At 38.3% G+C, this 538,526-nt stretch overlaps 9 protein-coding genes and 1 non-coding gene across 29 annotated transcripts; 3 read left to right on the top strand and 7 right to left on the bottom strand.

Annotated features, from left to right (window-relative positions):
* The first annotated feature begins 11,192 nt into the window (after window positions 1-11,192).
* On the top strand, window positions 11,193-16,204 carry LOC103101077 (uncharacterized). Of its 2 annotated transcripts, none has more exons than XM_007494748.3 (7): window positions 11,193-11,398; window positions 12,174-12,392; window positions 13,037-13,169; window positions 14,630-14,774; window positions 14,942-15,130; window positions 15,540-15,685; window positions 15,823-16,204. In XM_007494748.3, the coding sequence occupies exons 2-7, from the start codon at window positions 12,353-12,355 to the stop codon at window positions 15,917-15,919; spliced, it is 750 nt and encodes a 249-aa protein (XP_007494810.1). In that variant the 5' UTR covers window positions 11,193-11,398; window positions 12,174-12,352; the 3' UTR covers window positions 15,920-16,204. The 2 variants fall into 2 exon arrangements, with proteins under 2 accessions (XP_007494810.1, XP_007494809.1); XM_007494747.3 differs by having other exon boundaries at window positions 11,193-11,557.
* Window positions 16,205-17,530: 1,326 nt separating this feature from the next.
* On the bottom strand, window positions 17,531-48,774 carry BUD13 (BUD13 homolog). Of its 4 annotated transcripts, none has more exons than XM_007494745.2 (10): window positions 48,587-48,774; window positions 46,804-46,900; window positions 30,172-30,256; window positions 28,163-29,155; window positions 26,027-26,274; window positions 20,771-20,873; window positions 20,257-20,395; window positions 19,814-19,998; window positions 19,224-19,305; window positions 17,531-17,940 (listed from the first exon to the last, which is right to left on the bottom strand). In XM_007494745.2, the coding sequence occupies exons 1-10, from the start codon at window positions 48,727-48,729 to the stop codon at window positions 17,847-17,849; spliced, it is 2,169 nt and encodes a 722-aa protein (XP_007494807.2). In that variant the 5' UTR covers window positions 48,730-48,774; the 3' UTR covers window positions 17,531-17,846. The 4 variants fall into 4 exon arrangements, with proteins under 4 accessions (XP_007494807.2, XP_056650337.1, XP_056650338.1 ...); XM_056794359.1 differs by lacking the exon at window positions 48,587-48,774 and adding an exon at window positions 47,210-47,699; XM_056794360.1 differs by lacking the exons at window positions 46,804-46,900; window positions 48,587-48,774 and adding an exon at window positions 40,877-46,787.
* A 1,169-nt stretch (window positions 48,775-49,943) lies between these two features.
* Window positions 49,944-50,047, bottom strand: LOC130454142 (U6 spliceosomal RNA). The gene has a single exon (XR_008911823.1). It is a non-coding gene; the product is annotated as a U6 spliceosomal RNA (small nuclear RNA).
* Window positions 50,048-64,982: 14,935 nt separating this feature from the next.
* Window positions 64,983-83,929, bottom strand: ZPR1 (ZPR1 zinc finger). 2 transcript variants are annotated; one of them, XM_001380848.4, is made up of 14 exons: window positions 83,685-83,929; window positions 81,874-82,035; window positions 81,517-81,607; window positions 81,245-81,315; window positions 80,535-80,621; window positions 80,231-80,353; window positions 79,642-79,695; window positions 79,390-79,456; window positions 78,679-78,749; window positions 77,868-77,957; window positions 77,289-77,399; window positions 66,900-66,986; window positions 66,564-66,629; window positions 64,983-65,839 (listed from the first exon to the last, which is right to left on the bottom strand). In XM_001380848.4, the coding sequence occupies exons 1-14, from the start codon at window positions 83,871-83,873 to the stop codon at window positions 65,705-65,707; spliced, it is 1,404 nt and encodes a 467-aa protein (XP_001380885.1). In that variant the 5' UTR covers window positions 83,874-83,929; the 3' UTR covers window positions 64,983-65,704. The 2 variants fall into 2 exon arrangements, with proteins under 2 accessions (XP_001380885.1, XP_007494806.1); XM_007494744.3 differs by lacking the exon at window positions 83,685-83,929 and adding an exon at window positions 83,518-83,658.
* Window positions 83,930-90,364: 6,435 nt separating this feature from the next.
* Window positions 90,365-94,856, bottom strand: APOA5 (apolipoprotein A5). Of its 3 annotated transcripts, none has more exons than XM_016433841.2 (5): window positions 94,417-94,856; window positions 94,265-94,321; window positions 93,026-93,137; window positions 92,495-92,551; window positions 90,365-92,254 (listed from the first exon to the last, which is right to left on the bottom strand). In XM_016433841.2, exons 1-5 carry the CDS (start codon window positions 94,427-94,429, stop codon window positions 91,303-91,305), a joined length of 1,191 nt encoding a protein of 396 aa, XP_016289327.1. In that variant the 5' UTR covers window positions 94,430-94,856; the 3' UTR covers window positions 90,365-91,302. The 3 variants fall into 3 exon arrangements, with proteins under 3 accessions (XP_016289327.1, XP_007494805.1, XP_001380879.3); XM_007494743.2 differs by having other exon boundaries at window positions 94,587-94,855; XM_001380842.4 differs by lacking the exon at window positions 92,495-92,551 and having other exon boundaries at window positions 94,417-94,850.
* An 18,534-nt stretch (window positions 94,857-113,390) lies between these two features.
* APOA4 (apolipoprotein A4) lies at window positions 113,391-116,733 on the bottom strand. Its single transcript, XM_001380837.5, has 4 exons — window positions 116,492-116,733; window positions 116,188-116,283; window positions 115,020-115,146; window positions 113,391-114,518 (listed from the first exon to the last, which is right to left on the bottom strand). The coding sequence occupies exons 2-4, from the start codon at window positions 116,234-116,236 to the stop codon at window positions 113,579-113,581; spliced, it is 1,116 nt and encodes a 371-aa protein (XP_001380874.1). The 5' UTR covers window positions 116,237-116,283; window positions 116,492-116,733; the 3' UTR covers window positions 113,391-113,578.
* A 13,764-nt stretch (window positions 116,734-130,497) lies between these two features.
* On the top strand, window positions 130,498-135,147 carry APOC3 (apolipoprotein C3). The gene is made up of 5 exons (XM_007494741.2): window positions 130,498-130,532; window positions 131,122-131,247; window positions 131,924-131,991; window positions 132,790-132,910; window positions 134,887-135,147. Exons 1-5 carry the CDS (start codon window positions 130,513-130,515, stop codon window positions 135,011-135,013), a joined length of 462 nt encoding a protein of 153 aa, XP_007494803.1. The 5' UTR covers window positions 130,498-130,512; the 3' UTR covers window positions 135,014-135,147.
* A 1,916-nt stretch (window positions 135,148-137,063) lies between these two features.
* On the bottom strand, window positions 137,064-139,890 carry APOA1 (apolipoprotein A1). The gene is made up of 4 exons (XM_001380830.4): window positions 139,800-139,890; window positions 139,567-139,631; window positions 139,232-139,379; window positions 137,064-138,114 (listed from the first exon to the last, which is right to left on the bottom strand). Exons 2-4 carry the CDS (start codon window positions 139,607-139,609, stop codon window positions 137,511-137,513), a joined length of 795 nt encoding a protein of 264 aa, XP_001380867.1. The 5' UTR covers window positions 139,610-139,631; window positions 139,800-139,890; the 3' UTR covers window positions 137,064-137,510.
* Window positions 139,891-147,580: 7,690 nt separating this feature from the next.
* On the bottom strand, window positions 147,581-448,826 carry SIK3 (SIK family kinase 3). Of its 9 annotated transcripts, none has more exons than XM_056794357.1 (27): window positions 448,504-448,604; window positions 410,489-410,533; window positions 409,589-409,796; window positions 290,625-290,741; window positions 285,127-285,190; window positions 265,783-265,944; window positions 217,060-217,184; window positions 216,430-216,553; window positions 193,202-193,320; window positions 192,568-192,678; window positions 192,265-192,408; window positions 191,783-191,860; window positions 186,957-187,066; window positions 185,664-185,817; window positions 185,193-185,348; window positions 182,595-182,665; window positions 180,265-180,408; window positions 175,686-175,836; window positions 174,803-174,928; window positions 174,377-174,462; window positions 173,762-173,871; window positions 173,084-173,414; window positions 171,533-172,437; window positions 155,722-155,885; window positions 154,687-154,819; window positions 150,973-151,143; window positions 147,581-150,003 (listed from the first exon to the last, which is right to left on the bottom strand). In XM_056794357.1, the coding sequence occupies exons 4-26, from the start codon at window positions 290,664-290,666 to the stop codon at window positions 150,986-150,988; spliced, it is 3,768 nt and encodes a 1,255-aa protein (XP_056650335.1). In that variant the 5' UTR covers window positions 290,667-290,741; window positions 409,589-409,796; window positions 410,489-410,533; window positions 448,504-448,604; the 3' UTR covers window positions 147,581-150,003; window positions 150,973-150,985. The 9 variants fall into 9 exon arrangements, with proteins under 9 accessions (XP_056650335.1, XP_056650333.1, XP_056650334.1 ...); XM_056794355.1 differs by lacking the exon at window positions 448,504-448,604 and adding an exon at window positions 421,384-421,710; XM_056794356.1 differs by lacking the exons at window positions 409,589-409,796; window positions 410,489-410,533; window positions 448,504-448,604 and adding exons at window positions 292,147-292,297; window positions 294,205-294,420.
* Window positions 448,827-512,447: 63,621 nt separating this feature from the next.
* Window positions 512,448-530,171, top strand: PAFAH1B2 (platelet activating factor acetylhydrolase 1b catalytic subunit 2). Of its 5 annotated transcripts, none has more exons than XM_016433839.2 (6): window positions 512,448-512,674; window positions 520,696-520,783; window positions 523,623-523,712; window positions 524,220-524,336; window positions 525,597-525,734; window positions 526,617-530,171. In XM_016433839.2, exons 2-6 carry the CDS (start codon window positions 520,703-520,705, stop codon window positions 526,893-526,895), a joined length of 705 nt encoding a protein of 234 aa, XP_016289325.1. In that variant the 5' UTR covers window positions 512,448-512,674; window positions 520,696-520,702; the 3' UTR covers window positions 526,896-530,171. The 5 variants fall into 5 exon arrangements, with proteins under 5 accessions (XP_016289325.1, XP_007494799.1, XP_056650331.1 ...); XM_007494737.3 differs by having other exon boundaries at window positions 512,449-512,598; window positions 525,597-525,719; XM_056794353.1 differs by having other exon boundaries at window positions 512,451-512,674; window positions 525,597-525,719.
* Window positions 530,172-538,526: the final 8,355 nt, after the last annotated feature.

The raw sequence follows: 538,526 nt of genomic DNA, 5'->3' as shown, positions 1-538,526 counted from the left end.
CAACAGTAAGGTCTATGATTCCTAGGTGTCAGTCAGAGAGAAAGCCCCAACTAGTGAAGATTTTTTTAAAAGGTAGATTTGGGGTCCAAATGAGAAAATATCTTTATTCAGGGACCAGAGGCATGAGGGTTGTTTTTTAAATAGCATTATGATCTGAGAAAATATGAGGTTTTGTTTTGTTTTTTTAATGGTAGTTCAGCCTGCAACTGGAAGATCAAGGCTCTCCCAAGAGGTTGTTCATTACTGTTTAAAAATCTGATGTAGCCACAATGACCATGGAAATGGTATTGTTAAAAACTTTCAATGTTGGTTAAAAATGTTTAAAATCTAATACCCTCAACTGACTGCAGTAGTCCTTTAAGTAGCTAATACATTATAGGGGAAGTATTAGCTCACACTTATAGTAATGTTTAATTGGACATCAGACCAACTGGTGCTGGTCCATCAAGGAGAGGGTGGAGAAAGGACCACTGGACATGAAGCAGTCCAACAGTTGGCCTAACCATAACCAGTTGTTCTAACAGTTGAAATGAGAATCCACCATATCATTGCCAAGAACACAGGATGGGATGAGAGCCCCTCTGGCTGAGCTTCAAACATTAGTCTTGCCTATAATGGATGCTTTTTTTTTCCCCAGTGTGAATTTGAGAAAGTAACTCATGTCTGGGCCTATTTCCTTATTTGTTAAATAAGACTTTGACTAGATGATCTCTAAAGTCTTTTCTATCTCCAAGTCCTATGACTGTCTTGTCTAGATTAAGTCCCCAACTTGTGAGAGGCCCTCCTGGACTGTCCTAGCTCCTGGCAACTGTTCTCACGGTTTCTCAATCTCTGTAGCACTTACTTACCTTCATTTATCATTAGGAACAGGATGCCCCACATTGTTATTTCTCTCCTATTGGGCTATATTTTAATCCACTAGGGGGTACTGTGGCTGCTAGTCTGATCCTGCTCAATAAAAAGAACCAGTCACTTGGTTCTGCATGACACCAAAAGGTTCTCAGCTCAAGCTCTTTATGAATCTCAAATTGCTGTTACCTCTTTCCTCTAGGTTCTGCACCCAATTGTGAGTACCGTGACTCCACTCCGTAGTCTAAGTGTATAGATACATCTAATTTAACTCTTGGCTTGAGCTTTGGCCCCCTGGGAAAACTCTACTCTTTCCTCTGATCAGGATTGTATTTAAAAGAACCCTAATCACATGAGCATGGCAAAATAGAGTTGGTCAGACAAATCTGTTTAACCATTTGTAGTCTTTATCCATTACTAAAGAATCAAAAATAATTTTGTGGCTCTTCCTAGATTTAGACTAGCAATTCTATAGGCATGCTCCAAACCTAACAGGTCCCAGACATATTTCAAGTTGCTTAGCAATTCTCTGTTAGCTGCTCCCACTAGAAACAAACATTAGCTGATGCTGTTGTACTCAGTCTCTAGGAGGGTCAATAGCTAATTAGTTACGAGAAGTTATGATCCAGGATGACTTGGCTAGTCTCTAGCTCCTCCTCAAAGGCAGTCGCTGGCAATCTGGATTTAAATTCTAATTCTTCCCCAGGTCTCTTTTCTCTAGTGCTGACTACTCCATTCAGCTGTACTTCAAACCTCTGCTGACTCATCAACAGCCTCATGAGGTTATTCTAGCCCAGAGAGGAAGTTTCCTCACAGAAATAGCTGCCTGATCAGCTCTCCATGAGGATACCATCATCTTGTCTTCCCTTCATTTCCCAGTCTGTTCACTGGCTGCATCTCCATCATTTCCATCCCAGCTAGGTTGCTGGCACCAACCTCTATTCTTGCCCTCTTACTCCTCAGTGTGGTTGGTTCATTGACTAGCCCATACGGCACTCAAATCAGCAGCTGATGCTGATCCATAGCTACCAGAGGTTGGAAGAATGGAGTCAAGGGTAGGTCAAGCCTAGGGAATGACTTTTCTGATCTCAGATGTTCATGTCACTGACCAAAAGCTCATGTCATTACTTGCAAGAGTTGATCTTCAGCTCTTTTCACATGGCTTCTGCTTAATGGGAAGTCAAAAAATCCAAAGCTTATTGTTTATCAGACAGGGCACAAATATAATTCCCTATGTCTCTTTCCTAGAGGCAGGGAAAGGTCATAGAGGGACAAAACCTTTGACTTATACTCCTCTTTTCTTGGGCTTGGCACAGGGTCAGGCATTAAAAAAAAAAAAAAAGCCTGTTGATTAGGATGACAGGGCTGAGTACCAGGGTGGTTCCACCGTAGTCCCTGCTCCCCAGCTGCCTTATTGCTCAGTTTTCATTCAAACTGGTCACAGCTCCATCTGTGCTTACTCCTGGCTTCATGTCCACAATCATCCATACCCACTGCCCAAGAACATCTAATTCCTTGGCACAGACCTGGGAATAGAAGCAACAATAGAGACAGGTGGGAAACAAGTCTAAGATGAATCCATGGGGCCTCACTCTTTCTAGCCCTAAACCCAGCTGACACAGCCAGGCTCAAGCCCTGAAACTGGAAGAGAGAAAGCAGAGAATGCTCAAGGATCCAAATAGACAGCGCCACCCCTGGACACTCACTCCTCCATCTCAGCAGCAGAGCTCTTGCTCATCAGTCACTAATTAAATCCCCCTAATGAGGAAATAAGGATGCAAGAGCCAGCTCTGCTTCGGCCTCCCCGGCCTGCCGCCTGTGCCTCTCCATCGGACTTATCGCTCGTCACAGGATGTTTACAATAATTTTTAATTTGTGCAATTATTAATCACTTTTCTATCTGCCTCATTTGCATAATAATTAGTCATCTCACTGTTTGGCATGTCTGTGAATGACAGTGTTTTAAATTGAATTAAGATTTTAATATTCTATTTTCCTGCTTTCTTCCCCCTCTGCAGGCTAATCAAAGTCACATTTGGCAGCTGGAAGGAGGGTGGGAAGGTGGTTGGCAGTCACTGGACCCAGCCTGTCCTGGCCTCCCGCCAGCTGTATTAGGAGCCTGAAATGCCAGGAGCAACCACCTCCAGCTCCTAGAGATTGGGTAGAGGGAGCAGCCTCTGCCACTGTGAGGCAGGGGGAAGGATGATGTTAGAAAGATAAAGAATGAATGAAAACCCACCACCCCAACTCAGTCGGACTAATTTAATAAGTTAGCTTGGCTTTGGGCAAGGAAGGGCTGACAAGGGTGGTCACAAATCCATGGGCAGCAACAGTAGTCAAATAAGTTATTTTCATTTTTCTTTGCACAGACTGGTTGGTGGGAAGATTATATAGGTTATGGGTTGGAAAACTGAATCCTATTCACGAAGTTCTATTAACGTGGGTGACTCACATATCTTCTAGAAACAAATGACTACTTGAGCTTGGGTTCTCTTTTTCCCTCTTGAATGGGCCATCCTACCAGATCTCAACCTCCCCCTTCATTAAGATATTCAAGCCAGCTTGGATGCATACATGATGGAAATATTAGGGTGAGTGATGGGACTAACTGTGGCCAACAACTAAGCAAGGGTCTTGGTAACACTAGTGGAGCTAAATCTCACAGACTGATTCAAAATGGGTCTATTCTACCTAGACTTATTCCCTACTCAGTGGTTAGCATGCTCCCACACCCTTCCACTACCCCCATCCTCGTGATTCACAACTTATAACTGCTGATATGCAAACACATTCCCAGCTGGTCTGCTCTGGATCCCACATCCCGCCCAACCTTATCCCACCCCCCACAATGTGCTATGATCTATTGTCTTTTCACTGTGCTCTTTAAAAGGCTTGCTTCATAATTAATAAATGTTTTTAATAAGAAATCTTTTACTACTAGCTAAAAGATATAGTGGCTAGAATACTGAATTTATGAGTCAGAAAGTCCTGAGTCCAAATTTAATAGCTATGTGGCCCTGGGAAAGTCACTTGGTTTTTTAGCTTGTTTCCTCATCTATAAATTGAAGATGATAATAAATAATAATAATGCCTACCTTAACAAGGTGGTTGTAAAGATCAAATGACGTAAGATATGTAAAATACTCTGCAAACCTTGAAGGTCATTTGTAAAGAGTTCCCTATTCTCTCCATCTTCAGCTCATATATCTTTCCACACTACATCTTCCTTCACCCATCTCATGTGAAGACACAGCCCTTCTCCTTGCCAAGGCAAATGCTTCATTGTATATCCTCCTTCTTTCTCTCCTTCTTTCATCCCCACTACCTTTCTAATCAATCTTCAGGCACCTCCTATCAATGGGCTTTTTTCCCATTGCCTACAAACATCCTTAACCCCTCCATCCATAGGAAACCTCTATTTGATCTGACCATCCCCACTAGCTCCATTCTCTCTTCCCCTTCTCAGCTAATCTCCCTGAGACAGTCAGCTACACTAGGTGCTTCCAACTCCTCTCCCTCAATTCTAAGCCGTCGGCAGTCTGGCTTCAAATGCTGTCATTCACCGGAAACTGCTCTCTCCAGAGTTAGCACTGATCTCTAAATGATGGCATCTAATGGCTTTTTCTCGACCCTGATCCTTCCTAACCTGTGTGCAGCCTCTGACACCATCAAACACCCTTCTGCTCTCTAGTCTTTCACAATACTGTCTGTTCTCTCTTGGCTTTCCTCTTCCTTGTATGATCACTCCTCAGTGCCCTTTGTTGAATCTTCATTTAACTTGTGCCCATCAGCTCTGTTTTGGGCCATCTTCCGTTCTCCTGACGCACTGGTAACTTCATCAGTTCCAATGACTTCAATTATTAACTCAATGCAGATGATGCATCTGCATATCCAGCTTTGCTTTCCTGATCTTCGAGTCTTGCTCAAAGTAAATGTCCTGTAAGCATCTCAAACTCCAACACATCAAAAACAGAACTCATTATCTTTCTTGCCAAACAACAACCACCTGCCAACCTTCCTCCCATCACCCAGAAGATGTGCCAAAGTGATTTTACCCTTGATGATGAGTCAAGGAGTGAGGAGCTCACATTTAGCCCACATGTCCGATCTATTGTTAAGTCTTGTCATTCCTGCCTTCACAACAGCCCTTTCTTTCTACTCAGGTAATCACGAAACCTGGTGCAGGCTTTGATCATTCCTCATGACTACATCTTCTGATTGGTCTTCCTTTCCCTCCCCACTCCAATCCCTCTTCCTTCCACTCTACAGCCAAAGTGAATTTCCTAAAGCAAAGAAATAACTATGCTACTCCTACCATCTCCATCCCCGGACTACTCAACAAACACAAAAATGGCTATTACCTCAAGGACCAAATAAAAGCTGTTGAGCATTTAAAGATCTTCATCACCTAACCCCTTCCTTCCTTTCCACATTATGCTTTACTTTCCTCCATACAGCCCACCATCCAGTAACCATTTGTTGTTCTTCAGACACAACACTTCATCTCTCATCTCTAGGCCTTTCCATTGGCTGTTCCCCATGCCTAGAATGCTCTTCCTCTTTACCTCCACTTCCTGGCTTCCTTCAAGATTCAGCTCAAATTCTGCTCTCTGCAGGAGGCCTCTCCCTGTCTCTGCTCCCCAATTAACCCCATTGTTAATATTGTTCCACTGAGATTATCTTGCAATTATGCTGAATATGTCTTTTGTGCAGTTACTCACAGGTTGTTTCCATTAGAAGGTGGGTCCTTGAATGCAGTGTCCCTGTACTGTCAGTGCCTGACATGGTGTTTGTTTTTTTAATTTTTACCCTCTATTCTTAGTATTGGTTCTAAGGCAAAGAGTAAAGCATAATGTGGAAAGGAAGGAAGGGGTTAGGTGGTGAAGATCTTTAAATGCTCAACAGCTTTTATTTGGTCCTTGAGATAATAGCCATTTGGTGTTTGTTGAGTAGTCAGGGGATGGAGATGGTAGTAACAGCATAGTCATTTCTTTGCTTTAGGAAATTCACTTTGGCTGTAGAGTGGAAGGAAGAGGGATTGGAATGGGGAGAGCGTAAAGGAAGACCAATCAGAGGGGCAAGGGCTCAGCAATTTGGGTTAAGTGGCTTACCCAGGGTCACACAGATAATGTCTGAGGCCACATTTGAATCCAGGGCCTCCTATCTCCAGGCCTGGTTCTCTATCCACTGAGCCATCTAGCTGCCCCATAAGTATTTAATAAGTGCTTTTGGGCTAACATCCAGCTCCTGAACCCCCTACATAAAAATTCAATTCTAGTTCAAAACTCCTTGGAATGATACAGAACAGTGTTGGCGAAGTATTGGCACACATGCCAAGCCCCTCTATCCAGTTGCACAAAGCAAGCTCTTCCTCCCTCTGCTCTCTAGGGAGTAATGGAGGGTACTCAGAGGCAGCCTGAAGTTGCAGTTTGGGTATGCAAACTCAAAAACATTCACCAATGCTGATATAGAAGGTATTTGTGCTTCAAGTAAAGACTGAACTAAATGATCCAAGTTTTCTTCTAGTTCTGAAGGGTAAATGCTTTCAAGCCCACCTTTTCTTGCCAATTCAACATACTGACAATGACATCACCAAAGTGATTCCATCAGTTGCTCATCTAGAGCACTTGCTGCCCCAGAACTCTATGCTTAGGGCTAGGTCTTTACCACCATGATTTGCCTGGTCTGTCTTCCATGATTCCCAAGTACAGAAATCAAAGACTAGGAGATGACACTATCACCAAATACTCTTCAGGTTGAGATGTCCAAGGTTCTCTCTAGCCTGAGGCAAAGGAAAGGGAATTAAATGAAAAAGAGCAACCCAAGACAACTGCTGCACAGCCATCCATAGCTCAGGGAAGGGACAATGGTCTTCCTCAGACACAGCAATGCCTACAGCCCATGGCCATCCTTATGCCACAAAGCAAAAAGGTAACACCCTCAAATAGTGGTTGACACCGAGAGTTGGACCGGAATTTTGGATTGGGGCCCTTTTTCCTTCCTGAGAAGAATTTTCTTCTTTTCCACAGAGGCATCATCTGCCAACCCTGAAGTTTCAGTCACATGCTACCATGTGGGGGATGTGGGGATGATTGGAAATGTAAAAGTCCTTTCTCCTGCCCTCCTACCTACCCAATTCCTCATGGAAGGTTTGCATTTAGGAAGGGAAGGCCTGAAAAGATGTAGGGTTAGGGTTAGCCAGAAGCTCAGAGTTTCTTGCGTCAAAAGAGCCATGCTGACTGAGGGAATGGCTTACTTTGAGGGTAGCTACAAGGAGTGCCTCACTTAGAGATAGGCAGACTGTAATCTACGGGGACCCCCACCGCAATTCTGACAAAAGTTACAGTCGTCTTTGGATAGCAGTGCCTGGGAGGACCAAGGTACACAGCTGTTGGGGATGCAGGGCTAAGTTTATGTGTATATGATACTGCACCCCTTTTCAGTACCAAATCCTACAGGGGGTGGGAGTAATCCTGCCATTCACCCCTTTGGAATCTTGGCTACCAAGGGAACTAAGTTACTTTGAAAGGCAGAGAAGACTTGGGTTCAAATATTGGCTCTACCACTCAACCATATGATCTTAGACAAGTCACTTAACCTTTATGGGCCTCAGCTTCTCATCTATAAAATGATTAGCTAAAGCTAAAAAGCTATCCTTTAGCATAGGATCCTATGAATCTATCTATAAAATAGACATAATCCTTACCCTCCCTGCCTCACAGGAGGAGAGCACTTATAAACAAGAAAGCATTATATAAATGTGAGTTATTATTACTAGAGCCCTCAGGGAACTTTCTCCTCATGGCTATTTGTTACTCCTGCCCCACCTCCTCCAACTAGAGGCCATTCAGATGGTCTACAAGACTGCACTCAGGGTCCACTTTGTCATTATTCTAATGAGGTCTACAGGATATTCCCAAGGGCACTTTTCATTAGGTACTATGTTGCTGACTGCCAACAAACCCTATGGCCACAAGAAGACCCAGATGGTGCTCAAGACTGTTTAGCCACTTAAAGCCTCTAGAGAACAGAGTAGGAATTTTGGGGCAGTTCGAGAAAGCAACTCCGTTCCTATTCATCTACCCTTTTAGATAGCTATCTATGTGTAAAGCCCAATGGGCTATCCAGGAAATAACCCTTCAGAGTTTTAAGCAGTGTGTCTAGGTAACCTAGTAATGGAATGAAATGAACAGAGACCAGAGTAGAAATAATTTTCTGCCCTCACTTAGGGGACAGAGGAACTGTCTAGCCCCAGAACAAACAAGAACTGACACAAAGGACAAGGAAAAGGCAGAAAAAAAGGTGACCCAGTCACCTCTGGGAACAGATCTCCTGGTCACACCCAAGTTTCTTTACTCTCTCCATACTAGTTCACCAGCCCCCATCTGAACACAAAAGATTCCTGGACTACTTCCTTAGCCATCCCTGTCCCTCAGAAGAAATGGCTGGTGTCAGAGTGGCCTCTGCTGGCTGCCCACTGCACCTCACCCAGAAGTAGAAAGCAGAGAAGCCCTCTAGGCCACAGAAATCTCAGTCCCCTAGGCTAAATCCTAGGCATGGAGGAACCATCTGAAAGCACTGGAACAGACTTCCTCTCCTATTTCTCAGGTGGGGGATAGAGTTATTTTATTCATATTTATTCATTAGTTGCATTTTTAGATACAATCCACCTCCAGTCTTGGAGAAGGAAAGAACGTGAAGGGTATGGGGACACAGAGAAAGGTTTTAAGAGATCAAATCTACTTTGGCCAAAAGGACAGAGATGTGATGCAAGCAAATATACCTCCTTATATGGCAGCTGCCTTACAATTACTCTGTGAGGCAAACAGTTTAGGTACTATTATCCTCACTTTTCAGATGAGCAAACTATATACTGTGACTTGCCCAAAGTCATATCTTGCTTCCCAAGGTATTTAGGGTATCTCTGTAGTGACTGCCAACCCTTGCTGGATGACTTGAAGCCAGATTTCCTGAGTCTAAGGCTAGTGCTCTTTCCACTAAATTATGAGATAACAACATGATACAATTCAATAAATATTTAATAGGAAGAATGTTGGCCTAGGAATTAGATTTGAGTTCTACTACTATTTGGCTATGTGATCTCAGGCAAGTTTCAACATCTAAGTTTCATTTTCCTCAACAGAATAAAAAGGTTGCACTGAAGTTCTATCTGGTTCTAAAATTCTATAAGGAAGAACAAAGATCTGTGATCTAAGTTTTTGTCCAGCAGTGACTTTACTATTTCTTCTTCCCCCTCCATTCCTGAGACCCCCAGAGTCCATAGACAGATGATGTAACAGAATAGATGTAATAGAAAGAACACTGGCTTTAAAGTCAGAAAATCTAGTTGTAAACCTAACTGCTATTGTGTGAACTTGGACAAATCACTTCCCCTCTCTTGGCTGGTTTCTTCTTTTATAAAATAAAGAGGTTGAACAAGCTCTCAGAGGTCCTTTTCAATTCAAAATTCTATCACCAGGACAAGGGCTGGCTGGAATTGTCACTTTACCAATACCTAACAGGACAGTTCTGTATGGAAATTGGGCACTTCAGCTAAGAAACTATAAGGTGAGGACCCTTTAGGACCCTGAGAGAGGGAACTAGACAGAGTCTGCATGTGCCCACTACCATGAGGTTTTCCAGACCAGCTGGCACCATGGAATGCCAACCAATCCACCTTATGTGGAGATGATGATATTTAAAATCTGGGTCCCAGGCAAAATTCTACATCTCGTTCTAGTCCCTGACATTCTTTCTGGGGGCAAGGGACTATGGACAAAAAGAGGAAATGGTGATCTTTTAACATCAACATAGGGTTGCTTTTTCCATTCTGTGAAATACATCCTTCACTCCCACCTCCTCCAAGGACTTTCCAGTTGGAATGTCAGAATCTTGTTCTGCTGGCTGAGCAGCTGGGTTTATACCAGAGTAAAATAAAGGAAGAAATTCTAAAATCTTTGCCTCCTCAAGTTTAACACTAGCCTTAGCTACCCCCCCAAAAAAAAAAGAAACCCACACACCCCGCTCATAAGTCTTTCTGTTATGAGAGGGAGCAGAAGGGAAGGGGACAAAGGACATGTGATAAGGGTCTATTTTTTGAGAGAACAAAATAATTCTATGAATTCTGGTAGATAGTCAATTCCAGCAGCCTCTCTTCAGAAAAAGGTTGACTAAAGGGAAAGACAGTCCCTAAAGAGGGACACACGAAGATGCAGGCAGATACACACACACACACACACACACACACACACACACACACACACACACACACACTCACTCACTCACTCACTCACTCACTCACACCTCACTCACACTCTAGCCCAGGAGCATATGGGGATCAAGGACTGAACCCAAGACTGACAAACCAAGGCACCTGTTCTAAAGCTAATTCCAGGGATCTTAAAGAGAACCAAGAACTTCCCTCCAAAACCATGCTTCACCAGGTTCCTCTTATTAAAATCCCAGCTGACATGTCTCCTTGTCCATCACCCTTTGGCTCAAAGGACAGCATCCACATTCAAATGTGGAGGGCCATGGCAACCCTAACACACCAAACTCCAGTCCCAGAATACCAGTACCTACTCCAAAGCAAGGAAACAAGTCTAGACAGAAAAAATTTTTAGGGATCTAGAAGGGTAGACTGACCCTCTTCTAGGATAATAGATGCTCCTGACTCACTCTCTCTGCCCTAAATTCTTCTCTTCCCTCTTGCCCTAGTGCCACATACTTGTTTCTTCCCTCTTCCTCTCTCTGGAGTATCCTGGAGGTGAAAGTAACTTGTCTGTAACTTGTCTCAGATGCTATTCCATTTCAAAACAGACAAATCTATTGCATGCTGGGTGACTCCTTTTGCTAGGTTCTTGTAAAAGGGACTCCTGTCCAGATTCAAGCTAAACTACATGACCTCTAAGATCCTGAGACTCTGGTAATACCCCAAACCTATAGGACAGGTTACAATGGGCCTACGTGTAGAAATGGTACCAGAGAAAAAGCAATGGATCTAAATTCAAAGGACACAAGACTCATCAAAATTGGGGGGAGGGACTAGAAGATGCCTAAGATCTCTTCCTATTATAAAAAAAAACAATCCTAAAGATACCAGCCCACAGAGCTACTGTTACAATAAGAAGCGGTTAAGTGTGTATATGTCACCCCACCCCACCCAGGTCTAATAAACACTCCTCTCTCCATGAGGGATATAAACAGCTTGCCTAACAAACCATATACCTTACATTCAACCCCTCCCCATAAGTTCCAGTACCTAATTCATCAAATACTTAGTTCCCTTGGTAGCTAAGCTTGCCAGATTCCAAAAGAGTGAGTGTTAGATTCCCAACCCCCACCATAGGACTGTTTGGTACTGAAAAGTTCCACAGCATTGTATCCACATAGGCTTAGCCCTGCATCGCTACATCATACTTTGATCCCCTCAGGCATTTGCTATCTTCCTTTGCCCCTATAGGAAATCCAAGGACGACTATAACCTTCCCCAGAACCGACATGGAGTCCCCCGTCTCGAAATGAGGCACTCCTTGTAGCTACCCTCAAAGTAAGCCACTTCCCCAATCACCACGGCTCTTCTGATACAAGAAATTGCCTGAGCTTCTAGCTGATAGTGTATACCTGCCTCTTCCCTATCCCTAAATGCAAGGAAGAACCTAATTTCCTGAGGAATGGGGAAGAGGACGGGTAGCCTGACCCAGTCTTGGTAAGTTTCAATACTCCTGGGTTATAAATATGGGTGAGATGGGAAACCTCCACGGAGGTGGTGAATCACTCCTCTTTACCTTCGCTCCCTATCGGAGAGGTGGGAGAGCATCCCTTCTACTTCACTATCCCACTTCCAAAACTCGGGCCTAGACACAACCAAAGAGGAGGCTCATCCCACTGTCCTACTAAGGCCAGGACAGCAGGAAAAGCAACCCTCAAGACTGGGAGACGAGTGATTGGTAGGGTAGGCACTGTGCTCCTACCTCCCCTTCTGCTTTGGGGGAACACGACTTCACTCTGGGGAACTACCAGCACAACTTCCCTTGTTGTCACACTAACCAGTGAGGTGTGGAATGTTGCCTGCACTTTCAGAAGCAGTCACTGTGTCAGTTGGTTTTACTTAACTGTTTTTGCTTCAAGGGAGAAGGTTGAGGGAAGAGATAGATTCGGGGATTATTGTGATTCAAAAATAAAAGGCATCAATAGAACATTTTTTCTAAACCAAAGGAAAAAATAACAGGGGAAGGGGAAAAGTGAGGCCTCCACTATGCTCCTCAAAGTGGACTGCTTCTTAAAGTGGGCTACCCCACAGACAGCAAGAATTTATTTTGCAGAAGGCCGCCTCACTCTCAGAGATCTCACCAGAAGATACTCAGCACCACCTGTAATCCTCCTCAGGGCCGAGTCCCTGATCCTTGCCTCCTCAGGCTTCTGCTTTGACCAGCACTTTGGGCCTGAATATTACTACCACCTCAACACAAGCCACCAGGACTATTTCAAGCCTTGAAAAATTATGCCTGGGACCAACTCTAGGAAGACATTCAACCAGAAAGGTGAGGCTGTCCTTAGAGGAGATAATAGAGTGATGGGTAAAGAAGAAGACTCCTCCCTGTATCAAACAGGGTCTGGCCCTGTGGATCCTATTCCCTGGCCGAAATAAAGAGAGGTCACTGCAACTAGAGAAAGAATATTAATCAAACACTGGCTTCCAAGGTCAGCAAGGTTACCACCTGAAAGTCCCTCCATTACAACTGAAAACACATCCTTTTTTTCTTTCCTGTCATATAGTAAGTACCATTTAAGCACCAATCACTTGGAAAACTTGAAAAAACACTGAGGAAGAAAAGAGTTCAAATTCTAAACTAGGCCTTTTCAGTTTTAGTTTGGGAAAGAGCTCTAACAGGCCAAGACAGACATGTTTACATGTAAGCTCCTTAAGAGCAATCATTGTTTTTCTTCCTGTCTTTACATCTCCAGCAATTAATATAATGCTCCACTTAATGCCTGCTGGAATGAATTGGATACATGAAGAGGAGGCAGTACTGGCCTGCTTAGACTTATATAGCCATTATATGCAAGCGACCTGAGGCATGGGGACAAGGAAAGGAAGACCCCAAAAGGCCTGTCTTCCAGGGTCTTTATCTTATGATGTCATCTTTCATGAAGCCCCTCTGTGCTTGCTTTTTTTTCCCTTCAGGTGACTACAACATGCTCACCACCAACCAGGTATTCTTCCCTCCACAACCCCCTGAACAAGTCTTTCCAGTTCAGATTCGAAGAAGAAAAGCTGCACCACTGGAATACCAGAATTATGCAGGCTATCTCACTAGGTACCAAAGCAACTTCTAAACTCTGTCCTATAGTCACATCCATACTCAAACTGCCCTGACTACCTCATGAGGTACCAGTCCCAATATTAGCATCTCAGATTTCTAACCTGTGACCTCAAGGACAGCCTTAGAACTGGGAAAAGAGAGCACTGCTTACAGGAAAGTCAGCAAAAAAAAAAAATACATTCCTTAGTTTCAAAAATAGGAAGGTGGAGGCAGAACAGGTTAATGACTTTTTTAGCATCTTTAGTTTCTATATAATTCCACTTTTTTTGAGGCTTCTCACTTCAAACATGTTAAAAGAAGAAACATTTAATTCAAACTAACTTCTCTTTAAATTAAGGGCAAAGTGCCCACATACTTACCATGAAAGAAATCATTTCAAAACTCCATGCCAGGAGGTAAGAAGTGGTGGTTTTTGTGATGTCATTAGGCCTCACAAAAAGCTGAATCACATCTCCCCAGTTTCCTATTTCTTCCTATCATTTTTTTTAACCCTTACTTTCTGTCCTAGAATCAATACTGTGTATTGGTTCCAAGGCAGAATAGTAGTAAAGGGTTAGGCAATGAGGGTTAAGTGACTTGCCCAGGGTCATACAGTAAGGAAGTGTCTGAAGCCTAATTTGAATACAAGACCTCCTCTCTCCAGACCTAGCTGCTATCTACTGAGCCACCTAGCTACCCCCCAATTTCTTCCTATTTATCCCACCTCTTCCCCCATTGGTGAATGACTCCCACTGGGGTTCAGAATAGCTTCCCATGTGTCTCTTACTCATGGATAAAACCCATTTGGATCTAAAGTCAGTTGTTTTATTCCTCCCATAGTACCCAGTGATTGCAGCACCTCTTCAAACACACAGAGGCAGTTAGGTGGCTCAGTAGATTGAAAACCACGCCTGGAAACAGGAGGTCCTGGGTTCAAATCTGGCCTCCAACATTTCCTAGCTACACGAGCCATGGCAAGTCACTTAACCCCCAATGCCTAGCCCTCGTGCTCTTCAGCCTTTGAACTGACACTTAGAATCAATTCTAAGACAGAAGGTAAGGATTTTTTTAAAGCATATAGATAAGGGAAATGGCTTCCTCCCTGAAGTGACCCCTTACAACCGACTAGAAGAAAAATCTACCACACCCACCACCAAGTCCAACTATTTCCTCAGGTTCCCTTTTTCAAGCTATAGCTAGGAACCCCTACCTACCTAGCTGGAGTTTCTAAGGATCATCCCTTTCACCCCTTTTCTCTAGCTATGTACATATTCCCCTTAGCTAAATTTGTGATGAGTAAATATGGTAAAAGAATTACAAAGCTGAGATATCATTTAAGGGCTGTAAAAATCTAGGCAAAGTTTCAAAAATCAGAGGCAAAGGAAATAACAATGCCCTTAGATTTGATACACCTAAGATGGTTCCCAGGTGCTGCTTGCTCTACCTATATTTGCAATTTTTTCCATGCATGGCAGAGACTTTCATACTGTGCATAAGGAAGCCTACGGTGGCTGGGATCCAAGCAACTATCAGCAGCCAAAACCTATACACCTGAAGGATGAGCTTACCAATATGATGGGCAACAGCAATGCCAAGTTTGACGACTCCACAGTAACCAAGGTAATCAGTTTACATTCTATGCAAAGTATCCACCAGCACAGGATCTTATAACACTAGTAGAGTAGAAAAATCTGTTACTCAAGTTTATCTCAACCTGTTTAATTCCTGGGAATCTTAGACACTGATTTCCTACAACTCAAGTGCTGCCTTTTCTGCTCTCTTTCTAGATCTCCTTCCTACCACCCTCCAAAACAATAAGAGTGGTCACAGGCAAGCAGCCCACCAGCATATTCAAAGTTCCTGAAAGGAAGTTTCAGGATATCTCCACCAATAAGGAATTTTTTCAAAACTGGGGAGTCCAACCCCGGACCCATCACAGAGATATCCATGATGGGGGAACCTACCTTAAGCCTGTGGTAAGAGGGAAGGCAGGAGAGAAAGGATTGGCTCCCTGGATCCCTTCCTCAGCTCCTATTCTGATAACTGATCTGGGATACAGAAGACTAGGCCCTACCCCCGATTTGTTATATGACTTGAGGGACGTTACTTAACCTTTCCACGCCTAATTTTTCCTTTTCTGTTGGGAAAAAAAATCCCAAATCCATAGATAACAGGCCCTGCTGATGAGGTGAAGATGGCAAAAGAGGCAAAAGGGGCTAACATTTTCACCAATGTTCTCCTTTCCTTGCAATAGAATAATTTCACATAACCTCTAAGCAGTTGATGGCCCTTGCTGACAGTTAGAGAAGATTTCATCTTCTCCCACTCCAACCAAACCAGAGGAATATCCTCTTCTTTTTCTCTTCCCAATAACTGGATTCCTAGCAACCATTTGAGAGCCAAACCACCACCAAGAGCAATTTCTTACCTATAATTGTCAAAAAGGTGAAGTCATTCAAACCCAAAAGCAGCAGCATCATCGACAGTGAGGGAAAACATGAGTTTTCCACTGCATACAAGGAGGCATACAGGTAAAATGCAAGAGCTTAATGGCCAATCTTATATACACTGAGGGGGCTGGTACATCACCAAAAAAGTCAACATTCTTGGGGGAGACGTAGGTACACTCCAAAACCCAGACTTCTGGCTTCTCTGATGCTTCTTGCAGGCCACTTCAGTTGCCCAGCAGTCCACTGAACAACTGTTTGATCCAAAACCAGGACAAAGATAGAACAAACACAGAGACTACAACTGAACTCACCTGAGCAAACTAGAAGTGGCTCAGGATGCATTCCTCTGCCTTAGGTCCATATCCAGAAAATAAGGATTTTAGTCACCCCAGAGTTCTGCACAACTTCCTCCAGGGAAGAAGGTATGAACCCCAACCCAGGTCTCCTGAAGTGGCAATGACCAAGGATACAATGCATCATCAACTACATTCTGTCCAGGGCACCTTTATTTCTACTCTTTAACTGGTCTTGAGTAGCTTTATCAAAGAGTTATTGAGACAGAATAGGGAAAGAGTAAAAGGTTCTGAAACTAATTAAAAATCATTTTTTTCCCTTAAATAGAAATGGGTTTTGTAACTATTTTGACTCTTGACCTCACTGATAAAATGGTCTGCCCTTCCCAAGGAGATCTTTTACAACAGGAGAATGGAATGTTCATTTCTCCTTGGATCTAAGCCGGCTCAGGTGACCTATCACCTGAGTAGGGAGCACTATGTAAACTTGATGAGTACCTATTAGGAACTAATTAAATTAGAGATGGAGGTGAAAGAACATCTTTTGGAAGATACTTCTGCCATTTCAAGAGACCTCAGACCATGTGCTTCCCCAAATCCTGCAAGATAAATGCCAGTGCATTCTAGTTCCAAGCTATGAAATCACACAGCTAGTGACTAGGTCAAATCTAGAAGCATCATTCTCCCAAGTCTGTGGTGTCCCCAAATATTTATGGGCAGAGAAACTGGTAAAAGCTTATGAATTTTTTTAAATGTGGATTAAGCACATGAATCAATAGGAATACAGCAATGTATCTGTAAACCCTCCAGGCCAGTCCCAGCAAAATCAACCAATAATTCTCCTCATCCCAGTCAATGGAAGGGTTTGACATATTCCAGTGAAGCAGCCTTTGAGCATTTCCTGACAAGGTAAATAATGGAAAGTCCTTAAAAATTTTTTAATTAAAATTTTAAAAAAAAAGGAAATCTGAAACCTAATCAAAATCCAGTTGTGAGGAAAAGTGGTAATATGGTAGTGACTGGATCTATTGCTACCTACTACTCAAGTAGTAGTACTTGTATTACTAGTACACAGACTAGTACACAGAACAGCTTAAAAAATGATCAAACTGGTATTATCTGTATATTTTCAAGAACACCCTAAAGACGAAAATTCTAAGATTGAGAAATAAGCTCTGAATAGTTCAGACCCTTTCCCAGAATGTGCCCCAAGTAAGAATCAACCAGTCTCCTCCTATGACCTATCAACTCTGAGCCTAGATTCTTTTTTGGCAATTCTTGACCAGAGTTAGGAAGACGGGAAGCTTGATCCCTAACCTGGCAGTAATTCCATTTGTTTCAAGTGAAGAATAAAAGTCTCTTATTCTCACAAATGGAGGAATTGCTTCACACCTGAGTTTTGCTCCAAAAAACTAAGCAATGGCCAGAGGGTCATTCTCCAAGAGCATGAGAAGTGAGCAGTGCACCAAAACCATCCAAGTTGATTCCTGCTTCTTCATCCACTTTTACCCCTCACATAATTCTGGGAAAGCCCCAGTCACCTATTTTCTAGGTACATAAAACATGTCTCCCACAAGATCCATTAGAAGAAAGATCTTATTTAGAATCCTCAAGAAAACAACACAGAAAGAAAATGGTTACAAAAATAGATGTGTATTTGTTAGAAAAAAAGAAAAAGCCCAGACAAGATTGGCCTCTGGGGTACCTGTATAACCCTTGGTGGTACACGTGTCACTTAAAAGACAGGAGAAAGAGTTGTATGAATAACTGAAGAATAAGGACATTTCCCTGGGTCATGGTACCCCCAGCCCAGATATCAAAGCCTAAGCTCTCAACCAGGGTCATTGGTGGCAACCATGAATGGCTGGCCTGTGTAAACTGTTAGCCTTGGGCCTGCCTGTCCTTTGCCCACCACCAGAATTTATACAGCCACTGCTTAGTTATAGGAGCTACATATCCTCAACACTCCATTTATAGGCAAGTTCTTCAACGGCTTTCTTGCTGGCAATTCTGGAAAAACGCTTCTCCTCAAAGCCATTGGACCTGAAAGTAGAAGAGATACAACAGTAATCAATAGTAGGCATCAGATGCAGAGGCCTATACAGGTAATTCTAGGGGAAATACCACCAAAAGAAAAAGACAGACTCTGAGCCCCTAAAGGATGTTATAATTTCAGGGAGAAATAGATAGCAGACACATGCAACACATAAGCACACATTAAAAAAAAATACATGATTCAATGGTTACAAAGAAACCTATGAAGATATATCACATGGAAAAGCTGACATGATCAAGATGAAGGCTAGTCAAAGAAAATTACAAGCAGGTGAGCTTTTGATGACTGTGCCAATCCATTCCAATCACAGGTATAATACATTAGTATACCCCCTTTTTTTGTGTGTCACATGTATATCCTATGGTGATGAAGGGAATTTGTATATGTATGTCTATCTATGATAGGTCTGAAGTTGCCCAGAAACAGAGTGACAGATAGGAAGAAGTATATATGAGAGATAAAGGATAAAATGAAAACAACTAGGAATAGAAGGGATTCAAATGGGAAACAAGATAAACTGGTCACTAATGAAAAATTAATTTAGGGACATTTCTGAGCTTGAGAGCTAAAGGAAAAAGTACATCTAGCTCAGGTTATGAGGATGCCTAAACTGAAGGGATGTGCCTATAGAACCATCCAAAAAGTCTTTTTTTCCTTAGTGTCTAGTGGAACAAAGAGAAATAATCTCACTGTCCAGGGAAGAAAGGAGGGAGGGGAGGAAGAAAAAAGGGAGGAAAGGAGGAAGACAAGAGAAAGAGGGGAAAGAGAACAAAGGAAGGGGAGGGAAGGAGAGAGGAGGATAAAAAGGAGGGGAGAGAAACAGATTTCTTAAGCACTATGTGCTAAATACTTGGGATATAAATGTGTAGCTAGAACAAAATATGAGACTGGGGATACTAAAACATGAAGGATAAGGACAGGACCTGTTATTTCACCAATTTAGAAAGCTCCCAAATAAGAAAATACTACCAATGCAGGCTGGCATTTTCTCTATAAAAATTAAGAGTTACCTAGAGCCCAGAAAGGTCCATGTATGTGACAGTCTCAGGGTCACATAGTAAATATCTGAAGTGAACCAGTCTTGAATCGAAGTTTTTCAGTTTTCTAGGATAGTTCTAGCCACTATGCTGCACAGTCTCTCAAAAAATTAAAAATGAAGCCAGTTAAGCTAAGACCAACTTGTGCAAAGCAGCAGAGAAAACACAGATAACCTATTTGAATACTGAATAATTGAATTCAATCATATTGAATAATCAACACACAGGTTTACCTGTCCACACCATCCCAGCGATATCCAGGCCAGATATTAAATCTGTTTAGAGGTGGTGTAGGGCCATTGTAGCGAGGCTTTTCTAAAAAGAAAAAAGAGGATTCAGTTCCAATTTGATTCCAACCCCCAGAGCTATTACAACAGTGAAGAAAACCAGCATCTCTCATTTATAAACTACTCTAAGTTTAACAAGTCGCTTTCCTCAGCTGTGTGAGATAGGCAGGTTGTGCAAGTTTCATAAAACTGAAGCTCAGCAAGAACATGCCCTGTATTACACAGCTACTGAGTTTTAGGACTAGAATTCAAACCCTGGTCTGACTACAAACCCCAGGGGCTCCTTCCATGATACCACACAACCTTTCCTACAAAGAAAATATTTCTGTGCGGAATTTGTATTTAATGGAATCCATATGATGATCAGACCTCCTGGGCTAGAAACCAAACTCATCATAGACAATAACTTTAAGTCATGTCACTTCGATGTGTACAAAACAATCATCAATAACCAACAGATAGCTATGTCTATAGCTAATCTTTAAGAATGAGGGCATACCACCACTATCACATAAGCTTTCTGTTCTCTCCCTCACCTTTCTTATCTTTATTCTCCTTGGCTTTACTCTTCTTAATGAAGCTGGCCATGGGGTCACCCTCTCTCTCCTGTTCTCGAAGCATCTGATCCAGGTCCTCATCATTGATGTAGCGCGCCAATGGCTTCTGCATCTCCTTCATTGCATCCTCCACATTCTGTTGCTGCTGCCGGCTCTGGGCAAGACTGAATAAAGAGAAGCAAAAACCTATGGTAGACTTTCTACCATCCCTGATTTTAAATAAAGATGGACCTACCCTAACTCCACTTAAAGTATTTCCTCTAACAACCAATGAAATTCATAATGCTCTTTAGTACCCAACAACCCTGAAGAGAGGAGATGTAACAGTCTCCAAACCACCTTATCAGCAGAGTAGTAAAACTGGCTCTACTCAATATTCACAGGGTAACCCAAGACTTGAATACCTTCTGTTGTTCTCTTACCCCTTTCCCCACTGAGCATACTGCTCATTTTTCTCTGATTCTTCCTCTTCTTTTCGACGTTGCTCCAAACGTTCCAACTTTAGGTCCCTCTTGCGGCCAGACTTATCTCGAAAAATGGTTTCAGCATTTTGAAATTCAGCTACAAAAAATGCAAAGAAAAATTTCATTTGTTTCTCCTCTTTAATCAAAAGAAGTATCAAAATCAAAACTTGCAGAAATGTGAAGAGAGAGAGGAAAAGTGTCCTAAGTTCAAAAGGGGAAAGTAACAACAGCTCAGGACTCTGAAGCTCAAGAGTTAGCTAGACCACAGAGTTCCACCCAAGCTACCACTCTGTTAGCTAGAGACCTAAGAAATGATATCATGTGAAAGAAGGAAAAGAATCACTTGTACTCATTGAACAGTTCAAAAAATGTATTAAAAACTAGATCTTAAATCCTATATCAGTTAACAGGCCTAAAAGTGACTAAGAAGCTTCATGAGCTTGGATTAGCTTACTGGTCTCCAAGTTTTTACCTTCCAAATGTTTGGTTTCTCGGTCCTGCCTCCTGAGCTCCTGCTGCTCTCTCCTTACATCAGACACCAACCCAGTTTTGGCCCCAGAAAACATCTGCGTGGCCTGTGCAATTGAAAGGGGGTACCACAAATGAATGAGACGGCATACTTCCCCAACAGGTACATAGCAGAGGGACTCAAAAATAGTTGTATTTTGACTGAATTATCCACAATTACTAGGGCACAAATGCTCTGGGAAATAAATGTGTAAACTTCAATTTTATACCCTCAATATAGATTACAGGATCAACAAAATAAGAAAAGAGAATGAAAACAAAATCCAAAAGGGGAGATTTTATGGAGAAGTAATGATTTTGTCAGTTTTATGAAACAGAATCTTAACCAAGTTACTCATTTACTAAAGGAAATACTAAGTAGCAGTAGTTCTCATTTACTAATTAATAAACCTATTATCTAGAGAAGGAACTTAAGTTCATTTTTATGAAGCCTGGTCAGAAACTTGTACCATGAACTAAAATAGTTTGTCTATATAAATTTATACTTCTAGAATATTTGACTTATAATAATAAACCGCAATACTCAAGGTTCTGTGACTTGTAATACAACCATAGATAATATGATCACTTTAAAGTTTTATCAGTCATTTATCAGCAAGGTAATTGCTGATACACTTCAGTAGCATCATAAATTTGCCCTATATTGACTGCTTCAAGAAGTAGAATAAAGATAAAATTGCAGTGATTCAATTAAAAAAAAATGTTTTACTTTATTCAAGTGGTTTGAGTTTCTTGTTCTATGTAGCATCTAAGGTACAAGATCAAAAGAGAGCTCCAAAAGCTCCAGGCTTATCTTATTATATAATTTAAAAAAAAAGGCAATTAGGTGGCTCAGTGGATTTAGAGTCAGGCCTATAGATGGGAGGTCCAGGGTTCAAATCTGGCCTCAGATACTTCCTAGATGTGTGATGCTGGGCAAGTCACTTAACCACCACTGCCTAACCCTAACCAATTTGCTGTCTTCAAACCAATATGTAGTATTAATTCCAAGACAGAAGGTATGGGTTTAAAATTTTTAAAAAAGGGAAAAGAAAGCTGCACGCAATAGAGATCGATAGTCTTACAATCTTCTTATTCATTCTACTATGTATTTGTTAAATTCAGAGGAAAAAAACCCTAAAAATTATCAAAATCCTGGGCTAGATCTGCTCCTAGAAGATAATAAAGTTATCCTTAAAAAAAAACAGCATAGACCACTGACATATGCTATGTAAAATCTACCATATTTTACTTTTTAAGTGAAATTTAATAAATTCTTATTCATATTTACTCAACTTTCCCCATCCCAATTATTTTGTATATACTTTGCATTTGTTGATTCATCAAGCAATAAACATTTATTAAGTCCCTATATCATGTTAGGTCTGAGATTCTAAATGCAAAGAATAATCCATCTCTACCTGCAATGAACTTACATTTTATTGGGAGAGAGGGGATGACAAGTACATATAAAAATATATGCAGCTTAAATTTAAAGTTAGTAAACAAAACAGTCAACATAGTTGAAAGCAAGGAAGTCTGGGAAGAAGGGCAATAAGTAGTTGGGAAAATAATGAAAGATTTTACCCTAAAGATGGTGCTTCAACTGCATCTTCAAGGAAAAGAGGGATGCTCTGAGGCAAAGGCAAGGAGAGCACATTCCAAGCAGAGGGGGACTGACAGTATAAAGGGATGAAGTAGGAAGTTGAAGTCTCATCAGTGGGTAACCAAAAGAAGAGCAGTTTGACTGAACACATAGGGTGGAAGGTAGAGCACTGTCCAGTGAGATTAGAAAGATAGGTTGGGGTCAAGCTGTGAAGAGGATTTTATAGTTTATCTTAAGAGGCAAGAGGAATCCATTGGAGTTGATTAAGGAATCAAACATTTATTAACCACCTATTGTGTGCCAGGAACTGTGCTAATCATTTTTAAAATATTATCTCATTTGATCCTGACAACCTTTAGAGGAAGGTACTATTATTATCTTCATTTTACAGTTGAGAAACCTGAGACAAAAATGACTTACCCAGAATCACATAATTAATACTCCAGGACCCAGCACTCCATCCACTACCCCATCTAATTGCCTCACATCTACAGGAGTTGAATTTTCAAATTTTTGCTCAAGAAAAATTACTTTGGCATCACAGGATGAACCAGAGTGAGAAGAAACTTGAAGCAGGGAGGTCATTTAGAAGGCTATTGTAGTACTCTAGGTGGGAAGTAAGGAGGACCTAAAATAAGATGGTAGTTGCCCAAGTAAAGAGAATAGAATAGATGCAATATATGTGGATGTAGAAACAACAAAATTTAACCACTGAATGGGTATGTAAAGTGAGGGAAAGTAAGGAACTGAGTTAATGATGAACCTTGGAGACTAAAACAGTGGTATCATTGGCAGAATGGGAAAATTTGGAAGAAGTAAAGATGTAGGGGGAAAGTTCATGAATTTCATTTTAGACAAGTTGGGTTTAAGATGTCTCCAGGATATATAATTTGAAATATCTAGTAGGTACTTGGTTATATGGAACAAAAGCTTGGGGAAGAAACTGGGGCTGGATACATCAACCTAAGAGTCATCTTCATAGAGATGATAGTTAAACTTATAGGAGCTAAAGAGGTTACCAAGAGAATGTAGAGAGAGAAGAGAAGAAGGTCTTACTTAGAACATTGAAGGATGCTCAAAGATAGGGAGAGTAATTATAGATGATAAGATAGCAAAGGACATGGAGAAGTAATGGTCTGACAGAAGACAAAAGTAGGAGAGAGTAATGTAAAGAAAAACCAGGAAGAGAATATCCAGGAGGAAAAGGTGGTTAACAGTATTAAAAACAGGAGATAAATCATGAAGGATGAGAACTGAAAAAATATGGTTATTAAAAAATCATTGGAAACAAGAAAAAGCAGTTTCAGTTGAGTGACTGAGTCAGAAGTCAGACTTGCAAAAGTCTAAGTGAGAGGAATGCAGACAATTGGGGATATATAGCCTTTTCAAAAGGTATGGTTGAGAAAGGGAGAAGAGATATAAGATAATAGCTTAACAGAACCAGGAGAACATCGTACACAGAGACTGATACCCTATGGTTCAAATGAATGTAATAGACTTCTCTACTAGGAGCAATGGACAATCCTGAGGGACTTATGAGAAAGAACACTATCCACATCCAGAGGAAGAACTGTGGGAGTAGAAACACAGAAGAAAAACAACTTCTTGATCACTTGGGTTGATGGGGATATGATTGAGGATGCAGACTCTAAACAATCACCCTAGTGCAATTATCAATAATATGGAAATAGGTCTTGATCAATGACACATGTAAAACCCAGTGGAATTGCACATCGACTATGGGAGGGGGGTGGGAAAGAACATGAATCTTGTAACCATGGAAAAATATTCTAAATTAATTAATTAAATAAAAATTTTCAAGAGTATAAAAATTAAAATACAAAAAAGATAATAGCTTAAGGGGATAGTAGGGATTAGTAAAGATTTAAGGATGGAGGAGAATTGGGTACATTTGAAGGTAGAAAGAAAGCACAAAGTTGACAATTCAAGACAGAGGAGAGATGATTGGGTATGAGATCTAAAGATAAGGGGAGGGAATAAATGCTATATATGCACTTGCCTTGGCAAGAAGAAGGGCTATTTATTTGTCAGAGAATGGAGGAAAAGAGGAAAGTGGCAGGTGATGTCAGGGAGTTTTGAAATGAAAAAACAGAAGGAGGAACTCACATTAAATGGTCTTGATTTTTTCAGTAAAGTAAGAGGCAAGGTCCTCAACTAAAAGAAGAATGAACTCTAACAAGGTAAGGAAAGGGAAGATTTGGAATAGTTTTATGGGGAATGAGGTAGGGAATCTATTAGGAAGAAATACTAGGACTTCTATGCAGCAATGCGGTCCCAGCTGAGATTGGATAACATGAATCTGAAATGTACCTAGTCATGGTGTGAGACTTCCTCCAGCTTCAGGAAGCAGCTCATATGGAACAGCAGAGAAAGTGAATGGTGGTAGTATTACCAGGCTGAAGTCTGGTATCCAGAGGAAAAGGGGACAAAAGGTTCATAATCAGAAGTCAGGGTAGAGTTGAAATGACCAACTGTTGGCATGATACCAAGGGAGGTAAATGAAGTCAGAACAAAGGTAATATATCTTAAGAAAGTATTGAGGTGTTGAAGGAAAGATAGTCTCAATAAAACCAAAGAACAGGGATAAGAGGGAGATGCATGTGGAAAGGTGAAATGATATGAGATTATGGTCAGATAGGTAATTGCCACTGTTTCTAATGAGGGAAGTGGAACTTGGATATTCGTTCAAGTGGAGTGAAGTCATGGAACCTAAGGCAATTAAGGAAATGGGAATGTGCAGGAAGCTTGAGGAAGCATCTACATGGATTTTAATATCCCTTAGTATAAGGACACTGAACCCATTATTCCCTCCAGTACTTTGAAGCAAAGATAGTGTGCATTTTTGTTTTTCTATCCCCAGCACATGGCAAAGAAGTAGGCACATATGTGCTTGGCACATCATAGGCATTTAATAAACACTTGTTGAATATCACTAAATTCCTTGGAACAAAATTCCTTTACTACAATATTGCTTTATCGTAACTGTCCAGGTCCCATCTGACTCTTTAGCACACCAAAGTCCTGTCAGAACTAGAGAGCCTCAAAGTTCTTGGAATTAACTAGGTTTCCTAAGCCCCTTCCTGTGTTAGGCACCAGTTTGCAGGCTCTAAAATCTAAATTCAATAAGTTAGCAACTAATTATAGCACTTTATCTGGTCATAAGAGAGGAAAAAAAAGGTAGCTTTTGGGGCCCCCTGAAATCAGGATGATCAATCTAAGAGGACAAAAATGCAGAAGATACTTGGGATAACTGTACATATGCAAGCTCATTTTTCTGGCCGGGTTATGATGAGCCTTGCCATGAGGCAAGACTTTTTAGAATGACCTCTAAAGATCCTTCAAATCTAAGAATTCTTCATTCATTCAGACAGTAAATAAACACTAATTAAGCACATCAACAATGTGAAATATATAGTGCCAAGAGCTGAGGGATTCATGAAGATAACTAAAAGATCCTTATATTCAAGGAATAAACAATCTAGACTTCAAGGGTTTTCTCTACTGGCTACATTTTTTTAGTTGGCACCTACATGGCCTACATGAAGCATTCTACAAGAAGAGAGGGAATACTGGACTCCTGAACCACTTACTTACCTTTGTTCCAGAAGGCTGACTCCTTCGGGGTGGAGAGAGGTCTGAATCAGAAGATCTGGTTCTTTGCTTCCTTCTTGGTGGGGAGAGGTCTGAATCAGAGTCTCGTTTCTGTTTATTCCGTGGAGGAGATAGGTCTGAGTCAGAGGCATGCTTACTGCTCTTCCCAAGAAGAGAAGAATCTACATTATGTCTCTGGTGTTTCTTGGATGAAGGGTTTGTCTGGAATTTCCTATGGCTAGGAGAAGAGCCTAGAAAGCAAAGGAGAATAATTTGAAAATAAAATTTTCTTCATCTAGATTATGCTTTCAGATCAGTTAAAATTCCAGGAATAAGCTTGACTTAATTACACTTCATTTTCTGTGGAGGTATTTGATATGAATGCCCAATTCAGACAAAACAGGAGGAAAAAAGTCCTTCCAAGACAGTTGTAAGGTTGACAGTCATGATTCTGATGTTCATTTCTAAATCTATGACAGCCCTATTAGACACCAAGATCCCTTAGTAAGGTAAGAGTTTTTCTCATCAGTAGAATGGAAAGAACAACTCTCATTTATGTCCCTAGGGCGCTGTGAATGTTATGGATCCCTAGAAAATGACTTTGAGGTTCTCAGAACCAAAGAACCAAAAGAGTTCAAAGCACTTTTAATTTAGAGGTTGAAACCAATGTCTAAGGATAGGGAAAAGAGTCAGCAGTTTCACTGCATGAAATTAAATCTCACTCCTTTGCCACAAATGTGACTGAAAAACATGAGTGGACAATATATTTCCAAAGGTTTTTATCTTGGGAACTAATATTCTTTAGTTCCCAGGTATTCAAAGATTAAGGACTTTAAAGGTAATGAATAAGGTCCTTGTCCTCAAAGAGGTTACAATTTAGTATTAAATAAGTTACATACCTCCCAAGAGCTTTCTCCAGGGGCTCTACTTTTTTAGTAGGTGGGTAAGTGGTCTAGAGGAGTCATTCTTTAGGAAGAGAGGAGACAATCTGAATCCTTAAGTACTCATCTTTCTAGGAGATTGACTCTTTTCCTGAAGTTCTCCTGATCTTCAGTGTCACATCACTATCTATTGGACATCTCAAAACTCTATCTCTGTCTCCCTCCCTCTCTTTCTCTTTCTCTCTCTCTTTTTCTCTCTCTCTCTCTCTCTTTCTTTCTCTCTCTCTCTCTCTCTCTCTCTCTCTCTTTATCTCACACACACACACACACACACACACACACACACACACACACACATGTACTCATGCACACAGGCCACCACCATCTTCCCAGTAACCCACGCTATAATACTCTATTATTCACTAATCCCTATATATCCCATCTGATGTGAAGTCTTGTCATTTCTCTTTTCATGGCATCTCAGGTATATGTCCCATTCTTTCCTCTGACTCTGGCACCACCCCAGTAGAGCCCCACTTCAATTCCCACTTGAACTACTAGTACAGCAGCCTTCTGATAAGCCTCACCACCTCAAGTCTCTCTCCGTTCCAGGCAATCTTCCACTCAACTGCCACAGTCATCTTCATAAAACACAGATCTAACCTTGTTGCACATCCCCTTACCTACTCAATAAATTATAGTGGTTCCTTATTATCTTCAGAATCAAATATAAAATATGTGGCTTTTAATATCTTTTACAAGCTAACTCCCTTCTTATCTTTTCAGTCTTTTTACATTTTATTCTCTTTAGTGTATTCTACTATCTAACAATCCAGGCCTTCTTGATGTTTCCCAAAATCTCTCTCCATCTCTCCTAACATGATGCCTTCTCGAAGCTACATACACACTCACACACTCCCTTCCCCACATCACATCTAGAATGCTCACTCTCCTCATTTCTACCTTCTGGCTTCCTTCCAGACTCTAACCAAAAACTACCTACTACAAAAAGTCCTTCTCAGTAGCCCCTCCCCAGCCCCATAGCACCTCCCCTTTGAGATTGCTTTTCAATTCCTATATCTTATAAGCAATGAGATTGTTTGCATGTTGTCTCCTCCCGTTAACATTTTAGCTCCTTAAAGGCAAGGCCTGTTTTTACCTTTTTGGTATCCCTAGTGCTCAGTATAAGGACTAGCTTAATAACTGCTATTAAGCAAATAAAAAGCTTAGGAGAAAATCTGAGACAGGAGGCACTCACCTCTGGAGTCATGCAGCTGTCTCCCTGGATGATGAGAGGAAGATGACCGATTTTTATGTCGAGAAGAGTCATCCCCATGTCTACTGCTCTTCTCCTTCAGATGATGAGAGGACTTAGCAGGGGCTTTACTAGATAGTGAATGACAGGCCTCAGGGACTCTCCTGGGTGGAGACAAGTCTGGAGAGTCATGACGGGACCTCCTGGGAAGTGAGGAATCCAGGGAGTCATGACGTGCCTTCCTGAATGATATGGAATCTGAGGAATTGTGACGAGTCTTCTTGAGAGGAGGGGAGTCTGGGGAGTCATGACGTACCCTCCTGGATGGTATGGAATCTGAGGAATTGTGATGAGTCTTCTTGAGAGGAGGGGAGTTTGGGGAGTCATGGCGTACCCTCCTGGATGATATGGAATCTGAGGAATTGTGATGAGTCTTCTTGAGAGGAGGGGAGTCTGGGGAGTCATGACGTACCCTCCTGGATGGTATGGAATCTGAGGAATTGCGATGAGTCTTCTTCAGAGGAGGGGAGTCTGGGGAGTCATGACGTACCCTCCTGGATGGTATGGAATCTGAGGAATTGCGATGAGTCTTCTTGAGAGGAGGGGAGTCTGGGGAGTCATGACGTACCTTCCTGGATGGTATGGAATCTGAGGAATTGCGATGAGTCTTCTTGAGAGGAGGGGAGTCTGGGGAGTCATGATGGGACTTCTTTGCAGGCAAGGAGTCTGGGGAGTCATGACATACCTTCCTAGGTGGTGTGGAGTCTGAGGAATCTGAAGAGTTATGACGGGCCCTACTAGATGTAGAGTCTGAGGAATCTGAAGAATCATGACGGACCCTTCTGGGAGGTGTTGAGTCTGAGGAATCCAAAGAGTCATGACGGGCCCTTCTGGGAGGTGTTGAGTCTGAGGAATCATGACGAGCCCTCCTGGGAGGTGATGAGTCTGAGGAGTTGTGACGAGCCCTCCTCGGTGGGGATAGGTCTTGCTTTTGTTCTAAAACAAAACACAAAGTCAGCACTACATAGGTTCCTAGTCTCCAAAACACTAACTAGATCTCCCCAGATGTAGTTATTTCAAAATTGTCCAGAAAATCAGACAGCTCAATATACTTGTGTTGTTCAGGGAGAGTGAACCAGCAAATGGCAAAAGTAAGTTGAAAATGTTCTCAAAGACAACAGGAAAATCCCTGTTCATACAGAAAGTACTAGATCAGGAGCTCATTTTGAGATTTGATCAAATAACTCTTAGATCTTCTTTGGGGGGAAAAATGGACTACTAAGCCTGTATCAACTCTATAGTTTCACACCATTCATCATATCTTCAGTAAAGAAAAAACCCCAGCAGAGTAAGGAGTTTGAAATTTTTTCAGCTTGCAAAGGCGTAACATAAGCAAGGTTGGATTCACTTGGGTACAGGACAGCTATGGCATTTCAATGGTGACACTCAGCAACTGATCTTCCTTTTGTCATTCAGTGAGTTGTGCTATAGTTAATAAACCAAAAAATTATACAGCCATTTACTACAGTGAATAAATCCATTTGACAGATTCCACTCACACAGAGACCTTAGAACACCTATAATAGCAAATGGAACCTAGAAGCAGCTATGCTTTCTGAAGTTTTGTTCACTATCTCCTCAAGGAAGCCTGAGAAGCAATTACACATGGGTTTCCCAGAATGACATACAGAAATAAACTTTTTGATATTACACCTTTATCCCATCCATTCCCTCCCAGAAGAATGAAGCTCTCTCTCACGTAGTCTATACCTGTGTTGGTGAACCTATGACATGCATGCCAGAGGGGGCTACCCTCCTCCCCCTCTCTATGTGCCTAAAAACATTTCTCCCATCACCTGCCCCTATGCCCAGCAGCCCAATGGAAGTGCTTCTTCCTTCCCCTGCATGGGGTAAGGGAAGGGGTATGAGCATTGCAGTTTGGGCATTGGTCTCTAAAAGGTTCACCATCACAGGTCTAGACCTTTAGAGCTTTCCTGTGACTTGGTACTCACCACCTAAGAGCTTCCACTTGTTACTGGTCCGGAATGCTTCCATTTGTTTCACTTCTTCTGGGCGTTCATCAATGAATTCAGCCACCTGGAAAAATATCACAGGCTTAATTGGCCTAGGAGAGCCAAAAATGATTTGGAAAAATTAAAGCAAGAAACATCTCCACCCCTAATACACATAGTATTGAGAAAGAAACCTATAATCTTCCTCAGGATTTACATTTTCTCCTATTTTCATACTCAACTTGTCACTGCCCTGGTTTAATAACAGACCCTCTACTGCCTAATGAAGTACAAAAAAGAATTGTTCCATCACAAGTCTTTTTTAACAATAATCTGTCAAGTTCTCTATCATCTATTTATGGTTTAAAAGATGAATATATTTTGGTCTTTCCTTTTCTACCCAGCATGATGGCCCAGTATGCTCTCCTGACTATCACTAATGAATAAAATATAGGAAAGCAGTTCACACCCTGCCCAGCATATATCCTTCATGGTAATAAGGAGTCATCATGATGACCAATCTTCTTAAGTGCAAAGAGTAAGAAAGTAACTCATTACAAACACAGCACATAAAATCACCAGGGAAGGAAAAGACATGAAAAAATTTAGACCAGATGGGAATAATTAAGTGAATTTGGAGCTAGTTGAATAATCATATCCAAAGCGTGGTCATTATTGTTTTGATACAAACTTTGGTAGAAAGGGTCCTCTAATGAAGCATCCTAGTCAACATTTCTATCATGATGGCAAACTTATCAAACTTGCAGATGGCATAAAGCTGGAATAGAGTTGATGTGTTGAATGACAGAATCAGAATCCAAAAGAATCCTGGCAAGCTAAAAAATGAGCCAAATAAAATAAAATTTACTAGAGATAAGCGAAAAATATACTTGAGTTTAAAAAAGAGATCACATAAATGTAATTGAGAGGGGAAGGTATAATTAGACAAAAGTTCATATGAAAAAGATTTTTTGAGGGCAAAAATTAATGTCATAGGGTCTATAGAAGATATTAATATACTGTAGATAAGAGTGGTAAAAAAACACACACACATTCTGGAAAAATATTTGAAACTATACTAGTAAAGCCTTACTTTCCCTATCCTTTGACCCAATAATCTTACTATTGGATGTCCCACAAAAGAAGTCAAAGAGAGAAAGAAAGGTCTAATATAGCTATATATGTTTATAGATGAAAATAACCATAGTTATATATATATTTTTTAATTGAAACCCTTACCTTCCGTCTTAGAATCAATACTGTGTATTGGTTCCAAGGCAGAAGAATGGTACAGGCTAGGTAGTGGGGGTTAAGTGATTTGCCCAGGGTCACAAAGCTAGGAAGTGTCTGAGGCCAGATTTGAACCTAGGACCTCCCATCTTAAGCCCAGCTCTCAATTCTATGAGCCACCTTGTTGCCCCACATAGTTGCATTTTCTGTGGTAACCAAAACTAGAATCAATGTGAGTCCACATTGGTTGAGAAATGTCTGAACAAACTGTGACATGTTAACATAATAGAATATTACTGTCAAAAAGAAATGATGAGTATGAGGAATTCAGAGAAAAGTACAAAATTTATGTGAATTTCTATGAAATAAATGAAAATCAATCTATGCAATGATCAATAGTAATGAAATGTAAATTACAATAAAAGAAAGCCAAAATCTGAGTAACTATAATTTTGGTTGAAAGAACAAATAATAAAACATATCTCTACCCTCTCATCAGAGATGGGAAAAGAGGAAGGAAGATTTAAAACTTATGGCAGAATGTTTCAGTCAGATGCTGTCACTGCATTAGTTTTTCAGCTTAAATATTTTACTTCATTACAAGGGAGAATCCAAAAAGAGGGATAAGGCTATATTCAGAAATGACCATGATATCTGCAATGGGGATAAATTAGAAGTATTTCCAATAAGATCAGGAGTGAAACAAGGAAGTCCATTATCACCTCTATTATTTAACATTATACTAGAAACATTAGCAGTAGCAATCAGAGAAGAAAAAAAAATTGAAGGTATTAAAATAGGCAATGAGGAGACCAAGCTATCACTCTTTGCAGATGATATGATGGTCTACTTAAAGAATCCTAGAGAATCAATTAAAAAGCTAGTGGAAATAATCAACAACTTTAACAAAGTTGCAGGATACAAAATAAACCCACATAAGTCATCAGCATTTCTATATATTTCCAACACATCTCAGCAGCAAGAATTAGAAAGAGAAATTCCATTTAAAATCACCTTAGACAATATAAAATACTTAGGAATCTATCTGCAAAGACAAACACAGGAACTATATGAACACAACTACAAAACACTTTCTACACAATTAAAACTAGATCTAAACAATTGGAAAAACATTAATTGCTCATGGGTAGGACGAGCTAACATAATAAAAATGATCATCCTACCCAAACTAAGTTATTTATTTAGTGCCACACCCATCAAATTACCAAGAAACTTTTTTACTGAATTAGAAAAAAACTGTAACAAAGTTCATTTGAAAGAACAAAAGATCAAGAATATCAATGGAAATAATGAAAAAAAATGTGAAGGAAGGTGGCTTAGGAGAACCAGATCTTAAACTGTGGTCATCAAAACAATATGGTACTGGCTAAGAGACAGAAGGGAGGATCAGTGAAATAGACTTGGGGTAAGTGACCTCAGCAAGACAGTCTATGATAAACCCAAAGATCCCAGCTTTTGGGGAAAAAAAAAAACCCACTATTTGACAAAAACTTCTAGGAAATTTTGAAAACAGCATGGGAGAGATTGGGTTTATATCAACATCTCACACCCTACACCAAGATAAATTCAGAATGGGTGAATGACTTGAATATAAAGAAGGAAACTGTAAGTAAATTAGGTGAATACAGAATAGTATACTTGTCAGATCTTTGGGAAAGATTTTAAAACCAAGAAAGAGTTAGAAAAAATTACAAAATGTAAAATAAATAATTTTGATTACATTAAATTAAAAAGTTTCTATGCAAACAAAACCAATGCATCGAAAATTAGAAGGTAAGCAACAAATTGGGAAAAAAATCTTTATAACAAAAAACTCTAACAAAGGTCTAATTACTCAAATATATAAGGAGCTAAGTAAATTGTAAAAACAAAAAAAAAATCAAGCCATTCCCCAATTGATAAATGGCAAGGGACATGAATAGGCAATTTTCAGATAAAGAAATCAAAACTATCAATAAGCACATGAAAAAGTGTTCTAAATTCCTCTTGATTAGAGAGATTCAAGTCAAAACAATTCTGAGGTATCACCTCACACCTAGCAGATTAGCTAACATGACAGCAAAGTAAAGTAATGAATGTTGGAGGGGATATGACAAAATTGGGACATTAATGCATTGCTGGTAGAGTTGTGAATTGATCCAACCATTCTGGAGGGCAATTTGGAACTATGCCCAAAGGACTTTAAAAGAGTGCCTGCCCTTTGATCCAGCCATACCACTGCTGGGTTTATACCCCAAAGAGATCACAGGGAAAAAGACTTGTACAAAAATATTCATAGTTACACTCTTTGTGGTGGCAAAAAACAATGGAAAATGAAGGGATGCCCTTCGGTTGGGGAATGGCTGAACAAACTGTGGTATCTGTTGGTAGGAATACTATTGTGCCCAAAGGAATAATGAACTGGAGGAATTCCATGTGAACTGAACAACCTCCAGGAATTGATGCAGACTGAAAAGAGCAGAACGAGGAGAATATAATACAGAGAGACTGATACACTGTGGTACAATCGAATATAATGGACTTCTCTACTAGCAGCAATGAAATGATCCAGGACAATTCTGAGGGACTTATGAGAAAGAACGCTATCCACATTCAGAGGAAGAACTGTGGGAGTAGAAACACAAAAGAAAAACAACTGCTTGATCACATGGTTTGATGGGGATATGATTGGGGATGTAGACTCTAAGTGATCACCCTAGTGCAAATATCAATAATATGGAAATTGGTCTTAATCATAACACACATAAAACCCAGTGAAATTGTGTTGGCTACCGGGGGGAGAACATGAATCATGTAACCATGTAACCATGTAAAAATATAATTAAATAAAAATTTTCAATTAAAAAAAAAAGAAATGACCATGATACAAAAACAAAAGGCATCAATAAAACTTACTTTAAGATGAAAATCTTAAAGGAAAAAGTTTAAGGTTTTAGTGGACAATCAATGAACATAAAATGGTAAACTCTGAACTTTGCATAGCCTATAGAACTCCCACAAGATTGACAAAATGAAATTGACAATTAAGACTGTAAGAAGAAAAACCTACAACAAACAATGCAGCTGTGAAATAGTCTAATTATTCTGAAAAGTAATTTGGAATTACATACAAATGTCATTAAGCTGAACATACTTTTAAAAAAAAATTCCTTACCTTCTGTCTTAGAATTGATACTAAATATTTAAGTTCCAAGGCAAAAGAGTGGTAAGGGCTAGGCAACTGGGGTTAAGTGACTTACCCAGAGTCACACAGCTAGGATGTGCCTGAGGCCAGATTTGAACCCAGGATCTCCCATCTCCAAACCTGGCTTTCTCTCCACTGAGCTACCTAGCTGTCTCTGAGTATACCTTTTAATCCAACAAAGCCATTATTAGGTGTTTCTCCCAAACATGGCAGAAAGAAAGGACAAAAATATTTACAGCAACACTTTGTTTATTATAGCAAAGTATTGGAAACAACTTGGGAGCAAACCAACTGAATATAATGGAATACTATTGATGAACATGATGAATAAACAGTATGAACTCATGAGATTTGATTAGTATGAACATAATATAAAGTGAAATGAACAGAAATCAGAGTTTATAAGGCCACAACATGAAGGAAAAAAAATTTTAAAAACTACAGAACTCAAATCAATATAGTGACCAATTATCACTTCAGAAGAATAATGATGAGGCATTGTCACCCACCTCTTGGCAAAAAGGTAATATGTGAGAATTACAGAATAAAACACACATTATAAGATTTGGCCAATGTGTCGAATTACTTTGTTTGGCTATACTTATTTATAACAAAGGAAGGCTTCTCTCTGTGGGGCTCTAGTGAGTTATTGGATAGCAACAGAGATGAAAAAACTCTGAGAAAAGGGCATTAATAAGACATTTTAAAAGTACACAAAAGAAAAAAAATATTCATATGGGAATCTGAATACTGGGAATAATGCAGAAAGAATTATGGACCAGGAAGGATTTGACCTAAAAGTCCCTTAGGACTTTCCAACTCTTAAGATTCTGTGATTCCTTGCATCCCCTTTGATCCCACAATACCACTACTAGGTTTGTACCCCAAAGAGATAATAAAAAAGGGTTGTACAGAGAAAATATTGGAAAATTAGAGTATTTCCCTGAATTGGGGAATGGCTGAACAAGTTGTGGTATATGATGTGCTATAAGAAATGATAAAATGCTTGATTTCTATATGAACTAGAAAGACCTCCATGAACTGATGCAGAGCAAAATGAGCAGAACCAGGAGAACATTGTACACAAAGACTGAAACATTGTGAAACGATCAAATGTAATTGATTTTGCTACTAAAAGCAATGCCATGATCCAGGATAACCCTGGGGAATTTATGAGAAAGAATGTCTTCCATATCAAGAGAAAGAACAGTAGGAGTAGAAATGCACAAGAGGTAGCAGCTGGGTGGCTCAGTGGATTGAGAGTCAGGAGATCATAGGTTCAAATCTGGCCTCAGACACTTCCTAGCTGAGTGACCCTGTGCAAGTCATTTGACCCCCATTGCCTAGGCCAGTGATGGGCAATCTTTTGAGCTTAGTGGGTCAAAATTTGCCAAAAAAAACAAGCATAACTCGGGTGGTGTGCCACTTTGAGAAAAAAATCGTAATTTCACAATTTTTATAGTTTAAATAACAAAAATGTATAACTGTAATATATAACTATTTAATAAACCAAAAACTAATTATTTAACTTACCTGCTTAGTGACTTCTTCGTTCATCTGTCAGTCGGTTTCTTTTGTTGGTCTTGATATTATTTAACTTGTGTGGGGTGCTGTGAACTAAGATAAGTGAAGGGAGGGGGAATTCTTTAACCTGCCTATTAGTGACTTTTTTGTTGCTGAATTTCATTGGCTAAATCTTCAATTGAAGGTTGGTATTTTGTACACTTCAAGCCCAAGTAAGCACTACTAACTTCATCTGTCAATCTGTTTCTTTTGTTGGTTTTGATATTATTTAACTGCCTATGAGCTCCTTCCACCCACATGCATCTCTGTGCTGCCTGCCACTTGCCACTTGCCTCTCACCACCTCCCCCGCCACCAGCACATAGAACAACCCTCCCCCCAGGCTGGGGCATGGCCATGGCGGGAGCGGTGGCTCCCGAACTCCAAGGTGCACTGAGCCCACATGAGGCCATGTGTCATTGAAAATGGCTACACATGTCAGTGCTGACATATGTGTCATAGGTTCACTATCACAGGCCTAGCCCTTACCACTCTTCTGCCTTGGAACCAACACAGTATTGATTCCAAGACAGAAGGTAAGGCTTTAAAATTTTTTTAAAAAGAAATGCAGAAGAAAAGCATATGATTTATCACTTGTTTGTATGTGTTTAGGATTTGGGGTTTTGCTTTTAAAATATTATTCTATTACAAAAATGAATAATATGGAAATAGGTATCAAATGATAACACATGTATAACCCAGTGCAATTGCTTGTCACCTCTGGGAAGAGGAAGAGTGGAGGGAGAGAAAATGAATCATGTAACCATGGGAAAAAAATTTTTTTTTTAATTCTGTGATTCTTGAGGGATATAGAGAAGGCAAGGAGAACATGCTACAGTAGACATGTCTATTACTTTAATGTTAGCCACATCTGATGGCTTACAACCACATTGGAAAGGCAGTGCAGTAAAGCTGAAGAAGCACTAGATTGGGAAATCAGAGCAAGGGAGTTCAATCCTGACTCTGACATAATTCCACACTAATGATTTATGGGAAATATGAGACCCTGATGGGCTAAGCAGCTCTTCTAAGATCACACATCAAACTTAATAACAGGTACAGAATCTTGCCCTAATTCCCATTCCAAGGCTCTCTTGACTAAATCATACTGAGGCCAATTCCATATTTATGACCACTTGACATTTAAATAATGCTCTAAGGTTTGAATAATATTTTACATGTTATCGTATTTGATCCTCGAAACAGCTCTATGAAGTAGGTACTACAATTTAGTTGTAAGGATTAATTAGCTGAACAGTTCAATAAACATCTATTAAGTACCTACTATATGTCAAGTACTGTGCTAAGGCACTGGAGATACAAAAAGAGGCAAAAGATGGTCCTTGCCCTCAAGGAGCTCACAATCTAATGAGGCAAACAACATGCAAAGTATATGCAGAATAAAAAGAATAATTAACAGAGGAAAGACACTTGAATTAAGGATTGGGGAAGGCCTCCTGTAGAAGATGGGGTTTTACTTGGGACTGAAATAAAGCCGGGGAGATCAACAGTCAAGAGCTAAGGAAGAAAATGTGTTCCAGGCATGGGAGACAGCCAGAAAAAAATACCTAAAGTTGGGAGATAGAATCTTGTTCATGGAATAGTCAAGAGTCTAGTTAGCATCAAGAGATCAAAGAATATGTACCAGGGAGTACAGTATAAAAAGAAAGACAGGAGGGAACAAGGTAACAAAAGGCTTTGAGTGCTAAGAGTATTTGGTATTTGATACTTAGAGTTTACTGGGGCAGGGGTGACTTGTCAGACCAGCACTTAATACTATAAGTATTATTAACCCCATTTTTTCAGATGAGCAAACTAAAGCTAAGAAAGGTTAATTGACATGCTCCTGGGTCACAAAACTGGCAAGTACCAAAGGAAGGATATTAAACCCAAACCTCCTTATCTCAAAGTCCAGCACTCAATCCACTGATCCCTTATCATTTTACTTTATAAGGGGCTAATTCAAGACAAAAGAAAAGCTAAGAATACAATTTATACATAAAAAGCAGTCAAACAGCACTTAAAGAAAGCAGAACAGATGTTTCACATCCCTCTAGTTCAAGTAAAAAATTGTTGCTTCCTTTAAAGGATGATTGCTGTTTTCAAATACTCAAAGGGTTACCATGGGGAAGAGGGACTAGATTTATCCTGCTAGGCTCCAATAGACATTACTAAGAACAGTGAATGGAAATTATTAAAAAAATAGATTTCATCTCAATGTAAAGAAAAAATTGTTAATGATTTCAGTTACCCCAAAATGGAATGGGCTGCTTCAGGAAGTAATGGATTCTCATTCAGTAGAAGTCTTCAAGCAAAAGAATTAGATGACTCCTTGCTGAGGAGTCTTTCCCAAATCTGCACAATTTTTTTTTAATCAACATCTTGGATAAAGACATAGATTACTGCATGCTTATCTAATCTTCAGGTGGTATACTGGCCAGAGCAATGAACTTAGAGACAGTAAAACTTGAATTCAAAACCTGCCTCACACACTTAATGACTGTGTGACCCTGGGCAAGTCAGTTAACCATTCTCAGTTTGAGTTTCCTCATCTTTAAAATGGGAATAATAGCTCCTACCGCACAAGATTGTTGTGAGAAACAAAAGAGATGTAAAGCACTTTGCAAAGTTTAAAGCACTTTATGTTTATTATTATTTGTAATGATTAAAGTTGGAAGAGATAGGTAATATATTCAATGACAAAGTAGAAGTTAAAAAGGATCTCCACAGGCTAGAACAATTGAATATAAGATTAAATGCAACAGAGATAAATGTTAATACCTAACATTTGGGTTCAAAAAAGTCAACTGCACCAAATACAGAAAGGAGATACATATAAAGAGATAAAATTTCCTATGAAAAAAAATTAAAGGTTTTAGAGGATAAGAAGCTCAAGTATGTAAAAAATGTTCCATGGCAACCAAAAATATCAAAACAATACCAAGCTACATTAAGTGAAACATAGGAGCAGCTAAGTAGAGTTCAGTAGATAGTCAGGCCTAGAAATGGGAGATCCTGGATTCAAATATGACCTCTGATACTTTCTAGCTGTGTGACCATATGCATGTTACTTACTTAACCCCAATTGCCTAACCTTTACCATTCTTTTTACCTTAGAATTAAGACTTCATATCAGTTCTAAGATAGAAGGTAAAGGTTAAAAAAAAAATTAAAAGAGAGGCATAGTATACAAAACATAATAGCCTCACCATACTCTATCCCAATCAGACCAAATCAATCAAACATTACTAAACAATGTGAACTTTAGATTACCCCACCCTACTTAGTCTAACAAAAACAGGAATGTCTACACCCATACTTAAGGATTAAGTATTTAGGAGGATGGCCTATGATAGACATGTGCTAGCAAATGACAAATCAGAAACAACTGACAGACCTCTGGGCTGTCCTAAGTCAAGCTTAAGCTACCATTGATACATGTTAGATGCAGGAAAATGATGTAAAAACGGTCTATATATTTCGCATCACTTCCTCTCTCGCTTTTTTTTTCCGCAGAGAGGTGGCTCTGGCTGGCAGTGTGTGGGGGTTTCGGCATCTTGGCGTGGTGGAAGCTATTGACTGGTTTGGCGGTGAGTTTTCTTTGATACTATCCTGGGAGAAGCTGAGTAGCCTAGTTCAGGTGAGGCATCTTAACTGAGCTCTCTTGGCTGATTCCTTTCTCCTTTACCTTCCAAACATTATCTTCTTAGAAAGCCTCTCTTTTAACTTCCCCTGGCACAGTCCAGGCGGGAGAAATCCTATACCCTCCTCCCTGTTCTCCTTAATTCCTTCCCTCTATATTAATTAAAATCACGATAAATATCCAACTGACTTGGGTATTTTATTTGGGATTTTCTCTGGGGACCAAAACTAATTTAGATTTAAGTCACAACCCTAAAATTATCCTTACAACAATTAATATGTGTCAACCAGTCCTGTGCTAGCTTATGAAGATAGTCAACAGCAAAACATTCCCTACCCTCAAGGATCTCATAAGAGCAACAGCATGCACGTTACCTAGACATGTATATATAAAATAGAAATGGTAACCTCAGGGAGAAAGATTTAGTACAGTTGAGACAGAGTTTAGGGGAAGGGATAGCAAGGAAGAACTATGCAGAAGAAGATCTTGAGCTAAATCATGAAGAAAACCAGGGATTCCAAGAGATAGAGGTGGGAAGGGAGTATGTTCCAGGTGGAGAGTATAACCCACACAAAGGCAAAGTGATCTGGGAGATAGAGCAAGAAGGCCACTTTGTCTGTTCTACAGAGTGCATAAAGGAAAATAATGTATAAGAAAAATGGAAAGATAGGATGGGGCTAAGTTGTGAAGAACACTAAATGTCAGAAAAGTTTCTATTTTATTCTAGAAACAGGGAGCCACTGGATCTTACTGGAAATGGCATGGTGTAAGAATTAAATTTTAATGGTTCGACTAAAATATATGAAGATTATAAACAATAATTGTGGTTGCCAATTCAAAGTAATATTACTCAGAGTCAAAATGACTTTAATAGCTTTTATTTACAAAAGAGGTGGAAAGAGTGAAAGCAGAGAAACACAAAAGGTAGAGAAAATATTAGTCTATCTAACTATATAATGCTGTAATTGCTCTGGTGCTCAACTCTGCCAGGACTTGTTGACCTTCAACCAGAATTAAATTCTCTCCAAAAGACAGGAAGGAATGGAAAGCCAGCTATCCACTCACCAAGTTCCCTCCAAGAGTTAGGTCAAGATGATGACTCAAGCTGAAGGTGACTCTTGAGGTTGACTTTCTTCCTTGAGCCGCCATTCTTCTTGAAGTCCAACTCTTTCATCAAGCTGACTACCTTCTTGGAATCAACATTTTTAGCCCCAGAAATTTTGAGTCTTTTATAGTGGTTTCTCGTCCCTTCCCCTTTTTACAAGGGACAATCACAGCTTCCAAACTGCCCAGGACTGCCCAGGGGCAATGTTTCTGAGAACCACTTCTCACCTTCTGGAGAGGTAACTACTCATCAAAAGAGTTCACAGATTCCTGGCTGACTGAGGTGTGAATTCTCATTTCCTGGTTGACTGAGTTGAAAGGGTGAAAAGCTCCTCTACCTAGTGATAAGTCTGATGTTCAAGCTTTTGTTGATTCAATTCAAAAGTAGATAAATGTAAAAATGGAGATTTGAACCCCAGACTTCAGTCCCCAGAAGTCGTTGGTACTTCCCAGAATTCCCTATGATCTCACATGAGTCTCCACCTGGATGAGATCACAATTTATTATTTAAAGGACTCTCTGCCTCTCAAGAGCTCTCTTCCTCTACTCAGAAATTGCAACACGTTGTAAGTAGGCTGTGAATGGGCTAATCGTGCCCCACGTGGCTTATTATTTTGTATCCTTGCTTTCTAACAATCGTTAATAAACCTCATAAAAATATACTTTTAGTAAAGAAACTAATTTAATTTTTACAGTTTGGCTGACCCACGTGGGTTGTGGAAATACCCTCAATCTTCTTAACTTTCCTAAATCTTTTCTCTACTGTGACTAAGTTCAGCTTTTAATAGCTACTGCCTAGATTTTTTTTTTTAAGCCACATTTCTCCAAGGATTTTCAGAAAAGCCTCTTGATCAGCTCGTACCTGCTGCCTGCTCTTGCTTCCTGCTATCCCTGATTGCGCACCTTCTTGACCAAGATAGCTCACCTGGCCCAGCCCTGGCCCGGCCCCAGCAACTCTGGCCTCCAACACAGATCACTGCTGGTAGCTGCCCCAATTTCTTCAGTACCACAAACCAACTGGTAAAAACGGGGGTATTCTTTCTTTAGGCTACAATTAGCCTCCATGTCGACTGGGGGCAGGGGATGGGGAAGGGGAGAACGAAGAGAAAGAAAAGACTTTTCCAAACAGGAAGTTACAAGCTTGGCTTATTTAAGAGGATATCTTTTGAGTGCACTGATGCTTTTATTTATCTCACCTGAGATTCAGGGGGGGAAATTCAGCTCCCTGCAACTCTTTAGTCAAATTTGGGATTCCTAAAATCCACCCTTACTATGGGGGGAAGCTCAGTGGTTCAATGGATTGAGAGCCAGGCCTGGAGGCAGGAGGTCCTGGATTCTAATCTGGCCTCAGACACTTCCTAGCTGTATGGCCCTGGGCGGGTCACTTGACCCTCATTTCCTACCCCTTACCAATCTTCTGCCTTCTGACAATAGGCATCTAAATGGATAATTAAAAAAAAAAAACAACCCAATGAACTTTAAAGAGACTGGAGGTTACATTTTTAAGGCATTTCAGACTCCAATGTTTTATTAAAAATCTCTGTATTTTATTGCATTTTACTTATTGTTTTAAGATTTAATTTTGTTGGTTTTAAGTTCATATATTAATGCATTCAATACTATTCTATTACACTGAATCATTTTAATGTACTGGGTTTTAACTACTGTTAAATTCTGTTGTTTTTCCCCTATAACTATACTGAACAAATATTAATGAATGAGCCTATATAAAAACAGGCCTTTTTCTGTTTTGAATTTATAAATTGTCACATAGAGGATAGATACACTTCATAAAAACTGGTTACAATTGTATAACAACCGTTGGAAAATTTAATGAGCTAAATATCTCAAATTGATTTTAAGGGGTCTTTTAGACATGATTTTTATTTTTTTTCCCCAAGAACTCTGGTCATTTTGCCTGCCCCTAAGAGGAGGTAAGGTCCATTTTGTAGCTAAAGTGAAATTCAATTTTAATCCCCACCTCCCACATTTATAATAATGTGAATGGATGGGACATCACAGTCTCATACCAAAGTAGCTGGGAAGTTAATCCCAGGGCATTGTACCCCTCTGGATGACTCTCAAAAGAGGAGCATCTCTCATTTATAACTCTTCAGCTCACTTTACCCAACATCAACAGTACAGGGGTTTGGGTTTTTCCTAGACTCCTCTGCCACTTTTTTTGGTAATGATATCTAGATTTCTTGATGATGTTCTAGACCCAAATAATTTTTACTTTGTTTAGATATGTTTACCAAGGTTGAAAGATTTACTATGTCTGTAAAAACTTGTGACAAGTATTCATTTTCTTTTAAAATGCCATACAGCAACTCATGTGAAATATGATAGTAGATTTGTTTGCTATTGTAATTAATTGGGCTATTGAGAATTTTGGGGATATTGATATTTCCATATTTGTACTACTGTTCTTTATTAAAAAGGGGGGAGGGGGCAGCTGGATAGCTCAGTGGATTGAGAGCTAGGCCTAGAGACAGGAGGTCCTAGGTTCAAATCTGGCCTCAGACACTTCCCAGCTGTGTGACCCTGGGCAAGTCACTTAATCACCACTGCCTAACCCTTACCACTTTTCTGCCTTGGAGCCAATACACAGTATTGACTCCAACATGGAAGGTAAGGGTTTAAAAAACAAAAACAAAAACACTGTTACCTTGTGAAATTCATTTGCTTGTGCTCACAGTGGATCATGGCGAGATATGAAGAGGAAATGGATCTCATTTTTGGTGAGAAAGCCTTGTATTCTATATTTTCTTACCTGACATAGTGTGTCAATGATTATAAGCTATATTTTTTAATTTAAAACTCTTTTATTATTATATTTTTCTTGCATGTGCAATATATTATTTGTTTTTTCTATTTTAGCTCGAGACTATAAAAATGATGCCCCTAATTGTTTAAAAAAAAATTACAGGACTTTGCTTAATGATTCTGTCTGATTCCAGGACAAGATAATACAAAAAGAGTCATTGCATGGGGCCAAAGAAGCACAAAGCTAAACCTGAATTGTGCCAAGAGAGCACACAGGTCAAAAAAAAAAAAGAAGAAACCAATTCAGGAAGGATTGATGAAAATTCTAAGCCATACAAAGGACCTGAACCTAGTGTGAAGACTCAAGGTAGTGACACTTAACATATGTTAAGACATAGACCTTCCTTGTATCCACACTCTGAAAACACTTACAGACGAGTATCTCAAACTTGGCTCCTACCTGGCTCCTATGATCTAGTCCTTTTTCTATCTTTTCTAGTGTGGCAACTTTCTGTAGTCCTGGCTACTTGACTGGGTAAATGCTTACTTGCTTATATCATTTTAATTGGGCCCTGATTCAAGGACATGTTATAGATTTATTTTTCCTTTACTTAGAATTTTTACACATAAGACTTTGATAATCTATATTTTCATCCAGAAATTATCTTTTTTTATTTGGATTTTTCTGATGTCTTTTTAATTTCTCTTGCCAATTGATTCATATACCTCATAACTCAGCCATGCATCCCTAAATGACCCCTGTGTTTTTCAATCACCCTCTCCAAGGGGGGAATGTAAAAATATTATTATTTTAAAATGCAAAGTTTAAATTCCTTTTGAGAAGAATTTTAGGTTAAGAAACATGCTACCTCTCCGAATCCAGAAACTGAACTGTTTGGAGAAGACACCATAAAGATGCCTCCAGACACAAGCTGCACGAGAAGATCAAGAATGAACTTTGAGTGTGGTTGATTGAACATTTATTTGTATCTATACTGTCATGCCAAAGGGGACTGCCCCCTAACTGGTTTTTTGTCAATGCGTCTAGCAATTATTGGTTTTGTTTTTTTTCCTCTTATCCTCAAATTATTGTAATCTTTAAGTTGATTATGTTTTCATGATCCTTTTGGGGAAACTGGTTTCCCAATAATGATCAAAGGGGGGGGATGTAAAAATGGAGATTTGAACCCCAGACTTCAATCCCCAGAAGTCCTTGGTACTTCCCAGAATTCCCTAAAATCTCACATGAGTCTCCACCTGGATGAGATCACAATTTATTATTTAAAGGGCTCTCTCAAGAGCTCTCTTCCTCTACTCAGAGATTGCAACATGTTGTAAGTAGGCTATGAATGGGCTAATCATGCCCTAGGCATGTGGCTTATTATTTTGTATCATTTATTTCTAATAATCGTTAATAAATGTCATAAAAATATAATAATACTTTTAGTAGAGAAACTAATTTAATTTTTACACAAAAGGATAGTTAATCCTGTCTTCACAATCTAGTAAGGTACTAAGTAGGGGTACTTAAGTTATTGTTAACCAAAGTGTTAACTCAAAATAGACAAAAGGAATAAATGATTCCCTTTCACAAGAGAGAACAGAGAGTTCAGAGAGAACAAAGAATTCCCTTTTACAATGGTCACCTCTATGCTTTAGGAAAATTACTGGGACAGCTGTGAGGAGAGTGGATTAGCATGGAGAGATCAATCAGTAGTCTAGCCGAGATGGCTCCTGAAATATGGAAATGGCTGTGTGAATGGAGAAAAGAAGGCTATATACAAGAGATGCTATGGAGGCAGAAATGATGAGATATGGCAACTGATATGTGGTTTGAATGAGCATAGTGATAGACGATACCAAAATTGTGAACCTGGGTGCCTGGTAGAAAGATAAAACAATCAACAGGAACAAAGAAGTTTGGAAGAAGGATGGGCTCAAATTCCACCTCCATCACATACTACCTGCTTCATCTTGGAGGAAAAAAAAATCACTTAATTTCCCTTTCCTTATCAGTAAAATGAATGGGTTAGTTTATGAGGACCCTTCAAACTCTAGATAGATGATCCTATAATCCCAACATAATCATTTCAAAATATAAAGTAAGCAGTTGGTTTTTTCCCCATCAATAAGAATTAGACCTCAGGAGCAAGATATGGGCTAGATATAAAGATCTTGGGCATCATCTACATAGAAGTGATCATGAAACCTATAGGAACTGATGAGGTCATCAAATAAAAAGGCTGGTTATGGGGATTATTCTGTCTGGTTTTAGGAGCCACAATTTAGGAAGTACATTGACAAAATGAAATTTATCCAGAGAAAGGTTTAGTTCAAGTATCACCTTTCAGAAGAGGCTTACTCTAATCCTCAAAAATACTAATGTTATTGCCATTAGAAATTATTTTATTTGCTATTTTGTATTTACTTAGATAAGTGTTCATACTGCTTGTTATCCACAAACATGCTCTGAACCCAATTCATTGTCCCTTCCCCCATAATAATTTTTAAGTTCCTGAAGGAAAGGGCCTGTTTCTTTATCTTTGTATCCCCAGCACTTACCTTGGCAGCTGGCACACAACAGGCATTTAATAAATGCTTGCTGAATGAATGTATGAATAGAGGCACCAAACTATGAAGTAGTAGAGAACAAAAGTTTCTTTAGAGTTCAATCGTGCATGTTTTCTTATATTTTTCAGTCAAGAATTACAAGCATGGCTCAGACTAATACTAAATACAGTTTTGGTTGGGCAAAATACATACTGGGCAATCCTGATTAAGTCACTACTTTGTGATTGCTCCCTCATTATTAGATGATGCTTTATAAACAATGAAATTAGTGTATCACAATTATTAATTACTATATTGAAATAGTTCTAAGCAAAGCACAATTTCTTCTCTGCTTCCACCTTCCTCCATTCACACACAGAGTACTCTGGGCTCCTTAATCCCTGATCTTGATCGATTTTTCTGAATCTAAATTGTCTCAACTATTAAATGAGGATAGACTAGATAATTTCCAAAGTCCCATCTAGCTCTAGATTCTAAACTCTTACAACCAAATAAAAAGAACCTGCTTGGGGCAACACAAGGTCCTAAGCCTTAATTATTCCTCAACTTACCACAGGTAAATCTCCTTCTTCTTCTTCTTCTTCTTCTTCTTTTTCTGACTTAGTAGAAATATTTGCCCAACTCACATCATCATCCACAATTCGCATCCTAGAGAAAAGAGAAGTAGTCAGAGGGTTTTTTCCAAAATAAGTGCCAATAACACTATGGGCAACCCAGAGTAGTTTAGATAAAAATCAGAGGCAAGAGGAGACAAAATAGAACCATTTCATATGCTCTTTCCCTACAAAGTAATCATCTCTTAGACTGAAGAATTTAGGAAAAGATGAAAGTTACTTTGAAAGAGCCTGGCAACAGGATGGAACAGAAATCTCAACACAACCAGCTGGCTATCTCTTACCTTAAAGCCTACATGGGCCCCCAACCTAAAATCCTACTTCTGAGACAAATGCTACTCACCTATCTTTCATTGACTTCCTTGACACCCTTCTCCCTGTTTGCCCCTTCACTTCTGCTCTGAAGAATCTCACTCCAAACTTCAGGTAGGAGACTCCCAGCTCAATCTCCAGGCACAGAGAAGAAATGAGAGAGAAGAGATGTACCCAGAGCTCAGGTCAGTGAGGAAGTACCAAGGAGGAGACAGGGAGGCAAATTTAGTGGCTGAGATAAATCATAATCAACAGAGAGGGAATAGATATGGCACCACCATTCTCTCATTCACCCAGGCTCAAAGTGTAGTTTTCAACTCTTCATTCTTTCTCACTGCCTCCATCCAATCTATTACGAAGTCCTGCTGTTGTTTCTACTTTCATAAACCTCTCTAAAAATATGCCTCTTTTTCTCTCTGACACTGCCACCATCTTGTGCCTAAACTATTGAAATAAGTCTGCCTGCCACAACTCTTCCAGGTCATCCTCCATTCAGTTGTCAAAGTGACCTTCCTAAAGCTACTTGGTTTCAATTTCCTTGCTGGTACTCTCTAGAGACAACCCTACCCCCCACCCCCACCCTTTCACATTCCTTTTGTTTTCCTACATTAGAAGGTAAACTCCTTGAGGGTAGGGACTGACTTTCCTATTATTTGTATCCCCAGCACTTAGCACAGTATTTGACAGTTTTCATCCCTACACACACTCACTCTCTCCCTCCCTCTCTTCTCTCTCCTCCCTCCCCCTCCCTCTCCCTCTCTCTCCACCTCCAAAAAAATTTCAGTGGTTCCTATCAACTCCAAGATAAAATATAAAATCCAGTGGCTTTCAAAGTCCTTCATGAGCTGGACTTCTTTCCCCTTTCCAGTCTTCGTACACCTTACAACGGCCCGAACACTCTGCCAGTCAGTGATGCTGCCCTCCTCGAAGTTGCTTTAAGATAGAATATTCCATTTCTCCAGGGGGTCCTGGCATTTTCTCCAACCATCCCGTGTCTGGAAAGCCCTCCCTCTATGCCTCCTGGCTCCCCTGGTTTCCTTCAGATTTCAGCTAAAGTTCCACATATTGCAAGGAGATTTTTCTCAATTCTGGTGCCTTCGCTTTAAGATTGCCCTCAATGTACCCTTAGTTTATCTTGTTTGTGCATAGCTGCACAACATCTTCCCTTATTAGACTGTAAGCTCGTTAAGAGTAGAAACTGCCTTTCATCTCGTTATTTGTATCCCCGGTGCCCCATTAGCACAGTGGCTGGCACTGTAGGTGTGATGGGGAGGAAATACAGCAGAAAACGCAGGAATAAGGCTAGAGCCTAGGGTAATACACCACCCCACATACTACACACACCTCATACATACACCACCCGTACACAACATCACATACCACATTTATACACACATCCTTAGCTCACCCTTTGCCTCCAGCACCAGTCGGCTTCGGCCGCTTTTTACGGCGCTTACGATTTGCCTCGGAGCCCGCATCAACTGATGCCTCGGGCCCCGACAAATAACGTTTCAAATATTCTGCCTTGGAGAGCGGTGGGGCGGCCGCCATGGCAGCGGAGGAAGCAGAAGAGAACCGGAAGTAAGGAATGGCAAGGGGTGAGGAACAAACTTCCTGAAACGCGAAATACGTCTAGATAGCTTTCCTAAGGTGGAGTTAGAATTCTAGGGCCGCTGAGCAAGATGCCATGGGAAACATATGATTGGTTCCTGGTTGTGGGCGGGGCCCAGACACTTCCCCATCCCCGGAAAACCTGCGAATCGGCAAAGAACCAGTGTAGTTGCGGACGAATAGAGGATTGAGGTGGTACAGATATGGTGGCTAAGAAGAGAACTGAGGAAGCTGACGGGAGATTTGTAGAGAAAATTAAATCGGAGAGACGAGACCAAGGAGTGACTATGAGATTAAAGAAGGAATTTCTCCCATGAAAACCTGGGTGAGGTTTAAGTAAATAGTAAAGTCATAAACAACCACGACGGGGGCAGCTGGGTTGCTCAGTGGATTGAGAGCCAAGCCTAGAAATGGGAGGTCCTAGGTTCAAATTCAATCTCAGACACTTCCCAGCTGTGTGACCCTGGGCAAGACACTTAACCCCCATTGCCTAGCCCTTACTACTCTTCTGCCTTGGAACCAATACACAGTATTGATTTCAAGACGGAAGGTAAGGGTTTAAAAGATATGTAATAATAAAATAAATAAATAGCCACGGCACCTATAAAAGGAGCAAATTTCTTTCTTTTCCTCTTTAATCTTTTTTTTTAAACATTTTCTAAAGTTCCAAATTATGTCTGCCCCTCCAGCCCCTCCCCCACGCATTAAGAAGGCAAACAATATGCTTCGCTTAGCTCTTTCTAGGGGTGATTATCATTTTTTTATCTTGAATGAAGGAGCAATTTTCAAAATTAAAGTTGTTCTGCCGGGGGAAGTTTGAGGGGTGGGGCATCTGAGTGTTTATGTTGAATATACATATATATATATATATGTATATATATATATATATAAAGAAATGATTAAGATTTATATGAATGAGCTATTCCACAATAGACAAATGGTCAAAGCATGTGACCCGAAAACTAAAATAGACAAATGGTCAAAGCATGTGACCCGAAAACTAAGCTATTAACAACCATAACTAAAACTCCTCCAAATCAATATAATTGGAGATATGGTCACAACCCATGACAATTGTTGAAAGTGTTGTGGGAAAGCCAACACACTAAATATGCTATTGGTGAAGCTGAGAATTAATCTAGATCCTCTTTTTCTTCAGTAAGGAATGATTCACCAATTTGTATCATCCTGGAGCAGGGGCCCTGCCAATCTTCACTGTATCCTTCCAGTTTTAGTGCATATGCTGCTGAAGTGGCATATAGACCTCTTCTGGAAAGCATCTTGATACTATGCCCGCCAAACTCATTAAAATACATACACCCTTTGACCCAGCAATACCACTAGTAGGCCTATACACCAAAGAGCTCAAAGGAAAGGGGAAAGGACCCATAAATACAAAAATACTTATAGTAGCTCTTTTGGTAATGGCAAAGAAGTGGAAACTAGGGGGTGTCCATCAATTGAACAATGGCTAAACAAATTATGGTATAGAACTAGAATAAAATATTGTTGTGTCATAAGAAATGATAAAAGAAATAGTTTAAGAAAAACCTGAGAAGTCTTGTGAACGAATGCAGAGTAAAATGAGCAAAACCTGGAGAACAATGTACATAATATTATGAAGAAAAGAAATTTTGAAAGACTTAAAAAGACTATTCAATGGTATGATCAACCAAAATTCTGGGGGACAAATGATAAAGCAAGCTATCCATTTCCAGACAGAGGTGATAAACTCAAGTTGCAGAAAAAGACATACTTTTTTGGACATGGTATTTGTTTTGATTGACTATGCAAATTTGCTTTGTACATAGGCTTTGTTTTTCTTTTCTTTTTTCCAACTTGGGAAATGGCAGAAGAGAAGCCGGGGATAGGGTAGACCACCAAGAAAGAAAAAGAGAGTCACTGCAGCATTTTAAATTCACAGGAAAAAACAATAGGCAAACCAGAAGAAAAAAAAATCACAAGACAGCTTTAAAAGGAACATACTCAATTTATTTTATCGTAAAAGTAAGTTATGCATAACAGAGATCTCATTTCATTCAGTCCTCTTTTCTATTCTACTATACTCATTTCTATTCTATATACCCATTTTATTTGGTGTCTAAATTCACAATTTTCTAAATGAATTTTTTAAAAATCAGCAGCATGGATGACTATAACATAGTTGGAGTCCTGGAAGGAATGAGATTGCCAGTGGAAAAAATGTAGACATCTATTGCAAATAGTAATAATATAGAAATAGGTTTTGAACAATGATACATGTAAAACCCAGTGGAATTGCTTATTGGCTGGGGGAAGGGGGAGGGAAAAAGCATGAATCTTGTAATCATGGGGATATATTCTTAATTAATTAAAGAAGTTTTTTTAGTGTAGACAGATGAGAAGAGAGCCAAGACTGGACCCTTGAAGAACACATGTTAAGGGGTAATAAGTAGCATTTATATAGCCCTTTAAGTTTTACAAAATTCTTTACAAATATTATTTTATCCTTAAAACAACTCTGGGAGGTAGGTGTTATTAGTATCATTTTACAGATGAGTAAACTGAGGCTGAGAGTGATTAAATGTGTTACCAGGATTGTACAGCTCTTAAGTTTTTGAGTAGGATTTGAATTCATCTCCAACACTAGCCACTATATCCCATAGCTTCCAAGAACAGTAGCCAGTGAAAAGGACACAGTAGAAGCAAGTAGTCAACAGCATGGTTAATTAAGGAGACTAGGAAATCAATCATTCAGCAAGTATTTAAGCCCTTACTGCATTAGGCACAGGGGATCCAAGTTTGAAGAATAAAGCAATCCCTACTCACTTATTCTAACAAATATATACTATAAGGGTTAAAATAGGGGTTTTGACAAAATAAGAGAGCAGCTTTTAATAATTTAAGTTTTAATGAAAATATAGTAAAGTTGTAAATTAATATTATCCTCTTAAGCCAGAGAAAGAAAACTTCTAGCAGCTTTAACATTTAGCAATTTAGTTTACTACCTAAAAATGCCTATATATACCTATAACTACCATTAGAAAAAGTCCAGCCCATCACCCTTCAGCTCAGCTCACCAGGCAGAATATATCCCAACCACCAAGTAATCACCAACCCATACCACCAGACCAACCCCCAACAACCAACTCACACCCAGCAGCCAACTTTCCCAAAAGTGCCAGCCCTGTCAGCAACTGACTTCCACTCTTCCAACTGTCAGCAACTAACAGCCCCACCAACCCATGTGGGCCCCTTTTATAACCTTCTCCTACCTCACTTCCTGTCACTATGGTTCCTCCTTCCTGTCTCTATGGTTTCTCCCTCCTGTCTCTAGGAATTCTACTTCCTGTCACTGTGGGCTGGTTAATCCCTACACAGATCTGTGATAAGAGGACCTCCAGGACCCCTGTTAAATTAGAGAAAAGGAATAAAGAATTCCTTTTTACAATACAAAATAGTTGAATGTAAGGTATATTAGGAAGGAGGGTTGTAACAGAGGAACCAGGAAAGATCATGTAGAAGATGGTACTTGAACTGCATCTTTTTTTCATTTGTTTGTTGGTTACATTAAAATTCCCAAGATCATCTCTCCCTTCCCACCCATCCCATACCATCGAAGGCAACACCAGATGAAAAAATGTAAATATAAATTATGTCTTGTATTTCCACTTATCAATTCTTTCTCTGGAAGTAGACACTCAGAAGTTGTTCTTCAAATATTAATTCTATAGCTGTATATAACATCTCTCGGTTCTATTCATTTTGTGCCTCATAGTTTCATGTAGATCTTTCCAAGTTTTTAAAAAATTAAACTCTTTGAGATTTCCAGTTGCCAAGATGGAAGAGTAAGAAACAATGAGAGCCTGCCAACCACTCCCTAAATGACCACAGAACAACAACAAAAAAAAACCTCAAAGAATCTTGGAGTGACAAAAACAATATTGGAAGGAGTGAATCAGTGCTTCCAGGCCAGAACAACATAGAGAGACAGTAAGGAGGACTCACCTCAGTGGGGTTCGGAGAGCACTGAATATGCCTCAGCAGAAATCAAGATGTGATACAGTACAAATGACCAAGAAAATAGAAGTTAGCTCCATTCAGCCTCAGTAGAAAACAATAAAATACAAAATAGGCAGCAGTAGGAGGAAAGTAGCCCCATGTAGTCCAGCCAAATCAGAGGCTGGACACAACCCAGGGTGGACAGCAGTGAAAAGAACTCAACCCAACAAAGTCCAGCCTTGGCAGGATTGGGCAGAACCCAACTAGACTCAGCTGAATTGAACAGCTAAAAACCTCTACAGAGCAAACCAACCAGGCCTCTGCAGAGTGCTCATTCTGGGACTGAGACAATTAAGCTGACCTCAGGCACAATACAAGCATAGAATAGTACTCCTACCACAGGAATGGTAAGCTTCAGCTTGGACAAAATCAAGGGAGAAAATAACCCCCAAATGATCAAAAGACAGAGAAAAAGTCTATCTCTTCTTTCAAGGTTTAATTAGTTATTAGTTATATAGCATAATTAGAATACAGAGAGATAAATATCAGAGAAAGGATTCTTCTCTTGTCCTTGTAATGCACAGCCAGGGAAAAATCACAGTGGTAACTTTAAGGAAGTAGCATATTGGGAAGACAGTTAAAGGATTCTAGGCCACTCTCTGAAAACAGACGGTCTGGTGGTGACTTTTCTTTTGATACTATCGGCTAGTAGTTTTGACTAAACTTAACTCAAGAAACCTTACAAGAACATCTGTGAAGGTGGGAAGAGTTTTGTTTGCTGTCAGAGCTGTTCTGAAAGGGAAAAGTAGTTGTCAAGTAGGGAGCATTGTTTGCTCTCACTGAACCCTGTGAGTTCTGACTCCAACCTGGGAAGAGTCAGAGAAAGTAATTTGATTTCTAATTGACACATTGGTCAGGTAGAGAAGACAACTTGTTACTTCTGATTTATATTTTAAGGAGGTTAAGAATAGCTGAAGTTTCTATATTCGAATAAGGTTAGAAAGATAGATTTGGGTTTTAGGTAGACAGTTGTAGAATAATTTAAGGAGGTTCACCTTTGGTGAACAAGAAGAAAATCCTTGCGGATTAGTTTGGTCGGATATATTTAGAAATTTTAGATTTAGGTTAAGAGTTTCCCTATCTTACTTCATACCTCCTTTAATCTCATCCCTTCCTTTTCTGCTAGTGAATTATAAATTTGTTGGATTAAGCTATATCAAGCAAGTTATCAACCATCATCCACTAGAGTTCCCTGACAGTGTTAACTGATCAATATCCACTAGCCATAAAGATCAATAAACAATAAGATCAATATCATCAGTAACACTCTAGAAAAATATTTTGACAAGAGGGATGACCAAAATGAGTTTAGAAAAGGATAGCAATACAAAAATAAAAATGTGTGAATCCTCAAAGAAAATGTGTAAGGATGTCAAGCCCAAATGAACTCCTGGGAAAACTTTAAAAAGGAGAGAAAAACAAATAAGAATCTTAAAAATAAGAAAAAGAAAACAATAGAAAAAATCAACAGCTTTAAACAAAAACTAACTGAAGACAGTATCTAAAATATTGAATATATTTAAGGAATGGAATATGATATGCTGAAAGGCAAAAGGTCTAGGCTGTAGTAAGTTATATTGACCCTTATTATTTATTGGTATTTGTATTTGCCAATAGTTGCTAATGATATGCACAGGCTCTTAAGTTGATGTGATCCTGGGTTGACAGTTGAGAAAAAAGTTGTTCTAAGCAGTTGAAGAAAAATCCTGTTCAGATTAGTTATATAAAGCCCTATTTGTTATAACTTTTAAAATGGTAAGAAAGGGAAAGGAAAAGGAAGCAGAAAGATAATTATGTTAAAAATATTCTCTAACACTAATAAAATCTAATCTATATTTTCCCCAAAATCTGCCTCGCAAAAGGCTTCTTCTCAATTACCAAAAGTAATCCTCCTTATTCTCCATTGTCTAACTAAATTCCCCAATTAGCTAAATTTCTATACTAACACTAAATATATATATATATATATATATATATAAATGGTAATAGATAAAACTGGATTTCTTCTGCTCAGATGTAACTCAGCCTGTCAGAATTCTTCACTGACACCTTCACTCAGCAGTTGCTCTATATTGTCACCTACTGGCAAAACAGAAGAATGGCACCACTACTTTCTCTTCTTGATACTAGGATTTTTCCAAATGAGAATCAACAGATCTCCAGTTTTCAGAGAAAGCTCCTTGCACCACCTTCCTTATTCAGTACTGTCCAAAGAGTGATCATTGGTTCAAATATTTTCCCCAATGCTCCCTGGGACAGTTATTTTCCTATCATCCTTTTAAAATTCCACTTTGATTTAAAGAAATCCAGCTCACTCAAACTCAACTATCCACCCATCCATCTATACCTAACCTCTTTTATTGTTTACTTAACAAATACTCATTACAAGGCTTACAACCAAAAATGTACCTGGTGAAACCGGCCTATACTCCAGGGAAAGAGATAGACATTTAAAGAAACAGAGGGATTCCAGACAATCCTGACAAAAGGACTAAATCTAAAGAAAATTTTGATGATTAAATCTGACAATCAAGAGAAGTATAAAAAGGTAAACATAATTTACAAGGAATTCAAGAGAATCACTGCGGTTTGTAGCAAGTAAAGGGAATTCTAGCAAGAGCAATATTGACAGGCCTGAATTCCAAGCTACTGGGTCAGGGTTCCAAACTATTGAAGAGACAGTTTTTCCAACAGCACTCTGGAGCTGCAAGTTGAAGGTGAAAGGTCTGTGGCTGAGACATCCTGGAAATCCATCCATCAAACAACTGGCCTTGAGGATTTACTAGCTGTGGTGAGAGAATATCTCCAGTCTTCCTGGTGGGCAGCTGGACTGGGGAAAAGATCTCTACCTTGCTGGGACATCTGAGGACATCAGCTAGACTCCTGTACCTGATTCACCAAGGACTCTTTGTGAGAAATCTGGTTACCTGTTGGACTTGCCTTTAGGAACTTATGTAATTAGTTAAGGTAGTTAAATAGTGGGTTTAATTAGAGGGTAAAGCAGTCAGATTTCCCTTTTCCCATTTTCCTTCCTCCCTTCATCCCTTCTCTGTTAATAAATTCAATATTATTTATATGTGCTGTTTTCCCTTTGTATTACCTTCTTTCCCCCTTTCCAAAATATAGATTTAATAGATTAAACTGATTACATTCCTTGCATGAGAAAGTAATAACTAGAATACTTGAGATACTAATGGATAAGAGGTATTTAAGATACTTAAACTATTTTAAAATAATCAAGGGAAACAATGAGGTTAAACATTATTAATAAGGTAATAACTCAAATGTTTAAGATATCTATAATACTTGAAGTACCTAAGATACTTAAAAGTACATAGGATACTTAAGGTATTGAATATATTTAAGAATATTATCACTACTAGGGCAATGAATAGAAAGATATATTGACAGAGAACATGGAGTAAGTATGATGGGATGATTTTTTTTAATCAAGGGAAAATAAAGAGGAATACACAGGAAAAAGAGAAAAGGCGGTAAAGTTGGAGGTAAATTACCTCACATGAGAAGGCATATAAAAATCAATATAGTGCAAGATTAGGAGTGGGGGGCAGTCAATGTTTGAATGTTACTCTCATCTGAATTGGCCAAAGTGAGAATAATATCCACACTCAGGTATAGAAATCTATCTTACCCAATAGAGAATTAAGAAGGGGAAGGGAAACAGAAAAGGGGGGAAAGAGAACTAGAAAAAAGGGAAAGGGAACTTAGGGAGGTGGATAAACAGAAGTAAAAACCTTTGTGGACTGGGAAAAGCTGAAAACTGATAAAGAGAATAGTGAGGAAATAAGATGGAGAGAAACGCAAAAAAATTATAACTGTGAAAGGACTTTTTTTATTCCTTTTGTTTATTTTGAGTTAATCAATGAAGAACTAAAAGTACCCCTATTTAACACTTAGGGTAAGTCACTAAGAAAGTTCACAAGTCCCATACTTGAAAAAAAATATTCACACCGTCAAAGGCCACAAGCACTGCCCCACCCTGGGCTGGAGGCACAAGGATTAGGACTTAGGGTATTTGTAGCTAGGCAATTTTTTCTACCTCTTTCCTATATTTTCCATCTTAATATTTCTACCTTGATGTAAATAAAAGCTGCTAACAGTCATTTTGACTTGAAAAGTTAATTATTTTTTATAAATGGCAACTACAATCTTTTTTTAATTCTTATATATGTCAAATCCATTTTTAATTATTACAACTGTGAATGTGAATGGAATGAACTGACCCATAAAATGGAAGAGGACAACAGAGTACATTAAAGCCAGAATGCCACAATATTCTCTCTACAAGAAACTCATTTAAAATAAGGACATGTACCCAGAGTAGAGATAAAGGGCTAGAACAAAATCTACTATGCTTCAGCTAAAAAAGCATGGGTAGTGATAATGATCTCAGACAAAACAAAAATGAAAACTGCCCTAATTAAAAGTGATAAGGAAGGAAATTATATATTGATAAAAGGAACCACAGAATATGAATATCAATATTCAATATGTTCACCAAATGGCATAGCATCCAAATTCCTAAAGGAAAAATACATGAATTACAAGAGAAAATAGACAATAAAACTATATTATATTAGTAGGGGGCATTAACCCTCTCATCTCAGAATTACATGAATTGAACCAAAAATAAACAAGAAATTAATGAGGTGAATAAAATTTTAGAAAATTAGAACTTGAAAGACCACTGGAGAAAACTGAATGGGAATAGAAAGCAATATACCTTTTTTTTTTAAAAAACAATGTATGACAATTTCATGAAAATTGATCACAAAATAGGACATAAAGATTGATAACCAAATAGAGAAGCAGAAATATTAAATGCATCTTTTCTAGTTCATAATATTGTAAAAATTACACTGAACCAAGAGCTGAAAAAAAAAGCAACAACTAAAAATTAATTGGAAACTAAAAAACCTTACCTTAAAGAATAAGTGGGTTAAAAAAATTATAGAACCATCAACAATTTCAACAAAGAGAATGACAACATACCAAAATTTGGGGGATGTAGTTGAAGCAGTACTTCAGGGAAAATTAATCTCTCTAATTGTTTACATCAATAAAACAGATTAAGAACAAACCAATTAAATGATGATGTAAAAAAAAAACAGAAAAAAAATTTTTAATCCCAATCAAACAAATAAATAAATGACTCAGGATTAGAAATCCTGAAAATCAAAAGAGAGATCAATAAAACTAAAAGTAAGAAAATCATTAAACTAAGGAGCTGGTTTTATGGAGGGTGAGGGGAACAATAAAATAGATGAACCATTGGCTAATTTGATCAAAAAAAGGAAATAAGAAAACCAAATTACCAGTATTAAAAATGAAAAGGGCAAAAATAATCAATGAAGAGGAAAATTAACAAAATTATTAAGAAGTTATTTTGCCCAATTATATGCCAATAAATCTAATAACCTAAGTGAAATAGATGAGTATTTAAAGAAATACAAATTGCCCAGATTAACAGAAGAGGAAATAGAATATTTAAACAAGCTCATCTCAGAAAAAACTGAACAAGACATCAATGAATTCCCTAAGAAAAAGTCCCAAGGGTAGATAGATTCACAAGTGAATTCAACCAAACATTTAAAGAATAATTAATTCTAATACTAAATAAACTATTTGGAAAGACAGCTGAGGAAGTAACTACAAGATTCCTTTAATAATACAAATATGGTATTGATGCCTAAACCAGGAAAAACAAAGACAAAGAAAGAAAACCCCAGACCAATTTCCCTAATGAATATTGATGCAAAAATCTTAAATAAAATACTAGCAAGAAGACTATAGTAATATATCAAGGGAATAATACACTATGACCAGTGTATGACCATATACTATACCAGGAATGTGAGGATGGTTCGATATTGGGAAAATTATCAGCAAAATTGACTGTTTCAATAACAAAACCAATAGAAATCATGATTATTACAATAAATGCAGAAAAAAAAGCTTTTCATAAAATATAACATTTCTATTTGTGGATTTTAAAATTAATAATCAATAACTAAATATTATATTTTATAAAGTTTTATTAATAACTAGGGCAAAAGAACTGCCTGACTTCAGCGTGGTCGCAGGTCCAAGAAAGAGGAAGAGGGAAGAGTTACAGCCACTTAAATACAATCACGCAAAATTTGGGGATACAGGAAAATGGAATTTTGGGAAATACTAAGGGACTTCTGGGGGATGAAGTCCAAAGGCTCAAAATCTCCATTTAAACATATCTCCCCTATGATCCTATTGGGAAACCAGTTTTCCCCAAAGGATGATGGAAACATAATTTACTTTAAAATTGCAATAATTTGTTGATAAAAGGAAAAGAGAACAAACCCAAGGATTACTAGGTTGACAAAAAGCCAATTTGGGGGCAGTCCCCTTTGGCATAAGAATATACATTCAAAACAAAGGCATTTCAACCCCCCAGTAGTTCAATTCACATCCCAAAGTTCACTCTGGATCTTCTGATGCAGCATGTGGTCTCTGTGGGCATCTATCTTCATGGGGCATTTTGGATTCTGGGAGGTAGCAAGTTTCTTATCCTAAAATTGCTCAAATTTAAATCAAAGTTCACAACAATAACTTGCCCCCCCCCCCCTGAGGTGAATAATAACAAGCACAGGAATAATCACTCAGGGATGCATGGCTGAGTTATGAAGTATATGAATCAATTTGCAAAAGAAAATCAAAAACATGAGAAAATCCAAATAACAGAGAAAAATAACTTATGGATGTAATACAAAATGTAAAATCTTATGTCCAAAAAAAATATAAGGAAAAACAAATCTATATCATGTCCTTGAATCAGGACCCAATTAAAATGATTTAAGAAATTATGCACTACCCAATCAGTAGTCAGGACTATAGAAAGTTTGCCACACTCTGAAAGACAGAAAAGGGACTAGATTTCAGCAGCATGGGAGCCAAATTTGAAATACTTGGTAGAATGTGGGACAAGGAAGACTTGCCTTTAACACATGTTAAATAGCCACAACCTCGAATCTCAAACAAGTTCAAGTCCTCTTGTCTTGGCTCAAAATTGCATCAATCCCACTGGGATCTGGTCTCCTTGGCCTTGAGCTCCATAGGCACTATGCAGGTACTCTGTGCTTCTTTAGCAGTGTACAGTGGCTCTTTTGTATATTCCCTTCTTCTGGAATCAGACAGAATCATGAAGCAAAGTCCCACAATTCTTTTAAACAATCAATGGCATCATTTTTATAGTCTAAAGCTTTTTGGACATGCATTAATATTAGAACAAATGTATTTAAAACTTATGTACTGCAAAAGAAAAAAAATTAAAAGAAAAATCTCAATACTGTTGACATGTGCTTCAAATACAAAAAGGAGAGAAAAAATAAAACTCAGATTACTATATTGCACATACAAGGAAAAACAATAAGTTTTAAAAATCAAAAATATATAGCTTAAAATCAGTGACACACTGTGTCAGCCATGTGTGGATACAAATGATTTTCAGAATAAAACAGTAGCACTGCATATAATGAACAAAGTACCAAAGTCCCCAAAATTCACAATAACCCAGTTAATTACAATAGCAAACAAACCCACTATATTTCACATAATTTGCTGTATGACATAAAAAAAACCTATGAACTGATGGATATTTGTCACAATTTTTACCTATTTGGCAAATCTTTCAACCTTGGCAAACATATTTTTAAACAAAGTAAAACATATTTGGTTCTAGAACATCATCAAGAAATCTAGATTGTTCTGCTGGAAGTAAATTAAGAGTTTTGCAGGAGCTCTTTTTTTTGGCTTCCTGATTCATAGAAGCACCTTGGTAGGAACATGTCTTTGTTTCTCAACCTTTAATACAACCTTCTTTATAATATATATAAAATATCCATTCAGAAACCACTAGTTATAAAAATTATTTCTGAAGATCCCTTAAAATTACAATTAAATTCTTAGCTTATTAAATTCTCTAAATATAGCTTTTGATGAAGTCCATCCATCATCATCTGAGTGACAATACACAAAAGCAACATATGATCTTCAACGGATCTAGTGACAAGGGTTTTTAGGCAAGATGTTCAGGAGATTATAGTGATATTTTGTTCTTCAGCAGAGGTAAAGGTACAAATTAAATATCAATATAGGCAAAACAGTAGCTTAAAATGATTCAGTATAACAGAAAGATATTGATTAAATTAAAACAGATAAACTTTAAAAAATTTTAAACCTTAATCAGTAAATACAATAATAAAAACCAACAAGAAGGTGCACAGGCAGTGCAGTCAAAAAAATCCTTTTCACCAATCCCAATAGACTCGTTCACTATTATAAGAGAAGAATAAACTCAAAATAGTTGGCAAGAAACTTCCAGATCTCTTTTAAAGTTTCCTTCCCCTCCCCCAATATTTATTATCCATTTAGATTTCATTTGTCAGAAGTCTGAATTCCTCATAGAAGCACAGGGCAGAATCTCCACTCTGCCTGTTGAGAGCAGTTAGGGCGTTAAGAACTTGGTCAAAATATTTCAGGCTGGTTTGTAGCATAAGCAGCCTAGCTTGAGACATATTCTTGAGGAGAGGGAAATAAAGTGGGAAATCTCCAATGAAGATAAAAAGTCCCAGGATAAGAATCAAGCAGATCCAAACTGCACTTTTTAGCTCTATCAACTCAAACAGTTGTTTCAGAGTTTCAAGCAAGCTTTGCAATAGCATTTTTCCTGAAAGTCTCTGAATGGAGTTTGTTTAAAGTGTAAACAGAAAGAAGTAAAACTTTGAGGGAAAACAATAGCATATTTGCATATGAGAGAAAAAATGCTTCTCTTTGGTGCTTTGGGTCAAAAAGAAGGGGAAAAAAAACAAGCTTATTCCCCCAAACTGACTTTAAATCTACTGATTAGGAAATAACGGCCCTGTGAAAAACCTTTAGTAACAGCCTTCTAAACTAGAATAGGATCAGCTTTTTAAAAATCTGCTTGAAAATTAGAAGGTATGGGGGTTCTTTTCTCCATGCAGGCTAGAAACACACATCAAGTGTGGAAAGGGATTGGGGCAGATTTTTATATGTCACCCTCTGGGGAAAAAAATGGCTGGGATTGGCAGGCTCTTGTGGTGGGTCTGGTCTCAGCAAAAAGAGGCTCCAAGCTTGGGTGGAGATCAGTGAGGAATGCTAGCCAAGCAGATGGATAGGAGAAACAGCAGGAAGCAGCAGGAAGCAGGGCGGAGCAGGAGCGCAGGCACACCCTGCCACAGGGACCCTCATGGTGGGGCAGAGACCAGGCAAACTTTCTATCTTTACTATAAGACTATCTGCTCAAAATTTTTTTGAGAATTTGTAATCCCTTTGTGGTAAGCCAAAATGTTTTTTTTTAATTAATATTCAATAAATAAATATATTTTATAAAGTTTTACTAATAACAAAAACAAAAGAACTGCTTGACTTCAGCTTGGTCGAAGGTCCAAGAGAGAAAGAGGGAGGAGTTACAGCCACTTAAATACAATCACACAAAATTTAGGGATCCAGGAAAATGGAATTTTGAGAAATACTAAAGGACTTCTGGGGGATGAAGTCCAAAGGCTCAAAATCTCCATTTATACAATAGTGTCTATTTGTAGTGTAATAATTCTTAGGACACTCTTAAAGGTATATGTTAATAAATGCAACTAACTAAAAATGTATAAATTAGTTCAACAAAAATGTCTTGGATGAGTTTAAATCCTGTTAGATATAGAAGGGATGAGTGAAGATCCTTATTCTGAATTGCAGAGGAATAATGAAGAGTTCAAGAGTCCAATTAGAAGCTATACAATATAAACAGTAATTATCCAGGTCTCAAGAGCTAAAAAATTATTCATCTTATGGGGTGAGAAGTTAATATCCACATCTCTTTAGTGTCTAAATTTGCAAAAGGCTGATTTGCATAATACATTGGTATGTACAATGGATTAATGAAGACTCCTTACTGGTGCTAAAATCTTCCTGTTTTTTTCCCTGTTCCACATTTTTAAAGTTAAAAGGAAAACTCTATAGATTTGTTCTAGCAATTTTATCTTTGTTTTGGAAAGCTTTCCTTTCTGGGTCATGGTATTCTTAGGCCCATACTGCAGATTATTATGACTTCCTTGGCCTGGAAAATGTACAGTTTGGCTCGCCGCCCTATTATCCGTTCCTGTATCATAGTTTTCTTATGTGGAGAATTTTTCTCTATTTTCCAAAAGACTATATATTCTAGGGTATAGGCTGAGTTATTCTGTAAAGAGATTACCATCATGTCAATAAGATTTAACAAGAATGAGAAAAAAGACTGAGTTTCCCTTTACTGAAATCTTGAAGCAAAGGCCTATCATTACATTATAAATAGATCTTGTTATCTACAATCTGGTGACACTGGTCCCTCTAAAGTCTCTTCTCACAACATATAAATGGGAGATTCTGTGACATGTTGGCAGGGACAAAGGAAGATGTCAACAGAGATCTAAAACATATTAGGGAACAGTTGAGGGAGTCAACAGGTTGCCTTGAATGTAAATATTATTTCATAAATGCTTATTGAATTGAGTTGGATAGTTCTACAGGAGGCATAAGAGAATGGAAGCAAAGGCCAAAACAGGGATAATAAAGAATGGATACTGGACTAGAGGGGAGGTAAGTGGGCTAAGATATCACATTTTGAGAAATGCAGGACAAGGCAGTGACCTCTTTTTGATTAACCACTATTTTTTCAGGGACGTAGTGTGACAAGGAAATCACTTTAAAAGACTGATACATATTAATTTAAGGTCGCCAAGGAATTCAGCTATGTAATTCCTAAATGAAAACTCAAGTCAGCAGTCAACCTTTTATAGAGTTTAATTACAAACAGGAGGAAGAAAGGTATTAGAGAGAGAGAGAGGGAGAGAGAAAGGGGAGAGAAGGGAATAGGGCTTAAATACCCCTTCTGTTTAAGCTGGGCCAAAAGGCCCAAGCCCTTAGATAGCAGAGGCAAAGAAAGGAGATCAGTCCCTATTACTCACATGACCAAAATGGAGAAACAGTCTCAGGGGCCTCCACCTCCAGCTTCCTTCAGAGCCCACTCTCAAAGCACCACCTCTCAGACCAAAACCTCTCCCACCAACCCCCCTCAGTCCTCAGGCCCCTCTATCTTTAAGGAAACCATCCAAGTTCCCTCCCCTCAGTTCTCACATCTACCAATCACTGTCCATGTCTTCCCTGTGCCAATGGTGGCTCTAGCTTAACCCAGGACCGCCCAGAGGTCTGTGGCTTTGCACATGTCTGTTGAAGGTCATATTCTCAATAATTAAATCTTGATCCTTTGCTGCAGCCCTTCCTAAATCCTGTTAGGACTGAGTGGGGTGGAAATTGTATTTTCCAAGACCTGGTTCTGTCATTCCAAGTATCTCTATTGTATCAATTCTAAAATCAATCATGACTCAAAGAAATTCCTGTTCTATGCTTAAGCATAGGTCAAAACCCTTTCCATTGTTCAGCAAAAGGTTTCTGTCCTAAAGTAATCTTAAGAAGGGAGGAGGAGGAACCTCCCATGCCAATGGGGTTCACATTCCAATAGAGTTCCCACTATCAATAGGAAATTTTTCAAGTATGAAATTTCCCAATGGTGAAATTTCCAACATTTATAAGTCTAAGAAATTTTAAGGTTTACAGTAGGAAAGCTAGGTCATCTAAAAATATGGGAAATAAAGGTGTAATTATGAGAGAAAACATTTATTAGATTGGGCACTTTGTTCAAAGTCACTAAGGAGAGAATTGAATAGCATCAAGGACACAAATTTGTAATGGGTGAAATCAGTTTAATATTACAACATATTTTTGCAAGTTAAGATGACTATGTGTTTTTGAATTTGTGTACTTGAGATGGGACAGAAAAAAGGGTTAAAAATGCCCTTCATCTTCTATCTCTAAGGATTTAAACTTTCCCACTCCTCTTGCTAGATCTATTATATTTATAATTACATATAAACCACTGTATTATCTTAGTTTTTCCAATAAAAGAATCTTCATTTAGTTTCATGACTAGCATAGTCACTTGTTTTGCCTTCATCTGCCTACTGCATAGAAATACACTTTCTCCTAATTTTAACATCCATTCCCCCACACTATTGGGATTAGACATAAAACAAAGATTCCATAAATGTGTTTAAAAGACTTTATAAAAACAGAAAGGCACTTTATAAACTTGGGTTATTACAACTGCATCATTCCTCACCAAAGGCAAGTGATAATTTACTATCCACAACAGAACTATCAAATTTGAGATGAAAATTACTTCACTAGCTCTGAGTCACAAAGCCACACTAAACCAATATAATGAAAGTGAAACAGGGTGAAAATCAAGACCACAGTTGTTTGAAAGCAACAATTTTATTGGCAATCTTTTTTTTCTGCTCCATTCTAGGACTCCTGTCCCCCTAAACATGGCTTTTCTCGTTTTTGAAAGCTAGAATTAATATCATAGAATGCCAACTCCTGGCTGGATGTATACCACCTCCCCATTTCTCCAAGCCTACTTGGAGGCAGCTCCTTGGAGGTCCCTTCCTTATAGAGAGGAGAAATAGGGAAGGGAGATAAGACTAAGAGGGGAAAAAATGGTATTAATTTGCCCCAGAGTTCAATTCCAAGTTTCTTTACAAACCAATACAAAACCTCCAAAAAAAGGTCAGTAACACAACAGACATGCATTCACCTCATGAATTGTTTTGAAATTGTACACAGATTCATGGACTCAGAGCAGGTCTCCCCATCCAAGAGAAAGTCCCTATTCTCAAGTCCTTGTTCCTCTGACCTATTACAATAGTAATAAATAACCACGGGGCCCCAGGCAGCTCTGTTGTCTGACCTGCCCCTTTGCCCACTGCTACCGCTGAGGAGTCAATCCAGCCTCATAGCCTTCTGTCTTCATGTCATTGAGCCCCAGATCCTCGTTCTGATCAAATGTGCGTTTATAGCGTTCTATCTTCATCTCTGGGTCATCTTCAGGGGCATATACATTCTGGTAGACAGAGAGGAAAAGTAAGTGACTACACACTTCCTCTACCCTCAGAATCTTTTTCCTCTACCTCTAAGGTCAATTCCCAAGAATTCCTACACAAGGAATTCATTTTCCTAGGTTGAGGTTAAGCAGATATCAGCAACCACAGGGAAAAGATGAATGAATAGCACCATTCAGTCCCAAGTAAAATCAGGAAATAGGTGAGGTTTGACTATGATAATCTCCCAACTTCTCTCTTTCCTCAATACAGGCAAAATGTCCTTTTTTATTCACCTAGTAAGGTGTGAGATGATAAAGTTTAGACTGTGCTGCCTCAGGGCACAGGGTATCTGTAATTTTAAATTATTCCTCTGCCTCAGACCTCTGAAAAGCAGAAATCAATCAATCTCTGTCTCTCTGTCACACACACACACACACACACACACACACACACACACACTCACTCACTCACTAACTCACTCACTCTCTCTCACACACTCACTTTCAGAAAGGCTGCCAATCACCGAGCTAGACCTTCCTCCATAGCCAAAGGAAGATGGGGAAAGAAAGCCACACAAATAATTCTTTGTACCTACTATGCCCAACTGACTTTGGCTCCTTCTGAGTGCTAATCCTAAAAGGATGTTGCACTATAGGATAGAAAAACATCCTTTGATTTCTGGGAAAAGACTTGATGTATACTAAACATAAAGAACCTACCCCCACAATCAGGCCCAATATATACCTGTAAGTAGCTGTTTCCTGCTGGATCATCCAGAATGAAGTGAGCATTCAACTTGCCCTCTATGATCTAACAGCAGTAGGTGAAGAGTTAAGAGAGGCAATAGCAACAACAAAAAAATACAAGAATTACTTTTTTTTAAATTGTAGCTCCTGCAAGGGGGATAACTATATTCCATAACTGCTATGATGAATAAGAATGATGGTACTAAAGTTGTCAAGCTAATTCAGTATGTAGCCCTTTACATTCCCCATCCAGAAATATATTAAAAGTAAATGGAGCATGAGTAGGACTTCCTGTGTTCATAAGAACCCTGGTGGTCATAATACAGCTCCTTACCCAGTCCAGCTTCTGGCTAAACTCCTCCAACTTTTCTGTGCGGTCAGGGTTGGAGCTGTCACCCAGTGTAAAGGGGTTCCTGGTCACCTGCAATAAACATAATTTGTTAGGGAAATAGCTTGGTTATGATTAAGAAGGTTGGCCAGGAAGTTGAACTCATTCTCTAACTACCTTATCTTAAAATTCAGAAAAACTTGATTACAAAAGATCCTTTCACTAAAAATCAGGAGAGGAGACAGCATGGAGTAATGACTAGAACGTGTCTTATATCAGGGAGGATTTGGTTCAAATGCCACCTCAAACACATGATAGATATGTGACCTTGGGCAAGTCACTTTACCTGTTTGCCTCAGTTTAGTTATTTATAAAATGAGGGAGTAGACTAAACAGCCTCTGTATTCTTGTCAACTTTAGATCAATGATCCTAAAAACTTTCACTACTATGGCTAAAGGGACAATTCTTTCTAAACCTGATGTAAAGGAGAACAAAAAGATATAAATAATAATTTAAATAAAATTTCAAATCTTTTGTACAAATAAAATCAGCAAAGACATATATAAAAGGATGAGAATGAGAATGAGAAATTTATATTCATTAAATATCACAGAGGACTTCCGGGAAGCATGATGGCAGTCTAATCGCGGGTCACTACCTCTCCCCAGCACACACCGACAAGGACTACCCCAAAAGACCTTAAGAATCATTTTCAGAGGAGCAGAGGAGCTGTACAGTAGGGCGTAGCATTGAAGAGAACCTGCCCAGCTGACTCAGATTTCTGACTAAAGAGGGAAGGGAAAACAGCCAGAAAAATGGCTCATTGTGCACAGGAGCCTCAAAACCCTTCCAAAAAAAACCAAAAAGAAGGCTGTGACCCTCGAGACCTTTTACAGAGAAAAAACCCAGGCTACATAGGAAATACTGGACGAAACTCAAACAAAGGCAAAACCTAAAAAAAAAAAACGGAAATTGTCCACAAGCCCTGGAAGAATCTCAATTGGAGCTTATCAAAAAGATGGAAGTCTTCTGGAAAGAGAAGTGGGAAATGGTTCAAGAAAAAAAAAGAAGAAATTATACCTGAATAACAAAAGGTTAAAGCAGAAAACCAAAAGATTATAACTGAAAACCTGGCCTTAAGGACCAGAATTGAGCAACTGGAAACCAATGATCTTGCAAAATAGCAAGAATTAATAAAGCAAAGTCAAAAGACTGACAAAATAGAAGAAAACATAAAATATCTCACTGACCAGGTGACAGATCAGGAAAACAGAGGAAAGAGAGACAATTTGAGAATCATTGATCTACCTGAAAAGCCAGAAATAAACAGAAACCTTGACACTATATAAGAGATCATTCAAGAAAACTGCCCTGAAGTTCTTGAACAATGGGGCAAAATAGAATCGAAAGAGTTCATAGAACAACCTCTACACTAAACCCCCAAAAAACAACTCCCAGAAATGCAATTGCCAAATTCCAGAGCTTTCAAGCTAAAAAAGAAAATCCTATAAGAAGCCAAAAAGAAACAATTCAGATACAAAGGAGCACCAAATCAGGATCACACAAGACCTGGCAGTTTCCACACTAAAGGACCACAGGCCTGGAACACAATATGCAGAAAGGCAAGAGAACTGAGTCTTCAACCAAGAATCACCTATCCATCAAAGCTGACTATACTTCCAGGGGAAATATAGAAGATTTCCAAGTATTTGTAAGGAAAAGACCAGAACTAAGTGGAAAGTTTGATATCCAAACACAAAGACCAAGAGAAACATGAAAAGGTAAATATGAAAGAGGGAAAAGGAGAAAAATGTTTTGTTTTTTTAATTTAAACTCTCTTCTTTAAGGGCTACAATTAGATCAAATTATATATATTAATATATGGGGGATTATGTTATTTGTAACTCTCAAAAAATGTTTTCATTATTATAGTAAACAGAAGAATCATTCACAGGAAAAGATTGGGGCATTAAAGGCTAAAAAATATGCAAAAAAAAGGGGGTGGGGGAATCGATGATGGTACTAAGAGATACTTGAAGAAATAAAATAAATAGAATAATCTTTGTCACAAAAAGATACACATAGGAAGGGGGGGAAGAATACTCTTATAAGAGGAAGAGAAAGAGAATGCTAATAGGTAACACTTGAATATTACTCTCAGTGATATCAATTCTGAGAGAGAAAAGCATCTAGATCCATTGGGATCTTGAAGTCTATTTTATCCTATAGGGTAAGGAAGAAGGGGGGTAGGGGAGAGGGAGTTCAAAAAAAAAGGGAGAGAAGGAGAGGGGAGAGGGAACTTAACAGACCCTAAAAAAAAAACAAGAAGGGAACAAAAAGGGAGGGGCCAGAAAGGGAAGCATATCAAGAGAGAGGAATAGGGGGACTGACTAAAAGTAAACCACTGGATTAAAAGGATATAGCAAAAGAAGAAAGGTCAGAACTAGGAGAGGCTATCAAAATGCTAGGGAATTCAAAAGTGACAATCATAACTTTGAACGTGAATGGGATGAACTCACCCATAAAACGTAGATGAATAGGAGAGTGGATTAGAATCCAGAATCCTACCATATGTTGTCTATAAGAAACACACATGAGGTGAGTAGATACTCACAAGGTCAGAATTAAAGGGTGGAGCAAGACCTATTGGGCCTCAACTGACAGAAAGAAGGCAGGAGTCGCAATCATGGTATCTGACAAAGCCAAAGTAAAAATAGACCTGATTAAAAGGGATAGGGAAGGTAAATACATCCTGATAAAAGGGAGTATAGATAATAAGAAAATATCACTAATCAACATGTATGCACCAAATGGTATAGCATCCAAATTTCTAATGGAGAAACTAGTAGAATTGAAGGAGGAAATAGATAGTAAAACTATACTAGTGGAAGACCTGAACCTATCACTATCAAATTTAGATAAATCAAATAAAAAAATAAATAAGTGGTAAAAGAGGTGAATGAAATCTTATAAAAATTAGAGTTAGTAGATATATCGAGAAAAATAAATAGGGACAAAAAGGAATACACCTTCTTTTCAGCAGCACATGGCATATTCACAAAGATTGACCATATACTAGGTCATAAAAACATAGCATACAACTACAGAAAAGCAGAAATAATAAATACAACCTTTTCAGATCATAAGGCAATAAAAATAATGATCAGTAAGGATACTTGGAGAGCCAAATACAAAATTAATTGGAAATTAAATAATATGATTCTCCAAACAATAATTTCATTGAAGAAAATGACAATGATGAGACATTCTTTCAAACTCTATGGGATGCAGCCAAAGCAGTACTCGGGGGAAAATTTATATCCTTGAGTTCATATGTTAATTAGGGAGGGCAGAGGTCAATGACTTGGACATGCAAATCAAAAAAAATTGAAAGTGAACAAATTAAAAACCCCCAGAAGAAAACCAAATTAGAGATCCTAAAAATTAAGGGAGAAATTAATAAAATTGAAAGTGATAGAACTATTGAACTAATATATAAGACTAGAAGCTGGTATTTTGAAAAAAAAAATAGACAAAATATTGGTCAATCTAGTAAAAAAGAGGAAAGAAGAAAATCAAATTAACAGTATCAGGGATGAAAAGGGGGAACTCGCCTCCAATGAGGAGGAAACTAAGGCAATCATTAAAAACTATTTTGCCCAATTATATGGCAATAAACATGCCAACCTATGTGATATAGATGAATATTTACAAAAATATAAATTGCCTAGATTATCAGAAGAAGAAATAGAATAATCCCATATCAGAAAAAGAAATTGAACAGGCAATCAAAGAACTCCCCAAGGAAAAAATCCCCAGGGCCTGATGGATTCACAAGTGAATTCTATTAAACATTCAAAGAACAGCTAATTCCAATACTATACAAACTATTCAACATAATAAACAAAGAGGGAGTTCTACTAAATTCATTTTACGACACAAATATGGTACTGATCCCAAAGCCAAGCAGGCCAAAAACAGAGAAAGAAAATTACAGATCAATCTCTTTAATAAACATAGATGCAAAAATCTTAAACAGGATAATAGCAAAAAGACTCCAGCAAGTCATCACGAGGGTTATTCACTATGATTACGTGGAATTTATACCAGGAAAGCAAGGATGGTTCAATATCAGGAAAACCATCCACATAATTGGCAATATCAACAAGCAAACCAACAAAAATCACATGATTATTTCAATAGACATAGAAAAAGCCTTTGACAAAATACAACACCCATTCCTATTGAAAACACTAGAAAGTATAGAAGGGTCTTTCCTAAAAATAATAAACAGTATCTATCTAAAACCATCAGCAAACATCATCTGCAATAGGGGATAAACTAGATGCATTCCCAATAAGATCAGGAGTGAAACAAGGATGCCCATTATCACCTTTATTATTCAACATTGTACTAGAAACACTAGCAGTAGCAATTAGAGAGGAAAAAGAAATTGAGGGTATTAAAATTGGCAATGAGGAGACCAAGCTATCACTCTTTGAGGATGACATGATGGTCTACTTAAAGAATCCTAGAGAATCAACTAAAAAGCTAGTGGAAATAATCAACAACTTTAGCAAAGTTGCAGGATACAAAATAAACCCACATACTCAAGTCATCAGCTTTTCTATATATCTCCAACATATCTCAGCAGCAGGAATTAGAAAAAGAAATCCCATTCAAAATCACCTTAGACAAAATAAAATACCTAGGAATCTATCTCCCGAGACAAACACAGGAACTATATGAACACAACTACAAAACACTTCCCACACAACTAAAACTAGATTTGAGCAATTGGAAAAACATTAACTGCTCACGGGTAGGACAAGCTAATATAATAAAAATGACCATCCTACCCAAACTTATATATCTAATTAGTGCCATACCCATTGAACTTCCAAAAAACTTTTTTACTGAATTAGAAAAAACCATAACTAAGTTCATTTGGAAGAACAAAAGATCAAGGATATCCAGGGAAATAATAAAAAAACAAAATACAAAGGAAGATGGTCATGCAGTCCCACATCTCAAACTATATTATAAAGCAGTGGTCATCAAAATAATTTGGTACTGGCTAAGAGACAGAAAGGAGGATAAGTGGAATAGATTTGGGGTAAGTGACCTCAGCAAGACAGTCTATGACAAACCCAAAGATCCCAGCTTTTGGGACAAAAATCCACTATTTGATAAAAACTGCTGGGAAAATTGGAAGACAGTATGGGAGAGATTAGGTTTGGATCAACACCTCACACCTACACCAAGATAAACTCAGAATGGGTGAATGACTTGAACGTAAAGAAGGAAACAATAAGTAAATTATGTGAACACATAATAGTATACATGTCAGACCTTTGGGAAGGGAAAGATTTTTAAAACCAAGCAAGACTTAGAAAGAGTCACAAAATGTAAAATAATTTTGACTACATCAAATTAAAAAGTTTTTGTACAAAAAAAACCAATGTAACTAAAATCAGAAGGGAAGCAACAAATTGGGAAACAATCTTTATAAGAAAAACCTCTGAGAAGTGGGGGGGTGGGGGGAGAGGAAAAGAAAATGATCTTTGTTTCCAATGAATGTTTGGAAATGACCAAATAAAATAGTGCTTAAAAAAAAGAAAAATGACACAAAAGCAAGAGGCTGTTGAATAAAAATGATTGATAAATTTAATAAAATTTTTAAAGGAAAAAAAGAAAAAAGAAAAACCTCTGACAAAGATTTAATTACTCAAATTTACAAGGACCTAAATCAATTTTACAAAAAATCAAGCCATTCTCCAATTGATAAATAGGCAAGGGACATGAATAGGCAGTTTTGAGTTAAAGAAATCAAAACTATTAATAAGCACATGAAAAAGTGTTCTAAATCTCTGATAATCAGAGATGCAAATCAAAACAACTCTGAGGTATCACCTAACATGACAGCAATGGAAAGTAACGAATGTTGGAGGGGATGTGGCAAAGTTGGGACATTAATTCATTGCTAGTGGAGTTGTGAATTGATCCAACCATTCTGGAGGGCAATTGGAACTATGCCCAAAGGGCACTAAAAGACTGCCTACCTTTTGACCCAGCAGTAGCATTGCTGGGTTTGTACCTCAAAGAGATCATAAGGAAAAAGACTTCTACAAGAATATTCATAGGTGCACTCTTTGTGGTGGCAAAACAAAATGGAAAATGAGGGGATGCCCTTCAATTGGGGAATGGCTGAACAAATTATGGTATATGCTGGTGATGGAATACTATTGTCCTCAAAGGAATAATAAAATGGAGGAATTCCAAGGGGACTGGAACAACCTCCAGGAAGTGATGCAGAGTGAAAGGAGCAGAACCAGGAGAACATTGTACACAGAGACTGATGCACTGTGGTACAATTGAACGCAATGAAGTTCTCCATTAGTGTCAATTCAATGTCCCTGAACAATCTGCAAGGATCTGAGAAAAAACACTATTCACAAGCAGAGAACAAACTGTGGGAGTAAAAACACCGAGGAAAGGCAATTATTTGACAACAGGGGCCGAGGGGATATGATAGACTCTAAATGAACATCCTAGTGCAAATACCAACAACGTTGAAATGGGTTCGGATCAAGGACACATGTGATACCCAGTGGAATTGTGCCATCGGCTATGGGACGGGTAGTAGGAGGGGAGGTAGGAAAAGAAAATGATTTTTGTATCCAATGAATAATGTTTGAAACTGTCCAAATAAAAATAATGTTTAAAAAAAATATCACTGATAAAATCTGAAATCTGTGAACCTTAAAATTTCAGACTTATGAATGTTAAAAATTTTACTCCACATTGAGGAATCCTCAAATTCCCTACTGAGAAACATTCCCCATTTTGATGTGAGAACTCGCCAGGATCAGAAATGGGAGAACCTCTATTCCACCCGTACTTAAGAATGCTTTAGGGCAGAAAACTCCTACCTAAACAAAGAAAGTACTTGGATCCATGCTTATGGTGGGGCAAGGAGTTCTTTGAGCCAGGCCTGTTTTTAGAATTGATACAATGGGATGCTAGGTACCTAAAAGGGTCGGGCAAGTTTTCTCTTGATGAGATTAGCTGACTCAGCTGTGTTTTCTCTGGTTCAGACTTACTTAGGAGATTGGTCGACACAGCAGCATTTTTTCTGATTCAGACTTACTGAGGAGATTGGTCGACTTAGCAGGAATTTAGATGGGCAGTCCTTTGGAAAACGTCTACAGTGATTGGTAGATGTAGGGACTTAGGGGAGGTGACATGGGAGAAAAACCCCTATATAAGAAAAAGCAGAATCTCTTGAGGAGAGATCCTTTTGGAGGATCTCTGATGAGGATCGCTTGGGAAGAATCTCGAGAGGCTCTGGAGAAGGGAAGCTCTTGGAGGACAATCTCTAAGGAGATCTTGCTGGAGCTCCTCTAAGGGGACTCTGTCCCTCTGGAGAGAGGCCCTTTGGAACAGTCTCTGGCTGGAAGGCTCTCTGGTGAAGTCAGCTGAGATGGAGCTGGCCTGGTGTCACTAGAATCCTTGTTTAGGCAGACCTTGTGGTGAGTGTTAAAAGACTGGCTGACTGATTCTCTCTCTTAAGACTCAGGTCTAGGCCATATTGGCTTGAGGCCCTCCATAATTATTCCTTTCCTACTCTTTCTCTAATTCCTCATTATATTATTAATTAAAAATCTCTATAAAACCCAGTTGACTTGGGTATTTGAATAATTGGGAATATTTCCCTGGCGACCACCTTATATTTGATTTAAAAACCAAGACACTGTAGTGAAACATTTTCTGCGGTCAAATTTACTCACCCTCTCTTATATCTATCACAATTTATATCTTCCACCATTTTAACTCACTACAGTTTAAGACCTCAACCATTTTAAATTTCACAAATCCTAGATGTATATTATAGCAGATTATATCATATATTCCTCAGCAGATGAGTGGTCAAAGGATATAAATGGTTTTCAAAAGAAAACATGGAAACAATAAATCACTAATAGTAAAAGAAATATAAATTTGAACAATTCTGAACAAAGCTTCACTTTACTACATTCAAAGAGACAAAAATGAAGAAAAGATGGCAAAACAGCCTATGCTGGAAGGACTATGGGAAGATAGGTACTCTGATGCACAGTTAATAGATAGCACTGAAATAGCCCAAATCTTTTGGATTTTGATGTGGCATTTTGAAGGGAAAGTAACTAAAGTCTCCATACCATTTGATTCAAATGATCTCAATCACTGTCAAGGAAGTCAAATATAGAAGCAAAAGTCTAATATATACCAAAATAAGTCAACTCAGGACTCTTGGTTGTAGCAAAGAACTGGAAAAAAATGGGTGCCTCTCAATTGTGGAATGGCTAAAAGAAAAACAATCAAAAATTGACAAATGGGTGGAGCCAAGATGATAGAGAAGATGCAAGAATTCACTTAACTTCCCAAATTCTTCTCCAAACAACTTAAATTGAAACATGGAGCAACAAAATCAACAAAAGGTTGGCTGGAGAGAGAAAGAAGGTGGAGAATGGAGAAGGTGGGACAGATGGACAATTTTCTTGATTAAGATCATCTAGAAAGTTGGCGGGAAAGATCTCTTATCAATACGGTGGTTGAGCCTGGAACACAGCATACACACTGCTGAGGAACACCAGGATCAGGCTTTGGAGGTGCTTACACCAGTGGCAGCAGTAGCTTTAGGAGCTCTCAGATTACAAGTGATAAAGGGGTAGGACAAATGGTCAAAAAGATATTACATGGGTCCCTTTGGTGTCAGGACCCAGTTGCACTGCCCATATACAGTTCTGGGGGAAGAGCAGTATTGACACATTAGCACACAAGAGAGCAGGGGCCTTGGTCAGAGTTCCCAAATGGAGAAGAGTGCCTATGGTCATTCACAAGGGAGCAGGGATGGTGGTCTCAACTCCAAGGCCAAGAGGAGAGGTAGCACTATGGCTATAGAGAAGCAAGTTCCTTCCGGAGTAAAGACCAGAGCTCAGGCTATATCCCAACCTATCAGATTGTCTAATATGACAGAAGAGGAAAATGACAAATATTGGAGGTCATGTGAAAAAATTGGGACACTCAAGCACTATCGAAAGAGGTGTGAACTGATCTAACCATTCTGGAGAATAATTTGGAACTAAGCTCAAAAGACTATAAAATTGGGCATACCTTTGACCAAAAATACCAACACTAGATCTATATAACTCAAAGACATCAAAGAAAAAGGAAAAGGAATCATTTGTACAAAAATATCTATAGAATCTCTTTTGGTTATGGCAAAGAACTGGAAATTGAGGGGATGTCCATCAACTGGGGAATGTCTAAACAAGTAATGGCACATGATTGTGATGGAAAACTATTGTGTCATAAGAAATAATAAGCAGGATAGTCTCAGAAAGACTTAAATGAACTGATACAAAGTGAAATGAGCAGAACCAAGAGAACATTGTACACAATAACAGCATTGTACTTGACCAACTGTGAAAGACTTAACTATTCTCAGCAATACGATACAAAACAATTCTAAAAGACTTATGATAACAAATGTTATCCACCTACAGAGAAAGAACCACTGAAGTCTGAATGTAGATTGAAGCAAACTTTTCACAATTATTTTTCTTGCTTTTTTGGGTTCTGTGTTTTCTTTTGCAAACATGGCTAATATGGAAATATGTTTTGCATGACTTCACATGTATAATCTATATCAAATTGCTTATTTTCTCAAGGAGGGGAAAGTAGTAAGGGAAAGAGAATTTAGAAATCAAAAATTTTTTAAACAAATGTATGAAAAACATGTATATGTAGTTGAGAAAAATAAATGAGAAAGGAAATGTTAAGTAAAAAATTCTGACATAATGGAATGTTAGCTTGCAATAAAGGAGGAAGTCAGAGAAAAAAAAGAAGCAAAAACAATATCAACAATAGCTATAAAACAACAATGAAAATGAATGCAAACCCCAGTCTTAAGAGGTGAGAAAATGCAAGGAGATACATACAACAAAGATGTGAGGGGAGCTAGGAACAGAATTTTACTTACATTTTCTTACAAGGTTTCTGCATTAGATTTTAATTGTATCATTTTTCTTTGTCACAAGGGAAGGTTCAATTTGGGTGAGGGGAGAAAAATAATTGTGATATTAAGACAAAAGCCATCAAGAAAGGGAGTATGTGTGGCTGTCTGTGTATAAAAATGACTATGATACTAAGATAAAAGCCATCAAGAAGGAGTGTGCATATGTGTGACATTAATAGTGTTTTTAAAAGCTTAGTCTCAAAGTCTTGTCTAGAAACCTAGTCTCAAATTATGCTTAGACAAAGAAATTTCTGAAATGGGGAAAAGTGGTCTTGAGACCTCCAGTCCTTCTGTCAGCACAAGTGCTGGGCTCTATATAGTCCACAGGTCTTACCAGATTACAGATGTCTTTCAGAAGTCCCTCCAAGGTGGTAAACTTGCCTCCCAGGGCACCCATGCCTAGCTCAAATTCCAGTTCAGGGATTTCCACACTGCATGTTTCAGACTATAGGATGAGAGAAGAAATGAAAACTTACACCAAAATTAGAAATAAAAATGCTTAGTATCTCTGCACTAATCATGAAAACATACTATGGCTGCTAGCAAATAGCCTAGCAATAAAAATTTGAAGTCAATCTCAAATTTTCCAATTTCTTCCAATCCACAGAGGTTACAGACCTAAATAAATTGAGTTTATTTAACTAGGTACAGATAGAAAGCACAAATAGTCTCATAATAATAGTATCTATGCCACCAGGCACATTGTCAAAGAGTGGGTAGAAAGGCAATGCCCTACGAATTATATGTTTATGGTCAAATGAATGAGTTTGTGGATAGCTTCTGACCTCAGTCATCTCTAAGGAAAGGAAAAATATTCCTTCTTTCTTCAACCTATTCCTAAGGAAAAAGAGACTGAGGCAGATTCACCAAGGACTAAATACAAAGGAGAAGTCAATGTTATGATCAGGCTTACCTTCAGGATATCCCTGGTCATGTCTGAGGGATCTGTGATATGAAGGGTGATCCTGGTGCCCATGGGCTCCACTGCACCTCCTGACTTTACCTACACACCAAATTCAGTCATCAGAGAGAAGGAACTCACAAGCCAGAAAGAAAAGGGGTCCTTGTTAATAAAGGATCCACCACAAGAAGCCCATGTTAGAGATATGGTATGAATTAAATCCAATCTGAGCCATTCAAAGTTTTCAAGGAAAAGAGAAAAATCAAGCACATACCAGGAGAGGGAATAAGGAAATTTAAACTAGAAGTGGAGGTAGTTATACTATACCAATTAGAATCAGTGATAGTTAAAAGAATAGACCACAGGACCCAGCTAGGTGGATCAGTGGATAGAGAACCTGGACTGGAGATGGGAGGTTCTGGTTCAATCCTGGCTTCAGACACTTGTGAACTATGTGACCCTGGGGAAGACACTTAACCCCCATTGCCTAGTCCTTAACACTCTTCTGCATTGGAACTGATACACAGTATTGACTCTAAGAAGGAAGGTGAGTTTAAAAAAAAAGAAAGAGTAAAACATTCCCAGCATAAATGCCTGAAAAAAAGATGCCACATTCTTCCCCCTCCCCCCAAGGCATGATCAAGCAAAGAATAGGTTAGGTTTTCAGATCTAGCTAAGCAACCTTGAATTTACCTTGTATGCAATTGTCCCCTTAAAGAACCACCCCTTCCCCACCCCACCCCCCACTATTTCTCTAGAAAAGAGAAATAATAGAAGTTGTCCCTTCAGAAAATGGATTCATAGGGTCCAATTCAAAGCCTACCTCATTAGTTCGATGCCCACAATTCTCACAATTGGTGGCCATGATGATAACCTCTTTGAAGTGGGGGATTTCTGGAAAAGAGGGTTAAGGAAATCTGCCTTCTATATATTAAGGCTATTCTGAAAAGGGATAATAAAGACAAGGTTAACAGTTAAGTGCTTAGGTTTAGATTATCTAAGAAGCTACCATTCATGGGGCAAGCCTGTAAGCACAGTTGTATTTGTTCAAAGAATATTTCAAGACAGGTCAGATTTCTAAACCACACTGACCCAAAACATGTCAAGGGGGGGCAGCTGGGTGGCTCAGTGGATTAAGAGTCAGGCCTAGAGATGGGAGATCCTAGGTTAAAATCTGGCCTCAGCCACTTCCCAGCTGTGTGACCCTGGGCAAGTCACTTGACCCCACTGCCTAGCCCTTACCACTCTTCTGCCTTGGAGCCAATACAAGATATTGACTCCAAGATGGAAGGTAAGGGTTTAAAAAAAAAAAAAACATGTCAAGGAAGAGAAAAGCCACAGGAAAATTCTGGAGCTGAGATGAAGAGTCAGTGACTCTATTCCCTTGCTGAATGCAAAGAAAGAGATCAGCATAACTCATGAAGATATGCCCCTTGTACAGAACACATGCTTTTCTGGAGATACATCTTCTTTGGCCTCTAGGTGATTTCTTCCATGTGCTAGACAGAGGAATTTATTACCCCACAAAAGATACGCACTAATTTCATATTGGTGGTGGCAGGAGCATTGCATTCCGGACAATTTGTGTTGAACTGTAACACCTAGAATGTGACATAAAGACAAAAAGTGAGCTCTGCAGGTAAGAGGATACTCACAACAAAGACATTCCTGAATAAGACAGTCACCTATATTCCAAGGGAACCAGAGAAAACCTAAGGAGGATCAATCCAGCCCCACCATGATCCCAATCTTCTGCACCTGCCCAATGGAACTTGATTTGACTCACTTCATTCCTGAGATCTTCTATAGGGTCAGCAGACTTCTCTTCAGGTTCTTCAGTCTGGAACAAAAGAAATGCAATTACCAAAGAACTGCAGTTAACATTTCATCCACTCAGAAAGAGAAAAGGAGTAAAGATTCTAGATTTAACAAAGGTGCTAAGGGACAGACACAGCCTGGAGAAGATAAGCATGCTGTACAGTCTTATATAACCTTCATCCTTTACCCTCATCCCAATAAGAAATCTTAGAAAATGAAAACAAGGGGACAGCTAGACAACATAGTAGATAAAGTGCCCGGCCTAGAGTAGGGAGGGTCTGAGTTCAAAGATATTTCCTATGTGATCCTGGACAAACCACTTAACCTCAACTGTCTAGTCCTTGCTGCTCTTCTGTCTGAGAATTGATATTAAGACAAAAGGTATTGGTTTAAAAACAAAATGAAATTTATAACCCTATTAAAATAGGACATGCAGGGCATAATTAGACAATACTGAAAGGGGCACAGGTATTTCAAACAATCCTGAGTTTGCAAGGATAATGTGCTGTATAAAACTCAATATGTTCTTATTCTTATTCTTCCTCTTTACTATTCACCTTGAGCCCCAACATGTCCCCTTGCTGGGGCGTCCTGTTGTAATGTGTGACCACCAGAGCATCATCTTTCCGAGGGGCATATGGATTCTCCACAAAACTGTTCCCTGAGGGATCATCAATGATCTATCAGGTAGATTTAAAAAAAAAACACATAAAAAACAGTAAGGTCAAGAAAATGTTTTAGAATTCACCACCCAACATCACAAAAAAAGATGTCTTCCTTCAACCCCACAAGGATAAGATGATGGATAAGATCCTGGTAGCTTCTTCTGCTCCCCCTATTAAGGATAACAGTACTACTCACAAAAGTGAATGGGGAGTCCACTCTCTTCAGTTGCTTCAGCTTGGCAACAAACTCATCAATTTTCCCAGCCAGGGCTTCTCCTTTTGCCTGTCATGGACAAAGAGATAAGAGACACCATTGCCTTGATGCCAAGCTCCATCAGGTACACATTCTAATAAGTAAGAAGCTTTCAAAGGGAGTAGTCCAATAAAACACCAACATCTAGCAAAACTGCTAAAGGGTAATAAGAGATTCAAGATTAAATTTTAAATGTAACAATCAAGCTGAGTATTGACTTTGAAGGATCTTGCTCTAAGAGCTGAATTCAATTCAGTAAATATTAGGCACTAGTTTTACAAAGACAAAAATAAAACAGTTTTCCATTTCAAAGAGCTTATGTTCTACTCTATATATAATTTGTTCACAGATAAGTAAAATTCAAGTAGAAGATGAGAACTGGGGGAAGGGAAGGATGGGGATTAGGTAAATCAAGAGCTTCTCAGAGAAAGTGGTGCTTAAGATGTCAAGGAATGCTTCCACAAGTTTCTCTGCTCAGTTCCTTTTTTTTTCTCCAATCTCCCTTCCCCACCTTATTACATGTAACTCAGCTCAATTCCAACACTGAGTCAAAGGACTGCTTTTATGAACAGGATACTAAATACTACACACTGACACATAAGAGAACAACCAGTTCTCAGGTTTACTGAAATCTGATATTCACCATAACTTACCCTTCGGGCTGGTTGGTCCTGCTCCAAACCAGAGATGGCACGACTAATTAATCCTTCAACAGTGGTCAGAGCTTATGAAGAATATCAAAAGGAATATCAGTTATATTGGATTTCTTCACCTCTCACCTTAACACAATTCATTCACCAAATACAGTTCAATGCTGACCACAGAGGCCAACTCCCATGTTTACTGGAGGACCTACTATCAAACAATAAACTAAAAAAAATTAGATGTGTTTCCTTTGAGAATGGTTCACACACTCAAAACTCACCTCCCTTTTGGCTGAAAGCGGGAATCTCAAAGTCTAACTCTGGGATCCTTGCTGTGGCACAATCTGTTTTCACCACCTCTCGGTTCATGTCCTGAACAGAGAGATAAGGTCACATATCACAACTGTCAACAACACTACCTTTTCCCCTGGACCCACACAGATGGGGCAGCTAGGCCTTGAAATACTTAATCTTCATTTCAGGTAACACAACTCATGGCTTCAAAGATTTTAACAGGGAATGATATAGCCAGAGACAAGGGGCAATTGAGAAGCTGGACTAATAAGTATATGATATCAAAGACTTCTCTAAAACAAATAACGTTCACCATGAGAGCCTGCCCTCCAATCCCACTTTACCTCAGGGACCTTAACAGACAAGGTATAGCGCACACCCTGTTCCTGGATCCTGCCTGCAGACTGAATCTCTGTGTTGGACCAGCCACAATGCTCACAGGAGAAAGAGCTTACGATGATCTCTTTGAAGAAGGGAATCTTGGTTAGCAGAAGTCGAGTCATCCCCTGGATGGATTAGACCCCCAAACAAAGAAAAGTCAAGTCTTTTCCCCCAAATTTCCTATCCTCCTTACATCTCCAGATTGGTACCAGGTGGGAGATGATCAAGAGGATCCCACTGTCTTCTAAAATCTCTAGCTTCTTCCATATCTTAATAAACAGGAATCAAAACCCTACCACCTTCAAGCTTTCCATGGATACTTCTCTTTCTTTCTTTTTTTTTTAAACCCTTACCTTCCGTCTTGGAGTCAATACTGTGTATTGGCTCCAAGGCAGAAGAGTGGTAAGGGCTAGGCAATGGGGGTCAAGTGACTTGCCCAGAGTCACACAGCTAGGAAGTGGCTGAGGTCAGATTTGAACCTAGGACCTCCCGTCTCTAGGCCTGGCTCTTAATCCACTGAGCTACCCAGCTGCCCCCAATACTTCTCTTTCAAAGTAAAAGTCATAGGGGAAAAAATGATTTAAACTCCTCACTTCCACATACCTCTCTTTTACTCTTGATAACCTTGTTAACTACCATGGTATTCACTACAACAACTCAAATCATTTCTCTTCTCCACTCACATTAAAACTGCCCTCGTTTTTTAGGTCCCCATAGCCTCTTGCCTGGACTGTTGCAATATCCTCTTAATTGTTCTCCATGCTTTAAGTCTCTCACTGTAATCTATCCTCCACACAACTGAAAAATTAATATTCCTGAGGCACATGTCAAACCATGTCACTCCCCAACTTAAGAAGTATCAGTGGCTCTGTATAACTTTTAGGACAGGAATTCTTAATCTAGGATTCACACATATATGGTTTGATTCTCGGGATTCATGAAGTTTGAATGGGAAGAAAACTTCTAAATGAAACTGGGCATTTCCTTCAATTATTAAAGGAACAAACCACAGAAATTTACCAGTACTTATGACTGTCAGTAGCAGAAATCGTAAATATCTTCATAACCCATTATTACATTGTTTCAGATCGCTAAAATACTATTTATGCCTACTAATTACTTGAAAATTACTGTCATTATTGCATACTATTAGACTGAGGTCTTAATGTCTACAAATTCTGCTTCCTTTCTAAGCCTATGTATTATAAGTAACTTAAAAATATTTTTAATCCACTGGCTTCATGAAAAGCCAAAGGAGATCCTAACACGAGAATGGTTAAGAAACTTTACTATAGGATAAAATGCAAACTCCTCTATTTAGAATTTTGAACTCTTCAACAGCTGGATCCACAATACCTTTCTAGGCTGACGATCCATTACTCTGCCTCATACTCACACTATATCCTCCAGCCAAACTCACCTACTTCCTTGTTTAATATCCCATTTCTTCTCCCCAAAATCTCTCCCACCCCACCAAGTCTAAGATTCCCTGGTTCCCTTCTCTCAAGAGCCACTTCCTGGAGTAAGAGGCTTTTCGAGACACCTCTGGTTGTTAACTCCGCCCCCCCCCCCCATCTCTTTGAACTTGTTTTGAGACCTGTATTTACCTGGGTGGGCTATACATCTGTGACTACTCCCTTCTAACACCTCCCAGACCCACGGCTACTACAGGCTCAGTCCCGGCGCTGACAGAGGGGACGGCGAAGACGACGCTTCCCTTTCGAGGTCTGACCCCGGCTCTGGGTCCCCTACCGCCCCCAGTCTCCGGCCTCACATTGCCATAACAGTTCATGCACAGGGACTCGATCTCCGTAGGCTGCTGATCCTCATCCTCGGCACTGATGGGATGGAACAGGTTCCCGGAGGCGAGAGAGGTGCCCCCGGGGGGTCCAGAGGCGGCAGCGGTGGACCCCGGTCCTACCCCGGCCCCGACACCAGGATCTAGTGCCCGGAGAGCCGACATCTCCACCACGCTAGACCCAGCCACCTCCACTTCCGGTTTCCGTTCTGGGAGTGTAGCCACACCCCCCTTTCACCGGACCTTCCGGCGCATAGAGGGACCTCTCTCTTAAAGGGCCAGCGAGAATCCAAAAGCCTTCGACGAAGCGGAATAAAAGACGTATGTCCGCCGGAAGTGCTGATAGAGAGGGGATTAAGGAAGTAAGGAAAGGTTTAAGTCCGGACTTTCCTATCACCAGTTGACTTTTTACTGTTCTTTTGGACCTTCCCCCTCCCTTCCCCCCTGTACCTCCCTATCCCTCTGCCATTTCCGCTCATCCTGGGGCCATCAGTGCCCCCAGTTCCCTCCATCTCTCTAGAATCTATCCCTTCTCTATTCATATCGATACCATTCCAGTTCATTCCTTTATCACCTCTTGCTTATACTCTTTTTTTTTAACTCTTCTTCTTTTGTCTTAAAGACTATGTTTTGGTTCCAAAGCAGAAGAGTGGTAAGGGCTAGGCAATTAAGGTTAAGTGGTTTGCCCAAGGGCACACAGCTCCCATTTTCAGGCCTAGTTCTCTATCCACTGAGCCACCTAGCAACTCCCACTCCCTCTACACTCTTGAAGCAGCATTCATCTGCCTTAAGTTTCCTTCCTTTTGTGATCCATCTTTCACAGAACTGCCAAAATAACTTGATATGGTGCAGGTATGACCATACCACTCTGACTTTAAAGCCTTTAGCTTCTCCCTAATATGTAGCATTGTACAGTAGAAAAAGGAGTGGGTTTGGAGTCCTAAGACCTGAATTCAAATATTGTCTTTCATCTCTTAGTTTCGTCCAGTCTCTTCACCTCTTTTGCTCAGTTATCCCATCTATAAAATGAGGAGGTAAGACCAGATGACCTCAAAGGCACCTAGATACCTGGAATCAGAAAGATTTGCATTCAAATCTGACCTCAGACATTTAGGAACTGACTCTAGGTAAATCATTTAACTTCTGTCTTCCTCAGTTTCCTTATCTATAAGATGGGGATGACAATAGGACCTACCTCAAAGGTTGTTGTGAGATAATATTTGTAACAAGGTTATATTTGTAAAGCACTTAGCTCGATGTTGGACACATAGTAAGTGCTATATTAATACTTATGTCTTCCCTTCTCCCCTATCCTCTTTTTCCAGCTCAAAAGTCCATAAACCTAATAATTGACATAGTCCTTAAAGACTTTTAACATGCTTTGTCTCGTTGGCTTGGTGTTTACGGCCCTCCACAATCTGGTTCCAGACTCTCTCTCTCCTGCCTTGTTCTCTACTTCTCTTTCTCATATATTCTTTGTTTCAGCTAAACTGGATTACTAGCTGTTTCCCAAACTCAACATGCCATCTACCACCTCTTGTAGTTAATAGGTATCTTTGTAGTCTCTAGTGGAGTCCTCCAGGAATTTATCCTTGACCCTGTGCTCATCATTCATGTTAGTTCCCCTGACTGAGGGTATTCTCCAAGGTTCTCCCCTAGGGCCTTCTTCTCTTCCCCTCTATACACTTTCACTCTTGGTAACCTTCTTAACTACCATGGTTAATCTGGATTAATATGGTATTAATTTTCTTAGGTACCTTCCCCATTGTCAGAATGCACAACTTCCTTATCTCTTCATTTCAGAATCCTTGTTTTTCTTCACAGTTCAATCTGGATGGCATCTCCATGAAGCCTTTCCAAATTCCTCAAGCTAAAAAAAAAGTGTTCTTTACCTTCTTAAATTTTCTTCTTTCTTTTTTTTTAAACCCCCTACATTCTGCTTTAGAATCAATCAATACTAAGGATTATTGGTTCCAAAGCAGAAGAGCAGTAAAGCCTAGGCAATCAGAATAAGTGACTTGCCCAGGGTCACACAGGTAGGAATTATCTGAGATCCGATTTGAACTCATGATCTTCCATCTCCAGGTCTGGCTCTCTAACCACCTAGCTGCCCCTTAAATTTTTTTACATACTTTATATTTTTCCTTTATTCCCATCACAATAAGTTTTATGCTTATTTGTGTACAATCATTTATTTAATATTTATTAAGCACATGCTATGTGCCAAACACTTTGCACAGAAGATTGTTAACTCTGTAAAGGCAGGGACTGTCAAATGTTATTTTGTATTCCTAACACCTAGTACATCTTACACACATATAGTTAAAAGATGTCCTTCATTCTCCTTGCTCTCTCACCTCAATTTCTCTCAATAAACAGATTTATTATAGGATTATTTATTAGGGTAGATGGAATGCTAACAGACAATATGAAGAAAAGACAAAAGTTCTACATTTTTCTTGTGTCTAGTAACCCTATCTGGTTATGAACAATCCTTGACCTGGGAATGATAGATCATAAATGATTAACAGGGATTTGATACCTAAGATAACTGAGGAGATAACAAGAGACAAATTAGCTGTCCTCTGTGACTTGGAGCCAACAAGTCAGAAAGAACTTTGGTCCCAGGGCAGAAATTAGTAAAGAATCCCTGTAAATGATCTTTTGAATAATCCTAGGAAACAATGGAACTTCAAGGAATGGAGATGGGCAAATATTTTTCTGATTTTCAAAAAAGGGAAGAAGTCATACTATTGACAAATGGCTTAACTTCTATTCCTCGAAAAATTCTAGAACAAATTATTAAAAAGATAGTTTGTGAGCATATAGAAAGGTAAATGTTGATTGCTCACAAGGACTGCAAAGTTTTCTTATGAAAAGATCCTTCTAAACTAATTTCCTTTTCCGACAGGTCACTAGGCAGATTAGGGGAGTTCTCTAGACCTAGTATAATTTAATTTTAGCAAAGTATTTGGCAAAATCATATTTTACCCTTGTAGTCAAGATTATAAATATACTATAATAAGATGGAAAAAGATACTGGGCTTAGTCAAAGGCCTTAGGTTCAAATAATACCTTGGCCACTTAATATTTGTGCAACTATGGGCAAGTCAGTTTTCTGGGTTATTAGTTTCCTCATCTATAAACAGGGACTTGTGCTAGATGTAACATCTCTTCCAGCACCAAATCTATATTCTTACGGAGAGATGCTAACAAATGACAGTATAGTTAGATGGATTCAGAATTGGCTGAATGACCCAAACTCATCATTAATGGGCACCCTTAGAACTAGTTTCTCCTGGAGTCCTTCAGGAACTTGCCCTTGACCCTATGCCGCTCATCATTCATATCAAATCCCCTAACTGTGGCTGTTCCCCAAAATTCAATCCAGATCTCTTCTCCCTCTACACTCTCACTCTTGGTAAACTCATTAGCTGCCATGAGTTTAATGTTCATCTCTATGCAGATGACTTCCAAATCTTTATATCAAGTTTCAGTCTCTACCCTGGGCTTCATTCTCACATCACCAATTGCTTATTGGATATTTCAAATGAGATATCTCAGAAAAATCTCAAACTCAAGATGTCCCAATCCGAATTCATTATCTTCCCCTTAATAATCTCCCCTCTTCCAAACTTTACTGTTTCTGCCAATATCACCATCATCCTTCCATTGGCTCTGTTTTTAATCTTGACTTTAACTTCAACCCATCACTCTCTCTCATTCCCATATCAAATAAGTCACCAAATCTTGTCATTACTATTTCTACAGTATCTCTTTCATCTAATCCCATTTCTCCTCTAACCCTTCTACTCTCTTAGTTCAGGCCTTCATTTCCTCTCTTCTAGATGACTGAAACAACTGTCTCCCTGTCTTAACTTTCTCCCTACATCAGTCCATCCTAAACAGTGCTGCTGAAGTGATTTTTCTTAAAGACAGATATGATCATGTAATCAACTACAATGGCTTCCCAACTGCAATGCCCCTAGGTATGGAAGTGTCAAATTCAAATAGAAAAAGGCACCCTTCAGGTTGCATATTGACTTAAAAAATTACAAATTATCATTATGTTGTATTGTATTTTTATTTTATTAGCCACTTTCCAATTACATTTTAGTGTTTCCAAGGAACTCAGTAATTTTTGATACATGTAGTCCACTGGGTCACAAGTTTGACTCTTCTGCTGTAAGATAAAATATAAACTTCTCTGTTAAGCTATTCTCTACCCAACCTAGCCTCAACCTACCCAACCTCTCTGGACATTACTCCTCAGCTCTGTGATCCAAGTAAACTGATTTTCTAACACCCACCAATAACACTCTAGCCCCCATCTCCATACATTTGCTTTGGACCAGATATGCATACCCTTCTTACCTCTGCCTCAGAGTCTCTCTCTTCTTTTAAGATGCAACTCAAGCAGTATAATCTGTATGAAGTCTTTCCTGATCCCCAAACTACCTTGTATTCAACTATTTTGTATTACATAACTTTTGGGCTATTAACTATTTACATGTGTGTTTTATACACACACATGTTTATATATGTATATATATTAATATGCATATATAAAAATGTGTGTATATATAAATGTGTATATATATATGTATATACATATATAAATAAATTTGTGATCCTAGGAGTAAGAAAGGATGAGCAGAAAAGACGGGAGACAGTGATGATTTCAGTACATTCATATATTAACAAAACATAAAAAATAAGCTTATATGACGAGGATAAATATATTCATAAATATGCTTGTGTTTATTTATGTATCATTTTCCCTAATAGAACTGAAGGTCATTTTAAGGAGAGTTTTTTTTTCATTCTTTGGACTTATATTCTTAGTTCCTAGTACAGTGCCTGGCATACATGCACATATAATAAATGCATGTGGAATGATACAGAAACTGAAAATAAGTTAAGACTTGCCTATGGTTCACAGATAGTGAACAGGCAGTGAAGTAAGATTCAAACCCCAGGTCTTCTTGACATAAAATCCATTAACTGACCTACCCCTTATATCTTACTGTCTCTCATTAACAAATAATATCTCCTTTTTGTACTCTCTTGGAACAATATTTTTTATCTCTACTCCCTACCTACTAGGACCCTAAGTGGGTACTACCAAAAGTGGCTAAATCCATATTCTTTGGAGTGAGGTTTAATGTGGAAGGATGGTCAACAAGTTTCTTGTGGGAGCCAAAATCCCTAGATATTGATACATGAAGGAATTTAGTCTGAAATGAAGAGACCAGACATGAAATCTAAGACCCAGAATGTACAAAAATGAGTCTTAGGAACAAATATCAACCACTTTATCTTCTAAGGCAGTCCATCAAAAATGATCAGTAAAATGTTTTTAAATATTGTTTAAATTTTTTTTTTGTTTAGTCCTTTCAGTTCTGCCTGACTCTTTGTGACTCCATGTTTTTTAGTAGGCTAATTAGCTTATTATACCCAACTACACCTACTATAGTAGCCAAGTGCCACCAGGTGGCATACTAGCAGTCTTGGATCAATTAATAATTATGTAAATTTTTATAAAACAGTTTCCACTTTGCATCAGTAGAGGGAATCTCTTGCCTAGCAGCTCCTTAGACCAATGAAATCCCAGGTCTGGTTCAAGAATAAAAATAAGTTATTCATGTGTCCCAAACACATTGATTTTTATATTGTGGAATATTAAAAAAACTGGGATGCTATTTTTCTGGGGGAAAGGGAGATTGGGCTGGTTACTTGTGTCTTTGCTTCATTCCACGATTGTAATTGCTTTCAATTTGGACCATAAGGACCACAATAATGGTCCTGAGTGGAAGCCGGGAGCAAGGAAGGGGAAGATTTGAAGAGTGAGATTTGGTAGGACACTAGGTTCTAGTCAGAGTTATTCCATATTAACTAACTAGCTGGCTGACATTAAGCACTTTCCTTCTTTGGGCTTCTATTTTCTCATCTATATAATGAGGATATGGGAACAGGTGAAGGATGGTCTCCAAGTATCTTTCTCTTCTAATCTCTAGTTCTGTGACACATAAGAAGCTAAGGATGTTGAGAGGGGAACACAACAACTAGGGAGATGGAAGAGGATGCAGTCGGGATATAGGGAGATTGATGTTGATGTGGGAAGCATAGATGCTTTCATTCAACAATTGTCCTCGAATCAATAATCCAGAAAAGGGTACAGATCCCCTTGGTGTGCTGTTGATTAGATTAATATAAAGATATCAATTCTTAGCACAATGCCTGGGGTATAGTAAGCACCTAATAAAGACTTTTTTACAATCCCTGATAGGATTTTATTGCAAATAACCACAATGAACAGCAGGAAGAGAACAGATAAACAGTCAAGACCAAAGGCCCTAGATCATCCAGCTGGAATTTTTTTTTTCCAGGCTATGACAGACCACCCTGACACAAAAGGGATTCTGGGGAGGTGGTAAAGATATTTTGATATTTTAGGAAGAACTCTCCCTTTGGGTTCAGAATCGTTGTTCTACCACTTATTAGCTATATATTGCCAAAGCTAGCCACAATTCTTTAGGCCTTGATTGCTTTATCTGTAAAACGAGGGAGTTAGACTGTTATTTCTAAATTTTTCCACACTAAATTTGTGATCCTAGGAGTAAGAGGGAATGAATAAAGAAGAGGAGAGACAGTGATAATTTCAATGTATTTATATATTAACAAAACTCACAGCATAAAAAAAAACAAGCTTACATCATAAGAATATATTTCCTTGCTTTGGAACCTGAATAGGGTATACAGGCTCAGTGACAGAACAGAAGTCCAGCTTCAGATGTCTTTGAAATATCCAGGGCACTTTTTATGTACAGAACAAGAACCCTGCTGATCAGCTTCTAGCCCAGCAAGGGACACACACACACACACACACACACACCCCACTTTTATGTTCAGAAACAAGAACCCTGCTGATCAGCTTCTAGCCCAGCAGGACACAGACACACACATACCCATACTCTTCTCCCTATAACATCAATTTTCATTAAAGACATCAAGTTAGGGGGCAGTTACATGACTCAGTGGATTGGGAACCAGACCTAGAGATGGAAGGTCCTGGGTTCGAACCTGATCTCAGACATTTCCTGGGAAAATCATTTAACCCCCACTATTTAGCCCTTACTGTTCTTCTGCCTTGGAACCAATACACAATATTGATTCTAAGATGGAAAGTAAGGATTAAAAAAAAAGAGACATTAAATCAGCCCCATGGACTGGTAGTGGCTAGAAGCTGGCTGGCTAGAAGCAAGCACCCTGATCCAAGATGATCCCACTTAAGCAGTTCATCAACCAGAGGCTTAGCAAGTTGGCTTGCAGCTAGGCAGAAAATTTCAAAGTGGCCTTTGTGACTCTGCTTCCTTGACTGAAACATCATTCTTGATTCATAAGTGGGAAGATGGGAAACATGGATTTGCAAAGCCTGGCAATTAAAATATATCTGGACAAGAAAACCAATGAAAGGATGTTGGTCTCATGACTGAGGGCAACCTGCTAGGCTGAGGCCACAGTCTCACACTTTGGGATATATATGAGTCTTGTTTAGTCAGCCACCTTTGGTCTTGGGACCTGAGAAAGGTTTTCAGGGAGCAACAGACAGTCCAGGCCCCTGATCTTGGAGATTATAATGAATGTCTTCCCAAAGAGCATCAAGTCGAGATCTTAGGTCTCTCAGGACCTTCCTGTCCCCATTACCCCCAAGCAGCTCTGGAGAGAAGGCATTGGGAGGTGGAGCCAGCTGCTGCTGCAACTCCTCTGTTTCAAGGTCAATGGCTCTAGTGAAATCAGCAATCTCCTGGAAGGTATCCAGACGAAAGGCCTCCAGCCTCAGTTGTATCTCCTTTGTCAGCACCTCTGAGTCAAGCCCAGAATTTTCCCCTGTTCCTACCATATCCTTGTCCTCCCTGGCCCCAGCATAAGCACTGAGTTCATCTTGTAGCTGGTCCAGATTATGCTGGATATGGGTGTGCAGGGCCTGGGCTTTAAGGGTCAGTTTATTTGACAGATCTTGGATATAACGGCTGAGGCGAACTGGGCTAGTGGCAGCATGTGGGGCTACATTGCGGTGCAGTTCCTGAACGTGCTGTCCAATTCCTGTTACCAGCTTCTCAGCATAGGGGTGGAACAGTTCTTTTACCCTCCCTGTATGATGAGCCACTTGGTCCTGAAATTCCTGAAGCAGACCCCGGGCCTCATTCATACCCCCTAGCAATTGGTTCTTGGTATCCTCTCCAACCATCCTCAACTGTTCTTGCAGCTGCTGGACACCTACAGCTAATCGTTCCATCAGCTCCACTGTATAGGGTTTGAGCTGTCTTCTCAACTCCTCTAGATTCCAACCCACATGCTGATGGACCTCCTGGGTGTAAGGGGCCAGCCTGGTCCTCACCTCTTCCAGCTCCTTGTGTAGTTGGTCCTGCAGCTCTTTTGAATCCAAAAAAGGCAGAGGGTCTCTCTGACCTGCCAAGGGCCCTAGCTTCTCCAAGAAACTGTCCATATTACTGAGGTCTTGTTCAATGTTGGCTTTCAGGTTCCTAGGGAGAAGGAATGCAAACATATATTGGCCCAGACTGCTTGTTTTCTGTACTTTCCTAACATATATTCATATACCTGACCTACACCTCCCAGGATTTAGTTCCACTATTCTCCCAGAGAAATGAAGATCCTGAGCAGGAAAGAAAGTTGGCTCCACTATCAGTCTGACCCTAGTCAGACTCTCTAGTCTGATATATTTTGGAGAGCACATACAGACATGGATACATATAAATACATGCCAAAACCCTTTGAGATTGCCCTTTTTCTTTCTTCTCACTGTCATCGATGCTGATGATCTGGGACAGAGAGAGAGGCTGGTTATTCAACTCATTGAACCATGGAGAACAACCCTATGAAACTAGACCTAATGGAGAAGGGAAGGCTGTATGGTAAGGATTGAATAAGACTTTAGCCACAAAGAACTGAATCTTTACTTACTACCTTTAATGTGACTGACCAAAGTCTAGGCATTTGGGCAGAGTAGGGTTAGAAGGTCCAGAATGAGAGAGGAATGACATTGAAAAAACTAGGTCATTAGCCAGGTTTGGGTTTGGAAGGGGAGGAGATTTGCTTTGACATAAGGGATTGGCTCAAAAGTGGAGAACATAATAGACTAAGAATCAACCATTGGTGAAAGGATATACAGGATGGGAAATAATAGTCATACCATTGGGGGAAATCTTCAGTGGCTACCAGGGGTTTCCTTTCCTCCTCCCCATCCTCTGCCATCTGACCCTAACTTCTTAGAGCAACTAGCTTTGGTCACTTACGGAAACTCCTTGCTGAGCTTCTGCTGTTCCATCTGTTGTATCTGGCCCTTCTCCTGACCACTCTGGATGAAGTATTTCCAGAAATCTTTGTGCCCCTGAGACGCTGTTAACCCTGTGGAGAAATTGGAATTGAGGCTAGGCTGGGGAGGAGGGGACACTTCAAGAATACCTTAACCTCATCCCTTCTTCCATATAGGTCTATCCTCCTTGAAGTCCCAGAAGTGAGAGAGTTTCCAAGGCAGGAAGAATACCCCAAAAGAAAGAGACTAGAAGAGAACTCAAAAGTCTGGTCCAACTCTCTAATTTTACAGAGGAGGAAACTAAGATTTAGAGTAGATGTGACTTGCTCAAGGTCATAGAACTAATAAATGGCAGAGTCAGGATTTAAAGCCAGATCTTCTACTTCTTGATCAGTGTTCATTCTAGGCCTAGGAGCCAAAAATTCACACCTCGGCCCTCTTCTTACATCCTGACATCTACATGGTGAAAGATTTTATTAAAATCGATTCTGTTCAGGTGTCTACTACGTTCCCCCTGCCCTGAAGGAGCATACAGTCTAGTAGAGGAGCTAAGATACGCACAGACATACACAGGTAATGAAGACAAGATTATTACAAAACACTGAGAGACATTCATTATCAAATGTCTAAATTCAAACTAATAGGGATTAAAAACCAAGTTGGATAGTTAGCAGACCTGAGCTCATTTCCAAATGATTTGGATCCACGGAAGCTCCAAAGTGAAGCTCTGACATGAACATTCTTAAACCTTGCCCTTTAACTCAGGCTCTAGGGCACTTAGAATTTGACCCAGCCATACAGGATCAATCAATTAGTCAATAAACATTTTTTAAGCTATTATGTATCAGCATTGTGCTAAGCATTAGGGATACAAAAAGAGGAAAAAGATAGCCTCTGCCTTCAAAGAGCTCACAATCTTACATATCAACTGACCAATAAGCATTTATTAAATACTCCCTATGGAGGAGGCACTATGCTTAACCTAAAAGATAATAAGACAGAAGTGAGTCTTTACCCTCAAGGAATGTACATTCTAACAGGAGAGACATGTACACATATGAGAATATACAGAATCTATACAAAGTGAATAGAAGATAATTTTGGGAGGAGAAACCCTAGCAACTAATGGGCAGGGGACAGAGAAAGAAAGAAGGCATTTGAGTCTACTACCCCAAATGTATCTTATTCTACCAATATAGCCAGGGAAGAGAGCACCCACCTGAGAGGAGGGCCAGAACCAAGGCCAAGACTGTTGTTATCACTGCCATGATCCACCCTGAGAAAGAGGAAAAGTAAATGGAGTCAGAAGGTTTAGGGGAAGGGAACTAAAAGTCATTGAATGTCAGAGGTGAGAGGGACCCTCAAGATCACCTAGCCCTAGCATTCTTCTGCAGAGCTCTCTGTAACCATTCCCAGGAGGACAGGATGTAAAATTTCCTTCGAATTTTGATTCCAGAGCTAAGTTTCTGGGAGGAGAATATGGGCAGATGATGAAAAGGAAGAGGGCTTTTCCCAAAGATGAAGATGTCCCTATGTCTTACCCACACAGAAAAGATTCACTTTATAAATTAGTCTACCACAGGCAAGAGTCCCAAGAAAAGAAATAGATCTAGATGGAAAGTTGGGCTTCTATTTGTGCCATTTAGTCATCTATCCTTTCACTTCAGCCTCCCATTTCACAGATGGAAAAGTTGAGGCATGAGGAAAGGGAAAAAAGTACTTGTGGCCTAGTTTCCTAGTTCCTGCCCACCCCCATTTCTTTACTATAACCTCCTCCCTTGATCTCTCTCCTAAGAGGCTAGGACACTATCCTTCCCTCTCACCTGCCCAGAATACCAGTTCTAGTCATAAGGAGCAAGCATTCAGCTTTATATCCCAGTGACCTGTGCCTTTGGCAAAGGCTACTTCAGGCAAACACCACGTGGAGGTCTAAAGAAGAATGACCTCAACTACTGTACAGCACTCACCTACCACCAATAGAAAGTGCCAGTTAACTCTTCACTGACCAAGAATGAGCTAATGCTTGTTGAATGACCCATTTCCATAATACCAGCTCTTTTGAGGTTAATTAACACCAACCTTTATTCTTTCCAGGATGTTGGTGCTAAGGAAGAGACACATCATGGAAATTTTCAGTAAGGAAAAAGACAGTTTCCTATCTGGTTCCTCTAAATCCTAGGACCTTTAACCTTTCCTAATGACATCCTACTCAACCATACATGCTGTACCCAAGCCCCAGTCTTACTCAACAGACTAGAAGGTTACATGTCCCTAGATCAAACAAGTGACAAATTATCCCCACCCACCCCCTCCCAAAATCCAACAAGCAGAGCAAGCAAGGCCAAGAACTTAGAGTTAAAAGTCCTCCTTTCTTTATAAAATGATCCCAGAACTAGCATGGGAAGGTGAGGGCCAAGTGACAGTCTCTAATGAGAAGATAGTTCAGTATTTGAGAAGAGAATTTTGACCCTAAGGAGCTAGAGCAGAAACAAAATCCAAGGCTCCTAGAAATGAAAGCCAAATTTTACCCACATAGCATCTAAAGGGAAGACACCATGACCAGGGGCCCTTCAATCCCATCCTCTTAAATGCCACGATAACCTTGTATTTCTCTAAATTCCTGAAGACCTTCTCCTAGACTTTCTCATTCTCACATTTCACAGCTGGGAAAACTCAAATAGGAATGGGCATCTCCAGAGTAATCTGACAATCAGAGAAATTTAGCCACCTACTTAAAGTGCCAGCCAAATAAGGGACAAATGCGCTCCCAAAACCTCCCCCAGAATATTGGCTACTGGATTGCAGAGGAAAGCTTTACTCATCCTGGGACCAGTTATGTAAATTGTTGTTAGATTTTACCATCTAAATGCCCACAGCACCCTGCAGTCATGTAGGTTTCCTTTGTCTGCATATGAGCCATGTTGATAGCCTGAGTCCAATACCTAGTTTTCCACTTTCAGCAAATGTAACACTGAGCAAGTCATCTCACTTCTCAGACTGTTTCCTCCTCTGTAAAATGAGGCCATTACTTTAGGATGACCCAAGACGTCCATTCAAAGGCAAATTAATAGTCAGTCTAAATCATAGCTTGGGCTCTCAGCAGCTGTATGATCTTGGAAAACCATTCACCTGTCAGCTCTTCAGACCTTCCAGTTTGGTTGAATTCAATGTTCACCTGAATTGGGCATCACCTGATGAGCTTCTCCCATCACTTAGTATTGAACTCATCGTTCTGGGGTTTGTATTATAATTCTTTCTGTCCCATGTCTAGATTATAAGTTCAGCAACTAGCACAAAGCCTTGAATAGAGCAGATACCTGAATTGAACTGAATTATCCACTGGATAGGTGGAAGGATTCAAGAAGGGATCCAAGTCTGAGTTGTTGGTCCCTTGATCTGGAAAGAATGCTAATTATGGGGTCAAGAGATCTGGCTTCAAATCTTGAATCTGCCCAATGACACTGAGTCAGATACCTCAGTTCTCTAGGGCTTAATTTATTCATCTATAAAATAAAGTAATTGAACTAAATGACCTATAATGTCACTTCTAACTCTAAAATCTTATAGACCTGCTGCTTTGAGAGCTAGGGAAACCTAGGTCATTAGAAGGATGTGGAAACCAGGAACCACCTTTGTTTGGCAAAGCTCAACTCATGAATTTTTGTGTCTATAGCAAATACTAAAAACCACACACTGATCACTATCATTTGAAACTACTGTTGAGCCTAGGGATAGGAAGACATAGATGTTGGGAGTGTGATGTGAAGTAGCTCCTAGAGAAGCCTCTACTCAGGAGTTGAGGGAGAATGGGGAAGGAGCACATCTCAACCTGCCACCTGGTAGTTTCCTATTTTAACTAATTATCCTTGATAACCAGGGCCTCTGTTTTTAAAATTACAGCTGAAGAGATGCTAATGCTGTCAGCACCCATTAAACTTGGGACTCTATAAATTTGACAATGAGGTAAAAATTCTCTGTGGTTCTGCTCTTTGAGCAGCTAAGAGGACATTTAGTCTTCATGATGAGTAAGGAAGAATATAAAGTTTTCAGTAAGTCATTGAAAAGGAGCTATGACAGAAGAAGTATTGGTTGGTTCCCCTGACACAATCCCTCTACAACCATCTAGAAAATACATCAGACTAAATTCTGATGGGGAAATCCCGGGGGGGAGGGGGGGAATCGCAGTTATTTTTCTAGCCCAGGTTGGCATAAAGGCATAGACAGAGAGGTCTTTGGAGACTGATTGCAGGCCAGAAGCACAGGGCCAAGCAAACTGCTCCAGCATGCAGGGGACTGAAAGAGGATCAAAACTGTGTACCAAGACAGGAAGCACCAGAGCAAGAAGTGGCCCAAGGAGCCACCCAAACTAATGTAGGGTTTGGAAATGGATGCCAACTAGCATCTCTGTTGCTCACTAACCAGTTCTGAATCATAGATCCAGAGTGCACTAATGAGGGGATCTATGCCTGGGTGTGGCAGAGCTGGGTATAGCTATGCATGGAACAAGGAACAGGTTCTGAAGAAACCAGAAGCTACTATATGTCTCTGACCCTGGAAGGAGAGCAAGGGCTCTTTTAACCTCTAGCACAGTTTGAAATCTATAGTAGAATAGCCAGAGCAGGAATCCCAGGCCATTCTCAGGAATCTATAGAATCTATAGATAAGTTACTCTAAAGTTACTACATAGTTCCCCATCTGGCTGATAGTGGCTGAGTCCAGCAGTAGTCTTCTGGAACTTCCATCCAGGGATAAGCCCAAAGGCATGTTGCTCAAACCTAGATTCAAGTCAGGAACTTGCAGAGTTCAGACCAAGATGGCAGTGAACAGACTTTGCCTTGAATCAGATCAGGTCCTTAGTCTGAGTTATCCCCTAGATCCCCTTGAATAGCACAATGCTCGATATTCCAGGAAAGCAGCAGAAGAACCCAAAAGAACAGAAACTCAGCTCAGACATTCTCTGTAGCAGTGTACAAGGCCTGGTCCTCACATGAACTCCAAAGTCAAGAAGAGGGTTTGTAACGTACCAGGCGTATTAGCATTTGGGAAGTATGATTGTTGTATTAATATTGTACTACCAGACACATGGTCAGAGCTCTTGATGTTAAAGGGACAGTCCTAGGCACTAGCAAAGGACGGGCAAATTCTTGGGTTGGGCATGGAGACAGCCAGGCTGCCTCTGCTCGGAGCAAGGTCATTAACATAGCTCGGTTTGAATCGGGGCGCTGCTGGCTTGGGCTTCATTCACAAAAGCGAGGGATGGATTAAGCTCCACCTCTATGATCTTGTCATTGTCAATTGGACCAATGTAAAAACCCATGTCATGATAGGTTCCTAAGACCCTCAATAAATACCAGGAGACTCCTCCCTTCATCCCCTCTGCCTCTCTCAAACTCTTCTTACTGACCCCTCTCTTACCCTTACTGACTCCTCTTGCTCTCTTACCAGCTCTCATCAGGCCCTCGGGCCTTCGCTGCCTCTGTCCTCTCCTCTTGCCGCTCTTGCTTCTCTGTATCTCTTTCCTAGCGACCCCAGTGCCTCCATTGAGGTAGTAGGCACCAAGGCGTTGACTCCCACCTTTCTTAGCGACCCTGTGGCCCCAGGGCCAGGGAGTGGTGACTCCCCTCACTTCTCTAGCACTGCAGTGGCCCCGAAGCTTCCCATTGCTGTTCAGACTCTGTCTATAGGCGTATCAAGGGGTTGACGCTCCCCACCTGTCCTCTGGTTCCTACTACTTCCTCGGAGTTCGCGTCACTCCCCATGTGAGTCATTATTATTCTCCCATTTCCTTAGCCCCCTCTTTCCACCTCAGGTTATTCCCACAGATAGATGTTATAGGACCCACGTGGGGGGTCTCTATACCTCCCATTCTGGGTCTCTATAGGGTTGAAATAAAGAATAAACAAAAAAGGAATCTCACCATAGAGAGATATTATGGTGACAGAGAAACTAAAAATGCAAACCCTAAAGAAGAAAATGACTCGGAAACATCTACAAAGTCTCAAATCAAAATGTAGCTAGCATTGGCGTAAGTCCAACAAGAATTCCTGAAAGAAATAAAGGGAGGGTTTTTTATTTTATTTGAATTAATTTATTTAGTCAATTTAGAACATTATTCCTTGGTTACAAGAATCACTTTATTTCCCTCCCTCCCCTTTTCCCTACCCTTCCCACAGCCGTTGCGCAATTTCATTGGGTATCACATGTGTCCTTTCCATGTTGTTGGTGTTTGCATTAGAATGTTCATTTAGAGTTTACATCCCCAACCATAAGAGAATGGTTTTTTAAAAGGGCTAAAAAGTTATTTTAAAAAACAAATGAGAGTACTAGAGTAAAAAATGGGGGAGGGGAGGAGTGAGAGTTATAGGAAAAAAATTGAAAAGGAGCAAGAGGTACAAAATCATAACCAGGGGAAAAACTCTCTGAAAATCAGAAGTAACCAAATGGACAATAATAACTTCATAAAATATTAATAAATATTAAAACAAGGTAAAAAATCTAAAATAACAGAAGAAAATATAAAATATTCCATAACAAAAATAGCAGAACTTGAAAATAAATCCAGAGAATAGAAATTACTTGCCCAATGCCATACTGGGTGGCAAAGCTGGGACACAAACCCAGGACTTCTGACTTTGAGTTCAGTGTTATTTCTATACCACAGCAACAGATAGTGTCCAAGCCATACTGTGTGCTGGACCAGATGTATCCAAAGTTAATAAGGACTCAGAGTTCTAAATTTGACTGAATCCTGAGCTCTAGCTAGCCCAAGATTGCCAGGCAAAGAAGGAGGGCTTTTCTACTTGAATCCTCAGCACTCAGGTCAGTGCTTTGTACATGAAAAGCACTTATTATATGATTTTTCATCCGTTCATTCGAGTCACTAATCAGTCCTGGCTTGGGAGTTAGAAAACCTGAATTTGAAACCAGACTCTGTTGATTACAAATTTTGTACTACCAGGAGCACCTGGCTAGAGTACCAGGCCTGGAGATGGGAGGACCTGGGTTCAAATGTGGCCTTAGACACTTCCTGGCTGCAAGTCACTTAACCCAGTTTGCGTAGCCCTTGACCTTTTGTCTTAAAGTTATTATTAAGATGGTCTTTTTAAAAATTGTGTGCTTCCTTCCAGTGCCTTACCTCTTCCTCAGATCTAGCTCCCTGGCCCCTGGGTTAATACCCTCCTCCGATACCATCAGTTCAGTGCCTCTCTGGATACTTCTTCCCTCCATCCAGGAGTAAGGGTCAGTAAGGGCTCTCTGAAGTTCAAGCTCCCCCAGGTCAGGGTTCTTACCTGGGTCCACAGAATCTCAAAAAGTCCATGACAGATTTCAGGAAACCCATGAATTTAAATATGAAAAAATTCCATCTTCATTTATAGTTGGTATGATCCTTTGAATTCTCATATGCTTTATTGTATTCATTTAAAAATATTCAGAGAAAGGGTCCATAGACTTCACCAAAATGCCTAGGGGATCCATGACCCCAAAATAGGTTAAGAACCCCTGCCCTGAAGGGATGAAGAAACTACTCTCCTTCATGCTACTGTGGGGCCTCCCTGCTTTCTGCCCCCCTCCCACCTGAATTCATCCCAAGCAGAGTTACAGAGTCTGTAGTTTCATAGATTCTCTCACAAATAGTAAAGGACTCTCTCATGCTCTTTAAAAAAAAACAAACTCCAGGGGTGTGTTTCAAGTGGATTTATTACCAGGAGAGGCCTTGGAATAAGGGAGGACGTGTTTTCCAAGCAATAACTGTTTAGAAAGAGGTCCCTGAAGGGTTAGAAGGAGAAACACCCAGGAGGGAGCCCTTTCTGCAACCACACCTGAGCCATCTCAGATGGTCAGCACAGGACTGGCTTCCTCTTCTTTCCACTCTGTATTTGAGAAGCTGTCTGTCTAGTGGATTCTAGGAAAGCCTCGTGACTGCAGCCATGACCCCAAGAACAATATCCTGAAGGGAAAAGGGCAGCCAAGCCTAGAGAGAGCTGTCAATATACCCCCTCCACACACACCCTGGAGTAGAGTCCAACCCCCCCCCCCATCACCCCAATAAACTCCACCTATTCAGTCTGGCTTCCATAAGCTTCCCCAAGCTATCCTCTGCATCCTCTGGGTCAGGTCCAATCCATCTGGCCTTGAGCTCTTGGTGCCCCAAGATACACCCTTTGGGGCTCTGGCCTCTCTACTGGTGTTATGGCCACATTTCCACATGGTGCCACTCTTTTCTCCTCTGATAAGTGAAAGCAAATAAGCCCAACCACCCACTGCACCAATGCCTAGGATGGGAAGTAGTTGCTGGTGGCCTAGAAAGTAAGAAGAGGAGTAAGAACACAGAGTTTATTGTGTTTGCAAGACCTACATTTGAATTTAGCTCCTTCATTTACTTGGGGCAAGTCATTCAGAAAGATACATTACTATCTGTTTCGTGGATACCCTCCATGGACCACATGGCCTTTCCATCGGATTTGCAGCTGAAGCCATTATTTTCTCCCTTTTTTAGAATAAGAGCCCCTCAAGAACAAGAACTACCTTGTTTTTCTGTCGTGTATTTTCAGTGTTTAGCAAAGTGATTTGTACAAAAAAGAACATAAAATATGTTTTCTCATTTATTCACTCACTCATTTGTTCATTCAAGTCACTAATCAGTCCTAGACTGGAATCAGTAGACCTAGATTTGACTCTACCATCTACAAATTCATATGGTGATGGATGAATCACTTAACATCTCTGGAATTCTGTTTCTACATTATATTGATATTTGAGAAGTAATATTTCATAATGGTGGAGGAAGAACTGGTCTTCGAGTAAGGAAGATCTGGGTTTGAGTCCCAAGGGACTCATACTATACTGGGTGAATGATGACACTCAGAAGGGTTGATGGTCTCTAACTGAGGGAGTTTCCTCACTCAGAGCAGCTTATACCAATGAAAACACAAGTCCAAACCAAAAGAAAATATTGACTCGGTTACCTCACCAAATGATTATGAGGCAAATGCTCTGTAAACCTGAATAGGTCAATGCATCAAGGACTTGGGATTTCATCAACCAGGCAGCTTCCTTTATCCACTTGCAAAGCTTATTATTTTAGTTGCCTGAGGCTCAAAGACTTTATGATCTGAATAAGGTATTTTTGTTTAGTCAAGTACTAGTGACTCTTTATGATCCCATTTGGGATTTTCTTGGCAAAGATACCCGTCATTTGCTATTTCCTTCTTCAGCTCATTTTGCAGATGAGGAAACTGAGGCAAACAGGGTTAAGTCACTTGCCCAGGTTCACAAAGCTAATAAGTGTCCAGGACAAGAGTTGAACTCAGGATCTCCCAACTCTGGGACTGGTGCTTTATCTACTGTGCCATCTAGCTAGTCCAGACTGAGGCACAACCAGTGAGATTTGAACCCAGGTAAAAAACAACAGCAAAAACTTCCTGACTCCAGGTCTGACCCTTTATCAAATAAACCATACTTCATCTCTCTGAACTTCAGAGCATAAAAAAAGTAACTTATTGTTATTAGGCCTCAGTTTGCTCACTTGTAAAATGGGAATGATATAATACTGGTGAAAATTACATGAAATAAAAATATAATTTCCATATGTAAAAAGTGCTGTGTAGATCACAAAATGTTATTTAAAGGTAAACAATTCTTATAATTGCTTCTACTACCATGGTCTTATAGCACTCATGTGCTATGGAATATATAGAATATAAATTCTAATGGAGTGGCAGAATTGTATAGTAGACTTGGATTCAGGAGAGACCTGGGTTTCTACCCTATCCCTATCCCCTGATACTTACTGTGTGGCCATAGACAAGTCACTTAATGTCTCTGATGCTCACTTTCTTTATTGGGGGACAGGAATACCCAGAGTATCTGCCTCCCAGGGCTGTGGTGAGGATCAGGTGAGGTGATATTTGTAAAGCTTTTTGCAAATCAGGAAAACAGATGAATAAATGTGGCTTGGGGAAGCCATGGCTCTAGTGGTGGCCTCTGTCCTCATTCCCCCATGACAGTGACTCAGATAATGAGTGGATGCATCACAGTCACCCTCTAGACTCAGACTCCTCAGAGCAGTCAGCTTCTCCATGCCTCATTATGTCATGTCATCATAGGTCACAAATTCCTTTGATAAGCTTCTTGCTTGTTTCTCTTCCTGGGGCTGGTCATTGTGGGGATCCTCCCCTCCCTTGAAAGCACAGTACACCCAGAGCTAGACAAGAGGACACCCAGTTCCAAGCCCTGGGCAAAGGTATCAGGTCTCAAAGTCAGATGACTTGGGCTTAAAACTTTTTTAAAAAAACAATTTAATTGTATTTATTTTTAAAAGCAAGTGGATATTACTTAATATTGTACTTGAAATACTAGCTGCAGCAATTAGGGAAGAAAAAGAAATGGAAGGAATTAAAGTAGGAAATGAGGAAACTAAACTATCACTTTATAGATGATATGATGGTCTATGTAAAGAATCCTAGAAAATCAACTAGAAAGCTAGTAGAAATAATCAATAACTTTAGCAAAGCTGTAGGATACAAAACAAACCCACATAAATCATCAGCATTTTATATAAATATATATATGTATATATATATATATATATATTTTTTTTTAACCCTGGCCTTCCATCCTGGAATCAATACTGTGTGTTGGTTCTAAGGCAGAAGAGTTGTAAGGGCTAGGCAATGGGGGTTAAGTGACTTGCTCAAGGTCATACATACATGCAGATTTGAACCCAGGACCTCCCATCCCTGGTCCTAGCTCTCAATCTGCTGAGCCATTCAACTGACCCCTATATATTTCTATCTGATTGCTTCTCAACTTTAAATTTTGATGGAGTTCAGATGACAGTGGTTCCAAGACAAATAATTTGTTATTGTTCTTTTATGATTAATGTTCATCAGATTATTGCTCAGCAGGATAAAAAAATCAACTTTTGTATTTGAATGAAAGTGTGGGGATATAACCTCTTCTTCTATAGATTCAATGAAAGTATCTTTGGGACATTCCCTGAAGCAGACAAGATAATGACCTTATATGTTTCTTTCTATTCCCGTCTAGCTTTTGGTTTTTATTTTCTACTGGGTCATTATATTTGGGGAGATTTTTATTTCATATATCTGGAAAGTTATATGTCAGTGTTCTGTGTGGTGACATCTATTGAAAATATTGATAATACAATTAAATAAATAAATAAAAGCAAGTGAAATAATGAAACTCTGCTTATTCAAAACAGAGCATACACTTAGGGATTCTGATCTGAAGTAGGGTTGTCCCTACTTCATTTCACCCTCAATTGGACTGAAAACTAAAACAGAGGTACTATAGCACCAATCATATTTTAAAATTATTTATTTATTTATTTAGAATATTTTTCCATGGTTATATGATTCAAGATTCTTCCTACCCTTTTTTCCTCCCTGCTCCTGAAGCTGACAAGCAATTCCACTGGGTTATACGTGTATCATTGTTCAAAACCTATTTCTGGGGGCAGTGTATTGAGAGCCAGGCCTAGAGATGGGAGGTCCTAGGTTCAAATCTGTCCTCAGACACAGAAGATAAGGGTTTAAAAAAAACCAAAAACCTATTTCCATGTTATTCAAGTAATTCTTTAACATCAAAACTCTAATCACATCCCCATTGAACCATGTGACTGATTATGGTTTTCATCTATGTTTCTGTTCCCACAGTTCTTGCTCTGGATGTGGATAGCATTCTTTCTCAGAAGTTCCTCTGGATTGTCCTGGGTCATTGCATTGCTGCTATAGAGAAGTCCATTACATTTGATTGTGCCACAGCATATCCATCTCTGTGTATAATGTTCTCCTGGTCCTGCTCCTTTTTCTCTTCATCAATTCCTGGAAGTCTTTCCAGTTCACATGGAATTCCTCCAGTTCATTGTTCCTTTTAGCACAATAGTATTCCATCACCATCAGATACCACAGTCTGTTCAGTCATTCCCCAATCAATGGACACCTTCTCATTTTCCAGTTTTTTGCCACCACAAAGAGCACGTTATAGCACCAATCATAAACTAAACCATACCATAAGAAATAAAGACTTCTAGTTTGGAATTTTCAATAAGAGAGGATTATTCTGGCAGGAATTTTTAACCTGGGGTCCATGAATTTGTTTTAAAATTTTTTAATAATTGTAATCTTAAAAACAATAATTAATAAAATAATAATAATAAAGTAAAATAATTTTTAAAAACTTTAGTCTGCCCCTATGAATTACATTTAAAGATTTAACAAATTTTTTACCTTAATGTTGAGTTTCAAATCCTCTACCTCAATGATGGCAAACCTTTTAGAGGTGCTGCGGCAATGGTAGGCATGCCCACAGACAGGGCTCTCAGTGTATGTGCCATAGGTTCGCCACCATGGCTCTACCTCTCTGTCTCCCTTCTCTCCTCAAGGCAAGCAATTTTATATAAATCATGCAGGAGGCAGTAGTTAGGTAGTAGATAGAGGGATGAGCCTATAATCTGGAGGACCTAGGTTCAAGTCTGACCTCAGACACTTCCTAGCTGTGTGACTTATTGCTTAGATCTTCTGTTGCTCTTCTGCTTAGAACTGTTACTTGGGCAGAAGGGAAGGGTTAAAAAAATCATACATGTGAACTCATGCAAAACATTTCCATATTATCCATGTTGCAAAAGAAAATACAGACCAAGAAACCCCCCAAGAATAATAAAGTTTTAAAACTGTGCTTCAATCTGCATTCAGACGCTTTCTTTGGAAGTGGAGAGCATTTTTCATCATTAAGTCCTTCAGAATTGTCATAGATCATTATTTTCTCTGAGAATAGCTAGAGTGCACAGTTGATCTTTGTGCTATACTGCTGTTAACTGTGCACAATGTTCTCCTGATTCTGCTTACTCCACTTTGCATTAGTTCATGAAGTCCAGGTTTTTCTGAAACTATCCTGATTATCATTTCTTATAGCACAATAGTATTCCATCATAATCATATACTACATGTCCTTCATCCATTTACCAATTGAGGCATCCCCCTCAGTTTCCAATTCTTCACTACCACAAAAAAAGCTGCTATAAATATTTTTGTACATTTAGTTCCTTTTCCTTTTCCTTTGATTTCTTTGGTATACAGACCTAGCAGTGATATTACTGGGCCAAAAGGATATATACAGTTTTATAGCTTTTGGGGTATAGTTCCAAATTGTTCTTCCGAATGATTGAATCAGTTCATAACTCACCAACAGTATATTAGTGCCCAGTTTTTCCATATCACCTCCAATATTTGTCATTTTCCTTTTCTGTCATATTAGCCAATCTGATAGGTGTGATGTGGTGCCTCAGAATTGTTTTAATTTGCATTTACCTAATTAATAATAATTTAGAGCATTTTTTCATCTGACTATAGATAGCTTTGGTTTCTTCTGAAAACTACTTGTTCGTATCCTTTGACCACTTATCAATTGGGAAATGATTCATATTCTTATAAATTTGACTCAAATTTCTCTATATTTGAGAAATGAGACTTTTATCAGAGAAATTTACTAATCTTGGCTGCACAAAACTTTCTTAAATTTGATGTAATCAAAAATTTCCATTTTGTATCCCATAATATTCTCTCTCTCTCTTGTTTGGTTATTAATTCTTCATTTATCCATAAATCTTACAGGTAAGATATTCTACACTCTCCTAATTTGTTCATGGTAGCATCCTTTGTGTCAAAATCACATATACGTTTTGACTTTATCTTGGAATTTGGGGTATGATGTTGTTCTATGCTAGGTTCTGACACACTGTTTTCCAGTTGTCTCAGCAATTTTTGTCAAATATTGACTTCTTTCCTAAAATCTTGGATCCTTGGTTTTGCTAAACCCTAGATTACTATGGTCATGTACTATGTGTACTTCATATTTGTGTATTTCATATCTAATCTACTCCACTGATCCACTATTCTATTTCTTAGCCAATACTACATTGTTTTGGTGATTACTGCTTTGAAATAGATTTTGAAATCTGATCCTGCTAGGTCATCTTGTTCACAATTTTCTTTCATTGATTCCCTTGACATTCTTTGGGTTTGAATCTTGACTGCTGTTACCTGTGTGATTTTTTGTCTTTTTTTTCCCTCTTATGGGTTTCATTTTCCTCTTATGTATAATGAAAGAGTCAAGCTAAATTGTATCTAGGATCTAGTCCTATCACCGTTGGCCCTTGACTATTGCTTGTACCTCTCCAGCAACAAAAAACTGTAGCCAAAGAGGAAGGTCAGCCCCACCTCCCATTCTTTTTGAAGGCTCTTTCTCACAGCAAACAGCTTCTGGGTGAGTAGCACCCTACATTTGGCCAGTTCCCAGAATTGTAGAATTTCAAATTCAACCCATCAAAAAACAAACAAACAAACCTTGATGACCACCTTCTCAGGCCATTCATTACACTTTGGAACAACTAATATAGTTATTTTGCTTATACTGACCCTGAATCTGCCTCTGCCATGCCCTCTGGGGTCACCCAGAAAGAACAAGACAAATGTCTCTTCCAAATGATAGCCTTCAGACACTTGAAGACAGCTATCATGTCTCCTCTAACTCTTCTTCTCCAGGTATCCCCAATATCTATAACTGAGAGACAAAGAGACAGAGGGACAGACAAATTAGATAGATAGATAGATAGATAGATAGATAGATAGATAGATAGATAGATAGATAGATAAAACATTTATTAAACACTTCCTATGGTCTGAGCACTACATGAAAGGCTGGGAATAAAGATGCAAACAAGCAAGGCAGTCCCTTCCTTCAAAGATTTTATATTTTAATGGGAGAAGCCCTCATTGAAAGGGGAGTTAAAGCACTGATATTTATTATAGGAACAGTTATCTAGGTTTAATTCAGTAAGTTAGTCAATAAGCATTTATAAGGGTCTCTGATGTGCTAGGCACTGTGCTAAGTACTGAGGACATAAAGACAAAAGACAGTTCCTGCCTTCAAGGAGCTCACAATTTAATGCAAAAAAAAAATAGGTACAAACAAGCTATATATAGAATAAATAGGAATTAATTAACAGAGAAAAGGTACTAGAATTAAGAAGAATGGGGAAAGTCTTCCTGATTGCAGAAGGTGGGATTTTAGTTGAGACTTGAAAGGAAGGAGCCAGGAGGCAGAGGAGAGAGAACATTCTAGGCATGGGGTGCAACTCGAGAAGATTCCAGGAACTGAGAGACAGGAAGGGTCTTTTTTGTGGAACAATAAGGGTTCCAATGTCATTGGATTAGAGAACAAGTAGGGTACAGGGAGGAGGGTGTAAGGAATTAAGACTGGCAAGGTAAAGTATAAAACTTTATTTTTATTGCTAGGTGTAGAAGGGCTTTGAATATTAAACAAAGGAATTTTACATTTGATTCTGGAAACTAGAGTTTATTGAGTATGGTGGGGATATGGTTAAGACCTCTACTTTAGGAAAATCACTTTGGCAGGTGAATGGACCCCCCATCGTGGATCTGTGAAGTTGATTCTTTTAACACCTTGTAGGCCAGGCCTGACTCGGGTTGTTCTGGTAGTTGAAGGCTGAGATTGGAACAAAGTGATGTATTTGTCATCCACCTAACAGTTAACAGAAAGAACTTTCCTTAGATATTGTCTGGAGAGGACTCAGTAAGCATAGAGCACTGATTCAGGTAGAAGCATCAGCCTTCATCACCCTAGTAAACATTAGCAGGGTGTGATGATGAAATGGTGGGACATTTCCAAGTCTAAGGGGTACTGTTCCTTATAGGCTGGATCTGTTGCCTCCTTTGGTAACCAAGAAAGTTCCATCAATAGCTCAAGCCTTAGCCCCCTGGATTAATCAAGTTTGGGGCAAAGCTTCCCTACCTTATTTAGAGGGGAAAGCTAGCGCAATTGAGAAGTTAGGGGCTGGTATTTATTATTCTACCACATAACCCCAATATAATATTTTACTTTTATTGCTACATTCTGCCTAGTGTTCTAGCCCCTTGAGGTCTTTTTGGATATTAACTTTGTCAGCTTTTCCATTAAGATCAAACGTGAAACATAGATGATCATTATCACCATTTCTATTCAATTTGTATTAGAAATGTTAGCTATAGAAATAAGACCTCCAAAAATTGAGGAATAAACAGAAGCAATAAGGAAACAAAACTATTCTTTTTTGTAGAGGATATGATGTTTACTTAGAGTATCCTAGAGAACCAACTAAAAAATTAATCAAAACAATTAACAAATTCATCAAAGTTGCAGAATATAAAATAAACCCATACAAATCATCAGCATTTCTATATTCGATATTCCCACAAAGCCCAGCAGGAGGAGATAGAAAGAGAAATTCCATTTAAAATAACTACAGACAATATAAGATACTTGAGAGTCTTACCTGCCAAGGCATACATAGAAACTATATGAACATGATTATAAAATGTTCTTCAAGCAAATAAAGGCAAATCAGAGTGGGTGGAGATAAAGTATTTGCTCAAGGGTAGATTGAGCCAATATAAGGAAAATTACAAATATTATTTAAATTATTTATTCATTTTTACACCAATAATTTACTTATTCAGTGCCAGTGCCAATAAAGCTAGAAAAAAGTCATAACAAAGTATTAGCTATCTTTTAGAGATTTGCATCCTCTGCAAATTTAATAAGTGTGCTATCTATACCTTTATTGTTTGGGGGGGGAAAAGACATGAAGTACAAGAACAAACAAAAAAATGCTGGTGGCATTCCATTTTCCATAGGATGTATACAGGACAGGACCTAACACAAATCCCTGTGGCATTCCATTTTCCAATAGGAAGAATCTTAGCGGTCATTAGTCCAAACTCATTTTATAGTTGAGGAAATGAGGTGCAGAGTAAAAAGATACACTTGACTAAGGTTACACAAATAGAAAGTATCAGTGACAAGATTTAAACCCGGATGATTCCTCACCCTTTCCATTTTCATTAATGACGCCTCTTAGGGCCCAGTATTCATCTTGTTCTAAATTTAACTAATTTTTCTATCTGACCCATCATCTCATGTATTTTCTGAGGAGTAGCATGAAAGACTTTGTCATGGTTGGCTAAAATCTGAGTACATGATAATCACAGTATTCCCATGATCCATCAATATAGCAAGTTCACTCTCAAGAAAGGAAGTGATATGTCTGGTATGACCAATTCTTGATGAAGTCATTCTGACTGTGGCAATTGCTTCCTCTTCTAGATATTCATGATCTTATCCTTTCAATAATATATTTTTGAATTTAGACAATAATCAAAGTCACTGGCCTACAGTATTCAGAAAATCAAAACATTTGCCCTAATCTAGTGTTTGGACCCTTCTCCTGCTCTCTACATTCATTTAAGACCATCAGATGTGGTTCACAGAATCTCAGAGTTGAAAGGGAACTCAGAAGTGAAGTGGATTCCTAGCCACCGCGATGGCCACTGGCTTTGTCATTCTAAGAATGTGGTACAGTGAAAAGAACTTCTAATTCTTAATTCAGAAGTCCTAGGATCAAACTTCACCTTATGGTATTTACTATTGATGTGCCCTCTGGCAAGTTCGTTAGCTTTCCTGCCTGTAAAATGAGGCAGGAGGGGGACTAACTGGCATCTGAGGCCCCTTCCAGCTTGAGATCTAGAGTCCTATGACTCATCTATCATCCTTTCTCAGCCTTCTTGCTGCCCTTAATTCTTCAAGCTCTTCAGTGAGTCTCTTGGTGAATCAGTGATGACCTAGAAACTGGCAATGACATCACCCACAGCAACTCAATTTGATTCAGCAAGCATTTAAGTGATGTTTAAGAGAATGATTAGCTTTAGATTCTAAAGAGAGTTGGAAACTGGTGGAAGATAGTTGGAAGTCTCAAGAGGACAAAACCCACTAGATTTTAAATTGGAAGACTTGTTGGATTCCAATCCTACCTCTACTTCATGAGTGAATTTGGGCAGGTCCTTCATCTCTGAGGGATTGTCTTGTTCTGATTGGCCTAGGGTATAGAACTGAGGGCAAAGGATAGAAGTTGTCCAGAGGCAGATTTTAGCTAAATTTCCTAATACTTAAAAACCTATCCAAAAATAGAACAAGATGCCTTGGGAAATAGTAAACTTCTCATCATTGTAGATGTTCAAGCAAAAGCTAGACGACCATTTGTCAGGTACCTTGTAGTAGTAATTATTGACTAATGATAATAGCTAGCATTTATATAATGCTTTATAAATATTATCACATTTGATCCTCACAACAATCCTGGGAGGTAGGTGGTATTATTACCCCCATTTTACAGAGGAGAAAACTTAGAGGTTAAAGGACTTCCTCTGAGTCACACAGCTAAGTGTTTGAGGCAGAATTTGAGCTCAAGTCATCCTGATTCCAAGCTTTGGGCTTCATCTTCTAGGACACCTAGCTGCCTCTATGGCACCTTCCAACTCTGAGATTATGTGATCGTGTTATACATGTTTAAATTTCCTTAGTGTTATAAAACTATTAGAGAGGGTTTTGAGAGGAAGTCCCCACTGGGGCCATTTGGGGTCAAAAGTCATCAGAAAATATCAAATAAGCATTGTGGTATAGTGGAAATAATTCTAGATTTGGAATAACAGGATCTGGGTTCATAATCTCAGTCCAACCACTTACTAGCTCACTAGCTATAATATTACCTTATGCTTTAAATTCTCTCAACCTCAGTTTCCAAGGAGCTAGAAGAGATGATCTCTAAAATACTTTCCAATGCTAACATTCTATGATTCTATGAACTAGTAGTTCATATTTTCTTTAAACCCTTACCTTTCTTCTTAGAATCAATATTGTGTATTGGTTCCAAGGCAGAAGAGTGGTAAGGGCTAGGCAATGGGGTTTAAGTGACTTGCTCAGGGTCACACATCTAGGAAATGTCTGAAGTCAGCTTTGAACCTAGGACCTCCTGTCTCTAAGCCTAGCTCTCACGTCACTGAGCCATCCAACTACTAAGGATGTCCAGGGGTGACAAGATTATCACCATAGTGATAGAAGGGGAGCCAACCTTGGCCTCTGCCACTTTTGGCCATCATGTGTTTTCTTCCTTCACCCCTTTCTTTTCACTTCCATTAAAGTCATCAGAGCTTTCTGAAGCAAACCAGGCTCACCTCCTTGGTGCTGGTCCTCTAGCCAAGTAGCCAAGGGTTCAAGCCACAGCCTCTTATGCCCCTTCTTGAAAATAATTTAATTCCACAAACATGAATGAAGTGGAATTGTGAAGTGTTTGTGACTTGCATTGGAAAGGGGACAAAATAAACTGTTTCTTTCATGAATCTCAGGGCAAAAAATCCAAGCTCTCCAGAGGATTCCTTCCACAATTTTCAGATCCTCCTTTCTCAGAGAGAGATTTTGTTCAACAGTGAGCCTAGCAGTCAGGAGAAAAATGATAAACACACCCACAAGAGAGAACAATAGAATTTCTGGGTCCTTTCTCCACCACCTCAATTAAGGTAAACATATATCTCTTTGATCTCTTCTCTCTCTCTCTCTCTCTCTCTCTCTCTCTCTCTCTCTCTCTCTCACACACACACACACACACACACACACACACACACACACACACACAGAGTTATTTTGCCTAAATGTGCCTCACACTAAGGGACCACTTAGTCTTCTCTTTCCTTCTCTCCCGTGACTTAGAGACATTGATAGGATAATTCTTTGGTTGGTTGATTTTGTTTTTTGTATTTAAAATAAAAATTTTATTGAAAGCTTTTGTTTTTATAATATTAAACTTCTCACGTATCCCTCCCTCTCTGCTCCCTTAGAGAACCATCCCATATATGTAGGCAATGAGTTAGTTTTATGGACCTGGAGACAAAAAGATGAGTTCTGAAAGAAAGAAAGAAAGAAAGAAAGAAAGAAAGAAAGAAAGAAAGAAAGAGAGAAAGAGAGAGAGAGAGAAAAGAGAGAGAGAAAGAAAGAAAGAAAGAGAGAGAGAGAGAGAGAAAGAAAGAGAGAGAGAGAAAAAAGAGAGAGAAAGAAAGAAAGAGAGAAAGAGAGAAAGAAAGAGAGAGAAAAAAGAGAAAGATAGAAAGAAAGAGAGAGAGAAAGAAAGAGAGAGAGAAAACAAGAGAGAGAGAAAGAAAGAAAGAAAGAAAGAGAGAGAGAGAAAGAAAGAGAGAAAGAGAGAAAGAAAGAAAACCTTTCAGGATTGTTATAAAGCTTAAAAGAAATGCTATGATACTATGTTGTAAAGGACTTCATAGATAGATATAGATATAGATATACTGTAACATGCTCTAATATGTCATAAATCACTGCAAATCTTAAAGTACTACTTAAGTGCTAGGTGTTGTTTTTCTACAAAGAATTTTAAGAGAATGAAAAGAACTCAATAAAACTGATCAATGCACATACTTGGGTTTTTCTTTTTCTTTTTGTTTTTTTTTAACAGTTTTATTTATCAAGGACTATGAATACCTCTTTTCCATACCACCTGGAGATGTTTGGGCAAATTGGTGGGTGGACAAAGAATTCTGATTTGGGGTCCAAACCAGGAGACAATAGTACTGTACAGAGAGCTGAGAAAGACTGCTCAGACTTTGAAGACCTAGGGCTTGGGATCAGCAGGCATCTCCTCCTGGCTCTCCTGGAGGCTACTGAAGAAGGAATTAACTTTGTCCCTCAGGCCCTTCTCCAAGAGGCCCAGGTGGTCCTCTATTTCACCAGAGTGGGATCCTAGTTTCTTCTTGAGCTCTTCTAGATGTTGCACCAAGGCTGTGTTGAAGGCCTCTCCTTGGGGCCCAATATTCCTGCGGAACTCTTCAATGTGCTGGTTCATCTGTCCTCTCACCTTGGTCAGGGACTGGTACAGCTCCTCTGAATTTCCTGGAATCTTTCCCTGAATGTCCTCAGCAAAGGGTGTCAGTTTTTGCTTCAGGTCTTCTGTGTTCTCAGAGATCTTGGTCCTCAACTGTTCTACATTCTTCTTCATCTGGAAAGCCAGACTTTCAAGTTGACGGTTGAGCTGGTCCTGGGCACCAGTAGCAAAAGGCGTGAGGGTCTTGCGAAGCTCTTCTATGTGCTCGTCAATCTTGCCTTGGATCCGGTCAGCATAAGGGATGAGCTGGCCCTTTATATTGTCCACTTGCTGGTTGACCTTGTCCTTGAACTGGTTGGCAAGGGGGATTATGTCAGTCTGCAAGCTCTTCAAGTTCTCCTTCATGGCTTCATCCAGCTGCTGAACAAAGGGGGCCAGCTGCTGTTGGAGTTGCTCCACATTCTCACTGAGATGGGTTTGGAGCTCACTGGTGTAGGGCACCACGTGCTTCTTCAGGGTCTGAACATTGTCAGTCATCTTCTGGTTGACCTGTTCTGCAAAGGGCTGTATCTGGACTCGAAGCTCCTCCATCTCCCTCTGGATCTGAGTCTTCAGTCTTTCTGAGTCCTGGACCAAACGGGTGGGTAATTCCATGGCAAAGGGCAGTATCTTCTTCGTCAGGTCATTGGTGCGTGTGCTAACCTCCCCCAACTTGTCCTGCAAAAGGGTACTACCCAGGGGAAAGAGAAAAAGAAGGTGGTTGCTATTACAGTCTAGATTCTATTACCCAAACATCCTTCACTAAAGTGTACTGGCCCCTTATTAGGGTCTGGGGTGACCCCTTGGTTCTCCCAAGCAGAGTACAAACTCTAGCAAGTCCTACAAGACTAGAAATGTTTCAAGTGTGGGGCTGGTGATATGTATGTGTATGAGGGCTAGAGGGGCTGATGAAGGAGGACAAAGAAGCCTACAGTGTATTAGTGGCTCGGGCAACATGGTGTTGCTTTCTTGGAGCTTTATTCCAAGAGGTTCAGCTCTAAATTTATGCTCAGGAGACCTTTAACATCCCTTAACCTTAAAACTCAGATAGGAATCTGCTCAAAACGAAAAGATCCAGACTCTCATCAAGTAACAACACCCATTGTGATGTGCCTTCTGGGATGGCTTCCTGTAAGAAGGCCCCCAGCCTCTTCCCATCACACCCCCTCCCCATAAGGCTATCCTCTCATACTTGAACTGCTGGTTCAACTCAGAATTCTGTAGCTGTTCCATGGCATCCTTGGCATTGGCACTCAGTTTGTTGAAATAATCCCATACTATCTGGGATATCTGGTCAGGTTGTGTCTCAGCCTGGACACCTGAGGGAGGAAGAAGAAGGGCAGAAGTTAGGCATCAAGGTTCAGAAAGAGGCTGCCCACCCTTGCACCAATTCCTAGCTAAATTCAATGGAGTCCAACCTAACCACTTGTTTTTCTGGGCAGAGCTTTGTCCATTCTGATGTAGGGAGGGGGTGGAGGGGCTTAAGGGGGAAGAGATTAGCCTGGACAGGGAAGAAATTAGAGCCTTATTTCCCTAATTTTAACATCAATTGAATAATTAATAGCATGTAAATTGCATATATACCAAATATAAATGATCCTACTATTGAGACTATAGCCCAAATTAGCATGGCACTGGAACAGAAATACAGTTATCCCTTCCACATGGTGACTTTCCCCATCACAGTTTCAATATGTGGTGGGTCACCATAAGAAATTAGATGGGAATTTGGGAGGAGTTTTGCAGAAGCCACAGACAACACATGAAGATTAGCAGAGGATCCAGGAAAAAATTTGAAAACTCAGAAAGGCTTAAAAAAGTATAGTATTATAGCATGTCAACATATTTTATCTTTTAATACGACCAATATACACAATTTCTTTTTAAAGTTAAAATAAGAAATAAGTTAAAGCTTGCAAAAAGAACGTGAAAAGCAGCAGACAACATACAAAAGCTTCAAATGTTAACTTTGTCCTACATACAGCCTATGAGCAAATACTTAGCCCCAAATTTGCAATAAGGTAATAAATACTCCATTAAAGAAAAAGTAAAACTTTAGACTTTTCTGCCATGAGGGGAAGGCCAAAAATGTTTACTCAGATTTTTCAGATTTGGGGGCATTGTGGTACCCCTTAAACCCCTCATGTGGAAGGGATAATCGCGCCTGTACCTGGTTCTCAACTTTTCCCCTCTCACAACCCTTCCAACATTCCTGGCAACCATAGTAGCCCCATTCCAATCAAATGGAGGTAAAGGATTCCCAATCCTCCCTTGTCGTCTTAGCAGCCTTCCCTTTCCATTCTTTCCATTCCACACTCAACCCAGAACTCATGGTTCCATCTGAGGCTGCATTCACTTACTGGCGATAGCCACAAAGGCCAGAGAGAGTAGCACAGCTTTGAGAAACATCTTGGCTCCTGCGATGAGGCTGGCCTGAGTCCCAGAGCACTGGGATCCTGTGAGGAGAGAGACAAGGGGTGAGCATGTTCCACCTTGGTTCCTTCCTAGCTTCTAAGGACTCCAGCTCCCACATCCTCCAGTCATGCCAGGCTCCATGGTTCCTGAGTCCCTTCCTCAACTCCCGTGGAATATTCCAGCAGCCAAAGTTCAAGGGGGTAGGAGATAGTGAGGACATCCCAGCAGAGGCACAGACCGAGGACTTACCTGTCCTGCCTTCCAGTCTGTCCCAAGTCTGATCTAGCTAGCTCTTTATACCTAACTCCAGGATCCCCTCCCCTGCCCTGCCTGGGAGCTCCACGCTGGAAGGTGACACATTCCTGGGAAACTGCTTGGACTTTGGTGACCCCACTACGTGGAAGCTACCAATCCCGTGGTTTGGAGGGACGTCTGGATAAGCTCTTATCCTCCCAAAGGTCCAAGAAGGAAGAATAGAAGGAACAAGGTGGGCGGAGGAGAGTTACACTCAGAGCCTCAGGAAGCCCCTAAATTCTATGGAGAGGGATCATTAGAGCCCCACCCTAGGTAGCCGTGGGGCCTGGCCAAGAGTATCAAGGACAAAGTCCATTCCCTCAGCCTTGAGTGTACAAAAAGAAGACCCCCAAAGCACCCCACCTCCGCCCTCTGATCTCTGACCCTCAGCCTATCTCTCAGCTTTTAGAATTGGGTAGGGACCGTAAACAACCTCATATCAGCCCTCAGGATTAGCAGGCAGAAAGACTGGCTCCTGGCCCAGGTAGAGTTTGACTTGAAGGACTGGGGAAAAGGATAGAGTCGCAAACACCTTTTCATTAAAGTGGGCCCAGAAGGAGGCACCAGGAAGTAAGGCAGGATGAGATGAGGATCATTAAGAGTTAATTGTAAATGCACCAGCCATCCCTCAGCACAGACAGTCTAGGACAGAGCTGGTGATATACCCTGCTAGACTGCTTCTCTTTGGAAAGGGAAATATCAGCTTTGTCTTCTCCCACCCCGCCACGTTGCCTCTCCTCCCCCCTTTCTCTTTTCTTTCTTTTTTCAATCCTTACTTTCTGTTCTACTAACAATTCTAAGGTAGAAGGGCAAGAGCTTGGCAATAGGACTTAAGTGACTTGCCCAGGATTGCAAAGAGGAAGTACCTGAATTCAGATTTGAACCCAGGACCTTCTATCTCCAGGCTTGGCTCTCTATCTACTGTGCTATCTAGCAACCCCCCTTCCACCTTCTTCAAGGGGTCAAGAGAGCCATGCTGCCAGCGTGTGTCAGAGTTTGAACTTGAATCCAGTTCTTTCTGGCTTTGAGCCCAGTTCTCTATACATTACTTCCTCCTGCCTCTATAGACACCATATAATCATCATCATCGCTGACAGTTTCATAGTGTTTAAAGTCTATAAAGCACTTTATTTACTTTATCTAACTGGATGGTCACAACTGTCTGATGGAGATGCTATTATTAAACCCATTTTACAAATGGGGAAACTGAGGCCCAGAGAGGTTAAGAGTGACCTGTATGACAAGTCACACAACTAGTAGATGTTCTTCCTGCCTTTTTTTCCTAAGCTCAGTTCTCCATCCACTTCTCCACACTGTTTCTCATCTCCCCTCCTTCCCTCCCTTCCCAGTTAAGGAGGAAGCCCTGCCTGAACCTGCTATTAGTACAAAGAAGAGGAGCTCCTCCGAATCCTTGTGTGGCCCACATAGGGTGCTCAGGGAGGACTAGCACCTCCAGTGTGAGATTTGCTGAGCCCTTTTCAGGGCTGCTCGTCTACCTTTGGTGTCTACCTGTCACCCAGCTCTCACCTGTGGCTCCAAGAAGCTGGAGCACGCCCAGCAGCCACACTCCGGTAAAATCATTTTCACAGATGGGCTAAACCAGGTTGAGGATAAGTCCTCAAACCCATTGATGGGTTAGGGGGGTGTCTCCCCCAAGCCAGTGAAGACTTCTCCTGGCAGAATGGGAGGATAAAAATGAGTTCTCCCGATGGCCTTGAGGGCAGCAGAAGCAGGCACTAGGGAGGGCTTAGACCTTGGCCAGACATGGAAGATGCCTCGGTCATCCACTGCATCGGAAGCCACCACCAGTTGTTCTGCCTTTTGTCTTGCCACTGGACTTGGATGACTCTGGGAGAGCACGACTGATGACTCTGTGCAACTTGGCCTCACTTAAATCCCATTCATGAGTGAGTCAAGACATTGATTGCCTGTGATGTCACTGGTCTTCTTCAAAATGAAGGATGAACAATATCCACGGGTGAATCAGGAAAAGAAAGGCTGCTCAGCGTCAGCACTCTGAAGTAGGGCAGCAGTGGGGCAGGATGGTCTTTTCTTTGGGAAAAGAAAAAGATTTTACTTCCCATGCTCCTCCAGCCTCCCAAACAGGCTACCCAAGGCCACCAAGGAGAATTTCCTCATTCTCTGTGCCTCCCCTGGAGAAGACTAACAGCACACAGCCCGCTAGGAAGTCTCAGCAGGCTCCCATCTTGCTCCTCCCTTTCCAGCCCCATCTCCTGCCTTCCTTCACTCTAGGAAAGTTGCTTCTAGAGAAAGGGGCTTTCTCCTCCCTGGAGATGTACATGGGAAAATAAAATGAAATCTTGTCCAGTATGTAGTTAAGGAACAGGTTAGACTAGATGGCCTTGAGGTCTCTTCTACCTTTAAGGTTCTGTGATTTGGACCTCTTAGACTCCACTGAAAGAATAGCATGGAATGGTGGAAGGACACAAAATTTGGAGTCCAAGGACCTAGGTTCAAATCCTACCTCTGATAGTATCTGTGTGACCTCGGTCAAATTATTTCTCTAGGCCTCAGTTTCCTTATATGTTAAATGAGGGAATTTATTCAGACACCAGATTGATATAATGGATAGAGCACTGGACTTGGCATCAGGAAGACCTGAATTCTAAGCTGGCTTCTGTAACTTACTAACTGAATAGTTATTCTAGTAAGTTACTTAACATCTGTCTACTTCATTTTCCTTAATTTTAAAGTGAGGATGATAATGATATCACCTACCCTACATGCTTTTATCTTTTTTTAAATATAAAGATGGACACATACATCTTTTTTTTTATTTAATTTCTCCCTAATGACATGTAGAAATGATTTCTAACATTTTTTTTTAATCCTTTCCTTTCATCTTGGAATCAATATTGTGTATTGAGTCCAAGGCAGAAGAAGAGTGGTAAGTGGTAAGTGGCTAGACAATGGGGGTCAAATGACTTGCCCAGGGTCACACAGCTGGGAAGTATCTGAGACCAGATTTGAACCCAGGACCTCCCATCTCTAGGCCTGGTTCTCAATCCACTGAGCTACCCAGCTGCCCCCTGGCATTTTTTATCAGGAGTCCCTTGGGATTGTTTTACATGCTTTTTTTCAAAGATTGGATGAAATAATATGTCAGGTATATATTATATATATTATATGTATAATATATGTTGTATAGTATATTTATAACATGTATATGTCATATATATTATAGTTATAATAGAGAGAGAGATTACATATCTTCCTGGGTCCAAATCTGGCCTCAGATACTTAGTAGCTGTGTGATCCTGGCAAGTCACTTAACACCTTTATTGCCTCAGTTTCCCTTTCTGTAAAATGAGCTGGAGAAGGAAATGGCAAACCACTCTAGTATCTCTGTCAAGAAAATCCCAATGAAGGGGCAGCTGGGTAGCTCAGTGGATTGAGAGGTCCTAGGTTCAAATTTGACCTCAGACACTTCCCAGCTGTGTGACCCTGGGCAAGTCACTTGACCCCCATGGCCTAGCCCTTACCACTCTTCTGCCTTGGAGCCAATACACAGTATTGATTCCAAGACAGAAGGTAAGGGTTAAAAAAAAAAAAGAAAACCCCAATGAGGTCACAAAGAGTCAAACATGACTAAAAAATGACAACACATGAACAAGAAGTATAAATGCTAGTGATTATTATAATTTTCAGAGGAAGTGGGTGGGCTTTCTGCTCATGAGACATTGGCAGGAGGGACAAAAACCCCTTCTGGGCTCCCCTTGTTCCTCTGGTACCTGGCTTTTCGGAGCCCAAGGGGGTCCCGGATTCCCTACTGACCTCCCTCCAAATGATGTGTGTGTGGCGGGTGACGGTAGTGGTTGTCCTTCCTATTCAGATAGGACTAAAAGGGCATCACCATGTTAGGGTCAAAGTACTGAGTATCCAGCTGTGGCTGATTAGAGCCACGTGCGCTCAGAAGGCTCTCTTCCAAGTCGGGCCCTTATGAACCCGTAAAGAGGAGGTCCCTAATGTGCTCCTCTGGTGTTTCCGATTTTCTCCCAGGGCACAGCACCTTCTTTGACGCGGGCACGCCGTGCAGGAGGATCCTGCTCCAGCGTCTCCATGTAGTGAAACAGTAAAATATAAGGTGATGTGGCGATGGCTTTTGACTCACATAGACGGAATTTAAATGAGACAGAGATGTTCAAAGTCACTGGCCTCACTCTCTTCCAGAGTCACCCAAGCGCAATGGCAAGACACAATTCAAGACGACTGCAACGGCTCAGGATGCAGCGCATGACAGAGTGCCTGATTCAGTCGCCTTCGGGGCCATTAGAACAAATTCTTCTTATCCACTCACTATCCTGGGAGAAATCTTGAAATGCTCAGGGAAGACCCCACCCCCACCCCCACGCATTGACCGGTCTGAGTCCTGTTGGTTCCCTTTAAGTTGGCTTAGCCTGCCTGTGGAGACTGTTCTATCGGGATGTGGCCGCCCTCAAGCTTCTGGGAGCCACCAGTGAGAGCTGGCTGGAGGAAGACACCAGATACGGACGAGCAGCCCTGAAAAGGAGCTCAGCAGTCCTCACCAGAGGTGCTGGCCTTCCCCAATACCCTGTACCCTCCCTGTAACTGCCAATGAACAAAGGAAGCACGTCGCGGGAGCTCAGTCTCCACAAGGGTCTCCCTGCTTTACGTTGTCTCCATCCGATCCCATGTCACCAGGAACATGGCCAACCTCCTCTGAACCCAGAAGCTGAGTAGGGTCAGGCCTGGTTAACACTCAGATGGGAGACCACCTGGGAATACTGGGGGCTGCAGGCTATGTGTAGAGGACAGGGAAGTACCAGAACAAGAGCTAAATTCAAAGCCCTGCGCTTGAGAGGCAGGTGGGTGGTGCGCCATAATGGAGACACGCAAACACACTCCAGCCCCTTGGACTTACCCACAGGAGATGTTTGTGTATCTAGATCTATGGACAGCGTAATGTCCTCATCGCATACGTGCCTATAGATCCACCTTCTTGTCTGTGGGAGCTGCCTAAATACTTGTATGTTAACAAAGGACTCTGGGTATGTAGCTATGTTTATGTATAGGTCTAGATGCTTGCATACTGCGCACTTATCTGCAAATATGGGTCTGCATGCCTCAGAGCACACATGTACACCTCAGAACTACACTAGAGTGAGAAGGGGGTGGGTGGGTGCAAAGACAGGAGGTCTTTCTCAGAAGCACCCTATAGCTCTGGTAGATACCCTCCCCCTCCGGTGAAAGGTCATCATAATGATAGCCAATGCCTCTACAATGCATCTAAGTTTACAAAGTGCTTAACATATCATGCATTATCTCATTTGATTCTTACCACAACCCTGAGAGACCATTCTATTATTATCCCCATTTTACAGATAAGAAACTGAGACTGAGAAGGTTTAAGTGATATGCCCAAGGTGGCACAGCCGATAAATCGCTGAGTTGAGACTTGAATTCTTCCTGCATCCAAATCTGGAGTTCTACTGTGGAAGTTGAAACACAGAAGAAAAGCACAATTTATCATTTGTTTATATGGGTATAAGATTTGGGCTTTTGGTTTTAAAAGATGGCTCTGTTACAAGTATGAATAATATGGAAATAGGTATTGAGTGATAACATATGTATAACCCAGTGGAGTTGCTTGTGAACATAGGGAGGGGGGAGGGAAGAGGGGAAGGAGACAAGAGACAACATGAATCATGTAACCATGGGAAAATCTTTTAAAACTTATTTATTTATTTATCCATTCATTCATTCATTCATTTGTTTATTTATTTATTTATTGTAAAGAAACCCTTACCTTCCATCTTGGAGTCAATACTCTATATTGGCTCCAAGGCAGACGAGTGGTAAGGGATAGGCAATGGGGTTCAAGTGACTTGCCCAGGGTCACACAGCTGGGAAGTGTCTGAGTCCACATTTGAACCCAGGACCTCCTGTTTATAGGACTGACTCTCAATCTACTGAGCCACCCAGCTGCCCCCTAAAATTTATTTCTAATGAAATTTAATTAAACATTTCAAAATATTTTAAAATTAAATTTTAAAAAATGAGATGACAAATCTGGAGTTCTAGAACCAATGCAATGCTGCCTCTAAAGATGACAGTCTTAGCTATCAGGAACCCCAGATATGACCACTGCATCCTGGGCCAACGCCAGGCATCCTGACTTTGGTCTTAACACTGGACTTTGGTGACCCTGGAAGAGAGTGAGGCTGAGGACTTTGTGTAACTCTGACTCATTTAAACCCAAGTCATACACAAGTCAAGACATCACTACCCACCCCACAACATGATGTTATTGGTTCTCTTTGAAAACTAAGGATAAACAAAACAACAACAACTTATAGTCAAGAAGTAAAAGTATTCTTTTTTGTCTTCAAGCTCCATGCTCTTCTTCCTCCAAAGCTATATAAGGACTCAGAGTGCAGAAGACATTTATATATATATATATGGCATTTAATATTTAATTTACATTTATATATAAATCATATATACTTTATTTACTTAATATTTAATATATTTAAATATGTACATATATTTAAATACCTCCTGTCTTAGAATCAGTACTGTGTATTGGCTGCAAGGCAGAAGAGCGATAAGGGCTAGGCAATGGGGGTTAAGTGACTTGCCCAGGGTCACACAGCTAGGAAATTTCTGAGTTTGTATTTGAACCCAGGACTTCTGATCTCTAGACTTGGTTCTCTATCCACTGATCCATTCAGCTGCCCCTGGGGATGAGCCCTTTTAATACCAGCTGGTGAAAGTAACTTCTCACCTACCAGTTGTATCTCTGGCTTCTATGAAATAAAAGCATTCTGCTGCCTTTGTTTTAGCCAAATCTGTCAGAAACACAATGTATTAATATACCAATATTCTGCTTAGAAAGAAGTTCTGGCTTATAGAATCATTAATTCAAGAAACATTCTGGTTCAAACAATTACCAATTATTTTCTAGTGATTACAAAACAAAAGATAAAGAAATTCAGGCAGTGACTTAAGCAAAGGTACAAAGTTTAGGTTCAGGGTTTTTGGTTTACCAAGTAGAACAATAGTAATTTTATTGTTGACCCAGTCCCCAGGGAGAGATATGTTTTCCATTGGGAGGCTGATGGCAAACAAAAGGAAGACAAAAGAGTTGCCTCTTTGGATCATGGTAAATTAAGAAAATCTTGACTCTCTGGACTGTGATCCCATGAGTCAACTGCCTTCTCACGTGGGAACTACCCTCAGTACCTCACCTAGAATGTCCCTCTGCCATGCCAGCCTCCTTCTCCACTGAGAAATTTCTTCCAGAACCTCCATGATGGGAATGGGCCCAGGCCATGCTTCACTCTCCTCCCAGCTGGGCTTCTTGACTTTTTGGACTCAGACACTGTTCCCCACCCCATAAGTATCCCCCCTCTTTTCTCCCTTGAATACTCCATCCACTTGATCAGTTCCCCTTTATGGATGTCTTCTCTTATTAGAATGTAAAATCCTCAGACCATCATGCAATAAAAATCACATTTAACAAAGGGCAGCAGAAAGACTAAGAATTAATTGGAAAGTAAATAATCTTCTCTGAAAGAATGAATGGGTCAAGTACAAATCATAGGAACAATCAATAATTTCATTAAGATGAATAACAAGGAGGCCATATACCAAAATTGATGGGATGCAGCCAAGCTGTTCTTAGGGGGAAATTTATATCTCTGAATGTTTATATCAGTAAAACAGAGAAAAAGCAGACCAATGAATTGGATGGACATGAAACTAAAAAAATCTAGAAAAAGAATAATTAAAGATCTTCCATTAAAAACAGACTGTTAGCCCTAAAAGGGCAAGAACTCTTTTTTTGGTTTTGTATTTGCACCCCCAGAACTTAATGCAGTACCTGGCACACAGTAAATGTATAATAAATGTTTGCCTGCTTGCCTCTCTTGTTTTGGTTAATAAAAAGATTTTCCTCTATCTAAGTGCCAGTTCTGACTTCTTTGGGAAATTAAATCATACTCTATCTTGATAGAATCTCAGATTCTGGAGGGGGTTAGGATGACCAAGCTGAGTACCCAGTTTTATTGTTGTTGTTTTTAAACTTTATCTTCTATCTTAAAATCAATGTTCTGTATTGGTTTCAAGACAGAAGGGCAGGAAGGGTGAGGCAAATTGGGTTAAGTGACTTGCCCAGAGTCACACAGCTAGGAAGTATTTGAGGTAACATTTGAACCCAGGACCTCTTGGCCTGGCTTTCAATCCACTGATCCAACTGACTGCCCCCTGAGAATACAGTTATAACCTTAATTCTTTATCTTTATAATACAAAGGAATTCTTATCTCTATTGGTGTCCTGCACACACCTGCAAAGAGAACAGGGTAGTGGAGAGGATAGGAGGAATAAAGTACATTGTCCAGAATCTGAGAGTTAGAATTGGTTTTAGAGGTCTCCTAACCCGACCAGTATCTGAGCAGGGATCCTCTACCTTGGTGTATTTTCCCATCCCAAGTGATCTTCCCACCTACCAAACATTAGGAACACTTCTGGTAAGTAGGGAACAAGAGTTAGGGAATAGGAAAGATGGGCTACAAGTGAATACCAGGGAATGTCTTCCACTGAATTCTTGGAGAGTGTAGGGACTTTCCAGAATGAAGGTTACAGGAGAGGAACAAATGTGGGCAGGACAAGATAAAAGTATTTGAAGAGAGTTTTGGTTTACTTGAAAGAGGGATTAGACACATCGGGCCAGACACTTTCTAGCTGTGTGACCCTGGGCAAGTCACTTAACTACAGTTGTCAAGTTTTTAGACTATTCTGCCTTGAACCAATAAATGGTATTGATTGTAAGATGGGAGGTCAAGAAAGAGAGAAAGAGAGAGAGAGAGGAAGAAGGAAAGAGAAAGAAAGAAGGAGAAAGAAAGAAAGAAAGAAAGAAAGAAGGAGAAAGAAAGAAAGGAAGGAAGGAAGGAAGGAAGGAAGGAAGGAAGGAAGGAAGGAAGGAAGGAAGGAAGGAAGGAAGGAAGGAAGGAAGGAAGGAAGGAAGGAAGGAAGGAAGGAAGGAAAAGAAAGAAGAATTAGACTTGTAAGAGGAAAGAATTAGGAGCAGTAGTAGAAATGGCAAAGAGGTGACTTTAGTTAGCCTTGGAAGAACTTTTTAAGTATGAGATTTCTCTATAAGCAGAATGGGCTGCTATAGGGGATGGTGGGATCTCTATTCCTGGAGGTCTTCAAGCAGAAGGTTTGACAGGCACTTTAAAATTAAAGTTAATTAAAGCAACTAGGTGGCTCAATGGATAGAGAGCCAGACCTGGATTCAAATGTGACCTCAGACATTTCCTAGCTATGTGACCCTGAGCAAGTCACTTAATCCAGTTTTCCTAGCCCTTGTCCTTCTGCTGTTAAAAGTTGTTACTAGCACTGAAGGTAAGGGTTTGAAAAAAAAATTAAGTTGGTGCTTTTTGTTTGTACATCACAATAATCTCTGAATATAGACCTCCTCCCTCCCCCTGAGTTCAGTTGTCCTATGGCCCCATTGCCCAGTCCATTTGAATTCAATCTGGTTGGTCATCTGACAGAATGTTGTCAAGAGGGGTCCTGTTCAGGTGTGCACTGCAGTAGCTGACTTCTGAGCTCCTTCCCAACTCGGAGCCTTTGGGAATCTAATAAATGCGAAGGTCCTTTGAAAAACAGAACCACAATCATGAGGGTTGTGGTGATGTTCTTGATAATAGTAGCTAACATTTATAGAGCCCTTTACAATTTGCATAGTTCTTTTCAGAGAGTCTCATCTGATTTACTGACCTTATGAAGAGGCCTCTCTTAATTATCCCCAATGGAGGTTGAGATTGATTTGCCCAGGATCTCACACTAATAATAATAATAATAGCTAACATTTATATAACACTTCAAACTTTGCAGCACACTTTACAAATGTCTTATCTAATACCTCGACTCTGGAGGTAGGTACTTTTGTTTATTCTTTTACAAATGGGGAAAATGGAGACTAAGAAACTTACTCTGGAAATCTGGCCTCAGACGTTTCCTTGTGATGTGATCCTGGAAAAGTCACTTAACCCCAATTGCCCAGTCCTTACTGCTCTTCTGCCTTTGAACAAATATTTAATAAGGCAGAAAGTAAGGGTTAAAAAAAAACTTGCCCAGGGTCACACAGCTAGCAATATTTTGGGCAAGATTTGTACTCAGATATACATGATCTCAAAGCTAGAGCACTCTATCCATGTGAACACCTAACTTTCCCCAAGACATTTCAAAGAGAGAGACAAGGATATCGAAAGACAGAGACAAAGAAAGAGAGAAAGCCAGGAGAGGAGACAGAGACACAGAGAGAAAAACAGAGACAGAGAAAGAGAGAAAAACAGAGAGAAAGAGGTAGAAAAAGAGAGAAAAATGGGGGGTAGGTGGGAAGAGAAACATAGAAAGACAGAGACAGAAAGAGAAAGAGGGAGAGACAGAAAAACAGAGACAGAGAGAGACAAAGGGAGACAGAAAGCTGTTGACACAGTGGAGAGAGTGATGGGCCTAAAATCAAGAATATCTGGGGTCAAATCCAATTCAGAAACTTCCTGTAAAAATCACTCTATCTCTGTTTGGCTCAGTTCCCTCAACTGATGAAACTGTAAAAGGAGGATCATAATAGCAACTACCTCCCAGGATTGTCATAAGGATCAAATGAGATGATATTTGTCAAATCACCTATCACAGTGCCAGGTACTTAGTGGCTGCTATATAAATGCTTTTTCCTTTTCCCTTATAAGGATAGATTTTGGTGTGATATATTAGCAAATAGCCTGGAATCCCAGAGACTTAGGTTTCAAGATCCCATTCACCTTGCCGGTGGGTAAGGTAAATGAACTAACCTCTGTTTCCCCTTCCCTGCAACACTGGGAGAAGGATCCAGTTTATTCCCTGATTTCCCAGTCTTTTGGAAGGAGAAATGAAACCAGACATCAGAAAGTGCTTTGAGTTGCTAAATTCATGGGGCTGTGGTTTGGGGTAGCTCCCTTTTGTGTGTGTGTGTGTGTGTGTGTGTGTGTGTGTGTGTGTGTGTGTGTGTGTGTTTGTTGTTTTGTTTTATTTTCAAACTCTTGCCTTCCATCTTAGAATCATCAGATCCAAGACGGAAGAGTGGCAAGGGCTAGGCAATTAGGGTAAGTGGTTGACCCATGGTCACACAGCTAGGAATTGTTGGGAGCCAGATTTGAACCTAGATCCTCCCAACTCCAAGCCTGGCTTTTATCCACTGAGCCACTTTGATGGCCCTACTCCCTTTTCTTGTCCCTGTCCTTGTTTCTGATTATGACTACATTCACATTTCCCAGAAGGTCAAGTCAGTGAGGTGAGGTTCTGGTGTCTCAGCAATCAAGTCATTCCTCACCCTCCTTTCAGTCAATCAATTAATCAACAAGCCTTTATTATACACTTCCTGAGTGCCAGGTGCTGTGCCAAAGAGAGAGCCAAAACAGCCATCCTCCAGGAGCTCCCATTCTAAAGTTGGAGAAGAAATGCATATATGTACACAATAAATGAGAAGTAGGCTCAAAGGGAAGGCACTGACATTTGAAGGAATAGGAAAGGCCTCTCACAGAACATGGGATGGTAACTAAGATTTGAAGAAAGCCTGGAAGCTTTAAAATTGTGAAGTAGAGGAGTAGCTGGGTGGCTAAGTGGATAGAGAGCCAGATCTGGAGAAGGGAAGTCCTGGATTAAAATTTGATTAGAGACAGTTCTCTGTGGGACCCTGGGCAAGTCACTTATCTCCAGTTGTCTAGTCCTTATTGCTCTTCTGCCTTGGAGTAGTTATTTAGTATTGATTCTAAAATGGAAAGTAAGGGTTAAAAAAATGAAATAGGAGGCAGCTGGGTGGCTCAGTGGATTGAGAGTCAGACCTAGAGATGGGAGGTCCTGGGTTCAAATCTGGCCTTAGACACTTCCTAACTGTGTGACTCTGAGCACATCACTTAATCCCCGTTGCCTACCCTTACCACTCTTCTGCCTTGGAACCAATACACAGTATTGATTCTAAGATGAAAGATAAGAGTTTAAAAAAAAAAGAAGTAGGCATCTGACTTTGGTATCCCCAACTGACCTCCTTGCTACCCAAGAGCAACTCCCCCAAACTCCCAAAGCTCCCTGGTGTGACAGAGGCTGGCACTAAAGAAAAAGTGCTAGGCTGAAGAGTGTGTGAAACTGATTACCTCAATGGGGGAGGGGCCCCAGGAGAGTGGTATCTTGAGGAGGAGTTGGGCTCTCTGTCTTGAGAAGCTGAAGGGAGAGGGTTAAAAAAAAGACTTTCTCCTGAGGGCTACCCACTTTTCCTGATTGGTGACTAGAAATCTTTCCCCCAACACTTCCCAATTGAAGGGACCTGCTGAAGAGAAACCTGAGCAGACTTTACCTCAGCTCCTGTTGCCCAGGAGTGAGTCAATCTGACTTTCTCTCAGGGGGGCTCAAGCTGCCAAGGCCTGAGTTCCCCCCAAACTTGAGGAGGCAGGAGAAAGGGTTTAGATAGAGGCAGGGACCCCTTTCCCCACTTCCCTTTCCCATTCTTTACTGCCAGTTATTCCTTTGTATTATCCTGATTGAGTGGACATTAAAATAGTTATTTGTTCCCCAACCTATGAACAAGTGTGAGTGAACAGATCAAGGGGAGACCCTTTGGCCTCGAGTAGTGGAGGGGGTACAAGAGGGACAAGAGTCAATTGGGGAGAGCAGCTTTAGCTAAGGAGGGAAGGCAGAAGGGGAAAAATCTTCAAACCCCTTCTCCTCTCTCTGAGCCAACCCAAAACATCAGCTGTCTCCCCTGAACCCTGCTTTTAAGAAGGGGGGGTTCTCTATTTCCCTCTCTCTATACTGAAAGGCCAAACCCCTCTGTTACAAATCAACCCCCCCCCCCCCCATAATACACTGGTGACTTCTTGCCCTTTCTTCTCCCCTCTTCCAAACATTCTCATGAAAGGATTAGATGGACCCATTTGCCCCAAGGGATGAGTAAGTAATGATACTTTGGACCCATAGATTTAGAGCTGATCAGGATCGGAAAGACTATTATATAGTTTAGTCTCTTCAGATGAGAAAACTGAGTCCAAGGGAGATTACATGACTTGCCTATATCACAAAGCTCATCAGATGCCTGATGGAATGCTCCTTCCTCTAGGCCACACAGCCTACCACCTAAACAGTTATTCCTCCTTAGAGGATTAGTATTTTCAGCCTGGGGAAAATCTCCCTCTAAAGGAGGGGGAGTCTAAATGTTGAACTGAGGCAGCTGCTTGTGTGGGGAAGGACATTTTTAAGGGGGAGGGAAGCTTAAAAGCCCTCCTGAAATGACTCCATGGGGGTAGTTGTTTTCTCTGTCCTTTTTTTTTTAGTGTTGAGCAAATCAATCGTGGCTTATTGGTCTTGGTTGGGGAAGGGACTGTGTATCCTGTGGCCCTTGTAGTGGTCAGCCTAGGACACTCAAGACATTGGGGAAGAGGAGGATGATGCCCAGGCCTTCTTCAGAACCACTCTTGGCCTCCAGGGAAGCCCTGACTTCTCTCTACCCTGATTAGGGAATATAAAAATGATTGGCTCAGTCAAGATTGTTCTGGAACTCTAGATATTTTCTGAGGTTGTTTCCAAGACTCCTAATCTAAGAATGAGGGGCCCGAGGCACAGAGGGGAGGTGCAGGGGCCCCAGCTTCTTCTGTCCCCTGAGGAGTAATGGGCAGGAATCTGGAATCGTGCATTCCAGCTTGTCTGGGATTTTCCTTTGCCAAGAGTTAGACTCCTGCCAGGAAGTACCTTATCGCTCAGTCCAGAGGGCAAGGTGAGAATGATCAATTGTTTGTAATGGCAAAGAGGAAGGGGGAACATAGGGGTGGTGACAAAGGACTCGGTCATCGATCAGGCTGGCCTCCATCTCCCTTGGATTCAGCTAGTAAAGGCTTCTGGGCAAGAGGTACCACTCCAAGAAAGCAGAGAGGAGGAGGGCTGATGAGAGTGTGTGTGTATGGGGGGGAAGGTGGAGAGGTGAGTGTGTGCCTAGATCTCTCTCCTCCTCAGCCACAGGAATATGAGGTGACTGGCCTGGCGCTGGAGCTCTGTTTGCCCTGAAGTTTCCTCTCTGGACTCACTGGTCTCCTGTCCCAGCCTTGTGAGATGGAAGGAAAAGGAAGGGAAGGAGCAGCTCCTAATCTTCTGGCCTGATAGGCCCTCCCCTTGAGAGCTGCTGGCACCCACACCAGTCACTGAAGGCAGTCCCTCCCACCATCTTTGCTCCCTCTGAGGCTGAGAATTCTAGGGACCATATTCGGGAGATACCCCAAACAACCTCTCCCTCCATCCCCAGCAAGTTTGGCCAGCAACTTGACCATACCTTGTGCTCAGGGAGGATGCTCTTTTCCCTTGTCCTTAGGAGATGTTGTTCTAGGACACGGGAGGGGGTCTTAAAAGGCTCCACCATGCTACTGGCTCTGAGCCCAGACAATAAGGAGCCACAGGGATGGGAGGGTCTGTCTTTGTTTCACTTGGGATTTCCTAATTTAGCTGGCTTACTTTGGAAACTTCCACCCATAGCTGCGTGGGTGCGTGGCCTGCTATTCTAACCCTATCTGGACAGGTCAGCAGGTGACCTTTGCCCAGCTGCCTGGGCCTCCAGTGCCCGATGCCCAGGGGACAATATAAAACAGGCCACAGTGGGTCTTCCTGATCCCCAATCCGCTCGACCCAGGAAGCAGCTTTCCAGGTGAAGCTCCCAGGGATGGAGGGGGGTGGGCAGAGGAGATGAGGAAAAACTTACCCACTTTGGGAGGGCAGGGCCTAGATACATAAACTCTGAGCTCTAAGTCCCTTTTGGGGTTATGGGGTAAGAAGGGAGGGGAATGCTTATAGGGAGAGCACAGCATGGAACCCCAAGTTTCCCTGTTCCCTCTGCTGCACAGTATCCCTAATCCTTAATATATCGGAGCAAATATATATTCTTTTTAAAGTAAACCCTTACTTTCTGCCATAGAATCACCACCATATACTAGTTCCAAGACAGAAGAGTGGTAAGGGCTATGTAATGGGGCTTAAATGACTTGCCCAGGATCACACAGCTGGGTAGTAGCATCTGAGGTCAAATTTGAACCCAGGACCTTCTGGATCTAGCTCTTCATCCACTGAGTCGCCTAGCTGCCTCACAAGTATATATTCTTTGTAGCAAACGATCATTATCCCATCCACTTTGGGAATTGGCATACCAGGAGTCAGGGTGCCTAGGTCCTGGCCTCTTCTGTACTTTTTGACTTTTGATCCTGCATTAGTCTTTCCAGACAGAGACCAGGGTTTGCCTGGGTTGGAAAGGGGAACTTTTAATGTAGGGAGGTGAAAGGAACACACAGAATTTGGGGTCTCCACTCATCTCGGCCATTTTTTCTCAGACACAGAGAGACCATGCAGCCCCGAGTTTTCCTTGTTGCTGTGTTCCTGACCCTACTGGTCTATGCTAGTAAGACCCTGTGGCTCAAGGGTGGGGGTGGGACATGGGGGTGGGACTCTGGAAAAGAGGGAGGGAGGAAGGAAGGATGAGAGAGACAGAGACAGAGACAGAGACAGAGACAGAGACAGAGACAGAGACAGAGACAGAGTCAGAAGCCAGAGCATCATTCCTTTTTTCTTGGACCTATCTCAACTCATTTCAAGATAAATGATGCTCACTCAACAAGCTGTAACTAGAGACTTTTGCAGCCAAGGCAGGTACCACAGCAGAGGACAAAGGAGACACAGTCCCATTGTGGCAGTGGGACACTATTGTCCTAGGACAACAGTGAGAGGCCACTTCTGGGGGACAGCAGGAAATGGGGGGGCCAGGATAAAGATAGCCTCAGCATTTTAATGAACTATCCTTACTGAGTACTTGCTAAACTCTGTTGTTCCTAGGGGAGTGTCAATGTCCTTCAAATTCCATACCCTAGCACACAGCGGCTTCACTCTAGGTATGGCTCTGAGGATCAGGTTTATCTGGGGAAAACAGGCCCTCTCCCCAAGGAGAGCCTCCTGCCTGTGTCTTACTCCTGTCTTAGTCCCTGGTTCCAGCCAGAACTATCCTGAGGGTCCTCTCTACCCTGGTTTCCATGAGATGCCCTGAAAGAGCTAGAGAACAGCAGAGAAAATGTCCAGGAGGACTGATTCTCAGCACCCTGTTTCTATCTATCTTGGGGATGCCAGCCCAAGGGGAGGTCTCTTTCTCTCTCATAGCCTGATTTCCAGACTGATGGCACCTCCTCTCCTGTTTCCTTCCATGCAGATACCCAGGTGACAGAGGAAACACTCTTGAACCGGGTCCAAGACTACATGCAGCAGGCAGCCCGACAAGCCCAGGAGGCTTTGAACAATGTGCAGGAATATGATGTGACCAAGCAGGCCAAGTATGCCCAGGCTTCCTCAGCTCTCACACACTTCCAACTCCTGCTCTTCTTATCTCAGTTGCCTTTCTTTCCCCCCTTTTCTTCCATCCCTTCTTTCTCTTCCCTTCTTCCCTTCTCATTTTTTCCTTCTCCCCCACATCTGCCTCTTCTCCTTTCTGCATCATTTAACATCAGTCTATTTCATCTCTATAACTCTCCTCTATCCCCTGCCTCTTTCCCTCTTTTTTCTCCCATCCCTTTCTCTTTCTCTTTTCTTTCCATTGTTCCTCCCTCACATCTTTTTTTTTAATTTTAAATTCTTACCTTGTCTTAGAGTCAATACTGTGTATTGGTTCCAAGGCAGAAGGGCAATAAGGGCTAGGCAATGAGGGTTAATTGACTTGCCCAGAGTCACACAGCTGGGAAGTGTCTGAGGTCAAATTTGAACCCAGGACCTCCCATCTCTAGGCCTGGCTCTCAATCCACTGAGCTATCCAGCTGGCTCCATCCCTCGTATCTTAACCTCCTTTTTCCCCCTCTGTTTCTTCTCCCTCATTCCATTTCTCCCTAATCTTTCTTTCCCTCTCTATCTTCCCCCATTCCTGGCTTCTCTCCTCCAGCTCTCTTCCTCCTTTTCTGCCTTTCCTCCTTTCTCACTTTAGTTCTCTCTTCTCAGAAGCATGGAACAGAATCTAGGTCATTATTAAGCAAGATCCCAGATCATGGAAATAATTGGGGGGGGGCAGTGCATATCTTTAAATGTTGTTGCTAATTTGGGCAGGAAAACCCATTCTCCCTCTCTCTTTGTCCTCATCTTTCTATTTAAAAAAAAAAACCAAAACTTGATTGATTGATTGATTTTTTTCAGTTACATGTAGAAATCATTTTTTCTTTTTTCTTTTTACCAATTATAGAAGCAACTTTTGACAACTGTTTTCTGACATTTTAGGATTCAGATTTTCTCCCTCCTCCATCCCTCCCTGAGGTGGTAAATAGGCTGACATAGGTTAGATGAGGGCTTTCATGCCATTTGTATTTCCATACTGCTCCTGCTGTGACAAAAGACACATAAAGCACACACACTGGAAAAAAAACACAAATTCATGAAGGACCTCATCTCTTTTTCCTGGTCCTCTACCCCTTATCCTGGTTTTTTGTTCTTTTGTCTTCATCTGCCATCTCGATGCCCCTCTTCTACTTGCCTTTTCTTTCTTTCTTTCTAGGACCCTTGGGAAACCTTCCCAGTTCTTACTACTTAGGAGCCACTTAAGAATAAAAATCCTTCAACTATTGACTTTAAACTCCCTACATACCCTCACTGCACATATAGACACTCAGGTACATGCACACACACATGCCACATAGAATGGCATCTGTCAAAGAACATGAGAACTAGAAGGCACCTTAGAGGCCCATCCACCCATTTTACAGATGCCCAGCAAACGACTGTTCAAAGTCACATAGCTAGTTAGTTCGTTATTTCTCTAAGGAATTGCCATTTAAGCAAAAACTCATCCCTTCCTTTCCCCTTTGTTTTCCTCAGCCCTTGCCACCGTAGGGGAACCTGAGTCAACAAGGAAAAATGGCAGCCCTCCTTGAGTTTTAATCCACGTTTCTCTGAGCTCCTCCCCTTCCCACCCCCTGGAGACCTTCCAGCCCCTTTCCCTTAGCTCGGTCTGCTCCACCATAATCTCCTTTTAACTCCTAGAGTCTAGAAGTCCAAGTCTTTGGGTTGGGGATGATCGAGAGGCAATCACAGGAAGACTAGAGAATTGGATGAGACACAACCGCAGATCCCGCCTCCCATTTCACCACTACTTACCCTTCTAGATATTTCTAACCACGACACAGCCATAGTCTATGGGGAAACTGTTGAGGAATGATAGATAGGTCTGAAAGAAGGATAGGGGGAGAGCCAAGGTGCACAGTCCCAAGGTGGATCCCCCCCCAGTTGGCCCCATCCCCAAAGGTTTTCCCTTTTCTGTTTAACCCCTTAGGGACTGGGTGACTGACGGCATCTCTTCCCTGCATGATTACTGGAGTACGTGGACAGGCAAATTCTCTGGCCTATGGGAGAAGGCTGAAGAGCCAGTGGCAGATGTTCCTCCAGTAGACGTAGCTTGAAGACTCATTTCTATCATTTTGATAGGCCTTCTCCCTGCCTCCCCGGATTCTCCTGTCGTCTCTTTTATGATGTGTTAGGAAAGCATGTGCCCCCAGTCAAGCACTGCCCTTGAAATAAAGCTGGATAAGAAACATTTACGGTGTCATGTATACCACCAGGGGACTTTCATTTGGGGCATGGGGAGGGCTGGGGTGGAGAACTTCTAATCCCAAGGAAAGAGGAATTGGCACTCCCTTGAAGGGGATGGGGCTGGCTAGACAAATTGTCCTTCGGGCTCAGTGATGGGGGACTGGAAGGTGACAAAATAAATAGGGCCCCACTTTCTTAGCTTGGGGTACTAAGGAGTCCAAAATCTAGGGTTCTAGTCCCAGTTCTGTGGACCTTTTGGTAAATTATTTCCCCTTCCTGGCCTTCAATTCCCTCATCTTTTTTTTTAAACCCTTACCTTCCGTCTTGGAATCAATACTGTGTATTGGCTCCAAGGCAGAAGAGTGGTAAGGGCTAGACTATGGGGGTCAAGTGACTTGCCCAGGGTCACACAGCTGGGAAGTGTCTGAGGCCAGATTTGAACCTAGGACCTCCCATCTCTAGGGCTAGCTCTCAATCCACTGAGCTACCCAGCTGCCCCCCAATTCCCTCATCTTTAAAAGACACGATTTAGACTAAATTATCTTTATAGTTCTTTCCAGCTGTAACATTCTGAGCCCTGACCTTTCTACTTCTGTCTAAGTTAGCCAGCTTTTTGTTGTTGTTTTTTAAAAACCCTTTTTAAAAATCCTTCTTTTCCATCTTCAACTCAACACTGTGTATTGGTCCTAAGGCAGAAGAGTGGTAAGGGCTAGGCAATGGGGGTTAAGTGACTTGCCCAGGGTCACACAGCTAGGAAATGTCTGAGGCTGGATTTGAACCCAGGACCTCCCATCTCTAGGCCTGGCTCTCAATCCGTTGTGCTACCCTGCTGCCCCTTGGCCAGTTCTTATAGGGGCTTTCTTCTTTACATTACTCCCTTAAAAAAAAACAAAACCATTCCTTCTGTGTTAGTATCATTTCCAAGGCAGAAAACTGTCAAGGGCTAAGCAATTGGGGTTAAGTGGCTTGCCCAGGGTTACATAGCTAGAAAGTGTCAGAGGCCAGATTTAAACCCAGGACATCCTTACCACAGGCCTGATGCTTTAACCACTATGATTCCTACATTACAATGTTTGGATACATCAATAAACCTCAAAGAACCTTAGACATGGAAGAATTATTAGCCATCATCACCAAGTATATCATACCAGAGTAGAAAGAATTCCAGGCTTGGAGTTGAAAGACTTAGATTCAAACGCTAGCTTTTCTACAAACTACCTGTGTGATCTTAGGTCAGTCACTTGAACCTCTGTGAGGCTCAATTTTCTCATGTGTCAAACAAGACAGTTGAATTCAGATCACCTCTTAGGACCAAGATGATCATAGGTAGGTAGGTAGATAGATGGATGGATGGATGGACAGACAGACAGATAGACAGACAGACAGATAGATGAATAGATGGATAAATGGACAGATGGACAGATGGATGAGTGAATAGGTAGCTATAGATATTATATAAAGTTTAGGGCTCTTCCTGCTATACTATAATCTGTGTTGACTTAGCCTCTGATTATAAATTTTGTCTTGTAGCCTTCTCTAATCATTTTATATACCCATGTCTTGGCTTTTTGCATCCACTGTAAAGTCTTATCTATCAAAGACTATTTCCCCTGCTTCTTGTGTGGCCCCCATTGCCTATCCCAGGGGGCCTCCCACTGGTCCGTCCATCAGTGGCTGTTCACTGCCAAGAGCCAGAGTGCTTGAGTGCTGGCAGACCCACAGAGTAAGTCTTCAGCAGGCTCTGAATCCTGAAGGCCACAGGCACAAAGAATATCTGCATCCTACCTTGACCCCCACTCCTCAGGTGAGACAAGAAGAGAACCCACTTGTACTGAGGGCCCATCCCACAGCTCCTCCCCAGCACTGCTCCCTCCAGGAAGAAACTGAACAGTTGTAACCTCGTCAGTAAAGGCACAGGCATTGCTTGATAACTTAGACACTTTTATTCCGAAAAATCAAGAAAACCCCCCCAAACGAACCAAGCCTGGGAAGGGGAGGAAAGGGAACTGAAGAGCCAGGAGTGATGGTCACTCCCTTCTCCCTCTCGCCCCTACATCTACATGCCCCCACCTAGGGACACCTTGTCTCCATGGGCTCCTCTCCAAATCCATCACTCCCCTGAATTCCCAGAAATACGGGAAACAAAGGAGAGAGAGGAATATAGCTGGGGGGAGTGGGGGGAGCGCATGTGCAGCACTGATGGCAAGAGTAGAAAGTGGGGGTTAGTAACAGCCTGCACGGGAACCCTTATTTGATTTTTGGCTCTGGCTCCCTATCCAGCTGTGAGCCACAGCTTCAAAAGGGGGAGTAATTTGGATTGGAGCTGGTCACTGAGGCCATGTTGAGGGAAGGCAGAGAGTGGCATCCTTATGAGCTGCTCAAGGACTTCCGGGCTTCCTCCAGGAAGTTCAGAATATCGGCTTTGGCTTTCTGGGAAATAGGGTCAGCACTTGTTTTGAGGTCCTCCAGGATGGGGGAGAATTTTTCCTTCAAGGCTTTGAGCTGCTCGGTTATCTTGGTTTGATAGTCAGCGGGAGAGGGCAAGCCTTTCTCCCGGAGCTCCTGAATCTTCTGGCTCACGCTGGTCTTGATCTGCTCGTGGTAGGGCTTCACAAATTCCTGAACGGTTTCTATGTGGCCCTGGGCCCGATCCCGAATCTCCTTGCCAATGGGGCTCAGCTTCTGGTGCAGCTCATCGAACTTCTGCTTGGTGCTGTCCTTCAGATCCTGGGTCAGTGGGCCTACCCTCTGGCGGAAATTTTCTACATCTGCGGCCCACTTCTTCTGAAACTCCTCCAGGTGGGGATCGATACTCTTCTTGACTGCTTCCAAGCCCTTGGTCATCTCTTGGCGGAGGTCCGAGGTTTCCTTGATGATGGTTTCCTTGATTTCCTCGAAGGTAGGGTTAATCTCCTCATAGAAAGCGTCCAAGGCTGCTTTCAGGGAAGTCATTGTTTCTGTTATCTTCAGGCTGCAGAGAGGAGAGGAGGGAAGGGGGGCTATCATACCAGTTGTAGGACCCCAGGGAAGTCCCTTTGCCTCAGTTTCTCTACTTGTAGAATAGGGATCATAGCAACCCCTACCTCCCAGGGCTGTTGTAAGGATCAAAGGAAGTAATTGTTGTATCTCCGCACAGTGTCTTGCACATAGTAAGCGCTATATAAATGTTAGCTATCATTATTATTATCATCAGCTATCAGTCATAATGCCCAAGTCTGTCCCTGTCACTCCCTTGCTTGAAAAGTATCTGGGACTCCTAATTACTTCTGAGATGAAATGTAAATCTCTAGTCACTTGACAAGCTAACACTAACTTTTTGAACTGAAATTTTTTTCACACAATTTTCCTTTCCCAAATTCCACAATCCAGACAAACAGGCCCCGGATGTGTCCCCCCCCCAGGCTGTCCCCCCTCACAGACAATGCCTTCCTCCTTTGTCTGGCTTCCTTCAAGGCTCTGCTGGGGTGCCTCCTCCAAGAGACCAGTCCCGATTTCTGCAGGTGCCAATTCCTCAGACCCCCAGACTACTCTCTCTACTCTATAGGTTGCAGATACCATATATTTACTTGTCTGAGTACGGTCCTTGAGGGGAGGGACTATTTTGGGTTTTGTCTTTGTGTTCCCAGAGGTAGTTCCTTGCCTGGAACTTTCTAGGTGCTTAATAAATAGAAGTTTGCCAATCAAATGGAATGAAATTGCTTCCTCCAAAAGGAACAGGGATTGGGAAGAAAGGGAAGGGTTAGGTGACCCCCTGGGCAGTCTGTACGGTGTGCTTCTGGGCAGAGAAGATGGCGTAGATGGGCAGAGTGGCCTAGCTCAGCCGACGTACCCCTGCCAGTCTTTGGATAAGCCTTGAAGGCAATCTGCCCACATTGGCCAGGCCAGGCCAGGCCAAATCAAGAGGCAGAGCGCCCCCGGCTGATGCTGGGCCCACCAGCTTCCCTGGCTGGCACCCCCAGACACCCCAACTTGGAGAGGCAAGGCCCCTCTGGTGTCCAGGCTCCACGGGGCCTGCGCTTCACCCCGGAGGACCCTTAGCCCCAAGGGCCGCCCAGGCCTGTGTCAGGTCAGCTCTTGCTCCCACTTACTCTTGGCCCATGGTGGAGGTTTCAAACTGAGTCATGTAGTCCTTGCCGGTGTCCTTGACGGTATTCATGTAGACAGTTAGGACATCCTTCACTTGCTCCAGAGGGGACTTGGGCTCATCGCTCTGCCAGAAATGTCTGGCCTGGCTCCCTGGAGGAGAGGAAGACGGGGCCACCTCAGTCCGGCCCCTGGTCCCGGGACCCTTGTCCGGGGGGGGGGGGGGCGGTGAGGCCTCATTTGGTCCTGGATATCCCGATCCCATCTAGAGGGTTCCCGATAAAGGGTGAGGGGGCAGGAGGGGGCCGGGGCGGGAGCAGGGCTCTGGGTCGGCAGCTACCTGTGGCGAGGAGCAGGGAGAAGAGGAGGACGGCGGCTCTCATCCTGAGGACTTCTGCCGGGGACCTGTGGAGAGAGGAGCAGGACGGTGGGCCAGGCAAGGAAGCCTTCCCTACATTCCCTGCACTGGGTCCCCTGGTCCCGCCGCACCCCGGACCTCCGAGGTGAGCCAGCCTCAGAGCTTGGGCAAGCTTCGCCCAGCCAAATGGCCGTGGTGGGGGTGGAAGAGCTTACCTGAATGCTGGGTCCAGGCGATCTGTCAGGGCTTGTGGCTCTCCTCAGAAGTGCTTATTTATGCTCCCAGAAGGGGCTGGGCTAAGGCAGGGAGATAAGGCGAACCCAGAAGGACATGTGGAGCTCAGGGTTCAAGGGTCAAGCTTGCCTCTCCTCCCCCAAATCCCTGAAATCCGGGGCCAGAGCAGGTAGACAAACAGGAAGTGGGGGCAGTGATTGCCCAAGGGGGACCCAGGCTCTGCCTCTGTAATCCAGGGCGGTCAAATGGGCAAGGCAAGCCTGGGGTCATACAAGAGGAGCCCCTGAAGCGAGTAAATCTATCTTGCAGGGCTGGCCTGGGATGGGGGTGGGGTGGGAAGCTTTGCCACCCCAAGCTGTTCCTTTAAGGCTCGATTTCTCTTTTTAAAGAAACAAACAAAAATATCCCTTGCCTTCCATCTTAAAATTGATACGGTGAGGGGACAGCTGGGTGGCTCTGTGGATTGAGAGCCAGGTCTAGAGATGGGAGGTCCTGGGTTCAGATCTGGCCTCAGACACTTCCCAGCTGTGTGACCCTGGGCAAGTCACTTAACCCTATTGCCTAACCCTTATTGCTCTTCTGCCTTGGAGCCAGTATACAGTATTGATTCTAAGATGGAAGGTAAGAGTTTAAAAAAAAAAGACAAAAAACCACCCAATACTGTGTACTGGTTCCAAGGCAGAAGAGGAATACGGGCTAGGCAATGGAGCTTAAGGGACTTGCCCAAGGTCACTGAACTAGAAAGTATCTGAAAGCAAATTTGCACCCAGGACCTCCTGTCTCTAGGTCTAGTTCTCATTCCACTGAGTCACCTAGCTGCCCCCCAACCTCTTCCTCAAAATCCCAGGTGAGAAGGCAGAAAGACCTTGCCATTCTTCCTTTGGTGAGTCCCCATTGTTCATTTATTCTCAGGCCAGAAAGGAGGGACTCACACACACAAGGGGGAGGGAGGAAATTGCCTTGGCACAGAGGGATGTCCCATACCCAGGTTTCTCCAATTAGGAGGTAAGAGGGACTCCCTGTTTCCTTCCCACAAAGGTTCTGGAGGAACCATTTATGCTGACTGCCCCTTCCTTCTTTAAGAAGCCAGAAATCTCTCCAAGGAACACTTTTTTGTTCCTAAATCTCTCATCCATCCCACTCCCCAAAATCAAGAAATACCAAAAGGCGGGCTCCAAAGCCAGAAGAAATTGTAGCAGTGGTTTTTGAGTGGTTTCTCTTAATTAATTCAGGTTGTTTCCAAACCTAACTTAGATTTGTATCTTCCAGGAAATCTCCACCAGCTGCTTCATTGAATTGAACTCTTGACTCAGTGTTTAGCTAATAACTAGTATTAGCTTATCAGTTTAGCTGTGTAACCATGGGCAAATTACTTCATCTAAGCCTCAGTTTCTTCATCTATAATATAGGAAAAGTCATACGTGTTGTACCTAATGAAGATTTGAAAGGACATTGTGTATTTTGCAGAGTTTGAAGCGCTCAGTGCCAGCTGTCTTTCATCATCATCATCATCATCATCATCATCATCAATCATCATCATCATCATCATCATCATCATCATCATCATCATCATCATCATCATCATCATCATCATCATCATTATCATCAAGTTTGCAAAATGACCAAAGGATTTGAGGACCTACTCAGGACCTTCATATCTTAGCATCCAAACTTTCATCTTGTTCCGTCTTCTGCACCAGGGGAGCCAGCTTCTGGGGATGAGGGTATAGGAGAAAGATCTGGGATGCTTCGAGAAGTTAGAGGAATACTGGAGGGAAAGCCCCAGGACTGGGCTGCTCTAGAAGAATGTGTGGTGAAGACAGAGGTGCAAGACCTGCTTCTGAATCCGGATTTAGTTCCTTAATAGCAGGCCACCTTGGGCTAGTGATGCTACTTGTCTGGACCTCCTTTTCCCCATCAATAAAATGAGAGGATGGTAGTAGTTCAAAGCTGGTCGCTCCACGAGTTGAAGCAGAGGGTGGCACACTGCCATGGACCCTATTTCTGCACACTTCTCTGCTGATTTGTAAGTGTTGTTTCCATTGGGCTGGCTCCAACTAGATGGTCTTTTTCTTGAAGGTAGTGACTGTGTCTCTGCTCCTCTGTGTTCTCCCGAGTACCTGGAGCTGAACTTTGCACACAACAAGGTACTTAATGAATGGTATTGACAGCTCTCTCGGCTGAAGAAAGCAACTTCCTTCAGGGACTGTCAGGGCCAGCCTGACTGGGGAGGAAAAGCCCTTATTTTGGAATCTAGAAGTAGAGTCTAGTAACTGCTTCTAATGGCCTGGTCATGTGATCTTGGCCTCAGTTTCCTTACCTGGAAAATGTCGATTAGACATGCCAAGGTTCTTTCTAATTCTGAGCTTTTGCTACTTGTGTGTAACCTAGAAATAATGCCTGTGAGATATTGTCTATAAGAATTCTTTACATCCAGCTCACAGGGCTTCTGGGATGAGATAATATACGTAGCTAGGTATCTTTTTCCTTTTTCCTTTTTTTTAACCTTTACCTCCTGTCTTAGAATCGATATTAAGTAAGGGCTAGCCAATGAGGGTTAAAATGACTTGCCCAGGGTCACCCAGGTAGGAGGTATTTGAGGCCAGATTTGAACTCAGTCTCTAAACCTGGCTCTCAATTCACCAGGCCACCTCGCTGCCTCTTTGTAGCTACATTTCTAGCCCAGGATTCTAGTCTGAGAATTTGCCCAAGACTTTACTCGTTGGTGGAGAAACTGAACGCCGAATGCTCTGTATGTAGAAGAAAGTTCCCTGCAGGGAAGCTAACATAGAGAAGAAGCAGTCACTATCTTAAGCGTGTCCACTTCTTCCCAAATTCTTTCTCTTCCTCTTCATAAGCCTTTCCCTGAGGAGAATCTGGGGCCATGAAAGCGAAATCCAGAAGAAGCAATCTCTCCTCTCCCAAATTCTAGCCAACTCCATCCCTCGCACAGGAAAAGAGCATCAACTCATCATACTCTTCACCAATGAAGAAGGTCTTGATGCAAATGCATTGGTTCTGGATTACACACAAATACTAAAAACTCAGAATTGGAAGGAACCTTGGAAGTCTTCAGATTCGATCTCAGACAAACAGTTATATAGCCTTTTCTTGAATTCCAGTGCCAAAAAGCTCACTACCTACCAGAGTAACCCATTCCACACTGGACAACTCTACCCATTAGGAAGTTCCTCCTTATACGAGGTATTCAGGTGTTCAGAAAAAATCTTAAATGTTTAAAACTACCCCAAGACTTTTGAAAAGTCCTGCATTAAGTTAAAATCTGCTTCCCTGTGCCTTCCATCCTCTGGGGCCAGGCAAAACAAGTCTAAATCCTTTCCTATGTGGCAGTAGCCCTTCCTACCATGGTTTGAAGACAGCTGTCATGCCCTTTCTGAAGAAATCTCCTCTCCTCCAGGTTCAACATTCTCAGTTCTTTCCTGCCTCCAGTCTATGAGCTTGTGCCCAGTTTTCATGGTCCCTCCTAAAATGTTACCCAGAATTCTGTCCAAGGCAAGAACAGAGGATCCACTAGAGACCACAGCTGCCCCAGGATACTCTGGATACTCCCTATAGATCTCAAGATCTCAGTCAGAACAATCCCCTCCAATTACTCTTTGTCAGCATCCTTATCTGTGCTAAGTAACTAGGGGGTAAGGGTTAGGGAAGGATGGATGAGTAGAAGTCTTGGCTCAGCTAAACAACTGAAGAAAAAAACAACAGCATGTGACAGTGTAGGGTGAGAACGATGGGGAAGAAAGGAAGATAAGGGCAAGCTGGGAGAAATTAGATGGAAGGAAATTTGAATGATAGAAACTGGTTAGAATCATAAATATGGAGCTAGGAGGGAAGCTAGGTAATGCAGAGGATAAAGCACTAGGACTGGAGTCAAGAAGACCCAAGTTCAAATTTGTTCTCAGATGCTTCCTAGCTATATGACCCTGGGCTAGTCACTTAGCCTTGTTTTCCTGTTTCCTAATCTGTCAAATGATCTAGAGAAGGAAATGGCAAACCACTCCAGTGTCTTTGACATGAAAACTCAAGTTGGGGCCAAGACAGTTAGACAAGACTGAAACGACTGAATAATGACAAAAAGAGGAGAACTTAGTCCAGTTCTCTAATTTCTTTTTTCCTCCAATTCACTAATTTTACAAATGAAGAAAACAAAACCCAGGGAAGAGTTGCTCAATGTCACAGAGGTAGTGAACATCAGAGGCAGGATAGGAAATAAGGCTCCAGAATCTGTTCTTTCCCATGGACCATGATGACCAGAGTTTGTAACCTGAACATTACACAGCCTTTTTACAAAAAAACATGCTGTTCTCACAAAAGTGGGGGATGCCTTTTCTTTAACATAGACTCATAGCATTTGGAAGGGATCATTTGTGACTAGATTCTGGGGCAACTGGTTCACTTTAAAGATGACAAAACTGAGACTTAGGAATAGGGGAAAGAACTGAGAATACTTAAATTGGAGGAGAGGAGGGTTCTTTAGAAAGGGCATGATAGCTATCTTCAAGCTGGTAGGAAGGGCAGCTGCCACATGGAAAAGGATTAGGCTCATTTTGCTTGGCCCTGGAGGATAGAAGGCACAGGGAAGCAGATTTTAACTTAAACTTCTAAGATTTTTCAGAACACCTCAACACTGTATTAGGAGGAACTTCCTAATGGGTAGAGCTGTCCAGTGGAATGGGTTACCTTGATAGGCAGTGAGCTCCTGGACATTTACATTCAAACAAACTGACTTGTCTTAGGTCATATGTTATTGTTGTTTGGTCATTTCAGTTGTGTCTGACTTCCATTTGGGATTTCCTTGGCAAAGATATTGGAGTGGTTTGCCATTTCTTTCTCCAATTCAATTCAATGAGGAAACCGAGGCAAATGGAGTTCAATGACTCATCCAGGGTCACACAACTAGTGTCTGAGGCCAGATCTGAACTCGGGAAGAAGAGTCTTCCTGACTTCAGATCCAGCATCCTATCCACTTAGCTTCTTTCTTTCTCTCTCTCTCTCTTTCTTTCTCTCTCTCTCTTTCTTTTCTTTCTTTCTTCCTTCCTTCCTTTCATCATCTGTCTTTCTCTCTATCCATCCACTTGTCTGCCTATCTATCTGTATCTATCCATCCATCCATCCATCCCCGTCTATCCAGCTATCTGTCTATCCATCCATCTACCTATCTACATGTATCTATCCATCCCCTTGTCTGCGTATCTGTCTCTCTCTGATGTATACATATACCTTATGCCTACTCCCAGATTTGCAGTATATGCCAGCTAGATAGATGGCAGACAGATCCTAGATAGATAGGCGCTAGAGATCTAGGTAGATATAGTCTATTGTAGATCTGGGAGTTGGCTTCTAAACTCAGTATGGCATTGGTTTCCATCTTACTATGTTGCCTCTCAGTTCAGTAACTTGTTGTTACATAGGGCCTCCCCTTCTTCCTGAGCTCTTGGGCAGGTTCCAGAAGAGGCATCAGCCTCAACCTTTGGGGAACAGGGTGAAAAAGCTGACTTTGGGCACTGATAAACCAGCTTTAGTCGATGGAGTAATCTAGGGCTCAAAAATGCCTTCCCTTCCCTAATGTATGTTCCATAGATTAGATTCATTTGGATTAAAAATCCATTAAAACTCCAAATCCCCCCCCCCCAATTCTATTCTGGTCAAATGCGCTAGGTTCCAGGCACCAGGTTTTGAGATGGAAATTGTCAAAGTACAGTGTAGTTAAGAGAAAGGCTCGGAAAACCCAGAATAGTGAGAATTCCAGATTTTTAGCTTAAAAATTCTGGAGAGGACACCAATAGCTACTTTCAAATATTTGAAAGTTTGTGTTGTGGAAGTTACTGAACACACTTTTACATAAAATAAGTTGCCTTACAAAATGCTGAGTTGCTATTGGCCCTCCCTGAAAATATGAGTATTTCATGCTTCTGATAGGGGTCACATAAGATAACTTCTGAGATCTTTTCAATGACCACATTGTCTCAGATAATCTCGCTGAATGAATGGTTGTGTGGAGGGAGGTAGATTGTTTTTAAAGGCCAGGGACTTTTAAACCATAGCAGATAAGGGGTCAAAGAAGTGGAATCTAGGTGGAGAATGGGAGGTAGATGGTCCCAGTGAACAAGATTTATTTTCCTGGCTTGGATTCCATGCCAGTTGGTCAAGGCATTATCTTTACCACAAAATGAGGGCACTCCAAGGTAAGAACGGTTTGGAATTCAACCCAGCAGACTAGAGGGATAAGTAATAATATTTGGTTTGTCTGAATTCTCATTCCTGAATGGATACAGAACAAGCTAGAGTCAAGGAATGGACGGTCTATAAAGGACAAAAGAGATGGGGAATGGATCTGTGATTTCATTGGTAAAGAATATTTGGAAAGAAACCCCTTTGAGGCCAATGCAGATCAAGGTCTTCTGAGAGCTGCCTAGAGCCCTGAAGGGTTAAGGAATTTGCTCAAGATCCCACAATCAGCACATGCCAGAGATGAAACTTGAATTCAGGTCTTTCTACCCACTGTGCCACGTTTTATATAAAGGACTTCCCATAATTCTCTCATTTTTATAGCCCTGATGCATGTTGCTTACCCTCCAAGCCTATTCTCCTCACTCTTTAAAGCAATTTGGGATCCCTGGAGAAGTTTCTAGGCTTTTTCTTAGAAATGATGGAAAGTCTAAGGCTTTCTTCCATGGTATTTATTTTTTTAAAATCCTTCTTTTCTATCTTCAAATCAATACTGTGTATCAGTTACATGGCAGAAGAGTGGAAAGGGCTAGGCAATGGGGTTTAAGTGACTTACCCAGGGTCACACAGCTGGGAAATGTCTCAGGTCAAATTTGAATCCAGGACCTCCTATCTCTGGGCCTGACTCTACCCACCAATATCCCCTAGGGCATTTCTTATAAAGGAACAGGGTTCAACTAGATGCATAACTACACCACCACCTAGCATTTATTCTAATGCTTAGCAGAATGCCTGGCACATAGCATATTCTTGATAAATGCTTACTGAATTTATAAAGTGCTTTAAGATTTCTTTTGTGTTCCTTAACATTCCTAAAGCCATCCCAACAGCTGTGCACGAGCTGTAATACAACTCAACCTTTATCCTAGGCTTCATTCCCATTTCCAGCAATTTGTTTCCTTATTGATCCTATTATTTCACTTTTTAAAACCTCTCCTAAGCAGCCTCTTGAAGTTCTTCCCAGCTCTCTGAAGTCTGGGGGCTGAAAAATCCCCTGGCAATCAAATACAATTAGCTTTATGGTTTCAAGGTATTATTTAAGGTTTATTATACTCAAAACCATTCAGTGAGGTAGTGTATTATCACACACACTCCTCCCCCCATTTTACAGATGAGGAAACTATCAGCAATGGAAGGAGCCTCAGTCCACCTGTCCATCAACTGAGCCCTTTGATTGTTCCTCCCCACCAGGGTTATGGTGAGAACTCACTGCCCACTCACACTCCAAGTGGGCATCATCTCAAGGTACCCATTTTTCTATTAAGCTTTGCAGTTGGAAATACTGTTCAGAGACAAAAGCCCATCTGATTGTTGAAGACTCAAGGCAAAGCTGAATTTTGACTTCTCCAAAGTGTATGTTTCAGAAAGCAGTGTGAGAGAATAGGCTGAATGTTCCCTGTCTTGTGGCACTGAAGGCATATTCAGTCTTGTGGTCTAGATTTAAATATTCACGGAGCTCCTCCCCAACATCTAGAAAGGCTTCTCTCTGAATCACGAGACAAACAAGACACTGACATAAGATCATAATCAGGTTTTTATTTATCATGATCCCCCACTGTTCAACTAGGTTAACTGTAAGTGCCCCACAAAAAAACCCCCCAAACCCCCCAAAAAACCAGTGAACTAAAGGTCTTCTGATTGCAACTTGGGTCTGGTGGTGGGTTTTGTTAAATTATTTTTTTTTCCCTTTTTCAGTCCAACATAAATGAGAAAGAAAAAAAAATACTTGTGACATTTCCAAAGAACAGAAGTAATAGCAAAGTATATTAATGTACATTCAACATATACTGGGTGTATTGGTTACTACAATACAAAGCAATAATAATAAAAAAAAGTGTGGTATACAAGATGGCACAATTAATTGACTCACTGGCTTTCATCTGGATTTGCTAGAGGGTGGCAGTTTGCTTTCCCAGAAATACAATATCATGTAAACAAAACAGAGTTGGGGGGGGGAGGGGAGGAGGCAGTAAGGAATCGAGTAACAATGACAGATAGAACAGATATGGAAAAGTCAAACAAATGCTTTCAGCGTTTTCTTGGTACCTTCCTGCTAGGCAGGTAAAGTTGTCACAATTAGAGTAGAAACTGGGATCTCACCCCTGGACAGGTAAAAGAAATGGACCTGGGAGAAACCCAAACAAGCTCTCCATCCTGTAGAAATCCATTTGTCGGGAGCTACTGCCAGAGCTCTGGGTTTTCCAATGTTCTTTTTCCAACTGAAGACTGATTCCATGTTAGTTAAAGGTGGGGGCAAGGAGGGGTTGAGATCTGAGGTGGGAGTGAGGAGAGGTAACCTTGCACTGGCTATGCTGGTCTCACATTTCCTTCTGTGCAAATTTGGGAGAAGGTCTTAGGAGATATTGGGATATTTTCCTCTCCTTTCTCCAAAGGAAAAAAAGAAAGGGTCAAGTCAAGTCTCATTTACAAACACACACACACACACACACACACACACACACACACACACACACACACACACCCAAAACAAAACAAAACAAAAACCAAATGTTCAAAAGGCGATAAGCCCATGTACTCTCCCAGCCCCCGCCAGTGGAGAAGGCTTTGGTTTCTAATAGTAAAGCAAAGCAAAGAGAATGACAAATGAGAGCCACGGAGTATGTACTGCATCTTCTGGGGAAAGGAGACCATGACATGTGTCACTGGCACCAGTAAGAAGTGCTCACAATTACAGTGTCATTAAAGGAAATAAAATACTTTTGAACAAAGGTGCAAGTCACAATTCAAATAGAACAGAATCTAGTTAAACATTTCTCTTTTAAACAGAAATTCCTTTTGTCTTTATTAATAATAATAACAATAATAATAATAACAATAACAACATTTACCAAAAACAATTCCTACATGATCAAGAAGAAAAAGGGGGCTGAGGATGGTGGGAGGTAGGGAGTGAGGAGGGATCCAACAGAACCTCCTGTTCTTGCTGTGGCAAGGAGGCTGGAAGGGAGGGCAGAATTTGAAAGGAAAAGGTAAATATATCTCTATATATGTATATATATGAAAATATATGTGTGTATATTCATATACACACACACATATATGTGCATATACATACACACACATATATAAAAGGAGAAACCATCCTTTTAGCGCAATAAAAAATGAGAATGAAAGATGCCACAAAAAGCAGATTGCACCACTCTTGGGCGTTCTAGTTGTCTGTGGGTAGAAGGAATGGTTTACCAAAGGGATGGTAAAGGCAACCAGTTCTGGTGGTGATGAGGGGTTCTGTGCCACAAACAAGCTCCCCAAAGAAGGTGAAGTGAGACTTATCTTGCTCCAGGCTACTCTCAGCCTCAATACTAAGATTCTGATAGGACTTTGGCTCTCTGTTAATAGCCTGCCAGGCTGGGCAAATCTTTTTGGTGGGTATCAGCAGTGAAGACTCACAGCTAAGGGTCTCCTAAACTTTGCTTATTGCTTACCAATGCTAGATCCCACCCTATCCCCACTTCCCATCCATTCTCCTGACATGTAGATTCTAGAGGTGGCTGTCCTGTCCTCTCCTATCTGTTCCTGGCATTGGACAATGCTGGCAGGGATGAGGGGCCTTCTGGGAGGACTGCTTTGGGTGGTGGCTCAGAGACCCTAGGCATCCATCCACACCCTGATCATCCCTCCTGTCTGAAAAAGCAGAAAAGAAAAACAGCCTCCAAAAGAAAACACAAAACTCAAATACACTTTTGCCAAAAGTGGAGAACTCTCATTTCCCGTTTATTTCCTCGGTGGCTTGGTCATACAGGCAAACATGGTAGAACACCCTCTGAACCCCAAGGAACAGCACACTGATGGACTGGATAGGAGGAAAGGAGCTGTGATGTTCCAGCTGGGGAGAAATACAATGGCAATTTGGCGCGATGCTGCTAGATACTGTGGGTTTAAAATGAACTTTTAAAATTCCCAAGCTGTACACAAAACCTGTAACAGAGGAGAAATAAAGAAGAGTCACATTGGCGTAAGAACCTGATGTTAGTGGGCTCATTTTAACCATGTGTCCCTCAGCCATTGGAGAAGCTTGCTGTGCATGCCCACGGCATGGACCTTGGGGTGTAGACCCCCTTGTTCTGGCTAAAGTTCTAATATGAACCTCACAGGTTATTCTCTAAATCTCCAAAACCTGGGCTTGCTTTCTCCACACATAGGCTTAAACTAGAAAACTTGCCTACTTTGGGGATCTTATCTGCCCTTGCTCAAGACAAACTGGTTCACATTCAACATACCTTACTCTTTTCTTTTAATACCTTACTTTCTGTCTTACTAACAACTCTAAGACAGAAGGGCAAGGGCTAGGCAAGTGGGATTAAATGACTTGCCCAGGGTCACACAGCCAGGAAGATTTGTCTGAGGCCAAATTTGAACCCAGGTCCTCCTGACCTTGGATCTGGCTCTCTATCCACTTGTCACCTAGCTGCCCCCAGCAGGGACGAGAAGCCTTCCCTACTGTCTCATTGCCATATACATACTACCTATCTTTCAAGGCAGAAATCAAATCTACCTTCTCCCTAACCATCTCGAGTTAAAATAGTGGTTAACCTCCTCTGAATGGGTGTAGCTTTCACTACCATCCATAGACCACTCATCTGGTACTTAGCATATACTGATTAGAATCCTACATCTGTATTTTATCTCCCCCAATTAGAGCAATTAGAGGGTATGGGACAGTGCCCTCATCTCTTCTGCCTCTCCCACAGCACCTAACAGAGGGACTCAATAAGTAATTGTTGATTGATTTGAGAATGCTAAGAGGATGTGAGAGCCATGAGGAAAATTAGGGCAGGTCATCCATGGAGAAGAAGAGCTATTTAACTAAGCAATTCTGACTCCACAGAAGACATCCTTCCAGAGAGCTGCCAATGGCAGAGCTGTCCTAGTCAGGCCCATACTCACTCCTAGCTTCTTGTTACACCCCAGCCTGCTCCATGCTGAAGGAGACCTCTGGATGCTTGTAGCTCAGTAGAATGTCTGTAATACATGTAGATGGATAACAAGAGTTGTGTAAGTGCTGGCTGCCGTCGGTCAGGTCTGAGGGCTCTTGACCTTCCAAAGTCTCCCTACAGCCTGAAAGACCAAAAGGAACATTTGAGATTGGCAAGGAGGAAGAAGGATGAGGACTTTATTTGGGATGAAGGAGTTTACTTCCCAGTAATGAGAGTTCTGAGGACCTCTAAAGATGGAGCTAGACCTGAAGATTTAGGCTGGGGTTTGATGATTATAAGCACTTAAAAACTTTAAATTCAAAAGACTCCTCTATATCACAAGGCCTGGTCACTGAGTGTCTACATGCCCAGTTAAGTAGGCAAAGGGCTGTTCCTTGAGAAAAAAAAAAAGAGTCCTCTCAAGCTAGAAAAAAAAAGGCCCACAAGGGTCACAGTGATCAAATTTTTTTTTTTTTATAGCTTTTGATACCTTCTTATTTGTGTACATCTTATTTCCTTACTAGACTCTTTGAGGGGAAGAACTGTGTCCAGCACCAACAGCTTGAAACTGTCTACTACAAAGTTACTCAGATAATCTCAAATGGGCTCTTAGAGGAGCAAGGTAATCTTTTCCCACTTCTATAATTGATTCATCCCCCTATTCACCATAGCAATTATTTTAAACCATTCCAAAACCTGCTCAACCTGCCATGGCACTTTCTCCCTGTACCCTCTCAGCTGAGTATCTCATCTCAGATATTACAAACAAACAAACAAAAAAAATTGAAGCCAATTGCTGAGAGCTCCTGCTTCTCCTCTCCTCTCATGTCCCTCAGATGTCTTCCAACTATCTTCACCTATCTAACATGAAAAGATGGCCAGCCTCAACATACCCCCTTGATCTGGCACCCTCCTGTCTTCTCTAGATTGCCCCTCTATCATCTCCATTTTCTTTCTAATCTTCAATCTCACCCTATCTACTAACTGGTTCCCTACTGCAGTGACGGCAAACCTACAGCATGGGTGCCAAAGATAGTATGCAGAATGCCCCCCTCCCCCAATCTGATGACATTGTTTCACATCCCCTGCCCCTTTGCCCAGCAGCCAATGGGAGTACAAAGGAGTTAAGGTGGGCAGCTCACAGAGGGCAGAGCTAGAGGGGAGCAGAGCACTTAGGCCACTCCCCTCCCCTTCTATACTCACTGAGGACATTCCCCATTTCTCCTGCCCCTTTGCCCAGCAGTCCAATGGGAGTGCTTTCTCCCTCCCATATGGGGTAAGGGAGGGGGCATGGCATGCCTGGCACTCAGTGTGGGGAGGGACAGGAATGGCACTAGATCTGGAGGGGGGGGCGGTGGAGGTGGGGACCAGTACTCCAGTTCTAAAAGGTTCACCATCACTGCCCTACTGTCTACAAACAATCATTCTTAAAATACAAAAACCCCTCTTGGTTCAGGCATCCCTGCTGGTGATTGTTGGGTGGCTAAACTCCTTGGGAAAGCTGTCTGTGGCTGGGCCCCCATGTTCTCTCCTCTCTCTGGAATCTGACTTCATTGTTGAATGGAAGCTTCCTCCAAGGTCACAAGTATCTCAATCCCCAGCCTTCCTGCCCTGCCTGTGGCCTTGGATCTCTTCTCTCTCCCTGGTCAGGACAACCTTCTCTCCAGCTGGACTGCTTCCTGTATATCTCTGCTGGAACTCCACCCAGAGCAGCTCACTCCCCAGAGGTGTCCTCTAAGGCACTGTTCAGGGTTCTCTTCTATTCTCATTCTATACTTTGTTTGGTGCTATCACAAGCTCCCATCGAGTCAATTATCATTTCTATGTGGATGATTCTCTTTACTTATTCATTTACTCAGTTTGAATGGGCAGCTCTAGCAGCATCTAAGTGATATACTGGGCCTGGAGTCAGGAATACCCTAGTTCAAATTTAACCATATACCCTTACTATCTGTGTGATCCTGGGCAAGTTTGCTTAACCTCTATCTGCCTCAGTTTTCTCAAATGTAAAATAGGGATAATGGCTCCTATTTTGTAGGGTTGTTGTGAGGATCATGAGAAATGATTTTTGTCAAGTGCTAATACAGGGTCAGGCACAGAATAGGTTCTTAACAGAAGCCTGTTTCCTTCCTCCCTGAACCTCTCTATGATCTCACATCACAGTGGTCTACTAGAGATCTCTAAATGGATAATCTTAAACTTGATATGTCCAAAACAACCTGTTAGCTCTCACTCCAAATTTCCCCACTCCCTGACTCCCTCACTCCCTTGTATCTTAGTACTTAGCACAGTGCTTTGCACAAAGGGATAAAAATAGCCAACATATGAATAATGCTTTAAAGCTTGCAATAGTGTTTTACAAATGGGACCATTTTATCCTCAAAACAACCATGTGAAGTGCTATTATCATCACCCCCAATTTACAGATGAGGAAATTGAAGTAGACAGAAAATAAGTGATTTGTCCAGGGTCACAAAACTGGTAATTGTCTGGGGCAGGAATCAAGCTCAGGTCTTCCTGACTCGATTTAGTGAGTAATCCTTTCTGTCACATACCTGCTCCATGGCCCTTAATCAGTGTTTGTCTGAACTGAACTGAATCAACTTCTTTTGTGAAAAAATCCAGAGCATAAAAAAATAAGATATGTTGCCATGCACAGAAAGCATGTTCCCAGGCTAAAATTTAGGGCATACATTTTCTTGAGGACAGGAAAGCCTTAAAGAAAATCATGTGAGAGGTAAATAAGACTTGAATCTATGTGCTGGTAGTTGTAGGGACTGAGACCATATCTGAAGTAGCGCATCCTTCAGCAATTCCCATGTCCTGGACACCCATCTCTAAAATGGTCCTTGTTGAACCCAGACAGAGATCTTACCTAGGTCTACATTACTATCACTAACAACCACTACCAACACTCATATTTATACATTCTCTTGCAAAAGATTTTCCTTCCTTACAAAAGATCCTCCTTCCTATCTATGAAGAAGATAATGTGGGTATGATCATCCCCACTTTACAGATGAGTAAACTGAAGTTTGAAGGTTGAGTGGTTTGTCAACTTCAGAGAGCCAGCAAGTGGCAGAGCAGGAACATCAATTCCAGGTTCTTTACTGACTGTCTCCAAGACAGTGCTTTCCCCATGATGTCTGAGCAGTCACTCTGTACTGGCTGGCAAATTTCTGACCAGATGCCCTGCACTACGGCTCTGGTGTCTGGACATTTCACAACCTGAGAGAAGGGGGAGGGGGAGATAAGGAAGGAGGGAGGTAAGGGGAGACAGAGAAAGAGAGAGACAGAGAGAGAGAGAGAGAGAGAGAGAGAGAGAGAGAGAGAGAGAGAGAGAGAGAGAGAGAGAAGAGAGAGAGAGAGAGAGAGAGAGAGAGAGAGAGAGAGAGAGAGAGAGAGAGAGAGAGAGAGAGAGAGAGAGAGAGAGAGAGAGAGAGAGAGAGAGAGAGAGAGAGAGAGAGAAGAGAGAGAGAGAGAGAGAGAGAGAGAGAGAGAGAGAGAGAGAGAGAGAGAGAGAGAGAGAGAGAGAGAGAGAGAGAGAGAGAGAGAAAAGGGGGGGAGAGAAACAGAGACAGAAAGACACAGAGAGAGAGAGATGGGGAGGAGCCTGATCTTACCCCCACTCCCCAATCAGATCAGTGGGCCCACAGACTCTGACTATTGCCCATAAGTCCCTTACCCTCACTCTCCCTGTCCTGAAGCTGCTGGCTCCCCATGAGCGAAGACTGACTGAGGACAGCATCTGACATTCGAGCAGAGCTCAGTGCTTTTCCAGCCATGAGACTCATTCCAGGCAGGTTATCCAGCTGCACCTGTAGAATGCAATGATCCAGGGAAGTGAGAGCTGGACTTGAGCCTATGGCTACTGAAACAGTTTGGGCTCTAATCCCAAGCAACTCTTTCCCTCCCAGACCATGGACAGGCAGCAGAGGGGACAGGTATCATCTTATTGTTTCAGACTTCCCTGTTTCCCCATTCACCATCAAAGTTCAAATGGCAATAACAACTCACATATATGTGGCAAAGGGTTTCAAAGGGATTTTAAAAAAATCACCATTTGAGGAAGGGAGTACAAGTACTATTAGTCCCATTTTATAGATGAGGAAGATGAAGCTCAGAGATTAAATAGCACAACCATAGCCACAATAGTGGTACTTGCATCCGAGTTTCTTAACCTCTAATCCATGTTCTTTCCATGCTGTCTGAGGTTCACTGAGGGAGCTGGTCACAGGATGAGAACTGGATAAGCCCTCTTAAAACATGGCCTCTCTAAAACCAGAGCTCTCCCCCACAATCATGTTCAGTTAGCTCTTGTGAAGGAAACTGGACAGCTATAACTGCTTAGTCTAGAACTGTGAGTTCAGATCTAGCCAAATAGGCAAACTGAGTGTGGCTCTCTGAAAGCTCCTTGCTCAATGAACCCAAGAGCCCCTGGTGGAGTTGGGTTAAAAAGCTAAAGCCTGGGGCAAACATATAATACTTATGTCCTTAGCTTAGAATTTGGAATATGGAGCTCAGTGACTGGGATTAAGAGAGAATTTGTTGAAATGACTATATGTTAACTTCCTATGAGTGCCAGAGGAGGTTGGGCAATAGCTGAGGGAAACAGACACTGCCTAGCTAGCACTGTTGTTAAACTGTCTCTTTTCAGAGTTTTCCAAGTTTCCAAGTGACTTTTAGGAACTCTCCCCAAATAGGAAGGGCACAAACATACATAGGCATCATCGCTGTTCTGGATAGTGTGATGTCTCTGTAGGGTCCGGGGCCTGTGATGCTCATTGACAGTGGAGCGTGTTGAGTAACCCAACCCATTATGATCAGGTAGCTCCATAGCTTGTCCAGCAGAACTTCTGTCCATACAGTTCCCTATGACAGATTCTGGGGAGACAAAGCAAAATAGGAGGTCAACAGAAAGAGAGTTTAAAAAGTAACACAAGCCTCTCACAGCACAAGCACCTAACAGAAGACAATATAGTACCAAGAAACAATATATACACATCTGAATAAAATGACACCCAAATGACCCACAGCATTGCTGGGAGAGAAACTAAGCTGTAGCTAGCCCTAAATTCCATGGCTTTTGAGCTTCTGCTTCCAGTCTATCAGCCCACTAAATAAGGAGCTCAGGTACTGGTTTATTTATTCCCTAGAAGTAGGCCTATTGGAGGGAATCACAGAATGTTAGAACTAAGGATGCTCACAACCAAAAAATCCAACTCCCTCCTTTTGTAGATGAGGAAACTGGGCACCAGATGAAATTAAATGCCTAGTCTGGAGTCCCAAAATTACAGCTGAAGTCTCTATTGAGTTCTATTTCTATTATACTATGCTAGTGCCTATCCATTAATTTGGACTGGATTATTCTAAAAGTCCATGATTCAGTGACCTCATGAGTGATAGTTTGTAGAAATAGATTTCTCTGTTCTCAGGGACAATCATGAAGTATCTTGGTCAATGTAAGAAAGCCTGAATGTATCTTTAGTTTTCACCATCATAAGACATGAATATTTTATTTGTCTAGGTTAGATTTCTATGACATGAGTCATTTCTCTGAAGAATTAACTACATTGACCAGGCTCATGCTATATATAAAAATATGCAAATATGCAAACTATCTATAATTTCATCAGTCTAGGGAACCACCAGTGTGGGAACTCTTTCCACCAATAAAGCCAATAACCCATCTATGATTTAGGATATAATGAGTTGCTATAGGGGCAAAGAGGTTAAATCATTTTGCCCAGAGTCACACAGAGAAGAATCGATAGTAGGATTTAAACCAAACTCTTCCTAATTCTCTATTTAAAATAAAACAGGAGAAAAAATTTAATCCTGATTCTATACCAACAGGGTCAAACAGCTATTTAATCTGTACAAGTGCATTGCATAAATGGTAAAGAAAGTTGAGACCCATTAAAACCTAAGCTCCTTGAAGGCAGGGAGAGTTTTCAGCTTTTTCTTTGTACTCTCAGTGCTCAACATAGTACCTGGCACATAGGAAGCATTTAATAAACACCTGTTGATAACTCACATTGCCCAGCCCTTACTATTCTAACACTTTGGAGCCAATATACAGTATTGATTCTAAGATGAAAGATAAAGGTTTTTCAAAAAAAGTAATTGTTTGTTACATTAAAATTACTAGGTATTTCCTACCCTCACAAAATTAAGAGAAGCTATCATTTAACAAAATGATATATGAACAAATATATAAAAAAACATGTCTTGCTTGTTTCTTTTGATCAGTTCTTACTCTAGAGGTAGACATACACAAGTCATTCTTCAAACAGTTTTTTTTGTTGTTGTTGCTGTATATGTTTTCTTGGTTTTGCTTGTTTCATTCCTCATAATTTTATGGAGGTCTTTCCATGTTTTTCTAAAAGTAATCTGCTGTAAAAGTAATCATTTGTTATGGGAAAGTAGTGCTATTCCATCATAATCATATGCCACAACTTATTTAGCCATTCCCTAATTGCTGGAAGTCCCCTGAATTTCTAGTTCTTTGGTACCACAAAGGGAGCTAATAGAAATATTTTAGAATATATAGGTTCTTTTCCTTTTTCTCTGATCCCCTTTGGAAATAAACCTAATAGTGGTAATGCTAGGTCAAAAGGTATGAACGTTTTTCTAATTCTTTGGGCATAATTCCAGATTGCTCTCCAAAATGGTTGAATTAGTTCACAGTTCTACCAGCAATGTATTAGTGTCTCTATTTTTCCACATCTCCCCATACATTTGTAATTTTACTCTTTTGTCATTTTAGCCAATCTGATAGTAAGATATTTGAGTTGTTTTGATTTGCAGTTTTCTAATCAATAATGATTCTGAGCATTTTTTCATATAGTTACATATAATTTTTATTTCTTTAGCTAAAAACTGTTCATATTTTTTGACCACATCAATAAAATGCCTAGGAGTACACCTACCAAAAAAAACTTCAGGAAGTATAATTATAAAATACTTTTTATACAAATAAAGTCATATTTAAATAATTGGAGAAATATTAATTGTTCATGGGTAGGCAGAGCCAGGACAATTCTACCCGAACTAATTTATTTAATTCAATACTATCCCAATGAATTACCCCAAAAATATTTTACTGAACTAGAAAAAAATAGCAAAATGTATTTAAAGAAGAAAAAATCAAGAATATCAAAGGAATTAGTGAAAAAATGTAGATCAGTGGAAAAGAACAGATATATGACAAATAATAGTAAAAAATTATGGTGGCTTTGTGTTTGACAAAAGTAAAAGGTCCAAGCTTTTGGGATAAGAGTTCACTATTTGGTAATTGTTGATAAAACTGGAAAGTAGTCTGGCAAAAACCAGACAAAGTCCAATATCTTATACCATTTACTAAGATCAGATGAAAATGATATATTAACCAAGGCATAAAGGGAGATATTATAAGGAAATTATAAGTATAGGGAACATATTACCTAATAGATTCATTGATAGGCGAAGAATGTATAAATAAACACATGATAGAAAGTACTATGAGGTATAAAATGGACAATTTTGAATACATTAAATTAAAAAGGTTTTGTACAAATAAAAGTAATGGAGCCAGGACTAGAAGGAAAGCAGAAAAAATAAAGTAAAAAGTTTAAAAAGCAAAAAATTGGGAAAAAAAGTTTATAGACAGTTTTTTGGGAAAAGGTCTCATATCTAAAACATATAGAAAATTCGGTCTAATTTATTAAGAATGTGAGCCAGTCCTTATAGTTTGAATCATATAATGTCTTCCATGGGATCATGGATTCTCTGATTCTAATAATGCCTGGGTCCCTCCTATGGGTATTAGGAAGGAAGCACTGGAAAATAACAGCTACTAATGTAGTTAATGATACAACAATTATCTTGAAAAAGAGCACACAGGAGAAAAATGGAAAGAAATAATTCTCAGCTAACTTTTACTCAAATTCCATTAGAAAAGTATTAACAAGTGTCTACTATGTGCAATCACCATACAAAAATAAGGCTGGTTATGCAATGCAGTTTGTGTTAATAAGGGCTTTGTAAACCTTTATGTACTATTTAAGTGCCTTTATGACTGTTTTTCTGTAAAGAAATCAAAAGTATTGAGAATACGTGTGGCAGAGAGATGGGGGAAGAAAGAAAGGAATAGAGAAATAGCTGGGAAGAGAATTGAGAGCATGAAGAATTGCCCTGTAGAAGCAATTTATCATATTACCCATCAAGCCCAGTCCCTCAAAGTAGGCCTAGTCAAGAGATTCCAAGTCACATAAGAAGCCCCTAGAAGTGGCCCAATATTGGAAACTGGAAGTGGGGAAACTAAGCCTCCTGGTTTTGCTCTGCCAGAAAATAATTCTATACTATGATACTCTACATTTGAATGGCAGTTCTTATTTTCCAAAGACACTCTGCTTATTTTTGGCTTCAGGAAACCTCAGGTAGAGATGTTCACTATTTGACCAGTGAGGAAACAAAGAGACTAACTGATTTGCTTCAAGTCACAAGCTGAGGCTAAAATTCATACTCCCAACTCTTAGGCCCAAGTGTTCCAGGCCTTTCCCCCTTTCTATTAGCTCTCATTGCCTTATGCAGGTGTCTTCTCTCTGTTGCAATCACATGGTCTAATGCCAAAGGGCTATATTTGTGTTAATGTCAGCCTATAAAAAAATACAAGAGAATCGACTGAATCACAGCAGCCACTGATTCATCTGCAAATAAGCAAATGCACTTTTGATATTTTAGTTTTTGGGAGAATAGCCTAGGAGACACATACAGATATATATACAAAGGAGACCTAAAAAAGTCCTTAAATAGAGGGTAAGCAAACAAATAACCATTTGTCTCTGTTCAAGCCTCACAACATTCAGAAGGGCTGGATGTAATTTTTGTGCTTGGCACTGGGGAGTATAAATAAGTCTTATTTGTTTTTTTTGTAGAGAGGAAGAACATCAAACCTAGGGAAAACAGTCCTCATGCCACCTAAGCTGATAAGATTAACTGGAAAATGCATGAGAGGTCATCAGATAAAAATATTAACTAATGAAAGGGAATGAAACTTGAACCTCAAGCCAATCAACAAACATTCATCAAGAGCGTACTATGAAACTCTACCCTAGAAGAATTTACATCCTCTCAGGAGAGATATCATGTACATATAGAAGCATATATAAAATATAAGGAATAACTACAAGGTAATTCATAGGGGAGGAAGGCACTACCAGTTGGATCAGGAAAGGATTAGAAAATCTCTTACAGTAGAAGAGGTTGCTTGAACTGAGCTTTAAAGGGATTTGCACAGTTGATAGAGCCCAGGGCCAGGAAGGAGAAAGATCTGAATTCAAATCCTGCCTCAGGCAGGACCCTGAGCAAGTCACTTAACCTCAGTTTGCCTCAGTTTTATTATCTGTAAAATGAGGATAATAGGACTGACTTCCTAAGGTTGATGTAAGGATCAAATGAAATAACAATTGTAAAGCACTTGGTACAGTACCTGGCACATGGTAAGTGCTATATAAATGTTGGTAGTTGTTATGATATCTGAAAAGAGGGAACTAAGGAAAGAGTGTGTTCTAGGAATGAATCAGAGAATGCAATGGGGTGGAGATGGATAATAAGTAATTCAGCAAAGAGGGCATCAGTTTGCAGTTGGGTTGGAAAGGACTTTCAAAAGGAGTTTCTATTTCATCCAGGAAATAAAAGAACTACCAGAATTTACTGAGCGGTGGAGTGAGGCATCAGGCCTGCTTTAGGAAACTCATGTGGAGGAGGGTAGAATGCAAAGGAGAGACTTGAAGAGGAGAGCTCAGGGAAGGCTGCTGGGCAGTGCAGCCTGGGCAGAGTGGCTGTGTGAAGATGCCTCCAACCGAAATAAGGCTTGGAGGACAGAAGGGCTGTTTGGCAGTTGGAAGATAATGCATTCCATTTTAGACTAAAATCAATTAAAATCCTTCAGTAAGCAGCTGGTGACACACAACTGGAGCTCCTTTCAGGCAGCAACAAAAGCTGGGAGGGAGAGCACTGGGAACTACCTGCACAGAGCTCAGAGAAGCTGATGATCACTTTAGAAAGGATAGCCTTCTAAAGACCTTCTTACAGAGAGAAGGTCCAAGGCAAAGTATGAGAGTATATTCATAGTTAGAGGGTAGAGGGAAGTAGATGATGATTCAGCTAAGGAGACTGGGAAGAAAAGCCAGGCAAGTAGGAAAATGAGAGAGCAAAATCATGAAGACTCACAAAGGAGAGAACATCCAGGAAAGGGTGGGCAACAATATCAAATGTTGCAAAGAAGCCAAGAAGGATGAGAATTGAGAAAAGGCCTACACTATAAAACAGTGCATACCCTTTGATCCAGTAATACCAGTACAAGGTCTATATCCTAAAGAGATTTAAAAAATGGGAAAAGACCTACTTGTACAAAAATATTTATAGTAGTTCTCTTTGTGGTGGCACAGAATTAGAAACTGAAGGAATGTGCAACAAGGTATACGTTGATGATGGATGATCAATTGTGATAGACTTGGCTACTCTCAGCAATAAAATGATCCAGGACAATTCTGAGGGACTTGGGACAAAGAGTGCTATCTACTTCCAGAGAAAGAACTGTCAGAGTCAGAATGCTGATCAAAGCATACAATTTTTCATTTTAGTTTACTGGGGTTTTTATTTTGGGGGTTGGGTTTTATATTATTATTTTCTTACAAAAATAAACTACATGGAGCTATGTCTTGCATGATAATACATGTATAACCCAAATCAAATTCCTTACCATTTCTGAGAAGGGGGAAGAAGACCATTTGGATCTTATAACTTCAGAAAACTTATGTGGAAAATTGTTATCATATGTAATTGGTAAAATCAAGTATTTTTACAAAGATAAAAGGCCTACAGATTTGACAATTAAAGACACCAATAATTTTGGCTTTGTTTTTTAAACCTGTATCTTTGGTCTTAGTATCAATTCTAAGAAGAAGAACAGCAAGGGCTAGGCAATGGGGGTTAAGTGACTTGCTCAGGCACACAGTTAGGGAGTGTCTGAGGCCAGATTTGAGTCCAGGACTTCCCATCTCCAGATCTGGTGCTCTATGTATTGTGCTACCTAGCTGCCCCATAGTGATAACTTTGAAGGGAGTAGTTTTAGTTTAGTGATGAGGTCAGAAGCTAGATTAAAAAGAGTTTAGGAGGGGATCAGTTAGGTGACTCAGCAGATTGAGAGCCAGGCCCCAAAATGGGTACCCTGAGTTCAAATCTGGCCTCAGATACTTCCTAGCTGTATGATACTGGGCAAGTCACTCGACTCCCATTACCTAGTCCTTATCACTCTTATTCCTTGGAACCAATACACAGTTTTGATCCTATGGCAGAAGGTAAGAGTATTAGAAAACAAACAAAACAAAAAAACCAGTCAGAGTTGAGGAGTGAAGACAGAAATTAGGGGACTGAGTATGGAGAATTGTTTTTAGGCAATTGATTGTGAAAGGGGAAGAGACATTTTAGGACTTGAGGTAATGTTAGAATTAACAGAGGATTTTTTAAGGATGGGAAAGAAGACCTGCATGTGTTTGTAAGCAGCACAGAAGTACCCAGTAGATAGCTAGAGAATAAAAATTAGAAAGGGATGACTGAAAATGATAAAGAGAAAAGATAAATTTAGCCATAAGAAGGGTGCCTTTTTTCTACTGGTCTTTCCACGACTGCAAAGATCACTGAAGGAAATTTTCAAATGAAAGAGAAATAGCTTATAAAGTTCAGTGGCAGGTGTCTGTCTGAGTAGAACTGAGAACATGCAAAGGGTGAAGTGATCAGGGGGTGACCATACAAGGGGAAAAAATGACTGGTTGGCCTAATTCCACCTGAGATATCAGTATATATACCACCCACTCTGTGTATCAACTGGGGCAGCTTGCACAACTCCCTGTTGCATCTGTCAATGTTGACTTATCTTTATTCATTTGTAGAATCTGCAAAGCTGCTCTGGCCAAGAGTATGACACAGGTACTTAACCCTTTTAGTGGCTGCGAGGCAAAAATCTAATTTGTTGCTATTTTTCTTACACCAAGTCCACTGGTCTGTCCAAGATGAAAGGACCAGTGACAATGTAGTACAATTTAGATATAAAAAGAATGTGACTTATTTTAGAAAGGACAAGCTGGTAAGAAAAAAAATGGACTAATACTTAATCCAAAATAGAGAAACATGTAATGCAGGCAAAAATATGTAGTGCCTTGACTGTATCATCTCCAGAGAGATGTAACGAAAAGGTAGGACTAACTATACTGAGTACTTGTTTGCCTCTCCTTTTAAAAAGGATATCTTCTAAAGACCTTCTTATTCTGTTTAGGAAGCTCACAACATCACAGAGCTGGAAAAGACCCCAGAAATTATCTAGTTTAATTCATACCTGAATAGGAATCTTCTTTACAATACCCTAATAGGGGCCATCTAGCCAGTACTAAGCTACTTATACCTTCCTGAAGCCACTCAATTTCACTTTTGACCAGGGCTCACTATTAAAAAGTATTTCCATATTTCCTTACTAAGCAAAATAAGAACATTGTACACAGTAACAACAATATTGTGGGATGATCAACTGTGAAAGACTTAGCTACTCTTAGCAAAATAATGATCCAGGACAATTCTGAGGGACTTGGGACAACTGTTGGAGTTAGAATGCAGATCAAAGCCTATGATTTTTTACTTTTGCTTATTGGGGTTTTTATTTTGGGGTTTTGGTTTTATATGAGTATTCTCATATAATGACAACCAAAATGGAGATAGGTTTTGCGTGATAATACACATATAACTCAGATCAAATTGGTTACCATCTCTCGGACAGTAGGGAAAGGAGGGAGACAAACAATTTGGATCTTAAAACTTTAGAAAACTTGTGTGGAAAATTGTTATTACATGTAACTGGTAAAATAAAACATCTTAAAAAATATTTCCTTAATGTCTACCCTTTGATCCAGCCATAGCACTGCTGGGTCTGTACCCCAAAGAGATAATGGACACAAAGACGTGTACAAAAATATTCATAGCTGCGCTCTTTGTGGTGGCCAAAAACTGGAAAGCAAGGGGATGCCCATCAATTGGGGAATGGCTGAGCAAATTGTGGTATATGTTGGTGATGGAATACTATTGTGCTAAAAGGAATAATAAAGTGGAGGAGTTCCATGGAGACTGGAACGACCTCCAGGAAGTGATGCAGAGCGAGAGGAGCAGAACCTGGAGAACATTGTACACAGAGACTGATACACTGTGGTATAATCGAAGTAATGGACTTCTCCATTACTGGTGGTGTAATGTCCCTGAACAATCTGCAGGGATCTAGGAGAAAAAACACTATCCATAAGCAGAGGATAAACTGTGGGAGTGGAAACACTGAGGAAAAGCAACTGCCTGACTACAGCGGTTGAGGGGACATGACAGAGGAGAGACTCTAAAGGAAACCCTAATGCAAATATTAACAACATGGCAATGGGTTCAAATCAAGAACACATGTGATACCCAGTGGAATCACGCGGCGGCTACGGGGGGGGGGGGGGGAGAGGAAAAGAAAATGATCTTTGTCTTTAATGAATAATACTTGGAAATGATCAAATAAAATATTATAAAATTAAAAAAAATATTTCCTTATACTGTAACAACATTTCTCTCTGTGCTTCTACCTAATGTTCCTGATGCATCTGGCGTTGAAGACAGCCAGAACAAATTTGACCCTTCTTCCACTTGATAGCACTCTTACTGTTTTGTTTTGTTTTGATTATAATTGGGGATGTAACCTGTATAAATGGAGATTTTATACCTTTGGACTTCCCCTAGAAGTCCCTAGTATTTCCCAAAATTCCCTTTTCCTGTGTTTTTCATGAATGTATTTAAGTGGCTGTAACTCCTCTTTCTCTTTGACCTGTGACTGGCTGAGTTCAGGCAGTCCTTTTGTTTTAGTTATTATTAATAAAACTTTATAAAATATAATACTTAGTCATTGATTATTAATTTTAAAAACCCACAAACCAAAACAAAAAGTCTTTGAGCAAAGAAATAAACAAGTCCTATTTTGATGGATCATTTTTTTTTTCCTTGACACAGGTAGTAGGTGCCTGGACCAAAGTAATTTCTCCTCTAAAGTGATGGCTCAGAGATAGAGATGAATTCATGTCATTTCCTTAGCCAGACAGCAGTACCCAAGGTTTCTACAATGTTATAATGTAAATGTGGGTTTTCTAAAAAAGCTAAAATTTTAAATATTTAAGGGATCACCATTGTGAGATTTTCCAGGGTAAAAACAGGAGGGGAGGGGTTGGGGGCAGGGAGCTAGAGCTGAGGTCAGTGGATTGAGAGTCAGGCCTAGAGAGAGGAGAACTTTCATTCAAATCTGGCCTCAGACACTTCCTAGTTCTGTGACCCTGGGCAAGTCACTTGACCCCCATTGCCTAGCCCTTACCACTCTTCTGCCTTGGAACCAATACCCAGTATTGATTCTAAGATAGCAGGTAAGGGTTTTAAAAAAAAAAGGGAGTTGGCCTAAATCTATAAATATATTGTGGGATATGGGGATAATTATAAATGGGGAATGAGATATGGATAAATACATACTTTGAATGGGATTATCAGAAAGTAAAGATATCTATTGCTTTGCAAGTCCTTGAATGCCTATTAGATTATTACACTAGTCTGATCCACAAAACAGTATTGTTCTTGTAAAAGGAATAAGGTGAACTGCATTTAGGTAGGGGAATACTGTCTAGGAGAGTAAAATAGAAAGGGAAGGAAAAAGAAGAAAAGGTAGAAGCTGAGGGCTAAAAGGTCTGCTTGTGTTTACATCTAGAAGGATAAGGGAAAACAAAGATTCAGTCAGTGCCTGTGTGATAACATGTTACTGAGGGAGTTGCCAACAAGATACCAGTCACATCTAGAAGCCAATGGGGGTAAAAACTAAGGTTAAAATAGAAAAGAAGCAAAATCCTTCATAGACGGAGAGAGAGAAAACTAAACAATAGTTCAACTTGAAGCAGGAGGGAAATAGGAAGGTGGGTTGGTCTAAAGGACTCCAACTCTGTGGGTTAGAATTTAAAAAAGTCTAAGAACTTCGAGAAAACTACTAGCCGGGAAGATTCGAAAGGGATTGTTAGTGCTTTAAGCCTGTGCCAACAGAGTTGAGTAATATGAACTGTATTTAAGATCTCTCAACTGGACACAGTGTGTACTCTGAAATTCACAGAATCTTAGATTCACAGAATCTTGACTGGGACCACCTGAAAGGTCATTTACAACATCCCTGCAGGTGGTTGATTAGCTGCTGATTGAACACTTATACCAACAACTATCTTACTATTTTACAAAGCAGCCTATTCTTTATTGGTAGATACTTCTAATTGTTAGAAAGTACTTCCCGGTACTCAGTTAAAATCTTTCACATATATATATATATATATATAGTGGCATATTCATTGGCCCTAATTAGGTCTGCCTACCCTCTGGAGCAATACTCAAATGGGACTATTCTCTTTTTCTAGGCCAGCTCTTCAAATATTCTATCCTATCTCCTCCTCACTACCAGCTATGGTCCTATTTCTCTTCCCAATCAAAACTAAACTGGAAAAAGTTGTCTACAATTGGCACCTTCACTTCTCTTTTTTTTTTTAAACCCTTGCCTTCCATCTTGGAGTCAATACTGTGTATTGGTTCTAAGGCAGAAGAGTGGTAAGGGCTAGGCAATGGGGGTCAAGTGACTTGCCCAGGGTCACACAGCTGGGAAGTGTCTGAGGCCAGATTTGAACCTAGGACATCCCTAGGACATCTCTAGGGTTGGTTCTCAATCCACTGAGCTACCTAGCTGCCCCTATGCACCTTCACTTCTAACACTCATCTAAATCTTTTTTCAACATAGCTTCTGAACCTCATCATTCAACTGGAACTGCTCTTTCCAAAGTCCTCCATGATCTAATCTAAGGGCTTCTTGATCCTTATTCTTCTTGACCTCTCAAAACTACCTGCTACTATTAAGTACACATCTCACCTCCTATATACTCTCTATTCTCCAAGTTTTCATGACTGATCTTTCTTGGCCCTCCCATTTGTCTCACCACTCTTGCCATCAGTCCCTTTTGCTATATCTTCATGTGATACCCTATACTTAGGAGCGTGCTCCAAGGCTTTTGTCTTGGATCTTCTCTTTTCTCTCTATACACTCACTTGGTGAGCTTATCAGCTCCCACTGGTTCACTTATCAATGCTATTCAGGTGATTCCAGATCTAGTTATCCAACACTTTATCCAGTCTTTGTACTGAGCTCCAGTCCTGCATTATGAATGCTCTACTGGACTTTTTAAACTATATGCCCCACAGTATTTCAAACTCAGTATGTACAAAAGTCCCTTCTGAACTTTTCATGATCATCATCAACTATCTAGTCATTGATATCCATAACTGGCCTGTCATACTCAACTCTATTGCCCCACGTTTCCAATATCAACCAGTTGTAGAATCTTGTTATTTCTTTCACTATAACATCTCTCTTATAGGTGCTTCCTCTATTGAGAACTAACCCTACTTCAAGTCCTCATCACCTGTTCCATGGACTAGTGCAATAGCTTTCAAATAATTCATTCTGCTCTCTTCCTACTCCAATTTATTTTCCATACAACTGCCAAAGTAATTTCCCAAAAGTGTACATCTGACCATATCATACATGTCACCCTCTTGTTCTCCACTCAAAATTAACTGTAGGATCAAATATAAATTTGATTTAAAATCCCAGTTAAATTAAATAAAAAACTCCCAGTTTTCTCAACTGTTCTTAAGGCAGTATGGTTTCCAGCTCCATCACTATTTTGGTCACCCTTCTTTGGATGAAATCAGTTTATCAGTGTTCCTCTTAAAAGTATAGTGCTGGGAACTGACAACAGAACTTCATGTGTCTCTGACTCTTGTAGATTGCTCTACTCCCAGATATGGATAATTACCTGCTGCTGCTGCAGCCTACTTTTGCAGTCACATCATGTTACTAGCTGATACTAGCCTTGTGACCAATTGGCCCCAATAAACCTTTTCACATGAACTAGGTCACTTTGGCTAGCCTCATCCTTCTCTTGTACAACTGATTTTTTTAAACCCAATTCCCTCACGAGCTTTAGCTGTATATTTGAACTCATGGTGTATGGGTTTGAAGCAGACAGGAAGAAAAAAATGGAAGCTACCAAAGAAGAGGAAATAGAAAAAGGCTGGCACCCAGAGGCATGATTTTTGAGAGCACTGTTCTCCTCTAGGTTTACATTTGACTGATGATAGCAAAAAGTTATTCATGTGCATGGGTTAGGGAGCCATAAGTCTTCTGTTACCGGATGAATGTTATAAACAAGAGAGAACCTCATGTTCCAGCAACAGCCAACAAAAATAATACTTTGTTTCTTTCCTTTTATTTTTTGAAGGGGGGGGAGGGTTAGCAATTGTCCTTTTTAATATCAGAAAAAAATAATATTTCTGACAAGTGTGTCAGATCCAATGCTATTCAGTGTCTAATTCCAAAATCTCTCAGGGTCATAGCATTAATTTATATAGCACTTTATAGAGTTTACTCAACGTTTTCAAGAGACATTATCCCATCCTTACAACAACTCTGTCAAGTAGAAAAGATACTGTATTCTTTTTATTGAACTCTTCATATTTGTTTTTTAAAGCCCTTTACAACATAGCCTGAACATATTATTCCAACTTTGTTTTATGCTATCCTCCTTCCTGAAATCTGTGCTCTGGCAAAATGGCCTTCATCCATGACATTCTATCTTCAGTTTCTGGGCCTTTGCATTGGAATGTTTGGAATATACTTTTCACTTTGGCCTCAAGCATACCCTCTATTCCATTAAGATGCAGCTTAAGCACCACCATCTATTGATTCTCTCCAACTACTAATTGCTTTTCCTCCCAAATTACTTCATATTTACTCTCTTTGCATTTATTTTATTTTTTTAAAAACCCTCACCTTCTGTCTTGGAGTAAGTACTGGTTCCAATGCAGAGCTGGGTAACTGAGATTAAGTGACTTACTTAGGGTCATACAGCGAGGAAGCATCTGAGGCCATATTTGAATCCAGGATCTCCCATTTCTAAGATTGGCTCTCTATCCACTAAGCCACCTAGTTGATCCTACATTTATATTTAATTATGTAAACACTACCTCCCTGATAGGATGTAAATTCCTTGGAAGTACGGATTTTTTCAATTCTTTTGTATACTGAGCATCCAGCACAGTGTTTGGCACATAGCGGTTTCTTAATATGTACTTATATGCATTGTTCTTTTTTTTTTTTAATACATGGAAAACTAAGGCTCAGCAAAGTTATAGTTACAGAATCTCAGAATTAGAAGGCCTTGAGAGGTCATCAACTAAATTCTATGAAAAGCATATAATCTCCTCTTAAAATAGCTCTGACATGTAGTCAGTGACCTTTGATCATGGGGACTTTACGACCAGTGCAATCTACAGCCCATTCTATTTTCTCATGGCTTTAGTTGTTTGAAAGTTTTGCCTTATACTGGGTCGAAATCTCCCTATAATGTCTTTCTAGTTTTGCCCCTGAAGAATATGGAGAACAAATCTAATTCCTTTTTCTACATGACAATCCTTTAAATGTCTGAAAAAAAAATTATGTCCCTCTAAGTCTCCCTTTTCTTCTTCAGACTAACAAATTCTCTTGCCATAGTGTTTGCCTTATTAATGTCTCTTTTAAATTGTAATGTCCAAAACTGAATATGATATCTCAGTTACTGTCTGACCAGGGCAGAGTAAATTTATAACCAGTGAATCTATAACCTCTCTTGCTCTGGCAACCATATTTAAGTAAACTGGTCATGGTCACATATAGTCATAGAGACAGAATTAGAACTGAAAGAAATCTTAGTTCAACACTTTCCACATGTCCACTATGAACTTTAGAAAGTTTATTCACTTTTTCCTTCCATTAATGAACCTAATGTATCGTTTAACCTTGTAAGAGCCATTTGTTTAAAAATACAGAATACATGGCTACATGATCTTTTTCCAGATATCTGAAGGGCTGTCACGTAGAAAAAGGAATTAGATTTGTTCTCCATGTTCCCCAAGGGCAAAACTAGAAAGCTGTTACAGGAGAATAGATTTTGGCCCAACATAAGGCAAGACTTTCTAACAAAAAAAGAGCTGTGAGAAAATCAAATGGAATGTAGATTGTACAGGTGGGAGGTAATTAGGTCCACATGACTGGAGGTATCTGAATACATGTCAGGCTAATATACAAATTCCTCAGTCTTGCATTTAGGGATCTCTATAATCTGACTTACCTTTTCTGCCATGCGCACATGCGTGCAAGTTCCAGAAATAGGTTCTTTCTTACCTTTTCTGCCTCATTTCATACTATTCCCTTCATAAAATCTTCATTTTGGCCAACTTTTGATTACCAGCTTACTCTCAACCTCAACTCTTGCCTCTTGCATTCATAAAGATGTCCTTTATGCCCCTTCTCATTGCCACTTCTGAGAATCCTTTAAGGTTCAGTTTCCTATACCTTGTACATGAACCCTTTCCTGATTTCTCCCACAGTTGTCACTTACATGTCAAATTGCCTAGGATTTATTTACTTTTGTATGTTATTTATCTCTCCCAGTAGAATCTAAGTTCTGTTTTGTTTTTTTTTTAAACCCTTACCTTCCATCTTGGAGTCAATACAGTGTATTGGTTCTAAGGCAGAAGAGTGTAAAGGCTAGGCAATGGGGGTCAAGTGACCTGCCTGGGTCACACAGCTGGGAAGGATCTGAGGCCAGATTTGAACCCAGGACCTCCTGTCTCTAGATCTGGCTCTCAATCCACTGAGCTACCCAGCTGCCCCCTAGAATCTAAGTTCTTTGAAGGTAAAGATTATTTTGTTTTTGTAATTCCAGAGTTCAGCACAGTGCCTAACATATGGCAGGTACATTATAAATATATACACACACACATACACACTAAATTAACCAGAATGGAAGGAAATGTATATTTACATTCTTTGGGTATTCTATAGGGGAAGAAGGTTCTATTAGAACTAGAAAGTACACTCATTGGGATCTGGGAGGGCTCTGATAATCTCTTAAATTGAAATGTTATTTTAACTTAAAGCCAAACTGTGTTCTTTGGGCAATTCCAGCAACAACTGAAATTTAGAGGCTCATCTTTATAGTTCCACTCCTAGTTTATTAAAGAGAACTGAAATGAGAACTGTATGAGATCACTCACACACACACACACACACACACACACACTCTCTCTCTCTCTCTCTCTCTCTCTCTCTCTCTCTCTCTCTGAGAATTAAATGAGAACTTGAATCATTTAAAAATGAGTCTTTTACTGATAGGCTATTTTCCACCAATGTTCAAATTAAAGTCAAAAGATCTACCAAAGTGTCCCCCCAAACCTTTCTTTGGATCAGTAACACCAGAGACCAGTTAACCCTACTAACAATCAAAGACATGCCCAAGACTAGGTATGTGCATGAATGAGTATTGGTGGACATCCCTAGTTTCCCAAAAGGCAGGAGGGCTTACCTCTGCTGGGCACTTTATTTCTACTGAATCCAGTCACTGGCTGATGTCGATATGGATGCACTCCCATTTCCTGTGCATGGCTTACAGTTCCTAGCAAAGATTCAGGGTCTCCAGGCCCACCTGTGTTCAATAGCAGGGGGCTCTCATGGCAACCTTTGGTCAAAGTGTTTGAACTCTTACTGTCTGGAAAGCAATCCCTGGCCCCTTCACACGAGCAGTCCTCTTCCATGCTCTCTGAGTGGATCAGCGCTGGCTGGTGTGCGTACCCATGAGCCGGGGCGGGCGAGGGAACCTGTGAGATACATTCTTGTGCCCTGATTTGTAAAAGATGCTGGGGGCTGGTATGGTGGTGATGGTGGTGGTGGTGGTGGTGATGGTGGTGATATGAGTCAGTGTTTTGATAAGGCAAAGACAAAGCCTGGCACTCCGATATACTCTGTCCCCCTAAGCTGGAAGCCAGGCTCCCAGCATCCCCCTGGTTCATATGCCTGAACAATTCTTGTAATTCCTGCTGCTGCTGTCGCTGTTGCTGCCTTTTAATGAGCTGTGCAAACTCTGCCGGAGGCAGCCGAACGTCCGAGTGGCCCGTGAGTGAGTGCCGGGGGGATAGCAGTCCTTGGAGGATGTGGGGTACCTGCTGGTGTCTTGGATAGTCAGGCGGCGTGGGGGACAGCAGAGCCTGCTGTAGTGCCGATGTGGTGTAGTGCTGTTGCTGCTGATGTGCGCTGGAAGGGAAAGTAGGGAACTGGTCGAGCGGAGGGACTTTTAGGGCTTGGGTTGGAGGAAAGCCCACTCCTGCTGATGGGCTGTAGCTGGTAGGGGAAGCCCGGGACTGGTCCGAGAACAGTTGGGGGTGTAAATGTGCCTGGTCATAATTAGCAGGGGAAAACCGATTCATGTTCAAGCTGCAAACACAAAAGACAGTAAACACACAAGATCCACGAGAGGAGTATGATATCTCAAAGGATAGCTATTTCTCTCCTTCAAAGAGGGTATACTTAGGAAGAAGGGCTAAAATGTAAGATGGAATCCTGGGCTTGAAGTATTATCCTGTATCCATTTCTAACCTCCCATATCTTATGCATTGATCCAAAAGAGACTATGGGTACTAGAGACATATCACCAGTTCTAGTGGGAGGAAGTTAATGGTCTGCTTTGAAATATCTTCTGGCTAATTAAGATGCACTGGTTTCCTGAGAGAATGATAGAAAAGAAGGAAAGCTAGAAGAAGAGACAAAGCTCAGTGTTTTTTTAATAAGTATATTAGTATAATGAGCCACTGTTTTTCTCTTCTCAGGCAAACAGGAATATAATTGTGCCATTTTCTACCTTTATCTCTTTAGTACCTTAATCTTGGATCAATCAGCAGTTTACAAGGAGCCTCTCAAACCTCCAGTCAGATTTTAGAACATAATGGGATAATCTGGTCCAAGGTCACAGCTCAGCCAGACACCCCTATCTCCCTCCTCATGCTGCAGGGGAAGGCGAAAAGAAGAAGATTCTTCTCAATTCATCCTAGGTCACCAGAAGGGTGGCCCTGGAGGGCCTTACCTGTGGGCCTCTGCACTGTCGGCACTCAGTTGCTTGGATAATGGGCGGTGCCCATAGGTGAGGGAGGCCATCAGGTTGGCACGGTGCTGCATCTGAATCTGACTGGCACAGGAGTTGAGGGACATGCCCCGCCCAGCTGCTGATGCCCCTGGCATGTTGCTCAGCATGTCAGGTGGCTCTTGTACCTGGATGGTCACCTGCTGAGACTGGGCAGGTTGCTGTAGGCCCATGCAGGTCAGTGTCACATTGGGGGGAGGAGAACAGTTCCCAGGCTGCTGGAAGATTGCACTTCGGGATGGCAAGCCTTGAAACTGGGAAGGAGAGGCCGCACCTAGGGAGAAGGCACCTTCTAAGTATCTAAGCAACTAGGCTAGCAGTCAGATAGGAGAAATTGAGAGCTAATAAAGAATCTTAGTCTGATGTCATCTAAAAGCCAATTTAAGATTTTCCTAAAGACTTCTGAGGGAAACTAGGTTATGCTCTTAGCAAAGAACTATAGGATCAAACTGAGCCATGGAGAGGTGTCCTATAGTAGCAATACCTTATATAACAAAGAGAAAAAGTGTTGGGATTTTTTTTTTTAACAGACACTAGCGTTCTGGGGCCTGGAATTCATGAGAAATTTTATGCCTCCTTTCCACATGACATAGAATAGTTCTCTTCAACCCTCCCACTCACCATGAGACTGAAGAATGGCACTGCTGACAGGGGGAGGGCTATTACTGGGCTGTCTGAAGAGATGGTTGTTGGGGTGGGTAGGGGGAGGGCTCGAGGGCTGAATCCGTAACCTTGAAAAAGAGAAACAGAAACAAACCTTTCAAGATCACATCACAATCCTGAAGCTGCCTTCAATCATTCAGTCATTATATCAAATAGGAGGTACTTTGCTTTGTTAAGGCTTATGATCTACACACATTATCCATAGTGGTCTTTAATCATCACCTCTCTCTAGTTTACCAGATCCCTCATAAGAGACAAGTAGCAGAGTCAAAGGGGGGCCTAGGTCCCATCTCTTGCACTAAGTCAACAAATTACTTTTTTAATGGAAATAAGTAGAAATAAAGCTGCACAAATGGGTATGACTTCAAGGGCCCCATTTTGAAGAATGTTTTAAACACAGGAAGCATTGAATAAATAATTGAGGGAGTCTGCTCTTTGAAATTTAAACCAAGTACTGTGTTAGCAGTTTAGTTTTTTAAATGGAAACTCTCAGGAGGAATGCCTTGGAAAGCTATTAGCTTCTCCATGATAAATCAGTTAGTCCTAGAGGTCTTTACTGGTGAGATCTGTTACCTCTGGAGCTGGTGGGTAAGAAGGGCTGGCTGGTTTTCACATGTAGCCTGAAGAGGTGGAGAAGGTTGAGGAGGACGGATACAATCCTAAAATCAATGAAGAAAAAAAAATAACTTTGAATTACATGATTATCTTGAGTTATTCTCTTGAAAGGAAAAGGAAGACATCTCAGTGAATGAGGTTTCTGCTTATCTTCTTCATGTCTGTTTACTTACTGGAGATTTTTCATTTTATCATAAATGCCAACTCTCTTAAAATATAACTAAAATGAGGTAATACATGTAAAGCACTTGAAAACTTTAAAAAAGTACATATAAATATTAGCCATTGTTATTACTCTTTGGAAATAATTCATTTGCATTTTACAGGCAAATCAATCTGAAATCAAAGCCCTCTCAAACTTGGAGGAAGCCTGGAGAGGTCTACCTGAATTTGCTGCTGGAGAATCTGATGATGTTGCTCCTGCTGGTATAACATATGTTGCTGCTGAGTCTTCTCGAGTGTTCTCTCATCAATCTGCCCCCCATACATCTTTTGCAGCTGCTCACACTCCTGTAATGAATGCAGTTAATATGGATTCATTGGAGCCAATCCCATACCATGCAATGATCACAACAGATGCTCCACAGTCTCATGGGCAGAAAAAGTCGCAGGAGATGAAGTGTCCTTCTACAGAGAAGACTAATATGTTTATATTTGTGAGCTAAATATAGTCAATCAGGTTCTGTCATATGGAAACATATGGAAAAGGATGCAGAAGGTCCCCCTCCCCCCATCTAGTTCTGGTATCCCATGATGTCTTGTGTAATAATGGAGACTGTCTGTTGTAAAACACATGCACATATCATGTGCCATTCAAAGCTCAGTCATTCAGAAGGCTGAGATAAAATTAGCATCTTATGCTGGATTTAAAGGTGCATTTCCTAACTCAATGGCAAGGCTATCGAGTATGCCAAGTAATAATAACACAGTAGGCTCACCTACAACATCAACCTGTAGGGGAATGCAAGAGTTGTTTAGAAGAACAAGGGTCAATCCAAACTCAAGATATTCTCTAGGGTATCCAAAGAATAGTAATTCCTTTTCTCTTGATAGTGTCAGATGGCAAAGGGGCTCTTGGCAGAGAAATTTTAGTGAGAAAGCAAAGATCTTTTATAAGAAAGCTATTATCTTCTTAAGCCACAAGCTGCAATGCTGCTGCTGTATATGGCAAAAAGGAGCCCCATAGGGATTTAACATCCATGGGGATCATGTTGGGTTCTCCAGACTAATCACACTCCTCCAGGGGCATTCACAGCCTTTCCTTTACCTGCTGCAGCTGTTTGATGCTGCTGTGGTTGCCCATCTTCTCCAGGTGAGCTTTGAAAGCCTGGATGCTTGCAGCCCCATCAGAAAATCGGCGCACAGGGGAAAAACGCTCTGTGGGAAGGTGCAGGGTGTTGGAGTCCTTGTAGACAGAGCTGAGCACAGGGGAAAAGAAGGTTAGGGGCTGGGTGTCTCCAAATGCACACTAAGTGCTTATCCAGGCAGCAGGATAGTGGGTGGCCCATAAACGTCCCAGAGGTGTAAACATTTTACCCAAGGAGCTGGATGTGCATTCTATGGGATGGCTCTTCCTTTCATTATATTTACTTATTTAAACCCTTACCTTCATCTAGGAATCAATACTGTGTATTGGTTCCAAGGCAGAAGAGTGGTAAGGGCTAGGCAATGGGGGTTAAGTGACTTGCCCAGGGTCACACAGCTGGGAAGTGTCTGAGGCCAGATTTGAACCTAGGACCTCCTGTCTCTAGGCCTGATTCAAGTCGCTGAGCTATCCAGTTGTCCCCTGACTCTTCCTTTCAGAGGCCACCTATGAAGCTCCATTTCAACTTACCTCTGATACTGGTCAGGCAATAAGCTTTGATTAAGTGTCTCTCCTGCCAGATCCAGAGCTCAGTGCAGGGGACACAGAGAGAGACAAGAGAGTGCCTGCTCAGGGAGCTCATCTCTCTACCTTTTGAACCGAATGATGCTGAGAATAGTACCTTCCTATTTACAGAATAAAGCTCATGCCTCACAAGAGCCCTGTGGGACAGATAGTGTAACTATGATTATTCCACTTTAGAGATGAAGGATCCAGTGGTTGGAGAGCTTAGTGACTTCTTTAGGATGACACGGCTGGGACTATAACTTCGATCTCTTGATTTAAAATCTGTTCTTTACACCTGGTCCCCAAATGTTAACCAAGATTATAAAAATACAGAGACAGAACATTGTCTTTGCAAACTCCTGTACCTGGTTGGGGTTAAACAAAATGATGGCTTCTGAATGCCCTCAGGTTATAATGAGCAGGAGCTCTTGCACCTATGGTTATACCACTCAAGCAGTGGCTTCACAGTAATTTGGCTACAATCCTCTCAGAAATAAACTCTGCAATAAGAGATCAGAATTTCCACAGAAAAATTGTAATCAGTCCTATGTTTGGAATGAAATTTATAAGTTCAATGATTAGGGCTGGGATAGCACTTGTAAGGTCACCACCTGCCTTCCCTTCTAAATGCCTACTATGTGCTAGTCACTTGCAAAGTGGTTTACAGATATTATTTGACTCTAACAACATCTCTGGGAGATAGATGCCATTATGAATCTCATTTTACACAGGGAGAAACAGAGGCAAACAAAGGTTAACTGACTTGTCCAAGGTCCTAAAGCTGGTAAATCTCTGAGTCTGGATTTGAACTCAAGTCTTCCTGACTCTAGGCATTGTGTTCCCAGTTGCCTTAAGTGCATTTTAAGCACCTCTCACTTAGTGATTCTCCCACCCAGTCTGGATGATTAAACTTCATCCTACTATTGTCAAACCTGAACGAAAAGACAATAAGTTTCTATGGGATTTGAGGCTCTGCACCTGGCTTGATAGCTGAGAGAAAGATAGCCATGAGCTAAAACATTTGGCTACTCTGAAAAGAAACCTCTCAGAGAGGAGTAGAGCCTCTCATTCTCCAGGCTCCTCAGACTCTGCCCCCAGGTGGATGTAACTCTTCTGCATAGAGCTTGCTGCTCCTTACAGCTGCTGGCAGAGACAGCAGAGCCTTCACACTGAAGACAGACAAGAGCTTGGCTGTTGATAAGGCATGCCCAAGACAGCATTGGGGCCAAAGTTAATACCAACTTCTATTACCTAATCAGAAAGAGATGTTTATGAGTTTAAGGCATGCAGATAAAAGACTGCCAGGGCAGCATTCTCGCAGCCAGTGGATGGGATCAGGTTTCATATTCAGGGCAGGGATGACACCATTTTGAACTAAGTGATATGATCACCACCTCATTATGGACTGAAACAAAGCCACAGACAAGGAGGCAGGTTAGCAAAAGTTCAAACTCCAGACAGGGGAGGGGCTAGGAGGAATATGATGACTATGAGAAGATATAAAGGGGCTAGGTTTGGCAGGTGAGGAAATCCCCTTTCCCTCTCAGGACTGACTTTTATTTTAGAGAATTCCTATCTGAAGCTTGACACTGTTGTAGAAACCAATGAGTCTGTTTCAGTGTCATTATGAACACAAGGTTTACCAGTTCCAAAATCCAATTCTTTCCAAAAGGATATCCTTAATCATCTTTTATTTTCATTTTAACTCCAGGAAGAGGCTTTGTATGTAAGATTTACTACCAAAGACATCTTCATGGATTTAACTGTATTTTTACTTCCTTTCAAAACTTTATTAAGTTGACTCCCCAAAGTTATTAAAAGATCAAGCAAATCTTATTCACTCAGAAGGTCCTACCCTTACTGAGTCAAGAGACCAAATCAGTCTGGCTGTGTTCTCTGACAACCATGAAATATGCTTTGAAGACTGATTCTCTCAGGGAACAGTTCAATAGTTTAGCCAATGAATAGACTGATACTCAAACTCAACAGTCAACTTTAGACAAATCATTACTTCACCAATTTCAGAAGACTCAGGAAGCTGTTAATTTAACTTATTTTTAAATTATGTTCAGATGGGTAGGAAAGAATGAGGGTGAGTTAAAGGCACTATTCTCCACCAGACAGTAGGGACACAAGTTTTGGGGTGGGAGGAGAACCACAGACTTTTCAGACAGATCTCAGTTAGACCACCCCCCCTTGTTCTACCTCCAAGTTGAATTATGTCTAGATTACTCCAAAGGGATAGATATGTGAGGTGTTCTTTTCTTCTTTTTACTGACTACTCATTTTATTATTCGGGCGCTCAAGACTTTTGTCCTGGGCCTTAATTTTTCTCTGCTGTAAAATTTCTCTGGTGACTTAATCCAAATTTGCCCCAGACTCCCTCCCCCTATGTTGCCCTCTCCCCCAATTCAAACTGATTTAGCCCCCAAAACCTCTTGGACTATTCTAAAAAAGAACAATGCCATTTGAACAGAGAGATCTCTAGCAGGCAAGACTTCAGAACTGTATGTATAGTATAAACCAAATAAAAAAGACTTCGTTGTGTATCCTGGAGCCCATGAGATTTTCCTCAAATAATGTAAAAGATCTATGGGGATTTGGACAGGCACTGCCTATGGATATAGGTTAATTTTCATGTCTTCCTAATAAGGATACTTTCTCAGGAATTCAGAGAATCCAACTTGGATCTTGAAGTTCTCAGGCTAAAATGCAGTGTTTTGATGATAAAAGAAAACAGAAGTAACACATCTCATTTTTGGTAATGATAGAAGTCAGAGCTGATGAGCAAGGGGAAAAAGTGGTTACTTTTAATAAATTACTTCAAAGATTCCTTGATGAATGCAACTTTGCCCTAAGGGATTTCTATGAGAAGTTACTGCTGGGAAGAGGAGAGCTTATCATTCTTCCAGAGTTCCAGCGTGGCAATCAGACTGTCTTGGTCTGCTCAGAGTTCACTTGTTTCTGCTGATAACATCAATGCTCAGCTCAGCATAGCAGCTATCTATCTACAATAAAAAACACTCTTCTAAGCTTGCTAGTGTGAACTGGCTGCAAGATCTCATAGCAACGGTATGTCAACCTCGTTTCCTTAGAAACTGTCTTGACCTCACCAAGGAAGAATGCCAGATAAAAAGACTTAAGCAAAATAAAATGCTAGAGACCTGAAGTGGGTTTTAAAGCTTTGTCCATTGACTTGAGGCTGTCTCTTTGGGAAGCAATACTACCAAGTAGAAAGATGATCTTTCTGGAAGATCTTTCATTAGTCAAAATCATTCCTCTACAAAGCATATCCCATCTTCTTCCTGTCCCCCAATTTGACTTGAATTTAAGCTGTGTGTAGTTTCCTTAGAAAGTTTGATCTTGGGCATGCCTCCTCCTTCTTTTTTTTTTTTTTTAACTCCCAAAGAAACTGATTATAATTGAAAAGAGAGAGAGAAGATTTTCCTTTCAGAATACTGATATGATGATCTTGCAAATATGCAACAAAGGTGTTGTTCTGTTTTCCAAAGAGAAGTAAGTCTTCTTCCACATGTAGGCCTTGAATCACAGTATAACACTGTGAGATGATGCTTAAATGCTTACTTTTTTGCAGGAGATTGGTCAAAAGTCAGTTTTGCTGACACTGCCATCAAACTTCCATTATCAGACAGACTTTCTGGATAATTCTTCGGCTGGCAGGTCTTAAGTTTAATCTCGTCTCTGAGTCAATAGCTAGAATGCTAGGAATCAGCTGAAGACCACGAGGAGCTGTGCAATGTGCTTGGGAAAAGTGATGCTTGCATAGTTCAAAGACCAGCTGAAAAACTTTGCCCTTTTCACTATTCAAAGAAGGGAATTGATCCCATTTAAGTTCAAGATGGCAGGTGGCTTCTATTTGGAGCCCTGCTGTTTAACACCATCTGCTCCAAACTCAGTTGGATGGTGCCTGTCAGCTGAGCCTCAAGGATCTCACACAGCTCATGTGGCTACTCACCGATGCTGATCGGGTACCAGGTGAGGCGGCCAGACCCGGGCACGGAAAGGCTGCTGTCCTAGCTGCCGCTGCAGGTCCGGAGGAATCTCAGCTGTTGGGTTGGTCATGGCCAGTGTATGTCTTTTGGACCTATTTGCCAAGTATCTGCAACAAGCAGGAGCACATTTCATAATGAAAAAGAGAGATAGGAATATCCTCCAGCAAGAAGCATTAGAAGTTAATCCAAAGCACCACAAGGAAAAAATCGTGCTCTTTACTGCTCAAAAAGGTCTCCATGGCATAGATCTCTGAATTAGATGAAAGCAGAATGCATAGTTGGCCAAACTAAAATTGGCTCAATAGTTAAGTGGCTATTCAGCAGTAGCCACAGAAAGAAACAGTGAGCAAGCCTAGTAGCAAGACAAGAGAATCCAATTCTCTTCTTTATTCTGCCCAAGAAAAGAAACTTCTTTGATTTTAAACTTCATTTCTCTTTTCCGTATGATCTTTCAAAAGACTTAGTGAATAGATGCATCTCATAAAGAATAGGTAGGATATGAACAGAGGAGAGAGACTGAAAGCCCTAATATAATTCTATTTGATTAGTAAGGCTTTGGGCCTTTACTCATAGAAAGTGCATGGTTATATTTCAGTAAGCTACAGAAAATTAGGTGGATGGTAAAGAGTTCTTCATGTGAAGTTAAAGAGAGATGCTATTCCACATTTAAATTTTTTATCTGTTACTGAATCTATAGAGAAGAAAGTGATATTATGTTGAAGAAATAATCACTTTCTGGATGAGGAGATAAAAAGAAAGTTGAAAAATGAAAGTCTCAAAAGTTGGACAAGTCCCCAACTTCATAAAGTTTTTCCTCAAGGTCTTTAAGGGCTGTCATAAAAGGTGAAAATGTAATGATCCCTTAAAGTAATTTAAAGGTTTTCTCCAACTGTATTACAGATGAAGGGTTGGAGAAAGGGAGTGATATTCCTTCTTGTTTCAGAAAAGCTGACAGTCATGTTTTCTTGCAAAAGTGTATCTAAAGAGGAAAGAAAGTGGGAGAGCAGGAAATGAAGTCCAAAGAGTGGATAAAAGAATAAAAGAAGGTGCTTTAAGGAAGGAAGACCTTATTAAGGAAGGTCACCTCTAATTTCTCTTCTATCATAGACGTAGCATGACCTTTCTAAGAAAGTCTATCTGATCAGCAGCAATTGTTTGCAACACCTCAGGAAAAAAATAGAGAAAATCCAGTTGCAAAGACTCCCCTTGGAAATCAGTGATCCCTACTCATATCTACACAACAGTAAAGGACTACCTCACTCTGTGTTCTTCCCAGGTTCCCTTCCCAACTTCAGACCCAGAATAATCCTGCCTTTGCACACAAACATGAAGGATAGAAGTGTGCAATAGCTAACAGCGCTAACGGTTTCCATGAAAAATGGTCTTCTTTCATTTTTAGCTACTTTGTATTTTTAAGCTAGAGAGCAAGTCAGTTAACAGACAGCCGGGTAATTAGTGGTATGGTAACTTGCAAAAGGAGCAAGCCATTAGTAGTTTAATATCTATTTGAGAAAGACACCCACACTTGCCCAAAGAGCCTAAGAAAATAACTTTATTCCAGTTTCCCTTAGGGAAAATATACTATCTTGAACACTGTCCATATTTCCATAAAAAACTGAGAGCTCTAACCCTGCTCCATTCCCTGGGCTTGTGAGGTGGCATATATAGAGCTAGAGGCACCGAGATAAAACAAAATAAAGTACACATGAAAGGCACTGTATGTAGCTTTCTGTGATCAAGCATCTAATCCAGGCTTGCAAACAATAAAAGTCTGTATCTCTGTCTGAGATTTCTGAGGGGTGCATCTTTCACGGCATAAGGGGTCAGAAAGAGCAAACAGCAAATAACATGAGGGACATATTTTCTCTGGACAGAAGCAACCAATGCCAGTGGTACCATGAGCACACTGACCAGGATTGATTTAAACCAACATCTCCAATTTCTGTCAGTAAAAAGTACAGGTTATTGGTATATGGCAGGAGTCTTGTTGAGCCTTATGAACACCATTGATGGTTCATTGGAAGGTGGATGAAAAGAGGAAGAGGGACTGTATAGGCAGGAAGAGTAAAGTGCTTATGAGTTACTGCTGTCCAATGACTCTTGTGGAAATTACATTTCCTGGGCCATCTTCTTATTTCAGTGTCGGGAGGAATAGGCCCCATCTTGCATACACAGAGACCACAGTCGTGTCAAAGACTACACTGGTCCATAACCTTGGTCAAAGGTGGCCTTTTGTTGCCTGCAGAAGAACTTGCCAAGGATGTTCTGCAAGCATTGCCAGATGTCACATTACCTCTGTACAGCTTCCTGATCTGGCTCCCCATCGGAGCTTTCCTCATCCACAGGGGTAACAGCTGGGACTGCCTGAAGAAAAACAAGAATGCTAAGTACATGAAAGTTATTTGGCAACTTTTCTCCTTCACCAAACCGGACTCCTAGGGTAGTCCTTCTATAAAATTTCTAGGCTAAAACTTTCTCCATGAACTTCTGAGTCTCTGTTCACCTGCACACTTTTTATGCACTTACTTAAGCCCTTCTTAAAGGAAACACCTAAATCTTTATTTTGGATCTAAACTCAGTAAGAGAGATTCATGGGATATAAGGATAATCAGCAAAGCCAGAATAATATAATAATTTACAGCTGTCAATACTTCACAGTTCACAAAATGGGGTAAGTAGTCCAAGAATTTTTAATTCCATTTTACAAATAAAGAAACTGAAGTCTTGAGATTTTATTTTATTTATTCATTTTTAAAACCCCTACCTTCCATCTTGGAGTCAATACTGTGTATTGGTTCCACAGCAGAAGAGTGGTAAGGGCCAGGCCATGGGGGTTAAGTGACTTGCCCAGGGTCACACAGTTGGGAAGTGTCTGAGGCCAGATTTGAACCTAGGATCTCCTGTCTCTAGGCCTAGCTCTCAATCCACTGAGCCAACCAGCTGCCCCTTGTTCTGAGATTTTAAATCGCTTGTTTGTTATAGAGCTAGTGGGCAGTAGGACCTGGATCCAAATCTAAGACTCCTCTTCATTTCACTACATTCTAAGTAAGGGAAAACAAAAAAAAGAAATGACTGGTCTGACCAAGAAATAATTGGATTATTGATCCAAATTTTACTTATTCAGATCAGTTTAAGATATATCTCCTCCATGACATTTTTATTGACTATTCTCATCACTGTTCATCTCTCCCTTCTTTGAAACCTTAAGAATATATATGCTACCCTTTGATCCAACAATACCGCTGCTGGATTTGTAACCTAAAGAGGTAATAAGGAAAAACACTCACAAAAATATTCATAGGTGCGCTCTTTGTAGTAGCAAAAAATTGGAAAATGAGGGGGTGTCCCTTAATTGGGGAATGGCTAAACAAATTGTATATGATGGTGATGGAATATTATTGTGTCAGATGATCTGGAGGCTTTCCATATGAACTGGGAGAACCAATAATGAACTGATGCAGAGTGAGATGAGCAGAACCAGAAGAACTATGTACACAGGAAGTAAAACATTGTGGAAAAATTAAATTGTAATAGACCTTGCTACTAGTAGCTATACAACAAGCCAGGACATTCCTGAAGGACTTATGTAAAAGAATGCTATCCACATTGAGAGAAAGAACTATGGGACTAGAAATGCAAAGGCAAAACATATGGCATCACTTATCACATGCATATATGGTTATGGGATTTGGGGTTTAGGCTTCATTTCATTTCATTTATTTATTTGTTTGTTTATAGGACCCTTACCTTCTATCTTGGAATTAATACTGTGTATTGGTTCCAAGGCATAAGAGTGGTAAGGTTAGGCAGTGGGGGTTAAGTGACTTGCCCCGGGTCTCATAGCTGGGAAGTGTCTTGAGGCTAGATTTGAACCTAGGACCTCCTCTCTCTAGGCCTGGCTCTCACTCCACTGAACTACCCAGCTGCCCCTGGGGTTTAGGCTTTAAAAAGATTGCTCTATAGCAAAAATGAACAATATGGAAATAGGTATCAAATGGTAACATTTGTAAAACTCAGTGGAATTGCTTGTCGGGTCTGGGAGGGAGGAGAGAAGAGGGGAGAGAAAGAAAATGAATTATGTATATGTGGAAAAATATTTAAAAAGAAAAAATCTGTATGCTTTATTTCAATAAATAACCATCTATATCTTTACACAGTATTTTAAAGGCTTTATGTGCTCTTATCTCTCCCACCTGGATTTTAAGTCCCTGAAGCATAGCAGTCAGTCCCCATTGCACTTAGCATATTATTTCACGAACAGTTAACACTCAGATATTTCTTGAATGAGTGAATGAGATTATATGCCAGGAAAATAATTTAATAAAACTCAAGTTCAAAGGAGAAAAATAATTTGAAGTTGAAAATACTAAGAACAAAGGCACTAAGGAGGCAAGAGAATTAGGGAAGAGACTGTAATGATCACCAAGGATGATTATCATGTGATTCTAAATTGCATCACAGAGGTGAATACTTTGGTGGGCAGGAATTTTCAGAAATCAGTTTTTAAAAACTGAAGGGAACTATCACATTCAACTAACTACTAAAATGCTGATTTCCAGTAAAGGGCTGTGAGCTGAGCTGTTTAGAATAGAAAAAGAGGTAGGGGTATAGCTTAAACAGACTTGGCACATTAGGAACCAGTTCACTGGCTCACAGAAAGAAGATGGAACTCTCCCAGGCAGAGCTCAGTTTAGGAAGAAGTTAGGCAATAATCAGAGAGAAATTATTGGGATAAACAGGATAAAAAATTTAGAATTATCAAGAATCATAAATCTTATTTAAAAATGGAAAAGAATCCAGAAATGCGGATTGAGAGAGTTTTAGAACACTATTTTTATATGAAAGACCCCTGAAAAGGCAGTGATCCACCTGGGTCTGAGTTGCTACTCACTGGTGTCATGGTGACAAGAGGGGAGGGTCCCCTTGGGCGCTTCAGCAATTGTTGGGCATGCAGCTGGATGTTGGCTCCTCCATCTGATGCCCGCCGGCCAAGGGGGCCCATTCCATTCAGCAACTGTAGAGTGGGAGGCTGTAGCAGGGACTGCTCCTACCAAGGACACAGTGGAAGTGGTTTGATGGGATGGGGAAAAAGTGGAGGAGGGAAAAACTTTAATTTATCCTTATGAAATTCAAGGCTCTTTTGATCATGGTTTAGAGGGAATTCTAGCTCTTCCCTATATTCCTTACAAATCTCTCTAAACCCAACTACTTAGAAAGGAAAATACTCCTTATTCAATGGGAAATCATTTTAAGTCCCAGAAACCATAGGAGTCTCAAAGGAGCTCTAGTTAAAAACTAGTTAGCTTTTCTAGGTAGCTTCTCAGAGATGTCTTAATTATTTTTTTTTCTCTTGTCCATATACCTTGTACTCTAACTGCCCAGTTGGTTGCAAATTTTGCATAGGGAGTAGGTTGTGCACGAAATTCATGTTAGGGGCCACCTGGAGGAATGGAGCCTGGGGGCTGACCCGAGGAAAGCCAGGAAGGAGCTTCTGAAGATCTTCTGTGACTTCCGTGCTGGCAACAAACAGAATAAAAGAGAAATTCAGTTAGACTCTTATTCAGAGCATCTTCTATGTGGAAAAAGGCAACCCTGGTATTAGGGAGACAAAATTTGAATCCACCTCTGACCCTATCTCTTTCATACTATGAGAAAGTTTAGTAGCCTGAGAGCCTCATAGTGTTGTTATGAGGAATAAATGCAATAAGGTGTGTAAAGGGCTTTGAGAAACAAAGTTCTCTCCAAATGTCAGCTATCACCATTATCTCTAAACAATGACAAAGCTAAATTCATTTCTATTTCCCATAGCTTTTATCTTTCTTTCTGGGAAATGTAGAAATCAAAAAGAGCAAAAGCTCATTGTGTCTGGGGATAGATATTAACTGCTAACTCTTCAGGCAAAACTACCCTTCCTTTCTCAAGAAAGCACTCTGGCTGTAGCCAGCATCAGGTTGGTTTCTAAAGTTTCAGAGGTGAATAGAAACTTTCTAGAGGATGCAGGCCGTTCACTGTAAACAATGGCTACCCTATATAAGGGCTGACCCACCAGGGGAAGAATGTAATTATGCTTGTCAAGGATGCTGAGGAAGAGAAGCACTACATATTTGGGGTTGTCATGCTACAATAGAAGCTTTTACAACAAACTTTAAAATAAATTTGTAGAAGGTGAGCTGACATTTTTAAAAATAAGCATGTCTTATCTATATGACTTCTATAGGCTTTGTAAATACAAAGGGAACTACTCATAAGCAACTATAACTATCATCTATGTTTACACCATTATTCTTTGAGTTGCAAATTTTAAATGTGAGAAAACTTAGTATCACAACGGGAATTAAACCCATCTTAACTCTCAGGGAGTAAAGGGGATGGGAAGAGAATATTGATGAATCTTATTTTTATGCAGGCAGTGAAAGAAAGGAACTTGTAGTATTTACAATAGTAGGACATATAAGGTTGTCATAAAGTGGTAGGATATAGGGAATGAGTATGCCACTCTCTAGGTGGATTCCTTGATATACAGTGGGGCAAGATGACATGTAATCTTTCCTGGAGGACACTAATGAGGAAGAAGAATGTTCACTGAAAAAATGCATCATTGTAGGGAGAAATCCATTTCCTTGGTGTATATAGAGCAGCTGAGTCACATACTCACCGGGGATCAGCGACGCCCACTGTGTGCCTCCTCATTGAAAGGTACCTGACCAGAGCTTCAGGGGATGGTTCTTCACCTTCATCACTGTCCAAGTTCATTGTTCCATCCGTCTGAAATAGGAAGTATAATCAAATTGAAAGAACAAAAGACTTGGCTCATACCCCTTCTTCTGACAAAGACATACATAATAATTCTAAATGGTCAGTTATTAAGCACTTATTATGTACCAAGTACTAGAAATCTCAAGAAAGCTAAAATGGTGGCCCCTACCCTCAAAGGAGTTCATTTTCTAGTTGGAGAGATAAGATACAAACAAATATTTATATATAAGTTATAGAAGCAGTAGAGGAAAGATCAGGAGGTAGAGAAGAGACTGAGAAAAGCTCTTGTAGAAGGTGGGATTTGAACTGAAGTTGTGAAGGAAGCAAGGGAAGTTGTGTCCGGAGGCAGGGCTGAAGAAAGAGGGAGAGCATTCTAGGCATGGGAAATAGCCAGTAAAAAGTCAGAGACAGGAAATGAATCGTCCTGGGAGAAAAATATTAAGTAGGCTCTCATAGATGGATTGTGGATTACATATCAGGGAGAGCAGTGTAAGAAGACTAGAAGAGTAGAAAGGGAACAATTGATTATGGTCTTTATAAATGAGGTAGAATATTTTATAATTTGATCGTTGAGGTAATAGGTAGTCAGTGTATTTTAAGGAATAGGATAATGGCAACTAAATGGAGAATACAATAGAGTGGGAGAGTAGAGGTAAGAAGTCCAACCAACAGGCTGATTCAATCATCCAGATGTGCGGTTATGAAAGCCTATAGCAGAGTAGTATCTGTGTGAGGGGGGAGAAAGGGACAAATGCACTGACATGACAAGATCTGAAGGAAGATTGGATATGTGGTATGAGTGAGGAGTTAAGGATGACATTGAGTGTTATAAGCCTATGTGACTGGGAGGATGGTGGCACCCTATTCAATAATAATAAGAACATTTGGAAGAGCATTGGGTTTAGAGTAAAAGATAATGGGTTCTGTTTGGGACATTCTGAGTTTGAGATTCTATGGAATATCCTGTTCAAGGTATCCAAATGGAAGTTGGTGATGTGGGATTGGCTCAGGAGAGACAAGGGCCAGACATCTATCTTTATAAAGATCTCTTTTTGTCTAGTCTCTCATAATCGTCTGTCAAGAGATGATAATTGAACTCATGGGAGCTGATGAGATTACTAAGTGACATAGCACAGAGTAGAGTATGTTAAGTATTATTGTATCATGGGCATCTTTGGAAGTCTGGTGAAGCCTAGGAACCTTTTCTCAGAATCAAGCTTTTAAAGGACTGAAAGAAAAACTACCAAAAGTTAGAAGAAAGTGAAAATAAAGATGTAATTTTTTTTCCTATTCAAGTTCAAGGATATAGAGAAAGCTCAAGAGGAGCCAGGCCTAAGCACTGGAGTACACAAATAGTTAATGGTCCTGAGCTAAATGAAGATCCAGGGAAGGAAACTGGGAAAGAATAGTCATGTAAGAAGAGAATCAGAAGAAAGGCAGTGTCATGAAAACTGGGAGAAGTATGTTGGAGGGAAGGGCAATAGTGTGAGAGACAGTAGATAAATCAGGGAGGAAGAGAACCCTTGGTACTTTTGCCAATTGAAGCAAAGGTGTCAAACTCAAATAGAAATGGTCCCCTGAAGGCTCCATAAAGATTTAGAAAACCTCAAATTAACATTATCTAAGTTGAATTATATTCTGATTTGTTTTGTTAAAAATTTCCTAATTATATTTTAATCTGATTCAGTTCACAAAGAGGAATTTTCCAGGCAAAGAAAGCCATCTTGGAATGGAAAGATCACTTGACAACTTTGGAGAGATTGATTCCAAGAGGGTGAGCAGAGATGAAGTGGAGGTACCTAGCCTAGATAGCTTTCTCAAGAGGGGAAGACAAGAATTCTTTTTAAAATATAGCTCTGGTACCACTTTCTACAAGAAGCCTTTCCTGATCCTGTCAACTGCTTGAGTCCCCCTTTCACACTACCTAAAATTTAGCTATTTGTGCTTAATAAAGATTTGTTGCCTGGAAAATATATGCTATCTACTGATGTGCTATAGATGCAGCATCAGGAAAGGCCTCCCATAGAAGGTGCAACTTGTGTGAAGGAAGCCAGGGAAACTGAGAAGCAAAGAGGGATGGGCATGGCATTCAGACATGGAGAAGAGCCTGTACAAAAGCCAAGAGATAGAGAAAAGGTTGTGCATGAGGACCAAGTAGTCCAGTGCAATGGTGTCACAGAGTGAAGGCAGGGCAGGGAAAGGAGAAGTGGTTAAGGAGATTAGAAAAAGAGGAAAGGGATAAGGTTAGGAATTACTTTATGTTAAACAGAGGTGAAAGGGGAGTGACAGGAACTCATTTTGTAGGGAGTATAACATGGTCAGACCTACAACCCAAAGGCTAGAGGTCTGGAATGGTGAGACCAAGAGGCAGATGACAATTAAAAGACCACTACAGGGGGCAGCTGGGCAGCCCAATGGATTGAGAATCAGGCCTAGAAATGGGGGTCGTGGGGGGATGGTGTCCTAGGTTCAAATCTGGCCTCAGGCATTTCCCAGCTGTGTGACCCTGGGCAATTCATTTACCCCCCATTGTCTAGCCCTTACTACTCTTCTGCCTTGGAACCAATACATAGTACTGAAGGTAAGGGTTTTAAAATAAATTAGTATAAAGGACCACTACAATATTTTTGAAGAAAGGCAATGAGGGCCTAAGCTGGTACAGTAGTGTCTGTGTGTGAGTGGAGAGACGGGAATGCATATGTGAGATGTTGTAAAGGTAAAAATGACAACATTTACCAATGGTTTAGTTATATATGGTGACTGCAAGTGCAGTTGTCAAGGACGATACTGAGGTTGTAGTCCTGGGGCTCTCAGAGATTGAGGACATATTAGTCAGGAATGGGGAAGTAGGCAAGACAGGAGGGTTTTGGGAGAAGGATCATAATTTCTGTTTTGAATGCACTGACCCAGAGACTGATGTCTCTAGGGCATCTAGTTTAAAATGTCTAATCAGCAGCTGATAATTTGAGACCAGAAATCAAGAGAAAGGTAAGGATAGGATAAATAAATCTGAGAACTATGTGCATAGAAATAATGACAGACTCTCTGGAAGCTAATGAGATCACTAAGAAAGATGATATAGGGCAAAAAGGGAAGAGTGCTCAGGACAGAGTTTTGGGGGATACCCACAGTGAACAGGTATAAATCATGAAGAAGCAGTCAGAATGACTGGAAGACAGGAAATAGTGTCACAAAAACCAGAAGAGAAGAGACTATCCAGGAGAAGGTGGTCAATAGCATCAAATAATGCAGAGAAGTAAAGAAGGATCAGGGTTGAGGGTTTAGGGTTAATCTGCCAATTAAAAGATCATTGCAATTCTGAAGAGTAATTTGAGAAGTTTCAATTGATTAATCAGATTAGAAGCCAGTATACAGAGGGTTTAAAAGTGAAAGAAAGAAATGGAAGCGCCTTCTTTTTAGATTACTTTCTCAAGGAATTTCAAATGAAGAAGAGATATATATGATAGATTAACCCATTATTGAAGAAGCTGTGAATTGATCCACCTGTTAGGCAAATTAGGACCACTACTTAGAAGTCACTAAATTGTGCATACCCTTTGACTTAGCATATACCCCAAAGAGATCAATTATAAAGTAAAAGGAACCACATGTAGAAAAATATAACAACACTTTTTATGAGAAAAACTAACTGGAGAAATAATGCATACTCATCAACTGGGGAATGGCTGAAACAAATCTTTCTGTAAGAAATGATGAAAGGGACAGATTCAGAGGACCCTGGAATGACCTGGCATGGATATAGTATGAAACTGACTGAACCAGGAAAATAATCTATCCACTGACAATGACTACAATATCAGGAGGCAAAACAACTTTGAAAGGCTTAACTCAATAGGAAGAGTATATTGTCTTGGACCTAGATTCAAATTCTGCCTCAGATATTTAAAAAAAGAAAACAAACCCTTACCTTCCCGCCTTAGAATCAATACTGTGTATTGGGTCCAAGGCAGAAGAGTGCTAAGGGCTAGGCAATGGGGATTAAGTGACTTGCCACACAGCTAGGAAGTGTCTGAGGACAAATTTGAACCCAGGACCTCTCCCATCTCTATACCTGGCTCTTCATCCACTGAGTCACTTAGCTGCCCACTGCCTCAGATATTTTAATAGCAGTGTGATCCTAGGCAAGTCACATAACTTATTTGCATTTTCCCTATCCTTAAAACCAGTGGGCTATATTTCATTCTGGCCAGCTCTAAATCTTAATCTTATGACTGACAAATGTAATGATCAAACATGATTCCAAAAGACAGATATCCCCTTCTTTGTAAGAATGTAAATGGATTAAATGGACAAAATGAGACAAATATTTTTAGATACAACCAATATGAATTTGTTTTGCTTAATAATATTTATCTGGTATAAGGGAGGGTTCTTGTTTTTGGAGGGAGAGTTAAAGGAGAAGGGGATTGTGAAGAAAGAAAACAGGAAAAGAGCACAAATGAAATACTTTAAAAATATGCCAAAGAGAACGGAAGTCTAAAAGGGGATAGTAGTATTGGCATTATCATGATAAATTTAAGATGTAGTTTAAAAATGAAAGATTATGAGCCATAGAGATTCATGATTTCAATATATCATTTCTTTTTTGATATATGGAAATGTCCATGTTTATTGATATTTGTCAAATTATCATTTTTCTAAAAAGAAAATTTGGGAGAAGAAAAAACAAAACAAAACTGGAGCCCACCAGAGATAGCTACTTGCCTCCACAATTTGGTTTTCTGGGTTGATAAGCTGCACCTGGGGAACGTTGATGCTTACAGTGGTACCTGCTTGCTCCGCCTAGAAAACAGGGCACACATTTGAGTGTATGCACACCGATGCATCTTAATTAGTGGAGTAAAAGAATATCTTTTTTCCTAAAGCTTTCATTACAATGTCTAACCCTCTTGCTACTTAAATCTTGGATGCTAGAAACTACTAAAAGGAAATTATCTTCAAGAGGAAACTTCCTCCCAATTATATTGAAAATGATATCCTGTAACCAAATATAATGTTAGGTGCCAAGCCTTTGACCCCCCTCTTCCAAAAGAAGAGCACTAGATCTTCCTTTCCACTCTGTAAAGGAAAAGATGGTCTATGGCATGGGGGAAAGGGAGGGGAGGTTAATATGAGTGGGGGAAAGGAGAGAAGTAGGCTAAAAGTGTTGCCTATTCTAGACTAGTAACACTAAGGTTACTGCTCACCTGGATAGCAGCTGGTGCTGGGAAGGTCATGGTCCGTGGTACACTGGGAGGTGCTCCAATACGCAGGTTCTTATGTCTCTTAAGTCGATCACACAGTAGGCTATAGATTGCACTGTAGTGATCATAGGCATCTGTCCTTAGTGACTGCCAAGAGAACAGGAAAAGGCCTGATAAAATAATATGCCACCATTTAAACTGTTTCAATAGTTTCAATAAGAACACTGAAGTATAAAAGCCTCTAGGCAAAAAAAGGGAATGCAAATATAACTACCTTACCCTATTTTTCATTTCCTATAGAGTTACCTGCAGTGTTCTCTCCTTGTCCAGCCCCATTTCCACCATGGCCAACAATACATCTTCATTCAGAGGCTCCATTTGTCTTTCTACCTTCAGATGCTGGCATTCACTTATTAACTGAAAGGTATATAGAAAAGCAAATTACAAAACTTAAATTGTTCAGAGAAGCACACTAAACAAGTGCCTTATATCATGCCTCTTGCTTAATAGCAAAAGCTGCTAGTTTGGCAAATTTAGCCTAGGATTATGTTGAAATGAGACATTTCTGCAAATAAAAGTTTCCAGTTGTGGGAAGTTTATGCTCTGCCCTGTTTTTTTGAGGGGAGTCAAAAGAAGATGTTTATATATAAATTCCTTTGACTGAAATGATGGAAAGAACAAGAGGGTATATATCCCATCCCCTATAAGGGAATGAGAATTAGGACATTAATGTAAGAAGCAAGAAATCCTATAGTGAATTTCAGCAGCCTTGCTGTTTGAGAGTCCTTTAATATCACATCTTGCCAGATCTATTTTGCTCCCCCAATATTACACAACAGCTTACTTCCACTTCCTACCTTTTCAGGTCATGGCCCGATTTACATAAACATAGCCAGGAAACTGCAGCCACCCCCAGGCAGATGGTATGGAGCTTACTTACCCTTTCGAAGTTGGGATCAGCCTCTCCCAGCTTCATCCACTTGTGTTTGCAGATCTGCTCCATTGAGAGGCGCTTACTTGGGTCTAACACCAGCATGTGGCGGATCAAGTGCTCACATTCTGCAAGACAGAAAGAGCAGCTATTTAGTTTTTGGCCAGGAAAAAAAATTCCCAAAGAATTAAGGAACTATAGTCAATTTCAATTTATGGGATTATCAACTGGTCCCTTGCATTTCAACTTACTCCAGGGCTTTTGCCATTTCACTGCTTACTTAATCAAAGGGATAAAATTCAAATTAGTTAATGTGTTTACTTGTTAGGATTTTCATTAAAAGTCCTAGGAAGGGCAGGAGAGGTTTACTGCTGCTAGTTACAATGCAGCTGGGTAATAATCTCTGGATATTTCATTTTTCCATGCTTTCCCTAGTCCCATTCAATCCAGGTCGAGTGTCCTCTAGATATCTCTGATCTCTTAATATTTCTCAAAATAGTCAATTCTTTCCTCCAACACATATTGTTTTGAACAGTCTCGAACTTCTGGCTCAGAAGTTTAATTAGTTTTTTCAGAGTATGTTAATTAAAAAAAAAACCCAGGGAATTAATGATTTATGATGACACTGTGAAGCAATTATGCAAGGACAGAGAGAAGGAGTGAATTAATTCCCAAGTTAGAGGATACTTCCCCAGAACTCAAGAAAACAGTGAATAACCACTTGAAAGTATTTAAGTACCCATCTGTGCATTATTTTGTGCTGTGTAACATACAGAAAGAGGTAAACTGACACCCTTATCCTTTGGGACATATAGCAGTAAAAGAACATTGGCTTAAATTTTCATTCTAGATATACTAATCACTTTCAGTGTGAACTTGAACAAGTCACAACCTCTATGGGCCTCAGATGTTTTAACATCTCTAACACAGAGATACTATATAACCTCTCTCATAGGGATTATGAGACTCTGACAATACAATTCATTTATTCAATGTTTATTATTATAAAATGAGAAAGTATGGGAAAGTGTTCTAAGAAGTAGTAATAATAATAACAAAAGCTAACATTTATATAGTGCTTACCATGTTCCGGGCACTGTGCTAAGCACTTTAGAATTATTATCTCATTTAATCCTCATAACTACCCTGGGAGGTAGGTGCTATTATTATTCCTATTTGTTTATACAAACAAGGAAACTGAGGCAAACAGAGTTTAAGTGATTAGCCCAGAGTCACACTTTTATTAAGGGCTTGAATTCTGATCTGAATGCAGATCTTCCTGATTCCAAGCCCAGTTTTCTAGACACTGTACCCCGCCCCCCAATTCATTTAATAGGTCAACACTCTAAAATTTTTTTAAACAAACCCCATTAGCTTATAGGGACACACACTGACTTGTCCACACTACTTTCAGATCTTTTACATCCATCCTCTTCCCTCTGCTCAACATGGCCACTGTCCTAATTCAGGCCCTCATCATCTTTCAACTGAATTACTGCAACAGCTCCAGTCTCTCTCTACCCCACTTAGTCTACCCAATACCATGATGCCAAAATAATTTTCCTTAAGCGTAGATTTGACCATTTGAACCCCTATTTAATGAGCTTCAGTAGCTTCTTAATGTCTCTGGTTAGCTTTTAAAACCCTACATAACCAGGTTCCAACTTATCTTTCTAGCCTTGTTGAACATTACTGCCCTCAGTACTCAGCAATCCAGGTAAACTGGCCTCTCTCCTCTGTCTCTCACTCGTGGCACTCTATCTCCTATGAAATGAGATAATGCTTAGAAGCACTTAGTGCAGTGTCTGGCACATAGTAGACACTATGTACCATAGCAAAGCTTATTCCCCTCCTTCCTTTTTTCTTGTGCAGGGCTGTCCCCTACCTCCTTCCTTACCTTTATCTCAGAGTCCCTTTCTTCCTTTATCTGAAGTCTTTCCTTATCCCCTCAATTGTTAGCAGCCTCTGACCCAAACTCCCCTGCCGTTATCTATTTTGTATATATTTGTGTTTGTTACTTTTATATTTTTGCTGTATATATTTTAATAGGTATCTGTTGTCTCTCCCATTAGAATATAAACTCACTGCAAGGAGAAAATAGTTTCTTTCATTTGGGTTTATATCCCCAGAGTCCAGGCACATACAAAATACATGTTTAAGAAAGTCTTACTGACTGACTGACTGACTGACCTAGGATAAAAAATAAACTTCACTGGTATTTAAAGTCCCCCACGATGTGGCTAGCAGGCTACTTTTCCAGAATTCTTATACTATTTCTCTTCTTTCTACAACTCTAATGTCCAGTCAAACCAGCTTATCTGCTCATCCTCATTCATGACATTCCATTCCCTTCTTATGTCTTTGCACAGCCTGTCCCCCATGCTTGGAATGCTTGACCTTATGAACTCAACATCTCAGAATCTTTAAGTCTTCCTTCAAAACAAAGTTCAAATGCCACCTTCTTCATGAGGTCTTCTCCAATCTCCCCAGAGGTCTAGATGTATTTTATAGTGATGTCATGTGTATATACATTGTATATGTGCTGCTGACCCAGATAGAATATAAGCTCAAAGAGGGAAGGGTCTAGTTAACTTTTTCCTTTGTACTACATAGGTTTGTGTTGCAATAGGAATTTGATGACTAATGATTGTTTTTTATTTTCAGAATGAAATCATCTATGCAATATAATCACTTTTCATACTGCTCTATAAACCCTGTATGCAATTATCTTCAAAAGAATGGAAGACATTACATCTAATTTTTAATTTACTCTAAAACCTTAAATAACAAGAAATGTTTTTAAAAGCTCCACAAAGCTTTATCACAGTGAATACATAGCAAGCATTTGAAACTTGTCCTTGCTCTGTGATTTAAAATGCAATTTTGGTCACTAGGGCTGTCGTTCCTACATTCCTACAGAATAGAATAATTGCCTTTTCCTGGAACATTAAGCTTTTATTCCACTATATTATGTTTCTAGGCCAGCCAATCTAGACCCTGCAATTATAGCTTCTCTATATATGGATGAGAAATGCCACTGACAAGGCATATTCTGGGGTCTGCAATTATTTGGGGGAAATACTGTGTTTCATTCAGAAAGCCATGGTAGCTAATATGGCATATGTATTTTAAACCTCTAGATGGCACTCCTCTATTTTCTTTCAACTTCTGTCCAGAATTTCGCACTTTAGGAATAAACCTCCCTAGCTCTAGAATAGACTGCCCGAGAAGAATGACCAAATACACTTATGGCTGGAAGAGAGATCTCCTAAACAACCTTCTCTTACCAAAAATAAAAATCAATTCTCTATTAATTTATATTTTGTGAAATGTTCAATTTCAGAGACTCCATATTTAAAAAGCAAGACCCTTTGTTTAATTCAATGTTCAGCATAAAGTAATCAATATGAATTTAATACTTTAATAATAAGCAATATGAAAATGAAATATAGCAGAATATAGAAAAGATATCATCAAAAAGTACACGATCATTATCAATTCATATTTTCTGGGGTTTTATAGTATATGAACTTGATCTATATTTGAATGTACTTTTCTATATGAACTATGGTTTTAAAAGGTTAAAATGGAGAATAAACTATTGCTAAAAATGGAAATTCTCCTAAGAACAATATTAACTCATCAGATTTTTAATCCAACTAGGTCAAAATAAACTGGGGTCTTGGATCAAAGAGAACAAAACACCAGCTTTTTCAGATGTTAAGACATAGACCCCACACTTGCTTCATCCCAGAAGGCAGGGCCTTGACAATGAATAGAAAGAAAAACTCTGGGCTTCTCCTTAGGAACTTGCTCTGAGTGAGGGCCAGAGCAGCAGTTGCTCTTCAGAGCACTGCTTTCATCTGTTCTATGGGAGACGCCAAGGCGTCTCTGTAGAGAAAATCACCATGGCTCCAATGAAACCCAATCTATGTATCAGCAGACTGTTAACAAGAGCATGTTCAGTCTAGACCCTGCCTCAATGTTCTGACAGGCATTTGGATGACTTAAGATACTGCCTTTGGGGCAGTGTCTTAAAGCCAGAGATTTCCTAGGATAAGAATCAAAGTAGAAGGAAGGCTAGGTAGATATGGTCTCTTGGGGGAATCTATGTCCCTGATAGTTATTTCCTTATGTGTTTCAGAGTACGTAGCCTGGAAAAGAAGAAATCGAAGAAGGTTGGGAGTGGGAAAGAAGTTCCCCCAAACCCAGATTTGATGATTTTAATGGTGTGGGGAGCACCCTGGATTGTTGCAGATCAGCAGGATTGACTGTTAACTCCTAGTTTGAGATAGTTCCCTCTTGTACTGAAAGGTTCAGTGCCTTCTTTGGGGTGATACAGTTAGTATGTGTGAGAGGCAGCAGATGGGCCCGTGTTTCCCTTAATTCTTTATCCATATAATGTAAAATATGCTCATAATTCCTGATTTCCATAAGCAAGGGGGATAATTTTTCTAATAGCTTCCTGAAAGTAAACCTAAAACCCAACCATAGGACAAAAGGCCTAGTGATGTCTAGCCTCTAAAAGGGAGAAAGTAAAGTTATGATCATTATCTTCAAATATTTGAAGGCCTGTCTCATGGAAGTAGATAATGTATTATGAGTTTTTGCCAAAGGCAGAACTAAGACAAATGAATAGAATATATAGGGAGAAAAGTTTTCATTCAATATGAAGGAACTTTCTGATAAGTGAATCTAATAAGAGAACCTCATAAATTATTAAATGGAAATGCTCAAGCAGAGGCTAAATGATTACCATGGATAATATTGAGGATAGTCCTATATTAGATGGGCAGTAAGATTAAATATCCTCTAAGGTTCTGTCCAAATCTCTGTCTCTCTCTCTCTCTCTCTCTCTCTCTCTCTCTCTCTCTCTCTCTCTCTGGAAGCATATCCCCTATAGGAGTTAGAATTCTTTGACTTGACTTGCTATTCTGGGGCCTCATGGAAGGAATCTGTGAGCAATATTACCATCTGATAAAACATCTGCATGTGGTCACAGTATGAGTTATTATAGGGTGAACTGAAACAACCTTTGGCAATGAAAAAGATCTCTTCCAAAAAGATCTCTCCTCCAACACCATTCCCTGGACATACTAAAGGAAATGGAGGTGGGGAAAGACACAAAAGGGAAGGGAAACAAGATCAGGTGAGAAAGATTCTGAAGAAAAGAACTTAAAATCTGTCTAGATGCTTGCAGAGGACTGATTTTTGGTGGCTACTGAGTAGACACCAATTCACTTCGATTCAATTCAGCAAGCCTTTATTAAGCACCTATTAGACACCAGTAATCCTGGATATTAATTAAAAAAAATGAATTCTCTCCAGGAACTTACATTATACTGAGATAGGATGTGCCTACAGTAAGAATATATATAGTTTCCTTTTGACACAGTATCTCTGCTTCTTTGTATCTTGGTCTTCCTTCAAGATTCTGCTCATCAGCTCCTACCTCAGGGAAGTCTTTCCCTATTTGCTTTAGTTGTCAGTGCTTTCTTCTTTCTCAAATCATCTTTTATTATATTTTGTGTACAGGTTGTAATTTCTTCCTCAGATGAATATAAAAATCCTTTGTATATATAACAACTAGTCTCTCTCTTTTTCTTTAACCCTTACCTTCTGGGATAGAATCTATACTAAGTCTTGATTCCAAGGCAGACCAACAGTAGGGCTAGGCAACTGGGGTTAAGTGACTTGCCCAAGATCATAGAGCTAGGAAGTGTCTGAAGCCAGAGTTGAACCCAGAACTTCCTGTTCCTAGGTCTGGTGTTCTATCCACTGAACAATCTAGCTGCCCTCAACTACTGCTTTAATAAATTCTTGTCTACCTGTGGAATGGATACAGTCCCTATAAAATGGTCACACAAGGCAGCTTTGCAATTGGGAGATGTCGGTCTCCCAATGGGAGATCTAAAGATGTTCCAACATCAGGCAAATAAATTCAACTTTTTTAGTGTTCAGCTTCTGCATTTGTAAAATGAGGGCATTAGGCTCTATACTGCTGTGATCTCTTTTAGTCTCAAGATTCTAGAGAATAAAATATGGAATGTGTAAGTAGATGGTCAGGTAGTTATGGGACTACTTGAAAAGCATAACTTCGAGGTAGGTGAATGATAGAGTTGTAAATCACGTTGAGAAGACAAACAGGATTCTTTGTGTTGGCAAGTTTGTTGGGGGAGATTCACATGCTATAAAGAAAACAGATTGGCTTATATGGTTTGATTATTTCAAGAGTGATGCTGGTTTTCCTCCCAAAAAATAATCAAAAGGAAAAAAGGGTGGTGGAATTAGGGGAATCCAACCACAAGGTTCCCAAAGCCGATTCCTATGATGGAGTGAGAGGCCAACTGTCCCTCAAGCCTTTTAAGTGCTGCCAACTAATGGGACCTGGCACAGAAGATATTTCTAGCTCTGTGGGCAGAGGGAGTGGCCTTGGAAGAAATAGAGTCATAGATTCTTTTAGGCCACATGAAACTACTCAGGGTTGAGGGAAGCACCAGGCATCTGTTTGTCAGGAGGAATGAAAGGGGAGGCAAGTAAGAGGTAATTACCGAGCAAATTCAACTTCTTACTTGGAAAGAACAGCAGTGAAGTCAAGCTTCTCAAAAGTCCTTGCCCTTCCCAGTAACTACCAGATTTATTAAAAAATAATTCCAGAGAGCTAAGCTCAAGACTTTTATATTTTATATTTTTAATAAACCTCCTAGCAATGTTTTCTTCAAAGTGATTCAGACTTCAAAGAGGGCTCTAGTCTGAAAAAAAATCCAGAAGGAAACAGAAACAAAGTGGCTAATAAAGCTCTAAAACATCTGTTCGTATGAAAATGGATTATTGTTTATAAAACAAAAAAAGAAGAAAGTCTAAATAGCATTAAATTCTAAATGATGAGAACAAGAATATTTAGTCATTGACTACTCTCATTCTCAAGTCACTCTAAAGGCGAGGTACTAAGCAAGGAAAAAATAAGACAACACAATATATTTGACAAATAAAAGAGAATAGTTAAACCTCTCAGATGATGAACTTAAGACAAGGAAGGTGGTCTTGGTATGGAGCTTACCTGTTATATAAAGTGTACTTATCTAATGATTGGTTTTTGTTAAGTACCCAGGTAAAATAAAAAAAGTAATATTTATAGATCAAATTTCATTACTATAAGGCCTGAGTTATTACTTAGATTTTTCAGTTGTAATGAAATTTTGTACTGGTTATCACTTGAAACAATGGTAGCTATTGTCTAGAGACTTGAAATCACTTTTATCATTCACAATTTTAATTAATAAAAGTACTTTGAATGTGACCACCATATTGAAGTTTTTCCAAGATGAAGCTAGTTCAGTATTTCAAAAAATATACAATAGAACAAAGTTACACTGTAACAGAAAATTTCAGCTAGTACCTTATAATTTGGGTAATGGAAGTTGACCTTTATTTAGTCTTAAAATGTACTCGTATGTTGGCAAGTGAAATGTGAGTATATTATTTATATGCATTCGTGTGTCTGTATTAAGAACACATGTTTGCTTTGTGTTTAGATGTCAGAACAGTGACCACATGGAAGAGGTTTGACTTTAACAGATGGTTGACGTCAACTGCTAACTTTTATTGGATATGCACTAAGGGTTCCACTGAAGGACCCTCCTAGTTCTCTCTCATCCCACAGGCATAGAATAAGGATAGAATGATACCTCTCTAGGTACTGATGAAGATGATACTTTCTGGCTCTGACCAAATCACTTTCCATAAAAGACTGACTATAGTGGTAAAAAATTGCCTTTATTATCTTGTGATTTACCTTTTAATTCTTTCAGCAAGGACTACTCTACCAAAAGATAATCATGAGAATATTCTGATTGTGGCAGGATCAGGTCATTTTGTTTTGTTAAAAAAAAAAAACCCAGCCTTTTTTTGTGAATGGTTTTTATATTTGGAAAAGATAGGCAACATTTAAGAGGAACTTGGATATAAGTGAGTGTTGCCAGTGAGTATAGTCTAAAAACAAACACAAAACCCCACAATGCAAAAACTTACCACCATTATATTTTTTTTCAGCTTCTTACAGAAGAAGAAAGAAATACAAATCAAGTGTATACTAAGGCAAAAAAAAAATTATAACAGGGCAGTTCTCAACATTTATCAGACAAGATGGTCCTTGATTTAATTTTAAAGACCTAATTCTTGTGTTTCCACCACTGAATACATTGCCAAACCTTTCTGGAATAGAATTTAAAAACACCTTTCTCATTAATTTGATAGATAGACATAGCAGAATAGTGAAACCTTGGGGAGCTAGATCAGGAGCATTTGGCAAATAAGGATGGGGCTGAGGACAAAAACTCCTGTTAAAATTCAAAGAATTCAAGCTGCTATTACATTCCAAACCTGAACCTCTCCCCTTTGCACCCCACTCCACCCCAAATATTTTAATAGTGTGGAAGCTACTGAGGGGCAAAATCACTTGGCCCAACAACTTCTACTTATTTGAAAAATGAAACTTGTTCCTTTTAAATTTATCAGTTATTTTAATCCCTTATCGTCTGTCTTATAATCAGTACTAAGTACTGGTTTCAAAGCAGAAGAGTGGTAAGGGCTATGCAACTGAGGTTAAGTGACTTGCCCAGGGCAGGACCTCTAATCTCCTAGTTCTCTAGGCCTGGTTCTCAACCCACTGGGCCAATCAATTCCATAGTGTGATCCCAGCACAGTGAGAATTCTCAAGCTGAGAAGGTGAGAATTCCTGCGGCCCTGTCCTAAGAAAGATCCTAGTCATATTAGAACATAGTCAATTAGAAGACCAATCACTATATTCCTCCCTGATAATCAAAGCAAACATCTTTAAGTCTTCATTTGAAGCCTCCCCTGCCCCCACCTCCCCTTAGGTGATTCAATGGGTCTGGATAGGGAATGATAACTGCTTTCACTGTGCAGGATTTGCAGTCACTCTAACTTTTCTCTGAGGTATAGGATATTTATTAATAGTCAAAAAAGACCATTATGCTATGGAGTCTCTAAGCGGTGGTCAATTAATGTCTATTCTAAGTTTCTATGACGGCCTCCATTTACAATCCAAGATTAAAGGGGTGACAACTTGATTTTTCTCCAGTCCTTTTAAAGAAAGTGATTTTAGTCCCAAAGAATGCTGTGGTTCCTAGTGAGTAGACAAATCAAAGCTTAGTTGTTTTTCTCTGAGTGGAGGCTTTCTGGCAGCAGTACATTCTGCATTGTGCATTCTCCAGAAGCATTATATAAGACTAAGTCTTGCATTCCCAGTAATAAAATGCTTATGTAGCATTAGAATTAATTAAGTCACAATGAAGTCTAATCAATAAGGACTCAACAATATTGTCCACAAGAGATCACTATGCACTCTCAGGCATTACAGCTTTTTCACTGTAAATTAATTTTCCTTTAGCTAAATGGCCGCCTTCACTATATTTGCTTACAGGTGGTTCTCTGGGCAAAGGAACAAGCTAGGCTTTCAGAAGCAGCTTTCTGATGGTTGCTTTCATGTATCATTAGTGAGTTTAATGCTCAAGAAAAAAATATGCTTGCATGAGGAACTGAGAAAGCTTCTTTGCTATTCTGTGCAGCTGTGTAACTGGCTATTCTAATATGTTGATCTAATGCAGAAACTTCAGCTAATATCAAATCTTGATTTGTAATTTCCTGACAAATAATGGTCCAGGTTGCTGTCTGACTACCCAATGAGGGACTTTAAGGACTGTAATACCTCCCCCTCCAAAAGAAATGGAATGAGATTACCACACCATTTTATTTGGGGGTTCAAAGTCAAGTTTATATAAAAAAAATACTTTCTAAATTCATTTAATTGACCTTCTAACATATATAATATAGAGGAATTTATCTTTAATGTGAAATTATATACATCACACTTAAGTTTGTTAAACCAGTCCTGAGACAGGTAGTATTACTCAGTGAAAAGGACCTTAGATTAAAAATCCAAATTGAGGTTCAAGTACTGCCTTTGTCATAAATTTTGGGGATTCAGTTTCTTTGCTAATAAAATGAGGGACTAGGCTAAACTAGATGACTTTTAAGGTACTTTCTAGCTCTAGATACATAGATTAGTCAGTAAATCAATAAGCAACCCTTACTATGTGTCAGGCATGGTACAAAGAGATTTTAGAATTAAATTGTCAGTGAAACCTTACTACTAAGCAACCTATATTAATTTTGTCACTTAAAAGTATAATTTCTGCTAGACTCTGCATTTGATGTAAGCTTTCAAGAAGTAAAGACTGGTGTAAAAATTCTTTTTTTCAACAAATATCTATTTAGTACCTAGTATTATTACTTATATTTACATAATGAGTTGCAGTTTATTCAGGATCTCACAGATGTAGGTACTCTTTTATTTAGGTATTAAATTTTATTTTATTTTTTCCCTAATTATATATAATAAGTTTCCAACTTTTTCAAAGAATATTGAGTCTCAAATTCTCTCCCTCCCTCCAAATCCCACAACTCTCCTTGAGATGGTGAGCAATCTCATAGATTTTACATGTGTACAATCATGTAAAACATTTTTCTTTATTAATCCTTTTGTGGAAAAAAACTCAAATAGGAAAAAAATTAAGAAAGTGAAAAGTTTTTGTTTTTGTTTTTTTGGTCAGATAGTTATTCTCTAGACATAGATAGCTTTTTTTTCCCCTATCATGAGTCCTTTGGGATAGTTTTAGATTACTATATTGTTGAGAATAGTTGATATTCACAGTTGTGAACTATAAAATATTCCTCACTGTATAATGTTCTCCTAGTTGCGCTTATTTCATTCTGCTCCAGTTTGTGTAAGCCTTTCCAAAATTTTCTGAGCTCCACCCACTTGTTATTTCTTACAGCACAATAGTATTCATTACAATCATATACTATAACTTACTCAGCCATTTCCCAATTGATGGATATCCCCATCACTTTCCAAATCTTTGTCCCACCCCACTCCTTAAATGAGATGCTTTAAATATTTTTGTACAAAATGAATATGGAAATATGTTTGTGAGATAATACATGTATAACCCAGACTGAATTGCTTGGGAGTTCTGGGAGGGGGAGGGAAAAAAGGAGGAAGACAATATGGATCATATAATTTTGGAAAACTTAAGTGGAATTTTATTAAAATAAATATTTTGGTGCATATGCCCCCCTAACCCCCTTTACTTCTTTGGGATGCAAACCTAGTAATGGTATTGCTAGGTCAAAGGATATGTACTGTTTTAAGGGCTTAGGTACAAATTGCTCTCCTGAATTATTGAATCAGTTCACAATAACCCCCAAATATACTCATGTCCCAGCTTCCCCACATCCTCTCCAAGTTCTATTATTTTCCTTTTCTGTCATAAAAGCCAATGTTATAGGTATGGAGAGGTACCTCAAAGTTGCTTTAATTTGCATTTCTTTAATTAATAATGGTTTAGAGCATTTTTGCAGGACTATAGAGAGCTTTCTTTATTTGAGAACTATTTGATCATATCCTTTGACCATTTATCAGACTTGTATTCTTAAATGTTCAACTCATTTATCTTATGTTTTTGAGAAATTAGATCTTTATTAGAGACTTGTAAAAATTTTTTGAACCATCATGATTACTATGTATTGTTTTCCATCCTATTTACCCATTTAACTATTGACCTCTACCTCCACCAATTTGCTCTCTTTTCTATCATCCCCACTCCCTTTCTCATCCCCTTCTCTTTTTATTTTCCTGTAAAGTAAGATAGCTTTCTATACCCAATTGATTGTGTATGTTCTTCCCTCATTGAGTCAATTCTGATGAGAATAAAGATCACATACTCTCCTCCCCACCTCTGCCATCTTCCCCTCCACTGGGAATGCTCTTTCATATCTCCTTTATATACAATAATTTGCCCCATTCTATTTTCTCCTTCCCCCTCCTCCCAATGTGTTCCTCTTTCTCATTTTTTTTTAAACCCTTACCTTCCATTTTGGAATCAATACTGTGTATTGGCTCCAAGGCAGAAGAGTGGCAATGGGGGTCAAGTGACTTGCCCAGGGTCACACAGCTGGGAAGTGTCTGAGGCCAGATTTGAACCTAGGACCTCCCGTCTCTAGACTTGACTCTCAATCCACTGAGCTACCCAGCTGCCCCCCTCTTTCTCATATTTTAATTTCTCTTTTTTATATCATCCCATCATTCACACCCTTACCTTCTATGTATACTCCTTCTAAGTACCCTAATAATGATAAAGTTCTTTGGTATTACAAAAACCAATCTCCCTATGAAGAGATGTATTAACATTACTGAGTGATTTCTCTTTCCTGTTTACTTTTTTTATGATTCTCTTGAGTCTTATATTGAAAGTCAAATTTTCCATTTAGCTCTGTTCTTTTCATCAGGAATGTTTGAAAGTCCTTCATTTCACTGAATACCCATTTTTTCATCTGGAGGATTATGCTCAACTTTTTTTTTTTAACAACATTTTATTTGATCATTTCCAAGCATTATTCATTAGAGACAAAGATCATTTTCTTTTCTTCCCCCCCGCCCCCCACCTCTCCCTTAGGCGACTTGTGATTTCACTGGGTATCACATGATCACATGTGTTCTTGATTCGAACCCATTTCCATGTTGTTGGTATTTGCATTAGAGTGTTCATTTAGAGTCTCTTCTCAGACATGTCCCCTCAACCCGTAGTCAAACAGTTGCTTTTCCTCAGTGTTTTTACTCCCACAGTTTGTCCTCTGCTTGTGGATAGTATGTTTTTTCTCCTAGATCCCTGCAGATTGTTCAGGGACATTACATTGCCACTAATGGAGAAATCCATGATGTTCGATTGTACCACAGTGTATCAGTCTCTGTATACAATGTTTTCCTGGTTCTACTCCTTTCGCTCTGCATCACTTCCTGGAGGTTGTTCCAGTCTCCATGGAATTCCTCCACTTTATTATTCCTTTGAGCACAATAGTATTCCATCACAAACATATACCACACTTTGTTCAGCCATTCCCCAATTGATGGGCATCCCCTCATTTTCCAATTTTTGGCCACCACAAAGAGTGCTGCTATGAATATTCTTGTACAAGTCTTTTTCCTTATTATCTCTTTGGGGTATAAACCCAGCAGTGCTATGGCTGGGTCAAAAGGTAGGCAGTCTTTTAGTGCCCTTTGGGCATAGTTCCAAATTGCCCTCCAGAATGGTTGGATCAATTCACAACTCCACCAGCAATGAATTAATGTCTCTACTTTGTCACATTCCCTCCAGCATTCATTACTTTCCTCTGCTGTCATGTTAGCCAATCTGCTAGGTGTGAGGTGATACCTCAGAGTTGTTTTGATTTGCATCTCTCTGATTATAAGAGATTTAGAGCACTTTTTCATGTGCGTATTAATAGTTTTGATTTCTTTATCTGAAAACTGCCTATTCATGACCCTTGCCCATTTAACAATTGAAGATTGGCTTGATTTTTTTGTACAATTGATTTAGCTCTTTGTAAATTTGAGTAATTAAACCTTTGTCAGAGGTTTTTATGAAGATTGTTTCCCAATTTGTTGCTTCCCTTCTGATTTTAGTTACATTGGTTTTGTTTGTACAAAAGCTTTTTAATTTGATGTAGTCAAATTTATTTATTTTACATTTTGTGACTCTTTCTATGTCTTGCTTGGTTTTAAAGTCTTTCCCTTCCCACAGGTCTGACATATATACTATTCTGTGTTTGCCTAATTTACTTATAGTTTCCTTCTTTATGTTCAAGTCATTCACCCATTTTGAATTTATCTTGGTGTAGGGTGTGAGGTGTTGATCCAAATCTAATCTCTCCCACACTGTCTTCCAATTTTCCCAGCAATTTTTATTGAATAGTGGATTTTTGTCCCAAAAGCTGGGGATTATGCTCAATTTTGCAGGATAAGTGATTCTTGGATAGAATCCTAGCTCCTTTGCCCTATCGAAAATCATATACTATGCCCTCTGATCCTTTAATATAGAAGCTGCTTAAGTCTTATGTTATCCTGACTATAGTTCCACATTATCTGAATTCTTTCTTTTTTGGCTGCTTACAATATTCTCTCTTGAGCCTGGGAAAGATCCTTTTGGGATCTTTTTCAGGAGGTAGTCAGTAGATTTTTTTGATTTCTATTTTGTCTTCTAGTTCTAGAATATCAGGGCAGTTTTCCTTGATGATTTCTTGAAAGTTTTTTTCTTTTTTTTTTAAACCATAGCTTTCAGGCAATCTAAGAATCTTAAATGATCTCCCCTGGGTTTATTCTCTAGGTCAGTTGTGTTTCCCAAGAGATTTCACATTTTCTTCTACTTTTTAATTCTTTTGACTTTGCTTGATTGTTTCTTGATGGCTCATGGAGTTATTAGTTTCCACTTACCCAAATATAATTTTTAAGACATGTTTTTCTTGAGTGAGCTTTTGTTTCTCCTTTTCCATTTGGCCAATTCTACTTTGTAAAGAGTATCCTCATATCTCTTTTTCTAAAGGGCCAATTCTGTCTTTCCAGAAATTTTTCTCTTCAGAGCATTTTTGTATATATTTTCCCATTTGGTCAATTCTACTTTTTAAAAAGTTCTCTCTTCTTTGGATTTTTGTATCTCTTTTCCTAATTGACCTATTCTGTTTTTTAAGATATTAATTTCTTCAGGACTTTTTGTGTCTCCTCTACCAAACTGTTGACTTTTTTCAGGATTTTCCTGTGCCACTCTCATTTCTTTTCCCAATTTTTCTTCTACCTCTCTTATCTGATTTTAAAAGTCCTTTTAGAGCTCCTCCATTAATTCTTTTTTAGGGGGCTTGAAAGCAATTAATATTTTTCTTTGGAGGCCTCGAATACAGAAATATTAACTTTGTTGTCTCTGAATCGGAGTCTACCCTGTCACCAAAATAACTTTCTATGTTAAGTTTCTTTTTTTTGCTGTTGTTTGCTCCCTTTCCTGCCTTTTTTTCTTTTAGGTTAAAAAATTGCTGAAGTTGGGCTCTGTAACTATGGTGAAGGGAACACTGTTCAAAGCTTCAGGTTCTTTGTGCAGCGGCCTTCAGAACTGGCAATGGAGTTCTATCTGCTTTCAGTTTCCCAAGGTGTAAGGAGAAATGTGTTTAATGCTTTCTAGGCCTGCACCCTAGTCTGTGAGTAATCTCAAGCACTCTTTTACTCTTGAAATTTGATCAGGATCCCCTGTTCCCCTGTGACTGCAAGTGCTAGTGTGTGATGGTGCTCCTCTTCACCCTGGTCTCAGGCCAAGGACTCCAGTGACCTGGTTCTGCATATAGACAATGTGACAAGATTCTTGTACCCAGAGCCCTAATCTCCTTCTGAGCAGTTGTCTAACTCTCTTCATTATCTATGGCTGAAAGCTCCAGAAGCCTTGGCTGCTGCTTCAGTTGTGCACAAGACCTATTGTCTCAGTGGGACCTGCCCTGGCCTGCTGCACTCCTCCCACCTCCACTCCAGTGCATTAGATCCCTCATGTTGGCCTTCTACGTTGCTTTGTGCTGAAAAATTACTTTACCTTGTCTTTTTTTGTGGGTTATGCTGCTTCAGAATGTGTTTTGAAGTATTATATCATTATTTACTGATGGGTGTTTTGGTAGAAATCAGACGGGCCCCTGTACCTTCTTTGCTATTTAGACTCTAACCCAGTATTCTATTCAATTGTGCAGTTCAAAACCTATCCTTCCCCACTTATATGTGATTCCTGTCCATGTTATCCATAAATCTTCCAAAGAATAAACAAAATGTATTAGAGACCTTCATGACATTAAGTGAATATCAGTGAAGGATGCATACTCTCCATGTGATAAACTTTGCTCTCACTCCAGGGCCAATCCAATTCCTTTTTCTTATGATACACTTCTTTGATGCTAACATTTACAACACCTCCCTTATGTAGTTCATCATTGGCATAGTCAAGCAAAACAAATTCCTGTTTGACTATGTCTAAAAAATAACTTATTTGGGGAGGCAGCTGAGTGGCTCAGTGGATTGAGTCAGGCCAAAAGATGGGGGTCCTAGGTTCAAATCTGGCCTGAGACACTTCTTAGTTTTGTGACCTGGAGCAAGTTACTTAACCCCCATTGCCTAGCCCTTACTGCTCTTCTGTCTACACAGTATTGATTCTAAGATGGACAGTAAGGGCCTCAAATAAATAAACAAATAAATAAATAAATAAATAAATAAATAAATAAATAAATGAAGCCTTATTTTGCACCCAGAGTTCATCATCTGTCCTATTAGAAAATTAGGATTATGCTTCATCACTGGTTTTCTGAAATCCTGGTTGGTCATTGTGTTGATCAGAATTCTTAAATCTTACAAATTGTTTTTCTTTATAATGTTATTGAATAAATCAACCTACTACTTTTCTTCATTTCACTTTGTATCAGTTCATATAAGTATTCCTAGGATCCTCTGAAAATGTTTTTCAGTAATTTCTTACAGTATAATAATATTCTATTGTAATCATATGCTAAAATTTGTTCAGCTATTACCTAATAGTTTGGACTCTCCTTAATTTCTGATCCCTGTAAAGATGAAAGTTTTGTTTTGCTTTTGATTATTCTCTTTCTGGTATCACCTTTCCCTCTTAACACCCCAGCCCCACCTCACTTTTTTTTTTTTCTGTTGAGTATATCTGCACCAAATTCCATGTGTATGTGTTCAATTTTTTTTTTTTTGTCTAATTCAAATAAAAATGAAGCTAATTTGATGCCTACTCCCTCGGCTCCTTTCTTTTTCTTTTGTATATTCATCTTCTCACACACATGAATTATAACTGAAAAAAGTCCCTTTACCGACTAGTATCTTTCTCACTTTGTTTTTCTTTCTCTTCTTAAAAATATCAGACCAGAACTAACCCACTCAACCAAGTTCCTTGATTTGTCCTATTTAATTTCATCAATGCCCTTATAACAAGAAATATTTTTTGTTCTCTAATTAGAATGCTAGATCTTTATCCTCATATAGCCCCTTTATATGGCTCAAATAAATTTACCTTCCTTGGTTTCTCTTGATTCATGTTTGCATTCTAAAGTTTCTACTCAGCTTTATTCTTTTTATTAGGGATGTCAAAAATTTTTTGTTTCATAAAAGTTCTATTTTTTTTTCCTCTATAGGATTATACTCAGATTTGCTAGGTAAATTACACTTGGTTGTAAGCAAACATAATATAATTTGGATATAATTTACTAATCAATAAACATTTAACACCTACTACATGCCAATTACTGTGCTAAGCAATAGGGATACAGCTATGAAAAAAGGGCAGTCCCTGCCCTCAACCCAAGTCCAAAAGTAGGGCAGCCAGTTGAGAAATGAGATGTCTGAGATCTGCTCCCTCCTTAAATGGATGATTTTGAGTTTGTAGCCTCACCTCTAATCAGACGGACAAGCCTTTTAGAATGTTGCATTCTAAGGTCTCTCTGTCTCAATCTTTGCCTCTGTCTCTCTTTTCTAAACCCTTACTTTCTGTTTTAAGGTCAATATTATGTATGGGTTTTAAAACAGAAGAGTGGTAAGGACCAGGCCATGAGAGTTAAGCAACTTGCCTGGAATCACACAGTTAGGAAGTATCTGATTTAAATCCAGGACCTTCTGTCTCTCGAATTGGTTCTCAATCCCCTGAGCCACCTTAACTGTCCTTTTATTGTAAATATCTGTCAAGTCTGTTTGTGGACTCTTAGTACTTGAACTCTTTATTTCTGGCTAATCAAGATACTTTTTTCTTTGACAAAAATGCTGTAAAGTACGGCTATGATATTCCTGGAACGTTTTACTTTAGAGTTTCTTTAAGGAGATGCTTGGTAGATTTTCTGGGTTTTCATGATGCTTTTTGGTTCTAATAGATTTGGGCAGTTTTCACTTATGATTTCTTAAGAAATAGTGTCCAGCATTTTTTTTTTAAATTGGTTCTCTGGTTCAAGGATTCTTAAATCATCTGGATTTTTTTGGTCAGTTGTTTTTGATAGCAGATTTTCATCCATATTTTTGAAGTTAATTTTACTCTAACAAAAGTTAAAAGATAACAGTTGCTCATATAACTATTTTCTCCCTTTGCCCTGAAGCAGAAAACTATGCCAAATCTTTGGGAAGTCTTCAAATTCCTATGTCACAGGTCTAGAGTTAGAACCTCAGCACTCATCAAAACTCAGCCTCCTCATTTTAGAGATAAGGAAACTAAGGCACAGAGAGTGACTAAGTGACTTAGGAAGGATCATACAGTTAATAAGTATCTACCTTGATCATGAATTCTCTTCCTTGACTAACAAATCATAATGACATTTTCTTCTTCTGAATTCCCATTACTACTTATAACTCTCACTATAGAACTACAATAGGACACAGTGACTGAACCTGAGTCATTGTTATAGGGATCTACACTGAATAATTTTCTCCCCACCATTGCAGGTCTACACCTTCTGTGCTTGGAGCATCAAGAGGTTAAGTGATCTCCCCAGAGTTATATAGCTACAAAATGTCAGAGGCAATAACGTGAACCTGGGACTTCTAAGCTCCAAGAATGGCTTTCTATCCACTACTCCAAAATACCTGTTCTAACTCTTAGAGTTTACTATTGCTCCTATTTTCTAGTCCATTCATTTCAGTATATGCAATTTCTTCCTTTGACTGTAGGGTAGGATCCTTGAGAGTAAAAAGATTATGTTCCCCTAATACTTTGCAGTGAATACAGTACGGCCTAATTGATAAATATTCATTCATCAGTTTAGAGTGGGAAAGGACCTAGGAGATCATCTAGTCCAAACTCTTCTTTTTATAGATAAACCAAACCATACAGGTATTAAGGGGTAGCAACTAGGTTTGGAATCCAGGTCTTCTGACTTCAAAATCAGAATTCTTTCCATGTATATCCCAAAGTTTGTTTTCTAGACTCAGTGATGTTAAATTACAGATGCCATAATAATAATTCTCCTCTTCCTAAAACACTCCTTTCACAGCTATTCTTCCATCACAGTAACTTCATGAATGTGATGTAATTAATATTAATACTCATTTTACAAAGAGGGAAACCAAGGCTCAACCAAATACTTAGTCAATGAAGATCAAAAGCAGATGTCTTAACAAGAAGATTACAGTGGTAGAGAAAAAAGAGAAACCTAGGTCAGATTTGTAATACTGACTCCAAAAGAGGAACTCGAGTAGGATAACATAGTAGAAAAAGCTCTGGCCTTGAAATCAAATCCCACATTTGATTTATGACCATGGACAAGTCACTTAACCTCTAATAGCCTCACTTTTCTCACCTGTAAAATGAAAAAATAATACATGTAATATCTGCTTCCTGACATTGTTGGATCTCTGATGAAATAATGCAAATAAAACATTTTGCAAATTTTAAAGCCCTAGATACACATCAGTTATTATAATTATACTATGTTTAGCAGTGCCACAGAATAAAAAAGGTATCAAGATTTTATTTTATTTTATTTATTTAGAATATTTTTTCATGGTTACACGATTCATTATTTTTCCCACCCGTCTTCCCTCCTCCTCCCAGAGCTGAAATCCACTGGGTTTAACAGGTATCATTGTTCAAAACCTATTTCCATATTATTCATATTTGCAATAGAGTGATCTTTTGTTGCCAAAACCCCAATCATATCCCCATTGAACCACATGGCTGATCATATGTTTTTGACGTTTCTAATCTCACAGTTCTTTCTCTGGATATGGTGATTTTAAAATAACTCGCTCAGTATCCTCTATATTAAGTGAACTGCCTAGACAATGCTGGATACAATCTTGCTCATAAACAGGAGAATGTGGTAAATTACCTCTGGGCAATTAGGACTACTTCACACTTATTTTACTTGGTAAGTTAAGAATAAATAACCTCCTGAACCTTTTCATCCTTCATTATTAAACTGCCCTTCAGATATACTTTGAATATATGCCTTGGAATTCAATTAATTGATGCTGTGTCACCAACAGCAGGTAAAATCATTCTTCAAGACTTCAAAAGTTTGCGTCTCAAATTTTCATCCTTTTCTATACTCACTCTGAATATACTGTTCCAACAACTATCTGTGAAATAGCTAATGTATCATAAAAGAGTAACTACATCAGTGACTATACAAACTATCACAAAATAGTAAATTGTGTAGAAAACATTCACAGTACGACAGAACTCAGAAAGGACCCATGATTATCAGTCCATATTGTACACATTAAAAAACTGGTTACGGGAGAACATTGTGCACAGTAACAGCGATACTGTGGAATGATCAACTGTGATAGACTTGGCCACTCTCTGCAATACAATGATCTGGGACAACTATGAGGGACTTAGGACAAAGAATGCTATTCACCTCCAGAAAAAGAACTGTCAGAGTCAGAATGCAGATCAAAGAATGTGATTTTTCACTCATTTATTTGGGCTTTTTATTTCATAAAATTTTTTTCATATTTTATTTCTCTTACAAAAATGAACACTATGGAAATATTTATTGCATGTTTATACATGTATAACCCAAACCAAATTGCTTGCCAGCTCTGAGAAGGGAGAGGGAAAGGAGGGAGGGAGACAATTTGGAGCACAGAACTTCAGAAAACTTAGGTGAAAATTTGTTATTACATGCAATTGGTAAAAATAAAATATATTTATTAAAAATAAAAATAAAAACTGGCTATGAAGAATGTGATCAGGAGTTGTCAAAAACCTAATACCAAGCATACAGACTGTAGATAGATAAGAGTTGGAATTTAGAGGACTAAAATGAGACAATCTCTTCTACAATACATTCTAGAAGGCTTTGGCGTGTCCAATGTCTTTAACCTGAGCAAGATGCCTTTTTTTGACATTATTTTTTTATTTGGTCAATTTCAAACATTATTCCTTGGTTACAAAAATCATTTTCTATTCCTCCATCCCCTCCTCTCACCCTTCCCGTAGGCGCAATTCCACTGGGTATTGCACGTGTCCTTGATCAGAACCTATTTCCATGTTGTTGATGTTTGCACTAGGATGTTCATTTAGAGACTACATCCCCAACCATATCCCCTCGACTCATGTCATTAGGCAGTTGTTTTTCTTTGGTGTTTTTACTCCCACAGTATTTCCTCTGAATGTGGATAGTGGTTTTTCTCCTATATCCCTCGGGGTTGTTAAGATGCTTTTTTTTTTTGACAAAAGCAATGCAAACATTTAGTTCCTTCTAAGTCAAAGTAATAAAGACTATCAAAGTGTTAATCTTGATTCATACCTAGAGGGGCCAAATGCACAATTACTTAGTCATTTTGCCAGGATAAAACATTATGAGTGAATTCTAGTGATTGGTCTTACTGGGTGAGCATGTTTTGAAGTGAGGAACTGAGGGCACTACAGCAAGAATTCTTAGTCTGGAGTCTACAGATAAATTTCAGAGGATCCACGAACTTTGAAGGGAAAATGATTACATCTTTATTTTAGCATAATTGATTTTCCTTGTAATCCCATGTATTTTGTTCATTTAAAAACATTTTCCTGAGAAGGGTCAACAGCTTTCCCCAGAAAATCAAAAGCATCAATGACCCAGAAACAGTTAAGAAGCTTTAGTCCAAATCATTGAAGTATCACTGTGCTAATGTGTCATCATATGCTTCTCTTGCCTCAGGAGCCTCTGTCCAGAATGTAGTATAATATATAAATTCCAGGCATACTGGACTACAACAGGCTGTGAACAAAGCAGCCACTACTCCAAGAAAACTGGGGGGGTCATGTAACTTTTTCCTTTGTAATGCCAATGCAACATAAATATTTATCAATACTATCTTGTACTATGAATATTTGTGCACATGACAATGACCAGGGGGATATATCAGAGAGAGCACAGGGCTTAAAAGTCAGAAACACCTGACTGAATCTACTCTCATGCATTTCTGGGTTTTGAGACTCTAGACGAGTCACTTAACCACTTCCAGTCTCAGTTTCCTCATGTGTAAATTGGGTATAATAATAACACCACCATCAACCTCATGGGCTTTTTTCAAGGAACAAACAAGTTAACATATTTAAACTGTTTTGCAAACTTTAAAAATGAATGCTGGCTATAAGACAATTCTCTATCTTCCACAAAACACTGCACATAAAATAGGGGCTTAGAGAGTATTTATTGAATGAAAGAAAAATGGAAGAGAGAAATTCCAATTAAACTTTGAACATAAACCAAGAAGAAAAAAAACCCCAAACAACTCTCCTTGTAAGGTGCCTACACAGGGATTGACTCAGACTCAAGCAATTCATCACTTTGCCCCATCCTTAAATCCTTTCTTTTCAGGTGTAAAGTAGCTCAAGGAAGAGATGTTAGCATAGTTTACTCAATATTATAGAGATTAGAGAAGTGGAGAAAATGGTTTCCTTTTATGCTCTGTTTCTATAAATATCCTTGAGAAATGCTGACCCCACAAAGATCTCCTTTAAGAAGCTAGGACAATCCTCCCTCACCTTTCATATAGAAGAAACAAAACAGGGAAGTCACTCTTTCCTTGCTCAGCAAAGACCCACATTCTTCAGTCATTAACTTCAGGGAAATAGCATTTCATTAAAAGCAAAACATAACTAATTTTTTTCTACTTATTCCCATAGGAGTTACACAGCTGTATGGACTTTTGTGTCTGAGCCAATAGGGATGGACAATATACTTTCTGTGTTCTCCCTTAAAATGAATATAGATTATTCAGCAGAACTAAAAACAGCACTCCCTGTAATTTCTCTGGAACCTTCCCATTTTAATAGAAAGATAAATAATAATATGCTTTGGATTCTGGGCAGCTTATATCTCTTTTCAGTCTTAAAACCTTTTAGGAGCTCCTCACTTTACTGCCCCTTACATTTTTTTTACTTATTTGTTCATTTGAGTACAGGGTAAGAGGATGAGAAATCCCAGCTTTTGACAAGAGTTGTTTGTTTGTTTGTTTAACTCTTACCTTCTGTCTTAGAATCAATACTATGAATTGGTTCTAAGACAGAAGAGAGGTAAGGGCTAGGAAATGAGGGTTAAGTGACTTGTCCAGGGTCACACATATAGGATGTGTCTTAGATCTTAGATCACATTTGAACTCAGGATCTCCTTTCTCCTGGCCTGGCTCTATATTCACTGGGTCACCTAGCTGCCTTCCCCCTCCCCCCTCCATAGGAGTTTTAAGTGGAAAACCAAGATATAAAGTTAGCTGTCACCTAGGGTCTGAGCAGAGTATCTTGTCAACTGTTCTCCACTGCTAGGTTCTTAGTGCTAATAAATAGCATTTGTAGTGTGTGCTGCCTTACCTGTGGACATGAAAAATGGAATTCGGAACTTTCCACTCAGTACCCGGGCCCGAAGATTCTGAAGGGTGCTTCCATCAAATGGCAGGGCACCACATACGAGCACATAGAGGACTACTCCAAGGCTCTGCATCCCAAACAGAGATATTTGGTTAGCCCGCATCAAAAGAAACAAAATAGACCAAAGTAATGTGAGCATGAAGATGACAGTTATAGACATGATAACGGAACAAACATTTGTTTCTGGAGAAATAAAACTGTTAATGTGGGACTGTGTAAATGTAACTCTCCTTCATTAAAGTATTTTCATTTCAAAGTAGTATCCCAAATATTTCTCTAGCTATTTCTCTCTTTAAGTATGGAATGTGGCAATGAAAGGAGGAATTTAGCTCTAGGCAGAGTGACTACTCAAACCAACTAAAACTTGTGGTATTTATGTAATTGCAAGGGAGTTTCCATATAGTGGCTCATCATATGTGATGTTTATTAAGAGGCAGGGCCTATGTGGTGAAGAATTGACCAAGATTCCACTACTTCTCTAAGTACAGAATTCTCTAAGCACAGATAGGGTACTCAAAAGGAAATACTTATTATCATTAAAGACTATGTGCCATGTGTAAAATAACAACTTACCCAAATGTCCACTTTAGGCCCATCATATTCCTTTCCTTCAAAGAGCTCAGGGGCAGCATATGGGGGACTCCCACACCAGGTCTTCAGTAATTGCCCTGGGGTAAAGATGTTACTGAACCCAAAATCTGGAAAGTAATTGAGAACAGTAATTACTGTTACTTTTGCTCAACAAATACACTCTTGTTTCAATAAGAGAAGACTTTAGTGTGGTAAAATTTAAAGTTATCTGATAAAGACAAGACTTAGAAAAGCCATAATATTCCCATCATGACAGTCAATCAGTTAAAAGAAGATTGAAATATAAATGGAAAAATGTAGGCATGGGATTATAGAATCAAAACTGGGACAATAGAGGACACATCTGTTCTAACCCCCTCATTTAAAAGTGGAGGAAACTGAAGCATAGAGAGGTTGTAACTTGGCCAATCAGTGAAAACATTTATTAAATGCCTACTATGTGCCAGGTACTGTGCTGGGTGAGGGGGTTAGAGACAACAATGAAAAGTCCCTGCCATCAAGGAACTTGCATTCAGTCAAGGAAAAGAGCACATAAAACATAAAACATAAACTCCTGGGTAATTCCAGGAGGGGAAGTAGTAACAGTAGGGGTGAGGAAATGAAGAAAGGTCTCAATTAGAAAGTTACATTTGAAGGAAACTGGAGATCATAGGAAGAGGAGGTGAGGAGGGAGAACTTCCAAGGCATGGGAGACAGTCTGCATGAGGGCTCAGTGATAGGAAAAGGAATGCTGTATGAAGAAGAGAATGACATATAGTAAGGAGGAGGCAGCATAAAAATCTATGCCTGGTATCTACAGCTTAACAAGTGAATTCTATCAAGCATTTGAAGAGCAAATCAATCCTAATATTATACAAGCACAAAAGAAGGTATTCTTCCCAATTATTTCTACAGTATGGATATGATCTTGATATCGAAACCAGGGAGAAATAAAGCCAAGAAAGAAAACTGGGAACCAATATCCCTAATGAACAATGATGCAAAGATTTAAATAAAACATTAGCCACTAGTTTATGAGATATTAAAAACTGTGAATGAATAAAGTATTTATTAAATGTAGCATTTATTACTACATATAAATCACTGTGCCAAGCACTGAGGACACAGATAGAAAAATTAGATCATCCCTGCTCTCAAGAAGCTCATATTCTAGGGGGAAGCTGGGTAGTTTAGTGGATTGAGAATCAGGTCTAGAGACGGGAGGTCCTACATTCAAATCTGGCCTCAAACACTTCCCAGCTATGTGACCCTGGATAAGTCACTTGACCCCCATTGCCTAGCTCTTACCACTCTTCTGCCTTGGAACCAAAACACAGTATTGATTCCAAAATGGAAGGTAAGGGTTTAAAAAAAAAAGACGCTCATATTCTAGTGGAGAAGACAACATTTAATTAAAATTTCAACTGCAAGGTCCCATGGTCCCTAGGGTTGCACAAAGTAGATGATAATAATCCCTTTTTAATGTCATTTCCAACAATAAACTATCAGTTCTGATGTCAAGCTATTTGACAGAGGCAAGGACTTTGGTGATAGGCTACGTTTCCAAAGGGAATGCTTCTCAGACTGGTGGCTGGGAAGCAATGGGCTTTGCCATTCCCCAGGTTCTGTCTCCTATCAGGTTTGAGGAGACATGATGATCAAGGCAATAGTGGTGGTGGTTTGGCTTATCTGACACATACTGTTTCCTATCTCTCACTTGGGCTGCCCCATGGCTTTAACTGGATGACTTGTTTGTTTTTTGATTAGCTGTGGACAGCTGACCCTTTCGAGATAGGATATGCCAGAAGATGGCCAAGAACTGTGCTAGAGCAGGAATACTGTTTTGGGGGGATGCCAATCTCTGGGTTCTTTGGCTTACCCACATACTGTAGCTAGTTAGCAGTTGTTACTGGTGATTATGAGGAAGGCAAACTCCTTCTCCACAATGATTTCTCACCTCAGTGATGACTGGATATAAGTGGAAAACTAGGCTCAAAGCAAGCCTTGTGGTTTGTAAGATGCCATTCACAAAGTTTGGGGAGGGGGGGTTAGAGTCTTGGGCTATCTCTAGCAGGGTCTAAGGGGAAATAGTTGTCAAGCTGGTGGTGGTGATTTAAGCCACCTAGAAATGCTGCTTCCTATCTCTCTCACAGGGGGCCCCACCACTTTAGCATTATGATCATATTGAGTTTACATCAGTAATGAAAGGTTGGTTCAACATAAGGAAAATTACAAATATTATAAACTGGGTTAATAATATAAATGATAAGATTTCAATAGTTTGAAAAGGTTTTTGGAGAAAGTCCTATACTTGTGTTTATTAAAAATTCTAAAAATTATAGGAAAAATAGGTTTTTCCTTAATATGGAAAGTAATATCTATCTAATTCCAAGAGTAAACATTATAAAGAAGTCAGAGGCCTGTACAACAAGACCAGTTGTAAAGCAAAGATACCCATTATCATCACTAGCATTTAACATACGGCTAGAAATAATAGTTATAGCAATAAGATAAGGAAAAAAATCATTTGAATGGAATAAGCATAAAATCATTAGCACAAAGGTAGAAAGAGAAATTTCATTCAAAATAACTATCAAATATTTAGGAGTGCATCCTCCAGCATTTATTCAGGGGCTCTTAATTCTAATCATAAAACATTTTTTGAAGGAATAAGACAGATGTAAATAACTGGGGAAAAGTGTTAGTTGCTTTTGGGTAGCTTGAGTCAATATAAGAAAAATAACTATTATTTAAATTAATTACTTAGTCCTGTACCAAAGACTTCCAAATGATTATTTCATATAGCTAGAAAAAGAATGAAATTCATATGGAAGAACAAGGCCAATAATAATAGGGGGGATGAGATGAATGGAAATGGGGAGAGAGGTGGTATTTATCAGTACCATTTCCTAATTAAAATGATTTCTTACTGATTAAATAAGAGAAAGGTCAATCAGCAGAACAGACTAGATTCCCATCATATTAAAGCAAAAAACCCAATAGTAGAGTGTTAGATAAACTTACAGAACTCAGTTACTGGCTGTGAAGGACTCATTAGTTGATAAAAACTGTAGGGGAAAACTGGATAGTAATTTGCAGAAATTAGGTTTAGACCAACACATCAGATCAAATACCAAGATAAAGTCCAAACAGATAATATAACTTAGATATATAAAAGGTCCTGTAATGAGGAATTAAAGGAATAAGAAAGAAATCAGCATCTGGCTTTATGAATGGAGAAGAGTCCATGGCTATACAAGCAATAAAGAAGATAAAATAAAATGAGCAATTCTATTTAAATAAAATTTAAAAGTTTGTGTACAAACTGAGCGATATAAAAATTAGGAGGGGAACAAGTTGCTGGAGGAAAATCTTTGTAGCCAGTTTCTATAATAAAAGTCACATATCCAAAATATATAAGGAAATGATCAAATTTATAAAAGTAGGAGCCATTCTCAAATGGATAATTGTTCACAGGGTTTGAACAAGGAGTTTTCAAAATAAGAAAACCAAAGTTCTACCTCATAGCACAGACCTCTACATTTGACAAAAGAGGAAAATGACAAATTTTAGAGGAGATTTATGGGGAAACAGTTCCATTAATGCCTTACAGATGAAGTTGTGAATTGGTTTAGCAATTATGGAAAGGAACTTGGAACTATCTTCCCAAAATTACTAAAAAGTACACATACTTTGACCCAGATATGTTGCTACTAAGTCAAAACTCCAAAGAAATTAAAGAGGAAAAGGATCTCTATTTAAAAATACTTGTAGTTTATTTTTTCAGATTAGCATCAAACTAGAAACTAAGGTTATATCCTACTGGGGAATGTGCTAAACAAATTGTGGTATGTGAATGGAATGGAATATTATTGTGTCATAAGAAATGATAGGATGGGGCATTTTCAGTGTAAATTGGGAAGACCTCTATGAACTGATAAGAGTGAAGTGAGCAGAACCAGAAAAATTTATACAATAACAACATTATAGAGAAAAACATTTTAAAAGACAAGAAATGTAATCAAAATATAGACCCTGAGTCTTAATTCCTAATAGAGATATTATTAAATTAAAATGCAGAAAGAGATATTTATATTTTCTAACACAGTTAATGTGGGAATCTGGTTTATTGGACTATTCAGCTATGTATTGAGGCTTTTTTTTTTTGCTTGTTTTAAAATTTTTATTTTATTTGATTAGAAGAGGGGAAAAGTGCAAGATTCAGATTAAATTTTTATTTAATTAATTTAGAATATTTTCCATAGTTACATGATTCATGTTCTTTCCCTCTCCTCCTAGCTCCCCCCTCCCAGAGCTGATGAGCAATTCCACTGGGTTTTATATGTATCATTGTTCAAAACCAATTTACATATTATTAATATTTGTAATAGAGTGATTATTTAAAGTCAGAATCCCCAATCATATCCCCAGCAAACCATGTGATCAGATTTTTTTTTTTAAACCTTTACCTTCCATTTTGGAATCAATACTGTGTATTGGTTCCAAGGCAGAGGAGTGGTAAGGGCTAGGCAATGGGGGTTAAGTGACTTGCCCAGGGTCACATAGCTGGGAAGTGTCTAAGGCCAGGTTTGAACCTAGGACCTTCCGTCTCTAGGCTTGGCTCTTAATCCACTGAGCTACCCAGCTGCCCCCAGATTAATTTTTTAAAGAAGAAAAAATCTCATACTATCATATATGTATTTCATTATTATTTATATTGTCATATAGTGATATTGCTCTGAATTAAAGCTCAGGCAATGAACTCACTGCCAAAGAGGAATGATGAAAACATACTGTATCACCTTGTTGTTTTAAAAATATATATTTCAAAGCATTGCCTTAATAGAATAGAAATGCTATTGATATTATTTTTTCAGAAATAAATGTAAAGTATTTATTTAAAAAATGTATTTAAGTGATTGAGATTTAAAATGAACACATTTGCATTTAAATCATTGTACTGATAATATAAAGTAAAATAAAATTTAACAATAAGAAAAAAGACATATAGATTGTTTTAATTATATGAAATTGAAGTTTTATATAAAAATAGATGCAGTTAAAACTAACAAGGAAAATTATTAAATGAGTAATAAATCTTTGCAGCAAGTTTTATTGGTAAATGTCTGATTACCAAGACATGAAGGGAATGAATTAAAATATAAGAATAAAATCCACCTCCAATGGACAATAAAAGAGTATGTACAGGCAGTTATCAAGGAAACAAAAATTCAAGCTATCAAAAGCTATTTATAGGCTCTAAAATTACCAGTAATTAGAGAAACATATTAAAACAATTCTGAAGTTCCACTTCATACCATTCAAATTGTTAAAATTGGTGATAAAGGGATAAAGTTGGTGACAAAATTGTTGGAGGGGTTGGGGGAAGACTCCAGGACATATTAAAACATTATTTATGGAGCTATAAATTGGCCCAGCCATTCTGGAAAGAGATTTGAAACTATGTACAAAAAGTCACTTAACCTTTGACTCAATCACTACCAGACCTATTACTCAAAGACATTTTTTATAAAAGGGTGGGGGTGAGGGAATAAAGACTAATATGTTAAAAAGACGTCTACTAGTTCTTTTTGTTGTAGAAAAGAAGCAGAAATAAAGGGGGTAACCATCATGTGGTAGACAGCTGAATAAATCATGACACATAAATATGATGCAAAACAGTTTAAACTTTAATAGCTTAAAACTATACTAAGACTTTTGGAAAACCCAATATTACTGAACCACAAGAAATTATCAAAAAGGGGATACTTTCTTTCTTTTTTTTTTTAAACCCTTACCTTCCATTTTGGAATCAATACTGTGTATTGGCTCCAAGGCAGAAGAGTGGTAAGGGCTAGGCAATGGGGGTCAAGTGACTTGCCCAGGGTCACACAGCTGGGAAGTGTCTGAGGCCAGATTTGAACCTAGGACCTCCCGTCTCTAGATTTGACTCTCAATCCACTGAGCTACCCAGCTGCCCCCTAAAAAGGGGATACTTTCAAAGAAACCTGGGAACACTTTATAAAGTGATGCAAGATTAAGTGAAGAGGGGCAGTGAAACAATTTATAAAATAACATGTATAAAGAAAAACAACTTTGAACCATCGAAGAACTATGTTCAAATCAGTGACCAAACCTGACTCCAAAGGGCTTGTAGGAAACATGCCTAACTTCCTTTTGGGAAGAAGATAATAGACTACAAATATGTTGTCAAAAGTGAAAGTACGAGATGGGCAAAGGGAAGGAGAAAATCACTCTCTCTCTCTCTCTCTCTCTCTCTCTCTCTCTCTCTCTCACACACACACACACACACACACACACACACACACACACACACACACACTTCAGTACAATATTGTTTGTAAAAAATTCATCACAACAGATTATTTTCAGTTCCTGTTTTCAGGGAGTTATTAAATTTGTGAGTCGGAGAACTCTTGTTGAAGGAAAGCACTTGATAAAAGTTTAAAAACTTGGAGAAATTTGAGTTAGATGATATTACAATCAATTGACTGAGAGGTTAAATCCAAAAAGTGGCTATTAATGGTTCAATGCCAAATGGAAACGACTTCTCCAATGGAATACTTCAGGGATCTGGGTCTGATTCTGTGCTGATTAGCAATGTTCATGATCCACCAGGTTCAGCCTTCCCAAATATCAAGGAATTCAGGTGTGTCACACTATCCCTGGCAGTCAGGCTCTTTTTAATCCATAGAGAACATTGTTTTGTAAAGTCCACAGCATGGCACTATGGCTTTGTTGGGGTGTTTCCCCCCTTCTGTTTTGTTTTTGGCTTATTTTTTGAGAAGCTGTGATAGACTACACTAAGAATTTAGCACAAGCATTTAAAGATTTTCATAACAAGCAAGTAAAAAAGTAAATTAGATTCTTCTTGTTGAATGAAACTAACAGATCTTTCCATTACTACTACTTTTTCTATAATCAAGAAAGAAGGGGTTTACAGTTTCCTATGCTCCAAGAGGAAAATCTTTATAAATGAAACAGAACTACAAAGAGAAGATGTTTCAGAGGTAACACTGAGTTTTGATTATTATGTATTTATATAAGAAATCCATGCTGTCAAAAAATGACAAAATTATGATAAGAGAACTGGGCAGTGGGGGTGGGGGGAGAGGAAGCACAACTGGAAGACCATATGATTTCTGTATTACTTTCCACACTTAGTAGCTAGCTGCTCAGGTTGGGAAAGCTGAAAAAGGCCAAGAAAGGCTACATTTTTGAGTACAAGAACCTTGGGAAGCTTTGCAATGTCAGGACTTTAAAAGGTCCTTCAAAATTCTGAGTTTGAACTATCCTATCTCTCTACTCTTTTTTCCTATATAACAAATCAATAGGAATTTATTCAAGTTAAGCTAGTTGTGGTTATCTCCAGTCTTATTCTTAATCCCATCTTCAAAACATTGCCCAAGCATCTTCCCTCCAATTGTCAAGTCACATACTTTTCCAACAACCTATGACCTATTTCCATGAAAAATCTCTTGGAATAATGTAATTTATTGGGTTTGTTTTGTTCTACTTCAAAAATTACCCAAAAACTTTTGGTTGTCTTTTTTTAGTCAAAATAAACTTCCCTTTGTAAAAAAGTAACATTTGAGTAAAATCAAATGGAGAAAGCAACTGTATCCGACAGCATATGCATTAATTTCCATATTCTCAGTCTCTACCAGAGTTATAATTCACCTTTTATTTTCTGAGATCATGATTAGCCTCTATAATTAATCTAAATTTGGCAGTACATCAATGTTGTTTCTGTATCTGTTTACGTCAATATTCTCATATATCTCTGAATTCTTCAATTTAGTATTTTTATGGTGTAATGATATTCTATTATACTTATATACCATGTTTTCAGACCTTTCCCAACAGATGGGTATCTAATTTATCTGTAGCTTTTTTATTATTTTGTTAAAATATGGGGCCTTCTGTTTTGTCATTTAGAAGTGGCCCTGAGTAAACAACAAGCTGGTTTCAGAGAAATATCAGGAACAGAAACATCCATTTATCAATCAACAAACATTTATTAAGTGATATTGCAGACATGGGGGAAACAAAGACAAAAACAAAAAAAATCCTTAACACGAACCTTTATTTATATTTGTACATATGTGATGTCTACATTTCCAACTTATAACCTTATTGCTTTATAGTCAGGATAGACTTAAGATCTAAGGAGATGGGGCAACCTATCTAGAAAATGAAAGGAAAGAGGAGACAAGGAATTCATTAAAATGTGTACTTTTCTTCAGACAACAGAACCCATGTCTTTTTTTCATTGTTTGGAGCCTAGGTTTCTTTCTTACTTAACATAATTTGTTAGATCTCTTTTCTAACTGCCAACACTTTCCTTGGTTGGGATTAGATTACAGTTTGAAATGGCAGACTGTATTCTTTTGCTCTTAATTCAGAGAGGTCAGCTCTAATTTGAATCACATTTCTATCTTCTAGGGGTGAATGAAATACCAGAAAATTGCTATCAATTTCAAAAGTCAAAACTGTTAAATGAGACAAAATCAAGAGCGGGGCACTACCCAATGCATTAAGATTATAACAATAAGTAAAAATAAATAAAAATTGAGAGGAATCCAGGGAGGGAAGACAGTGGTATGGACAACAGAAAATGTATTATTTGGTCCTCTATTTCAGAAGGATTCCTCTGACTCCACTCTGGACTGAACAAGTAGCAATTCTAATAAGACTCAGATGGATTGGGATCAGCAAAGATGGCCAAGTAAGAGGAAGATCATCATATCAAATAGTGATTAGAAAACGGAAGAAGAAATCAGTTTGACATTATTCTGGCTCAGGTCAGCATAGAAAATAGCCAGAGCTGGCACTGGGTAGAGGACTGAGCCAAGAAAGCCTATGTAGAGCCTAAAACACCATGACTAGGGTAGGGCCTGTGCACATGGCAGGGAGTGAGTCTACACATACTTAGCTCTTGGAACATGAGGTCAGGGAAAGAAGTGCAGCAGACCATTGGCAAACTTATGGCTCTGTTCCTCTAACCCCAGGGCAGGATCCAAGATTCTACTTGCAGCCAAGGGTTAGGGGTAACTGAATCATCAGGACAGGAAGAGGAGAAAGCCTGCAGTTCTGCAACTCAACTAATAGAATCTTCACACTAGCCAGCAGCTGTCTGCAAGTCTGTACTTGTGTTGCCCAGATCCATGATGACAACAACAACAAAACTAAGATACCATATCTCAAGAAATCATGAATGAAAGTTATACAGACAAATCAAAACCAGAAGGTAAAGTGTAAAAATAAAAAAATCCACTGATTATCTCCAGAAAGAAACAACAAAATGAAAACTCCAAAGAATGTCATTAGCCAAAATGCAGAGCTTTCAGCTAAAAGTAAAAATACTGCAAGTAATAAGAAAGGGTCAAAGTACCAAGGAGCTAAAGTTAGGATCATATAAAGATATGGCAGCTACAACTATTTAAGAAGTGGAGAACTTATAATATGATATTCCAAAAGTCAAAAAGTATAAGCTTACAGCTTTGATTTACAACCAAGAATAATTTATCCATCAAAATGGATTAGTTCTACAGAAGAAAAAAAAAAGAGAAAGCTAATGAAATATAAAATTTCCAGGCATTACTAATGAAGAGACTAGAAACAAATGGAATCTGTGAAATTTTTTTTAAATCAAAGAGAAACAAGAAAAGGTAAAAATATTTTTCTATCTTTTTAAAAATTTATTTAGAATAATTTTTCATGGTTATATGATTCATGATTTTTTCCATCCGTCTTCCCTCTCCCTTCCAGGAGCTGACAAGCAGTTCCACTGGGTTATACATGTATCATTGTTCAAAACCTATTTCCATGTTATTCATATTTGCAGTAGAGTGATCCTTTGACATCAAAACCCTAATCATATCCCCATCGAAACACATGATCAATCATATGTTTTTCTTCTGTGTTTCTACTCCCACAGTTCTTTTTCTGGATGTGGATAGCATGCTTTCTCATAAGTTCCTCAGAATTGTCCTGGATCATTGCATTGCTGCTAGTAGAGAAGTCCATTACGTTAGATTGTGCCACAGTGTACCAGTCTCTGTGTATTATGTTCTCCTGGTTCTACTCCTTTCGCTCTGCATCAATTCCGGGCAGTTTTTCCATTTCACATGGAATTCCTACACTTCTTCATTCCTTTCAGCAAACAGTATTCCATCACTAACACATACCACAATTTGTTCAGCCATTCCCCAATCGATGGACACCCCCCCCATTCTCCAGTTTTTTTGCCACCACAAAGAGCATGGCTATAAATATTTTTGTACAAGTCTTTTCCCCTTATTATCTCTTTGGGGTCCAAACCCAGCAGTGCTATGGCTGGATCAACAGGAAGGCACTCTTTTAAAGCCAAAAAAGTAAAAATATTAAAACAATTGGAAGGTACAAACAAGGATATGAAGTGTTTACATTCTAATGGGGGAGAAGAAACAAGTGCTCCCTCAGAACCCTCAAGGATCATAGAAGTTAAATAAGACAGAAAATCTGGAGTTAATTATTGTTTTGATGATAAAATAAGAAAAGAAAGAGGAAAGAATTAAGAAAAGAAGGGGAAGAAAAGAAGGAAACTATTTCAAATAACTGAGGTGTATAAGTAGAAGACTAGAAACAAGTAGGTAGAAGTCTGGGCAGCAGACATTACTTTCAGCTACTGGAATTATACCCTTTAATTCCTTAAACCTCCGACAGCAATAACATTATCAAAAAAAGAAAAAAGGCTGTTATGTAAAAAAAATCATATAGCAGTACTTTTAAAACAAAAACTTTAACTTCAAGTCTTAGAATTAATACTAAATATTGGTTCTAAGACAGAAAAGTGGCCAGGCATTTGGGGTTAAGTGACTTGCCTCAAGTCACACAGCTAGAAAGGGTTTAAGGTCACATATGAACCTAGGACCTCTCATCTCTTGGCCTGGCTATCTTGCTGCCCTTATAGAAATACTAGTAAAGAATTGGAAACAAAGTAGGTACCAACAACAAATTACAAAATTTGTTGTAAATAAATATAATGAAATATTGTCATAAGGAATGACAACAGACCATTTTAGAGAAGAATGGAAAGATCTATATGAATTGATATAAAGGACTTCCTTTATATCAAGAACCAAGAAAACTACATATATAATATTAACAATATCATAAAGAAAAACTTTGAAAAACTTGAGTATTAATTAATACAAGGGCAAACCAAGATTTCAAAGGATAGAAGATGATGCAAGCTCCTCCACTTCCTGACCAAGGGAAGATACAATCAAGATGTAAAATGAGATAAAAATTTCAGATATTGTCAGTGCAAGAATTTGTTTTGTTTGAAGATATATCTATATCTATATATCTATATATATGTATAAAATTTGATGTTGTTTTTTCAATTGTGGGAAAAGGGAAAGTGGTAGAGAGAAAAATGTTCATTATTATTTTTTTAAAATCTCAACAAACTGAATTGGTCCAAGGAGAGGGGAAAACCTATAAAAACAAAACTGTACTAGTCTTAAGGAGAATAGTATGTGTGTATGGATACAGAAATACATTTAAATCAATAGTAACAGCTTAAATTATTGTAGATTCTTCTCTGCATGGAGATGTTTCACTTTTACTTTTATCACTCTTGAGTGCATCTCCTGTTTGTGTTCAGTAAAATTATTACTGCCATCCGGTTCCAGGATACTGTCGATCTGGCAACTGGTCAGTCTCCAGTACATAGCTCTTTCTCTATTTCTCTCATCATTTTGCTCACTGGTTAAACAAAGAAATTGAAACATATCAGCAATTATCAAATATTGAAAATAAATGGTTTCCCTACTTTGTAACCAGTTTGCCCTTATCTTTCTTCATAGCAATGAAGTCTTCTAACATCATCATTAAGAGGCACCTCGGAACTCAGTGGATATAGAGTGCTAGAACTGGAATCTGGAATACTTAAGTTCAAATCTGGCCTCAGATTCTAATCTGTGTGACTGTAAATCACTTAACCTCTATTTGTCTTAATCCACTTATGAAGCAAATAGCAAACCACTCTAGTATCTTTGCCAAGAAAACCCCATGGACAGTTATCCATGAAGTTACAAAGAGTTGGATGTTATAATCACTGTTCATCAAAGCAAATGAAGTGAAAACTTCTCCAGTTATGACTTTTCTTTCACAAGATAGGTTACATGTAATCTCCCCTGAGCAGTTCAATCACTGTAGAAAAACTCCCTTCACCACATATCTCCTGACAAATTGAGGCTCGCTGAAGCCCAGTGTTCCTCCAAAGGGGATGGATTTGGGGAAAAGGCATTGGTGGCTTCTTCCACTGTTTCCTCTTACCTAGGGAAAGGAGGACTGACTCTGCCAAAGGTCATCTTTACACATGCCCACCTTTCTTTGTGAGGATTTGGAATTTTATTCTCCTGGGAGTGTAGGCCAGAATATTTTTGATACCAATGTGTTTATTTTTAGTACCAACGCAAGTCTAAAAATACCACAAGTCATTCTCCAATTGATAAACGGGCAAGGGACATGAATAGGCAATTTTCAGATAAAGAAATCAAAACTATTAATAAGCACATGAAAAAAATCTCTTATAATCAGAGAGATGCAAATCAAAACAACTTTGAGGTATCACGTCACACCTAGCAGATTGGCTAACATGACAGCTATGGAAAGTAATGAATGCTGGAGGGGATGTGGCAAAGTTGGGATATTAATTCATTGCTGGTGGAGTTGTGAATTGATCCAACCATTCTGGAGGGCAATTTGGAACTATGCCCAAAGGGCAATAAAAGACTGCCTGCCTTTTGATTCAGTCATAGCACTGCTGGGCTTGTACCCCAAAGAGATCATAAGGAAAAAGACTTGTACAAAAAGATTTATAGTCACACTTTGTGGTGGCAAAAAATTGGAAAATGAGGGGGTGCCCTTCAATTGGGGAATGGCTGAACAAATTGTGGTATATGTTGGTGATTGAATATTATTGTGCTCAAAGGAATAATGAACTGGAGGAATTCTATGTGAACTGGAACGACCTCCAGGAACTGATGCAGAGTGAGAGGAGCAGAACCAGGAGAACATTGTACACAGAGACTGATACACTGTGGTACAATCAAATGTAATGGACTTCTCCATTAGTGGCAATGCAGTGATCCTGAAAAACCCGGAGGGATTTACGAGAAAGAACACTTTCCACAGTCAGAGGAAAAACTGTGAGAGTAGAAACACCGAAGAAAGCAACTGCTTGAATACATGGGTCGAGGGGGATATGATTGGGGTTGTATACTCTAAATCAATGGTTCTCACCCTTTCTAATGCCGTGACCCCACAATACAGTTCCTCATGTTGCAGTGACCCCAAACCAAAAAATTATTTTGGTGGCTACTTCAAAACTGTAATTTTGCTACAGTTATGATTTGGAATGTAAATACCTGATATGCATTATGTATTCTCATTGCTACAAATTGAGAGGTTGAGAACTGCTGCTCTAAATGAACATCCTAATGCAAACACCAACAACATGGAAATAGCCTCTGATCAAGGACACATGTAAAACCCTGTGGAATTGCACGTCAGCTATGGGAAGGGGTGGGGGGGGGAGGGGAGGGAAGGAAAGAGAATGAATCTTGTGACAAAGGAATAATGTTCTAAATTGACTAAATAAAATTTTCAAAAAATAAAATAAAATGACCACAGATTTATGTGCAACTTTTTTAGTATGGGACTATTTATTTGAATACATTATCTTCCTATGTCATTCCTCTCATCTCCCTCTTTCCTATTAGCCTTAAGTGAATGGATTTTGTAAATCTTTCTGTTTTTGTGAGACTACATATTTGATATGAATGAAGTAGTATCCTAGCTATCCCAATTACTCCCCTCTGCAGCCGTTTCTTGTAACTGAGGTTAGGTTTTCATCCTTCCTATTTCATTGCAAGAAGAAAGAAAAGAACCTGAAGTTGTGGGATTAAACAGGGTGTATATCTCATAGCCAGAAATGTAAGTATAGGGAGCTGATATTTCTCCATTCCTTTCTTTTCAGGAAAGGAACCAAGGGAGAGAGGTGGACCTCAAGATAGAAGAGTCCTTATCACTTGTATATTTCAGGTTTCTAATCTTCAGGGGAAATAGTCACTCTAGATAAGTGCCACTATTAATACAAGATACCCTGAAAAGTCAAACTTTTCTTAAGCAGCAAGCATACCTCTGTCTCTAAAGAGTCAGAGGTCTGAAATTAACTTTGTCAGGACTATACTTGTTATATCCATCATTTCAGGGAGATGCTGGGTGCTATACATGATCAAGAAGTGCTGTAGAAAACTTGGGGAAAATGGCCAAACTGGATGGAGTTTTTCTGTCTTTTGGGGTCTCAGGCATGTAAAAAAATGTACAATTTTAAAGGATAAGGAAATTAAACATATTGAAGCTTCTGTTTTCTTATAGAACAAATGTATAGAGATTGGGGGAAATCATAAAGTTTATAATGATTTCTAAGAAAATAAAGTCTTGTAAGGGATTAGAAAAAAAGGGGGGGGGGATTCAAAGCAGTTTACTCCACTAAGCATAACTGGATGAGAGATGGTTCTGCAAAGTATTGCTCTTAAACTCAGGTCTCATTTCTTTAACATAATTTATAGAGGATGATTGGCTTAGCTACTCATTCAATGGGTGGTCCTCAAAAAATGCTTCATGAGTTTGAAATTGTGAATTCACTTTTGTGAATATAAAGTATCTTTATTTATGTATTTTACATCTCAGCTCCAGGTGTTTCATTAAGTGAGAAAGATCAATGTATATTTCAGATGGGGTGTTCCTCATATAAAAAATATACAAGGCAAGAGAAGGAAATAAGAACGTACTAAAAGCATTAAGAAAAGCCTTTGCAGATAGCGATCTGTAACCACTGTTGGCTAGCAGTGAAGAATTAACTTATTCTCTGTTATTTTCACAAGAAAATATTCAAGAAAATCCTAGAATCATCTATAAGTGTGGGTAGGTAATTACAAATTTGTCTCACAGGGGAAGTTATCAAATAGGATGGAAACTATAAACAATGAGAATCTGTTAGGGGCAGAAAAATTACTTATATTCTCTATAAATGTGTATAAACATAATATGAATACACATATATTCAAACATATTTTATGTGTATATATGAAATTACTTATAAAGTATATAATTAAAAAGATACATTGAACTATTTGAATAACTCTGATATACTCCAATATGATCCTTTGTAGTTCTGATAAAACATTTTGTATCAAATAGCATTACAAAGTATCACTTTCAGAACTTTCCTTTCTGCTATGTGGTACTTTGGGGAAAACAATTTAAATTAATTTTCATTTTATTTATATAAAAATTTTTAACATAAATAAAATGAACCTCGTTGGGAGAAAAACAACTGGAGGACAAATAATGAAATCACTGAAATTTGTAGATCAAAGAACACAGCACAGAAGCAATAGATATTTTTCCCAAAGAAAATGATAACATAATGAAAACATACCAAATTTTGAGGATACAGTAAAAGCAATAATGTGTGGAAATTTTCTCTAAAATATTGTCATCAGCAATAGAAAGATTAGCTCAGTGAATTAGGCGCGCAACTAAAAAAAAAAGAAAACCAAAATATTAAAACTCCTCAACTAAACCCTAAAATATAAATCGTGAAAATCAAAGAAGAAACTTGACAGTATCCCCTTGACCCAAGCAGGACACATATGTACCCTAAGTATTATCCTCATGGAAAATGAAAAGTTAGTAAAAGACGTTTTACCCATAAAGAGGTAATTTCTTTCCATGAATGATTTCTATATTCCTCAACTCAAAAAAAATTTTTTTGATGAGTATTCAAATTGACAACCATCTTCCTTCAACTATTTAACAAAAAATTATATTTTTAAAGTAACTTAAATCCTACCTGAACTAATCTACTCATTCATTCTCATCCCAATTAAATGATCAAAAACTATTTTGAGACAGAAAAATAATAAAATACATTTGAAAGAACAAAAAGTCAAGAATATCAAAGGAATTTTAAAAAATGTAAGAGAAGGTCTAGCAGTACCAGATTTTAAACAACATTATAAAGCAGCAACTATTTAAATTCTCTGGTACAGACTAAGAAACAAAAAGGCAGATCAGTGGAACAGAACAGATATACAATAAACAGTAGTGAAGGATTCTAGTAACATTGTATTAGACAAAAGTATAGATCCAAGATTTGTGGAAAAGAATTTACCATTTGGTAAAAATTGCTGGGAAAACTAGAAAACAATTTGCAAGAAACTAGATATAGACCAATTATCTTCCATCATTTAACCAAGATCAAATCAAAATGGTTACATGACCTAGACATAAAGGAGATATCATAAGCAAATTAGAAGAACAGGGAATATATGGCCTATCAGATTTATGCAGAGGTGAGACATTTATAAACAAACAAGAGATAAACGGTATTGTAAGATATAAAATGGATAATTTTGATTACAAGAAATTAGAAGGATTTTGAACAAACAGAACTAATGTAGCCAAGATTAGAAGGGAAGCAGCAAATGGAGGAAAAAAATTTATACAGACTTTCTCAGATAGCAGTCTCCTATATAAAATATATAGAGAACTTAGTCAAATTTATGAGAATATGAATCATTCCCCAACTGACAAATGGACAAAAGATATAAACAAATTTTGGGTGAAGAAATCAAAGCCACATATAGGCATATGAAAAGATGCTCTAAATCATTACTGATTAGAAAAATGCAAATCAAAATAATTCTGATACCTTCTCACACCTATCAGAATGGCTAAAATGAAAAAAAAAAAGGAGAAAATGACAAATGTTGGAGGGAATGTGGAAAAATGGGGACACTAATACACTGTTGGTAGAATCATGAACTGATCTAACTATTTTGGAGAGCAATATGGAATTATGCCAAGTTATCAAATTGTATAGACTCTTAAACTTAGCAATAGCATTATTGAGTCTGTTTACCGAGGAGATCAGGGAAAAATAGAAAGAATTCATATATTCCAAAATATTTATAGTAGTTTTCTTCATGATGGAAAAGAACTAGAAATTGAGGGGATGCCCATCAACTGGAGAATGGCTGAACAAATCATGACATATGATTGTGATGGAATACCACAGCATTGGAAGAAATGATGAGCAAATTAATTTTTTCAAAACTTAGGAAGACCTACATGAAATTATGAGAAATGAAGAAAACAGAACCCAGAAAACTTTATATATAGCTACAGAATTAATGTTTGGAGAATAACTTGTAAATGAATGTCTACCTCCAAAGAAAGAACTGATAAATAGATACATGAAAGGTAAAATTCATATATACCTTCTTTTTTTTTGGTTGTGATGCCTACTCTATTGTGGGGAGGGGAGGGAGAGAGCGAGAGATACCCCAAAATTTTAATGTATCCAACAAATTAATTAATAAAAAATTAAAATAAAATAATAAAAATATAGTAAGTTAACTATCTACCATCTTCATACAACATACTAAAAGAAAAACTGAAATGCAAGATAATTTTGCCTTTTAAAACTTTAGTTTAAGTTATTCAATTTACGAAAATTCTAATCACTTAATACAAGATAACTTCTCTTGAAAAATAGCATTATATAAATGACATCTTAAGGAAAGGACTTTTAACAGTAAAGAAACCTAGCAATTCCTGGGTAGACACCTGATTTTCTAGAATTAACCAAGGCAATTATGTATGAAGTGAGGAAGCCTGAAGTTGTGGCTTGAATTTCAGAACATAAGGTAAAAGAACAATATAAGAACAAATGTTGCTGATACAAATAAGAGCACTCTATGAATGTGTGTGCCTTCAACATACCAAATGCGGTCAAAGCCCCTTCAAACATCAACAAAGAGACTAGGGATTCAAAAGAAGTGTTAGTCTTCATCAGACTACACATAACAAAGTAAAAGGCTTCCTTAGACCTAGTATAAAGCAATTCCCTATGTCAATTGTGTTTCTTTTGACAATATACATCCTGTATAGATGAGCTGAGACTATTTGACCCGGATTCTTTAAACACTTTTAAAAATGGCTCTGGATCTATCCAGAAGAATAATATTCTCTATTAAGAAGAAAGATGTTCAGAATGGAAAAGAAGGAAAAAACTAGGTTAAAGGGATTTAGGGCTCAAAAAAGTAGAAATATAAAAAGATAGCCTGATAGATGCTGATTGGTTTTTTGAGTCTGAGTCTCATTATTTTGCCTAGGGTGGAAGTGCAGTAGTCACTCATGGCCAAATCTCAAAAACAATGGGTACCAAAGCTTTAACAAGATTTGTTTTCCAATCTGGGTCAGTTTACCCCTCCCTCAAGCAACTTGGTGGCCATCTGCTACCCCAGAACTCACCATATGGATGCCAAACTTATTGTAGACACCTGAAGGTTTTAGTCCTACTTTAACTCAGACCCTGAACTCAAGAGATCTAATCACCTCAGTCTCCCCAGAAGCAGAAACTATAGACATATGCTATCATGCCTGGCTCTACAGACACAAATTACATTTCAGGGTATTGAAAGTACTTGCCCTTGACTTGTATATCATTTAAATCAGTTATCTAGATGATGACTCTGATATCATACTAATAAAATTAAATATCATACAAGACTAGAAGAACTAATGCACAAAAAATGCACAATATTGATAAAATCCGAATCCAAAATGAGCTGGAATTATAGGCTAATCTAGCAAATGATATTTAAAAAGGATCAAAGTAAAAACATACAATGAGATTTAAAATAATTAACAATAAGTATAGGGGAAATCTAGTTTAACAATAGTTCATATACTATAGCCATACCCATCAAACTACCAAAAAACATTTTTACTGAATTAGAAAAAACAATAACAAAGTTTATTTGGAAGAACAAAACATCAAGAATATCAAGGGAGATAATGAAAAAAAAATTCAAAGGAAGTGGCCTTGCAGTACCAGATCTTAAACTGTACTATAAAGCAGTGATCATCAAAACCATATGGTACTGGCTAAGAGACAGAATGGAGGATCAGTGGAATAGACTTGGGGTAAGTGACCTCAACAAGACAGTCTATGATAAACACAAAGATCCCAGCTTTGGGGACAAAAATCCACTATTTGATTAAAAACTGCTGGGAAAATTGGAAAACTGGGAGAGATTAGGTTTAGATCAACATCTCACACCCTACACCAAGATAAACTCAGAATGGGTGAATATTGGGTGACTTGAATATAAAGAAGGAAACCATAAGTAACTTAGGTGAACACAGAATAGTATACCTGTCATATCTTTGAGAAAGGAAAGATTTTAAGATCAAGCAAGAGTTAGAAAAAAAAATCACAAAATGTAAAATAAATAATTTTGATCACATTAAATTAAAAAGGTTTGGTACAACCAAAACCAATGCAAGCAAAATTAGAAGGAAAGCAACAAATTGGGGGAAAAATCTTCATAACAAAAAGCTCTGACAAAGGTCTAATTACTCGAATTTATGAGGAGCTAAATCAATTGTACAAAAAAATCAAGCCATTCCCCAATTAATAAATGGGCAAGGGGCATGAATAGGCAATTTTCAGATAAAGAAATCAAAACTATTATGAAAAAGTGTTCTAAATCTCTTATAATCAAAGAAATGCAAATCAAAACAATTCTGAGGTACCACCTCACAGCTAGCAGATTGGCCAACATGACAGCAATGGAAATTAATGAGTGCTGGAGGGGATGTGGCAAAGTTGGGACATTAATGCATTGCTGGTGGAGTTGTGAATTGATCCAACCATTCTGGAGGGCAATTTGGAATTATGCCCAAAGGGTGCTAAAAGACTGTCTGCCCTTTGACCCAGCTATAGCACTGCTGGGTTTATACCTCAAAGAGATAATAAGGAAAAAGACTTGTACCAAAATATTCATAGCTGCGCTCTTTGTGGTGGCAAAAAATTGGAAAATGAGGGGATGCCCTTCAATTGGGGAATGGCTGAACAAATTGTGGTATATGTTGGTGATGGAATACTATTGTGCTCAAAGGAATAATGAACTGGAGGAATTCCATGTGAATTGGAATGACCTCCAGGAATTGATGCAGAGTGAGAGGAGCAGAACGAGGAGAACATTATACACAGAGACTGATACACTGTGGTACAATCAAATGTAATGGACTTCTCTAGTTGTAGCAATGCAATGATACAGAACTATTCAGGGACTTCTGAGAAAGAACATTATTCACATCCAGAGGAAGAACTGTGGGAAAAGAATCACAGAAGAAAAACAATTGGTTGATCACATGGGTCGATGGGGTATGACTGGAGATGTAGACTCTAAAAGATGATCCTAGTGCAAATATTAATAATATGCAAATAGGCCTTGATCAATGACACATGTAAAATCCAGTGCAATTGTGCATCAGATATGGGAGGGGGATGGAAAGAGGGGAGAAGAAAAAAATGAGTCTTGTAAAAAATATTCTGAATTATCTAATTAAATAAAATTAAATTAAAAAAATAAAAAAGAATAGTTCACATAAAAAAGAGCAGGTTTCAATAAGTCAATTATGAGATAAAACCAGTAAAGTGACAGACAGAATTTGATACTCCTATTTTCTAAGTTGAAATCCAATGTTTTTTTACATTATGGTACTATACCTGTATAGAACAGGTACTTAACAAATGTGGTTTTGGGGGGAAGCTGGGTGGCTCAGTGGATTGAGAGCCAGGTCTAAATACAGGAGGTCCTAGGTTCAAATCTGGCCTCAGCCACTTCCTAGGTGTGTGACCCTGGGCAAGTCACTCTACCTCCGTTGCCTAGATCTTACCATTCTTCTGCCTTGGAACCAATACACAGTATTGATTCCAAGATGGAAGGTATGGGCTTAAAAAAAAATGTGGCTTTTGAAAAATACGAAACATGGTCACAAATTCAAAAGTATAGGAAACAAACCAGATGAACGAGAGACCCTAACACAAAACGGCAAATTTAACTTTGTAGGTTTTGCTGAGACAGGGTAGGAAGATTTCTGACTGAAATATAAATGTTAAGAATTTTGTTACTCAGTCATATCCAACTTTTCCCAATCCCATTTGGGGTTTTCTTAATAAAGATACTAGAGTGGCTTGCCATTTCCTTCTCTGGCTCATTTGATTGATGAAGAAACTGAGTCAGAATTAAATTATTTGTCCAGGGTCACACAGCAACTATGTGAGGCCAGATTTAAACTCAGGAAGTACCTATAATTAGAGGGTACAACCTAGATGAAGATCTAGCAAAAGAGACTGAGAAAGAGTGATTGGATAGTTCGGGGGGAAACCAGGAGAAAACTATCACAAAAACCAAGAGACTATCAAGGAGAATATAATTAACTGGGTCAATTAAGAGATCATTGGTACTGGGTTCAAATCTAGTTAGACATTTCCTGGTTGTGTGGCCCTGGGCAAGTCACTTAACCTCAATTGCCTCGCCTTTACTGCTCTTCTTCCTTGGAACCAATACTCTGTATTGATTCTAAGATGGAAGGTAAGGTTTTGTTTTGTTTTGTTTTGTTTTTTAAGATAACTGGCAACTTTGGAGAGAACAGTTTCAGTGGAATAATGAGAACAGAAGACTTAAAATGGTTAAGGAGAGAATGTGGAAGCACTTATTACAGAAAATCTTTTCAAGGAGTTTAGTCACAAAAGGCAGAAAAGATGGGATGATAGATAGTAGTAATGGACAGATCAAGTAAGGATTTTCGAGGATGAGGAATCATGGGCATCTTTGTAGCTTATAGGGAAGCAGAAGGTAGAAAGAAAAAGAATGAAAATAAGTGAGGGAGCAGAGAAGGTATGGAGGCAATCTCTTGAAAAAGATAGGACAGACTGAAATCACTTATATTTTTAAGTTTAAAAATTAATATACAATAACTCCAAGTATCATATTTAATAAGATTCATTAATAATAAACAAAATAAAAAGCTAGAGTAAAAAGGGAGCTAACAGCCTCAGCTGTGAGAGAAGAGAGCTAGACCAGGAACCCCACCCAATTTATCTCCTGTCTATGTCAGCATGTAATGACAGGAAGTCAGTGGGCTCCTGGGAATTGTAGTTTTTAGGGTAACAGATTTCTAGTTACACATATATTTAAAGAGGTAAATCTTGGTCAAGAGAAGGACTACCTCTTCAAGAGTTCAGGAAATAGATCAAAAGCAGAATAGTAGAATAGTGATGGAAAACTCTTCAGGGTTTCCTTCTGCCAAAAGCAGAAAAGCTAACAACTTTATTTAATTTCAGGATAATTTCATCCTTCAAAAGGTGGAGGAATCAAAAAGGATGAAATTCAATTCTGGATCAGATTCTCACCAATTACTGGAATGGAAACTATAATTCTTTCATTGAGGAAAATGATTACTCCACCAATAGAATTTGCCATATAACAGAAGAGAAAAGCTGAGCAGAATGTGACATACAGATTAATTTTGGAGGATAAATTTTAAAGGGTTGGAAAGATAGGTAGATAATCATGGATTAAAATCCTAATAAAGGAGAAAGTCATCACAGATTGGATAGGAAGCTCTGGAGAATTAAATTCAGAAAACAACTTGATGAGAAAAAGGAGATAACAAAAGGCACTAATGCGAATACACAGGAATTTAACCAACCAATGGAAATGTTAAAAAGACAATATACAGAAGATGGAAGTAAGAACAGGTAACAGAGAATGAAAACAAAGATCCAATAGTCCTGAAAAGGATCAGAATAGGCTGAGGTTGGCAAGGAAAGCTAAAAGTATCAAAAACATCTTTTAAGAAAAATATACTAGTGAAAAAGAAAGGAAAGGACTGCTGCTCAGGGTAGATTTAATACCTATAACCAATAAAAGAAAGAATTGTTCAATTCTAATTTTGCTTCTGATTTCTCTATAGAGGGAAATGATCTTTAGACCAGAAAAGGCAGAAGTGGTTAATTGGTAGCTGATAGCAAAGATAAGTAGGGGACCAGTAAGAGATATTTAGATGATTGTGGAAAGCTCAAGTTGATTGGTCCAGTCAAACTACAGACTAGGGTACTGATAAAACTGGATGGTATGATTAGGCTCACTGTCATTGATATTTAAAATAGAGTGAGAAATAAGAACTCTAAGACTAAGGAAAGGCTAATATAATATTTAAAAAGGGGAGCGAATAGAACCAGCAAATTAGAGACCAATGACCTTGACTTGAATTCCTCGAAATTTCTAAAGCATACTATTAAAAGGATTTCTAACAAACACCTAAAATAAGTTGTGAGAGCAAAGAAAAAGTCATAGCATGAACAGATCTAGTCTGAGAACTAGTCTAAGATATAGTGAAAATTAGCAAAGAATATGAAAAAACAGGTTTCAGAGAAGAAATGCAAATGAACCACCAATCTCTCCCCTATCTAAGCCATCTTTTTACATTGCACTCAAGTTGATAGTCCTAATACACAGAGGCCTGACCATGTGGCTCCCAATTGTCCAGAATAAAATACAACTTCTCCAAACAGGTATTTAAAGCCTTTCATAACTGGGCTCTCACCTCCTATCCTTTCTCTCTTTTTCATGTTATTCCCCTCTGGTTAGATGATGTTTTAGTCAAATTGGCCTATTAGCTGCTCCTCACATATGAGATTCCACTATGCATTTTCACAAGTTGTTCCATTCCTATTCGACCTCATCAATAAGATCTTTCCCAGTCTCTCCCCCTATTGTTAGCATTCTCTTACCTTTGAAATTGCTTTTTATATGTTGTATTTTCTTTTTGTATGATTTATATCAACCTAGAAGAATGTAAATTTGTTGAGGGCAGCGATTGTTTCTTTTTTGTCTTATACTCACATAACATTTATTTGAATCAGTATATCAACAATATATACAAAACAATGCTCTAAATCCCCAACAATAAAAATGCAAATTAAAACAATTCTGAGGTCTTCCTTTGTCCCCAAATAAGCAAAGATGACAAGAGATAGAAAGAAGTTTGAAGGGATTATGAGCCAGCAGATAAACTAATAAAATGTTGGAGGTGTAGATAAGGGATAGAGGCTGTAAATTGATCCAACCATTATGGAAAAAATTGATGAATTATGTAAGAAAAGTCACTAAACCAGTTGTTTTCAAACTTTTAAATCTAAGGACCACTTTATATGCTTAAAATTATTGAGGAATCTCTCCTTAAAAGCTTTTATTTATGAGTTATATTTGCCAACATTTATTATATTGGGAATTTGAATGTAATATATTATCATATATCATATTGAACATTATTATTAAAATGTATTGTTATAAGAGGTGGTAGAGTAAATAGAATGCCAGGCTTGGAGTTAGGAAGACTCATCTTTTTAAAAGTTCTAATCTGGTCTCAGACATTTACTAGCTATGTGAAGCTGGGCAAGTCATTTAACCTTGTTTGTTTCAGTTTCCTCATCTGAAAAATGAGTTGGGAGAAGAAAATGGCAAAAACCGCTCTAGTATCTTTGCTAAGAAAACCCCAAGAGGGCTCATGAAGAATAGGGGATAACTGAAATGATTGAAAAATAAGTATTATTATAATAGTTTTGATCTTGAAGATTCCCTGGGAGGGTCTCAGGCCCACCGACCACATGAGAACCAATATCCTAGGGCCTAAACCATTCATATCTTTTGTAATCCCACTACTGAATGGGATATAATGAAAGTATATATTTCAAGGATGTCAATGACAAAGACAGGTCCTGTATGTAAGAAATTATTCAATCTCACACTGCACACTAAGATATGGTCAAAATGAGTACTTGATTTAGACAAAAAGGGTGCTATCATTAGCAAATTACAGGATCATGGAAAATTTTACCTGTCAGATCTATGCATAAGGGAAGTAAAATAGGTAATTTTGATTATATGAAATTTTAAAGTTTTTATACAAACAAAACCAATACAGTCAAAATTAGAAGGAAAGGAAAAAAGCTGGGAAAAAAATTTTATAGCAAATTTCTCTGATAAAGGCTTAATTTCTTAACCATGTAGGGAACTGTGTCAAATGATTTGAATAGGCAGTTTTCAGAAGAATTCATCAAAGCTATCCAGTCACAGGAAAAAAATGTTCTAAATCACTATTAGAGACATTCAAATTAGAGAATAGAGATATGAAAATGAAAGAACTCCGAGGAGCCACTGCACCTATCAGATTGGCTAACATGACAAAAATGAAAATGATAAATGTTAGAAGGGATGTGGTAGTTATAAACATGAAAATGTTTTCTGATTGACAGGAGAATGGCTTAACAAACTGCTACATGAAGTAAAGGATTTATTATGCCAAACAATGGGAAAATATGAATTCAGAAAAACAGCATAAAATTAATAGAAATTAAGAGACGGAAAGGACATTAGAGGATATCTAAGTCAAACTGTACCTGAAAAAGAAACCCTTTACAACACAATTACCAAGTTGTCATCCAACCTTTACATGAAGTCTTCTAATGAGAGAGAATCCATTTTATGCCAAGGCAACACATTCTACTTTGAGAGTATTGAGTTTTCCTTTAAATCCAGCCAAAAATGAATCTCTGAAACTGACATCCATTGCTCTTAGCCTTACCCTTTATGACCAAAAAGATTAAGTCTAATCTTTCTTCTATGTGTCTTTCCAAGTATCTGATGAACTGTTACTTTGTTCCCTCTTGGGGCATCTCTTCTCCCCACTAAAGATATTCATTCCTATAAGTGATCTTCCTTTGGAACAAACTCAATATGTTCATTAGCTTGGCTGTCATTCTCTAGACACTATTCAGTTTATCAATATATTGTGGAAGCCAGATCCAAAGACAATACTCCAGATACGATCTGGTTATTCTGGAATACAACAGGCTTATTATTTCTTTAGCCTTTATTTTAATGTAAATCAAGATAAAATCCACCCTTATTGACTGCCATATCACACTGTTGATTGATAGGAAGAACAGGGAGAACTTGGTAAATGGTTTCAAATTTTTTTTTTTTTAAAGCAAAGTACAAGGGAGGTCTTCAGCTGAGAAAGTAGGAGGCAGGAGTGCTATGGGAAGCCCAAGGAGAGATGAAAAGTTTTGAAAGATCTTTGTGGTGAATGGAACAGTAAAGAGATCAGAGAGGTACAAGGATTGTCTTATTGCAATAGAGGCCCAACAGAAATTTGAACATAAATATGTACCCAACCTAGTTAGCACAATTTCATGCTTAGTAGATATGCATCAGCACCTTCCTTTACAGTTTTAAATTATCTTGATTAGATTTGCAAGATATTGGGCAAATATATTGTCAGCCCTTGTTAGAAAGGCCCCATTCCTTTCCAGAAGGCTATAAATTCTGTATTTTAAGTCATGATCCAGAAATCCAAATTCCATATCCACACACTAACTTCTTAGCTGGCTGTTTACTTTTTAAAACACTGTTGACTTGTATGGATTGGTGCAGAATAAAGACATCTGAATCAAAGGAATAATATGTTCAACAGCAATAAGATGTAATCCAAATCAGAAGAGCTGAAATGATCGATGAAATGCACTTCTCTCTTCTTTTTTTCAGCCAAAGAAAATAATTGAGTAACTTGAAATACTCAATTTATAAATGGCAAAAATGCAGGAAGATTCTGAATTTGCTCTTGGCATTGCTGTTGATGGATTTAAAAAAAATTATAACAAATTTCCACATAAGTTTTCTAAAGTTATCATCCATATTGTCGCCCTCCCTTCTTCCCTTCCCCCTCCCAGAGATGACAAGCAATTCATTCTGGGTTCTATGTGTATCATACAAAACATATTTCCATATTATTCATTTTTGTAAGTGAATAATCTAACCTCACAATATATGCCCAAATAAACAAGTGATAAATCATGTTTTCATCTATATTCCCAATCCAACAATTCCTTCTTTGGAGGTGGATAGCATTCTTTTTCATAAGTTCCTCAGAATTGTTCTTGGATCATTGTAAGGCTATAAGTAGTAAAGCCTACCACAGTTGACCATTCCACAATATTTCAGTTACTGTGTATAATGTTCTCCGAGTTCTGTTTATTTCACTCTGTATCAGTTCACATAGGCCTTTCAGCTCTTTCTGAAATCATCCTGTTCATCATTCCTTCTAGCATAACTGTATTCCATCACCATCATATACCACAATTTGTTCAGCCACTCCCCAATTGAGGGACCTCCTTTTAGTTTCCAATTCTTTTGCCACCACAAAAAGAACAGCTATAAATAGTTTTATACAAACAAATCCTTTCCCATTTTTTGAAAATCTCTTTGGGATACAGATCTAATGCACTTTCTTCTTCTTGACAGAATTGGGGTGCTATAGGCATGGTTTGTATGTACTGTGACATGTGATCACTCTGTTGGCAGGTTATTTTCTTTAGCAAAGAAAAACTCAAGAGAGAAGATATAGCGCATTTCCTAATATGGGACTTGGCAGCCATGTAAAAAGCAAAAGTTATCAACTAAACTTTACAAAACAAATTGAAAAGAACAGGCTGTGCCAATTCAATATCATTATTTCCTTTTTTCAAAAGGTAATTAAACTGATATCAAGGATATGTTATAAATAAATTTTGCTTAATAGTACTAAACATATTTGGCAAAATATCTCTTGCTAGTCTTATGGAAAAGATGTGGAAAGATGCAAGCTGGATGATAGCAGGTAAGTCAGAAATTGGATAAACAGTTGGATATAAAGAGTAGTTAATAATGCTAAAACGTTAACTTGTAAAGTCTCTAATAAGTCAACACTACCACCAATCCTAAATTTAAACATAGCCTTGAATTGCTAAATATTTTAATGACTGATAAAAGCATAGATGATATCTTTATCAAATTTGCAAGTGAAACAAAGATGGGGTAACACATTCAGTACCAGTAAAGTTAAAAAAAAATCATGAAGAGCTAAAATACTAAGTAAGCTGAATCTAAATAGGATGTACTAATTATAAGGGCTACAATTGGAGCCCAAAAATCAATCTTATAAATATATGATGGGGGAAGTATAAGGCCTTATAGAAAAAAATCCTGGAGTTCACCAAACACAACGGACCTAACTTGTGAAAGATATGGCATCGATTTGCTTCAGGGTGTACAAATATATAACTAGTTTCACTTAAAAAAAAAAACAGAATAAATAAGAGGTAAAAGATAAATTGAATATTTCATCTGTTTTATTGCTTGATTATTTTATTCATAAATAAACCTCATTTGCTACCAAAGGAAACACTCTAAGGGTTTTTAAAATACTGTACACACTCAAATTCAGAATATGGTGAGAGGGTTGAAAAAGCTAATACAATTTGGGGTTGAATTAAAGAAAACGAACATAATTTCCCTGTTTGGTATGTGCCAGGGAGAATTCTTTTTCAAGTACAGTTTAGTCTATAGCTAGCCACTGAGACTCCTTCCAATTCAGAAATGTTGTGTTCCACCTTTACATACTCTGGGTTTCCATTAAATTAGAATAGTCTCCATTTTATTTTTATGTTGTCCTTCCTCTCCCCTCCTGAGGCCTTTACTGATTCAGATCACCATGCTTAGGTAAGACCCTCTGCCTTTACCCTCTCTCATTCCTATTAAAATTCCCTCCCTTCTCTGGCCAATTTAGATGTCACATGTTCCACAATGTTTCCTCTTCTCCTCCTTACCAGGTACCAATCAAAACAGACAAAATTGATTGCTTTTCTCCATGAAATTTTCATAGTATTTTCTCTGGCTTTCCTTTGACATATTCTACCTTTTATCATTTTTTCCACCCCTCTTCCAGGTCACCTTAATCTAATAAATTTCTTGAGGGCAGGGAATTATTACTGTCCAATGGTTTTCTTTCTCTCATTCTTGTTGGATGATTAATTAATTTTTTTCCTGGTCATAAATATCTTGGACAAAAATCTTTTACTCCACTCCTTACATGAAAATAATCACTGTTATTTCATATAAACCCACTTATTCCCACAATATGTCCTTTCCATTGCCTGTTGAGTTGTTTGTAATATTCCACATCATGGTATCACTACTTTCAAGTTATTATACAGTTTTCTGTATCTTAAAAGTAAGTACTTTGAATATTCTTCACAAAAGACTAGCTTTTCTGTGGTTGTGCTTTAAATTTCAGCTGTACACTTATTGCCAACTAAAACAATAATACCAGAGTGGGAACTATCTCATGGACATCATTCTGGGAGTCGACATTTAGAGAGAATAGTTTCCAACTTCCTTGGGTTTAAAAAAAAAAGTTTCCATAATTTTCAAAACATTCACATAACTTCTCTGTGTTTGCAAGAACATTTTAGGGAACAACCTACATTTAGCATTTTTCCTAAATAAGCTATTTTTTAAAATGTGGGAATCTCTCCATTTCATCTTTGAGGAGACAATTATGTCAAAATAGGAAAGAACAAGTAATTTAAAATATAAGTAAAAGGAGTACATTAATAATTTTCTTTGTTAATTCCATTAACATTATTAAATATGAGAATGTATGTACAATACATTGGCAAACCATAAAACATTATATAAAGTTATGGTTTGTTGTGTAACCGTTACTGACAAGAACATGACTTCTCTTCTCCTGGAGTGATTTTAGTCATTATTCTTCCTCATTATTCTTATTCTCCTATTGTCAATTTTACCTTTATTATAACCTTCCAATCTGTCCCTTCAATTTTCTTCTTACTTGCACCATCTGGGTTCCATTATCATTTAATGTCTGTAGCTTTATGTCTCTCATTAACCTCTAATTCATATTGCATTTCAATGACAGATAGACCTGGACAAATCAGATTCCATTGTTTATTGCTCCTGCTCAAAAATCTTTAATGGATTCCCAAAGTCTAGAGCAGTGGTTCTCAACCTTTCTAATGCCGTGACCCCACAATACAGTTCCTCATGTTGCAGTGACCCCAAACCAAAAAATTATTTTGGTGGCTACTTCAAAACTGTAATTTTGCTACAGTTATGATTCGGAATGTAAATACTGATATGCATTATGTATTCTCATTGCTACAAATTGAGAGGTTGAGAACTGCTGGTCTAGGGGATAAAGTCTAAACTACTTATGTGAAATTTAAAGTTCTTCATAATCTACTCTAACTCTCATCTTTCACTATCCCTCTTCTACATTTAAGTCCAACATTCTAACCAATTTCATTTTATTCACTATCTTTAGAACATTTGTTTTCCTGGCCGTATATCTTTGTTCAAATATTCCACCCACATGGAATGTCCTTTTCCAACTTCTCAAACTACTATCTACCTACCTTTCAACAAACAGCTCAAAACCCACTTATTACATAATGTCTTCCCTGACTATCCTAGCCTCAATGTGATCTTTTTCTAAATTACTACAACAATTATTTTCTATACAAATCATTTGGGAATTAATCATGGACTACTTTGTGACATCTCTTGTTATCATTTTAAAAGTATATTTTTGCTACTTAACTTTTTCTGTTAATATCTTTTGGCACAAACTGGACCATAAGATTTTTGGAGATCAGGAATCATGTCTTACTTACATTTTTAGCATCATAATAACTGCTGAATCTTAAACAATAAATAAAATTCCAGGCATCTACTATAATTCTCCATCCCTTAATAACTTCATTTTTTAAAAGATTAATCTGTGATCTCATTATTGTATGTTCTCTCAAAATTGATATATTGCAACTTCTTCATAATTTCCTATTTTGCAAGATTTTTATTCATGTCAGTTTGTAAGTCTTCCAAAAAACAACTATGCTGGAGGTCTTTCTCTGGATCTTTTAATATCAAAGTAAAAATTATTTTAAAAATAATTGGTATTTCTTTTACTGCTGTGAGCTCTAGGTTTTTACATTTTCCTTTCTTATTTTAAAACAATTTCTTTCTCAAATCTAAAAAAGACAAATTCCATTAAGATAACTAACTCATCCATGTTGCTTTAAAATTTGAATTGTCCAACCCAACATTAGATCATCCTCTTTTTTCTTATAACATCTGAAATGTTCAAGAACCCTACAATTTGTAGTTAGCTATAGGGAAGTTTCACCTTTAGAAGTACTTGATGAAGCTTTCATAATGAACTGAAACAATGATTTTCAGAAATAAGGAACTCTCATATCAGATATGAACTACCATACTAATTCATATTTGCAAGAAACAAATAGCAAAAATGAAGGACTACAAATATGGATGTTCTGAAAGCAAAATCAACATATTCAAATTTTACAAATCCTACAAAGAAAGCAAAATTGCTTGGGTAAATGTTGGCAACAGCAAAATGATTCCAACACCCTTTGAATTGTATTAGTTATAAGTTTATTTGCAACTGTTTGGACTAAAGATATTTTAAATAAAAAAATTTTTTTCCTTTCCTCCTTTATGAAATTTTCATACACACTCTCTCTAGAATTCTTTTGTTAGAAGATACATATCATACATTAGTTAGACAAGTTCATTAAAAAGTCCAAGAGGGAAGTTACTTTCAACTTCTAAAGTTTACAATTGCCATTTTCTTGCCTCCTGAATTCATCAGTCCAACCCCATAATCTCATAGCCCCCACTTTCTTTCTCTAGATAAAATAGCTTACCCACTTGTCTTCCAGGTCTGGTCCTTCCATATGTGTGCTTTTCTATATCTTCAAACTGTTCCTTAAGAATTCAAATAATAATAGTCTCTAAGAGCTGGAAGTGATGTTAAGAATCATCAAGTCCAACCCCTTCCCCTATTCTACAAATGAAAAAACTAATGAGTCAGAGGGACCCTCATGAAACTAAGGGCCAAAGACAGTTTCAGAACCAGTCTTACTACCAGTCTGTTGCTTTTTTCACTATACACATTTGCAAACCTCAAGGCAAATGAATTTTTGATCTTCTTTAGATAGGAGCACATTCCCAGTCAAGAGGCCATGAGAAACCTTGGTTCAAAAATCCAGGGGGCAGCTGGGTAGTTCAGTGGATTGAGAGCTAAGCTTAGAGATGGGAGGTCCTAGGTTCAAATCTGGCCTCAGACACTTCCCAGCTGTGTGACCCTGGGCAAGTCACTTAACCCCCATTGCCTAGCCCTTACACAGTAATGATCCCAAGACATAAGAAGGTAAGGGTTTTCAAACAAACAAACAAACAAACAAACAAACAAACAAACAAACAAACAAACAAAAAAAGAAATCCAAATGTTATTCTCTACCGCCAAATATTTATTTCCAAATCTGCCTCTTCTTTCTGAAGCCCCTAACTTAAATTGGCAAGATGATGACAATATTTCAGCTTCTGGAATAGGCACTCATTCTTTAACCAAAACTGCTGGAAAAATTGGATAACAATACAGCTAAAGTTAGGTATAGACCAAAATCTCCCACCCTATACCAAGATAAGGTCAAAATTGATATATGATTTAGATATAAAGAGTGATACCATAACTAAATTAGGGAACACAGAATAGTTTACCTGGCAGATCTTTGGAGAAGAGAAGAATTTATGACCAAACAAGAGATTCATTTTACATCTTATAAAATGAATAATTCTAATCATAAAGAATTTAAAAGCTTTTGTACAAACAAAACTAATCTAATCCAGATTAGAAAGGAAAAAACTGGGGAAATTTTTTTATAACAAATATCTCTGATAAAGGTCTAATTTTTAAAATTTATAAAGAACTAAGTCAAATTTTTAAGGATACAAGTCATTCCCCAGTTGATAAAAGGTCAAAAGATATGAAGTAGTTTTCAAATGAAGAAATCAAAGCTTTCAACAAACCCATGAAAAAATGCTCTAAATCACTCTAGCTTAGAAACATACAAATTAAAATAACTCTGAGGTACCACCTCACGCCTATCAGATTTGTCAATATGACAGTAAAGGAAAATGATAAGTATTGGAGGGGATGTGGCAAAATTGGGACAATAATGCATTGTTGGAGGAGTTGTGAAATGATCCAACCATTCTGGAAGGCAATTTGGAACTACAACCAAAGGGCTATAAAAATGTGCATATATACCCTTTGATACAGTAATGTCACTCCTGGGTTTGTAGCCCAAAGAGATAATTAAAAAAAGGGGAAAGGGCCAACTTTTACAGAAATATTTATAGCTGTTCTTTTGTGGAAATTGAGGGGACGTCCATCAATTGGGGAATGGCTGAACAAATTATGGTACACGTTGGTAATGGAATACTATTGTGGTCTAAGAAAAAATAAGCAGGATTGTTTCAAAAAAAGCTGGAAAGATCTGCAGGAACTGATGAAGAGCAAAATAAACAGAATTTGGGGAAGTTGTATACAATAACAGCAATACCGGACAATGATTATCTGTGAAAATTTAGCTATTCTTAATAGTGCAATGACCTTGGACAATCCTGAAAGACTTGTGATGAGAAATGCTATCCCCCTGCAGAGAAAGAACTGTGAGAATAGTCTTTCACATCAGGGTATCTTTAGTTTTATTTTGCAGTTTTGGTTATGTATGAGTGTTCTTACAACAATGACCAATATGGAAGTGTATTTTGCAGGGCCAATAAAAAAATGAAAAGAAAAGAATGATGAAAATAAATACCACCTGTGCCTCTGAGGTCTTTGGGTCTGTGCACAGAAATTTATAATCTATATAATACTATCAAGATTACCAACATTAGGATCATTTGAATGCTAAATTAGATACTTTTCTAACTCCTTTTCATAACTTGAATCTCTTACTTTTCCAAAGTTTTTGTCACTGATAACCATCCGCCATCATTCTAGAATTTATCTTTCCTTGGCTTCCATAATATTGCTATTTCCCAATTCTCTTCTACCTTTCTAATTACTGCTTCTCATTCTCCTTGCCTAGATCATTATCTATCTCCTGCCATGGAAACAGGGCATTCCTCAGTGCTGTCTTGAACTTTCTTCTCTAAATATACTTTTTCTATGTTAGCTTAGAAACTTCCCACTGGTTCAATTATCATCGCTACACAAATTGCCAAATATTCTCCCTCCCTTCAAGTTTCAGTTAAAATCCTACCTTCTTTAAGAAGTCTCTTCTAGTCTCTTCCTGCTAGTACATTCCCTCTAGGATTACCTCCTATGTATACTGTACACATTATAAACAAACAAGTTTGAAAGCTGTAAAAACTATGATCAGTACAATGACCATTTGTTTTGATTTTCATTTTTTTGGTGGGATTGGGAGAAGTGAGAAGAGAAAATACATTTGTTAACTCAAAAATAAGGAGGTAGGCACTCACTTTGAGATGAGGTCACTGTATTTTAAGTTTTGTTTATTTTGTTACTAGATATCTTTCATAGAAAGAATCACCTGTAAATGTTTATAATACAAAACAAAGCACATCAAGAAAAGCTTTAAAATTTTATTCTGTATATATCTTTTTTGTAAATTTTTTTGCAATCTATCTCTCCTATTAGATTGTGAATTTTTTGAGGGCAGAGACTGTTTTTACCTTTCCTAGTATCTCCAGACCTTAGGGCAATGCCTTGTATTTAGTAGATACTTAATACATTTTTGTTAACCTGATTCACCCTCACTCTCTGTCTCTCTCTCTCATATATAAACACCCACACCCACAGAGTTACTTTCTAGCTTAATCTCACTGGCCTTTCTATCAAAAGTAACACCTGACATCAAGTGATAACATTTGTACAACACAGTGGAATTGCTTGTCGGCCCTGAGTGGGAGGGGGGGGGGAGGAGTGGGGGGAAAATGAATCATGTAAACATGGAAAACCATTTACTAAATAAATAAATAATTTTTTAAGGCATGGCACCTGTGCAAATACTTGAAGAAAATCAGGGATTCTGAGAGAGATGGCCTGGCATCATGGAGGAGAGCTGGATTTAATCTCTGGAAAGAGGGTGTGAAATCCTTTTGACATTTACTACTTGTTTGATGAAAGTCATTTCAATCTTCTGAACCTGTTTCCTCATCTGTAACCAGAATAATAAGTCTTCTCCAGGGTTGTTGTGAGAATTAAATAAACAACTGTGTGTAACATATTTTGCAAACCTTAAATATTATATAAATGTCATCTGTTTTATTATTAAGAGAAGATGAGGAGGGAGGGGGTGTATTCAATTGAGGAAACCCCAAGGAATGGAAAGAACATCAAGCTTAGGAACTATGAAGGAGGCCACTTTAGTTATAATGTCAAAAGGGGTTAATAAAAATAAATCTGGAAAGGTGGGTAAGAATGAGATTCTACAGAGTTTTAAATGCCAATGTGAGTTTCATTCCATCCCCACATAGATGTGTCACCTGCATCTTAAATTCAACATGTCAAAAAAACAAATTCATTATCATCTCTTTAAGTTGACATCTTCAAATGTCTGTTTCTGTTGAGGATAGCATCATCATTCTAGACCTCAAAGTTTGCCATTTCAGATTCATTCTTTATTCTTTCCTCTCTCTCATCCTCTGAATCAGTAAAGATGTCAAATATTACTGATTCTACTTCTCCATTTCTCTATATCTCCTCTTATCTGCTCCCTTTTCTCCAGATATATGACTTCTACCCTAGTTCAATTCCTCACCCCATCTTGCCTGAACTATTTCAATAGCTTCTTAATTGGCCTTTTTGATTTCAGTCTCTTACCACCCCAATTCATGCTCTACAAGGCTGCAAATCAATATTCCCATGATATGTCTAAGATGTCCTTTGGCTCAGTTTCAAAGGTTAGCCATTACCTCTAGGACAAAATACAAATTAATCAGTGTGAAGACTCTTAACAATTCTGGTTTCCACTTATCTTTCTAAACTAATTTCATATTATTCACCTCCAGACAAATAGACTACTGTTTTCTGGACTTGACATTCTTATCTTTTGTACAGACAATGTATTAAACCTGGAATGCACTCCTATTAGATTTCCTGGGATCCTTTACTGTGTTGCATTCTTTTACATTAAAAAATTATTCTTAAAGTTCTTATTATTTATTTTTAACATTTTTTCTTTTTAAATTTTGAATTCCAAATCTTCTCACTCCTTCCCAACCTCACCCCATCCACCTAGAAGGTAAACAATATGTCAACTATACATATGAAATCATGCAAAGCATATCTTCTATATTCTCAAAGCATTTCTTCCATTCTCTCAAGAAATATTTAATTCTTTATGATGAGCTGGTGGAGGTATAGGAAAACCTCTAGCCTTTTTATTCTTCCCTCATACCCTACCTTTTAAATATACCCAGTTGTTACTTAGTCCTGATGGAAACACAATAGCACAATCTATGCAGATCTACTTTTCTATACTCAGCTATAACCAAGATCCTCAATTCTTTTTTTTTTTGGTCTTAGCTATTAAATAGCAGCTCTATTTGGTGCACAAGTAGATAGGTTATCTAAAGTAGGTTTCTTTAGAGTAGATTTTCCCACCATTTTCTGAAGCTTTTCCAGACTTCTAAAACTTGGCAAAATTTGTTTGAGTCCTTTTGGACTACAATTAGCATATTTTCACAACAGCTTGACACAAACAGAAACTACATTAAACTGTTATCTGTGGAAAAAGTCTTCTGGAAATCCAACTTTGGCTACTGTTTGTTTCTTCTTGTTTCTTCTTAAACTGTTGATTAAATATCAGAAAGTGTTTTTCCCCCTGTTACGTAGTTTATATAGGTTCTCACTCCTTTATTTCAGCAACTGCCTTTGACAGTTGGATGATCAATATATTTGGCTGCTCTATCAATACCTAAATTCTAATCAGATACTCCAAATGGACACTGGGCTGGTCCCAGAACTGAATAGGAAAAAGAAAACCAAGCTGCTTTGGGGAATATACACAGATCTTTTAATGACTTCCAAAGTAGCAATATTCCATCAATGATGATAAACAGTTGAAAATCATAGAACACCAATGTCTCCAAATATAAGGATCACCAAAAGGGTAATGAAGAGGTACATGTTGGGCATGCAAAATATTATGACAAGACACGATCCAGAAAAGGAAGAACATGAATATATGTCTAGAAAAAAAAATATAGATCAATCCTGTAGGAGAAAACGATGACCCAAATGCTCCACTGGTATCAACACAATGCCAACAGAATGTGGCATGGATTTTATAGGAGGACAAGACTTGTTCAGGATAGTCAGGGATTAATAGGATGCAATCTTCACCTTTGCAATGAGTAATTCCAATGCTGAGATCTCCAATCAATTAGAATATCAAAGAAGGGATTTCCTTTTTACCCATGTGCTATCACTGCCTCTGATGTCTTACTAAAATAAAAGGTATTCATGAATTGCTCTAACATTCTGGTGTTGAGCCATGGGGAGCTCCCTTCTTCATATTATGTGGCATCTGACTTTCCCCCCAGTGACATCACATTGATCAAAGTTATCTGAAAGTTACTCCTTCAGATGTAGGAGACTGGATGAGATCTGCATATCAGAGTCTCTTTCTTGATATTCATGCCATCTAATTATAGCATGATTTCCCTTCCTTCCTTATCAATTCTATCATGCCCATTCTTCATTGATATTTTCACCTTTTCTTTAGTAACAAAAGCACTTGTCTGGCACATTCCCCTCCATTCTCATTCTCTCTCTCTCTCTCTCTCTCTCTCTCTCTCTCTCTCTCTCTCTCTCTCTCTCTCTCTCTCTCTCTCTCTCACACACACACACACACACACACACACACTTTGATTTTAAAACTCTCATTAATATGCTTCTGTCAAACCTAAAACCATCTAGAACTATAATGACTACAAGGTACTGTATAATTAAAATTTCCTTCTCCAACCTTCTACTACTCCTGCTCCCTCACCCTATTTGAACCTGATTTTCATTTCCATCTAGTTCTTTGACTTTTAGCTTCTTGACTCCTCTTTATTTTCCCAAGGAATCTTGGTTTCTTCACTTGCTTTCTGAAACCCATGGTCATCCACTACAATGTTTAATTATTACTGCTTTAAAATGCCTTGAACATTTGAAATTCTCACTCTGCTCACCAAGAGTGCTAGAAACCACCACCATCTGTTTTCTGTGTGTGTGTGTGTGTGTGTGTGTGTGTGTGTGTGTGTGTGTGTTTTTAATTCCCCTCCTGGCTCAGTTCCTGGCTTCTAGGCTTCCAAACTATTCTGGCTCATCCTGGAATTTCCTTCAGCACCTGGGGCCTCCTCCCCCCTAGAACATCCAAGGACTCAACAGCATTCTCCACATGAAAAATTCCTGTCCCCCCTAGCCTCCCATTTTGTAGAGGGCCCGGGATGGTTTTTTGTGTCTGACTGCTGACATTATATTATTTGATCTTCACAACAATCCTTTAAGCTAGGTGCCATTGCTATTCCCATTTTACTCAGTCAGGGAATAAAATGAATTGCCAATGGCTACACAATTAGCTAGTGTCTAAGGCAGGATTTGAACTCAGATCTTTCTAACTCCAACTCTAATGCTCTGTCCATTATGTCAGCTAGCAAAGCCTGCAATAGTAGAACTTCAGACAAACCTAAAAATGAACCCAGAACAAAATTAATTTATTTGTTAATCCATGCAGCTTTACAATGTTGAATGCTCAAGATTTTTAACTAAAAATTTGCTACTTATTTTGAGTTTAATTATTTGTTTTCATTTATCGACATTAAATTATTTAAAGTATTTCTCAAAAAGAATGACTGTTACTTGACCTGTTCTCACTTTTTCCTGACCTTATTTCTTACAAAAATTTTTACAAATCTTTTCTATAACACTCAAACCATGTTCTCTACAAATCAGTCTGTTAGAAAATAAACATCTATTAAGCATCTATTATGTGCCAGGCACTGTGCTAAGCACTGAGGATAAAAAGAAAGACAAGTGACAAGTCCTTACCCTCAACAAACTCTCAAATGGATCAAGAAGACAACACACAAACAAATATGTACAAAAAAAGCTGCATATAGAAAAAATGGTAATTAAAAAAACAAAGGTACTTGAAGTAAGAAAAATTGGGAATTTTGGTTTAGTTTTTAAAGAGAAAGACTGGAAAAAACTTTCTACAGAAAATTATCTCAACCAAGATTAAGATAACTTTTATGACTAAGATCATAAAACCTGAACTCTCCTTCCCATAAAAATGCAAAATTGCTTTTTTCCCCTATGATCTACCTACTGCCTCTTTCTGTTGAGCTATATTTCCCCTCCCTCTCTTTCCCTTTTTCTCTCTTGTCTTTTCCCCTTACCCCGTCAACACCTCCAGTCATTCCCAAATTTCTGGAAGAATGGCTCAGCAATTATAGACTATATTTTTTCAGATTCCTAGCAATCTTTCTTCCAATCCCATAAGTTTACTGACTGTGTTCTCTATAAAGATTCTCAATGGTCTAATTACCAGATTCAGTGGCCTTTTCTGAGGGGGTCATTATGTTCACAGCATCTTATAACATTAATTAAATTCTTCTTCAAACTGTCCCCTTCTTCAGCTTCTGTGATAATATTATAGTTCTTTCATCTCTCTTGGGCAAATTCTGTGTTTCCTTTCTGGTGGTTCTTATTACTCTTATTCTCCAAATCGGGCAATTTTCCAAGGTTTTATCCTTGGCTCTTTTCTCAGCCCTCTTTTCCTTGGTTATTCCACCAGCATTAATTATCAAGACCCTACAAAGGACTCTAACATCTTTCTCTAGCCCTAACACCATGTCTAATCTCCAGAATGAAATCCTCTTTCTCTTTTTTTTTAAACCCTTACCATCTATCTTAGAATTATTATGGTGTATTAGTTCTAAGGCAGAAGAGTGGTACGGGTTAGGCAATGGGGGTTAAGTGACTTGCCCAGGGTCACACAGCTAGGAAGTGTCTGAAACCAGATTTGAACCCAAGACCTTCTGTCTTTAGGCCTGCCTCTTAATCCACTAAGTCACCCAGCTGTCCCCAGAGAATCAAGACTTTTTAAAGGAGATTCCACTGAAATCTCCAAGTTTAACATGCAGAGACTAACTGAAAAGAACTTCAGAGACCATCTAGCCTAACACAACTCATTGGAGAACCTACTACTTCCTAAAGAAGCCCATTCCTCTTTGGGATACCTCTAATTGTTAGGATGTTGTTCTTCACATCAAAATTAAAGTTGTCTCTTTGAAACTTCAACCCAGGCAAATATAATTTGTTAATTTTTTACTATCTGCCAGGCATTGTTCTAAGTTTGAAGGATACAAATAAAGGAGGAAAACACATTTCTGCTCTTGAGGACTATAATGGGGAAGACAGCACATAAGTAAGTATGTATATATGGGGAGGGAAGGGGATCATTCATTGGAAAGATCTAAATACATCTTCCTCCCCAACATGTACTCTTCCATCTAGTAAGGATGGCTTACTTGCTGTCCTTCCCATATGCTACTCTATCTCTCCTTAGAAGCATTTTTACTAGTTGTCTCCCATGCCCATCATCCTCTTCATTTCTGTCTTCTGCTTTCCTTGGCATCCTTCAAGACTCAACTAAAGACCCTCCTTTTGCAAGAATCTTTTCCCAGTCCTCCCTAGTTTTAATGCCTTCACTAGGAAATTTTCTCTCTTTTATCCTGTCTATATCTCATTTGTTTGTAAATAGTTGTTTATAACCCTTTGACCCAGCCATAGCACTGCTGGGTCTGTACCCCAAAGAGATAATGGACAAAAAGACTTGTACAAAAATATTCATAGCTGCACTCTTTGTCGTGGCCCAAAACTGGAAAACGAGGGGATGCCCATCAATTGGGGAATGGCTGAACAAACTGTGGTATATGTTGGTGATGGAGTACTATTGTGCTAAAAGGAATAATAAAGTGGAGAAGTTCCATGGAGACTGGAACAACCTCCAGGAAGTGATGCAGAGCGAGAGGAGCAGAACCAGGAGAACATTGTACACAGAGACTAATACACTGTGGTATAATCGAACGTAATGGACTTCTCCATTAGTGGCGGTGTAATGTCCCTGAACAACTTGCAGGGATCCAGGAGAAAAAAACACCATTCATAAGCAAAGGATAAACTATGGGAGTGGAAACACCGAGAAAAAGCAACTGCCTGAATACAGAGGTTGAGGGGACATGACAGAGGACAGACTCTAAATGAACACTCTAGTGCAAATACTATCAACAAAGCAATGGGTTCAAATCAAGAAAACATCTAATGCCCAGTGGACTTACGCGTCGGCTATGGGGGGTGGGGGGGAGGAAAAGAAAATGATCTTTAACGAATAATGCTTGGAAATGATCAAATAAAATATATTAAAAAAAATAGTTGTTTATATACTGCCACTCCCATTAGACTTCAGCTCTTTGAAAGCAAGGACTATTTTTTGCTTTTCTTTGTATCCCTAGAGAACTTATCATACTTAAAAAATGCTTATTGATTGACTGACTATATGAATATAATGGCACCATAAGAAATGACAAGTTTAAAAAAAAAATAAAAATCCTGGGAAGACCTGAATGAATTGATACCAAGTAAAGTGAGCAGAATCAGGAAAACAATTTAGAGAGAAACAACAATATTATAAATAAAAACAATCTTGAAAGACTTGAGTATTGTGATCAATTCAATAACCATGCTTACAAAGAATCAAAGATGTTCCTATAATAAAGAAGTGAGCTACACAGGCATAAAATATTGAACTTGGCCAATATAGAAAGTTTCTTTGCTTGACTAAACATATTTGTTTATTAAAGGTCCCCTCCACTCCATAAGTGGGGAGGTGATAAATGGTTGTTAATTTATAAGAAATAAACTGGGGAAGGAGCAATCTCAGAGGGAAAGTATTTTTAGTAATGAGTTAGAAGGTGTGGGTCAGGAAAATTCTTCAGAAGACAAGATCTAAGTTATATCTTAAAGGAAGGCAGGGAAAGTAATAGAGGCTAGGTTGAGGAGACAGAATATAACAAACAAGAGGGACAGGCCACATAAAGGCACAGTCAAGAGATAGATTGTTATGAGTGTGGAACATCAGGTAGGCCAGTCCAGTGACACTGAACAGAAGGGAGTACAATAGTATAAGAATACTGGAAAGACAAAAAGTAGTCAGGTTTTGAAAGACTGGCACTTATTAAACAGAGGATTTTATATTTGATCCTGGAGACAGAGAGACAATGGGATTTAATAATTAGAGAAGTGGGATGGTCAGAGTTACACTTTAGGAAGATCACATTGAATAGAAGATGAAGATCTTTGAAGAAGAGATTGGGAGAGACTGGAAAACAAGAAACCATTCAACAAGTCATTGCTATAGTCCCGATATTTCTATAAGATCTGGCAGTAGACTGGACATGTGGGTTGAGTTTGAAGAGTTGAGGATGACACTGAGATTATAAGCCTAAGAGACTGGGAGGATTGACAATAATGGTAAAATTAAGAAGATTTGGCAGTGTGGACATACAGATAATTAGTTTTCCTTTGGATATGATTAAGTTTGAGATGTCAATAGGCCATCTGGTTTGAAATGACCAACAAGTAGTTGGTAATATAAATCTACAGTTTAGAGAGCTTATGAATGGATATACAGATGTGGGAATCAACTGCATAGACGTAATAATTGAACCTATGGAAGTTGGTGAAATTAGTAAGATAGGGAAAGAAGAGAAACTAGAAGAAGTTGAGGAATGGACACATCTAGCGAACATGACATGTATGAAGATCCAACAAAGAAGACTGACAGTAAGAGAACCAGGAGAGAATAATATCATGAAGACCTAGAGAGGAAAGAGTAACAAGGAGATGAATGGTTTCAAAGGCTGTAGAAAGGACAAGAAAGGCTATATAGATTAAGAAATCAATGGTAATTATAAAGAGGAAAATATTAGTGGAATTATGGGTTTGGAAGTCAGAGTTCAGAGGATCTGGAATCAATTGAGTGGAAGAAAATGGAATGCTTTAAATATTGGCATCTTTCTTGAGGAGTTTGCTCAGGGAACAATATAGATATCAGACAAAAATTATATCTACAGTGGAAGGATATGGGAGACATGGATATGCTCATAAATAGCAGGGAAGGAACTAGTAGATAAGGGGGGGCGGGAGGGAGGGAGGAAGGGAGAAAGAGAGAAGAGAAGAGAAGAGAAGAGAAGAGAAGAGAAGAGAAGAGAAGAGAAGAGAAGAGAAGAGAAGAGAAGAGAAGAGAAGAGAAGAGAAGAGAAGAGAAGAGAAGAGAAGAGAAGAGAAGAGAAGAGAAGAGAAGAGAAGAGAAGAGAAGAGAAGAGAAGAGAAGAGAAGAGAAGAGAAGAGAAGAGAAGAGAAGAGAAGAGAAAGGGGCAATTTGCTAGAAAAAATGAGAGGGAATGGGATACAAGTACATGTTATTGAGCTTATCCTAACAAGGATGAAGTCCACCTTTTCATTAGAGACAGGAGTGAAAGAGGTAGTGAAGAAAAATGCCTGGGTTATATGAGATAAAGAGTACAAAAGAGTCCTTAGTAAATGGCCTCACTTTTTTCAGGTAAGTATGAGGCAGGTCCTCAGCAGAGGAGGGGACTGAGGGTGGAGCAGGAGGCTTAAATTGGGATGAAAATGTCTGTAACAATCCCTGAGTTAAGTAAAGAGAAAGGCAGGTAAGAGTTTGTCTTGTTGCATTGAGCATTGAAATTTAACATGAATTTATCATAGATCCACTCAGCACTGTTTTGTGGGGTTTTTTTTCCAGCTTCACATGTCAGCATATGAGTAGGAGTAAAGGAGGCAAATGGCAGGAGCAATCCAGGTTTGGGGTTGGAGATTTGACTGCAACCAGAACAAGGAGGCAGGAGGAGGTTCCAGGGTAGAGGATAGTATAGAGTTGGACTGGATAAAAAAGGGTCAATACAGGGAAGGTAGGGCTGACAGTCTGAGAAAGTACAGTACTTTGGTGAATGGAAATCACCATAAAGATGAAGAACAGGGTTACAAGTCATAAAGCATAAAGAAAGACAGAATCAAAAAATATTTGATGAGACAAGGGAATTTTGTAGCTCATGAATATGGAAGAGGCTCACTTGTGGATAATATACCAAGATCAAAGGTATGATCTCTCTGTGTGCAACCCAGGTGGAATTAAGGTCATGAGAAGTGAATAGACTGAGATAATGGAAAATTAGGATTTTTGAAGGAAAATGAATAGTATGTTCAAGACCCCTAGTATGAGGAATAAAGAAAAAATTTATGAGTCAGGCATTAAACATATCAAGAAAGAAAAGAGATGGTCTTAAGGGACTATAAATCACAGCTACCAGAATCCTGATTTAAGTTAACTAATTTGGATTGAATGGACCTTAAAGGAGAAGAAATTGCTGAATGATGGTGGTATAAGAAGAGTCTGTAAATAGCAAAAGAAGGCAAATAGAGATCTCCCATTATGACCTCAAGGGAGATGGGGTTGGAGATAGGGCATAAGTAAAAGTGAGATCACTGCTAGAAAGGGTGGCCAAGATCTGATTCCCTGGCACAGCCAACAGAACACTAGAGAAGATGCTGGGGAAGACGATCAGGAGGCAGGTGGCAGCATCTGGTCCTAAGGATGACCAAAGTGGTGTTAGACAAAGTCCTTAAATGAAGAGTGAAGTCAGAAAGCCAGGGGCCACTGAACAAGGTCCTGGGACAAAGAGCTAGCTATTGTTTCTAGTTCTGCTCTTGCCCTCTGAGGCCAAAGAGAATAAGTCTAATCATTCTTTCTTCTACCTGACATACCCTCAAATACTTAAAGGCAACTATCATGTCCCTTCCTGAATATTCTTTAATGGTTAAATAATCCTTTTACAACATGGGCTCATTATTCTGTTAGCTGTCAGCCTTTAAACATTCTCTAGTTTATTAATTTATTAATTCTCCTCCTAAAACACGAAAACTCAACATGCCAGATATGGTCTGACAAAAGCAAGGTACCATAGGCCTGACACCTCCTTATTCCTGTATGCCAGGCCTCTCTTAATACAGCCTAAGATCAAATTAGTTTTTTGCTTATCTTCACATTAATGATCCATCCATTCATTATCAAGCTTACAATTCACTAAAACCTCCATAGTTCTTTAATACAATGTCTCCTCAATCCTGTACTTGAAAAATTGATTTTTTAAAAATCAAAGCATAAGACATTACATTTACCCTATCAAGTTTCATGTTAGTAGATTTGGCTCAACATTCATCCTATTACACCCTTTTTGGATTTTGGCTCTACCATCCAGCTATCCTCCCAGCTTTTCTTTATCTGCAGATTTGAAGAGCATACTATCTATATCTTTATCCAAGTCACTGAGGAGGATGTTAAAATGTACAAAATCAAAGTATCATCTTTTCCTCAAACTAGCTCTTCATATTGACTTCCTTATTTTTTGGTAATGGTACCACCATTTTCCTAGTCCCCTAAACTCAAAACCTTAATATTATCTGATTGCTGCCTCTCCCTCAACCTTCTAATCTAACTGCCAAGTCCTTTCAATTTTATCTACTTCTTGTCTCTTGAAAAGTCTCTTCTTTTCCAGACACACTAGTGCCACTTTAACTCAAACATTTATTAAACACATACTACACACAAGGCATTGTCCCAGGTAACAACCTTAATACAGGGCTTCCACCACTCCAATTCAAGTTCTTAATCCCATCCAATCCTGAGATGCTGTGAATAATTTTCACCTACTAAAGATTTTAACTGCCTCCTAACCAGTCTGCTCCCTCTTTAATCATCCAATATATAACTGCCAGACTAATCAATTTATTACTTAGATCTGATCATATTCTATTATTCATTCAAGTCTAAACTCCTTGGCCTGACATTCAAGACCTGCCAGAGCCTGACATCACACTACATTTCTATCCTTAACACTTAATTTTCTATTCTGAATTAAGCCAAGCTGGAAGAGTTTTCCATCTTTATATCTAGAATGTCACTAATCTCATCTATCTCTCTTGTCTCATCTAAACCCTAACTGTACTTTAAAAAAAAAAAACAGTTTAATGCCATTTCCTTTGGGAAGCAGTTCGTGGCAAGAAGTGATCATCTTCAGATCTCATACAGCAATTTGTTCCTTTCTCATTCACTTATATTCTAATTTGCATCATAGTTATTTGTGTCTGCCTTAAGCCCACAGTGGACTACAAGTTTCTAGAAGTTAAGGAATGTACTTTATTTACTTGTTATCCCCTAATGCCTTTCACAGTACTCTGCACAAAGCAGGTATTTAATAAATATTTTTACAGATGAATTTATTGAATAATTCAATTTACTTCTCTTATACTGAATTTACTTTTGACATGCTTTAACGGAAAACACTTCTCATACTACTTCTAGATGACTGAAAGAATAAAGAAGTAGGAATTCAAACTAATTTATGTGCAAGTAGATTGGTCTGGATAGAAATAATGAGACTTCTTAATGAAGACAAACAAGGAGCAGAATGCATGAGCAAAGGCCATGTCAGACATCATGGCATGCTACAAAACCAGGATTGCTCAAGTGTCATTTGCTTTGTTTTGATAATATATGCAATAAGATGACAAAAGTACATGTTACTGTCTTTATAATGCTTGCTAAGGTGTGTGTTGGCAGGTGCAAAGCTCAGGGCAGCTTGCCAACAACCACTGGCAGTGTGTAATTACACACCAGCATGTATCCTGGAGCAACCTGTTGTGACTACTTTGCTTTGTTTTAAATATTAACAAAGAAAAAACATTTAGAAACCTCTTACCCAAATCCCTGCGTCTGTAGAGATGCCAACCTTTAATTACCAATGATTGCTGCCTCCATGTTTGGTTTCTCAATGCAATAACTAAGGCCATAGAAATGTGCCTAATTAATTCAAAATGTTCCTAAGTTAAAAATAAGAATGGGGAGGCAAAAATAAAAATATAAGTTCTGGTCAATGGGGGTAATAATAAAACTATTATCTTACTTGAACCTCACAACAATCCTGTGAAGTAACTGGTCAGGGGTTCCTATTTTACAGACCAGAAATCTGGTACTTAGAGCAGTTAAGTGAAAAGCCCTTGGTCGAACAATTAGTAGGTATTGGACTCAGAACTAAAATTTAATTGTGGGCTTCTGAGTCTGGGGCATTTATCACTCTAGTGCACTATCTTTCTGACTAGAAGGGAATGATACAATAAAAAAAGGGCTTTCCTAGAATGAACAATCTCTTCTCTCTAAACTAAAAAAAACCAGGGAAATTCCTCTCATGTTGCCTTTTTAGAAATTCTTATCAGATTCAAAGGGTCAAGTTATGAGGTAAACTACACCAACAGTGGTTATAAAAAGACACACAAAAATGGGTTGGAATAAAACTGCTAAAGAGATATTTCACCCATTTCTGCCATCAGTGGGCTAGTCATGAAAAACCATAGTGAACAGAAATGAACAGTTTTAGGGAGGTTAGGCAAAAGGGACTTTAAATCTATATTCTGAGCACTAGGCCAAGTATGAGGAAATACAGAAAAAATGACACCTTGAGAGACTTTATAATTTCAATTATGATTTTAAGCAAAGAATGTAAACACTGACTTAACCTGAATAAAGGCTAAATTATGAACCTTTCTATTGAGACCACAACAAGAAGGTAGGAAACGAATCAATAGCCAAAACTGTAAATGTCCAGCTTACTCCATATTACCGCTCAAATCTCAAAATACTCATTATCATTAGCCTAAATGGAAAAGATTTTTGGCATGGCCCTTAACTCTAGAAAGCAACACAACCACAATTAAAAAAAAAAAAGGCCTTTTCTCCAAAATCCTTCTCTTCTTCATCCTCTTCTAACAAACTCACCATTCCCTGCAAGGAGTAGCATCTTCCAACTCCATCCAAATATTTATTAAGTATCTTTCATGTGCAAGGCATTGTGGTAGACAATGTGGAAAGTTAGACCCTCCTCTTAAAGAGCTTAAATTGGACCTGCCAGAGATATTGTTTAAATGAAGAAGCATAAGCTATAGTCAAGATTTTCCTCTTTCCTATTTAGATAATCTCTACTATAATTAATTTCTTGAACCTATGCAGAAACTAACTCTCAGGGAAATGGTCAATTTCCTGACACATTCTGAAGAGTCACTTTAAAATTACCTCATTTCTTGTGACTTATATTCCTATATCAGAAATGGTGACTAGATTTTTCCAAGGAAGTGACTGAAGCTATATCAAGGCAATAAAATGAAACACAGGTATTGAACTTTCCTTTATCTTATAATCATTATGAAGTATTGACTCCAAAGCAGAAGAGCAGTAAGGGCCAGGCAAATGGGGGTTAAATGACTTGCCCAAGATCACACAGCTAGGAAGTGTCTTAGGCTTGACATGAACTTAGGACCTCTCATCTCTAGGCTGCTCCCATGATGCACTATTTGGAAGATAGTACATTAGATAAATAGATGAGTAAAATTTGAGTTGGAGAAAAAAAGAGAAGATTGCCTGTAAACCACCAGAAGACACACAACAAAGGTTTATCATTCAAGTTGTTTGTCAGCAGTAATTTGGCTCCATCTCCAAAGCTCCCTTAGAGGAAGTACATTGATTCCAGCCTCTTTAGCAGTTTTACCTTCCTAAGCCAATCTCTACCTTACTCCTCATTTTCCAAAAAGTACCTTGGCAGCTCAAACAATAAGACCTCAAGCACCAATCTTTTGTTTTTTACATATGTCCTAGCTTATACTTTTGTCTTGCTCTATGTGAAGAACAACTCTTTCTAAATCTTGCTATGCTCTATGTCTGGACAGTGGGTTAGTCAGAAATCCTAAATTTCTTCTAACTACACCTCATTTCCTCTTTCTAAATAGCTAGATACAACCAGTTCTTTGCTTTAGGGTCCTAAGGAAGAGCTCCCTCATTATCACTCTTATGAACCATCTCACCTGCTATCTTGATATTCAGATTGGCGTCCAAAAGCAGGTTTTCTGCTTTTAAGTCACGGTGAACAATGTTCCGGCAATGGCAGAAATGGACAGCAGCTACAATCTGCTTGAACTTCCGACGAGCTTCTTTCTCTGCCATTCGACCATGGGCAACCAAGTGATCTGTAAAGAAAAACAAAATCCATTTTCATTTTGGGAGCTGGGATAGCTTCTTCACTTGAGTGGATTTGGAAGGAGTCCTCTGATCCAAATTTGAATAATAAAGCCTATTTTTAAACAAATAGGACAACAAAATCCTATTTAGAGACAAACAGCACCAGATTTTTCCTTTATAAAAAACTAAATGGGGCAGCTATGTGACTTAGTGGATAGTCAGGCCTAGAGACAGAAGGTCCTGGGTTCAAATCTGACCTCAGACATTTCCTGTGTGATGTCAGGTAAGTCACTTAACTCCTATTGCCTAGCCCTTACTACTCTTATTGATTCTAAGATGGAAGGTAAGTTGTTGTTGCTGTTTATCTATGATTTCCTATGTGTAGAGACTTCCAGCAAAAAACTCCATCTATGAAATCCAATCAACACTCACTCCACAACTTTCTGTTTTAGAGACTCACCTGTGGCACCAAGAGGTTATGTAACCTTTCCAGTACTATAATAAGCAATATATGTCACAGTTAACAACTTGAACCATAGTCTCCCTGGTGCCAGGGCCATCTCTCTATCCCTTACATTACACTGCTGCCTCTCATCAGCTTGTTCCTAGATAATGTTTCTCAAGATATCTTAATGGTAATGATTAAAACTTATTTATATTTTTCTTCAAATGAGATTTTATATTTTTATTTATATTTTTCTTCAAATTAGATAAAAATTAGAAAGCATTAGAACAGTGCCTGGCACAAAGTAAATGCTATATAGATGTTAGTTATTATCATTAATATATCTAGAATATGATTGCTCTACTAGGAGAGGGTTCTGATGGATATAAAGATAATTCTTTCATATAAAATAAAATTAAATACTTTCATTTCCTGGGGCAAAAGATGCATAGGTAAAGATATGGATATAGACTTGTGTGTATGTGTATGAAAAGGATAGATCTCTGTGATAAAGAACAAGTCAAATGAGCTAAAATACTCATTTTAGTGAAGAAATGTAGAAACAAGGATTAGTATAATTATAACAGTTTTGCTATAATGTAACATATGCATTACCAAAAAGCATTATCTAATGCAAAATTGCACAATAAAAACCAGAGCTTTTAGGAATAATGGGTTTAGGGGCATATGCTCAAAAACGTCATCAGTGACACCTGAAAATGATAGGAACCTAATAAAAATAGTAGAATAGTTTTATATACATTAAATGGCTATGAAATACATAAATGCTACAAATAAACAGTGCCAATGTCCATGGCCTTGAGCTGAGGATTCTTGCTCTCCAGTTGGCAAAATCTTATACAAGTTGGATGAGCTGCAACCATGATGGAAGGTGTATTGGGGTAGACAAATAGTAGAGGAAAGGCAGATCAGGGGATGCTCACTAAGGAGGGGGAAGAGACAATAGTCTTCTATCAGTTGCATCTACTCTACCGGAAAATGAATAATAAATATCACCTCTTATTCATGGAAATGGACCTGGGAAAGGTTGCAGCAGGTTAATTATTCTATATTCTCATTGTTTCTTTTTTCTTTTTAAATTTATTTATTTTTCTTGGTTTTTATTTTATTTTTAAAAAATTTTATTTAGTCAATTTAGAACATTATTCCTTAGTTACAAGAATCATATTCTTTCCCTTCCCTCCCCCTTCCCCTTCTCATAGGCAATGCTCAATTCCACTGGGTTTTACATATGTCACTGATCAGAACCTATTTCCATGTTGTTGATGTTTGCACTAGGATGATCATTTACGGTCTACATTTCCAATCATATCGCCATCACTCCATGTGATCAAGCAGTTGTTTTTCTTCTGTGTTTCTACTCCCACAGTATTTCCTCTGAATGTGGAAAGTGTTCTTTCTCGCAAATCCCTCCGAGTTGTTCAGGATCACTGCATTGTCACTAATGGAGAAATCCATTACATTCAATTGTACCACAGTGTATCAGTCTCTGTGTATTATGTTCTCCTCGTTCTGCTCTTTTCACTCTGCATCAATTCCTGGAGGTTGTTCCAGTTCACATGGAATTCCTCCAGTTCATTATTCCTTTGAGTACAATAGTATTCCATCACCAACATATACCACAATTTGTTCAGCCGTTCCCCAATTGAAGGGCATCCCCTCGTTTTCCAATTTTTGGCCACCACAAAGAACGCAGCTATGAATATTCTTGTACAAGTCTTTTTACTTATTATCTCTTTGGGGTATAAACCCAGCAGTGCTATGGCTGGGTTAAAGGGCAGACAGTCTTTTAGCGCCCTTTGTGCATAGTTCCAAATTGCCCTCCAGAATGGTTGGATCAATTCACAACTCCACAGCAATGCATTAATTTCCCTACTTTGCCACATCCCCTCCAGCATTCATTACTTTCCATTGCTGTCATGTTAGCCAATCTGCTAGCTAGGTGGTACCTCAGAGTTGTTTTGATTTGCATCTCTCTGATTATAAGAGATTTAGAACCCTTTTTCATGTGCTTATTAATAGTTTTGATTTTCTTTATCTGAAAATTGCCTATTCATGCCCCTTGCCCATTTATCAATTGGGGAATGGTTTGATTTTTTGTACAACTGATTTAGCTCTTTATAAATCTGAGTAATTAGACCTCTGTCAGAGGTTTTTGTTATGAAGATTGTTTTCCAATTTGTTGTTTCCCTTCTAATTTTGCTTGCACTGGTTTTGTTTGTACCAAAACTTTTTAATTTAATGTAATCAAAATTATTTATTTTACATTTTGTGATTTTTTCTAACTCTTGCTTGGTCTTAAAATCTTTCCTTTCTCAAAGATCTGACAGGTATACTATCCTGTGTTCGCCTAATTTATTTATAGTTTCCTTCTTTATATTCAAGTCATTCACCCATTCTGAGTTTACCTTGGTGTAGGGTGGAGGTGTTGATCCAAACCTCATCTCTCACATACTGTCTTTCAATTTTCCCAGCAGTTTTTATCAAATAGTGGATTTTTTACCCAAAAGCTGGGATCTTTGGGCTTACCAAAGACTGTCTTGCTGAGGTCACTTACCCCAAGTCTATTCAACTGATCTTCCTTTCTGGCTCTTAGCCAGTACCATATTGTTTTGATGACCACTGCTTTATAATATAGTTTGAGATCTGGTACTGCAAGGCCACCTTTCTCCCATAAATTTTTTTCATGATTTCCCTGGATATCCTTGATCTTTTGTTCTTCCAAATGAATTTTGTTATGGTTTTTTTCTAATTCAGTAAAAAAGTTTTTTGGTAGTTCGATGAGTATGACACTAAATAAATTAATTTGGGTAGGATTATCATTTTTACTCACTTTCTTAAAGAAGAAATTGTACACAAGCAGAATTAAATTTGTTACACTCAAAATATTTTCTAACACATCCATAGTGCTGGAATAAAATTATGTTTTCAAAACAAGTGTTATGGCAGAACTGACTTTATTTGATTGAGGATATCACCAAAAATATCTATAATTTGATTTTAAAATAGTTATAAGGATATACAATCTGTAGGGAATTGAATAAAATATATCATAAATTTTATGTTAGGTAATATACAATTAGAAAATTTTAAAGCTAGGAAATTATGTTCTTTTTTAAAAAACAAAGTATCAACAGAAAACAAAATACAGTACTATATGTACAAAAAAATATTTAAAGCAAGGGCATAGAATTGGAAAGTGAGTTCAGAAAATACCAAAAGGACTTATACAAACTGATGAAGAGTAAAGTAAGCAGAGCCAGGAGATTACTGTAAATAGTGACAGCAATGTTATATAATGAACAACTGTGAATTACTTGGCTATTCTAGCAATGCAATGATCTAAAACAATTCCAAGGGATTCATGATAAAATGCTACCTACTTCCAAAGAAAGAAATGTTGGAATCTGAATGCAGACTAAAGCATACTTTAAAATTTTTCTGTCTTAATTTCTTTGTTCAAGTTTCCTTCCACAAAGGGATCAATATGGACAAATGTTTTACAAGATTATACATGTAGGACCTATATCAGATTGCTCACTGAGAGAATTTGAGACTCAAAATTTTCTTAAAAGCAAATGTTAAAAAAATTATTTATTTAACTGGGGAAGGAGAATAAAATATTATCAAAGAAAAAAAGGAAAGAAACCATTGATGATTTTTAAAAAGCAAAATGAAATATAAAAACATACATGTTATCCTGCTATTTACCAAGCACAGAACTTACAGCAAGAATTTTTATTTATTTATTTATATTTAATTCTTTTTTTAAGAGGGGGAAAGAGTAGATAGGAGGAAACTAGGTATATAATCAATAAAGGTGATTCAAAGAATATAAAAAACTGGTTTGGAAAAACTATGGTAGCTGTTGGGACATTAGTGACATGTCTTTCTTAGCATTTTCCCTTTTAAGAGAAATAATCATCTATTGCACCAAATTAACAAGAAGAAAAACAAATAAGTTTCCAGCATAGTAACCAGAATAGCAGTTTCCTAAGGAGTTGTGGTATTGTGATAAATGGACTCTTCCAACAGGATAAAAATATCTCCTGAGACATAGCTAATAAAGTTTCCAACCAAAAAAGAGGCTCCTATGAACCATGGCAGTGATGTTACTAAGCTGAGCTGTCCAAGAACTCAAAACCTATCTTGAGCCTCACTTCAAGAAATCATTAACTGTTGCTCTGACCTTTGATTTCCCTTAACCCAAGACGTAATTATTCTAATCATATATTTTGATTGTCAAATTTTTTTAATTAAAGAGATAGCTATTCTTTTTTTTTTTAAACCCTTACCTTCTGTCTTGGAGTCAATACTGTGTATTGGCTCCAAGGCAGAAGAGTGGTAAGGGCTAGGCAATGGGGGTCAAGTGACTTGCCCAGGGTCACACAGCTGGGAAGTGTCTGAGACCAGATTTGAACCTAGGACCTCCCATCTCCAGGCCTAGCCCTCAGTCCACTGAGCTACCCAGCTGCCCCCTGAGATAGCTATTCTTAAGAAATATAAAAACAAACCTTTTTTATGAAGGTTTATCATCAGGAGTTTATTTTGCCAAGCTACCCATTAATTAAAAAGCCCAGATGACAATTGTCCCACTGTAAATACTAATTACCAAAAGACATCAAAACCTTTCTTGCTTACTATTTCTTGATTTCTAAAATAACGAAAGAATTGTTTTTAAATTTCTTTATGCTTTATACAATCCATCTTCTAAAGAGATTGGAAAACTCTCAAAATTACTATATAGTGCAGTAGTTACTATCATTCCATCCTTATCTGAATATTGATTCATTGGTAAGTTTGGAATAGTCATCTTCCTCCCATTCTCAAACTGTTAAACAGAAAGAATGAAATAAATTCTGATGACTGGTGTAGTTGGGGAATGAAGTGCCACACTGTTTAACTTAATATGCTAATAGAATGAAAATTTAAAAGAATCCTAATAAAAATACAAGATGCATATATAAAACACATTTCAATTTTTTGTGTTGGTGTTTAGGAAGCAGTTAACAATGTGGCAATGCTTTAAGGTGATAAATCTGAATTACAGTTATCATTCAAGTACAGTGACAGTAGTGATTTGTGCTTGACAGACTGCTAGGCAAATGACTTGTATGTAACCCAAAAGCCATAGGTGATATTTATATACCACTTTCCAAATTCTATAATTAAGATGTTAATTATCAAGTATTAAGAAGTAGCTCTCTCCCTAGGCAATCTAGTGATATAATATCCAAAATAAAATCATTTTGGGAAAAGTATTCTTCTCTAAGGATATGACATTGTGTTAAATCAATATTATTTATGTTGTAGGTTATTCTTTCCTTTTTTTAAATCAATTCATAATTCATCTGCTTTCTGCCCAAGGCTCCATGCTGGTAGGCGTTTTAGGAAAACAAACAGACTACAGTGGTTTCCAGTCCCAGTTGAAAATGCCCCATGACAAATGGCTGGTTATATTCATATATATTCTGGAGCAGGATACAAAAATTCCCATTCAGATATGAAATATGACTTTCAGTGAAGAAATTCATAGCAGTGGTCTACCCTAAAACTTAACACAGGACACGGCAGCTGAACGTATGGGGCAATTTCTGGAAGGTTTTGAAAGGTATTTGAGACAATATAAATACTGAAACCACTCAATACTGATGGTAATTGTCATCTGAAAATTGTCAGAATGAATTCCTGCTTCAAGGCCCTCTGAAGAGTTGGTTTGGCTACTAGAGGAAGATCAGTGGGCTGGCAAAAAGACAGGATAAAAATGCTACTCAGTGTACTTCTTGTTCCCTATACCTCTAAGGAATCTTGTGGACTTTCTTGATTCAATCCTCAATTAGACATCCTTTCTATAATTCCTATCTCAAGAACTACTTTTTTGTCATCAATAAATATTCTAAAGTCACCATTTATTAAGAGCCATGAAGTTAAATTCCTGACTCCCCCCACCCCCATTATTCTATGCTCCCCAAACTAATAATTTCATTCATCAATACATATTAAGCTCCTGTGTTAATTGCTAGGGATACAAAAGGAGGCAAAAAAAAAAGTTCTAGGTGGCATAGCAGATAGAAAGCCAGGCCTGGAGGCAGAAGGTTCTGGGTTCAAATATTTCCTCAGACACTTCCTAGTTGTATGACCTTGGGCAAGTCACAATACCAATTTCCTAGCCCTTACTGCTTTTCTGCCTAGAACCAATATTTAGTATTGATTCTAAGATGGAAGATACAAGTTTTTTTAAAAAGTCAGTTCTAATACTCAAATTAATAATCAATTTTTCAATCTACCAATTTTTGTGGCATTTTTAAATTCCCAACAGTGAGTCTCAATTTTCTCCATCATCATCTAATCCATATTAAACATTAAATGAATGAATGTAAACCTGTTTCTTTAGCTCCTTATTATCATTCATTTCATTACAATTTTATTACATATTTTCCATTACAACTGAAACTTCAGTTGAGAATGATATTGAAGATCTATCATAACTATTATGACAAAATAAAAAATAAAAAAGTTTACACAAATGGCAAATTCATTCAGAAGTGGAAGGAATGCATTTTTATACTCTACTCCTATATGAAAGGAGAGAAAGAAACAACCTATTGAATAATCAGACTATTTTTTTTCAAAGAGGTCGACAAAATGCAAATGGAATGAAGAATTGTATCAGTTGGCATGCCATTTTTGTTGTGGTATGTTAGAAAGCTCAATTTATTTCTTAAAATAATTCATTTTTTTTACTATAAACATTGACTGGGGAATGAAGGCATAGCTCAAATTCTGAGGGGGTGAGGAAGAGAAATGAAATCCCTGCCCATCTTATATGACAACCTGAAATGAGGATTTCTATCAATTCCCAGGTAACTATAGCAGGTAGTATTTTGCTAATAATTTGGCTCTGTCATTTATTATTTTTGCACCCATGGAAACGACTTCCTGTTTTTCAAACAAATGCTTCTTTCCAGAAGAAAGAGGGTGAGGCCAAAATAACCCAGGTTCCTGGTGAGCAGGTTAAGAAGAGTATACTCAACTCTATCATATTGTCCCTACCACGCAAGCCTCATGCTGGCAATGCTGGCACTGCCTAAAGGTAGATTTGTCATTTTGCCTTCCCTGCCAAGAAACTCAGCCACCCCACAGCAAAATTCTTCATTTGCTACTACTCATCTGTATCATCTTTCCACCTCTAGATCCTCATCCTGACTTTCTAAAACTGTCTTCTGGAACCTGGATTGCACAGGTCAAGGTAATTCTGAATTAATTATTACCACTTACCACAAGCAATTTATAGTTCTTCCAGGCAATGAAGAGGTTTCAGACTAACATTTACCAAGTACAAATGGTGTTCTGCCAGGTATGAGGCAATATGAATAATTAAAAATTATTTTTTTAAAGTGCATATTTTTCTTCTTTTTATCTATTTAATTAGACCATTATCAGAGTAAGGAAACAGAATTGTAACATGGGGTAGGGGGTGGGGATGGAAATTTTATTTGCTGATAGTTAATATGATGGAAAGAACCTGAGTTTTAGAATCAGGAGAGCTGAGAGATATGAGCTGGGTCAATGGGCAAATAACTCCTCTGAGCTTCATTTTCTCTTTCTATTAAAATGGGGATAATAAACTTGCAATATGATAATACATGTATAACCCAAATCAAATCACCTGCCAGCACCAAGAATGGGTAATAAAGGGAGGGAGGGAGATAAGTTCAATCACATAACTTAGAAAAATTTGTGTAGAGATTTGTTAATATATGTAATTGGTAAAAAAAAATTAAAATATAAAAATTAAAACCAAGAAAATAAAAATAAAACTTGCAATGCATATCCTATAATCTTATTAAAAAGGCACTTTGAAAACCTTAAAGTGCTATATAAATGTGATTTATGATTTTGCCATGTCACTTTTTCACATTTTCCCATTCTTTTGCTATTGTTTCCTTTCTGTGCTAAGTCCTCTATACTTTCAAAAATTGTGCTTCCTATTATACAGAATTGTTCTGGACCAGTCAGTCGATAAACATTTGTTAAGAGTTAATTATGTTCCTCGTACACAGAGACTAATACACTGTGGTATAATCGAATGTAATAGACTTCTCCATTAGGGGCGGTATAATGTCCCTGAACAATCTGCAGGGATCTAGGAGAAAAAACACTATTCATAAGCAGAGGACAAACTGTGGGAGTAGAAACACCGAGGAAAAGCAACTGCTTGACTACAGCGGTTGAGGGGACATGACAGAGGAGAGACTCTAAACGAACACTCTAATGCAAATACTAACAACATGGCAATGGGTTCGAATCAAGAACACATGTGATACCCAGTGGAATCACACGTCGGCTATGGGGGGTAGGGGGAGAGGAAAAGAAAATGATCTTTGTCTTTAATGAATAATGCTTGGAAATGATAAAATAAAATATTATAAAATTAAAAAAAAAGAGTTAATTATGTTCCAAGCATCATGCTAAGCCCTGGAGATATTTTAAAAAGGCAAAAACAAGGTCCCTGCCTCAGATTCTAATAGGGAAGACAATAGAGAAATAACTGTATGTATATAAGATATATATAGTACACATAAGAGGGTAATCTCAAAAAGAAGGCACTACCAGAAAGGGTCTTCTATAAAAGGTGAGATCAGAGCTTAGTTTTTGCCAAAGGTGAAGAAAAGGGGAATTCTAGGAATGGTAGATAGCCAGTGAAAAAGCACCATCAGGAGATAGAATGTTATGCACAAAAAAGCCAAAAAGGCCAGCATTTCAAGATCACGGAGAACGTGGAAGGGAGTAAAACTACAGTAAGAATGCAAATGTAGAAGGGACTATACTATGTGAAGAGCTTTAAAAGAAAAATAGAGGACTGTGTATTTGCTGTAGTGATACACAGATTCATCCACTTGAGTCCTGAGTGCTATTTTTACTTCCTCATATAGCACTCTTTCAATTTCCAATCCAGCAACTATAACTACCTATTGAACATCTCTACCTGGATGCTCCATCCATTTAAGCTCAACATTTTTTTTTCACTATAAATCCAATCCAAGTTACAACTCTGCTAATTCATATGAGTTTACCAATTTTCTAGTCACCAGGTTTTCCAAGGAGGAGTTAACTTTGACTCTTCCTTCTTTTACCTGCCTTATCCAAGTAATTTCCAAGCGTGGTTGATTCCATGTCAATATCTCACACATTGCTTTGGAGTCAAACAGCCAAAGAAGATGAAGGACTAGACATTTTCTCTAATTCTCATGACCTGTCAAACCGCTCCAAAATTACTAACAGTGATAAAGTAATTTTAGTTGCTTCCATGGTCTAGGACAATAAGAACCCAAGGAGAGCAAAAAATTTCACCCTAACTCAAAGCTCTCTGAACACTTTCTCCTGTAACTAGAGGCAGCTAGATGGTGCAGTAGATGAAATGCTGAGTCAGGAAGAACTGAAGTCAATTTGGGCCTCAGACACTACTAAGATGTGTGGCCCGGAGCAAGTCACTAAAACTTGTGTTTGTCTCCATTTTCTCACTTGTAAATTGGGAATAACAACAGTACCTGCACGGTAGGATTGTATGGATCAAATGAAATAATATTTCTAAAGTACTTAGCAGAGTGGCTGGCACATAGTAGGCACTATACAGGTTTCTCCCTCCTCCATACTTAGCAGCAAGGCTTCACAAGCTGTCTGGACCCAAAGTAATGCAAAAAAAATGCAACTCCTCAACCTCAGTGCAACCCTGCCCCACCAACTACTTTGCTTCACCACCACTCCTGTCTCAGTGCCATGGAGATCCAAACTCTCAACTTTAGAAATCTGCTGAGATCACAAGAGCCAGTGCCCAACCTGTGCTATAAACAGTATAAGCATTCTGGTACAGTAGAGAGAGCACTTGATTTGGATCTGAGGATTTGGATATTAATGCTATTTAAAACTAGCCTAATTATGATGGAAACAGTCAACACTGGAGGGGATGCAGAACAGGCATACTGATACACTATTATTGTGTCTGTGAAGTGGGTCCTACCATTCTAGAAAACAATTTGGAATTTTGCTGAGAAATTAGCAAAAATGAAATGTCTAGACTCTTGCAGTCCACTGCTAGGCACATATCCCGGAGGGGTTAAAGGCAAAAAAGAAAGGTTTCATGTATACCAATATATTCACAGAAGAACTTTTTATGGTACCAAAGAACTGGAAACTAAGAAAATAGCTCATTGACTGTTGAGTAACTGAACAGACTGTGGAAAATGAAAGTAGTATATAACTATATTTTAAGAAATAATATGTATAAAGAATTCAGAAAAGCATAGGAAAAACACATTAGAAACTGATGCAGAAATAAATTGGAAAATAATATATGATATATGTATGTACTTATGCATATCAAGAGTATCTATAGTATCCAAAAGCCTTAGTGTGGTTTTAAGCTTTATGAATATATGTATGTGTAAGAAATAATTAGTACAATACTATATGTGAGAAGAACAATGACAGAAAGAACAATTCAGTTATATAAGTAAAATGCTGTGGAATTTTAAAAAGACAGTTGGAAGAGCTGAGAAAATGCTCTCTCTCGCTGTCTCTTGTTTCTCTGCCTCTCTCAATTTTGCAGAGATGAGGGACTATGAGTATGAACATTTTATATGCTGTCAGACTCAGTTGGATGTATTAGTTTTGATGAACTGCTATTTTTATTTCCCCTTTGTAACAAGGGACTACTCTCTGAGTAGGGGAAGAAAGGCATATCTGGAAATGAAAGTGATATAAAAAAAGGTTATCAGCAAAATTTTGAAATGTACATAAAAACCTATACAATCTGGGTCAAATCACTTATCTTTTCTGGGCCTCAATTTCTCCACCTGTAAAATGAAAGGGCTATCTATGTCCCTCCTAGTTCTAAACTCTACTATGCTCTTAATGCAATAGATAACAAAATGTAAAGTCTCATAAGATCATAAATTGAGACCTTAAGGGTCATCTAGTTCAACTCTTATTTTTTCAGATGAGGAAAATGAAGCCCTAAGGGGTTAAATAACTTGCCCAATGTCAGTTAGTGAACGGAAAGACAAAGATTCACATCTTACACACTTTCTATAGCAGCTCCATTTTCAAGTATACTGTTTTACTCTAATCAATGTAGAAGGAAATTTTTGCTCTGATCACTATAGGAAAAAAGACTATCAAAGATAGTGCAGATCTAGGACAATTATGAAAACAACTTCCCACATTTATGGGGAGTGGGGGGGGGGAACCTTTCAAGAATGACATTCAGACCCCACTGGTGTAATGAGATTTCTCAAATTCTATCCTGATAACTTCTGTTAGAGCAGAGGCAGACCGGCTAACTGCTTTACTTCCTCTAGTTCTAAAACATTTTACTGGTTTCAAATTAAACTATTTCCTTTTAAATCTTAATCAAATTGTTACAGTCTTTGTACTGGATGTTGAAGATGTATTGGACAAAAAGCACAGCATATCCTGAGTATAATACTAAATGAAGTGGTAGACAATTCTGAGATGCTTCTACTGACCACACTAATGCTCCCCCAGGCATAACCTGGTTTTGGATTATCCCTGTCCTCAAAAATTCCAAACCCTAAAACAGCAACAATGGCTTCTTCATCTCAAAGGTAAATCCACACATATGCAATAAGGGTCATGAATGATTCCAATTATATATATTCTCTTAATTCATAACTTGACCTCTATAGATAACACTATATTTAAATATTAAAGATAAGCAACAAATGACTTTATGTGAGTAGAGGGCTTATGCAACTCACCCTGTGACTCTTATCTCCAAGGCAAACCAGTTCTTTACTACCTTTAAATGAGGAAAACTTTTGTAGCTGCCACCACCACCACCATCACCACAGAATAGCTTTTTCTAGTTGAGCTATGTGGAGAAATAACTTTCTGTTTTTTATCTCACTTGATTATAACTTTATACTAAGGGTTCTAGGCTTACTCTGACTAAGGAAAAAATGAAATGGCAAATAAGACACCAAATTAAGTGGAAGTTAAGTAGATTTAGAAATTAAGTAGATCATCTCTTATAATCAGAGAAATGCAAATCAAAACAACTCTGAGGTATCACTAGCAGATTGGCTAACATGACAGCTATGGAAAGTAATGAATGCTGGCGGGGATGTGGCAAAGTAGGGACACTAATTCATTGCTGGTGGAGTTGTGAACTGATCCAACCATTCTGGAGGGCAAATTGGAACTATGCTCAAAGGGCGATAAAAGACTGTCTGCCCTTTGATCCAGCCATAGCACTGCTGGGTTTGTACCCCAAAGAGATAATAAGGAAAAAGGCTTGTACAAGAATATTCATAGCTGCACTCTTTGTGGTGGCCAAACATTGGAAAATGAGGGGATGCCCTTCAATTGGGGAATGGCTGAACAAAGTGTGGTATATGTTGGTGATGGAATACTATTGTGCTCAAAGGAATAATAAAATGGAGGAATTCCATGGAGACTGGAACAACCTCCAGGAAGTGATGCAGAGCAAAAGGAGCAGAACCAGAAAAATATTGTACACAGAGACTAATACACTGTGGTACAATCAAACGTAATGGACTTCTCCATTAGTGTCAATGCAATGTCCCAGAACAACTTGCAGGGATCTAAAAAACACTATCCACAAGCAGAGGAAAACTGTGGGAGTAAAAACACTGATGAAAAGCAACTGCTTGACTACAGGGGCTGAGGGGAAATGACTGAGGAGAGACTCTAAATGAACACTCTAGTGCAAATACCAACAACATGGAAATGGGTTCAAATCAAGAACACATGTGAAACCCAGTAGAATTGTGCGTTGGATATGGGAGAAGTGGTGGGAGGGGGGCGGGGGGAGGAAAAGAAAATGATCATTGTTGCCAATGAATAATGTTTGTAAATGACCAAATAAAATAATGTTTTTTTAAAAAAAAGAAATTAAGTAGATCTCAAGGAGGAAAGTAAGTACTTAGCTATTCTTCTAAATCCGTGACACAAGTCCCATATTTAAAACACTGACCTTCAAAGGGAAAAAAGTTTCATTAAGGACTCCTTTAGGTTATGTGGATTGGCCAAAAAATAAGTAACATTAAAGATGTTACTAATCAAATACAAATACAAATCAAAAAAATCAAAAAAATAAAATAAAATAAATAGATCTAGATTATTTTGGACTTCTTGTCTCCTACTTGCCAGTTTAATATGGGCTAACTTTTAAAAATTGTGGGATGGCAGATTTTGGTACTTCTTTTCAATTCTAGTTTAATATCAGATATTGCTAGGGAAAAAAAAAAGTAAATTCCTTAACAGTCATCAGTAGCACCAGCTAGTTACAGCCCCCAAAACAGTATAAGAGGCAGAGAGGCAGGAAAGTGGGGAAAATGCTAGACTTTAAAAAATAATTTATCAATGAAATAACTAACACAACCTCCCCAAAGCACTAATAACTTTACAAGAACATTCTTTTAGTTTAAAAAGTTACTACTAAATTTTTTTTTAGTCAAAAGATAATTTTTTTCCTTCAGCTTTCAAAACCTACAGAAAAGGCCACATAAGTTTAAGTCACCTTAAATATAGTAAACACTTTCAAATTGACAGTCAGATGAAACACAATGAAATATAAATTATGCAAATAATTTTTATATACATCCATCTTTGATTGTTTCCGACTAGGCCATCAAAGTTATATTTTTCTTTTCCTGGAATCAATTTTGGTTCTTCTCAATCAAAATTTGGCTAGAGAAATTAAATTAACCAAAGAAGGCAGAGAAACTTTGATAGCCTCAAAAAAATGCTAATCATCAGTATACCTATGTCTGCTCTCTTAATAATGTAGAATTCTTAGGCATGCTGCCTGGAACTTTCAATTTTAAGTCCTTTTGGAGTAGATATAGATAGATAGATAGATAGATAGATAGATAGATAGATAGATAGATAGATAGATAGATAGATAGATAGATAGACAGACAGACAGACAGACAGACAGACAGACGGACAGACTTCTGTGAATAGAAAGTTTAGCAGAAAGCATAGATAGCAACCTGAAAATCCTATATATCTTAAGTACAGATTTGTCGATGGCTTGTCCATATAAACAGATTAGGTTACAAAGAGAAGTTTAAAAGTAATTTCAGACACCAAGCAAATGAATTATCAAACCAAAAGGAAAAAAAATGGGGGAGGAAAAGTAGAAAAATAGCAGAATACTAATGGGTTTTCATAAGTTTTATGTGAATGATTAAGTAGTTCTGCAGTGGCAGTGAATGTTAAATAAAGTTCTTCATTTGTATAAATAAACCCATAGGGGAAAAGCTATTGTCTAAAGTCAATGCAAATAGAAAACTATAAAAGAAATAATCTCAAATCAATATTTGGGTAGCACATTGAAACTGGTTCTCATCTATATCATATGTGCAATTTTGATACTATCAGAAGATAATAAATTTGAAATACTAATACTAACAATCAAAAACACAAATTTCTAAACAGCCTCCAAATTTCTTCATAAGAATTTTAAGAACTTTAGATAAAAATTCTGCTTGCAATTCAGGAAATGTTCCTTTGATAAAGCACTAGTGTTTCTGATTCTCAGGTCTATGAATAAAACTTTAGGATATATATCTGGGGTAAGAATTAACCTGTGGAAGTTTAACAGCTGAGAGGTAAATAAACTTTTAACAACTGAGAGGTGAATAAATGGATCAGTTTTACATTTTAATTTATGATTTAATGTACCTACCTTTCTATGGGCAGCCTTTGACAATTTAGAATATGCTGATAATAAATTATGCCAACAGATAAAATGCCTTGTGTGCATTACTTTTAGCATTTTTATACAAATTATTATTAAGACAAATAGGTTTTTTTTTTTACAAGATAAAAATGTATTTAAGAACATATTATAGGAGAGAAGGTAAAACACACATTATATTAGGAGCATTAAAGATCCAAAGGATCTGGGACTAGAAATGGATTCCAAGGACAAATAAAAAGATTTTTAAAGCTAAACTGATAACAAGGAGGAAATCAAAAAGCAACCAAGGTTAAAGGTTCAGGTGATTTAAGAGTTGTCTGAGGAAATAAGAGAGGAGGAAAAGGTCTAAACTACTTACTTATTATTGTTTTTATTTTCTTACAAAGAAAATGATCTTTAGACAACAATAAATATATTTTTAAATGGTTGTAGGAAATGGATAAATTACATGATGACTGGAATGAGCTATGCTCAATAAATTCAATTATCAAGATCAACTACATTCTGGGGTAATAAAAGAACTGGAAAATGAGATTGCTGATCTATTGGTCATGAATGTCCATGGAGAATGGGAAAGGTGCTATAGGGTTAGGGTAGAGTAAATGCCCTCATTTACAGAGTTTGAGTGTGACTGATAGATAGCCTCATGTGCTTGACTTATATTCCTGACAAATTCCTAGTACAGAGCATTAAAGGCATAATTTACCAGCACATAGAAAGGAATTCATCAGTATTTTCAAAGATTTGCAATTCTGCTTATCTGTGTCTCCTTCTCCCTCTCAATTTTGCATATCACAACACATCTAATGTCTTTGAGAGTTCCTTGTGGCCAAAAAAATAGTCAGCCTTCAGTCAACTTGCCCCACCTCCATCAGAGGCAACCCAGAGCCTCTCTCCAAGCCAAAACTTGGAGTCCCTACCTCTGCTCCCAATAGGCAATGTTTTGGGGCTAATTTCTCTGCCATTATATACCCAAGACCCATGATGCCTTACTATCAGTCTTACAATGTTTGGCTGTTGGGCTTTGTCACCAGGCTATCACGGAAATTAACCCAACCCTATGTTTTCTCTCCTAATTAGAATGTGAGTTCCTTGAGAGCAGATGTACTCACTTTTCTCTCTGCCAGAAAGACATCAATATTATCCATTAAAGGGCCTATACTTGAAACCATTCCTGCCTGGCAGGACTTAACATATTGCTCAAAACCTTCTAAAATCCATGACATGATGGAGTAATGGAAGAAGACTAGAACAGAACACATTGAACTAGAATGACCTCCAGGTAGTGATGCAGAGTGAAAGGAGTAGAACCAGGAGAACATTATACACAGAGACTGATACACTGTGGCACAAGCAAATGTAATGCATTTGTCTACTAGCAGCAATGCAAAAATCCAGGACAATTCTGAGGGACTTAGGAGAAAGAATGCTATCCACATGCAGAGAAAGAACTGTAGGAACAGAAAAGCAGAAGAAAAACATATGATCGATCGCATGGGTTGATGGGGATATATGATTGGGGATATAGACTCTAAATGATTATCTTAGTGCAATTATCAATAATATAAAAATAGGTCTTGATCAATGACACATGAAAAACCCAGAGGAACTGCACATAGGCTATGGGGGGAGGGGGTGGGGTAAGAACATGAATGATGTAACCATGGAAAAATATTCTAAATTAATTAAATTAAATTTCCCAAATTAAAAAAAAAGAACAGGACACATGAAAGACTTATTAACGATACACTACTAATGGGATGTTAACCTTACTTTTACACTACTGATCTGAAAATTTAGTAATATTTCTACAGATGGTTGTTTATTACTTCCTAGTCAACTCTCAAAATTAAAGAAATCAAATAATGTATAATTAATTGATGAACAAATAGTGAAACTAATTAATTCCAAGACGCCAGCATTCACTGTGCTTACCTACCAGTAAGAATTTCATAACAAATTAAAACTTCTTTTTAATCCAATCTATGGAACAAAGGTGCCATATAAATCTAAAAAAGATATTCATTTCATCCTTTATTAAAGAATTGTTAAAATGTATTTTGCATTATGTTGGAAAGGGTAATAAATGTTGTGACTGGCATTCTCAAATTGATAAATGGTCAAAGGTATGAACAAGTAGTTTACTAAAGAAGAAATTCAACCTATTAACAGATATGAAAAAAATGTTCTAAATCCCTATTTAGACAAGTGCAAATTAAAGCAAATGAAGTTCCCCATCATAGCAGCAAAATTAATGAAAAAGAAAATGGCAAATGCTAGAAAGGCTGTAGGAAGACAGGAACATTAATCAATTTTTTTGGTGGGAACTGTGAATTGGTCTAGTCATTCTAGAACACAATTTGAAAGTATGTCCAAAAGCTAAGAATCTATGAATATTCTTTGACAAAGCTATACCACTATGAAGCCTATGCCCCCAAAAAAAGATCAAAGAAAGAAGAAAAGAACCCATAAGTGCAAAAAAAATGTTTATAGCAGTTCTTTCCTGGAGGCAAAAAATTGTTGAACCACAGGAAATGATGAAAGATTTGGAAAAAGGAAGACTTGTATGAAATAATTAAGAGTGAAATGTGCAAAACCAGAAGAACAATTTCTACAATAACAGTACTGTAAAGCCAAACAACTTTGAAAGATTTAAGAACCCCAATTAACATAATGACCAACCATAATTTCAGAGGGCTGAGGATGAAGCATGATATCTACCTTCTGACCAAGAAATAATCAATCTGGAGTGCAGAAATACAATGTCTAAGCATAAGGATGACATCAAAAGAATCACTTTTCCTATCTATCACAAAAGTCAAAAGAGCAAACAATTACAGATATTATTCCTATCTTGGTGCATGCTACAGGATTATGCTTTTTCCTCATTGCTATACAACAAAGGGTAAAATCTGGCCAAACTGATGCTGCTGTTTCTAGAGGGAAATGATAAAGATGTTCAGAGGCAAAAGCTCCCAACTTAGGAAGAAAATGCAGACAATTAATAATCCATTGTAAGCCAGAAATGACCAATAAGAAAACATTATTTTAGAAGTCACAACACTTAAAATAGCTTTAATTGGCAAACTACCTAGACCTATAAGCTAATAGAAATATATTCCTACAATCTATATGAAAACAAAAACTCTCTAAAATACAAATTAAGTCTAATATATATGAAAGAACTTTTCAAAGGACATACTAGAAGAAAAGGTATTTATACCAATCTAGTTTTGTTTGTTCCACCTTTACTCCTTATTGTTGGTGTTAAAATATTTTAGTCATAGCTTTCTTCTCAAAAAGCCAGACCCTCCTGTCACTATCACAGTATACTGTTTATTTCTGAGCTAGTAGTGTACAACATCCCTTTGTGACAGTGTCACTGAAATAACAGGGGAAAGTTTCATTGTGAGGAAAGAAAACAGTTGCTAAGGGGGGAAAAAAAACCTTGAAATTTAGCAAGAGTCAAGGAAAACTGTGAACACATGGTACAGAATATGGCTTTATATTTAAATATAACATAGCTAAATGTTTCTGAGACTGACTGCTTCCAGTATCTCATTCTCATTCATATATTTTATCCCTTAGCCTCTTCGCTATCTTCCCATCCTTTTCTCTTCCACCCACCTGTCTGTGCAAACACTCTCTCTGTCTATGTCACATTCTCTCTCTCTCTGTCTTTGTCTTTTTCTCTCTCATACACACAGGTACATATGCAGAATACTTGTCAGTAAGGAAAGGCTCTGAGCAGCCTGTTGGGATGTGTGTTTGGTTTTCAATGTTTTCAACTGGAATGCTAATAAATGACAAATACCCAAGACAAGTAATTTTTCAGGTTGAATCAAAAATATTTTACTTGACAGAAACTGACAACACTGAAGGGTAGTGTCAAGTGACACCTGAACTAAAGGGACAAAGTATTAAGTTTACTCAATACAGTATTGGTTCAAAGAATGCAATAAAAGTACTTACCAAATATTTCTCCTCCACTAGCATATTCTGTCACTAAATAAATCATCCGCTCTGTCTCCATAACCTGGATGCAAAAGTAAGAAAATGGCATTGACATACATAACATGATGGTATGAAAAGAAGGCAAACTAATGATTCCTCTTTAATTGAAAGGCTGACACATCCATTACTACTTGCAAGAAACATGTGTCATTTTCCCACAGAGATAAAAATGCTGGGGGGAGGGGGAGCCACAACTTCATTCCTCAAAGTTCTTAACAGTGGGAAACTTACTAATTGAGAGAAACAGTCTCTCTCTCACCCTTGTTCCCACCAATGTCTTTCTTTCTTCTCAAAACTCCAGACAACTAAGAAATACAGAAGTTGCCAAGAAGCAAAACTGAAAGTTCCTATCCAACATCAATCACGTAAAGCTCAGAAATGCTGAAAGGAAGAGGAAAATAAACACTTTAAGAAACCTGGGAACTATGGTTTTGTGCTTTTTCTAAAAGCTAATAACCATTTAATTCCAGACCATTAATTCACCTCCCAGAAAAAGCTAAAAAATTAACTTGTATACATGTCTGACATTTATATTTGTACATGGTATCTGTTTTTGAAACATTTCTCTCTCAGCTATCTACCTTTCACATTGGTCTTCTTAAATGACAAGTGTTATGGCCTTAGTAATAAAAGCCAACAGGGGATCCAGCAGCCAAGCAATTTAATGAGATTTCAAGCTTCCTTAGGAGAGAGTGTCCAATATGGACAGCTGACAGCCCTGATGTGTAACTATGTCATGCCATGGTCAGACCACATGTGGAAGCACTAAATTCAGTTCTAGGTGTCACATTTTAGGAAATATAGGCAACTAGAATTGTCCCAGGGAAGGACAATCAGGATAAAGAAGGGTATCTAGATTATGAAATCACTAAGAACCAGAAATATTGAGGAGAAATCTTAGGAGAGACATAATAACTGGCCTTCACTATTTGAAAGGCTACCAAGTAGAGGTCAGATAAGACTTGTTATGCTTGGTCCCAAAGGGAGGAACAAAAAATGAAAGTGGAAAATGGCAGTTAAAGGCTTGATGTAACAAAAAAAAATCTCCTCCTTACAATAAGAGTTATACAAAGCCTCCCACCAAACATTATAAGACCATTAGTCAGGTATACTGGAGAATAATTTCTTTTTCAGATTCAAGTTGGAGTAGTTTGGTTGTGAGGCTCCTTTCAACTGGTGACCATGAGAAGAGTTCCATTTTTTCTTTGAATGTTGGGGAACTCACCAAACAAAGTCAGCTGCCAGAAGGGATAAAATGAAAGCCCCTTCCAAAATATAAAGAAGAAATGTTACTAATATTAATAGCAAGAGTTGGGGAAATGGCTACTTGTCTAAAAGTTTGGTGGGCTGGTAAAATTGTGGGCAAGATGTAAAGCTCTTAGAATCCAGATACAAAGCTAACCTTAAATTTCTTTAAAAAGATCAAAAGAAGCTACATTGAGCATTAAGAGTAGTTTTATTTTTTTTAAAGGTAAGTTAAGAAGTAACTAGGTTCTCTGAGAGTCTACACAAAGTACTTCAGAAGGCATCAGATGAGCAAAAACATGGAATTGGATTTACTTCAGGGGTAAAGCATGGGTAGAGACAAGCATAATTTAGCCTGACCAATTTCAACAGGCCAATTCCTGCAAACATAATCCATTTCCCTTTGTAAGGATTAATCCTCAGAAGAAGCCTTCTACCTTGAAACTTTAACAATACATACTACTAAAATGTGGTCTTTCTTTAAAGTTTGAACATTGTGCTCTGAATTTGTTTAAGCCTTAAACATTTCCTTCAGTCATCCACATGCCTGGGCCAGTAACAAGCAAGTATTACAAGATAATAATGACAAAGCTACTCATTTTAACTAAGTGAGAGTGGGAGTTCAGTAGGGAATCAATCCTTCATTACTAGGGAAGAGCTATTTTCACCTACAGGTTTTTAAGTAAGGCTGCTCCCTATCTGACAGAATATGTATTTGCATACATAATGCAAAATCAGAGATTTCAAAAATGCTTTGTGCAAGCCAGTGATCCCATTTTGTCCTCTACTTGTATCTAGTCTAAAATTCCTGACATTAGAATTACTAGCATTATCTTTGTTTTGTTTTGTTTTGTTTTTTAATGAGGAAAATGGATTTGGGAGAAGTTAAAGAATTTCCTAAGATAGCATGTCTTATAATAACAAAACTAGGATTTGTACCCAGGAGAGTCAATACACTATAGTGCAAAGAATACTGGATCTGGAATAAGAAGAAAGGATTTCACTTTGCTTTATTACTTATAAACAGTATGACCTTGAAGAAAAAATAAAGGGGATACCAGGGAAACAACTTCTTATAATATGGAAAATAATAGTAACATTACTAATATGGAGGGGTAGTTTGAGAAGTTCCAAAATATCCTAACTATTCCAGAAGTCCTCCCACTCTCATTATGAATAACCAAGTTTAAGAGTTAGGCAGTAACAAACAGCACAACTTCTTTGCAAATAAATACAGTAAATCCCTACTGTTATGTTTTTTAAAAATTAAAAAATAAAAAAGGAAGAGGAGGGATAAGGGTTGGCGGGAGTAGAAAAGCCCTTCTATTAGGAAATGGTTGGATAAAAAATATAAATGGTATATAAATTATGTATGAGTGGAACAATATTGAATTGCAAGAAAAGAAAAATATGAAGAAATAAATAGGGTCATATCTCCTATCCAGAGTTGTGAAAGTTATATCATCTGCTTTTCCCCTAATTTCTTCTCATCTTCTTAATTGATATCTTGTTTTTTACATTACTTTCTACCTAAGAACATAATGTTTCTTTTCTATTTTAATCTGATTACCACTTAGGGCAATTAAGTTGGAAAATATTAATTGGGAAAATTCTAGTTTATCTCCATTACAGATGATGCTTGGAGGCAATCAGGTGACAAAGTATAAAGAACACTAGGCTTGACATCAGGAAGATTCACCTTCCTGAGTTCAGATCTGGCCTCAGATACTTACTAGCTGTGTGACCCTGGGAAAGTCTTAACCCTGTTTGCCTCAGTTTCCTTCCTCACCTGTGAAATTAGCTGGAGAAAGAAATGGCAAACGACCCTAGTTTCTTTGCCAAAAAAACACCAAATGAAGTCACCAAAAGTCAAACATACCTGAAATGACTAACAGCAACAAACAAGAAGTTTGATCATGTCACTTAAATCTCAACTTCAATTTTCTTTTCTCTAAAATGAGGGCAATAATACTTTCCCTCAGACAATGTTGTACATGACTAAAATCATTCAAGAAGTGATTTGATATTAGAGACATATTGCTTGGGACTTTAAATATTGTAAGTGATTTTTTAAAAATCTTACTAAGCTTGTTCTTTGTAGGACTTCTAGCATAAAATATAGTACTTTATCAAACACTTTTTCTGCATCTATTAAAATAATTGTGTGGTCTAGTATGATTTGTTTTTAATGACTATTTTCCTAATCCTGGCATTACTAATACAAATCCAACTTTTTTCATAATGTATGATTTCCTATATGAATTGCTATAGTACATTTGATAGCTATGGGAATGAGTAATTAAACAAAGGACACAGTCAATTACAAAAGATAAAACACATAACTGGATACATATACATAAAAACAACAAAGCTTCTGCACAAATGGGAAAAATATTTTTTTCAAATTTCTCAGATAAAAGTTAGGTATTCACGATATATAGACAACAATGAAATGTATGTATATGTACGTGTGTGTGTGTGTGTGTGTGTGTGTGTGTGTGTGTGTGTGTGTGTGTGTGTGAATGACTAAAAATCACTCCACAATGGAAGTGGTCAAAGGACATGATAATTCTCAAAATGGCAAACTATTAAGAACCACCTGGAAAATCTGCTCCAAATAATTAATAATGCACAGTAACAGCATTATGCCTGTAGTCTGGCAGCTCTAAGTTCAAATTCAGCCTCAGCTATTTACTAGTGTAATTCCAGGCAAGTCATTTAACTTTCATGTGCCTCAGTTTCCTCAAGTATAAAATGAGGGAAACAATAGCTCTAGTCTCCCAGGGTTGCTATAAGATTCAAATGAGATATTTGGAAATTGCTTAGTATAGTGCCTTGCACAAAGGGAAAGACATATAAATGTTAGATATTATTAATTATTTCCAATATCATTTTTATTATTGTTGTTATTAAAAGGTTTTGCCTTGCATCCAGCAAACAGGCAAAGGTGAGAAAACATGAGAATAATCAATCCTAGAGAGATTGGAGGCACACTTGTACATTTCTGGTAAAATTATGAATCAATGCAACTATTTTGGCAAATAATTTAGAATTATATAAATAAAGTTATTATAATGTCCATATATTAAGAGTGATGGTGCATACTAGTAATCCCTACAACAAGAGAGAATGAGATTAGTAGAGTTCTTGTACTTGAGAGTTCAGGATTTTAACCGAGATTAAGCAGATCAAGCATCTGCACTGTCTGTAATATGGTGAGCCTCTGGAAAGGTGGTGTTACAAGCTGCCTAAACATATAATGTTGAAAAGTAATCAACAACTGCTTAATTTTAATTATTGATCTTGGACTCACAAAGAGGGAAGTGAAAACAATAATAAAAATTACTAAGTGAAAACTGCATCATAATAATTCATCAAAGCTTCCTTATTATTTGAGTTAACAATGATATGGTATATACTGGGAAGTAGAAAGTTTTTGGCAAATACTGAATGAATGCCAAAGTGCCAGTAGATTCTTGTTCAAGTACACTTAAATTAAAGGACCTCTGAGATTCTATCCAACTTTGAGATTCAAAGGTTAGGTATACAGGGAGCTATCTAACAAAATAAATTAATCCGTAACAATTATCAACAGATGCTGATAAATTCACAAAATCTCTGATGTTTTACAGAATCTCAGGGCATTATTTGACCAAAATAAGATATCTACATTTTCATCAAATTCTGGGCAACTGTACAATTCTTGTGGTAAAGAGAAAATCATACTCAAATTTAAACATCTACAACATCTACATCTATACATCTACAAAGAGCTTACTTCATTAGAAAATGTCTAGAGAATATGAAGACCAAGAAAAGTATGCAACTGAGGGGGATATTAAGAAGCTGGGGGTTAGAGGATTGTTCTTTGCCTAAATTAAAGTTGTCTGAAATGTATGCTGCCTGCTTAAAAATTTTGTCTAGGATCAATCTCAGATTTTTGCAGCTAAGTAGAAGCAAATTTCCAGTAGTAATAAAATAATAATAGTAATAATAAGAATAACTAGAACATAAATAATATCTACTCTGCACTAAGTACTACACTAAGCATTTTACAAATATTATCTCATTTCATCCTCACAATAATCCTGGATAAATATTCTGAAATGGCTATACTATTGTCATTTCTTTCATCTTTTTTCTTCAAAGGTGGCAGCAGTAATAGGTGGCTATTCCTGGAGTTCTGAGGAAAATATCATGATTGTTTGTACCTGGTATAGCCTGATGATGTGTGGGTGACAAAGCATTTTCATAATCTGAACTTCTCGGAAAATCTTCTTGAGGTTTTCTTCATCCAACTGGGTTTTATCTATGATCTTTATAGCAACCTTCAAGAAAAACACATAAGAGGAAATTTTACTATTAAAAATTACTACTAAAAGTAGTTTATTTAGCTGCAGAGCCAAGGTGGGGTAGTAGGCATTAAAAAAAGCAGTGACCTCCCCACCCCCATTCCAAAAAAATTTAGAAAAACACCAGATCAAATCCTGATGAAAAAATCCCAAAGAATGTCAGCAAAAGTCATTTTTCCAGGCCAGATCAAAATAAAGAGAGAACCAAATTGGTCTGTGGACAGTAGGGATGGGGTATGGTCAGGAGTGCTGAACCAGGCAGGGTTGGTGGGACTGAGGTCAGTGGGGTCAGGGAGAAGCCATGTACCAGGACAAAGAAGATCATAGATCCAGAACAAATAAACCCAAAATATTTCCAGCTATAAAGATTTTGTAGGAGACAGAAACAGGTAGACACATAATAGTTCCGTTACTTTCTACCAGGTCACAGTCAGGGGAGGAAGGAACCCAAGGTGGTAGCCCAGGATGAGGAGAAGAGCTCAAGCTCTAGACTGTATATCAAACAAGGAGCAAGTTTAGAAGCAAGCAACAGTTACGTGACCGAGTATAGGAGCAAACTGCAATCTCAGTTGCAGCTTCTAGCTCAATTTGATGCATGCAGAGAAATATGGAGGGCAGAAATCCCCAGTAAAGAAAGGGAAATCTACAATTCTGTCCTTTTGAAGTATTAGATCTTTCCAGTTAGCTTAGCTGACTGGGGCTGAGTCCAGTAGCAATCTACCATTGCTTAGACACAAATATAAGCTCAGGAACTTGCAAAGTTCAAATCAGGGTGGCAATGGTCAGACTTTGCCCTGGATTAGATCATTCTGTAAATACTGGAAGCTTGCAGATCCATAGCCTGAGCTACCACTGATAACCTGGAATAACACAATACCCAATATTCCAAGAAAACAATATAAGGATCAGTCCAGACATTTCCTCCAAAAATACACAGAAACTGGTCCTAACATCAAATCCTAAGTCAGGAAAAAGGCTGGAAGAATGAGCAAACAAAAAATAATTCCACCATATTATACTATTATATACTATAAGAGATACAAAACACAAAACCAGAAGAAGATAAAATATCCGCAAGCAAAGTCTCAAAGAAAACATAGCTTGGACACAAGTTTGATTAGAATTCCTGGAAGAGATGAAGCAAGAGTTTTTGAAGTTTTTAAAATTTTTAATAACTGATATGAATGCTCTAGAAGAAAAAATTTGGAAACAAAATGAGTTAACTATATCCTTAATGAAATAAAAGGACTTCCAAGCATTCCTAATGAAATGACCAAAGCTGTGCAAAAACTTTGAAGTTAAAACAGGAGTTAAGAGAAACATAAAAAAAGAAAACATGAGTAAACTACAATTAAGGAATAAACAAAGATAAACTGCTTACATTTCTAATATGAGAAGATGATATATGTGTCCTCACTGAACCCTATCATCATCAGGGCCATAAAGGACATCTAATTAGGCAGAAGCCTGGGAGAGGTCGGGTTCTATCTTGATGATCTTGAAGAATGGAAAGGGAGGAGGTGAGGAACAGTCTAGGAGGACAGGGAAAAGAGACATAGGGAAGATTATATCACATAATCAAAGTGCAAGTAGAAATCTATACAAGAAGGGGTAGGAGAACAGGCTAACACTTAAATCTCTCTCTCATTTAAACTGGCCAAAGCAAGGAAGAACATATACACATACATACACACAATTGGCTACAGAAATACATTTTACTCAACAAGGAAATAAGACAGAAAGAAAGAAGGGGAAATTAAAGAGAGGTTATAGTAAGCAAAAGAATAGTCCCAAAGTAAAACAAAGTCTATGCAAGTATATATGAAAATATTTAAAGCTCTTTTTGAGGTGGCAAAGAATAGAAATCTGAAGAGGCATTAATTTATAGTGGCTAAACAAATTACAGTATACAAATTATTGTGCTATAAGAAATAATGAAGGAGGCAATTAGGTGACTCAATGGATAGAGCCAGACCTATCTGTAGGTCTGGCTCTCTTTGGCCTGAGACACTTCCTAGTTGTATGACCCAGGACAAGCCACTTATTGCTTAGTCCTTACCACTCTTCTGCCTTGGAACCAATACTCAGTATCAATTCTAAGACAGAACGTAAGGGTTGGGGGGAAAAAAGGAAAAGAAGAAATAATGGAGGTCTCAAAGAAACTTGGGAATTTGGGGATGAACTGCTGCACAGTGAAATGAGCAGAACCAGAACAATTTATGCAATGACAAAAACATGATAAAAACAAACAACTTTGAAAAAGTATTAGGAACTTTGATTAGTATAATCATGAACCACAATTCCAGAGAATTAATAATACAACAGCCTATTTTTGCTTAACTATAGTTATATGTAAAGGGGTGATATTTTTCTTTCAATCTCAATTGAAGCAAGAGGAGGGAGGAAATTTTGCTGATTGAAAAAAACTGAACATTTAATTTTCAAAAAGTATTTAGTAAATTATATTAGGCTGAATCAACCTTCTTGGAAATATTGTGTGAAAAATTGTTATTACATATAATTGGTAAAATAAATTTTTTATAATTAAAAAAATAAAAGTGGAATTGGGACACAAAGGAGGAAATTACAATAAGTTTTATTTCAGCTTAATTTTTTTAAAAATTGGAACAAAGATGACCACTCATCAAAGATATTTGAGGTGGCATTCCTGCTTTGAGCCTTATAATCTGCACTGATAAAATGCTCTCTAGACCCCAGAAAGATTGCCATTAGATCTACATAGTAAGCATTCTGGAATCTTTCCATCAGTTTCACAGCTGAACCCTCCTATGTATATTATTTGTCCCAGTTAGTATGTGAGTTCTTGAGATTAGAGACTGCCTCACTTTCCTATTTCTATCCCTAACATTTAGCACATTGGTTAGTTATTAAATGTTTTTTTTCATTCATTTTTTTGTGTAGAGTTTTGGACCAGATGACTTTAATTTTTTTTAATCCTTACATTCCATCTTAAAACCAATACTATTTATTGGTTCCAAGGCAGAAAAGTGGTAATGGCTAGGCAAAGGGTGACTAAGGCAACTAAGTGACTTGTCCAGGGTCACACAGCTAGGAAGTAGCTGAAGCCAGGTTGGAACCCTGGACCTCTGGGCTCCAAGTCTGGTGCTCAATCCACTGAGCCACTTAGCTGTTCCTGGACCTGATAACTTTTAAAATCCCTTCTAAGTATGATTCTATGTTTAATTTGGAAGGGAAATTAAACATTCCAGGTTGCATAGAGGACAAAGTCAGTCAACAAGCATTATTAAGTACCTACTCTGTGTCAGGCATTGGTCAAATCTTTGCAAGAAAAAAATCATCTATTCTTAATCACTTTTCTAGAAGCCAGTCATAAAATACAGATACTTATTGTAAAACATAAATTTGATTTACAAAGCAATGCCATACCACTGAAGTTTAAGCACTGATATTTTCTTACACTATAGAAAGCTGGAGAGTCAACTGGATACCCATCAATTTGTGGTTGTTTTTCAGAAGCAAATGCTTTCTGCCAGCTGATGTGGGAAGATCATGGTAGCTGGAAAGCATGCATTCCATTGAGGAAAGTCATACTGCGCCACAAAATGGAACACATGGCATGATTTGCCCTGAGTTGGTTGAACTAGAAATCCATGAGTTTTTTTCTTTTCAAGAAAGATACACTATGGGAGAGGGATAGGAAGAGGGGAGAGAAAGAACATGAATCATGTAACCATGGAAAAATATTCTAAATTAATTAATTAAATAAAATTTTTTAAGTTAAAAAAAAAAAGAAAGATATGCTTTTCCCTACCAGTCCCTTACAAAACAGACATATAAGATAAGTTGACTTCTAAAAGCATAAAGATGCTATTTGGAAAAGAAAATCCCTAAGTGTCACTAACTAGTTCACTTCAACAACAAACATTTATTAACTATCTACTAATGTGTGAGGCAATATGCTAAGAGCTAAAGATATAAGGATACAATAAGACTAATCTTAATGGAATAAGGCATATTATTTTTACATATTACCATATATATTATAGATCATAAATGTATTATAAATTACTTATATTATATATTAAGCCATAGATAACATCCAAAAAAGGGTAGGGAGATTACTTAATGGGTAAGCAGTGCTTTATATTCTCATAATAACCTCAGGAGGAAGGTGATATTGTAAAAATCATAATAGCTGTATTATTACTGGAAAAGATGAAGCCAGAATTGCAACAGGAATATTTTTTTAAATATTAAGATTTGAGGGCAGCTAGGTGACTCAGTTGATTGAGAGCCATAGGAGGTCTTGAGTTCAAATTTGACCTTGGACATTTCCTAGCTGTATGATCCTGGGCGAGTTACTTAACCCTGTTTGGTGACAGGTAAACACCAAAAGTGGATGAGCATGGGAGTAGCTGGGTGGCTCAGTGGATTGAGAGCCATGCCTAGAGATGGGTGGTCCTGGGTTCAGATCTGGCCTCAAACATTTCCTGGTTGTATGACCCTGGACCAGTCACTTAATCCCCATTGCCTAGCCCTTACCACTCTTCTGTCTTGGAACCAATACACAGTACTGATTCTAAGAGAGAAGGTAAGGATTTAAAAAAATAATAAAATAATTTTTTTAAGTAGATGAGTAGCCCTGAAAAGGGCTTATACCCTTTAAGCAAGCCCTTATACCAGAGGTGCTAGTCCTCCTCGAGCACCCATCCATTCCAAGGCACAAAGCAGATACTTAATAAATGTTTACTGACTGGTTACCTAATTTTAATTAGTTGAATGGTTGCCTAAATTTAACAAACTTCAAGACTACTTGAATGCCTACATCTTTTGGGTTAGTACTAAGAATGATATCCTCATTTACAAAAGATGTTCTTGATCAGTTTGCACACTTATTGGGAGCTAGAAATAAACTAAAAGTCATCAATGTGTTTTTAAGACCCTAGTAAAATAAATACCAAGTAATAGTGAAAAGAGTGCTGTAAGAGAGTGGGAAGACCTGACTTTGAGTTCTAGTTCGGACACTTCCTACAGGTACAAAAGTAACATGGATCTCTCTTTCTTCATCAGCCATGGGGGTCAGGGGGTGTTTTGACAGCTGAGTGGCTCAGTGCATTGAGAGCCAGGCCTAGAGAAGGGAAATCCTGGGTGTTCAAATCTGGCTTCAACCACTTCCTAGCTGTGTGACCCTGGGCAAGTCACTTAACACCCATTGCCTAGTCCTTACCACTCTTCTGCCTTAGAAGCAATACACATTGTTGATTCTAAAGCTGAAGGTAAGAGTTGAAAAAAAAAATTAGGGAGTTGGACTAGTTGGTTTCTTTCTAATAGCTAAAATTTATATATTAATGTTATGGTTTTCAAAATGTTTTTATATAAATTATCTCATTTGTTACTCTCATGAACCTAGGAATATTATTATCCCCTTTTGTTGTTATTCAGTCTCTTTCAGTCCTATATGGCTCTTTGTGACCTCATTTCAGTTTTCTTTGCAAAGATACTAGAGTGGTTTGCCATTTCCTTCTAAAGCTCATTTTATAGAGAAGGAACTAAAGTAAACAGAGTTAAGAGACTTGTCTAGAGTGATGTGGCTAATAAGTGTCTAAAGCCAGATTTGAGCTCAGGATGATAAGTTTTCCTGACTCCAGGCCTAGCACTCTATCCACTGTGACACCTAATTGTCCCATATATTTGTTTTAAAAAATGAGTGAATCTAATGCATTTGAAAAATAGTATTTTCCCTGATAGCACTAGCAGTAGGAACCTGGGAAAGTCACTATTGGTGTCTAAATGAAATCTCTTAAGATTACATATAGCAAAGCAATTACTGATCTACATTTGAAGAAGGAATGTCAACTTCTAGAGTTCTCTACACCAATGAAATCACAAGTCTAGTCCCCTCCAAAAAAATTTTACCCCTTTAAACTAAATGCACACACCATTCTTTAAAGTCTACCACAAGAGCATTATTAAATTTTTCCAAAGTCTCTTCAAACTCTAGTCTTAAGACTGCAAGAATTTATGAATTAGGGAATTCAGGTAGAGTATCAGGAAGCAGTATAGCTGAACTCTTGTCCACTAAACTCAAAACAGACCCTGAAAATGCAGAAGACCAAATGTGTGGGGGGATAAAGAAAAAGTCAAGGAGTCATTTATCTAGCACAAGTTGTGAGACACCAGGCCACAGGGACAAGGTGCATATACCAGGTCACCAGGATAAGGACAGACCAAGAACACACTGAAATTGGGATAATTTGTCCTAGATTCATACCAGGGTACCACCACATCCATTCAGGAAACCACAGTGAGGACAAGTACCAACTTTGTCACCAACTATACAGTTCTATCTAGATCATAGATCCAGATCAACTGAGAGGGAAACCCGTACTCTTTGATTGTTCTGCTGGGTAAGAAATTGTAGGCAGAGTACTTGGAAAGAGGAAATTAAGAAGCAAGCATCAGTGATGTGGATCCTACCAAAGGAGCAGAGAAGGGTCTTTTCCAATATCTGGTCCAGTTTATGAAGAAACAGCCAGACTGGGAATTCCAGACCAAAAAGAACTCAATAGTTCTTTTAGTCTTAACCAGTAGAGATTTCTAGCCAGGTGCTAGGGGCTGAAACCAGTAGATATCTCCTGATACTCAAACATAAATTCTTAAGGTGACAATAATCAGACTTTACCCTAGATCAAACCACCATGGGAGCAGTAAATGTTTGCAGGTCGCCAAAATGACTCTAAGTTCCTGGAATAACATAACTCCCAAAACCTCCAAGAAAGAAGCAACAGGACCAGCCCCTAATCTTTCCTCCAGAAGTATGGCAGATCCTAATCCTAACATCAAATCCAAAGTAAGGAATTAGGCTAGAAAAACAAGCAAGCAAACAACAACAACAAAAAGAACACTAACATGAAGAGCTATAATGGTGGCAGGGAAGTACAAGAAAAAACTTCAAAAGAAAACAAAATGATCCAAAATACCTTACAAGCAAAGCCTCAGAGAAAAAGACAACTTAAGCACATACTCAAGTAGAATTCCTAGAAGACAAGAAGCAAGAATTTTTTTTAAAAAAAGTTTAAAATATCTGTATAAATAGAATGTAAGTACTTGAGAAAAAATTAGAAAAGAAATAAAAGCTATGGAAGAAAGAATAGGAAAAGGAATAAACAATTTGGTACAAGAGATATAAAACCTAGCCCAATCAGCAAACTCCTTGAAAACGGAAATGGGCCAAATAGAGGCCAATGAATCCATGAACCAAGAAATATTAAAGTCAAAAAACTGAAAAAAAAAATAGAAGATAATGTGTAATATCTTATACAAAAAGAAACTGACCTAGAAAATAGATCAAAGGGGAAAAAATCTAAGAATTCCCAGTTTATCTAAACATTAGGATTTTCTAAAAGGCATCTAGACATCTTATTTCAAGAAATTTTAAGAGAAATTGCCCAGATCTTTTAGAAACAGAGGCAAAAGTAGAAACAAAAAATTTACCAGTCAACTCTTGAAATAACTCCAAAATGAAAATTCTCAGAAACATCATAGTGAAAATCCAGGCATTGAAAATTACTATAAGCAGTCAGAAAAAAAGAATTCAAGTACAAAGTAATCAGAATCATACACAATTTAGCAGCTACCACTATAAAGTAGTGGAAAACTTGGAAGATAACATTCTAGAAGCCAAGAATAACTTAACCAGCAAAAGTTATTATAATGCTCAAGGGGGCATATGGATATTTAACAAAAAAGAAGACTTCTGCTTCTTGAAAAGAATGAAAAGAGAGGGGAATGGGAATACATTAAAGGTGAAGGGAAAGTAAGTTCAACAAAAACTCTTGAACAGGGTGTGCAAATTGAAATATAAATAAACAAAAAGAAATGAAGGAACAGCCAACATTTTAACCTCATTCTCATCTGAACTGGTTAAAGGAAAGAACAATACACATGTGCATACAATTGGTATAGAAATACATTTCACTCAACAGGGAAATATGAATGGAGAAAAGGAATTAAAAGAATGGTAGATTAATGAAGGGATTAGTCCTAAGCAAAACAAACTCTAAGGATGTTCAAAAATGTGCTCTTTGAGGTGACAAGGAATAGGAATTTGAGGGGGTATCCATAAATTGGGGGATGGATGATCAAATTATCATATATAAGTGTGATTTAAATTATTGTACTATAAGAAATGACAAGAACAGTTTCAAAGAAACCTGGAAAGATTTGTATGAACTGATATTAGAATAAAGGGAATAGAACCTGGAGAACAACTAATAACAATGATAACAACATGGTAATGTTAAATAACTTTCAAAGAATTAGGAACTCATAGCAGCAAAATGACCAACCAATATTACAGAGGACTAATGATAAAATGTTACCTATCTCATGAGAGAGATGAAAAGACTCAGAATGCAGAATTAGAAATATTTTTTGTACATGGATAATGTAGAAATTTTTTTTTTACTACATGTGTTTGTAACATGCTTTTATTTTTCTTTAGTTTTCAAATTGAGGTGCGAAGGTAAGTTGGAGGAGCTGTTAAAACAGATTTTTGCTAACTTAAAAAATAAGATATAATATTCTTAAATTAATAATTCCTTAGATATGAGTTCTGGAAAGATTACATGATGATACAATGGCAAATATCCTAAAAAACAATATAAAAGAATTTAATTTCATCAAGAAGAGGCACATTCCTGGATCATTCATAACTTCAATTCTTGTGCAGATAGGATACTATTTGACATTTTAACAAAAAGATAAATAATAATGTCTAAAAATGCTTTCTACTTTTTGCTGGAGCATTAAAGAAATGTAGTCAGAGCTTTGTTTCAAGGGAAAGAGATAAGCATTTATATAGAACCTATGTGTGAGGTACTTTCACTTCAAAGCACATTTCAAATATATAATTTGATTCCCAAAACAACCCTTTGAGATAGGTACTATTTTTATATCCATTTTACAGTTGAGGAAACTGAGATTAAGTGACTTTCCAAAGGTCATGCCACGACTGTAATTGTCTGAGACCATACTTGAACTCAAGTTTTATTAATTCCAGACCCAATTTCCTTCCATTGAAGGGGTTTATATTCATAAAAGCTTCCTTGAAGATGATCAACACTATGACGACTATAACAATAAATTCATTCTGGAATTCATGATCCAAGAGGAAATTAATGACCCTTTAAAAAAAGAGTTGGGAAAAATAAAAATTTAAGAAAAATGTTTAAAAAGAGTTGGAAGTCACTTTCAAAGTGACTTCAAAACTTTACATTCTAAATGTTTATTCCCTTCAAAACTTTACATTCTAAATGTTTATTCCCAGAATCTTATCTAGGGTACAACAATTGGAGTTCTGGTACCAGGAAGCAAAATTTTGAAGGTGCTGGCTGAATTTAAAACTCCTTCAATAGCACAGAAATAACTGAGCTTAGCATTTAGTTAACAAAAATAGTGGTTTGAAATAGGATGAATTATACTTCCTTCCTTACTTGACACTGGTCATGGGGTGGTGGTGCTCCCACCAAGCTTAATTTGCTATTAAAAAGTTGAATAAGCAATGCTTATACTATTACTTGCCACAGTGAAGTTTTGTGAAACTTGCCCCAGAAATTTAAAATGTAAGTTTTAGTTCAGTAATTAATGATTTTGACTAGTCAAGCTTAAGCTTGTATATCAATAATATAACATCCTGATTGCTTGCAATAGTTGAATACATTACAGTATTTGTCACTATATTAAATAATCTGCTTTGCATTCCTTCCAAACAAACTTTTAACTACCTGAACTAAGTTGCTTTATTGACTCCTCTATGTCTTTTGGAGAGCAAATTTAAAAACTTAATTGATAAGGGCAGCTAGATGGTTCCAGTGGATAGAAAGCCAGGTCCAGAGATGGGAGGTCTTGGGTTCAAATTTGGCCTCAGATACTTCCTAGCTGAAACTGAGCAAGTCACTTAACCCCAGGTGCTTAACCCTTATCAATCTTCTGCTTTAAAACTGATACTTATTATCAGTTCTAAGACAGATGGTAAGGGTATAAAATTAAATTAAATTAAATTACAATTAAATTAAAATAAAATAAAATAAAGTAAAATAAAATAAAATAAAAATGGACTAGATAGACACTTTGTCATCAAAGAAATTTTCTCTTCCTACCAAGTAGTTTTTCTGTTTATTGATGTTTGCATTGACTGTACACTTGTTCATGTATAACAAATGACTAGCAAAAGTAGAATTGAAATCACAAGGACAGAAGTGATTTTTATGTGTGGTGTCCAGTAGACTAAAAGTTCTGATAAGTTGTATTAAAAGATCAAGCTGGGTTCAAAGAGCTATTTCTGGATCAGGGATTTCTCTTTATGTAGCTTCTTCAAGTATAGCAGAAAAATTTCTTAAGACTTTTTATATTAATTTTTGTCACAAATAGATTTTTTTTAAAGGTACTGTGACTATTTAACACTGGGTTCTGTCCTAAAGTATAAAAAGAAAATATCTGGGACCACAATAATAAAACATTTTCTTCTCTGCTGTATATCACATTTATAGGGAACTTGGGTTGGTTTCAGTTTTAAGATCCAAACATTTACCAAGTCTTTGTTTCAATTGCTTAGTTAATTGGAGTAGCTTAAGGAATCTTCAGCTCTAATCTCCATGTAGAAGGGTTTCACACTTCTTCTTAGTAAACTATTTTCTGACCCCACTAGAAACTTAAGTCTCCACCCCTGGGTCCCCCAGCTCCTCACTTGCCTTTAGTTTCTTCATCATGGTGCTATTCTCTTATCACCTCTATTCCATCAGGGATCCTAGTTCTGATGGATGAATATCATCATGGAGGGAAAGTCATAGCCCCATCAAGTCTCTACTACCTGATGGTCCTCTTCCCTACCCCCTTTCCAAGAAGAGCTTCTTCATGTGTTGTCTTTTCTCACTACAATAGAAATCCCTTGAGGCAGAGGAACAGGAAGTACAAGCTAGTTTCCTCATCAAACTTCCTCTACAAAAATCTAGAAAACATACCAGCTCAAATTTTGATTGGGAAATCCAAGTAAAAAAATCACAGTGAGACACTTTTCCAACTCTGATTGGCTTAGGAAGATAGACAGACAGGTCTGCAGACAATAGGGTCTGGTTATGAAGAGGTGATAACAGAATATTCCAGTGCCTAGGGACTGAAAATGAGCTACAACTGGGTACTACTGCAGGAACTAATGAGGCAGGAAGAGATCCTGGGAGATCTCTGAACTTAAGACAGGTACATGAAAAGTGCCACGTAGCAGCTCTGGGTCCCAATCCTGAGTTTATCAGATTAAAGGGAGGATCTACACGGAAGAGTGGAGGGGATGAACAAATTGCAGAAATAGGTCCTGGTGTCCTTGTGCTCTACCGGTGCACTGAGCAAGGAACAAGTTCAAAAGCAAACAACATCTGTGAAGCTTTGATTCCAAGAGCAAAGTTGGGTAACCAGGTTGATCCTTATGGTAAAATAATCAGGGCAGAAGTCCAAGACCAAAGTGAGTTGCTCTGAAACTACAATGCATTACAGGGGCTAACATTAGTGGCTGAGTCCATCAGTAGTCTTCTGAAACTGCCAATCATATACAAGTCAACAAATCCGGATGGGATCAGGAACATACAGAACTCAGACTTGGGGGAAGTAAGCAGATTTCACTGCTGATCACATCACTTGAGGGACAATGAAGATTTGGATGCCAAGCCTGAGCTGTAAAAATTGCATGAGGCAAGTGGAGTTCAGACTAAATCATCCCCTCAGAACTGTGCAGAACTTAGCCCAGAGGTAAGAAGAATGTTGAAAGAATGAGAAACAAAAAGAAAAAGAACATACAACTATTACAGTAATGGAAAAGCTAAAAACCCAAACCCAGAATAAAATAACTCAGAAACACCTACAAAAGTTCAAAGGAAAATGCAGCTTAGACACTACTGCAACAAGAATTCCTCTAAGACTTTATTAAAGCAAGACAGTTTTTGTTGTTGTTCTTTTGAGTTAAAAAAAAAGATCTTAAAAACCAAATGGAAGTGATAGAAAGCAAAATGAAAGATATGAAAAGATAGTTAAAAGCTTGAAACAATAGGTACAAAACTTTACCCAAGAAAGTAAATCCCTGAAAATTATAAATGGTCAAATAGAAGCTAATGAGTACCCGAGACAAGAAATAGTTTTTAAAAGTTGAAAGACTGAAAAATCAGAAGAAAATATAAGAAAATACAACAAAATACAAGAACTTGGAAAAAAGACCAAAGACAGATATGAGAATCATTTGACTACTTGAAAGCTATGACTAAAGAGGGAGCCTAAATATTATGTTTTTTTAAATCATAAAAGAAACTGCACATCAATTTTTCTTTCTTCCTTCCTTCTTCCTTACCCAGAGCCACACAGCTGGGAAGTGTCTGAGGCCAAATTTGAATTCAAAAGCAAGAGTCTTCCTGATTCCAGGCCTACCACACTATCAGCTATGCCACCCAGCTGCCCCACAATCAATTTTCTTTTGTTAAAAAAAAAAAGGAAAAAATCCACTGGTAACTTCTTGGGGGGGGGGGGGGAGGATTAAAACTTCCAGACATTATATCCAGAGCTCCCAATTAGTACTGCTAGGAATGAGAAAATTTAAGTATCAAGGAGTTATAGTCAAGATCACCTATGATTTGGCAGCAGAGAGAATGGGCATATGAAATTCCAGAAGGAAAAAGATCTAGGCTTGCAACTATGAATAATTTACCCAGCAAAGCTGAGTATAATGTTATAGAGGGAGAAATGGACCTTGAATTTAAATATAGGTCTTCTAAGAAAAGGCCAGAACTGAGTAGGAAATTCAAAACACAAACACAGGAGTCAAGAGAAGCCTAAGAAGATAAAAACAAGCAATCAATCATAAAGGACTAAGCAAAGTTAAACTGTCTCCATACTAACCAGATCACAAACTATGCAAAAAAAGCCAGAACCAACCAAAAAAAAAATAGGTACTGGATAAGAAATAGAGAAGGTATTTAGTAGAACAGAATAGGATCACATTATATATGTGCATATTAACACAATAGCCTAGAATTTGATAAACCTAAAAATTCCAACTATTGGGAAAGAGCTCACTCTTGGACAAAAACTAGAAAGCAATCTTGCAAATTTAAGAAAAACAAGTTGTACTACAAGACAGACTCCAAATGGACACGTTAGACATAAAAATGCCATAAATTAAAGGAGCATGGGGCATGGAAGAAATTACCTGTCAGATCTACACATAGGAAGAGTTCAACCAAATAAGAGCTAGAAAAGTTCAAAGGAGGTAAAATGGACAGTTTTAATTAATTACATAAAACTATAATTTGTGCAAACAAAACCAGTAAAGATAAAATTAGGATAAGCAGGAAAAAATCTTTTTGGCAAGTTTCTCTGATAAAGGTCTCATTTCTAAGATATAAAGGAAATGGAGCAAAATTTACATGAATAATAGAAATTTACCAATTAATAAATAGTCAAAAGATATAAATAAGTAGTTTTCACAGGAATAAGTCTAAACCATAAGTAATTATATTTTTTAAAATGCTGCAAATAAGTAATTAGAAAAATGTAAATCAGAACAACTGAGGTATCATCTCATGCCTATCTACAAGACTGGTAAAGATGACAAAAAAAGAAAATGACTAGGCCTATAAAGCCTATGAGAAAACAGGTATACTAGTACATTACTAGTAGAATTTAGAACTCGGCCAATCATCTGGAAAGCAATTTGGAATTATGCTCCAAAAGCTATTCAACTGTTTCAATGATACCACTACTAGACCTATACCCCAAAAAGAACAGGAAGAAAAGGATCCATAGATACAAAAATATTTTCAGCAACAATTTTTATGACAAAGTACTGGGAAACTAAGGGGAAGTCATCAAGTAGAGTACAGCTAAACAAGTTAAGGAATATGGTTGTGATGGAATATTACTGAGCTGCAAGAAATAATGAAGGGAATAATTTCAGAGAAGTCTAGGAAGACATATAAAATAATGTAAAGTGAAGTGAGCCAAACCATGATAACAATTTATACCCTAACAACAATATTATAAAGATAAACAATTTTGAGATTAGGAAATATGACCAACACAATTATCAACCACAAAAATCCAGAAGACTAATAAATTACTGCATATGCTTATCTCCAGATAGAATGGCTAATGTGAGAATCTTTTTTGCTTGATTATACATATTTCCAAATGGTTTTGTTTTACTGTGCTTTGTCAGTGGAGGAAGAGGGAAGTGGAAAGGAGAAAATTCAGAACTAGAAATAATTTTCTAAAAAAGAATATAAACTACTTGAGGACTAAAGACTGCCTTGCTTAATTATTGTATTTGTATCTTCAGCACAGTGCTTGGCATCTGATAAAATGACACATTTATGTTTTATCTATTTATCTATCTGGATGACCTTCAAACTCGAAAATTCTGTAAAGGTCATAAGTAGTATATATAAGAACTTCTGTTTATTCAGGGCTAGTTTTACAACAATGAAGATATTCACCAAGTAAATCTGAGAAATGAATGCACACTAGAGAAAATGATGGGCAAACAGCAGGAATTCAAGGTAGGAATAGCATTAGAAAATATGAGTGTAGAAAAAAGGCTTAAATTATAAAGAACTATAAACTGAAAAAATGTAAATAAGTTCCACCTTAAGGAAAAGTTTAGCTGTGATGTGACCTACATTATAATACAATGAATTTACTTGTTCATCTACAAGTATATTCTTTAATTAGAAATGTCTTACAATTAGGAAACAATTCATGTCTTCTCTCTCTCAATTTTCTGTTTCCAAAGTGAGGCAGCTACTCCCTTCTCTTACCATATTTTTTGACAAACTCAATCCAGAAGAGTACCCAGGGAATGATTGATACATTTGAAGAAATTTTAGAATGAGAGCACAGTCACAGCTGATATGTTTCTGGATGTCACAGAACAAGCAGGCAGATTCCTTCACTGCAGGCTAATAAAGACCAGGCTCCAAATGTCAGGGCAGGATCAGGTTACCCAGCAAAGCTGTTGGATTCACCATTAGTGACCATAGTTAAACCTCACAGAGAGCAGATATTTCCAATAAATTCCAACATTTGGGCTCATTCTATATTTGCCACATGCCAATAAAACTTTCCATTCACTCCCTTTGGGTATGATAAACAATGCTTTTTGAATATTCCTTTAGAGGCCACACAGCATCAATATCTAGACTGGATTTATCCATTTAATTTTAGCATTCCCCTTCATCTGATGACAATAATTCATGATCATTTACTAAGGCTCCTGAATGGTAGTTCATCTAAAATTTAAGTGTAAAGGAAGAAGTGAAATAAGGGGGTTATTATTCCATTGGACCAGGAAGAAAAAAAGTTTTATCACCAACTAGTCACTTGAAATAAATTTTAACATCAGACAAAAGCTTTAAATATCAAACTAAGCTAAAACTCAAAAAGTGAAAGAAAATCACAGTTATTATATAACCCAAGTAGATTAGTTACCCATTTCCAACTTCCCCCATTTATGATAATGAGACTGTTGGTCTTTAGAGTGGTCTATTATGTATTAAATGGTGGGACTAGTGGCTAAAACTGTGTTTTTTTTTACTACCTTTTAAAAATTTTGTGATTTATAGTCTCCTGTATGCTCGGTATGAACTAAAAGTACTATGATTTTATTCAAATGATTACAAATGCTACATGAGCTTTTTTCATCATTAGTTTTATAAAAACCCCAGAGTCCTTCATATAGCCATATTTGTGAAGCATATGCTGGCATAACTATTTTATTAACTAGTATACACAATGGTATATCTAAAATAGGTTTCTAACAACACAGCATGGTTAAAAATACTAAATTGTAAATAAACAAGAAATCACTTATTTCATTTAATAATTCACAACTAAAGATGCTAGAAGACTTATTTTCCTTCATAAGTAAAACCACACTGAAAGGATAAGTTCTATGTCTTCTTTTTATTATCTAAAGGGGGGGGGTAATCCACTCTGTTCTATGTAATAAAACAAGTTCAAGGAAAAAAAGTAAGTACAGGACCAAAGACTTTATTTTTACTACTTCAGGGTGAAAAGTCACAGCCAAGTCTGTGTGTCATTTGAGGCATTTGTTATTTAAGTAAAGATTTTGTTCAATGTGAAGATTCTAAAAAATATAGGCAAGGAATCTTTTAAAAGAGCAGTTAAAGAGTAAAATGAACTTGGGAAGTAAAACTGCTATTGCCCTGGGCAGGTGCCAACTTAAAGTTCTATATCCATCACTCTTTGCAATTATTTATATCTTCAGAAATTTCAGATTAGATAGTAACTCTGTGACTGCTTCTTGAACTGAATGAGGCCATGCTACATAACTACAAACTGTCTTGAGTGAGTTATAGAAACATTCCAAGGAAGACCATGGTCTGACTCCATATATCCAATAATAAATAGACCATTTAAATTGATTTTGGTTAATACATTGAAGATACAGGAAGAGAGATTACCCCGTGGATTTGTTAGCCAACTAGGGTTTTTAGCAAATGTAGCATTTCCCAAAGTTAAACAACAGGCCAGGGTAGAATACAAGACAATGAATGTCAGCAAAGTATAACACGTCTTAGAAAGTAACTCAGAGGGGCAACTAGATAGTTTAGTGGAGAACAACAAGCCTGGAATCAAGAAGACCTGGGTTCAAATCTAATCTCAGAAACTTGCCGGTTGTGTGACCATGGGAGGGAGGGAGGAGAAGGAGAAAGAGGAGGGAGAGAAGGGAAAGGAGAGGGGGACGGAGCAAGATGGGGGAGGGAGGGAGAGAGAAAACATGTAAAATAGAGTTTACTTACTGTTTGAAACCTATTAAACTGGGAAGCCCCTGAAATATCAATACAGCATGTATTCATACAATTCATACAATTATTTTTGAGTCTATTAATGTTTTATTACACTATTTTTTTCATTTTTCACTCAGAGTTCGAGTTATCTCTATGAAGATGTTTCCTAGAGCTATATAATCCAGTCCTAATCTCTCTCCTAACCTCCAATAGCACATCATTAACTGTCTAGGAGATACTTCAAAGTAGATACCCATAGACTTCTCAATTTCAACACATCAAAAAACCAGAACGCATTATTTTATAGCTCCCTAACTGTTTACGTATTGTCTCCCTAATCGAAATGTAACCTCCTTGAGAGCAAGAACTGCCTTACTGCCTTCCTTTGCCTCCCCATAGTTTAGCAAGTACTAAGGGCTTAATAAATGTTTTAACATTGTTATCCCCCTCCCCCGCCCAGATTCATGATGGTGAACCTAGATCTCTCTGTGGGCACATGTGCCATCCCTGGCAGAGTTCCTGCCTAGATAGGCAGAGGGACTCCCGAAGAGATGCTCCCTTCCCCCTCTCCACCAAGCCTCCCCGCCCCTTTGTGCTTACTCCCTCCCCTAAGCAAAGTGCTCGGGCCACTCCCCTCTTTCTCCTTCCCCAGTTTGGGACTAGGAATTGCAGGGGCGGGGGAGGGGGGGGGTCCTCCTCTCCCACCCCCAGGCCCAGCCCCACTCCCTAAAAGGTCTCTACTTTTTTCCTTCCCCACCAACATCCATTCTGGGGGGTGACCCCAGGACCCCCCCCAAAGCTAACTGTACTCCCTCTGCCCCCTGCTCCCACCCCCACATGGGGCACTACACAGTAGTCAACCCCACTCCCAGAATGGCAAATACAAGCAGTCTAAAAGGCAGGGAGGCTGCATCTCTATGACAGAGCCAAGCAGAGGCAGAGTGGGAAGTGGGGCTGCATTTGAATCAGACTCCACAAGGACTCCTCCCTACATAATAACAAGAAGCCACTACCCCCTCCGCTGCCTTCCCCCATCTTCCTGACCCTACTAGTCTTCTACATTGAGTGAAGCCTGATTGCATGTGGAGGCATTCCACCCCATAGGCTCAAACCAGGGGAGAACCCAGCCCCACCCTCAACGGGGGGGGGGGGGGGGGGGGAGGGGGCACGGAGGCGGGAGGGGGCTGGCCCTGCACTTGGTCTCTAAAAGGTTCTAAAAATGTGTTATCACTGCCACTTTTCTGAATGCATCTGTTACATTTGGGGCACCATGATCCTGTCAGTCACCCAGATTTTCTACTTGGAATCATACTCAACTCCTCACTCTCACTCAATCTTTATATTGGGATTTAATTGCCAAATCTTGTTCATCTCTATCTCCACAACTAACTCTTCATTCAGAGATCTATTTCATTCTCTCATCTCCCATCCTTGTAATTAATGTCTCACTGCTTCATATTTCTTCCTTCTCTGATCTATTCTCCACACAGCTGCCAAAGAATTTTTTATAAAATTCCTCATACTCCCAACCAACAAATTCTAATGATTCCCTATCTCTTCTGTAATAAATTATAAACTCTTCTGTTTATCACAATGTTCTTTACAACTGAGTCTCTTCCTGTCTTTTCAACTTTTTAGCTTATTATTACTCCTACCCACAATCAGCTCAATTATATTGCCCCATTTGTCATTCCTCACACCTAAGGTTCCATCACCCATCACAGCTCTTTTGCATTGCCCCCATGGCTGGGTGACTCTTTCCTTCAACCTCTGAATCCTAGACTTCTTCCTTCAAGTCCTACCTTAAAAGGCTCCTCTTCCACAAAAGCCTTCTTCTGATCCTTCCCTCTCATCCCTAGATAACAGTCCTTTCCCCTCTCCATCCCAAGTTTGCAAGGCTCATAATAAGCACTGAATGTTGACTGACTAGTAGCTTCCTTTTAGTCTTCTTAAAGTTTTATCTTCTGCAAAAAGCCTCTGTCCTCTTTCATCTTAGTGCCTTCTCTGACACTATTCCAAATTTAGCCTGTATGTCTTGTTTATGGTGTGTTTGTATATCTTTTTTTGTTTGTTTTCCCCTAAAACCCTTACCTTAAGTCTTAGTATCAATTTAAAAGAGAGTTAAAGTTAAACGACTTGCCCAAGGTCACACATCTGGGAAGTGTCTGAGGCCAAATCTGAACCTGGGCCCTCTCGACTCCAGACCCAACTCTATCCACTGTACCACATAGCTGTCCTTCTTTGTATACAGTTCTTTGCAAGTTGAAACTGCCATTAGGCTATGAGCTCCTAAAGTATGTTTTATATCTTCAGTATTTATTACAGTTCCTGAAACATAATAGGTGCTTAATAAATGTTAGCTGAATTGATTTGGTGTCACTGATACAAAGGAAAAGTCTCTAGCTGGATATAATAATTATGTAATCACCTTGGCAACCAGCAACAAAATACTTAACTATATCTATCGTTTTAATGGTTCTCCCTAATTCATTTCAATAAAAACATTTATTAAGTGCCTGCTTGGTGCTAGGTCACTGGAGATACAAAATAAAAATTTTTTAAAGTACCTTCTCTCAAGCAACTCACATTCTACTTGGACCTTGACAATTACCATCAGATTCACAATGTCTCCTACAGGATTTCCTTGAATAAAACTGCTATGATAATAATAGCCAGCATTTATATAGGACCTACTATGTGATGGTCACTGTGCTAAGAGCTTGAATTTGCTATCAATTTGATCTTCACAACAACCCTAGAAGGTAGGTGCTATTATTACTTCCATTTTACAGTTGAGGAAAATGAGGTAAGCAGAGATAAAGTGACTTGCCCAGAGTCACACAGTGAGTTATATGACTAAGGCTGGATTTTAACTCAGGTCTTCCAGACTCCAGGCCCAGGATTCTATTCATTACAACAGCTAATAACTACAGAGAACTTCATACTGGACCATAGCTGGGAGAAATCCTTCCAGCTTTAGGAGATATTTCTAGTCCAGAATTTTTTTCTTTAAAGGGAAGAAATCTCAGGGACCTGCAGTCTGATCAACAAAACATGCTAGAAGGTTTGACATCAGAAATGGATAGGATATCTTTGTATCCTAGCACGTAAGCACTGTGCTTTGCACATTTTTATTCAATAAAATGCTTTTCATTCATCCAAGGCTTTGGAAAGAAAAAAATGTACTATAAAAACAATAATCAGGGAAAAAAACTAAACACAATCATAGTAGCTCCACTAAGCACATATAATTGTGATCCAGTGATCACTGCTGCCTTAGGGCTAGAAAAGACCTTATAAGATCCCTCTCTATTTTTAGGGGAGAAAACTGAAGACCACAAGAGAGAAGTGATTGATTGACACAAGGTAACATGGATAAAAAGTCAGAGCTAAAATTCAAAGTTAAGTTCTCTGAAAGCAAACTGAGTGCTCTTTAGTCAACACTATACTGTCTTTCAAAATCTTTTACTATCAGTAGAGTACTACTGATTCTTTCACTTGTTACATTTCTGGAAAGGTTAACAAACAAAAATTCAGTTCATCTTCTCGATGTCTTAGCATGCAGAGCATCTTACAGACATTATTTGAGCCTCACAATTCTGAGATTCAAATTATCATCCTCATTTTAAAGATTAGGAAAGAAACTGATCCTAGAGAATTTAAGTGACTTGCCCATAATTATCTAGCTCGGCTGTCAAAGATAATCCAAACCCAAATATGTCTGCCTCCAAGGCCAACAATCTAACCATTGCTGCCTCTTTTCTGGTTAAACAAGATAACAGGGTAAGAAACTAAGAGAAGAGAGAGAAAACCAAAGGGAAAATGGAACTGAGAGAAGTGAAGTTGTTTCTACATGTAAATGGGGTATTGGGAAGGACAGGAAAACTATTCTCTGAGGAATAAAGACTCCAGACTTTTTACCACAACTTTACTCTCCTGCCTCAGTTATCCATTATATGCAAGTACATGAATAGCATCTTTATGGGCAGACAGTTAGCACAGTGGACAGAGTGCCAGATCTAGAGGCAAGAAGAATCATTTTCCTAAGTTCAAATCTGGCCTTAGACACATCTTAACTGTATGACCCTGGAAAAGTCACTTAACCCTGTTTGTTTTCAGTTCCTCATCTTTGAAAAAATAAGATAGAGAAGGAAATGACAAACCATTCCAGTATTCCTGCCAACAAAACCCCAAATGGGGTCACAAAAAGTGCAAAACAATTGAACAAGATGCCTCTTTATGAATGTGTATATGCACACACACATTTCATATTATTATTGTTCCTGTCTTTATTCTTTTCCTATGTGTTTCTGCAGCAAATTTACATAAGACTCAACAGACTTGGGGGCAGCTAGATGGCTCAGTTGATATGGAGCCAGGCCTGGTGTTGGGAAGACCTGGATTCAAATATGACCTCCAAACCTTAGGAAGTCACTTAACCCCCATTGTCTAGTCCTTAACATTCTTCTGCCTTGGAACAGATACTTAGTATCAATTCCAAGATAGAAGGAAAGGGTAAGAGAGGATAAAGAGTTGAGCCTAATTGATGCATAGGTTGCAAATCTGAGTGATTAAAAAGATAGCAGTGTACTGGAGAGAAATGAGGAAGTGAAGTAGGAGCTAATGATTGTGTTTACGTAGGCCAAGGCAATTGTGTCTAATATGGTAAGCAATGGAGAAGTATGAATCCTGAATAATAGGAGTGATGAATGCAGAAATTTGGGAATATTAGGACAGTTACATTTAGGCTGCTTAATTTAAAAAATATATAAGTGTTTGTTAATATCTTCTGCTTTTAGATCACATTAATTTCCAAATATATACCTCGTCCTCTTAACCTGAAAGCCATACTTATAAAAAAGACATAAAAATAATTAAATGAAATTAACCAACATATGAACAGAATATAACATTACATGTATAGTTCTTTACCTTTCCAAAGAAATGGAGGTGCTAACCCCAATACTATACAAACTATTTGACATAATAAGCAAAGAGGGAGTTCTACCAAACTCCTTTTACGACACAAACATGGTACTGATTCCAAAACCAGGCAGGTCAAAAACAGAGAAAGAAAACTATAGACCAATCTCCCTAATGAATATAGATGCAAAAATTTTAAATAGGATACTAGCAAAAAGACTCCAGCAAGTGATCAGAAGGATCATTCACCATGATCAAGTAGGATTCATACCAGGGATGCAGAGCTGGTTCAACATTAGGAAAACCATCCACATAATTGACCACATCAACAAGCAAACTAGCAAGAACCACATGATTATTTCAATAGATGCAGAAAAAGCCTTTGATAAAATACAACACCCATTCCTATTAAAAACACTAGAAAGCATAGGAATAGAAGGGTCATTCCTAAAAATAATAAACAGTATATATCTAAAACCAACAGCTAATATCATCTGCAATGGGGATAAACTAGATGCATTCCCAATAAGATCAGGAGTGAAACAAGGATGCCCATTATCACCTCTACTATTTGACATTGTACTAGAAACACTAGCAGTAGCAATTAGAGAAGATAAAGAAATTGAAGGCATCAGAATAGGCAAGGAGGAGACCAAGTTATCACTCTTTGCGGATGACATGATGGTCTACTTAAAGAATCCTAGAGATTCAACCAAAAAGCTAATTGAAATAATCAACAACTTTAGCAAAGTTGCAGGATACAAAATAAACCCACATAAATCATCAGCTTTTCTATATATCTCCAACACAGCTCAGCAGCAAGAACTAGAAAGAGAAATCCCATTCAAAATCACCTTAGACAAAATAAAATACCTAGGAATCTATCTCCCAAGACAAACACAGGAACTATATGAACACAACTACAAAACACTCGCCACACAACTAAAACTAGACTTGAACAATTGGAAAAACATTAACTGCTCATGGATAGGACGAGCCAATATAATAAAAATGACCATCCTACCCAAACTTATTTATCTATTTAGTGCCATACCCATTGAACTACCAAAATACTTCTTCACTGATTTAGAAAAAACCATAACAAAGTTCATTTGGAAGAACAAAAGATCAAGGATATCCAGGGAAATAATGAAAAAAAACACATATGATGGGGGCCTTGCAGTCCCAGACCTCAAACTATATTACAAAGCAGCAGTCATCAAAACAATTTGGTACTGGCTAAGAAACAGAAAGGAAGATCAGTGGAATAGACTGGGGGAAAACGACCTCAGCAAGACAGTATACGATAAACCCAAAGATCCCAGCTTTTGGGACAAAAATCCACTATTCGATAAAAACTGCTGGGAAAATTGGAAGACAGTGTGGGAGAGACTAGGAATAGATCAACACCTCACACCCTACACCAAGATAAATTCAAAATGGGTGAGTGACTTAAACATAAAGAAGGAAACCATAAGTAAATTGGGTAAACACAGAATAGTATACATGTCAGACCTTTGGGAGGGGAAAGGCTTTAAAACCAAGCAAGATATAGAAAGAATCACAAAATGTAAAATAAATAATTTTGACTACATCAAACTAAAAAGCTTTTGTACAAACAAAACCAATATAACTAAAATCAGAAGGGAAACAACAAATTGGGAAAAAATCTTCATAGAAACCTCTGACAAAGGTTTAATTACTCATATTTATAATGAGCTAAATCAATTGTACAAAAAATCAAGCCATTCTCCAATTGATAAATGGGCAAGGGAAATGGATAGGCAGTTCTCAGATAAAGAAATCAAAACTATTAACAAGCACATGAAGAAGTGTTCTACATCTCTTATAATCAGAGAGATGCAAATCAAAGCAACTCTGAGGTATCACCTCACACCTAGCAGATTGGCTAACATTACAGCAAAGGAAAGTAATGAATGCTGGAGGGGATGTGGCAAAGTAGGGACATTAATTCATTGCTGGTGGAGTTGTGAACTGATCCAACCATTCTGGAGGGCAATTTGGAACTATGCCCAAAGGGCGACAAAAGAATATCTACCCTTTGACCCAGCCATAGCACTGCTGGGTCTGTACCCCAAAGAGATAATGGACACAAAGACTTGTACAAAAATATTCATAGCTGCGCTCTTTGTGGTGGCCCAAAACTGGAAAACGAGGGGATGCCCATCAATTGGGGAATGGCTGAACAAACTGTGGTATATGTTGGTGATGGAGTACTATTGTGCTAAAAGGAATAATAAAGTGGAGAAGTTCCATGGAGACTGGAACAACCTCCAGGAAGTGATGCAGAGCGAGAGGAGCAGAACCAGGAGAACATTGTACACAGAGACTAATACACTGTGGTATAATCGAACGTAATGGACTTCTACATTAGGGGCGGTGTAATGTCCCTGAACAAACTTACAGGGATCCAGGAGAAAAAAAACACCATTCATAAGCAAAGGATAAACTATGGGAGTGGAAACACCGAGAAAAAGCAACTGCCTGAATACAGAGGTTGAGGGGATATGACAGAGGATAGACTTTAAATGAACACTCTAATGCAAATACTATCAACAAAGCAATGGGTTCAAATCAAGAAAACATCTAATGCCCAGTGGACTTACGCGTCGGCTATGGGGGGTGGGGGGGGAGGAAAAGAAAATGATCTATGTCTTTAACGAATAATGCTTGGAAATGATCAAATAAAATATATTAAAAAAAAAAGAAATGGAGGTGCATTTACTTTTCTAGGGCTACACTTGATCATTACAATTACACAATATTCAGTTACTTTGTTTTTTGTGCTTTGTTCTACATTGTTATAGACAACCTATATAAAATTTTCCTGATTCTTTCATTTCACCTCAGTTCAAATAAGTTTTTAAAAAATTAATTCTTTTTATGGAATCATAGATGTAATCTTTCTGGAACTTGGCTTCCTCATTTCCGGAGTGAATGGATTGAAGGAAGATGATCAATAAATGTCTTTGAATGTCTAAAACATGTGATTTTATATATTTTATATATATATATACATATATATCAAAGCAAGTAATTCAGTTGTCCTTTTTTTATACATGGCCATTATTGTTGGGTCCCCCCCCTCTAGATTAGTACTTTAGATGGAAAAAAAAATCTTCCTCTGTGTTAAATGTTTTTAGTAGATGCCTTGACTTTAAACCCACCCTAGGATTTTCTATCATCATCTCTTTCTACCTTTCTGATAGAACATGGCTTTAGTGACCACTGGTTACTCTGTTGACTTAGTACAAGGACAAGTCCTATCAAAAAACTGTTCTACAAGCTACAAAGGATCAAAATATTTCAGATCATATTTTAAATTCTATAGAAAGAATTCAAAGACTTGAGGTTAAAGCAGCATAATAGGTTTTTTTTGCATAATCAATTTTCAATTTTTGTATCCATATGGTAATGTTATAAATAAAAACCATTTACTTTATACCTACCTGACAGAATATAACACTAACTCAACTGATATGGATATTTGTCTATCTCTTAATTTCCATTTTAATAGGTAACAGAGGGCATTATTTGTCTAAAACATCCACATTAGTTTCTAATTCTGGTATTTAATACAGTCACTAATAATTACTATAAAGTACACATTACACAGTTTAGAGAAAATGTGATCATATAGTCATTTGTGCATTTTGTTGTGTATGATAGACTCCCTTTTTTTTTTTTTAGGGTTTTTTAAAAACACCAATCAGCTGTTTAGTCTTGTGGATATTACCTTTCCTTCTTTCTCATTTACCTCCTTTTTCTCCATTTCCACAGCCAAAACCCTCTGTGATGTCCCCATCACCACTACCTAGAAATACTGCTTTCTAATTATTCTCTTTGTTTTAAGTGTTTCTCCCAAACAGTGCATCCTCTATACAGCTGCCAAAGGAATAAGTTAAAGGAGAGGCCTACAGTTATATCACTCCCTTGCTCAAGTAGCATGAGTAGTTTCCTCTTGCCTCAAAGATAAAATTAAAACTTCTATTTGAAATTTAAGGTCTTTCACAACATGGATTCAAGTTGTGAATCTACTGATCTACTTGCTGCTCCTTATAGAAGACACCCCATCTCTGCCTCTATGCCTTCCCAATCCATGACTCTACTTAAGGCTCACATCAAGGGCCAGAAGAAGGCTTTTCCAGATTCCATTAGAGAGTCCATTCTCAATCCCTGAAATTATTTTGTATATACTTTTTCTCTATCTCTAGTTTCAAAGAGTACATCTGGCACAAAGCAGACACTTTGAAAAATTACTACTGAATTAAACTAGTGGCACAATAGAGTAATAATGATAATAATTCAAAGTTATTCATCAAATGCTCAAAATAAAGGGAAATTTGGACAAAATCTCTCTTTTTTTAAACCCTTACCTTCCATTTTGGAATCAATACTGTGTATTGGCTCCAAGGCAGAAGTGTGGTAAGGGCTAGACAATGGGGTCAAGTGACTTGCCCAGGGTCACACAGCTGGGAAGTGTCTGAGACCAGATCTGAACCTAGGACCTCCCATCTCTAGGCCTGACTCTCAATCTACTGAGCTACCCAGCTGCCCCCTACAATCTCTTGAATATAAAGAAGGAAACTATAAGTAAATTAGGTAAACACAGAATAGTATACTTGTCAGATCTTTGGGAAAGGAAAGATTTTAAAACCAAGCAAGAGTTAGAAAAAATTACAAAATGTAAAATAATTTTGATTACATTAAATTAAAAGTTTTTGTACAAACAAAACAAAAAATCCTCATAACAAAAACTTCTGACAAAGGTCTAATTACTCAAATTTATAAAGAGCTAAATCAATTGTACAAAAAAGCAAGCCATTCCCCTATTGATAAATGGGTATGGGATATAAATAGGCAATTTTCAGATGAAATATCAAAACTATCAATAAACACATGAAAAAATGCTCTAAATCTCCTATAATCAGAGAAATTAAAATCAAAACAACTCTGAGGTATCACCTCACACCTAGCAGATTGGCTAACATGACAGCAAAGGAAAGTAATGAATGCTGGAGGGGATGTGGCAAAGTCAGGGCATTAATGCTTTGCTGGTGGAGTTGTGAATTGATCCAACCATTCTGGAGGGCAATTTGGAACTATGGCCAAAGGGTGCTAAAAGACTGTCTGCCCTTTGATCCAGCCATAGCACTGCTGGGTTTGTACCACAAAGAGATAATAAGGAAAAAGACTTATACAAGAATATTCATAGCTGCGTTCTTTGTGGTGGCCAAAAATTGGAAAACAAGGGGATGCCCTTCAATAGGGGAATGGCTGAGCAAATTGTGGTATATGTTGGTGATGGAATACTATTGTGCTAAAAGGAATAATAAAGTAGAGGAATTCCATGGAGACTGGAACGACCTCCAGGAAGTGATGCAGAGTGAAAGGAGCAGAACCAAGAGAACATTATACACAGAGACTAATACACTGTGGTATAATAGAACATAATGGACTTCTCTATGAGTAGCAATGCAATGATCCAGGACAATTCTGAAGGACTTAGGAGAAAGAAAACACTATCCACATTCAGAGGAAGATCTGTGGGAGTAGAAACACAAAAGAAAAACAACTGCTTCATCACATGGGTTGATGGGCATATGATTGGGGATGTAGACTCTAAATGATCACCCTCATGCAAATATCAATAATATGGAAATAGGTCTTGACCAATGACACTTGTAAAATCCAGTGGAATTGTGCGTCGGCTATGGGAGACAGTTGTGGAGAGGATAGGAAAAGAACATGATTTTTGTAATCCTGGAAAAACACTCTAAATTAATCATTTAAATAAATTCTTAAAAAATAAATAAAAAGGTGATATTTCCCTTCTCCAAACCAATTTTAATTTTAGATATAACTATTATTGTGGCTTTTTAAAGATTCCATTTGATTTAGGCATGATTCTGGATCATAAGCCACATTATTCTGGATGACATGTAATTTAAAAATGAAAAAAGTCACAAAAAGTATTATCCTTAATTTTAGTATGTTTCTCTTCAAATCTTTTCAAAATCACTCTCTATATTCTTAGAGTTTTTAAATAAAAAGAAAAGCTCTTTCTAGAAAGTGGTTAGAGATCATAATCCCATGTGGAAAGAGCAATACTAGTAATATTTAACATTTCCCTAGGTGCTATTAGTCAAAAATTTCTACACAAACTGCTCAGATAATAAATACATTTATTCATCTAGTTCTTTTCTCCTTCCTACCAAAGGCCACACATACTATCAGAGAGCTAGAAGGAAATGAGTGACTATAGATTTAGAAATAACTGAACAAACTGAGATAAGAAATAAAGAAATGTTATTGTGCCAGAATAAATTAAAATTACAAAAATTTCAGAAATTTAGGGAAACTTGTATATGGTGAAAATCAAAGTAAAAAGAACCCAAAGACCAATTTATAAGATGACCACAATAATGTAAAAAAAATAATATTAAGAAGCTTTGGACTTAAGCAATATTTAGAGTCTTTTATCATTGTAATGACCAATGCCGACTTCAAATGAATAATGATATAGCATGTCCCAACTCCTCTCAGCAAAGAAGTGATGGGGGGTGGGGATGAGGGGGGGGAGTGATGAACTATAAATGTGAAATGAGGTAATCATTTGTAGGCATAGCCAATATGATTAACATTTTGCTTGTCTGTCTTATTTGTCCCAAGGGAAAGTTCCTTGGGGAAAATGAGAAGGGACAATGGGAAATAAATATAAAAATAAAACATTTTAAAATTAGGAAAAGGAATGTTTACCAATTTTTCCTTTTCTGCATTTGTTGATGAGGTCTTTATGGCCCTAATTCATGATCAATTTTTGTGAAAGTGTTATACACAATTGAGAAATAGATATTTTCCTTTCTGTTTCCATTCAGTACTGTTCAGATGACTACCATATCTAATTTTTCTAAAAGTCTATATATTACCTTAGATTCTTGTTTATTTTTATGTTAGATTTATCTAAATCTGAGAGAGGTAAATCAAGGTCTCACACTATTATACTTTTACTTTCTTTTTTTTTAAATTTTATAGTATTTTATTTGATCATTTCCATGCATTATTCATTAAAGACAAAGATCATTTTCTTTTCCTCCCACCCACCCCCTGTAGCCGACGCGTGATTCCACTGGGTATCACATGTGTTCTTGATTCGAACCCATTGCCATGTTGTTAATTTTTGCATTAGAATGTTCATTTAGAGTCTCTCCTCTGTCATGTCCCCTCAACCGCTGTATTCAGGCAGTTGCTTTTCCTTGGTGTTTCTACTCCCACAGTTTATCCTCTGCTTATGAATGGTGTTTTTTTCTCCTAGATTCCTGCAAATTGTTCAGGAACATTACACTGCCACTAATGGAGAAGTCCATTACGTTCGATTATACCACAGTGTATTAGTCTCTGTGTACAATGTTCTCCTGGTTCTGCTCCTCTCGCTCTGCATCACTTCCTGGAGGTTGTTCCAGTCTCCATGGAACTCCTCCACTTTATTATTCCTTTTAGCACAATAGTATTCCATCACCAACATATACCACAATTTGCTCAGCCATTCCCCAATTGATGGGCATACCCTCGTTTTCCAGTTTTTGGCCACCACAAAGAGCGCAGCTATGAATATTTTTGTACAGGTCTTTTTCCTTATTATCTCTTTGGGGTACAGACCCAGTGCTATGGCTGGATCAAAGGGTAGATATTCTTTTATCACCCTTTGTGCATAGTTCCAAATTGCCCTCCAGAATGGTTGGATCAGTTCACAACTCCACCAGCAATGAATTAATGTCCCTACTTTGCCACATCCCTTCCAGCATTCATTACTTTCCATAGCTGTCATGTTAGCCAATCTGCTAGGTGTGAGGTGATACCTCAGAGTTGTTTTGATTTGCATCTCTCTGATTATAAGAGATTTAGAACACTTCTTCATGTGCTTATTAATAGTTTTGATTTCTTTATCTGAAAACTGCCTATCCATGTCCCTTGCCCATTTATCAAATGGAGAATGGCTTGATTTTTTGTACAATAGATTTAGCTCTTTATAAATTTGAGTAATTAAACCTTTGTCAGAGGTTTTTATGAAGATTTTTTCCCAATTTGTTGTTTTCCTTCTGGTTTTAGTTACATTGGTTTTGTTTGTACAAAAGCTTTTTAATTTGATGTAGTCAAAATTATTTATTTTACATTTTGTGATTCTTTCTATGTCTTGCTTGGTTTTAAAGTCTTTCCCCTCCCAAAGGTCTGACATGTATACTATTCTGTGTTTACCCAATTTACTTATGGTTTCCTTCTTTACGTTTAAGTCACTCATCCATTTTGAATTTATCTTGGTGTAGGGTGTGAGGTGTTGATCAATTCCTAATCTCTCCCACACTGTCTTCCAATTTTCCCAGCAGTTTTTATCGAATAGTGGATTTTTGTCCCAAAAACTGGGATCTTTGGGTTTATCGGATACTGTCTTGCTGAGGTCTCTTGCCCCCAGTCTATTCCACTGATCCTCCTTTCTGTCCCTTATCCAGTACCAAATTGTTTTGATGACTGCTGCTTTGTAATATAGTTTGAGGTCTGGGACTGCAAGGCCCCCCTCATTTGTGTTTTTTTTTTTCATTATTTCCCTGGATATCCTTGATCTTTTGTTATTCTAAATGAACTTTGCTATGGTTTTTTCTAAATCAGTAAAGAAATATTTTGGGAGTTCCATGGGTATGGCACTAAATAGATAAATAAGTTTGGGTGGGATGGTCATTTTTATTATATTGGATCATCCTATCCATGAGCAGTTAATGTTTTTCCAATTGCTCAAGTCTAGTTTTAGTTGTGTGGAGAATGTTTTGTAGTTGTGTTCATATAGTTCCTGTGTTTGTCTCAGGAGATAGATTCCTAGGTATTTTATTTTGTCTAAGGTGATTTTGAATGGGATTTCTCTTTCTAGTTTTTGCTGCTGAGCTGTGTTGGAGATATATAGAAAAGCTGATGACTTGAGTATGTGGGTTTATTTTGTATCCTGCAACTTTGCTAAAGTTGTTGATTATTTCAATTAGCTTTTTGGTTGAATCTCTAGGATTCTTTAAGTAGGCCATCATGTCATCTGCAAAGAGTGATAACTTGGTCTCCTCCTTGCCTATTTTGATGCCTTCAATTTCTTTTTCTTCTCTAATTGCTACTGCTAGTGTTTCTAGTACAATGTCAAATAATAGAGGTGATAATGGGCATCCTTGTTTCACTCCTGATCTTATTGGGAATGCATCTAGTTTATCCCCATTGCAGATGATATTAGCTGATGGTTTTTTATTAGATATATACTGTTTATTATTTTTAGGAACGATCCTTCTATTCCTATGCTTTCTAGTGCTTTTAATAGGAATGGGTGTTGTATTTTATCAAAGGCTTTTTCTGCGTCTATTGATACTTTTACTTTCTATTTCCTGTTATTCATTCAACTTTTCTTTTAAAAGTTTAGATGTTATATTGTTTAGTGCATAAATATTCAATATTTGTATTGTCTAAATTATCTTTCACCAAAATGTAGTTTCCGTGTTTATCTCTTTTAATTAGGTCTATTTTTGCTTTAGTCTTGTTTGAGATCATGATTGCCACCTTTGCCTTTTTCACTTCTGCAGAAGCAGAAGAGACTTTGCACCAGTCCCTTATTTTTAATTCCATGTGTACCTATTTCAAGTGTCTTTCTTATAAACAATATATTATTGAATTTTAGTTTCTAATCCACTCTGCTATCCTATTTCTGTTTTGTGAGTAAATTCAACCCACTGAAATTCACTGTTATTACTAAGTGTATATTTCCCTACATTCTATTCTTTTAAACTTACCTTTCTTTTTTTTCCCTGTCCTCTCTTAAAGAATTGGTTTTACTTCTTACTACCATCTTTCTCAATCTGCCCTCTCTCTTACCCCATCCTTTTCTCTTGGCCACTTTCCTTCCCACTTCCCTGTTGCTTATATTGGGTTTCTGTACCCAGCTGTGGATGTGTATTTTAATACTTCTCTCCTTGAGTCAGTTCAAATGAGTAAGGTTCAAGTATTGCCAGTTCCACCCCACCCCCAAACCCACGGTCTCCTCCATTGTATAAACTCTTCCTTGGGGGCCCTGCTTATGTGGGATAATTTTCTTTACTCTTCCTTTCCCTATGCATCCCTCTTCCCCAACCTACCATTCTTATTTTGAGTTCATTCAAACATACAGAAGCATGTTCAAATCCACTGTTAATTAGATTCCCTCTAAGACCTCTGGTGGTGAAAAAGTTCTGAGGGTACATGTATCATTTCTCTATATAAAAATGTAAACACTTTAACTTCATTTAGTCTCTCATGGTTTCTTTCTTTCTTATGTGAATCTTTTTATGAGTCTCTTGAGCCCTTTGTCTGAATGTCAGGTTTTCTATTCAACTCTGGTTTTTCATTTAAAAAAGTGTGTGAAAGTCCTCTATCTTATTAAAAAGCCATTTTTCAAGGTCAGCTGGGTGGCTCAGTGGATTGAGAATCAGGCCTAGAGATGGGAGGGCCTAGGTTCAAATCTGTACACACGTTCTAGTTACATGACCCTGAGAAAATTTTACCCCCGTGTCCAGCCCTTACCACTTTTCTGCCTTGGAACTAATACTCTGGGTATTGATTCTAAGAAAGGTTTTTTTTTTTTTTAAATCATTTTTTCCCCTATAGGATTGGATTTAGTTTTGCTGGGCTGGTTATTCTTGGCTATAGTTTTAGATCCTTTACCTTCTAGAATTTCATATTTCAAGAACTCCTTTTTATAATGGTAGCTGCTAAATCATGTGCAATCCTGATTGTGACTCCACTATATAATTCTTTCTAGCAACTTTCAGTATTTTTTCCTTGACCTGGGAGCTCCAGGATTTTGGCTATACTATTCCTGGGAGTTTCCATCTGGGAGTTTCCATCTTTCAGGAGGTAATCAGTAGATTCTTTTAATTTCTATTTTGTCCTCTTGTTTGAAGATATCTGAGTAATTTTACTTTATAATTCTTTGAAACAAATGATGTCTAGGTGCTTTTTTATCATGGCTTTCTGAAATAATGATTCTTAAGTTATCTCTACTTAATCTACTTTCAGCTTAGTTGTTTTTTCCTGAGATAGTTCACATTTTCTTTTTTTTTCAGGCTTTTGACTTTGTTTTTATTATTTATCAATATCTCCTAAAATAATTAGCTTCCATTTGGTCAATTCTAATTTTCAAAAAACTATTTTCTTCAGTAAGGTCTTTACCTCTTTTACCAAGCTGCTAACTTTTTTCATATCTTTCTTCCACAGTTCTCATTTGTTTTGTAAAATCATTTTTAGTCCCTCCTTTTAACGCTTTTATTAAAAATCTTCCAGAAATTCTTGTTCAGCTTATGTCCAATCTTCACTTTTCTTTGAGGCTTTGCTTTGTAGATATTTTCAAGTCAGTCTTATGTACCTGAGTCTTGGGCTTCCCTATAACTAAATAACATTTAGTTTTTTAGCCAGATTTCTTTTTTGCTTACTAATTTTCCCAACCTATTTCTTGTCTATACTTTATATTAGTGTTGAGGTCTATACATTTTTGAGGGAGAAGAGATGGCTGGCCTGAGCTTCTGTCCTTTTATGTCCTTCAACTGCTTACATAATTCAATCTGGAGGCCTGCAAGTTTTGTGTGTTTCCAAAGTGATGTGATCTGTTCACTGCCCTCCTGTATGAAATCTGAGAGTTCCTGATCCAGGTTTGGATCTGTTGGCCTTTGTGGGGTTGAGTTTCAGTAGACTGTTCCTAGACTAAGTCACTGTTACCTGATAGGAGGTTCTACAGGTTCAAAGTAACTGAACTGATGGTTCTCCTTTGGTGTTGGTCTCCTCCAGTTATTCTGTCACAGGCTTACGTGCTAAACTAAAGGTCAGAACTGAGTCCCTGTTCAGCTCTAGGGCATAGAGCCACACTGTTAAGTTCCTGGAATTTGTTCTATGCTCAGTACTCAGCTAGGGCCCCAGGCACTCATGACCACTTCTCTTTGCCATATGTCTGTGACCTGAAATTGGATAATGGGTGGCAGAGCTACCAGATAGCACCTGTTCTTGCTCTTAGTGCTAGTTCAAGGGTCCCCTGGTTTCTTTTTCAGCCTGTGTGCTTCTTGATCTGGTGCTCTGTCTTGGCTCTCTTCCCACAGCTAGATGCTAGAATGCTCCATTAACCCATTTCTGTTGAACACTCTTGATCAGTCCTTACCCCAGTATCCATAGACCTAAGCTATGGATCTTCTTTTTTTTTTTTTAATTTTTTTAATTTTTAAACATGGATCTTCTTAAGCTGGTCTTTGTTGGAAAAATGATTTGCTGTGACTTTTTCTTAGCTTTCTTGTCTTGGCCTGAAGCATTCTTGAGGTTGTTCTGAAGGAGGTATTCTGAAGAGCTATTGAAAAATTGCTTCCTATCACTTTACCATCTTGATTCTGCCCTTAAATTAGTTAACTATGATTAACAAAAATGCTTCTGTTATAAGTCCTATTTCAATGCTATCTCTTGACACAGGACAGGGCTAGATTCTCAAAGGCTAGGCCAGCCAAATACTGGCATTTCTTTTTGCTTTGGTTTTATCAGATATCATGATTGCAACTCCTGCCTTCTTTCTGTCAGTTGAGGCCCAGAAGGTCTTACTCCATCCTTTAATTCTGACCTTGTGGGTGTCAACCCGCCTCATGTGTGTTTCTTGAAGACAACATATGGTAGGGTTTTGGATTCTAATCCATTCTGCTATTCGTCTACATTTTATTGGTGAGTTCATCCCATTCACGTTCAAAGTTATGACTGTTACTGGTGGACTCCCTGGCATTTTGATATCCTTCCCTAATTCTAACCTCTCTTCTTTAGCTCTACCTTTTAGTCCGGTGATTTACTTTAAATCAGTCCCCCTTGTCCCCTCCCTTGATATGTTTCCCTTTCTAGTCCCTCCCTTTTTGTTCCCTCCCCTTCCCCCCTCTTCTTCCCTCCCTTTTTTGTGTTCCCTCCCCCCTCCCCCCTTGGTTTTCCCTTCTCCCTTCCCTTGTTGGGTAAGATAGAATTCACGATCCCAATGGATCTGGATGTTCTTCCCTCTCAGAGTTGATTTCCCTGAGAGTAAGGTTTAAGTAAAAACTCTCTTCCTCTCCTTCTTATAGGAGTTTTCTTCCCCTCCCCTTTCCGTGTGGATCTTTGTGTGAGAAAGATTATTCTATTTGGTCTTTCTTTTCCCCCTATTTACACATTATATTTTCCCCACATGTTAGTATACATAGATTGATATAAATGTAGTCCTTATAGAAGAGAGTTTGGGTAAAAGAAAAAGATAACATTTTTTCTCCTTTTACCTTTCCTTCATATTTACCTTTTCAGGTATTCCATGCTCTTTGTTTTTCGATATTGAACTTTCCACAGAGCTCTGGTCTTTTCTTTGCAAAAATTGGGAAATCTTTTATTTTGTTGAATGCCCATACTTTCCCTTGGAAGTATATAGTCAGTTTTGCTGGATAACTGATTCTTGGTTGAAGACCCAGCTCTCTTGCCTTTCTGAAAATCATGTTCCATGCCTTACGATCATTCAGAGTGGAACTTTATATCCTTTATATCTAAATTGTCTTTTTCTGGCTTCTTATAGGATTTTTTCTTTTGCTTGAAAGCTTTGGAATTTGGCAATTACATTCCTGGGAGTTGTCTTTTGGGGATTTAGTGTAGAGGGTGTTCTGTGAGCTCTGTCAGTGGCTGTATTGCCCCCTTGTTCTAGAATCTCTGGGCAATTTTCTTTGATTATATCTTGTATTACGATGTCAAGTTTGCTGTTTATTTCTGGCTTTTCTGGAAGTCCAATTATTCTTAAATTATCTCTTCTTCCTCTATTTTCCAAGTCTGTCACCTTGTCAGTGAGATATTTTATGTTCTCTTCTAATTTCTTGATCTTTTGGCTTTGCTTTATTGATTCTTGCTCTTTTACCTGTTCATTGTCTTCGAGTTGCCTAATTCTGACCTTTAAAGCCTGGTTTTCCTTTTCAGTTTGGTCAAACTGGTTTTGTAGATGCGTGAATTTCTTTTGCATTATTTCCCACTTTTCCTCACAGAAGGCTTCTATCTTTTTGATCCTTTCAGATTCAAATTCTTCATGGGTTTGTGGAGAGTTGCCATTTCCTTTGGAAGGTTTCGGAGCATTTGCTTGTGTTTCCTCTTCTATCTCCTCTGTATTTTGTATTTTTGCTCCATAAAACGTGTCCAAAGTCGCCCCCTTCTTCTTGTTTTTCTTGGAATTTTGGGGCTTTTGTGCTTCTGTGGAATTTGCCATCTCTATCTGAGTGGGGAGAACTAGCTTTTCTTATCTCTGTCTGGTGTTCAGAGGTTTTAGCCCTAGGCAGATTGTCCGTTCTATGCAGTTGTTGTTCTGTCTTCCTGGGCAAGCCAGGAATTTCTGGTGTTTCCTTGTTTGTTACTGCCCTCCTCAGTTCCCTCCCAATGCTTCTCCTTTGCCTTACTTCCACGTTCTGAGCCTGGGTTGGCCCTTTCCTCGGGGTGTTTGTTTCTGTGCCTTAGCTGGCCAGGACAGCCAGCACTCTGAGGGGGGAGGGGCCGCAGCTTCCCAGAGCTCCGAGGGCTCTTGATAAGATTAACTTTTTCTGGGTTGAACTGAGTATGCTTTGAGGCAAGGACCTTGAGACTCGGATGGAAGGATCCAGCCAGGGGGCTGCAGGCTCCCCCGTCTCTTTCTGTTTCCCTGCTGTCTGGGTGCCCCCGAGACTGGGTCAGGTTGTTTTCAGGATGTGGCCTTCAGAATAGCCGGCTCCTGAGGCCCTTTTGCCAGCCCTGAGGGTTACTGTTGTTTCAGAGGACCCTGCTCTCTGAGGGGGGGAGGGGCCATGGCTTCCTGGAGTTCTGAGGGCTGGTGATGGGATTTAACCTCAGACTGAGTATGCCCTGAGGCAGGGACCTTCGGTGAGACTCTGATGGAAGGATCTGATCAGGGGGCTACAGGCTCCTCCTGTCTCTCTGTTTCCCTGCTGTCTGGGTGCCCCCGAGACTGGGTCAGGTTGTTTTCAGGATGTGGCCTTCAGAATAGCCGGCCCTGAGGCTCTGAGGTTCCCTCTGCTGCCTCGGACTCAGTGCTCTGAGTTGGGGGGATGGGTCCTGGGACCTTCCTTCTGCCTACCCCTTAGGTCCGAGTGATCTCGTGTTCTGGCTTTTGGGGGGGCCGTACCTTTTGATCCAGGTCCAGGTCCAGGAGGAGGATTCCCGGGGTCTATGCTGTTGTTTATTTTGAATTTCGGTGACTTAGGAGCATATAGTTTGAGTTCAGTAGGGAAGGGTTTCCGGAGATCTGAACTTTAGCTTTCTCAAAGCCGCCATCTTGACCGGAAGTCCCAATACTGGCATTTCTTAAACTTAAAAGGCTCTGAACATTGTTATGGACTATGTCTATTTTCCAAATGGTCTAAATTTGGAGATAATCATCACCACAGTTGGCCACCAAGTGATTGACATTTTTGGTCATTAAAATTCATAAGACTATCCATTAAAGCTTATACATTTGGAACTGGCAAGGACCCTCTAGAGAATGGACTTATAATTCAATCCCTTCATTTACAAATGGAAAAATCTAAGACCCCAAAAAGTTAAATGGCGTATCCAAGGGAACAATGAGCTGATATTTGAAATGAAGTTCCCTGACTCCAAATCCACTCTTTCCATCATGCCACACTTGCATTCCATTGGAGGGGTGGTGATCTGCATCAGTTGAAAGGACACCCACATGTGTAAAATTGAGAATCCTTGTATTTAAGTATTAAAGCATAATAAACCAGGTTACCTTATTTTGTAACTTGAATAAATGTAAATAACAGGAGATAAGGCAGTCGAAAATCACTCCAAATAGAAAAAAAAAGGGCTTTTCCCAAATGAATTCACAAATATAAATAATAAGAGCTGAATGAGTACAAAAATATATAAGATTAAAACAATACATGCTCCACTGGGGCAAACATTTTATAATCCCAGAGCCTAGAAAAGTTCTTTGTACAAAGCAAACATTTAAAATGTTTGACTGATTTGATTGCAGTAAATACACATTTCCAATAGTCTAAAAGAACTTATTTTTACTTAGAACGATTCAAAAAGCTATCAAGGTAAAAACAAAATTGCAGGAATAAAGCTTATTTTAAAAAGCAAAACATTTTAAGAGTTATGCCACCAAAATATCAAGAAGAGGGCTCATCATTTAGTGGGAAATGGTCTGAACTCATGGTTCTCAAATGTTTTTTGCTTAACATAGTGCAAGATTTTCTGTATATATTTTCAGTTTAAATTCCATACAATTTAAGTTAAACTTATAGCAACTTTTGCCATTTGCCTGAGGCACACCCTTTGAGAACTACTACTCTAAAGAGAAGTTTGAGTACTAGCCTTGTTACTAAGCTAGTTTTGTTACCTTGTGCAAGTCACTTCCCTTCAACAGGCTTCAGTTTTCTCATCTCTAAAGTAAGGTTTTGAACTAGATGAATTTTTTTTCTACCATACACATGTTAGTAAAGGAAATATATGACTCTTCCCTTTTACTAAAGAGAATAATAATATCACCTTACATTTATATAATGTTTACACTTTACACAATGCTTTCATAAACATTATTTCATTTGATCCTCATACTTATCTTATAAGGCACATAAACAGATAACTTGATTTAAGAGATGAAAAAACTTTTTTAACTACCTCCATAATTGACAAAAATATGGTGTGAAAGAAGGAATACAGATCACGTAGACATATATTTTTAAGTCCTATTTGGAATAATTATTTGTTTTCTTGAACAAGACATCCAACATCTTAAGGTTTAAGATCCTTTTACTATAAAATAAAGGTTCTGGATGAAATAATCCACAAAATTCCTTTTAGTTCTAAAATTATTTTCTAATTCACAGTAATTGTCAATGATGCCATTTCACTAAAGAATATTAGCATTCTAAATTCTCTGCTTGATAACTTTTCTAGTCATTTGTCATCCAATTGACCTTCTCTATACATCACAGTAGTCAACAGAACCTTGAGGCCTTGAGGCAGTAAAAACCTATATTTAAGACCTCAGATTTCTGCTAATTGTAACCATGAACAAATCACAACTTAAGCCTCAGTTTTTCTCATCAGTAAAATAGTATCTATAGTGCTTTACCCACATGGGATTGTTATAATAGTGTACTCATTGCCACTTTAAAAAAGATGTCTTCAGAAAACTAATAAAGTTTATAGATTCTGAGTTAACTCCTAAGGTCCTTAAGATGAGAACAAGAGTTCCTGTTGTGGCTACCTTCTTGTCAAGTGGCAGAAAAAAAAATCCTATTTAACTTGTTTTCATCAAAGTCCACTTGCATAACCTTCCCCTACGGTTTTGGTACTTAGGGCTATAAACATGAATGATGCCCCATTTTGAGAATAGATTAAGTTTTACAATATTGCCACCATATGGGACAAGCTAGGTAATACAGTAGAGAGAGTGCCAGGTCTGGAGTCAAGAAATCCTGGGTTCAAATCTGACCTCAAATACTTCCTAGCTATGTGACCCAGGGACAAATGTCTAGCCCTTACTGCTCTTTTGCCTTAGAATCAACACAAAAGCAAAAGATAAGAGTGTTGGGTGGGGGGGCATACATACGCACGCACACATACATCACATTCAGTATTCCTAAAGATGAAATAATATTAAGCAACTATTTTTCAAAACACAAAAAAACATTGCTTTATGAACAGATGGGATAAAAGTTCATAATATATCATGTAAGCATTAGTCTGAGAAACACAAGTAACAGAAATGCAACAGAAAATGACAACTAACATTACCAAAATATTCATATCCCTAAATGAACTCTGCTCAAAGAAGGTGGAAGTTGTATTTTTCCTGTTCTAAAATCCAGTGCACACACATTCCTTAAAGGTAGCCAGAATTAGTAAAGTTAGGACTTGCCAGCATGAAAAGCAGTCAGTGTTCTACCTTAAAATATACTCTAGTTGCCATATAAATGCTGCCTTTGTAGTTAGAGCAGTATTTAACAAAAATGAAGGAGAGAAAGCCTATCATAGTATCGTCTCCTCTGGAACACTGCTGGTTCTTGCTACATTATGTTTCTAATGCAGAAGGAAAACCTACAAGTGGTTTACCAAGCCTGGTCCACTCTGGCTGCTGACATGTCTGACATAGAACCAAGTCTGATGCATGCCAAATATTCACTTTAGCTTAAAGAGTTTCATACTAAACCAGAACATTAACAAAAGACTTCATTGCAATTCTTGAATAGTTACATTAACTAAAAGGAAAGGAATTTGGGTCACAATTGTCTGCTGATCTTAAAAACAGTGTATCTATGAATTTTTAAATTACGATAAAAATTTTCAGCTCCAATTCTCTAAATCTGAATGGTTCTATAGGCAACTTTTGACAATTTTAAGTTTTCTCTTGATACTTTAGGAAGCATTCAGGAAATTTCCTTTAGGAAGGGTTATGTAAAATAATGATTTGGAAAAAAATTCAGGCTCTTAGATTTTGTAACAATCAGATAAAAAATAAAAACAACTATGCTAAAGGAATGAAAAGAATCAGTGTACACAGTACCTGCTTTAATGTGCATAGACCATCTTAGTCTACCATCTTAACTATGCAATGATTACTGTGGATTTTATGTCTTCTAAAGTTATAGAATTCACGTATGATCAACAAAAGGCAAAAGATGAAGTAAAGGGTCTTCATCAAATCTGAGGGAAAACAGGCAGCAAACAGTGGCAACACCTTGTATTAGTAATCTCTTAATATCATGCATAAATTTAAAATATAATTTCTAGGAAAGGACCACAAACTAAACTATTTAAATTCAAGACATAATCAAATTAAGTCACATTTCAAAGTGACAGGATTGATATCGACTAGGACAGAAGTCCCCAAACTTTTTACACAGAGGGCCAGTTCACTGTCCCTCAGACCGTTGGAGGGCCGGACTATTAAAAAAAACTATGAACAAATCAGTATACCCCGGTCTGGGATAGCGGAGGCTGCAACGCTGGCTATGATGGGCCTGTCAAATCTTGCACAGGTCCGTCACCGCCACCACTATACTGGGCAGCAGAATACACAGTGTAGAATCCCCTCCCACAGATCGCCACTCACCATGCAGATATCTTCCGTTGTGCAGTCATATAATACTTTGTGTGGCACCTCATTCTCATTCAGTTACTCTCAGAACAAGGTGTCACGCAAAAGATTATGTCACCAGAAGCGGTACTGTACGTGAGCAACGGTGCCGCCACATACAATGCTCCTCTCACTGACAATCAATGAAAGAGGTGCCCCTTCTGGAACTGCAGTAGGGGGTCAGATAAATGGCCTCGGGGGGGATCGCACATGGCCCACGGGCTGCAGTTTGGGGACCCCTGGACTAGGGTAACAAACTGACAACAATAATAATAACAGTAACATGAGATTATTTTATAGTAACTGACTAGAACACATTGAATAATCTAGATCAGGGGTCCCCAAACTTTTTACACAGGGGGGCCAGTTCACTGTTCTTCAGACCATTAGAGGATCAGACTATAAAAAAAAAAACTAAGAACAAATCACTACATACACTGCACATATCTTATATTAAAGTAAAAAACAAAACAGTAACAAATACAATATTTAAAATAAAGAACAAGTAAATTTAAATCAACAAACTGACCAGTATTTCAATGGGAACTATGGACCTGCTTTTGACTGATGAGATAGTCAATGTCTAGTTCCATATTTGTCACTGCTAGCCATAACAAGTAATGCAAGTGTGCATCAGTTAGTCTAAATCTGGTTGGAAATTTCAGATGTTTCATTCTGGAAAAAGTCTGTTCACAAACATAAGAGCTGCCAAGCATGGTTGCCATTTTGAGTGCATGGTTCCTGAAATTCGGATGTGTCTCAGAGGGGAGAGATGCATAGGAATTTGGCAAGCTGCTTGACTTGCATTTTTCAGAGAATCACAATTCTGCAGTTCAGCCAGTTCCATTTGATAAATTGTATCCACATTTTCAATGTCAATAGAAAATGGGTTACGGAAAAGCTGTATGTCCTGTTCATGGAGATGAAGTTCTTTAAATCTGAATTGGAACTCCTTTTTCAACTTTTCTAGCGAATCCACACATGTTTCTTTTGGGAATGCAATCAAGGGTTTTTCTGCTAATGGATTTTGAGTTAAGGGGAGATGGCAGAAATTTTCCTCCTTCACTTGTTTGATAAGGAGACCCAATTTTACTTCAAATGCTTTCACATGTGATTGCATATCACAGATGAGCTTCCCTTTTCCTTAAAGTTGCACATTGAAACTGTTGAGTAGCTCTGTTACATCTGTCAGAAAGGTGAGGTGCCATTTCCATTGTGCATCATTGAGCTCTGGTACTTCTTTGTTTTTTGAAAGCATAAAAGCTGTAATCTGTGGAAGTAAGTCATAGAAATGTCTCAAAACTCCCTTGACTCAGCCAACAGACTTCTGTGTGGTACAGAAAATCTTCAACATTTAGCTCAGACAGAAATTCCTGAATTGTCTGTGGTTTAGTGCATTAGTTCTAATGAAGTTAATACAAGATACCACAATTTCCCACTTCAGTGATTTACTACATAGTAGTGTACGGCTTTTGGATGAGAATGTTTATGTTTGTCCATCTCTTGATTCATAGGAGCATTACTCCTTTCTTAGACCCCACCATGCTAGGAGCACCATCAGTTGTCACACTGGCTAGTTTAGCCCAGACCAGTTCCAAATCCTTCACAGTTTGGGAAACCTTTTCATAGATATCCTCTCCTGAAGTTGTCCCTTTGAAGCTTTGCAGTGCAGCAAGCTGTTCTGTGACTTTGAAATTGCCATTTGTCCCATGAATAAAAATTAGAAGTTGTGCAGGATCATGAACGTCATTGTTCTCCTCAAGTGCCAAGGAAAAATAGGAAAGTTTTCTTGCAGAGTTTTACAAATGCTGATGCAAATTGTCTCCCATTTCTTCAATCCTTCATGTAATTGTAGATCTTGAAAGACTAACTGGACTAAATAAGTCTGCCTTTTCTGGACACATCTCTTTGGCAACAGAAGAAGGCACTCTTTAACAAATTCTCCCTCCACGAATGGTCTGCCAGTGCATGCTAGCTTGGCAACTTGAAAACTTGCTTGCAGTGATGAAATGTTTAGCTGTTTCTGCTTCAGCAAAGTATTTTGCTGAGTTGTCAATATATTTTTCAGTTTTAATATTTTATCTTTTCTCACATCTCTGACCAAACAATCATATTTATCTTTATGTTGAGTTTGATAGTGTCGACACAAATTGTATTCTTTGAACACAGATGCTATATTCTGGCATATCAAACACAATCTCTTTCCTTGTACTGCATGAAAAAGTTATCATAAGTTCACTGTTCTTTGAATATCCGATACTCCAAGTCAATTTTTCTCTTTCTTGATGTCATTGTTTCCTAAGGATTCCAAATTGCTATTAGTAAAATACATATATATATATACACATCTATAATATATACATATATATGCAGACCTACAAAAACATTATGCCAACAATAATTTTGTCCATACAGAGGCATATAGACTGCACTGCCCATCAATGCAGCCTTCCCAGTCCACATCATTTCAGCCTCACCAGTGGCCATATTGGTGGAATTCCACTTTTACCTCAGGCTCACACTGGAGTGATGTGGGAACCGGCATGATTACAGAGCCAGTTCCTCTACCACCTTTCCAGTTCACACTACCCTGTGCAAACTGCACTGCAATCTGTGAACTCACACAGGAATGTGATCTCATGGGTAAGACCCATGTGATCAGATTCAACAGCAGGAAAAAAGAAGGCACGACACTAATGTGTGTCCTCTTGTGGTCCTTATTTATGGATTCGTAAGTATAGACCATAATACGAAAAGCACATGCCTCATTTCCCCCACATAATACAATGGCAACCATACTCCCCCAGATGCACAACATAATTGCCCCTATAACCTCCCTTTGCCCAAAAGTCTCTCCCCACATTAATATACAGTACAATGGCCCCAATACTCCCCCTATAACAGGGGCCATTGTGTTGTGCATCTAGGGGAGTACGAGGGCCATTGTTCTACCATGTTTCCCCCAAAATACTGTCTTATATTAATTTGACCAAAAAAAAACGGGGTGTCATAAAACACCCAGTCATAATGGTGGGCTTATCACAGTAGAGGCCCACTGCTGATGTCACAGGCCAGATCATCACTATCCAATGCCTGTATATAGTATTGGAGGAGGTGCTAGGCCTGTGACACTGTATACTGCTGTCTGGGATAGCAGAGGCTGCAGCACTGGCTGTGATGGGCCTGTCACACCTTGCACAGGCCCATCACTGCCACCACTATATCAGGCAGCAGTATACAGTGTGGAATCCCCTCCCGCAGATGGCTGCCCACAATGCTGACATCTTCCACTGTGCAGCCACACAAAGGATTATGTCACCAGAAGTAGTACTATACATGAGCTTAGCGGAGGCACCACATACAGTACTCCAGGAGCACAGGATGTGCTCCTCTCACTGACAACCAATGAAAGAGGTGCCCCTTCTAGAAGTGCAATGGGGGCCAGATAAATGGCCTTAGGAGGCTGCATGTGGCCCGCGGGCCATAGTTTGGGGGGCCCTGATCTAGATTGTCAAATTGCTTATGATCAGATATTATCTAGGTATTCCAATAGAAGGAACTGAAAACAGTGAGAAAATAAAGAAAACCATATACAAGTAGTTCCCACTTTATTAATATCTACCTTAAGTATATATCTCAAATTCAAGCAGCATGGGTAGCTACAATATTTCTTGCTTACATCCACTACCACTAAATATTTCCATTTTCTTTCTCCTTGCACAGCAGATAAGGCCTTCAAACTTTTCCTTACCCTATCTGGATCCCCCTTCATCACTCATCAGTCTTCCCCCAATCCTTGATTTCATTTATAATAATGATCTAAGAAACTGAAAGAACTGTTATATGATATGACATAAACATGGTCCTTCACTAAGATGTTTCTATAACTAATCTTAGAATCAGAATTTTAATGGAGGAAAGGGCTATAGAAATCTTGTTTATAGCATTATCCCTGTTGCAGTCTGTTGAAGCCTATGAACTCCTCAGAATAATGTGTTTAAATGTTAATAATATACAAAGAAAACAAAATATAAAGAGATGTTATCAAAACAACAACAACAACAAAAAGTTGTTCATGGAGCCTATTTAATGAAGTCTAAGTATTTAATTTTATAAATTGGGTTGGTTTGCAGTACAGCTAGGTTGCCCAGTGTATAGAACCAGGCCTAGAGATGGAAGGGCTGGATTCGAATTTGCCCTTGTATACTTCCTTGCTATATGATCCTGGGAAAGCCACTTAACTCCAATTGCCTAGCCCTTATATTGCTCTTCTGCCTTGGAACCAATACACAATATTGATTCTAAGATGGAAGGTATGAGTTAAAAAAAAATAAGGAAAATGACAGATGGATTAAATTATTTCCTTATTATATGTTATAAGCCAAGTAGCACCAGATTCCCATAGTATTCGACTATCTCAAAGAGTTGATATGAGGAAAGCAATTTGTAAATCCCATAACCATATAAATTACTTTTGTTATAATTTTTTCCTTTACAGAATGCTTCTTTTCTTTATGTAATGAATTTCTAAGGGATCAGATCAGGACCTTCTTACCCTAGAAAGCTGCAATAAACACGGTCCATTTGGAAATCTCATGATTCTCTAAAAACGGAATACAATTCCTGAGTCTTCATCATATATCTAGTGTTTTCTAATTCAATTCACAAGGGTTCTGGTGTACCAGCTTTTTAAGCACACAACTTCAAATATACCTTAGGAAATTAAGTGGAAATTTTGAGAATGGCAGCCAGTAGCTGATCACAAGGAATATAACCTATAACATATTAACCTTCACATGCCAACACTGAAATGCCAGAGATTCTGGGCTCATTCAGAACTACATTATCTCAGGGGTAGGTAAGTAGCATGTGGACAGAGTGCCAGGCCTGGAATTGGGAGGAGCTAGATTCAAATCTAGCCTCAGTCTTTCCTAACTAGGCAAAACACAACTCCAATTGCCAAGCCCTTGCCCTTTTGTTTTAAAATTATTACTAACACAGAAAATAATGGGGGGTGGGGGAGACAGGGGATGAAGGAGGAGGGAGAGGGAGAGGGGGGGGGGGGGAGAGAGAGAGAGAGAGAGAGAGAGAGAGAGAGAGAGAGAGAGAGAGAGAGAGAGAGCGCTACACATCTCAATATGCTAAAATTAAGAAGGGTCAAAGTATCCCAAGCTTTTACCCTGAAGAGATTTTATGAAAATGACTGATATTCCAAAAACATAGATATTTGTTTTTACTTAAACTGACCTAACGGTCACATTTTCCAGGCTTATTAAATCAGTGGTCCTGAAACTCCAGAAAATTTATCATTACTTCAAAGTAGCATTAAGATTCCATAGACTATGGCGAAATTTTTGAGATGAGTAGAAACAACTTTAAACCATAGTTTGTCATTTAGCTACCTAATCTTTAACTATTCTGTATTTCAATCATACAAATACATAATTCAAAATTACTCCAAAGGTTCAATTAATTTTGCTTTCAGGAATTCAACTCTAAATCACTATAACCCTGAATCCAGTGACACCAGCTTCTCTGCTATTCCTTACACAGAACAACTCCATCTCCATAGTCCAGTTATTATCACTGACTATCCCCTATGTCTGGAATCCATTCCCTCTCCTCTCCTGATCTCTGCCTCTTAGACACCCATGCTTCCTTCACATCTCAAATAAAATTACAATGTCTATAAAAAGTCTTTCCTGATCTCAATCAGTGCTAGTGCCTTCCTTCTATCCCCAAATTACTCTGTATTTGTCTTGTTTAAATATTGGCTTTTGCACGTCATCTATTCCCATTAGACTGTGAGTTTTTTGAAGGGGAGACTTTTGGTCCTTTTTGTTGCATCTCCAGAACTTAACACTGCCTGGCACAGCTTCTGCACTTAATAAATGCTTTTTGACTACAATTATTTCTAAGCCCAATAACTAGTTCTTAAGTGAAAGATCTCAAATAAACTGAAAGTTATGTTTTTTGTTTTCAATGAACTTTCTGCTGTATGTTGATGAGAATTTATGCCTATGGGGAATTCTAAACATGTGTTACCATTAAATAAAACTGGGAGTAGCTTTTCTTGGGTTTCATAAAGAGCAGATTTATTTACAAAAATGCTGTGATGTAAATCAATAAGAAGACCCCAATTTGTAGATGGTGAAACTGAAATTGTCTCAATTACACATGACAGAGAGCATGTCAAGGCAGAATTTGGGAATTACAGATAAGACAGGTAGGTTAATCAAACGGATCCTCCTCCTCCACTGTCTCCTCTGTATTTATCTGTCTTTCTTTTTCTCCTTCTTCTTCTCCCTTCCATCCCCTCAACTCCCATCTCTCTCTGCCTCTATGCCTGTCACTCTGTTTCTGTTTCTCTCCACTTAGTTTAGGTTGGGAATCTCCCAGGATAGGTAAAATGACTGTTGAGTCAAAAAAGAAAGCAAAACCCTATATGATAGCTGATGGGAAGAAGGCAGAGGGAAACCTAAGAAAAGAAATTGTCTTCATACTTGGCTCAAGCAGGGTTAAAAAACAAAATCAAACCAGGATAAATAGCTTATGAACCAAAGTAGGAAATTCTCACTCCACCTTCAGCATACGTGGGTCAGCATCTATGAAGTAAAAAATTCTGTAGAAAGCATTACTGGGAGCTCTACCAGTACACAAAACCTGAGGGAAATTTCTTAGGACTTCTGAGTAGGAAAGAAGTGAGAAGAATGTTCAACAAATGTTTTCATCCTAAAAGGCAAAAGATTCTTCCTGGAGTCAACAGTAATAAGTCCAGGTAAATCTAAAAAATGAATATGCAGGCCAGGCCTGGCCTGGAATTTGTTCAGTGTGGCCCCTTATAAAAAACTCTCTTGCTCAGGGCCTGTTTAAGACAAAGCCCCTTTATGTTGGGCAAAGGAGAAAAGGGGAAAGGGAATGAAGCATAAGAAACAGGATTTGCCATTTTCATAAAATAACTTTAAAATGCTAAAATTCTGGATCACATACTTTGTTACCCCTAAGCAATGAAGGCATTTAGCTGAAGATATGTTAACACCTCACTTATGCAGTCATTAAGTATTTAAAAATGCACAGTTGGTGTTCTGTTCTTTCTTTTCCAGATTAACAACAGCAACTTTCATAGAAGGGCCCTTGTCCCAGATTAATCTTGTTATGGAATATAACACAGTGGTAGTAGAGGGAAATGAGTATAAATATAATCATTTCAGAAAACATTCTGAAAAGTCGTTTCACCACAACAAGATTAATTTATTACAAGGAGGAACAATGAGCTAGGGACTTCAATCTCAAAACTGATTATCATATGCAATTCATTTTAATATTATTTTCCAAGAAATGTTAATTGTAATCTATCACCAAGAATGCTACAAATAGGAACAGCCAGGAATGCTAATATAGGAATTATTTGAGCCTGTACAATGGATAACTGCTGGAGACAGATGTAAAAAAACTTCTATTTAACAAATATTGGAAAGGGTTTGAAGAAAGGTAAGGAAATGTAACAAAGGTTGAAGATTAGGATCCCTAAATCTAACAGGGGGCTAAGTTTTTACCCACTTCCCTCTAGTTTGCAAGAACTTGCTTCTTGCTCAGGCTTCCCTGAGCCTAACTTACAACTCCTTATCGCTGAACTAAATCCCCAGAATCTATGCTAAATAACCTATTCTAAAAATTTACACACACATACAAATTATTCACTGCCTTTTTATATCCTTTCAGATCACACCTCCAACTCCCAGTACTTTCTTGGCCTAGTCAGGTTTCTGGGCCTTTGATAAGCCTCAAAGGCCACACAAAGGGGGGGGGGGGAAATCGCCCCCTCTCTTTCTTATATAAGTAAGTTTTCTGTCTCCTTAGATCTCTTTCAGCTTTAAATCAGTTCGGTTATTCACTCTCTTTTTCAGGCCTTGCTAGGATTTTCAGCCTAAGCAGGCCTCAAAATGGCTTGGCCCTTTCAGCCACCACATAGAGGAAAAAACCGTCTCTCTCTCTTTTCTGTTGATTTCCCCCACAAACTTATTCCAGAAACTCTAACCTGTTCTCCTCCTTCACCTGCCACTGGGTTTTTCAGTGTTCCAGGGAATAGAAACAGCTGCCTTCTACTAAGGTAAAAAACCTCCAGGAAACCCCCTGCTGTGCAGATGGTCAGTTGGAAAACTAACTGATTCAGGCTACCCAGAATTCCAACTGGCAATCTTTCCAAGATTCTGTCTGGCTTTAAAGAAACCTTACCCAATGTTCTTTACCCTGTCCTTAGAAGCTAAGATCCCAATTAGTCCAAATGGTCCTTATTGGCCTTATGGTTTAATTAATACTACTAGTCTGTTTCAATTAATTCTTGTCAAAAGGAAGAAAAACAATTTAATTTATGCTAGAGATCCAAATATATGTGATACATCTCAGTTCTGGTTTGCTTTTTGTTTACCGAAAGTTTCTCATTTTTAAAAAATATATTTAAGCTATTGTCTTCTTTCTTGGAATTGATACTAAGTATTGGTTCTATGGCAGAAAAAAATTGCAGTAAGGGCTAGGCAATTGGGGTTAGGTGACTTGCCCAAGAATTACAGAACTAGGAAGTGCCTGAGGTCAGATTTAAGCCTAAAGAGTTAGCCCTAGCCCTTCATTATTTATTAAAAATGTTCAGATGTAAATGTCTTCCTATTTTGATCATTTATTTCAAGCTACATTTGATTACTGTACATTTCAAAGTAGATGCCTCAGAAACATCTCAAATTCAACTCATTAGTCCTTCCTCCCTCCTCATCCCCAAAATGCTTCCAAACTTTTCTATTTCTGTCAAAGATAACCCCACCAATCTTCAGTCTCCCAAGTTTATAACTATGCCATTATTCACAACTCCCCATTACCCCTCACCCCACATATCCAATCAATTGCCAAATGATATCATTTCTATATTCACATCACCTCTCCTGTTCTCTTCTTTCACATGGCTACCACCTAAATTCAGGTCCTTGTCACTTTTCCATCTAGATCATTACAATAAGAGCATCCCTGACTATTGTCTCAAAAGCCTCTTCCCTCTCCAGTCCACTATGAGCCCTGAGGCCAAAGTGATTTTCCTTAAACACAGACCTGCCCATGAGACTCCTCTACCCAACCAACTTCAATGGCTTCCTCTTACCTCTAAATAAAATATAAACTACTTTGTTGGCATTTTTAAATCCTTGCACAACTGGGCCTCAACCTATCTTTCCAGCCCAGTTAGACTATACTCACCTTCCCTCATTCTTTTATCTGACAAAACTGGCCTTCTTTCTTGGTCCCCATGTGCAATGCATTTCATTTCCCATCTCCAAGTCTTTGTACTGACTTCCCTCCAAGATTGAAATGACATCTCAGACTCCCAGAATGAGTCTTCCTTCAAGATTTGGTTCAACCACCACTGTCTGCATGAACATTTCCTGTTCCCTCTTTACCTTACCTCCTACAAACTGTTAGTATCCTTCCTTCCAACAACTTTGTATTTACCAATTTTGTATTTATACATATTTATTCTCCTTATATTTATGCACTATTGTTTTATATATGTACCTGTCTCTGCCATTAGAATATAAGTGCTTAGAATGTAGGGGCTATTTCACTCTTTGTACTTGTATGGCCAGTATCTGTGTGTGGCCTGGCACAAAGTTAAACAATAATTAATTGCTGATTGATTGATATTATGTAACATATGGCAAACCCATTGGAAAGGACTGTAAATGTTTGGAACATGAGTTCCACTAACTATCCCATTGTCCCTTTTGATTAAAAAAACAAACAAAAAAACCCCCACAGTTTTCTTTTGCTCTTCAGAGAAACTTCTCTTAGTTACATGGAGATACTGCCTCCTTGTCAATGGCAAGAGCACTAGGAAAACCCTTGAAGTGGGAGAAAGTTTAGCAAAAATAAAACTTCAGGTCTTGGGGGTAGGAGGAAGTAGAACAAAGAAAACTTCTAAAAATCAATCATCTATAATTTGCTAAATGACCCACACAGGATGCCTATCTTCTTTGAGCTTTTCAAACTAAATAACTACCAACACAGTTATTTTCTCTGCAAAAGCAGAGAAAATTGTTATTAAAAAAACAAGGGGAAGAAGAAAATAGAAAAGAAAAAGCAAGGCTCTATATGGGTTTTTCCCCCCAAATCACCAATTCAGCAGCTCTGTGCAAAGGGTCAGGGGCCCTGAATTCATAGTCAACCGCATCGTGCACACATGTACATTCAATCACAAGACTGCTGCATAAATGGAATTGTGGTTTCAATTCTGTTTCTTAAAATGATATTAATGCCAAACTCAAGAGTTACTTCAAAGCCCTGTTGACAAAGAGTTTAACTCTACATAGGCTAAAGCACTTGAAAAATTTTTGGCAGGATAAATGAGAGTAGATATAGCTGAGACAGGCAAACTAAAACCAAACAAATAGCTTTGGCTCTTAGACCAGAAGACTAAATTGCAATGGTCTTAACATTTGGTTATATTAACTTCCCACATCATGAATATGAGTGAGTCTGTAGTCATTCTAGTAGCAAAAGAAGCAACCCAGCATTAAATTATTGCAAGCTGTCTAACTATGCATGTATCTGTCCCAAAACCTCAGATTAAATGACCTGAAAAGACCAGAAGACACAGTCACTTTAATTGAAAATTTTAGGAAGCCAATATAAGAAGTTTCTAAGATTTAGCAAATAAAAGAAACTAGTTTTAGAAATAATGTTACTATTGCTTCATTCACCTGATCCAAAAATAGTGATTAGTATACCCCAATATTTTTATCTTAGATCCCCAGTAACAACCATAGAAATTACTTCTCAGATCTCTAGATAACATTTCACATTCTCCCTCTGGAACCATTACTAAATTTTACAACTTCTATAATTCAGTTAGCTTCTTATGACTTTTCTATAAGGTCAGTAGGACCTTACTCTGATTTTGCTCCAATTTTATTTCATGTTTATTTTATAAATTAAAGGTCTTAATTGGTTTTGTGTATACTGAAGACCCTTTGGCAGTCTAGTAGAACTATGGAGCACTTTAATGAAATGTTTTCAGATAATTTAAGGAATTGCTAAATTTCAATTCCTAAGCATTACCTAATGGTCTATATTTTCAAGTCTGTAACACATTAAAAGCCTAGAGAATATAAGAGCAGACAACAATGTCAAATACAGCAGAGTGGTCCAGAAGGATGTCAACTAAGAAAATACTATCAGCTACTGGAATTAAACAATCACTGGTAATTTCAGAAAGGGCAGTTTCAATTTAGTGATGAAGTGAGAAGCCAGACTACAGAGGGTTGAGGAGTGGAAGTGGAGGCAGTGATTACAAACAGCTTTTTCTGATGGAATCTGGTTGTGAAAGGCGAGGGAGAGAGATATAGGATAATTTGAAGAGATGGCAGAGTCTAATGAAGGCTTTTGTAAGGATAGGGTACTACATGGAATGAAAGAATATTAAAGATTTTTTTATTATTAATTTTAAATGATTAAACATAATGAACTAACAGAAATGCATTGTTTCTTAAAAACTAAGGGTTAGGCGGATGGGTTTTTTTGGGGGGGGCAGTATATTGTACAAGAATACCACAGATCTCTCCTCTGAGCACACACTGAACCAATTAAATAGGAGCCTCATAAACCCCACACAATTTTAAAAGCAACCACACTATAGATCGATGACTGGTCTTTTGTAAAATACAGAGATGAGAATTCCATTCTCTTGACATACGAAGTGCTCAATTCAGTAACCTATAGAAATCTCATATCACATTTCTGTTATTCTCTATGAAATCTCTTCTATCATTCTAAAGGGACCTTGATCTACAGGGACAAATATTGCCAGAAACAAACACAAAATTTCTAATGACCTAAAACTATACCAGTAACAAAATCTCAGGGGGAAGCTGGGTAGCTCAGTGGATTGAGAACCAGGCCTAGTGATGGGAGGTCATGGGTTCAAATCTGGTCAGACACTTCCTAGTTCTTGACCCCCATTGCCTAGCCCTTCACTCTTCTGCCTTAGAACCAATAAATAATATTGATTCTAAGGTGGAAGGTAAGGGTTTAAAAAAATCTGACTTCATATACTGAAGAGCATTAGTATTACTTCATTCCTTTACACAGAACAAAATGGCATATCTTTAGTTGACTACAATAAAATTGATGATTACTGTTATCAGCACTACATTCAACAATGGGAAAATCTGAACCCCCAGAGAATATCTTAACAAATAACTTAATATGGGCTAATAAAAAAATTTGGTGCCTTGTTATCCTTAAGGGAAGATAAAATGTAAAACAATTATTGATGAACCTGAACTCTAAAGCACAACTTCATCGCTTCTTAGAAGTTCAAAGTGGGATTCATCCAATAAAAAGTGCTGTATTTGTGGTCCCAATTAGGCAAGTAATATACAATAAAGTCCTAAACTGGTGATATATCTAGTGCGCCAAATTTAAGTTGCATAATCCTCTGCTCAGAAAAAGTAATATCTAACAGCCAATGTGGCTCAGTTCTTGCATAGCATATGTCCTTGAGAATGACTTGATTTACTCATGGTCATTTGGGCAAAGATTTTGCACGAGAGCAAGCCTGCTCTAAGTGTGGTGAAATACAAACATTAAACATCCAGAAATATTTTCACAAAAGAGAAATAGAACCAAGAGTTAGAATTGAAAGAAGGTGGTACTAGTGACAAAGTTCAACCATTTGGTACAAATTTGCTCAATAACCCAAAGGAAAACTGCAGAGCACATGTACAGAACCTCAATGCCTTATATGACACTTTACAAACATTAACTAACAAGTGCTAATAATAACCTTGTAATAGTTGGTAATATTTTACAGCTTGAGGAACTGAGTCTTGAAGGAAGTGGGAGGAGGGGAAAGAGGGAGGGAAGGAAGGAGGAAAAGAGGGAGGGAGGGAGGGGACAGAGAGAGAGAAAAAGGAGAGAAAGGAGAGGGAGAGAGAAAGAGAGACAGAGAGAGACGGAGACGGAGACGGAGACGGAGACGGAGACGGAGACGGAGACGGAGACGGAGACGGAGACGGAGACGGAGACGGAGACGGAGACGGAGACGGAGACGGAGACAAACAGAGAGAGAGACAGAGACAGACAGAGTTTTGCTGTAGACCCTCTCAACTCACCATTTGAAAATCTGGTTTTATACTGCTTATCTTCATTTCCTCTCTTCTCAATATCTTTCATTCCAGATTCTAATACCACCATTCAACCTAAATTATTGCCTCCAAGATTACCAATGATCTTCATTAAGTTCAATGACCTTTTTTCTCATTTCTAATCTTTTTGTTTCTCATAAGCTTTTACCATTTTTGACCACATCCTAGAATTCCTCAACTTACTCATTTCATGGGACTTACTCCTCCACTCTACCTCAAACACCCAAAATAGTCAGTCATATCCTTCATCTTGACATTACCCATAAATGTTCCACTTCCATATTCATGAATTGTGGTCTTATCTGATCACAATCTCATTGTCTTTCTACTTCATTCTCTACCTTGAAACCTCAAACAAGGTTCTTCAGCTGTACCCTGATACCTCCATTCTCCAACCCCTCATTTCTAACTAAACCCTCCTCCTCTCTCCCATCTTGACCCTGTGGTTAAAAAGTTCAACTCTGCACAATCCTCTACTCTGAGGTCTATAGAACCTTATCTGATCGCCTGCCACAACAAAACCTCAGATTTGGTTCACATCATCTGCTGCCTTCTTCCTATACTTGTGCTGTTTAACAAAGATGGGAAAATCACAAAACTATGCTGAATGGACTCACTACAAATTTATGTTACATAACCTCAACCAAGTTGTCAATATGACATGGCAATCCTTTTATATATCCCTAATTAACTCACCACAGTGGATACTGCAAATCTTTTCATACATCTTCAAACCTCTGATGGTTTCCCCTCTCCCCACTCTCTCAGCTAAGAGATTTGTCTTACTGAAAAAATTAAAGCTATTCACCAAAAGCAACTTCTTTTCCCCCTCCTCATCTTACAAACCTCAAATGCCTTCTGCCATTATCTCCTCTAATCTTATCCTTTCACAAGTGATCCCATTCCATCCTATCTTCTCCAGTAGACCACCCTCCCACCCCACCCCCATCATTCCCACTCTCAGTTATCTTCAATCTCCCCCTATTGACAGGCTGCTTCCCTGTAATCCGGTGACACTCCTTGGTGTTCCTCTAACACGACTCTTCATCTCCCAACTACATACCTTTTCACTGACTGTCTTCATGCCTAAAATATTTCTTGCCCCATCTCTACCTCCTGGCTTCCCCAGTTTCCTTCAAATCTCAGCTAAAATCCCATCTTCCAAGCTTTCCCAATAATTCTTAATTCTAGTACACTCCCTCTGTTAATTATTCTCAATTTATCCTGTATATTGATTGTACATATTTGTTCACATGTTGTCTTTAACTGTGAGCTCCTTGAGGTTAGAGACTCTTTTACCTTTCTTTGTATTCCCAGTACTTAGCACGGTGTCTTCCTTGTCATAGGTGTTTAATAAATGTTTGCTCACCTTGACACACTGTCTATTCCTAGATTGTCTTCATTTATTTATTTGTTTTTGAGGGCCCTTGCCTTCTGTCTTGGAATCAATACTGTGTATCTCCAAAGGTATAAACTGTTGCATATCCTTTCAAGTGAGTTCATTGTATTATTAGTCTTATGGAATAATCTATAAATGTATGCAACATAGAAACAAAACACACTGAAAATAACAAAAAAGAACAACTCAAAGTATCATCTCCCACAGGTATTCCTAATATCCCCCAAAGTATGAGTCTCCTACACCCAGAAATTACTTTGTATTTATTCTTTTTCTTCTATTAATTTGTCAGAATCTATACTAAGTATCGATTCCAAGGCAGAAGAACAGTAAGGGCCAGGAAATTGGGGTTAAGTGATTTGCCCAGGCTAGGAAGTATCTGAGGTCACATTTAAACCCAGAACCACCTATCTCCAGGCCTAGCTCTCTATTTCCTGAACAACCTAGATGCCCTGGCACTTACTTCTGTACATATTTTGTTTATGTACATATTTGTGTATGTAAGGGATCCCTCATAGATTATAAACTGTTTAAGGGCAAGAACTGTATCTTCCCTATTGATTTTTGCCTTTGTATCTATAGGATTGAGTTCATGGTCACTTAGCAGACAGTGGATAAATGCTTACTGAAGTAAATTGAATTTTACCCTACAAAGTTTATCATCCAGGTGGTTGGGCTGTTTCCTTTTCTTCCGTTGTGCCCACCACAAAAGGAAGCAGTGACAGGAAAGCACTGCTTCTTACAGAAGCCACACTTCCCACCACCTTTCTTCCTTTACTTAAAAAGCCTCCAATGTCAAGTTACAAAGGTAATTAAATAACACTGTCAATCATATAAAAGAAAGACCTGGCCCTTCTGGTTTTGTTAAGTGTAAACACATTTTTGATTCAAAGTTAAAATCCAAATCCTTAGGTAATGAAGCCCTAATTCAGAAGTAAGCCCCAAATCACCACACATGACAAAGTGACAGAAGTTCCAGTGAAAACATTTGTCCTTCTTTGCCTCTATTTTCAGTCTCGGTCTTGTCAAATTGCTACACATGAATTCTTAAAGAATCGTTTTCCTATGGAGTTGTTTGAAACCTCCTGTCTCTTCCAAATAAAAAGGGGTAAATGTAAATCTCTAAGGATCTTTATATTCTCTGGCTTCTGCCTATGAGAGCCTGTGAACAAAAATCTATCAACTTCAAACTGCATTGTCCTCAAACATCGACAAAACTAATGCTCTATTCATGCTACAAAATCATACTGGAAAAGTCACCAGCTGGCATTTCTTCTGAGGGATGAAAGGAAATTCCCTGAAATCTTCCTGATGAATAAATAGAGTAAATGACAAGTGCAGTCTCACATTTCAATCAAATTATCTTTTGTTAATGAAGTTATTTATATATGTCAATTAGAAATTTGTCATGGGGATGTAGAATTTCATAGGGAAATTCAAAGTGGTATAGGTATATAAGAATTTATATTATGGAAGATAAATGCCACTTTTACCTGCTTTTAAGAGAGCTTCTAATTACTTCAGTCACAGAAGTCTAGACTTCTTTATTTAGGAAGAAAAAAATTTTTTTTTTACTTTTAAGAGGATATCTGTTCCAGTAGGTAACAAAAAAGTTCCTAAATATGGTCTCTGAGTGGAAGAAATAAGAACTACTTGGTGATGGAATGCTGGGTTTAACCACTGGCAGAAAGACTGCAGAAAACAACAACACCCAAGATAATGAGTGTAGGCTCTGAGTACAGCATGTTCACTTTTTAAAATAACCACAGTGCAACTCTAAAGTAAGTCATTCTTGCTAATAGATCTTATAAAAATGCATTTCCAGCAACTATCATCTGAAATACATTGCCCATGCATATTTCTAACATTTTCTTTCAAGGAAACAAAATATAGCCTCCTTAGCAATGACTGCAAAGATGATTTTAAAAAACAGACAGGACTTCCTTGGTACCAAAGGGAAAAGGTGCAGGGGGTGGGGTGTGAAAAATTATGTAAGATTATAAGGAGTATATATAAAACCACTACCAATTTCTGATAGCCTTTTCAAAGTTCAGATTTCACTATTCACAAAAATAATATTTTGTGGCATAGAGTTCAAGGCCAAATTTCTCCTCATTTTACAAATGAGTAAACTGAGATCCAAAAGTTAAAAAGGTAGCATGGTGCTAGTAGAAAAAAACAATGCAAAAAGGCCAAAAATACTAATTTTTAGTTCAGTTGCTACTATTGAATCTTGGTGAATTTTAACTTGCATCTATAGCCTCATCTGTAAAATAAGAATGCTATTAACCTGTCTATTTCCTAGTATAGTTTAGAAGGGTTACATGACATGATATAAGTGAAAATTATTAACTGTTAAGTATTAAATAAATATAAAGTATAATCACTATCTTTATATTATATTAATCATATGAGTAGTGGCAGCCAGAACCAGAACATGTCTTCTCACTTTTATTAGTACTTTCCACCACACAAGGTTCCATTCCTTTTTCAAAAATTGCTTATGTAAAAATCATTTTCTATTACTGAAAAAAAAATGGTACATGGTAAACCAAACATAAATTAGAATATTTAATATATCATAAAATAAATGTGTCATAAAACAATTCTCCACTAAAGCTTTACACTGTTCGTTGTAGTGTGGAGATAGTTATTGAAAGTCTCAATATACTACGAAATGTTTCGGAATAAAATAGAATCTGGCCAGAGTTTTAAGCGTTTATTAATAAAATGAGGTGAGAGATAAGAGAAGAGATATAGATATATGTCTCTTAAGGAAAGCGTAACCTGATTATGACAGATTCTCCATTTAGCTGGCTATAGCCCATATGTTCTTCCTGCAGCAGCACAAGGAGCCAGTCTCTTCAAGAGCCGAAGTCAAGAGAGAAATCAGATCCTGCCTCAATTTTTCTAACCTACTCCCAGGCCACACACTTTTGCATGTTATGCTCTGTGGGTCAACTACTGCCCTCCCTCAGTACCTAGGGCTGCCCAAGAGACATTTGACCTGCCTCGTTGTTCCCTATCTTAATTAATTGTTGGCTTTCCCACTTTGAAGATTAAATTTAACTGTCCCCTGTTTGTGAAAATGAAATAAATTAATTCTCCCGATTATGAAAATTAAATTAACTTCTCTGCCCATTTTTAGATTTAATCACCAAAGGTGTAAACATCCCATTCACACTTGAGTGGGCGAGGTCTGTGACCCACACGTGCAATAGTGGGTGACAAATCAAAATTATACTGACTGCCCCTGGGCAGTTCTAAAGCAAAGCTTCAACTGTGATTGGTAGATGTAAAATTAGGGGAAGGCACAGGAAGTGACACAAAAGAAAGTGTCTTTAAAAGGGAGTTGCAACTTCCTCAGTGCAGTTCTTCTTGGAGTTGAACTTCCTGTGAGACAGAGTTCTTCATTTTTTGGAGTTGGAAACTGGAGAAGAATCTGCTGACTGGACCTGAGCCCCTGTTCTTGGTGAGGCTGTTCTTAAATCTCTTCCTTTGGACTGGCACGTGGTGAGTGAAACAGCTAACTCCTTTCCTGGATTTTCTGGGGGGGGAAACTAGCCTCAGGAGAGACCTACCTCTTGAGAAAAACTTACCCAGGTCCTCAGCTTTGCTGAGGCCAGCTAAGGACTAACTCTCTCTGCCCAGGTTGAGCCAGGGGCATGGAGTAAATTACTTAGTGCTTAGGCTAGATATCTTACCCTAACCTCTCTCTGATTTTTCTTACTTCACTCTTTCTATATTTTGTAAATAAATTGTAAATAAATCTCTTTGAATTAATATAAATTCCTGGTGACCCTATATTAAAAATCAAGTTCAACATTTTATAAAATTAACCCTTTTTCCCCCTTACACCACTGACCCCAGGTGGCACCAGAGCTTAGATTCTATCCTCCATGATCAAGGTCCCCCTCAATAACTTCCTTCACACAGAAATACATTATAAAATCATTCCCTGCTGAAGTTTTTCCCCAATTGCAGCATGGGGATAACCTTAAGTTCTGGTGTGTTCTGCAACAAGCTGGTTTCTCATTCAAAGTTTCCAAAAAGAGAAGGTTCATCACCAGGAAATCATATACCAAGTGACTGGTTTGGTCACAGTAACATAAAATCAGCTACTAAAGTGAGGAACATTGACCAGATTGCCAAAATCAATAAAATCACAGTTCTTTTTAAAGTAGAGTAAGTATACAGGCTACAAATCCTTTTTAGAAAAAAACTGAGCAACATAGTTTGCATATATTTAATTCAATAAGCTTTTATGAAGTACATATTATGTCAGGGATAGGACACCTTCAAGTAGTTTTCATCCTGCTGGGAGAAAAAACATATACACAGAAATAAATGACATAAAAATTACATGTACAATGTGAAGTAACGGGGGAGGGAGGGGGATGAAGGGATGGATAAGTAATTAGAAAAGGTCTCCTGTAGGAGGAAACATGTGAGTTGATCCTTAAAGAAAAATGAGGAGACTCCCCAGAGATAAATATAAGGAGAAATGAGAATTTCAAATGCAGAGATCAATCTGTTCAAAAGCATGGAGGCAGAAGATGGAATATATGTTCTGATGAATCAACCTAGAAAGTTAGTATGGGTTCTAATTATAAAGGAAATCTTTCCTGATATACTACTCTTTTTGATTTTTGCCTTTCCACTGGACTTTGATGATTCTGAAAGAGAGAATAAGACTGAGGACGTTGCACAACTCTGCCTCACCTAAATCCAACCTATACTCACGTCAAAAGACATTACCAATAATGTCAATTTAGTCCTCTTCAAGTATGGACAACAATCAAGCAATTCTTTAAAACTAGTGCCTACCTCCTATTAATTATTTCCAAATTATCCTGTCTACATCTTTATTATACATGCCTGTTTTCATATTGTCTCTTTCACTAGACTGTGAACTCCTTGAGGGAAGGGATTGCCTTATGCCTTTGTGTCCCAAGTGCCTACCACAGTGTCTGGAACACAGTAGGTGCTTATGCTGACTAACCAAGTAGAGGGGGCTATACCATATGCTAGTGGATAATAGAGAGATACTACGAAGATATCTGAGTTGGTAAACTGAAAAATTACATGATGTGAGATCTGCACAATTTAACAATTCTGTTGAAGATAAAATTCAAGGAGTGGAAAAAGAGGAGAAATAGAAGGAGAAAGAAAGATGATAAGTATTTATTAATAAATTAATTATTAATAAATCAATTAATAAATAAAAATTAATGAAAATTATGAAATAAATTATTGATAAATTAATAAGCACTTACTATGTGCTAAGCATCACATATATATCATTTTAAGGAAAATATTAGAAACAGGAAGAAAAATTAGGAGGGCACAGAAGTAGAGTCCAAAGTAGTAAGTCTCTGAATTAGAGAAGCAGCCAGGTCAATCAAAAGAGGAGTTCAAATTCAAGAGATGGGATAGAAGCAGATTTGACAGGATTTAGTAACTAAATGGATGAAGAAGAATAAGGAACTAAAGATCAATTATTTAATCAACCAGGCAAGTAGGTGGTGTAGTAGAGTGTCTGGAGTCAGAAATATTCATCTTCCTGAGTCAAATCTGACCTAGATACTTACTAGCTGTGTGATCCTGGGCAAGTCACCTAACTCTTTTTATTTCAGTTTCCTTATCTATAAAATGAGCTGCTACTATCTTTGCCAAGAAAAACCCAGATGGAATCATAAATAGTTACACATGACTGAAAATAACTGAATAACAATTAAACATTCATTTATTTAGCTCCAACTATGTGTATGGCATTATGCTCAGCATTAGAGATATAACAATGAAAATAGGCTTACTCTCAAGAATTTTACATTATAAAGTACATATATAAAAATCAAAATGTATACAAGATAACACACAAAGTATATACAATGTCACCTTAGAGGGGAAGGCCTAGGTAGCTGAGGGGGAAAAGATGCAAGAAAGATTTTCCTCTACAGAATATGATACTGAACTGATCTTGAACAAAGCCAAGGATTCTAAGAGATGGAGATGAGGAAGAAGAATGTATTCCAAGTATGAGGGGAGCTAGTGCCAGTACAAAAGCACAAAAATAGGGAATGGATCACATGTGAGCAACAGCAAACCAGTATTGCTGAACTTTATAGGAGAGTAATTTGCAAAAAGACTAGAGACTGGAAGGATCCAAATAAAGAATAGTTTTAAGTGCCTAACAGTTTTTAATTGTTCCTAGCAATAATAAGAATTCAATGGAGTTTATTAAGTAGAGGGTTTATATGTTCAGACCTACACTTTAGCAGCTATTGACTAGAGCAGGGAGAATTTTAAAACTGAGAGACATACCAGAAGATTATTGCAATAATCCAGGCAAGAGATTATGAAGAACTCAACTAGGGTGGTGGCTATGTGACTAGAGAAGCAGATATATTTGAGAGATATCTTAGAAATTATAATTGACAAGGTTGACTGGAAAAAGTGAAGAGTCAAAAATGACACCAATATGGCCAACTGGGTGACTAAAAGAATAATGGTGCCCCTGATTAGGGAAGGTCAAAAGAAGGATGGATTTGGGAGAAAAGGTGAGTTATGGCATTCACATTTAGTGTTGTGAATTTCAAAACTACTCCAACCCATTCAGACCATTCTTCAGAAGATCAGATTTAGCTATTTCCTGATCAATAACAATAGAGATACTTGCAACAACAGAGTCAGGTCTTGGAAACTACATTCTCCACCCTACTCAGTGTAACAAGATTAGGAAGGGCTGCAGCAAACTCAAGATTTAATTATTTGAGAATATGGCCTTCAAAAGACATGTGCAAAAAAAGGACAGACCTCTGGGTGGTCCTAGGTCAAGCTAGAGCCACCATTGGCATATGTGAGATGCAGGAAGTGAGGTAGAGAACAGCCTCTGGAGTTCTCAGGACTTCCTGTGAGGAGGGCTAGAATTCAGTTCGAGGCTGGTGCTTGAGGTTGGAGGAGCCCCACAGATTGCTTTCCTTCAGATTGGTCACATGAGTTATAAGGACTGATCCCTTTCCCTGCCTTAGCTATCCAAGGCCTTAATGCCAGCTTTGGCTCAGCCTGAGCCAGAGTGGTTCTGAGTTAAACTTCTTTCCTTCTCTCCCTTTTTCCTTCTCTCTCTCTCTCTCTCTCTCTCTCTCTCTCTCTCTCTCTCTCTCTCTCTCTCTCTCTCTCTCTCTCTCTCTCTCTCTCTCTCTCTCTCTCTCTCTCTCTCTCTCTCTCTCTCTCTCTCTCTCCCCCCCACCCACCCAATACTTTCTTCCTCCTGTTGTAATTAGAACACCATAAAAATTTGGCAGCTGACTTGAATGTTTCATTTAGGAATTAAATTTTTTTAATTCCTAATTTTTAAAGTGGTTTCAATATCACAGTGTATATCATAGGGATGAAGATCCAGCAAAGGAAAGTAATTATTGGAAAGGAATAGTCAGAGGTAAGAGAAGCAAGAAACAATATTCTCATGAAAACCTAGAGAAGAGAAAACAATTCACAAAGTTAAGATGGTAACTAATGTCAGATGCTGTAGAGATCAAGAAGAATAAGGACTAGGAAAAAAGCTATTAGATTTGGCAATTAAGAGATCACAGATTACCCAGTGGAATCATGTGCCAGCTGGGGGGGGGGGATGATTTTTGTTTCCAATGAATAATGTTTGGAAATGACCAACTAAAATAATGTTTAAAAAAAGAGAGACCACAGATAACTTTGGAGGGATATAGCAAGTTTCAATTGAATGATGAGCTCAGAAATCAGATTTCACATAGTTTAAAGGATAGTAAGAGGAGAGGTTGAAGAGCCTAGCTAAAAAGAGAAGGAAAGATATAGCACAATGCTTTGAAGGAACTGGGTTTTTGTATGGGTTTTTAAAAGATGGGGTAAAGGAAAATAAGTATATTTTCAGGGGGGAAAAGAACCTGTAGGTATAGAGAATGAAGACTAGAAAGACAGGAGGTAACACTGGCGGCAATATGCTAGAAAAGATGAGAGAAGGAGAAAAGATGGGGTATCAAAGATATACATGGAGGGGTTGGCTTTATCAAAGAGAAGGCTCATTTCTTCATCTGATGAGTGAAGGAGATAATGAAAGATAATATAAAATTAGGGATATAAAATGAAGAGTAAGGGAGAAGAAAGAGCTCTTAGCAATTTTTCAGTTAAATATAAAGTAAGGCTTGCAGTTGAGATGGTGGAGGATGGGATGAGAAAAGTTTTGAAATAGCAGCTATAGCAAACAGGATAAAGAATAATTTAAGTAGAAGGATTTCCTTGTAGTGAGATCCAACTGAGATTAGATATCAAGTTGTAGTGCACCCCATCAGCATAATTTCATGACTTCCCCTACCTCCATTCAGAAGGGCAGGAAGATTTGTAGATTTGTTAAGCTGGATGGCTGGAAGGATGGTGGAGCCCTTAACTGAAAAGTTAGGAAGGGAGTATTTAGGAAGGATAATGAGTGTTTTCAATGCATTCTATATTACCTAGAAAAATATGATTGTTCAATTGTTATTAATGCACTAAATTTAAATTATCTTGGGCAATTATCATAAAGACAGTGTATTGAGGCAAAAAAAAAGTTGTAGTGTTTACATGCAACTTGAAATTCTACTTGGCAATCAATGTCTTGATTTTTTTTTTAAATACATTTCCAAAAGTTAAGACTAAAACCCCACGTTGAATACAAAAGCAATTTGAAAATGCAGACTAACCTACAAATAATGTGTTAAGAAAACTACCCAAAGATTGAATGAGCACATCTTTGGCAAGGGCCCCTGTAAAACAATGAACAAGAGAGGGCTGGATGCTGGCACAGCATTTCACTTTGGCAGTTCGCTGAACCCATCGTCTACAGTGTCTCTCTAGTCAAGCTCTATCTCCCCCATTCATCTCTCTGTAAAGTGAGATGTCTCAGTTTTGTCTGCCTAAAGGAAAGCTGGCTCTGAATTAAGGAGAGGGGGGAAAAATTAAAAACAATGCATCAAGAAACTGGAGAGAGAAAATTAAGGGAAAAATAAAACCACAGACACCATTAAAATGGAATCCAATTTTTTTAAAACAACTATTTGAAGGAATTCTAGGGCCAAAAGAAACCTAATTTTTACAGAACATGTTGAAAATATCATTACTTTTGTTTTAGACTGCAAAAATCTAAAAAAAAATTAGTCAAGTTTATAAAATCCAAGCATTTCCATAAAAAGATTCATTTTGTAGGAAAGTTCATTCCTACAGTCATCCCAATGCAACAGAAAAAGTTATAGCTTAAAACATTCAGTCTATCTACCTGGGTTTATATTTCTCTAAAATCTATTACTCATTTTGTTTTAAGCATATAACTTTGTAAAGAATACACAGAAACACAAGTCTGTCATTGGTAATAGCAAAAAAAAAAAATTCAAACCTCATGGTACTCTGCTAGGATCTACCTACTTCCTTACCTTGGAAATTTTTACTCCCTGGACTTCAGAGGTATTTCCAAAGACCATTTTAAGACAGTTTTCTTCCTAAAACTAGGAGGAGATTTTTTCCTACCCTCATCCCTCTTCAAGGACTGAATACTGTGATAAACCAAAGCTGCAGTCAATAAGCAAAGAACTAATTCCACAGTTAAATTCTAGCAAAGCTGGGTATTTGGGTAAAGTGACTAATGTATGTCAATAGAAAAACTGTATCTGTGGTACACTATTGAAGGAGAGTTGAAATCCCAACAACAAACCAATTTCAGTGATATCAGATTATACACATGAGCATCAAACATTTTCATTTAGATACAGTTTTTTTTAAGGATTCCTTAGACCAGGTGATATCATGGTTAAATATTTCTTTTCTCTTTTAAATCTGAAGCCCTTTCATACCAACCACTATAGGATAAGTAAAGGAATTATCAGAATTTTCATCTTGGCATCTTACATATCTCTTCAAGGTAAAAGGCACTCCTGAGGTGCTACAGAGATTTTATGTGGGTAACAAGAAGTCACAGTCCCTGCTGTCAAAGACTATTTTTTTAAACAACAAGAACTAAGTGATATGAATAAAAGCCAGATGGAGGAATAAAGTAAATTGAAAGCTACAACTATCTGATGGCAATTTATGGCATAAAATTGCCCCTTGAAAGGATAAGAGAATTAGTGTTTCGAGATCTGAAAGACTATAGGAAAGGCATAAAGAGAAACATGCAATTTGTTTAGCATTACTGTTATGTCAATATCAATAGCAAAAGAAAATTAACTAATTTCCCATTATAAAATATACATGGTCCTAACTGATGAAATATGAAGAAAAAATTGTTCTGTGTTCCTAGAAAATAAAACACTATTTTTCAACAGTGCTAAATTTGGCTTAGACCAGACTGGACGATTCCTACTAAATCAATACTGTCATGAGGCCAGTATATTTACTCCTTTTCCTTTATAATATCCTTCCTTAGCAATATGTCTACAAAAGCAATATCTATGCAAATTCTAGATCTGACAAATTGGTATCTTCCTAAACTGAAGCACAGAGTTATAGACTTGATTATAAGCTCCCCAATGGCAAGGATTATGTCAAATAAAGACAGCATCAATGTTAGCAGGGATGGAGGCCTTTAGCTCACAAGCTTCTCCTTGAACAATCCTACTAGATATTTTTAACGATGACTCAGATGAAACCTTGGATGTTTATTTAACCAGACTACACAAAAATTAGAAAAGATCTCAGTATACTAGAATGAAAGGCTAATTAATAAGGATAAGTATCAAGTCTGAATATCTGCATGTGTGCATGTGTATTTGCATGAGCGTACATGTGTGCACATGCACATAAACATAGGATGTAGAAAGACATAAGTAGCTAAGAGTTCATTTGAAAGATACCAGAAGGCAAAAAGTACAGTGGCAAAAAAAAACCAACAAAAAACCCTAAGATTTTGACCCAGAAAACCTGGATTCAAGGCTTCCATCTACCATGTAATACTCACCTATATGACCAAAGGGTATAGGGAAGACTAGTGCCTCTGGTGTACAGACTTTTTCAGACCCTTTCAGGGCTTCTCATGCTCCTTTGGTGTCCAACTTTCACCCAAATCTCTCTTGTGGCTTCAAGAAGCTGTAGCATGAACAGCTAGCTACTCAGTAAAACCCAGCAAAACCATATCAGCAGATGGGTTAAACTAGGTTGCAGGCATCCAACAGGCCTTTGTGAACCTTAAAAATTTTCAGACCCATAGGGTTAGGATTGTAAACCTTAAAAATTCCCCATTGGGACCATTCTCCATTTGGGCAGTGAAAGTAACTTAGATCAGGAATGTGAGAACTCTACTTAGATCAGGAATGTGAAAACTCTACTCCAACCCTACTTAAGCCTGCTTTAGGGGAAGAAACTCCTTGCTGAACAATGAAAGATACTTAAACCCATACTTATAGTAGGACAAAAGTTCTTTAAGCCATGCCTATTTTAGGACTAATACAAAAGGGTGCTAAGTACCTATAAAGGTCAAGCAACTTGTGAATTTACAAGGAACAAAGAGGTGAAAACTTACTCAGAGATTCTAGTCTACTCAGGTATGAATTACTCAAAAAGATCAGTCTACTCAGATGTGACCTAAGAATGGTCTGTCCTTTGAAAAACGTCTACTGTGATTGGTAGATATAAGGACTTAGGGGAGGTGACATAGGAGAAAATGCCCTTTAAATAGGAGCTCAGATTCATTCAGATTGAGGATTGAGCTGGTGGAGGCAGTTGAGATGATGCTGGCCTGGTGTCACTAGAATCCTTGCTTGGACAGATCTTGTGGTGAGTGATTAAAGACTGACTGATCTCTCTCTTAAGACTCAGGTCTAGGCCATGTTGGCTAAGGCCCCTCATACTTATTCCTTTCTTATTCTCTCTCTCTTTCTTTAATTCCTCATTGTATTAATTAATTAAAATCTCTATAAAACCCAGTTGACTTGGGTATATTTCATAATTGGGAATATTTCCCTGGCGACCACCTTATATATTGATTTAAAAACAAGACACTATAGTGAAAACATATTTTCTGCAGTCACAATTTACTCATCCACTCTTTTATCTACTACAATTTATATCTTCCACTATTTTAACTCTTACAGTTTATGGCACCAACTATTTTAATTATTACACCTTAAAACCCATTTTGAGTTAGGTGGATATCTGTGTAAAAGGAATTTCCCTCTCTTTCTGTCTCTCTCCCTCTCCCTCTCTCTGTCTCTCTACACACACACACACACACACACACACACACACACACCAGCTTCAAGGAACCCCACAAAGAATAGCACATAGGGTATTAATTAAGCTAAGCTTCTCTTTACCTCTTTCTTACATTTCCTTCTATTTACTATCACTACTTTAATATAATAAAGCTACTAAAGCTACTAGCAGCCACATAATTTAATTTTAACTACTATACTACTCTAAGCATGTGAAGACTTCCCCCAGGTGGAAGGGGCAGATGAGAATAATTTGTACTAACAGCCTTCATGAAGGTATCTGATCACCTGGAAATTGGTCAGACATCAAAGACACCAAAAGTCATCCACTGCATCCCAGGCCATCACCAGTCATTCTGATTTTTGTCCTGCTGCTGAACTTTGATGACTCAGGAAGATAGAATGAGACTGATGACTGAGTAACTGCCTTACTTAAATCCAATTCATGTGGGAGTCAAGATATCACACAATGATGTCACTGGTCCTTTTCAAAAACTAAGAACAAACAACAATCTATATGTCCTTAAGAAAAATTGCAACTTCACTAGGCCTCAATTTTCTTAACTATAAAATGAGGGAATTGGACTAAATTACCTCTTAAGATCCCTTCCACTAAAGCCCTTGCCTAAGATTTTAGTGAACAAGGTCACTGAGTCACCAAAATGAAATGAGGGAAACACTTTTTTTTTTTACCAGACCTGTAATTTCATTAATGTAGGCATCTCTCAATGAGTAAACTACATCCCAATGATTAAACTCTCCATACCAATATAGATTAACAACTGCTACAAAACTGACAGTTCTATAGTTAAACTACCAGAAACACAAAAAGTCAAGCAATGTGCCCTGGGTCACACATACAGCCAGTGTAGTAGAAGCAATAGCTTATCCCCCTACTCGCATACAAGTTTTTCCTTAAAAGGTATTAAAAAGCATCCTCAAGACTTGGCTGGCTCAGGAGACTCAAGGCTCAGGCTGCTGATGTCACTTCCTCAATTGCCTGAGAACTCAATAGTCATAAGAAGTTCCAGGTCTTTTCTCTGCGATTCTTGGCTGGTAGGAAATAATGAGCAATTCAGCCAAGAGAACTTCACTAAACTGAATCACATTGAGGTGTCCTCAATTCCTACCAGACTCCAGCAGCACCCACAAAGAGCACAGGAGGGCAATGGCAACACATGCCCATTGTGACTTCTGTAATAGAGGCCCAGAGTCAGGTCTGTCACAGGCGAGGTAGTCATCCCCCTGCAAAGGCAGTGCACTAATACTGAAGCCTATAGCAACAATCTGTCCTAGCACAGGGTCAAAGAGCTCAGTAATAAGTGCTAGTAGGGGCAGTTGTCACACTCCAAAACAGGAGAATCACCGATGACCCTGGCAATACCAGCAGCATGCACAGACATGTTGCCCAGCAATAGAACAAAATGGGCAGCTGGCAGTGATGTGCATCCCAGCAGCCAGTGTCCCAGGGGCAATGGCCAACCCAGGGGCAAAAGAGTGTTACTGGCAAGTGCTATGAGTAAAAAGCCCACAGCAACCCACAGCTTACTGCAATTTAAAATTGACTGGTTCCTCCACATAGTTGTTAGTACAACACCCCAATAATGACACAACTCTTAGAAGTCAGTAAGGTACCTAAGGATGGCCAGCAGCCCAAAGTTTGTTTTTCTAAGCTCCTAGCAAAAAAGGTTTGTATGTTTTTAAAAACAACAAAACTTAATTTTAAAATGTAAAAACCATTCTTCTTTCAAAGCCCTACAAAAAAAAACAGGCAACTGCTTGCTGACCCCAGGCTTAGAAGGAACAAAAGGTAGCATTGTTGGGAGGGGACTTGTTTTCTGGCAACAAGGGAGAGGTGAAAGTGTAATTAGCCTCCACAGAATAAGGGGAACAGTTCCTTGTTCATTGGGCAAATATTTTGTATCCCTCCCCCCATCACATGGCTCTAAAGAGGTCCCAGAACTATAGACCTAAATCTCTTCTGCTTTTCATAGCTAAACTCCTTGAAAGGTTATCTACAATAGGTACCTCCACTGTCTCTCCTCCCATTCTCTACTTAACCTCTTACAATCTAGCTTCTGATCTTATAATTCTACTAAAACTTTTTTCTCTCCAAAAAACTTCCCGTATGCCAAGTCCAATGGCCTTTTCTCTATTCTCATTCTCCTTGACTTCTCGGCAACTTTTTATATTGTTGGGTCATTCTTTCCTCCCTGGCACTCTCTTCTCTTTAACTTTCCAGGACACCAGTCTCTCCTGGTTCTTTCCACTGCTCTCATCACATCTTCTCCCTCTCTCTTTCTCCTCTTATTCCTTCCCTCTCCCCATTTCAAAAAATAGAATCTGAACCATCTCTCTCCTCTTTGCTGGATCCTCTTTCAGATCACCCACTCTAACTATAGGCATCCCTCAGGGTTCTTTTCCCTCCATACTCCTGCACAAGATGATCTCATCAGCAACTATAGTTTAATTACCATCTCTATTATGCAGTCATCAGACTGTCAAATCTACCTATCCTGCCCCAATCTCTCTGATGACCTCCAATCTCCAACTGCCTTTCAGACATACCTTGAACTGGATGTCCAGTAGATACCTGAAACTCAACATGTCCAAAATAGGACTATCTTTCTCCCTAAAACCCCTGACTCATAACTTTTCTATTACTCTAAGGGAACACCTTCCCAGTTCCTCAGACTCACCATCTAGGACTCTACCTGGATTCCTCACTCTCTCTTAGCACCCCATATCTAATCTGTGGCTAAGGTCTATCAAAACATCTTTCAAACCCTTTCAAAACATCTCTGGACAGAAGTGGTAATCATGATATCTGATAAAGCCAAAGCAAAAATAGACCTGATCAAAAGGGACAAGGAAGGTAATTATATTTTATTAAAAGGGACTTTACACAATGAGGAAATATCATTAATCAACATATATGCACCAAATAATATATCACCCAAATTTCTAATGGAGAAACGAGGAGAAATGAAGGAAGGGGGACTTGCAATCCCAGATCTCAGACTATATTACAAAGCAGCAGTCATCAAAACAATTTGGTACTGGCTAAGAAACAGAAAGGATGATCAGTGGAATAGACTGGGGGAAAGCGACCTCAGCAAGACAGTATACGATAAACCCAAAGATCCCAGCTTTTGGGACAAAAATCCACTATTTGATAAAAACTGCTGGGAAAATTGGAAGACATTGTGGAAGAGACTAGGAATAGATCAACACCTCACACCCTACACCAAGATAAATTCAAAATGGATGAGTGACTTAAACATAAAGAAGAAACCCATAAGTAAATTGGGTAAACACAGAATAGTATACATGTCAGACCTTTGGGAGGGGAAAGACTTTAAAACCAAGCAAGACATAGAAAGAATCACAAAATGTAAAATAAATAATTTTGACTACATCAAATTAAAAAGCTTTTGCACAAACAAAACCAATGTAACTAAAATCAGAAGGGAAACATCAAACTGGGAAAAAATCTTCATAGAAACCTCTGACAAAGGTTTAATTACTCAAATTTATAAAGAGCTAAATCAACTGTACAAAAAATCAAGCCATTCTCCAACTGATAAATGGGCAAGGGAAATGGATAGGCAGTTCTCAGATAAAGAAATCAAAACTATTAATAAGCACATGAAGAAGTGTTCTAAATCTCTTATAATCAGAGAGATGCAAATAAAAACAACTCTGAGGTATCACCTCACACCTAGCAGATTGGCTAACATAACAGCAAAGGAAAGTAATGAATGCTGGAGGGGATGTGGCAAAGTAGGGACATTAATTCATTGCTGGTGGAGTTGTAAACTGATCCAACCATTCTGGAGGGCAATTTGGAACTATGCCCAAAGGGCGACAAAAGAATATCTACCCTTTGATCCAGCCATAGCACTGGGTCTGTACCCCAAAGAGATAATAAGGAAAAAGACCTGTACAAAAATATTCATAGCTGCGCTCTTTGTGGTGGCCAAAAACTGGAAAACGAGGGTATGCCCATCAATTGGGGAATGGCTGAGCAAATTGTGGTATATGTTGGTGATGGAATACTATTGTGCTAAAAGGAATAATAAAGTGGAGGAGTTCCATGGAGACTGGAACAACCTCCAGGAAGTGATGCAGAGCGAGAGGAGCAGAACCAGGAGAACATTGTACACAGAGACTAATACACTGTGGTATAATCGAACGTAATGGACTTCTCCATTAGTGGCAGTGTAATGTTCCTGAACAATTTGCAGGAATCTAGGAGAAAAAAACACCATTCATAAGCAGAGGATAAACTGTGGGAGTAGAAACACCAAGGAAAAGCAACTGCCTGAATACAGCGGTTGAGGGGACATGACAGAGGAGAGACCCTAAATGAACACTCTAATGCAAATATTATCAACATAGCAATGGGTTCAAATCAAGAAAACATGTAATGCCCAGTGGATTTACGTGTCGGCTATGGGGGATGGGGGGAGAAAAAGAAAATGATCTATGTCTTTAATGAATAATGTTTAGAAATGATCAAATAAAATATTTTTAAAAATAATTAAAAAAAAAACATCTCTGGAATAAGCGCCCTTCTCTTCTCTTATTCTCTAGTCTGCTGGTGGGTCTGCCTATCATCCATACAACACTAACTAACACACACATTGGTTAATAAAATTATTTTCCTAAGGCATAAGTCTGACTGATCATATCAGCCCTACACAGTAAGCCCTTAGTAGTTCCCTATAGTTTCCAGGATCAAATACTAAAGGTTCTATTTGGCACTCAAAGTCCTTCACAACCTAGCCCCCTTCTACCTTTCCAGTCTTCTTACACCTTATTCCCTGACATATAATCTTCAATCCAGTGTCACTGGACTCCTGGCCATTTCATGAACAAGACACTCCATCTCTCAGCTCCAGGAATTTTCTTTGGTCCCCATGCCTGAAACACTCCCTCCTCTGCTCCAATTACTAGCTTCTTTCAAGCCCCTACTAAAAGTTCACCTTCTAAAGGAAGTTTTTCCTAACCTCTCTTAATTCCCAGTGCTTTCCCTCTGTTAATTATTTACTATTTATACCTTGCTTTTATATGTTTGCATGTATCTCTCCTATTAAATTGCAAGTTTCTTGAGGGTGGGAGCTGTCTTTAATGTTTTCTTGTATTCACAGTATTTAACAGTGTCTGTTAATAAATGTTTGTTGATTAACTGACTGGTTGGTTGGGGAACCTGGGATGGGATCAGAAACTATTGAGTGTCATCATCTTTGCTAGGGCCCAATTATTCCTGGCACTGCTCCTGTTTATGGACACTTTTTTTCACTGAGAGATCTACTGTGAATTACAAAGATTTGGTATCACAACCACATGGATCGGATCATTTAGATCTGAAATTTGACTTCCTGGCACTCTTCCAAATTTGGTCCCTCTTTCAGGGAGCTGCTACATTGTTATTTGGTTTGGACTTCATTTTTGTTTTAGTTTTTTCTCTTCCTCCTTTATGTTGTCTTTTTGAGGCTTCTTCAATACCTGAAGGTCAGAATCTACCATTAATAGCTATAAAATCATTTAAATGGTGGAAGGCCTTCTAGAAGTGTCAAACTTGCTGCCAAAAACGATTCAGATTGCTACTGAACCAGATTAAGATATACATGATTTGTTCCAAACCCTCTCTCTGATGCTTGGCTAGTGGGAAATGATAGGCAACTCTGGCAAGGAAGTTTCTATTCAATGGAATCCACCTAAAGTGTGCTCCAATGTCTGTCCTTCTTGAATGTTCTTCTCTTGCTATAATAGATAAGTAAATCCTATTTTGTTAATTGCTGAATGAGTAAGTTGTCTTTCAATGAAGAACTAAGTGAAGGCAGAAAAACTAGAGGTTGTGAAGATGTCTACTCTGGTAGTGATATGCTATAACTGGTATCTGGTTAATAGGTTGGACTTAATGACCTCTAAAGTACCTCTTCAGCACTGAGATTCTATGGGTCTAAAGATTCCCTACTAATTTAACCTAAGTCACTAAAGACTTTCTGATATCATGTTATTTCATATTCTAGAATGGTAGATACTATCTTTGGAGAAATCTTCAAATTAAATTGAGGCTAAAAATCTTTTCTTTAGGGCCATATGTACCTGCTAGAAACTCTACTCAAAACATAAATCTAAAGCTTCAAACAATATCACACACAAACACACACACAGAGTATAATTACATCCTGGCATAGATCCCTTTGGAGATCTCTCAAAAGTCTATAATTCTATTGACAATCTGACAAAAATATATCCTCAGATTCTTGCCAAGGAAAAAGTTTAAGTATATCAACCTGAACTGTTTACCAAATCTAGGCACACTAAGACTAAAATGAGATGGCGGTGCAGCATCACCCACAACCTATCATTTCCCAGAAGGTCACCATATGTTAAGAACACCCAAACTCTAATCTTTGCAGTTAAAAATGTGTTTTACATTCAGGCTGAAGAAAAAATTCAAAAAACCAATCTTCTTCCTTCAAAATCCTTTTCCCCCCCTTATCAGCCTGATGATTAACAAACTAAAGACTAATATAGTTTTATAAATATTAATTTTTATAAGCATTAATGTCACAGTGATGATGCTCCTGCTCCTCTGTTATCTTGTATATGGAAAGTTATTACCTACTTTTTGAAGAAATTAAAAAGTTTCCTTAATGAACTTAAACTTTTCCCTGAAACTTTTAAAAGTTCATCTTTTAAGCATCAACATCCTACAAGTCTAATGGCTTTAATACAGGGAAAACAAATCTTTAAAGAAATTAATATCACAGAGGTCAATGGAAAAGCAAATGGTGAATGGGATTTAACTGTGATATATAACTGAATAAGGAACTTCAAAGAAAAAGAATAAAAAGTGATATCAGGGCAATGTAGATGAGCTAGTTACACATGGTGAGTAAATAGCCTGAGCCCTGTCCACTTGTACTATGTCAGAACCTAAAGAGGAACTCTAACACATTTGGTAGACCATCTGTGGCAAGCTTATAAGAAGACATGAAAGAGTCACACAGGATGGACAGGCATGAAGTTAAAGAGAACATTAAAACTGATGAGATCAAAGATCCATATGAGTCATGAAATGCTTTATGAAAATACGTATCAACAGCCTGAAGTACAATAATATTAGATCTAAGAATTTAGGGAGGGAAAGAGAAGTGGGGAGTTGCATAGAGAGGTACATATTATCGTATTACCTTACAGTTGATTTCTTTTAGGCCTTGTTTGATTTTTTTGGCCCATACCATTTTGCATGGCTGGATGCTATACAGATAATATAATTCTAATTGCCGAATAAATGCCAAAGAGTGGCAGAGACAAAACACAAACCCAGGTTTTCCTGACTCCAAGTATAATAATTTCAAATGGTAATACTACTCAGTGGAATTATACCATATTTATATAACTCACTTAATATATCAATACCATATTGATTGTTAAGAACCCAGCAGAGATCCCAGGAGTCAGATGAAAAAGCCTATGGGCAATCAAATGAAATTTCACAGAAAATCCAGGCACTTTATTCATAGAAGGATCCCTCTGGTCTTTTCCCTCAACACTTAATCTAGGTACAAGTCTAACCTTGGTTAGCCAGCTTCTCAGTCTTACATAGGGACTAAAATTGGTATATTCTTTTCTTCAGGGATAGGAAAAGATTTTTATGAGGAGGGACCACTAATTAGCAAAGTGGCAAGTGACAATGGTAGAAATACTTTAAAAGACAACTTTTTAAAAACAGAAACAGTACTCAAAAGCAAATGGTCTAAAATTATTTACTATAAGGATTCAACAAATCCTGAGAGCTACAAAGCTGATAACTGACATTCATAATGATTGTGAGCCATCAGATCAAGGTAAAATGATATTCAGTAAAATCTGTTTAACTAGGTAATAAAAGTATAACATATTTTAGAAGGCTTTCCATTTCACATACAAAACTTTTTTCAAAAATTGTTTTGATTCTAAAAATAGTAAGCTTCAGTTGCCAGAAAAACTACTTTAAGTGGCCCACTTCATTTCTCAATGATGAGAGAAATTTTAAGTATTTCTGAAAATAGTTTTCTCTCAAGAAATTTAACAACCATTATTGTTACTAACTTTTCTAAGTCTTCCACAAACATTTAAGTGAGCAATTAAGTTTCAATTTGATTGTAACTACCTTTTATTCACAGTTTTAAATCTCCAAAAGAAAGGGAAAAGTTTTCAAAACAGAGAGATTCATATCCTGCCCCTAACAACTTGAGGGTGCCTGCCATTACAATTAATCCCTTGCTTAGAATTATCTGCACACTTGAGAACTGGAGTACTTTAAAGGTCGAGTAAAACCTAACTCCTGATCCAGGTGCTAAAAATATTTTCCAGCTGGAGTTGAACATCACGGAATATTTAAAGAACATTGTAAAACATAAAGTCCTATGAACATTACTTATTCACTCCCCTCTCCAAGTTTGTGCATATACTTCAGCTGTTATGATTTACCTTGGTTTCCAAGATAGACAGTTGATCAGGCCATCATCCAAGAGCTTCCAAAATATTTTTTCCTTAAGCAGAAATCTGCCCCTGTCATTGTCCAATTCAAATTCTATTGGCTCTCTATTGCCTTTAGAATAAAATATAAATTTTTATTAAGCCTTTAAAGCCCTTTGCATCCTGGTCCCAACCTCTTTCCATTCTCATGGCACATGACTCCCCTCACATTCCCTCACACACACTTTTTATCCAAAAAGATCCTGCCAAACTGCCCTTCTTTCTATTCCTCATACACCAGGTTCCAGGTATTCCACTACCTCTCCATCATCATGCCATCCTCATCTTTATATCATAGAATCCCTCTTTTCCAATGTCTTGGCTACCCTATATTTATTCTCTTTATATTTATTCAGTATGTACATATATATATATATAGTTGTTGTTTCCTCCATTAAAATGTAGGATTGAGAGCAGGAATTGATTCATACTTTTCATTTGTGAAGGTCCTCAATAAAGGCTGATTAAAATGACAGTTTTAAAGTATTTTTCCTTCTCTGCTATGCGAACTGCTAAATCTAAGTTCTATCTAATAGACACGATGATTTCTCTTAAAGCAAAAATATTCCAGGTCAAAATTAACCCTAGTCAGCAACTTTGGTCCAATAAATTGGACCTCACAATGCCCTGACCTAATTAATGATTAAGGATTTTCAGAGCTTTAGAAATACTCATAAAAGAGTATAAGCTCATAATTTGTATTATAGTAATCATATATTTCTTAAGAATCTTTTCAGAGAAGCTCAATGAACTGATGCAGAATGAAATGAGCAGAACCAGAAGAACATTGTACACAGAAAGTAAAACACTGTGGAAAAATCCAACAAGTCAGGACACTCCTAAAGGACTTATGGGAAAGGACTTGAGAGAAAGAACTATGGGAGTTGAAATGAAAAAGAACATATGACATCACTTACTTGTATATATGGGTCTGCGATTTGGGGTTTAGGTTTCTAAAAAATCTCTATAGCAAAAATGAATAATATGGAAATAGGTATCAAGTGACAACATTTGTATAACCCAGTGGAATTGCCTGTCAGCTCTGGGAAGGGGGAGAGAAGAGGGAAGGGTAAGAAAATGAATCATGTAAACATGGAAAAATATTTTTAAAAAATAAATATATTTTAAATAAATAAATATATATGGAAGGAATCCTTAGAAAAAAGAATCTCTTCAGAAACAGCACTCTGAAAAACAACACAAAAAGTTCTGAAAAATAAAAAGAAATGTTTTGCCCACCGCCCTCTAAAACATGGCACCCCACAACCAGCAAGGCACCACCATGATATAAAGGAAAGGAAATTGATTCTGAAGTCAGAGGACCAGGATTCAAATCTTGCCTCTGACATTTAATACCTTTGTAATTTTAAACAGAAGGCAAGTAAGCCATTAACATTTCCTGGGTCTCAGCAGATTGCCTAGCTATAAAATGAGAAGTTAGACTGAAAGGCCACTGTGGTTACTTTCAGCTCTAGCTCTCCCAAAGCATCTTTTCATCCTCTCCTTTTTGTTGTTGTTCAGTTATTTCAGTCATGTCCAACTCTCTGTGACCCCACTTAAGATTTTTTGGCAAAGATACCAAGAATGGTTTGCCATTTTCTTCTCCAGTTCTTTTTACTGATGAGGAAACTGAGGTAAACAGGATTAAGTGACTTTGCCTAGGATCCCTCAACCAGTAAGTGTCTGAGGCCAAATCTGAATTCAGGTATTCCTGACTCCAAACCCAGCACTCTATCCACTGTGCCACCTATCTCCTAATCCTCATACATTGTAGAAGTCTAGTCCTTCCTGTCTACACCCTGAATTTTCTTACCTCTGACTTTTAATTATGCTAATCCTTTTGATCAGACTGCTTTCCCCAACTTCCACTTACTGAATTCTTATCTATTCACTAAAACCCAATTTTTTTCAGGATATCTTCCATCATATTCCAAATAACCCTTCTCCCTTAGGCCCTCATACAGTATTCCATCTGCAACTCTCTGGTGCAAATATGCAATATATTCATTCTTCTTTGTCAGGGTTACTATGTATGTCTGATCCTTGCTAGATTTCATAGACTGAGAATAGGGAGGAACTATTATCATCTCAACAACCTTTATATCTCACTCAGGTTTTTATATACTTAATATGCCTAGGATATGTAATTATATTAGCATGGACTGTAGAGAGAATAATTTTTTTAAACCCTTACCTTCCATCTTGGAGTCAATACTGTGTATTGGCTCCAAGGCAGAAGAGTGGTAAGGGCTAGGCCATGGGGGTTAAGTGACTTGCCCAGCGTCACACAGCTGAGGAGTGTCTGAGGCCAGATTTGAACTCAGGACCTCCCATCTCTGCGCCTGACTCTCAATCCACTGAGCCACCCAGCTGCCCCCGATGATAATTTCTATATGCTGGCCACATTGTTAAAATGCCAAACCTACAATTGTTTAAAGTCTATTTTACAAAGAACTCATACGAGGCAGGCACTCACAGAGGTCAGGAGAAGCAATACAAGGACGCTTTCAAGATCTCTCTGAAGAACTTTAATATTGGTTGTGAAACACAGGAGACATGCCACAGGGCCATCCAGCAGGGCACGCCCCCCCATCAAAAAAGGTCTCTATGAGCAAAGCAGAATTGCAATAGCTGGCATACACAAATCTGGAGGTACCTCCTTCTCAAATGGCTATTTGTGCACCCAGTCTGTGGGAGAGCTTTCCAAGCTCATGTTGGTCTTATCAACCAAAGCTTGACACACTGCACCCTAACCCTGACATAGTGATGTCATTTTGGTTCTCTTCAAGTATGAAGGACAACAACCACCACCACATTAGTATGGGAACTCCCTCTATGAAAGCAAAAGCATATGTAAACCATTAGTAGTTGTCTTCCAGTGCCAAAGAGGTTAAGTGACTTATTCATGGTCACACAGCCAATAAGTGTCAATGGCTAGATATGAACCAAGTACCAAAAAGATTTTTACAGGATAAAGCACTGGGCTGAAGCTAATAAAATGAAATTCAACAGGAATGAATATAATGTAAAATCTTAAAAACCAGTTTTATCTGAGTATACAAGATATGTATAAAGATCCTCCCCTGAGATTCTGGAACAATACCCTATAAAACACAATTTTTGATTTTTTTGTCTCCCCAAACAATAAAAAGGCAATAATTTTTCTTTCAAATCCAAATCATATTCAATTATCTTAAGTTCCTTTAGAGTCACTACAAGTCAACATATCAAAACTAATGTAGGAAATACTACTAAAATGGTTAGACAGCAGAATATCTTAAAAAGATCTAGGGCTGAAGTTCCCAAACTGTCTCAATCCTTTCACATCACCTGTAGATCAAAAGAAATACCTAACAATTTTGTTCATTAAGTACTTAGGATGAAGTTTTTAAATATGCTATGGTGGGCCTCTGAGTCCCCTCTGCAGGCACAAGAGCACGGAGTTTGAGAACTTCAGACCTAGTGCTTTTGGCAGATGGCTGCCAAAAGCAATTATAGGAGGAGGTGGCTCCAAGAATAAGGAGAGTGCAGTTCCTCTGTAATCTGTCCTTGTCAGACCTTATTTAGAATACTGTGTTCATTTTGGGAACCACAGTTTAGGAAGGACATTGATAAGAGAGAGTGTATATGTCCAGAGGACCACCAGGATAGGGAAGAGCCTTTAATTCATGCCATATGAGGCTTGGTTGAAGGAAATTACTATGTTTAACCTACAGATAAGAATAATCAGGGAAATGGACTTCTCCATTAGTGGCAATGCAGTGTCCCTGAACAATCTGCAGGGATCTAAAAAACACTATCCACAAGCAGAGGAAAACTGTGGGAGTAAAAACACCGATGAAAAGCAACTGCTTGACTACAGGGGTTAAGGGCATATGACTGAGGAGAGACTCTAAATGAACACTCTAGTGCAAATACCAACAACATGGAAATGGGTTTGAATCATGAACACATGTGATACCCAGTGGAATCTTGTGTCGGCTATGGGAGAGGTGGGGGTGGGAGAAAATGATCATGTTTCCAATGAATAATGTTTGGAAATGACCAAATAAAATAATGTTTTAAAAAAAAAAGAATAATCAGGAAGTACTTGATAGCTCTCTTCAGATCAAGAAGCACCATAATGGGGCCTTTGAAAGGAATTAAGACTTACTATTCTGTTTATCCCACTCTCCCCAAGCAAAAAATTGAGTAGAAAGGACAAAGTTAAGGAAAATTTGCTAAAAATTAGAGGTATATAATTGTTGCAAAAGATAGTGGGTTCCCATTTCTCAAAACCAATTAAGCATGTCAATTATACTATGGTGAGGATTCCTTTTGGATATAGAATAAGTGAACAGACACCAAGGTTAATCTGAACTCCAAAATTCTGTATTTCTGTGACTCCAAGACCAACATTCTACACACTATACCATTTTGCCCTTCTGTTCTGCTCTATACTTAGGCAGAAATGTTTGTTGAAATGTGTTGAGTGAGAGAAGAGAAATTAAGAAAAAAATTTCATTTAAAAAAAGATAGGGATAGGGAATGGACATGTGATTTCACTAAGATAGAAAAGTCCCATGTGAGCAAAACTGCTCTACCATTCAAGCTGCCATATTCTCTGCAATTTATATTTTTAGAGAGTTATTTAGAGCTTGCTCAGTTACACAGGCAGTATGAGATAGAGGTGGGATTTGAACCTAGCTCTTTCTGGCTTTAAAGCCAACACTTTACATGCATATGACTTAGCTACATCTCCAGGAAAGTCAAGTAAAATCAAGAGGCAACTAGGTGGCACAGTGGCTAGAGTGCCATGCCTGTAGAAGATAGTTTAAATCCAGTTTCAGACACTTACTAGCTTGTGTGGCCTTGGGAAAATCATTTAATCCTGTTTGCCTCAGTTTAATTCTCTGTAAAATGAATTGGAGAAGGAAATGTCAAGCCATTCCAGTATCTTTGTCAAGAAAACTCCAAATGGAGTCATTAAGAGCCAGACACAACTGAAATGACTCAACAACACCACATACACAAAAGTGCTAAGCACTGTGGATACAAAGCAAGGCAAAAAAATAGCTCTTGCCTTCAAAGAGTTCATATTGTAATCAGGATGTGTGGGGTTTTCAGTGGAGGACTAGCCCCACCAGGGTAAGTAAGGGCTTGCTGAGCCCCTTTCAGGGCTGCTTGCCTCCTTTGGTATATACCTGCACCCAGTTCTCACCTATGACTCTAAGGAGTTGTAGCCTATGCAGCAGCCAAACCTCAGTAAAACTATATAGGCAGTCAGGCTAAACCAGGTTGAGGGTGACAGGCCTCAAGTCTGTCATGAGTTGGGGGGGGGGGGTTCCCTACCCTTGGCATGTGAAGATTCTCCCACCCATCCCCACCCCAGGGGAAGGACAAGAAGGCAACAGAAGCAGACACTATTATGGGGCACTTGGAGCTGGGTTGGGCATCAAAGGTCATCCACCTTATCCTGAACCATTACCAGTCATCCTGACTTTTGTCTTGACACTGGACTTGGCTGACTGGAAGAGAGAGGGAGGCTGACAGCTTTGTGCAACTCTGCCTCACTTAAATCCAATTTATGCCCCAGTCAAAAGACCTCATTAATGATGTCATTTGGTTCTCTTCAAGGACAAAAGACTAAAACCAACTAACCAATTCTAACTAGGAAGACAACATGAAAACACAACTGTGTACATACCAGACAAATATGAGCATTAAGCATAAATAAAGAATTCTTGAAAAAAGGGGGGGTGGATTTTAGCTGAGACTTGAAAGAAATCAGAAGGAGTATTTGTGAAGAAAGAGGATCCCAAGCAAGGAGAACAGTCACTGAAACTATTGTATAAGTAGTGAGGGTGTCATGTCTGAGCAAAAGCAAAATGGCCAGTATCACTGGATCACAGAGTATGCAACAAGGAGGATGGTGAAAGAAAACTGGAAAAGTAGGAAGTGGTCAAGTTGGTTGTTTTTTAGAACAAAATTTTATTTTCTAACAAAAATCATCTCTGTCTCTGTGTCTTTCATTTCCTTTCCCCCACTCCTTACTCTCATTGAGAGAGTAGGAAAAATTAAAACTTGTTACAAATGTATATTCAAACAAAATAAATTTATCTCAGGAAGTGGGCAACATGTTTCAACCTGAGTCCTCAGGAATTGTGGGTAGTCTTCACTTTGATCAGAATTTCTAAGGTATATTATGTGCATATGTATATGAATATGTACATCAATGCATGCAAAAAATAATATAGTTTAATTAGACATGATTTGCCTTCTTGCCCTCCTACTACCCTGCCCTCTAAGAACACAAGAAAAACAGAATCTATTACAAACATATAATCAATCAAAAGAAATTTCCATATTGTCCATGTTTGAAAAAAATTTTTATTTTATTTTGTATTTTAAGTCCTTCACCTCTCTATCAGGAGTTGTATATAGTATCTTTCATCATTACTCCTCTGAAATCCTGTTTGGCCATTAAAACAGGAAGAGTTCAGCATAAAAATAACTATTATTTATATATATAATAACTTATAAGTCTTAAAAGCACCCTCTCAGATTCCCATTCGCCTCAAAAAAAGCTATACATATTTTTGTAGTTTTAGGGTTTTGCTTATGATTAATCTCTCCCTTAATCTATTCTCCTTCTATATACCCCTTTCCTCTTTTCCCTCCCATTTCCCTGTAGAGCGAAATGCAGTTCAGTACCCAGCCTTGCGTGTATGTTTGTGTCTGTGTTTCTTCCTTCTTTTGATCAGTTTATATGAAATTGAGGTTAAAATGTCAGTCATTCCCCCAAAGTCCTTCCTCACTCCTTGTACAGATTTCTACTTCTACCTTCTGATTTTGTTATATTTCCTAACCTTCTTTTCCCTTTATGCTCAGAATATTACCCTTCCTCTCACTTTTCTTAGGATCAAGACAGAACAGAACTACTTTCAGGCCTTGAGTAATTGGATTCCCTCTGGGACCTCTGATGATGATAGGGATCAAAGGGGAAATGTGTCTTTTCTCCATATTTGAATGTACACAATTTAATCCTTTCTAATAATTCATTCATGTTTACTTTATGTTTCTCTTCACTCCTTTTTTTTTGAATTTCAAAGTTTCTCCAAAGCTGTGGTCAATGCTTCAAAGTGTTTTATTTCATTAAAAATCCATTTTCCTCGCATATCATTGAATTCCATTTTGCTAGTTAAGTTATTCTTTGCTATTTATATCCATGTACTTTGCCTTCTAAAATAATAATAGCTCTAGTGATTGCCAACATTTATATAGTATCTACAATGTACCAGGCATTGTGCTAAGCATTTTATATTTATTGTCTCATCTGATCCTCACAACAACCCAGGAAGGTTAGGTACTATTATTATCCCCACTAGTTAAGTGACTTGCCCAGGATTACCCAGACCAAGTATCTGAAGTGAAATATGAACTCAACTTGCTGACTCCAGGTTTGGCACTTTGGATCCTGAAGCACCTTGCTGCCTGGAACATCATATTCCAAGTTTTTCTATTCCTTTATAATGGTGGCTGCTAGACTGTATGTGATTCTGACTATTGTTCTTTAGTACTTCTTTCTTTTTTTCTGGATGCTTGTATTATTTTTTCTTTGACCAGGAAGCTCTAGATTCTGTCTATTAAAATTCCTGAGAGTTTTCATCTTGGAGTTTTCTTTCAGGAGATAACTGGTGGATTCTTTCAATTTTCACCCTGGTTCTATGAGATTTGGATAGTTTTCTTTTAGGATTTCTTAAAATAGAATGTCTAGGATCTTTTATTATTTATAGTACTCAGTCTAATAATGCTTAAATTTTTTTTCTCTTTGATCTATTTTCCAGGTCAGTTAATTCTGCTGAGATATCAGACATTTTCTTCTATTTTTTTCAGCCTTTGGACTTTGCTTTAACATCTTTTGTTGCTTCAGGCAGTCATTGGTTTCTATTTGGTCTACTCAAATTTTCAGGGAGTTTGTAAATATTTTTAGTTTAGATCAGTTTTTCTACCCCTTGCTTTATCTAGTCCAGGAATGCTAGTTGAGCTTGTGCTTTTTTCTGAGGCAGTGCTCAAGGTTATTTTGGAGTCATTCACTACTTTCTGGGTATCTTGAGCATCCCTGTCACCACATGCATATGCACATCCTTTTTGAGTTAATTTTTTTGCTTGCCAGCCTACTTTCCTGACTTTGGACTTGATGTTAAGGCTGACTGAGTTTTCTAGAGAGGCTCCAAAATGGTCCTGTTGTTGTGTTCTTGGAGCTTTGAGTGTCGTATTATTCTGGGATATCAGGGGCAGGCTAGAGACTTACAAGCTTGCAGTGTTTCCAAAGCACTCCATATAGTTTGATTGCTGCCCCCAGGGTCTGAGTTCTGCAAGTTACTCATATGATTCTGTGTCTATGCAGGAGATGACTGTTGTTGTATTCCATACCCTATAGCCAACTGAAAAGCTCTGTTGGCTAAGAATAGCAAAACTGCAGGCTCCCCTTTGGTCTAGGATTCCTGCCTTAGCCATTCCTCTACAGGCTGATCTAGATGCTGGAAATAAGACTGCTATTTCTCTGTGTTCTTGGCCATACCCCTGTTGCTGGCTTCTGAACATCCTCCTTTCTCCAAATACAGCCAAAGGCCTCCCTACCCAGAATGCCACTCTAATACTTCTTGAGCAAGTTCCCTTGTCATTCTGCCTTAGACCTGTGACCTGTGACTGGGTCATAGGCAACAAAGCTTTTATTTTGCCAGTTTGTACCTGTCCCTGTCATAGTGCCCCAGGATGGGTCTAGGGGTTCCTTGTTTGGGTCTCAAACCTCCTCTATGGCTCACAGCCTCTCCTTGGATGCTGAAGTGCTCCCCACAGTGTGCTCTAGGGCTGGCTCATCTCGTGTCCATAGATTTCCCAGGCTATCTTCTTATGGCAACCTGGGTTGGACATTGAGCTCACTATAATTTTATGTGGATTTCCCCAACAAGATTCAGTCTAGTGCATTTTCTAGCTCTGCCTAAAAGAGTTTTGTGATCAGCAGCTCACCTGCACTGCTTCCTCTCCACATGGTCAAATTGTAAAGGGTTTTAAAAGTCAAACAAAACATTTTGTATTTAATCCTGGGAGTAACAGAAAGCTAATGGAGTTTACTGAGCAGGGAGTGATATGGTCCAACCAGAGCTTTAAGAAGACCAATTTGGTAGCCAAGTGGAACTGGAGTGAGAAGAGCCCTGAGACAGGAAGACTGAAGGCTACAGCAACAATCTAGGCCTGTGTTAGTGAACCTAGGGCACAGGCTAGAATGTACTAGAGAGGTCTAATGCAGGGATTAGGAGAAGGGATAAGGATAATGAGGAGAAAGAGGGAATGGGGTTGAGGGAGCAAAGAGATTCTTCTTCACCTCCCTTCCTTTCTGAGGGGAGATAGCCAAATCCTGTCTCCTTGAAAGAGAAGTATGTCTCCTCAGAAAATGTTTTCTGGAAGATAGAGGACAGGAGACCAAACAGGGAAGTCTTAGTAAGATGGCAAGATGCCCCCCCTCTGAGGAGCCTAGAGAAGCAAGATGAATTCTTATGCCTCTGCTTTCCCCAGGGACATCAACTGTCTGTCCCTTTCAGGATCTTAGGGCTACCCAACTGTCAAGGAGAGATGCTAACTTCTTGTGTCAGGCAATCTTAAATCCCTGAAACCTAGAAGTCAACCCTGCTTTGGGGAGAGGTGTGACTCTCCCCAAATCTTCAGTACTCTTAGTTATGTTGGTTAAAGACTGACCCAGACCTAAATCTTGAATAACAGTGATTTATTGGGGTTCAGGAAGGGAAGTGGGCAAACAGGGAGGCCCTATGGTTATGCCCTCTAGCAGACTGGCCCTCCAAAATCCAGGAGTTCAAGGCTTCTCAGCCTTGATCCCTCTTTCTTGCCAATCTGCCTGTCAGTCCCTATTCTCAAACTAACTTGAATATAGAAGTCCAAGGACAAGTAAAGGAGAGAAATAGAGAGAAAGATATTTGGAAAGGATCTGTGGATGGCTATCGTTAAAAGGTCCCAATCCACAGCCCCACTGAGGACTTTAAACTGCTGTCACAGAAGGTTTAGTTGAAGGTATTCAGGGGTTCAGGAAAGACAGTTGATCTCCAAGGGAATAGGTTTCTCTTGAGCTTCTGGTGATCCACCTCTCTTCTCTCCTTCCCCAAGCCAGAAGTCACTTGTCTGTTGGACCTCTCAGCCTCTCTTCTTTCCTTAGAACTCTCAGTTTCTTCTTTCCCTTCCCCCTCTCTTCTTTCAGCATGCCCCTTCAAGAGACGATCTCGTCCAGGTAAAAATTGTTCATCTCTTTTCTTACAGAGGGCAGCCTCCCTGCCCTCTCCACTGCACCTGCAGACATTTGTCCCATCACGCACCCCTCTGCCCAGCAGCCCAATGGAAGAGCTTCCTTCTTCCCCTGTCTAGGGTAAGGGGACAGCTCACAGGTGGCATGAGGGTTGCAGTTTGGGCATTCAGTCTCTAAAAGGTTAGCCAACACTGGTCTAGGCAGAAGATGATGAGAATCTGCAACAGTGGGGTATTTGTGTCAGAGAAGAGGACACAAAATATTTTGCAACGGTAGAATTAACGGAACCTAGCAATAGATTGGATACAGGGGACAAGTGAGGATGAGGAGTCAAGAATGAAAGGTAGGTTGCAAACCTGGGTGATTTCAAAGATGATGATGTCCATGACAGTAAAAAGTTTAAAAGACGTTAAGATATGGAATGAATGATAAGGAGTTCAGTTTTGGAAATGCTAAGTTTAAGATATATATATATATATATATATATATATATATATATGAGGAAAAGAATGAAGTGAAAAGTAAGATGAGTAATCACAGTAAAATTCAGATTTCAAGGGTTAACAGTTTACATTTATATAACCCTTTAAAAAATGTTTTTCCACAAAAGCCTTCTAAGGCCCATTTTAAGATAAGACTCTGAATGATGACTGCATGGGTGGCAAAAACAGTACTCAATCCTTTTGCCATGATAATAGGCTGCCAATAGTAAGTGTTTTAAATCTCTCATATCACAGGCATTTTTTTACATTTTGCTTCAGATCCAAAGGAGCTCTTAATGAATGCTCACCATTAGTTCTAATTTTATCTCTGAGCAAAAGATAATTAACCTTGAAGCAAAAGAGGGCTACTTGATGACAATACAACAAGTAGGGCTGTGGTTACTACTACTTTTTTAGCATTACTGTATGGCTTTCTTCATTTAGGGTCTTAAAGATATTATTTAGGAAGATCACTCCAGTTCTGTTTACTAAAGAGACAGAGATGCTGGGGAAAAAAAGTCTCATAACTGTAAAATGCTAATCATCCTAAGAAAGAAAAGTTAAAGAAAATTTAGATTTATAATTCAACACCTGTATTTTCTTTTTTAAAAGATATTTTATTTTCCCAATTACATGTACTTTTTCCACATATGTTTTCTGAAGTTATAAGATCAAATTGTCCTCCTTCCTCCCTCTCTTCCCCACTCCTAGAGATGATAAGCAACATATGCATTATTATGCAAAACATTTCTATATTGTTCAAATGCTGTAAGAGAATACTCATATAAACCAAAATCCCAAATAAAAACACAAAGTAAAGTGGGAAAATAGCATGCTTTCATCTGCATTCCAACGCCAACAGCTCTTTCTCTGGAGGTGGATGGCATTCTTTGTCATAAGTCCATCAGAATTGTCCTGGATCATTATATTAGCACCTTATTTTTTCTTCAACTTGTCAAAAACAAAATGTGTTTTCTCAAAAATAAACACTCTTTCACGACTTTCTCATAGATCCTTAAAAATAGGATAAAACTCAGATAGAGGATTAGGATTCACCACCTAGCTAAACTATCCCAATATTGCCCTACATAAAACTTTTTTTTTAAAACACCTTAAATCAAAGTTTGGAGCAGCAGAGCCAATGAAAAGTTTAGGTAAAATCTTTTTCCATCCCATTAAAACGTAAGAGGTAGGGCAGGAGAAGTCTCTAACACAAGGATGAGGGTCTAATGGAGGTATCACTGCCACAGCAGCAGCAACACCTTCAGAAGTTCTCAGCCCAAACCAGTTAGAAAGAACATACAAGGGCCCCCTTACTCACATGGGGTACAGCTGGCACTGATAGGCAACTCTATTATACCTATGCAGTTCTGGGTTATAGTTGCAAGGTGGAAAGAAATGTTGATGGTTAGTCACAAGGGAGCAGGAGCCCTGGTCACAGGACTAAAGCAAAGAGAACACTGGTGCATGTAGCTGAAGGGGACCAGGGACCCTTCCTGGGTAAAGAACTGCAGCCCAGCAATTTAACTCTCTCTTCCCATATCGTACCATCTTGGAAGAACCAAAAAAAGTTGCAGATCCCAGAACTAAGTCTGGAAACAATAGAAAAAAAAAAAGCCTGAAGCTTGGGACAGAATTCTCATATAAGCAAGCACTGCAGTAGTTTTTGGAGTTGTTTTTTTGAAGGCCATTATCTTTAAAGGCATATGAACAAATTTCTGCTTAACACTAGGTGCCTTTGGGGGGATTGGGGGAGGTAGGGGAAAGAGAAGAGGAAAAATTGCTATTTTCAGTTTATAATTGAATATAAGGATTTAAGTGCCCTACCAAAGGTTAATAACCTCTGATATCCTCTCCTCAAACAAAAAATCAACTCAAGCTAGATAGAGGTGGTACAGAAAGAGCATGGTATCCAGAGGCCAACTTTAACATAAAGTTCAAAGTTAAGAAATAGGCTAAGAATAAGCAAATAACAACTTGACCATAAAAAGCATGATGGGAAATTATTGTGCACTGTTACAGCAATGTTGTAAGGATGATCAATTGTGAAAGACTTGGCTATTCTGATCAAGACTCATGATGAAAAAATACTATCTACCCCAGAGAGAACTGATGACCTCTGAGTGCAAACTGAAATAAAATGTTCTCACTTTATTTTTCTTGCTTTTTAAAAAAAATATGGCTTATATGGAAATAACTTGTGTTCTCAATCGGGGGGAGGGGGAGAGAATCTGGAACTCAAAACTTGAAAATAGAAGAATATTAAAAATAAATTTTAAATATTTGAAAAGAAAAGAAAAAATAGATCCTTAATACATTTTAGATTTTTCTCCACCTACCAAAAGGCTCATTTATTATAATTATCCCTTCACAGTCAAATGATGTTCATCCATCATTAGTTCCTTTAGAGCCATATGTGTCATGTCCAATGTGGAATATACTACTTAATGGATCTCTGGCAAGACAACTAGCTGGATCTCAGTAGCACAATGACAAAGTAACCATTAATAATGTGGCAATACTGTAAAGAAAGGTAATTGACTTGGAGTTTTTTAGTGTTTTTCTTTTAAAGCAAGAGAGAGACATTTTATTACTAAATAACTAAGAGGTTTAGTTTTAAAGGAAAATCTCAGGCAAGGCCCTAACTTGGCAAAGAATAAAAACATAAGCTCCAGGAATAGAGACTGTCTTTTGTCTTGCTTGTATCCCCAACACTTAGCATTAGAGCCAGGCACACAGTACGAGCTTAACAAATGCTTATTTCTTTCTCTCTCTTCTCACAGTGGTTGGTCCCTCTTTTCCCAGAGAAAAACTATGAGACTGAAAAAGGATGCAACGTTATCTGACAGATAGTAGGTGCTTAATAAATGCTTACTATTTTGCTTATTTTACATATTTTTAAAAAACCTGGATGTTTTGCTTTGATAGCTATCCAATTTCATAGATATGGGTACTAGTCCCTCCCAATGTTCAAATTTCAAGCCACCTATGTCTTTTCAACATGTAAAATTCTTATCCATACATTTCCATAAATCATCTACCAAGGAGCTATCCCAATATGCTAAATTGTAAATAATGAAAACAAAATCTGCCCATATGACTAATGTGCTTTTACTGTATATAAAAGGCACTATACTACGTGTTGTGAAGGATCTAAAAATGAGATCTGTCTCAAGAAGTTTAGAACTTAATGGGGGGGGGTATAAATATATAAAAAGTTAACTTTACAAAAGTTTAAAATAATAATAACACAACAGAACAAAAGATGCCACAAGACAGTGAATCATTTGCCAAATGAGTAGTATAGGTAATGAGAGAGAGAGAGAGAGAGAGAGAGAGAGAGAGAGAGAGAGAGAGAGAGAGAGCGAGAGAGAGAGAGTATTGTGTATTGAAAAAGCTTCATAGAAAAAAAAGAAACAAGCAAGGCCTTGTGGAATAGGAAATATTTGGATAAGGAGAAAGGAGGGGAGAAAGGCATTCCATTGAAAGGAACAAAAGGAATAAATCACAAAGCAATTATTGTCCTCCTAGAAGCAGCAAACTTGGCCATCAGTCAAAAGACTAAATAAGGTACAGAGTAAGAAATCAAATTTGTCTATAATCATACAAAAAAATACCTTACATCACTACTGATAGAGAAATACAAATTAAAGTAACTCTAGATTCTCTCACATCTATCAAATTGGATAATATGACAGAAAAGAAAAATTACAAATATTGGAGGGGATGTGGGAAAAGGAAGGAAGGAAGGAAGGAAGGAAGGAAGGAAGGAAGGAAGGAAGGAAGGAAGGAAGGAAGGAAGGAAGGAAGGAAGGAAGGAAGGAAGGAAGGAAGGAAGGAAGGAAGGAAGGAAGGAAGGAAGGAAGGAAGGAAGGAAGGAAGGAAGGAAGGAAGGAAGGAAGGAAGGGAGGAAGGAGGGAGGGAGGGAGGGAGGGAGGGAGGGAGGGAGGGAGGGAGGGAGGGAGGGAGGGAAAGAAGGAAGGAGGGAAGGAAGGAGGGAAGGAGGGAAGGAAACGAAGGAAGGAAAAAAGGGAAGGAATGAAGGAACAATAACAATAAAAGCAAGAAAATATGTCAATTGCAATAGTCAATGTTGGTTCCAAATAACTAGGTTAAAAACATACTTTCTCCCTCTCTTTTACCCACCCTATCCAATCAGTTGCTAAGTCCTATTGATTCTACTATTCTACCTTCATCACATCTTATATACAACCCCTTTTCTCCACTAACATTGTCACTTCCCTGGTACAGATCTTCATCATTATGGTAGTCTAGTCTGGTCTCTCTGCATCAAGGCTCTCCCCACTCCAGCCTATCCTCCATTCAGCTGTTAAATTAGTCTTTCGAAACACCAGTGTGACCACGTGACTCCCTTCCCAGGTTAACGAACTTTGGTGGCTCCCTATTTCTTCTAGAATCAAATCTAAAATCCTCTGGCTTGTAAAGACCTTCAAAACTTGGCCCCTCCTACCTTTCCAGTCTTCTTACACTGTAATCCCTGCTACATACTGGACAACCCAGTGACAGTTTCTGACTATTCCTTGAACAAGATATATTCACATTTTCACTGGCTATCATCCATATCTAGAATTCTCCCCTTTTTCTCTCTTCCTCTTGGCTTCTCTGGATTCCTTTAAGTCCAACATAAGAGGATTTTAAAGTTTTTCTGTATGGTTCCAGGAGGATATTTAATAGTTTTAAATAAGTTTTTCTTGATATTTTGTTTCTTATACAACCTATCTCATGTGATCCTCCCACTTCTTAAAATCCCTCTCCCCAAAGACCTTTCCATATAACAAAAAGTACTTTTTAAGGCAGGAGAAAAAGGAAACACAACTTATCAACACCTTGAAAAAATTCCAAACCATGTGCATTGCATAATACCTATGGAATTCCCACCTTCACAAAGTGGTAGTTTGGGGATGTCTTCTCCTCATATCTCCTCATTTGAATCCCACTCGATCATTATAATTTTGTTTCATTAATAGGTCTTGATCAATGATACATGTAAAACCCAGGTGAATTGCTCGTTGGCTACGAGAGGGAGGAGGAAGGAGGGGAGGGAAAGAATATGAATCATGTAACCATGGGGAAAATATTCTAAATTAATTAAATAAATAAAATTTTAAAAATAAAAAATAATTTAGTTTCATTTACTTTTGATTTTTTTATGTCATTCTTTCCATTTACATTGTTGTAGTTATGGGATACATTGTTTTCTTGCATCTGCTTACTTCACTGTCCCAATTCATATAAATCTTTTCATGCTTCTCTGTATTCATTACATACATCATTTCTTAAACCATAGTAGCATTCCATTACATTCATAGACCACAATTTGTTTAGCCATTTTCCAATTAGTAAACACCTACTTTGGGTCCAATTCTTGGCTATTGCAAAAAGGGCTACTACAAATATATTGGATTATGTGAAGCCTTTTTTCATTTCAGTGGAGTATAAGCCCAGTAATGAAGTCTCTGGTTCAAAGGGTATGGACATTTTAATATTTTAGCCACTTTATCTGCATAATTCTAAATTGCTTTCCAAAATATGGTAGTACCATTTCAAAATTTCATCAATAATATATTATTGGTTCTTTCAACATTGATTTTTGCCATTTATTTTTAGTCATTTTTGCCAAAATACTGAGTATGAAATTAAGAACCCAAAAGTTGTTTTGATTTACATTTCTCTTATTAATAGTCTGGAGTATCTTTCATGTGATTATGAATACCCACAGTCTTTGACCATTTCTCTACTGGGGGATGACAGTTATTCACTTTTAAAAGCAAGTCACATAATCACCTGAACCTTTTTTCAACTTAGGTAAGTACTCAAAAATTTAATTCAAGTGATTAACTGGTTATTGGTAAAAGAATTTCTAGCCCAGATATGTTAACTCTCTAGTTACTTGTAATTAACATTTTCTGGTTATTATGAAATTCCAAATCAATCCCCTAGTTGTTGATCAGGTTATTATTTTACCTAATGTAATCTTTCTCTTCTGCTATTGCTTCTATAATGTATAAATCTTTACCTCCCCCTTTGACCTCTGTAAAAAAATTCTAATTGCATCCATCCTATACAAGATTTTTGAAAATGCCACTTATGGCCCATTGGTTTTTGTATACCATAGTACTATGGCCTGAACATATATTAAATCAGTAATTAAAATGTTTCTGTGCATTGATAAATATGAGGGGCAGCAGTATCTATCAATGAATCTTTGGTTATTTTCATATCATTTCCACTAAAATTCTACCTTCTAGAAGACACCATTCAATAGTAATCACACTTAAAGGTAACTAGTGCCTTCTGTTTGAGATTATCACCAATTTATCCTGCAGATATCTTACTTATACATAGATGTTTCCATATTATCTCCATTAGGTTACGAGCACTTTGAAAATAGGGACTTTTTCTTGTCCTTCTGCTCATCTCCAGTGTTTAACATAGTATCTTGTACATAATAGGCAATTAATAAATGCTTGTTGACTTGACTACTTAAGAAACTATAAAAATGAAAAAGTATATGTTATTTACAAACACTTTGCCTTCCTATTTGTCATAGGAAGATACCAGAGAAGGTAGATGGATATTGTTCATTGGGAAGTAATTATGATGTCCAAAAAAAATAGTCTGGAGAGGCAGCAGATTATAATGGATACAGCAGTGGACTCTGGAGTCAGTCCTGGGTTCAACTCACAACTTATACTCAATGTATATTCTGGGCAAGTCATTTTAACCTCTCTGGGCCTCAATTTCCTACAAAGTAAAGGAGTTGGACTCAATGATCTGTAAGATTCCTTTCATCTGTAAACCTATTAAATGTCAGTATTTTTTTTTTTTAAGAACTGGGTCAAAACTGGTCTCAGACACTTCCTAGCTGTATGACCCTGGGTAAGTTACTTAACTCCCACTACATAGCCCTTACTATTCTTCCCTCTTAGAACTAACACATAGTATTGATAATAAGGTAAAAGGTAAGGATTTTTAAAAAAATTTTAAAGGCAAACAAACTAAGGGGGAGGGGTGTCGAGGGTCAGGAAGAAATAACTACTATCTCTTGGAGACAATCCATTCCACTCTTAAGTATCTCCCTAATTGTTAGATTTTTCCCCCCCAGATAAAGCTAAAATTTGTGATTCTATGAAATCTTCTCTGCCACTCCTATATTTCTCCCTCCAAGAGAACAAGTCTAATCATTCTTCCTCCCACATAAGAGGCTTTAAAATAACTAAATTTTGAAATTCAAATTTTCAAATAATTGAATTTATATGTTCCCCTAATTGTTTTCCTCTCTAAGCTAAACATCCTCGGGTTATTTCAACTAGTTCTTATGTAACATAATCTTAAATTCCTTTATCATTCTGTTTGCCCTCTTCTAATCAATTACCATATAGTTAATATTAATACTCTTCCTTAAAAATCAGTCTGAATAGTCATGCCAATAATATTTTAAAAATAAGACCTGTTCTTTCATATTCCAAGATTCAATATATCACTCATTCACAAAACTATTTGAGAAATGAAACAATGTCTTGATATTTTCCCTCTATAAGTAATCAACCAAAGTCTAACTTCTAAAAGAATACTGAGAGATGTCAATAATGACACAAATTTAGCATCTTTTAAAAGCTGAGAACCCATTTGGAGATAACACTGGAAAGCAAGTTGATTAGAACAGAATTTACAATGCCATCTTCCAAAACTAATCACATTTGGCTTAATTTTTATGGCAACAGAGTGCATTATTTAAGCCATTTAAACACAGATATTTATATAGGAAAACAAACAAGATAGAGCCATGGGATAATGGATTTAAAGTGAGAAAGGCCATCTAAACCAAGGCCCCTCAATATCAGAAATAAGAAAAACTGAGGTCTCGGGAGATTAAGAGACTTGCCCAAGATCACACTGGTCATGTCAGAGACAAGACTCAAACCTGGGCCCTCCAGCTCCAAATTCAGTGTTTTTTCTATAGCCCCTTGATATAACAGACATATGGTTTAAGGCTAAATTAACTATAAAGTATCAGGTAAAGAATAACAATTTATCACAAGACCTTTAGAACTATATAAGTTAAAAAATCAATCAACAAGAATTTTTATCATCTACTATGTTCTGGGAACTGTGCTAAAAATTGAAAAGACAAAGACAAAAATGATAAGTCACCATCCAAAGAGAGTTTACATTTTGTCAGGTGAACAGCATGCACACCTATAAGTATACACTATATGTGAATATAATAGTGGAGGTCACGCACCAAATCCAATTAAAGTAATTACAAGCTATCAAGTGAAAAGGTGAGCCCACATGATAAAGTTTTAAATCAATCTGAATAAGATGGCATGAAATTCTCTTCAGCTGGGTCAAGAAAGAAATGGCCAGCCATAATTAGCTAGCAAGACAAGAGGTCTGTTTTGAGGAAGAAGAGAGTTAGTAACACCAAGGAAAATGTTATGAGTCCTTTTTCCCCTGTCCCCACTGACCATGTTATAGGAGAAAATGGACAAGTAGCAAACAATACAAGCAGAAGTGAGAAGTACAAGTCACAAGGACAAACACAGAGACAAATATAGAAGAATATTCATTCATTCAAGAGAGGAAGCAACTTTGGGAATATGACAATATCCCCCATCACCACTACCACACATACACACATTAAGAAAGTATTAACTCTCCCCTTGTCTATTTTTTGCTAATCAAATCAAGAACTTAAAGTACCCCTACTTGGCACTAAGTAAGAGAGTTTGCAAGTCACTTGCTAAAGTGGATGACAACTCTAGAGGCCGCTGCATTGCCCCTAGGCAGTGCTAGGCAAATTGAAAGACTGAGACTGGTTCCTGTACAATGGGAAAGGGACAGGAAGTGATGTGGGAAAAGGACTATATAAAAAGTCCTAAACTTCCTGTCTAAGGGACTTCTCCTTTGGACTTTTTCTTCGTAGGTCTTCTCCTCTGGAGTTCATCTTTGGAGATTGCAGTGGTGAGCTAGACTGAAGGAGACTCTTTCCCTGAATCCTGCATCAGCTTACTAGGTAAGTAGCTTCCCTTCCTTTCCTGGCTTCTGAAGAGATTGGTTCTGGAGAGAACAGACCTTTCCTTCCTAGAGGAGGCTGCTTTGGTGGAACCCTTGCTGAAGACACCACCGAGACTCCTGGTTTAAGAGACTATAATGACTCCATGTGGAGATCAGGACTTGAGAGTCCTTGCTGGGTGGTGAGCTGGACAGAAATTATAGGGTATCTAGCTAGGTAATACTTTCTATTTCCTTCCTACATTTCTCTCTTTACTATATCTCTATTAAACTAAATTGTTAAGAGTGGCTAACAGACTAGCAGACCACAATATTACTTTAGAACTTTCATATTTAGCATAAAACCTAAATTTTAAATTTCTTACATACTCACTCTCTCTCTCTCTCTCTCTCTCTCTCTCTCTCTCTCTCTCTCTCTCTCTCTCTCTCTCTCTCTCTCTCTCTCTCAATATATGGTAAAGAGAAGTATAGGCTATGGATTCTACAAAGACATTGACTCTTAGAACCCAGCAGAAAGCTACAACTAAGGAGAATCTCATGAGGGCTCTACAAAAGAAGAAAAGGACTTTGAGGCAAAGACTTCCAAAGTGTCCCTTTGCCATATGAATTTCCAATTGCCTTTGTACTTTTAAGTTTGAATCTATTCTCATCAGGAACTTTGTATGTATAGTAGGAAGAGTATCCCTCTGGTTTGAGGGGAATGTTTTATACCAACTGTTCTTACTATATACCAGTGACTGCAAACTTATGGCACAAGTACAAAGATGGCACACAGAATGTTCTCTGTGGGCATTGTGAATTTTAGATTTACTCCACCCTGCTTAGTCTAACAAAACAGGAATGTCTACACCCCTACTTAAGGATTAAGTATTAAGAAGGATGGCCTATGACAGACATGTGCTAGCAAATGACAAATCAGAAACAACTGATAGACCCCTGGGCTGTCCTAAGTCAATCTTAAGCTACCATTGGTACATGTGAGACGCAGGAAGTGATATAAAAAACGGTCTATATATTTTGCGTCACTTCCTCTCTTGGCCTCTTTTCATGGAGAGGTGACTCTGGTGGCAGCGTGCTGAGCATCTTGGCACCTTGGCGTAGTTGCAGCTATTGTCCAGATTTGGCAATGAGTGTTTTCTCAGAGTTTAGGCTGATTCCTTTTTTTTTCCTTTACCTTAAAAAACACAATCCTCTTAGGAAACCTCTAATCTTCTGAGGAGACCTTGTGGCGGAGGTCTTTGAACTCCCCCTGGCACAGGCTAGGGTGGATAAATCCTATACCCTTTTCCCTCTCTCTTCTTAATTCCTTCCCTCTATATTAATTAAACCACTATAAAATTTCCAACTGACGAGTTTTTTGGGGGGGATTTTCCCTGGTGACCAACTAAATTTATATTCAGTCACAACCCTAAATTTACCTTTACAGCATGCAGTCATTCCCCTCCACCCCAGTTCATTATTAGAAAGGCAGAGGGACTCAGATGGAGTTGCTCCCCTCCCCTCCCCCATCCCTCACCCCTCTGCCCAGCTGCCAATGGAAGCACATAGGGAGTAAGATGGGCAGCTCACAGGTGGCAGAGCTAGAGAGGGGAGGACTTGGGTCACTCCCCTTCCCCTCTCTTCACTCACTGAGGTCTTTCCTCACTTCACCCGCCTTCTGCCCATCAGCCAATGGAAGCACTTCCTCCCTCCTCTGTGTAGGCTTAAGGAGGGGGGCAAGGCATACCCAGCACTAAGGGAGGTGGGGGAAATGGCACATTATCTCTAAAAGGTTTGCCATCACTGCTATATACCATCTTAGTAAATAGCTTCTAAAAATAAAAGTTAACTGAGGCTAATGCCTGATAATTAATGTGAAGCATAAGGATGGGGGCTCATGAATATGACTAGAAGTAACCCAATCCCTCAAGCTTATCCCCAAGAACCTCAAGAGGCTGGCCAATATAAGTGATAGTTGGGAAAGGAAACCAAAAAGGGTAGCATACACACATATACCCACTTGCGTGTGCATGTATAAACCTACATTTCACTATTACGAGTTACACTTAGTTAAAAAACTCCCTTTATCGAACCCTGGTACTTGCTCTGCAGTTTACAATCTTAATAACTAGTGGCATACTTGTCCAAGAATCACTAAGAGAATGTGTGTCAGAAACAGAACTTAAACCTAGCATTTCCTGATTCCTAAGACTACTTTCAATCCCCATACCCCTGTACTTCTCATGCAAGATAAATAAAAGGTATTGAAAGTGACAGAGAGGGAATATGGTTACAAACTAGGTGACAAGGCAGATAAGGGTACTCTCAACAGATATAAAGAAATTTTTTAAAAGAGTGGATTTTCTGGGAAAAGATAAATTGGTTCCATTTTGGTATGTTTGTTGGAGATGCCAACCTGACATCCAATTCAAAATATCCAAAGGGCAATTCCTGACATAGGACTAGAACTAAAAAAAGAATATGTCTGGAAATATAGAGATAGAAGTCATGCAAAGAGTGAAGATACCAATTATAGGAGTTAATGAGGTCACCAAGAGAACAGAGAGAGAAAAAGGTGAAAAGGGCCTAAATCAGAGCTTTAGTAGGGAATAACTGAGAGTATGATGAACCAGGAATGGAAATTGAGGAAAATGTCAGACAGGTCACAGGTTATGAAAACTCAAAAAGGAGAAAGAATCCAGCAGAGGATGGTAAATAGTCAAATGCCTCAGAGGATCAGAAGTATGAGGACTAAGAAAAGACCATGGAATGTGGTCATTAAGAAATCATTGGTCATGTCTGAGTGAACAGTTTCAGTTGAGTGATATAGCCAAACTAGAGTTAAGAAGTGAATGAAAGAGTATCATAGGACCACAGTATCATAGATTTAAACCTAGAAGGGACATTGGACGTCATGGGGGCCAACCCTCTCATTTTACAGATGGTGTAGTATTTATAGTCCTAGGTCTGAAGTCAAGAGTTCAAATCCAGCCTGGATTTGGGCTGGGCAATCACTATCTGATTTGGTTTCCTCAATGCTAAAATAAGAATAATAATAACAGGGCCTACCTCCCAAGGGTGTTGTGAGGATCAAATGAAATAATAATTGTAAAGCACTTAGCATAGTACCTAGCCCAAACTAAGTAATTTCAGCATTTTTGTTATTTAAACTATAAATATCTTGAAAGTATGGGGTTTAAAAAAAAAAAAACATTTTTTAAGTGACACACCACCTGAGCTATGCTTGGTTTTTTGGCAAATTTTGACACAGACACCAAGCTCAAAAGGTTGCCCATTAATGCACTATGTCATGCTCTGCAGAGAAGTGGGAATAATAATGCAGAAGGGTAAAAGTGCACATAAAGAAAGTGAAGTGCCACTAATACAAACTGGGGCTGTGAAGTGGACCAATCATTCTGGAAAATAATTTGGAATTATGTGAAAAAACACAATTAAAATGTCCATGTCCTTCAATACAGAAATCCTCCTGCCAATCATATCCTCCAAGGCACCCTTTATCCAAAAAAATCCGTAACAGCACTATTTGTAGTAACAAAGAATTAGAAACAAAGGGAGTGCCTGCTAGCTGGACAATAACTCAACAAACTAGATTACCTAAATGTAATGCAAAATTAGCACTCTGTAAGATGAAACTGAGGACTTCAGAAAAACATGGGAACACTTAAATGAACTGTGAAGAAAAGGAAGGCAATATACAGAAGGATTACAACAATGTAAATTTAAAGAACAATAAAAGAAAACTGAATAGTTGATGATGATGATGATGGCCAAGGTAGATTTTGGAGCAGAGAAGTGAGAAAATACATCTCCATCCTTTCATGTGAGAAAGGAGGATGTGGGCAGGAAAGACTACAAATGTGGTCAAAGTTTTTGTCGAATTATTTCGAATTATTGGGGTGGGGTGGTTTAATACCATGAGTGAAGATGTTGAAGAAAGAAGGAAGAAAGAAAAGGAGAGCAAGAAGGAAGGACAGTGAATTCCAGCCCAACTTCAAGAACCTAGTACTACAGATGTAGACAGTAGAACGCAGGAGAGATACAGATTCCACTGTAATAGGATTGTATACTCTATTAACAGAAAATCTTCCACAATTACTGATCCCTTTAACAGGTTTCCTTTCCTCATTTTTCCTCAATATTATATAAATAAGATCAGTGATAAGTACCAAATTCCTCACCAAACCATAAGCTCTATTCTCCACTTTAGAAATCAAAGAATGAATGTATTATTATACAACTAACTCATTTTGGATTACCCTTCTTATTTTCTTTCCTTTATAAGACAGAAAAGTATATAGGCAGAAACATTTTCCTTTAACATATCAGAAAAAATGACTAGTAAAATCAATTTGTTCTTATTCTGTCTTCTGAAATTTTTCCTCTCTGATTTTTATAACTTTTTCAGGTAGACAATATACTCCCTTTCCTGGTTTGCCTGAAATTTACTTTTTCCTCTTCTCTCGTGGTTGTATCTATCATCAGATCAGCTTCACTGCCAAGATTACTATTGTTTACCTAAGAAAGCATTCAACTAATAATACTCTGAACTGTCTTATTTGGATCATTTAGGTTCTAACAGTTGAACTGAGAAACGTATCTTCAAAAAGATCTTTCTATTTACTGAGTTGGTTAGGCAAGGGAGCAAAGATGTAATAAAAGGTCAGTAAAGGATCTTACTGAAGATTTATAAGAATCTACTTATTAAATATCATCATACTTTATCAGAAACACTAAATATATAATCTCCATTTCCCAAAAATCCAGTATTACAGACAAGAGACCCTTGTTTATTTAATGTACATCAGGGAGAATAAAAAGGATATACTTTATTAAATGTTTTAACTCAAAGAGCATGCCAACCCTGCACTCCCAGTGTTTATAAGAAATAATTCACTATGAATTCTCCTTTAGCTAGATTCCATCTATAAATGATTTAACTTTCCAATTAAAGAAATCCAAAAAGTTGATATGTCATGCTTTATTTCAGTTGATCAACTAAAACTAACCTTTCTCTGTTCAAAAAAGTGTAGGGATGACAAAATTTGAGTCATAGGGGGCATAAAACCAGTGTACAGGACCAGCAAGAAAGACTTGCCCAAAGCAACAAGGCACCCTAAGGGAGAGATAGGAGGCAAACCTATCAAATCAAACCACTATCTCCTCAGACTCCAATGGAGTCAACCCAAACCCTGTAGCCATCACTGATTTTCACTGTGGAGAAGGGGGCCGCTTTCCTTACCAGCCAAAACTGCTGCCACACAAATGGCAGGCAAGCCAACCTTCACTAAAGTAGAAAAGCACCTGGGAAGAAAGATAGGCAATAGTATGTGCAGAGCAATCAAACCACTACCAACACCACCTTGACCACCATCTCCCCTCAGACACTGATAGAAACAGTCTAGGACTCTGAATCCAAGATTCTTAGAAATGGTAATGCTTCTAGACCAATTCCCTCAGACATCATCCTGGAAAGCAAACTTTGTAGAGATGTACAATTGGCCACTGCTTCTGCAGGTGCTACAGTCATAATTACTGAAGACCCAGAAAAGAAAGTTCTTGTCACCAAAGTCATTGGCACTAGCAAATGATTCAAAATGAAAAATGTATATGATTGTTATCAGTGGAAGTACCATTAAAGAAGGGGCATTACCATCTTTTTTGCAATTGCACCATAAGAAGCATGGAGTCTTTTCATTTGACTGCCAGATAAAATCAACCATCCATGTAAATTCCCTCATTAGAATGTGAACTCTAAGAGTAGGGTCTATTTTACTTTCCTACTGGTATCTCCAGTACTTAGCCCAATGTTTTATACATAGTAAGGTCTTCATAAATGCTTGATTTATTCATTCATTCATCCATCCATCCATATCAAGGTTTAGAAATAAGAAGTCTGTGTTTTCTTAATAGATTCCAAGTTCTATATTGAAAATAATTGTTGATAAAATTATGTAGCTTTGTATCTCATTAGCTACTAAAGTGACTATTTATTGTGCTGGAGAGCTATTTTGTTGAGTGAATAAAATTTGAAATAATTATCCTAAAGATGCATATGCAGACCTCCCAAAACACCAAATTTCTTCTAATACCAAGATACACCCACAAGATTTACAAATCTTCAAATACACATACATTGTTTTCTAAGTGATTGTAAAAATGGAGACTTGAATCCAGGACTTCAATCCCCAGAAGTCCTTGCTCCACTTCCCCAGAATGCTTTGTAATACCACTGAATTCTCACCTGGGCCGAGATCGAGATGGGGTATTTAACCTGATTGGAAAGGCTTCTGACTCTCTCTCTTTTCTTTCCTGTCTGCTTGCAAGCAGACAGGTCTTTCATGATGTAGGTGAGGTTGTGTCTAGGCCTCTCTGGGCCTTGACACGTGCTTTCTTATTCTGTAATTTTCTTTAATCTTTAACCTTTAATAAACCTCATAAAAATAATACTCCTTGCAGAGAGAAACTAATTTCTACCGTTTCTCAGTTTCCCTAAAATTTTAATGTTACAGTGATCTAGTCTATTATATTTGCCACAGCTGAAAACAGTTTTTAATTGGCAGAAGGCATCACCCACACTGAAGGTATGTCAAAAAACTACTCTTGAAGCCAGAAGCAGGGAAATCTTAATGACTAAAAGAAAAAAAATTTTGAAGAAAATCCGAATTATTTCTAGACAACATTTCACTTCTCCTTTTATATTTAAATCTCACTATTGTAATCCACATGTCACCTAACAAAAATTCTCAGAATCACATAAAAATATAATTAATGTTATTGTTTCACTTTTAAATGAAAAGTAATATTAATTTGATCTCCAATTCAATAAATGGTATATGGTAAAGCTGAAAAGTATTATCACCTACAAAAGCTACTCCAAATGACATTTGGGGTTTTAGGTCCTCCAAAAAGTGGGAACACTGTCAAATGAGATTTAATGTAGTTTAATCATGCATGTGTATAGCTATTATGATTCACTGCCAAGGTCAGCTGATAAAAAAGAATTTCCCATTAGCACAAAAGGATATATAGCTCAGCTTAATTCTAGTTCAGAAAAATGCTTTACATCAAATGGCTGAAATCAACCAATAAGTATTTATTAGGTACCTACTATGTGTCAAGCATTATGCTAACAATGGAGATGCAAAAATATGAACAAATATAAACAAAGTAAAGTGGGATTAGAAGCAAACATTTTTTGATCATTTCAACTCCTGAAGAGTATCTGTGTCAGATGGACAGAAAAAAGTAGTCTCCACACCAACCAAATTACAGATTGAATATTTAAGTAACTCAAATATTACTACTTTTTACTTTTTGAAAAAAATTTTTAGACTTTTAACTTTTTTATTAAGTTGGAACACTCTAGATAGAGTTAATTATCTTTTGAAACCTATCTCCTGATCATAAAATACAAAATGTTAGAATTGTAAGTGATACTAGAAACAAAATAATGCCTGTCAGTTGTGGAAAATTGTATAATGAAGCATTACTGAATAGTAAGAAATAATAAATACAAAAAATTCAGCTGAGTAAAAGAACTTACATTAACTAATGGAAAAGTGAAGTAAGCAGAATCAGAAAAGCAATGCAACCCTGAACACCATGTCATTGTGAACAAGTTTGGTCCCAAAAAAAGAGAAGAAAAAATGTATCTTCCTCCCTTCTTTTCAGAAATGAAGGTTTATAGGTACAAAACACTGCATGTGTGTGTATGTTTGGCTGTTGTTTATTTTGATGAACCATTCTCTTTTCATCTTTGCTAGAGATAATGGTTCTAAGAATAAGGATTAAAGAAATATTTGGATATGAAAGTGAAATTAGAAAAACCAAAGATATCAATAAAATTTTTCAAATAGCAGCACAGCTTTCAAAAAAAAATAGAAGATACCTTGAGGGTCATCTTTTCCAATTCCTTTGTTTTTCACTAAAGAATATTGTAGTCAAGAGAATAAGAATGACTTACCTAAGGTCACCTAACTCTGAAATGGGACTAAAACATTGGTCTCCCAGGCCAGCAGTCTTTCCACACTATAAAGTTTATCTATACCATCTTAATACAGGCTGTAGCAGTGTTTCTCTATGTTTTAATCATAAGTCATTCAGAAAAACCAAGACGCATTACTAGACTAAATATAAAATGCCAATTTAAGAAATGTGATGGAAAGGCAAAACACAATAAAGTCTTCCAGGAAATAATGCAACCCTCTTGAGTGTGAAAAGGTACCAGTTTGGTCACTAGTTCACTTAAAAGAGGATATGCTTCTTTATAAGCATGATAGTTTACCAAAAATAAAAAATATCCCTAATTAAGCAGCTTTAGTGTCAAATGGAGTTTGTTCCTTAAAAAAAGTCAAAACTCCCTGATTTGGAGGCCAGTAAATAGAAGATGATGCCTTTTTTATCTTTTATGAGAGTGTCACCGTCAGAGGATAGCAAGGGAGTGGTGGTGGGTTTTAATGGCCCATAGACAGTCTTGAGGACACTGAAAAATTGTTTGTAGTTTTTCGTATCAGCAAAGAGCTGGATTTCTTCTGCCTTTTTTTCCCCACCATCGGTCTTGCATCTTCCTGATCTCACACTGCACTGTGGCTCGGAGAGACTTGAATCTGTCCTTTTTAGGAGCAGAGTTTGGGTTATTTTGCCACTCCATAAAGGCTTTGTTCTTTTTGCTCAATAGGTCTTCAATAGCAGTGTTGTTCGCCTCGAACAAGTCCTGGTGGTTGCATTATTTGGGGCCTAGGACTGTCTTTGATGTTTCCTTCACTGCGTCTCTGAACTGGTTCCATTTCTCGGTTGAGCTTTCAGTGAGTGGTCCCTTGGCAGACAGCTTGTCATCCAGGCAGGACTGGAATGTTTGCAAATAAGATGAATCTCTAAGACGACTCACGTTGTAAAATGCATGAACTGTCTGGGCGCATTTTGGATGGCGAGGCGCAATGCACATTTGAAGAGTCGCTCTAACCAATCGGTAGTCTGTCAAGCATTCAGCTCCTCTCATGGCTCTGGTGATCTGTACATCCTGGATGTCTCGCCGGCGTACAATGATGTAGTCAATGAGATGCCACTGTTCTGATCACGGGTGCATCCACGTTGTTTTATATTTGTTCGCCATTCTGAACACAGTGTTCGTGATGGTGAGTTCGAACTCTGAGTATTTGCTGAGTAGCAGTAGGCCGTTGTTGTTCATTTTGCCCACGCCGTGTTTGCCGAGCACTCCTTTCCATCTTTCATGGTCCAGGCCAACGTGGGCGTTGAAGTCTCTCAGTAGTATCAGCTTCTCATTTGTGGGCACTGAGTGCAGGACGGCACTCAGTCAAGTGCTCGATGGTCTCCTCTGTGCTGGTCAGTGTTGGGGCATATGCGCTGATGATTGTGGCATACCGGTCTTTGCTGAGAGATAAACGGATCTTCATGAGCCTCTCACTGATGCCCACAGGCAAGTCTGGCAGCTGTTTGAGCAAACTGGCCAGGCCAACACCATGGATTCTGTCTTCATTTGAGGCTCTACCTTTCCAGAAGAAGGTGTAACCAGTGGTGGATTCACTAAGTGATCCCTCTTCTGGTAAGCGTGTTTCACTTAATGCTGCGATGTCGATGTTATATCGTGCCAGTTCTTTACCAATTAGAGCTGTTCTTCTCTCAGGTCTTGGGGTATTCTCTCTATCAAGTAATGTTCTTATGTTCCATCCTCCTAGTAGGAGTTTCTTTGTATTTTGTTTTCGATTTCGACCTCTTAAAGGAATGACCCGCCAGCCGCGGTGTGCTGACCAGGTGTTTGTAGGGCAGGCAATGTTTGGGACACCCTTTCTAATCCCCTCCCTTGATTTGGATGAGCAGTGCACTCTCATAAAAGATAAAAAAGGCATCAACAACAGGTGGAAAGAACACTTCAGTCAGCTTCTCAACCGATCTTCAGTCAACCAAAGCGCCCTTGACCAGATCCCCCAAAACCACACCATTGAACAACTTGACATCCCTCCTTCAATAGAGGAAGTCCAAAAAGCCATTAAACAAATGAGTGCAGGCAAGGCACCCGGTAAAGACGGGATCCCAACTGAGGTGTACAAGACCTTAAAGGGAAAGGCGCTCCAGGCATTCCACATAGTGCTGACCAGCATTTGGGAAGAGGAAGACATGCCCCCAGAACTCAGAGATGCCTCCATCGTAGCCCTATACAAGAACAAAGGCTCACAAGTAGCCTGTGACAACTACAGAGGTATCTCACTACTCCCCACTGCTGGAAAGATCCTCACCCGTGTTATACTCAACAGACTCCTGTCATCTGTTTCAGAGCAGAACCTGCCTAAATCACAATGTGGCTACCAACTAGATCGCAGCACCATCGACATGGTCTTCACAGTGAGGCAAATGCAGGAAAAATGCCTTGAGCAGAACCCAAGTCTCTACATTGTCTTCATAGACCTGACAAAGGCGTTCGACACAGTGAACAGGGACACATTGTGGGTGATCCTTAGCAAGCTCGGTTGCCCAGTAAAATTCGTCAAACTGATCCAGCTCTTTCATGTCGACATGACAGGGGAAGTCCTATCTGGTGGAGAGACTTCCGATCACTTCAACATCTCCAATGGCGTGAAACAAGGCTGTGTCCTTGCTCTGGTACTATTCAACCTATACTTCACCCAAGTATTATGACATGCTGTGATGGATCTAGACCTGGGCGTCTACATCAAATACCAACTGGATGGCTCACTATTTGACCTTCGCCGCCTGACTGCAAAAACAAAGACAACAGAGAGACTCATCCTGGAAGCTCTCTTTGCAGATGACTGTGCTGTCATGGCCCACCAAGAAAATCATCTCCAAACCATTGTGGACAGGTTCTCTACCGCAACAAAACTGTTTGGCCTGACTATCAGCCTCAGCAAAACAGAGATGCTGTTCCAACCTGCACCAGGGAGGCCAACGAACCAGCCGTGCATTACAATCGAAGGCACGCAGCTTTCTAACATCAACACTTTCAAGTACCTGGGCAGCACCATCACCAATGACGGGTCCCTAGACCATGAGATTAATGCCAGGATCCAAAAGGCCAGCCAGGCACTCGGGCGGATGCACTGCAAAGTCCTCCAACACAGAGGTGTAAGCACTGCGATGAAGCTCAAAGTGTATAACGCAGTAGTCCTCAGCTCGCTCCTGTACGGTTGTGAGACATGGACACTGTACCGGAAGCCCATGAAACAGCTGGAGCAATTCCACCAACGCTCTCTCCGGTCAATCATGAGGATCCGATGGTAGGACCGAATCAATCAGGAAGTCCTCGACAGAGCCAACTCTACCAGCATTGAAGTCATGGTCCTCAAAACCCAGCTACGATGGTCTGGACACGTCATCCACATGGACCCACAAAGAATACCAAGGCAGGTATTCTATGGTGAACTGTCAGCTGGACTCAGGAAACAAGGCCGACCAAAGAAAAGATACAAGGATCAGCTAAAGTCAAACTTGAAGTGGGCTGGCATTACACCAAAGCAACTAGAACTTGCTGCCTCTGTCAGAAACAGCTGGCGAACCCACATTAACCATGCCGCCACCACCTTTGAAGATGAACGATGTTGACGTCTTGCCACTGCGCATGAACGCTGACACCAGGCCACAGCCGCACCTCCCGTAACAACTGGAGTCCCACGCCCCATGTGCCACAAACTCTGAGCCTCAGCCTTTGGACTTCAAAGCCACATGAGGGTAAATCAATAGATGATAATGCAGAAAGACAATTGTCATTCTCGGTCACCGAGAGTGCCACTAACTAACTAACTAACTAAATAGAAGATAATAAATATCCACAAAGCAACCGCCAATACTTATTAAAAGTTTCAGGCGCAAAAAATGAAATAATATATGGCAGATATAAAACAAGAAAAAAAGAGTTGTCATCTACATGTTTTATTTTACCCTCATGCTGATCAATTTTCTTCTCATCTTCAAAGGTACAGTCACATTTTTAGCTAGAGATGCTTAAGGAAGATTTATCAATAGCCAATCAAATTATGCATATTGATAGGAAAAATCTGTTTACCTGTATAGGGGTTTGAGAGAATGAGTTACAGATAACACAACACTCACTGGCCCCCTAATTCCACTTCATAGTTATCCTTGTAGTTATCCTTGAACCACAAAAGCATCTGTTTCAGAAGTAAGCCTCAAAAGCCCCATAAAGCCTTCCTAGTGAAATAAGTCCAAAGAATTTTACTTCAGTTCCCTAAGGAACATAAGAGGCACAATCCATGACAAGAGTGAATACAGTAATTGCTGTATCAACTTCCATCTCTGGCTTAGAAAGACTGAAGACTGAAGTTATCTTAATCTAGACTTCTGTAAAGAGGCAACAAAAATAGCAGTATTGTCCATCTTACAGGACTATTCTAAGGGTCAAATAAGATAATTTGTGTAAAATGTTTTACTAAGTTTTAAATGATATATAGATGTCAACTTATGTATTGGCCATCCAAGTGCATATCATAATCTAAACAATAGGACAATTTAGCTTTCTCTATCTGGATTATAAAAGTCCTTATCTTTTGAATAATCACAAAAGTCATTCACAAGTTCTGAGACAATGGAAATAAGCACAGTTTTATCCAAAAGAGCCTCTATAAGGAAATCCCTTCATCTTCATCCAAGCTCACTAACTATGGGTGTACCCTAAGAATCTGCCCTAAACCCTCTCCTCTTCTTTCCTTGTATTATACTTTGATGATCTCATTAGCTCCCTGCCTTGGGATTTCCCACTTGGAGATAAAAACATCTCCAAGTGCCTTTCAAACATCTCAAAATAAACATGTCCAAAATAGTACTTATTATCTTTCCCCCTATACCTTCCCAAACCCAACCTTCCCTATTATTTTAGAGGGCAACTACCAATCCCTCAGGTTCGCAACCTAGGAATTATCCTGGACTCCTGGATCTGTCACGCCTCCCCCAATCAAATCTGTTGCCAAGGTCTGTCAATTTCTTGAATACCTCACTTCCCTTCTCTCCTCTGACACTGCCACCATAAGGGTGTCATCACCTCACACCTAGACTATTATAATAACCTGCTAGTTACTCAAGGTCTAACCATGCCACTTCCCTACTCAATAAGGTCCAGTGGCTCCTTATCACCTACTGGAATCAAACATAAAATGCTTTGTTTGGCATTCAAAGCCCTTCATATAACCTATCCCCCTCTACTTTTCTAGTCTTCTAATAACTTGCTCTCCATCACACAACTATTCATTCCAGTGACACTAGCCTATTGACTGTTACACAAACAAGACACTCCAGCTCTCAGATCTAGGCTTTTTCTCTGACTGTCCACCGTACCTGGAATGCTATCCTTCTCTTCATCTTCAACTAATGCCTTATATGATTTCCTTTAAGTCTCAACTAAAATTCCATCTTTCCTAACTCTTCTTAATTCAAGTGCACTACCTCTGTTAATTATATCCTCTTTAGTATGTATATAGCTTATTTTGTATATACTTGTCTACATGTAGTCTCCCCCATTAGGCTGTAAGCTCCTCCAGGTCAGGCACTCTTTTGCCTCCTTCTGTATCCCAAGCACCTAGCATAGGGTCTGACACTTAATAAATGTTTACTGAATTGAACTAAATGAAAGAGATTCCAAGATTGATATATCTAGCAAGAGTTGTTCTTTTTAACTCATGTAAACTGCTTATTGAACATTTTGAACTGATCAGCAGCAGCTCAAACTAAAAATGACCAAAATAAAACTCATCAGCTTTTCTGCAAAACCTATCCCAGCTACTGAATTTCCCCCATTGCTACTGAGTACTAACATCCTCCCCTGTTTCTCAGGTTCACTTCAGTGTTATCCTTAACTCCTCACTCACTTCTCTCATCCAGTTACTTGCTCAATCTTGTCATTTCTTGATCCACAATTTCTCTCATACATGTCTTTTCCCCTCTCCACTCATATAGCCACCACCCTAACCCTAGTTCAGACTCTCATCTCTTCTGACCTGGACTACCACAAAAGTCTCCTTCCTCCCCAAATCCAATCCATTCTCTACAAAGTTGTCAAAGTGATTTTCCTAAAAGTCAGTTCTAACCATTTAATCCTCCTAATCAAACACAAGTGGTACCCTATTACCTCCAAGATCAAATATAAATTGTTTGACATTTACAGCTCTTCACCTGACTACTTCCAATTTTCCTTTCCAATCTTCTTACACATTTCTTCCATTCTCAAATTTACAGTCCCCTTAAACTGGTTTCCCTCTGTTCTTCACATTTGGACTCTACTCCTAACTTTGCACTGACCATCTTCCATATCTAAAATGTGGTCTCTTGACCTCAGTCCATAGAATCTTCTCTTCCATGAGTTGGGCAGTTAGGTACTGTGCTAAGCCCTGAGGCTCCAAAAAAAGGCCAATGACAGTCCATGCCCTCAAAAAGCTCATAGTCTGATGAGGAAGACAACATGCAAACAAACATGTACAGAATAAATGGAAATAACTAACAGAGAGAAGACATGAGAATTAAAAGTTAACAGGAAAGACTTCCTACAGAAAGCAGGATTTTAGTTAAAACTTAGAAAGAAGTCAGGAAAACTGGGGGGTAGAAATAAAGAAGAAAACTCAAAGAGGGTAAGGGAGGGTGAGAAATGTGATGACCAGAGTCTCATCAAGGGGGCAACAAAAGAGGTCAGTGTCACTGGATGGTTAAGTATATGAGTAGCAAGGGGAGTGGGGAGTGTGTGATACAAGAAGTCTGGGGAAAATCCAAACATGACCTTAACATTTAATCTGGGAAATAACAGGCTAGAGCCATTGGAGTTGATTGAATGGGGGTGAGGTTTTGACATAGAAAGAACTTCACTTTAGAAAGATTGCATTGACCAGAAGACCGGTAGGATTGAGGAGAGCCTTGAAACACAGAGACCAACCAGTAGGCTATCACAATAGTCCAGAAATGAGGTGATGAGGACTAGCACTAAGGTGATAATGTTAGAATAGAGAAGGAACATCAAAGAAAAACAAAGAAAAAAATCAACAGCCCTTGGCAACAGATTAGATGGGGTGAGAGTGAGGAGCAAGGTTCAAGCCTAGAGGATTGGGAGCCATAGTGGTACCCGCAAGAGTAATAGGGATGTTAGAAAAGAGGAAAGTTTGGGAGAAAGTATACAATTTTGAACATGTTGAGTTTAATATGTCTACTGATACATCAAGTTTGAGATGTTCAATATAGGTAGGTAGAGATGTGAGACTGGAAGTCAACAGAGATGAATCTTTAAGACTTTTAAGACAAAGCACCAGCATCTAAATAAAGTTTTCCCTGATCCCCTCAACATCCTAACTATTTTGCATTCATTTTTTATCATGTGTATATATATATACACACATATGCATTTGTCTATACTGTACACACACATGCTGCCCTCTCAAATTAAATGTAAATTCCCTGAATAAGGACTGCCTCACTCTTTGGATTTGTGCACCATACTTAGAATATAGCAGGTATTTAATAAATGGTTATAACAGATCAATTGAGTTTCCAAAACCAAATCATGTAGCATAAGTTAAATACAGTCCCCAAGTACCCCCTGAGGTATCCTCAAAATGCAAAAATACCTAAAGCAAAGCCACTGGCATATTTGGTAGATTCCTCTGTGGAGAATCTATGAAAATCATGAACATACAGCATACATCATACAGCATAAAAAGGCATATATGGGTTATATTGATGGAAGGGATACCCATATGAATGAGATTACAGAGCCATCAAAGTATCAAATAATCACTATAGCAATCAGTGAATACTGAAAGACTGTAAAAGAATTATGTGAGAAGAGATTGATAATTTCCTTTACTCTATATAACATTTTAAATCAACAGTACATTTCTGGGGCTTTTTGTCCTATAGTTGAAGTTCTTCTACTTCAGCAAAAAACAAAGATGATTTTAACATGTATAGCATAACAAGTAAACTGCTAAGGAAATGGCAAAATTCTAAGGACACTACAAAAACTTTATCCAAATCAAAAAATAAGAAAAATATTAAACACTAAGAATATTTGCAATACAATCCCCATCAAATCACTGATTTTGTTCAGTTCTGCAACTTTAGGCCATCCCTTCAATTTTATTCAAATAAATGTACATCTTGTTCAGACATGCCAATATGATCTATTTGAAAAAATATGTGAAGTTGATACACAGATTCAGACTCAAAATTTACTATACTTCAACTGATCCCATATCTATAACCATTTATTACTCCAAATATGTAAGTCAATTTCAGACTTCATGACTTCCAAGGGAGGAAAAGACATTTTTTAAAAGCGCATTTTTAACAGGTGAAGGTCTAAGGCAGAATGACTTACTTAGAGAGACAAAAAAAAATACTTAAGGAACAGGATAAAAAAAATTCAGTTACGGCATTTCATTATGAGACAAACTTACTCCTGCCAAATACATTTGGTAAAGATTCATAAAGTATAGTACCAAATTCAGAATAATGAAAACTTTAGGCTTTGTGCTTTATGGTTTCTTGATGGGTAGAAAAATTAGTTTCAGCAGAATCAGAAAACAACTTTTTGAGTCCACATAACTTTCAATAAAATTGATATTTTTAAGACACAGCAAATTCCTCCCAATAGCAATAGCACACTTTCTTAAATACTCACTATTAACTGCTAGCTCTGCCCAGCTTTTCTTCGGTGTTAAATTAAATGGACTTTTCTTACGCTAAGGACTATTCTTCAATGGTTTATAATCTCTATCCTTCCCCACCTCCAATTATGCAACCGGTTAGGTTGTACACATATTAACTACATCATAAAATCTCTGGAGCAATCTAATCTGATCTGTTTTTTCTACTAGTCAGCCTACTGCTAAGCTTGCTGTTTAGGTATGGGGCACTCAACTGCTGCCACGGTATAATGTCTGACCAATTTCACCATTTTCCCACTAACTTTTTGTCTCACTTGAACCTAAGCAGGTATGAACCCATCCTTACATGTTCCATCAAGTTCTGCCAAACAGTTATTTACATGATCCATTTTAAAATTTGAGACAGCTAACAAGAGAATAATCATTTTCTTCCAGAATTTCTTTCTTTGGAGAAACTATCTTTGCTAGAGCCTAACTTTTAACAAATTCTGAGAGCAGCACATTTTAATAAAACATTCATTTTCCATAAACCTGATGTAAATATATTCCAAGCAGAAAGAATGGTGCTGGAAGATGCATAGAGGAAAGAAAATGCAATGTATATTCAGAAAGGAAAGAATAATCTAAATTGGCTCAAACTTCGAATTCATACTGGAGAGTAGTAGGAGATAAGACTAAAAAAATAAGTTGAGGACAGGCTCTTAATATGAACATTTTTTAAAAAGCAATTTACCATCTGCCTATGTCTACAGAACCTATATCCAAGGTAGAAAGGAATATTACCAAAAAAATTAAACCATGTAACTCAGTTCCTTACTTAAGAGTGAAACCAAGGACAACTAGGTAGCTCAGTATAGAAAGCCAGGCCAAGAGACTGGAGGTTCTGGGTTCAAATGTGACTTCAAACAAATCCTAGCTATATGACACTAGGCAAGTCACTTAACCCAAATTACCTAGCCCATACTATTCTACTGCCTTGGAAGTGATATGTGGTGTCAATTCTAAGACAAAAAGGTAAGGATGTTTTATTTTATTTTTTTAAATAAAAATAAATAAAAGTATAAAACCAAGATACAAAATCCTTCAAAAACTTTAAATGGCTCTTCATTGCCTAAAGAAAATAATCTTGACTCCTCAGATGGACATCCAAGACCCTATATGACTACGCAACCTACCTATTCATTAATTAATATCCAGCATTACTCCCCTATGTGAAATTCCAACTCTAGCCAAATTTAAGTCAATCTCCCATTCATCAGACATGCAAATACAATTTAACGAGTGATTTAAATTAAGAACAGGTGATTATGTAGTGAGACCTTCAAATGCATGTTCAGTATTTGTTTAAATTTTTTTCTCACAAGCAACTAGGAAATCTTGAAAGCATTTAATAAGGAAATGATACAAAGTAGTACTTTAAAGAGATTAAAAATAGTATAGAAGGACCAGGAGGTGGAGAGAAAGAGAAAGGTATGTAATTTTTGTAAAATGCAAACTTAAGAATTTTTTTTTGAGAAAAAAACTTCAGGAAAAGAAGATCATTAACGCCCTGAATCAAGAAAATGAACTGTTTGGAGAAGGTGCCATAAAGAAATCTAAAAGAAACCTACATCAGAAGATCCAGAATGAACTTTGGGATGTATTGAGTGAACAGAAGGGGGTTGAACACATTTATTCTGAATGTAAAATGTGCCTGCCAATCATTGCTTTTTCTCTCTCCTTATTTCCCTCTTATCTCCAACTATTGTAGTTTCCTCTTATAAAGTGCAATATTGTATGCACCCTTAGCTAGAAGATCTTTAGAAGTATAAGCTAGTTATGTTAAATGATTCATTGGGGAGATTTTCTCCCAAAGAATCATAGGAGGTTATTATGAAGATAGGATTAACTCTCCCCTTGCCTATTTTTAGCTAATCAAATCAAGAATTTAAAGTGCTAGTACTTACCATTAAGTACTAGAGTAAGTGACAACTCCAAAGGTCACTGTACCACCACCACCACCCCAAGCAGTGCTAGGCAAATTGAAAGACTGTCATTGGTTTCTGTAAAGAAGGAGGAGTGACAGGAAGGGGCGTGGGAAAAGGGGGCATAAAAAGAGAGCAACAGAGTCTAATATGCATTCCCTTCCTGATGTTTAGTGAGATTGGTTCCAGGCATTCTTTTCCTGGCTTCTGGAGAGATTGGTTGCAGAAATTCCTGCTTTGGCTTTGGAGGAGGCTACATTGGTGGAACCCTGGCTCAAGACACCACCAGGACATCTGGCTTGGAGAGATTCCTGCCTTGGTGGCTCTTTGAGGAGACTCTCGGCTCGTTGGCACTTAGGTGGGACACTCCCTTCACTGTGAGTTCTATGGAGAGACTTTTCCTTGGATCCTGCATAGGCTAGCTGGTGAGTGATTTGGACTTCCATGTGGAGACTGGAACATTATCAGGGAGTGAGCTGAATTTCATCGGATCAGCATTTAGGGTAGGCTAAGCAAATCCTACCTCTTTCCCTCCTACATTTCCTACTTCAACTCTCTCTTCCTCATTATAAATAAAAACTAACAGCTTTTTTCTGACTTAGAGATAATATTTTGAATTCAGCTACCACAACATTGAATTTATAACTCTCTAATTTAGTCAAAATCCCAATTTAACCCTTACATAGGTCTAAAGTCAGAGAGACCAACTAGGAATCTATACTAGTAATGAGTTAGGGTAAGAGTGGGCACTGAAAAGAGCCATGATCACTGATTATGACCTAATAGCCTGAAGTTCTCTAAACTACTGAGATAGTAGGTGGTGAATATAAGCTTTTTATATTGTTATCACATTGATAATCAAAGCAGAAATGTAACCTTGGAAATACAAACTAATTTGATCTTATATAGGTAGCCAGAGGACAGATACTGAATATATGCATTTTTTTTAAGTTCTAACTTCAGGCCAACTTGACTGTATCCTCTTAAAGGAAAACAATGTTAGCCATTGTTTCCCAACCAATGGATTGTATTATCCCATCCTAATTCTTCCAGATAAAATAGGATATCTTGAGATGGCATAAAAAGCTCAGTGGAGGGGGAGCTGAGTGGCTCAGTGGATTGAGAGCCAGGCCCAGAGATGGGAGGTCCTGGGTTCAAATTAAGCCTCCTAGCTGTGTGACCCTGGGCAAGTCACTTCAGCCCCATTGCCTAGCCCTTACCACTCTTCTGCCTTGGAACCAACACACAGTATTGACTCTAAGATGGAAGGTAAGGGTTTTTTATTAAAAAAAAAAAAAAGCTCACTGGAATCATAAATGGCAGCTAAGTGCCTGACATGAAGTCAGGAAGACTCATCTCCATGAGTTCAAATCTTCCCTCAGACACTTCTGGGCAAGTCATTAAACCCTGCTTGCCTCAGTTTCTTATCTATAAAATAAGCTGGAGAAAGGAATGGCAAATTACTCCAGTATCTTTTCCAAGAAAATCCCAAACAGGGTCACAAAGAATCAGACACAACTGGAAAAACAACTGAACAACAAAAAAGAAAATCAAGGAGGCAAGCATTTGAAGAAATGGGGGAAGGGGTAATATTTTAATATGGAATGAGACAAAATCTCCTCACCAAAGCTATACAGTCCAACCTGTTTTCTATTCCAAATATTGATTTTTTTTTAATTCCTACCTAGAAAACTATCATCCCTTCTTAAAGCACAAGTCTGACCAAATCATACCCTTTTCAACAAATTCCCGTGAATCTTTTTTCCTCTATATCAAATATAAAATATTGTTTGTCTTTTAAAGACCTTCAGAACCTGGAACATGGTCACCTCTATTCTATGATCCAGTGACACTAGTCTCCTTACTACTCCTTGCTCTTCATACAAGACACTCTATCTCCAGACATTTGCACTGACTGTCCCCCATAACTGGAATTCTCTCCCTCTCCTCAGCTCTGCTTCCTGGCTTCCTTCAAGTCTCAACCAAAATTCCATCTTCTGCAAAAAGTCACTCCTAATCCTATTTAATGCTAGTAACTTTCCTATGAGACTACTCCCAATTTATCCTGAACATATATTGTGTGCACATAGTTGTATGCAAGTTATCCCATGCATTAGACTGTGAGTTCCTTGAGAGTTTTGCCTTTCTTCATATCCCGGTGCTTAACACTAAAGTTGCTGGATTTACTAAAATCTTCCTTAGATACTTATTTAACTTTAAAACACAAATAACACTTAGAAAGCTGAATCTTTCTTTATCATAAAACAGCTAACTTTTCCTTAGACAAACATCCCTCTCCAAGTGGGCTTCTAAACAATTCTCCAAGGCCTCACTGACTAGTTCAGATTCCAGTCTAATTTCAACAAAAGAAAGGTAAAAATCAGACAATTTAACAACTTGACACACTAAGATGGCCTGAACCAAGTACATAAAAAGAAAACATTTAGGAAGCCAAGACATTATGGCTATAACTGTAATTCCTCTTCAATTTAAACTGCAAAATTGTTTCTCCAACACAGTCACTTTGAATAACATTCTAAACCATTTGTTATTTCTTACCAAATGAAAGCTTCATTTTATAAATCAGAGAGTGTGGGAAAAGTTACATCCTTATCAACAAATCTGTCAATATAAGAAGGATTTCTCCAGAGAGGCACCCACACAGGCAAAAATCTTATGGAAATAATTTGTCTATTACTTTAATTCTCTAAACCAATTTGGAAATGATTTGGAACAACTGAATAAAATCTAAAGAAGCTAGAGTAACATGGAAAGATCACACATCAGAAGCACATAAAAAAGTTTAATAAGTTAAAATTTTAAAGTCTTTTGCTGAAGGTGGAAAATTAAATTCTTAGGGCTCAGGATAAATCAAAAAAAAAGTTTTACTAGTTTCCCATAAGAATACATTTAGAAACTTTCAATTGCAATACTAATTTTGTATACACACACACACACACACACACACACACACACATATTTTCTACTGAAGGCCTGAAGATATAAGGACATGGCTACAGTCTTCACACTACCTATGTGCTCTTGGACAAAAAATTACCTGAAAAAAAGTGAACAATTGAAAACAATAAAGAGTACTAAAATACTTCCCCCTGACATGATTAATTCAGAGTTAAAACTAAAAGAATCCGGGACAGCTAGTGGATAGAGGACCAGGCCTGTAGAGAGGCAATTCTGTATTCAAATCTGGCCTTAAATACTTTCTAGCTTTGTGACCCTGGGCAAGTCCCTTAACTCCGATTGCCTAACCTTTACTGCTCTTCTGCCTTCAAAGAGATACTTAATATCAATTCTAAGATAAGTTATGGGTTTAAAATGAATCTGCAACAAATCTCAGAAGATCAGTGACTGTAATTATACTCAAATCATTAATTAAATCAGAATATACCTCTAAACCAGGCAAGAATTCAATGTAATGACTTTATTATTATCCATTACCCTTTTTAAGTTGAAGTGCTCAGGTTTCTAAAGCAATGATGCTTCAGAATCTCTCTACTTGGCAGTATTCTCTCTCCAGTTCAAACATTAACTGGCAGGATGTTTACACCAGAAATGCAACCTCAGGACCTAGTTTCTTTTTCAATAAGTAAGCAATCCCTCTGGCATGGCTTACCAGTAAAACCAGTAACGGATACATACCAGGCAAAGAGCTGGCCTAGGTTTAATCCTGTGCCTGAATATTACTCTTTAAAAGGGGAAGCAAACATGCTTGGAAATTAGGCCATTGACTACTAAAGTACATCTGTTATAACTCAATCAGAAGATAACGATGGTTCTTCTGGCTAACTGACAACTTCCTGTGACATTGCTGTGTGTAAGACAAGGTAGAACCAAAATAAACCTGTCAGTGACAGTGTAGGATTAAGAATTTCCACAAATTTCATGAAAAAAATAGGTTCAAATCTCATAGCAAGACATTTATTTCAGCTCAGTCTCAAACATGACTAGCTCAAGAAGAAATTGTCAGTTATATAATAGCCAAGAGATTTTTGAAATTCATTATTTGAAGTGTTTATGACATTTTTTAATGAGAACTTCCATTCTAACCCAATCCTAAAGAAATACACATACAGGAAGGAAGGGAGGAAGGGAGAAAAGGAGGGAGGGAGGGAGGGCAACAAACAAACCTCAATCTCTCTACCATTTTGTGAAGGCCTCTTCGTGAAGGTTTTAAGAGCTGCACCTTACTCTCATTTTAGCTCTTCCTCTTGATCCCAGAAGCCTCTCTAGTACTAAAGATTGGTCCAGTATTACTCTATTCACTTCAAAGATGTGTTTGACTGGAAGTGGTATGGTTTTTAAATCCAGGTCACATTTCTTTTCTCCTGATCAGCTCTGCCACAAATAAGAATTAACACTATAACTTGGCATATTATCTCATCAGACTTTTACTTAGCACATAATTTACCCACTGTTATACAGATTTTCATTTGTCAAGGAATATTCTTACAAAAGCCCACTTTAAAAAAAAAGACACTTTAAAATTTGAATTTATTTTTGAGGACTTTCAAGTTAGAAAAGCAACATATATCATTTGTTACAACAGCCCAAACAGAGGTGCTCTTACATACCCATTTTACAAATAGAAAGAGAGGTTGAATATTAAATCAATTACTCAGGATCACATAATGTATAAGGTAGGATTTGAACTCAAGTTTTCTTAACAGGAAATAACACTCCCCTGAAGTCAATTCACTAGACTGAAACACTCAAATGTTACTCTACTTAACTTTTTTTAATACTTAGCAACTTTAAAGCTTTAAGTAACTCCCCCACCCACCCCATTGCAATGATATCTGAAACCTGGGAAATATATCTAAACTATATTACTATAACTAAAAAACCAAGGATGCTCAGGATATCCACTTTTTCATCTATATTTTTTAAATCTTATCATGGCAAAGAATTAAACTAGAAATTAACCCCTAACTGATAGCTCCCCTCAAAAAACTAAAAGGGGTTACTAACTGAAAAAAAAAACTCAAACTGAAGGTTCAAATGATTTAAAATAGTAAGCAAAAACTCACTGTGAAGCTTTGAGCAAATCAGTTCACCTCTCCAGCTTATCTCATCTGCAAAACGAGGGATTAAAGCTTAATAATATCTAGAGTTCTTGTAGTTCTAATAATCTATAAGAAACTTACATCTAAGATAGTCATAATAAATAACTAGGTAATTAACCCCAAAAAACTATTTTTGCCTACTTTACTACCAGGCAACTCATTATATAATGTAATAATCCATTAAAAACAACTTCATTAATTCATTTCCTTACATTCTGCTTAATGTTAAAGAAACTTGGGTATTCCACAGAGAAAAAAATGTCTTTGTAAAGTATATTAACATTGTGCATGCCAGCAGGATTTACAATTGGAAGGAATTATCTAACTTGACAGATTAGGAAAACAACGCTCAATTATATCAGTGACTTGCCAAGGTCATATAGTTGGCATACTGCAAAGTAATACTTGGGTTGGAACTTGGGTCCTCCAAAACCAAAACCAGTATAAGAAGGAGGGAGGAATTTTAGCACAATATTCACATGTTATAAAAGATATTCATAACATCTGAAGACAGTAAGATTACCTACAAGAAGCAGATATCCTTAATAAATCAATCCTGATCCAGTCAAGATATGAGTGTCAGGTAAAGTTGCTTTACTATTGTTTTGAAAGGGTATCTTAACACATAAAAACTATCCTAACACATAAAAACTACCCCATTAAACAAGTATGATGCTTTGGAACAAAATGTGCTTTAACAAACAGGAAAGAGAAAGCTTTTTAGAAAATTAACTGTGAATAATGAAAGTTGTCTTTTTTTTAAGAGGAAAAAGTTCATGTGGCCTTTGTAAAATATTTTAAAAGTAAAACCAGGAATCAATTACTTGAATGTGTTCATTTAAGTGCAATTTATTAGTTTGATGATGAATCAACATTCAACCACTTTAAGTTTTCTTGCCAGTCTTATTATACCACATTAAAAAAAATCATTTCACATATAATATTAAATTTCCACCTTGAAAGTCTTTTCTGCTCACTCATTGTTTAAAAAAAAAAGTCCAAAACAATTCATAGAGCTAAAACAGACATTAGATTATCTAATTCATATTCTTCATATTACAGAGAAAGAAATGATACCTAGAAAGATTAAGTGATTTGCCTAATGCCACAAAATCAGGCAAGTCAAGTGACAGTGCCAATGTTTAAACTCATGTCCTTCAACTCCAAAACCAGCTGTCCACATTTAGTAAGGGTTAAGCTCTGTTTGAAAGACTTTTCCACATTATGTTTATAAAGTTTTCCCATTATGCTTCTTCCAATGTTTTGTAAGGGTTAAGCTCCAGTTGAAGACTTTACCCTGTTCATTATATTCACACAGTTTTCCTCTGGATGGTCAATGCAGGCCACTATCAATCAACAAGAATTTATTAAGCAACTATATGCACCAACCAAGGTATTCTCCTGAGCTCAGAGAATACAAAATTAAAAGTGAACTGACTGCCCATGGGGTACAGTGAAAAGAGAACTAAATTTGATTCAGATCCTTCTCTGATGATCACTAAATGCATGATCTTGCAAAATCACTTAATTTCCCACATCCTCAGTTTCCACATGAGTAAAATGAGAGAGCTGAATTAGCTAGCCTCCAAAGTCTGTCACAAGTGAAGATCTACATTCTTAAGATATACCTTAAAGGAGCTTATCTTGTTTTAGAGGGAGACAAGTTCATAGATAAAGGACATATAAAAAAAACAAACAGTGATGGGGGTAGAGACTAACCAAGAAAAATCAAGAAAGATCTCTCAAAGGAGGTAGCACCTAAATGAATACTTAAAGGAAGCTATGGATTCCAAGAAGTAGAATCAAAAAGGAAAAGCATGGGAGGAAGGGGTAAGTACAAAGAGGCAGAAGATAGAATGTCATAGACTGGGAACAGCAAGCAGGCCAATTCAGGTACAGTATGTGATGTGGAGATTTAATGTGCAATCAGCCTAGAAAAACTGGAGCCAGATAGTCAAAGACCAAAGACATTCATAATTTGACTTAAAAGCAGTGGAAGCCACCAAAGGGGCTTGAACAGAAGTCACATGGTCAGTTTGCACTTCAGGAGTGAGGAGAAACCAATTAGGAGGTTACTGAAACAGCCCAGGCAAAGGGTGACAATAAGGGCCTGAACTAGGACCGTCATGGTGTGATTAAAAAGAAGGGGATGAATGCAAAACTTATCAAATTAACTTGAAAGCTTTGTTCATGCAGTCTTTTCCAGTATAACTTCTGAGATTGCCTAACAAGGGAAGAAATGTTAATGAGAGCTTTGTTTTCTGAATTGCATTCCTAGGATTTCTGGGTCACAGTTTAAAGGCTGAAAGACACTAAAGCCATCAAGTCTAATCCCTTCCCTTTACAGATAAGAAAACTAAGGTGCAATGACGTTAAATGACTTGCCCAAGATCACATAGTCAGAAAGTGCCCACCTTCATCATGGAGCTCATAGCTTCCTATCCTAAACCACATTGACTTTTTCCTTAATTTCTATTACAAATTATTTAATAGGGCATAGGGACCTCTGATATCACTGGAGTTGGAAGCTACTGGTGAGGAACTTCTACCTACGCAGACAGATACCCTCAGCACTGAAAGATTTAAAGATCTGCCCAGTCCATATACATCAAGAGTCAACATGTGAACTTAGATCTTCCTAGTTTCAAAGTTAGTTCTCTATCCATTAGCTCAAAGGCCCCTCTAACTCCAACAGTCCATCCATTTTGACTAGTTTATAAGTTTTACTACTTATTTCTACATATACAGCTTTCATAGACTTAGAGCTGGAAGGGAATCTTAAAGATCATCTAATCCAATTCTTTCATTTTACAGATTAAGAAACTTGCTCACGGTCACACAAGTAGTGGCAGATGCAGGATTTGAACCCAGGGGCACCAAGCTCCCTAGAACTTAGTATGAGATGCCAGGGACCATAGAAAACCTTGAAGATCTAAGAGGCCTAGCTCTGGAACATGAAGGTCAACACTGGGGCTGAGGTGAAGACTGAGCAGGACCAACCACCCCAAACAAAGGTGCAGCAGGGCACAAAGCCCCAAATAAGAAACTAAAGCTGAAGAGGTGAAAAAACAGAAGAACACTCCAACTAGGATAAAAAAAAAAATTACTCTAGCTCTGGAAAGATCCCTTAAAAAAAATAAAGTAACTCCATTAACAACTGCAAGCTAACTCAAAGGAAAAAACAGATTTTCCATAAGAATTATGTAAATATGGAACTGAAGCAAGAGATTAAAATTAATAAAAGCTCTAGAGGAAAGAACTGAAAGGAGAGTAAGTTGGACTAGTTAGCCTATAAGGTCTCTCTCAGCTCTCCATTTAGAATCACCTGACCATCCCAAAATGTATACACATCTCAATGCTAAAAATGACCAGGCTATTTCTCCACATATTTTGTTCAGTCTCTCCCTCTTAAGAACTACTAATTATATAAGCAACAAACCATTTTCCCCAGAACATATTTTACAGCACAAAACTAGGGAAGTATGTTAGCTTTTCCCCAGGGATATTCCAGTTTGCCAAAATGTTTAACTGATCATTTGGTCGAGCCTGCACAGCAGCACACAGGAGAGCCCCTCAGTTAGCTGCATAACAAAAAGGTTGAGACTTAGCCACAACTACTGAGACCATAAAATCAGTTCTAGGACAGCAGCCAATAACTAACAGTGAATCACAGCTCCCAAATACTTATTTTACCAAAGTGTTTACATCTCACATTATAATTCCCTCTCCAATGGCAGCAGAGTTGAAAATACATCACAGGAAACTTCCCCAGAAATTGTACACCCTGTTTTTGAGCAGAAAGTAAGTAATGGACTCAGGGAATTAAGTCTGCTTGGGGTTAAAATTTATATGGTAGTATTTGAACAGTAAGAAAAGGGATCTTTCCAATCAGGAACTGAGGTATAGGAGTGAAAGGAGGAAAGACTTAGGATGGGAGAAGAACCTATGCTTAGAGTGACTTCCTCAGTGTTACCTAGAAATTGTCTAGTCTAATCCATTTTTTCATTTTTACAAATAAGGAAAAAAGCCCAGAAACGTTAAGTGACTTATCCAGGCACACACAAGAAAGTGATAAGTGGCAGAGCAGTACTAAAACCCAGATCTTGACTCCAGGTCCACTGCTCTTACCCCTCTGTTATTATATTATCTCCCCTGTAGCAATTCAAAAATACTTGTTAAATTGTGTTAAAAGTAAACCTAATCTTCTCTAATACAACATAGTAAAAACCACAGTACCCTAGAAATAAGATAGAACCAGGAAGTAAAAAGTCTACATATACCAGGACCTGAAACAAAACAGAACCTACATTACTCTCCCCCTTATCTCTGTCTTCATAGACTCTCTGTCGGTCTTTATCCCTCTCTGTCACTGTCTCTCTCTCCCCCTTCCTTTTCTTCCCCATCTCTCTCTCTTGCCTCTCTTTTTTTAATTCTCTTTCTCTCTCCCTCCTTTTCATTATGCTACCTCCAACTAGAGACAAGAGAGTATGTTCTCTTAAAGTCAAGGTTTGAATTCGTCTCCCTCTTTCCACAACCCTTCACTGAAGTACAGCTACATTTTTGCCAAGAAAGTAATGAGTTTAAAGGCTTGGCCTACTTATTGTACTGATTAGAATTAGTCGATTTAATTTGTTATGATTCCCAAACAATATTAATAGTCCTATACTACCATGAATCAGCCTTCCAGCCATCACTTGTCTTCACTTTCTTCAACACATTCTCCACCCCTACTTTTCAAGTCTTGAGTAAAGATATCTTTCTGTAATCCTTGATCAAGTGTCCTTAGAAAGAAAATCATCTTTAGTCTTCAAATAATATTAATACTCAACTGAAATGTTAACTACCTCTTAAATGTTAATTGCTGCTTATAATCCCCTGGTCTGAGACCTTTAGGAAGTACTGTCCTTCCCACTATTTCCTATTTCTTCAGCCTGTGCCTCTTCATATAGTTGATGTAGTTGTTAAGTTCTACAAAAGCATTAGCTTATTTAGTATTAAATCTCCCCCCATTCTATACATTGAGCACAATAAATTTAACAAACCATTTAAGTGAATGAATAAAACACTGAATATTCTAGTTGATGTCTATTCATCCTAGAAGATTTTAGCCCCCAACTTAAAGCTTAATAGAATCACTGCTCAAGAGCAGTGATGGCAAACCTATGGCAATGATGCCAATGATGACATGCAGAGCACTTTTTGTGAGTATGTGGCTGCCCTCCACCCTAACCGTCCCCTAAGTTCATTACTAGAAAGGCAGAGGACCTCAAGTGGAGCTGCTCCCCTCCTCCTGACCTGAGACATTATTTCACATACCCCCACCCCTCTGCCCAGCAGCCCAAAGGGAGTGCACAGGGCGTAAGATGAGCAGCTCACAGGCAGCAGAGCTGAAGGGGAATGGGATGCTCAGGCCACTCTTCTACCCCTACCCATACACACACCTTTTATCACCAACCCCTCTGCCCAGCAGCCCAATGGGACTGCTTCCTCCCTCTCCTCTGGGGGCAGGGGAAATGACACAGCACTCAGTCTCTGGTGGAGGCTAACATAGAACTTGGTCTAGGGTGTGGGGTGGGGTAGGGATTGGCACTCTGTCTCTAAAAGGTTTGCCATCATTGCTCTAGAGTTAATTATTTCCTACCACTTTGCCCTCAGCCCATATTATTCTTCCAGCCTCAAAAAGCACCTTTCTGTTCTCCAACCTGGCTAGTTAAGACTCTACTTCTTAGAATTGCCACATGTCTCAGGTCTACTTTCCCCAATTTTTCCTTTCTCCCCACTCTATATATGCATATTACAAAAGATTACCTCATAAAAGATCAAAGAAAGGCTGTGGAAAGTTTCTCCTCAAATTATGAATCTTGTAATATGCACCATCAGTAAAGAAGATGGCAAATCCTCTTCCTAAGTCAGTCTCAACATTCCAACAAATACTACCTAAAGCCAACTATGTTCCCTTACACAATCTCATTCTGTCAAGTGATTCAAGTTAATATGTTGCTTCTATTCAAACTTGCTGGTTTGCTAATTATTTTTTGTCTATTTTGCTATATTTTTCCTCATTTAACACTATAGCTCTAAATTCATTGTCATTAGGGTTTTACTTAAGCCTTCTAGGATTCTCTGAACTATACCATCTCACCCTTCAACATAGGTCATGAGCTCAATCTAAAGCTCACACTCAAAAGAGTTATGATAATGTATTTATCTGGTCTAAGGTTCTATCTTTCACTGGCCTAAACAAATCACTAGCTTTTATCACATTTACAAAATTAGTACAAATGAAGACCCAGCTAAACTAAGGCAAAAGCTAATTGCCCAATTTTTTCCCCTCCTAGAAGATAGAAGATAAATAGCTAGGTGGCCCAGTGGATCGAGCACTAGAAAACACATGTTAGTTGTGTGATCCTGGGCAAGTCACTCTACCCTTTTACTTAAGTTTTTTTATCTATAAAATGAGCTACAGAAGGAAATGGCAAACCACTCCAGTATCTTTGCCAACAAAAAGGGTCACAAAGAGTCAAATATGACTTGAAAAACAGCTAAACAAAAACAGAAAACACTTCTAATTCTTTCCATCTACCATGAGAGACAATAAGACTTACCAAACCAACAAATTTTTATTAAACACCTACTATTTACCAAGCGATAGGTTCAGCGCTACAAATATAAAGACAAAAATCAAACAGTTGTTCAAAGTCTGCTGTGTCTACCAAAGCCAAATTTAAAGAGGCATTACTGTGGACATGTTTTTTAATAATGTCAGACTGTCATAAAAATGAACCACAAGTCTTACTCAAAAGAGCAACTATACTCCCTCCCTTCTTGCCTTCCTACAAGTTATTTTTGGAATTGGCCTATGAAGTAGCACTTTGTGGACTATGAGCTTCACACATACTCCCAGCCCTCCCCAATATTCCCTTCACATAGGACCCTGGTTCTTTCTGGCAGAGTTCCAAATCCTCAATGAAATACATAATGAAATGCTGGGTTACTTTAGGGCAAAAAGGTCAAGTCTAGAAAAGCTTTCTAATTGGATAATCCATTCATTGAAAGCATATAGAAATTTCTTAAATCCCTCCCCCTCCCCCCACCTTCTTCCCTCAGGTTTCTTAATCTACTTTCTTCCAAACAAAGATTCAGCTCTGCTACCTAACAAAGCTCAAACACCAGCAGGTGTTTTCCAAGTACAGCAAATCTAAAGGGTAAGAAGTAAACAGGAGATAACATCAACTAACAAGCTACCATTAGAGGTTTTGTGATAGTTAAGTGCCTGAAAATTCTCTCCATTAGGATTAGAATTGAGAAAAGGGGGGAGAAGAGAGCGGGAGAGAATTTGTAACTTAAAAAAATTTTTTAAAGAATGTAAAAAGTTGTTTTTACATGTAATTGGAGAAAGAAAATATTTTTTAAAAAGAAAGAGGAGGGCAATTTGGAACTATGCCCAAAGAGATAATAAATAAAAAGACTCATACAAAAATATTCATAGCCTAGCTCTTTGTGGTAGCAAAAAATTGGAAAATGAGGGGATGCCCTTCAATTGGGGAATGGCTGAACAAATTGTGGTATATGTTGGTGATGGAATACTATTGTGCTCAAAGGAATAATAAAGTGGAGGAATTCCTGGGGACTGGAATGACCTCCAGGAATTGATGCAGAGTGAAAGGAGCAGAACCAGGAGAACACTGTACACAGAGACTGATACACTGTGGTACAATCAAATGTAATGGACTTCTCCAATAGTGACAATGTAGTGATCCTGAACAATTTGGAAGGATCTACAAGAAAGAACACTATCCACATTCAGAGGAAAAACTGTGGGAGCAGAAACACAGAAGAAAAACAACTGCTTGATCACATGGGTTGAGGGGGATAAGATTGGGGATATAGACCTTAAATGATCATCCTAGTGCAAATATCAACAACATGGAAATAGTTTCTGATCAAGGACATTTGTAATACCCAGTGGAATTGCGCATTAACTATGGGAAGGAGTGAGGGGAGGGGAGGGAAAGAATATGATTCTTGTAACCAAGGAAAAATGTACTAAATTGACCAATTAAATGAATTTAAAAAAAAAAAGTTAAAATTTGAAGCCAACAAACAAAAAAGGGAAATCTTTATGTTGTTCAATTAGTCCTTATATAAAAGTCCATTTTTATTGGTTTTTTTTTTTAATCTAAGGCAGTAAATTATTGGGTGGAATTAGAGATAATTTAAAGAATATAAGGAAGTAATTCGGAGAAATTTCTATACAAACCTATTTTTTTGGTCCCAATAACTCTAAATTCCACAGCCAAAATTAAAAATTTTGAAAAGGTAATCAAAATGGTCAAAATTATATGCACACAGAAACAATCATCTGCAATTATACCAGTCCTCAAATGACTTAATTCTCTTTTTGTCTCATTTACTATCAGTCAAGAAACTTCTCCAAAAGTTGAAAGACCAATCAACACCAGTTCTTATTCCTAGAATTCTCTGACTGACTCTTCCTCTTCTCTTGACTCCCTGGCACCCTCCAAGTCTCAAGCAAAAATCCCACCCTCTATTAAGAAAGCTTTTTATTGTCCTCTTCATGCTCCAAGTGCCTTCCTTCTAAGATTGTTTCCAACTTATCCTATATATATTATCTATACTTGGTTTTATCCCCCCCCCCCCAACTGTGAACTCCTTGAGAAGAGAGACTATTTTTCTTTGTATCCAAAGCACCTAGCACAGTGTCAGGTATATAAATAAATAAATGCCTAATGACTTGTCATGAATAATATATCGCAATAAATGACAAATAAATTAAACTGCCATTTAAAGCTTATGGATTCATAATATTCAAAAAAGAAAGTGAAAAGTGTGCACTTAAGAAAACCAGTTTAAAATAAAGTGACTGTTTTATATGATTCATTAACGAATCAGGAGAAATATTAGTAATAGCTTTTATATCAGTCTGGTGCAGCTAAAGTAGCACAGTGAATAGAGCAAAGGAACTAAAAACCTGAATTCAAATCTGGCCTCAGATACTTACTAGCCATATGACTCTGGGAAAGTCACTTAATCCTGTTTGCCTCCGTTTCTTAACCAGTAAAATGAGCAGGAGAAGGAAATGGCAATCTACTCCAGGATTTCTACCACGAAACTCCAAATGTCACAAATAGTCAAAAACCCAGCTCAAATGACAGTACAACAGCAGTTTGGTATTGCATACGCAGGAAGGAAATCTATACACAGGTGAAGAAATGAGGCACTTATAAGATCTATAAAACCTCTTTTCCATTATGCATTACTTATAGTCTGGAACCAACTAGTTGTCAGTCTTTTGACTTCCCCACCACAAAAAGAGTCTTCACATTTCTGTCACCTAGCTCTCTTCTCCATGGTTTGAATTAGAGGAGTTGTGAAGTAACTGTTATAACATGTTTTCTGAGGAAAACTAAATTTTAAAATGAGAGGGCTAAAAGGGACCTTGAGTTCATGCCAAACCATATGCATTAGGTTTCTTAAAAGCTCTCTTGATATGGGATTACATCCCCCAACCTCCCAGAAGAATCTCAGGCTCAATTAAAGCTTTAGTAACTGAAGTCAATAATACAAAATTTACAGTGGTTTGGGACTCTAAATAACATTTCTTCTGCAAATTCACTAATTTCACCTTAAATATTTAGGCATTCCCTAAAATTTGCCTATCCTATGAGATTCTTATTCAATGTCCTCCCTCCCTCACATTCTCTAGAAGAGGTCTACCAAATGTACTGGAGGCCTCTCTCTAGTTCTCCTGATACTAAAAGGAGGATCCAGAGTATCAATAAAGTTCACAGGTTTTCATTGGTTACCCCCATGACTAATTTTGTTATTATCCTTTTCCTTAATTACATCTTTTATATCACATCTATGTCCTTATTTGTCTGCTCATGACTAGTCTCTCCAACTGCCTCTAAATGATTATCTATTTCAGTTGCTTCTCTGATTATGGTGTTCCCTAAATTCATTCCCGATATAGAAAGATAAATGGTATTTTAAAAACTTTTGAACTTTTGTCTCAGAGAAACACTTGAGTTATTAAAAGAATTTTGCAATTTTTCTAAAGCAGTCTTGGCTATTCTTCTACTCCAGTTCTGGGATCAACTCATTGCCCATTTGCAATGACTTCAAAGTCTGGATAACATTCATGCTTTATTCATTTGGTTTTTCCTATGTGGCTAGTTAGGTCAAATTAGTGTAAGTGATTATGGATCTCATTTAAGAGATCTGCAATTTCCACAGCTTAATAGAATCAATTCAATATTAACTCTAAACAGGAACATTTGGATGACCTCATCATCCATAAGGAATTCCTCTTTTTGGTTTGGATTCAGTATTGAATCTGCTTCACAAGAGTGATGAACAACTTTGGTAAGCATGTTTCTTCCTGTTTTAAGCCTTGCTAGATATTAATGATCAAAGGGTCACCAAACAAGGTTTCTTTTGTTGTCTTAACCTTGCAAGAATCTGCATAATTTTAACATATCTCTTATGGGACAGAATTTGTTAGAAAAGAGTATTTAAGACAGCACTGTTCAATTTTTAAGGCTTTCAAAGTTTCTCTACAGTTAACAAACAAATACAATGGTATCTTGTATTTTCACATCTTTCAATCATCTTGGGGACAGAAAGATATGGTCAGCTGTGGACTACAACTTGAAAAAATCTACCTATTCCTTTCAAATACATTCATCAAGGATGCCCTGGATATGAGATTATTTTCATTAAAATGTTATATAGGTAGGGAAAGTAGGTATATAATAAGTCAACATATGGGTTCTATACTTATTAATATTCTCTCAGTTTACTTTTTTTGGTAGTAAAAATCTAAGATTTTTCCGCACCTTGTTATTTCCACTTTTCTACAAATATCTTGAGAATCAACCTCTTAATACAAGCAAAATCACATCAGTCTTTGTCTCTACTTGGTTCCTTCTATCTGCTTTTCCCATCTTGTCTTCAGCGCCATTTCCATTTCTATAAATATATTAAAGACTATGTTATTAGAATCCAAAATGTTCCACTTCTTAAAACTGAAAAGAGTTTGTTATAAAAATCTTTGCAGACCATTTCTGCCTTTTGTTAACCTGGTTCCAACTTCATCCTTAAATGTTCTTTGAATAATTTTGCATAGCTGATTCTCCTAAAAACTTTCTTTAAGCTGTTGGTTCCCTTCCCCCCCGCCCCCAAAGCTTCTTACAGTAAGCTTGCCTTACAAAAATCAATTCAGGGGACAGCTGGGTGGCTTAGTGGATTGAGAGTCAGGTTCAGAGATGGGAAGTCCTGGGTTCAAATATGACCTCAGATACTTCCTATAGCTATGGGACCCTGGGCAAGTCATTTAACCCCCATTCTTCTGCCTTAAAACTAATACACAATATTGATTCTAAGATGGAAGGTATGGGTTTAAAAAAATCAATTCACAGCCAAACTATGATTTACACTTATTGGTTCCACTTCTCTCAGTAGCTCCTCAACCTTTTGGAATTTGGCTGCTGACCTCATCCCTAACTCAAATTGTTCTTTCGAAAGTTACCAATTAAATTCTTTAAAAATTTAATTATTTTCAATTAATATTCACTAACCTTTATAAAGAATTTTAATGCTTACAAAGTGCTTTACAAATATTACAACTTCAATTTGATCTTCACAAAAGTCCTAGGATATAGGTGTTATGATTATCCTGGGCCACTTTCCCAGGATCACACAGCAAATAAGAGTCTACGGTCTAACTTGAATTTGAGTTTTCCTAAATTACAGGTCCATTCTAACTGATCAACTATTCCTCTCCCAATTTAAAGGGGGAAGAAAACCCTTGTACAAATATACGAAGGCAAACAAAACTAACTCTTATATTGGCCCCACTGAAAAAATAGATGCCTCTTGAGTCTTCTCTGTTTGAAGACAGGCAGCATGTTTCATCAAAGGTCCTCTAGAATTGTGACTAGTCACTATTCATTAATTTTTAAGGCTTTCAAAGTTGTCTTAATGTTATTGTATAAATTATTCTCCTTGTTCTGCTCACTTCACTCTGCATCAGTTTATAAAATCTCCTGAGGTTTATCTGAAACTATCCCTTTAACCATTTCTTAAGGCACAAAAGTTATTCATTATGTTCATTTGCCACAATGTGTTTTAGTCATTCCCCAAAAGTTGAGTCCTCCCTTAGTTTCTAGTTCTTCACCACCACAAAAGACAGCTGCTATAAATATTTCTATGCATATGGGTCCTTTTCCTAATAGTAGTAAAGCTGAATCAAAGGGTATTCACAGTTTAGTAACTTTGGGGACATAATTCCAAATTGCTTTCCAGAATGGCTAGGGCAATTCTCAGCTCCACCGGTCTGGTAGTAGTCTCTCAGTGACTGAGAATGACAATTGTCTCTGTGTATTTTCATCTACCGTGTACCCTCATATGGCTTTGAAGTCCAAAGACTGAGGTGAGCTCCACCAACAGTGCCATAATGTACCACAGCTCTTCCAACACATCATTTTGTTTTTTTTTCTCAACTTTACCAATCTAATGGGTATGAAATGGAACCCCAGGGTTACTTTAATTTGTATTTCTCTAACTACTAGTGACTTAGAGCATTTTTCATGACTACTGATAATTTGTACTTATTCCTTTAAAAACTGCCTATTCATATTCTTGGTTCATTTATCAATTGAGGTACAATTCTTACTCATAAACTTGAATCAGTTCCTTATGCCTTAAAAATGAGAGGCTCTTATGAGAGAAACTTTTTTTCACTTTTTATTGTCATGCAAAACACACTTCCATATTGGTCATTATTGTACACTTATGCATACCAGAATCTCAAAATAAAACCATAAATACACTGATGTGAAAGACAACTCTAACAGTTCTTTCTCTGGAGGCATTCCCCATCATAAGTCTTTCAGGATTATCCTGGATCAATGCACTGTTGAGAATAGCCAAGTTTTCAGAAAAATCATCGTCCAATATTGCTTTTACTGTGTACAATGTTCTCTCCCAGTTCTGCTTATTTCGCTCTGCATCAGTTGCGGCTGATCTTTCTTTCCAGCTTTTAGAGAAACTTTCTATGAAGGGTTTTTTCAACCATTACCTGCTTCCTCCCTAATTTTACCTGCACTGATTTTATTTGTGCAAAAATGTTAATATTTTAAAATCAAAATTGTTCTTTTTATCTTCTATTATCTATGTTATCCCTTGTTTGGTCATGAACTTCTTTCTCTGTCCACAAATCTAAAAGGTAATTTTTTTCCCTTATCTATCAGATTTGTTATTATTGAGCTTCTTTATGTCTAGGCCAGTGATCTTAGTGGCCAAAACTTACAGTTTTCTCAGTTGTCACCCTTCCATACCTACCTAATGCATTATTGTTGATGATCTTCCCATCTTGGATGCTCTCTCCTCTCTGGGCTTTTGTCCTGGTTCTTCTACTCTCTCTTGGTTCTCTTACATGACCAGTAAGTCTCCTTTCAGTCTCCTTTCCTGGTTCATCAATTATATCGTGCTTCTTAAATATAAATCATAATTCTAATCTCTACTAAGTTCCAGTTCTACATTATTAACTACCTATTAAACACTTCAAAATTAATTAACTAACAGACATACCCAAATATCTTGCCCCCAAAACCCTTTTTTCTAACAGACATTCCTATTTCTGTTGAGGACACTTCAACTGTTACAGTTTTCCAGGTTTTTTCATCTTAGCAGTATCTTTAATTCCTCACTCTCATCCTAAATATCCAATGAGTTGCCAAATTTTGTTCTAACTCCAAAACATCCCTCACAGCTAACTTTCTTTCTACTCACACAATCATCAACTTAGTTGAGGCCTTCTCACCTGTACTACTGAAGTCACCTCCTAGAAAGTCTCCCTGCCTCATTTCTCACCATTCCAATCCATACTCCACACAGCCCAAATGATTTCCCCTAAGCACAGATCTGAATACATCACTCCTGTATTCAATAAAATTCCCAACGACTCAAAATAAAATAATAGCAAAGAGACTACAGTAATATATCACAAGTCATTGAATATGACCACATAGGATTTACACTAGGAATACAAGGCTGGTTTAATATTAGGGAAATTATCAGTATAATTGAACAAAGATGGAAGGTAAGGGTTAAAAAAAAAACACTAGGGAGCATAGGAATAAGTCTTTCCTTAAACTAATGAATATTTAACTAAAACCATCATCAAGTATCATCTGCAATGGGGAAAAATTGTTTAGAAGCCTTCCCAATAAGATCAGGAGTAAAGCAAGATGCTCACTATCACCACCATTGTTTAATATTGTACCAGAAATGTTAACATTAGCAATAAGAAAAAGAAATTGATGGAGTTAAAGTAGGCAATGAGGAAACTAAACTATCAAGCTTTGCAAATGATATGATGGCATACTTAGAGAATCCTAGAGAATCAGCTAAAAAACTCATTGAAATAATTAATAACTTTTGGCAAAGTTGCAGGATCCAAATAAATCTACATAAATCACCAGCATTTCTATATATTTCCAACAAAAATCCAGCAGCAAGAGTTAGAAAGAGAAATTCCATTTAAAATCACTCCAGATAATATAAAATAGTTAGGAATCTATTTGCCAAGACAAATGCAAGAAATATATGAACAAAAATACAAAACAATTTTCACACAAATAAAATTAGATCTAAATAACTGGAAAAACATTAATTGTTCATGGGTATGTTGAACTAACATAATAAAAATGCAATCCTATCCAACTTAATTTACTTATTCAGTGCTATACCAATCAAACCACCAAAAAACTATTTTATAGAACTAGAAAAAATAACAACAAAATTTATCTGGGATGAACAAAAGATCAAGAATAGCAAAGAAATTATTTACTTTTTTAAAATATGAAATATGGTGGACTAGCAGTACCAGATCACAAACTGTACTATATAAAGCAGTAATCATCAAAACAATCTGGTACTGGCTAAGAGACAGAAGGGAGGATCAATGATATAGACTTGGGGTAAATGTCCTCGGCAAGATAGTATACAATGAATCCAAAGACCCCAGCTTTTGGGAAAAGAACTTAACTGTTTGACAAAAACTGCTGGGCAAATTGGAAAACAGTATGGGAGAGATTAGGTTTAGGTCAACATCTCATACCCTATACCAAGATAAATTCAGAATGGGTAAATGACTTAAAATATAAAGAAGGAAAATTAGGTGAACAAAGAATAGTATACCTGTCAGATCTATGGGAAAGGAAAGAATTTAAAACCAAGCAAGAGACAGAGAATATTACAAAATGTAAAATGAGTAATTTCTATTATGTTAAATTAAAAAGGGTTTGTACAACAAAACCAATGCAACCAAAATTATAAGGGAAAGAACAAATTGGGAAAAAATCTTTATAACAAAAACCTCTGACAAAGGTCTAATTTCTCAAATTTATAAGGAGCTAAAACAATTGCACAAAAAAATCAAGCCATTCCCCAATTGATAAATGGGCAAAGGACATGAATAGACATTTTTCAAATGAAGAAATCAAAACTATTAATAAGCACATGAAAAAGTGTTATAAATCTCTCATAATTAGAGAAATGCAAATCAAAGCAAATCTGAGGTACCACCTCACACCTAACAGATTGGCTAATATGACAGCAAAGGAAAGTAATAAATGTTGGAGGAGAGGTGGCAAAATTGGGGCATTGCTGGTGGAATTGTGAATTGATCTAGTCATTCTGGATGGCAATTTGGAACTATGACCAAAGAGTTTTAATAGACTGCCTGCCCTTTGATCCAGCCATACCACTGCTGGGTTTATACCCCAAAGAGAAAATAAGGAAAAATACTTGCACAAAAATATTTATAGCCACGCTCCTTGTGGTGGCAAAAAAATTGGAAAATGAGGGGATGCCCTTTGATTGGGGAATGGCTGAACAAATTATGGTATCTGATAGTGATGGAATACTATTGTGCTGAAAGGAATAATGAACTAAAGGAATACCATGGGAACCAGAACGACCTTCAGGAATCGATGCAGAGTGAAAGGAGCAGAACAAGGAGAACATTGTACACAGAGATGGATATACTGTGGCACAATCTAACGTAATGAAATTCTCTACGAGCAGCAATGCAATGATGGAGGACAATTCTGAGGGACTTATGAGAAAGCACACTATCCACATCCAGAGAAAGAACTGTGGAAGCAGAAACGGAGAAGAAAAACATTTGCTTGATCACATGATTCAATGGGGATATGACTGGGGATAAAGACTCTAAATGATGACTCTATTGCAAATATTAATAATATGGAAATAGGTTTTGAACAATGATACATGTAAAATCCAGTGGAATTGCTGGTCAGCTCTGGGAGGGGGGAAGAAGGAGGGGAAGGAAAGAACATGAATCATGTAACCATGGAAAAATATTCCAAATTAATTAAACACATCCAAAAAAAATTAAATGAATAAAAAACAATCTGGTACTGGCTACAAAATAGAAGGGTAGATCAATGGAACAGATTAGGGGTAAATGACCTCAGCAATTTAGTAATCTATCTGACAAAAACTGCTGGGAAAATTGGAAAAAAAGTATGGCAAAAATTAGGTACAGACGGGGGCAGCTGGGTAGCTCAGTGGATTGAGAGCCAGTCCTAGAGACGGGAGGTTCTAGGTTCAAATCTGGCCTCAGACACTTCCCAGCTGTGTGACCCTGGGCAAGTCACTTGACCCCCATTGCCTACCCTTACCACTCTTCTGCCTTGGAGCCAATACACAGTATTGACTCCAAGACGGAAGGTAAGGGTTTAAAAAAAAAAATTAGGTACAGACCAATATCTCACACTCTACACCAAGATACAGTCAAAATGGGTATATGAATTAGATATAAAGGGTGATATTATAAGTAAATTAGGGGAACACAGAAGTTTACCTGTCAGATCTATGCAGAAGGGAAGAATTTATAACCAAGCAAGAGACGGAGACATTACAAGATGTAAAATGAATACTTATGACCATGCTAAATTAAAAAGGGTTTGTACAAACAAAACTAATGTAACCAAGATTAAAAGGGAAACAATAAACTGGAAAAAGATTTTATTATAAGAATACAAATTATTCCCCAATTTAAAAATGGTCAAAAGATATGAATAAGCAGATTTCAGATGAAGAAATCAAAGATATCAATAATCACATAAAAAATATTCTAAATCACTCTTGATTAGAAAAATGCAAATTAAAACAATTTTGAGGTACCACGTCACACCTATTAGATTGGCCAATATTAGAGAAAAGGAAAGTGATAAATTTTAGAGGGGATGCAGCAAAACTGGGACACTAATTCATTGCTGGTGAAGTTGTGAACTGAGGCAGTCATTTTTTAGAGCAATTTGGAACTATGCCCAAAGGGCTATAAAAGAATGTATATACCCTTTGATCCAGTAATATCACTACTAGGTCTGTATCCCAAAGAGATAACAAAAAGGGGATGGGATCTACTTGTACAAAAATATTTATAGCTGCTCTTTTTGTGGTAGCAAAGAATTGGACATTAAAGGGATGTCCATCAATTGGGGAATTGCTCAACAAACTGTGGTATATGATAGTGGTGGAACACTGCTGTGCTATAAGAAATGAAGAACAGGATGATTTCAGAAAGAGCTGGAAAGACCTACATGAAATGATGCAATGTAAAATAAGCAGAACCAGGAGAACATTATACACAGTATCAGCAATATTGTGGAATGGTTAGCTGTGAAAGACTTCCCTATCAGCAATCCAGGACAATTCTGAGGGACTTATGACAAAGAGTGCTATCCATCTCCAGAGAAAGAACTGTTGAAGTCAGAATGCAGATCAAAGCATGTGATTTTTCACTTAATTTTATTTGAGTTTTGTTTTTATGCAACTATCTTCGTACAAAAATGAACAATATGGAAATGTTTCATATAATAATACATGTATAACCCACACTGAATTGCTTGCCAGCTTGTGGAGTAGGGGGAGGAGATAATTTGGATCATATGACTTTAAAAAAAATTGTGAAAATGTGTTATTACATGTAATTGGTAAAAGCAAAATATATTTATAAAATGAAAAAAAAAAACCCTTCACAATCTATCTTTCCAGCCTCTTTCTCAACTACTCTCTTCCTCTTCCCTATTTAAGTGGGTCATGTCTCTCTTCCTCACACATGATATTCCAATCTCCTGTTTCCATGCCTTTGCACTGGCCCTGATGTTCAAGTACCACTTTCTACATGAAGTCTTGCCTGTTTCCTTCAGGTCCTCTTGCTTTCCTTTCCTTACCACCCATATGTATTTTACATTTTTTTTAATATGTACTTATTTCTAAACATATCTCCATACTCAGTGCATAGCACATAGGTACGGCTGTAATAAATGCTTGTCAACTGATTCATTTAGGAGTCTTTAAAGTTAAAAAATGTTCCTGGTCTCAGAGTCCAAGATAGAAGTCAAAGAAAAGTAAGAGACAGAAAAGAAAAACACTCAGAATTGAAAGTAAAATCATAGAATTTTTAGAGCCAGAAGAAGTGTTTTAAAATTAGGTGAGGCAGATATGTTCTATCTTCCTAATTTTACAGTTAAGCAAATAGGAAAACCCAAACATTTAAATGGCCTGCAGTCACAAAATGGTCACCCAGATAACTAGAATAAAAGTCCTAGTTTGGATCACAGTCTAGTGAAGAGAGCATTGGGTAAGGAGTCAAAGACCTATCTCTTCCTCCTACATCTGCTAACTGTGTAACCTTGAACAAGTTATAACCTCTCTGCAACTTAATTTCTGCATCTGTGAAAGTGAAAGTAATAACTTACTCTATCCAATTCTCAGAATTGTTAAGGAGACTCTGTGCAAAATAAAGTGATATGTGAGCTATTATTTTTGCTGTTGTTAGTGGCAAAGTTGAACTGGAACTCGGGACTCGACTTCCTTATCCTAGTGTTGACAAAAGGGGAAAAACTGCAACACGTCTAAATAAACATAAAAGGAAAGAAACACTGGTATTAGGGCAGAAGAAGAGGTATTATTTATCAAAACTCAACAGGGAACCTTAACATATAATCTGCTACCAAAAATGATTCTTGGGGGAAAAAAAGAATAAAAACCAGCTATATAGACAGTACTCTGATAGTGCAACAGGGATCCATTGTACTTAGGATCACTTAGCACAGACTGAATGCAGCTACTGACCCAAAAGGAAGCAGCAAAATCCAACACACAGGAGGAACAAACTAAAATCACAACCTACTCCTTTTGATTTTCCAAAGAACAATAAACTACAGAATTAAACAAATACTTGTCTTTCCTAAAAAATCTTTAAAATCATCATCCTAAAATGTGCAGTCTCAACTTCATGGGTAAGAGTGAGAGACAGAGGGATGGATGGTCACAGATCTATAATGAGGAACAAAGAGAAGTTAGAACATATCTATACCATTTGAAAAAAATAACCATACAATTAGTCATATAGAAATGGAAAGTAAGCCAAAAGCATAAAACAACTAAAAACACTTGGAGAATTAAAAAGAAAGAAGCTGGAGGAAGGACTACTAAAATCTTTACCTAGTGTCAGTCGATTGCTTGTACAACACAAGAATATTTTGATAGAAGGAAAGGACAAGAGGCAGGAATCAGAAAAATAGAGATCTTGCAAGTGAGTGACTAATGCTAATAAGAAACCTACAGCATCATTCTTGTCTTCTACAATAAATTCCGTTTCTCAAGTACGTAAACCAAAACTTTTGCCACCAGGAACAGAAAACTACTACATGAAAATGTCAAATTGTTCTATGGAACACAAGTATTTTAAATTCCAGGGTTCTCATTTCTTTCTCCAACTGACCAATTCAGTTAAGCAGAGCTATAACTGGAGTCTGACACTCAAGGCTTTGCCCCAATTCAAGATATTTAGATAGCAAAAATTTAACAGATGCTGGCTGAGTAGTGAGGAAGAGGAAGCCCAGGTTATGGACAGCTTTAGAGAACAACTAGTTCAGTCTCTTCCTCCTACCTATAAAGAAACCTTCAACCTGCCCTAGCCCTGGCCCTCCCACAAGGGTTTTACCTTCCCTCTATCCTTTCCAGACACTGAACTGCCTTTTTCTTGGCTCTCCTCAGAATAATCCGACTGCCTTGACCCACCTCCCCCAAAAAGACTAATAACTCTAGTGCTACCTTTTATCTCTCACACTGTATGAAAGGGAGCCTGCCTCACCAAGGCCTTTCTGGCAAAAAAAAAAAAAAAAGGATAGAAAGGGTCTTAAATCCTATCAGTTGAATTAGGTGACTCCCAAACTCTAATATTCTATCCCCCAAACTACTAGACTAGCTAATCCCCTCTCCCTCAGCTAAATTTATCTCAATCATTTCTAGAATTCTTTTCACATTATGCACTACAAAGATGATCTGAGGATTCATTTTGTGTTGCTGTAATATAATTGCTCTATAGAAGCACATTTGTATCTAGGTAATCAAAGATGACACAATTATATACCATAAATTATATCACATTCTATCAAATGTGCTCAAATTGCTAGTAAATATGACCTAATCACAATTCAAAGCATCTTTAAAAACTGTCTATCAGATAACCAATATATAGTTAGTTATCTTTTGAAGGTAAAGCCAAGCTATTATAAAAATCCTATTTACTAATATCAATTTCTTTCTTTTGCTATCTTTAAAGACGTTAAGGAAAATTATACAAACTCATTAATTTCAACAACATTTATCCACCTTTTAGACTCTGGCAGACTTGCCTACTAAAGAACTCAAGTTACAAAGCAATTGGAGGCAATTAATTGAAATTTAAAATTCAATACTTCTTCTTTCCTTAAGCAATGTCTCCAGCTAAGATTTATACATATTAATTTGTGAAATATGAGGATAAGAAACATGCCTCCAAACCAGGAAAAGAAGGCCAAAGATATGAAAAGAAGAAAATGAATAGTGTGAGGCAGCTGAGAAGGGATAAAAGAAAGGGGTAATGATCAATACAATGATCACCTAGATTCCCAGTGGGCTAATGCATTATATCCACCTCCTGAGAGAGAGATAAAGGACTCAAGTTACAGAAAGAGATATATTTTCAAATAAGACAATATAGGCATTGTTTTGCTTAAATATATGTTATTTTAATAGGTTTTTTTCCAAGATTACGGAAAAGGGAAAGAGAAGGGGGAGAGGAGAGGAAAGGGTCAATGAAACATGTTTTTGAAATGCCTAAAAAAGGTTACAAGGAATCCAAAACAAGCAGGACAACTCTGAAACTAGCAAGTTGAATTAATTATATACTTAAAAAGAAAAAAAGCAAGCTACACATATCAAAGATGCACAGTTTGATGTACAATGCTCTCCATTCTGCTGCATAAATGGAAGTTTTCACATTAGTTGATTCCAATTTTTTTTTAATGAGGAGAAAAATTAATCAGAAACCTCTTATTTCTCCTGTAGGAGCAAATTTGATTAATTTAATTAACAATAATAATAACTAACATTTATATGGACTTTAAGGTTTGCAAAGTATTTTACATACATTATCTAATTTGTTTATACATCATTCAATTTTTAAAAGTTTAAATAAATAATTGAAAGGAATGGGTACTGACAATCACTCCTCTCCTGCAGCTGCTAGTTAGGAAGTTGGTTGTTCCTTTAACCCAAAGATATACAGAAAATTCAGGGGAAAAAATTACCAACAAGAGTCATTCCACAATAGATAAATGATCAAAGGATATGAAGAGACAATTCTTTAATAATAGACGAGAAACTACCATGTGAAAAAATGCTTGAAAATGCTAAAAATAAATACACAAATTAAACAACTCTGAGATCCCATCTCACAATTATCAAATTGACAAAGAAGACAAAAAAGGAAATGACATTTGTTAATAGAGACTGTGTGAAGGCACTGTAAATTAATGCTTTTGATTGATCTCTGAAGTGGTACAACCATTTTGAAAACAATGGAAAGATACCCAAAAAAGTTACCAAACTGTACACACCCTTTGACACAGCAATACAATGACTGGGCTTATACCTTGAAGAGAGCAATGAAAGAAGGAAAAACCTCATATGTACAAAACTTATGGCAGCACCTTTTGTGGTAGCAAAGTATCAGAACCAAAGTGGATGCTCATTAACTGGGGATGGCTCAACAACTTATGCCAAGTAAATACAATGAAATACTACTTTGACAAAAAAGGGCAGAATCAGAGACTTTGAGAAGGTTTTGCATGAATTAAGGCAAAATGAAAATTGAACAGTCGAACAATTTATATAATGACTATAACATTGTAATGGAAAACAATTGTGAAAGACTTAAATTCTATGATCAACATAATGACCGACCAATCATGACTCCAGAAGGATGATGATGAATCATGCTTCCCATCTCCTAACAGAAACGTGACAGACTAGAAGCACAAAATGAGACACATTTTCAGACAATGTGTGAATTTGTTTTGTGAGATTATACATATTTTTTTACAAGGGAAGGCTTTAATCTTTTTTATTGAGAGGGAGTTTGGGGGGAAATAGTGATAATGATACTAAAAAGGAAGAAAAGAACATAAATGAATCACAAAAAAATAAACAGAAGAGAACAGAAGGAAGTTCAGAAGAGACAGACAAAAAATGAAGTATTGAAACAATTATGTCAAATCTGAATTATACCCACCCTGCCCCCCAAAAAAGGGTACATAATGGGGAAAAAACTATTGATAACCAAAGTTTAGTTTCATATGTAATCTTTTTAACATTTCATGTATTGAAATCATGTTTGCCAACGTTTACTAAGTTCATAATTTAAAAATAGGAAAAAATTTTAAAACAGATATTGCTTTAAGGATGAAGAGCAGGGACAGGATAATTCAGGAAAAAATATTTCATTTGATTTTCTTTTCCAAGTACAGTGGAGAAAAAACATGAGGCAAATACACAAGTAAATATAATATTGTATTATAAAAATCACACCACCAAAACCTGATAAAGATAATCTGAGTTATGAATATCTGACTGCCAGTGTCCTAGCTATATTGGCATGATGCCTCTCCTACCAATCCTAAAACCACACCTTGCCCTACTTCTCTAGCTACTAGGCTGAGAACACAACCAGATCACTGGCACTGGGAACTGCCTAACCCTAACATTCCTTGCCACCTCTCTTATTTCCCCTTTGAAAGATGGTACATAGTCCTTTCACTCCATTTTTTCTATGTTGCAAAGTTTAGTTAATTGATCTCTTACAAAATTATTCACTCATAAATAGCTTGAAGCAGCTAAATAGCACCTTAAAGAGAGCATAAGACTTGGAGTCAAGAAGACTTCCAATTCAAATCTTGTCTCAGACACTTAACAAGCTGTGTGACCCTAGACAAGTCAATTATAACCTCTCTCAGCCTCAGTTTCCTCATCTATGAAATGGAGATAATGCCATCTACTTCCCAGGATTGTTGAGGATCAAATGAAATTTTATATATACTGTATATAAAACATTGCAAATGTTTAAGTGACATATAAAAGCTATTTACCATTATAACTAAAATATCCCTTTTCTTTTGCTCTTTCTACATTTACCCAGTTACATTGAGAAAATTTCTTCTTTTTAAACATTTTTGGCTCAAAGTGACCCTAGTCATGGCTGATAAACATAATAGTACTAAGTCACATAGCTACACAAAGCAAAAGACAAGTAAAATGGACCGGTGTCATTAATAAAGAACCTATGTCATTAAACTCAAAAGTCCTAGAAAGCATCCAGATGTCTGTCCCCTTCTAAATCTCTATAGAATGCTCCTTTTACCTGTACATCATTAAGCACCAAATAGTTGCTGTTGTTCATTCAGTCATCTCCAACTCTTTATGACACCATTTGGGTTTTTTTTTAAGTGGTTTGCCTTTTCCTTCTCCAGTTCATTTTATAGATTAGGAAACTGAGGCAAACAAGGTCAAATGTCCTGTCCAGGATCACACAGCTAGTAAGTCAAATTTGAGCTCAGTAAGATGAGTCTCCCTGACTCCAGGTCCAGTACTCTACATCACTCCATTACCTACAAGCCCCATTAAGCACCAGAACTCAAGATAAATAAAATATTCAATCTTTATTTTTAAATTTTTATTTAATTACTATTTTAACAATATTACTTTCTACTATTTTTCATTACAAATGTATGGTACTTAAGTTATGCTAAAGAGATTTTTTCCAAGACTGGCTTGGGACCTAATTTACTTTTTTTTTTTTAACAATATGTCTATGAGAAAATAAAGACAATTTATAGATTTTTGGAATACAATCCACTTGTAAGTTTGAGACATCTTGGTTCTCCATTTTTTTAAAACAATTTTTTAAGATGAAAGTCTAACTGGGCATATATGCTGCCTCTGTCTGAAGATTCATGGACCCCATGAAATAAACACACCTTGAAGAAGAGGTTTAAAAAAAAAAAGTGTGAAAAAAGGTCACTCATATTTGAAAACCATCTGCAGCTACAGAATACGGTTTAATTCTGGTTCCACAACTTAAGAATGACAAGAACTTAGAAAGTTTCCAGGGGAAATTTACAAAGATAATTAAAGAGTTCAGTAAGGCCAATGATGAAAAGTTAAAGAAACAAGGATTATTCAAGGGGGGAGGGGTACAGAGGTTTCCCACCTCTCTTCAAGGCTATTTCAACAGGTACTGGATAGAGGTTGCTGTCCAGCAGGAAACACTATGTAACAAGTCTTTTTGTAAGTTTGGGACATATATTCAGAGACTTAATCATAGTCTGCCTTATACAAAAGAAGTATTGGAAAGAAACTATTTCCAATAACAATACAATAAGAAAAGTTAAACTACAACACATAATAGGAACACGGAACTTTCTAATAGAGTTGAATGGGTTAAAAATGCATTCTAAAATGTTTGTAGAATCTCCTTCTCTGAACATTTTCAGGGAAAGGGTTGGCAGGTTTCTGCACAGTTCGGTCACAAGATGAAGATAGATGGATCTCTTGAGTTCCCTTCCAACAGTATGATCATATGATGCATTGAGTATAAATACAAAGAGTTTCTTGAGCCCTAAACATACTTAAAATACATTTAAGTAATAATATCTTGGCATACTAAGGAAAAGGAAAAAGCACATATTTTGAAGGTTTTTAACATGATTGTTTCTTGGAAAAGCATACTCTCAGTCAAAGCATTAGCAGAAAACAAGTTTGCTCTCAAAAAAGGTCAAGGAGTCTCAGATTTCAGTAAGTAACCTACCTTTTCACACTACATGTTGAATCTAGAGAGCTCTGTAAGAGGAAAGGGTTTTCACTGATAGAACAATTAAGTGCTACTAAATCTAGCCACAATTTGATAAGTTATACAGACTTTCATAATCAAAATCTAAACTTATCTTTAGATAACTGGCCAAAAGTACACAACTGTGTAGTCTACATACACAGACAGCATAAGCAGGTGGTGAGTTTGCTTTTTTCATCTCTTTCTTGAAAATGTGGATAAGTTATCTGAATTCTATTTCTTAGGCACCAGAGAAATTCTGAGATGAATTCCCAGGTCAATAACCATTATCTTCTCATTCAAACAGGGACATGTCCCTGGATAGACTAGATAACAATTCATCCAATGGTTGGTTTTCTAGTGGCTGCTGAAATTTGATTCAGAGTTTGTGCTAGGTGATCTGCTAGAAAAATATGAGGAGGGAAAGCACACTTTCAGCTAGGGAGATCCCATAGTTTTAGAACCAAAAAATTTGGGTAGAATAAAAAGTACTGGACTGGGAGTAAGGAAACATGTATTCTACTCCTGTATGTCACCAACTAGTAGTATGACCCTGAGCTAATAATTTACCTTCTCTAGACCACAGTTGCCTCATCTGCAAATTCAGGATTTAGATGATCTCTAAAAGTTCTCCTTGCATTTTCAACAATTACTTGAAAGACCACCAAAAAAAAAAATGGAGGATATGTAGAAATTAGAACCCATTCCTTTTTCCTATTCAATGGCTATTTTTCATTCCTCTTTATGCTCTGGTCTAAAAAAAAAAAAAGACTTTAAATTCCTTAAAGAAAATAAGCAACTTCCCAGCTGTGTGACCCTGGGCAAGTCACTTAACCCCCATTGCCCAGCCCTTACCACTCTTCTGCCTTGGAACCAATGCACAGTATTGGTTCCAAGACAAAAGTAATGGTTTAAAAAAAAGAAAGAAAGAAAATAAGCAGTACCTCTAACATAAAAATGAATCTACTGGATACCTTTCTTTGTTTGAACTACCCAGACATGTAACTTTCTAAGGACCTGGAACAGAAGGTAGTATGTTTGGGTTTCGTGTTTTGTTGTTGTTTTTTTAAGGCAGCTTCTATGATTAAAGTGAATACTGTAGTTTTGCCCTTGTGGATTCTAATTCAAATAGGTCTGTTGTTTTTTCTTTTAAGTTCCTATCACAACTGTACTTGAATGTAATTATTCATAAGAAAAAAGGGTCTCAAAACAATAATAATACTAAGAGAACTATAAACTGAAGCCAATGGTTTTACCTCACACCCAACAAATTAAGTTGGGAAAGGTAATAAAATAAGGGAATACTCCACAGAAGGATTGCAGAAAGATAAACATACAAAAATGCATTGTTGGTGGACCTATAAATGAGTTCATCCATTCAGAAAAGCAATTTGGAATCACATAAGGAGAGCCGTAAAATGGACACATGCTTTGACCCACAAATTCCCCTTAATGAACAAATGAAGAATTTATTAAGTGCTTTATATATTCAAAGCACTATATTAAGCTCTGAGGATAAACAGAAAAATAAGACAGCTCCTGTTCTCAAGGAGCTCACATTCAAATGGGAGAGGCAACACATTTGGAAGGTTTTAGCTTTAAGATCTGACAGAAATATGCCATGCTCCTTAGGATGCAGCAACAAAGGTATGGTAATGCCTCTTATTTAATGTTATTTCCACTGATAAAAGTCATATAAATTTCTGATTTGGGACCAATTTGATGGTGCCAAGTACTTTGGTAATAAGAACATTCTTTTTCTGCTCTTCAAAAGATGTGGCTATAGAACCTACATAAGTGGTTGCCTAGGGGCATCTCTACAAATATAATTTCCCAAGATAATGTCTGAAGGCAGTGGGTACTACTATTCCAAAGGCTCTTGGGTTTGGGGGCCTGAGCTATCTCCATTGGTGTCTGAGGGGAGATGGTGGTCAAGATTTGACTTGCCTCGCACAGGCTGCCTCCTGCCTCTCACTCAAGCTGCCTTGCCACTTCAGCTTGCCTGCTTTACATTTGACAGTTGGTTGGCAATTAGTCAGAATGTCTGGCCCCACTTTCACAGGAGTCACCTCTTTAAATGATGGCTATGAGGTCTGGGCTAGAAGTGGAGTCAAGGGTATGTGAATCGATGTCACACTCAGAGCACCAGCTCCTATCCACCACTGATTGGTAGCAGTTGGTTAGCAGTTGCCCGAAGTGGTGAAAAAGCCTGGGCCCAAAATGATTTCAAAATGTTTACTGGTGGCTGCAAGATCTTGGGGAGATCAATGAGAGAAAAAAAGGTCCCAAAGATACCAAAATATTTACAGCTGTACTTTTTGTGGTAACAAAGAACTGGAAACAAAGTAGATACCTATCAACTGAAGACTAACTAAAGAAACTGTAGTAATCACTATGCTGTGAAAAGCAACGACTACAATAAAGAAAAGCATGTAAAGATTTTTATAAACTGATGCAAAATGAAGTAGAGCTGAGTAAGCAAGTCAATGACAACAATATACATGAAAAGCATAACAACAACAAAACCAAAACTTAATGTATTAAAAAGTATAATGATCACAGTTGGTCCCAAGGAAAAGAAATGAGAAGACACCCATCCCCTGCTTCTCTACAGATGTGAGAGATCATGGGTATAGAAGAATTTCCCCCTTTTTTTGTCATTTCTTATACATGATATCTCTCTAGGAGAGGGATACAAGGAAAATTATAATTGCAGATGAACAAATAATGATAATAGAAGATGAATGCAAAGCATTGACAGTCTTTTTTTTATTAAATTTTTTCAATCGGCAAACATCTAACTTCCCTTTCTCTCATCTCATTCCCAATTGAGGAGGGGAAGGGGGACAACCCACCTTTTATAAACAGGTATATAGGCAAGGGGGTGTATGGGGTGCTCAGGGAGGAGTATCATCTCTGGTATGGAGGGCTTGTCGTGCCCTCCTAGGGCAGCTCTCCAGCCTCTGACCCTCACCTGACACCCAGCTCTCACTTGTGGCTCCCAGTAGCTGCTAGCATGCAGCAGCAGCCACACCCCGGGCAACGGCTTCCACAGGCTGGTAAATCTTGTGAGGGTAGCCATCGGGTCGTCGTCGACCCCTGGTGAACTAGGGCTTTGCTCACTCAGCATGTGAAGACTGCTGAAGAAACCAACAAGAAGGTTCAACGGCTGAGATGGCGATGCAGCAAAGCACTGCGGAGTGCTTAGGGCGTGTTGGAGCACAAAGGACTACCCGGCCATCCAATGCAGCTGAGGAAGTCTCCGGGTGTAACGACTTTTCGTGCCACTGGACCCAGGCTTCCAACGCCAAGAGAGTGGGACTGTCTCTGTGCATCGACTTTTCCACTTAAATCTCCTTCACACACAAGTGTCTTTGTGCACACTCAGATGAGAAACGCACAAAGACAATCGTCATCCTCAGTTACAGAGAGACTACTACTACTATATAGGCAAGTAAAATAAATTTCCATATTGACTACATTCTCCCATCACCACCACCATAAAAAAGAAATCCTGCATTCCTCACTCAAAATGCATTCTATCTTTCACCTATTGGCAAATGGATAGTATGTTTCATAATTATCCTCTAGAATTATGGTACATCATTTACACTGATCAGAGTTCCTAAATCTTTTAATGACTTACAATGTTATTGTCACTTCACTCTGCATCAGCTCATAAAAAGTCTTCCCGGGTTTCTCTGAAACCATCTCCTTCAAGATTTCTTACAATACAATAGTATTCTATACCATAACTTTTTTCATTCATTCCCCAATTAAGGGGTATCCCCCTCAGTTTTCAATTCTTTGCCACCTCATAAAGAGCTATAAATGTTTTTGTACATCCTTAGAGGGTTTTTTACTTAGTAGTAATCCTCTTCTCTACCCTCCCTTTAATTCCTCCTCCCTTCTTTCCTTTCTGTCCTATTTCCCTATTGTATAAAACATATTTCTCTATCCAACTCTGTGTATGTATATAGGTTTCCCTTCCCCATCTTGAGGTTTAGGGACATGGTTCTCTGTAATCTAAAAAATACATATTAAAAATTTTTGGTTCTCCCTTCATACCAAAAAAGAAGTCAGAAGTTTTTCTTTTTCCTTTATGGAGTGTCTATAATACCTTATTGTAATTTGGATTAAGTATTTGGTCATAGGCTGTATGTAGGGCAATGTTAACATTTCTAGCCTTTATGTATAGTCTGCTGGCTTTAATGTTCTTTTCACTAACTTTATTTTTACATATTTTAACCTTAAAAAAGAAACTATATATTTGTAAAAGATGGAGTAAGTTGATATGATACCATACTATACATACACTTTATGAATTTCTAATCTTCTAAACTTTTTCTATGTCATCTGCTGTCCTTTTGTGAGTCATCTGTGGCTTCTGCAAAACTCCTGAAAAATTCCCATTTAATTTCTTATGATGATACACAATATATCAAAACCATGATGGGGAAAGTCACAATAGGGAAGAAATACCTGTATTCTTCTCTCTTTTAATCATTCAAATGAGAGTGAAATTCAAGTGTCAGTCATTCTACTTTATCCCTTCCTCATCATTTGCAAAGAATTCTACTTGCATCCTAATTATGTAAGATAATTTTCCCTAACTTCTTCTCCCTCATACACATCCCTTATAGTCATCAAGACAAACTAATTAATACAGAACCAATCCTAGGCCTTCTGTCTAATCAGACTCCCTCTACACCTGATGATAATAAGGTTCAGAAGGGACACACATCATCTCCCCATATTAGAATGTAAATAGTTTATCCTATTTTAGTTCATTATGATTGTTCATGTTTACCTCTTTATACATCTTTTAATTCCCATGTTTGCATTTAAAAGTTATTAAAAGCTTTGGGCTTTTATCAGGAATGCTCACAAATTCTCTTCTTCATTAAAAACCCATTTTACAATTGTAGAATTATACTCAAGTTTTCCTGGGTAGGTATTTTTATCTATAAGTCTATTTGCTCTTCATTCTGGAATACTGTATTCCAAGCTCTCCACTACTGCATAATATTGGCTGCTAAATCATTTGTGATCCTTATTATGGCTACTTGGTACTCAAATTTTTTTCTATCTGGAATGCTTTTATTTATTTTTTTCTTTGACCTGGAAGATTTGGATCTTGGCTATAATGTTCCTGCAAGTATCTACTTTAGGGTTTCTTTTGAGAAATTACTGATCAATTCTATTTCTATTAGGTGATAAAGGATAAAGCACCAGATCTGGAGTCAGGAAGACCTGAGTTCAAACCAAGCTTCAAACATGCAGTAAGTATATGACCCTGAGTAAATCATTCAATCTTTGTTTCTCCTCAACTATAAAATGAGAATAACAAAAGCATCTATCTCAAGAGTTATGAAATTAAATTATCATTTGAAAAGTATTTTATAAACCTTAAAGCCCTATATAGATACTAGATATTATTATTCCTTTAATCAATCTATATATAACATAGATTTTGGGCCCTTCACCATTCTGGTTGCTCTTATTTGGACATTCTCCAAAGTATTCAACATTCATTCAGCAAGCATTTAGTAAGCACCTACCCTGTGCAAAATACTGCCCTAGGTGGTAGCTGTTGAGTAGAGAGGCAAAGATATAAAATTTGTTTAAGATAGAATTCCTAACCCCTTGGAACTTAAATCTAGTGGTAGATGAGATACCAATAGTAATAACTAAAATGGTGAATTTATATGATTCATAAGTCAATTTGACCTATTATATGGAAGGCATTCTGCCAGGTGCTGGGAACATCAGTATTTACTTAGATAGAAGAGTTGTTATAAGGATCAAATAATATAATATCTATAAATGTAAAGCACTTAGTACAGTAACTGGTACATAGTATGCATTTAGTAAATGCTTATTTCTTTCCTTCCTTCCTTCTAGTTCTGTGTGAGCAATTTTCTTTTATGATTTCTTGAAATTATAACTCTTTAATCCAGTGACACTGATCTCCATGTTCTTCAACATACAAGACCCCCTATCTTGTCTCCAAGCATTTTCTCTGGCTATCTCCCTTACATGGAATGTTCTACCTTATCATCACCTCCTGGATCCCCTGGCTTCCTTCATATCCCAACTAAAACCCCATTTTCTTCAGGAAGCTTTTCCTAATCCCTCTTAATTCTAGTGCTTGCCTTCTGTAAATTACTTCTTATTTATCCTGTATATAGTTTATCTATACATAAATGGTTGCTTGTTTTCACCCCTATTAGATTGTGAGGGTAAGAACTTTTTTTTTGTCTCTTTTTTGCATCCCCAAACCCTAGGTGCCTAGCATTATGGGCACTTAATAAATGCTTACTGAATGACTAACTGAAATATGATGCTTAGCCTCTTTTTTTAATCATGCCTTACAGGTAGTTCAATGCTTTTTAAATTCTTTCTCCTTGATTGGTTTTCCAAATTAGTTGTTTCTCTTACTATTATATTATCAATTTTTTTAGCATTTTTACTTTGTTTTAAATTTTTTGTTGTCTAAGTCATTAGCTTCCATTTGGCCCATTCTAATTTTCAAGAAGTTTGTTACTTAGGCAAAGTTTTGTACCTCTTATGCCAAGTTTTAATTCCCTTTATTCCACGGTTCTCATTTCTTTTCCATTTTTTATTTTCTCATTTTTTTTCCTCTAGAGCTTATTTTCATTTATAAAAATATTTAGTTTTTTTAACTCTTTATCTTTTTCTATGAAGTCTAGTTGACTATTCCCAACCTATATTTTTTAAGATTCTACTTATAGATGTTTTAGATTCCTTGTCTTCTTCTGGGATTGTGTTTTGAAAGTTCTTGTTACCAAAATAGCTTCTTATGATAAGTCTTTTTTTGTTTGCTCTTTACTTCCAGACTTTGGACTTAATGTTAGAACCAGGTTCTAAACATTTATAGAGAGAATGACAGGGCTGGTCCTGCTGCTGCTGCTTTCTTAGGATAATAAGTAAATGAGTATTGTGTGTTATTCCAAGATCTCTGGGACAACTCAGGAAGATGACCTGGAAGTTTTCATTTCTACCTAAAGTGGCCAAATAGGATTACTGTCCTCACCTTCATTTCTGAGCTCTGCAAATTTCCTGACCTGAGTTCCTGAGCTACAAGACTATGAGTTTGTTCTGCCTGGAGTTTCAGAAAACTGCTGTTCGATCCAGCCACTATCAGCCTGCTTAAAAATTCTGCTAGTTCACACCAACAGAACTGTAGGCTCCCACTTGATCCTAGATTCCTGCCCTGTTTATTGCTTTGTAAGCTTCAAAATTAACTAGAAGTTAGAATTGAGACCCTAATCCACTCCTAGAATCCAAACACACAGCTGCTGATTGCTTCTAAATTTGCTTTTAGTTCAGTACACAGCTAAGGGCCTACAACGAAATGTTCCTCACCCTGGAATGCCATCCCTAGGAGTAGATCTATTCCCCAGTCCACCCTGGATCTTTGACCTGGAATCAGATAGTGTCACAGCTGCCGGTTGGCACCTGTTCCTTGACCCTGGACAAGTTTAGACCCCTCTATGCTAGATCCAGGACCTCTTCCTACTCTACTGCCTACCATCGCCCTAAGATGGAATGGGGCACTTTTTTTTTAAACCCTTAACTTCAGTCTTGGAATCAATACTGTGTATTGCTTCCAAAGAAGAGTAGTAAGGGCTAGACAATAGGGATTAAGTGACTTGCCCAAGGTCATTACGGCTAGGAAGTATCTAAGGCCACATTTGAAACTAGGTCCTCCATTTCCAGTACTGGCTCTCTTCCACTGAGTTGCCTAGCTGGCCCTAAATGGTATACATCTCTCCAGACCTAAACTCTAATTTCCAAAGACTTCTCTTGTCACCCTATGCCCATTTGGGCTGGAAAAAAAAAAAGGCTCACAATGATTTATTTTCCTTGAATTTACCAATCGAGATTTGATCTGGTACATTTTCTAGGTCTGTTTGGAAGAGGACCATACTTAGTCAAATGCTCTCAAAACTGAACTAGCCAACCCAAACATAAATAAGTTCTGAAATCAGTTAATGCATCATTCCCATTTACCACTAACTCAAACAACCTTTTCTTTAGGTTTCACCTCTCAACAATGTACTACTGCAACAAAGATTCATTCAAAAGAGAGTTTCAATTCAGCACCTACAATTATAGGTATATTTTTTCTTTTTTTTCTTTTCTTTTCTTTTTTTAAAAACCCTTATCTTCCATCTTAGAATCATTACTATTTATTGGTTCCAAGGCAGAAAAGCAGTAAGGAATAGGCATTGGAAGTTAATGACTTGCCCAGGGTCACACAGCTAGGAAGTGTCTGAGACCAAATTTGAACCCAGGACCTCCCACCTCGAGGCTTGGCTCTCAATCCACTGAGCCACCTACCTGCCCCAAGGTATGTTTTTCTCAATCAAGTAACTGGCAAATCAAAAGATAAATTCTAGTTGAAAATTTTTGACAAACAGCTTCTTATTTGGAGGGAAGATTGCCCAACTTATTAAATAACAAAATCTAATTTAATTCTTCAATCTCAAAATTCAAAGGATCATTGGATCAAAGATTTAGAGTTGGAAAGGACTTTCAAAGTTGTCTAGTCCAAATTCATTTTACAGACAAGCAAACTGAGGTCCAGAGAAATTAAATGAGTTCCCTCAGGTCACAGTGCTATTAGCTAACAAGTATCTAAGGCAGGAATCAAACTCAAATCTTTCTGACTAAAGTTAAGATCAGTGCTCTATCCACTACACCAAGCTGCCTCTCAATTTATTCTTATTGATCCAAATGGTAATGGAAAAACTAGGCACTAGACATGAGACCACAAGATAACTTTCATTCTCTGAGGAAAGGATTATATATTTTCCATTGTTCTTAATCTTTATGGTGACCTGCCATAAGGTAATACTCAATAAATATTAACAATGCTGCACCTAAAGACTCTTAGGACTAAAGACCTAGAGGATGAGGCAGAATGGAAATAGGTAGGGCTATTGCCCAAAGCATAACCCCTGATGGGTATCACCCCTCCCACTGGTCTTTCTGCACTGACACTCTAAGCTCTGTGGTCTTGGTGCCATTAAGACTAGTCTAATAAATGCTGCACTGCAAAAGGAACCTGCAAATATGGGAAGGACCCATTTGCTCTAATTTTATTCCTCAGTGTCTCCAATCTAGGAACTATGAGAGTTAACATAATAAATTTTAAAAGATCTAGTCTAACTGATCTCTATTCAGTGTAATGCCATGGTTTAAGCAATAAAGCTTATTTTAGTTTCCTGTCCTCTAACATGAACAACATGACCCTAAAATGTGAGAACGAGAACAGAAATAATTCCACTGTCCAGAAAAATAAACTTATATCTAACCCCCCCCCAAAAAATAAGTTCTTTTCAACTGAAAATCAACGTTCAATTGTTATAATTGGATCTACCAAAAAAACGTCTGAACTACTTACCTCCAACTCTGGCCATAGGAAAAGTCAGAGAAAAGCCCCCACATGCTACTTGAACTTCTCAAAAACCAGACTAATTTAGGGAAAGATTATACTAATACAGACCTTTTAAATGGCTATCTTTTGTTCCTGGGTGACCTGATTGCTGCAGCATAGAGATAAAAATCTATCCACTTGAGTAACACAAGCAGTAGCTTCCACTTTTTAATACCTGTGTATTTTGGTACTACATAACAAAACTATGGCCACAATAATGCTATATATCAACAGCTGTTTGACACATCTAAGTTGTCAACATTTGAGATCCCTTTCCAAAGTAAGTTCAGATAGTCATGGACCAAATCAAAATATACTCATCTTTTCCCTTAAATACATGGCAACCCTAAGAAAATAACTTCACTTATATCCTCAGAATAATTTAAGCATCAAAGGATAGGTCACTTGTAACAGTAACTGGGAAATTACATACTATTATAGAAACACATGGCTTTACTGGTGTGATCCTATCATATATGCAAATCACTAAATTATTTAGGTCTCATTCAAGACTGAGTATTTTCATTCATAGGAATCCCTTAACTCTACACCACAAGTGAGCAGAAATAAAAAACCAACATAAACAATAACACTCTTTATAAACAATCTAATATTTAAAATGTTTCAGTCTTAGATACCAAAGACTCAGAGGAAAAGAATGAAAAAAAATTACTGGAAAATTAGAAAGCAAGGAGACCAATTAATAATTGGATTTCAGCTTTGTTGATACTGAAGATAGAAATGTCCATTACAAAAAAAGATTCAAATGTTTGCAATGTTTGTGGCAACATTCAACACTGTTGTCACTAACTTAATGACTATTCTGGTATATCCGAAAGCTAAAAGATTATAAAATTCTTTAAATCACAGATACCATAGAACTAATTGGGTCATAGAGTTCATTCTGCAAGGGCCAACAGAGCACAATGTGCTTGCTTAAGAGTGAAAGAAATGAAATACTAAGACAAAATAATTGGTCATGAACTGCTAAAACTGTTTGTAAACATTCAGCTAACTGGTGGTAAAGGAGACTGGTAGGTTTAATTGGTCAGTCTCACTGACCAGAGTTGTAACTTAGGCAAACCCTTAACTTAGAAAAGCAGTCTTTAGGATTTTATTTTACTCTGACCTCAAGGGCCTACCTCCCAACGAAGAAAACTAAGAAAAAGTTTGAAGGGAGTCCCCTACAGGAAGTGAAACTGACCAATCAATTCTCTCCCAGCTATAGACTCTGGAGAGGAAGGGCTCCTGTATTCTTTGACAGGAAAAAGGAAAAAAAAAAGGAACTTCAAGGTTTCAAGGGAGCTAGAGAAAAGGCCCAGATAAACCACTAATTCCTGAAAATAAATGTCTTTAATACAATAAGTAGAAAGGGAAGATAAGTGATAAGAGCCTAAAGGGATGGAGGGAAACTAGGCTTTGACAGAAAAGAGGCAGCAGCCCAGAGAGGTTATAACCAAGTCTCAAGTCAAACAGGAGAAAAATAACAAACAGAACAACTTTGTGTATTCAAAAGACCACTAGAAGGCAGGAAAGTTGGACTTTAGCTATGTGTCTTCAGGCAAATTATTTGGTTCTCTCTAGATCTCAGTTTCCTCATCTCTAAAAAAATAGTTGACCTAGATCAAGGATTCTTAACCATTTTGTATCATGGACTCCTTTGTCAGTATGGACCTTCTCTGAATGCTTTTAAGTGCATAAAATCAAATACGTTGGATCACAAGGGAAACCAATTATCCTGAAGTATAATTTTCAACACATTAAAAGTTTCAAGTTCACAGACTCTCTGAAATCTATCTACAGACCCCCTTAGGGGCTTATGGATCCAAGGATAAGAACACTTGGCCTAGATTATGGACAAAGTCCTTTCACATGGTGAAATTCTCTGCAGCAGAAAATTCAAGTGAGAATGACCTAGGAAAATGAGGACCTAGGAGACTCAGAGACTCAGAGAAAAAACAACAGGCTGTTTCCTGGCAACAGAAAAGATGGAGTTTGTAAGCCCTATCAAATTCAAAAAAATCCACCTGATTTCAGATTCAAACAATGCCCAAGAGAGGAGGCTGCAGGAAGGTGCTGCTCCTCCTTTCTCTGAGAGAGAAGGAAAAACAACAACCCGGAGGAAGTGATGCCTGAAACATCAACACCCCTATTCCTACAAATACCCAAATACCTTGGTTTTGATTTAAAAAAAAAAAAGGATACTTCTCTCACTAATACACACTTCAACCTCAAAGCCTATCCTTTCTAAGATTTCCTTTTTCATTTACCCTGGAAGAATCTTTCCTCTTCAAATTCCACCGCTATCTTCCCAGGCACAATCTCCTTGGGAAATCAAGAACCTATTAAGTGCCATTTCCACATTCTCTATCTCTAGGTTCTTCAAGAAGTGGTTACCCCCTTTCCAGGTTGGTACAGCCAGGTAGATCTCAGAACAGTGCAGTTCCCTTCGATGAACCTAAACACCCACACTCTATGTCTGACACCCACAAGGAGCTGACATTCTGGGTCCCCCAAACCTCTTATCCCCGAATCAGACAATCTCAATACCTCCAGATCCAGGGTCGTCAGCTTCCCAATTCCCCCAGGATATATATGCTCCTCCATTCCCCACCACCCCATCACGAGAAGATCGAGGTTGTCTTGGGTCTCAGGCTCCCGCACCAAGCGCTTTTCAGTCTGGGGTGACCTAGGTGCTGCCCTAGGCCCCTTTTGGAGGCATCCCCTCATTTCCTGCTTGTCTAGGGAAGATCATCCCACAGCCCCGCTGGCCACCGCTGTCTTCATCTCCTCCCAGCCCCGGCCACCCGGTGGTACCGCCCCTCGCCCGAAGGGGCTCCCAGGCTTCTCGGCATCAGCAGCCTACTGGAGCGCCCGTGTGGACACGTCCGCCGGCCCCCAGATCTTCCCCGCTTCCTGGTCCCCAGTGACTTCCCCCTAGCGTCCCTGCCGCCGGTGTCTCTGTAGGTCTCTGTCTATGCCTCTCATTCCTGTCTCCCCACCCCCCACCCCAGGCAGCGAGCGCCCCGGTTAGCCCCTGGGCTGGCGCCTGCCCTTCACACCTCCGGCCGCTCGCCCAGTCCCCGCTGCCCGCTGCCCCCCTCCCCAGGGCGGGAGCTCCCCTGCCCCCGCCGGCTCCTCGCCGCTCCCGCTTGCTCCACCGACATTCGCTGGCGGGCAGCCCCCGCCGCCCGGCCCGGCCCGGCTGCACGCCCCGCACGGTCCCGCAGCGCTCGCTACCTTAGCCTTGGTGACGAGGTGCGTGGCCCGCTTGACCACGGCGAAGTTGCCCTTGCCGATGGTGCGGTCGATCTCGTAGTAGCCGATGCGGGCGGGCAGCGGCCCGCGGGGGGCTGGGGCTGGGGGGCGCGGGGGGCCGGTCGACGGGACCGGGGCAGGCGCGGCCGGGGGTCCGGCTGCGGCCGGGGGCAGCAGGCGGGCAGCCGGACAAACTCCCCCGGCTCCGGCCCCCGCAGCCCCACCAGCTCCGCTTGCCGCCGCCGCCGCCATCTTGTTGTGCAGAGAAACCTCCGGGACCGCGGGGAGCCGGGAGGGGGGTAGGGGGGCGGGAAAGGAGGGGGAAGCGGGGTATACGTCACTCAGGGAGGCGGGGCGCCCGCGGCGCCCGGCGCCCAGCGCCATGGCAACCGCGCATCACGTGCCGATTCGCGTCACTGCCCGGAGCCATGGCAACTGTGATGTCACCGGCGCGCTCTACCTCCCCGCGTGGGCCTAGGTTCACTAGACGCTAGCTCCCAAGCGCCCTCCTCTGGGGCCGAGGCGGCGGCTACCTGAAGGGTGCTTGCCAAGTTCGAGTTCCAGTTCGGCCTATCCACGTGATCAGTCTTCTCAAAAGACCTCCCTCACCCCATCCTCTACTTCACCACTCTTGCTGAAATCACACCAAGCGTTTGATACTGCTTACCACCCTGTCCTTCACGTGTGCCCTAGATTTCAGCAGGACTCTGCTGAAGCTTCTCAGGATGATGTTTTGACTGGTGCACGGTCAGGGGAGGTTACACAATTTGACCACCAAATTAGCCGTGTGACCGTGGGCAATTTATTTCAGCTGTGATCACAGCCTCAATTTCCTCATCCGTAAATTAAGGGAATTGAAGTAGATGACCTCCAAGTTCCCCTTGCTGTTCTAAAAATTCTGCTTCTCCTCCAGTGACTCACAACCCACTCACTCCTTAACCCCCTTGCAATAGCACTACCGCCCCCAGCTCTCTACTGAAACTGCTTTCTTTGAGGTCACCAATGACCTAATTGCCAAATCCAATTACCTTTTCTTAGAGCAAGCAGCATGATGTAATGGAAAGGACTCTGTCATTTTGCTAGCTGTGTGACCTTGGGAATGTAACTGCCTCTCCTCTCAACCAGTCTCCTTATCCGTAAAAAGAAAATATTTTTAAAGTCCCTTCCACATTCTATACTAGCCCATTCCCCTCTGCAGTATTTAACACCATTGACCATTCTTCCGTGAAACTTCCCCTTGACTTCAAGAGCTTCCTTTCCTTCTCCTCAACCCTAAATGAGTATATTCTCCATAGACCCTTCTTTTCCTCCCCTTCGATGATTTTACTGGTTTACAGGTTTTAATTACGCCTTCTGTAACATGTGACTCCTCCTGTATATAGTTTTATCTCTTTCCTAAGTTATATAACTTCACATTTTCTGTTGAAATTTTCTACTTCTAGCTAGTGTGGTCCCACCAGCATCTCAGATTCAAAATGTCCAAAACCAAAAACATCATATTCCCTCTGTAGGTACCTCCTGAATTATCTGTTTCTGTTCAAGACATTATCATACTCATCAGGAAACTTAATATCATTCTTCCCTTTGCCTCACATCTAATAAGTTGTCAAAATTCTGCCCATTTAGCCTCTTCAATATATCTCACCTCTGTTTCATCCTTTCTATTACTACTGTCACCACACAAGCTAAGCCTTCATTACCTCTCATTTGGTCTGGATCACAACTGGATCCTAACTGATCTCCCAACAATGTCTCTTTCCTTCCAATCATCCTGCACCTAGATGCCACAGTAATACTTTCTAAAGTACAACTCTAGTCATGTAACTCTTCAGACCTTATCATGTTCCTTTAATAGTTTCCTGAATCAAGTTCTGAAATCTTATTTAAAAAGGTAAAAAAGGTAATTAGGGTAGATAGGTGGCACAGTGGACAGAGTATCAAGCCTGGAGTCAGTACTTACTGAGTACAGATCTGACATCAGTCACTTAGGACTGTGTGACCCTGGGCAAGTCACCTAACCCTGTTTGCTTCATTTTCCTCATCTGTAAAATGAGCTGAAGAAGGAAATGGCAAACCATTCCAGTATCTTTGCCAAGAAAACTCCAAATTGGGTCACAAAGTGTCAACCCCAACTGAAAATGACTCAGCAATAACCACAGTAAAGTAAGGTAATTACTGGATAAGGAAGTAAAATTGTGAGACACTGGAGATTAATAAAACCTGTATAAAGGAACAGTAGGGATTCCCTATTTTTCCTTTCCCTTGGCCATGAGATAGACTTCCCATTCACCATCCAGGAGCAGAGCCAGTACAACTAGAGATGCTCCCTGAACAACATACTGGTTTCAGTCATTAGAATCCAGTTGCTATGTGAGGGACAGGAAGCAATAAACTACTGAAGTCAAGTTAAGACTCTATGACCAGTGTCCTGGGAGATCCTAGCAGCCCCAGCTTCTTCTTGCAGTGACCAGATCCAGAAAAGGGAAGGCTACAACCAGTGCTATGACCAGTGCTATAAAGATCACTCAGATCTGGGTGCAGAAGTAAGGATCAGAGTAAATCCAGATGAAGGTCAAATATTGTGAAGGATCATGAAATGGATTGGGAGTCAGGGACCTCTCCCTGTGCTTCAGCCTTCCTTGTTTATACTCTGACATATTCCTCCCCCATTCCCTTTAAACATTTGTGGGTGTCTACAATAGGAAATCTTCCAAGAATAAGGAAGATCCAAGGGCATTTCCAGGACAGCTCAATTGGGTTCCATGTGAGAACACTGAGCAAGTTTTTCCTTTCATTCTTATTACATTTTACAAACTTTGAGATCACAACATTTTATTGCCTATGTTCTGTGAAAAAGGGGTTTGTTCAACAGAGTGAAGAAATTCTAGATACGGAGCTAGGGAAAGTCGAAGCAATTTTTAAAAATAAATTACATTATGCCCTAGTCTAAATTCAGAACTGGCCAGTGTAAGTTTTCCTAATAAGTGGTTCAGTAATAGAAGATCTCTCTCCTCCCTTTCCCTCCACTCGCCTCTCTCCTCTCTTTCTCTCTGCCTCTCCTCTCTTTGCCTCTCCCTCTCCTCTGTTTTCTTCTCTTCTCTTTTCTCTCTTGGTCTCTCTCTCACACATAGCAGAGACTAGTAGACAATTCAGATTTTACATAAGTATACTTTTTTGATAAATAACATAGTATATACTACTGTCTTTAAGCTTAAAGGCAGCATGCCATGCCAGATGATTTTGGCATCTTACTGTACTGATGTACCCCCAAAGTATCACATGGGGTATATATACAAAGGTTATGTATCACACAAACATTTGGTTCAGCAAACACTTTGTTGTTGGTGGTGGTTAGTGCTGGTACAATTAACCACATTCAGTAATGGAGTTCTTGAACTTACCCATCCAAGAAAATAAAATGTATTTCTTCATCCCTAAACACCAGGGTAAGTTTACATAGACCACTGTGCCAGCACATTCTAATCGGGGAAAGTCCAGTGTACCCTAACCCTAAACCGTACCAGTTCTTGAGGCCACATCGATGGAGATAGCCCTCATAGTATTATACCTACAAAGCTGTCACTCTGATGGTAAATAAGGCAACAAAAGAATTCCTTCCCCACCACCCACAAAATTTACCTTTTCTGTGTCATTTTACCCAAAATGATGAATCACTGGAACCAGTGGGTAGCACCATTCTTTTACCACTCAGGAAAGGAATTATATAGGAGATGACAAATGAGCTGGCCTTGAAGGAAACCAGGGATTCTATGGGATAGAAGAGACAGGGTCTAGGCATGTTAACTCCATTTCATAGACAAGGAAACTGAGACACAAATTGTAACTTGCCCATGTTAACAAAGGTAACAAGTGTTAGAGCTGTGACTCCAACTCAGACCTTTCGAGTCCAACATCAGTGCTGTTTTCCATGACTGCTAACTGTCATTCAGGATATATAAAGTGTGTAACAAGGAATACATTTACTCTCATTGATCCAAGAGCATTTCCAGGACAGCTCAGTGACCATAGGATCTATGGGACATGGCCACATTGTCAAGGGGGATTACAAATTGGCAGTCTACTAAACACTTCAGGGCCTGGGGTGTAGAAGGAATGTCATTTGGTTGTCGTGGGTCATTTCCCTGCTGAATAACTGTCCCAAGCTGCCAATACAATTAGCATTAATTTTCTTCTATGCTAGCAGCCCTAACAAAGAGAATTAAGGATAGATCTCAGCTTCTCCCTGATCTCCTCTGGCCTTATTATAGCCCCCATCATGCCCATTTACTGAATAAACAGAGGATAAGACTATACTCTAGGATCCCCTGCTGGATGCAATCATCAATCATGTTGAGTTTGCTACCTTTTCTCCAGGACATTAGCTTCTAAACTCTCTACCATCTGGTTTCTGACTTCATCGTTCAAATGAAACTACTCTTTCTCTCCAAAGTTATCATTGTCTCTTAACTGGCAAAGTAATAATTCAACCTTCTTGGCCATCTTGTAGGATGTAACACTGTTAACTCCCTTTTTTGTCCTATGTGCTCTCATCTCTAGGTTTTCATGAGACTTTTTTCTACTATCTGATCCATTTGACTCCTCTGCTTCTTTTTCTGGGTTTTCATCTATGTTATGCCCACTGTGGGTGGCCCCAAGGTTGTCTTTTTTTCTCTTTTTTTCCCCTTTGTCTATGCTCTCTCCGTTGATGATCACATTAATTCCATGGATTCAATTATCATCTCTATGCAGAAGACTCTCAGTTCTACAAATCCAGCCCTAGTCACCTCTCCTAAGTTGTAGTCCTACATTACCAAGTGCCTTATGCATATTTCAGGCTGGGTTTCCTATAAGCATCTCAAACTCCACATGTCCAAAACAAAATTTATCCTCTTTCCCCCAAAACCCATATTTCCTAAAAACTTCCCAATTCCTACCAAGAGCATCATCATTCCAGTCCCTTGGGCTAACAATCTTATTTTTTTAAGCCCTTACCTTCCATCTTAGACTCAATACTGTATATTGGTTCTAAGGCAGAAGAGTGGTAAGAACTAGGGTCAAGTGACTTGCCCAGAGTCACACAGCTGGGAAGTGTCTGAGGCCAGATTTGAACCGAAGACCTCCTGCCTCTAGGCCTGTCTCTCAATCCACGGAGCTACCCAGCTTGGGCTAACAATATTGATATCATTCTTGACTCCTCATTCTTGTTCCACATCTCCAGTCAGTTGCCAAATTATGTTATTTCTTACAAGTATTCTCAATTCCAATTCAAGAGCTATTTATAAGCCTTTCCTTCTTCATAAATAACCATCTTGGTAATAACACCTGCATGTGGTCAAAGTTCACATGGGAACTGCATCAGATAGAGCATTCTGTGCATGCCCATGCTACCACACCAGTCCTAGTTGTCTCCCTCATTAGAATGTAAGCTCCTCAAAGAAAATGACTGTCCTTGCTTTTTCTTTATTTCTTCCACCCTTGGCATAGTGCCAGGCACATAATAAACAATTAATAAAAGCTTGTTGATTAATTAATTCATTAAGTGAATCCATGCACTAATACTGACCTTGGTCACAATTGTCCTATTGTCACCAATTCATCAGGAAATGAAGTCAGGACAAATCTTTCTGTCCACTCTAGAGGCTGGGGGAGTGCAGCTGGAGTCAGGTTTCCTAGCAACTGGACAGCCTCCCTTTCTCTCTTCAAGGGTAATTTAAACATCAGATATGGCAACTTTTATGCTTCCTGGAAATGATCAGAAATCAAGGAGCTTCTGGAAGAAAATAAGAGCAGGGGGTACACTTCTAGTTTCCAAATAAAAGACAAATAATTTTGTTTCCCACTGGATGAATTGGAATGTATGATATTTTGAGAGTAGTAGTATTTATGCCTAGTATTCTTAAGTAAAGAGAATAGTAGGTAATGAGTCTGAATGTGACTTGTATAAACTAGGAGATATCTTCTGACTCCCTTAAGAAAAGGTCTTTAAACATTTCTTTTTTTTTTAATAACCCTTACCTTCCATTTTGGAATTAATACTATGTATTGGTTCCAAGGCATTAGAGTGGTAAGGGCTAGGCAATGGGGATCAAGTGACTTGCCCAAGGTCACACAGCTGGGAAGTGTCTGAGATCAAATTTGAACCCAGAACCTTCCATCTCTAGGCCTGGCTCTCAATCCACTGAGCCACCCAGCTGCCCCCTCTTTAAACATTTTGAGGGGCTTATGAGAAAGAATTTTATCCACATCCAGAGAAAGAAGGGTGGGAGCAGAAACACAGAAGAAAAACAACTGCTTGATCACATGGGTTGATGGAGATATGATTGGGGATATAGATGCTAAAGGATCACCCTAGTGCAAATATCAATAATATGGAAATAAGTCTTGAATGATACATGTAAAATTCAGTGGAATTGTGAGTTGGCTATGGAGGGTGGGAGGAGGGGAGGGAAAGAACAATGAATCATGTAACCATGGAAAATTTTCTTAACTAATCAATTAAATAAAATTTTAAAAAGAAAAAAGAAAGAAAAGAAAAAGTTGAGTGTTCCTTTCAATTCAATTCTACAACCACTGAGTATCTACTATGTGGCAAGCACTGTGCTGGATTCTAAAATCCATTAAAAAAAAGACAAAATGAAATTATCCTTGTCTTCTAGGAGCAGGGGATTTATGTTCTATTGTTAAAAGAACAAAGAGAAAGAAGGAAACAGAACTGGTGAGATGAGGATGTGGAGGGTGAAGGAGTTAAAATTCAATGAGCTTTTATTATTTTTTAAATTTTTATTATTTGTTGTTTTTTAAAACTTTCACCTTCCATTTTAGAATCAGAACTGTGTATTGATTCCAAAGCAAAAGAGTGGTTAGAGATAGGCAACTGGGGTTAAGTGACTTGCCCAGAGTCACACAGCTAGGAAGTATCTGAAGTCACATTTAAACCCAGGACCTCTCATCTCTTGGCCTGATGCTCTATCCATGTGCTACCTAGCTACTCCCATATAATATATTGCTAGCTCTAAATCCTAGGCAATATTTCTTGGGATGACCTGAGTGTGTCTGTGTTGCTATCCTAACTACTCTAAAAAAAATGACAGAGGATATGAAGGAGAGTTATATGAAACTGGGGGGGGGGAGGGGGCCCACATGTAGGGCATGAAAAATAAAGCACTCAACCCAGGAGATCAGGATTAAAATTCGGTTAGCTACATTTGAGTTATGTGATTGTGAAAAAGTCACTTAATAGATTAGAGACTCATTTTCATCATTTGTTGAATGGAAAGATATAAAAATTAAACTGCTGAACTGAATGAGGTTGTTGTAAGAAAAATGCTTAACAAATTTTAAAGCACTGTATAATTGTATTACCTTTTATTTCAAGAGGTAAGATGTGGTCTCAGATGTGTTTTCATCCAGAGGCCGAACTACCCAAATATGAAAAATCTATTCAAATGGAGATCCACAACTCTGTTGTAATTTGTGGTCTTAGAAAGTTGACTACTGCTGTTTCCTAAGGAAGAAATCTAAGCTATCAATAGCCATCTTTAAGAAAATTGCTCCAAATCACTAATAAGTAGATAAAGGAAAACTAAAGTAGTTTATGAGATTGTACCTCACTCCAGGGGTGTATGGGGTGGTCAGGGAGGGGTAATATCTCTCGTATGGAGGGCTTGTCGTGCCCTCCTAGGGCAGCTCTCCAGCCACTAACCCTCACCTGACACCCAGCTCTCACTTGTGGCTCCCAGTAGCTGCTAGCATGTGGCAGCGGCCACATCCCAGGCAACGACTTCGACAGGCCGGCTAAACCTTGTGAGGGTAGCCATCGGGTCATCGACCCCTGGTGAACCAGGGCTTTGCTCACCCAGCCTGTGAAGACTGCTTCGGCGGAACAGGCGGAAGAAACCAACAAGAAGGTTCAACGGCTGAGATGGCAATGCAGCAAGGCACTGTGGAGTGCTTAGGGCGTGTTGGAGCACAAAGGACTACCCGGCCATCTAATGCAGCTGACGAAGTCTCCAGGTGTAATGACTTTTCGTGCCAATGGACCCAGGCTTCCAACGCCGAGAGAGTGGGACTGTCTCTGTGCATCGACTTTTCCACTTAAATCTTCATGCACAGGTGTCTTTGTACACAAAAAACGCACAAAGACAATCGTCATCCTCGGTTCGAGAGACAACCAACACCTCACTCCACAAGTTGAAAAAAAAAAAGGAAAATGACAGATGTTGAAGGGGCTACAGGAAAAACAGACACATTAATATACTATTAGTAAAACTGTAAACAGGTCAGCTCCAGCCATTCTCAAAAGCAAGTAAAACTATTCCCCCAAAATTCCTAAGCTAGCATATACTTTGACCCAGGGATATCACTACTAGGTCTATGCCCCTAAAGAGATCAAAAAAGAAGAAAAGAACTCACAAGAACAAAAATATTTACAGCAGTTCTTTTTGCCATAGTAAGAAACTGGAAACTTAAGTGGGTAAGCATCAATGACTAAACAAATTAAGATATATGAATATATGGAATACTGTTATGCCATAGAAAAATGAAGAAAGGGATAGTAAGTCAATAAACATTTATGAAGCACCTACCAGGTATCAGTCACTATGCTAAGTGCTCATGATAAAAAGAACAGCAATTCATGGAGGACAAGTTCATGATCTAAAGTGGATTATATAAATGTGGATTAAATAAATATACTGTAGACATATAAACAGAAGCTAAAAAGTGAAGGGAGAGGAACATCTGAGTGGCTCAGTGGATAGAGTGCCAGGCTTAGAAAAGGGAGGTCCTGGATTCAAATATGGCCTCAGATTCTTCTTAGCTATGTGACCCTGAGCAAATCACTTAACCTAACCTAACAGATGCCTAACCCTTACCATTCTTCTGCCTTGAAACCAATACTTGGTATGGATTCTAAGACAGGTAAGAGTTTTGTTTTTGTTTTTTTAAGTGAATGGATGTGGGATTGGGTATCGAGCAGAGGGCATGATGGAGTTCTGGAGAATGAAACTGGGTGAGAAATGAGAAGATGGCCATCCTCTCCTTAAACAGAGGATCTGGAAGGAGCTCTCCATTGTCCATTCTCCAACCTCTCCAACCAGAGGGAGGGAGGATACTGATAAGTGTCAATTTCACCATTCAATGTGATCGGACAAGATTAAGTTCTAAAGAGCATGATGAAAACCAAAGCAATGCAACTGGGTCAGGGATTATATAACTTCAGAAAACTTATGTGGAAAATTGTTATTACATGTAATTGATAAAATAAAATATCTTTATAACAAAAATAAAAAATGCAAATTTCAGTTAGAAGTTATTGAGGGAGCAGCAGGTGGCTCAATTTGGAGAGCCAGGCCTAGAGATGGGAAGTCTTGGGTTCAAATATGGCCTCAGATACTTCCTAGCTATGTGACTCTGGGAAAGTCACTTGATCCCCATTGCCTAGCACACTATTGATTCTAAGACAGAAGGTAAGGGCTTTCATTCTAAAAAGAAGAACAATAACAACTGTGACCGCAAAAATGTGTAAATGGCCAAACTGTAAGGTTTTGGCCACACTGGTAAAGATAATTTTTAGTGTCTTGATTTAAATCAAAAATAAGTGTCACCTTGGGAAAAATTCCCAAATATGAAAAATACCCAAGTCAGCTGGGTTTTATGGAGATTTTTAATTAATATAAATGAAAGAATTAAGAGAAGAAAAAGAGTAGAGAGATGAGTTTAAAGTAGGAAGGGCCTAGGCCAATTGGCCTAGGCCTTAAGAGAGACTAGTCAATCTTTTATCAACTCACCACAAGATTTGTCCCAAGCAAAACTCCAGTCTTTCACTGAAATCCTCAACTCCTGAATTGAGTTCAGAGACCCAGCTCCGAACTCCTCCACCTCCAGAGAGAACTCCCTGAACTAAGTTCAGAGAGCTCCTTTTAAAGAGAAATTTCTCTTATGTCACCTCCACTAAATCTTCACATCTACCAATCACAGTAGACGTTTTCCCTAGGACTGACCATTCTTAGTTCACATCTGAGTAGATTAAAACTTCATACCTCTTTGCTAAGCTTGCCCTTTGTAAATTGCTTGACCTTTTAGTGAATAATTTGACCTTCATAGGTACTTAGCACCCTTTTGTATTAGATCTAAAAATAGATCTAGCTTAAGGTTCTAGCTTTACTATAAGTATGGGTCAGGGACTTTTTCTCATTGTTCCATCAGGAGTTTACAACTTTATCTTCCCCTAAAGTATGCCTAAGTATGGGTGGAGTAATGTCAGAGTTCCCAATACATTCCTGACCAAGTACCTTCATTGTTTAAAATGGAGAATATCCTTAACCAAATGTTCCAAGGTAGAGTGTGAGTAATTTTAAGATTCACACAACCTAGGCAGCCATGACTTATTATCATTATCATTGTTACAATTTCACAGCTCCGATGCCTTCTGGTGATGGGAGTGAAGGCCAAGAACTAATTTCCAGGCAGCTACTTTTCTTTGTTTTTTAACTTATATAGTGAATGTTTCTACAATGATATTTCATCTCTATGGGAAGCCAGTGGACTTCCAGAAATTCCCATAGGAAGAAACATATTTGTGAGATGTCAGAAAATGATAAGATCTACACATAGATGTACTGGTATTGGGTTTCTTTTTTTCCTTTTCTTTTGACCTTGAGAGACTATATGGGAAAATGAGATTCTTGGTAGCTGGTGTTGGATATGAGACTGCTAATCACCATGCCAGTGAGCAGCAGGTGATTTGCATAATGAAACTACACAAACAGCAATGGTGGCAGGCTGCTATGTTTGGAGAATCTATCTGCCAATGGTTGGGGGCATAAGAAGAAGAACTAAACACACAGATTAGTACTCCCCAAGTCTACAGCACCTGGAAACCCAGAAGTCAGAGACCAGAGTGAGAGGAACTGGATACAATTTTTTTTTAATCCCACTGGAAGCACCTAGAAAGATTGAGAAGCAGGTCTACAGATGGGAGAACTTGGGTTCAAATATGACCCCAGACATTTCATAGATGGGTGACCCTGGGCAAGTCACCTAACCTTCATCACTTAGCTCTTATCACTCTTCTGTCTTAGAACCAACATATAGCCTTGCTTCTAAAATGACAGGTAAGGGTTTTTTAAAAATCCCATTAGATGAGGAAGGGAATATATCTTTTCTCAGTTTCAGTCAGTCAAAAGGTATTTATTAAGCTCTATATGCCAGGCACTGTGCTAAGGGTTGGGGTTACAAAGAAAGATAGAAACAACCACAGCTTTCATGGAGCTCACATTCTACTAGGGGAGAAAACATGCCAATGACTATGGAATGACTAAAAAGGGTGAAGCCAGATGTGGGGATGGGAAAAAAGACATATATTTCCTACTTCTAAAATATTTTGAGTGATATTCAATATTATCTCCTTGCTAAATTCAGAGATCAACCATTGTGATTTATTTTTTGGGTCTTTTTTTTCCCATGGTTACATGATTCTTGTTGTCTCCCTTCTCTCTTTGCTCCCTCCTCCCAGAGTTGACAAGCAATTCCACTTTGGTTATACATATATTATCACTCAAAACCCATTTACATATTATTAATTTTTATCATAGAATAATCTCTTAAAACAAAACCCCAAATAATATACCCATATAAACAAGTGATAAATCATGTTTTCTTCTGGATTTCTACTCTCACATTTCTCAAAATTGTCCTGGATCAATGAATTGCTTTTATTTTTTTTTTAACTCTTACCTTCTGTCTTGGAGTCAATACTTGTACTGACTGTGTATTGGCTCCAAGGCAGAAGAGTGGTAGGGGCTAGGCAAAGGAGGTCAAGTGACTTGACACAGCTAGGAAGTCACACAGCTAGGAAGTGTCTGAGACCGGTTTGAACCTAGGATCTCCCGTCTCTAGGCTTGGTTCTCAATCCATTGAGCTACTCAGCTGCCCCCAATACATTGCTTTTAGAAGCAAAGTCAATTACATTTGATTGTCCCACAATGTTTCAGTTACTGTCTACAATGTTCTCCTGGTTCTGCTTATTTCACTCTACATATTTCACTCTACATCAGTTCATGGAAGTCTTTCCAGTTCTTATAGAAATCTACATTGTGATTTTTTTAAACATTATTTTATTTGGTCATTTCCAAACATTATTCATTGGAGACAAAGATTATTTTCTTTTCCTATTCCCCCACCACCACCTATCTCATAGCCGACGCGTGATTCCACTGGGTATCACATGTGTTCTTGATTCAAACCCATTTCCTTGTTGTTGATATTTGCATTAGAGTGTTCATTTGGAGTCTCTCCTCAGACATGTCCCCTCCACCCCTGTAGTCAAGCAGTTGCTTTTCCTCGGTGTTTTTACTCCCACAGTTTATCCTCTGCTTGTGGATAGTGTTTTTCTCATAGATCCCTGAAGATTGTTCAGGGACATTACACCGCCACTAATGGAGAAGTCCATTACATTCAATTGTATCACAGTGTTTCAGTCTCTGTGTACAATGTTCTCCTGGTTCTGCTCCTTTCGCTCTGCATCACTTCCTGGAGGTTGTTCCAGTTCACATGGAATTCCTCCACTTTATTAGTCCTTTTAGCACAATAGTATTCCATCACCAACATATACCACAATTTGTTCAGCCATTCCCCAATTGAAGGGCATCCCCTCATTTTCCAATTTTTGGCCACCACAAAGAGCGCAGCTATGAATATTCTTGTACAAGTCTTTTTCCATATTATCTCTTTGGGGTACAGACCCAGCAGTGCTATGGCTGGATCAAAGGGTAGACAGTCTTTTATCGCCCTTTGGGCATAGTTCCAAATTGCCCTCCAGAATGGTTGATCCATTCACAACCCCACCAGCAACGAATTAATGTCTCAACTTTGCCACATCCCCTCCAGCATTCATTACTTTCCCTTGCTGTCATGTTAGCCAATCTGCTAGGTGTGAGGTGATACCTCAGAGTTGTTTTGATTTACAACTCTCTGATTATAAGAGATTTAGAACACTTTTTCATGTGCCTATTAGTAGTTTTGATTTCTTTCTCTGAAAATACATTGTGATTTTTTTAAAACCACTCAGTGCCATTTTTGAGAGTCACACTTGGAAAATTCTTATCTGATGGTTTGGGCAGATCAACAGCCATTTGTCAACCATGATTTATACTTCCTTATTGGATAATCAATAGAGTGGCACACTTCACATGATAATAGTATCATAGATGAAGAGCTTGAAGGAATATCAGAGGCCATTTGGTCCAACCCACTCATTTTAAAATGAAAAAGTGATTTCTCCAGGAACACATGTAGTAAGCAAAGGTAGGATTCAAATTCAGGTCCTTTGATTCTGGATCTAAGATTGGCTTTTGTTTTTGTTCTTTACTAAGACGTTTTACACCATATCACAAAACCTCTAATTTGACTAAGTTCTCTATAAATTTGAGAAATTGGACCTTTATCAGGAAAAATTGCTATAAAATTTCTCTCCCAGTTTGATGTTTTGCTTCTAATATTGGTTATATTGGGTTTTTTGTACAAAGCTTTTTTTAATTTAATATAATAAAAATATTCATTTAAAAAAAACCCTCTATAAATTTAGGGAAAGTCAAATTACCAATTTAGGCGGCTGACTACTAACACTGCTTCAGTGTCCCAAATGTTACATAGTGTACATGAAAAGTGTCATACAAGTCGTGGGAAAAGGCAATCTTGCTTTCAAGAATCAATACTATGTATTGACCTAAGGCAGAGAGTGAAGGACTAGGCAATGGGGGTCAAGTGACTTCCCAGAGTCACATAGTTAGGAAGTATCTGAGGTCATATTTGAACCCAAGACCTCCCATCTCTAGGCCTGGCTCTCCATCCACTGAGCCACCTGCTGCTCCCTCAATAACTTCTAACTGAAATTTGCATTTTTTTATTTTTGTTATAAAGATATTTTATTTTATCAATTACATGTAATAACAATTTTCCACATAAGTTTTCTGAAGTTATATAATCCCTGACCCAGTTGCATTGCTTTGGTTTTCATCACGCTCTTTAGAATTTAATCTTGTCCGATCACATTGAATGGTGAAATTGACACTTCATCAGTATCCTCCCTCCCTCTGGTTGGAGAGGTTGGAGAATGGACAATGGAGAGCTCCTCTGTTTAAGGAGAGGATGGCCATCTTCTCATTTCTCACCCAGTTTCATTCTCCAGAACTCCATCATACCCTCTGCTCTATACCGTATCATTTTCCTTATCAAACTCCAATGGCTCCAATTAGCTTCCAAAATCAAAGGCAATCTCTGCTCCTTTGCATTGTCTATCCTCCATGCCTACAATGTACTCCAACCTTGACTTCATCTCTCAGAATTCCCCATTTCTTTCAAAATTCTGCTCAAGAGACACCTTTTACATGCTTTGGCTGAGTCCTGTCACTGCTAGGGCCCTCCCTTCAAAATGCTACCTGGCATTTATTTTGTATATACTTGCTTTTATAAATGTTGTCTTCTCCCATATAATGTGAACTTTTTAAAACAGGGACTTTTAGGGGTTATCCATCACTTGGAGAGTGTATGAACAAGTTGTGGTATATGACTGTAATGGAATATTATTGCACCAGAATAAATAATTAGCAGGATGAAGTCAGAAAAATCTGGAACAATTTATATGAACAGATACAATGTAAAGTAAGAACCATAAGAACAATGTATATAGTAACAGAAATATTATATGAAAATTAACTGTGAAGAGCTAAATCATTATCAGCAAAGCAAGTTTCCAAGATAACCACAAGGGGCTCATGATGAAAATACTATCCGAAGCCAAAGAAGGAAGTGCTGGAGTCTGAGTACAGATCAAAGCATTCCATATTCTACTATGTTTCCTTCACAAGATTTCTATTACATATGTGATATGTGTCTTCTGTCATGAGCAATATGGAAATATATATTATGTGTAAGTATTCGTGTAACCTATATCAGACTATTCACTGCCTGAGAGGAGAGGGAATTAGAGAGGAAAGGAGAGAATCTGAATTTTAAAATGTCAAAAAAATTGTAAAAAATTATTTCTATCTATAACTGAACAAAAGTTTTTTCCCATTGGAAAAAACAGGGACTTTGGGGGAACCTAAAAGGCTTAATGGTTAGAGAGCCAGGTCTGGAGACAGGAGGTCTTGGGTCCAAATCTAGCCTCAAACTCTTACTAGCTGTGTGACCCTGGGCAAGTCACTTAACCCCAATAGCCCAGCCCTCACTGCTCTTCTGCCTTGGAACTGATACTTACTAATTCTAAGTCAGAAGGTAAAGTGGACTTTTTCAATTTTGTCTTTGTATCCCCAACACCCTGTGCTAGGCTCTGCCATGATAGGTATTTGATGATTAGTGGAAATGAATAAGTAGAAAGAGAATCCCCTCACATAATTAGATAGATACATAAACCCACTTTCAAGTCAAGGATGAGGTATTTTGCATATTGGTGGAAAGAATACTGAGAACACAGTAATGTGAGGAACTAGAGTATTCAGTATTGATACAAAAACTTAGGGGGAAAGAAGTATCCTTTCTTTGTGAGAGGGTAGGTATCATTCCAGGCTCTATTAGAGACCGACTCCAGAAACATGGAGAGAGAAAAATATGGACTTTGGAAATACTATATATGTAGGGGAAACTGACTCCTCAAATGATGTGCTTGAATTTCCCTGTTTGCCTCTCTAGAGACTTAGGGGAAGTTCCCTTTAGGAACTCAGATCAGGACTTCTCTCTTAGTCTTAGATCTTGTTTCATTCCCCTCTAAAGAGCACATTCACTCTGTGTAAAGTCTAGTATATTTTAATCCGTATAACTTCTTTAATTTCTGTATACTATTAGTTTGGATGCATGGATTTATTTAATATTTGCTATTTGTGATGTTCTTTTGTATAACCAGTATTTAATGGGAAGGGACAAGTTGGTGAGTATAAGCTTTGGCTACTCTAGCCAAACCTTTAAAGGTTACTGAGAAAAGAAACTTTTTTTCTGAACCTAGACCAGCAATATTTAGAGGGGAAGACATATGTATATAATTTTATAAATAAAGTTTATATCAATCTATCTATCTGTCTTTCTAATTGTAGTATAGTACCCTTCTAGGAAACTCAAGAAAGATGCCCATCTCAGTGTTGCCCTGGAGTTTGCCTGACCTTCCTCCAACTATTATACTGGTTCTAGCTCAGGAATGGTCCAGAGTTCAGATCTTATTTATCAATGTCCCCCAAAAGTTGATGTGTACTTCATGTGGACACATACATCTTATATAGGTAACACATACCTTGGGGGGCGGGGAGAGAGAGAGAGAATCATGACAGTAAATAAAGCTCATTACTCTTTATTTATTGATCAGTTTTTGTTACTTCAATTCAGTAATTCTTCATCAGTTCTTCCCTTCAGCCCAGATTAAACTATAGTATAAGTATAAAGGCAGTGGCTTCCTCACAGCACTAGGAAATAGATCTGAGCAACCAGATAGTCAGCACATCCCATTGCTATAAAATGTATTAGGCAGAGGGTTTGAGAGAAATGAAATGATTTTCCAGTCCAATGTATACTGTTCAGTTAATCTTCAGTCACTGCCTTTTCTTTAAGCTATTGAGCCATACACAAAGATTATATACTCACTGGTATTCATGCATGTTTTCTGACTCATTTTAAGCATTCTTTTTATTTGATCATAAAATTATTTCCCCTTGGATCCATATGCTTTAAATATGTGATTTTTTCATATCCATTTCCCAGTGTAGTATAATAATTTACATCTGTAAATATGTGGCTTTTAAAAGATTTTCTGATTTTATTATGACTTCACTTCAATATTTCCTCCACAGGAACATATTTTCATTTTTATTTTTTGTAAGATTAGTAAGAAAATAGGGTTTGATATTGAGAAATTTCCACACACCAAAAATAACTGTTTCATGAAAGTTTCCATAAAGTAGAATATCTAAAATTTACATAATGTTTTAAAGGTTTTAACGCAATAATATGTATTATCTCATTTGATTTGATCCTTACCACAACTCTGTATCATCTTCTTTATATAAAGGAGGAAATGGAACCTGTTAAATGATTTGCTTAAAGTGACCCAACTAGTAGGTGACTGAGGCAGATCAGGTCTCCTTAACTCCTAGATCAACATTCCAACCACCACACATCTTTTTAGAATAGATGACCTGTTATACTGATTAGTGAATTATATTATCAATGTACATTTTAGCTAATTCACTATTTCATACTAATGCAGTGATTTTCTTTTAAGTTTCTTCTCTCCCTTAAAAGAATAATGGAAAGAATGTATAGGGAATCTGATTAGCGGAATATTCTGATTAGCTGAGATACAGAAAGATTTTCAAATTATCTTGGAATTGGAAGGGATCTCAAAAGCCAGCACTCCAACTTGCATCTGACTGACAATGGCCTCTATACAACTTCCAGTCTTCATTTGAACACCTCTATTGAGAGGAAAGTCTACTACTTCCCAAGGCATCTCATTCTCCTTTTAGATTTCTGTAATAGGAAGCTTTTCTTGCTCTTTAAAGCCCTTTATCTATCTTCTACAACTTCCACTTATTGTTCCTAACAGTCAATCTGATGATGGTCCTTGAACCATAGTGATAAAATCCACTGCTAACCATATCAGAAGTCTTTTGACTCCAGCAAGTGATCAGAAGGGTCATCCACCATGATCAAGTAGGATTTATACCAGGGATGCAGGGCTGGTTCAATATTAGGAAAACCATCCACATAATCGACCACATTAACAAGCAAACCAACAAGAATCACATGATTATCTCAATAGACGCAGAAAAAGCCTTTGATAAAATACAACACCCATTCCTATTAAAAACACTAGAAAGCATAGGAATAGAAGGGTCATTCCTAAAAATAATAAACAGTATATATCTAAAACCATCAGCTAATATCATCTGTAATGGGGATAAACTAGATGCATTCCCAATAAGATCAGGAGTGAAACAAGGATGCCCATTATCACCTCTACTATTTGACATTGTACTAGAAACACTAGCTGTAGCAATTAGAGAAGAAAAAGAAATTGAAGGCATCAAAATAGGCAAGGAGGAGACCAAGTTATCACTCTTTGCGGATGACATGATGGTCTACTTAAAGAATCCTAGAGATTCAACCAAAAAGCTAATTGAAATAATCAACAACTTTAGCAAAGTTGCAGGATACAAAATAAACCCACATAAGTCATCAGCATTTCTATATATCTCCAACACAGCTCAGCAGCAAAAACTAGAAAGAGAAATCCCATTCAAAATCACCTTAGACAAAATAAAATACCTAGGAATCTATCTCCTGAGACAAACACAGGAACTATATGAACACAACTACAAAACACTCTCCACACAACTAAAACTAGACTTGAGCAATTGGAAAAACATTAACTGCTCATGGATAGGACGAGCCAATAAAATAAAAATGACTATCCCACCCAAACTTATTTATCTATTTAGTGCCATACCCATGGAACTCCCAAAATATTTCTTTACTGATTTAGAAAAAACCATAACAAAGTTCATTTAGAATAACAAAAGATCAAGGATATCCAGGGAAATAATGAAAAAAAAACACAAATGAGGGGGGCCTTGCAGTCCCAGACCTTAAACTATATTACAAAGCAGCAGTCATCAAAACAATTTGGTACTGGATAAGAGACAGAAAGGAGGATCAGTGGAATAGACTGGGGGCAAGAGACCTCAGCAAGACAGTATACGATAAACCCAAAGATCCCAGCTTTTGGGACAAAAATCCACTATTTCATAAAAACTGCTGGGAAAATTGGAAGACAGTATGGGAGAGATTAGGAATTGATCAACACCTCACACCCTACACCAAGATAAATTCAAAATGGGTGAGTGACTTAAACATAAAGAAGGAAACCATAAGTAAATTGGGTAAACACAGAATAGTATACATGTCAGACCTTTGGGAGGGGAAAGGCTTTAAAACCAAGCAAGACATAGAAAGAATCACAAAATGTAAAATAAATAATTTCGACTACATCAAATTAAAAAGCTTTTGTACTAACAAAACCAATGTAACTAAAATCAGAAGGGAAACAACAAATTGGGAAAAAAATCTTCATAAAAAGCTCTGACAAAGGTTTAATTACTCAAATTTATAAAGAGCTAAATCAATTGTACAAAAATCCAAGCCATTCTCCAATTGATAAATGGGCAAGGGACATGGATAGGCAGTTTTCAGATAAAGAAATCAAAACTATTAACAAGCACATGAAGAAGTGTTCTAAATCTCTTATAATCAGAGAGATGCAAATCAAAACAACTCTGAGGTATCACCTCACACCTAGCAGATTGGCTAACATGATAGCAAAGGAAAGTAATGAATGCTGGAGGGGATGTGGCAAAGTTGGGACATTAATTCTTTGCTGGTGGAGTTGTGAACTGATCCAACCATTCTGGAGGGCCATTTGGAACTATGCCCAAAGGGCGATAAAAGAATGTCTACCCTTTGATCCAGCCATAGCACTGCTGGGTTTGTACCCCAAAGAGATAATGGACAAAAAGGCTTGTACAAAAATATTCATAGCTGTGCTCTTTGTGGTGGCCAAAAACTGGAAAGCGAGGGGATGCCCATCAATTGGGGAATGGCTGAACAAACTGTGGTATATGTTGGTGATGGAATACTATTGTGCTAAAAGGAATAATAAAGTGGAGGAATTCCATGAAGACTGGAACGACCTCCAGGAAGTGATGCAGAGCGAGAGGAGCAGAACCAGGAGAACATTGTACACAGAGACTGATACACTGTGGTATAATCGAACGTAATGGACTTCTCCATTAGTGGCGGTGTAATGTCCCTGAACAATCTGCAGGGATCTAGGAGAAAAAGCACTATTCATAAGCAGAGGACAAACTGTGGGAGTAGAAACACCGAGGAAAAGCAACTGCCCAACTACAGAGGTTGAGGGGACATGACAGAGGAGAGACTCTAAACGAACACTCTAATGCAAATACTAACAACATGGCAATGGGTTCGAATCAAGAACACATGTGATACCCAGTGGAATCACGCATCAGCTATGGGGGTTGGGGGGAGGAAAAGAAAATGATCTTTGTCTTTAATGAATAATGCTTGGAAATGATCAAATAAAATATTATTTAAAAAATATATATTTTTAAAATAAAAATAAATTTTTAAAAAAAGAAGTCTTTTGATTTTGATAGTGCCTACTAGAGCTTACTTTCCATTGGCTTAGCTTTGGAGAACCCACTCTATAATGAGGCATAGGAACAGGTCTTTGATGGAGACAAAATTGACAGTTCTTCAGACAAAATTATAAATTTATATTTCTAATATCCACCTCCAGAAGAGGTTTCCATTTTTTTTGTCTATCTTCTATCCATACTTTAAAGCCCAGATCAAATGTCACCTCCTCCTCCTTCCCTTATTCACCCTAGCCAGAAACAATCTCCTTCCCCTTGGAATTAATATAGCATTTAAAAATCTCTTATATTGGACTTTCACTCTCTACCTTGTATTATGTAAAATAATTTAATTAAATTTATTTTATTTATAAATAAATAAATAATAAATTAATTAATTAATTAAAATTAAAATATTAGTGTCCATGTTTTATCTCTTACTGAGTTGTAAGTTCTAATGAAGATAGGAACCCTGTCTTAATCTTCCTAACCTCAAAAAAACCATTTATTCATAGTAGATACTAAATATTTGCTTCATTTCATTGTCCCTTCCCTGAAATCTCTTCCCTTTTTTGACCCTGTCCTAATGGATCCAAATTCAGACTCTTTCTGGAGACTGTCCATCTATTCCCTCCAGTTTTTCTTTTGTCTCTGGGCTAGCCTAAATTGGGGGAAAAGTGTGCTCTATCCTGAAGGCAGAATTTTCTTTCCAGCTCCCACTGACTTCTGCAGCAAAAGAACCTACTCAACTTTTATCCAGAATGCATTTTTATTATGAGAGCCCATTTTAATAGGTACTAATCTGTCCTTGTTTCAGTTCTCTTTTGTTCATAATTTCCTTCTGTTAATTATGAGTCCAACTCTGTAGGGCTACTGAAGGTTTGCCAATAACCCTCTTCTTTGTCAACAGTGACATCTGGTGCTAAAATCCTGGACTACAGCATCTCTAGCTATGAATTTTGGGTTCTCCCTTTCCAATAAGCTTTTCCTTCCTGATTACACAACCTTCAGTAGCCCTACAGAATTTAAAGCTGATAGAAACCTTAGAGACCATCTAGACAAAACTATTCACTTTAGAGAAGAAGATTAAGCTGGCTCAAGAAGTGACTTGCCTAAGCTCAGCCGCACAGCTAGTAAGAATCAGAACCAGGAATTAAACCCAGAAAGGGGTTGAAACTAAAAAGATGAAAGCCAAAAAAGAATCCAGCCATAAGAAGCTGGCTTTCTTTATAGAACACAAAGGGTTATAGATTTTTAAAGTGTTTCCAAACATTTTCCATAACTTTCAAAGCCAAAATAATTTTTGTTAATTTAAATATTTAAATAGATACTTGGCTATATTTAGAATGAGAGCATTAGGTATAACAATTTTTTGGCTGAAAAAAAACCTGAAAATTGCTAAAGATTAAGGCAAAGTGGCAGAAAAAAGGAGAAAGAAGGCAGTAAAAATTAAAGTTTCTTTACACTATCAATAAATATTAATTTAATTATTGCTACTCTAAATATGAGAACTTTGCCAATGAATGAATTGATGCAGTATTAGATGAAGTAAACATATCAGCATTTTAATTCACTTGTCACAGACTTATCAAACCTCCCTAGATAGACAAAGAAAAACAATTAAACCAAAATATTTGATAGTGACATCTGAGAATTCTACAACATTCTGTCCTAGTAGTCCTGTGCTAAAGCATATCAATATTGGCATTTTCACTGTAAATTAGTAATGCCCAGGGCCCAATTCATATGTAGGCCCCTTAAAGCACTCCTACAGCACTTTATAAGTCTGTATCTCTCAAGACTATAGATATGAAGATTAATCAATGGGGGTATTTTTTATTTTTTTCTAAGTATGCCAAACAAAGAATGCATCAGTACAAAGCAAAATGGACTTGATTCAATGATATGGCAAAATAAGCGACAAAGATTTCCTTTACAGATACATAGCTATGCACACCACCAATTGGGAGAGCATATACTCAAGAAATACAGAAGGGCAAGAAAAATATGCACTATATGCAAGGCAATTCATACCTTTAATGCTGCAAAGTCAATGATGTCCAGACTCTCTACTGAACATCTTACTTGAAATGCTAGTTCCCTAAACTGCCACTCATCTCATTTTTTAAAAAATGCAATGTTTAGCTCTTTTGAGACTGATGCCCCAGCCAGATGTACATAGTCAGCTACCCAGAAAAAACCCTTAGGACTTTAATTGTCTTTGGAACTCCTTTGTTCCTGCTGTTGCTCAGATTATCTGAGTCTCTACATTTTATTTGACTTAGAGCGAGAAAATTCACTTTAACATCCCATGATGCCAATTAGTTTTTGCAGATCATAGAAGTTTGGTGAAGAAGACTCAGGGGGCTGATAACTTTTGTCCTACTTCTCCCTGAAGTCAAACAAATCCCTATAAAAAGAAAATAGATGATATAAGAAAGTTGCAGCTAAACGAAAGGATGGTTCACTTCAAAAGAGAAAATCATGATATGTTGATTTTTTTAATTATTGCAAAAAAAAGTATTTAACTTCTTGGAGGAAATTATAGTTTTGAAGGGTTTCTTTCAACAAAGTGTCTTTCTCTTTGCAAAGATAAATAAAAGAATTAGCAAAATTGGTTTCATCATGCACACAAAAGCAACAAGAAACATCGTTTCATAGATTTACTTGGCTATCTCACTTTGCAGTGATCATGATGAACATAAGCAAAAACAAAAAACACCATGAAAATAATTCCAGTTTATGCCAACATTTGTTGCAGATATAAATAATTCCCTTATCTTAATCCTAGAGGCAATATAATAACCCTATGGTTCCATGTGTCTGTCTCCTTCTACTGCTTTAGAAGGTATATATTAAACTTATAGATTACAATCACAATCACTCCAAGTCCCAAATTAGGTAAACACCTAGCATTTCAGTAGGTGTTTGGTCCTACTTAATTCTTGGCGTCTTTGTGGCTAAAGCAAAATTCAAATTACTGGAAATATTTGGGTAAAGAAACAACAGATCTTATTACAGTGTTTGTTAATAAGTACTAGTAGGGAAATTTAGAAAAAAGTAGACCTTTCTTTGGAATTTCCCTTTGTTCCTGGGAAGGTAAGTACACCTGGTGGTATCCACTGAATGTTCTGAACTAAAATTATTGTAGGATGAATGTTCCATCTCTATGTCTTCCTTCTCCACCATATTTCAATCCTACTTTCCCTTATTCCTTTCTCTAGCTATCTCTGTGATGCTGATTCTTTCTGGATCATCTCTTCATGTCTCCAGTTTTTCCTCTCTTCTGCTAAACCCTTAAAATCTGAACTAGCTCTGATTTTTATACAAATTGCCCTGGGCCTAACCAAGTCCCTGTCAGTAATCAAATTTACTAACACTCATCAAAATCTATTCAACTTAAAGTGTCTAAGCCTTATTTATATCCAGGTCTGACTAACTGATTCAATCAAGAAATGTTACCTTAAAAAGGTAATAACTTGTTGTTTTGGGGGGTGGTTTAAGCTCTTACCTTCTTAGAATCAATACTGTGCTTTGGGTCCAAGGCAGAAGAGTGGTATAGCAATGGAGGTCAAGTGACTTGTCCAAGATCATACAGTTTGGAAGTATATGAGGTCACATTTGAACCCAGGACCTCTTGTCCCTAGGCCTGGCTCTCAATCCTGAGCCTCCTCGCTGACCCCACAAATAACTGTTAAGTGAAGTGAGGTAATTAATGGATATCCTACTTTTATACAAAGTATGAATAGAAAATAGAAAAATCATGCAAAGATTTTTAGCAAGTTCCTCTAAGACAAATCAACATATGTTCAAAGTTCAGTAAAAGGTTTTCCGGAGGAAGACAATAAAAAAAGAAAAGAAATAGACTAAAAGTTTATATTTGTAATTAATTTAATATTAATTATTTATATTTTATTAATTTTTTCTCCATGAAGTGAGGCAGAAGGCAAAATGAACATCAAATATTACTCAAAAAATTTAAAATAAACATAGCTTAACAGATAAGAAACAACTAGATATTGACATAAGAGTCATTTCCAAATCACTTGTCTATGTATAGTCAGAATATAGTCAGAACATTGACTACCTAGTTCAAAGGTCAAAATCAAAAACAAAAATAAGGATAACAATGAGAAAAAGTCACTATATACATACATATATATATATATATATATATATATATATATACACAATTACAATCCGACCTACTTAAATAAGTTGTTGCTACTAAAATTGAAAACGGGTATAAGAGAAGACACCATTTCTGAATCTTAATTTCTACATACATAAAATGAGAAGGCTGTACTTGGTGTCCAATGTTAGATTCCTTCAAATTCTAAATCTAAAATCCTGTGCTATAACTTAGAAGTTTAATTGGTGAAAAATACTTCTACAGTGAGGACTTCAGAAGAATCCAAAAGAAGAAGAAAAAAAGAAGAATCCAAAAGCTACTTTAGCCAACAAACACTTGATCTCCTTGCCATGCACAGACATAGCAAGGATACTGATTTACAGCAGAGTTGTCAAACTAGTATACCAGGTGCATGCTCCTACATGCAAAACTCACAAGTGCTGCCAGACCCATATTAAAATGTAATTGAGAAATGTTTAACAAAAGAAACAAAAATACAATAAAAAGTAGATAATGTTAATTTGTGGTTTTCTAAATCAATATGCAGCCTGCAGGGATTCATTTCTATTTGAGTTTGACATTATTAATTTATAATACATTACAGAGAAAGGTGGCAGGAGATTATTAACAGTATTACCTTACAAAATAGCAAAAAGCAGGGAAGGGGGAAATTATTCTGAAGAAGGCTTGTCTTGAGACCTAACTAAGTCATCTCAAGAGAAATTATAGATAAAAAACTACAGATTGAAAAAAAAAGACAAGTAGATAGAAAATAGAAGAGGCCTGTCACATTTCTGTAGCAATCTATTCTCATCATTAATGACAACAGATCCATTGCATTTGTGCTATATGAGGAAATAGGCATGATATTTAAAAGATAAAGAGTAGCTAGAACAAACCAAGTACACAGTATTCAAGTACACAGGAGAAATCTGCTGGACATGATTCAATTTTGAAAACATGCTTAAGATATCTCGAAGATGATACTAAACAACTGAGAGGGAAAAATGAATGGTTTTACCAAAAAAAAAGCAACTGGTGTTCCACATGCTTACTTTCTCATCTCTATATTTATAAGAATGTCCTACTATTATACTGAGTGTATACATGAAAATATAAGAAGATAACAGGGAGATTTCTAAAGATAATTTTCTATAGCAGACTACATTTTCAGTCACATGCTGAACAGAAAGGTGTTGAGAATAGGAAATCTTGATATGTTGATTGTTAATTGCAAAAAGGCATTTAACTTAGTAGAGCAAATTTCAATCTTGAAGATTTTCTTTCAACCAGGTGTCTCTCTATCATCTGTTAATGTATGCATCAATATGAGCGGGTTCAAGGCAGGGTATTTGACTAACTATAGTTATCGAAATATTCCTGGAGCACCTTTCCTTGACATTAGCTACCAATAACCCAGGAACAGTAAATCAAATAGCAAACTTTTAATTAAGACTGAATGGCAAATTAAATAACAAGGGGAAATTCCCCCATGCACAAAGGGGTACAATATTCTATAGATCCACAAACCATTTCAGTAAAAGAGGGAATGTTCCCTGGACAGCTTATAAAGCCAAGTTTGCATCCCAAGGGGAACACCTCTTATTGCTTTGTCTCCTGGAAACTATCTTCGAATCACTGCTATTCTGTGATGCTCCTCAGTTACTCTTCCTTTCTGCCTCAGAAGTTTCTACTTGCTACTATCATCTGCTTTGGGGCTGCTTCTCCACTGAGCTACTATTAGCATCTAGTGCTAAATTTTGTCCTTGGTAATATACTGATACTTCCTGGAACTCTCTTCTGCTTCTGGGACTACTTCTTGCTTGAAGAAAATGTTATCACTCTTTAGTTACATTTGATTTAAGTTATACTAGTGCTTTCAAGCAATATGTATTTCCATATTCTGCATGCCATGACAGAAGACATATATATATATATATATATATATATATATATATGAACAATAAAAAACTCATGAAGGAAATAAAGCGAAGGATGGAGTGTCTTGATTTGCACTCAGATCCCAACAAGGTCTTTCCTTGGCTGTGTAGAGCATTTTTTATCATGAATTGCTGGGGGTTATCTTGGAACCTTGCTTTGTTGTGAATAGTTTAGTCCCTCAAGGCTGATCATTTTACAATATGTTTGTTACTAAACACACTGTTCTCCTGGTTCTGCTCACTTCACTTTGAAACAGTTCACATAGGTCTTTCCAGGTTTTTCTGAGCTGACCTTGTTCATCATTTCTTATAATACAACAGTTTTCCATTACAACCATATGGCACAGGTTTTTCAGCCATTCCCTAATCAATGGACACACCTATAGTTCCAATCCTTTGCTACCACAAAAAGAGATAATGAAAAATTTTTGTTTCCCCCATCTCTGATTTCTTTGGGATACAGACCCAATAGTGCTATTGCTAAGTCAAAGAGTTTGCATAGTATTATGGTCTGTTGGGCATGGTTCCAACAAAATAATTATTAATTAAGAAGTATTTTCTGACATAAAATCTAAATTTACCTCTTTGAGACCTCTACTCACTGCTCCTCATTCTACCCTCTGGAGCCAAACAAACTCTAATCCTTTTTTATTTTGTTTTGTTTTTTTGTTTAAAACCCTTACCTTCTCTCTTAGAATCAATTCTGTGTATTGGTTCCAAGGCAGAAGAGTGGTAAGGGCTAGGCAATGGGGGTCAAGTGACTTGCCCAGGGTCACACAGCTAGGAAGTGTCTGAAGTCAAATTTGAACCCAGGACCTCCCATCTCTAGTCCTGGCTCTCTATCCATTGAGTCACCCAGCTGCCCCCTAATCCTTTTTCTATGTGATAGCCCTTCAAGTACCTGTACATATATCATGTGTGCTCTAAGTTTTCTCTTCTGTATCCTAAACACCCCATTTCATTCAACCTATCCAATTATAGCCTAATTTCAAGGCCCCTTCCTGGTTGCCTTCTTCTGGATTTACATAACACATTGAGATTACCTACACAAACACATTACAGAGGACAGCTAGGTGGTTCAGTGGATAGAGCACCAAGACTAAAGTTGAGGGGTCCTAGGTCCAAATGTGTCCTCAGACACTTCCTAGCTATATGATCCTGGGCAAGTCACCTAGCCCCAATTGCCTAGCTCTTGCCACTCTTCTATTTTAGATCTGATAGTAAGACAGAAGAATTTAAAAACAAAAAACAAATACATTACACATAAACCACTAGTGGGAACCGCTTAGTGATTTGTGTAACTCATAACCCCTGGAACATCATATGTCATTGGGCAGATCATTGTGCCTCAGACTGTTCATTTGTCATCAGTTCTGCTTCAGTATCCTGAGTACACTGGCCTGTAATCAGAGGTTATGGGATGGAGAGCTGGGAAGAACTTCAGAGGCTACCTATTCTAACCCTTTCATTTTGGGAATGAGGCAGATAAGTGTCGGGGGTAGGAAATGAACCCTGATCCAAAGCGTTAGCACTCTACCTAGTTATCCAGGGCCGATAGAGAGTATAGGCTGAATGTCCCTAAATAATGAATTGGCTTCTGTAAGTGGCCTCAGTTTCCTTGGTGGCCTCCACAGCTGGAATAGGAAGCAAGGAAAGGGAGCCTCTGCATGCAGCTGTCCATCTCTGTCTGGGCAAATGCTCCACAAGCTGAAATGTCCTGACAGGCTTTTCCAGTTTTCAAGAGGATACTAGCCAAGATACTCTCTGATCCAGCATCAGTCCATGTCCCCTATATTCCTGAAGAAATAGGGAAAGGAATCATGTATATAAAAATATCTCTGACAGTTCTCTTGTGGAGTCAAGGAGCCAGAAACCAAGGGGAGCCCATCAACTGGGGAAGGGGTAAGCAAATTTTGGTATAAGAAGGTTATGAAATACTTTTGCGCCATAAAAAAATGAAAGTTTCAGAGAAACCCAAGATCTATATGATATAATGTAGGATGAAGTGAGCAAAGCCAGGAAAATAATTTATATGATAACAATAACTTTGAAAAGAAAACCAACTCAGAGAGGCATAAGAACTCTGATCAATGCAATGATGAAGCATTCTACCAACCTTCTGAGAAAGAAGTGATGGACTTAAAAAGAGATGCATTCTTTTCTTTTTTTTTAACCTTTACCTTCCATCTTAGAATAAATACTACATGTATTGTGTAAAGATTAAATTTTAGGGAATATGGGGAGACTGAGGCATCTGAAATTAGTTTCTCTCTGCAAGGAGTATTATATTTTTTTAGCGGTTTATTAAAGGCTAAAGATTAAAGAATGTACAAGTAGGAAACATGTGCCTAGGCCAGAGGCCTAGACAAAATAACCTCACATCACGCAAGAGACCGCCTGCTCCAAAACAGAAGTCCAAAGAGCCAAGAGCCCCTCAAAAGCCCTTGAATCAGCTTAAATACCTTCTCGATCTCGGCCCAGGTGAGATTACAAGGCATTCTGGGGAAGTGGAGCAAAGGCTCATGGGGATTGTAGTCCTGTATTCGAGTCTATTTTTCACATTCCCCCGTGTGGTCATTTGCAAAAAAATTAATTTTTTTCCAAAGGATCATGAAAACATAATCAATTTAAAGATTACAATAATTTGAGGATAAGAGAAAGAAAAGAATAAAACCAATAGTTGCTGAACACATTGACAAAAAGCCGTTAGGGGACAGTCCCCTTTGGCATAAAAGTATACATACAAATAAATGTTCAATCAACCACACCCAAAGTGCAATTTTGTACAACTTGTGGTCTGGAGGCTTCTTCATGGTGGCTTCTCCAACAGTTCAGTTCTGGATTCAGAGAGGTAGCATCTTCTATACCTAAAATTCTTCTCAAAAGGAATTTAAACTTTGCAATTTAAATAATGATTTTTTTTACAATTGGTTCTAAATCAGAAGAGTGGTACAGGCTAGCCAATGGGGGATTAATCGACTTTCCCAGGATCACACATCTAGGAAGTGTCTGAAGTCAAATTTGAATCCAGAACCTCCCATCTCTAGAACTAGCTCTCTATCCATTGAGCCACCCATCTGCCCCTGAAAAATACATTCTTAAACACAGTCAATGTGGGAGGTTTGTTTTCTTTGACAATACAAGTTTGTTACAAAGAATTTTGTTTCTTTTTTTTTTCTTCCAGTGAGATAGAAAGAGGGATAGGTATAATGATAGGGTAAAGATACTTTATTTTCCCAATTATATTTAATATCAACTTTCAACATACATTTTTTGAAATTAGGAGATCCAAATTATCTCTCTCCCTTCACTCCCCTCTCAGAGATGGTAAGCAATTTGATCCAAAACATGTGAAATGAGATATTTTTAATGAACAGAAGAAGGATTTTTTATTTGTTTGTTTTAGCTGCTGGGTTCCCTATGTGGTGATGCTTTAGCAGTTGACTGAACAGAAAAATCTACTCACCCTTCCTTTCCTCACATACCATAATTGAACCTTTGTGTATCTTCCTCTTTTTCATTCTTCTTCACTAACTATACTTCCTCTGCAAAAGCTAATTCTGGCCTTAGATTGCTGGAAAGCCATGTGAACCAACTATCTATTCCTTTTTCCCCTTCCATCACTATTACTGAGCCTATTCTGACCAGATCTCTAATGGAGAAAGCAAGGCCTCTTAACTACTCTGTATTATCTTCTTAACTCTGGGGTTTGTCCCTATTGATTTGGGCGAGGAGACCTCAGCAGACCCAGGGACAGGAAACATGACCAAATGGCTCATCAGAACCACAAGGAGAAAAGAGACAAGGCCTCTGCAGGCAGTCAATGAACAAGGAGGTAAGGTTAACCCCACTTCATGCCTTGACCTGACCCAGAACCAGAGAAAGCAAGAACTCTATATTTATTGGCCCTACTTTGTACAAAGCACTGACCTAAGCACTTGGGGATACAAAGATGGAAAAACGGCATTTCCAAACTAAGCATATAGTGCCAAAAGCCATAAGTAGCCAGAGTTTCTCTATTTCTTTTACGAAATCTTCCAAGAGAGAGGAAACAATCCTTTCTCCTTTGTTCAGCTCTTTTGCTCAACAAGCGTTCTTCCTTTCACCTCCATTCCCCACCTTCAAATAGCTAAGGCAGCTAATCTTGTCTGAGAAAACTAGCAGGTCTACTCCAGGATCCTTGGGGAATCCCTCATAGTTATAAAAGGCCAATTTGGAAGAGAGGCAGGAGCAAACTATTTCTGCTTACTTCGTGCCCATCCCTTGTTGATAGACCTCAGGGGCTGTCAATTGAAGTCTTATTTTGGGGTGGTCTCATGGGCTGAATTATTTATGGCTACTGGGTGTTTACTTAGTATTGAGCTGTATGTGGAGGATAGAACCCTGAGGAACTGACGTGTCTGTCTTTCTGCTTGTCTGCTCTTTCCCCACCTCAATTGGCCACCAAGACTGACTAGTGCATTAACTCATTTAGCTATTTAACATCAACTTGCTTTTACAAAGGAAAAAATATTTTTTTATTTTTTTTATTTTATTTTTTTAAATATCAAAGATATTTAGCCCAAAGAGAGTATTAACAAAATTATAAATATTTCCTTTCTGTACTTCAGGGACACACTATTTTTTATCCCAGTTTGGGAAAGAGGGGGGGGAGTGGAGAGAGGACTCAGCCTTAGCCCAGAGTATTGGTCCCACCAAGTTCACATCCACATGTACCTACACTGGTGAAAGGGTTTTTGTTCCAGCACCTGCTGGGACCCAAAGGTAATGGCCCTGAAGATCACTGCTTTCCACATATTGATGCTGGGCTGGCTGTAATATCCAGGATATACTCCTAGACTGCCAAATCTCATGTGGCTTATTTTCTTGATCTTCCTTTTCTTTAAAAAACAGAAACAACAACCACAACAACAAAAATCAACCTTACTTTCTGTGTTAAAATCTATTTTAAATGTTGGTTACAAGGCAGAAGAACAGTAAGGGCTAGGCAAAGGGAGTTAAGTGACTTGCCCAGGGTCACACAGCGAAGCATATGAGGTCATATTTGAATCCAGGACTCCCATCTCTAGCCACTGTGATAACTATGTAGCCCCCAGCTATTATTTTTAAGATGAGGAATGGAACTGGAACCAGAGAAACCGGGTTTGAATTGTAGCTCCACTATTTACTGCCTCTATGTCTACTTGAACAGGTCACTTCACTTGGGCAATTATAAAGAACTAGTATGATTCCAAAGGAGAGGTACTCCAACCCACTTCTTTGCAAAGGTGGAAGGTGTGGAACAGTGGAACAGATTTTCAGATTTTTTTGGGGGGGGTGATCAGTTTTTCTCATTGTTTTCCCCTTTTTCTTTTTAAAACATTTTTATGTAAGACAACTCTTTGGGGAGAGGGGAAAGGGAAGGATACAGGGGAAATTTAGGCAATGTAAAACCAAAAGATATCAATCAAATTTATTTTTTAAATGACTATTGAGACACATGTAAAACCCAGTGGAATTGCTCATTGGTTATGGGAGGGGAGTGGGAGGAAGGGAGGGAAAGAACATGAATCATGTAACCATGGAAAAATATTCTAAATTAATCAATTAAATAAAAATTTCAAATAAATGTCTTTTGAATTTAATTTGTTGATTCTAAATAACTTCCTTATTTTAGAGATATAGAGACTAAGGGCTACTGTGGTGAACAAATGAAAGAGCATTCATTTCCACTATTAAAGTTTAGAAAAACAAGACATCAAAGAAAAGGTTGTAAAGAGCAACCAAGAACTGGTGAACAATGAAAAAAAAATTATCTAGAATCCCAGAGATTAAGTAAACTAAGAGGAGAGAAAGATGAATAAACATTTTATTCAGCATCTACTGTTTGTCAGATATTATGCTAAGCACTTAAATATTATCTCTTTTGAAACTTATAATAACCCTGGGATACAGATGTTAGTATTAGTTCATTTTTACAGTTGAAGAAACTGAGGCAGGAAGAAGTTAAGAGACAGAATCACACTGCTAGTAAATGTCTGAGAATGGATTTGAACTCCAAACACTTTTTATTGTACCACCTAGACTTATGTCATACTTTCTGCTAAGGTGGTAGAATCATCCTTGATCCTCAAATGAATGTAATAATCAAGATAAACTCCTATGTAAATAATTCCTTAAAGTTTACAAAATATTTTCTTCAGAACAATCCTGTGGGATAGCTGCTATGAAGACATGATCTCCATTTAACGAGATCCAAAGGAAACTGGGTCTCAGAGAGGCAAAGTGACCTTCTCAAGGTCCTACAGCTAGAAAAGTGGCAGAGCTGAGTCTTAAATCTGAGTCTTCTGATTCCGTGTCATTTCTTTCCATTATATCACATTGTTTTTAAGAAGCATTTTTAGGGGACAGCTAGGTTGTTCAGTGGTTAGAGAACCAGACCTGGAGATAGAAGGTCCTGAGTTCAAATTTGACTTTGGATACTTCCTAGCTGTGTGATCCCAGGCAAATTTCTTAAACTCAATTGTCTAGTGCTTACCATTCTTCTGGTATACCATCTTTGGTATTGATTTTAAGACAGTAGGTAAGGGTTTTAAAGAAACAAACAAACAAAAAAGTTTTTTTTTATTTTAGCAAATTTCCACATAAATTTTCCAAAGTTATGTGATCCATACTGTCTCCCTCCCTTCTTTCCTCCCCCTCCTGGAGCCACAAGCAATACAATCTGGTTTCTACATATATTATCACGCAAAACATATTTCCATATTATTCATCAAAAAGAAGTATTTTCAGGTAACTGGTAGGAGAATTGCAGCTAGAGGGTATGCTCTGGTCACAGTCCAGTCCGGGATTAGAGAGCCAGAGGCACAAAAAAAGGAAGAGACACAGTCCTGGTCTTCAGCTTGCAATCTTGATGGAAAGGAAACACCCAGAGAAAAATCCATGACAATATTCTAGATAAATGCCTAACTGTGGGCACAAAGATCCCTCAAAGAAAGAAAAGACAATCTGGATTGGAGTTGTAGAAAAAGGCTCTGGGGAGGAGATGGAATTTGAATTTGACCTCAGTGGAAAACCACTGTTGTTCCCTCTGCATGTGGAAAAAAATAGAAGCATATTACCCCACAGGGAGTGAGGTATCCCCAATTGCCTCTTCCTCTGCACTCCACCCTGCACCCCTGAAACATGTTGAGCTTGAACAGAATTATCGAATGTTGGAAGAATTATATAGAGAATTGTGAGAAATGTGAATAGCTTTGTGAGGTTAAGCGATTAGAAGTCAACCCCTCCATGGCTGGCCCAGTTCTCCCATACCCACTGACACTGAGGCCTCTGAATCAAACCCCTTTATTATTTTTTTATTTTTATTTTTTTAAAACCCTTACCTTCCATCTTAGAATCAATACTGTATATTGGTTCCGTGGCAGAAGAGTGGTCAGGTAGGCAATAGGGGTCAAGTGACTTGCCCAGGGTCACACAGCTGGGAAATGTCTGAGGCCAGATTTGAACCTAGGAACTCCCATCTCTAGGCCTGGCTCTCAATCTACTGAGCAGCCTAGCTGCCCCTTGAATCAGGCTCCTTTAAAACAGGTCAACCTGCCAAGATTCCTACTACTGCCCCAGGAAACCCAAAGGAGAGGCAGAGTCAATAAAGAGATAGAATGCCTTTCGCTCCAAGCTCTTTTCCTGTTGAAGTTGGCTAAAGTTCCTTACACCATCCCAAACTAGAAAAAAGATTGAGACAAGTAGGATCTGGGGATAAAAAGAATCTAATGTATTCACCTACCTAGTCCACTGAAGACTTTCTTGAGAACTTGGTTGCCAAGGTTGCCTGGAGAAACTGTTGCATTTAAAACCTCAAGTGGTCTGGTGGTTGCTATAGGCAACCTTTTCTATTTCCCCTGAATATAAGAGACAGGTGCTCTCCTTTCATCTTTAATAAGGTGGGGATGGGGGGGAAGGATCGCACAGTAGGAGAATGCTGGTAATGAAAAATTCATTTTATATATGGTATTGCTTCTCTTCTCAATGGATGAGGGAGGGGCAGGAGAGGGAGAAAATTTGGTGCTCAAAATAATATTTAATGAATGCAAAAATAAATAATTTTTATTTAGAAAAGAATTCATTTCATAGATGAGAATTTTCAGTGACTGTTTTCTGGTGCTTCTTGAAGTGAGTTAGCACTCAGATCTATAAGAGGAGAGATAATTATTACCCATTTTAAATCAGAACAAGAAAAAGAAACAAGTGAGGGGGTCTCCATTTTCAGGTTTATGAGCTAGTCCTTCAAAGCATGTAGCTGCCAATCACTAAAGCAAAAAAGGCATAAACAAATCAGCTGAAATGGCTGGGGTATGAAAGGAGAGCTGGTCAACAAGAATCTGGCATCTGGATTCATCCCAAGAGTAGGGATGTTACACTGGGTCACTTGATTTGGTAGGCAGCACAGTATTTGCTACCACAGACACATACACACACATCTGAGTCATTTCTTTAGGTTTTTCACACCCTTTTCTGCATTGATGTTTAACTGTAAACATGTAACCAACAAGAATCCTTGTTGGTAACAGTCTGAGCTATTTACTTTTCAGGTCTGGTTTTCAGGCTAATTGGTCAAACAAATTCTGAACATAAACACCAAATAAAATTAGTGTTTTCATATACAAAGTAGAATAGAAAAAGAATTGCATCTGAAGCTGCAAATCTCATTACATACATCTGGCTTCTCCCTTCTAATAGTTAATAGAGTCAATATATAACAAGGATACGCTATTTGTTTCTGGTCTAATTTCTGTTTTTTTCTGTACTTTTTTTTAATGCTTAGTTAGGTTGTCTTCCCAGAGTCCTAGACCTGATCCCCACTTATCCTTGATTGGAGGTGGTCTAATTCTTCTATTAAGTGCTAGTCCCACCATCTCTTGTGACCCTCAAGTTCTAAAGAGTCTTTAAAGGGATAGGAGCATAAATTATATACCCCACACCTCCTCCATACAAACCCGGCTGTGAGCATTCATAGCTGATGACAGTCCATATCAGGATGCTTCTGTGGCTTTAATCATCAATCTTCCCCAGGCCATATTTCCATGGTTGGAGAAGGCAAGGGTTCTTATTGTGGAACCAATTGACAGTTAGGATTGGGCTGTGAGTGGCCATGATATTTCCATCCTGACCAAGATAGGGAGATCCAATCTCAAAACAAACAAACCAAAGTTAAAAAAAGTGAAGTTTCTGAGGCTCTCTTAGGTCCCATCTCACCCCTCTCTACACAAAGTACAACTTTCTGTCTTGTTCAAAGACAGCTACCAAGCAAAGAGATTTTTAAAAATAGGAAAAAAACTATTAAATATATATACATATAAATTATTTTTGTGGTGGCAAAGAATTGAAAATTATGGGGATGCCCATCAATTAGGGAATAATTGAACAATTGTGGTGTATGATTATGATGGAATACTATTGTGCTATAAAAATAATGAGCAGGATGCTTTCAGAAAAATACTTAGAAAGACTTACCTGAACTGATACAAAGCAAAGTGAGCAGAACCAGAAGAACACAGAACATAGTAATAGCAATAATATGTGATGATCAAAGGTGAATGGCTTATCTATTCTTAGCAATACAATGATCCAAGGCAATTCTGAAAAACTTATGATGAAATATGCTATCTGCCTCCAGAGAACTAACTAATTGATCTAAATGCATACCAAAGCATACTTTTTTCATTTTATTTACTTCATTAGGTTTTTTTGGGGGGGATGCATCTTCTTCCACAGCATGACCAATATGGAAATATATTTTGCACAATATCAAATGTATAACCTATATCAAATTGCTTACCATCTTAGAGAAGGGGAGGGGAGAGAGGGAGAGAGTGAATTTGGAAAAGTAATGTTAAAAAATATTTGGAGGGAAAAATTAAATATTGAGAAAATAAAATATTTTTAAATAAAGTGTTATATAGTTCATCATAGCTTTTAGGGTTCCCTTCTAAGATATTAATATATTTGAATAGAGTAATATTCAAGATCAAGATATCTAATGATGGAATACCAAGCCAGGTACAGAAAAAGAATATTAATTCAATGTGGCATCCAATTTACCTCCAGCTCCTTCTCTTCACAGCCGCTGAAGATATTTCATGGCAGAAAGACCCCCTTTCCCCTCAGATTTCACCATGTGAGAATCCCTAGTTCTGACTATATAAGTCACATAAATCCAGGTCTAGGAAAAACAGATTTAGATGTTCCTAGGGAATATCATAAGGTGAGTGTGTGTGAACCTTGTTGTAAGCTAAAAAATGATGGGAAGGAAGATTGGCTGACTGCTTAGATTGGCTTCATGGGCTCCTGGCTGAATGATCTGGTAAAGTCACTGTATATAATATATAAGACTACATTGTCCAGCAGTACACTGATCTGTATTCCAAGTGTCATGGAGGAACTGGACATGTGCAAATATTTCCTTTCCTGGTTCTAAGCCAAGAAAGTTAGGAAAGCCTGTTTCCAGCTATGTGTGTGTATCTGAAAGATTGGTACTACATAATGAAGCACTGATGACTTAAGAGAGGTGCTCAGATGGATTTGAGCTTGCATATAGAAGGATGACAAGGGCCTCTTGGTCTCATTCTAGTGGCAAGTGACGCAGGGAATATTTTGAGCTGCTGAGTTCAGAAGTGAAAGTAAGCTACATTTTCCCACTTGGCCACTGTGTTTTCATGAAAACATGGAGCTCTTGCTATTTTTGTGCTTCCTCTTTTATGATATCTGAAGATGGAATCGGCCAGGTTACAGTCTTGTGAAGAGACATCAGAGGTTGCCCTGGCAACCAGACATAGGAACAGCGGTTGATGACAAAAGTGCTTGCAGACAGATGTGGAAAGTCTATTACCCTATGATGCTGATGGCTTCAGGGAATGTGATTCTTGAAGAGAGAAGTCTGTCAATGAACACTAGAAAGTCCTCAATGCTTGAAGACCAATAAAGAGCTAAGCCTAGAAAAGTTCATGAGAATTTCAGGAAGGGAGGAAAGGATTCCCAGGACTCCTAGTCTTGAGATAGCCCTCTCTCCTACATGTCCTCTACATGTATGCCTGACTATTTTTTTACTTGATGTTTGAACCATTCTCCATATGGACCTTCTATATGCAAGACATAAGTGGGTCCCCAGTTTGGAAAGAATGTTTTTTTTTAACTACTATTCTTATTATACCTTCTCAGGAAAGTCCTTTTCTAAACTAATGAAATTCAACTATTTCTGATCAATTATAAGGCACGTAATGATAGGGGCTCAGGAGCTACAACCTTTCAGGGTTACCTTTAGAACTCTGAGAAAAGGAGAAGTCAGTCATACTCTGAGACCAACCAAGCAAGTATGAAAGGGCTTGATAGAGCTTTTATTAAGCAATTACTGTGTTCCAGGCACTATGCTAAGTGCTAGAAATACAAATACAAGCAAAAAAAAAAAGAAAGAAAAGAAAGATATCGTACCTATCCTTAAAGAAATAAAATTCTAATGGAGGAAGACAACTCATAAACGGAAGCTGAAAAGTCAGGGGAAATGCAAAGGAAGTTACCCAAGCAAGAGTTAGGAGTAGTTAGGTGGCTCAGTGGATTGAGAGGAAGATCTAGAGATAGGAGGTCCTGGGTTCAAGTGTGACCTCAGAAACTTCCTAGCTGCATGACCCTGGAAAGTCACTTAGTCCTCATTACCTAGTCCTGACTGCTCTTTTGCCTTGGAACCAATACACAGTGTTGATTCTGAGATGGAAATGGGTTTAAAAAAAGGTAAGAGTAAAGCCAGGTTATAAGTGAACATGCTTGGCCTAAGCACTTCCTCAAAAGGAAGTTAAGGGCAGAAATTCACCAATCAAAGGAGGAAATCATATAGGCAGAAACATCTCCAACTTAAGAAGACACTTGGAGTGGAGATGTAAAAATCCAGAAGATCAGGAGCAGAGCAAGGTTAGTTTGGGGAGGTGGGGAAATGGTGTTGGAGAGCCTGAAGGGAGGTATTCATATAAATATTATTATTCCCCCCATTTGCAGATTGGAAAGATGAGAATTAGACAGGCTAAGTGACTTTCCTGAGGTCACATAGCCATTAAATGTTAAGAGCTAGAGCTCAAGGGGAGCTTCTTTGAAAGTTGTCAGATTCCTACCGCCCAGTGGAAATCAAACTGGTGCTTTTGATGAAAAGCATTCACTCGGATCAAAATCCAAGAGACAGCCAAAGGTCATACTAGGCCAAGCCAATTTTTGCTGAAAACCTTTAATCCAACCGGTGTAGCAAAAAGCTGAATGTGAGGCAACCATCCAAAACAGATCCAAGCACTACTGGGATCACAGGGCAGCAAGCAATATTTTAAAGGCAGCAAGCCTTTATGCTTTACATTTCCTCCTCACTCAGGTTCAGAGCAGTTTGGTTTCCTAGGTCCGGACTTGACTAGGCAGCTGTTAATTATTTTACCACTGGGAAGGGCCAGACTCCTAAGGATATTCACTCCTGCTGGACTAGAACTGTCTCGTTTTTTTTGTTTTGTTTTTTTGTTGTTGTTTTATAGAGGCCCCTGACTCCGCTTAACTAAGATGGTATAATCTCCAGTATCCTGAACATTTAATTTCAAGGATCAGTTATAAGTGGACTCTGATAATAGTGTAACAATCCACTTATCTAGGACAGAAGGTCCATAGAAGGCTGCAGACCTGGATGGTGCTCAAGATGGTGAGTGGACAACATGGACGAGACCTGGTGCCACCTATGTAACATTTATTCAGTTTGTACATTGACAGACACCTGGGAGGTACTTCAAGTGGCCAGGAGGTTGGTCAGTCAATGGTATCCTTCAGTATTCTATCCAGAAACTGCCATGGTTTAGACTGTGACCAAAAGCAGGACCTGATACAGACATTGACTGGGTGAGGGTGATCAAAATGATGTATATAATCCAGTTTAATTCATTGAAGATGGATATGGCTGACCCTTTTAAATTTTGATCCATTTAATGCCTTTCCCTATGAATTCATGTGTCAACTGGCATGCTTTGGCATGGAGATGTTAGAAGTTTGAAGATTTAAATACATCATGACCCCAAACAGGACTCTAATTCTATGTATAACTAAGAATATTGTTAAGATTATACAAAAAGAATAGCAGGTACTACCTAATTCCTTTCTTTCCATTTCACACATCCCAGTCAGGAGGTGGATATGAATATATCAAAGTGAGCAGGAGGAAGAACAAGTAGAAAAATCAAGGAAATTAAGGCACTGTTCATATTATCAGGGCAAAAAATAATTTTTTTATCTTAAGATTGCATGCTTTCGTTAACTGAAAATACTTCCTGAACTTGGATTCCTACCATAAAGCACAGGGTATGAAATTCAAACTCGGTTGGGAAACTTGAACATGGCAGGATTATATCTTGTCACTTAATGTATGAAGGTTCTTAGGGGCAACAGATGTATGGAAAAACTGAAGATGATTTTATGCCTGTAGAAATGGGGTTAACCCAGAGGTGGAGCCAAGATGTCAGAGTAGAAGAAACACTACTACCCAGATCTCTCAAAATTTTCATCCAAACAACTTTAAAATAATACCTCAAATCAAATTGAAAAGTGAGACATTTTCTCCTACCCAAGACAACTTAAGAGATTGGAAGGAAAGGTCTGTGACAACTGGGATGGGAGCCAGCCTAAAGCACCTGCAGAGACAACATGAGTGGTGGGTCTTGGAGTCATCAGTGATAGCAAAAGCAACAGCTTTAGGAATTCTCAATCCAGAGATAGTTAAGGGATTAAACAATTGGTCAGAAAAAGATTACAAGGGTCCTCTCTGCTAGTATTAGTCACAAGACTGGGCACTGTTTGGCAACTTTGTCAGACCTGGCTGACAGAGGGTACAAACGGAAATAAATGAGACAGAGAGATTGAGTAATATGGCAAAGCTTTATTGTGGGTAAAGGAGGGGGTGGGAGAAGGAAAAGAGAGCAAGGGGGCAGTAGGTGGCTAGGGGTCTCCACCTGGGTAGAGAAGGGGGCAATCTTTTATAGGATGGTGGTCTGGGATGAGGTAACCTGAGTTGTCTCTATTGGGCAAATTTGGGTACTTGTGTGAAGCTCATTGGATGGCCCTGAGGGGGTGGGAAGTCCTGGTCTCCGGGGGTGGGAAGTTCCCAGGCATGGTGTCAGTTATGTAGGAGGTGAAATCCTGGTGTTCTGCCAGGTTTTACTATTGTGGCAGTTTCTGTCCCAGGCTCAGGAAGGTGATAGGGGAAGGGGAAAGGAGGTTGTTTGGTCCTAGCAGGGACTGGGAAAATGGGGGACTTTAGTCCCACGATCTATCACTTTGTCCCTACTGATTTCTGGGGCAGTTTCAGGGTGGGAAGGCTTGCTAACACTTACGGTTGAAAAAGGAATTGAAGTATAGCACTTGTAGCTATAAAGGATCACAGGTCCCTCCTCAGTTTGGACCAGGAGAGCAGTGGCCACAGTTCTCCCCAGACCACATCACCTTGGAAGCAACAAAAACTTATAAACTCCTAAAAGTCCAAAAGTAGCTGAAAATAGCAGCTCCAAAAAGCCTAACGTCTAACTTCAACATAAAATTCAAAGTCAAGAAATAGGCTAGAAAAATGGGAAATTGACCAAGAAAAAAAGAACCTGATAATAAAAATCTACTATGATGACAGGAAAGATGGAGATACAAACTCAGAAGAAGAAGAAGAGGAGAAAACAGCTACAAGCAAAAGTTTTTTACACATTCAGATTGGGCACAAGCCCCAAAAGGAATTCCTGGAAGAGCTAAAGAAAGATTTTTAAAAATCATTTGAAAAACCAAATAAAAGTAGTAAAGGAAAATTGGGAAAAGAAACAAAAACAATGCAGAAAAATTATGAAAGGAGAATTAATATCTTGGTAAAGGGGGTACAAAAAAAGTAGAAGTGGCCACTTGGGAAAAGAGATACAAAACTTCACTGAAGGGGGAAAAAATAACCTCCCTGGTAAAGGACATATAAAACTTCACTAATGAAAATAACTTCTTAAGAGTTAGCAGAATTGGCTAAACAGAAAAAGAGGTACAAATGTCCACTGAAGAAAATGATTCCTTAAAAATTAGAAATGGGCAAGCAGAATTTAATGAATCCATGAAACATTAAGAAACAATGAAACAGGGCTAAACCTAAGCAAAACCTTGAAATTGAAAAAGGTTATTTTTAAAACAATCTCACTTTCCTATTCAAAGTCATTTTTTTTCTTGTTTGTATGCTCCATTTAAAAAACATAATGTTTTATTTATTTTAATTAGTCAAAAATCACCTTGCTCTCCCATCTCAATCCCTTCCCCACTCCCCTCCTATTAACTAAGAGCACAAGTAAAACAAAACCTATTACAAGTATTGTCATTCAAAATAAATTTCTACATTGACCTCAAGTACTATAGGAAATTATATCCTGCATGAATCAAGCCTTTCATGACCCCCCTTCTAGTCTCTTTTTATCTGATATGCTTCCTCGTACTCCTACATACTTAACACTGGTCTTGTTTCTATTCCACAAAGAAGACATTCCATCTCTGGGCTCCAGACATTTTCTCCTATGCCAGGAATGTTCTCATCTCATCTTTACCTACTGCTTTCCTTGGCTTTCTTAAAGTCTCAACTAAAATCTCGTCTTCTACAGGATGTCTTTCCAGACCCCTCTTGATTTTAGTCCTTTCCCTCTCTTAATTACTAGCTTTCCTATTTATACTATATAAAATGTATTTGTACACATTCATTTGCTTGCTCTCTCCCCCCAGTAATTTGTAAGCTCCTTGAGGACAGGGACTATCTTTAACCTCTTTTTTATTCTCAGAGCTTTGAATAACTGGCACATAGTAGATTCTTTAAACACACACACACACACACACACACACACACACACACACACACACACACACACACACCTGTCTCTGTATCAGTTCTAAGACAGAAGAGCAGCAAGAGCTAGGCAATTGGAGTTAAGCAAATTGCCCAGGGTCACACAGCTAGTCTGAGACCAGATTTGAACCCATATTTTCCTGACTCAAGTCCCAGTGCTCTATCCACTGGGTTACCTAGATGCCCCAGTAGTTTTTTAATAAATGTATTTTTTTACTGACTTACTGACAGAGAGAAGTCAGAAAGTTCAGTCAAGAAAGCAGATTTAATCTTAAACTAGAGTTTCTGTGGGTGTTAGTTGTCCCCTTGGCTTTGCCTGCCTAACTGTATGAAGTTACTATGGCCTTATGTCAGGGCTTGGCAAACCTTTTTCTGTAAAGGACCAGAGAGTAAATATTTTAGTCTTTGTGAGTCAAGAAGCAAAACTGAGGATATTACATAGGTACCTAAATAATTAGGGGAAAAAACAGATTTCTACAGATTTCGTATTGATGAAATTCAGGAGGGGATAACAATTTGCTTAATTGGGATTTAAAGTTAGTGTTCCCCATCATCAAAATTATTTGCAAACATTCATATGTTATTGCTGATCTATAAGAAGATTTTGCATATTTCATCTTTGAAAATGTCTTTTCAGTCAAATAGATTCTGTCAAATACTGATACCAGTCCATGAAGATGTGATTTTAATTAAAAAATTTCATCACTTGGAAGTCATTTCTAGAATTCCAAGTCCTTCTCTTGATATTTGCCTTTTAGCATGTCATTTCATTATATATTAATCATTTCCAATTGAAGGTTAAGTGAGCTGCAGTTAAATGAATTTTGAAATATGGAAATTTCTTTTCCAATTCCATCAAATTTTGAAAAACATTTTTGGAATTGCTGTTTGAGCTCAGAAAATATATCCACTGTAAATTTGTGTGGGAATGGTGATCTTTCTTCTTGTTTTAACTTTTGATAGCATAAGAATTGTACAAAACAGTTTGACATTACTTGTGATTTAAACATTAGTTGTCATTGAGCTAACTTTATTGCAGAACATGTTTTGCATATAAGCATTGTTTTACTTTGTAATTTAAGGTTGAAATCATTATTAAGTCTATAGCAAAAGCTAATTTTCAGTCATTTAGCATTGAATAATAATGGTTGAAGGTGGTTTTCATTTAGAAAATTTTCTTTATTGGCTCTGAACTCAACTAGTCATAATGAAACTTTTTTTCTTTTCTCGTTTTGACATGATGGGTATAAACCAAAATTTGTAAAGCACTTTATAGTGCCTAGCACATAGTAGGTGCTACATAAATGTTAGTTATTATATTACTATGCACTGATAATAAAAAATGTATCTGTACAGCAAAACAAGTGGTATTAAAAACACTGTCAAGTTTTGTGTCACTATTTGGTTTTTTAAATATTTTATACTTTCTTTTTTTTTAAATTTTTTAATTATTATTATTTTTAAAACCCTTACCTTCCGTCTTGGAGTCAATACTGTGTATTGGCTCCAAGTGTATTGACTCCAAGGAAGAAGAGCGGTAAAGGCTAGGCAATGGGGGTTAAGTGACTTGCCCAGGGTCACACAGCTGGGAAGTGTCTGAGGCCAGATTTGAACCTAGGACCTCCATTCTCTAGGCCTGACTCTCAATCCACTGAGCCACTCACCTGCCCCCTATATTTTCGAATAACATGTAAAAACAATTTTTAACATTCTTAGTGTACCCAAAATGTTTTATTGATGCCTTTTATTTTTACATCACAATTGTTTCTAGATATATACCACTGTCTCTTCCCTACCACCATTGAATCCTCCTTTGTAACAAAGAAAAATGATTGAACAAAACTACTTAATAGTCACTATATCTGATAATATATACATCTTTATCCCTTAGTATGTCTTCCCCTCATCTCTGTCAAAAGGAGACAAATATTTTTAACATTCATTCAAAAAAAATTTGAGTTCCAAATTCTCTCCCTCTGTCCCTTCCCTCCCCCCTTTAGAAGGCAAGCAATTTCATATAGATTATATGTGTGCAGTCATCCAAAACATTAATGTGATGTAACCCAGAAATAAAAAATGTTGGGGGAGGCAGAAAACCCAGAAGTTTCAGAGGATGAATGAAAGATACCCCTAAACCCATCTGGCCAGAGAAGGCCATCCCTGATGACCCCCAATAAACAAATAAATATGGCATTTCTGAAATCTCCTGCTCATCATTTTTTATGACACAATAGTATTCTATTACAATCATATATTAGAACTTGTTCAGCCATTTCTCAACGGATGTGTGTCACTATTTGGATGCATCTAGGAGCACTGTGAAGAGATGAGAGCACCACATACTTCTCTTTCAAATTAATCAGCTCTGTATTGTAGTGTGAAAACAGCCATCGTAAACAAATGAATATGGCTGTGTTCCAGTAAAATTTTATGTCACAAATATTTGTCTTCTATTTCTTTCAGCCATTTAAAAAAATACAAAAAAACATTCTTAACTCTCAAGATACAAAAAGAAGAGGCGAGCAGGATTTGGTCCAGCTGGCCATAATCTGTAGATTCTTTTACCTTAGCATATGCAGAAAATTAAAAGAATTCAAATTCTCCACTAGAGGAAGGAAGTTTCTAGCAGCTACCTCTCAGTAGATGGCAGCAGAGAGCTGTAAACCCTGCTTTTTGGAACCTGTGGAGATGTCCAGTGAAATAATAATGCAGCCATATAGAGATATTGCCAGTTCGGTTCCAGATCACTGCAATAAAGGGAATCTCACAAATTTGTTTGTTTCCCAGTGCATTTTTATGCTATACTGTAGTCTATTAAGTATTCAGTAGTACTATGTCTGTATGCATGTATATGCATACGGTTATGTGATTTGGGGTTTAGGCTTTTAAAATCGCTCTATAGCAAAAATTAATAATGTGGAAATAGGTGTCAAGTGACACATTTGTACAACCCAGTGTAATTGCTTGTCAGCTCTGGGAGAGGGGAGGGAAGAGGGGAGAGAAAGAAAATGAATCACATATACATGGAAAAATATTTTAAAATAAAAAAATTTTAAGAGATACAAAAAATAAAAATAAAACATATATATGCATATATTTTCATATAGGTTCATTTAAATATATTGCTAAAAGATGCCAACCGTCATCTGAGCCTTCAGAGAATCACTTTTTGCTGATGGAGGGACTTGCCCCTGTGGTGATGGCTGCTGACTGATCAGGGTGCTGATTGTTGAAGGTTGGGGGTTGTGAAAATTTATGTATTATGAACTTTTCTATATACATAAGGGTCAGTGAGAATTTCTGTATATTCCTGTGTCAGGTTCTGAATCAGACTTTCTATCCAGTCTACTACTGCTTTTTGCAGTTTCTTTGTCCTTAGAAATCCAAATGAATGCCTTCCCTTTAAACAGAATTTGGTTAATAAATGAAGGAAACAATTTTTCCTGTGTAGGTGAGCCCCATGACAAGGGGATAAGGAAACGCTGAGTTTGATGGACCATCTCCTAATTAGCTATACCAAGTAGAGATGTCTTCGGATGATGAAGGGAGGAACTGAATAATGAACTCCCAAACGTGTATATAGAAGAGAAGAACTCACTATTTGACAAAAACTACTGAGAAAATTGGAAAAGTAGGGCAAAAATTAGGTTTAGATCAATATCTCACACCTTTTACCAAGATAAGGTCAAAATGAATACATGCTTTAAATATAAAGAGTGATATTATAAGTAAATTAGGTGAATGAAGAATATCATTATGGAAAAGGGAAGATTTAAGATAAAGAACATTACAAGATGTAAATTGATACTTTTGATTTCTTCATCTGAAAACTACTTTCCCCCCAGTTTATTGCTTCCCTTCTAATATTGGTTGCATTGGTTTTGTTTGTACAAAACTTTTTATAGTTAATATAATCAAAATAATTCAATTTCTCTAACAAAAATCTAATTTCTCAAATACATAAAGAACTAAGTCAAATTTATAAGAAACCAAATCATTCACCAATTGATAAATGGCTAAAGGATATGAAAAGTAGTTTTCAGATGAAGAAATCAAAAGTATCAATAATCATATGAAAAAATATTCTAAATTCCTCTTGATTAGAGAAATGCAAATTACAACTCTGAGGTACCAGAAGGGCATATAGGAAGGTATCTGATCCAAGCCCATCAAAGTTTTTGGTCTATGAGAAGGCCTTATGTCACTTTATGGGTTATGACACTGGCCCAATCAATAAACTGATAATGTTTCCCCAAATCAGTCTCTCAAAATAGTTTTAATCATAATAGGTGACTGATAATTTCTTAAAATAAGACAACAATGAAGTATGCCATATAATTGACTCTTCTTTTCCCTCAAACACTTACAAGTTTTTGAAGGGTTATTAACTGGCCTACTTTCAATATTATGTCTCAGAGAATAACCTGAGGAGAAGGAGAGAATCTGGGGAACAGCAGGTATGGATCAGTCAGAACACATACAATAGTAATCAATTAAGTTCACCTCTTTACATGGTCATAATTTGTGCCATCCCGAAACAATTACAGTAGTAACATTAAAAATTTTGATCACAGATATAATAATAATGAAACAGTTTGAAATATTGCAAGAATTACCAAAATAGGAACCCGAGATGCTATATGAGCACATGCCACATTGGGGAAATGGTGCTGATTATCTTGTTCCAGGCAGAGTTGTCACAAATCTTCAATTTGTAAAAAACAAGCAAATTATAATAAGAGAAAGTATCTCTGTACCTATGCAAATGGAATAATACCTAGTAGAGATGATGCAACGCCCAAAAGAGGATGACAGACATCTGTGGAATGATATCAGCATTCAAAAATCTGCACTTTGCCCTCGTCACGTGTCAAACATGTTCTTTAATGAGTGTTCTCCAGGTTTATTTCCTGGTCTCCATCTACCCCCTCCCCAGGATTGAATAAGCCATGGGAGAATGTACCACTACACATACACATGGGACGATCTTTTCTTTACAAAGAGAATAGCAGATAAACTCATTTATTCAACCTGATAGTAAAAAGAAGTTAGAAAAGGTATACAGATAAAGATAAATACCAGGCAATACAAAAAGTGAGCTCTCCCACTGGAGGAGGAGAGAGACAGAGACAGAGACAGAAACAGAGGAAAAGGGGCCCAAATCTTTTTCTCTTTTACTCTCAGAGTGTGTATTTAGTAAACTGGGAATAGGGACATGACAGAGGTGCAATCTCCTCTACATGTCAGCTGAAGAAAATCTGGCAACCTATGTTTTTTCTCTTGAAGCTGAAAGCCAGAAGACTAAGATCTTCCTTTTCTCATAATCTCAGCAACTTTGTTCCTCACACTGGTTCAGAGCATTAAGTAATCATCTCCACCAAGGAGAGATCCATGCAAATGGGCAATGAGCCAAGGGTTACAAAACACAGTGCCTTAAACACAGTAAGTGATTCACAAATGTTGAATCGTTAAAGCCATATAAGAATTCTAATGGTCAGTGGCAATGCAGTGATCATGAACAACCTGAAGGGATCTATGAGAACGAACATTATCCACATCCAGAGGAAAAACTATGGGAACAGAAACACAGAAGAAAAACAACTGCTTAATGACATGGGTGAAAGGGGATATGCCTGGGGATGTAGACTCTAAATGAACATCCTAGTGCAAACAACATGGAAATAGGTTCTGATCAAGGACACATGTACTACCCAGTGGAATTGCGCATCAGCTACGAAGGGTGGGGGAGGTGAGGGAGGAATAGAATATGATTTTTGTAACCAAGGAACAATGTTTGAAATTGACCAAATAAAATAAAAAAAATTAATTCTAATGGTCAATGATACATGTAAAACCCAATGGAATTGCTCTTTGGTTACTGGAGGGGAGAGGGAAAAGGGGAGGGAAAGAACATGAATCATGTAACCATGGAAAAATATTCTAAATTAAATAAATAATTTTTAAAAAAAAGAATTGCTACTGGGCAGAAAGTAAGGGTTTAAAAATAAAAGTCTTCTCTAGCAAAAAAAAAAAATCCTAATATAAATCAAGAATATGCAATGGTTTCTCCAAAAGGTTGTGATCTTATGTTGCACTAATTGAAATGCAAAACTAAAGAAAATAATAGTTTTACTATGCTCTGCACTTTCTACAAGATTGAGTTCCTGAACTTTCTAGAAACTCCATGTTGTCCAGGGAAACCTCCTTCTTTAATCCAAGAAGTTGGGTCCCCAAATATCCATCTTCATGGTTAAGGCCAAAAACTCAGGCCTCAAGAACTCTCCAGGGGCTACGTGGTTGAGAGGCCCTGACTTGCCTTTCTGGTTTTGTGTGCTTCCACCCCAAGGCTGCCATGTGTAATACAAAATGAAAGAGGAAATTTATGAGTGCAAAAGCTCCCTCCTTGCCACCCCACCCTCAGAACTGGGTCTTCCCTCAACTTTTCCTAAGATTTCTGTAAAAAGAGTTGACAGTAATGTAGGATATAGATGCACTTAGAGGATATCTCAGGCAGTGTGCTAGTCAATATGTAGCAACTGACTTTTGGGGGGAAATAGGAACAGAACACATTTTAAAGTTTAATCTGAGTCGTTAACATTTTATTCATCACTTTCTTAATCAACAAAACGATCATTTATAGCATTTGCCAATGACCAAAGTATAAATGCTCATGCTGAACATTATTTAACAAGCAGCTCTGCCTATTTAGAGCCTCTCACATACATCCTTAACAGGTGGCAGGTGAGGTGCCCAAGTAACAAGGGCAAGTCCACATCCAGTTTGAATACAGTTTTCGGTAAGCCTTTGGAAAGACCAGGGATCACTTAGCCATTAACCAGTAAGGGAATCTAGTCCATATTTCTACCCACCAGGTGGCACACTCCCCCATCCACCAGTCCAGTAGTCTCATAAATGACGGCCTTTACATAAACGTGAAAAGATCCCCTCTTTGGGTATATGCCAGAGACCCAACCCTACGAAGCAGTCGTGCAGCTTTAGAAGAGACAGGCAAAGGAACACTGTCACTGGATTTTGAATAAATGTATAAGCTATGAGGTTAACTATAATTCAGAATTTATTATTAAATTGTGGAGATCTCTCCCTTAGGAAATGTTCTGCTCTCTGTGAATGGTCTTTGCTGATGATTCACGGATGTTCATCTTTTCTGAAAGCAAATAGTTTATTAAATATCTTCTTTTTTGGCTTGGACTTGTGATTTCATTGATATTAGGAACTGCTTATATCAACACTGATCAGCAATTGGTTTTCCTTTTGGTTTTTACAGTTTATCACCATGGAAAACTACCTGGGTCACTGAAAAGTTGTGATTTTTTTTTAATCCTGACTTTTGTCTTAATAATGTGAAGATTAAATTTAATTCTCCCCTGATCATAACAATGAAAATATTTAACTCTCCCCTGACTGTGAAGAATAAATTGTAACCCTTGTCTATTTTTAGAACACAGTACTTAAAGTTAAATATGAAGATCTGCCCATTTTAGATTTAAACACCAAAGATGTAAACATCCCATGTCACACATTGAGTGAGAGGTCTGTGACCCAAGTGTGAAATAGTGGATGAGGAATCAAAAATCAACTGATTGCCCCTGGACAGTCCTAAAACAAAGCGTCAACTGTGATTGGTAGATGTAAAATTGAGGGAAGACACAGGAAGTGACGCAAAAGAAACATCTATAAAAGGAGCTGTTATTTTCTTTGAGATACAATTCTTCATTCCTTGGAGTGCTGACTGGACCTGAGACCCTGTTCTTGACTGGACTGACACGTGGTGAGTGAAAAGCTGACTCTTAACTGCTGGTTTTTCTCTGAAGAGACTGACCTCAGGAAAAGACCTATCCTCTTGGGAGAGGCTCCCTGCATCCCCAGGGCCTTGGCCACAAGGGCAGAGGCCCCTCCAGCTAAGAACTAACTCTCCCTGCCCAGGGGTCGGGAGCAAATTAATTAGTGTTTAGGCTAGATATCTTACCTTATCCTCTCTCTGATTTTCTTACTTCACTTTTTCTACATTTTGTAAATAAATTGTGAATAAATCTATTTGGAATTAATTAGATTCCTGGCGACCATACTTGTGAAATATAAAGTCCAACCCTTTTAAAAATAAACCCCTTTTCCCCCTTTACAATAACAACTCTAAGAAAGGCAAGTGCTAGGCAAAAGGTATTAAGTGACTTCCAGAATAATACAGCTAGAAAAGTATCCAAAGCCAAATTTGAACCCAGGTCCTCTTGACTCTAGGCCTGGCACTCTATCCACTGTGCCACCTAGCACACCCCTGTTAAGTGACTTTCCCAGACTGATCCACCTGGTAAGTTTCAGAGGTCAAGTCAAGTCTTCCAGACTCCAGGGCCATTTCTTATGGAGAACTGCACTCTACCGGAGTAGAGGCCAAAGGACTGAGCGTGCTTAGAAGCTGGTATAGGTTTGAGACAGAAAATGGGAAACCTTTTATACTACTTAGACAATATACTCATTGTACTGGACACAGTGAACTCTTTGGATAGTTCGGATAAGCCAGAGCTTTTAACCTTCTTATTCAGTCTTGTCCTATTCTTTGTGACCCCAGGGACCAGAGCTTTTTGGGCAAGAATACTGGGGTGATTTTCTATTTCCTTCTCTAGTGGATCCTTTTGCCAGTCAATCAGAGGTTAAATAACTTGCCTAGAGTCACATAGCTAGAAAGTCTTTGAGTCTGAATTTGACTCAGATCTTTCTAATTCTAGGCCAATATTCTATCCACTGAGCCACCTCACCGTCTGCTATTCCCTAACCCCATGTTAATCCTCCTAGCCCTAATGACTCCAGTCTTGAGACCCATACTCAGAATGTTCCTCTTTCTTCTCATTCCCATTCCCACCCCAACCTCTCCAGAATTTTACCCAGGATAGGAGATGAGTTGTGAGCCTAGGCTGGGGTGGGGGATGCAGTCCCACAGAGCTCTTGTAAGTCCTTTGATGGAGAGGGATGACCAAGAGGTTAATTTGCAACAACAAACTTCTAAAGAGTTTTGTCTCATTTGGGGGGGGGGGGGAAATGTTTTGAACATGAGCTTGAGGATGACACTTGTTTTTCCATATCTCTTTCTCTTCATGGTCACTAAGGGCTCTTCTTCCAACCTGCCCTTAAAGAGCTTACATTCTACTGAGGGAAACAATATGTGCCCAGAGAAATAAATATTAAATACAGAGTGAGGAGGGTGGAGGAAGAAACTAACAAGTGGAGGAATCTGGAAAGGTCTTTTGTAAGAGGTGGCACTTCAAAGAACTAAGAATAGTTTTGATTTACAAGTTTCTTTTAGGTTTAAAGAGGTATATGTGAATATAATGAAATGAATAGAAGAAATTCTCTTATATTTATCAAGAACATTATTGCCTTTAAAAAAATAATCCTTACCTTCTGTTTTAGAATCAATACTAAGTATTGGTTGCAAGGAAGAAGAGTGGTAAGGATTAAGTGATTTACCCAAGGTAACACAATTAGGAAGTGTCTGAGACCAGATTTGAACCCAGGAATTCTCATCTCTGAGGCCTGACTCTCTATATCCACTGAACACCTAGTAGCCCCTCTATTGACTTTTAAAATGGCATCTGTGAATCCTGACATTTATAAAATCTACCTCAATAGAAATTAAAATTCAAATGTCAAAATAAACAGAACTTTGAGGCAGACTTTTATCACAGTGTTAAACCAAGATGAAAAAAAAATAATGAATGATATTCAATTACATTGCCAGTCCAAAAAGAATAATTACTTTTAAAATACTGCTATTGCTGGATGCAGTGGACACCCCTCTAATCCCAACTACCGGGAAGGCCAAAGCTGATAGATCTTTGAGCTCAGGCATTCTGAGTTATATGGGCTAAGCCATGAGGAAGGAACAGAGCAGGCAACAGATTGCCCAGTGGGGACAAATCTGCTCAGGCTGGAACTAGAGCAAGTCAGAGCTCCCATGACAATCAATAGTGGAATTGGGCCCATGAGTAACTCCTGTACTTCCAGCCTGAATGAGATGGGGAAATTCAATCTTTTTACAAATATATTTTAAGTATGTGTATAGATGTGATATATATATACATATATATATATACACACACATATATGTGGATGTATGTATAATATATGTATATAGTTTATTTCAGATAAGTTATGTGACACAGTAGATAATGTAAAAGTTAAAATTAGTTTCTCTACTAAAAGTATTATATTTTTAGAGGTTTATTAAAGATTATTAGAATTAAGAATTAAGGAAAATGCAAAATAAGAAAAGCACGTGCAACCTACATCTTGTCTGCCTGGTAGAGAGATGCGTGTGCTTAGAAGCGGAAGCAGAGAGAGCAAGTAGGCGGTACAGCCCCTTTAAATAATAATTTGTGATCTCGCACTCAGGTGAGGTTATAGGGAATTCTGGGAACTGCCAAGGACTTCTGGGGATTGAAGTCTGGGCTTCAAATCTCCATTTTTACAATAGAATACTAGGCCTGGAATTAGGAAGACTCATCTTTCTGAGTTCAAATCTGGCCTCAGATACTTACTAGTTACATGACTCTGGAAAAGGCCTTTGATTCTGTTGGCCTCAGTTTCCTCAACTGTAAAATGAGCTGATGAAAGGAGTCAATTCTGCCAGAGGAAGAGGTGTAGACCTTACTGAATCAACACAACCAACCAGGAGTCAGTGTTGTAGTAACTAAACCTCCAATTTCAACTGTCTGGAATATTCTTCTGCTTCCTAATTATTAATAATAGTGGAATTGGCGCATTTAACCTGGCCCAGTACAACTTCCAAAAAGGAGAAGAGACTTATAATATAGTCAAGTTTCTAATACAGAATTATTTTATGTATTTTGAACTTAATTTTTAATAACATGCATGTGTCACTATTTGACTAATGTTTCAGCAATAGAAGGGACAAATTGGAAGTTCTTAATTTTTGCTTCATTGGAAGGTTGCGATGGGGGAATCAGTTCTTGCCATTAGAAATATAGAAGAATTATTGTAAGGACCCACAATTAACCAACTAGTTCCTCTAAATTCCCATGTTGATGCAGATAATCTATGACACAGAATGTTCTTTTTTTTTATAAATTGTTTTGAGAAGCAGGTCCTAAAGATACTTCTGCTTTATCTGCTGTATTCATAAAAATGATAGTTTCTGCCGGTATCTATTTTAAGTGTACATTCCACATTTTAATAATTTAACCATTAATAAAAAAGAAAAAGAAAACAGAAAACTTTTAGCCATCCATATCTTCAGAGAAAAAAAAATAACTTTAGTTGGTATATGGTATCTAAATTATAGCCTATCTTGTTTTTAAATGGTGATAAAAAGCAAGTTTATCCCCATTTTCTCTTATAAAGACAAAATTAATAAATGAAACTTGACAAAGAAAAGTGCTTTCCTGCAAACATAAGAACTCTTCAACTAAAATGAAACAAACCAATTGTCTGTGATTTCTCTTTAATCACTGCTCACCATTTACATGGGATGGTTCTGTTTTATTTTGTGATAGGGTTTTTTGCTCCCTTTAGACATAATCTAGGCAATGCACTAAACAATTATGTACATTCAACTTGATTATTTTAAACTTGGATCTTCAAATGTACTGTAAATAGAGTACTACATTGTAGTCTCCATTTATGTTTAATATAGTCTATAATATTTGAGTTGCTTAAAAGTATGCAAAATGTGCAGTTACTGTAACAGATAAATAATTCCTCTTTATCCCCTCCCCCCTTGGATTTGAGGGAGATTCCGTTATTCCTCCATGACTAGAACAGTCATAAAATGAGGCTACTGTGTTCATAACATGAGTACTTCTGTCCATCAATAACGAGCTTTGCAGCCTTGTTTTCTAAAGTTCATTTTACTTTGATCTGTTCCATATAGTGCACTAATTCTTTTAGTTATTTTCACTATATGAAATCTACCAAGTGTGTCAGAGAAAAATTTAATCTATTTAAATGTTGAACTGCTAACAGAAACAGGTTGTAAATTTGCATTAATTGGAGCTCAGCAAGGAAAATGAGCATTCACCAGTGTTTAGTTTTATATTGAGGTGCTCAGATTTTAATAAAGTGGTATAAAACAGAAAAAAATGAGCTGGTTAAGAAAATGGCAAACTACTCCGGAATCTTTGCCAAGAAAACTCCAAATGGGATCATGAAAAGTCAGAAACGATTGAAATGACTGAACAATAAAATGGTTTATTTCATCTTTATCTTTATCTCATCCTTTAAAAAAGTCTGTGTTTTACAACCCTAAGGTACCACCTCATACCTATCAGGTTGGCCAATATGTCAGTAAAGGAAAATAATAAATGATGGAGGGGATGTAGCAAAATTGGGACACTAATACATTGCTGGTGGAGTTGTGAATTCATCCAACCATTCTGGAGGGCTGTTTGGAATTATGCCCAAAGGGCTATAAAAGAATGCATACTTTTTGATCCAATAATACCACTACTAGGTCTGTATCCCAAAGTGATACAAAAAAATGGGAAAGGACCTATTTGTACAAAAATATTTATAGCAGCTCTTTTTGTGGTGACAAAAAAATTAGAAACTAAAGGGAATTCCCTCAATTGGGGAATGGCTGAACAAATTGTGGTATATGATGGTGATGGAATACTGTTGTGCTATAAGAAATGATAAAGAGGATGATTTCAGAAAGAGATGGAAAGACCTACATGAATTGATACAGAGTGAAATAATCAGACCCAGAAGATGACTATACACAGTAACTGCAATATTGTGGAATGATCAAATGTGATAGATTGCTATTAACTGCAATATAATGATCCAAGACAATTTTGAGGGACGTATGAAAAAGAAGGCTGTCTACCTCCACACAAAGAATTGTTGGAGCAGAAATGCAGATGAAAACATATGATTTATCACTTGTTTATATGTTTTGAGTTTTTGGTTCTATAAGATTATTTGCTTACAAACATGATAATGTGGAAATATGTTTTACATGATAATACATGTGTAACCCAGATTGAATTGTTTGTCAACTCTGGGAAGGGGAGAGAAGAAAGGAGGGAGACAATATGGATCTTATGACTTTGGAAAACTTAGATGGAAATTTGTTATTAAAATAAAAAAAGTTTTTAAAAGTCTGTGTTTTATAATCAAGTTAAGCTTAGTACATGGGCCAGGTGTGCTCTCTCCATTATTTATGTAGAATTCCTTATGGAGCTACTTTCCCAGTCCCCACTGAACCATCAAATTAGGTTCCCAGAAGGTGGCTGACTGTTCTGTCCTGAAGATTCTACATGGTAACCGTGAAGGGACAGAATTTCTGGTACAACATTGAGTCCCCATCCAATATTCTCTCCATTGATTACCAGTTAGACTTGATTAGCTTTTGGAAATGAGTATTTTCTGAGAGAGTACAGGAAGAACAGTTGGAGCAAAAACATCATCTCCTCAAAAGACTAAGACGCACTCTCCCATAACTATATACAAACCAAGGGAGCAATTTAACTCAAAGCTTACAGAGTGAGTATATATGGCAAAAAAAGATCTTTGATCACTGGAATTCCTTTTTTCTGTCTTTGTGGGGTCCTCCTGAAGTTCTCCTTTAGTGTATAAAGTGTTCCTTGTAGAGTCCTGAAGCTGCCTTTCTTCACTTTATCTTCTACCAAAAATGCAGAGACTGTCTTCAACCATAGCCCAGTGCTAATGGGGCATCCAAATCTTTCAACTATTTAGTCTTCAAGGTGCTCTTCTGGTCAAAGGGAGTAGGAAGAGAAATGATTCCCTACTAAGTGATGCCCTCTCAAGGGCCTGGCTGGAGTTGTTCCATCACTAGGCTAACCCACTATCGGAATGCCAGATTCTCAACAGTCTTTTGATTTCTATAAGCCTCAAGAGATGTGACTGATTCCTTCCAACAAAACATAAGACAATTCCTGTATGGTATAGTCTGCTTTCATTCAATCTGTACCTAGTTTACACAGCTGATTGATTAATTCTGTATCTCAATCAAATAGACTTTTTCAGCTAATGAAGGTACCAGAGAGTACAGCATCTTCTTATAACTGAGGTTGAAGGGTATGAGACATGCATCTTACATTTATCATACATATGTAATATTAGCATGACCCTACATATTCACATTTTATAAATGAATGGGTTAGGAATTCATGATTTAAAAATTTTTTAATGATAGGATGTGAGTTCCAAAAATTGTAGAGGTCAAGGTTCTCCTGAGCTCAAGGGCCAGCTGCTAGCTGTCAGTCACTGCTTATAGGCTTGAGAGAGAAGAGTAGAGGAAAGAAGGGGAGTAAGCTGCTCATGGATCTTGAGGATACCTCATCTGGGAGCCAAATAATACACTGCATATTCTCTGCAAGCAGGTGAAGGATTCAAGTGTGAGTGAATATAGCCCAGGCAACATTTCTACTTGTACCTCTAGTCTCCACCATTCATTCATACCATCAGTCACAGAAAAGAGTCTAAGAGTTGAATGTTTTTCACTCCCCTCTGGATAAGGGACTATAAGCTCTGGAAAGCAGGGGAAACTTATCTCTGAAATCTTCAGGATCTGCTCTGGCCCTCCACTGGTCAAGACTGGGCTCTACAGTGCTGCTTGCCCATTAGCTGCTCTATATCCTGGGCAGATCAGCTCCCTCCTGCTCCAGCCTCTGCTGATAGGAATGTCTCAGAAGCTGCTATGTGGGCTGAAAGCTCAGCCTAACTGCCATGGCTACAGCTCATTCACCACACAGCAGCTAGGAAATGACCACAGCACTGTTGTGGAACCATAGTCCCTATATGTTTGCTGCCGGCCCCCAAGGCAATTAACCATCAGGCTTTCCAGTAAGCAGCCAAGCATGAGCATCTACCTGTATGGTGAGGAAGAAGTTCAAATTTCAAGGGCAAACAAGAGGAAGCAGAAACATTCATGTGGTTACTCCCACCCACCTGCCTCAGCACAACTCTGTCCTATTAATATATGTTTGTGGTCCAGTTCTCAGATCTCATCACTTTTGTGCTCTCTCCCACAGCTTATCCCCTTTCCTGAGCAAGCAAAGGAGTGGGAGCAATACCACTTCCTACAAGAGTAGAATGGTTTTTAGAAGTCCTAGGACAGTCTTCTTCCTGTAACACTCCACCCCCAACTTCCATCAACCCAAACCCTTGGATAAATGGTAATTAGAAAACAGATAAAGAATCTTCTTAGAGACATTCTGGTACAGGTATGATATAGGCACCTTGATATGAGCACTACTCATGCCCTTTGTGCCTTTATCTAAAGCTTCAATAATCATATTAAATAGAAGGAGATCAAGAATAGATTTCCTGGGATACTCTACTTAAGATCTTTCTCCAAGGCGATATTAAGTTATAAATAAAGGTCTATTCTTTTGGGCCTACTTGTTCAACCAACTTAGAATCCACTTAACTATACCATTGTCTGGCCCACATTTTTCTGTAAGGATAACATGAGTGAATCTAGCAAATGACTTGCTAAAATCTTTGTAAACTATTTCTATAGCATTCCTTTGTCTTATCAGTCTAGAATTTCTGTCAAAAAATAATATGGGCAATCTTGATGGAACTGTGAACTGATATGACTATTCTGGAGAGCAATATGGCACCATGCCCAAAGGGCCATAAAATTGTATACCTCTACTGGATATGTATCCTAAAGAGATCAGAGATAGGGGGGAAGGGACTACCTGTGTGAAAATAATTTTAGCAGCTCCTTTTGTAGTGGAAAAGAATTGGAAACTAAGGGTCAATTGTAGAATGACTAAATAAGTTGGGATATATGGTTGTAATTTAATACTATTGAGTCATAAGAGATGAGAATAGGATGAGTTCAAAAAACCTTATACGTCTGAAAAAAGACATATGAATTGATGCAAAGTGAAGTGAGCAGAACCAGAGGAACAGTGTATATAGTAACAGAAATATTGTACAATGATCAACACTGAAGGACTATTATCAGCAAAACAAGGTCCCATTATAATCCCAAGGGACTCATGATAAAAAAAAATATGTTATCCACTGCCGAAGAAGGAACTGTTGAAATCTGGTAGAAGATCAAAGCATGCTATCCTTCATTTTATTTCCTTCTGAGTTTTTTATTGTATGTGTGATATGTGTCTTCTGTCATGGCATGGGGAATATGGAAATACATATTGCAAGAAAGCACTGGTATAACCTATATCAGACTATTTATTGCCTGCAAGGGAGGGGGAAAAGGGAGAGAGGGAGAGAATCTGAATCACAAGATGTCAGAAAACAATTGTCAAAAATTGTTTCTACATGCAATTGGAAAAAAATTAAGTTTTAAATTGTTTTAAAATTAAAAAAAATATTTGAGGTTAGTATGTCAGGACCCAAGTTGTTATCAAGATTAAGCAGGTAGAGCTTACCTTGGAGGATTCTGAATTTAAAGAATGTCAAATTGTCCCTATAGGTAAAGAGGAATGAATACAGGGTCATAGCTGAAAGGATGAAATTAGAGGGGAAGTCAGGGAAAGGAAAAACCTGCTTCATCTGCCAATGTCTGACTAATTAAAGCAAGGCATCTCTTCTTCTATCTAGTGGACAGTAACTCCAACACTATGGCACCCCCAAACAAAGTCAACGCTGTCAGGGACAGTGTGGTTTTGGGAGCAACGGGGGGGGGGGGGGGGGGCGGCTTCCTAGCCTATCTTTAAATCTCTTCCAAAAGAGTCAGTTTGTTATCTTGTGGTGGGGAAAAGAGGAAAGAATGGAATTGTCTTGCCCTAAGCATCAGGTTTTCATGGGACTTTGGTCATCTGTTACCCTGCCCAGCCTGGCCCCAGCCTAAGATTTCCCCCTATGGAAGGGAGGTTTGGATGTGATGTGGAGAGAGAAGGACAAGAAAACTCCCTAGACCCATGTTGGCAAAGATGTGGCATCCATGCCCTGGCAGCATGGAGGGAGCTGCTCTGTTTCCCCTCTCCACCAAGCCTGAGGATATTTTTTTGCATGTCCCACCCCTCTGCCCAGCAGACCATTGTGGGGACTTCTCTCCATTCTCTGGGGTAATGTGAGGGGTTCACTGGGGATTTGAAGGTGCAATTTGGGCATGTAATCTCTAACAGATTCGCCAATGCTGCCCTAGACCATCAGAATATGCCAATAGAAAGAGACAGAACCTCCTAGTCAGGTTGCCACTATAAACTCTCACCATCTCCTTCCTCAAGAAAGTCCTAGACCCTTTACCCCTGCATCCAGACCTTCTCAAAGAATAGGAGAGTGCTCAGGGATGCACCTAGAGAAGGATTATATGTACATTGTCCAATCACAATGCACTTTTTTCTGCTACTTCCTACTCTCCATTTCACCTCTAACCCACTCACAGGATGAAGGCAAAACCATTCCAAATGCATCTACTTTGCCTGTGTCAGGTTTACCATTAAGCTTCTTTATCCTCCCACCTCTCACTACCTTCACATCTGAGTGGAGGATTCTGGCCCTTTATTGCCTTTTGTCTAAGGAAAGTTTTCACCTATTATTAGCAGGCACAGGGGTCCAATCAGGCTGTCTGTGAGCAGGGATGATGGTGATGGAGGGAAGAGGTCTGAAGAAGCGGCAGTCAGGACCTAACTTGGGTCTTCTGACATTGGGACCAGTGAGTACTCTTTCTTTTATGAAGAGAATTGTCCTAATTCTGGCGTATTTTTCACTTAAGTAATTATACAGGTACCCCAATAAAGCTAAAAAGATTTATTAGGAAGATTGATGGCTGGGAGGCAACACCCCAGGGGTAGTGTGTCTGCCTAAAGTGACAAAAAGTCGGGGTTTATTGGTTTTATGAGAGGGCTGAATACTTGACAAACTAGGGGACAGGTGATATGTAACTTACAGGTGACTTTGAGAGGGCCAGAGGTGGTGACTTCTGTGCCTTGGGGGGGGGGGTGGAGCTGAGGTTGACATTGTGACTGGCAAGAACAGGCGACTGGGTTGAAGAAATTGTTTTTCAGAAAATATGCAAATCTCAGAGGGGTGGAATGGGAATGTCATCTTTATTCATCAGAGATAGTCTGGCCAAACAGGTTTAGGGGAATCCTTCTGAGTTTTCTGTGTCCTCCAACATTTTCACTACAACCTTCTACCTTGGGGAAATAGAAATTATAAGTCAAGTTGTCGTATTTGTGGAGATTACAATTGAGTATTTAGACTGGAAAGTGTCTAGAACAAGGATATTTAAACTGGGGTATATGAACTTGAGCCACCTAACTGCCCCTTTAAAGGTTTAAATAAATACTTGCTATCATTATTTTTCTACAGATGAGGAAACTGAGACTTAAAGGGTTTAAATGGCTTGCATTTGATCACATGACTCAAGTCAGAAGTAGTGAACCCAGGTCTTCTCAACTCCAGTTGTCTGCCCCTCCTCGGTGAATTAGATATGTGCACGTGAAAGAAAGTTAAGTCAACAAACCAACTGTCAGTGGGCCTGCCTTACCCCTGGCTCTGGGTTAAGCCCTGGAATACTAGAAAGATACAAAGCGTTATTCAAGATCTGTTCATTTGAACTGTAAGGCTCCATAGAGGTGGTGGTAGCCAGGAGGAGCCTTAATGGGTAAGATTGGTAGGCCAAGGTGGGAGAAGGTATTCTGAGCCTGGGATCAGTTGAGTAAAGGCCCAAAGGCATTGGAAGTATTAAATGGAGAGTATATACTCTCCTTATATAGTAACTTTCCTCTCACTCATCTTCTCTACCACACTGGAAACTGTTTGATTATAATAAGGATCTATCTCATATATCTTTCTCCCTCCCTTTGTGATAAATAAATATAAATTATATGTATCTCTATATATCTATATACCTTTACCTTCTGTCTTAGAATTGATATTCATTCCAAGGCAGAAGAGTGGTAAGGGCTAGGCAATTGGGGTTAAATGATTTACCTAAGGTCATACAGCTAAAAAATGTCTGAGGTCATATTTGAACCCAGTACTGCCTCCACCCCAGTTCCAGGACTAGCTTTATCCATTGAGCCACATAGATGCTCCAAGAAATATTGACTATTGCTATGATCAATGGAGATAATATTCTACTTATGAGTTGAGAGACAGCTGGCAGCACAACAGATAGAGCACTAGACCTGGAATCCTAGAGTCTTGAGTTTAAATCTTATCCCTGACATTTAGCTGCTATATGATCCTGGGCAAATAATTTTATCTTAGTCCTCTTCAGTTTCTTCAACTTACAGTAAGGTTACAGTAAGGATCAAATGAGATTATATTTGGAAAAGTATCTCCTATAAGCTAAGTGGCTGGTACAGTGCCTGGCATCTAGAAAGTACTATATAAATGTTTATTCTCCTCACTTCTCCCCCCATTATGAGTTTGTGCTTTCAGGATTTCAAAAGATCCATGATTTCATGAGTGCAAAAGATGACCCACCTACCTGATGGCCAACCTTCAGGCAGTGTTCATCTCTGAACTTAGCCAGGTTGGTCCTGAAGGACCCACATTCTGTCAGAGGTCCTTAGTGAATGTCTTTCTAAATGAGTAAAAAACTGGGAGAACATCTATTGTTGATAGGGCCCAGGGTCACCTTCAGATCAGAGGAGGACTTTGAAGGAGATTTGTACTTCTTTTCTACTTCAGTCTAGAGATTTTTCCCTTTCCTCTGCTCTCTCTCTCAGCTCCCTGAGAGATTCATCTATGCAGAGAAGAGTGAGGACTAATTGACTGTCTCAGGTAATGACTTGTAGTACTACAAAGTGTCCTGATGGCAGGGTGGTGACAGTGTAGAATTCAGGGATTCTGTCATGGAAAAGGAGAGATGATAAAATCCAGTATATGCATCAGGGAAAAGAGAAAAAAGCAGGGGGGATTGTTTTTTTTTTAAACTTTAACTTTTTTCAATTTGCAAGCATCTATATTTTTCTCTCTTACCTCTTTCCCCTCACTGTAAAGACAACATCTTTGTAATAAATATGCATAGTATAACAGAACAAATTCCCACACTGGTCATGCCCCAAAATATGTGTTTCATCCTGCATATTAGTTTATCACCTTTTTTATAAAGAAGTGGAATAGCATTCTTCAGTGAAGGTGCTCAGTAATCATGATTGATCATTAGGTTGATCAGGGTTCTTAAATCTTTTGAAATTATTAATTTTTATAATATTGTTAAAGTATGGTGCTTTTCTGGCCTAGTTCACATCACTCTGTGTCAGCTCATACAAGTCTTCCAGGTTTTGCTGACACTGTCCCTTCATTATTTTTTAAGGTACAATTAATATTCCATTACATTCATATACAATACTTTGTTCCCCAGTAGATGGGAACCCTCTAGTTTTTAGATCTTTGCCTCTACAAAAAACACTGCTATAAATATTTTTGTACATTTAGGACCTTTTCCTCTTTCTTTTATCTCTTGGCTACTAAGACCTAAGGCTGGATTTAAACAGATCTTCCTAAATCTAGGTTCATTTTTCTATCCACAATGCCACTTAGTTATTATTTTATTCATATCTTATAGTTATTGCATATTTGTGTGTACAAGGAAAAATCCTAGACATTAGGAATTTTAAAGGATTGCAGAGGTTCTCTAGTTTAACATCTACTTAGTTATGGTATACTTGGGTCAAAAGGTATGCTCATTTTATAGTAATTTTTAGGGCATACATAGTTCAAATTGTTCCCTAGAACTGTTAATTCATAACTGTACCAATGATGTATCAATGTTACTATTATCCTATGGCAGCCCTTCCAACATATCATTTTCCTTTTTTGTCAACTTTGCCAAAGTGATGGGTATGAGAGGAAACTTCAGTTACTTTAATTTGTATTTCTCATTTTTAGTGACTTGGAACACTTTTCATTTCTCTACTTATTGGTGATTTGGATAACTTTATTGTTTCTGCTGGATAGCTTATATTTTGTTTTACCTTAACATCTGAGATGGGGAAATTCTTGAATGAACAGTGAGGGGAGGAGGAACAGAAGGAAATAAGCATTTAAATAAAGCCTACTGTGGGACATTATGCTAAGCATTACAAACATTATTTCATTTTATTCTCACAACAACCCTAGGAGGCAGATGCTATTACTTTTATTACTACTGAGGAAACTGAGGCCAACAGAGGTTAAATGACTACTTGTCAGGGCCATGCAGGTAGTAAATGTCTGAGGCTTGAACTCAGGTGTATCTGACTCTAAGCCTAGTGGTCTATCTACCTTAGTCACCAGAAAATGAGAAGTAGTAGAGGAAAGAGAAAAGGAAAAGAGGAGAGAGGGAAAGGAAAAGTAATAGGAGAAGAAGACAAAAGTGATGCTAAGGATGAGAAGCTAGAAGAGAAGAGAAAGAGTGGGAAAGGTGAAAAAGGCAGGCAGTAAGGGAAGGGAGTTAAGAAAAGGAGGAAGAAGTGAATTTATGGAGGGAGAAAGAAGGATGGGAGAGGTGAGGGTAGAAGGAAGAGTGGAGGAAAGAGGGAATGGAAAGAGAAGGAGTACAGCAGAGTAGAGGATGTGAGAAGGAAAGAGGGAGGGAAGGAAAGGGAGAAAGGGAAAGGAGAGGAGAAAAGGAGGCTACAGAGAATCAAAAGGGAGTTGGGGGAGGAATGGGAGAAAAACTGGGGGAAGGGACAAAAAAATGGGAGGGGAAGGAGGCAGTGAGGGGCGGAGGGGAGCGAGAAGAGCGGGAGGAGAAAAACTGCAAAAGGGCGGGGGAGGGGAGGAGGATGGGAAATCTGATGGAAGGATCGTATGGAGGCGGGACTTCCGGACGCCATCTACGTGAGTGGCAGGCGGGAAGCGGAAGTGGAGGCGCTGCTACTGGTGGTGCTGGGGCCGGAGGAGGGACGCGCCTGAGCGGGGCCGACGGGACCGAGCGAGAAACAGACGCGCCCACCCGCCGCCGCCGCCTGGGGCCCTTTCGGACCCTCCGCCTGAGTGAGTGCAGCTGGGGTTGTGGAGTCCGGCCGGCCAGCCGGCCTGGAGGATTGGGCGGGGGCGGCGCCTTGTTATTGTAAGAAGCCTGCGGCCTCCCCTCCTCCATTCCTCCCTTCCCCCAACCCCTCCCCCTCCCTCGGACTCCCCCATCTCGCCCCCGACCCGAGTGAGATGTCTCTCCACTCTTCTCCTGCCTCCGGCCTGCCTGCTTCCCCACTTGTCCCTCGAGACCCTGATGCCCACTGCCCGTCCCCCAGATTGGGGTGTGCATCTCTTATGTCCCCCCTGGCTGTAGGCCCCAGAGTAGGCCCCCTGGCCCTCGCCTCTTCCTCCCCGAGCCCCTGGGACCGGTTCGACTCACTTCCCGGCCGACGCCTCCCCCCAGCAGTCCTCCACCTGCTGGTGGCCTTTTCCCTGCCATCCCTGAGTTTTGAGTCCCTGATTCTGGCCTCCCTCCATCCTAAGGAGCAGAAGTCCTAAATGTGATGAGAGGCCAGGGCTGCCACCCTGGTCCCTCTGCGCTCAGTTCCCACACCTTTCTCTCTTGAAAAATCTATCATTCCAACTCATTCTAAACTTCTCTCCCCACCACCTCTCACCTCTCAGGATGAAATTCATAGACTGACTCCTGGAATGTTAAGAGGAGGAGATGGGGGATATTAAGAGCCCCATTCAAGATCAGAGGTTCTTAACCTGGGCTTTGTGGACTTTTTAAAAAATTGATAACTATATTTCACTATAATTGGTTTTCTTCATAATACTATGTATTTTATTTTATACTTTTATAAACATTTAGAGAAAGGGTCCATAGACTTCCCTGCATTTCCAAAAGGGTCCATGACAAAAAAGAGTTGGCTTTAGGCCAGCCACCTTAACTTTGGAAGAGACCTTAAAGCCTATAGAGTCCAACTCCTTCATTTAACATATGAGGAACAGGGTCATACAGCTAGTGTCAGAGGCAGGATTTGAAATCAGGTCTTGAAGTGCTTCTAGCTGTCCTCATTTTACAGATGAGGAACCAGGTCCAGAGAAATTGTTTCCTTAAGGTCACATTTATTAATTTTATAAATAATTTTCTTCTGTTAATTTTAAAGAAAAAAGGTTTATATAGGGCTGTATAATTTATTCACTTTATATTGGTATCCCTCCTTCTGAGAGTTCCCACTCTCAGGCAAGCATCTTTTTTTTGGTCACCAAAAGAAAAATCTGGGAGTATCAGTGGCCATGGCTTCTTTAATGCTCCTTACTCATGGGGAAAGTGAAGAAGGGTCTGGCTGTAGTGCCTTGATTTGATGTCCCTTCAAATATGAGGATAGAGGCATGTCATGGGGAGAAAAGGAAGGAGAAAATTCAGCCTTGTTTGCATTTGATTATGTCTTGTGTCTCTTGAGTTCTAATCCCAAATGCATTGTTTGGTTATAAAGATAGTAATGGAGAGAAAAGAGAGCAGACCATTGTGCTTTTAATTTATCTGCCAGGGCATTTGGTAATAAATTATGATGTGCTAGAGCCATGGGACCCACCCACTAGTGCTCACTGGAAGTGGAACATTTAAGAAGGGGCTGCACCATTGCACCTTCCCTTCTGAAACAAAATAGGAGTCTTTAGGTCAGAATGGAAACATTCTGAATCTTTTGAGCCTTAGTTCAACCCCCACCCCCTCAGTTGTTTTCTAGTTCAATTTAGAGAAACATCCAGCTGAGTGATAATTTATAATTCTTTATTGTTGATGCTGTGTTCTGATTAGGCATAATACTCCAGGCTGGAGTAAGCATTCTGAGCATCAGTGGTGTAACTGCCTTAGATAGTTAAGAATAAATTATGTATGAAGATGCAAAATAGTGGAATTAAGAAAATGACCTTAAGAGATTTTTCCAGTTACCATTTCTGCTAAATCTCAGAATCTGCTACCTTATGTCTTTCCAGAGAACATTTTAATGGATAGTCCTTGACTTCTCTGGGATGTAGTCTTGTGGCGAGTTTATAGACCCCTTGTTCTTTAAACCTTTTATCTGTAAACTGCTGGGCCTCTCTTACTGAGCCTGCTGTTTGTGATCACACAGTGTAATGACTAGCTGCCCCCAGGGATGATTATGGGAACAGCATGGGGTAACAAGGGGCACCAGATCGTTCTCTGTGGGTACATATTTTATAATGCTAGTTACAATTTTGCTATTCTAGAGGTCAGTATGTTATGTACTTCCTTAATACTGAGTCTGAAGCCCCCATATTACTAGGGGTTATATGACAGCACAAATTGCCCTACATGTTAACTGAATCATTCTTCAGTTTTGTTATTAGGGATCAAATAATTTACTGAGTCTGATGCTTATATAATATGAATCTTTTGCCATGCATTTTCCTTGGTCATCCTTCTTATACTTGGTTCTTGAAAAGTAGAATTCACAAGCTACTGGAATTTTTCTTTCTGTGCTGCCCAAAAAAATGTTTCTTAAAACAAGCCACTCTGGGAAAACTGAAAGCTACTTTGTATTGGAAGATTTGAGTTTGGCAGAAATATACAAAATTCAAGTGTTTGAAATCACAAAGAAACAAGATTTCACCAAGATACTTTGCCCTTGTGTAGGAGGAAAAAGGGTGGCCTTGTAATCATAGCAACACACTAGCTAGTTTAAGAATATTTTGTGCTCTACTCCCAGTTCTACCTGATGTATGGCCTTGGAGAAGTCATTTTTCTGTTCCTCAGTTTCTCTATTCAGAACATTTCTGTTTAAAGATGAGAAAATTGAGATAATGGGACCTTAGAATGTAAATAAACTTGAGTGTAAAAAATTCATTAGAAGTTTAGTAGAAGTTAACATTGTCTTTTCCAATTTCTTTCTGTATATAATCTAGCAAAGTAGTAATAACAATAGTAATTTATTTAGGTGATAGATTATTTTACAGCAGGAAATACTGGAAATCTAACACACACACACACACACACACACACACATACATACATATATAATTTGGCACAGGAGTACCTGGAATCAAATTCAGAACACTTAGTAGCTGTGTAGTTTTGGCCAAATTACTACCTTTTTAGCCCTCGGTTTCCTAATTCTGTAGAATGGAAGGGTTAAACTGGTCCCTGCAGGCCTAAATCTTATAGTCTTATGATTTATGATCAAACTAGTTGGAATGAATTTAGAAAAATACTTATTTCTTTAAACCAAAATGAGACTAAAGTTGAAGTGCCATTTTGGTTGGTTGCTTTGAGCAGAGATAAAGGTAAACAACTAAGTAGAGATGTCAGGTGAAGGTATAAATATAAAAAATATTTCCTGTTGATGTCATCATAGTGACTATAAGGCAGACATAATTTTTACATTAAAGTAGAGCTCTCAATTATAGCTTATAATTTAATTTTCACCTTAACAATACCTAGTATTTTAGGTGTTACTCCACATAGACAAATTGTCGAAAATACCGAGTAGTGAAAGACCTAAAATGGTTAGGCTTTTTAAACCTATCTATATAGGTAGGGAAATAGACATGTATTAAGTTTAAAAGAGAATTGAAGTTGTGCTTTTGTACCTATTGTTTTAACCACTTAAACTCTGTTAAGATTGTGTTAACGGTTTGCCCTATAACTATTCCAAGACCCAGTGATTTTGTGCAAAAAGAACATTATGAAGTATGAAAATTTTGAGATACATTGTAAAGAACACTAGACTTGGAGTCAAAAGCCTTGGGTTCCAGGTTCAGGCTCTTTATTTAATCAGATGCATAATCTTAGAGAAGTCACTTAACATCTCTGATCCTAAGTTTCCTCATGTATAAAATCAAGTTCTGACTATTTGTGCTACCTACCTCACAAGAGAAATGTGTTGTAAACCCCAAAATGCAGTGTTGCTAACAATGCCATTATCATATTCTGGTAGATAAAAGGGCTACATCCAGTTCTATTTTATTATGTTCAACACCTGCTGGCTCTTCTATTCCAAAGCATAATGATATTATGCTAAGACTGCTTCTACATGATTAGGTGAGTCTAAATCTAGAATTCAAATAATGAACATCAGCTGAATATAGAAATCATAGACAGTGGGAGAGATAGGGGCTTTTAAATCAAACAACAAACATATATTAAGGACTCAACGTGTGTTAGGCATTAGGAACACAAAAATAGAAATGAAGCTGTTCTTGCCTTCAAGGAGCTTTTTTTTGCAAAATATGTAAAAAATAAATACAGTGTAATTTGGGAGAAGGTCCAAGCAGCTGGATCTAGAGGATCAGAAAAGGGTTTCTATATAGGTGACACATGAGCTAAACTTTGAATAAATACTTGTTGACTTAAAGGAAACTAGAGATTCTGGGAAGTGGAGGACAGGAGGAAATGAATTTTAGGAGTAGGGTACAGCCAGACTGTTAAGAGGCAGGGGACAGGAGATGGAAAGTTATGGGCAAAGAGAACCAAGTTAGCTTGGATGCACTATAGAGTATGTGTAAAAACTAGAAAAGGTAGGTTGGAGCCAAGTTGTAAAAGACTTTAAATGCTGAACAAAGGAACAGTCTTGGGATAGCTAGGTAGCACAGTCGATACACCACTAGACCTGGAATCAAGAGAATTCAAAAGTTCAAATCTGATCTCAGACACTTCCTAGTTGGGTGTCCCTGGGCAAATCACTTAAGCCCAATTACTGAGCCCTTACAACTCTAATGCCTTAGAAGTGATACTTAATATTCATTATAAAACAGAAGGTAAGGGCTTTAAAAAAAAAAAAGATCCAAAAGAACAATCCTAATACTTTTAACATTTTTTTTAAATTTTTGTTTTTATTTTCATTTCTTTCTTTCATCTATCCATCTATTTAGAGAATGTCCCAACAAACTGCCACCATACTCTAATTGAAGCTTCATAAATTTGGATTACACTCCTTTACAGTTCCTGTGTGGAGCATCATGGTATATATGGTAGAAGAAATACTGGCCTGAAAATCAGCAAACTTGGGTTTCAGTGCTTGTCATTTGTTACTAGGCTTTACTTTTGTGGGCCTCAACTTTTTCCTCTGCAAACTGAAGAGATTGGAGTAGTTGATCTCAAAGGTCCCTTCTAGATCTGACTCCTTTGAGAATTTTTTAGATATATAATAGCTAATTTCATGAAGAGATGACCCATAAATCATAGGATTTAGAGATGGAAATACCACTTCCATTTTCAAATGAGGAAAACAGACCCAGAAAGGTGATGTGATTTGACCAAGGGTACATAGCTAGTAAGTGGTAGACCTGACATTTGAACAGAAATCCTCAGATTGCAAATCTAGCACCATTTTCACTGTGCAGTTGTAGCATTTTACAGTTTACAAAGTGTTTTTTTCCCCTATAACAACTTTGTGAGGTAAGTGGTAAAGTAGTGTTATCTCCACTTTACAGATGAGGAAACACAACTCATTGAGGTCATATCTTTCCTGTGATCACACAGATAGTAAATAATAAAGCCTATACTCAAAACCATTATAATAGAGATGCCAGGTCTTCTCTAGGGAATCAGTCTGTGGCATAGTGGAATGGCAGTCATTTTGGAATCAGAGGACTTGAATATAAACCTTGAACAAACTTCTCTTGATCATGGTTTCCTCTCTATAAAAAAGAGAGGATTGGACTATGTGGTCTTTGACAGCCATTTCTGCTTCAAATCTGTGATCCCTTAAATTCATTTATGTTATTTGGCCCAGATGTGACCTCATCAGTGCTGTTTTTCAGATTGTCAAATAAATTCTATAACTATTGATTTAATTGTACAGTAGAAGATTGCTTCTATTTGTAGTTTACAAATTAGAATGACTTTGATATAAGTGCAAAAATTTCTTTTCAATTAGAATATTGTATTTTAAAATTAAGAATATTATATCCAGCACATATACTGTTAGCCCTTCCTGTTGTGGAACATGCTATAGCCAGAGTGGACTTGACTAATCAAGTCATCTTGGCAATACCAGGCATGGGTTGGGTCTTTATCCCAGTCTTTATTGTTCAAATTGATGACTTGTCCCTAAAGAAGAATTATTGAAACCTAAACACAAAAAAGGGAAATGAATTAGAATAGCAATCAATTTGTTTCATAAGAATATCCCTGTAATTCTTCAGAAGTATAAATGTATGCAACAGTATCTATCATAATGCCATATACTGTATTTTATAATCTTTAGAGTCCAGTTATTTAATAAACAAATATTTTAACCTTGAAAAATAATTTGGGATAACTCCCGCTGAAAAGATTGCATTAATGATTAGGATTTTCTTTCAATATCAGATTAATAATGAAAACTCAGTCTTCATTTAATCAATTTCTAATTTAGGTTCAAAAGTTCTGTTAGTCTATAGAAATAGTAACTGGCCAATCCAATTTTCTCCAATCTTTATCTGTAAAATGAAGGGTTGGATTAGGTGATTTCTATGCCTCTTCTAGTTCAAATATTCCACAAGTCTTTTGAGTTGATGAATAAATATCCTAGGGTCAAGGAAAAGTACATTTGATAGAATAATTGTAATTAATGTGAAAAAATAACCAATACTAGCACATAACAGATACTTAATAATTACTTGATATTTACATTCTTCAGTGAAGTCCCAGATCCTTTGGAATATTGGACCTCACTGACCTCAGACTGATTTTCCTTCAAATTTATTTGTATCTTTTAGTTTACATGATACGTTAAAGCTCAAAAAGAAAAAAAATTCATTTTCAGGGTGTAGTATGTACATTGTGGTTCTTTAAGGACTAACACAGCAACTCGTTTATGAGTTGGAGCACTAGACAAATATTTGCTAAATGGATGAAATTCATGATGGTTTAATGGAAAGTCTTGTTATATGAGGATGAGGTGGGTAGGACCTGAATGTTTGTTTTTTGTTCTCCCCTATGAATCTTGGTATTTTTTGTTTGTTTTAAACCAAATGAACTTTGGGTAGCAGAAATCCTCCAATGGTTGGGAATTTTATGATTTTATTAACTGACTTTTTGAAAAGTCAGTATTACTAATTTAGCTGAACTTTAGTAATAAATAATTTTTCCTGTTCTTGCTCCTTTTGATCTCTGACCTTATTTGAAAAAGAGTCGGGCATTTTAGGAGATTGGTCAGTACATTTGTAAGAGAACAGTGCCCAACCCTTTGATCAGTACAAAACCTTGAGTGGTTTCTGCACTAGTGAGATATTTTTATAGTATTAGGTAACCCCTGGATTCATATCACTTCAGCTCTCTTCCAAACTCTGTAACTGTAGCAGTCAAAACAGCTCTTGTGTAGGTTTCATTGATCCGTAAGTGGCTAATCCCCTTGCGCCTGCACTTAAGATAAAATATAATCATGAAAAATTTATATAGTTGTAAAGCACTCTCAGAATAGTTCTACTAATTTTAATGCATTGTTCCTAAAAGACAATTAAATCTTGTCTAGAGTATAGTAGTACCTAGATATTTGTGCTGCTTAAGTAAGGTCATGTCTCAGAGCCCACTTGTTACTAAAAATAAACCATAGTTGCAAAATTTCTAGGCAAAGGCAAAATGAAACCTTTAATTTGGCGTATACTATTTTAAAAACATTTTGATCTGAATCTGTGTTTTCATTGGCATGGGAAACTGCGTGGCATTGTGGGGTATTAGATCTAGAGCTAGACCTGAGTTGAGTCCCATCTCTTACTCTTACTATCTGTATGACTCTGGGCAAGTCACTTAATCTTTCAGTGTCCCCAGGCAACTAAGGTTATAAATTACAGAAGAATTTTGTACTGTCTTGGTAAAAGGATTTTATTTGTTGAAGGATTCCCTGGAAGGGTGAAATCATAGATCAAGACAAAGAAAGAGAACTCCTCTGAGGAAGCTTTTGCCTGTGCTCATCTGCTGCCTGCCCTGACACTTAAAAATTTTAATTGCTTGGAGGCCAAGTTAAGTAACTTACTAAAGGTTTATACAGCCAGTATATACCTGAGGTAAAGTTTGAACTTAAGTCTTCCTGATTCCAAGGCCAGCTCTCCCCACTACAGTGTGCTGCCTTAAACTAGTCATGGCAGATAGAAGTCTAATAAAATATTAGCATGGTCCCACACACTGTTAATTGACTTACTGTCACTGATAAACTTTTTCTTCAGGTGTAGAATGAGCCAGGGGGACTCAAACCCAGCAGCTATTCCACATGCAGCCGAAGATATTCAAGGAGATGATCGATGGATGTCTCAGGTATTACATTTTATTAATGTGATATGGGGTCATCCACTTTAGTTTTTAACAGGACCCTAGTGGGCAAAGCAGTGCCTTTTTTCCCCCCATTTAGGCAACAAGCCTTTATTGAACAAAATCATAAAATAAGAATTAGTATGTGGGGTGCAGTTACAGGTTCCTCACCTCACTGTTTTATTTATTAATTACTATATGCTCAGCACTGAAATTACAAGATAAAAATGAAATAGTCCCTTCCCTAACCTCTGGGAGCTTTCATTCTACTGAATAAATAAACTATAATATGCTTTGAGAAATATGATCATTTCAGAGGGCTAGGAATGTATTAAACCAGTAAGAATCTGAATTTATTTGGAGAGGTGGTAAATTTACAGATATTTTATTCAGCAAATTTTTAAGCCTTTGAAAGAAAGTAATATTTTTAGAAGGCCTAGTGAGTGTAGTTATCAGAAATGGCTCAGTGCTACTCAGCATAAATATAATTAAATTGCAAAATACCAGATTTTAAAAACAACTTCCTTCATTAATGTTTGACTTTGGAGTTGAATAGTCCCCTTTAGCCCATAACATATATTATTTTTTTCTCACCATAATTTGGATTCATAATTCAGTTCACTTTAAAGAACAGGAATTTAAAGTTTTATAGAACCTGTTTTCTATTTTATCTGCAAATTGGTGTAGAAAAAACCCCCACTGTATTTGGAGTCAGAAGACCTGGTTTTTAATTTGGTCATCACACTAGCTGTGTTTTTGTGGAAAGTTTTCCTTAAGTCACTTTACTTCAGTTATCCTCAGTTTCCCCCATCCTGCTATCCCAAATTGGGGATAATAATGCCCTAGAAAAGCACTGTGTGGATTGTTTTCTTTATTACCTACTTCATACAGTTATTAATGAAAACATTGTATCTACAGTAAAGTACTATTTAAATGGGAATTACCTGTGTTCATTCTTTTTGTCATTGTCTAGACTTCATTCCCTGTATAAGATAGTAGCTTATTTTATTTTCTATCTCTTTCAAGTCTTCAAGTTCTAATATTCCAGGATTAGGTGAACTGGTCTTTGATGGTTTTATTCCATTTGATTGTATTCCCTCCCTGATTTAATATTTGATCACTTGGCTCAGAAGTTTATATTAAATAGTGAGCTTTAAAAAAAACAAACCATATTTGTGTTTCAGTATGTGCATGCTCAAGTATATATGTGCTATTTAATGTGTATCATATTTCATGCCTTCTCAGTGGGTGGGGGAGGAGAGAGAATTTGTCATTGAAAATAATTTTTAAAGCATGCATATGCATGGACAAAGATTAAGGGGGAAGTAGATTGGTATTTGTTAAATTCTTATGTGTTGTTTAAGTTACTAATAAAAAGTTGCCGCAATTGATTCAGCATTTTCAACATCCCCTAATATCCTAAAACCTAGATGAAAAATCATGGAAACTATTTAATCGTTTTGATGCTTTTAGTTGCCCCTCATTGGACCTGTTCCATTATGCCCATTATTAAAGTGTAGTAACCGAAACTGTATCCAGGAGTTGCCCTTAGATGACTAGGGTTGGAAAACAGTGGACAGTCAGGCCACTAGGGATTTGTGGGGAAGAGACCTTTTAACTCTTTAATAACTAAAGAGGAGCTTGTACTCGAAGCCTCAGAGGTTACTCTAAGCTCCAAATTTGTGGTCCTTTAGATATACTGTCACATAACTATGAGCTAATTTCTTGGTATTATTGAGGACATGCATTAAAGACATGAAATGATATGTCTTGGCCAGAAAAACCTCCCCTTTCCTTACCAGTTAAAGTTTTTTGTTTTTTGTTTTTTTGTTTTGCCTATTTTAGGAAGGCACCGTGGTACAAGAAAAAGTGCACTGACTCTGGAGTCAGAGGACCTGGGTTCAAATCTTACCCCTGATGCTTACCTGTATAACCTTCGGCAAGTCACTTAACCTCCCTGGGCCTCAGTTTCCTCATCTGAAAAATGAGGGGGTTGGACCAGATGACCTTTAAGGTCCCTTCCAGCTCTAGTATGATCTTGTGACCCTTTCAATTTAAGAAAGCCTGGTGCCACACTTTCTTCCACTAATCACTAGTAGATTTCAAACTAGTTGCCTTAAACTGGGGGAAAGCATTAATGAATATAGTATGTCTGTATTGTATTTATAAGACATTTAATGGAGGCAGATTAGGGAGTCTAGTGACCATAACATCTTAGTAGAAGTAGGAGCTAGAATTTAAATTGTACTTCAAATCCTTTTTGTTTTTGAATGAATCTTTGCAAATGATAAGAAATAAAAGTATTTGAGTCAAATCTTAACCACCCCACCCCCACCCCCACCCCACCCCATGGCTACTATCTGAGTAACCTTTGGCAGGTTACTTAATCTCCCTAGGCCTCAGTTTCCTCTATAAAATGAGGGAATTGGATTAGATGGCCTCTAAAGTCCCTTCCCACTCTAAATCTATGAAATTATAACTTTAGGATACAGAATTTATAAACCTTAGTTAAGCTTGAGGAGACTTGAGTTAAAAAAAACCCATAAAAATCCTAAATAACAATTTGCTATATTTTTACACATTTGAGCTAATAAGATTCATATTAGGATTGACCCACTGTTAAGATTTGAACAATATGCCTGTTGATAGTATAATTATATAGTCAGTGTAGTAGAAGAGAAAGAAGCTGTAAAATTCTAACCCAAAGAAATGAACTAATAGGGGAAAAGAGAAAGAAAGGTTTAAAAGATTGGCAGCAGAGTAACTGGTTGGACAACTGTTTTTTATAGGCCAAAAAATCTCACAGGGGAAGTGCCAGTTTCTAATTCTTTCTTCTTCAAACCAGCACAACAGATTTGTCCTGGACTGCAAAGACAAAGAGCCTGATGTCCTGTTTGTGGGAGACTCCATGGTGCAATTGCTACAGCAGTATGAGGTAAAGGTTGAAGTCATGGAGTTGAAATATTGATAGATGGTATCTATTAATTACAGATTTTCATGATGGATTGAAGGTCAACCTACATAATTCTGGGAAAAACTTCTGCTTTGAGATAGGATAGTCAGACAAGTTTAAAAGCAAAAATGAAAAGTCATTTAAAATTAAATCCACCTTTGAACTTCAATTATTTCAGCCCTTGAAACATTCTATCTCTTTGTCATTCCACACCTTTAGCTGGCTACATAAAGAGAAAAAAGAGAGTGTAAGGAACCAGCTTAATCATAAATGTTGGCATAGCTTAAAGGAGTGGATTGTGTTATTGGTGAATTCTTGAATTGAGACCTATTAGTATAGAAAGTCCTATAATCAGACGGATTTTAATTCAGAAGATGAATGTTTTTTTGTCATTTGAAATAATGAAATAAATGCCTCACAACTGTGCTGTGATTTGAGATTTCTTTTCAACTGATTTTTGACTTAAGTAACTTGTTTTCATGTTTCTAGATATGGCGAGAGCTTTTTTCCCCTCTTCATGCATTGAATTTTGGGATTGGTGGTGACACAACAAGACATGTCTTATGGAGACTGAAGAATGGAGAACTGGAGAATATTAAACCTAAGGTAAAGTAAGACTCAACTAGTAAAGTGAATTCTTTTCATATACTAATTTTTAAAGAATTTTTAAAGAAAATTTGAAGAAACAAAATCATGTTTTTTAGGGTGAATGGTAGCTTCATTTCGGAACATAATTCTGAGATAAATAATTAACTAAGAAAGCAATATTTATTTAGGACCAGATCTGTGATTTTATTTCCATGGAAACTGTACAACTTCTCTGAAATTAAGCCTTAGTGAGCCACATGATGGTTAAGGATTTGCCCATGTTCACATAGCTAGTTTGTGTCAGAGGTAGGATTTGAGCCCAGGTCTTCCTTACTTCAGGAGCCAGCCTTCTATCCATTATGCTATACTATCTCTGAAGAAAGCAATATATTGGGGGTAGCTAGGTGACTCAGTGGATTGAGAGCCAAGCCTAGAAACAGGAGGTCCTGGGTTCAAATATGGCCACATAAACTCAGCTGTGTAATTCTGGGCAAGTCACTTGACCCCAGTTGCCTAGCCCATAGCACTCTTCTACTTTGGAACCAATACACAGTACTATACACAATACACAATCCAGAAGGTAAAGGCTTAAAAAAGAAAGAAAACAATGTATTGATTACAGTAGTTAAATATATAGTTAACCAAAATCATCCTACTTAACTATACAAAAAGATATTATATTCATAGACAAAGAAATTTTATGGCTTCTTTATTTTAATTAAAAAAACAAATATATAAAAGTGGTTAACAAGAAGTAACTAAAGAGAACATCAGCCCTAGCCTTCAATATTCTTTTTTCTGAGCTGATTGTTATTATTTTTTAAATCCTTTCCTTCCATCTTAGAATCAACACTGTGTATTGGTTTCAAGGCAGAAGAGTGGTTATGGGCTAGGCAATGGGGGTCAAGTGACTTGCCCAGGGTCATACAGCTAGGAAGTGTCTGAGGCCAGATGTAAACCTAGGACCTCCCATCTCTAGGCCTGACCCTCAATCCACTGAGCTACCCAGCTGCCCCCTGAGCTGATTATTTTAAATAATGGTGTTTTATAATATCAGGAACCCTGAATGAAGACAAACAAAACTTAATGCTTGATTCAGGCTAAAGATAGAATTTTTTTTTTCACCTCAGAAAAATTTTAATCTCTATGCCCCTTTTTCCTAACAATATGGAGAACTGTGTATGTGGTTCTTATATTTACATGTAGAAGTAGTTTTTTTTTCTCATTATTAAACAGTAGCCACCCCATAAAATAATATTATCTTATTCTTCATTACAGGTTATCGTTGTTTGGGTAGGAACAAACAACCATGAAAATACAGCAGAGGAGGTAGCAGGTGGTATTGAGGCCATTGTACAGTTGATTAACACGAGGCAGCCACAGGCCAAAGTCATTGTACTGGTATGCAGCCCTTTGGTATGAATGGAGACCTTAAAATCTCCAGGGCAACTGGAGAACCCAATATCAATTCTCAATATATCTGTGTTACATTAATTCTTGAGTCTATGAAATCTTTAGATGAGAACACCTTGAGAAAGGGAAAGGATGTCTCTGGTAAAATCTCTTTCCTCCCCATGTGTATGTCTGCTGCCCTAACTGACCATTCCCGTTGTCATTTCCCAGACCCAGTGACATTATCCACTCAGCACCTCCCTTCATCTGTCAGGAGGTTGCAGACTTTCCTATTGTTGTAGGTAGACTAGATCTCTTTCCTGCCTCCCGTGTTTTATAAAGGTGCAAGCTGTAAGGAATTTTCCAGAGACATCAAATTAGAAGTTCTGACTTCCCAGTGTACTTTAATAAGGCCTGAACTTGAATAATTTAACTAGCTTGTTCCTCATCCAGTTGGTTTGGGTTGATGTATTTATTAGGACTCTGAACTTTCCCAGAGTTCTAACAGATCAGAGAGGTTTTTCTAGCTACAAAACAGGGTTACATTCTTAATTCTGAAAGTAGTAGTATATTGAGGGAAAATGTTCTCAGTATCCATCAAACAAGGAGTTCTCTGTCCTTCAGTTAATATTTGAAATTAAACCAGTGTGTCATCCTGGTTTTGAATAAACTGCCTGTGATAGTACATATATGTAAAAACATTAATCTCAAATACTACAAGATCAATTTAAAGCCATTGGTTCAGTGAAGAGAAATACTTCCAGCTCCTAAGTGGGATGGGAGAGTGGTAAGAAATGACATTTAACTATTTGTGAAATATCAGAAAGTAAGAACAAGTGAATATGTTTTGCTCATTTTGTCACTGATATCTTTTTTTTGTTTGTTTGTTTCTCTCTGCTGCCCCAGGGTCTTCTCCCTCGAGGTGAAAAGCCCAACCCCTTGAGGCAAAAGAATGCCAAGGTAAATCAGCTCCTCAAAGTCTCTCTGCCCAAGCTTGCCAACGTTCAGCTATTGGATACAGATGGGGGCTTTGTGCACTCAGATGGTGCCATCTCCTGCCACGACATGTTTGATTTCCTACATCTCACAGGAGGGGGCTATGCAAAGATCTGCAAACCTCTCCATGAACTGATCATGCAGCTGTTGGAGGAAACGCCTGAGGAGAAGCAAACCACACTTGCCTGACTGGCTCCCATCAGTGTTAACAGCATCATAGCCTCATCTGATCAGTTATATCACTGGCACTACAGAATCCTTCTCTTTCTTAAAGCACTTTCCATTTTAGAATGTTCCTGGATGTCCATATCTAGTGTTTGAAGGGGAGAGGGGGTGGGGTTTAAACTGGTCTTGTACATAAAAAGGTTTGGTTTAACTACAAAAAAAATAGCAAAGGAAGGTTATTGTTTTTAAAATATTCTTCAGTTGAAACCAGAACAGGACTTTTTTAGTTGTTTGTGTGATGCTCAACATTATTACTGTTTGTTCTTCCCTAGGACCATATCAGCCTAAGTAATGAACAATACCCAAATCCCTTCTTATTCTTCGTTTTCTATGGATTATGTAATATGTAATAATTTAGCTTGTTAACAGAATCACATTCCACTTTACTTAAAAACAGATGTTTTTTTCCCAGTTTTAAAGGTTTGTATTTTAGTTTTTTTTATGTGACTCATGTTCTGGATTTTTTTTTTAACCTGTAGTGCCATATTGAACATAATTGGCATTCAGAAATAGGAGATGCTACAGGTAGTAGGGAATGTGTTCTGCTCTTTTAATCTCCCTCTTGTGCTTCTTTTATAAGATCCTAGTTGTAACTGTCAGATTTTTGCCCTAGTCTTTGGGAAACTTTGGAAGATTTTATTTTTTATGCTGCTGAATATCATGTCTCTTAATGGACCCACTCTTGCATTTTCTCTCTCCCCTCCCCATTTTTTGGTCCATGTTGACATATGTCATTACAATATTTTAACAGTTCTTTTCGTCTAAGAGCTCTCTTTGCTCACAAGTGTGAATCTCCAGACAGCTGTTCCCATGATAACATTACTGGCATCTCATTCTTGTGTAGTGTTCTGTGCCGTTGAGATTCTGTGCAGTGCTATCCATGTTCCAAGTTCTGATTTTTAAACATTTTTTTTAGAAGGATCTGTCATTCCCTTAAAAATCTGTTATTTTTTCCCCTTGGGGGAAAAATGAGTAGTTTCCCTTTCTACAAAACCTAAAAATATTTAAAGCCTTATCAGGTCTTAAGTTGTATATTTTTGTTTATTGGTATTATTTTTACAGATGACTTATTCCAACAGAAATTGACCTTTACAAAACAAGAAGCAAGTATAGTTTGCTTTGTAGAGAATCTTTCCTTCCTTGCTTCATATTCTAAAAAGAGAATTAGGTTGGTGTAAATCGTAGGGTTCCTTATGAATGTATTAACACATTATCCCCTCCTCCCAAGATCTTTTCGTAAGTGGGCTTGATATATTTTTCAGTTTGCCTGAGAAAGAAGGAAAGGCTTTTAAAGGGGGGGGAGGGATGGGGGGAGGGAAAATATAGCTAAGAGTTCACTGTATACCTATGGGAAATATACAAACTGGAATTATAAAAAAAAAGAACAAAACTTTAAACTGGACTAGGTGTTTATTGCAGTAACAGTTACAGTCTGATTTATTCTATGCTGCAGTGATTGAGATTACTAGGATCCAATATCTAACCAGGAGGACGTTCATATATGGTCTGTGCTTTGCTTTTAAAGCAAGTTACTGGTTTGGGTGTAAGCATTAGTGTAACCCACTTTTGTTCAGTAGGGAAAGAAAGGATTTGGGAGGTTGTTTTTTCCTCCAAACCTCCTGTGATTTAAGAGTCTCAGTTGAAGTTTTTAATGCTTTTTTTACAACTTTTTTAGTGGTATACATAATTTTCCCATTGCATCGTGCATTTCCTCACAGAAAACATACATGCTGCTCATATAGAGCTTGTCTGCTACGTTAAAATTTCCCTTTAATCTTGCTCATGTCCTAAGGTAATTCAAAAGAGGCCTTGCTTTAGTTGAGGCATAGTTTGGGGGTTTAGGGTTTGACTAGAAGCTACCCAGGGCTGTGTCTTGCTCCTGTCTGATTAAGAAGACATCTTACTATCCCTTATCTCTTTTTAGAATGTCACCTGGTGGCAGTACAATCCCAGTTTTAACTAAATTACACGTTATAGCATGTGCACTAGCTTCTTCCCCAAGGGGTCACTTCATTTCTTAACACTGCATTTCCTTTTCCTTCTGTGTATGCCCTCTCTGGTATTAGTACATTTTAAAAATCACCAGAGCTACTGGTCATCATGGCAGTAATATACAGTCTTATTGCCTTTTAAGTAGAAAAGGAGAATTATTTTGTTCCTTTGCTAACATCCAGCTATTAAGTTCACTTTCTTTTCTTGCCAAGTCTTGTTTCATTGACAGAAAATCTTGTCTTCTGTTCTTTTAGCAATGCCCTAATTTCTTGGAGGGATAGAACTTGATGTTTATGTTCTGAACTCTGCTCCCTCTTCTGTGATTCTTTTTATAAAAAGCTCTAATTTATTGTTTGAGTAAAATGTGCACTGCTAATTGTAATAGACTGACCCATTCTTCAGGCAGCCAAGCAAAGGTGTCCTTAACCTCTCTCCCTGCCAGTTTTCACTTGGAATTCTCCAACTGTCATTCTTGCTATCATGTGTGCTGCCCAACTTTGCCAGGCATTCTCTTCTGTATTGAGCCAACCAGTCCAAACATATCTATCTGAACATATGAAGTCCTTATTCAGTCTTGCTCATTGAGGTTCAGTGCTACCTGGGACATGGGTTATTTATCTAACAGCCATAAGCAGTGCTTAGGCCACTTTCTTACATCTTCTCCCAACACTTTAGGTTATCCACTTAAATGAGGTTTCGCAAAAGTTCCTCAAACCAGTGAAACAAATGAAAACTGGAGGTGGCCTCTGTCCTTCATCATGTCCTTTCATTTAAAAAAAAAAAAATCTTAACTGGCTGTGAAAACCCCCAACCCTTTTTTTTTTTTTAACCTAGTCACTGTTTACAGCTGTGTGCTGAAGCCTGAAGTATTGTCTGTACTGTGGTGTGTGAGCATTGCCAATTTTATATTTATTGCAATGAAGAAATTGAAATGGTGTGGAAATGAGGAGCATGTCTGAGCTCTTAAATCTGTATGGATACATGTGGGAGAACTGAGGTGGGGCCACCAGGGAAGAAGGTTTTTTTGTTTTTTGTTTTTGTTTTTTTTGAGAGAGAGAGAGAGAGATTGAGATAGAGAGAGAGTTTTCCTAGCTTCTCCCTGATGTTCCTGCTTAGGAAACACCGCTGCTAGCTGACTGGACCTCCCCAAGGGAAGTTTGTGATTCTGCTTTGGCAAAGTTGCATTGACTGGTAGAAATCACTCTGTTTTAGTGCAGATTTCAATATAAATGTAAACATTTCATCCAACCTGGTGGTGTCTTTTCTGACTTCTTTCCCACAGATTGGCTTCCATAGGCTTCTGTAGCCAAATTCATAAGAAAATGAGCAGTCTTGATATATACTACACTTTTTCTGTCTCAAGCTGATCAAATAATCTAGACTTTTTTCATTTACCATTTGAGAGGCCTGGCTTAATAGCAAAAATGGAAACCCAGTTGTATAGGAAAATTAAGGTTAGGAAGACTGCCCAGATTTATACAAACCAATATTATTTGCAATTAGAATCCAATACTCTTAGATCTTAAATGCTTTGGCTTTCACATTCTTATTCTTTGACAGTCTGGTTAGTGATTTCCTATTTTATGTTATCAGGATTTATTTCATTTCAAAATTTTTGCAACTTCCCCTTCCCCCTGCTATCTACTCTTATTATCCTTTTTAAAATATCATTGTCATAAACTTTGTCCCCCAGCCTTTACAGGGCCCTGGGAAAACTAACTTGGCAAACCAGATCTAAGTTGTTGTAGAAAATACTGAGCCCCCAGTTTCCTCACCTGTAAAAAGCTATTGGACTAATTACCTTTTATGTTTTCTTCAGCTTTGAAATCCATGTTCTTAAGAGAAACTGCAACATGTACATTCTAGAGGAGGAATCAGTCAGGGAAACTCAGTATCAAGAGAACAGTTAGAAAGTTAAAGTGTATATTTTCACTCTCCCTCACAAGTCTTTTGGTGGATAGATTTGTAGGTCATCAGAGGTTAGGGTCTTAAAGATATTTTAGATTTATATAAGTCATCTACATAGGTATAATTGAACCCCAGGGAACTAAAGAGATCACCCCATTAAAGTGTTCTATAGAGTGAAAAAGGGCCCATGACAGGCATCAGAGGTACACCTGTATGTAGGGGGCATTATATGGATAATGATCCAGTGAAGGAGTTTACCAACGAGTAACCAAACTGGAAAATAATATCACAACAACCCAGAGAAGAGAAAGGATCCAGGAGAGAAGAGGGGATGATCAACAGTACAAAAAGCTGAGGAGAGGCCAGGAATGATGACTGAGAAAAACTTATGAATTTGGTAGTTGGTAACTTGGAGAGATCAGTTTTAGTTTGTGATAAAAGGGGTTGAGGTGGGGAAAGAGGAACTAGAGGCAAGTATAGAGAATGCTCTTTCTAGGAGTTTGGTGCTGAAAGGGAGGAGTAATAAAGGGTTATATATAGCTTCTGGGCATGGTAGGGTTATGGTTTTTTAAGGATAAAGAAGATCTGGGCATGCTTGTAAGTGGTGGAAAAGGGGCCCATAGACTGGGTGGTATCAAACATCCAAATTGAGAGGTTGACTGTGTTAAGGAAATGGCTAACCTCTTTATCTGAGATGGGATTAAAGGAAAAGGGATTATGTACAAGGGTTTTGAGATGAGTAGCTGAAGAGGGAGCTCATGGGAATGGCCCCAATTTTCTCAGTCAAGTGTGAGGCAAGGCTCTTACTGGATAATATGGATAAATGAAAAAACATTTTTCATACACTTAAGTGCCAGGCGCTCTAGTAGGTGCTATACATATATGTTTAAAAGTGAAACCTGGGCTCAAGCAGTTTATATTCTAAAGGAAGTAACAACATGCTATTGTAGTGTGTTGACTAGAAAAGCAAGTTTTAGCCTTACCAGTCATTGGCGAGTAAAGCCCTAGGATAGTTGTCAAGCTCTTGACAGGAAGTAGAGGGGGCTGCTCAGGAATGTAGTATAGGGCTACCAGAGAATTGCCATTCACCATTCAGAACATTTAGGACCCATGGCAAAACTCCCTCAGAATAGTTAGGGTTAGGGCAGGAATGGTTTCTGGACAAACTATTCCCAGGGAACTGAGCAGATGTTAAGACTGGTGCTAGCTGGCTTGGGGAAGCCCAGTGGTGCCTAGGAGAAAAGAGATTTGGAACAGCTGCAGTGGGGAATATGATAGAGAATCAATAGGAAGAATAAACGAATTGCCTTGCTGCAGTGAGAGTCCAATAACAAATCTGGCAGTGTTACTTCCTATAATACAGAAAGGGAGGAATCTGGTAGTAAAAGTAATCCAGGGTTAGAGATGCAATAGATGAGTTATAGAGTATTGGGGGGAGGGGGGATGGATTTGAAAGTCAAGACAGTATAACACTTTATTGATTCAAGAATGGAAAGGGAGAGCAAGGTTGGACAGCCTTGAAGAGTTCCAAGGGGAGAGAGGAAAAAATGGTAAAGACCAAGACTAGGTTTTAAGGGTGAAGTATGAGAGATGGAGTTTCAGAATTCTTGATCATTAAGTGGGAATATTAGGAATGGTGAGATCAAAGGTGTGAATGTCCCATTGTGTGGTTAATTGGGAACTGGACTAAGCAGTAAGTAGATCTTGGCCTGATAGGTTGGTAGAAATAGAATGGAGGTGGGTGAACCTTTGAAGCTTGTTCTGAACACCTTGAACATTTAAAATGAAGCTTGGGATGCTGCTGCTCACAGTTAACCAGATCCTGGGAGCTGCCTGGTGATGATTCTAGCTATAAAAAACGAGCTCAATGTTGGCCCCTGAGCTGGCATGCTGCAACACTTGGTTAGGAGGATTATCAGCAAAGCTAGCCCCCAAATTCATTAACCATCAAAGCCCATCAAGAATGATGCTGAAAGAATATTTATTTACCTAGTGCATGAGTAGATAATAGCATCCCCTAAACTAGACAGCTGCTTAATGAAAAACAACTTTGTTCAGGGATCCTGCAAGAAGAAAGATCCCCTCTGAGAGGAGTTTATTTAAAATGTAACATTTAAGATCCTGGATACAATTGTCAACCACAGAGCCGCTTGCAGTCTGGTGAGAGCCAGATCATTTTCGCTTCCAGTAGAGTATTGTCTACTTCAGCCTTTCTCATGGCTACTATTTTTAGGAGGTCCAATCCCCTACCGCCTACCTCTGCTCAATCTACACTCTTGCAGTGCCCTGTGACAGGATGTAGTCCTCCCATGTTCCCACATCAAGGCCTTCATCTTGGCTGCTGATGTTTCTTTTTAAAAACCTTTACTTTGTTTTAGCATTGATATTAAGTATCAGTTCCTAGGCAGAAGAATGATAAGGGCTAGGCAATGGAGATTAAGTGACTTTTCCAGGGTTGAATTTGAACCTAAGACTGCCCTTCTCTAGACCCGGCTCTCTTTCCATTGATCCACCTCGATGCCCCAACTTGTTCCATTTTGAAACTGACCCCTGGGGACCTCACTCAAAGAAAACCTGCCTATTTTCCATCACTGGCAGATCAGGCTATACTGGTTGTTAGTTAAAAGTTTAACATATAAGAGATGACAAGGCAAAAAAAGTAAGAAATTACAATAAGCCAGTTCTGTGCCTACCTTGTAGGAGCTACAGAATAACTCCATGTAATGATATTATATAGATACAATCTGAGAGATTAATGATTAGAATGACTAGAGATGAATAGAATCAGTCTTAAGAAGGCTTCCTGGATGAATTTTTAAATGGGGGAAGGGTAATCGCAAGAGAATGAACTTTATGAAGACAGAGGCAGCCACTCAATAGATTCAATCAGTCTGGCTTGACTAGATGGAAGATATCTGAGCCAAGATGTAACAGGAGACCAGGCCTGCTACCTCATTAGAAGGCAGATGACAGCATGCTATGTTCAGCTATAATAGTGCTTCACACCCATAGGATCCATCTTCTACCCTCAAAAACTACCTATTCTTTCTTCTAACTCCCTTAGCTGGAGGCCCAGAGTTTCTGGAAAGGGAAGGATGGCTGGCCCTGTTTTTATCAGTGATACTTAAGAGGCAGAGATTTGTGCCAGTCAATTATTCATCTACTTGTTTCCAGCAACTTAATGACCCACAACTTTTCCTGGAAAGCTCTTGAGCTAATACAATCACATTGGCCCTGAGAAATGAATAGCAGGGTCTGAGCGCCCTCTCTGCATTTTGCAATCAGAATGGCAAAAAGCCAATTTTTAGGACATGAGGCCTTATAGCCTTTCTGTATGAACCATATGGCACTTGGCACTAATTATTTGGTAAATGTTCATTTTCTTTCTTTTCTTTTTGTGAATCCTGGGTGCTCCCAAGGCTAAGGTAATGTGATGCAAGCTCCTCAGTTGCATAGTGAGGAGGCATGGGCAGTGAGGGGATGCCTATGTGGGCTTGTAACCAACTACCACAAGGAACCACAGCAGCAAAAAAGAACCCAGAAAAACACAGGCTTGGCCCTTGAGTATTTGAATAATTCCTTAGCGGTTTCTCTTATCTACTTCCAAATAGTGACTTTATCTCTGCTGCCCTCTCCTGGAATTCTCCCATTGGTCATAATTCTTTTGGAAAGGAGATGGCCATAAGAATACAGGAAACAATTTCAAAAGCCATATAACAGGTTTATGACTAGCTGAGTTCCAAGTTGGAAGCAGCTGGCTCCAATATGTAATATTACCTGATTTACAAAGACAGAGAAGAGGGGAGAAATAAAGGTGGGTTTTGTATGATTTAGTTAGTCCAGGTCACTAATATGTCATGTATGACCCAGGTTAAAGGAAGAATGTCTGGTGGAAGTGGTTCTAACTGGAACTGAATGGATGATATTGGCCAGGGAGGCAACTATTTGCCCCATATGTTAATAACTCTTACTTTTTAGCCTTTTAAGTTTCAGCCAACCAACATTCAAGTACCTGCTATGTGCCAGGCACTGTGCTAAGCACTGAGGAAGCAAAAAGGGGCAAAAGACAGACCCTGCTCTCAAGAAGCTTTCAGTTTAATGGGGTATGCAAACAAATATATAAAAAGCAAACTATAATACAGGATAAATTTTTTGAAAATCAAGAGAGAAGGCACTGGAATTAATATGGATTGGGGAAAATTTCCTGTAGAAGGCAGCATTTTAGTTGGGAGTTAAAGGAAGCCAGAGAAGACAATAATTGGAAATGAGGAGGGAAAGTCTTCCAAGCATGGAGATACAGCCAAAGAAAATGCTGAGAACAAAGAGATAGGGTTTGTATAATATCCAGGAAGCCTGTGTCATTGCATCAAAGAGTACATGTCAGGGAATAAGGTGTGAGAAGAATGGAAAAGTAGGAGAGAGGGGCAACTAGGTTGTACAGAAGTTGTAACACCAAGCCTGGAATTGGGGGGACCTAATTTCAAATCTGACCGCAGCTACTTCCTAGCTCTGTAACCCTGGGCAAGCCACTTACCCCCAATTACCTAGCCCTTGCTGCTCTTCTGTCTTAGAACTGATATTGACAGAAAGTATAAGTTTTTCTTAAAAGGGTGGGGTAAGGAGAAGCATTTGGGGAAGCTAGGTGGCCCAGTGGATTGAGAGCCAGGCCTAGACATGGGAGGTCCTGGGTTCAAATTTGACCTCAGACACTTCTGTGTGTGACCCTGAGCAAATCACTTAACTCCAATTACCTAGCCCTTTCCCCTCTTCCGGCTTAAAAAGCTGATACTCAGTATGAATTTCAAGACAGAAAGCAAGTAATTAAAAGAAAGAAGTGTAGGAGGATGCTATGTTATGAAGGGCTTTGAATGCCGAACAGAATATTTTGTGTTTGCTCCTGGAGACAATAGGAAGCCATTGGAATTTAGGGGAAGGAAGGGAGAGGGTTTATGAGACATGATCAGACCTGTGTTTTAGGAAAATCATGTTAGTAGTTGAATGGAGGATGGATTGGAGTGAGGAGAAACTCCAACAGTGTTAGAGGAGAAAAGAGGGCATTTGAGAGATGTTGCAGAAGTGAAATTAATGGGTCATGGCATCAGCTTGGAAATGGGAGTTGAGAGACAGTGAGGAATCAAGGATGCCTCCTTGGTTGTGAGTCTGAGGGACTGGGAGGATGATGTCCTCTACAGTAATAGAAAAGGTAGGAAGTGGGAGGGTCTAGGGGGAAAAGATGATGAATTCCATTTTGGATTTATTGAGTTTAAAATATCTCAACATACAGTTCGAAATGTCTGAAAAGTAGTTGGACATTGGAAGTAAGCTGAGAGATCGGGGCAGAATAGATAGATTTAAGAGTCATCAACATAGAGATGACAAGCCCATGGGAGCTGATGAGATCACCCAGTGCAGGAATGTAGCGGGAGAAGAGAAGGGGACTAGGGACAGAACCCTGAGGGATAGCTATGCTTTGAGTGTGTGATCTGGAAGAAGACCCAGTAAAGGAGACAGAGAAAGAGCAGTCAAATAGGTAAGAAGAAAACCTGGAGAGAAGAGTATCAAGGAGAAGAGAGTGATTAACAAGTGCCAAAGGCTGCAAAGAAGTCAGGGAGAATGAGGACTGAGAAAAGGCAACTGGATCTGGAAACTTAGAGATCCTTATTAATGTTGGAGAGAGCAGTTCCAATGGAATAGGATTGGAAGCCACATTAGAAGGAGATAAGAAAGAAATTGGAAGCATCTAGTGTAGATAATCTTTACAAGGAGTTAGCTATGAAGGACATAATAGATATGGGACTATAGTCAAAAGGGATGGAAGGTGAGGGTTTTTTTTAGCACATTTGTAGGCAGTAGGAAATTAGTCAAAAGAGAAAGATTGAAAATAAGTGATAGAGCAGGGATGACAGAAATGATAATCCGTTTGGGGAGTTAGTGAAATGGAATCTCATGATCACATAGAGGGGTTAGTTAGCCTTGTTAAAGAGTAAGACCACTTCATGTGAGGCAGGAGTGAAGGAGGAAAAAGTAGAAGACATGATAAGAGATGAGGAAGCAGGAACTCACAGTGAATGACCTCATTTTTTTCCTGTAAAAAGATGAAGCAAGAATCTCAGTTGGGAGAGTGAAAGGAGGGGAAGCATGAGAAGCTTGAGATGGGATGAAAAGATTTGGAAGAACTGCTGGAGATAGTGAACTGATAAGGGATGTATAGTAGTTTGCCTTATTGTAGTGAATGCCTAGTTGAAGTTATGTAACATAAATTTGAAGTGGAGCTGGTTATAATAGTTGTGTGTTTTTCCACCTTCATTCAGCTGCATGTGTAGGTACAAAGTCAACAAATGGTGGGAGTGATCCAAGGTTTAGGCTTGACTGGGCTTAACTGGCAATATGGTAAGGAGGCTAGGGATTCAAGAGAGGAAGATAATATAGATTTGAATTGTTTCACCAAGGGGTTAAGATGGGGAGAAGAGGATAACTGGTGCAAAGGGAATGGGAATTGGCAGTCAGGGCAGATGAAGAGTAGGGTTTTGTAAGAGAAGGCAAGGAATAGGTGAAAAGTCAATGTATTATGGTCAGATAAGAGGATTTCAGAATTCTTGAACATAGAGGTAGGACATTGGTGAGTGACAGCAATATCAAGGGCGTGACCATCTTCATGTGTGGCTGAGGTCAGGTAGGGTAGTAGCTCATGGGAGGTGAATAGGTTGAGGAACAGAGTATTGAGGGTATTGAGGAAGAATTAATATATATGCTGAAGTCCCCTAATATGAGGGCAGGAGTTAGGGAGGAGAAAAAATTGGCAAGCCAGGTATCAAACTCACTGAGGAAGAAAGGGGAGTGACCTGGGGGGCTAGAGGGGAGAGTATGGTCTAGGAGATCACAGCTACCATGATTTTGACTAGCTAGTAGATATGAATAGCATGATCCTAAAAGGAAAGGAAGGTACTAGATGTTGGAGGAAGGGAGAGAATTTAGAAGTGGTAATGGAGGGTAAGGACTATAAGAACTCCCCCACCTAGAGAATAAGTTTCCAAAAAGCTGTACTATCAGAAGAAAACCAGGTTTCAGCAACAGCCACTAGGTGGAAGGAGTGGGAGAGTAAAAGATTGATGATGGGAAATTTGTTGCTTAAGCACAGCAGTAGATAAGAAACCTACAGTCAAAGAAAAGGTATCCGAGAGGAAGAGTGTAGTGGAATTAGGTTGAATTTTGCAATGAAAGGGATGAAGATAAGAAATAAGGTGATAGAGGCTGTGGAATCGAATGTGGATAATGATTTACATAAGTCCAGAGTCACTGGGGATGTGAAGGGTATGATCAGGAATGAGATGCTCATTGAATGGAGAGTGCCACTCTTCCCTCAAAGGAAAGGCAATAGCAATAAATGGAAGGTTTAATGTCAAAGAGAAGGTTGCTCTTCTTTGCACCAGAGGTTCTCCACATTCCCTTTGGGAGATTGGGCTAGCAGCAGGAGAAAATTGTCTTGTGCTGGCACAGATAGAAGCAGTTGCTTTAGGGATAAAAGAGAAATGCCCACCCTGGTCCGTAAGTAGCCATTCCCCAGGGGACATGCTTCACCTAACCATTAAAGAAAAACACCCCTGAAAGGCAGGGATCATCTTCCTTGACAACTCTTCTCAGATAGAGAAGCAAAAAGATTTTAGCATTGACAGAATTGACAGGAAAGAAATCACC

The sequence above is a fragment of the Monodelphis domestica genome, chromosome 4, assembly GCF_027887165.1.
Source record: "Monodelphis domestica isolate mMonDom1 chromosome 4, mMonDom1.pri, whole genome shotgun sequence".
Lineage (NCBI taxonomy): Eukaryota > Metazoa > Chordata > Mammalia > Didelphimorphia > Didelphidae > Monodelphis > Monodelphis domestica.
The sequence above is the reverse complement of the archived record's forward strand: the minus strand, read 5'-3'. Positions and strand labels throughout refer to the sequence as shown.

What these genes read in the sequence shown, in the direction of transcription:
- LOC103101077 (XM_007494748.3), top strand. Translation starts at nt 12,353, where the DNA reads ATGCCTGGGACCAACTCTAGGAAGACATTCAACCAGAAAG. An exon ending in GAAGACATTCAACCAGAAAG is followed by an intron (nt 12,393 to 13,036) that starts GTGAGGCTGTCC and finishes TTTTCCCTTCAG; the next exon opens with GTGACTACAACATGCTCACC. An exon ending in GCATACAAGGAGGCATACAG is followed by an intron (nt 15,686 to 15,822) that starts GTAAAATGCAAG and finishes TGCTTCTTGCAG; the next exon opens with GCCACTTCAGTTGCCCAGCA.
- BUD13 (XM_007494745.2), bottom strand. Translation starts at nt 48,729, where the DNA reads ATGGCGGCCGCCCCACCGCTCTCCAAGGCAGAATATTTGAAACGTTAT. An exon ending in ACTGGTGCTGGAGGCAAAGG is followed by an intron (nt 46,901 to 48,586) that starts GTGAGCTAAGGA and finishes TCTTTTCTCTAG; the next exon opens with GATGCGAATTGTGGATGATG. An exon ending in CAAGTGGAAGCTCTTAGGTG is followed by an intron (nt 29,156 to 30,171) that starts GTGAGTACCAAG and finishes GTTTTGTTTTAG; the next exon opens with AACAAAAGCAAGACCTATCC.
- ZPR1 (XM_001380848.4), bottom strand. Translation starts at nt 83,873, where the DNA reads ATGTCGGCTCTCCGGGCACTAGATCCTGGTGTCGGGGCCGGGGTAGGA. An exon ending in CGCTTTCAGCCAAAAGGGAG is followed by an intron (nt 81,316 to 81,516) that starts GTGAGTTTTGAG and finishes ATTCTTCATAAG; the next exon opens with CTCTGACCACTGTTGAAGGA. An exon ending in TTAGCCAGAAGCTGGACTGG is followed by an intron (nt 66,630 to 66,899) that starts GTAAGGAGCTGT and finishes TACTGCTGTTAG; the next exon opens with ATCATAGAGGGCAAGTTGAA.
- APOA5 (XM_016433841.2), bottom strand. An exon ending in GGTTCTGGCCCTCCTCTCAG is followed by an intron (nt 93,138 to 94,264) that starts GTGGGTGCTCTC and finishes ATTTCTCCACAG; the next exon opens with GGTTAACAGCGTCTCAGGGG. An exon ending in GGCAATCTCAAAGGGTTTTG is followed by an intron (nt 92,255 to 92,494) that starts GCATGTATTTAT and finishes CCTTCTCCCTAG; the next exon opens with GAACCTGAAAGCCAACATTG.
- APOA4 (XM_001380837.5), bottom strand. Translation starts at nt 116,236, where the DNA reads ATGTTTCTCAAAGCTGTGCTACTCTCTCTGGCCTTTGTGGCTATCGCC. An exon ending in GGCCTTTGTGGCTATCGCCA is followed by an intron (nt 115,147 to 116,187) that starts GTAAGTGAATGC and finishes TTCCTCCCTCAG; the next exon opens with GTGTCCAGGCTGAGACACAA. An exon ending in GAGTTGAACCAGCAGTTCAA is followed by an intron (nt 114,519 to 115,019) that starts GTATGAGAGGAT and finishes TCCCCTGGGTAG; the next exon opens with TACCCTTTTGCAGGACAAGT.
- APOC3 (XM_007494741.2), top strand. Translation starts at nt 130,513, where the DNA reads ATGGGGGGGAAGGTGGAGAG. An exon ending in GACCCTACTGGTCTATGCTA is followed by an intron (nt 131,992 to 132,789) that starts GTAAGACCCTGT and finishes CCTTCCATGCAG; the next exon opens with ATACCCAGGTGACAGAGGAA. An exon ending in GATGTGACCAAGCAGGCCAA is followed by an intron (nt 132,911 to 134,886) that starts GTATGCCCAGGC and finishes TTAACCCCTTAG; the next exon opens with GGACTGGGTGACTGACGGCA.
- APOA1 (XM_001380830.4), bottom strand. Translation starts at nt 139,609, where the DNA reads ATGAGAGCCGCCGTCCTCCTCTTCTCCCTGCTCCTCGCCACAG. An exon ending in CTCCCTGCTCCTCGCCACAG is followed by an intron (nt 139,380 to 139,566) that starts GTAGCTGCCGAC and finishes CCTCTCCTCCAG; the next exon opens with GGAGCCAGGCCAGACATTTC. An exon ending in ACCTCCACCATGGGCCAAGA is followed by an intron (nt 138,115 to 139,231) that starts GTAAGTGGGAGC and finishes TCCTCTCTGCAG; the next exon opens with CCTGAAGATAACAGAAACAA.
- SIK3 (XM_001380826.5), bottom strand. Translation starts at nt 448,773, where the DNA reads ATGGCGGCGGCGGCGGCAAGCGGAGCTGGTGGGGCTGCGGGGGCCGGA. An exon ending in CAGAAAACCAAATTGTGGAG is followed by an intron (nt 187,067 to 191,782) that starts GCAAGTAGCTAT and finishes TTCCTATTTCAG; the next exon opens with ACGGATGGAACAATGAACTT. An exon ending in TCAGGACAGGGAGAGTGAGG is followed by an intron (nt 151,144 to 154,686) that starts GTAAGGGACTTA and finishes TTGGTCTTTCAG; the next exon opens with GCTGTAGGGAGACTTTGGAA.
- PAFAH1B2 (XM_016433839.2), top strand. Translation starts at nt 520,703, where the DNA reads ATGAGCCAGGGGGACTCAAACCCAGCAGCTATTCCACATGCAGCCGAA. An exon ending in ATGATCGATGGATGTCTCAG is followed by an intron (nt 520,784 to 523,622) that starts GTATTACATTTT and finishes TCTTCAAACCAG; the next exon opens with CACAACAGATTTGTCCTGGA. An exon ending in AATTGCTACAGCAGTATGAG is followed by an intron (nt 523,713 to 524,219) that starts GTAAAGGTTGAA and finishes TCATGTTTCTAG; the next exon opens with ATATGGCGAGAGCTTTTTTC.